The following is a 576,716-nucleotide window of genomic DNA, read 5'->3' as shown; positions in this document are numbered from 1 at the left end:
CCAGCTTAGACAGAAAGGGACAGAGACTGGACCAAATGAATGAAAGTTGTTGGAACCCCAAAATTTTACAGGCAGGAAATGGACTGATGGAGATGCTCAGCTACCAACGCACCCCACCTTTCAAGAAAAAGGATGCCCTCACAGTCAGAAATCCAAGTTTAACTTAAGTTGGCCCTCTGCATATGCGGATTTTGATCTTTGGATGAATTTTATTTCTTCTTTTGTGGACATTTTGTCATCTGGAGTGGCTAGAAAGAAGAAACAGTCTTATTTTTGAACTAGCAAGTCTTTGTTGGCTCTTATTTTCTCTAAATTCTGCTTGAAAACATTACAGACTCATATTAAGCTCATCCTATTCCATCCTACTTTATCATAGGCAATTAAATGAAACTAGTTGGCATTTTGGACATTCTGCCTAGAAATCCCCTGAGGCAGATCTGTGATTTACTAGGTGTCCATTTTATCCCCACCTTTCCACAGCAACTGTTACTCTATTTGTTCTACCAGAACAAAAAGGCGAAAGAAATAGAGGCATTAGGATTGGCATAATTATTTAGAATCATTATTTACAGAGGTTACCATCTCCTTGCTGGTCAAAATTAATAAAAAGCATAAATTAGTACTCATTTTCACTTGATTTTGCCCTTTTTACAATAGTAATCTCCAGTGAGAATGTCAAATGATAACTAATACTTATTAAGCAATTATCATATATCAGGTACCATTTTAACTTACACATACTTTGTACATATTTAATATTTATAACCCATTTAATATGGGAAACAAGCACAAAGTGAAATGAAAAGACATATTTAGCACTATTTAAATTAAATATTAGTTATAGTTTTCAGTGCTATAATGCTTGCTGTCTTAACACTACTTCTTTCATGAGCTTGAGTAAAACATGTGATCTGAATCTTTTGTGAACTGTCTCAGACTATTTCTTCTGAAATCTCAATCCACAGCAACAATTGTTAAAACTCCATGTTGTGTCGAAAGCTACTTAAGATTTTCTTTTGCTTTTTTTATTCTTCTAGCTGAATCAATCTTACTATCTGAGCCTGTTCATTGTAAGGATACTTTATTCTTAGAGAACCTGTTCTTTTATGCTTGGTATCATATTACTTGATCTACCTACAGAGTAGTAATATCTTTAGATTCAGGAAAATGCATTGGCAGACACATTTAAGATGCGGACATGTTTTCCAGGATAGCATTCTAGTATAAAAGTCTGACAGTGCAAATGTGGCTAATAGCTTTCTTTAAAGTGTAATTTCATTTGCAATTACAGATTAAACAAGTTTCTTTGGCCATAATGTGCTTCTTCAGTTCCTTTTGAATTACATTTATAGCATTTATAACAGTGTATCTTTAAGAAAATGTTTTATGTAATTGTAAATAAATCTGGAACCAAATCCTAAGGAGCCTCCCCTTTGGGGAGGCAGCATATTTTAGTGGTTTTATGTGAGAATTCTGGAAAACACATTATTTAGATAAGATCTTAGTCCTACTTCTTAATAGTGTGTAGTACTGTGAAACTCACTCACTGCCTTGTTTTTCTCACCCATAAAAGTAGGGTGCCTTCATGTGGCTACAGTGTGCTGAGGCTCGAGAAGTTCCCTCACCTGCTCTTCCAGAGGTAGTGCAGGCTGTTGGCCGAGGAGACCTAGTTCTCTTCCTGTGACATCTCATCCTGCAATAGCTAGCTAGAGTGGCCTTAACACATGCCCTTTGGGACAGTGCTTCACGGTGGCAAAGAGGAAGCTGCAAGTCTCTCAAGGACTAGGCCTGGATCTCAGTCACATCATTTCTGCTGCATTGTGCAGGTCCAGGCACGTCACGTGGCCAGCCCAGATTCAAGGGGACGGAGAAATAGGCTCCACCGATAGAAGGTGGTTGCAGCAAAGGGGAATACATACTACAGGGATGGGAGGGATTTGTCACCATTATACAGTCTTTCACTTGGGGTCTGTATTGAGGGTTAGGTAATCCCAAGTTAAGACATCAGCTGAATCAAGCAATGAGGAGAGAAAAATAGGTCTACCTTAAAGAGTTGTGTTGATATTAATAGGATTACACATTAATAAGAAAAAAAAGGCCTACCTTACAGAGTTGTGTTGATATTAATAAGAAATGTACCCAGCCCAGTGTCTGGCATATAACTTTTCATCAAATGTGAATGACAACAACAATGATGATAATGGTACAATGATGATGACGGCACTGAGGAATTGAATCAGTGATGGTTGTGGTGTGGGAAGTGATATGATCGGTATATTTGAGAGATTGACTTAGTTCCTTTTAATAGGATAACATGCTCAGGGAAGAGAATGGAAAAACAGATCAATTAGGAGGCTACTACAGTAGTCTGAATGTAAAGTTATAAAGAGTGAATGAAATGGACAGATATAAAGAATATTTCAAAGAAGAAATGAATAGTCTTTTTAACTGGCTCAATATGATTAAAGAAAAACTTTAAAGAGATTACAAAGAGGCACAGCAAATTATGACATTGCTTAATCCACTTTGTAAAATGCCCAAGTCAAGTCTTAATGGTAACTAATATTGATACTTACATTATTTAGGGATTACCTAACGGTATAACATGAGCCAAATCTGGCTCTTAGTGTCATCTGGTTAATAATTATGTAAAATCCATTGTAAAGTGGCTGAGTATAACATATGTTCCAGAACCTCAATAAACAAACCTTAAATCATTGCTTTTAACTTGTGTGGTCCTTGATTATTTTTATAGCCTGTGCTCCTTTATGTGGTGGTGTATTTTTTTCAAGTCACTGATAAAAGAACAAATATTCCCCATCTTTCTTACCTACTGCAACTGATTGATAGTAGCTGTTGGCTGCCTGAATCCTGCTTGAGAAAGATGTTATCTGGGGTTAGGGGAGGGCCATGATTAATTATTAATGTTTGCCATAAACAAGGAAGGACTAATAACAGACATACCATATCATTTGCCATTCCGTACTAAGGCGTCACATCAACATTAACATGTTAAAATGACATTTACTTTCTCTGTTACTTACTTAGAAGGTAATCTATAAATACATAAATGAGAGCAGTGATTTATATTATAGATCACTTGCATATGCAATGCAGGATTGCTTAGAAAATATGAATAATATATTTTTAGTTTCTTAAAGCTTTTAAGGAACACTTTGTAGACTATGATTGTCTAATTACCATGCTGCACACCTGAAACTAATACTGAATGTAAACTATATTTGAAAAAAACCCACTAAAGTTAAAAAAACAAAAAGTCTTAGGGAAACTAAGCTAGTGCTAGTTTACATACTGCTTAATATTTTTCTAAAACCATTTGTCAAAGTTAATAAAAAAAAATAGAACACCTGGATAGTTCATAACCATTTTAAAAAATTGAATCTATAATTAAATTCTCACAAGAAAACTTGAGATCATATGACTTCACTGAATTGAACAGTGAATGCTACTGAATGATCTCAAGGAAAATATAATTCAATCCTATGCAAACCTGAAGAAGAGAAATTGAGTCTAGCATACTCTTTATATAAGCAGGGATAGTTTTGAAAAGGAAAATTTTAGGTTGTCTCTATTCTTAACAGATGCCAAAATTCTAAACAAAATGGTAACAACTAAACGCAGCAATATGTATAAAAACAACAACACATGAAATTTGGCAAAGTTGGTTTCATACCAGGGATGTATGATTGGTTTAGTATTGAAAAATAAGCTAGTTTACTACTTAGGTAAAAGTGAGTATGTAGATAAATGGATTCTCTCTAAATAGCACAGAAAACACAATTTGATAATATTGCCTCTTCATGATAAAGAAAACTCTGGAATTGAAAGCAACTGTTTTTCTCTCCCACTCTGACAATGAGTATAGTATGAATTTGTTCATCCTTATGTGCTCAATAAACAAACCTTAAATCATATACATATAACCTTCTAAGACTATAGCTCCTCTACTGGACGGATGTAGGGGACTCAGGGATGAGGAACTCAGCCCTTCCTTCCAGGAATATGTATGACACCCAAGTAAGTGTCTAGCTTGCTGGGATGAAACCATTCAACAACTGATTCAAACAGTAATTTTTTAGGAACCCCTCAAATATTTGGAGAATAAACGCATGAATGAACTTTGACTTAAGAAAACATTTGTTTTTCTCCCACCCCCATCCTTTCTCTTCTTTGGCAAATATCACCTTGTTCTCTATATCTATTGGTCTGCTTTTGTTTTACTTATAATTTGTTGTTGTTGTTTTCAGATTTCACAGATAAGTGAAATAATATGGTATTTGTCTTTCTTTGTCTATTATACCTGACAAAGAAAGTAATCTTGCAATGAACATAGGGGTACATGTCTTTTTGAATTAGTGTTTTTATTTTCTTTGGATAAATACCCAGATGTGGAATTTCTAAATCATATGGCAGTTTTATTTTAGGAGGAATCTCCATACTATTTTATATAATGGCTACACCAATTTACATATATAACCTTTATTAGTATGCTTCTTCTATTGTTGAATCCAAGTTGCTAATACTTTGAGAATTTTTGCATATATGTTCATTAAGGATATTGTCCTGTAAATCTTTTTTGTAATGTCTTTGTCTGGTTTTCATATCAGGTTAATGCTGGCTTCAGCAAATGAGTTTGAAAGTGTTGTCTTCAGTTTTTGGAAATATTTTATGATGTTCTTTAAGTGTTTGGTAGAATTCACCTTTGAAGCTGTCTGGCCCTGGACTTTTATTTGTTGGGAGTTTTATTGCTGCTTCAATTTCATTGTTAATAATTTGTTTAGGTTGTCTATTTTTTTTTCTCAGTTCAGTCTTAGAAAGTTATATGTATCTAGAAATTTGTTTCTTCCTAGATTGTTGAATTTGTTGGCATATGATTATAGTATTCTTTAATAATTGTATTTCTACGATGTTGGTTGTAACTTCTCTTTCATTTATTTTGGCTCTTTTTCTTGATGAGTTTCGCCAAAGTTTTGTCAATTTAACAATTTAGTTTTGTTGATCTTTTCTATTTTTTTTTTTTTTTTAATCCTCACCAGAGGATTTTTTTATTTTTTATTTTTTTTTAGAGAGAGGGAAATGAGGAAAGAGAGAGAGACATCAATTGGTTTGCCTCCTGTATGTGCCCCGACTGGGTATTGAACTACATTCCAACTAACTGAGCCACAGGGCTATTGTTTTTTAATCTGGAATTTTTCTTGTTTCCTGAGGTAGTCCTTTATAGCTATGAACTTCCCTCTTAGAACTGCTTTTCCTGCATTGAGAAAAAAGTAACTTTGTTAATCTGAATTTCAAAGGATATTTCCAAAAGTGTGTGTTAAAAATCACACTTAATGGTGAACTCCAGAGGCTTTTCCTTTCAGGCTGGGAGTGACACAGGATTCCCACTGTTGTCATTTGTACTCCACCATGTACTGCAAGGAAATCCAGCAGCACAGTTGGACATACAATAAAAGATGTATAGTTTACAGTGGAAGCATCAAAGTGGTCATTTGTAGGTTGTTTTTTATAGAAAATCTAAGATGATAAACACATGAATTACTTGAATTCATTATCAGTTTATAAAATTATTTTCCAGAAAAAAAATAAAAGATACCATTAACAATATTATCAAAATTTAGGAAGTGTTTTGTACTATGGCTAGCTAGAGGTGCACAAATCTATTACAGAAATAAGACTTGAGAGGAACTAAAGAACATCTAAATGGTAACATTCATAAATAGGAATGCTATATGATGCAAGAAGTCAATTCTTTTCATATTGAGTCATCGCTTTAATACATTGCCTATTGAAATCTCAAAGGGTGGTTTTGTGTATTTGTGTGCTGGGGTTTTTTGTTTGTTTTGGAATGTGACAAATTCTTAAAAATTTTTATATGGCAATACAAAAGTTTAAAAGTAGTTGTGACAATGTCAAAGGGTATATTGGGAGGACTTGTTCTACCAGATTTTAAAGCTATAAGAGGTAAGACAATGTGGTATTGGTGCAGGGCTAGAGGAGTAACCAGTGAAAGCTCAGAGAGCTCAGAGACAGACCCAGTGTATAATGGACACTTGGCTCAAGACAGATGGTAGCACAGAGCAGTGAGGAAAGGATACTCTCAATGGTGATAAAATACAATAGAATCTCTATCCCTTGCCATATACAATAATCATCAAGTGTGGGTTACAGAATTAAATATAAAAGGAAACGTTAAAAGGCATTTTAGAAGGTACCTCAGAATATATGATGATTTCAAAGTAGGAAAATATTTTAATAAACCATAAAGCTGCAAAATTAACTACATTCAAATGAAGAATTTCTGTTCAAGTCAGTGAAGCATAAGCAGCTACATGGGAAAAGGTATTTGCCACACACATAACCAACATAGAACTCAGAAATAATAACGAAGAACTGCTAAAAATAGAAAAATGTCAATCAGTTTAAAATGAGCAAAAGATCATGCCACGTTCATAAAAGCGAGACTCTGTCCATTCAACAAATATAAAAAAGTGGCCACCTCGTTGGTTATTTGAAAAACTTCAGATTAAAAGAACAAGATACCATTTTATACCCAGTAGATGAGAAAAGTATTAAAAATAAGATAACAAGTATGGGTGTGGATGTAGAGCAGTGGTGACACAGTGCCGGTGGGAGAGTTATTGCCAAGCATGTTGGTAAATAGCTTGGTATTTTCTAGTGAAGTTGAAGATAAACATACTTGTAGTTTAAGAGTATGTTTCTAGAACTATACCCTAGAACAGTGTGTGACTTTGTACATCAGTAGGACATGTATATTAATGTTCAGGGAAGCACTGTTTATAATAGCTTCAAACTGTAAACAACCCAGTTTGAATTACTCATATAACTATAATTATATGAACTTGCATTCATGCTAGAGGCCTAGTGCATGAAATTTGTGCACTCAGGGGGCAGTGGTGGGGTTGTCCCTCAGCCCGGCCTGTTCCAGTCCGGGAGCCCTCTTGCAGTCTGTTGTGCTTACAGCTACGAGCCCGGCTGTGAGCCCAGTTTCTGGCTGAGTGGCGCTCCCCCTGTGGGAGCGCACCAACCACCAGGGGACAGCTCTTGTGTTCAGCATCTACTCCCTGGTGGTCAGTGCACATCATAACTATCTGTCATTCTGCCGTTCGGTGGACTTACATATTAGCCTTTTATTACATAGGATAATGAAATTGTTTATCACAATGTATACAGAAACATGCAACATGGATAAATTCCATTTACAGGCATGCCTTTGTTTTATTGTGCTGCACTTTATTTCATTTCACAGGTGTTGCATTTTTTTTTTAACAAATTAAAGGTAAGGCCCTCCAACAGCAAAAAATAAAAAAATAAATATATATATGACTTGCTGAAAATGGTTAGCATGTTTAGCAGCAAAGTATTCTTTAATTAAGGTATATACTTTTTTTTTTGTAGAGATAGTGCTAATGCATACTTAGTAGACTACAGTATAATGTAAATGTAACTTTTACATGCACTGGAAAATAAAAATATTTGTGTGACTCAGTTTATTGTGATATGTGCCTTATTGTAGTGGTCTGGAACTGAACCCACTACATAGGAAAAGGTATTTTATTATATTATATTATATATTATATTATATTATATCATATCATATTATATTATATATAATATTTCCCAGGTATGCCTGTATATCCTTCCAAAATTAAAAACATTTATTCAAACAAGTACATATGCACACATGTTCATAACATCACTATCCACAATAACCAAAAGGTGGAAGTAGTCTAAATGTTCATCATTAATTTATAAACAAATAGTGGTTTATACATACATTGGAATATTTTTCAGCCATAAAAGAATGAAATACTAATACATGTTACAATCTGTATGAACATCAGACATTGAGCTAAGTGAAAAAAGTCAGACATAGAAGGTCACATATTGTATAATTCCATTTATAAGAAGTATTCATAATAGATGAATCCATAATGAGAGACTGATGGTTGCCGGGGGCTGGGGTTGTGAGGTAGTAGGGAGAAATTGCTTATTGGGTTAGGAGTTTTACTTTGGAGTGATAAAACATTTTGGAACTAGATAGACATGATGATTGCACAACATTGTAAATTAACTGAAGGCCACTGGATTATTAACTTTAAAATGGTTAATTTTATGCAATGTGAATTTCACCTCAATAAGTTATTTTTTAAATGTGAATTGATATTTAAAATAATTAATTGCAGCATTGCCTGTAAAAGCAAAAACTGTAAATAACCCAAATGTTCATCAGTAGGAACTGGCTGAATAGATTCGAGTATCCATACACTGGAATACTATAAGAAAGAATTAGGAAGCGCTATGCAACTGATGTGAAAAGGTCTGTATCTTATTAAGTGATACATCTTACAGACCTTTTCACATTCTGCCATTTGGTGGATTTACATATTAGCCTTTTATTATATAGGATAATGAAACTGTTTGTATATCACAATGTATACAGAAACATGCAACATGGAAAAATTTAAATATCATTAAATTTATGGGAGGAAAAAGCCAAGACATGGAACAGTTCATATGCTACTGTTTATGTTAAACTATGGGGGCAAAGGACACACAGCTGAGTAGTGGAGTTGGGTATGGTAATTCTGTTTTAACTTTTTTGAGGAATCACTAAACTGTTTTTCATGCCAGTTAAATATTTTAAATTCCCATCAGTAGTGTATGAAGTTCCCAAAATTTCTATAACACTTGTTATTCCTTAGCAACACGTGATTTCCTGGGCTTTTATTTTCATTATAGACACACTAGTGGGTGTAATGTGGTACCGCATTGTGGTTTCAATTTGCATTTCCCTAGTGACAGTTGATACTAAGCATATTTCCATGTGCTTATGGCCATTTGAATATTTTGTTTGGAGAAATGTGTGTTCAAGTCCTTTGCTATTTTTTCTTGGCTTATTTTTTAATTGTGTTGTTTCGCCTTTTATTAAGATATGAGTTCTTTATATATTCTTGATATTTAAAAAGCATTTTCTCCCATTGTTTAGGTTTTCTTTTTAGATTCTGATGTTTTTGATGCACAAGTTTTTAATTCTGATAAAGTCCAATTGTTGATTATTATTATTTTGTGTGTGTGTGTGTGTGTGTGTGTGTGTGTGTGTGGTTTTGGTGTCATTAACTAAGATTCAATTAATTCAAGATAGTGAAGATTTACCTGTTTTCTACTAAGATATGTATGGCTGTAAGCCCTTATACTTAAGTCACAGATTCATTTTGAGTTAATTTTTATTTATGGTGTTAGGTAGGAGTTCAACTTCATTTTTTTGCTTCCTAATTGTGAATATGGAGTTGTCCTAGCACCCTTTGTTGATAGATTATTTTCCCTCATTGAATGGTCCTGGTGCCTCTATCATATTTATAAAAGAAAACATTTAAATCAAGCAGGTCTTTTGATCAAAAAGTACCACAAAGAAAGTGAAAAGAAGCTCGACCAGAGAGCAACATATAGAACACAAAAGGATTTGTAACTTTTTAGAGTGTGTAAAGTGAACTTAAAAATCAGTAAGTAAAAGATATCACAATAAAAAAAATCATCAAAACATTTATTTCCCCAAAGAAGAATTTTGAGTCATAAAGTAGGAAAATATAATTAACATTATTCTGTCTGTATACATTTTAAACCATAGGTTTAAGTAGTAAATTATATAGGATTACATAGACTTATAAAGAAAATCAAAGAAATGATAAAATACAGGATAGCAGTTACTCCTGGAAGTGGAGAGAAAAGTATGATTAAGGAGGCACATTGAATTAGTGAAGATACAGGTTTAGCTGCATTTGACAAAACTCCAAATAGTGACAAAACCAAGATATGAGTTTCTTTCTTTGTCTTGTAACAGATGGAAAGTGTTTTCTGCCTGACGGCTGCTTTGAGCATTCCTCTCTCCACCTGTTACAGTGGCGCCACCACAGCAGTCACAGGTAGCCAGGGGAGGGAAGCTGGCCTGCAATGTGACTTCTCTCCATGGCCTTCTGCTAGAATTTAGTCATTTTTAGAAGAAAGCTTAGCAGATGTGCCCAGCAAAAAACTCAGGAGTTTTGAACAGGGTGACAGGGCATTTATCAGGAGGAAAGTAGCAGTCTCTTTTACAGGCTTAGTTGGGTGGTATAAAAGGCAAAAGGCATCAAAGTTATTGATACTGTTCTATTTCTTAAAGTAGGATGGTGAGCATAGGTATTTTTTAAAAGTTATTTAATGCCTTTCCTATTTTCTTTTGCATATATGAAATGTTTCATTGTTAAAGTTAAAAAATGTAGTGGATATTTTTCAGGATTTTACTTGAATTTTATGCAGCATATGGTATTGTTGATCACATCCTCTAGACATTTGCATTTTTATTGGCGAGAATCTCCTGGTTTTTCTCTTATTTCTCCATCTATTCCTTTTCAGCCTCCTGGGCTTCCCTTTCTCTGCAGGGGGACAAAAAGGCCTTTTCCTAGATGCCCCTCACTTGTCTCCATAATTATTTAGGATAGTTTCAAATTGGCTAATGGGTTTCCTGGATTTGGAAAAATTTCAAGAGAAAACTAATTATATGGTAAATATTCAGATTTTATTAATTTTTATTTATAATGCTCTAGCCATATATGGAAAAAGGGAGATTAGCACATTTTTTCTTTGTAATTTCAAATAAATGTTCCTTATACCTTTCTGAAATACATGGTAAAAGAGCAAATAATTTTAATCAAAAGTACAAATGCATTTTGTAATGCTAGAAATAGCAACTGTTCCCATAAGTTTATACATGTTATATAATTAGAATAAATTTGGAAATGACTCACATTCTTATAATCACATATCCACATGTATCCAATGTGCTAGACCACTCAGCAAAATGATTGCATTTCCTAGCTTTCCTTGCAGGTAGGGGTGACTATCTGATCTAAGTCATGGCCAAATGGAATGTAAACAGAAGTCATTATGTAATACATTTTAGCATATATTAACAGGGACTGACTTTCTCCAATGAAATAGTCTCAGACATACACACATTTGAAGTTTTATTCATTTCAAATATTTTTTAATCAAATAGGATAAAATTCAGTTGTGTCAACATTCAAGTTTCAACCATAGGTCAGGGATGGTGTCAATTCTGGGAATACAAAACTAAACATTAGAGTCGCAACTTTCAAGGAGCTGATGGTCCAGAGGAAACTAGCTGATTGCTGTGGTAGGATAGATAAGCCCAGTTGCTATGGGAACACAGAGAAAATGTCATTGGGCCAGGAAGTTCAAACTCAAGAGTCAACAAACCTAATAAAAAATGATTCAAAATGGCATCTAAGGGTCTCAGTTATTATAAGCATTTAAATATCAGTTACTTGAAAAAAAAAAGAATTCTAATGTTATTGTCAAAGATATAGTTACTAGTAAGAGTGAGGAAAGGAACACAAGTGACCTTTATTAATTTTTAAAATAATTTCTCTATTTTATAGATTTTCCCCATTGGTTATAAATTTTATAACCATAAAATTAATTTTAAAATTTAGAGTGGGGCAAAAGTATTTTACAGTTGTTCATATGGAAAATACAATAAATAGTAATACAAGAATAAACTGTTTTGTATACTCAAAACTATAAACCTATCTTTGCCCCATCTTGCACTTTTTCATGTAGCAACATAATTTTTTTGATTTAGTAACATGATTTTCTTGAGACTCCTGGACTCAACTCTTTATCTGAAGCTCAAATTCTTGTAACATATTGCATGTTTCCCATGTAACTTTTTAAATGTTTTATTTTAAAATAAATTTTACTTAAACATGTAAAATATTCATAGTACTTCATTGTTGCTCCCGTGTAGGTAGATATTGTCTGCTACTAGAATTTAAGGCAGAGACTCCAGTTTCACTCATTAGTTGTAAGAGGTTGCAAGGAGGAAGCGTATCCTCAGTTCTTAATCCTAATACAGTCCTTGCTCACCATCAGAGTTCTTCCTGTAAATGGACAGTAACCATTTTCTTTTCATCCAAAGTTTCTCAAACTCATTTCTGAGATTTTATAAGATGGAAGAAAGACCCGTTTTTCAGACAATGCTCTTCATTTTGAAAAACTGAAAATGGACTAGTCAAATCCCATCACATCCATGGCCTTACATAACTCCTCCCACTCTAGGTCTTTCTCCCAATAGCGTCAATAAAGAGGGAAAAAAACACACACAGTTATTTCTCTATGGTGACTCAAGCCAGGACTTCTTCCTCTGATATTGTATTATAACTATTATGTTCTCTCTGGTTCAGTTTTCAAGAAAAAAAAATGAGGTCTTTAAATTATTTTTTCCCCTTGCAGACTTTGCCTTCAAAAGAAACAACATTTTTAAATACTGCGCAAATGCCTTGCCTGCAGTCAGCTTCAACTTGGAGTAGCTGTGAACACAATTCAGAGTCTCAAATATTAAGCGAACATGTATCAGAGTTAGACTCTTCTTTCCATCCTGTTCTGTCACTGCCATCCGGTAAGCCTCTTTACAACGAAATTTCTAAAGAATATTTTCTATGGTGAAATCTAATCCTGTAAATAAAATGAATCTATAAAAGGAATCAATAGGGTTTAATCTTTGTAAAAGATTCATTTTGTGATTCATAATATTAGTAAACAAAGTAATGCAAAAGTTGACTTTTTCATAAAAGACTGCAGCTGATTCATAGTGGTTTTTCCTTCAAGTAATGAAATGCAAAGGTTGTGGGAGTGGAATGGAGGATCTTAAAAAGAATCAGTCAGGTTTGGCTGTATGTTTTATTAAAGACTTCCAGGTACATTCGTTTTCATGTGAATATTTATGTCCTATTTTAGTTGTTCATCATTAGCATTTGCTTATTTAAGACATACAGCCAGTAATTCCAAAATACTATTAATTTGTTTTGAAGAGTATTCTGCTACTTCTGAAAGTTGTGGCTTTTTAAACCTTTGCTTATTTTTCTAAAGCTTTGTGCTATTTATAGAAAGAAAGCAATGTTACTGAACCTGTATGAGTGATGTTCACTAAAATGTTTTTTTTAAACTTTATTTTTCCAGATGTGCCTCTTCATTTTCACTTTGAAACATTGTTGAAAACGACTGAAGTAAAAGGAGATCTTGCTGAAAATAAATTTGTAGGAGACTGTATCATATCTCCATCCCCTGGTATGTTACTTACAAATCTTATACTTTCTATATAGTATCTTTTATATCTTTCATATACTTACTTTTGCTTTAGAAGGAAATAAAATTTAACAAAGGAATAAATGTAAATTCTTAATTTATAATATTTACTTTTCACAAGTAAGACACACACATACACATAAGAAAATACATTGGAGTAACCCTAACAAGAAATGTGGTACTTATTGAAGGAAAAGTATGAAATATTAATAAATATTGAAGGGAATTTAAATAAATGCGGATAAATAGCATTCCTGGGTAGTAAGATTAATAAGGATATCATATCAGTTCTCCCTGTTAGTTTAATTGTAACTTGGAGTTCTAAGACAAATTGTTTAACTTAACCAAATAACTGTGAAGCCCATTGGGAAGAATAAATGAGGATATAGAAAAGGAATTGCTGGAAAAGTGTTGAGAAAAGCTAGCACAACCATATATGGAAATATGGCAGGAACTTACAATAGTTTTAATAGATTCTGTTTGGCTTACATTTAAGGAAGTAGATCCATGAAGCCAACTAACAGCTCATACTTAATTATCTAAGAGAAGAGAACATGGAGCCTCTTCATTGAAGAGGATTGTTAGTCTTTTGGGGAAAACTTTGCACAGACATTTCACACCATATATCAGAATAAATTCTAGCTGTTTCAAGAATTCTAAATAACTAAAATTATAAAACTTAAAAAATTAGAATGAAATGTTTTGAGTACTCTGAATGGGGGTGGAAACATTATGCTTGGAAGGAATCAGAAAAAATACGTTTTCACTATCTGCAAAGCTAAAATCTCAACGTCAAAAAGTCATCTAAGATGTTTTACTTCTAAAAGAAATTATTTCCAGAGTAAAGAGTCATCTACTTCAAAAACTCAAGAACCGACTGAATGCCTATTGGAATTGAAGTTTGAAGGTAGTAGATTTTAAAATAAATTTCTAAAACCTGGTAGCTTTTACAAGTACCCGTAATAAGAATCAGACTATGTAAAGGAATTTTAACCTAGACACACTGACAATGAAAATATAACATATCTAGGATTAAACTTAACAAGGACTTCCTGAGGAAAACATCAATTTACTGAGGAACATGAGTATGTGCCTATTATGAAGAGAAATATCCCATTCCTATCAATACTGTTTTAAATAACTTAAGATGTCATTTTCCCCAAAATTAATTTATACTTAGTTCTAAACAGAATTACAGAGGTATTCTTCTTCTGAAAGTTTTTCTGAAGTTTATCTCAGAGAGTGAATACTGAATAGCCAGTAAAAATTTTAGAAAATAAGGTATTAGATAACAAAATGTATAATAATCAGAACAAGGAATTTATGTAAGGGGCTTAGGGACAGCCCAAAGGGTTTATTATACAACTGTAGGCCCGGTGCATAATTCATGCCCGGGCGGCGGGAGGTAAGGGGCAGATTTCTCAGCCCAGCCTGTGCCCTCTCCGTCTGGGACCCACAGAGGACGCCCATCAGCCAGCTTTGGCCTGATCCCTCCCTCCAGGGATCGGGCTTAAGCCAGCAGTCAGGCATCCTCTCAGTCTGGGACCACTCACTCCTTACCGCTGCTGCTGAGCTCACCAGCCAAGAGCCTGGCTTCTGGCTGAGCAGTGCTCGCCCTGTGGTAGTGCACTGACCACCAGGGAGCAGCTCCTGCATTGCACATCTGCCCCCTTGTGGTCAGCGTGCATCATGGCAACGGGTTGTTCCACCAGCTGTTGCGCCTTTCAGTTGATTTGCATATATGGGTTTTATTATATAGGATATGATGGTATTTCCTATCAGTGTGGACAGGATGGCCTAGTCAATAAGCAACGATAAGCAATTCTTAGGAAGGATTTCTTATATGCTAGTACTGGTTGGAGGGCTTTATATTTGTTTGATTTAATCTGTACAGCCCTGTAAAGGAAGCATTATTTTTCTCCACAACTAACTTTCCCCAGGTCACAGGTGAGTAGTGGTAAAGCCAGGATTAAATCCAAGCAGTCTGGCTCAGAGCACATGCTTTAACCAACTCAGTTTCTTCTGTAATTAGTGGCATTGAATGATGACTTTTGGGAAAAGATAAAATGAAATCTCTGCCTTACACAGCACATTAAAACAAATTTAAGATGGATAAACATTAAAAAACTGTCTTATGGGTTAGAAACACTAAGTGTATTCAGTGACTGCTTATGTGCCAGACAACTCCGTACTGTTTGCGATAGTGGCTGCACCAGTCTGCATCCCCACTTGCAATGTACTAGGCTTCTCGTCTCCACATTCTTGTTAACATTTGTTTGTTGATAATAGCCATTCTGACAGGTGTGAGGTGATTTTTTTAATTTGCATCTCTCAGATGATTAGTGATTGCATTTTTAGAGTGCTGTGCCATCTTGAAGAATCCATTACTGTTGATAGGCCATGCTTTTTTTTTCAATGTTGATGAGAGTTTGGTGCTTTAGCCTACATACTGCTTTTCCCATTTATTTACACATTTCCAAATCCTTCAAGAAAAGCTGCCAACTGGATCAATCTAACACTGGAAATATGACAATCATCATGAAGTAAACATTTACTCAATATGTATCATATCAGATATTCCTCTAATGCCTATTATCTCTATTTGACAGATAAAGCAGCTAAGGCACAGAGATATTGACAAAGATTTAGAAAATGCATTTTTTTAAATAGTGAAAAGAATGATGGTAGGCACTGTAAGGTTGATGAAATCTGTTCATGTTTTTAAGAGGTTCCAGGCTATTGTGATTCTGTAAAATCTTACTTAGTCCTGAATTATTTCCAGATTTATGGGTAAGCAGAAACTTAAAAATAACTTTTATATTTAACCAATATTTACAGAATCCTTTCAATAACATTTTGTACTTTAGAAGACTTTGAGAACAGATCACTTTCATTTTTATCCTCTTCAAATAATGGAACAACTATTGGATAATTCCTGAGGATGTATTTCTTATTTTCAGTTTATGAGTATTATATCTTGGTATCTAAGTATTTGTTATATGCAAATTTAAATGATATCAATATCATTAAGTAGAAACACTAATGTTCATTATCTGTATTAAGGAACTAAATTTGCACATTTTCTTTCTTTCCTTTTTTTTTTTTTTAGTATATAATTCTTCTCTGAGTCAATGGAGAAATGGATATTCCCCTACATGCAAGCCTCAAATAAGGTCAGAAACTTCTGCACAGCTGTTACAGGGGAGAAAGAAAAGACACTTGAGTGAAACAGCATTAGGTAGGTTAAAAGGAGGTTAGTACTAAAAACTGAAAATAAATTCTGATCTCAAAAAAAAAAAATCCCTGCTTCATGGGAGTTTATAATCCAGTAGCCATGAATTATATAAAACATTCATGGTCCTATGAACACTAAACAGCACATTAATTTATCAATTCAAAATTGTGGATTGTGCATCCAACACTTTATGGCAAGTAAGGCTTTCCTTCCTTCCTGTCTAGAGCTATCTATTAACTATCATTCTAGACATGATTTAGTCTCAAAGATTGTGTTCTGGATTAAAATTATGTCAGTGCAAGGCTGACATAGGATTTTATCACCATTTCTGGTACCTACTGTGGTGTCAATTCTCACTGAAGCTTCCTCAGAATTTTGAGAAATCATGTTTTTTAGTGCCTTGATAAATGGATATTCTCCTATATGCAAGCCTCAAATAAAATTATGAAATAACTTAGCCTTTGAGGAATGTTCAGACATGTGTACAGGAAAACTTGCATCTCTTAATAAGATATATTATAAAATACAAATTAAGTTTCATTTGGATTGATGGAAACACAGGGATATAAGAACAAGTATGATATAATATTACTAAGAAGTAGATAACTCTTGAAGTGCATGACACCTATACTAATTTCAATGTGGATAGTGATTTGAAGAAACTACGAAAAGGACATTTTTTAACAAGTGGAAAAATGTAAATAAATATGGACAGATTTTACATTACACTGGAAATAATTTTTTGAGATCCAAACTAAAGTAAAATAAACAAAGGCAGTATATAAGTGAATAAATTATATATAGGGAACCAAAACAAGTGGAAAACAGATTTGTGAGACACAGAAAAAATATTTAAAAAAAGTAAGCTTATCCTGAGAAAAGAAAAATTTCATAAAAACAGGATGCTATAAAAAAGAGAAAAAAAAACTTTTACAATTTAGTTGGTACTTTGAACATAAAACATTTTTCAAAAATTAATGGTCAGGAGATCAAACTAAAGAAATCTTCCAAAAAATAGAAAAATGTATAAAACTGTCATTACACCAGCAAAGGAAAATAATCAGGACTGTGGCAGAAAATTGAAATAATTGTGGGTAAAATTTTTCCATTTTTTTCCCCCGATAGGAATTTTAAAAATAATAAAAACCAATAAACAGAAATAACGTGTTACCTGAGGAACATAAGTCACGTTAATGTTTGACATTCTCAATGGTTTTTCCCATGGCAGGAGAAAGAAGTCAGTTTGAAGAATTTGCTTTCCAATGCACAGAACCAGGATCCCACAGCAACTTTGCTGCAGTTGCTAATGCCAACGTCACATCAAGAACCCAGAATTCAACACAAGTAGGTTTTTGAACAATGAACTCTAAAACTGCTTTATAGATTTGAAAAAAAAAAAATATGTTTATTAATGGCCTTATTTACTAGCACATATTAGCATTAGAACTATATCAGAAAACAATAAATTTGATTATACATTTTTAGTAGGAAACCAATTGTTCATTAATCCTTGGTTATGGCTTTTGTTTGTTAGAAACAAACTTTATCATAAGCATCACTACTCCTTAACATGAAGATAAATATAATTTTACTAGTAAGAATCCAGCACTTATGTTACTTTGCTGTTTATCTGGTCAGAGAGTGAAAGTCAAAAGGTGGGCTTAAGGTCCTGGCTGGTGTGGCTCAGCCCATGCACCCAGAGATGGCCAGTTAGGATGCATGCGTGGGTTGCAGGCTTAATCCCCAGTAAAGGACGTGCAGGAGGCAGCGAATATTTCTCTCTAAAATCAATAAAAACTTTTTTAAATAAAAAAAGTGAGATAGTTTAGAAAAAAGTGCTAAACTTGGGGACAAAAAATACATTAAGATTGTAATAATGGTATTTACTAAATGACTCACCAAGTATTTCGTAGAAATACTTCATATCCCAGTCTTTCACAATAAAAAGTGAGCTTGTTGCCCGGCCTGTATTGCTCGGTGATTGAGCATCAAACTATGAACTAGGAGATCACGATTAGACTCCTGGTCAGGGCACATGCGGGGCTCAATCCCCAGTGGAGGGAGTGCAGGAAGCAGCCACTTGTAATCGATGATTCTCTCTCATTATTGATGTTGCTATCTCTCCCTCCCTCTCCTCTCCTCTGTGAAATCAATTTTTAAAGAAGTTTAATCATCTCACTGACATTTCAGGTGCTTCATACGATAGGAGTTTTGCATTTTGGGCATTTCTAATTGTTATGGTCATAAACATAAGTTTGTAATGTGTGCACACACAAATGTATACTGCATACCCACCAAAAAATACAAAGACTGGGTTATGGAAGACAAGTATGTTTCCTTGCCTTTTCAACATTTTAGTCAGATTTTTAATGATGTATTTATAAAACTTAATATATAGGTATTTACTGGTGTAAAACTACTATAATCTTATTTTGCTGCAGAATACTGCACGACGGAGACTGAGAAGTGAGAGTTCTTATGACATAGATAATATTGTGATTCCCATGTCATTAGTGGCCCCAGCTAAGTTAGAGAAACTCCAATACAAGGAAATACTTACTCCAAGGTATGTATACTTGTGTCCATTTTATTTCTTCCTTCCTTTCCTTGAATAACTTAAATTTTCAGAGTGAAGCTAAAACGTTAATAAAAAGAAGATGCTGCTTTCCCCCTTCCTCCCACTTCCTCAACCATAGAGGAGAAATGGAGAAAATTTTATATTACTTTGCTGAAAAAAAGTGCCACAGGTTTCCTTCTCAGCTTCTATAAAGGATTGGGAATTCCTAAGACTGACTGACTCTGAAACGGTCTTTTTTTTTTTTTTTTTTTTTTTTTTTTAATTTCAGTATTTAGTTATCTATTATGATATGGCACTAAAATGTACTTTAGGGATGCAAACAATTATACTTGAATTAATAATTGCTCTTTAAAACGGAGGTTTGCACAGGGTTGCAAAATGAGTCCAAAGAAAGCAAGTATACCTTGCATGGGATAGTCACACTGTAAGACAGTAACACCTGTGACAACAAACGTAAGACGTTGATGCAGTGCCAAGTCAGCAATAAACACATTAAACAGAAAGATGGCTGGGAACACGTCATGGAGGAAGGGGGCCTACTCACACAGGGAGACCCCAACAAAGGCCTACAGACCTGGGCAAGGCTCAGCCGGAAGACTGAGGCCTTGTGTAGGCCAATAAAGGTAATTAATGTTAGAAGAGAACTTGGAACCAGATTGTGGAGGTCCTGAAATGCTTCCTACCGACAGCCAAGTGAGTCCATTTCTTTTAGCAATGATGCAAGCAGTTTCTTAAGAATATGAATCTGGCATTAGTAGAGATAGAAGAGGCTGGAAACAGAGGCATGAGCTGGTGACAACTCCCATAATTCCTACTGCTCTCTATTCCAGCTCATTTCTCATCCTCTCAATAATTATTTTGAAGTATTATGAGAATTCCTACAGAGAATTTTGATATATTCTACATAAGAGATAATATTATTTGTGGTTATGTTCTATAGCAACGATTTTCAATTTATATGATAGGCTAGAGCTGATGGTTTAATATTGAGGAATTTTGTGATGCAGTTATTAAACTCAAAAGAAACCAAGATGGAAGTCTTCATACAAAGAACTGGCAAATACCCACAGATCAGGGTGTTTTTTTTTGTTTGTTTGTTTGTGTGTATGTGTGTTTATTGATAACTACTGACAGAGCTGTTGGACACTGATTTGTATCTTCTACAGCTGGAGGATGGTTGTTCTTCAGCCTCTGGATGAATATCATGTAGATGAAGAAGAGGTAAGTTTCCTTTCACTGATAGGATAACTGTACTTTATACATTATGAAGTCTAATTTGAGGCTTATTTCTATTTTGAAAACTAAGTTCTTCATTAAGGATATTTTTATTATAAAATGTTCTTATACAAATAGAAACTATACCGTTTGCCTCCATGAGTTGTTAAAATATCGAATTTATGTGAATCTTTACATTCATTCCCTGTATTGTCTGTCATATTTTCCTGCACGAGATTTAATCTTAATATTCTGGCCCACCATATTCAAAGTCTTGGAACAAAATGGTTGGAATTTGGAAATGTTGGACTTTAGAAAAATAATGTAGTACATACATCATGTAATACATGCAAGGGGTCTAGGACAATTCTCACAATCAAATATTAATGTTCCTATAATGAAGTATTTATAAGGAAGTAGAACAGCCTCACACCATGAGATAGATATCTATGTCACTAAACGAAAACTTGGGGGTGTCTTGTTTTTCAGATTTTTTTGAATTACAGGAAAGGGATTGTGTATCTATTTGGGTAAAACATTAACCAAAGGGAATTAGAAAGTGATACAAAAACAGTGTATTATTTAAAAGACATTTTGTTTCTGTAAATGCTCAGATGACCACTGATTCTGTTTTTAAACTACCAAAATTTACTTTTTAATGCCCTTCTCATCTTTAATGCACTCTTCCCTAGTTCAGTATGATCCTAGCCAGGACACTCATGTTCTTTATAACCAAAGTCTTAAAACTCCAGGTAAGTCATTAAGTTAATTCTCATTTATCTCAGACAATCAGTTTTACTTTTCTGTGATAGTAACATATTCCTAGAACAGTACACTACATATTGTGCAGTCAGTACAAACTTTTGAATAAATAGAGCATTGAGAATATTGTATGTAAAATGAAAGCCCTATGAACTTTTTGTAATCTACCTAAGTGACATAGTATTCAAATGTGACCCAATAGTAAAAAAAAAAAGTTTAAAAAAAAAATCTTCACTCTCTCTTTTTAGGAATTTGAAGCTCATCTCCTAACATCTGTTCTCTTGACTCATGAGAAATTGACAACCTGGTCGTATATTTCAAAATGTTTCTGATAAAAGCCAAACTTTTTTATTTCTAATTCCAGATAGAAGATCTTTCTGATGAAGTCTTCTCTCTAAGACACAAAAGATATGAAGCTAGAGAGCAAGCCAGATGGTCACTATGGGAACAAAGCAAGTGGCACAGAAGAAACAGCAGGTAGATGTTTACATTTAAAACCCAAAGCCATGGAATCCACAAAAACTCTGTATGAATAATGATGGAGGTCACTAAAAAGGAAAGATACCATTTAACCTTAGCTATTTGTACACTAGAAGAGAAACACTGCATATACTGAGCTTACACACAAAATATATTTGGGTTCATACATACTGATAAAATGAGTTTCTGTACTTCATTCTAATACTCACAGCCTCAGGGATAGATTTAACTGAGCAAATAATGTGATAATTCTTCTAGATAAAGGAGATGTACTGTAACACTAGGGATTGGAATTGGGTAAAATCCTAACTAGTCTAAAAGTAAATAGTTTAAAATACTTTGAACATGACTTTGAGGGAAGGTCGGGATAAATCCTAAAAATACAATTAGGATTTATTTATTTGGGGGGCAGAAATATTTTTGTAAAAAAAAAAAAAAGCTGCCTAGTTAAATTGACTTGGATTGCTCATAAAATATTTATTCAAAAATAAATATTTGCTTAATTTTCTTGCTAGAGCTTACAGTAAAAATGTTGAGGGACAGGACTTACTTCTGAAGGAATACCCTAATGACTTTAGCAGTCATCAGCAAGGTGCTGCCGAAAGTCCGCAGAGCCAGGATCTGAGTGCACAGGGCTCACCCTCAGTAAACGAAAGCCAAGAAACCAAGGTAGGTGGAACCACAGCACCTTTAAGTTGCCTTTTATCCTTTTTAAAACCTGTTTGTAAAAACTGCTGGTTGCACATTAAGCATTCACCATTCCATAACAAATTCAGCATGATAATCTGGAATAGAATGCTAGCTACAAATAAGAAGATCTGTACTCCAACAGTCTAGTTCTGTTACTATATAACTCTTATCTTTCTTATGGAACACTAGAGTCCCCATACACTAAATTCATGCACCCGGGGGGGTGAGGGGCAGGTCCTGTGCCCTCTTGCATCCAAATCCTAGGGGGATGACCAACTGATGGCTGTCAGTCGGCCATCCTTAGCCTGGACAGGGGAGAGGCTCCTGCCACTGCTGCTGCACTTGCCAGCCAGGAGCCCAGCTTCTGGCGGAGCAGCACTCCCCGTTGGAGCACACTGACCACCAGGGGGCAGCTCCTGCGTTGAGCGTCTGCCCTCCTGGTGGTCAGTGTGCATCATAACGACCAGTTGTTCCACTGTTCGGTCAATTTGCATATCAGCCTTTTATTGTATAGGAAATCAATAACTAATCCCACCTATCGAACTTCCATTACAAAATGCATCTGAGTGAAGAGAACGCACTAGCCCAGAGTAAACATTAGCCACTATTTCTCTTTTGTCTCCCCATCCCCACAGACGGAGGCCTAACCTCACGGAGACTGTTTTTAACACTGCCTAGAGCTCTCCACCTTTACTCACACGTAGGTGTTGGAAAAGAAGAACCATATCTAGAATGGAGACTATAGAGATTAACAGGCAAGTTGTCTGTAACGATGGGATGCACATGCAGACAGTGAGTGTAGAAGTAGATCAAAGGGGTTTCTCAAAGCGCCCTGGGCTGCACATGAGCTCCGAGCCCCAGGCAGCGCTTCCTCTTCAAGGAGGAGGCAGAGGAGACGAGTCAGTCCCCGAGGGCTCTAACAGTTCGCAGTATGTTCCATTTTGAGTTCCTACTTAAATTCAATGAAAAATGGTACATTTACGTACTAAAGAATACCACAATAGTTATTACAAAGTTAACCTTTACAGCTTACTTAATACGTTAACTTAAAACAAATTAGTCGAAACTTAACTGAACATGTTTTCTCTTTCAGTCTCTGTGGTGGGAACGACGGGCTTTTCCGCTGAAGGATGGCGACACCGAAGCCTTACTATGCCAAGATGGACAGAAAGATCAGACTGAAAGAGCAAGTCCTGCTCTCAGTGGTGAAGACTTCTGGACCAGTGCACCAGAGGACGGAACGGAAGATATAAAACCTATGCTGTAGGACTTACGTTAAAAAAAAAATAGGTGACAAGTAACAGGTTAAGAAAATGATAGAACTAAATGGAAGACAGGAGGAAAAATAAGCCCCGCCAGCCACAATTCCAGAGTAAGAGCATATAGTAATCTTTTATGCTCTTTATGCAACCACAGGAGTTCTAACTAGCTTTTCACTTACAGACAAGTGGCTAGTCATTTGTGTTTATGATACAGATCATAAGCACCAAAAAATTAACTGCTGCAATTTAGTGTCAAATCACATTACTGGCTAAACTGTTAAAGATTTCACACACACACACCTGTACAGCAAATGACAGGTCTTCTTGCATTGAAATATACAAACGTGTGTACAGACTATACTTATATACACACACACACGCACTGGCAGTACTAAAAAATACATGTATGAATTACTCCATGAAATATAAGCTGCAGTATAAATAAAGCAGCACAGGTTTCCAATGACAATCAACACCTAAAAGTCTTGACTATGAAAAGGGATTTAAAAGAAAACATGTTTAATAGAAGTTATTTATGGAAATTTCTATACCAGGTAACACAATATTACTTTATTTGAAATCAGTGATATCTGTTGGACTAAACACAAAAGTCATTTTCTATGCACCCCTAACAGAATAGGACAAGCGAAGTAGATTTAAATATTGGTGTTTTTAAAACTATCACCTTTTTAAAACTCAAGTTTTAGCAACTTCATTTTATGTATCTCATGAAGATATCAACTTAAAATAAGCAACACAAAGGAAAGTTCTGTCAGTATAAAAATATTAATGCATTTCTAGTTAATTTGGTCATTCTTTATTACTCTATTAAAATAAGCATCTGTTCTTACTTGTATACTAGTGAGAATTAAAACTATCCAAAGGATAATGCTTCAGTATTACCAATAATGGATACTGAAGTGTACATTAAGGAAAATTCCTTTTGAGGACATTACATCACTTTTTTCTATATAAAAGTTGAGGACAATGTATATGAATTATTTTTTTTTTCTCATGTAAAAAAGGTTATTCAAGTTGTAGTACCCATATAACTGACAATCCTGGCCCAGACTTGGGGGATTTTACACTGTTTTGTGAGGGACTAGAAATTATGCTAGTCCTTCTAAAGAAGAAAAATTCAATACTGACAAATTTTTGCTTGTAGTTTTATTGTACATTTATTTTTTTTTTTTAAGAAAACAAAAGCCAGACAAAACCAAGTTGTCCAGGCACATAAACTCAAATCTTTCTGTCATGTCTCAATATTATAATCTTCTATGTAAGTTTTTTAATTAAAGTTATTTCTATATGCCTTGTCTTGTCTGATTTGATAAAACGCCACCTATACACAGCACAAAACTTTCCTCCTAAGCCAAAGTACACATTAAGAAATAAATTTTTACCTTGTAATGTAGAATAAAACCAAGAAAACTCTATTCCATATATGTTATTTTTCAATTTTTCCCCCCTAAAATTCACAGTAGTCTAATAACAACTGGTCCTGTTATTTCTTGTCATATGTATTACATTGCAAGAGTATTTGCGATAAGAAAGTGGCTGACGTATTTGTTGTCAAAGTATGATTTAGGACACAATTATAAATATTTAGTTTATGGATTGATTCTGTACCTTACCATTTCTTAGCCTACCTGGTCTTTTTTAGATTAATAAAATACATATCCTTTAGGGTCAAAATCCATAGTTCTGGGATATCCTCAGCAATCTGTTTCTGCTACAGGGTCAAGTTAGACTGGAAATAAGACAATTAAGAAGCTTCCTTTGCCCAATCCACCTCCCAAGGCCTCCATTTGGAGAGTGCAGACCAGAAATCCTGTGCCCTACTGCGTCCTTTCCATGCGTGTAGCATATTGCTGAGCTTTAGTGTCTTCGTTTTTAAAAAATGGGACAAAAATACCTGTCTTCCCACTCATAGGAGTGATTCAAAGGTTTGATGAGATTAGCAAAGTACTTTATTACCTACAAAATAAACTTGATAATGATAGCTACTTTGTACTGAGCATTCTCAATTCTACTGCAGTTCTAGGAACAATGGTGGAAGCTTTACATATGTAAGAGTATCTTTTTAAATCCTCAACACAACCCTGCTCTGTTGTTATAATTAAATTCAATATAAATCAGTTAATAGAAGCTCAAAGTTGTTGGTTGATTTGATTTTGCTAAAGTCAAACTTGGAAAGGGGAAGAGTAAATTCAATCTTCCTTCCAAAATGAGTCTCTCCTTTCTGCTCAGAGCTAGCACATTATCTCACATCCTTAAAAAACGGTCAGTGTGATTAAGAGTGAGACAGTGGTGGGGAAATCATCTGTCCCTAAAGCAAAGCTAACAAAACACCCTCATAAAACCTATGCTTTTTTACAACAGACCTTAAAAGTCCTGGGCTTCATACATTGTTTTTTATATCAAATATAACGTGCAAAGTAAAAAAATAGATGTTTTAGAAGCAAGAAGAATACGGTATGCTATCCCAGCCATAGATTTTCTCTAACTTCTATTCTACTCATAACGCATGTAGACAAACCAAAAATGACAAGGAACAGGAAAAACATAACTTACTTTGCTTTTGGAAAACAGCCAAGAAACAATAGAAATTTCTTTTTAGAAGGAGAAAAACTTTTTTCATAGTAGTTAATGTGCCTTCTTTAGGCATTAAGACATTTCTATTTATAACCTTAATACAACTATTTTTACGCTTTATAAAAATCAAGTCTTCCAGTAAAAATGGCATTTCACCCCACTAATCTTTAAATCCCATCATTAAATTTCTAACCTCTTGGGACATTCTGCAGAACAGATGCTAGTCACTGGAATGAACTGCTCAGAAAAGCAACACTGCCTCAGCTGTGACGTGATTTGGTAGTCAATGTTCTTGTTCTCCAGTAAAAGCATTTCATGAGCAGACACTGGACTCCTTGTACTTTCATCGATCAAGAGAACGTTTCTGAGCAGCTTCTGAGCAAACATTTCTTAACAGGTTGATCACTGATCTGGGGTCTTCACTCCTCATAATGGCACTGCCAGACACAATCATGTTAGCTCCTGCCTGGAAGAAGTAAACACTTGGTTATGCTTCTAAGAAAGACACAGAAAAGCCTAAATCAGAATTTCTGGACTCAAGTTTCTATCCTTCCATCTGTCAACATTTAAACTGTACAAAAGCCACTTGGAGATGGACAGATTGAAACAATCTGGTTCAATGAAGAAAAAAGTTAAAATGCTTAAATAAGGCTGTGAACTTGTTTTTAAATGTTCTAAGATATCATTGACTTTTAATTCTAAATAAGCTATTCTGCATCTTTGCTAATAATTATCTTTAATCCTCAACTCTAATAAGGTTTTACCAATATATACCAATATCTCCTTAGCTACAAAAAAACCTATCTTTTAATCTTGAATTATGTAAATGAATTGGTAGATAGTCTGAGAGGACAATCTTGCTAAAATGTGAAGCTATTTATAAAACATGGCAACATTCAATAATTTCTCATTTTGAGGCCAGAAGGAATGGAACATCTTCTCACTCAGGCTTCACTGCAGCCAGAATGGTTTTAAGGTGGCTTAATGAATCTCAAGGTATTCTTAAATATAAAAATAAAGGAAAGCAAATAATATCAATCAAAATTTAGCTCTGTGCTTCCAATCCGTGACGTGATTCATTGCCAAAAGGAAGGGGGAACCACTGAAGCTGAAGAAGTTCCCAATGAGAGTCTGTCACTCTGTGATACAGTGTACACACGTCTAAGAACATTCCTCATAAAAATGAAAAAGAAAAAAAAAAAAATCAGATTTGCAGTGCTACAATTTAATACATCTTTTAATGTAAACAGGAAAAGCATAATGGCAAGGAGCAGTTTAGCAGAAAGAATTCCTCAGGGAGCCAAAGAACACATGCTCAAACATCTGGGCAGTTCCTCTACCATTAGTGCTTCTCACAGCCCGGCATCTGACAAGTATTAAGCAGAAAAGTGTGGCAATTATACAAAAAACTGGAAGTGTAGATTAGACAAGGCTGTTTAGTAAGAACAGGCCACTTCAATCACCTGCAGTGCTATAGGAAGGGCTGGCACCTCTCAACTCAGCTAACTACTCAGAAAACTCATCCCTGTTTGACACAGAGGGTTAGAAGTATCCAGAGATCAGATCCAGAATTTCAACAAAAATGGCCCTAGTCAGTTCTTACAAGAGACAAATTGGTAATTAAAATACCTGAGTAACAATTTTTCCCCCTTTATAAGAAGGTATGCTTTCTCTATTTGGACAAATGACTAAACCAAGGCCCTGGAACTTAATGATCTTCTAAAGTCTGGCATTCAGTATATTCTTTTTCAAAAGGGAACTTCAACATTACTGAGATAAACCAAACTTACTATTTAATGATTATGTGATTTCAGAATATTCACTTATTGCTCCTTGTTTTCCTACTAGTGCCCCGGTGCACAGATTCGTGCACATTGAAATGAAATTAATTAGAAGGTGGCCAGCAGGGTGGGGCAAGAAGGGCCAGACACGCCCTGGAGCCAACCTCCTGCGGTCCCTCCCTGGCCAGCTGCACCTGGGGTGGCATTGTGACTTGAAGGGCATCTGTGGAATGAGCAGGGTCCCTGGCCTGCAGGGATCGGACCAAATCCAGCTCTCTGACATCTCCCAACTTCCCCACCCCCCGCCCCCTCGCCAGAGGTCCCAATGTGCGAGAGTGAACTCTGCAAAGTTGCTGTCTACACGGTGTGGAACGCAAATGCAAGTGTGCAGTAACCAGATTTGGGGCAGACGGTACCCCAGCAACATGATCCAGGCAGAAGGTGGACTCGCACAGCCCCGCGAGGAATCAGGCCCCTCCTCTCTGGTTTCAGGGTGCGTCACCCAAGAACCCCGCCTCGGCCAAGTCACCAAGTCACTGCAGCTCACAGCTCCTGCACTGAGTGTCTGCCTCCTGGTGGTCTGTGCGCGTCATAGTGACCAGTCAGACACAGCATATTAGCCTTTTATATAGAGAGTTCTACATTTGAACAAAAACACTTTTCCGCCCTAGCTGGCTCAGTGGAGAGTGTTGGCCCGTGGACAGAATTTTTTCCTGGATTTGATTCCAGTCAAGGGCATGAACCTTGCTTGCAGGTTATCTGGCTCTGGTTGGGGTGCAAGCAGGAGGCAACCAATCAATGTGTCTGTCTCACATAAATATTTATTTCTCTCCTTCTCCCTCCCACTATTTCTAAAAATTAATGGAAAAATATCCTCAGGTGAGGAATTATAAAACACACACATACACACACACACACACTTCTAAGATAGAAAGGCAATTTAGGAAATGCAGAGGAAATCTCTTGGTCCCACAAGACAACGCCCTAGACATAACATTTGATAAGAAAATGGTCTGGGTCATAGTTGAGGCACAGTCTCACCTCTGCACATTTATGGATAGTGTCAGGACCTACTCCACCATCGACCTCTATGTCCAAAGACGGGAACTGGGTCCGCAACCAGTGAACCTAGATATACACAAGGAAATAAGTGACTCCTAAAGGAGATGTGATGGGGATGGGGACACAACCAAATAAACAAAACATCAAACAGCCAATATCTCCCACTAAAATAGGACCCCAAATGTCTCACACAGTAATTTCATAACAATACAAACCATGACTGGGGAAAACTTCCCTTTTAATATACTGAAACAAATTAAGTTTCCCAAAAGCAAGCTTTCTTCTTTTTGGCAAAAGGCATTGAATTTGTCATGGCTTTTCAGAGAACATACTTCATGGTAAAAAGACAAAACCCTCAATATTTAATGGAAACTCCCCAAAGCTCTAAAGGCTATAGAAATAATGGTTTTGGCTGAAAATTTCAAAATTAAAATGTAGTATCTTTTCTGATTTCCAGACCCAAATCTTTTTTTGGCATTTATCATAATGTATTAAATAATCTGTAGGCATTTCCATCTCCCCACCTTCAGAGCAGAGCGTATACAAGTGATTCAATATATATTTATTGAAGGAGCACCCCTAAGAGCCTCACCCCAGAATCAAATCCTTCCTTTACCTTTGGCATCATATCTTCCATGAATTTCTGCCCTCCAAACCCAGGTTCCACTGTCATAACCAAGGCCATATCTATCTGATTAGCCCACGGTGCCAAATACTCAACTGTAGTTCCTGGTTTGATGGCAAGACCAACCTGTGACAGAGACAAACGTGCTAAATCACATTTACAGTCACTTCCACATTATAGTTAACACTGTGGCATATCAGGCCCAGGAGAAATACCTAGCCTCAAAAAAGGAGAATACATACAGAAATGGAATGCGCCAATTGTTCAGACATATAATTACTTAAAAAGTCAACTAGGCCAGTAAATGTAAATGTTTCTAAAAAAGCAGTCATATTCAGAAGAATTACTACACATTATTATACTTATACAACAAACAAGTTATACTTAATACACTGGCTTCCAAATGAAGAATAGCTGCCTAAGTCTGGTCTTAGAAATGTAAGAAATGCCTTCCACCAAATCTTCCCAATTCTGAGCTTGAGTAGTATAAAACATTACTGTCATGGCTGACCTCTCACCTTCATCCCATTCTCCCGAATGTCTTTAATCAAAGCCCCTGGGTTCTCAGTAGCCTCGAGATGGAAGGTATACTGATTAGCTCCCGCTACCGCCATTGGCTTTACCCACTGTTCCGGCCTCGACACCATCATGTGCATGTCTAGAAAGAAAAGACACATCTCCTAAATATTACCGAAAGGAAAATACCTGGTTCATACTACTGAAGCCAACCTGTACTTTTCCCCATTTTGTATACACACTCTTCTGGCACCACAATAATTATTAAATAATTACACTTCTGTATTAATAGCCTCCTTTTATCCTGAAGATTAGGATTTGGTTAAACTCATTCACACACACAAACACACACTTTTTCTACAAAAGCATCTGTTGCTGTATATGAAAAGTAATGACTAGAAATCAGGAAACCTAGGTCTAGGTCTAGTAAATATGACTCAAAAAAAACTTTTTAAAAGTAATTATCTGTGAAAACTTGCTTCCTCATTTATAAAAGAAAGCTAAATTAAGTTATTCTCTTCACCAATGTTGAGCACTTACTGCACAATTAACTATTTTAAGGCCTTAGGGATAGAGCAAAACAACAAACAAAAATATGCTGTCATGAGGATTATATTCTTAGTGGGAGACAAACCATAAAAAATAAGTAAATTCAATACAGAGTAGGATGACAATTAACAAAGCCAGTGTGACTGGGTGTAGAGCAATGGGGAGAGCAAATGAGGTCAGAGAGGCCTGGGTGAGGAGACAGCAGTGAGCTCTGGAGGCCATTGGGTTTTACTCTGAGTGAGATGAGAAAAACGCCACTGAATTTTAAGTGAGGGAGTGACAAGATCTGACTCAGAAAGCCATGGCAATGACCCAGGTGAGAAAGGATGACGGTAATAACTGAGGGTGTTGGGAAGTGATGGGATTCTGGGTATGTCCTGTAGAGCCAACAGGTGTTGCTGTGGATTCGAGTTTGGACAGTGAAAGGAGAGGCTGACTGGTGCAAGGATTGGGGCCAGAATAACCAGAAGACAACTCCAATAACTGCAGGAGGAAGCATGAATTGGAAGGGGAGAAGGACATGTTATTACTAAAAGAAGCCTGACATGCATCCTAATTCTGAAGCTTGAATCATATAAATATTATATTAGGCAAAACAGACTTGACTTTATTAAAAATCCTGACTTGTAATTAAAGAAAAAATTATAGTATTCCAGAACTCAAGTAAGATTATGAAATGCACTAAGGCTTTGAAAAATTGTCAGGAAGAGTATACCACTTGACTAATGACAACAAGATTCAAGTTTATATTTCTAAACAAAAGAAAGGAAAACAGAACACATTTTAATAGATGAAACACTGTTTTTAAAAGATAGACTCTATTTGGTGTTTCCTATTACTCTGTATTATAAACAAGGAAAATTCAATCTGGTTTAAAACATCTAGTTTACTCATTCCTTAAGTTACCATCTCCCCCATGCAGTCACCATTGGCAGCGCTCACTGGACTGTCCAGCATTCAGGAAGCCAATGGGTCAGTGAATCTGCCTGTAGTTAAACACACCAAGATGAGCAATCCCAAATGTTCTATTATCAGGCTCGCTTTACACTCTTAAAATTAATGAGGACCCAAAAAGCACTGCTGAGGTGGGTTATATTTACCTGCACTTCAGGAATTAGAAATTCAAATTAAAAAATGTTGACCAGCCACTGTGGCTCAATGGTTGAGCTTCGACCTATTATATAAACCAGAACATCACAGTTTGATTCCTAGTCAGGACATATGCCTGGGTTGTAAGCTCATGCAGGAGGCAGCCAATTGGTGGTTCTCTCTCATCATTGATGTTTCTGTCTCTCTCTCCCTCTTCCTTCCTCTCTGGAATCAATAAAAAAATATGTTTTTTAAAAAAGGAAAAGAAAATGTTTATGTCTACTTATCAATTCATTAAAAAAATAAGTAATAATAAATTTATGATGTTAATGTAAAAGTGGTTATTTTACATTTTTGCAAACCTCTAACAGATGTTATATCCCTACATCTGCTCTATATTCACCCTGTTACAATATGTTGTTTTCTATGAAGAAAAGCACATTAAAAAGGGAGGTGTACATTAAGAGCCTTTTCAGACAAGAGTGGATATTCTATTTCTACACCAAAAACACAGCAAGTGGTACTTTTAAAAAGGTTGGCCGAAATGTGGAATTTGTAAACCCTACCAGTGACCTTTTCTACTTTGTTGTACTAAAACCTGTTGGTCTATCTTATAATTTGATCTTCTAAGTAAGATACATTTCATTATATGCTATAAAAAGCACATTTATTATATTGCAACAGAAAAGCTCTTAGTAGTAGGAATTAGTCAAGCTCATAGCAGCAGATACGTGTTTATCAAAATTCTTTTTTTTTTAAATATATTTTATTAATTTTTTTACAGAGAGGAAGGGAGAGAGATAGAGAGCTAGAAACGTCGATGAGAGAGAAACATCGACCAGCTGCCTCTTGCACACCCCCTACTGGGGATGTGCCCGCAACCCAGGTATATGCCCTTGACCGGAATCGAACCTGGGACCCTTCAGTCCGCAGACCGACGCTCTACCACTGAGCCAAACCGGTTTCGGCTGTTTATCAAAATTCTAATTTTCACTTACAAGCTCTAACTTTATCAGGGAGCAACAAAAGCTAATATGACCTTTTCCTTGCAATGACACACTAACTTAAATTATTTTTTTTAAAGGTTAGTAAAAACACAAGTCTGATAACCACAGCTCAATCTGTCAATTGTTCTTTCAAGTGAAAATGATGTTCCTACCAAAAGCACATAGTTCAGTCACATCAGAAACAATGGCCTAAGAGTTTCCCTTGAGAAAACCATCACACTCCAGCATGCAGCAGAAGTGCCTATTTGTACATTCTGCTCTGTCACACAAAATAGTAAAAAGACATGCATTCAAGGACCACGGCTTACTAAAATTAATCATTTGCACCACCTCATCACAGATACTATGAGCACATCACGATGAAGGACGTTAATGACTGCTTGTAGAGTTGAATACCACTGCCCTGATTAGCGCTAAGGCAGCAGCAGACTAACTCACCATTGCTCTGCATCCTCAGTACAAATATGGCAAATAATACTGTAATATAAACACAGTTTTGACCTCATACACCAACTGAAAGGGATTTCCATGGGTCCTCAGACCAAACTTGAAGACCAATGATCTGGATAATAGCAAAAACAGACTTTTCCTACCACTTTATTCGTACCCAGTACTGAGATCAAACAGTAAAGAACTCTAGCAGTTATACATACAACTTGTGGTTTAGTTTCTAGAATATATTCACGTGTCAATTATCTAATAACCAAGATCCAAGAATTAAACAAAAACACACTTTAATTAAAAAAAAAAAAGCAAAGATCACAAAATGCAACATTAAAGCACACAGAGTCCATTCTTCTTTATTTTAGACCCAATTCTAGAAAGGTTAATTTGTGACTTTATCAGCAAATAAAGTAAAAGAAGAAGAAAAAGCAGAGTGTACGCGGTGGTGGCAGAAGGGTTGGTAAGAGGAGAAGCACTGATAGGAGGAGACACAAACAGCAGTGAGAAGTGACACCAGGCAACCAAATAAAAGGGAGGGGGGAAAAAGGGGGGGGATTAAAAAAAATCCATACACAATGCCAGAAACAGAGGGGGACAAACAAGGTTACTTATTTCATCCACCTCTGACAGTCAGAAGAACAAATTTATATTGGAAAATTCCATTATTTGGAAATTGCAAAATGGTGAACGTGTTGATGGAACACCGCTTCCCTTTGCCACATAAATTAGGTGATAATGTACATTTTTTTGGTTCACTCCAAGTGGATGGATACTACAGAGAGGCTCTGTCCAACAGCACTTTCTACAATGATGGCAATCCTCCATAGTGGTATTATATAATACAGTAGTCACTAGCCAGGTGTGGCTGAGAACTTACAATATGGTTAATACCACGAAGAAACTTACATAGAAGAGATTTGGCAAGTGAGGCACTACTAGCTTAGTTTAAAAGAGCAGCAACAATATGTGGGCTGAGTTCATTTTCCATTAGAAGTAACCTCTAGGTTACTGTGTGATCTTATAAACCTTAATTCACAATATCCGACAGCACTGAAGTGGGAACATATATAGGCCCCACTTGCAGAAAGCTCCAATTTGCATGAAATAATTGGCTCCATTTCTAGACCATAAAAATCGATCAATTCATAAATTCATTTTACATTACACTGAGCCCCTATCTCGTTCCTATGCTTTGCTCTAGGAAATCTCTATAATCAAGGAATTTACAGTCTGATAAAAATAACCCCAGATTAAAGGAAGTTCTAAGAAGAATATCCAGAAGTTGATATGATAACTGGATAAGGGTTAACTTAAGATAGGGTGCTTATAAAGGCCTCTCTGAGGAAATGAGAAATGAGGAGGCAGACCTAGACAAGTGAGTAGCTTTCCAGGCAAGAAATTAATTAGCAAAAGCCCCAAGGCCCTGAGACAGGCAAGAGTTTGACTTATCATAGGCAGCCAATGAAGCCCAGCGCAGAGATAGGGGCAAAGGGGCTCTGGATGACACTGAAGGTTGAGAAATCAACCACCTTTTCCTTTACTTGAGCAACACATCCAGCTTCAGCTGGCATAACCCCCACTTACCAAAGAACGGGTCCTGGCCTAGCTGCTTTCGGAGGCTTTCTACCACAGGGTGACCAAAGGTGATGTTGGGAACAAAATGCCTACAAGACAAACAAAACCTTACTCTGACAATATTGTCAATATGTATGCTGATGGGGGTAGAGGGGGGTGTCTGTGATTATACTATTTTTCAGTTTAATACTTAACGTCATCAGTATTAAACAATACTAGAATTATCTGGATAATTTTGGATTTACAAAGAAGTATCTCCTTGATATTGAACAAATCATAATAATCACATGATTTAACTCAGTAATTTATAAACCCTGACAAAATCAAAACCCAGAAGTTATATGACTTGCCCAAGTCATATACAGCGGTACCTCATTTCTGGAACTTAATTCATTCTTGAAGGCTATTCGAAAACTGAGTCATTTTCCCCCATTAGAAATAATGTAAATTGAATTAATCCGTTCCAGATGCCAAATGATTCCTTTTTAACCTTTCTTATATATAGTACATGTCTATTATACTGTTTAACTTATAAACACTTTAAAAACAAAAAGGACATTAAATGTAAATTTATCAAAAAGGAAAGAAAATATATAGTATAAAAAAATGAAAATCTAGCAATAATTATAAGCAGCAACAAAGGCAAAAAAACATGAAAATATTCACAGCATAATATCCTGAGATTTTAACAGTGGTAAATTGACTCATATTTGCCCATTCTTTCCTTTGTCACCTGAGATGCATGGCTGATCATACAGGTATCAGCATGAAAGGCTGTCAGGTGGAGAAGTAAACTGTTCCAGATGGGAGATGTTCAAGAAAGAAGTCCCTCTGTACGAGTCAGAAAGTTTGGACTGTAATATGGATCTTTCATATCTTAGTTTGTTATAGGCTGGCTGAGGCTACTTTTAATCCTATACCACAGGGCCTTAAATGACAGTTTATTTAAACTTTCAGCCTTATGAAGTAAGTCTATTATATGAAGAACATAGGATAAGTAACTTCCTTAAGTCAACCAATTAATTATTTGTGGGGCAAGAGTCAAATTGAGTTTTCCAAGTATCAGACCCAAAGTACTTAACGTCCTCCTACTCCTGCTAGTCCTCAGGTTCTATTAAGCACCATGCTCGGTTGCTTCAGAGTACGGTATTTTATAAGAAACACATGGAAGAGCCCCTGCCAGCCCAGAAAATGCTCCCATCTCATTGGCAGGAGATGCCTCTTAACTCACCAGAACTCATGACCTGCTGTTATTGTACAGTTGACAGGAAGCCAATGCAGACAACCAAGGACCACATCTCCCAGCTCCCTTTACATCCAGTTGGCCCACAGGACTGGTCTTCACCAGTGGGCCGTGAGGTTAAGTTATGTGTCACTGCAGAGCCCAGGAGGTTAAGTGCCGTTCTTTTCCTGCGCTCATTCTACCCTCCTGCCAATAAAGGAGCCCTTCAGGAATAACAAAGCCACAAGATGAACAGTCTACGGCCGGCCCAATCTCGATGGGAAGGTGGGGGTGGGTGGGAAGAGATCCATCAAAGAACTTGTATCCATAAATGCATAGCCCATAGACACAGGGGAGCAGGGGTGGGCTAGAAGGAGGCAATGGGAGAAGAAAGGAATATATGTAACACTTTCAACAATAAATATTTTTTTAAAAAGTCTATGCCACTGCACTTTATCAGTGAAGGACAGTCACACTGAATTGTTACATGAATGAGAAATAAACTTTATAATGTTAAGCCACTGGAATATAGGCTTCATTTGTTAAAAGTAATAGGTATTACCCTATATGAGGATTGCAAGAAAAGCTAAACAATAACAAGCAGACAAATATGAGGTAAAACCGGTTCCAGAGGCAGGGAGTATAGCATTTTACAAGAGGGGGCAAAGATCATGAGATTTACAAAACAGAATTTTAAAGGTGGGAAAATAAATGAAGCAAAGGCAGGAATAAACAAGCTATGCTCAAAGAAGGAGAAAAATGGTGTCTACCAGATTGGTTAGTAGTGTGAAAAAGGCAGGAAGCCAACTCTGTCCCAGTAAGGGTATCAAATGCTGGCTCAATATTTAGATTTCATCCTGCTGTAAATATGAAATGAGGTTTTAAAATAAAAAGCAAATAAAAAATAAGATGCAAAAGGGTCTGGGTAGTAAATTGGAAGAAGGGAGGTAATAGGTGTTGGCAAATGGCAAGGAACAATAATAGAAACAAAGACTGGTAAAGGATTTGTTAACTGGTACGTTCGGGGTGTGGTAGAGAGAATTCACCCTGGTTAAGATTTTTAAGCTTAGATGATAGGCTGAATGAGTATTAAAGTGAGATTTTAGCAGTTTAAACTTATATGGACCAGGCACCATTCTAAGCACTTTTCATATGTTAACTCATTAAAACTTCCAAGTCTGGGAGGGAGCTACCACGTTATCTGTATTTCATAGATAAGGAAGAGGCCCAAGGTCACACACCAGGGAGTGCTGGAGGCAAGCGTTAAATGGCTCCAAAGTTCCAGCTCCTTCGAGTCTCACCTGCCTCCAACAACTGTAAGGAGCAGAAAAGGCGAGTGCAGGTGAGGAGCGTGAGGGGGAGGGTCAGGACACAGGGCACAGCTGGGAGGGGCCTGAGAGGGGTGGCCCAGACACTTTCCCCTGGGAGGCTGGGGTTTTAGCATTTCGGAGGTCATCTAGCATTTGCCTAAGAGCAACAATTGCTAGGGTTATTCCTAGGCGTTATTATGATTACTTACATGTTGGAAGTAAGAGTCAGAGAAGGAGGCAGTGAGGCTTAATGAATATTATACAACTCTGGAACTGACAGATTTGGATTTCGTTTACTGTTTTTTTAATTTGCTGTCTGGCCTTGGAAGTGCAGGCATACCTTGTTTTATTGCACTTCACAGGTGTGTTTTTTGTTGGTGGTGTTTTTACACACACTGAAGGCAAGACCCATCACCAGTAAAAAGATAGAGGACTCACGTTACTGCAAGCCTCACTTTATTACAGACGTCAGGAATGAAACTCAGCATCTCTGAGGTATGCCTGTACGTTTGTTGTCTCAAATTTAGGTTTCATTTGCTCGTATTTTCTGGCGTATAAGACGACCCCCTAATTTTACAGTTAAAACATATGTTTAGGCCTATATTCGCTGTATAAGACCTCCCCCCACTTCAAAGAAAAGACTTACTTTGCCGTCAAGATCTGCAGGCAATTTTTGTGCAATTTTGGTCTTTTGCTCCCGATTTTCGGTTGACTTTTTTTTTTTTTTTCCGTTTCAAAAGTCGTCTTATTCGCCGGAAAATACGGTATCATGAAAATAAGCATCACCACATTTTGAGAAAATATAAGAACGGAACAAATATACTTTTATTCCACTGAGAAACAGAAGCAGATTGTATAAAACTACTGACCCTCAAATTATATGACAAATTGTGCCGCTGAAGATCAATTGAATGCACCACGCTCACCAAGTCCACTGGGAGAACAAAAATGCACCAATACCCTAAGAAACCAGAGGCTTATACCTACGCCATAACAAAGAAAGGCTACAAAGCAAACGTGAATTCAGGGTGACCAAGAATTTGCTTGACAACAGTAACCAGGTGAACACTTACAAGCAAAGGGTTTACAGACTCTCCTCCAGGCCCATGGCCACCAAAGAGGGCATGGGACTCGGAATTCCTAAGTGCACACGGAGCTCTTCTCAGACCAGCGTGGAAAACAGTAAAATATTTCACTTTAATGAAGAAAAAGTTTATCAAAAAAGCCTGCTTCATTATTACATTACCGATTTTTTTTCCTTGAGGGTACTTTTGGGAGTAAAGTTTGCAAAAAAAAAAAATCATTAAAAAAACTTTCCCCACAGAAAACTACTGAAATTAAATTATAATTATTTACTATAACACAGAATATAATTATTTTAACTCTCAACATGTTCCACCAACCCTAAGCTTTGTTTACAATTGTCATGCAATATATTTTAGATATATCAAGCTTTTACCAGATCTCTCAAAAAGGCAAAGATAAGAGACGGGCTAACTTTGATATTAAATGTCAAAAGACTGTAACCAGAAAACAATTCCTCTGAACTAGGAATCACAAACTCATACGCTTACAAGGACTAGCAGGGGACATGGAGAAGCAAAACAGTGAATAAAGAACATCTGGCCTGACTAATAGTGGCTGCCATTCATCTCCAGTCTTTTGATGCCTTTCAAAAGTCAGATTCATTATTAGTATTAATATGAAACCTCCCCAATTTTAAATTCTGGTAATTAACTTAGAAATTGCTTATTTGCAACCTAGCCGGTCTTGTTCAGTGGATAGAACATCAGTCTGCAGACCAAAGGATTCAGGTCAAGGGCATGGACCTTGGTTGCAGCTCTGGTTGGGGCGCATGCAGGAGGCGACCAACCCATGTGTTTCTCTCACATCAACGTTTCTATCTCTCCCTCTCTCTAAGAGATCAATGGGAAAGTATCCTCAAATGAGGATTAACAACAACAACAAAGCAGAAGAAGAAATTGCTTATTTGGTCTGTTGCCCCATACAGGAAACAGCACGTCCTGTCATGATGCATGTATGTGTGCTCTAACTTACTTCTTTTCTTGTCCTTTATTTCAGACATCTAACCACACCATGCCCCACCTCACACAGGGTCTCCAGAACTGTTTCCGACTTTCATGATAAAGTCATTGTTTAATCAGAAGAGAAATGGAGTCTTAGTGGGAGCGTGGGGGGACGAGAAAAGACAAACCCCCAAACTCAGGATGATGTTGGAGATTTTCAGAGGGAGCCAGGAGAGAAAAGCCTGGAGTCACCATCACGCCCCCTCTCCTGCCCCTCCATGCCCCTGGCCTAGGGGCCACCAGCTCAGCCTGGCTTTACCTCTTCTGGTGGGACAGTCAGGAAGGGGCTGAACCTGCTGAAACTGGTTTCCCCCTTTGTAATAGGGTAACAGGGATACTAGCTGTGAGCTCAAAAAGGGGTGAAGCTTAAAAGGGAAGGGGTTTTTAAGTGGTGTATGCAGAATTTAGTTCTTTCGTACTAAGATGTCTCTTGCAGAGGGGGAGATGGGTCAATAAAAAACAAATACTTTTATCTTAATCTTGGGATTATGATACAGCCTTTCATTTATAGGATCAACTGTAACTAAGCTTGCCATGGTGCTTTACCTGTGGAGAATGGAGTTGAGCAGAAAGAGATTCTGTTCTCAAGGAGCTTACAGGATAGCAGGAGGGACATGAAATGGGAACAAAAAATAGTGGTAAATTATTAGCTGCTCTGTAAGGATAGAGAACAGCTCAGTCATTCTCTGTAAGCTCACTACCCACAGAAGACATGCATTTCTGAGACAACACAGCTGTTGCAGGCTTCCTATCCTGGCTCCACCATTTCCTAGCTAGGAAACCCCTGAGAGTGACTTCATCTCTTTGCATTTGATTCCTCACGGTCAAAAGCTGGTGCTAAGGATAGCACCAACCTCTTCCAGTCGTGTGAGTTAGTTCACAAAAAGCACCGGGACAGAAACAGCTAAGAGCTGTTGTTATCATTAATATGCCCCGTTTTGGCGAACACGACTTGCAAAGCCAGACTGTTCTCTGTGTCCGGGAGACTACCTACTAGTACAAATCCATGTAGCCTGTGCCACCCTGAAACCCCTGGGTGTCTCTGACACAAGCATGTAGCTACCCAGCGCTGTGCTACACACTCCGCTCAGCAATATAACCTGTGAGAGGTCAGGGCTTTCGAGCAAAGCTGTCCAAAAAAACTACAGAAGCAGAACGACATACGATACCAAACTAAAAAAAAAAAAAGCAAGCTTGTGTGAGAGGTAATATCTACTAACGTTCTTACACTCTGCCTAGAATTCCCAGAGTACTCCTCTAAGGTCAGGATTTCGCCATTATCAATCAGGTGGCCAAACGTGCAAGGTTTCCGAGCGGAAGGAAAAGGAGAAGCCGCAGACTTAACCGCGCACAGGAAGACAAAACTCCCGTAAGAGGAGCGGCGTTAACAGAGAAGTAACGGATCCTCTTTTGTAAGTGACACAGCCTGCAGGGGTGCGTGCGGGCCCGCAGGGAGAGGCCTCACCCTTCCTCTGAGACCAGTGCACCTCCCGCCCCCGGGGGAGGCTGAGGGGTAAAGAACTAAATTCTGCATACACCACTTAAAAACCCACGGCGACCCCGGCTGCCAGGAGAGCGTGTCTCACCGCTCTCTCGCTCTCCCCGGGTTCGGTCCTCGTTTTAGAACCAAACGAGGACACCAGCATCATCCCGGTCCCAACAGCACCCGGTGCTGTCACACAGCGCTTAAGTAAGACTTACAAAAACAAACAAACAAAAACAAACACTGGCTCCGGGGCAGGGTCCTCACACGGACTGCAAAATCACAACTGGACCCGGGACACCGCCGCCCACTGTGAACCTCGCACAGGCCGGGCGCCCGCACCCCCTCGCTTCACCCCGGAAGCGGAGCCCGGGATCGCCTTTCTCACTCAGTGACCCGGGGACCGGGCCGGCCGGGGGGCGGCGCCCGGCGGGGGGACAGGCCCGGCGGGAGGACGGGGCGAGGCCGGCCCCGGCGCGGCGCTGGGCCCTCTGGCCCCGGAGGGCGCCCCGGCGGGGAGGCCCCGGCGTGGCCACCAAACTCCCTCCAGGATACGAACTTGGGCAAGTCATGCCTCCCGTCGGCCTCAGTTTCTCCGCCGGAAACGGGAGGGGGGGCCTGGAGATGGAGGTCGCTTCCGGGTGCCCGGGGCCCGGCGGCCGGGAGCGGGGGAGCGGGGCCCGGACGCCGCCTCCGCTCGGCTCCCGGCGGGGCCCGGGGCTTCCGGCCCGGCCCCTCCTCCCCGGCCCTGCCCCCCTGGACCCCCCTCCTCCCCCGGCCCTGCCCCCCTGGACCCCCCTCCTCCCCCGGCCCTGCCCCCCTGGACCCCCCTCCTCCCCCGGCCCGGCCCCCTCCGGGCCCCCCTCCGGCGGCCGCGGGGCCGGGCGCCGCGCACCACAGGCTCCGCCCGCCCGCCCGCCCCGCGCGGCCCGCGCCCGCAGTTACCCGTCCATTACATCCAGGTGCAGGTAGTCGGCGCCGGAGTCCAGCATCCGCACGCACTCGGCGCCCAGGCTGGCCAGGTCGCTGTTGAGGATGGACGGCCCCACCTTGCAGCCCGACGCCATGGTGCCGGCTCCGGAGCGAGTGCCCGCACGGGTCCCGGGCCGCCGCAGGCGCCGCTCCGATTGGCCGCGCCGCGCTGACGACACGGCCTCTCCCCGCAGCGTCTTCCGGGCTCCGCCGGAAGCGGCCGCCTGGGAGGAGGAAGTCCCGCCTCCCGGGGGGCGGGGCTTCGCTTAAAGGGGCCCCACTGCCTCTGACCTTCCTTTTTAAAACCGGCTTTGGTCCTCGCAGAACTCGAGTTTTCTTCATTTTTTTTTTTTTTTTAAACACCTTACCTTTCTGTAACGCCTTCTTTTCCTCCTTGCTTTACAATCTGTTTCTCCGTCTTGTGTGTGCCTTTCCTTTCCATCCCGTTACTCTTAAACACACACACACACACACACACATACACACACACACAAAGGAAAAACCACTTTTCCTTATTTCTCTCTTCTGGAACTGGTCCTAAAAGCTGAAGGGGTCAGATTTAGGGCGGAATCATAGCTCTATGATGAGACACTAGCTGGGGGAGGTAACCCAAAATTAATTTTAGACTACCCTAAGGACTGAAAAGCATGTATTGGAGCAAAAGCTGCTGTAGGAGATACAGACCCTGGTAAACCTGAGACAAAGGGGAGGCGGCCTTATTGATATAAGGGAAGCCCTTGGGAAGCTCCTGCCCAAGTGTTCAAGTAGGTCCATTTCATGGAAACCAGGGACCCCGAATCGTACACATCTGATTGGTCTGAATCGCGGGGCCCTGATTGGTCAGCATCATGAGTCCTGATTGGTCGTGATGGGGCAGTTCCGGTCTGACTGGGCTGGCCTTGGTCCCTTGGTGGCAAAAGGAAACCTTTAGGGATAGTGGTCTCAGTGGGAGTAAATGAGCAGGCCATAGAGTTGGAAGCTTAGAATTCCTCTGTGGATTTTCTTCCTGGCTCAGTGTAGATGAGAACCCCCCTGTCAGCAAATGGCCACTAGGCTCTTATTATTTGACTGACTTATTCACTGAGCATAACACCCTCTAAGTCCATCCATGGCATTGCACATACCATGTGATTTCACTTATATGTGGCATCTAAAGAACAAGAGAAATGAACAAACAAAATTGAAACAGACTCATAGACACAGAGAGTGGACTGGTGGTGGTCAGAGGGGAAGGGATGGGAGGAACTGGGTGGAGGAGGCTGAGTTAGGAGGTATACATTGGTAGTTGCAAAATACCCACAGGGATGTAAAGTGACAGCCCAGGAAATATAGTCAATAATATTGCAATAACTGTATAATGCCGGTGGGTACTGTACATATTGGGGAGAACACTTTGTACAGTATAGGACTGTCGAGCCACTATGCTGCTCACCTGAAACCAACAGAAAATAATATTTAAAGTAAACTGTAAACGGAAATTGAAATGCAACATTTGGGCCCTCAGTTGACCGTGGGGAGTCCATCTCAGCAGATAAATTTCTCCCAGGGGTTCACATCAAATAAATCTTTCTTCTCTGAGTCCACAATGACCTGCAAAGTCACTTCTCCCTGCTTCATTGTCTTCTCATCTGTGAAGACAGTGTCCTGTGTTGTGAGGATTAAATAAGCAAATCCTGGTGAGGTGCCCAGCACAGTATGCCTGGTGCCCAGAACTAAACAACGGTGGCTATTATTACTACTCTCCTCCTCTGCTTCTTGTCCTCATCCCTTTTATCTTCTTGGTTTTTTCCCCTCTCAGGAATGTTCATTAACAGATTATAATCCATTTATTTACTGTTCAGACACAACTGAAGAGAGGCATGAGTGTTTATTCTTCTGCCAAATTGTGTCTAGAGTCTTTGGGTCAAGAAATACCAGCCCTGTGAGGAAAAAAATGAATTTAGCAACAACATACCTCAGAGGGTAAGGATAGGGCACTTTGTACCCTGTATAACAGAAAGACTGGTAGTAACTTGAACCCCATGATGGTTCTGGCCACATTCAGAGGACAACCAGGTCCTTAACATTCCTCCTGGGAAATCTACCAGAATACTTTCTTGAATGAGTTAAACTATTCCCTACGTTAAGAAATGAGAAATGAAACAATCCGTCCTCTTAAGTATTTTTTAGATGTATTTTATTTATATGTGCATATGCAAACACAGAAGTCTTAATATCTTTCATAAATATCTTTCATAAACATTTTCAGTATTAATTCATAGGCATTTTTCCATGCTCTTTGGTCATCCAGGATTCATAACAGACTTCTTGAGTCCTCTGAGGGAAGTTGGCTGTGTAATCATTTGTTTTTTACCTATAAAATGGCTAATAAAGGATTTTTATCCTTCCGTCACAGTGACTATTGAAATATATTATGGAGGTACATTGATCTATAATGCTAAATGATCCTAAAATAATATAAATAAGTTTGCCTTCAGCTTTTCCAAATACATTCTACTCTTAACTTGTCTTCATTGTCCTGAGTGTCAAACCAAACTCTGTTTCTGAATTGCTGCAGCTGAGGCCCACTAAAGTAAGTGAGGAAGTGGGACTTTCACTCACTGCCAAGGACAAGCTATGGCGTGGGAGGTGTGAGGTCACATGGCAACAGCATGGCTTGGTGTGATAGCAGCAAATTCCTGACTTGAGGAAGGGTATTTGTGTTTTAGACTGAAATTCTATTTCTGACCCTTTCTTTCCTGCAGGTCCCTATACACACCCTATTCTCATCTCAGACTCTGTTGGTGTTGGACAGCTGAGTGGAGAATATTCTTCATTGCCTAAAGGGACAGATACTAAAGAAGGGAGCTGTCACACTGCCTAGGGTACTCTTGGAGGCCTGAAATATCAAACCAGTTACTTTCAGCCGGTTCAACAAGCTCTATCCAGATCCTCAAACACCAGAGATTGTTTTCCCAGCACTGCCATGCCCAATTATGCTTTTTGACACTAGTTCCCAGTGCATTGTCCCAATGTACTCAACAATTCAGTTTCTTTTTATTGGGGAAAAAAAATCAAATAACGTGTCTAATAGAATTATAGAAAGCAGCAAATACTAAAAAAGAGAGTAAAATGTTTCGCTATAGAAAATGCTGTACCCAGGATTGAACTGCTTTAATTAAAATGGAGTACTATAAATCTACACCCACTATTATGGATGATAAGTGTTTATTCCAATTTCTCTCAAAAGTTAATTTCTGAAAAAGCAACCTCTCAGTTGAGTCCAATTTTTTACACATGGGAAGTAAGTGCCTGTTTTAATTGTCCTCTGAACAAGATGAATATTATTAAGCATCATAGCTTAAGAAAGATCTAGTATTACCAATAATGTATTTATCATATGTAATTGTTTTTGGTCATATACTCAATAATTTGATCACTCAAAAATTTGTTAACTATCTTAAAAGTTTCTCTAATCTCCTACTACCATTTTTTAAAAATAGCTATTCCTTCAAACTCCAGGTAACAGTATTCCTGAGAATACATCTTGTGACAATCTTATGCACATACATTTAGATACTTTATCAATTGCACATAAACATTCAATAAATTACATTCAACACATTAAGGGCACCTTAAATGGAACAGATGCATTCACACATCTGCAAGATCTCAGTAATCCCAGTATGAAAACATTCCCACTCTCCAAGGCCCTGCTTCTCAAGAGTGGTGGCTTTTTTTTTTTTTTTTTTTTGCAAGATACAATAATACTTAGCTTATTGGAAAAGTTTCCAACAGCCATCCATAACCCTAGAGTGAAGGGGTCAGGCTAAAAGGCAGACGGGTCAGCATAAATATGTTCAATACTTTTTACATATAAAGGTATTCTTAGCATATATTCAACCATCTTTTTTAACCCACTTACTTTTTCAATATGTTATAAAATTACACATAGAGTATTTGAATCAAGAATCAAGTAACTGGAACAAAACACAGACACATATAGAGACTCGTATAGCTCAGACACATGTGATTACCAAACATAAGGCCTCTAACACTAATTGAGCAGCATAATTTTTAACAGGCAAAACACATCAGCTTAGAAAGAGTTATAAACCCACTTACATTATATTTCTGCATTTGAGAATTAATTCAGCGTTAAGTGTCAATATTCTGAAAATATTTTAAAACATAAAAGAAGCCTCTGCTCTCTGAAGCTCTAGTTTCTGAAGCTTTAGATTTGAGATTTTTAATGTTGTCCATTGTCTTTAACTCACAAATACCTCTCATTCTCATAGTAAATTGGGCTGAAACCCCAAATTATACTTGAAAGTACAAACCACAGTGGAAACAATGCCTATTTAATAAAGGATTCTAACAGAAAAATAATTTTCTTTTGTGATTTGGGTGGGTTTAATAGGTCTCCTCTATATATACATATACTTCTCATGGTCAATATAGTCAAAGTTTAAGCATATAGAATATGTTTTGAATTCATTGCAATGTAATAAATATCTGTATTTAACTTCAACTGGAGGACTAGAAAACATACCCACACACACACACATCACTGTATCAATTTAGGTAAATATATGAGTTTTTATAATGTAAACTGTTACATTTCTGAAATTCAATTTTGAACTGTATTATACCTAGCCCTACTATAGCATCAATAACACACTAGATATGGCCTCACAAGCCTTTTAAGTTTTATATTTTGCTTGAGTAACTGAATTTCAAGTTAAAATAAATTCACAAGCTGACTTTGTCCATGAAGAGATTGCTCAATTTATATTTTTTCCCCTCATAAACTCAAATGTCTAAAGGATCATAAGAATATTGCTAACATTGGGAAGTTATTTTAGTGAACTTATTTTAACAATAAGTTTAATATCTGAAAATATGTCCCAAAGGGTAGGCACTATTATGAAGAAAGTAATCACATTTTGCAGTATTTCCTAATATTGGCATTGATGTAGTTAGGGTTAGAAGTAGGAATATCATCTTTTTCTAACTATTATAGTTACATTTCATTCATATTATAGTATGCGTTGTTTAGGTTCTTCTCAATTCAGAATTATGTCTGATAATTTCTAGAGTATTCTCTCATGATTGATTATGAATGGAATGACTATGGCATTAGTATTCTGATTTACAACATGCAATAAAAATGACGGTTGAAAAATAAATATTGAAAAGTCCACAGCTTTAAAAATAATATGTCTTCCTTCTTCTACATGGCTGCATTGTTGATCAAAACAAAAATCGCAGTGGGCTTATTTATTATTTAGTTTCCCCAAAACTAATATTTCCATTATTTATTACTTTTATGTAAATTGCCACTTGTACAACCACCTGGTTTAATATTTTTGGAACTATAAAAATAAACACTTGCATGAGATGTATAACGTGAATAACCTCAAATGCATTCTCTTTTAGAATATATTATTTGTTAATATTTCTAGCTAAGCAGCTCTATAACAGTATATGTTTGTAACTGCTCAAGCCTTCTTGAATCATAAACAATGTGCAAACGGCTCTTCTCCCTTTTTACTGCCTGGTCTTTATGGTCTTCATACAATTAAATAATCTTAGCCACGGATTTTTAAAAGATGTTTATGACACAATATGTGCACCCACAGCAAAATCTACTGAGATTTGTGTCACCTATTGGGAATAAAGTGCTGTGTTCTCATCTGTTTTTTCAAGCAGAAGTATTCAACTTTTCGCTAAGTGATCCCTCCCTCACCTTGTCTGCACCTGCAACGACAAGCTACAGAACTAAACATGCGACTCATCCAGGTCTCCGCCGGGCTCCCCCCGCTCCGGGGCAGTGAGCGTGAACTGGCTGGCCAGCAGGGGGTTCTCCATGCCGTTCTCCTCGCTGATGTGCAGGACAGTGTCTCCGTGCTGCAGGAGGACGGACGTCTCGAGGCCTGGGAAGTCATCGGGGTCTGAGATCTGAGTGCAGAGGGGGCTGTGTGCGGCAGCACCTGGCCCTTCTGCGTCCTCCTTCTTTTCTCCTTCTTCAGCAAGGAGGGTCTCACTCTGCCACCAAACAGACCACCATGTCATGAGAACGTGGAAGGGGTGCCAGGGAAGGGTATAAAAAGTGTCGTCCAGCTTTAACTGGACAGGAGTTTCAAGGCTGGTCTCATCGCCAGCCTTCGCTAGATGCGAGCTTTTCTGGAGGCCCTCCAACTTTCTAAGCCTCAGTCTTCCAACCTGTCGCATGAGCCCAGTGTTTGCTCTGCTAGCCTCGTCCACTGTGAGGATAAATGAAATCACGCTGTTACCAGGCTGTTTAACCGTTAAAGACTACGCAAATGTGTATAGTGATATCGCCCCTTTGCTTTCTTCAAGTACATGAGAAGAAAGTTAGACCGATGGGAATTCTTTATAAAAATCAGAAGAAATGTCAAAACAACGAGGGAAAAGATCAAACCAAGAAGTTCCTCTCGTCTTACAGGACGCGGAAGGCTCACTATATAAAGGCTGTGTCTGAATTGGTGATTTTTAAAAAACTGAACTATCGCCGAAACCGGTTTGGCTGAGTGGATAGAGCTTCGGCCTGCAGACTGAAGGGTCCCAGGTTCGATTCCAGGCAAGGGCATGTACCTTGGTTGCGGGCACATCCCCAGTAGAGGGTGTGCAGGGGGCAGCTGATTAATGATTTTCTCTCATCGATGTTTCTGACTCTCTATCCCTCTCTCTTCCTCTCTGTAAAAAATCAATAAAATATATTTTAAAAATATAAAAAGCAAAAATATAAAAAAAGAACTATCTTTAAACTCTGTATCATATATGGTTTTCAATGAATATGTCAGCTGTACAATATGTTCCCGGAGGTTTATCATAATAAGGAATACCAAGACTTCCCTTATCGCTTCTTAAGTAAATGTATTCCTGGCTATATCCTTTATATGGCCTTCTTCTTCATGATGATAAAACCCTCATCTGTCTGGCTAACAAAACGTTACAGGCCTAGACTTAAATGATACGTAATAAATGTGCATACCAAGTGGTTCCTAGACATAAGCGTGCAGGGAGCAAGCCTTGCCTGTTCCTCTAGCACCTCACCTGCTTGGGAGACAGTCTGTGGAGATCAGCTACAACAATGGCCGGGGAAGAGGTGAGGAGCGGTTTGTCCATTCCTTCTGGCTTCCCAGAGCGGGCTGGGCTGCAGCCTGGTGGCTGCACTGCGGCAGGAGGTGTGTCTGTTGGGGCACCCGCTACCTCTGGCTGAGCTGGCGGGGCCTCAGTGAAGGTCACAGACCGTTTCTGATCCACTGTAGGTCAGGAGTGAAGTGGTAAATAAGAGGGGAAATATGTAGTCATTGCTTAATCATTGGGATCTCCTGGCTTTTCTGAATAAAGATGTTGCTGGTTTATTAATAAATAAAAGCATACTTGACTATCATGTACATATTTTGATTTCATCTTCTTATAAAAAGTAGGATTTGGGTAGAACAATCATCCTATCTAATAAAAGAGTAATATGCAAATTGACCATCACTCCAACACACACAAGATGGCTGCCCCCAGGTGGTCAAATATGGCTGCCCCCATGTGGACACAAGATGGCTGCCATAAGATGGCCAACAGTGGAGGGCAGTTGGGAGGGACCAGGCCTGCAGGGGAGGGAACTTAGGGGCAATCAGGCTGGCAGAGGATGGTTAGGGGGTGATCAGGCTGGCAGGCAGAAGTGGTTAGGGACAATCAGGAAGGCAGGCAGGTGAGCAGTTGGGAGCCAGCAGTCCTACTGGGAACAGGCCTAAACGGGCAGTCGGACTGGAGAGGGTTCAGGCTGGGCTGAGAGACAAACACTCTCCATGAACAAAATTTGTGCACTGGGCCTCTAATTTTTACCTAAATGGCCCAAGAACAAGATTTGCATAGAGCAGTAGGTGAACTTGGTCCTCATAACAAATGCCAACCGGATTTTACAGTCCCCATTATCTATCATGTCCTTGTTTTCAGTAAGACGTATAGCAAACCCAGTCCCTGACTCGAGTAAAGAAAACACAACCTGCTATAGTTAGATCTCATGGCATTTAGAGTTTACTTTGGACTTTTTCATTTCTCTAGATTCTTGAGGGTAAGGATGCTGGTTGGGAAAGGTGAGGGGAAAAAAAGGCACCGAAGTTTTCTGGGAAACTTCTTCCCTGATCCTAGTGTCTTCCCAAAATGGAGCTCCCTGCCTAAGTCTCTGCAGGTCTCCCTGGCTGAGGCGCATGGCCTCGTGTTAATGGGATAATCAGGAGGGGCACAGGAGACCTCACCAGATGGCTTCGTTTTAGGTTGAATGCTCCTCCGAGTGGTGGACAGACGAGCTCCATGGCGGTTTTTGGATTCATTCTGAGTCTTCTGACGTGACAGCAGAGGACGTCTTAGCTAAAGAGAGAAGGCAGAATGAAGCTGGCTGGCTGCCCGGGAGAAAACGCTATGCTCTGAGGATTCTACGGATCACTCCCTGCTTTCAGGGTTTCTGTGGACTCTTCTGGTTGTTCTTTACGTTGGTAGCTGGTAAACTTCTTTCTGCTTGTTTGTATTTGATTCTGACATCCCCTTTAACCAATCCTATCTCCTACGTATTGCACCTTTATATAGGCTAAGAACATTAACATTATTTAAAGAAGCCAGTGTGAGAACTTCAGTGAATTTCAGGATACAAAATTAATAATTATTGCTCATAGACCAGCCTTTGTTCACCTAAAAGTTGCAGTTGAACCTGTGTGACCTCTCCAGGGGGGTTGATGAAAAAAACCCCTCAGATACCGAGAAGTGTCTGGTGTCCAAATCAACGCTGAGATGCCCCCATCACAATAACTGAGCCATTTTTACTCAGAGAGTAATGTAAAGGAAACCCAGCTAAGGACATTCATAAACATAATCTTTACTTTGGTTTCAGTTGTAACTTGAATCATTCATCTTGAAATGAGGAAGAAAGGACAACTGTGTCCATGCCTTTACCCAAACATCAACTTTCAAACAAATCTTCCTGGCTCATGGATTTGGCTGGGAAAGAAAGCTTCTGGGGAGGGGACAGATGGAAGTACAGGCCTACTCACTTCACCAAGCCATCAGGTCCGTTAACCTGAGCTGAAAGAGGAGCTAAAAACCCTCAGAGGGCTCAAGAACTCACCATGCTTTACATGTGCTCTGTACTGCTTGTTTTGGGTGGGAAGAAGGCAAAATGTAATCTCAACATACACGGACATCCAAAATTCAACAGAGCTTCTACTTCATGGGGTGACTCTCCTGCCTTTCTCGGGTCTGCTTACCTGCCTCAGGCCCCTCTTCCGCCCCAGCGGCTGCTGAATGAGGAGGTTCTGCTGTCCAGGTTCGCTCTGCACGCTCGCCACCCTGCCAAGCACCAACAGTGTTAGAGAGCCCGGAGACAGTACGGAAGATCGTCCTCTGGTCACTTACACGAAACAGTCACTTCAAAGATATCGTTATCTTTGAAGGAAGGTTGGGCAAGAACCCCTGAGATGGGAGTTTTCAAAGCTTTGGGAGGAAGGACAAGGCCTCTGTAGCTCCGAGTTGCCAAAATTGAGATTCTGTTTTCAATCACGGTGTCATGGCTGCCATTCAGCGAAACATGGGTTCGATCACACACCCCTGGTTTGGAAGCCACCAAAACGTTGGAGATGTCATATTCTAATCTCAATTTTTTTCCCCAAGGGGAGGGAAAAAGGTAGTGACGAACACACACAAACAACTCTACCACATGGATGGGAACACCTTTTCAAAGATTTCAATTTAAATGAAAGTCAGATGGACGAATATCAAACACATCAGACACAGAATCCATTTGGGTGAAGGGGCACATTCAGCACATGTTTGCAGCCTGAAGTCTCTGTGACTACTAAGTGAATAGTCACATGGGCAGACAAGTGTTTTCTTTGTTTGTTTTTGTTTTTTTGTTTTTTTACATGGATTTAGATTTAAAAGGCTGGCAAAGTAATTAATCTGTCAGTAGAACTTGGAAGAGAAATGATCAATATCAAGGAGCTGCATTGAAACATATGCAGTTTATAAAAGCAACAACCTGCTCCCCCCAAATTTGCTGTGTATGTGTGTATTTTATATGCAGAATGACTACTGGTAATGGCCACTATTTTAGTATTGGGTGAAGCTGAAAATACTGTCATGGGTCCATGATCCCTTATCATTCTGCATGCATGTATAATAGGTGTTTATAATGGCAGAGTAAAAAAAGAGATGTATTATGCCCCAGAGAACACTGTAACTCTATGGATGATGCCAATGGGATTATTTGGTTTATGGGTAATTAACTTCTGCTTTGCCTTTGCAAAAGGAGAATCATCTATAAATAGTTTTTAGAGTCAAATATGCCACAGAGGAATCCAGAGTCAGCAACTGTCCAGGAAAAAAAGAGAAAGACTATATTCATTCATTTTCATTTAAAAAAAAGTGAGCTATCTAACTACCTAGTGGCAGTTGTAGGGAGAAGAACTGGTGTCTAGATGGACAATCAGATGCTTTTCATGTTGTTAACCACTGGTTAATCGTGATGTGGTCGACACAGGCACATCTGTCAATTTTTAAGTCTTACATTTCCACCGAAAGAAAACCAATAATTCCCAAATGGAGTTTTATTAGTGCTTTTTTATGAAATAAGAATGTTATCATATCATAATTATACCATTTGGGATAGAAAATACAGAATTCTATAAAGAGTCCCCCAAACAAGTTTTTAAAACTTTCTTGTTCTTCTAAATATCAAGTTCAAAAGAGCACTGTACATTATTTTTATACATGAATGACCTTGTACCATCTATGACCTTTCTAAGAAGGCAGAAAAAATTACCCCCATGGAACAATGCAATAAATTCTGATAAATAATCCAGACTGTGTTGCTGGCATGTTTGAAATGACAACTCCTTATGAAGTATACATTTTAACATGTGTCATAAATTGGGAAGAGAATTCAATCACCACACACACAAAAGTACAAACAATTTTCTCCCAAACACCAAGCAAAGCTTTCGTTGGAATGGGTTCTTCATTGACATTTAAATGTTACCTCCGTTCCCTTAGCCATAAAGGGAGGTTAATACTTACCGCCTACCTCCCATTAAGGTAGAGAAAAGAAGTTAGTTGATGTAAGATGGTTTGAACATGAAAAGTAATGTTTATAACATGCTTCCTTGTTTTATAATACATTTGATGCTTGTATTGAGTTTATTGCTTTTTAGAACACTAAAAGGGAGTGGGTAATAAAATGTTTTGATAAAAATTGGGCAGAGAAAATGAAATTGAGGCGGTCCACTTGTCTCTTTTCATTCAGAGTGTGAGGAAAAAAAATGTCGGAAGAAAAGAAAAAAAATGCAAATTACTCAGAAAGTGTTATATGTCAAAACGTAATGGTAATTTCACAATGATAATTCCAAGGGAGGATCATACTAAGCACCAGAATGTTCTCTATGGATAGAGAGGTTTATTTCTAAGAAAAAGGTCAAGTTCACAGCTTTAGTGAGTAGCTGTCCTATGTAAACGATGCAGCATTTCATCAATGGAATGCACACATCAAAGATGAATGTATAGAGCATGTAAGAAGTAGTTTCAGTTTAGCTTCTCTCCACATCATGTAATATTTCATCTGTAGGATTTGCAATGTGTGACCAGAGGTGTCTAATACTAAAACTAACCAGGAAAGACCAAGGTTTTGGCTGTAAGCACCTCTCTATAGAAAATTGGCTTCCTGAAATTTTTATTCTTGGGACTAAGAAACGGCTCATTTCTACCTGTTTGCTAAATAAAAGGGCAAAACAATAGGGATAAAAACAAATAAAACTTTCTAAGTAGAAGCTAAAATCATGGCTTGCATTTTTGAGTCACTGAAAAACATGACAGTGGCAAACCATAGCAGGATTTGGCTTTTAGAGAAGCCAGTGCTTGGGGCTTAGCAGAACTGGTGTGACTCAACTGGTCACAAAAGCCAGACGCCTTACTCAAAATGGAAGGAAGGCATTCGTAAGCTACGGAAATTTAGGCAATGTAAGAGGGATGACTTTGGCACAAATTACCTCTTATCCCTTGTTTCAGTATGATGGCTGGATTGTAGTGTATAAATATGTTTGTACTTTCTAATGAGATATATACCAGTACCTAATGGTATTTCTTAAAGAATAGTTAAACAAGGGGCTATTGAGTAATATAATAAAAATTAATATTACTCATTCCAAATGACAGAAAAGTTTATGGATTGAAATATATCTTATGAATAAAAAAATTAAGTAGAAGCCATGGGTGAGGAGACTGGTACACAGAAAATGAAGTAGTATTTTCATTGCTTTTATCTTCATTTTCAGTTGTTTTAATTTTTTTCTTTGTATTTTGAGATTACTTGCTAAATTTTTATACTTTGAAAATGTGTATGACCATGAGATAGGTTCTACTAAATAGGTTGTTTTTATTTTCTCTCACCCAGAATCTTTTTGAAACTTGAACTGCACTCTTATTTTCCACTGTAATTAAAATGATTCTTAGAGAATCAAATAGAATTGAAGACTCTTTTTGAAAAAAATTAGAGTGGATTGTCAATTCCTGCCTTTCAAAAATCCTCTAACATGAACAAACAAAATCTAATTCTCAAGTATAAACATCCAGACTTGAGTGCTTGAATAAACTTAGGTATGTCTATATTTTTCTGGAGGAGAACTATGGTCCATGGTGGTTTTGTTTCGGGGTGGGCACAGGGAGGGAACATCTCCAGTGAGTCTCTATACCTTTAAGAGCAATATTCTTAACAGAAGATAAATTTTCCAAGGAATATTACTTCAATTTATTAATTTATTTTAAAAAAAAGAATCTTTTCTCCATAGGTAGTGTTTCTAACAGGGTGCTTTTTCTTGTCTTGAATCTTTAAAATAAATCAGTTATGCCCTTGTCGGTATGCTCAATTAGTTGAGCATCATCTCATGCACCCAAAAGTCAATGGTTTGATTCATGCCCAGGTTGTGGGCTTGATCTCCAGTGCAGGAGGCATGCAGGAGGCAGCTGATAGATGTCTCTCTCTCACAGTGATGATTTGCTTCCTCTCCTTTTCTCTCTCTAAAATAAATATATATTTTATATAAATCAGCACAGATTTATAAAAAATTTAGAACTTTTCAAAAGGTCTACAAAATTGTTATCCCCCCCCCCCCCCCCATCTTTTCATCAGACCATCTTGGTTTCTTCCTCATTTAGTCTTTATATCACATTGCCTACTTTGCCTAAAACAAGTGTTCTTTCAAAAGCAAATTCCCAGAAAGTTAACCAAAATATGGGGGCTAGAAGAACGTCGTGGGTGTATTACTCTCGCACAGGCATGCTTCCTGATATTCGTTAAGCTTTGGTGCCAGATTTTCCTTAGAACTACTTTGGATGCTTGTTAGATCCTGAGCGTTCAGTATGTGCTGAATGTGATTTACATTGTTCAGGCTGTGTTGCTTCTTTAGGACTTTAAGAGTCTGGAGCATAAGAAGTTTCATGCCCCAAACAAGAAAGCCTGCAAACCATCTATAACAAGCATTTGTCCTGCTTTATAAACCCACCTCCTAGTAAATGCCAAACATTCCTCTCCTCCAAAGAGAACTTGGTGACATGATGAAGTTTAAGAGATACGATTTGCAGTATATGGCAAAGGTGGATGTGCTACTGGCTGGTGGAATGCCTCTGCTTTAATATAATTAGTTAGAACCCAAAAGGACTACCTCATCTTCCAGTTTCTTAAGGACCACGACAGAATTGGGGTGACTAGGCTGCACCCAGTACTAAAACACAACAGTTACAGGAACAACAGGTCAACAACAGTTGACCTAAAACAATCATCAAATCCCCGACATGACTGACTGATTCAGTTGCAGATAAAGTCTACAGCTTTGGCTCTGGACCAGTCTCACGTAGCAAGAACTCGGGCGTATTCCCATTGACACTGGGCCCAGGGCAGATTGGATTAGTCATTTGCACCGAGGGCCTGCTAGAGAGAGCCAAATCTGTTGAAGAGTTTCTAACAGTCCATTCAAACTCCTGCCTTCTCTCACCAACTCTGGACTAGTTAGTATTTTACTCAGTAAGAGTAGAATTTGTCCTGATTTAGAAAAGCCCTCAAAGTTGGCCAAGGGGAAGGCTAATGTAACACGGTCTCCTCTCAGGAGGCCACTGGAATGATATACTAGTCAAGGTTCCCCAGTGTGACGTGTAATACTAAGCATTTAACAAATGCATTCTTTGAAAGCCGGGTTCACGGTGCTAGACTTGGTTCTGATCTCTTCAAGTGCTTTGAAGGGAAACTGTGTTGAGGGCAATTTTGTTCTTCTGCGTCCCCAAAGCTCTTGACAGTAGAATAAAGTCTGCTCTCTGTGGCAGGTCCATGTTTACCACCAATAACAGACTGATCTGTCGAGGCAAGGGCTCGCAAACACAAATGAATGTCATGAATTATGGGTCCAGTAATAAATAAATACATAAATAAATAAATAGGTACACCTGATGATGGGTAAAATTTCTCATTTTCAATCATAGAAGAAAATGTGAAACTGAACAAGATGCAAAGGAAACAAAGGGACAACCTGCCACAAGAACGGCCTCTCAACATTTCCTCATCTCTGTGATAAAGCAATAAATGCGTGGGTTGTACTCACTCAGCAATGCCAACCTGAAAGGGGGTGTTTTCTCTGGAGATGGCAATCGTAGAATGAACAAGAAGCATTTCCCTTAATGAGGATTAGTTGAGAGGTGTGAATCAACAGCACAAGATTAGGAATGTTTGACGTGGTGCATCTGAGTGTTAAAGGTGCAGGCCCCCTTTCTGAAGCTTTAAACCAATTGCCAAGACTGTATATTGTTTGCACCATAAGACTTCTCTGCCTTACTCAGAAATGTTTGTGTCTGCCATTTTGTGGCAAGTTCTGGAGTCATCTTTATGTTGGGACAGACATTCTTTACATAAGTGTTATTTGAACAAGCTATTATAATAACCTGCCACATAGCATGCATCTGAGAGAGGGAATTACATAAGTTGTATTTACATTGCTACTCTTAACAGAACATCATTATTATCTTACCATTCATGGTATCAGTTAAAAGATCTGTCTTGATTTAATAAGGGGGTTCCCGATGATGGGGAATTATATTAATTAGCTTCCAGACAACATTTCTTAAGGAATATCAGTGTGGGACGGGATGATTAAATGGGATAAATTTAACATTTGGCATAGCAAAAATTTTAGATGTTCATGGGACAAGCCCCTAAAAGAACTCCACAGATTTTTCTTTTTTGGTAAGCTTTTTAGGCCATTTGTATTGAGCTCTAGAGCTGAACATGAAGGAGGCTACACCTTTGACTTCCAGGCTTGTGTGTTCATGAACAACAAAGGGCAAGAAATGGAAATAGATACCGAGACGGGCGAGAGGAGACAGAGAGACAGAGGCGACAGGGAACAGATAGTTTCCCAGCACAGACACCAACAGACAGGTAGCGTTGACACTGTACCTAGAGAGGCTGCCCTCGGCGGCCAGGCCCTGGGAGTCATCGAGGACATTAGGCTCACTGCAGGAGGGGTAGGGAGATGAAGCATTTAGGGAAAGAAAATGCAAACAAATGAAAGAAAAAGGAAAAAAAGGCATGCAATTTTTTCTGCTTCCAAAAACCAAAAAGAAATTAAAAAATTTAACAGAAAAAGGAAGGAAAAGGAGACAGTCAACCATTTCACCTTGTGCTGGGTTTGTCAAGACATAGGACTCAAGGCAATGGGGAGAGGAGGGACTTCGGATGAATACGACTCTCAAAGGAGTGATCTGTTGATTGGCCGAGAGTTGGGACTTAAAATGAGCTCCATATAAAAAACGTGGGCTCTGAAACACGTCGCAGAATGAGTCTGTACAAGACGAAACTACCATCCCTTCGGTTACCATTTGCCTGGGTGGTTACTGTTTTTCGCCTGTCTTATGTACGTGAGGTTTCATTGACCAGGCTGCTGCTTCTCTCTTGTGTGCGGTGATATCATCCATCACACAGAAACCACTTACCATAAACTGCCACAACCAAACTCTTGGAACTGATGCCACGAAGAAAAGGAAAGAAAGAACCCAACTTCCACTGCTAATTTTGCAATGAAAAGGCAAGTAAAAAAAAATATGGAAGAAAGGTAACCCTGGAAAATCCACATGGAACTCCATGTACCTCCTCCTTACTCCATCCTCTAGTGACTGAATTGTAAATGGCAAAAGAAGAAACCTGTCAGGTTGGTGAAAGAATAAGTTAATCGCTTATTGATTTATGTGGACGCAGTGGTTTTGGGATCTGTGAACAGAAACTGTGTCATACTTTGGCTTTCTTTCCTTCACTGTCTAGCACTGAGCTTATAAGCACCCATGAGGTACTCAATCAATACTTGTTAAATCATTTAGAAACACTGGAGTGCCTGCCTCCAAGGAATCGTTTAACTAATCTAGTACACTGTAAAAATAGCCTGTGTAAAAAAAAAAAAAAAAAAAAAAAAAAAAAAAAAAAAAGACCCTATCTCCCTAATGCACACAGACATTCTAACCTTCACTAGCCTTCCAAAACATGACTCAAGCCCAAAGTGGGTAACCAGATTATCTTTCTAAATTTCTAATACATCTAATAAAAGGAAGTGAGTTAACCCCTGAAAGTGAGTTAACCCCTGAACAGATACGTCCAAGGGGAATTCATGGGCCTGCTTATTTTAGGTAAATAACAAGAATAACAACAACAACAAAAGCTCTATTTTAAATTCCTATAATTCCCTAATTTAAATAAAACTTTAAATAAATTGATAGTTTTATTTGATTCCTGAGGGAATCTTGCATATTGCTAACAATTAAAGATATTGATAGTTACCAATAACTGCTCATATGACTTTATAGTTTTAGGGCATCTTATAGTATATTCTTAGGAAGCAAAGAACACCAAACCAAATATTTCAAAGGGTTTAATCACGGAATCATGGAACTATAGATAGAGAAGTTACTTAACAATTGTCTTAGCCAACCTCCTCATTTCACAGAGGAGAAAACTGTGCGCTCTTGTTAAATGACCTGCCCAAGGTCACTCGTAGCAGCCTAAGTCCTTTTCTGCTTGGTTAAGCATCACTAACTCCAACTGAATACTAACGACATACCAGAAGTCTAAACTTTACCAAATATGTCAAGCTAGCCCTCTACCCTTGCCAGGTCCTCATTATTAGCTTAGCTAATTATATATCAGAAATATGAGAATGTCATTTGAAAGAAGACCATGTGTCTATTTACGGAACATTTTAAAGGAGAAACGATGCTTGGATCAGAAATTGAGATCCCTCTTACAGCCCTGGCTCAGAAAACTCTCCGCTAATTGTTGCCTGTACAATGGTCCACTTATAAACATTGATTGTTTGCTTCCCTCTCAGCCTTTTCAGAACAACAGGAGCGAATTCCCAGGATTTCTCCCTTTCCCCCAAATGCAGAGTGTAGGACATCCGTGGCTCTTTACCTTTGGCTGGGTAACATGCCCACCTCAGCCTGAGGTGCGGACACGCTAGAGACGTGGCTGGAGAACCTCCTCCTTCCAATGGCACTCAGAAGGTAAGCCTCTTGTTCACTTACCACACTGGGCATGCTCACAGAGTCATCTGAAAGGGCCAAAGAACGGGGCGTTATAAAACCATGGCATGGGCCAGGAAACCCAATCCAAATGTGCATGTGGGCTCCATCCCTGGCTTGCATACAACCTTACGGCAGTCTCTGAAGGGAAACGATCATTCGTCCCTTTGTACAGATTAAAAGCTAAGATGCTGGGGTCCTAAGAAACACCTTTCCTGTTTGTATAAAATAGGACTTTCACAGCTCAGCCTCTAGAGTGACTGAGCACTGCCACCTTGAGGATGGAAATAGAACTGCAAGTTGAAGTGAGGCTTTCATTCGGGTGAGGAAAACCTAGCTGGAATAAAGCCACGTGAAAGAATATACATCCTGGAAAACACATCGCAAAAGACCATTCGGTTCTTTTGTTTTTAATCTGCGCAAAGGGGTGACTAACAATTCTTCATATCCACACATTTCCAGTCCTTGAACAGCCTTCCTGAAGTAAATATAAACGTCCTGTCCATTTTTAGAAGTAGATTATTTGTGAAAATCAAGGGGATCTGTACATTCAGAAAAGCTGGACTATAATGTTTTAAACATTTCAGGAGTAAACGAGGAACTTTGTTACTGAAAGAATCAAGTACATTTCTTTGATATTCAAATGCTAAATTCAGTACATGTCATGATTTTTAGACTGCTGAGAGACTATTTGATATAGTCTGATTCAGACTATTTCTGAAAACCTAAAAGTTCATAAGTAATTTTAACCTAAATTTTAAGTTTTAAGCACACAGTCCTGTTTTCTCATAAAACATAAAAGCAGAAATCAATGTATTCAGATTCCTGTGAAAGTTAGCTTAGACAGAGTGACCTCATTCTAAGTGAGCTAACGTTGTTTGTCACTGAGCAGTAAACAGATTTTGTTTAATGTAGAGTTTTGGTGAACTTTTGCTACCATCTAAGGTCATCTGACATCATTTATTTAAAATATGTCAAGCTGGTCATATTTCTAATGAAACTTATTTTATTCCAAGATAATGAATATGAAAAGTGCTACAAATTTTAATTTGCTATATAATGATGGTTGAAGTTGGTTCTTATTATAGAATAATATTTCCTTTTTAGGTGCATGTACAGAGACACAAACTAGCAAATATGCCTCCAAAATAATGAAAAAAGTAGTAGGATAGAATTGTGATTCAAAGGTCTTTCAGATCCTATTGATTCCGCCGCCCCCTTTTTCAAACTAATATATCACTTAACACTCACACCCTCAATATCCATCTCAATATTTTGTTTGGTGATGAATCATGTGCTACCTTCCATTCTTCCATTAGAGAAAACGTTATCTCCTCTATAAGCCCTCTAAGATTTTAGAGGGCATAGAACATATCCTTCTCTTACTTCCCTGTTCCTGCTAGATCTTCAAACAGGTTTGATGATTAAATGAAAACAACAACAACAACAAAAAAACACAGTTTAATTCAAAGCAATCAACCCTCTAGCTTTCATAGCCCACTTCATATAATTCAATACACACTCACATCACACTACAACATTTGTTAGCATCCCTGCTTTCGTTGGGATGATTGTAGTGTCTGAGAGCAGGATATTAGCAACAAGTTGCACACTTGTCACTGTGTGAGTATTGGCATTTGGTCAACAACTCCTCCATTTATGTCTTCTCTACTCTTACACCCCTAGAGTCGAGAAGACATATTGCTTAGTCATCTGCTGATTCATAAGGGTACCTGCAAAATATAGTTAGGTGTTCTAAAGACAGGATGTATCATTTTCCATCATTTAAAAAAAACAAAAACAAAAAACAAAACAAAACAAAACAAAATCTGCTGAGAGACTACATCAAACATTAAAGAAAAATAGATATTTCTTTAAGTCCTGAACTATTCCTAGGACTTAACAAATATTCAAGCTGCTTTTGAATGAGAGAGATATCCCTATCTCTCTCATTTCATTTTCTTTATTGTTTACCCCACCCCCCCCCAACATTTCCCTAATTATATTTAAGGAATATCTCAATGGGCAATGACCAGGGTGCGTTAGAAACAAGTATGCCGATAGGTTGGGTGCAGGACAATATAATTATCACTTTGTTATCTGATTAACTCTGAAACTGAATCAGACAACAATACTGGTAAGTGTTTTGACGCAGCATTTATATCTTCTCCTCTCTTACCCATTCCAATTCTAGTAGGCTGTTAAAGCACTTTCATTCTTCTTACTCAACTAAAACTCTGTCATCAGCCTTCCTTCCCTCCATTCAATTTAGTTCAGAGGGGGGCTTTTTGTTTTGGTTTGCTCTGAAGGGGCTCTGGTCAAAGATTTAGATTTTGTTTTCATTTTTAAGGCATTCATTGACTGCAGACTTCACTATAAATGTTACATCAGTGTTCAAAACACACTTGGAATTTGCCTTTCAGCATAACCATTATTGCTTGTCTCATTTTTGGTTCTTATTAGTATATTTCCAGTAGGACATGATCTCACTCTTCTAGGGGAAATGGTGAACAACATAGACGGATGAACAAGAACAGACCCAGAGATAAGGAGCCATGGGTCAGACTGTTGGACCTCAGAGGGAGGGCGGGGATAAAAGGGAGAGATCAACCAAAGGACTTACGTGCACACATATGAGCCTAACCAGTGGTCAGGGACAATAGGGGAGTGGGGGCATGAGTGGGAAGGGGTGAGGGATGGGATTGGGGAGATGAGGACAAATATGTGATACCTTAATCAATAAAGAAATAAAATAAAATAAAGTAAAACACTTGGAAAACAATCAATGCAATTAAAAAAACATTAAACAACAGTAGTATTTAATGGGACTTTTCACCTCTTATTTTTTAAAACCTGAGACTAACGCAGAATTATCATGAATGTAAAACAAATAAAAAAATAAAAATGAAAAAAAAAAAGCACCCTACTCCTAGGAAGCCCCCCATTTCCTAACACAAATCTTAAGCATATGCCTTAGATAGAAGCTCAGGGCTGTTTCAGTCACCAGTATTCCTTCCAGACAGCAGGCTGGCTCACTTCTAGGTAGCTTAGCCGACTGATCCCTTCTGAGACCTGAACGTATGCGTTGCTCACTTTTCCGTGCCCAGTGAAATCATCTGAGGGGATCAACCCTCTCAGCAAGACGGCCAGGAGAAAGGGATATAGAAGCTTCGCTTCGTTTCTTTAGCACAATCTCCACGAGAGCTAGTGACAAACAGCTGACTATCTGAGCTCAGAGCGAAGGCTTACTTTTTGCCTGAATTCCCCCCAGATGACCAGGAAGGTTTCCTTTTTGCCTGTATTTCCCCCCCAGATGACCCAGGACATCAAGAAAGGTGTGAGAGGAGCAGGCTGCAGGGATCACAGAACCAGCCACAGCTCCATTTTACATCCTTGTTGTGAAATGCCCAAGGGGTCAGCGCTGACAAGGTTAGAAAGGCAGAAATCCTTCCCAGGCCCTCACTGGCATGGCCAAGCCGTGCCTCCTCAACCCCCTATCGCTTCCCCTACCCCCACCTGCCGGCTTCCGAGGGGGGCCACCTACTTTCCTCGTCCTCCTCATCGGTGCGGCTCAGGGTGTCCTGCGAGGCCTGCTGGGAGGGCTCGCTGTCCTGCTCCCAGACGGTGCCGGTGCCCGTGTTGGAGCGGGACATGGTGGCCAGGCTGAGGCGGTAGGCGGAGGTGGAGGTGCCCACGGTGCTGATGGACGTCTTCCCCTGGTAGGCTGGGGGGGGGGAGGGGGGGCCAAAGGAAACCCCGGTGAGGACCCTGGACACACGCGTCTGCTGCACACTCGGCCCTGAGTGCTCACAGTTTTTAAGAAAAGTCAGTTGCAGTGTTTCCCAACCTTCTCTCATGATGAGAATCACCTGGTGGAGTTGTTAAAACACAGATTCCTGAATCCCAACTAAGAAGTGCTAAACTAGAATTTTTGAGAACTTATAGGTAAAATTGCATACCTAACTTAGTGCTCTGTATATAAAATCTGTCTTAGAGCACTAGTTAAGTATACAATTTTACCTATATGTTCCCAAAAATTCTAGTTTAGCACTTCTTAGTTGGGATTCAGGAATCTGTGTTTTAACAACTCCACCAGGTGATTCTCATCAGGAGAGAAGGTTGGGAAACACTGATAAAGGGTGTGTCCCAGATGAAGGACCTTTAAGACAAAGTAGCACATGGAAGTGAGAACATTTTTTTTTTTTAAAGTAAAAAGTAAAGAATTGGCCACTGATATAAACGGAATAGTTTGCCGGTGGGAGCATGAAGTTGCCAGCAATGCGTCCTCTCTCACTGTGTTTCCATTTCATTTTCCAAGGCGGATAGGATGCAGATTAATTTTGACATGAACGGCAGCTTCCAGCCTGGCAGATTTTACTGAGACACATGCCTCACCAGACACAAGTGTATAAAAGTAATAAATGGGTTGTCTGATGGAAACCTCACAAAAAAGGAAATCAGAATATATAATCAAACGGTTCTCTTAGTCTCCTTTTCTGGAAATTGCCATTTATAAAACACCCCCTCCCCCAAGGTTCTATGTCAGATTCTTTTATTATAAAGAAGAATATTTTAATGGCTCTGTGGGACATTTCACCAGGATTGCACCTGTCAAAATTTCTGTCTTTAATACTTAGTAAGCAACAATAAAAAAAAAAGCCACACACCGACTATTCCACGTATGGGTATGGACTGCCCTCTAGTGGCAGGTGATGTATTTTTCTTCCTCCGCAACCTGTCCATCATTGTTATAAAAAGCAAGCGATGTATTACCAAAGAAAACACTTTGAAAAATATAAAGGAAGTTTCTCCTCATCTGCCAGCTCTGATTCAACCCTCTCTTCCTTAAATTGGTAAAGGGTTCGAGGCCTTCTTATCAACCCTGCAGACGTGGCTCTAAGTTCCCTTCTTGTTGTCACCAGCATGTGAGTTACCCTTTATCAGTCTGCTTCCTCAGGCTGTGAGTGGACTCCCAGTTATACATCTTGTAGGTGTTCGTGCGGATTAAATGATATAACACCTATGAAATAATCTACCAAAGAATAGATGCCCAATGTATGCGACTCCCCTTCTCCTTTTCAAAAATAAAAATAAAAAAATGAAGGTACACATTTAAAATACCCCCCCCCCCCCAAAAAAAAAAAAGAGCTTACCTACTGAAATAGACATCGCAAACCGTGTTTAGAAAAGGAGAACCATGGAAGGGGATGCCCCCTGGATTGGTTTGGCTGTTGCCCATGTTCCTAAGTGGCTCGCCCAGGGGGCTCCAGAACGAGCGGTGGCCCGGAGGGAGAGGGGCGTCTTTCTTAGCCCAGCCGGGCCCTCACCTGAGCCGCTGTGCACCGCCTCCTTCAGGATCTTCAGCTCGCTGTTGAACTCGGCGATGAGGGAGCTCTTGCACAGCGGCCGGGGGATGAAGCGCCGCTCCAGCTGGTCGGCGATGTGCTGCCGGGCCGAGAGCTCGTCCTGGTTCTCTGCCGGCTGGGCCAGGAGCTGGGAGCGAGGGGGAGAGGGGGGAGGCTCAGGGCCTCAGTTTGCCCATCTGTGAAACGGGCTGAGCGCTGCCCTGGTCTCACAGGTGCCTGTGAGGGGGTTCGAATAAGGTTCTCCATGTGAAGTTTGTAGCACAGCACGGAAGTGCTTTAATCAATACATTCCTTGGAAGCACTGCCCCAGGAAATGAGGGCATGGAAAGAATCAAAGGTTAAAAAAAAGGAAGAAGGAATAAAATGGAGTAGAATGGTGAGGGTCTCAGAGGACAAACACGCTTTCGCTAGCTCATCGTTCTCTGTTTACTTAAAACCAGAGCGCAGCCATGCCGCTGAAGAAAGAACATTTTTCTAGATCACTCCTCTGGGTCAAATTTTTTTTTGGGGGGGGGGGGAGAGGGAAGAGGAGGAAGTGAGCGAGGAGAAGGCAAAATTCTATAGATGCTGAAGGTCCATCTAACATGAAATGTGACCCTCTGGGCTACACCTCTGAGCTGTTTCCTCCCTCAGCATGACCTTCACGGGCCCTGCTACCTGGCCATGGACAGTGCTGCTCAGTGGGCAGAGCAGCTGGCTCCCGGGGCGCACCTTGCACTGGATGAAGGGGCGCAGGAGCACGAAGATGGGGATCCGAGTCCGCACGATGAAGTCCAGAAAGTCCCACAGGGCCAGGCCGCCCACCTTCCGCTGGGCCATCTCCTTCACCTGCAGGCTCAGCCAGTACCACTGGCTGCCCAGCTGCCGCTCGAAGCACACGAGGATCACCTTGAGAGCTTCACGGGGGGAGAGAGGACACTGAGCCGCCGGCCGGATCTCTGGAGGGGCCCTGCCCTCACCAGCTGCCCCCCCCACTCCTCCCCACCCCTCTCCACCCACCCTGCCCCACCCTGTCCCACCCCTCCCCTCCCCACCTCTTCCTCCCCACCCCTCCCCGCCCCGCCCCACCCTCCGCAGTGCATCAGATCCTTTCTAAATCTCCAAATTCTCCCCATGATCCCCAACACCTGCCCATGCCCCTGAGCCCCCAAGAGTGTCCTGACCGGAAGACACACATGTGTGTGGAGACGTCGTGTTTTCATTCTGATCGGAGAGCACAGGCATCTTTCTTGGGGGCATGGCAGTACTGTGTTTGAAAACACACTGCAGAGCCATTCACAGAATGGGAGGGGACATGTGTTACACACACGATGTGTGGACACCATCTTGCTTTCCAAGCATGTGGTCCTGGCGGCGTTCTGGTAATACCAGCCTGTCACCCACATCCTCACTTAAAACATGAGTGTTCTAAACTATTTTCCTTTTAAGCACGGCGGTAATATGTTCTTGTTATTCAAGGTAAAACCAAGCCATGCAGAAATGCACCAGGTTAAAACAACAAAATCCTTCCGCTCAGCTCTCTGGTGGACCCCACCCCGAACTGCTCCCGAGGGGGTGACCAGTAGGCGTGTGGGAGTATGTCCTTCCAGATTGAAACACAGCAACAAAAAATTTCTACTTCCCCCCCCACCTCCATATGGCTCTCAGGTCTATTGCTAAGCCCTGCTGGATTTCTCTCACAGCATCTCTTCCTCCCCAGATGTTGGCAGCCATGTCATAATCTCCGCGCCCCCAGCCCCCCAAAGGGGAATTCCACTGTGTCAGGACCAACCAGGATGCTGAAAAGACATCACAGATGGGTGGGGGCGTGGCTGGCCACAGCCCTCCCCCCAGAGTCTGCCTTGGGGCCCTCAAGGGGCCCTGGTCCTTCTTGGCCATGACTGAAGGCCCATCTAAGCAACTGAAAGACACACAGACAGCCAACTGCTAAAGTCCTCAAGAGGCACACACACCTCCCCCATCTCCTCAGGGCATTTCTAGGAGAAAACCATGCCCTACGAACAGGGTGAGATATATAAGGTTCTTCTTTACCTACCTCCTTCCTCCCTTTTCACAGCAACCACTCATCTCACTTCCTCTCCCGCAACTAAACAAACCAAGGATCACAAAGAGACCCTGCCCTTCCCCTACCCTGGTCCCAGGACCAGCTCTGTTCCCACTGGCCTGTTCTGGCTCCTGCCATCCCACTTCCCTCTTCTCCTCCATCAGCCCGACACACAAACAGAACGGCAAAGGGCCCGAGAGCAGGAACTCTGGACCTGAAATTCGGACCTGCCACGTATTTACTGTGTGGCTTTAGGTAAGTTACTCCATCTTTCTGGGCCTTAGCCTCTTTATCCTAAAATGACACATTTGCCTTAGAGCTGCTCTGAGGGTGCAATGTGATGATCATGTAAAGAACAGAAAACACCGCTGAGGGCGCAGTAACGCTCAAATAAATGTCGAAATAAAATTGAAATAAAGCTGCAGGAGCCAGGCAGAGTGACCACAGGCGCTGCCTTCATTAAGAAGGTGGGCAGCAGGGAGAAGTAAGAACAGTCATGTGTTTTGTCCTGTCCTTATCTTAGACATCAACCCTCTTTCTCCGCATCCTCTCTAATCCCAAAGCCCACCCAGGGCTCTGTCCCAGAGTCTGGAGTTTCCCTGACCCCCGTATTCTCGTGCCTCTGGCAACCAAGCCCCCATGTGGGGAGGTCCTTATGCACATGCATCTTCCATGTTTACCCTTTTTAAATTCTCATTGTCAATCACATCATTTTTCAAACGCAACCCCTCTATGATGCAGCCCATACGCCGCACACATTCCCAACACCATGCCCCTGGTTTTACAGGGGGTGTACGTGTTCCTCTTATACTCCTCACCAAGATCTCTGCTTTGATGAATTGAAAAATGTCAGACAAGATTTTCTCAACTTCCTCCTTTTGAGATTTTCTGCTGGCATGTTCCTGATTCTCAGTGCTGTGGTAAGAGTGGTCTTTGCCCTCCTGGCTTGGGTTATTCAGGGCCAAAGAGTGGCTTTCCAGGATCGCACGGGTCAGGATCCAGTGAAAGGCAGGGACGGGGTAATGGGAAAGCAGGAGTGGAGGGGCAGGGATCTGGCAGGCTACGGGAGAGCCAGATCCCTGGAGTGAAGATTGAGATAGAGATTTAAGATGATATGGGAAGAGAAACAGCTAGTAGGAGGCATCATATGCTGCAGGGCCTATGTCTTGCTGCCCACGATGTAGGCTGCCCACCTCTAGGGGCTGCATTCACACAGCTGACAGGCCAGTACATCCCACCAGCAGTGCGATGTCTTCCTACACTAGGCTGAGTCTCCATCCGATCACAGTGACGGGTGGTAGCCTCATTAGCGACCTCATGCTTAGTCATCAAGGAGGAATTCTGACTGCAGGAGCCTTCCTTACAGGCCCAGACGCTCCTACAGAAATGACCGAGCGATTGGATATGAGTAGACTTGTGTTTGGATATGTGTCTATTGACAGAAACCAGACTCTTTACAGAGGGTGGTGCTTCTTACGTGCCCAAGGGGAGTCTTTCAGTCCTTTCCTGATGGGGGCCTTTAAAAATACTTTTTTTTGAGTCAAAGTGGACCATAACTCAGGAGGTATGTGTATGCATATGCATACACCTGCATACCGACCTCCACACACACCTGTGCACCTACAGAGAGAGAAAGGAGGGGAGACGGAGAAAGAACCCACCTAAGTACGCCGCTTGGCTGGTGGACTCTGCCAGCCCTTCCCTGCGCAGGTCCTTCCCAGCGTCCCCCGGGGTGGAGCAGTGGGCGGGGGAGCTCTCCAGCATGAAATTCTTGCTCCTGGACGTGCTGATGGTCCGCGGAGGCAGGAGCACGTTGATGACGGTCTGCAGAAGCAGCTGCACCTCGGGCTGCTCCAGCCACGGGCTATCTGAGGGGCAGAGTTCCGGAGAGGGAAGTGGCAAGAAAAGCAAGTCACCAGGTAGACTTTCCACATCAGACACAGAACAACTCAGCTCTCTGTCCAATTCCAGACTAGCCATGCGGGTCTTTCCCCCCTCAGAGTACAGCTTCTCCTACGGACAAGGGTTCCTGGTGCTGTTTGCTCCACGGTCAGCGCCCAAGGGCTTGTGCTCTTAGCCAGATCTCCTGCTACCATGTCAATGGCCTTTCCTTTTTCTGCTCAAATATGCACAATGTACAGTCTGTGCATTTGATATAAACTTTCCTAAAAGAAAGATCCTCCCAAGAAGGAAGAGTGATGAAATTATATTGGCATTTAATGGTAGTGGCAGGATTCCACTAACCCCAGTGGCAGTGGTTACAGAGCCCATTCACCTGTCAATTCATACGTTCATACTAGAGGCCCAGTGCACGAATTCCTGCACTCAGGGCAGGGGGTCCCTCAGCCCAGCCTGAGTCCTCTTGCGAGTTTGTGACTCCTCAGGGGATGTCCACCTGCTGGCTTAGGCCCACTTCCCAGGGGATGGGGCCTAAGCTACCAGTCAGACATCTCTCTGGCAGTCCAGGGACCCTCAGGGGATGTCCTCCTGCCAGTTTAGGCCTGCTCCCCAGGGGCTGTGGGCCTAAGCTCCATTCGTATATCCTTAGCACTGTGGAGAAGGCAGGCGAGACTCCCACCACCTGCTGTGCTCGCAGCCATCAGCCCGGCTTGTGGCTGGGTGGAGCTCCCCTGTGGAAGCACAATGACCACCGGGGGGCAGCTCCTGCATTGAGTGTTTGCCTCCTAGTGGTCAGTGGGCATCATAGCAACTGGTTATTCCCGGTTGTTACACCGTTAGGGCAATTTGAATATTACCCTTTTATTATGTAGGATATATTAGAGGCCCAGCGCATAAATTCATGCATGGGTAGGGTCCAGCCAGCCTGGCCAGGGGGAGGGGACATGGGCAGTTGGCCGGCCTGCCTGCTGGTCGAACTCCTGGTCAAGGGGACAATTTGCATATTAGCCTTTTATTATATAGGATATACACTGAGTGGCCAGATTATTATATGTTCAGAGATCATAATAATCTGGCCAGTGTAATACTATACTTCAATAATACCATTTTCTTAATTGAAACAACGGTCTCCTGATTTTTGCTGTACGAAATGATTTTAAATACTACTGATCTTCTAAGAAATGGAGCAGAGAAAGTCTTGACCTAGGGTAGCTAAATGGAAAATGAAGAAAAATCTATTTCCTAAGGCAACCCTATTTAAATCATTCAGATCGACTTCAGTGATGGCCTTTATGGGAAAAAGAGGGAAATTAAGCCTGACGTTTAAGACAATGAAACAATGATAAATTTCCTTTAGTTTAATTAATCAGACCTTTGCTTCCAGATCCTACTGTGAGCACAAATGGGATGAGTAGGTTTAAAAGCATCCCTTCCCTTCGCTCTTGATTGGTGAATGGGGAGATCACATGGCTTAAAGGGAAATCTTCTTTTAAAGCCTGTGCAGCAACAATAGAAAAAGAGATTAATTGACCCCCATACCCACTTCTGTCTTAATACAGCATGACCGAGATGGTGACTCCCTGCTGGTTGCTCCTGTAAACTGAGTTCAATTGTCATCTGTGCGGCATCCAAGATTCACTCAAAACTGATACTTTACCATTATCTGCTTGACATAACTGAGAGCTATATACCTAAAAAAACAATAATGTCTTGAATATTAAATGAAAAATTAGGGTCTGGTGCAAAACAACCATATTTCCCCATTCGTCTTCTCCATGGGTTCACCAATAAATACTTTCAAGACAAAAGGAAAGGAAGAACATGAGAACTTGCCACCTGTTCCTCTTGGAAGTCATTTAAAAGTCCTCTGACCCCAGCATAAGACCTTCTCCATGCCAGGAGGCAATAGGTAATACAGAAAGAAAGAAATGATCTCTCTAGCCAAATTACCGAAGTGCATCACTTTAGGGATATTATTGCTTCCCTCTGCACAGGAGCCCCAGTTCTTGCTTAATTTCTTTTCTATCATCTTCCCATTCTCTGGATGACAGACCACCAAGCGTGGCTGTCAGACAATGAATGGGTCATTTATCCATCGACATCAGTTGTACAATATATTGCCATTCTTTCTACAAATAACTTAAGACCAGACTTTGAATATTACTGTCTCCTTTAACTAATAATCATCTGCTGATTATCTGAGAACCGTTATTTTCCTATGGCATATATGCCACATTTTAAATGACCGACGTGATTCCTGAGGTTATGGTAGGACGGAACGACTCTGCTATTTTTGAGATCTCAAGAAGAATTACAGAAGCACAACTTAGGGCCAAGCTCAGGGCTGAGGCTCCAGACCGTAAAAGCGGTTTGGAGATGTTCACACTTCTGTTTCACAGGTTTTGCCCAGCCTTTGCAGAAACCAAAAGGAGAACACCACGATCCGGTGCCTCCACCAGCAGCTCAATGAGCGTGACAAACAGGTAAGGCAGTCACACCTGTATCTGCAATGCTACAAGCCGGACAACAGCTGTGCTGAAGGGCAGAGGCGGTGAGAGATAAGGGCTGAGATGAAGAAGGGGTAATCCATCAGCAACACTGGAAGGTCCTACCACTCCCATCACCTGAAATACAAACAGAGCACATGACCAGCCTTGACTATTGCAATTTCATGCAACCACTGTAAGGGAGTGTCATTCAATGATCGTAGTAATTTGAAGGTTGGGCATGTTACTGTCAGTCTGTTCTCGTCGCCTTCTCCCGAAGGCGTGTAATGTCTGGAGTCAGCTCAAAGATTAACGCTGGAGTCAGCCAAGGTTTTGTAGAATGTTGTTTGCAGCTCACTATGTCAATAATGAGAGATGAGCCCGTACACTATTCTAATCAGGAGACTGGACATACTTACCTGTGGGTTCCAAGGAATGTAGTCAACATTGTTTTGGATGGAGCAAGTGCTGACAGCGATGAGGATGGCAAGAGCTCTATTTGCACTAGGCATTCCAGCTACAGATCTATTGCTCAGCTAGGTAAGCAGCAGATCCCATTCAGCGAAACGCTCGGACACAGTTTCCACATTGTACAAAACCTTGTCAGGACCTGACTCTAGATATTACATCAGTAACGCAAAATTTGTTTCTCCACAGAAATCCCAGACTGGCCAACTCGGGATGTCATTTTGCACCAAAAAAAGAAAAGAAAAGTCCTCTTTGTATTTTAAGCTCCCCCACCCCAGACTATCTCAATCTCTAGCCAATCGTGGGGTCTCCGCCACCCCACTCTCCAACTGGCAGCCCTCAACTCTCAGCGCAACTCCAAGAGGCGAGCTGTCAGAGTGGCGTGTGGGAAGCAGCGCGCCAAAACCCCATCCGGGTCGGGGTGGGCCCCTGTGTCTCCCCACACACCACTTTGAGAGGCACCTCACGCTCGTCAGTGTCACCTGAGCCGCCTGCTTCCGTGGGTAGGGAGGGGCACAAAGCGGTTGACCTGTAAATCTTCAATCCAGAGAAGTCAATAGCAGAGTTACATGGTGCAAAAAAATGTCATAAGATTGCCACGTGGCTACTCACCAGATTGACACAGACATTGATCAGGGACCTAAGGTGAGGCAGGAAGGATATGATTGGCTGCCTCTGCAGTGTCAAACAAACCCCTTCAATCAAATTGCTGGCAGGCTCCCACTCAACCTGTCGCCTGGAACACAATACAGGAGCCGTTAGCGCGCGGCTCCCTTCTGGCGACGGTCTGAAACAGGTGAACGAGACAGTGATGCTGACGCCATCTAAGACAGGATGGGTGTCTGAGACAGCAGAGCACTTCGCCTGGGATGAGGTTTACCCGGGTGTTCCCAGAGCACAGAGCACCCTGGGAAGGGAAGGAGACACTGAGAGTGTGGCGGAGGCACTCCGGCCCCACTGGACTAATGAGACAAAAATCTATCGAAGAAAAAGACAGAGAGGATGAATGGGTTGCATTTGTAGTTCCCTGCTTTTACTTTGAAGAGAGGGTAGGAGACTACCATTTTCGGAAACCCGTCACAGGTGTAAGTACTCCAAACTGAACTCATCTGACCCCAGGCTGTCTTTCTGAAATCTCTTTAGTAGGGCACAGTTTAGCTCATCAGCTTTCCAACCAGACTACTATTAATTGAATTTTTATGGCCTAACTCCTGCCAAAAAAAAGTCACATTAGAGTAAAATAGTTTATTTAAAAAGTATTCTTTCTTGTCCTCCTAAGAAATGATGCTTTTTGGCTCCTTTTTTTTTTTTTTTTTTTATAATATAAAAGGCAGTACACATAACCCAATTAAATGCACATAGGATTTTCAGTAATAAAAGTCAGTCCAGTTTGCAATTGCCATGGCCAGATGAATAGGTTGGGCTTTACTGCTATCAACACTATTTCCAAATATTATCCTGGATATAATTTCTAGCCTTATATTTCCTACCAAAATGAGATCTCTGCAATGACAAAATGGAAATGGTCATTAACAGGAAGATACTGACATTCATGAGGTCCGAGTCACTTACAGGACAGGTTCAATCAACATTACTCTTGTTGCATTGAGATCGCTTGAAGAAATTAATCCCAAGGCAATCACAAATTCACTGCATGCATCCCAAGAAGACTGCCTATAATTGACCAAGTCTAAGCATTGATCCCGAAATCTACTTTTAGAAAGCACAGTGTCTTTAGTAATTGGTTTAGTTATAGGACAAGTGAGTCAGCCTATGGGTATGTTTAACATCTTTAGATACAAAATTATTTAAGAAAAATAATTTATTTGCTACACTCTTGTAAGACTTACAAGACTTCGGTCATTTGCCGATAGGCACCAATGTTCTATTGGGACCACTAAAGAAAATAGAAGTGCTTTAAAGACAAGTATTTTCATGCCACTGACAATACAATGCACAGGCATTCGTCATCATGAGGTAATATAGGAAGAAACCATTCATTATTAGAGTAAAATCTTTCCATGTCTTTCTTAAAACAAATTCACTAATTTCTATGGCCGCATGGAAGAGGAGGAGCACAGGCTAAAACCTGGAAAAGCTCTGACCACTAAGTGCTACACATTCTCAAGGCAAGGCTTGCACTGATTTCGGGTTTGGTTTAGAAGGACAGAAAGTGTTCTCACTAACTCAAACTTGAAAATTCTGAGTTAGAACGTTTATTCGCATTATCAATGGGACTATCTGCTCACTATGGCTGTGAGTGTCCATCCTGGGCTAGATCTCAGGTCAACTGGGTCAGAGGCATCTGCTCAGAGGGAGGCTACCAATGGGCATTTCAGGCCATGGAATGGAGATTAGGTGGTAATAATGTCCATTGAGCACCCCTGAATCAGGCGAAAAGTTAAAAACTAGGTATTTATTCTCAACCCTAGGATTTTTAAAAGCTGCTAGTTGCCTATTGTAAAGCTTGGCAATTCTCTACACTGGTAACCTAAAATATCATGTTAAATAGAGTATTTCTTTGAACATCAAATTAATTTTTCTTCTCTCCTTAGTTGTTTTATTTCCAAGGCATATCCTTCTTTACTTCAAAAGTAATTGAAGGAGACACATCAAATTCCTTATGTGTGTCAGATAAGGAATGCAATAGCTTAGACACTACAAGACTTTTCAAGACAAATATAAATATTTTGAAAATGTTATTTCTTCAACTATAGAGCCTGCTACTTATGCATTCATATATCTAATTAGTTATGCACATATTACAAAAAACAAAACAAAACAAAAAACTTTCTAGCCAGTCCTTCAACTCCTAATTGATCCAACACTTTAAACATGGACAAACCCTAACTTTGAGGATTGCAGAATCAACAGCTGAGTAGGGGGCCTCCTCACCTCAGAGTAGGCATCTTGTGGATTTTGTTGAACATCCTATCCAATCTCTTTAGAATGAGGATGAGGGCTGGCCTCACTGCCTCGGCTGTCCAGTCGGTGATTGGCAGCATCTCCATGATGTAGCGGCGAAGGCCCCGGCTCTCCATTGTCTGCGTGTCGTAGGGAGCCAGCTTCAGGAGGGAGTGAGCGATTTCTGCCAACCTGAAATGGGTTTTGTTCTTAGGCATCAGCTTAGAACCCCACAACGAAAAATTTTAAAACACAGCATCATGCTCATCACCCTCCTATCCTCCAGGAGATCCATGCCATGAAATAGCCGTGATCTTACATGAGATATCCTAGTTTATTTATTTTTTTAGTCTTATTGACACTATGATTTTTTAACTGACCATTCACTCTTCATTGCTTTGATAACTCAGAAACTCAAAGCCAAAGTTATGGTTCAGGAAGGGCATTTAATATGATCAAGTCACATGGATTTCACATGTTAATCTTACCAAATTATACACTTGATCATTTTTCACAGTGTTCTGATTCTCTAACTTGTACATCCTATCCTTCTGTATGTTGTAATTTTCTAAGTAGCCTCAAATACTTTGTAAAATGATAAGTACATAAATACACATGCGAGATACAGTACTTGCAACACCGCATTGAAGCTGTTTTCTTACGTGTGCCTCTTGCATTGGACTGTGATCGTGTTGAGGATATATTGGATGTTATTTTACATGCCCCGTGTCCCGCATTAGTATTAGTATCTTCTGGACTCTGTTAACTCAGTGACAGGCACCAAGCTAAACCATTTCAATGGCAGCTGATTTAACCATGTTTTTATTTTATTTTATATTTTTATTGATTTCAGAGGGGAAGGGAGAGGGAGAGGGAGAGAGAGAAACATCAGTGATGACAAAGAATCATTGATCAGCTGCCTCCTGCATGTCCCCTACTGGAGATCGAGATCGAATCTGCAATCCTGGCAGGTGCCCTTGACCAGAAGTGAACCTGGGACCCCTCAGTCCGTAGGCTGAGACTCTATCCACTGATCCAAACCAGCTAGAGCTAGCTCACTTAACCTTTAATTGGGGTTGCCTCTAGAGGGAGCTCCAGGTCTCTCTGACTCATCCTTTCCCCTTCCAATTGCCTTAAGTGTAGATATAGATAGATGGTCAATTTATCAGACACTTACTAACCCACAATCATCCCCTCCCTCCCTCCCTCCCTCCCTCCCTCCCTCCCTCCCTCCCTCCCTCCCTCCCTCCCTCCTTCCCTCTCTTCTTCTAAGACTGTTATCCCCTTTCTCCCACAAAATGGCTGTTGGTTGTAGTGCTTCTCTGGCTGGGTATGTGGTGTTACTCTGTTCACAGAATTACTTAGGTTGTACATTCTAATTACTTAGCCAAAGGAAGGGGGGATGGACTAAATGAAGCACTGGGTTGCTATGGCAACAGGATTTTAACACTCCTGCCCTCCCTGTTCCCAGCTAGGAGCTGAAATTCTCAGTGTGAAGTAAACTCTTCCCCATTAGTGCTCAGTGGGGAGTGTGAACATGCATGAAGCTCTGGAGTTCTGGGGGGCGGGAGGGGCAGTTAAATTCAGACTGAAATTAATCTGGAAGAGAAAGAGCCTGTGTTCTCTATACATTTTTTGGACTCTCATATTCCCTCGCTTGGTACTTTCTAAAAATTTCAAGGGATACTTATAAGAAAAGTCAATAATTAGAAAGTTGGTGTGTTTGCCAAACTGCAATATTATTTCTAAATGGCTAGAATCCAACTCTAGCTTTAGCTTCATAGATATACTAAACGTTCCAGGAAAATATTTTGCTATCCATGGAAATTTCCTTTTCCAGGAATTTTTATGAACCTTGACCATGATTACAAATCTGAGTAGAAGATCTTTCGGGATCGTGTTCCTTTTAGAAATCTGAAAATATAATACATCCTTTATAATCTGAGTAATGACTGAGACAGCAACTCCACAGGAAGAATGAAACATGAGTGCACAGAGATGCAATTCTAGGGCCTCTCCCTGGCATAGCAGGAATAAAAACGTTTTAAATATATATTTTTGTTGACTTCAGAGAGGCGAGGGAGAAGTAGAAACATCAATGATGAAAGAGAATAATTGATTGGCTGCCTCCTGCATGCCCCACACTGGGGATCGAGCCCACAACCTGGGCATGTGCCCTGACCAGGAATTGAACCATGACCTCCTGGTTCATAAGCTGACACTCAACCACTGCGCCACTGGCCAGGGAGGAGTAAAAATGTAGAAATGGTCACTGGCCTCTGTATAGAATTTTTATTATTTTTATTTTTTATTTTTGTTAATCCTCAAACAAGGACATTTTCCCCCCCATTGATTTTTAGAGAGAGTGGGAGAGGGAGAGACACACAGAGAGAAACATCGATGTGAGAGGGACACATATCCACTGGTTGCCTCCCAACAAGAACAGGAGATTGAGCCTGAAGTATGTGCCTTTGATCACAATCGAACCCAGGACCCTTCAGTATATAGGTCTACGGTTTATCCACTGAGCCTAACCAGCTAAGGCTGTGCTTTTCTGAATATTGCCCCCCAACCCCCGCGCCCACCCCCCCAATCCATCCTGAGTGTCTTTTTGAAGAATTTATCCCCCAGGGTCCTGCAGTGGTATGCTTCCAAACCACTGGAAACATCATTCTGAGTATCCCAAATTCTTGTCTAAGGACCACTCCAGCCGCCCCAACCCGGACAGACTGCCCGCTACATATGCACTCTGAGTAAGAGCAGTGAGAACAGCACCTCATGTGGGACTTCACATCCAGCAGCTCCAGGGCTGTGACCCGGGGCTCCCCGGCCAGGTTCTGCAGGATCTTGAGCCTCGGCCCGCAGTGCTTGTAGAACTCCGTGCAGATGTTCAGCAGGGACTCCCGGGGTCTCCTGAACTCCTCCCGGGCAATGCGCTCGTCCAGCTCCTCTCTGGGCAGGCCTTGCCCCTCCTCCAGCAGGTGGAGGTTTTCCCTGGGAAATGACTTAGGTTGGCCGGGGGCCTGGAAAGGTGTGCATGCGGCAACTCTGAGAGGAGAGCATCCCAAGGGAGGAAAGGATAAGACTCCTTATTGAACAGCTAACGAATCTGGGCAGGGCTTGGCGAAACCCACATCTGAAAGTGTATCATCCTAGAGGAGACTACCATCCCAGATGGAGCAATTCCTGAGGATTTACCCAGAAAAAGGGCGCCGTGCGTTAATTTCATGGAATCTAACAGAATCATAGCCCAGCTCAAAGGCAATCACCATAAGATGTCAGAAGCGGTATGAAATTAGGGTCGTCTTTCCGTACCTGATAAAGTGCAGTTTGGTGCCTTGTTCCTGGTACCTGGGAGTCAGAAACACAGTCTGCATTACCGTCAGAGCAAGAACAGAGGCCCTAGGATGGGGCTTCTTATGGACCTTCTCTTAGCAGAAGCCATCAAAGCTACACATTTTGATAAACTCACAAATACACCCAGACAAATCCTAAAATATAAAATCTTGATCTTTCATTTGCTGCCACATACGGTGCAATTATAGCTGCTTTGAAAGCTGTTCCATTGGCATACAATCCATGGAAAGACAGTTACTATGAAAACACATCCAAAGTCAAGAAATGTGGTCAATAAGGGAATTTTTTAAAACGCTGAAAGTAAATTGAATCGAAGTTATAGTTTTAATACCACATGCTTTAAAGGCCATTAGAGGAAGAAATATGGCTGACTTCCTCTCCTTTGTGAAGATCTATTGCTTTGTAGGACTTTAGAAACCTTCCTTTCCCATAGGCCTTATATTCAGTAGTTGAACCTAGCCCCTAAATATCACTTAGAGTATAATCATTTTTTCTCAATGTAAAAAATTGAGGCATGAGTTCACCATCATATCTGGTAACTTATAGTTCCGGTTGGAATTTGTTTTATTTTTAACATAAATATCTATGACGAGCAGAAAATTAACTCGACATAAAATAATAATACACACTTAAAAATGTGCTTCAGAGAGACTGGAAAATTAGTTTCTCTTTAAGAGCTCCTGCTAAGTATTTCATACTAAGAAGAAAGACCTTTCTCTCAAACTGATTTTGGGTTTGCCCTGTTTTAATTTTTCCTTGGAGGAAGAAGCTTATTAAACTGTGTGTGTGTGTGTGTGTGTGTGTGTGTGTGTCTATGTAGAGATTAACACAGACAGAATGATGCAGGCAAAGCATTAACTGGGAGAGCCAGTGTCTGAGTTACACCAAAACAGGGAAGGAGATTAAGTCAATGACCCTGACAGCATGAAGGACCGAGGTCAGTTTGGATAAAATATCCATGGAAATCTGTCCCCATGAAAGAAAACTGATTCTGCATGCCTGCCCCGAATGAGAAACCACCTCCGGATGATTACTGTTTTATTTGCCTCTTTCTTGGAGGCAAATGAAACACCGGGATAGTTCAAAGACCACCCAGGAGGCAGAGGCCATCCTCATGCTCATGCAAATGCACCGACACACATACCAGTGTATGAAAGGGGCTTGGATTTCTCTTTGGTTGTTCCAAAGGAAGCTTTGGTATTTTCTTGAACTCTAAACTCTTACCTTCCTTTTTTTTTATTTCCTTGGAAGAAGATGTTAGCACTTAACAGGGACTATTTTCAGGATTCCTTTCATGCCCAACTGTGGGGATTCAGGCTGCATGGAATGGAGATGCCATGGAAGAAGAAGGCTGGTGACTTACCTGGTGTTCACCCCGGATGACATGGTGTGGTTGGCTGTGGTGGCGCCTTTGTGGCCTTGGTCACACCTGCTCATCTGTGGGGCAGTCATGGGCCTGCAAGGACAGTCACCACCACAACAAGACAACAGCAACAACAACAACAACAGCAACAGAGTGGAAACATGGATGAAATCTTTGTTATTGACGCTCACATAAGTTTTAAGTTAGTGTCTCAAAGACAGGCTATCTAGCTGTGGGCTCTTCTGTCACACCCTTTTGCTGTCTTTGTGGCAAGAGCTACTTTAAAAGGCCCATTCCCCAAGGGTCTGTAGGCTCACCATGATTTAAGTTCTTCCATTTAAAATGAGGGACATCTGTAATAGTGTCAACAATAAAAAAAAAAAGTTTTCCACTTGGTTCTGAGTAATAAACTGACTCCTCAAACCAGACATGCATGAAATCAGGCTTCTATGTCTGTATTAAAAGTTAAGAGCACATTTTCAATTCTACAGGTACTAGGACATTAACCATTCAAATAATAAGTAAAAAAAGTAAAAATGTATACACCATTTTGGCCACAAACACCATAATTAACCACTCTATTTTTGCCAGGAACTACCAAGGAATAAAATAATATTTCTAAAAAAATCATGCCTAAGACTACTCAGGGAAGTAGGTAAATTAGTATCTATTGTAAGTCAGTAACTTAGACACTTAGAAGTAGATTTGAGTCATCTAATTTGGTGTCTGCAGGGTTCACTTTAAGGATTAGGTAAACTCTGCCTCTCTATCATGAGACATGGAAAGGATGGTGCAGCTTTTCAAAACAATTTCTTGTAGGGACTGGTTAAGGCTTGCTGTTCTGATGCTCGTTTTCTGCACGCTGGGTGTGGCCAGAAAGTGAATAGGCTTTCAACAATCACACCAGACCTTCTCCTCCTGGGCCTTTGTGAGAGAGGCAGAATTTAAAAACGAGAAGCAAAATTTAAAGACTCTCTGAGTGTTACTCCAGTGACTATCTCACATTATAAGACAAAAAGGAGATCTGGTAGGCCTGTTCTCACCACACCAGCCCTTACACTCTGCAGAGTTTTCTCGGGCAGAAAGATTCGGCGCATGAGGACTCACAATGCCATTGCTGGTGGGAATACAGATGGGGCCAGGTGAGAAACATGCAGGTGACTTCTTAAAGCAGAGAGTGGCTGGCAGTCAGAAAACAAAAGGGATCTCAGACCTAAAGCTGCCTGGTAGGGAGTCTGCCCCCAGAACCTTCAGACGAGAGCCCAGACTGACTAACATCTTTTTTTTTTTTTTTTTTTTTTTTAATATATTTTATTGATTTTTGTACAGAGAGCAAGGGAGAGAGATAGAGAGTTAGAAATATCAATGAGAGAGAGTCATTGATCAGCTGCCTCTTGCACACCCCCTACTGGGGATATGCCCGCAACCAAGGTACATGCCCTTGACCGGAATCGAACCCGGGGCCCTTCAGTCCCCAAGCCGATGCTCTATCCATTGAGCCAAACCGGTCCCGGCATAACATCTTGACTTTGGCCTCGTGAGACCCGGAGCAAAGAGAACAGCTGAGCCTGCCCTGACTTCCGACCTTTAGAAATATGAGACAATAAATGTGTTTTGTCAAAAGCCTCTAGGATGTGGTAATGCATTACACAACAATAGAAAACTAGTACTATTATAATTGTAATGTGCTTGTTTATGTGTTACCAGCCCTATAACTTAATTTTTTTTCCCCATGAGAAAGAAATTAGGAGTGTGGAAATGAAATGAGGTTCTTATTATTTTCTTTTTGTAAAAACAACAAGCCATTTTTTGTGTGTGAATAATTATAACCAATCAACGAGGCTGGTTTTCCATTCCAACCAAAAATCATTAAATGCACTGGAATATTTAAAGTCATAGAATTCCAAATGTCAGACTTCCATCCATAATTCTGTGTGGAATTTTGGGTAAGTCAATGTTAATTTTGGGTGAATCAGTAATTTAATTGACTTATCAAAGAGCATAGAAAGGAGGAAAGCACCACTACGGCAGCATATAAGAAGAAACAACTACAATGTCACTTGGGGAAAACTGACTGCGCTTCTCCCCTCTATTTGCAGAGGTGCTGGAGACATAACCACAGGGGTGCAGAAAGAAGAATGTACGTCTGATATTTCTCCTTCAGATGCTCTTCCTCCTGGGCTTTTTCTGAAACCATCATCAAAGCCTTAGGACATTTCCCACTGGACTTGGCAGTATGCCGTGGTTCTCTGCCCCACTGCTTCCCGCTTCCTCAGCGCAGACGCCTATGAGCACTTCAGCAGTGAGAGCCCACCCAAGGCTTTTGGGTTACGTTCTGTTTGCCGAGGCTGCCGATGGAGCTCATGGTAAGAACATAAGAATATGTTGACTTAATTCATCACAGTCTCACTCCCTCTCTCACCGGCTGGTGCTTGTGGGAAAGTCCTCCCAGGACGGAGGGATTCCGGCCAGCTCTGTCATCAAGGGAGCAAGATGGGGCTGGGAAGTCGGTGCCTTTCGGTGGGGGTGAATCATAGACAGAATTTTAGGCTGAGGATGTGGCCAAATGGCATGGAGGAGCCAAGATACCAGCCCAGGAAGAAGGTGTCCCATCTCCAGTCCGGGGAAGACTATCTCCTTCCGTCTAATGTTAGTGGCAATGGAGAAGGAAACCCATCTTCTGTAGAGGGTTCTGCATCTACCTTACCCACTCCTCTCTCAATCCTTTGTCTCTGTTCCAAGCCCTCCTCGTCTCTCCCCCCCCCCCCCCCCCCCGCCCCCAGTCTTTCAATGCCTTCTGCACCCAAGAATCTTGGGATATACTAACTGCTTGCAACTTTGCTTAGGGCTGAACTCTGGTGACAATTTACCTTTCAAGTCCCAAATCTCTCAGCCCCCTTCTCTCAGCACTACTGGGTCTTGTCCTACAAGAATCTGTTAATTATGGCACTAGAATAAAATTTTGCAGATTGTTTGTTATGTAGTTTTAAAAAAATATAGTAAAAGCAACTCATTACAAATAGTACAATAATAAACGAATGCTTAGTTGGAATTGCAGACATTTTCATAAAATAAGAGCCAATAAAAAACACATTTTCATATTCACTAAGTTGGCCCTTCTACAAAAGATTTGGTTAGCACTGGTTAAAACTGCCATAGATGCTCACCACATTACAGGCAAATGCGTGTTTAGCAATCATGGTACAACAACAACAACAACAACAACAACAACAGTGCTTAGCACTATTTATCCAAACAACTTAGGGATATTTGCAGTTTTAAGCCATAAAGACTGAATTTGAGCAGATATAAATAAAGATTGGCTTCAGAAATTTTTTAGTCATCACATTTTCCCCCCTCATCTTTTTGGTAGATAAATATATTTTTATTGATTTCAGAAATGAAGGGAGAGGGAGAGAGAGATATAAAGATCAGTGATGAAAGAGAATCACTGCTTGGCTGCCTCCTGCATGCTCCCTACTGGGGATTGGGCCTGAAACCTGGCCTTGTGCCCTTGACCAGAAGAGAACCCGGGACACCTCAATCCACAGGCCGGCGCTCTATCCACTGAGCCAAACCGGCTACGGCAAGGCTGTGGCTATTTCTGCGGTGGGATTACCTGGTGAGGACCTCCACACTGTAGAGAAGGGCCTGGAGGGAAGTCGCGAGAGCAGCTGTGGCAGCGATCTCCTCTCGGGCAGCAGGCACTGTCTCCACCTGAGAGGTCTGCCTCTTTAGCTTTTGTAGGTAACATGGGACTAACGCTTCCAAGACCATCAGCATCTGAAGACTATGCCAAGAGAGAGGAAACCAGGTCACATTTCACATTCTGCTGCTGTTGGTGGCATCACATTTAAAAGCATGGAGACAGGAAGACAAACACCTAAATTTGATTTGGGAAAAGTGGTAGAAATAATGACCAAAGATTTTATATTCTTGCTCTTCATGTGACCATTTTCATTGCTTTTTGTTTGTTTGTTTTTTGTTTTGTTTTGTTTTGTTATTAATCTTCGCCCGAGGATATTTTTTCCATTGACTTTTTAGAGAGAGTGGGAGTGGGAGAGACAGAGAGAAATAGTGAGAGACACATCGACTGGTTGCCTCCCGCAGATTGGGGATCCAGCCTGCAACTGAGGTATGTGCCCCTGACCAGAATCGAACCCGGGACCCTTCATTCCATGGGTCAATGCTCCAACCATTGAGGAGACTGGGTGGGGCTTCACTGCTTCTTGAAAGGAGTTTTGCCAAGTAGGTTAAATGTCTATTCTAAAATTACAGTTGCTGTTAATTTATTAGATGTGAACATCGTCTCTACGCAAGACTAAACATCTCAGCTGCTGCACGAATTCTAAATTAGGGAATTCCAAATTAATGAAGATTTATTCTATTTTCCAGAACCTTGGCTATGACTAGTTTCCCAAATTTAGTTTTTGAAAATGTACCTGCCAGAAGGTTACAGGCTGATATTAGCAAACATAACCCCCGCACTCATCCAATTGCATTCCCTTTGCCATGTTTTCTCATCACAGAATAAAGGGCGGCATTACCTTCGGAAGGATTCCGGAGCGTATGCCACCACCGTGACACACAGCTTAATGGCCTCGCTGATGGAGAAGGTCAGGTCCTCGTTTCCGTAGCAGAAATCTGAGGGGACAGAAGGAGAAGGCGCACAATCAGAGTGGACTCTGCAGGAAACAAGGACAGCTCATCCCTCCGAACGTTTTCTTCCCAGTTAGCCTTTGCAGCCATTTGTTCATAAGACTCTATTCCTGAACTGTGAGCACTATTAATTCTTCATCTATAGAGACCAAAAATCCTATTGTTTTTTAAAACCTTTAAATGACAAGATGACAAAAGGGCTTTTTGGGAGAAGGTTTTTAAAAACCTCACTTCCTAAGAGATCAACCAGAGGACTTGTGTGCATGCATATGGGCCTAGCCAGTGGCCATGGACAACAGGAAGGTGGGGGCATATCTAGGGAGGGGTTTGGGATGGGAATGGAGGGATGAGGACAATTATGTGATACCATAATCAATAAAAAAATATAAATAAATAAAAATAAAAACCTCACTTCCTAGACGATAGGTTTGGATGGCCTGAAGTCAGACAGGCCTTCTAACGAACAGGACAACAAAAGGCCCTTTTGGTGGGTTATTCCCTTAGCATCGCCCAGGAACACCCCATGTTCTGAGAAGTACAGTGCTAGAATAGTGGTTCACTCAGCATCCTTACAACACAATGTTCATGGCAGACAATTTCTTACTCTTTAGGACTGACGAGAAATGTGAGGAAGACAGGAGATAGGAAAATGTACTCATTCGATTTACACCACTGTTGCATTTATTTTTGCTGTTTCGATTTAGTTTAAAATATTCACCATAGAGTTATTGTTTTAAGAAAAATGACAAAGAGAAAAAGAGAATCAAGACGAATTTTGCTTCTACCTAAAGACTTCAGCGGCTTCTCAGCCTTAACCAGCTCTAAGATGTCTAAGATGTCCGTGGTCTCGCCCTCCAGGGACTGCAGCAAGTCAAACAGGCACTGCGCTGACACACCTTTGCTGGGCCCTGTATTGGCAGCATCCTGTGAAAAGAAAGGCGATTTTAGTTTATTTAATCCCCCTCAGTACGAATATGGTTTGCTCAGGAATGCAAATTTCATAAACACTGAGCTGGTATTCAGTATACATAATTCTGCGGTGTGACTATGGAGTGGGACACCGGAGTTCTAACACTAATCTAGTAAAAAAAGAGTTATTTGTGGAAACTCATAAAAATACAGCAATATGTCAACTGCCGGAACACAGCATGTCAATGGTCCCTCTCACCTGCAATTGTAGGATTCAGCATGTGCGAAGGGAAATTTGTAATGGGTTAATTGAACAGTTCAGCTCCGTTTGGGGTAACATATTTAATAGCTCTGGGAATTTTACAAATCTCATTTGCTAACATAGCTCCAAATTGGAGATTCTTAACATCTCAAATCTGTTTTATTCATTGGGTTCCTTTATTAAAATAACAATTTCTGCTAAATTCCTACTCTGTGCTAGTCACCATTCTGTGCACTAAGGTTATGGCAAAACAAAACAAAAAATAACACATACACATGAAACAACAACTAAAAACACACAACAAAAAAGACAAGGGTCTTGCTTTAATGGAGCTTAATCCTATTGTGGGTATGGTAGAGATCCATTTTACTTAAACAAATATGTGTAAGGGATGTGATCTGATATAAATGCGCTGAAGAAAAATAATAAGTCAGGTAAGTACCAGAGAATAGAAAGGAAGGAGAATCAGGAACTCTTCCTTTCATCATTTTATATTTTCCATCCTTTCAATAACTGAGTATGAAAAAACCGAATAAATGTTGGCTTATTTATATCTAGGGGCTGAGGTAAGGGTTGAAGAGAAATGTGGAACAGAAATGAGTTGCTTGTGGAAAGAGAAATGATGTATGGCATTCATACCCATTGGTTGAAGAAAGAGAGCTGAGAGACCGATAATACAAATGATCAATGGCCAGGCCATACATAACAACAGAACTGCTCATCCCCAAACTGCAGTAACCTGCCCAGGAAACTAACCCAAACTCACAGAACCCAGCCCAGAAAACCAGCAGGACTTGCTGGAAATCAGAGTACTAGCTGCAGTGGAAACCAAACAATAATCCCTATAACCACAAACCCCCAAACAGACAGGACTTGATTAATAACTAACCCTTGTCTCCGCTCCCAATTGAAGACCAATCAGAGAAAACCAAATATGCACCCCTAACCAATCACATGGATGCCCTGCTCCTCCTCCACCCCTTACAGCTCCCCAAGGCCAACAGCCTCCCATCAGAACATTCCCGAAGCCTTCACTCTCCCTCCGCTCTGCCAAAAGCTAAGTCAGTGTTTTTCAACCTTTTTTGGGCAAAGGCACACTTGTTTCATGAAAAAAATCACGAGGCACACCACCATTAGAAAATGTTAAAAAATTTAACTCTGTGCCTACATTGACTATATATAAAGTAATTCTCTTGAATTCCTATTCAAATAAACACAAAGAAAGTATTTTATAATTACTTTATTATGAAATATTAAGTAAACAAAATAGTGAAAAATTATAAAATTCTTGTCTTGTCTGCACCTACGGCACACCAGGCAACATCTCGCGGCACACTAGTGTGCCACGTAACAGCGGTTGAAAAACGCTGAGCTAAGTGACGCCCTGCCTACAAGCTGTGAATAAAGAGCTTTTCTCGGTTCTTTGGCCTTGGTTGCTCTCCGGGGTTTACTCACAGGGAACTCCAGCAGCGGGGCCACGCTGGCAAACAGCTGGAGCACGAAAGGCTTCCGGTGGAGGATGTAGAACTGGTGACAGGCGAACTCGATGGCCTGGCGCAGCTGGGGGTTGCTCTCGTAGTCAGAGTACACCTGTGGGGAGGTGCCACACGGTCAGAAAGGGCCTCGGAGCCATGGGGAACAGGCAGGGAAATGGGCCATTTCAACTGGTGGAGGGGAGGTAACTGGTATAAACCTTCCTTCAGAGAAGTGGGGTAATATACATAGAAATCCTAAAAATATAGAAATATACTCTCCCCTCCCCCCCCCGCCCCAGGAAGTTTGTGACTAGGAATTTATCTTAAGTTGACCAAATGTACGAAGGTGTATGTACAAGAATGTCCACTGCAAGGTTTCTTATAACAGTGGAAAATGTGAAACAATTTAAATTACTCATAAATTGGGGTTAGGTAAGTGAATTATGGCATGTGTATACAACAGAATATTGTGCAGTTAATTTTTTTTAAATGATATAACTCTAAATGTAGCTACATGAAAAAAAATATCCGTGGTGTTCTTAGTCTTAAATGAAAAGGGTAGGTAATAAACTTGAATATATGCTACGATTCAACCTTTGTTTTTTTAAAAAAAAGGCAGGAGAGAGAGCCAGGGTCTTCAAGAAGTGGAAACAATGGTCACGTGGGAAGGAGGATTATAAGTGATCTTTATTTTCTTCTTTAAGTTTTCCTTTATCTTCTCTATTTTATAATGAGCATTTATTGCTTCTAGTAATCAGTAAAAAAGTTACACAAGGAGAGGAAATTCCAACTATTTAAAAACAGGTCAGAGAGCCCTGGTGATATTGAAAGTAAATTTCCTGCCTCTGTAGGTTGAGAAAATTTTATTTTGCACGACCGTGTAATACTTTCAAAACTTTCATTAAAACTTCCACAAAACTAGAGAACAAGGATGATCCCCTAGCTTTATTTGAACTTGACTCAGTTCTCCTGAACATGGCCAGATACACATCAGCTGTGAGTGAACAGGAAGTCCTCCTGCTAATAAATTCACCACCTTCAACCTCTTTATACCAAATGTAATGGCAATAAAAATCTATATATCAGCAGAACACTTGCCATACATTGGAACAACGGTTCTCAAACATTCTCAGGTGTCAGAACCACCTGGAGATCCCATTGAAACTGGATTACGGGGCCCTGACTCCAGAGTTTCTGAGGCAGTAGGCCTGGAGTCCAGAATGTGCGTTTCTAATGGACTCCCAGGTGATGCTGGCACTGCTGGTCCCCAGACTATATTCTGAGAGTCACTGGCCCAGAAATAATGGGGAAGCATAGCCCCGGTCTGGGGGACCTCACAGAGGACAGGATATTGTGACCTCTTGGAAAACGTTAGGGCGGTTTCATTTGGTGCTTTCTGCTGTCGCAAAAGGAGAGAACTCTATCATTCAAAAATGTCAAGACAGCCCTGGCTGGTTTGGCTCAGTGAATAGAAGCGTGCTGACTGAAGGGTCACAGGTTCGATTCGGGTCAAGGGCATATGCTCGGGTTGCAGGCTCGATCCCCAATAGGGGGTGGGGTGTGCAGGAGGCAGCTGATCAACGATTCTCTCTCATCATTGATGCTTCTCTCTCTCTCTCTCTCTCTCTCTCTCTCTCTCTCTCTCTCTCTCTCTCTCTCTCTCTCTCTCTCTCTCTCTCCCTTCCTCTCTGAAATCACTAAAAATATATTTTAAAAACTTCAGTGTCGATCCTGTAGACCTGCTGGATGAGCGGTCCCCGGGCTGACTCTCGGGCTGGGAGAGGAGCCGGCACCTGCAGCATGGTGGGCAGAATCCACTGGTAGCCGCTGAGGGAGAAGAGGTGGTTGAAGTGCACGGCGCTGTTGATGACGGTGGCGGCGTACTGCCGGAGCAGCGCGCTGTCCTCGGGGTGCAGGATCAGGGCCCCGTTGAACACGTTCAGGAAGAGCATGATCTCATCCCCCCAGGGGAACTCGCTGGGCATGCCCAGGAACATCTCCTCCAGGAGCTGGATCCACAGGCTCTTCTGCAGCGTGTCCAGGCCGAACAGCTCCTTCCCGGCTGTGAGGACAGAAAAGCAGACACAGAATCAGCCCCACGCAGACCCTGCGGGCGTGGGAGGGTGATCCACCCCGAGGGCACTGCCGGCCCCCATGTGTTCCAGCTCCGGGATGTGGCTTCGCAGCTCAGTGCCGCTGGCATTCGTGTGCCACGTCCTGGGTCTCAAAGGGCTCTCAGCATCCTCTCTTTGATGCGACGCTGTGGGCAGACAGGGGAGGCATTTGCAGCGGGTTGCTGCTGAGTAAGCTGTGGCTTTGAGGGAAGTTATTTCAGAAAGAAAATGGCCCGGGTGGGACTATGCTTGGTCTTTGAATTCCTGGTCAGACTGGAGTTCTTTGCTGCGTCTCCATGAAGACACTGAGCATAAGTCTGCTCATGTCAGCAAACTGTCCCAAATGAACAACTGAGCAACATGGTGAGGTATCAAAGGGCACCTCTTTCTGCTTCCTGCCTCTGCATCTCAATTCAGCTATAATTTAGAGAGAGTCAAATGCACAGATCTTCTATATAGAGTTGAATGAGTTTTGACAAAAACACATACTTAAGTACCCACCACCCCAATCAATATATAAGACCATTTCAGGACCTCAGAAAGTCTCTTTATGCCTCTTTCCAGGAAAGCCACTCCCTCAACCCAGAGGCCACCACTGACCTGCTCTCTGTCATGAGAGAATAGTTCTCCTCCTGAGCTTCTTATAAATACCTATTCTTCACTTAGTCAACCTAACATCAGAGGACTTCCTCCAGCTGCTTAGACTGAGCCTGGAGCAGTAGTCTCCAAGTTTGGTCCCCAGGACAGCATCATCATCATCACCTTGGAACTTATAAGAAATGCAAGTTCCCGGGCCCCATTTCAGAGCCATTGAGTCAGAAACTTGATGGCGGAGGGTGGGACCAGCAACCTGTGTCTGATCCAGTGCTGCCGTGAACCTGAGGCAGTCAGGGCCAAGAAGCCCTGGCTTCCAGAGCCGTCTGCTGATGGAGATGCTCTTCAGCCATGGACCAAACGAGGGCCTGAGACGGCCGAGAGAGGAGATGCTTTCATCTGGATACCTTGAGGGTCACTGAAGAGTGAAAACTCAGCATCGATGGCACTCCGAGGGAAGGAGGGCAGTCGGAGCAGGTCCTCCTGCAGCATGGAGACGTGGGACTGCTTGTGGGCCGTGGGGATCTTCTGGGTCAGGGAGATGAGGAACAACACTCGCCCCACTTCCTCCAGCTTCCGGGTGAACACCTGCCAGCCGCCACAAGCAGGAGCAGACACAAAGAGAATTAGCCACTCCGAAATGACAAAGGGTGAAGAAATGGAAGTAAAATCTTTAATGGCAAACAGGGCTGATAAAATCAAGGCTGGGGAAAGGGAAATAAGGAAGAAATGTGTGTGTGCTGGTTTTTTGTGTTCCCCCCTCCCCCCCACGCCATACAGAAAGAGCAAATAATACTTAATTGACTCACTTCTTGCATGTGTCTACTCTATGGAGGAAAGTGTTTCTTACAGAGTTTGCAAGCTGGAAGGACCACAACACAAGCATTGTCAAGAATAGTTCAATCACATAGAGGCCATTTGCCCAGACATCAAAATATGGAAGACCTTCTCTAACAAGAGCTAGCAGTCAGTTCCAATTGCTTCTACCATCTCCATTGATGCCTTAAGCTGTTTCTTGTTGGTTCTGGGTGTGCCTCTTTAAAACTGACCCATATGGGATCCAAGAATAATCTACCTTGGGACAAATGCTGATGGGACTCTAGGTTAGTCCTCCTTTCCCCCCAAATTTAGATGGCATGAAGAAGGGCCTCTTAGCCCCTACTCTTAGTTCTTTTTCTGTTGAGGTGCTGCTGGCATTCGATGATCAGTGGACAGGGGATATGATTTGGGAGTTCATAAGCAGTGAGGCGCTGTTGAGGAACCCTCAGAGCCAGAATGATGGAACCAAGTCTCTGAGGAACTCAGAAAGACATCTTTAAGTCCAACCTGAGTGCACACAGAGCCGGAGCTCCAATCTATGCCATTCTTTTAAAACATGCTCTTAAACATGGTTGAAAACAAACTAGTGAAGTGCCATTATCCATGATGACTTTAGTTATTTTGCTGCTAAAATTATGGGCTGAGATAATTTGGGGAGAATTGTTTCTGAAATCATTTAAATGTAAGATCTCTTAGTTTTGTAAAGTCTTATAGTAACCCTTTCATTATTTTCTTTCTTTTAAATGTAATTTAGGTAGTTAATAGTAAATATATTTTTAATTGCATAAGTGTTCTATTTATATGCCATTCTTATTCATTTCATGTGCAGAAAAACTGAAATTAGAAAAATATCCTGAAATTCTTGTTTAGAAATGTTATTAAAAATAAATGTAAATTAATTAAAAATAAAAATAAAACAATGCAATGCATGGATTATATTGTTAGAATTATAAACTACACATATTTTGCATGCAAAGTAGTGAATTTCCTTAAGCTTGAAGTCTGATTTGCGATAAGACCTGTGAACATTATCTGCTCTTCAATCTACATATCTTTCAAATTAAAATTTGCTTTTAATGATTGATTAGAGAGAGAGAGTCCTGTTATTCCACTTATTTATGCATTCATTGGTTGCTTGTTGCTTTTGCCATAACCAGAGATCAAACTCACAGTGTTGGCGTATGAGATATGATGCTCTTGCCAACTGAGCTACCTAGCCAGGACCTATGCTCTTCATTCTTCAATCCAAGTACAACTGCTTGATTATGTCTCCTATTTGAAGAGAAGTTAGTAGCATGCCCAAGGTCAGATGACTGGTCAGGGGCAGAGCTGGGTCTGAGTCCAATCTCTGGACCTTAGTTCAGTATTCTTTTCAGACATCACTGCACTGATTCTATCTATTTATTTCCCAGCTAGCATAAACCTCTGGGACAATCTTCTAATAGTTATGTCATATGTACTTCTAATCCTGTGAGTATTCCTTAATACTTTATATTATGATCCTATTTATAAAACTAAACAAACTATTTTTGGGGAACTATCTATTGATCAAGGGCCCATCTATCCATCCTCTCCATAGAGGATCTAACAGCATCACAGAATCTCAGGGTTGGCAACACATTTACCCAACAATTATCCCAAAGACATGATAAAACGGAGGTGGTCAGGTACCTGTTTCTGAATGAGCTCCTGTCCTTTCTCCGGATGCATATGCACGAGGTTCAGCTGAGGAGACACTGACCTCCGGAAGGGATAAATATCCCGGACGTAGGTCTGTGATGGGATCACGCAAAGACAAAAAAGATGATTACACTTTGATCTCATTTCTCTTTAGGTCACAAACCAAAGATATGTATTGTCTAACCATTTTGATTCTTACTACTTTCCATCCCCCAATTTGACAAAATAACAGGGAAGGTAAAAGCCCTCCTCAGGAGAGCTTCCCAGCGCCCAGGCTGAGTGCTTTTTCCGAAGACCCCGGTACTGTCAGAAGCCAAGGAGCCAAGGCCGCTGACTACATGACACTTGGAAGGAAGTCACTGCAAAGTGATGTCACGGGTCTTCCTGAGGTCCCCTTTCGCTCATTAGATCAGGTCCCCTCTATCAAACTTACCATCACATAAGGAGGAATCAGAAAAACACTAAAATTCCTTAGAAACATGTGTCATCATATGGGCAGCTTAACTCTTCCTCTAGATTGAATAATAATTAATCACTTTATGCTTTACTTGGCTTATCTCCTTTGAGGATCAAAACAACCCTATAGTAGATACTATTGTCACCGCCTCCCATCTGCAGACAAGGAAACTGAAGGTTCCAAAAGCGAAGTGGCTTGTTCACAGCTACCTAGACGGTAAGTTGTGTGACCTAAGTGGCCATCCTCCTAATCTCTAAGCAATGATGCCTCCTGAGGGCTTGCTGCCCTCAAAAAGGCCTTGACGAGCTTCTGACACAACCCAGCGTGAATGTCATCGCTGCGCAGTCTCACCTTATTGTAGTGGATAAGGTTCCATCGTTTATCCATGAGAAAGTAATGTGTTGACTGGGATTCTGGGATGTTAAAAAATTCCAAACACTCCTAGAATAACAACAATATATTTTAATAAAGGTTTATTGAGAACATACTATGTGCTGCCAGGTAGTAAGCTATAAAACACAAATATTATAAAAATAAGGTAACTTTGTATAAGGATTTTATATATATGTGCATATATATATAAATATATATATATATATATATTTATCTTATAGTCTTATGTATTATGCATGGGTGTATATGTGTTTATGTATGTAAATATATGGATATACACTACATTTGGATATGAAGTTATCCAAAGAATGATATAATAAAGACTAGTAAAGTGATATAAACCATCTACTCTCACAGTGCTAATAGATGTACAATAATATTTCAGACTGAGTGAGGGACCATGGAAGTATAGTTACATCAACTAGTCTCATGTCAGGAAGAAAGCAGTTTAGTAACAACATGAAAAATAATACAAACTACAATGCATTGAGCGCTTATTATGTGGCATTTTCTAAGTTCAAGGCTTTCTATGTAGATTACTTGTATAACCAGCACTAGTATCCCAGGACTGTTAAAGAAGAACCTGACAGTAGAGTGGTCTTGTTAATTGATTTAGGTCACACTGGTTGTGATGGAGCCTGGGTTTGAGCTCTGTCTGCCTTCATGTTATCTACCACTGAACAGAGCGTAGGGAGATGGAGGGACTGTTCAATTTTGCCTCTTTGGGCCTTAGATATTCCTGGGAGATGTCCGGGTGAGACCTGAAAGAAGTTTAACAACCTTTCTACTGAAATAAAATATGCAAGTTTGGCAAAACGGAATTTTTCAGAGGTCTTTTCTCCTCTGAGCCTGGAGTTGTATTATAGGAAATCAATTACCAAAAGTTTGAACTACACATAATAAACACCAGGGATCCCAGTGGGAATCATGGTACTCGTTTGCTTACTACATTACCTTAAAAACCTTACTTTACTGACATGCAGCTATGGACTGCATTTCTTTTGAGGGGAATACATGCCATAACCGTTAAAAATAATTTCTCAACTCACTTGATTTATTCTAAGGTATGTATTTTCTGCTCCTCCAATATTTTCCAGCAGTGACAAGTCAAGCCTGTGTACAGATGCCACTAGAAGAGTCTCTGGCATCGGTCCCAGCTGACAGCTGGATTTGCCCCAGGGCTCAGTGCAAACCCAGGCCCCTCCAGAGCTGCCCCCGCGGCCAGCCAGGCAGCTCTGAGGCAGGAGGGCACCGCATTCCCACGGCAGTGAGGGAGACGCGCCAGGGCCATGCTGCCATGGTAGCTGCATGAGTTTGCCTACTTCCATGCAGAGATAAGATCTCAGAAAAAGTGGGGAAAGTTACCCAAGAAAATGGAGGAAAAACACAGATAGAGGAAGGGATTCTAGAAGAGGTAGATAAATGTCCGTTTTGGGTGGAAGAGAGAAAAGTGCCATGTCATTCTAAGCTGGCTGGTCAGCGCAGTGTCACAGTCACTGTGCCATTACAGAGTTGTTCCTGTCGAAGTCACCCCTACCTTTAGCAGGGCTTCAAACTGAGTGTCTTCATGGACTGGTAACTGGGTTGGGATATCACACTCATTCTGCCCGTGAACCACCAAGGTTTTGGTACCTGCAGAAGAGAAAAATCATAATGAACTGACTTCTACTATAGAAAAATAGCAAAGCACAAAATATTAAATTTTATCAATAAGCTGATATTTTTATTGTTATGATTATATTACTATTAGTGCTTAGTGTGAATTTTGTAGTGTATTAACTGCACTCCTCTATTTTTAGTTAAGTATATATTTTAAATATACTGATTTTCTAAATAATTACAGCTACCATTTATGGAGTTCTCAATACTTTTACATGTATTTTATGTGCACGATCATATTTAAATCTCACAGCAACTCTAATATGGGTTTTACTATTTTCTTTTTTTATAATTTTTAAAAAAATATGTTTTTTATTGATTTTAGAGAGAGAGGGAGGGAAAGAGAGATGGGATAATACATATGAGAGAAACATCAATTGGCTGCCTCCTACACACCCCCTATTGGGGACTGTGCCTGCAACCAGGGCATATACCCTGACCGGGAATCGTACCTGCAACATTCAACCACTGAGTCATACTGGCCAGGCATGGATATTACTATTTTCATCTTACAAATGTGGAAATAGCACTTGTTCTTATAAGTAAGAACTTATAAGTAACTTATTCAAAGGAACACATTTATTTAGTGGAAGAATCAGAATTCAAACCTCAACCTTGCAACAAATATGTCCTATATTTTAAATGAGAGGATCAGGTAATAATGGTTGAGAAAATATAAACAGAAAATATTAGCAAATCCAAAACAAGGACCTTAAATACAGTTTAAATGTACAGTTTCAGTATTCTACTTAGCTAGTGACACAGCACTTATTCTACTTCATTCACTAATTACAAATCTTTGTGAACATTATGATGTACCTTGATTTTTAATGAGCTGTTTTTAAGAATATGAATGAAAATATGAGTTCATTTGTTATAATAAAAACTGATCACTTTGTTGACTTATCTACAGAACATATGTAAATGCGCAACTAGCATTTATTGATGCTTACCATGAGTCAGGTACAGTAGGGAGAATTTTACCTAAACTCATCTGTCCCTCAGGATTGTGAAGTATGGTTATATCCCCATGTTACAGATGAAAGAACGCTTGAAAAATTAAGAACTTTTTTATAGCTAATATTAATTATACAGACAATAAAGGGAAATTCTCTGGTTTTAACACAAGCTTCTTTGCTGCCAGAACCTGTGTTCTTATGCACAATCGTGTCTTTCTTTTTACATCAATGCATGTATCATCTCATATTTCCTCAGTCACTGCACAAGGATAAAGGCTTTGCAAAGTTTTTATCTTAAACAAATACAAGCTATTCAAAGTGAAAAGAAACTGTATCTAGAGTTTACATCACACTTCATATTCTTTTGTGATTCTCTTCCTGATTTTTCCTTTTCCCTTTTTCCATAAAGCCATCTCTCATTGAGTTTACAAAGGACTGGGGTCCATGCCATGCAAACAATATTTATTCTCCTTGCAGTGCCAAAAATTCATTCACAAAGGCTTTCAGCTCAGCTGGCCCTCTGCAATAGACTTAAATAAATCTGTAACCTTGGCAACCCTTCAAGGACTGATTCACAGGGATCTCAGTTCTGATGTCTCCCTTTTCATCTGGCAATTGCTAACTCTTAAAGGGTCTATTGTATTTTTTTCGAATTGTACTAAACAAAAATTCTTTGAAGCACTCAATACCAGGGTCAGGACTCTGACAATTTAATCATGAATGAAAGAGTTGCTTGGTCTTTAAAAGGATTATTTAGAACAAACAAGATAGAAACAGACTCATAGACCCAGAGAACAGACTGATGGTTGCCAGAGGAGACGAAGGTTTGGGGGTGGGGAGGGTGAAAAGATGAAGGGATTAAGAAGTACAAATTGGTAGTTACAGAATAGTCATGGGGATATAAAATACAGAGAAGATATAATAAATGATATTTTAATAGCTATGTATGCTGTCAGATGGGTACTAGAAATATTGAAAAATCCTATCTAATAAAAGAGTAATATGCAAATTGGCCACATCCCCACAAGCCACACCCACCAGCCAATCAAGAGAAAGTATGCAAATTAACCCAACCAAGATGGCTGTGGCTACAGAGAGAGCAGGAGGCTTGGGTTTCCCTAGCAATGGAGGAAGCCAAGCATTCCACCTGCTCTGGCAGGCCCAGGCTTCCACTCAAGGCTACAAAGTTTCAATTATAGAAGATAAATAAATCCCAACAAAAATGGCTGCGGCCAATTGAAACTTCTATGTTTCAATTATAGAAGATAAATAAATCCTGGATCCCAGGGCCTCCCCTTGGGTCACTGGGGGGCATTGCCAGCCTGCAAACCACCACAGGCTCCTTGCCCAGGCCACCCCATGCCCTAAAGGAATGTCCACCCTGATCCAGGATACCCTTCAGGGCAAACCAGTTGGCCCCTACCAGGGCACCAGGCCTCTATCTTATCTAATCCTATCTAATAAAAGAGTAATATGCAAATTGTCTATCACTCTAACGCACAAGATGGCCGCCCCCATGTGGTCAAAGATTACTGCCCCCATGTGGCCACAAGATGGCCACCACAAGATGGCCAGCAGGAGAGGGCGGTTGGGAGGGACCCAGGCCTACAAGGGAGGGCAGTTGGGTGTGATCAAGCCTGCAAGGGAGGGCAGTTAGGGGTGACCAGGCCTGTAAGGAAGGGCAGTTAGGGGCAAACAGACTGGCAGGGGAGAAGTTAGGCATCAATCAGGCTAGCAGGGGAGTGATTAGGGGTGATCAGGTTGGCAGGCAGAAGCAGTTAGGGGCAATCAGGAAGGTAAGCAGGCTAGCAATTGGGAGCCAGCAGTACTGGATTGTGAGAGAGATGTTTGACTGGATCGGGCCTAAACGAGCAGTAGGACATTCTTCTAGGGATCTCAGATTGGAGAGGGTGCAGGCCGGGCTGAGGGATACACACCCCCGTGCATGAATTTCATGCACCGGCCTCTAGTCACTGTTAAAGTATATGGTTTCCTAACCCCTATACTATACACCTGAAACTAAAACAAAACAATATTGAATGGAAACTGTCATTGAAAAATAAATTAAAAACAAATAACAAAAGGTTAAAGAAAATGCCGCGCTGTCCAGAAGCAGCGGTGGGTTACCTGGCATGGAGGCGGTCACCAGCAGCTTCACCTCGCACTGCTCCTTCTTCATGGTCTGCTTCAGGTCCTTGAAGAAGAGGCCCTCCACGTAGCCCACCACCTCCCACAGGAAGGTCAGGGTGGCAGAAATGGCATCCATGCCCCACTCGCAAGGGGTCCGCACGAAGTACATGATCAGTCCCACCTGCAAGGCAGAACAGGGAGAGTTCACACAGCCACACTGGTCCTGCGTGCACATTCTCATTTCCTTGGCTTTCCTTTTCTTGATTCGTTTTTTGTACCTTTGTATTTTCTGTTCAAATACTTCTCTAGCACTTTCATTTTAAAAGATGTTTATTGGCTTTTAGAGAGAGAGAGAGAGAGAGAGAGAAAACGAGAGGGATATATAAAGAGAGACATGGATGTGAGAGCGAAACATTGATCGGCTGCCTCTAACGCGTCCCCTAACGGGGATTGAGCCCGCAACCTGGGCATGTGCCCTGACCAGGAATCTGAAGGGCAACACTTCGGTGCTTAGGATGATGCCCAATCAGCTGAGCCGCACTGGCCAGGGCTCTCCAACACTTGCATGGCAGTAAGCAGGAGAGGGCAAAACACTGATCAGAATGGATTGCTGCCAGTTTATAGGTGTCACTAAAAATGCTGCTTCTTAAGAGGAAAGCAGATCAGTCTTCCAGGCTTTAAGCCACTTGCCGCTCAGGTAGTTGGGTGACCTAATAATAACCTCTGTATGATATTTGCCCAAACACTCTTGGCAGACTGGGTTATGTCTAATGGTCTGAACTGAAGAGCACTCTGCTTGGCTAAGTCGGTGAACTTTAAAGCCACTGTGTCCTCTCAGTAACTTTGAAGGCTGCATGTCCTGTACGTTTTAAGCTGACATTTAAAATGCCTCATTATAAGGTTACCTTTTGTTAATAGGAATAGAGTATATTAAACATTCTATACATTTAAATAAGAGCAGAACTGACTGTAACTGGAATGTGTATTTCATCAAGCTTGATGAAATACACTTTCACTGCCTTATTCAATGATGCCCAACAAAAATCAGAAAGAAAGTGTAAAAGTTCACCCCCCTTCTGGTGGCTTTTATCCATTGTTCCTTAAAAAACTTGCTAATCCTATACAAGTTTCCAGTTACATTGAAAACATCAGTGTCACTGATCTAATCTGAAGGCTGGATAACCTAATGAGGGTCAACATCAGCCCTCGTGGAGATCTGTAAAAGAGAGAAAAGGTGCGAAGTCCTATGGATTTTAAGTGCCTCGACCAGTCAGAAATGTGGCTTCCTTAAAACTAACAGAGTGCATCGCCTCTCTCTGTCTAATGTAGGGGTGTCGAACTCAATCAGAGAAGGGGCCAAAATCTAAAATCCAGCCTAAATCGCGGGCCGAATATTTACTGAACAGTCATAAACTGACAATGTCATAAACTGACAGCGGAATGCAGTGATGACAGCGCAGTGCGGGCCACATTGCAAGGCCTGGCGGGCTGGATTTGGCCCGCGGGCCTTGTGTTTGACACATGTGGTCTAATGTGTCTGTCAATGGAGCCTGCTGGGACCTGTGATGGTCTGGGTGGGGTGGGGGCACTTTCTGTGTGCTGTAGGAGAATGACGATTGAGAGGGCAAGCATGCTCAAACAGCGTTAATACATATTCATAAGCTGAAGATTTGGAGATTTATTCCCTTACAACGTTGTGGGCAGCACACTCCTGTAAAAGTCTGCACCTAGGCCCAGAGGCGCTCAGACCCCAGGCGGAAGATCTCTGAGTCAAGTTACGCAGTGGATGGAAATGTCCCTAACAACTGCCCAGCCGGCATGGCTCAGTGACTGAGCGTCAAATTGTGAACCAGGAGGTTGCAGTTCGATTCCCGGTCCAGTCATATGCCCAGCTTATGGGCTCAGTCCCCAGTGTGGGGTGGGCAGGAGGCAGCTGATCGATGGTTCTCTCTCCATCATTGGTGTTTCTCTCTCCTTCTCCCCTCCTCTATGAAATCAATAAAAATATATTAAAATAAAATAAATGTCCCTAACAAAGTCTGGAAGAGATGAATTAGTGTTCCCAATATCCCTGCCACACACATCTATAATAGTTGTTAGATAAAAGACGTATAATAAGAGTAATGGTTTAAAAACTGCTATGCTCCTCACTATTGTGCCATTCTGAGTACAAGATCCTTTCCCTAGTCCACCTAAAATATCCATGTGCATGGGATTCAGGGAAAGACTAAGGTTTAGGCAGAAACGCAGAAACAGAAATTTGTAATCATTCAAACAAGGTTTCAAAGCAAAGGCAAAGCATGGTTATCGTTATCCCTTTTCTCTTATGCATTACCCAGCTAAGAAGACGGTGTCTACCACTAAAGTTGTTTTGATTTTGGAATTGACGGAAGTGTATGGCAGAAGGGAAGTGAGATGTCATCTTTGTACCTCCATGCTAAAGGAGGGAAGAGAGCAGTGGTCCAGGAAGCACTTCCCATACCTAGTGGCCTGGGAATGGGCGGGCACCCTGAAGGGGCCCTTGTTCCCAGTCGCTGTGAGGGTGTCTGACAAGAGTTCAACTCAGAGACATTCCACACCAACCTGGACGCAACATAAACTGGGCAGAGCACACACCTGAGGGAGGCCTTGATATTTGGCTTTGATGATCTACTTTTGGCTTTTGTGAGATGTAGACAGGACCAGAAGTAGCAGAAGGTTTGGCTGGAGAGTTTCTAGATAGAATTGGCAAATGCCGGTGTCATTTGTATAGGGTCCTCTAGCTGTAGCCATTTGGGACTCACTCCCAGAACTCAGCAGGGGCTGAGGTGAGGTCTCTCAGAAATCTGATCGATGTCCCTAACAAAGTCTGGAAGAGATGAATTAATGTTCCCAATATCCCTCCCATGCACATCTATAATAGTTGTTAGATAAAAGACGTCTCTCAGAAATCACTGTTAAGAGCAGAGGGACCCCAAGTCACAGCAGCCATGGGCTTTGGTGTCCACTGGCTGAGAGAGGGCACCGTCTCATGAAAGCAAGAGCCAGAGCAAACATTGAGCAGGGATGGAAGGCTGAGCAAAGGTCTTCTTTCTTCCCAGCTTCACATGGTGTTTGAAGATGAAAGCAGTTGGAAGGGACGGGAATTCCTAGAAACTAAGTATTTTTAGCCAAGAGACACTGAACACCATCCAAAGGTACTATTTATAGACTTTTTATCAGTCTGAGCTTAAAACGGGATTGGACATGATTTTTATTACTTTCCTTGTCAACCACCAGGTGGGCTCTTAGGAGAAAAACCAAACCAGCCATAGAGAGGAGAAAGGAATTACCAATGTCCTCTGCACGTTAATGCTGTCGTGTAAGCTGCATTTATCATTTTGCTACAGGCGCATAGGAACAACTCTTCGACTCCCCAACCTGCTGGAAGACCAATGACAGCAATGGGGAAGGAAGAGTTTCTCTCAGCACAGACATTTATTTGGCATCTGTCTGCCTGGATGAAGGTGCAATTTCAAACAACAGGCATCATACGAACAGTCCCCAAACTGCATAGGGTGCAAGGAGAATGCAAAGAAACGGGTAAATTCTGGAGGGTGCAGAAAGGAGTTGCCAGGATGGCTTAAGGCATAGATAGTTCGCATACTAAAGTACACTTACAAATACTTTCCACTTAGGGCAATATTTGTGTGCACGAGTGTGTGTGTGTGTGTGTGTGTGTGTGTGTGTGTGTGATAGTGAGATAAGGGAAAAATGACAAAAAACTACATACTATGGGTTTTCTCAAACCAAAATTAGGAACTAACATGAGGAAGTTGTAGAATGCCCAAGACAGAGAGGAGGCTAACACTTATTGAGCACCCACCACATATCAAGGACTGTGCCAGAGAGGGAACTTAGCCGATTATGATACACTGAGTAGACAGATTATTATGATCTCTGAATGCATAATAATCTGGCCACTCTGTGTGTGTGTGTGTGTGTGTGTGTGTGTGTATGTGTATGTATATGTATATATATGTGTGTGTGTGTGTATATATATATATATATATATATATATATATATATATATATATATATATTCAAGCCCAGTGCATGAATTCGTGCATGGGTGGGGTCCAGCCAACTTGGCCAGGGAAAGGGGACATGGGTGGTTAGCCAGCCTGCCTGCTGGTCGAACCTCGTGATCAAGGGGACAATTTGCATATTAGCCTTTTATTATATAGAATATACTGTGAGTGGCCAGAGTATTTCTGGCCGCTCTGTATTTAGCTGACTACGATTCACTTTCAGTCACACGTTAATGGGAAGACCTTTTCTCTTGTTGTTGCTTCTTACTTGGAAGGAATGTTTATAATCTCCTGGAGGCTGAAACTCACCAAGTAGTTGAACAGGATGTGAGATGTCTGAGCAGGAAAGTCTCCAATATTCAGGAGAAGTTTTCGCAGCATGTACATTAACTCATCCTGAAAGAAAAGAATTCTACGTCATTCAGCTGTCATGCTGTAGGCAATAAAATTAACCTTTTAAAAAGTAGGGGGTTGGATATTCCCTACTTTTGCCCACATTTGATTTCCATTTTGTTCGACATTTTAACATAGTCTATGTGATACTTGTGACAGTGTTTAAACCAACTCTAACACCTTCTCCTAGGAGCTAATATATAAAATCACTGAGCAGCAGTTGGACAACTTTTTTAAAAATCATGGGAAAGTGGTATATTTCATCAACTCTCTTTGCTATGGCTGCCAGGCATGATGAAACATGCAGAGAACTTATGCTTTTTAAAATTCTTTTTTTAAACACCTGTGCCCATTCCTAAAGGGTGGAGCCTAGACCAGAAGACTGGAGAACCGCCATTAAGCAAACCAGGCTTATTGAACTTCATAGCTTAACTTCTTAGATTTCGAGTGAAACAGGTAAAGCTAGGCCCGTGATCAGCAAACTGCAGCTTGAGAGCCATACGTGGCTCTTTGGCCCCTTGAGTGTGGCTCTTCCACAAAATACCACGGCCTGGGTGAGTCTATTTTGAAGAAGTGGCGTTAGAAGAAGCTTAAGTTTAAAAAATTTGGTTCTCAAAAGAAATTTCAATCGTTGTACTGTTGGTATTTGGCTGTGTTGACTAGTGAGTTTGCCCACCACTGAGCTAGGCCAAGAGAAGATAATAAAAATGTAATCAACCTTACATTTCAGAAGCTAAACTCAGGCTTCTAGCAAACAGGATCATAACATATAAATGAACATACCTTTCAGTAATCAGTGAGTTTTACCATTGCTCAGAAAACTACTTTTACTTGGCACAGTCTTATTAAATTAGAATTTTTGAATAAAGAGTTTCAATGTATTTTAATAACCATACCTGCATCTATCACAGTCTACCAAGCAGAGTTCAACAGATGTTCTAAGAAAATTATACTGAATTTAATCTTTGTTTAAAAGACTGAGAATCTGTTTGGTTATATCATAGTGTTATCCTAAGCAGTGCACCATAGGTACACTATGGATACATCAGTTAATAGAGAAATTAGAAAGAAAACAACAAAGTTTAACATTGCTCATCCTATCTTTATCAGAAGACAGGGATGTTGCACACACAGAATTGTTTGTTTTTAACAATGTTCACACATATAGCTACACATTAAAAAAGAGCACTTTACTTGTCTATTGCTGATGGTCAGTTTTTCCAGAAAATGTCGAAGAACTGTTGATGGATCTTCAATTAGACAGTTCCACAAGACTTGTTGGGCCACAGCACTCACTTTAGAAGAGAAAGGAAATTGACTATTTGTCTTAAATGGAAATAAACCTATTAGATAAAGTATTCAAGCAATTTACTAAGCTTTAATTAGTCTCTATTGTTTTTGCCTTAAAAAAGTTTGAACTTTCCTCCCTTGCACCCCCTTTTATCGATACCAACCATGGGTATTTTCATTTAAAATAACCTTTGTAGTTCTTTCAGCTGAAGTGTAATATTTCATTGTTTTAAACAAAAATGTTGTTTACAGTTGTTATTGTCATTAGATTGTATCTATATCTTTTGCCCTTTTTTTTGGGGGGGGATTTAAAAAATCATTACTTTTTTTTTTTGAACATTAAGAATATTAAACTGTTACAAATGTAAATCATCTCTACCTCCAGTTTATCATTTCATGTTTCAATTATTTTCTTTGGAAATATAACCAAGTGGAAAGATGGCATTAGCGATGCAAAGCTAACAGCTAAGATTTCTAAGGTGGCTAAAATCACCATTTGATTTCCAGGTGGCCAAATAAGTGTTGTTCTGTTCTCTGGTCATGAACAATGCCCCTGCACCCAGCTACTTATTTTAAGTGCAATTTTTTTAGTCATAAAGTTGGAGAGGAAGAGAAAGTGATAGTGGTAAAGTACAGTATACTGCAAACCTATAACTGTAACATATGCATAGGACAACTCAACATGTGGCCAATAGTTAATACAGGCAAGAACACCCTACTATCCTATACCACAGGAACAGTGTAAGTATTTGGTTTTACTAATAAAACCGTACCTGCTACTCCATCTTCCCGTACCTCCCCATCCTCCATGAGATGAACAATGGGGAGCACTGCTGCACAGATGCATGCTGGGAACACCGCCTGTGGGGGCTGAGGCACATGGTGATTTGGCGTGTGTTCCGTGGTGTGCTCTTCATCTGAGGCAGGAGACATAATCGAGGTGCTCTTATTCAGTATTGTAATTCTAGTGAATAACACTTCTCAGTTCAAGACCTACTTATTTAACATGCGTTGGTTTATAGGTATCCCACCATCATTTGTTGCAAAGACTATTCTTTCCCCATTGAGTTTTCTTGGTACCCTTTTGAAACATGAAATCAATATAAGTATAATGGTTTCCTTCTGGTTGTTCAAATCTATTCAGTTGATCTTCATGTTAACCCTTATGTTAACATCATCTCCATCAGCACTGGTCATTTTTTAAAGTTCCCCCGGGTTGTGTAGCCAAGGGGTGATAACCAATGGTTTCTGTACAACTTTTTAAATATGATTTTATAAATGAGTGATGAAACTTGCATAACCATGAAGTATCATTTCTGTATGACTTTTTGATGACTTTCTGAATCAGGGATGAAATTTGATAATCATGAAGCAGTGAGTCCCAGGTAGCTGCTCATTATCAGGGAGGCATATCTTTTAAATTATTGGGAATGAAGAACATCACATCCCTCTTCCCCCTAGAATCAGATTTCATTACAGGAGGAGCATAAGCTGTGGTCTTTCTTTGGTTGTTTCATGATTCCAGAACAGCTTCTTAAAACATCTTCCTAGAAATTTGCCACACACGGAGATACCGAGTAGATTTAAGAAATACTGATGTGTGAGTCCCACCCTTACAGATTTGGATTTGTAATGTGTAGGCTGTTAGCTGGCAATTGAGTCTATGAAACCCTCAGCAACAACTTATAAAGGACAATTGCTGGATAAAATCAATGATAAATTTTTTAGGCTACCATTCAATCCAATATATTTTTAGAACTTCAAGTTATGAAACAAGCTATTTAATGAAGGCAGTGAAGTGAAATAATGTTAACTGGAAACTGTTTCAAAATCCACATGTCATGAGGAATAAATATCGTATTTGCAAGAGGACACACCTTCAGCACTGACAGCCGAACGCACCGACCAGACCGACCCTCGGCGGAAGGAGTAATTCCTGTGGGAAGTACTGGAGGTACAGGATGGACTGACAGACAGTCGGCGGGATGCCAGATTGGTGACTTCTTCTACTGGCAAAGAATATGGGGAACGTGAACTTTGGTTTCATAACAAAATAGCTATTATCACAACTCTAGCTGTACTTGCATTATAAGTGTATACTGCTCTCACAGCATAAATCTTAAATAAGTTAAAGTATACTTAGAAAAGGAAAAATATATATCAGAAAGATAAAATTCCTCCCCAAGGTTCCATAAAAAGCAAAGCAGAGAATCACTGATTCCAGAAGGGTTCCTAAGTCATTTTCTGATACCAACCAACAAATTGTCTGTACTTCTGAGGGTTGAAGGTAGTTAATAGACTAATCCTATTTTTAATGATGAAAGACTGATGGCATCTACTTTTGTAAACACTCCAGATTTAGCTGTTCCCTGAATCGCAATCACTGCTTGGTCCATTTTCATACTGGCTTGTTCAGTGTGGCTATCATTCACCTCTTGAAACAGACCGACTGTGATCATTTAGAAAATTGAAATATTTCTTTCTTAGGACAGAGTCAGGAGGTGGGAGAGAGACAGAGGAAGCATATCACCTTATTTCACATAAAATTATCAATGTTTCCTTTAGTGCAAGCTCTTTCCCGTTCCCGGGACTCCGCCCCACAAGAAGCCCTGTGTGCAGAGGGCACCTTCTTCCTCCGGCTCTGAGTTGGGTGTGCAGGTGGGCTCGTAGCAAGCCTCCTGGGTGATGGGGATGGCGGTGATGAGGCTGGCTTCTCGGCCAAGACGCTTCTTCTCTTCCTCCTGTTGCAAGTTCTTTAAGATGTGTTCTGCCCTTTGATGGGAACGGGACACAGCCCGGGCGGAAAAGGATTTCTATGGAGACATGAAGGCAAGTTTATTGAATAGCAACTCTTCTGCGAGGTCCCAAGCATAGAGTGTTCAATGAATTACACAAATATGGTACTCTGTCCTCAGGAAACATTAGTGCCTCCATGATCTAAGTTGGGGAGATTTACTTGTTTTTCTACCAAGTTCCCAGGTTGGTACAACTCAGCTATTGTTTTTCACTCAATCGGAATAATTCTTCAAGAATGTTCAAAAAGCTATTCCTAAAGGGTTAACAAAAATTCTTATTGGCAGAGTGTCCCACGGTAAAATTGCACAACATGTTATGAACCTAAAGTAGTCATAGTGTAGCGCAAATAAGTTAAAATGTAAAAGCTATCAAGACTACAGTATAGCTGGGACCGGTTTGGCTCTGTGGATAGAGCGTCGGCCTGCGGACTGAAAGGTCCCGGGTTCGATTCCGGTCAAGGGCATGTACCTTGGTTGTGGGCACATCCCCAGTAGGGGGTGTGCAAGAGGCAGCTGATCGATGGTTCTCTCTCATCGATGTTTCTAACTCTCTATCCCTTTCTCTTCCTCTCTGTAAAATATCAATAAAATATATATATTAAAAAAAAAAAGACTACAGTATAAAATTTCCAAAAGTTTCATATTATTTAAAGTAAAAAAGGGGGTGACAGTGGAAGAATATCATGTAAGGAAAAATATCCTGAGAATAATTTACATCTAAAAAATTTGTGCTTTAGAAAATTAACCTTCATTCGAAACGCTAACAGCAAGATACCCATGAAAATACACATATGGTGACAAAATAAGCCAGCGGAAAATCATTTTTTGGGGGAAGAGAGAATGGAAAAGAATCCCAAATCAAATTTAAAGAAAATATCCCTTTATTAACTTTTGGTCAAGAATATGTATATTTTCAGAAAACAACTCCAAGACCATCTGGAATCCTTTAACAGAGAGGAATAGACAGAAGCGCTCCAGCCATGAAGACAGAAGAGACACAATTCAGAGATGGAAGATGCTGACGACGCCTCAGCATACCAGCAGACAGCAGCTGCGGGTTGCTGAAGGATGCCCAGGACCAAACCAGAGATGGTCGGACCTGCATTACCGCCATTTGTCCACCAACCAGATCTGAAATATCATGGCTGGCATGTACACATAAGGAACTATCTGGCATTGAAATTGGGACTCAAAAGAACTGTTGGCCCAGAAAGGAACTCACTACAGACTGACTCATTTGCCTCTCAGCATATCCATTATGGCTTGTTGCAGTTTAGGTTCTTACAAGGGTATTTCTTGGATCACATGATCTCACACATCTAGAGGAAATAATGAACAACATAAACAGACCCAGAGAAAGAGAACCAGCAATCAGGCTCTCAAACCTCAGAGGGAAAGTAAGGGAGGATGGGGGTAAGGGGAAGAGATCAACCAAAGGACTTGTGTGCATACATATGGGCCTGGCCAGTGGCCATGGACAACGGGGGCTTGAGGGGCATATCTAGGGAGGGGTTTGGGATGGGAATGCGGGAATAAGGACAATTATGTGAGACCATAATCAATAATAAAAAAAAAAAGAATGTCTGTGATTTCTGAAAAAATCCTTTAGGATTTGGGGTGATATCAATGATTCACTCTTTAAACATTAAAGACAAATGATTTTTAATACTCTGCATATTGTTTGAACTGGTTTTAACTGAAGGTCATTTATTTCATAAGGTTAATAAAAGAGAAAGTCAAAATCGTGGAAAGGAAGAGGAAAGAGATCTACTTCTCATATAAACCCATTACTTATGTGATTTATTTTATTTTTTAAATCTCACATATCTACCACAGTATAAATACATAATGCTCTATATAATAAAAGCCTAATATGCTAAGTGTCTGGTCAACCAGTCAACCGTTCAACCAATCAAAGTGTAATATTCTAATGATATGCTAAGGCCACTGTGTTGTTATTATGTTATTATGACAACAAATAAACATGAACACATTCCTAGTTTGCCTCTCTAACATGTACACCATGAAGCCTGGGGGAAAGAAAGTGCCAATTACTCACAGACTGGTCTTCATTGATGGGGTCCTGGACACTCCCGCAGCACTGAGGGACCCACGGGGGGTCAAACATCGGGACAGACGGCATTCCAAGCACTGGCGAGGGCAGGGTGAAGTTTATACTGGGAGGCGGGATCTGTTAGTTGATATAAAAAGAATGAGATGAGTAAGATGAAGAATAATTTTGAATGACTCAGAAGTATGATTATGACATAATCTCACAGAGCTCAGGATGTTATAGAGCACAGGATGAACCGCTCTAGGGCTCAGTTTACTCATTAATCAAATGAAGGGTTTCAACTAAATGGTCCCTATTTTTGTTAACCCCCCATCCTCCAAATACATCTCTCTGTGTGTAGATAGTGAAATGTCTGGATGATTATACACCGAACTTTTAAGTGCTTACCTCTGGGGATAGTAGTGATATCTAGAGGTTTACAGAGATTTGATTTTCTTACTTTATGTTCGTCTATATTTTATTTTTTAACAATAAGAATTCACTCACCGATGAGTTAAGTTTACTTATATAATCAGAGAAACACGAAAAGAAGCATCTCTTAGGCCATACACTGCAGACTTGGTTCAAGGATTTCAACAACGTTTGGGTGGGGCTTGTTCATCTAATTGCCACGTGGGCAGGATCCCTCACCTTGAAAATCTGCTGCGCTCCCTCCTCCATCCGGGGCCAGACCTGATAGCGAAATCTCCAGAGCGTGTGAAACTTGAGGACGGCATTCAGCCTCTGCACTGTCTCCGGATGCTGGAACTCTGACATCAGCATGTCGGACACGGCCTCGGGGACTTTCACGGCACACAGCAGGAACATGGCAGCTGGAGACAGTCATCGAATCATCAGCCACGCGGCTTTTCACGGCATGGTTTCAGGGGACGGAGAGAAGGGAGGATTGCTCCCCTCTCCTCCAAAGGACTTCTGAGCTCCTCGAGCCGGGCCACCAGCATCGGGAAGAGCAAACCTCGTTCCAGTCGCTGGAAACCAAACGCCATCCTACGTGACAACCACACAGGCTTCCAGTGTCTGGGGCCAGGGCAGCGACAACACGACATGCCAATAGAATAACTCATTCTAGGCGAAGTCTGCTTTGGCGCACAGTGCAAAGTGAATGCCAGAGGAAGCAAGTGCAAAAAGGAGACTGCATATTGAAATATCCTCTTTAGGAAGTGGCTAGAGACACCTTATAATAACCCAGGGACAATATGTAAAAATATCAATTCAAAGCTGTCTCAGTGACATCAGCTGTGTTAAAAATAAAATCTACCTTATAGACTTTTTAAACTTTTACCCTTCCTAGAGTAAGAAGAGATCGAAAAGCTGAAAGAGATTAATAAACCCTATTATCATTGCTGTTTTTTAAAAAATATATTTTTATTGATATCAGAGAGGGAGAGGGAAAGAGAGATAGGAACATCAATGATGAGAGAGAATCATTGATCGGCTGCCTCCTGCAACTGGGCATGTGCCATGACCAGAGATTGAACTCCTGGTTTATAGGTCGATGCTCAACCACTGAGCCATGCCAGCTGGGCTTTTTAATTTCCAGAAAATATAAATGACAATAAGAGAAAGGTCAGAACATAAAGTCATGAGTTATAAAGTTAATGAAAAATGAGAATATGCATGAAATCAGATATGACCAAACAGTTTTAAGAAACTAAGGTTGACTTGATGGAGCCAATAAAAGCCTCTTGGAAAAAGCTGGCTTGGTTCCCTGCAGGCTATCCAGGTGAGTAAGGAAGATCACTTCCATGTAGGCCCAGGAACTGGATGTCTTTGGGACTTCAAGAAGAGAGGAATTTACCTGAATGCCACCCTGTTTCCCCAAAAATAAGATAGTGTCTTATATTAATTTTTGCTCCCAAAGATGCTCTAGGTCTTATTTTCAGGGGATGTCTTATTTTTCCATGAAGAAGAATACGGTACACATTTATTGTTAAATGAAAAAAAAAGGAAATTTATTACACGTATATGGTACGGTAGTATGATAGTTGTCAACACAAGCCAGACAAACTGTGAATCCTACAGTATCAAGAATTTACTCATTTATTCAATGACAATCATGTCATCATCTTCTGGAACATCATCATAACAACCCAATTCCTGAATTTCCTGGTGAATTTCTTGTGACTCCATTTCTTTCAGAATCAGTGGACCAAATCTCTCATGTTTAGCCTAGGGGGGCCTTATTTTCAGGGGGATGCCTTATTTTTCACTCAGAAGGAAACCTGTAAGTACGTCTTATTTTCGGAGGATGTCTTATTTTCAGGGAAACACGGTAGATAATTATTGTAGGTGAAGTCTGATGGTGAGTTTTTGGCTTGGCTTTTTAGTCTGGAGAGGCTTTTAAAAATCCAACCTAAGATTTCTTACAAAAAGTTCCAGGAAAACACATTTAAAAAGAGGTCAAGCACTACACTCATTGCACTCATATAAATGATCAAGCCAACTTTAAAAAGACTAGATTTATTTTGCAAACAAATTCATCTTACTGTGATAGTCTTTGATAGAAATAAGGGTGGTTGTTGGTGGAAAAAAAATATGGTTAGGTAGAAAATTATAATACAACCTTATAGATAGAAGATTCTAGGCCTGTACATTATCTTGGAGGCTTTATTATATATCTGTACACCGAACTAGATTCTGAATTCTTACAGTTTCCTCAAATATCTCGCCACAACTCTCTTAACGAACATTTCCAATTTCCCCTCCACCCTTCTGACTTGGAATCACTAAAAATAAAGACTGCCCTTAAATCTGTTAGAAATGAACCATTTTAGGCCCTCCTCACTATGCAGATGGCAGCCAAACTTCAGGGACTTGAATATTGGCTCTCCATCCTCCAACTAAAAAGAGCTCCTCCAGATTCTCGGAACTTCAGACCCTAGAGAAATCTAAAATTCAAGTTCACTGTGAGAGTCCTCCCCAGAAGCAGGCGCCATCTTGTGGCCAAACAACTCTCCCAGGATCACAGATCAAGGTCCTCATCTTTTTGTTCTTGTTTTGCGCTAGGAGTGGAATGGCTGGATCATATAGCAAGTGTAGTGACATGATTTCTATGATATCATTTTTATATTTATTTTTATTTTTTTGATCCTCACCTGAGGACATTTTTTCCCCATTGATTTTAGAGAGAGTGGAAGAGAGGGAAAGACAGAGAGAAACATTGATGTGAGAGAAGCACATCAATTGGTTGCTTCTTGCATGTGCCCTGACCATGATGTGGGCTGGGAAAGAATCTGTAACCAAGGTATGTGCTCTTGATCAGAGTCAAACTGGAGCAGTCCAATGCTCTATCCACTGAGCAAAACTGGCTAGGGCTAAATTACTTTCATAGTTAAGTATTACAGATGTCCTTTTCCTTCCCCCATTAACCCCTTCTAGTATGCCCCTGTCCTCTGCCCCAGGTCTTCACCACCCTATAGTCTATGTCCATGGTTATGCATATATGCATATAATTTATTTGGTTAATCTCTTCCTCCCCCACCCTTATTCCCCATGAAACTTTTTTTTTCTTTTGCATCTTCACTACTTGATTTTTCTCTCTGTTATGCACCTTAACTCTGGCAACCATTGCTAAATCTACTGCTAAGGCCCTAGCTGCACAACAAAAGTCCCTGGAGCTTCTTGCTAAGGAGGTTTTAGAATGATTTCCTTATTGTCTGTGTCACAGCAAGTACCTCACACTGTGCCGGGTCAGCACCTCTGTGTTGTAGCAAATCTAAGAAATGCACAAACAAGCCAACTGGCTCATGCCCTTTCAGCTAGAAAATTATAAATAAATGTTTGCTTTATTTGATGCCACTGGTCTGTTTCATGGGGGCCCTGGCTAAGGACTATACTCCAGTTTCCTTCTAATAGTTACCACTGACGTCTCCCTGGTGTGCTGTGTTCTCTCAGAGGTCTGATATGCATGCTCAGCTATCAGCGGCACATCACTGTGCTTAGAGACACAAAGATAAAATGAACAAAGACATGAACAGCAAAATAATGCTTCCACAGATCTGACAGCATAGCCTATAGGTTTCACAATGAGACAAAAAGCAACTTAACTCTAATGTGACTGAAAGTGGTGCTCATACCAGTTGGTTTTTTGTTGTTTGTTTGTTTGTTTTTTACCAATTTTTAAAATCAGTATCTCACATATGAGAAGGTGACCAAAAGGAGGAGATGGTTAAGTTAGTTAAACAAGGAGGCCATTATAGGGATGTGGCTTTAATGCCATGGGGGCCTGTGTAAGCAACCCAAAAACTCAGCCTGGAAATGCTGCAAGGATGTCAATCAAAATGCCAAGGAAAACCAATCACAGTCAGTCAACTGGGCTTTAAGTTATAGCCGGTCAATAACTGTCTTAGTTTGCTCTGTCTTTTCTCTATAAACGTCTCTTTCTGAACTCCAGGTAGAGAGCTCATCCCTTCTGCTTTGGCACTGCTCAACCGGAATTGCATTTTTGCTCAAATAAACTCTTTAAATTAAAAAATGGATCTCCTAGATATAAATGAAAAATGTAAAATACAAATGGTGTTGTCCTGTTTGTGTGAAAAAAAGGAAACATGCAACACATACAATATATACATGCATACATATACCTAGTGTACCCCAGAAGGGTCCTGAGACACTTAAAAATGTTTGCCTCTGGGGAAGTGGATTGGGAGTCAAGGGAAAAGAGTTACACTTAATTTCATACTTTTTTGTATGATTTGAATTATCACCTTTGTATTCTGCAATAAAAATAAGTATATAAAACTAAAGAAATATGTTCAAAAAGCAGGAAAAAAGTGAAGAGCCCACATTTTGCACCTACTACCTTTGGACATGCAATTTAAGTTTCAACAAATTTGTTTTAATATTATAATTTGGATATAGAACATTGCTCATGGGGAGGGTGGGGGTAAGAGGGAGAGATCAACCAAAGGACTTGTATGCATGCATATGAGCCTAACCAATGGACACAGACAAGAGGGGGGTGAAGGCATGAGTGAGGGATTGGGGGGGAGTATTGGGGGAATAAGGTCACATATGTTACACCTTAATCAATAAAGATTTTTTTTTTTTTTAAAGAACATTGCTCACATAAGATTTAAAGAAAGCAAACGATGGTGGTTCATGGTAAATCTGGGCAATAAAACAACACCACCACAAAAAAAGAATTTGACCTTTTGTGAAATATGGAGAACATGCAGGTTCCGGAGAAAACTACTCTATAATTTGGTGACAGCCTGGGAGAGACCTGTGCAAACTACACAGGGAAATGGAGAGTCCACACAGAGCCGTGGCCCGCCTCACTGCAGTGCGCGGCTCCGTTCGGAGTCCTCACGATGGCTGACCATCTGCCCGAGGAGTAAGAGGGGGATAACTGCGTCTCTCTCCTTTCAACCCCGGGACGCGCGTCAGCAGGACCGGGGTCCCGGGGGGTCTCTCCTTACCTGCCGCCCCAGCCATGTGCTCATCCATGCTGAGCAGGAGCTCCCAGGCGGCTGGCTGGATGTCCCCATACATCTCCTCTGTCAGGATCGGCGCCGCCTTGATGAGCAGAGACAAGGGGGCAGGCGACAGGCTCATCACCTGGGAACAGGGAAACCAAAGCTTGGCTTGCGGGACTGCTCCACGCACCTTGAGCCTCATGTGCCCCTTCTCCCAGGCCTTTCCTTAATGGTCTTAGAACACCTTCTAAAATGGAGCGTGTTTATTGGCATGGCATATTATAAGCTTTATACCTTCTTAGTTGGTACATAATTAGAAAAAAAATCATACTAATTTTATGATGCTTTCACCAAAAATGGCTTTGCAAACACCTAAAGAATAAACTATAAAGTACAGCTCTAGGAGAAAAACGAGTCTCCAGCCAACATATCTGTGCTAAGAGTCCTGATGGGCTTTAAAAAATTATATATATATGATTTCAGAGAGGAAGGGAGAGGGAGATCAAAACATCAATGATGAGAATCATTGATTGGCTATCTTCTGCACCCCCCACACTGAGGATTGAGCCCGCTACCTGGGCTTGTACCCTGACTGGGAATCGAACCATGACCTCGTGGTTCACAGGTTGAAGCTCAACCACTGAGCCATGCTGGCCAGGCCAGATGGGTTTTGGAAGCATCCTGTTTTCCATTCCTGTTAAGACTTGATTTCCACTGATAACTAAGAGCAATCTCTAATTTACAAAGGAGTTTTACTCAGAAAGTTAGTTTTCCAAATCAAGGTGAATTTGGATGGCATTTTGCTCTTGAAATACTATTACATCTTATGGGTATTACCCCTGATTAGCCCACAAAATCCCATGTAATCCATTATTTCAGATAATTTAGGCAATCAATGTAGGTTCCAAGGGAGTCTAGGTCTTTAACCATCATTTTAAACACTTCCCAGGAAAATTGTAAAAATGCCTCTTTCCCCCTCCCTGCTCAGAGAAATGTATTATGACTTAGAGCTTTGATTGTAATAACAATATATCGAAGTGTCAAGCACTGAATGAGTAGGTAAGCGCAGTATTTTATTTAATCCATGTAATAATTCTTTAAGATGGGTCTAGTTATAATCCTACAGCAGATGATAACTAAGATGGAGAGAAATTAGGTAAGTTGCCCAAAGACTGGTGCCAGAGCAGCAGATGTGGGATTGGGGTCCAGATGCTGTCATGCCAAGACCCATGAGCACCGCCACCACACGCCAGTGGGAACCTAGCTCCATTGGGGGAGGGGGAGAGGCGTGGTTACAGCCAAACTCCCAAAGCCCTGTTGCAGTGGCAGTTGGCTGCCTTGCACACTTGGTGGCACTCTTGCTCATCAATGAAAGGAACCATCATGTCAACACTGTGCCCAATGGCACCGTATGTCCCCAGCATTAGCTAATAGGATAGCCAGAGCCCTCTGCCTGTCATGGCTCCTTGAATGTTCCCGGTCCAGGCGCCAATACCTGCAGTCTGATGTACTTCAGCATCCCCGAGTCCTTCTTCCCTTCCAGGTTGGCATCGGAAACTCTCTTCTTCAGAGACGGCGTCCTCAGGCAGGACTTGTCCGAGCACTGGAAAGCACAGGGGCTGTGTCACCCTGAGGGCTGTGCCCGCTCCCAAACCCACAGCATCTCCAGACCACCCTCCTCATCTCGTGGGAAAGGCGATTCCGGGCCTTGTGTGGTGCCATACTCTTGGAAAATCACATGTGGTTGACTTTGTAATAAAAAGGAAGCCTAGGGATATTTATCAGCAGGTCTTTACCCGAAGGAAACAGGATCCAGGGAGATGAAGTAGTTGGACCGAGTTGTGAAGCTGGTTGTTAGCAGAATGAGAGAAGGACAAGGGCCTCTGGGCTTTCATTCCAGGGCTAATTACACTCCACCACGCTGCTAAAACACAGCCCTTTTAAAATAGGACGTCAATTAAAATCCACTCTACCTAGTAGTCCCTTTACAGGACTGGAGGTTGCAAGTCAACTATTTGGTCACATAAGAATGAAAATATTTCAGGGAGGAGTGTGAGGAAGTAATAATAAGAAGACTCTTTTAGGAAGCACGAGTTCAGAGCATCTATGATCTAAGCCTGAGTTGCACAGGTAGGCTACCTTCTTTAAAAAAAAGCATGCTCATCTAATTCTCCTCTCAAACTGGTCCACCCCCCAACCCCCACCCCCGTCCAAGAATAGCCTGACTCATCTGTGTAAGCACGAAGGAGACACTGTCTTCCCTGACTCCCTAAGGCCACAGAATGGAGTGGACCGAGCAGCTGGGGGAATGATCGGTGACAGGTTCTTGTTTATTTATCCTGAGACCAGCTCCCTCCTATTTCTGCACTCCAGGCTGTGCAAAGAGGGATCCAGCTCTTTGTACAGAATAAATGTCCATTTGTTTTTCCAGTGCCATGTCAATGAAACACTTGCTCCCTCGATGCCAAAGGACAGACTGAGCTCCTTAAGATTTCTGAACAGTGCGCCACAGTGTTCTAGAGGGAGAGGTTTTGAAAGGAAAGGCACATCTAAAAGTACAAGCATGTTCCAAGAAAGTCTTTCAAAACTCCGACAAAAAGACCCAAGACAACGCATGTATTATATGACTGGTGTAGAATGAACTTTTTACATGAATCTACTTTGAAATGAATTCGAAATGTTGCTGTGTTTTCTAAAGGTAAAAACTTGGGAGCACATACTTGGAAACACATGTCATTTTGGGAGAGAAATCCTACATTTTTTTTTCTGTGAATGAAAAGCAATAAATAAACACAAATATCATGCCTATTTCTTATAATTTGAAAACAGCCTTCAAGATCCAACTCAAATTCCCCCTCCTTTCTGAAGCCTTTAAAAGCACTGTTAAAAGAATGTGATAATCATTTTCCATAGAAATAGAGAGAATGATTGTCACATGTAATTTCAGAATGTAAGGAAGTGGCACCTCTTTTTTATTCTATTTATAAAACAATACAGGCAAATTGCAGAATATCTGGAAAACCAACACAAAAAACTATATAGAAGAAAATAAAAATGCCTAAAATCCCCTGCCCTGTGAGGGTCACTATGACCTTATAATGAATATTTCCCAGGTTATTACAATTATTTTAAAACATAAATTCTTGAATTTTATAAATATTTCACTCTTCTCCTATGGATATGTTTTAATGAAAACTTACCCTATTTATTAATATTTAATTTAACAAATGTTATTCAGAATTTTTGGAAAATATGACTCCTTTTTTTCATCAGCAAGCACTAATTGAATGCTTATTCCCTTTAGAACATACAAGGTACAGATATGTAGGAAAAATCTAATAAACTCTTTGATCACCTTCGTATATATCTGGTAGTTTATAATACTGTTGGAGTTTGGAAGTGCAGTGACATAGACTACCAGACGCACGGTGAGTCTCTGAGCACTAAGAAGCAGAGGAACAGGTTGGTCATAGTGAGATGGGTTAACAAAATGTACTCACTGCCACACACATATTCTACCATAAAGCCAGTCAAAAAGGAAATAGGAACAAAATACCAGTTGCTCATTAATACTTGATTTTATTCAGAAGCACTGCTTTCACTCTTGATTTACTGCCCACTCTGTTTTCACTTTGGCTCTGAAAATGTGCGCATTGTTCCTTCACGTGACAGAATCAGAACAGGCAAATGGAAACACCACGAGAGGGGAAAACAACAGCAGAGCTTGAACAGGAGGCGGCATTTTGAAAATAAAATGTTTACCACAGAAGACTCAATGCATCTTTTGAGCTCTCCACCCGTGTGACTAATTTAAATAAGCTAAGAAGAGAGGACACTCACTTCTTTCCTTTCTCTTCCCTTCCAGAAACGTAAGCAATGCAGATAAACGGTTCCTGCTGCTTCAGGTCCTGTTTGGACCAGAGGGGGAGGGCACTCACGAAACACAGCAGCACAATGCAGCCCCCTATCATATCCAGCCCCATGGTATGGACTCAGTATGGACCATAGGTTCTTTAAAAATTTGCTAAATAGACAGATGGATGGATGGAGGAATGAATGATCAATGGAATGAAGAATCCAAAAAAGCACAAGTAAATGCCCGTGTCATTTAAAGAAAGGAGGGAAGGAAAATAACAGTACCCATTAAGGATGCCCTTAATACTGGGTAGACAAGAAAAGGCTTCAGAAAGGAGGGGGAATTTGAGTTGGATCTTGAAGGCTGCTTGGGTTTGGTCATGTATGGGTTTACAGGTGAGGGTACAGTTGGAGCAGATACGGCAGAAAGAAATCTCAGAGTCTGTGAGCAACGGACCTTCATTTTAGGCGGGTTTATTTTTACAACTTCCAATAGAGTATGGTTTTCCACTAAAGCTAAGGGAGTTTTTTTGTTTTTTGTGTTTTTTTTTTGTATGAAGAACTTACCCAATGAAAATAGGTTTTCTTTGAATGTAGTGTCATCCATGTATGTTTGAGGTATATCTGTCTATATTCATGTCTATATATATGCATACACACAAACATGTATATGTATCTATTTTTTTTCTTTTATGCCAGCATGTAGCAGTTCATGCAGTTTGTTTCTCACATTGACTTATTCCCCACCTGCTTTCCCCTCAGAATTTGTGTAATTTGAATACCATGAGATGCAATAGAGTCTGGTTAAAAGACTTTGATATCCCATAATTCTAAATTAAAGTCTAGAGAAGTAGGTCATAGATGTGAATTGTGGGCAATTCCATCTCTCTGAGCCTCGACTGTTCATCTATAAAATGGGAGAACAATATCTCTTGCACAAAGTTTGTAAGAATCTAAAGCACTTCGGTTAATTATATGTATCTGCCTTATATCCTCACATAGATGATTAAAAAAAAAAAAAGGAAAAGAAAAGAAAAAGAAAAAAACTAACTAAAACATCCCATCCCAGAAGCTGAGTTAGCACACTTAAATGAGATGCATGAGATCCATATATTTTTCTTTAGGATCTTTTATGTTATCCAAAATTTCTTCAATGAACCTGTGCTGCTTTCATAATAAAAAAGCTGCAGTTTTTTTTTTTTTTTTAAAAATCCCTTTGCAAGTGCTAAAACATTACAAATTGCTACACAACTCAACGGTGAAAGGCTTGTTCTTGCTCATATTCTCTAGCTGTTTGATGGTATCTCACTGCCATTCCCCCAAGCCTCCAAGTCTGGCTTGCAGGAGGTCCTGCCTCATACTTCTTTATTTTTCACGTCTCCCAGAATGTCTGGCCTCATACTGTGCCAGCAGCAGGTGCACAGTGAATGCTTACTGAAATGAATAGGTATTATATAAAAACCTCTCTGCAAAACCACTCGGGAGAAGCAGCTGCTCAGGCAGCCAGCAGCTCTCAGGCGGGCGTCTTGGCCCTCCCGCCTGCTCAGGGCAGGTGGGCAACCCACGGCTTTCCCGCAGGAACGGGGCAGCCCGGCTGCTGACTTCATCTTCTGCCAGTCCCGCTGCCAGGAAAGCGCAGCTGAATGCTTGGAAAATGGAGTTGTTTCTGAAAGGAGTTTCTAGGTCTGGTTTGACCTAGATGATTGTGTTTTCTATTTATCTGTGAATAGGTGGGCCATTTCTTTCTTTCTTTTAAAAAAATATATATTTTATTGATTTTTTACAGAGAGGAAGAGAGAGGGATAGAGAGTTAGAAACATCGATGAGAGAGAATCAATCATCGATCAGCTGCCTCTTTCACACCCCACTGGGGATGTGCCCACAACCAAGGTACATGCCCTTGATAGGAATCGAACCTGAGACCTTTCAATCCGCAGGCTGATGCTCTATCCACTGAGCCAAACTGGTTTCGACCCATTTATTCCTTAATACCACTTTCGACCCATTTATTCCTTAATACACTTGGTATCAGTGTCCTATTGTTGCATTAACAAATGACCACAACCTTCATGTCTGAAAACAGAACAAATTTACCATCTTACAGTTCTGCAGGTCAGAGGTCTCCGGTGGATGGACAGGGCTGCATCCCCTCTGGAGACTTCTGGGAATCATCCACTTCCTTCTCTTTTGCAGCCTCTGGCAGCCAGCAATTTCTGGCTCACAGCCCTGCCTCATTCCGACCTCTACGTCTGTTGTCACATCTCTCTCTGCCTCTCCTGCCTCCTTTGTTCACATATAAGGACTCTTATAATGGATCATTCAGGTTACTCTCCCCATTATGAGATTCTTTATTCTCACAGACAAAATTCCCTTTGCCACATGAAGTAACACATTCACAGGTGCCAGGGATTCCAACGCACACCACCTGGGGGTATTATTCTGCCTACCACAATCACCTACTCCTCACCACCGCCCCATGCGCTCATATTTACTCGTGGGAATAAGACAGAACCTTGGGAATGACTCCATGTTTGTTCACGGACATGAAGACCAATCATTTGTCTTCCTTGCACTCATCTTCTACCTTTGCTAAGGACCAGGGAGTCCTGGAGCCTGTGACAGGACTGCAGTGGTCTGAAGCTTCTATTTCCAGATAAAAGAGCATTAGAACATCATTTCCCCTGAAACTGACATTTCCTTGTACTGGCTGACCCTTCACACACCTCTTTCTGCTTCTTGCCCCTGAGAGCCACGTTGCTGTTGTTGTTGGTCTCCCGGAGGGAATCCACTGTGTCTCCATATAGCAGCTTGATGGCCCTGACCAGCCGGGCACAGGAGCGGCTGTGGTGCAGGTAGCAGTGTGGGTGGCAGTAGTCAACATGGGTGCAGATAAAGCTTTGTTGATTGCACAGCAAGATCATGACCTGAAACACAGACATCACTGAGACTCAACCAGGCCACCAGAGGGCGCACAAAGTAGGAACATCTATGTGGGGTGGGAGATGGAAAGTGAGAATGTCAATGTTCCTCATTGGGTCCTGAGGCCACCATGATTCAATAATTCCCATGAGAGAACAAAGAGGTATAAGTCTTTATGTACTCGGCTTCTTTTGCTCTCTCCATTCACACTTGACAGAAAGATCTTTTTGAAACAATAAAAGTTAGTCTTCAAAAACTTTAAACCATTATTTTGAAGAATATGATTTCCATATATTTTCAAATGAAGATTCCGACCCTGAAATATTTCACAGTGTTTTTTCAGCTCTTCTATTTCGGAAGGAGCCAGGTAGAAGAGCATACACTGACAGAAGTTCGTGCTAAGGGATCTGGCTGACCTTTGAGAGCTGTGGGATGGTCTTTAACTCCAGCCCTCCTTTATGGAACTTGAACACAGTTCTGCATCTTCCACCCGGACCTCTGACCTTCAGCTGGGCCTTGAACTCCACTGTAGAGTTTTATTTCCTCTCTGCACAAGTTAACAATTTTCTTAGTCTTTTAGGCCATTCTAGCGCCTTACTTGTGGCTTGATCTGGCTCAAATCCTCACATCTCCTAGACTTCCCAACTTAGATTCCAGAAAAGAACTCAGTTGATTTAAAATAGTTATTTTAAGATAAGGAGTGAACTCTTCCATGCTTTTCCCAAAAGCCACTAGCATTCCTAGAGCTACAAGTGCACTAATCATCTGGATGCTTATGCACTAATCATCTGATGCACTAATCATCTGGATGATTATGCACTAATGCCTATGCACTAATGCCTATGCACTAATGCCTATGCACTAATCATCTGGATGCTTCCAATCTTCCTGAAACTAGAGCCCACCCAAACCCCTAACCTGGGAGAGACTGCATGCCATACTGGATAGAGAACAGACTCAAGACCAAAGCCACGACCGTGCTCTCAGTATCTGTGATAACCTGTATAAAACTGATCATGATGCCTTGCCTGTGTCACTCAAGCTGTGTTGACCACCAATCTGGCCTAGCCATTCATGATTTTTCCCTGACTTAAGGTGACCCAAAAGTCAGCCATAACAAAGACCCCTTGGTCTTAAACTTAAAAAAGAATACTACCCAGCAGAACACCGCTCACAGAGAATACTGAGAGGGTCCACTGAAATTTGAGCCTCTGTTTTTTCTTAGAGACTCAATTGGATTGGTGGCTTTAGTATAAGCTTTTGTCCTGCCCTCATGGATCTTTCCAGGTGCCCAAGGAAATTGATCTCAGGGTTCTTTCTGAGATTTCTACTCACATGAAGCCAGGACATGTTCCTGTGGTAATTTTCCTCCGTGCCGGCGGTACTCATTCCTTCGGGCTCGATGCTGGGCTCGCTTGCACTCCACGGACTCCCTTCTTCAAAAGAAAACACCAAGAGAGGTTACATTGTCCGGTCTCCTTGGGGAGCACGTGGTATGGTACATTCTCCATGCTTTTGAATCCCAGGGCAGACTACCATGGCCCAGTGGGTTTCAGGGCATAGCATCAATTTTAGTGGAGGAATACTGACAGGAGCTGTTCCCTTCACCACCAGCTGTACTGGCAATTACAAGGACATGTATGGCCCCTGTTAAGGTGGCTTCTGTTTTTAGACATGGAAGCAGAGAAAAAAACAAGGTCCAGTCCTTGAATGGCTGAGATGAGCAAGTGATTGGGTGAGTGTGCCCAAATGCATTCCAGACTGCCCAGACCTCACAGGTAGAGTTAAGCAGGGACACCAACCAACCTGCAGTGGCCACACCCAGCTACTGCCCCTCCACTGCTGTGCCTATGGCTGATGCTACTGTCCCTGCCATCACCTGGCTTTCCTGGCAGAGCTATTTCAAAGATGGGCAAGTGCCTGGGGAAAATTGAAGGGAATTTGAAAGCAAATGTGTCTAATCGTGGACAAAAAGGATTTCCTTCTGTGGGAACGTATGCAGGAGATAGATACCGCTCAGGAATTCACTCCTTAGTATACTAAATAATGAAGCTTTGTCCTCAAATCTAAAAGCTTTCTTGTTTTTTTTTCGTTTTTTTTTTTCCTATGACAAAACCATGCTTCTACTCTGGCTATTTTGACTCTACTGGTCAGGCTAAATTGACAGATTCAATTAATTGAATGACTCCCCTCCCTCTACCTGATGCTATCGCTTCAGTTTCAAACCTGAACCAAAAGAAGCCATGGTTTCTTTCTATTTTCTCTTTAAAACATACGCTGAATCTTAGCACATAAATTAGCTATTTTCAAAGGCAAGGGTCCCCACGGAGAAACCTTTCCTATTTGAAACTCGCTCCACATAGATAGACCGAGCTGCGATTTCGCAGGCTTGATTGGTAATTTATCGATAGTTCCTGACTGATTTCTGACACATTTTCACCTAGAAAGGAGATCTTTCTCTTTTGCTTCTCAGACAGGGACTGAATGACAAAGAAAGTGTGCTTCCACTTTTACTTAACAGTTAAATTCCAGGCAGTCAGTGAGTCCTATCAGCATGCTGCTTAACCTCCTTCCTTTCTGTTAAGATGATGACCAGAGCCCATAGGACTAACACATTTTGGGATTCTGAGTCTCTTTGGATCCTGCAGTGACAATCTCCACCCCCAATGCTCTGGTTGTACACAGACTTCACCTTCAAGGTTTATCTTTAGAGCATCTCTTCAGGGTGGGCAGAGAGGAAATAGAATTATTCTCGTTGTTTAGATGGAGAAAAATTCCTGAGACACTGACTTGCTGAAGGTCGCTAACTGTCAGCTCTAGACAATTGCCCCTCTCTGATATTTTGGTTGCTTTTAATGTGAAATAGAGACTTTAAAACATAAAGGACCTTTAGCTAGCTGTCTCCAAAAGAATATCTTTGTCTTGCTTTAAAGAAACATCGCGAATTCAAAACACTGCCTTTGTCATTAAAGTGTCTTCTCTCCCACATGTGTCTTCTACTCTGCGTCCTCACTGCTCAGACTGTGGACCTTGACTGCCGTGTCAACTCTACGTCTAGACTCCCAGCCTCCCACCCCAGAGGGAAACAGAATCTGCATCTTATCGAGACTCCCAGGTGCCTCATGTGCCCTCTCAGGGTTGGGCAGCCCTGCTCTAAGGGCAGTGTGGTTTTCAGACTGAAGGAATGGTCTAACCCAGTGGCCGGCAAACTCATCCGTCCACAGAGCCAAATATCCACAGGACAGCGATTGACATTTCTTTGGAGAGCCAAAATTTTTTAAAACTTAAACTTCTTCTAACGCCACTTCTTCAGCATAGAACTCGCCCAGGCCGGGGTATTTTGTGGAAGAGCCACGCTCAAGGGGCCAAAGAGCCTCATGTGGCTCGCGAGCCGCAGTTTGCCGACCCCGGGTCTAACCTATGGCTCTGGGAAAGGCACTTGGGCTGTTTCAGGATTTGGGCCCTGCCTTCCTGCCCCCCCACGTCCCTGCACACCCTCCTCTCTGTTACCTAGGTCAGCGACAGAGTCCCTGCTCGGGGACAGCTGCGGCTCCTCAGCCTCAGACTCTGAGTCCTGCCGTGATAGCTTGCTGCTCTTTAAGCTGCCGACCCGGCGGATGCTGGACAGGGAACCCCCCTTCTTCACCTGGAAACTGCGGGTTCCTTTAATCTGGAGCAGGCGGGAGCCTGCTATCCTGTTCTTCCTGCTGGGAACTGCATCGAAAGAATAAAATAGGGCTTCCCCCCCTGGGGGCTCCCCAGCCAGGTGAGGGCCACGCTCTCCCCAGCTCCTCCCTGCACAGCCTCCTGCCTGGTGGCCGGGATGGGATGGGCAGCGGGATGGGATGGGCAGCGGGATGGAGGGACCAGGACCCCACGCCCACACCAGGCGGGTCTGCTGGGCAGCTTCTTCCTGGGACACACAGCTCATCGGTGCTGGGAACAGCCGCCCCCTTTCTGGCCCCGGGTTCACAAGCATGAGGACGCCCTGGCAGAGCATTTGCCAGGGCTGTTAGTGCCTTCACATCGCAGGATGGCCGATTCAAAAGAACCGCAAACCGTGTGTGTTCGTTTCTCTCTGGAAATGGAACTCGCAGAGTCACGTGAGTTACGCAAACCCCTTCCTTTTGGAATACCTCCTGAAGAAATAAACACAAGCCCGAACCGGTTTGGCTCAGTGGATAGAGCGTCGGCCTGCGGACTGAAGGGTCCCAGGTTCCATTCCGGTCAGGAGCATGCACCTCGGTTGCGGGCACATCCCCAGTGGGGGGTGTGCAGGAGGCAGCTGATGGATGTTTCTCTCTCATCAGTGTTTCTAACTGTCTATCTCTCTCCCTTCCTCTCTTAAAAAGTCGATAAAGTATATATTTTTAAAAACACCAAAAAAAAGAAATAAACACAAGAGACGCTTCGCTCTCCAAAAGTCAGTGGTGGGTTCCGCTTAGCCCATCAGCAGAGGCACTGAAGAATCTGTTTCACTGGGTGCTTTGGGTGAACATGGATGCATTTTCCATGCACCTAGTGATTTCAGAGCAGCCTCCTCTCAGTCAAAAGGCTGGGTGAGCTGTGAGTCCACATGTTGGGACGCCCTGAGGCAACCTTACAGTCTCTACGTACCAAGGAGAACATGCATTTCTCATCTCCCGTGTTCTGGAAGAAACAGTCATCAGTGAGGAAAATAAATGGGTAACAAACACATGTTACATCTTTAGAACCTACTTTTTAAACCAAAAGCACCCTCGCTTCTCATGGTCATATACACACCTCTTTCCTTTTCTTCTGAGGATGTGGTGTGGTCACACACTGAATTTTGTAAGGGTGGAATGGAGTTTTCAGAGCCTAATGTCATTACCATGAGGGGGTCACTTTTGTAAGCTTTCCTTATTAAGACATGAACAAGATTTCCAATGAGTTATTTATGGCATAGCCATGAATATCTTTAAATTCCCTAGAGGGAAGATTGCATTTTAGTCTCGGATTTCTCACTCCGGAGAGTTCAGCTGAGGCTGGGACAGAACTCATACAGCCCTGTAAGATGCTAATGAAGTGTTTCCTTTTAATGCCATATAAAGGAGCCCAGAATAATTTCTGTTGGATCATGTGAAATGTTTAATCTTTGATTGACTCCTGTAATTGAGAAGGATGAAAATGATCACCACGCAGCTGGCAAAGACCTCATGGAGCTCAATGGACACATCTGGATAGAAGTTCACATCTGAAGAAAAATTTTTGCAGCACAGTTGGATAAGCTCCATAAAGACTAGAGACCATACTACTCTATTTTTAATTACAGCCCTCAACTCATCCACTGTATTTTTTTTCAATATTTATATTTAGGCTTAATAGAGACTTTATGGCCTACCTGAAATAAATTTGAAATAGTATATAATTATCATTTTTAGTGACCGTTAATACAATTTCATGTCAAAGAAGATTGGGAAGTGGAAACAAAAATGAGAGTTTTTTTTTTTTTTCATATTTTGTATAGAAGTATATTTAACATTCTTGGCTGATTTCATAATACAACCTGTTTTATTACCAAAGGTAATTGGAGATAACGCTGAAAAATTGGTGCTCAGCATTATGGCATTGACTTAAAAAAGGAAAGAAAAAAGAAAGAGAAAGAACTCATGGACGTGAACAATAGTGTGATGACTGTGGGAGGGGTGTAAAAGGGTTTGGGGGGATAAATAATCATTAAAGAAATAAAAAAAATAGAGAAAAAAGGAATATGGTATTGGTTATTTACAGAAGACACAACAGGTGGAGTTTGGATTTGGTATTGTTCCTAAAAAACATGAGTTGAGATTGCACATCATTGAATTTTAGTCCTTATCTCCATGACACAAGAACTAGCATGAAAGTGACACAAAGTCATCTAAATTAGACAAAACATCTCTTTATCCCTTTTTTTCCTCATCCCACATTATATCCATTAACAAGTCCTGCTGGCTCCACACATTAACATTTTATAGGGCTTTGAAAGCCCCATCACCTATTCCCCAGACTAATGTAACTAGTCCCCCCATTCCCACAGATCAACTCATCTTTTAAATACATGTATCATACATACACATATGATGTTACTGTTCTGGTCAAAACCTGCCAACAACTCTCTGATACACTAAGTAGAAAAAAGTTCTAAACATATCTACAGACCCCATTTAATTGCCCTCTGATCCCATCCCTCCTACCACCTTTCCCACCTCATCCTTTTCCACCCACGTTGGCCTTTTAGCCCTTCTTCAAACGCTCCAAGCTCATTCCTGCCCAAGAGCCTTGTTCTCGCTGCTGTCGCTGGAAAACTCCTCCCTCCGCCTCTGCATGACTGGCCCCTTCACAGGGTACAGGTCTCTCCTCAATGTCACTTATGGGGTCCTTCTCTGAACAACAGTTCCCCCAACTCTGGCTCACTACCAATCCTCTGGCCCTAATTTGTTTTTCTTAATACAACCCATCTCTATTAAAAAGTATTTAGTGTTACTCCCTATTATGTTGTTAACTTTTAGCTAATATAAACTAAAACATATGTGGGAAAATTTTCCTCTTCATGTCTGTTTTCTGGGAAAATGTAAGAGTGCCTCGCATTCAGTAGGTGCTCAATAGATGATTGTCCACTGATCAGAAATGTCTTGTGCATTGGAGTACCTGTCTTGGTTTGTATTTGGAATCTGGGTGAAATGATTTCGCAGACCCTGCCTGGAGATTTTAGGCAGAAATTTTTAGTTTAAAAATTATTTCACATTAGTTTTCCTCGGTAGAGTCTGAATAGTCCCCAGGTTGTTTATTTCAAGAACTTACATTTTTTGCTTTAATATAAACAGATGGTATGAAAATTTAAATAACATTTTTATAATCTAAGTTGATTTAGCAGCTTGAATCTGCTTATCAAAAGGACTAAGGAATATTTAGGAATCTTAAGGAGATTGTTGCTGAGCGGTAAGTGATATTTTATGGATATGTTCTCATTTTATTTATAGTTTCAGTCTTTTGCGCTTTACTTATTAAACAACTTTCATATATTAACATGGCTATTCTATGAAAAGAAAAAAATAGTAGGCATTTGAGTCTTTGAATATTAAGAGCAATTTATACAATAATAGTCATGAAATTAAAGTGTCCTTAAAGTTAACCTGATATTTTATTTTTTAAAATGGTGTAGAATTTACTCAGCTCAAGTTAACTATGTATTAGAAAATTTTATTTCAGCTACTTTAATAGTTAGCATAATAACTTCGAATGGACCAAAAATATCCCTTGGACTATGCTTAGAAGATGGAAACTTCTCATCATATATGATTATCCTTATCTGAAGCAGAAATATTTGAAAATATATTGACTTGGTATTTCTTCATGTGCAGAAATTGCTAAGATTTGGCTAAAAAATATTTGGTTCACCCTAAGTTCATTATGATATAACAATTACTTGCATTTTTAAAATGCCATGACTACAATCTTGAAATATTAGAAAATAATTATGTGTATGTCCATTCCATGAAAGGTTTTAAAGTCTTTAAATATTTAAAAGATTTTATGTTTTCTCTATTTAGGGCTATTCTTTTTAAGATTGTTCATTCCTTAAATCAGTGGTCTCAAACTTTCTAATGTCACGACCCTTTAATACAGTTCCTCATGTTGTGACCCCAACCATTAAATTATTTTCATTGCTACTTCATCACTGTAATTTTGCTACTTGTTAATGAATCGTAATGTAAATATCTGTGTTTTCTGATGGTCTTGGGTGACCCTGCTAGCGGTTCTTAACCTATTATAATAGAAAGGTTGAGAACCACTGCTTTCAATCATCAAACATTCATGGAGTCATTGTCTAATGGACACCAGAACGTACTAAGTCCATAAAATCCTCTTTGACTCTTTCTACAAATGTGCTCATGGTCTTTTAATTCAAATTCACTAGAAGAACACCAATATGCAGTGGAATTTAAGAAACAAAAAATCAGAAAGAGAAGTTAAAAGTTTAAAGGAGTCTCTAGAGAGCAACTTAAAACTTTGCAATCTTTACTTCAGCTCATGATAGATAAAAAAATTACAATTATTTACTGTGTGCCTATTATGTGCCAAGTACTGAGTTTATGTTTTATTTGCATAGACTCAAGTAAAGCTTTCAACAGCACAATAGGGTAGGTGTTATTAACCCAATTTTAAAGAGAAGAAAAACGGTGACTTGGGAGGTAAGTAACTTGGACAAGGTCACACAGCTAGTTACTATATTTTAGCATTTTAAGATGTACTTTTTTTCTCTCTCACATTTTAACATACCTGAAATTGACATTTGTCTGACAGTTGGCAAAAATTTAACATTACTGTCGCCACGTGGCAGTGGTGTCACATTGGATATTGCTTATATCCATGTGAACAAAAGCATCAGCAACAAACTCTACGGAACGGGTATCAATGTCTTTTAACTCCAAGAAGCGGAATGGTAGCTGAGTGGAGGAGTGGGTGACATGTCTGTCAGGTGTGTTGGGCAATATTACAGAAGCAGGGACTGAAGGCACACTAGCTTCATACAACTGAATCTTTCCTTAAGGCCTAACACCAATAGCTTTACTTCTTTTATAGACTAATTTGAAAATAATGTATTCGTAACATTTGGATGGCCCACAGGACAACATCCTTTTAAAAAAAAACACCCATGGACATTGACAATACTGAGTTGAAAGTGATTAAGAAATTTGAACTCTGAATTGAGGATAGTTTAGAAACCATTAGAGATTTACTTTTTTTTGGCTGCACAAAAATGATATAGACTGAAAATAAATTTTTACATATAATTAAGTCTGAAATTCTTTTTTCGATCAGAATGAAAGGCAAACTAAGCAATAAGAAAGTATCGTGTAAGAGCTGAATGGGAGTATTTTCCCTTTCTGTTGGTATATAAAGTAATGTTTCCCCATATGAATGATGGCATCTTGGATTCAGTGAGCTATGGAGAGCTGCTAGGCTGGCATTAGAACTGAGCCTCGGACCGAAGAGTCCAGCTCCCAACCAGAATGGTTTCCTACCTTATTGGATGGACACAGTACTGGATAGAGCCAACCGTCTTGGACGTCTTTGGGTAAACAATTCCGTAGGTTAGATCCCAGACCAAATATTCTACAAGAAACCCTGGAACGGGAAACGATCCTCACTCTTCCTTACCTTTCTTCTCCTCGACGCCTGCGTCGGATTTGAGGGTGTGGCTACTGCTGTGGAGCGAATCCTTTGAGTCTTCATTTTCATCCAGGACCCCGGCAAAGCTGATCTTCCTCTCATATCTGTGTCGGTCCAACTCAGGATCCAGACGAAGCCGGCAGCTCTCCAGGTCCTGAAATGTCAGAGGGAGACATGAATGCCGGCACTCCCAGCACTGCCGCAGTCTCCTGGCAGACCTCCCTGGGTTTTGAATGGCATAGAATTGCATTTAAACAGCCCCATTCGCCTTTACCTAATGCGAATTGTAGGCTGTGGCCTTAATAATAGTCATTGAATTTAAAAAAATGATACAAAAGACTTTCCTAACTCATTTTTTCCCTTTTCCTCACATGCTTCACCTTCCAAAAGCACAGACCTCATCCCGAATTTAGAACAAACTTATCTTCTCATTCTTTGTGCGTGGTTTAAACGGAAATTGGTATTTATCTGTTTATGTAATAATTACGCATTGAGTATGAATGTGTTAGGAGTGGGGGATAAAAAGAAGTGGTTTTTGTCCTAAAGGAAGTCAGAATTCCAAGGGAGAGAGTTGGGGAGGCACACAGTGATAAATCCCAAGGCCGAGAGACAGAGCAGGAGCTTAGAAACTGTGCTCGGAGGCTGTGGTTGGCAGAACAATGACCTTCCAGAGATGTCCATGCCTTAGCCCCTGGGACCTGGTGAACATGTTACTTTACATTGCAACAGGGACTTTGCACATGTGACTAAGATAGATGATTATCCTGGGATAGGTAGGCTTCACCTCATCGCACAAGTCTTTAAAAGTGGGGAGCTTTTCCAGGCTGTGGTCAGAGGAAGATTTAATGATGGAAGGAGGGTGACAGAGATGTTACGTTGCTGGCTTCGAAGATGGGGGGAGAGGCAATGAGCTAAGAATGGGTGGCCTCTGGAAGACAGAATGAGATCAAGGAAACAGACCCTTCCCTGGAGCCCCAGAAAGGCATGTGTGCAGTCTTGACAACACCTTGATTTTAATCTGGTGAGACCTGTGCAAAACTTCTGATCTCCAGAGCTATAAGATGATGTATTCGGCTATTTTAAACAACTGAAATTGTGGTAGTTTGTTATAGCAGAAATAGAAAACTAATAGAGAGGTAATGCTGGAGTTAAGGTTGAGGATTAAGTAAGGTTAGCTCAGCAAGTAAGTGGGTAAAGGAAATTCAGGTTTAAGAAATCTCATGTGTGAAGGCCAGAAGCACAAAACAGGATCATACACTGGGCAGAATTTCTCTTTCCCTCCTAGGCACAGCTCAGTATAAGGGGTTCCATCACTGTCTGCTCATGAACAGAATGTTCCCATACCTGAAAGTAAACCTTGAGGAGTGTAAATATTTAGTAGGAGTTTGGTCTGTGATATCCCAAATTGAAAATTTGACCTGTTCTCCAAATGGCAATTAGTTCAGGCTGAAGATCATATTTAATTATTAATCTATGAAACACGTTTGGAGGATCTAATAAAAGATATATAAAATGCCAACTTTATTTTTATAAAGCATTTTTCTAATTATGATATAATATGCCCTATGGTTCAAATAGGTATGAGAAATATTTTTAAAAACTCAGTTTGCACCAATATTCAACTCTTAGATTTTTAACTACTAATAATACATTTTATAGCCTACATTTCCCCCCCTTTTCCCTTTAGATTTAAGAACAGAAGTTACACTTTCATGCTCAAAAAATTGATCGCATCTAGAATAATAAAGGGACTACAGAGAATTTATTTAACATTGCCAAAAAATATTCTAGGGTCTAATTGCTTCTCTCAAATTAATCTCTTTTAAAAAATAATGTAACCTACTTCAAAATGGCAGGCAAATTTAATTAGATGAATTTCTTAGTCGGAATAAAAAGTAATAATAAAACAATTTTGATTCTCAAAACTAGTTATCTCTTCTAATTTTTCCTTTTATCTACTTGTCAAAAGTCCCACCTATTTCTCAAAGCTACACTTCAGTGTGACCTCCTCCAGAAGGGTTCTTTGGATTTTTCCACCCCTTTTTTGGTCAACCAGGCCCTTTGCTCCTTCCTTCCTTCCTTCCTTCCTTCCTTCCTTCCTTCCTTCCTTCCTTCCTTCCTTCCTTCCTTCCTCCCTCCCTCCCTCCCTCCCTCCCTCCCTCCCTCCCTCCTTCTTCCTTCCTTCCTTCCTTCCTTCCTTCCTTCCTTCCTTCCTTCCTTCCTTCCTTCCTTCCTTCCTCCTTCCTTCCCTCCCTCCCTCCCTCCCTCCCTCCCTCCCTCCTTCCTTCCTTCCTTCCTTCCTTCCTTCCTTCCTTCCTTCCTTCCTTCCTTTCTTTTCCTCACCTAAGGATATACTTTTTATTGATTTTAGAGAGAGGGAAAAAGAGAGAGAGAGAGAAAGAGAGAGAGAGAGAGAGAGAGAGAGAGAGAGAGAGAGAGAGAGAGAGAGATTGGCTGCCTCCTGTCTGTGCCCTGACTGGGACTGAACCTGCAATCTGGGTACGTACCCTCACCAGGAATGAACCCGCCATCTTTCAGTGTACACAATGATACTCCAACCAACTGAGCCACACCAGCCAGAGCAACCCTCTCTCTGCCTCTTTCTCAGGGCCATGCTTATTTCACTTCAGGAAATAGTTTTACCCTGTTGGCTCTCCTGTTACAGTATATTCACCTCTGTCTCACCCCAGCCCCACTCTTACTCTCAATAAATAGTCATCAGTTTATCAGAGATAAATGCAAATAGTGTTTTGCTTCTACTTTTGTTAGCTTTAGGAAAATCTGGAGTTCAGCAGTATATTCTTTAAAACCTGATTTGTAGAATCCCATGGGTACAGTTGGTACAGCCTCCAGCACAGTCTTGCACAAAAGCATCCAGTATGCTGCTTTACCGAATGAATGAATATAGATGTACAGAGGCTTGCTTTCTGCCTTTCTCTTTATTATGAACTCATTTGTGCATCATGAGAATTATTTGTTTAATTCTATGTTACTTCGTCATTGGTTATTGGTTTCAATAATTCAATTAGGAAATATTTTAATAGATCAACAGTATTACACACATTATCCTTTAAAATATTTGTTTATTGTTCTCAAGTTTGGAAGCTAATATTTAGAGAAAATTTTGATTGTCATTCTCTTTAGGTTATAAATCTTGTGTAAATGCTGCTTTTTCTTTTTTTAAAAGACATTATTTACTTGTATGGTTAATAAAAGTGCCTAAAATGCTACCAAGAAGAGTTCTTTTTGAGAAAAAAAACACATTAATTAAGTTGCATCTAGGGATTTATCTAGGAAAAAAAATGGTTAAGTTGGCAAAAATATTTTTAGCACATTTTAATACCTTTTGATATCATTTTTTCTTTTCTTTGAACTATATTACCCACCAATCCAGCGAGGGCCAACTGGAATTTCCTGACACTATCTAAGAAACAAGTGTGGTTAAACAAATTAACTTATTTTAATGATTGTATTTAAGGTTCTTTTGCTTTCTCTCCCACATTTTGGATATAACTAAGGTTTGTCAAATAAATATTTCACAGTGAAATCTGTTTTAGGGTATTTCTTTTAGAAAGACTTTTCTTCTAGGTAGAACGTTTATGTTCCTGATCTCCCATCCCCAAGCCTCAGAGTACTGAATATTTTTAGCTTTTAATGTTATTACTTTACTGTTATTCTTTTATTATTCTAAGTGTTATGGTAGCTATTTATTCTTACTGCTACTAAACATGTTACTAAACTAATAAAATATTCCAAAGGGATCTACAAATACCCTTGCAGCAAATATTTTGTTAAAACTTTAGAATATTTCATTTTGGTGGTATTTATACTTAGCTTGATAGATTCACTATTTAATATAATTTCTTAAAAAATAAATTTTGAGCATTTTCAGCATCTGTGTTGGTACGATAGTTTGAGGACACTCATTGCTTTTTCTATGGTAAGTTAGGGCGTGACTTGAGTTGTTTTTTGTTTTTGTTTTTTACCATCAACTATATTTAAATTGATTATGCATGAAAAAACACTTCTTTCTTATTTATCCTATAAAGGTCATATCCTCCCCAAATACATAAACCTACACTTGACAGTGAAAATCCCAATATAATGAATAAAAGATCTCTGAGACCTTGCTAAAGGCAATATAGCAGTTAAAACTTTCCTCTCATTGCCTGAATGACTGCAAGCTCTGTTTTAAATTAATTGCTTGGCATTTCCTACTGGCCTGCCAGTTATACAGTAATTTTTAAAAGATGTGACTGATTAAAAAATAAATTTGTTGTAATAATAAGGGTCATTAAACTATAGCTTTATAGAAATTGAAAGTAAAACAAAAATAATGGAATCAAACTTCAAGGTTCTCTTTTCAAATCCGAACAGATCAAAATTAAAATCTGAAATTAAAATCTGAAAACTTAAAAATAGATACACTGCTGCCCTAGCCAGTTTGGCTCAGTGGACAGAGTGTTGGCCTGCAGACTGAAGGGTCCTGGATTCCATTTTGGTCAAGGGCACGTACCTCGGTTGCAAGTTGTAGGTACCTCCCCGGCCCTGGCCCATACAGGAGGCAATCAATCAATGTGTTTCTCTCACTTCAATGTTTCTGTCTTTCCCTCTCTCTTACACTTTCTCTAAAATCAATGGGAAAATATCCTCAGGTGAGGATTAAAAAAAATGCATACACTACTATTCTTCTATGAAGACCAGTATAATTAGAATGTTGATAACACTGGCAGATTCTTACAGACCAGATATTTTATCATACTGGATTTTAAACTACATATATGTGTTAAATGTGGCCTTGATTTGGTTTTTATAGAGTGGTTTCAATATAATATAGTAAAGTTAATTCAGAAAATTAGAGGACCGGGTTAATATAAAATTAAGCAAGAGCAGTAGAAAAAACTGCTTTTTTTCAATATCCAAATCATGTAGTTTCACATTCCAAATGTGGGCGTGTTTCTCTTACAAACATACATTTTACCCAGACATGTTTCCAACTCGAAAATATCCACTGTATGTTTTAGTGCGAGGAAACAGGCTTTGCAGACATGGAGAACCAGGAGAGAGACACCACTCAGGAATCCCAGAGCAGAAATGCTTTTAGCCCCACCAGGACTAGGGGGTGACCTTGCTCATGTTGCATTCGGTTGAAATATTGGGAGAGCTGGTAGACTATAAAATTCATTGAAATGAAAGCACATACACTGTTAGTGCAACACTTTCCCTGGTAGAGTAGCATGAGCCTGTTTAAGGGAAGAAAAGAGCTTGTCTAGTTCCTCAGCTCTGGCTGGATGACGCCTACATTGAAAGAACCACTGGAGACTCAGTGCCTATTAGAGAACTAAGGCCCCAAACAATTGGCTCTGAGGTGTGTCCTTGTTCCATATGCTCTCTCAAGACTCTGGCTCTTACCTAGTGTTTTTATTTTGTTAAACAAATCAGGCCCTGAAGGTAAAAGATTGTGTGTGTGTGTGTGTGTGTGTGTGCCTGTATGTTTTAGTATGTGTATATCTGTGTGTGTGTGTTTGTGTGTGTGTGCATGTCTTTTTCTGCCCATCTATAAGAAATGCTGCAGGAATAAAATATATATCTGGGGATGTTTATATGCTAAATGCTAGAAGTCTTTTTTTTTTTTAAAAAAATATTTTTATTGATTTCAGAGAGGAAAGGGGAGGGAGAGAAGAGATAGAAACATCAATGATGAGAGAATCATTGATCAGCTGCCTCCCGCACACCCCAAATTGGGGATCAAGCCCACAACTCAGGCATGTGCCCTGATCAGATATTGATCTGTGACCTCCAATTTCATAGGTCGACACTCAACTACTGAGCCACACTAACCAGGTGAAGAAGCCTTTCTGCCCATCCTATGTAATAAAGAGCTAATATGCTAATTAGACCGAACAGCAGAACAGCCATCTGGATGACCTTCCGGACGACCTTCCAGATGCAGCTGGGGCTGCGAGGGCTGAGCTCCTTGCACGAATTTCGTGCATCGGGCCTCCAGTAATTTAAATAAGAGAACTCATGGGAAGCACACTGCTATGTGGATTTATGAGCCGCAGGTAATAAAAAAGGCTGGCTAGAAAACTCCTCATAGCTTGTGGTGTAAAGGAACCTACACATTTCTCAGACATTAAAGCATTACTGACAGTAATCAAACGTTTTAGCTAGTGGTGCTATATTTTGTGATTTCAAGGTCAACTTGAGAGTTATTTTTTAATAGAGCAAATTTTATTTTTACGTATGAAAATCTACAATGAGATACCACCTCACACCTGTTAGAGTAGCCATTATCAACAAGACAAGCAATAACAAGAGTTAGAGAGGTTGTGGGAAAAACTCTGGTGGAAAAACTGATGGTGGGAATGTAGACTGGTACAACTCCTATGGAAAGCAGTCTGGTGATCCGTCAAAAAATTAAGAATAGAGCTACCATATGACCCAGGATTCCCTCTCCTCAGTATATACCCGAAAAAAACTTGAAATCATATATTTTCATAGATGTATGCACCCCTTCGTTCATTGCAGGATTATTCATGGTGGTCAAGACATGGAAGCAACCAAAGTGACCTATGATAGAGGGTTTGATAAGAATATGCAGTGCATATACACAGTGGAATACTACTCAGCCATAAAGGAGGAGGAAGTCATTTGCAACAACATGGATGGACCTTGAGAGCATTATGCTAAGTGGAATAAGTCAGAAAAAGCTAAGAACCGTATGATTTCACTCATATGTGGGATACAAGACTGAAACGTGTGATCACAATCAGCAGTGTGGTGGTTGCCAGAAGGAAGGGTGGGGAGAAGGGGGTCTTCATATATGGTTACATGAGAAGATTTGACTGTGGGTGCTGGGCACGTGGTGTAGTACACAGATCTTGTAACATAGAAACCCACACCTGAAACCTGTATGTTCATGTCGACCAATGTCATCCCAATACAGTTCATTTAAAAACAAAGAAAATGTCTTGGTTGAATTTTGAATTATAGCATACATTTGGCCATTGGGTATTTGAAGAAAATGTGCGTACTCAGAACCTTGTTACAAAACACATGCTTTTCTTACCATCAGGGGCTCGGTGCGTGGTCTGGGCAGGCAAGAGAAGGTCTCTCGCAGGAAGGTGGTAATCTCCAGCAGCAGCTGGCATGCCGCCATCTTTAAGGCAAAGGGGCAGCCGCATTTAGAGGGGTTCACGGTACCTGCGGAATGAGAGAGTTCTTTCCTGAGTTAACAAACTAACCTGCAGAGAGGCGTGGTTTAATGGAAACGGCTAAACATGTGTAAAATCAAATTGCGTATGAGAAAGTTACCTAAGCATGTGCAAAAATGAAAGTGCGTATGAGAATGTTGCCTATACATGTTCAATTTACCTATTCCCTTTACCAGAATCTGTACGTTAACAGACCTCTCTCTTTTTCCAGCTTGTAATTCTATAACAAGTGCCGAGTATTAAAATAGCAACCAAGCACTAAGTTATTCTCCTTACTGCCTCATAGAGAAACAAAATTCAGCCTGTTGATGAAAACAGAAATGGGAAAGCAGTTTTGAAAGATTTTCTTATCGCTATTTAATCAGATTTAGACTATATACATGGCGACAAAGTAGATTTGAAACTAGAAAAGTCCTGCTGATTAATTTTATCAGAAAGGTCTCTCTTAATATTCTGAGGACAGTGAAGTTGTTTCAGTTCAGGGCCAGATATGCTTCTGTAGCATTGATAAGACATACTTGATCACCTCTATCATCCAATTGATGCAAGATAGCCTATCACATTAAAGTAAAGCTACATTCAGGAGGCAGCTGATCAATGTTTCTCTCTCATCGATGTTTCTAACTCTCTATCTCTCTCCTTTCCTCTCTGTAAAAAAATCAATAAAATATATTTTAAAAAATAAAGCTTCATTCGAAGTATGCAAATATCCTCCATTGTTTTAAAGCATGCTGATCTTTAAATGACTAAAACATTGCATCCACCATAGTTCAAGTAATGAACTTTTCTCTAAAGGCAGATAATGTCCAAATTGGTACCACAGAGAATTTTTAAATTCTCAGGATTTAAAACTCTCAGATACATATCATCGCAAATCAAGAAGAAATATACTGATTACTTAAAAAGAAGACCAAAGCCATGCAGAGTTCTGTCTCTCTTAAAAGGAAGCAGTTAGCGCCCAGACAGTGTGGCTCAGCGGTTGAGCATCAACCTATGAACCAGGAGGTCACGGTTCAATTCCCAATCAGGGCACATGCCCCGGTTATCTATTTTGAGTGAATTACATTATTGAGCAAGCAATATCATTGCATAGCAATATCACTAAAAATACCTCTAAAATATTTCCCATGTGGTAGACTTTCTTCATTGACTAGAACATATACTTTACTTCATAGTTTATACTGACAGTAGGAGGAAATTATGGTCTTTCTGAAGATAAATGGCTATTGTTTCCTCATGAAGACCAGCATTTTCTCTCCAAATGTAGTGTGTAGCTGGAGAACATTGCGTCTTTTAATTTTTAAATTTTATTTATTTATTTATTTAAGTAAAGCACCTTTCTTTTAAAAAAATATATTTTCATTGATTTGATAGAGGAAGGGAGAGGGAGAGAGAGACAGAAACATCAATGATGAGAAAGAACCACCGGTTAGCCACCTCCTGCACACCCCACACTGGGGATTGAGCCCACAAACTGGGCATGTGCCCCAACCTAGAATTAGACTGTTCCATCCCTGTTCATGTTGATGCTCAACCACTGAGCCATGCGGGCTGGGCACTTTGCCTCTTTTTAAAAATGTAAGGGACAAACTCATTTAGAATTTCCAGACTGATACATGTATGCACCATGATTATCTTTGAAATGCAGGATGAGCCATGTATTGACTTGAATGTTGAATGAAACCAGACATTCCAATCTATGGTTGATGGAGCCTACATGATTCTAGACATTGCCTGGCTGTGCAATGGTTTTTTAAAAAAATAATTAAAGACTAGATTTTCAGTATTAACTTATGGATCGGTCCTATTACTTCTGCGTTTTCATCTAGATTCTTCTTGTCCGTCCTAGACACAATAAGCTTGGTCTTAGTCCAGGGCCTCTCATCACTATCATCTCAAATGTTCTATTACAATAAACAAGAACTGAGAAATGCATGAGCTCACAGAAAAAGCTAATACACCAGGAATAACATACTGGTAAGTCATACTTAGGTGGTCTTTTGAAGATTCAAGGTCATCTTGGTCTATGAGGATATGTCCACCTGATGTTGCCTTGGCTCTTCTCTGTTCTGAATGACCCTGAGAGACCCAGGGCAGTTTAGGGATGTCTTCTGTCAGGCCTTTACTAGGCGCTGTGATCACTGAGTACCCCTACAGGCCTTCTACAAACCAGACCTAATTCCATGAGTCATTCCAGCAGAGGCTAGACTCCTCTGAACCTGATGAAATCATTGAGGCAACTATCACCATTTGACTGAAAGACTGATGCCAGGATTTGGTGTTTTGTCAACAACTATTGATAAGTCTGATTTGATAAGGGCTGAGAAAGAGCAAAATGATTTTTAAAGTTATTTTTAAAAATCCTTGATATAGAAGTGGAAAAGAATACAATATATTTTTTTAATTATTATTCAGTTCTGTCTAATGTTACAATCTAGCCCTGACATATAGTCTTTATATTTCGTGACTATGAGGATGTAGTAGGTTTGGCATCACTTAACAAGGGACAAACCTTAAGACATCATCAGGGAGTTTGAGTTTCAAACCACTAAGGGGAGGTCAAGAGGAAGAGGCCTCATTGTCTTCAAATAATGATACCGATTCCATGATCACATTGGAATTTTATGCTCCATAAAAGGCAATGGTGCACATACATACAAGCTCATATGGCACAGAACATATATGCACAAAATAGTTCTGGAGAGAGATGTAGAGAAATCGTTGCCTCTATTTTTTTATGATAGAATCCAATTATAATTGCAATATGTCACTACAGTGTAGAAGTATTCATAGTTCTAACAATCTGGATCTTTTAATATCTCAATTTAATGTTAAATGCTGCATTATACTCTGATTAAAAATTACAATATGTTAGTGATTTGGGAAGTATGTCATGTTCACTTTTATTTGGTATAACTTTTATTTTTTAATCTCCAAAAAGCAATTTAAAAACCCCACAAAATATGACCAAGGACAGTGATATTCCACAGCTTAATTTTCTCAGAGAAGCCCAACACTAATCTTTGTGTAATAATATGAATAATATGAGTCAGAGACTACAAAGCAATGGAAGTTCCAGAGGGCCTGCTACTCTTTGCCCCTGTCTATAGTCTCTTCTAGTCTCTTCTTTCTGGTCTTGCCCTCTTCTCTGTGTGGCTTTATGTGCATGCGTTACATCCACACACAGGGGGTAGGGGGAAAGGCGCGGTGGGGAGGCATGGGAAGGTGGTAAGAATATGAAAGAGGAAAGAGAAGTATTAAGTGCTCCTAAAGCAGAGGTTCTTACAAGCAGGGGTTCTTGTAGTAAAGGGAGTCTCCTTACTGTCATCTAAAAAGTCTTCCTCCTCATCCTCCTTTCTCAGTCTCCTCTTGGTCTCCTCATCATAAATAAGACCCAGCAGATTGGCTGGGCTCTCACTTTCCCCGTGGCACAGCTCATTCAGTCGGACGCCGATTGCCTGCCATGGAGGGGGAAAAAGAAACGGCACAAAGTATATCAGACTGTACTGTAGGCTCTCACATCACAGAGGACACACACAACCAATGAGTGGGAAGTTCTTCCAGCACATGCCTCCTCTGTTTGCCACAGTGTGTGACTACCAGGTTGTCTAATGTGGAAACCCAGAGATGGAAGGCACTTAGGCCATCTCCACTGGAGTTCAGAGTAAATAGTTGTAGGACCAGGATGATACTCTGGTATACTCATAGAATTTTTTTTTTCCCATTTACCCAGTGAAAATGTTTTCACTTACCTAAGGGTCATTTATTTTATAGGTCTCTCAGTCTCTCAGATAAGGGTGTATGCAGTCTTTCCAGGGAGATTTTGTGGCCGTAAAAATAAGAAGTCACCGTTCCTCAGAGTACTCCTGATCATGCTATTTGATGAGAATGTCATTGTCGTGCTAATGAGTTTGGAGGCTGGCAAGAATTCTGGTACTGTAATTTTATTTTTACCTGCCGTTATATATGCACCGATTGTCTTTCTTAAAGAATTTGTTCCCTCCTCCATGATACTCTGAATTGGTAAGAATACTCTTTTGGTATGAGTACCCAACATCAAGATTGGAAATATAACTTGTAATAACTCAACACATGGGCAATATTTTTAAATAAGGTATTAAATGGGACTAATAATTAAGGAATTTTCCCTGGAGAAGAGAAAAAAATAAACTATCTCTATCTAATTTATTTTATATTCCAATTATACACCATACACAGCAGTGGAAGGAACACAAGCACAGGAAGAAAAGTTAGGGAAATAGCTAAAATGAGCTTGGGGTTTGCAAAGTGGATAATTCTGTGTACCAGTAAGACTAAAATTCCAGCTAAATCTTTCCTTTCTTCTTGTAACATTCTTTTCAAACATTTAGGAAAGTGACTAAATTCTGGACATACAAGAAATTACATTCACTACTGGAAACTGACAAAGACATGTCCGGAATTCTTTAAATAAAAATGCAAGTTGTTTGAATGTCTTGACTATCTGGAAACAAAAAGGTCTCCTTAAACTCTAGAATAAAGTGAGGAATCAGAAAAACCACATGAAAAGCAAGCAAGCCGTGTAAACAGATATTACAGGATCCTAAAATTTTAGCCACTAGCCTGGGATGTCTTAAGCAAAGGAAATAATAAAAACAAAAAAACCCCACCTCAACAAAAATCTTTGTCCTGATGTTACTATTTTGGAGATCTCTCCAAAGGTGGGTCTAGACTGGAGCCAACAAGCTGAATAGTGAGGTACAAAGGGGAAGATTTCATATCAATCCTACCAGGATGTGAAAATAAATGGTTTAAGACAGTGGTTGGCAAACTCGTTAGTTAACAGAGCCAAATATCAACAGTACAACAATTAAAATTCCTTTTGAGAGCTGAAAACCAACTTCTGTGCACAGACCATGAAAGTTCAATTGCACTGTACGTGCGAACCCACACTTGGTATTTTGTGGAAGAGCCACACTCAGGGGCCAAAGAGCCGCAATTTGCCATCCACTGGTTTAAGATAGACCCCCAGTTCCCAAAAGTTAAAGTGTTGCTAAAAAGTGAACTTCTCTGGGGTGATATTAAATGCCTTCATACAGAAGGATCAATATTTGGGGACTGGAAGGTTGCACAGGTTGAAAGATTTGTTCAGGGTTACTTAGCAAGCTGTGAACTGGGCTTCAAACACAAGACAGGGTGTTCAAATCAATGTCCTTTGCTCTTTGTGTCACCGATCTTACAGTCTATTGGCAAGCATGTCAAACTCATGGCCTGCAGGCCACATACGGCCCACAAGGAATATTTTTGCAGCCCATCCAATATAACAGAGTAAGCAGTTATTTAATTATGAAAGGAAATTAAGTCTCCTGTCAGATCCGGAATTACTAACCTTCACCTTGGGTCAGTTTTGAAAGTAATCACTGTGAATAAGACCTCCCCCAAAGTAGGAAAGACTGGAAAGGTAAGCAGGGCCCAGAGCCTACAGTTCTTGAAGTTGAACTTCATTTTACATTCTGAAGGATGGTGAAAGGTAGTTTCGGAGTACGGGAAAACCTTGTCAGTCATTCGAGGGATACTGTCCTACTTGCCTAGAAATTCAAAGACAAACCATGTAGCTTGCTGCCAAAAATCAATCTAACAACCCAGCCGCTGTGGCTCAGTGGTTGAGTGTCGACCTATGGACCAGGAGGTCATGGTTCGATTCCCGGTCAGGACACGTCTGGTTTTCGGCCTCAATCCCCAGGGTGGGGTGTGCAGAAGGCAGCCAATTGATGATTCTCTATCATCATTGATGTTTCTATCTCTCTCTCCCTCTCCCTTCCTCTCTAAAATAAATAGAAATTAAAAATTCAATGTAACAACTTATCAATATCAAACACCTCTTAGAGGCCAAGGATTGAGATAAATATTTTTTTAGATAGGGTAGTTCATTTTATCCATAATCTTGCTCATCCATAATCTTGATAGGATTTGAACGAAGGTTGTGGGGAGAACAGTGATGCCAGGCTAAGCAGTTTGGGTTTCATCCCCAGAGAAAGGGCCACTGAAGCATTACAAGTGGGTGGGAAGTACAATCTGATTTGCATTTTCATCTCATCGCTCTGACAGCAACTTGGAGAATGAGTTGGAGGGGGCATGTCTGGAGGCTGACAGATAAGTATGGATGTTCTGCTTTTAGACGGGCTGTGCCTTAGGGAGATCATTTCACTAGCAGGGTGTGGGACTGGGGGAGGAGACCAAGTGGGAAAATGCTTTAGTCATCCAGCCTCAAGGGGCATCCGTGATGCGGAGGGGGTAGAATCAATAAGGGAAGGAGGCTTGGACTATGTTCACAGGCCGTCTTCTAGATGATGGTGGAATCATTCATAAAAATAGAAATTGTGGGAGGGGCTGCCGATGGGGGTGTTCTAATACGGGAAGAAGTGTTTTATCTTGGTCAGATGAGTGTTGAGAGGAAGCCCCCAGCATTCCGTTGGCAATCCTGGCCTGGGATCTGAAGTGTCATGGACAGAGAAGTGTGTGCTGCTGCCACAGAGTTAACAGTTAAAAACACAGGAATACATGTAACCCTGGGGGAAATTACACAGAAAGAAATTACAGGTTATCCTGGGAAAACACACACCTACAGGCAGGAAGGAAGCAGAGGACCAGGAAAGGAGACAGAGGAATCACTAATGTCTAACTTCCTACATGTATTGGGAGCATTCCATGAATTGAGATGATTTCCCCCTAAAATGTTTAGTTCAGTGCGTGGCACATAGCAGATACTCGACGCTTTGTCTCCCAGACACACACACACACACACAAAACCTCTTCACTTCGGCCGAGCGCCCTGATTTTTTTTATGGAAGAAAACGGAAAGCTCACGTCGCCCCATTGGTAGAAGAGCTTGGCGGCGTTCCACTGCAGCTTCTGGTTCCGCTTGTTGCCCACGATGGGCGAGCGGCCCCGGGACAGGCCTTTCTTGGTTATGTTCACGTGGTGGCCCTTCATCCACTCGGGCCAGTTGCCCCGGTTGCAGCGGTGAACGAAGCGGGCGCATTCCAGGAACAGCGCTGCCCTGGCCACCACGGGGGCTTCCTGCGGGAAGGACAGCGTGGGGTTAATGAGCGGTAAGCGGACCTTAAGGGAGCTCCCAGGCACTCTCAGTTTATTTGAGTTTTTTTTTGTTTGGCTTAGCTGTATTTCCCAGGGTGGCATTAGCGTGGCTAGCACATTAGCGGGAAATCTGGAAAATGAATCCATGAAGGCACATTTGGATAGTGAAGAATTGGGCAGTTTCAGTAGGTGTCTGTGTTTATTTCCCCCCTTTGCAGAATCTCAAATAATTTCATGATTCACTTTGCATGTGTACGAGGCGGCTGGGATTTGAATATGAAAGTGAAATAGGTTTTAATAAGGGTTTAAATATGCAGCTTTTAAAAACCTAACATTTGACATGAAGCAAACCAATATTCAATTTCTCGAACTAGTCTTATCTAACCAAGGCTGCCAGGAGTGATTTTGTTCCAGCGATAATCTCTGGTCTATGACCGTCCACACGCTCCAGGAAAATACTGCTCTGAGCATGTTAGATAAGTAAGAAAAGCAAGTGCTTGCTAGATTTTGTTGAGTGAGTCTTTCCCTCCCCCCTCCTCCCACTTTGTCATGAATAACAAAGTCCGTTTAAATTGGTATAGCTTTAATTGAAAATGTGTGATAAAGAGGAAATTATTTCATTGTTAAATAAAAACCTGAGCATTTCAGAAAATTAAACATGTGGCTCCATCTTGTCATGTCAAGATGTGCCTGAAAAAATAAAAGAACAACTTTCAGTTGCTACTCAAAAACTGGTAAGGATCAGATATCTATTGACCTCTTAACAAGCAAAAAAAAAAAAAAAATTAATGAGGGAAGGAGTGTTAAGTTTGTCATAGAAGGTCAACAGGTCACAAAAATATACACTTCCACAATGAATGCACACTTTGACTTGGGCCAGTTTAAACAAAAATCACAGTGTTAGCCATCACCTCAGAGTTACCTGATAACCATAGGTTGCTTAGTAACCACAGGTTTTAAAATGGAAACTTTTTTCTTCATTTCAAGGAATAGTGTTATTATGCATTGATCCATAGTGTTAAAATAAGGGCTAATATTATTGAGAGCATTAGTTACGTGCTAATTAATTTTTGTGTATTGTAATTCTTAACTATCAAAACTTTATGATCTAGAAATAATATTCTCATTTTTCAAAACATGGTATGATTTTTCCATTGTCAGATAGCTGAGAAGGGATAGACAGAAGATTCAACACCAGGTCCTTCTGGTGCCCAAGTCTGTGCTAGTTCCTCTTTGGTATCGACATTGTCTTAATTTAAACTCGTATGAATTTTGGCAAAAGATGGTCTCTAGAATGCATGTGGAAAGTCATTGCTTAAAAGTAGGACATCAATGACAATTAATGTTGTTGTCTAAAACACAAATATATGATCACAGTATTTTCCATTTAAAATCTATTACCAGTGCCCCCTACCTCAATCATAAAATAAAAATGATACCCCAAATTTGTTATTTGGTTCCTCTCCCTTTCTATCCCTATCTCAAGTGCTCTGTCATCCAGAGTATGTCAGACCTGTAAGGCTCCCAAATATGACATCTCATACCTTTCCATTTCTTGTTCCCATGGCTCTCTGAGCCTTTAAACCCCTTTTCCATCTGGCAAATTTCCCCTTTTAACATTCAGTTTAGTTAATCTTTAGACTCCTCTAAGAAGTCTTCCTTAATCCCACCCCCCATTAGGCTACTTCATACCTTGGCTGGTTACTTCATACTTTTGAGTAAGATAGTATCCAAACACACTACATGATTCCAGTAAGTTAGCCCATTAAATAATTTTTCATTGTCTACAACTTCAATGAAGCCATCAAGAAGAATTCCAACAAAAAAATTATATTTCTAAACAAACATAACTTTACCAAGCATAGGATGAATTACCAGGACACACAAAGTAAACCTACGTGAAAAGGCAGAATACAACATGAGCACTCATGGTGAGAAACCATTGCCAACGGTGTTGTTGCTGAGACTTGGTAGCAGATCAGGGACTTGAGATTGCCAAATGACTTTCTGCATCAAACCTTATCAACATTGTGCTGCCATAATATACAGACTAAACATCTACACTCCTTTCTTGTATTAAATATGTCTTCTATTAAAGATCTCAGATATGCTCCTTTGTCTCTGGAAAAGGCTGGAACATGTCTCTAGAAATGAATGCAGGTCTCTAGGGCAAGGAGAGTGGTGCAATTTCTTCTTAGCTGACACATTTTGACACGTCCCCAATTAGAAGCAATGGAATTCATTGTTTAATGACAGGAGGATAGAAACAACACTACTAGAAAGAGCATTATGCTATGAACCCTGGCTTCTCAGGATCAACTAGGGAGAAATTTAGCCTAACTCAAACGTATTGGGCAGATCCTTTAATTGTCCTTACCTGTTAGATGGCCTGAGAGGTTAACAATAAGTCAATCCACAGCCCAAACCATGCTGCATGAGACTTCCTATATACCTTGGCTTGCCTTGTTTATATATATATATATAAAATTGATTTTATTTGCTCAGGAAAGTCAAGGCAGTTTTGAATGAAAAGCAATTTCAGTCTCTGCTCTCAAAAACTTATGATAAAATGTAGATGTTATCAGTTATCAGCCCTAGGAAATTCTAACTTATGTTTGTGAACGGAATTGAGAACAATATGAGAACAATTCCCATTAACTCTACAGCTCACCCTGCAGGGGAGGGCTGGCTCTTATCCAATGAATTTGATCCATGGAAATTACCAAACCCAGTAAAACATTTGGAAATGTCACTGTCTGCTTAAAGGGATGATGACACAGAGTAATTCAGATACTGCCTATTATTCTAATCCTCATGAGCCTGGTGGATGAAAACAGGCTGGGAATCCTACTGTCCAGATGGCAGTCAGTAATATCAATTTCTCAGGTACTGCAGTGCGCATATGACTGTGCAGACACCCAAGGGAGATGTTGAGGTACAAAGCTAAGGGCTTTAATGCTCATCTTTGCAGAAGATGCTTAGAAACAAGCACTGACTTCACAGAACGTGTAGAAAATATTCAAGGCATTCTAGCGTGGGCGTGCCTGTGGGGAATTACTTTTCTTATCTCTTTCCAAGTGTCATTCAGAAAGAACGAATGTTAGAAGCAGCGTTATGGAATACCATGGACAAAGGATTCTTCCTAGACACAAAGGAAAGTCACATTTTTTTCTCCTCTGATGGAGCTTACCTCTTACGGCTCAGTGCAATCTGGAGAAGCAGCAAAAAATGGAGACATGACAGAATGGATAGGGATGGACTCACATCACAGAGACAGACAGCACAAATGGAGAGAAATGAATCGGGAGAATGCGGCATGGCTGAAAAGAACCACAGGGTATCAGAGGCACAGTTACAAGTGAACATCCACACATTTACACCACACACAATTTTGCTGACGGTCCTGAAAGAAAAGTAGGCATAGTTCACGTTCTTCTTATTAGCATCTCTACCAGACCGCCTTGCTACGTACCACTATGCCATAGAACGGCTTCTACCCGTTCCATCACAACTTCATAGGTCCCAGGCAAACAAGAACCAATTTTAACTGGGAAGACAAAATGTTAGGCAGAACCATATGGAATGTCTAAGATTGAAGGTCAAAAATCACCAAATATTGCCCTAGCCAGTTTGGCTCAGTGGATAGAGCACTGGCCTGCGGACCGAAGGGGCCCAGGTTCAATTCCAGTCAAGGGCACCGTACCTCAGTTGCAGGCTCATCCCAGGCCTGGCCCTATGCAGGAGGCAAGCAATAGATATGTTTCTCTCACATCAATATTTCTCTCTGTCTTCCCCTCTCTCCTCCACTCTCTCTTAAAATCAATGGAAAAATATCCTCAGGTGAGGATTAAAAACAAAAAAATCATCAAATACTGACAATTTCAGATGATTCAGTCTTATATAAGATGTTTCCTGCAACGACGAGAGAGTAGTCTAGTTGAAATGACAAAATGTAGTGTCCTTATGCAGCTTGGATTTCTCTAACATTCCACAACTGGGAAACTTCCAGTGCCAGGCTTTTCCTTGACTCTGTCACTCCCCCCTCCTGCATTGGAGACGATCATTACGCATATTGAATATTTCCTTTATGAAAGTGAAGCGGAGAATACTAATTCAAACAGCTGTGCTTTATTTTGCCTGGGGACCTATAAAATACTGTTACCACAAGCCGATGGGTAACCAAAGATCATAATTGCATACATTTCTTTCCCTGGGGGACTCTAGCTAAACTTAATATGTGAGAAGAAACCCTGGCTGGTCCTGAGAACTCGTATAACAACACTGAGCGGGAACTAACTTTTCAAAGAATGAATATTTTATGTTGGCCCCTGGAGAGTTACATAATTTTTTAAAATTGCCCTATCAAAATATATAAAATACTTGCTGGTGCAGGATGCCTATTTATTGAAAACCAGTGGGAACAGGCAGTTGCTGTCCGTGGCTCTGAGAATTGGAACGGAGTTTGCTGGAGGCATGTGCTTGGGAGCCAGTGTTGATGACTGTATTGAGGTCTCTGCCTGGCTGAGATCTCTGGCTGACATTTCTATAGTAGCCCGGGGCACCTGAGATGATTCTGTTGTCAGGCTACCGGCAGATATTACTATTCGGTATACAGTCTGGATGGCCGGTCATTTTAATACTTCCTCAGATCATGCAAACATATTGGGTATTTAAAAGCCAAGTGAGGACCTCTGTGCCAGACAATATGATGGATTAGGCATGAAGGCAAACTTCTGATTTAGACACTTAACACACTGGATAAAATATCCAAAAAGCTCATTTTATTTTTGCTTTAGTTTTTGACATGAGATATTAGATCAGGGATGAGTAGAAATTAGGAGAAAGTAGAATTCTGGCATGGAGGTGGGGGGAAGGGATGTGAGCTAGTGTAGGAATATTTACTGCAAGGGTTTCTGCTGACCATAGAGAGACCAGAGCGTGGGTTTTCAATGGGCCACACGTTAGATGTCTATGCCCAAGTGGAGTAGGAGGTCAGGTAATACAGTCTTACTAAAGCCAAGAACCCTACCCTCACTGGATGAATGAGAAAAAGATTTGTTCCACAGAAGTAGGTTTACCTAACTACCATTGGCTCCGTGTAAGAGAGAGAAAGAAAGAGAGAGAGAGAGAGAGAGAGAGAGAGAGAGAGAGAGAGAGAGAGAGAGAGAGTGTGAGTGTAGGGGAGGGAGAATATGAATGAGAATGAGAATGAGAATGAAGGAAGACTTATAGAACTCCTATTCAAAATCCTATATTCTCATTTAAGTTTGGACTAATGGGCATTATTTCCATGCTTCTTGCCATAAAAAGTACAGTTTAAAAAAGGATCTTAGGTTGGTGATGTTTCTAGGTGCTTGAGGAAAGAAACAAAATTTCTCTCTGGAGGAATACTTTATACCAGTACTTGTCAAGTCTTCAAACTTAAGAATGCATAAGGGTCACTTTGGAATATGGATAAAATACATTCTCTGGCCCTAGCCCCAGATATTCTAATCCAGTAGATCTGTTGCAGGGCCTGAAATTTTGCATTTCTAACGCTCACAGATGATGCTGATATTGCTGGTCCACTGGGTAATGCTACTTTTAACACAGAATCCTCACAGGTCAAGTTCTAAGGTGTTAAGCTTACATTAAAAATACACATAAAAATCCAACATGAGTAAGAGTCAGATGAAATAACAAATGTAGAATGAAATCCACAAACACTGAAGTTATTGGAATCATAATGGATCAAATATATTTAAAGAATAATGTGGGATTTGAAAGTATAGTGATGAATTAGATTATCAAAGTTGACCAGCCAAATTAAAACAAAAATCAAATAGAACTTTTACAATTAAACAATGTAGTACTTAAAATTTAAAACTCGCCCTGGCCAGTTTGTCTCAGTGGATAGAGTGTTGGCCTGTGGACTCAGGGGTCCTAGGTTTGATTCTGGTCAAGGGCATGTGCCTTAGTTGCAGGCACATCCCCAATGGGGGGTATGCACAAGGCAGCTAATCAATGTTTCTTTCTCATCAATGTTTCTGATTTTCTTTCCCTCTGTTTCTTTCTCATCAATGTTTCTGATTTTCTTTCCCTCTCCCTTCCTCTCTGTAAAAAAAAAATCAATAGAATATATTAACATAAATAAATAAATCTCAATGAATAGATTAATACGCTGAGTAAATGATGTTTTTCCAACTTTAGCACTATGGACCATTTGGGCCAGATAATTCTTTCTTTGGGACAGATATACTGTTTTATTGGATGTTAATTAGCATCTTTTGTATCTACTCATTAGATGCCAGTAGCAATCTCCAGGTTATGCCAAATAAAAATTCCTCCAGACATTGCAAAATGTCACCTGGTGGGCAAAATTACCTCTGGTTAAAAAACATGGGTTTAGACACAGTTTAAAAATGAGAAAAAAAATAGAAGAGTTATGTCAGAAAAGTACCCATGATACAGCATAGAAATAAAAAGAAATAAAAAATATGAACGGTTGTCAAAAACAGAGGATAAAGTGAGAAAATCTATCACACATATTTTCAACTTATGGAAGTAAAGATTAGATAAAATGTGGGGGGAAAAAGTAATCTTTAAAGAAATAACAGTTGAAAAAATTTTTGGAATAGATGTAGTATGCCAATTATTTTATTCAGGGGCTTAATGAACCTCAAATAAGAAAAATAAGCTAGAAATATCTATTACAATGGTAAAATATCAATAATAAAGGGAAGATATTGAAAGCAACTAAAGTGGGAGAGGGAGGACTGGATTACCCACAAAGGGAGGTACAGGAAAAAAATGTCTGCCTATAATTATAATTCTAGCAAAAGTATCTTTTAAGAACGAGACCAAAATAAAGACCTGTTCAAATAAAACTGAAACTGAGAGATCTACTTACTGCAGATTGATTATCACTAAGGTGACTTCAAAAAGTTCAGAAGGAGACAGATCTTAGAAGGAATATCTGAGATACAGGGTGCAATAATGAGCAAAGAATCTGCTAAGATTTGGGATAAATTTAAAAGTAATTTCCCTAAAAATCAATAAAATGTTTATTTTGTCAATGTTAAAACAGAAATAAGATAGAATTGAATCACCTAACAGTTGGGGTTTAAACCATCTACATTCTTTTACGTTTTTCGAGAAGAGCAAAGAACTCATTACTTTTAGAGGTAGGGATATGTCATCGGGGAAGGAAATACAGGGGACTTTAAAGAGACAGGAAATGTCCTATTCTTTAAGGTAGATGGTGTATATGTGACATTTAACTTTTTTCTTTAAACTCTACATATTTATGATAATATTCTTTTTTATGCTACATTTCATGGTTATAATATTTTTAAAAATTTGATAATATAGTAGTATCACTAGTTAAATGAATAATTTAATATGTCAGTTCAGTTATTACTGAATTACTTCAACTTTGCATATGATTCCCAAAAGAACACAATATGCCCTAGCCAGTTCAGCTTAATGTATAGAGTGTCGGCCTGCTGGTTGAAGGGTCCCAGGTTTGATTTCAGTCAAGGACAATGTTCCTTGGTTGTAGGCTCAATCCCTGGCCCTGGTTGGGCATGTGCAAGAGGCAACCAATCGATGTGTCACTCTCACATTGATGTTTCTCTCTCTCTCTCTCTCTGTCTCTCTCCCTCTCTTCCACTCTCTCTCAAAATCAATGGAAAAAATATCCTCAGGTGACGATTAACAAAAATTAAAATAAAAATTTTAAAAGTGAACACAATATTATATGGCTTTGATAGTTCCTCTTATGAGTATATCCCTATTTCATTGAAAGGAGTTAATTTGTATTGGTCACCAACTAGTCTTGTGATGGTAAGTTCCAACGTGGAATGAATTTGGTGTAGGGAACCTGAAAGTGTGACCATGACTATAGTAATAAATGCCTCGTTTTCCTTGGAGAGCTCCAGTTTTGTCTGTTTAACTAGTACAGTTGTTGATAACATTCTCTTTCCCTCTGAAAAGTGTCCCAGTTTGGATAAAAATTATATAATCTTTCCTCCTAAAGCTATCTACTTAGAAAGTTATATAATTTAACATGAACTAGGTTTTCTCCATCCCATAGACGAGGGAGAATTCTGTGATCTTGCTGACTTTTAGTTCCCATTGACTTTCTTATATTCATGAAATTGTTCCTAAACCAAACTGACATTATTATTAGTGTTATTCATGCTAGTAAATTACCAATAAACATACAAATATATATCTACATTTTATATATTAAACTGGATAAAAAAGGATAGAATATTCACCTAAAATACGTAGAAAACAGGCAGAAATACCTTCTTTTTGAACTTTTTAATTTTTCTTTTTTGTGCTTATAGGTTATATAAGCCTAGAGATGAAATTAGTGCTTTATAAAACATATATTTTTAACAATGGCTCATAGTTGCATCTATTACATTTATACTAAACAGTATGAAGAAGAGCTGTGCTAAACTTAAAATCAAACCAATTATCCCCAAATTTAATTGTCATAACAATAATGACAAGAGGGTTGTTTAAAACAAAAACCTGCATATTGGAAAGACTTTGAACAGTGACATTTCTAGTGGTATTTCTTTCATTTAGTAATTCCTTTTGATTTTGAAGAAAATTTCAAACTTGAGAAATAACAGTTAAGTTTTGTGATTAAGGCAACAAAACAATGAAAACTTGTTAAATAAGTATTATGTCATGATGCAAAAACTGTATTTAAGCTGCACTTGAAACATAAATTCAACATCCAACAAAAACAGACAATAAGATGGAGGAAAGTGTTGAAGTAAAACATGATAATGAACTGAACACATTCATTTCCCCCCCCCATCCTCTCCCAAATCCTATCTTATGAAATGGCAGAATCTATAACTATGTTTATATCTGTATTGATATCTACATCTGTCTCTACATCTTGTATCTATCTTCAATATCTCGATCTAGGCCATTTAGATCTACATATACATCTCTATTACTACATTCATATTTCCATCTACTAGGTAGCCTTATAGGTACTTATTTCTTATATTTATACACATAAATGTATATAACTAAAACCATGAGTGCATTGGAAATCACATTTTAAAAGGAAACCCATGAGATCAGATATTAAGTGTAGCCAAATATAGAGGAAACAATAGTTAAAAATACAGTTAGCAGAAGACACGCATGAAGGACTAATCCTGAGGGATGCCTAACCCCGATCAAGGAGTATGAACAGCTGTGCCAAGGACAGTAAACACAGAATACGACTTTAATTCAAGCACATAGCTCATGCAGCTACATTTCCCTTCCTTTCAGTCCACTTCTCAGAGTTCACAAGTGACTTCAATTCTTTCACGTTCTTATACTTGAGAAACACAATTAAGCGTGTCCTTGTCTGAGGACCAGTTCCCAGCTCCGTCCTTTCCTCTTACATAAAGAAATGAGATGATTAAAGTGAAGGTGCTTTATAAACTTTCAAGTATAATAAAAATGTTACTTCTATCATTTTCTACCACAACATCTGCCACCATTGCCGCCACCAAGTGCACTACCACCGTGACTACCATAACCACCATAATCACTAACCCATTTAGTCAACCAGCCAGCTCTACCTGGCTTCTCTCTGTGTCTGATAATGAAAACCACTGGATTCCTGAGTCTGACCCCTGGAATTCTGGTTTTGACTTCTGCATACTCCTTGGGCTTACCTGGAGTCAAAGATCCTCAGATATGCAAGAAACTTATATTAGTTACTCACTTCCTGAGCCCCCTGTACCCTGGTCTTCTCACCAGTCTGGTGACAGAGAGCTCATCACTACTCAATGCAGCTACTTGGGCATCTACAATGATGAGAAAAATGCCTCTTTACTTTGAGGTTCAAAAGACATTGCTTAACTGGGGATCATCTACAACTGTATCTAAAGATCCTACAGCTCTTCTAGTGTAATACTTTAAACAATAAAGAATTTTTAAAACAGGCATTGCTTAAAAGCATCAAGCTCCCTTTAATTTATTTCTTACCATGAGATTTATAATATTGAGAAGGTCACGCAGGGCCAAAGCAGGTTCCACAGGAAAGTTAAAAAGCAGAATCTAATGGGTTGGTATTATTTGGGGGAAGTAAAATATATGTTAAGTTTTCTATGAGATTCAGCCTAACTTAATGGTAAGAGTCAAACTACAGCCAGGAACAGAGTGTACCTACACTTGGAAACCCCTGTCTGACATCTCCTTGGAAACTCTAAGCATTATGGCAATTGGAAATAACAGATACAAGACCATGTGATGAGAGGGAATGAAATCTCAGCATCTAAGAGACTTGTTTATCAAAGTATTCATCAATATTCTTTTAAAAATAATCTCTGTTCTGAAACTAAGTAATAATTGATTCTGTTGTGGTTATTTTTCAAATCCTCAAATGTGCTGCTCTCTGTGACAAGCCTCACATTTCTCCCACGCCAACACTTCATACATAAATCCCAAAGCTTTCCACAGAGGAAGCAATTATCTCTTCGGTTTCTTTATCATCAATAAATGTTAATAAAAGCATTCCAATTACTTGACTAAAGAGTCTCATTTTGCCAGTGATGGTGCATTAATTAAGAGTGAGTTCTTCACATTTTTGGCTACAAGAATAGCTTTGAGGGGGAGTCCAGGAACCTTCTGATATTATATGCTAAATTTTATGTATAACTCAACTTCTCTTAGGAGGCTTTCCAAAAAAATCTACGTCCCCAAAATGTTTAAAATTACTGCTTTAGAGGGTGGATATGTGGTGTGAATTTTTAAAGTTGAAAACCTACCTTTTCCTACCATGAATTCTTCATTCATAGCTATGTAATAAGAAAATTCCTTTGAAGATTAAAAAAATTTTTGATCAATAAAGGCCATTTACTTTTTTTTATTATTGAGATCATATACATGCAAGAATATTTTTAATGAATCAAGAGAGACTCATTCTGACTCATTTAAATAAATTTTTAACAGAGAAAGCACATCACATTGCTGGAAGAGCCCTGAGGAGAATCAGAAAACTGGCCGATAGTTTCAGCACTGCCTGGCATAAGTGACCTTGAGCAAAGTCTTCTCAGCTCCTGGGGTTTTTGTTCTCTCGTGAGAAAATGTGTGACTAAAAGAGCTATTCGATAAAGTTCATTGAATGATATATATCGATGTGGAGATTTTAGCTCAGGACCTCTGAAAATGTGGGGCCTAGTCCTTTCCAATGAGTGAAGGACAACCTGTTATCTCTGTCATCAGTTACTTATTGCACTGATAGTTGTCCAAATGCTATTGATTACCCCATCATTTTCCAATTTGTATGGCCAGCTGTGCCCTATATCGTTCTGTTCATGTTACTCACCTATTTTTTAAAACGATTAATTGTTTATCTGTTTCTTACTAATGTGTTACATTTACTTATTTAACTCTGTTCCTTGTGGAATAGATCCAGATGTGATTAAGAACTATCATGCATGAGTCAAATGAATGATGGGCTAGTTACCACTCTCCCACTTACAAAATAAGTCTGGAACTTATTAAAATTCAAAGTATCTAAACAAGATCCACTTTATACCCTTTAATTCCTTACATGTATATAATACTACACTATATTCAATGCACTTTTGTGCAATTAATTTAAATTGATCCTTCCTTCATATTTTCCCACCAGTTGATAAACACAAATTCATAGTTTAAAGGACTAATACATGACAGATGCAAGACTAAAAATAGTGCAACAAAAATGGCCCACTTTACTGAGTAGTTGCTATACTTCAGTAAAGCCCTTTATTAAGGGCTTTATATCTAATTACTCCTTTAATCCCCACAACGGCCCTAGGAGGTAGCTCTAATATTATTATCACTCTGACTCTATTTTACAGGGAGTTAATCAGTAAATGCCCGAACAATTTTAACCCAGGCAGTCTGATTCCAAAAGCCCTCACATACTTTCAATCATAATGTCATACATTCAATTTCCCAAAACATATTGAGATGTCACCCCTTTCTTTTCTTCCCTCACTACTACCTTTCTTCCCCCTTTTGCCACTAATGCTGAGGAAACAAAACAAAACAAAGCACATGCTCACAGTTGGGGTCAGGATTAGTGACTCTTGCTTTCCTCCATTGGCAGAATTCATAGGCATGAGGAACCAGGTGAGCGAATTCTCCCAACAACTTACAAGATCCAGGGCAGCCGCCAGGATGGATGCGTCGGGAATGGTCCCCGGCTCACAGCAGTTTAACAGAAACTGGAAGCGCTTCATGCCTTGTCGGATCGCTCCAAGATTCACCACATTTTTACTTTTCCCACCATCTTGGTTGGAAGACAGATGGTCGTCAAAACTATGGCAACCTGTGGTGGAGGAATGAAGGAGAGAGAGTGTGAAGAATCACAGAATTAAAAAGAGCTTCAGAATGCCAAAGGGTTTTCTGTAGCATTGGCCTGAAAACATTCTCCCTAACTCCGCCTCCCTCCTCTTTATTTTTATTTTTTAAATATATTTTATTGATTTTTTACAGAGAGGAAGAGAGAGGGACAGAGAGTTAGAAACATCGATGAGAGAGAATCATTGATCGGCTGCCTCTTGCACACCCCTTCCTGGGGATGTGTCCGCAACCAACGTACATGCCCTTGACTGAATCAAACGTGGGACCTTTCAGTCCACAGTCTGATGCTCTATCCACTGAGCCAAACTGGTATGGCTCCTCTATGTTTTAATGCTTATTTGGACACACCCCGACTTTTGGGAGTCTGGTGGAACATGGCATGCGTAAATATAATTGTGGAGCTTTACATGAGTAAAAATTTAATACTTTTTGCTACCAGGTCTCCTTTTTAATACTGTTGAGAACACATGGATGTTTACAATAATTCTTCCTGTAATCAACAACTCACTTCTGTTTTTACGGGAGATTCAATCACTGTGCAATTTTACACGTTACATAAACTGGCATCAAGGGCAACATTTTGATATGTTGCACAGAACCACTGACTGTTAACAGTCAGTCGTAAAGGGCCTTAGAGGTTGGCAATGTAACTCCAGGATTTCCAAAACCGTCTGAGCATCAGAATTATCTGGGAAGTTCCTGGATCTGATCCAGAGCTTCCAGATCTCCGGAAGCAGAGGGTGAGAATGTGCTCTGTACAGACACCCCGATGACAGCGATGCAGCCAGCCTGACCATACCCTGTGGTGAGAGGTTCGGGGACCACTGATCCCTCCCCTCTTAGTTTTCCATAGTTAAGGTGCCTACAAATAAGAATTAATCTGGAGCTTGTTAAAATTCAAAGTGTCAGGTTCCATCGCTAGAGACTTTGGTTCCATAGGGTTATGTTTATTTTTAACAAACATTCCAATAATTTTGATACAGAAAGTCTAAGGGATTACACATTAAGGAAAAAAATGGTACAAAGTATTGTTTTGCATCATTTTTATCCCCAAATTCTTTTTTAAAAACCCAAATATCTAATGACTCTTCTGATTCTAATTATATATATATATATATATATATATATATATATATATATATATATATATATAATATTTATTATATAAGATTATTATGTTGGATATCATTTTTAAAATCAGGAGCACGCTCCTTCTCAGGATTCTGAAATGTACTTCTAACACCTAAAACTATACCCCCAGTTTGATTTAATTTATGCTCAGGCCACTCATTTATGATGTTACCAACTCCTCATCCTCATTGAGACATCACAGATCTGATTTCCAGAAATGGTTTTCTCACCTCTTCTGTCAAGAATATCCTGATTCCTCCTACCCGTGGCCCCACTTTCTGCCTGCTGCCTTAGCATAAAAGCAAAAGTAGGGATGGTATCTGAGATTTGTTTTAAAATACATTAAAAAATATAAAAGATAAATGAAGCAAATGTGGAAAAAATTAATTATTATTGTAAGTGGGTGATGGACATATAGGATCTGTTGGACCATTCTCTTAATTTTTTTATCTATGTTTGAAAATTTTCATAACTACAAAAATAGAATGGCTCAGAATATAATTAAAATATAATTATCAAAATTTTCCATATTTTGTTTTTTATGAGTAGGTTTCCATTTCAGATGCAAATATTCCATATTAAAAATCTTCAGTATTTTTTTCAGTTAGTGTAGTATATTTTTTATCAATTGCAAAAGGAAGTAGCTCAAGAAAAATCCGATAGTGGAAAAAATTCACAAGATAGAATCTCAAATGGCACAAAGAAGACCTGGCTAAAAGCTACAGAAGGGAAACAAACATTTCTTGAACAGCCTTGTTTCTAGACAACACACATATGAGAAGGAATTAAATAAGAAATCAATGGGTGAAATCATATTGTTCTTAGCTTTTTCTGACTGACTTATTTCACTTAACATGATATTCTCTAGTTCCATCCATGTTGTTGAAAATGGCAGTATATCATCTTTTCTTATGGTTGAGCAGTATTCCATTGTATATATGTAACCATATCCTCTTTATCCAATCATCTATAGAAGGACACTTTTGTTGTTTCCATGTCTTGGCAACTATGAATAATGGTGCAATGAACATAGGGGTGCATATACCTTTGCAAATAAATGTTTTCAAATTTTTCAGATTGATACTCAGAAGAGGGGTTGTTGGATCACAAGTCAGTCAGAAAAAGCTAATAACCACATGATTTCACTCGTATGTGGGACATAAAACTGAAACTCATAGACACAGACAATACTATGGTGGTTACCAGAGGGATGGGGGGGTGGTAATAAAGGGTAAAGGAGGCCAAATATATGGTGATGGAAGAAGATCTGACTTAGGATGGTAGGTACACAATGTAATACACAGATCATACATCATAGAAATATACATTTGAAACCTATATTAACCAATGTCTTATTAACCAATGTCTCCCCTATAAGTTTACTAAAAAATAAAAATAAACACATCAATTGCAATAGAAAATAAACCATTTCATATCATAAAATTTTTGTTCTGTGTGAGGAAAGTTGAATGTAATTGTTTTTTTAAAAAAATGTATTTTTATTGATTTCAGAGGGCGAGCGGAAGAGATAGAAATATCAATGAGGAGAGGGAATCATTGATTGGCTGCCTCCTGCGTGCCCCACACAGGGGACTGAGCTGGAAACCCAGGTATATGCCCTGACTAAGGAATCTAACCGTGACCTCATGGTTCATAGGTCAATGTTCAACCACTGAACCATGCAGGCTGGGCTGAATATAATTCTTAGGCTGCATAACACTTACCAAGACGCTTGAAGAAATTCTCCTCTTCATCTCTTCCGTTTTCCATTCCACTCCCAGGCCCACCTTCGGAAAGCTTCACTGCACTGGTAAATTTGACCTGAGAAGAAAAGGAAAGTAACCAGATGACTAAGTTCAACTCTTTGTGTTTATACTAAGCCTTGTCTTGAAAAAATAAGATGCTTAGAATATGAAGGTTACTTCTGATTTCCACATCTAGTTAGTCATACTTTGTAACTATAATTTGAAGGAAGACACTGGTCATAGGTTGAAAGTGAAATAATCAGACACTATGAAAATAATGTAGTAAAAAAAGTTGAGGTATTCCTAGAGTTTAATTTTGATTAAGTTCAAACTGAAAACCAGGAACAGAAAGCCACCTTCATCCTTTAAAAATAACACCACCACTATTGAGAATCACACCAAACAGAAAGCAGAATGGAGATTTCAAACCTCTATAGGAGAACCAGTACAAATTTGTTTATAAAGTACACGTTTATAAAGTTAAAAAGAAATAACATGTGTTCTTCTAAGAATTAAGATATATTCTCAATCTTACCCTAAAACCAACAGTAATCAAAATTTCCAACAAAGCAAGGAGGCTATGGGCCTCATAAACTCTCAAATCCTTGACCAATTTGTTAGCAAAAAGAATGTGAAAAGTGAATTGTAAATATATCTTCTAAATGCCTTATAATGTTGCTATGTTATTTATATAATTTCAATATATTATTTTTATAAGAGATAGAAGAAAACTGGTTTTAGTAAGATTCAAAGAAGAAAGAATATAAGCAAATAATTTCTCTATGAAAAATGTAACTTATCATATGCTAAAAATCACAGTGGTCAGGCCATGAATCATTCATAAGAAAAACTCGTATAAGAAATGGATTTCCCTGAGAATTATTACCTGTTCCAAATCATATGCATAACAGTATTATGAAGAAGCACTAAATGGAAAAGTCATCTGGAGTTTCTTTATCTTTTTCAGTAGGGAGAATGGTTCAGCTAATGCAAAAAGTAGTGGAAGGAAGATAAATAGATAAATTGTGTGTGTGTGTGTGTGTGTGTGTGTGTGTAAGAGGAATCACTATAGAATTACTATATTCCTGGAAAAGAGCTTGAGATATCAGAAATTTGACATGTGTGTTAAAAATTAATACAGTTAGGGAGTAACACACACACATACACCTATATCTGCATTATAATTTTATATAAAATTTTTGCCACACTTTTCCTTTTTTTCTTTATAATGTCTACTATTAAGACATCTTAGCCATAGCCAGTTTTGCTCAGTGGATAGAGTCCCAGGTTCAGTTCTGGTCAAGGGCACATACCTTGGTTACAGGCTCCTCCCCGACCTGAGTCCCTGATCAGAGCTTGTGTAACCAATGTATGTGTTTCTCTCACATTGATATTTCTTTATGTCTTTCCCTCTCTCTTTCACTCTCTCTAAAAATCAATGGAAAAAAATCCTCGAGTGATATATATATATATATATATATATATATATATATATATATATATTTATATATTTTTATATATATATATGACATCTTAATTTTCATTGTTCATCTAACTAAGTTTCCTATATTTGTTCAACTTAAAGAGAGGTTCTTCAGTTCTTTGGCCCCTCCAGGTGTTTAGCATTTCTCAGCCCTCACAGTTTTTCATCAGTGACTCCAACACCCTCCCACAGAAGTAACGCCCTGTTTACCCTGGAGCTCTGCCTGATGAAAGACAGGCGGTCCACAGAGCTGATGTCCAGGAGGTCCTCCACGCCATCCGCCAGGCCCGAGAGGGAGGATCGCTTCAGCCAGTTCCCTATTTAATAATTTAAAAAAAAACCAGACCATTATATCATTTTCTCCCAAATGGATTAAACAGAAATGCCAGCATGAACCCAACAAGCAATGAAAGTTGAACGGCTTGATATAAATAGAAGCAAAAGGAAATTGTTTTCAACGTACATGCTTTGAATCTACATGGTCAGTGTTGGACTATAAAATTACACGAATAAGTAAGACCAGGACTAAAATAACCTAAGCCTCTTAGGTGAATAAAACCATAATATATCCTGTTCTCCTTGACAACTTTCATATCTTCCAGTAAGTCCTGTTGATTTTCCCTTCAAACCTGACCACTTCTCTCTGTCCACATGGTCACCATCCAGTCCAAACTACCTTCCTCCTACCTGGACCAAGCTCTCTCTTATCCACTCAGGCTCCCTCCAATATGTTTTCCATGCTGCGATCTTTTAGAAAAAGTTTACCTGCTCATGTTACTACTCTTCCACATCCCACCTGGGCGATGGAGGGCTTAGGGTAGAGCCTAACTGGCCTGCATGCTCTGCCCCTGTCTCTCTCCAATAGTCTAGCGGCCCCTCTTCTCCTTGGCTCAGCTCTTCCATTTCTCTCCCTCCTAATATTTTTGCATATTTTATGGCTACCACCTAGAGTGCTCTCCTTCCTCCTTCCCTGAAGATCTTCCTCCAGCCCTCGCTAGTTTGGCGTAGTGAATAGAGTTTTGGCTTGTGGACTGAAAGATCCCAGGTTTGATTCTGGTTAAGGGCACATGCCCAGGTTGTGGGCTCCATCCCCAGTGGGGGCTGTGCAGAAGACAGCCAATCAATGATTCTTTCTCAACATTGATGTTTCTATCTCCATATATATACAGTATATATATATATATATATATACAGTATATATATATATATATATATATATATATATAATTTTTTTCTAAAAAAAAAAAAAGATCTTCCTCCAAGAAACCTTCTATAATTACTGTCCCTTCCCCCATCCAGGCCAGGTCTTATTGTTGCATGCATTTGATGCCTCTATATAATTTCTTTATAAAATCCATAGTTTGCCTCTATAATTTAGTTGCATGATTATCTGTCACCCTGCTAGATTGCAAGTTCTGCAGAATTGGGCACAGTGTAATTTTTCTCACCATTTAATACCCGATGCCTAACATAATGTTTGCACCCTGAGGAAGCACATAGTTGAAACTTGAGAAATATCTGTGTTCAAAAACATGAGTACATGAATGAATGTAGTCAGTTTTGGGCTTTCCCTCGAAGGCTTTCCCTCTCTGCATCCTATCATGCATTGCTCTGTTTTGATTATGAGTTTGTTCGAGGGCACGACAGGGAATAAGAGAATCCATAAGTAAGTACAGACATACTTTTACCTATGGGGAGCTTCAGCTTCTTCCGGAGGGAAATTCTGCGGGACCGGGAGCGGGCGCGTCGGTCAGAGGTGGTCCCCGAGTGGGCGGTGGTGCACTCCGAGGTGTCCTGCTCGGACTGGCTGCTGGTGTCACTCGCTGCACTCTGGGATTTGAACATCTTGCGCCAGAAATCTTTGCGCCCCAGGTTGCCCCCTTGCATCTGTTCATCGCTGAAAGCAAGCAGAGGCAAGAATTAAATATGTGATACGCTGGGAAAGTCTCTTAAGTTTCTTCCAACCCCCTGCTAACGGCACATGGGCAACTCATGCAGGACTTATCGGAAGAGCTGGGATGTGGAAAGAGTGGGAGTGGAAGGAGGAAGACCAAGGTTGACTCTATGAGCTCTTCCTGAAAACAGTCATGTCTCAGCTGTTAAACTGAAGTGATTTTTTTCAGCCTTAATAAAAGACTAGATTTTATTGCAGGTATTCATCTGCAGGTGTGATTCATAATAGCAGCAGCACTTACAGTGTTTGTAAATATTGAACCACTTTTGCAAGTTCCCGGAGGCATGTGCACAACTGTATATTACTCCCCACCCCCACTCCAGTTTAGTATAATTCTTGACATAAAAAAAACTCACAAAAATACTTGAATAAATGAATAAATGAAATGTAATCACCACACACAAGAGATGATCCTTCAACAATTGTTCACTAAATTACTTTCAGAAAGCCAAATTATTTGGCTTACTTTAGTCAAAGAAACTTAAGTAAGGTTTAAAAAGTCAAAATATTTGCCCCAGCTGATGTGGCTCAGTGGTTGAGCATCAACCCATGAACAGGAAGTCATGGGTTGATTCCTGGTCAGGAGCCTTCACTGATTCTCTCTCATCACTGATGTTTCCAGACATGTCTCCTTCTACCTTCCTCTCTCTGAAACCATTTTAAAATATTAGTCCCATAGACATATGGGAACATCTCCAAAGAGATTTTGGAGTCATTTCACGAGAGAAAAAAGACAAGTGGCCAATTTTTATGCAGACTTTAATTTCACTAGGAATTTTTTAAGAAGACAGTTGAAATGAGATCCCCATTTTCACTCATCAAGTTGGCAACATTATGGGGGTGAAAAGGAAAGCAACTATCATACTGTCAGCAATGCCTTAAAATGATTAAACCTTTCTGGAAGGTAATTTGGTTACCCAAAGCCTAACTTGGTTATCCAGAAAAATTCAGCATCCAGGAAGTTATCATAAGAAAATGATGGGACTACATGCTAACATATATGAAGGTCAAATGCTCACTGAGGTAACATTGATCAACAATGAAAAACTGAAAACAATCTAAATGTTTAACTCTAGGGATACAGTTAAAATAAATTAGGGGACTTCCATATAATGATATGCTCAATAGACATTAAAATCCTATTTTAGAAAACCATTGATATGGATATAGTGAAATCTAGTGCAAAGTTAAAAAACAATGATCAAATGAATTAGATAGGACAAGACCAAGTTAATAATAATAAAAGTACACATGTGAGCATGTGTCTGAGTATGAGCTTATGCATATATATGCTAAAAAATGTACCCAACCAAACATACCAAAAGTTTACAATAACTGTCCCCAGTTGATGGCATTCTGGTTTGAAAACTATTTTTCTCTATGCTTTCCTGTGTTTCCCACATTCATCAATTTGAACAACATATATGACTTCAGTAATTTGGAAAGATAAGGTTATAGAAAATACCTAGTTAACATGATAAAAATTTGTTCATGGGATTCAAGGCTTACAAGCTTTGGGGTTAAATTTGGAATCTACCCCAAATTTAACAATACTGTGTAAAGCAATGATTTTCTAGAGATATTTAATGGGGATCCATATTTTGTGACTCAAAATCTCATCAGAGAACTAAATTACCTTTTATTCTTATTTTAAACCAGAGAAATCTGTTTATCAAATATGGTTTGAATTTAAATCAATGTTTTTGAATTTGACTTCTCAGTTATTTTTATAAAATGATCACAGTGCATGAAGTATTTCTTACCTTTGGGGTAAACTTTCATGGGTGGGAAAACTTTCATGGAGGTTGTAATTTATCAGCTTTCTCAGTAAATGCAACATCAGCTTTGTCCAGTGAGTGTGTACAATAATTAGTTTCAGAGAAATGAGCATATAAAACTGCTTTTTATATTAGTCAGTTAAAGTGACTTATTTAAGGAGGGAAAAGGAAAAGGTAAGAAGGGGAGGGTAAGGGAGGAGGGAGAGGAGAAGTTAGAGGAGGAGCCAGGCTCATCCATCTATCCATCTTTCTCCAATGCTAAACGAAGGACATTCGGCATGCCCGTCTCCTGGGTCCGCTCAAGTCAGGGAAAAGTTCTATATCTGACATTCTCTGACATCCCTTCAAGTGGAAATTTTTAAGTAGAGGCCAATTAAAACATGAATCTTCATTCGAGGGGAAAGAAGAGATAGGTATTAAATGCTGAGACATCATTTGGGGTTTACAGAATACGGAAGAAAGAATATTTTGTAGTCTACAAAACTAAATTATCTAAGAAGATAAATGGTTTAATTTTTAATCTGATTTACTATTAGATCATTCTTATTGGATTAGCTCAATAGTTGCTAGAGTGATTTTGGAAAAAAGTCCTGCTTTTTCGGACAAATTCTGTGTGTAAGGACTTTTAACTAGTCTTGTGGCTATTCAGCTATAGAACTTTGATTTTCACATTAATTTTAATTTTTCTCTTTTCTTAGAGTTTATATTTGGATTTTTAGCATTTCCTTGAAGACCTCCTTAAAAAAACAAACAACACTAAACCTCAATTTTGAAAAAGTTAAAGAAAACAAAGGTTTAATGGTATTTTGTCAAGTTCATCTTTTCATTGATTATCATTCATTCATTCAAATATATATTAAGTGCCTATTATGTGCTAAACACCATCTAGACATTGGGACTACCCTAGTAGGCAAAAACTCATATGGTTCCTGGGCCTATAGAGTCACTTACTTCTCACTTTTCTCTACCCATTTAGGGCAGTCTCTAAGATTTCTCAAGGGCTATGACAACTGTGAGGGCTTTTTATTCTTTAAATGTTTTGTTTGCTTATAGTACATTATTACCACAGTCCTATTGGATGATTAATATTCTTGACTATTGGGAGAGGATACCATAAAAGCTACACTACCTGCAGAATTTCTGGAAGGATAATTATTTAATACTAAATCAAGGTTCTGGGAAGTAATATACCTAAAAGGATGTACACATTTTAAATATTGATTATATGCCACTTGTGCAAGTAGTCCTCAAAAGAAGAATTAATGTGCCCTGGCCAGTGTTGCTTAGTTGGTGGGAGCACTGTTCCATACAGAAAGGTCATGGGTTCAATTCTTGGTCAGAGCACATGGGGGAGACAGTCAATCTGTTTCCCTCTTCTCTCTCTCTCTCTCTCTCTCTCTCTCTCTCTCTCTCTCTCTCCCCCCATCTTTCTCTCTCTCTTACTCCTTCCTTCCTCCCTCTCTCTAAAAAGCAATGAAACTGTCCTAAAGTGAGGATTAAAAACCCCCAAAAGAATTAATGCAAATGAGCTAGGCTGTTAATTTAATGTCCACAGTAATCTTCACATTTCCTGGGGACACTATTTCAAGATGCTTTTGATTTTGCCATTATGAAAAAGTAGAGATAAACTGATATCAGAGGCTTCCTATAGGCACGAGGTTGATTATTTATGATTTGAATCTGTAGAGATGAATGGCTTTGGAAATGAAAAGTAACGAGCAGAAGCAAGGCAAAGTTAAAATAAATAACAACATCAACAAATAGCAGTTTGGAAAATAAAATTTCTCCCATTGGGAAGTGCTCAGCCCACTACATTGGACACAAACCAATGCTACTTACTGCTCTGGAGTCTGGGAGGGCCGACCAGATACGAAGCTGCGACATTCCTCCGGTGCAGAGGACACTTGGCCTTTATCCACAACGCTTCCTGCCTCTGACCTATGCAAATGGTGCATGCCACCAATCACAACAGAGCAGGACACCAGCTCTCAGTATTGCGTATACGTCACAACACTCCACTCAAGACAACTCTATGGCTTGCAAAACCCCATGTCAACAGAATCTATGTTGGTATGGAATTTATATCTTACCATTTGGCTCATGACCTAACTACCTATTGCCTAAGAATTCCAGCATCATTGCTAGCAGAATCATTAACTGCAGGCAGGACTTTAAGTTTAGGAGTTTCCTTTAATCTTTGTAAGTGGCATTTTTCATAAAATAGGCATACAATAAATTTATGTTTATTAGAAATAAAAACAGCAGAGCTCTGTTTAGCAATTCATCTTTTGATGTATTAAAAATATCATTTAACTGAAGAGGATGATATGGTAGAAGTAATTGCTTTTACTTCCTGACCAAAATTTTATATTATCTATAGAAGAATTGAAATACAGATTAAATATATAAGTAAGGGCTATGAAGTTCATGAAGTTTGGGGTCAACTGAGCTGTGCTTCATACAGATCAGGACTTATTTGATGGTAAACTCACTCCTTTTCTAAGCTGCAGCTGAACCACCATCAGTGATTCCATTCATGCAAAAGTAACTCTTTGCACTGGAGTTACACACTATGTCAGGAATCACATGGACATGCAACAGAAGATTATATTCTACAGACACAGGCAAACACGAATATTCAGAGAGCACAAGCTTCCTACCTTTTACTGCCTACGGGCTTAGATTCTGGTTCATTCTCCTCCACTTTTTTCCCTGGTGCCAACTTCTCCGCGCTGTCAAGTAAAGCGCTGAGGGCCACTCTCCTGAAGACGTTCCCGTGAGCCTCTTTGATAAATTGGACCAGCTGACGGATGTCACAATAAAGCCCCTATTGGGAAGCAAGAAGGAAAGTGTGAGGAAAGATAGTTGCGTGAGTGTGTAGTTTTCATAGGAAAGGGGGGGGGGGACATAATTCTTGGGGCTTAGATGAGCACTGGGATCATAAAGGGAAGACCACGTCCTTTGATGAAATCAATGGTAAACCTCCTCTCCCTTGTTCCTGTGGCTACATTACCAGCCACCTTGCATGTCATTCTAGTGTGGGAAAAAATGGTTATCATGCTTTCTATTCAGAAAGTTGGCTGTGTCATTAGAAAGACATTGATTTGTACTTTTAGCAACTGGATTCCCAAGCTTTAATTTTGCTCTCTTAATTGTGACCCTTGAAGAGATGCCTGCAAAAACAAAATGCAATCAGAATTTTGTTGATACTAGAGATTTCAGTACCTGTTTAGCTTCTCCAACTTTTCTACATAAAAGTGATAAAATTGTTAAGTTCTCTATACACTTCTGACAGAGTCTAACATTTGAAGATGATGAATTCTGCTGAACAGATTTAACAAATAACATGTATGTTGCACCTCATCTGAAAGTGAACTTGAATATGAACTTAAGATGATGCAAACCAATATATCTGTAATTCAATGTTTAAAAATATATGTATCATTTTTTTTTGGGGGGGGGAGAGATTAAGCTTTATACTCAGCATTTCCCCCTCTCTTCCTTCCTTAAGAAGGCTGTCATTATATATTTTTTTGTCTTAGGAAATGTTCCTGGCAAAGCAGAACATAAAAGCCTAAAAGAACACTTACCTTGATAGCTTTGAGTTTTAAAACCTAAGACCACTGGGAGAATTATGCCCACGATCTTAAAAAAAAAACACCAAAAAACCCCCCCAAAAAACAGAAGGAATAGCTACTAAGGAAAACATGGAGCATGTCCTTTAAGTGCTGTGGGCAGCAAGGCCCTGTGCCCTCACTCTGCTCTTTGGCAGGGAATCCATAGGATGGACAAAGCCCAAGAAGCAAGGGTTCCAAACTCTCCAGAGTGCATGCAGCAAAAGCACTCTGTGAAACAGTTGGTGGGAACCAATGACTGAAACCCATGGAGCCTTCCAGGCCCTCGGTCCTACCTAAGACTTGCACTGCTCCGCAAAGTGGAGAAAGCCAAGAATGACAGATTCATCTTCCAGCCATGCGAGGGCAAGAATGGCTCAAAGTCAAATTGAAGATGATTGAAAGAAAATTAAGAAATGCAGTATTTCTTCCACACAGGATGTCACAATGCATGCTATATTATAAGATATACAAAAGCTCACATGTAACATAATCAACTTGTCAAATGACTTTTTTCTTTGACCAAATTGAATGGGTAGGTCATGTCCATATTACTCTCAAGCTCCAAGGGTGGCTTTGACAACCAGGAAAATTAAATCCCCTTTGGTTTGGGGTTTTATTCTGTTTATTTCAGATAAGTGAATGGTTTCAATTGTTCAGAATATCTTAAATAAATTCCTCAGAGTGTGTCCGCGTATGTAAATGGGCTGATTTCTGCATAGGAGTCATAATATGCAACAAACTGGCAAAACAGAGAAACACTCTTTTACTCCCCAGACAGACCTGAACTCATCTCTTCTCTTCACATTTGTTGGCCTGAATGTACATGTCAGTACACAATCTCCTTCGCGGTAATTAAGCATGAACTTTTTATAGCCTGGCTTGCTCTACTTGTGGCTTCGGTGGTTAATTAACAGTCATTTATGAAGAGTAGCTAAAAGAATACAGCCCCCCATTAAAAAAAGCTAATGAGCGATTTCTGCAGCTTATTTGCATTAATTTTTAAAGTAAGTATAATTTTAAAAGATGCTTGGTATAACATTTTTTAATATTTCATGAGCTCACATGCTGCGCTCCAGCACCTTCTTTCTGAAGGGCTCAAAGTGCTTTGCAATTATTACATCAACCGCCACAAAAGCCTGGAGACAGAGGAGGAAGAGAAATCTGTACACTGATAGGATGATAGGATGATGAATAACAGGGAAATGTATTGCTGAGGCTCCCCCATGAGTTACTGGTGACATTGGAAAAGCCGGTATTTTGACTTCAACTTCTCTTTCTCATGATTTCAAGAAATGAAGAAGCGCAGTATGTCTTCTATACGTGGGAACTTTCCTCTGACAGAGACAAGGGCTTTCTGTGGGAAGGAAAGGCGAGCTTCTCACCAGATTCTCAGAGCTGTGCAGCTCGTGTGTGGTAGAAGCGCAGCGTGTGATGAGGGCCTTGAACATGGCACCGACGATGACGCCTTCCACGTTCTGGGCTGTGGATTTGTTGTCCACTGTGGTGAAGTTATTCCCAAAACCAGCCTTGTCTGGAATGCAAAGGAGCCAGTGAAAGGCAGTTCCCATCAAGACACACAGTCTAAAGAAGTACTGGGCACCCAGGAATGAATGAAGGATACACAGAATTCCCAAACAGAGGATTAAACATACTCCTGGTTTAGTAACCTTTCCGTGGACTTGGAGATAAACAATTCATAGTCTCTTTCAGAGTATTATGACATATTCCATTGCTTTATGGAGTGCTTTAATTGATAAACCTTAGCAAAGCAAAGAGAATCAACTGCTGATCCTAAGAAAGACTTAGATCTAAAGTAGTTTTTAAATTGGTGATCATTCAAAAAGATAATCTACTAAAAAAAAAGGAGATCTACTAAAGGGTCCCTGATTGGAGGAGAAATTGATCAGCTCAGTCTTGTAGGTGGTGAAGAATACTGTCTCTCAGTGGAAATCGCTAGGTTTGTAAGAAGTAGAGTGAGGTGAGGCCAACCAGGTGAGTGGGGCAGGGGGAGGGAAGAGGCCAGGAGGGGTTTGGGGAGGCATTCACACAGGCACACAATAGGAACAAGAAGGGGACTGAGTCCTGCCAAGAGCTTCAAAGAAATTCTAGAAGCTTCTTGCTCCCAGGGAAGCTTTGGACAGAGAAGGAAAATCTATAACCTCCCTCACAGGTATCCCATTCTGATTCATTCAGATGTGAAATGCCAGTGAACTGAGGCCATCACCCTCTGTGGCATTTTATGCCAGTTCTTCATGAGTCCATGGACCTTTTGTGGGGTAACATCAGGTATTCCAGAGCTGCCAGAAAATTCCTCATGGCTTTTGAGCCACCTGTGGACTGTGGACTGTAGGGGCAGGGTGTGAGTAGCTCCAAGACTGACTAGATGGGGACCTGTGTGTCTGGCTGGCCCACTCACTGTGAGACACTTCCGTTTCTCAAGAATCCCAGGAGGAATTCATCACCTTAAAGTAATACAATTTACTATCAACCTCTCATATTCTGTCTCTAGATTTTACATTAGAAACAAATGGTTTAGTCTAAGTTTATAGTTTCTATCTCCAATAGCTTAAAAAAAATTGTTTAAAAAGTTTGCCATCAAGATTTCTCTTACAGTCTCAATCACAACTCTCACCTTTTTCTTCTTCTTTTTCTGGTAATGTGTTTGGCTTAAAACAGCTTTAATAACATACATTATTCCATATTTTCTACAGAGACACAATGTTTTCTAAATCCGTCAGATATATCTTCATTAGAAATTGATCGACTACTACTACTACACATGTATTGTTTAAATATGGCCCCTCTACACTAAGAAATTATTTTTTTCCAGGCTCCAGTGAAAATGTGCATTTTCCTCAACCTGGGAAACACACCATTTTCATTTCATTACTGCATTTGCATTCAAGTGGCATTGAAAGTGTTAGGTTTTTTATGGTTGCAATTGGTATTCACTGATCTCCCCCCATAACACAGGTCTCTACGGTATACTGGAGTTGTCTTAAAGCCATGAAGCTAAGATATAAATAAAATATTGTGGGCTTCTCTATACATCCATTTTGCCTGTTGTTGTTGTTGTTTTTTTTTAATCAGTATATTGTATGCGTATATATGTATATCAAAATTGTGTTACTACTATATTTACATATTTTTTTCTTGCCTGTTTTATTTTGTGAAAAAGTTCTCCAAGCAATGTGGTGAGCACATAACAGATATCTGTTTACTTGACTATCTATGAATATATTTCCTAGTTCCTGGATCTCTGCCTCAGTTGTCACACAATAGGAGGTCATATGAGGGGGAAGAATGGTAATGCAAGGGTTGAGGGGCGAATGGTTAGAGGGCCACAGCTTCACCCAATTCCTATTTGCTGAGGTAAGCTGTCCTCAGAGAGGCTCCAAAATATGTCATCAAAGATGATGTACATGCTTCTCTTGTTTATACACTATTACACACACACACACACACACACACACACACACGTACATCTCCTCCTCTATATTCTATCCACATAAATTTAGTGTGCTTCTGAAATGCTACCTGCTTTACCTCACAGCGTCTTCTCCTAGAACTAGAGCTTGGCACAGCTTTACTTACTGTCAGTGACCGGTTCCATACAAAATCCTAGCAAAGCATGCAAGAAGTCCACTACATTATTGAGGGAGTCCTTGTGCACATAGTCCCTCATGGTTTGTCGGAACTGCATCTTATCTAGCTTGTACAGCTTAGTGAGGCAATTCTGGGCCTGCAATGAAGGGAGAAAAGTGAAAAAGTCACAGGTACCAGCTTACACTAAGGATAGCATTAGCCCGCGACGGCAGCCTTCAGAAAGCAAAGGCTCCTTTCCATCCAGCTGCCTGGTACTGGCCAGCTTGCCAGCCCCCGTGTCCGAGTAAGAAGTGGGCAGAGACAGGCTGAGCAGTCCAAGGACGTTTGCTTTGAGAAGGGCTGCTCCAGGTAAACCCAAAGCTAGCATCTAATGCTAGTCTTAGAGGGGGTTCAGTATTTCCACCAAGACGAAGAATTTAAGGTCTCACCGAAGAAAGCTCTAAGAGTGAAATTTAGGTCGGTGACAGCAGTGTTTTTCAACCTTTTTTGGGCAAAGGCACACTTGTTTCATGAAAAAAATCACGAGGCACACCACCATTAGAAAATGTTAAAAAATTTAACTCTGTGCCTATATTGACTATATATAAAGTAATTCTCTTGAATAGGAATCAAATAAACACAAAGAAAGTATTTTATAATTACTTTATTATGAAATATTAAGTAAACAAAATAGTGAAAAATTATAAAATTCTTGTCTTGTCTGCACCTACGGCACACCAGGCAACACTAGTGTGCCGCGGAACAGCGGTTGAAAAACGCTGGGTGACAGGATTGGGAAGCTAGGGTTAGAAGATTTGCTGCCTATGTACAGTGGGAAGAAGCAGGCCACTCTCATGCTCAGCTACTCTGAACTTAAGTAGATAAAGGAAGGTGGGGTGGGAGGGTTGTAGCAGGTGCATATCCAGTGTCCTCTTATGTGGTCAGGAGGGAAATATCCTTGAAACATGAAAGAGGCTTAAAATAAAGGCAAGTCTGGTTTGTTTACTCATGTGTCTGCCTTTAAATGTGAATGTTTGGTATTAAAGTAAAAGTTGGCTTCATGGAGATGAAAAAATAAGTGACCACTGGCGAGGCCCAGCTCCTCAAAATTATATATCTTATGATCCAGCAAATAATTTTTCCAATTAGAAAGGGAATGGAGATAATCCCCACCATCAGATCAATAAACTCACAGTCATTAGCTGCAGAAAGCCACAGACAGAATGCACTGGTACTGCCCTCCTCCACCGAAATACCGCAGGAGAAAATTTCAGTTATATCACCATTTGGCCTGGCTCAGTGGTTGAGTGTTGACCAAGGAATCAAGAGCTTCGATTCCTAGTCAGGGCACATGCCCAGATTACAGGCTCAACCCCCAATAGGAGAGGCAGCTGATCAATGATTCTTTTTCATCATTGATGTTTCTATCTTCCTCTCTCTGAAATCAATAAAAAAATATTTAAAAATAAAATAAAAGTCTAGAGCACTTGATCTGGTAGAGGTAAGAAATATTCTTAACATTTTAAAAGTTAAGTACCCTCTGAAAATGCAATGCATTTGAAATCTGGAAACGCCTACTTTCCTGAGTTAGAAATTCCCAGGGAAATGTTCTCAAATTTTTATCTCTTGAAGAATGATCAGTGAGTTCACTGAGCATGGATAAGCACATATAATCCCCAGAATGACCATTAAACTGGGCTGCAGGATAAGGGGGGAGCAAAGCTGAGAAGGCAGGGAGAAAACTGTGGACATCCTGGCAGGAAGCACTCAGTACTCTCGGAGAGGAAAGCCTTGCAGAGGAGAAGTTAACAACAGCCTCTCAGGTGGCTTCCCATTCAACGAGCTCTACTTTCGCCACGTCCGAAAAGACAGACAGGTTCCGGTATCGGAGGCAGTCGATACCTCCAACTGAAGTATCACCCGTCAGATTTTAGTGTTTCATTTTATAGAACTGGTCTTCTGGATGATGAGTGATGAGATTTCTGCCCTGAGGGCATTCATTCATACTGTGATAGAATTAAAAATCATACACCCATGTGCAAAGATAGGGGTGACGCCAGCTTTTTATTGCTTTCTTATTACTTTGATTTTTTTTTTTTTTACCTCAAACTCTAGATTTTGGTCAAAGTTTTTAAGTTTCATAATTTAGAAGTTAATTAATGTGAAATATAACCTCCATATACATGTAATAAACTAATATAAACAACAAAATAGAATATAAATGAAATGATATATATACATGGATAGATAGGTAGATGATGAATTACAAAAGAAACACAGCATGCTAATACTGTGTGAACATTTCACAACAAAACCTGATACCAGGTTAAAAAGGGCTGGCATTAGATTTTGACATGATCCTAAAACTCTGCAAGATATGCCAAGCGGTTTCCTAGACTCAAGTGCATATCAAATTCTTATTTTAGGCAAACATTTTCTTAGGATTTCAATTCATATATACATTTGAGGCAACAGTCCCAGCTCAGACTTGCTATGGAGATAGGTTGTCACTCAAGTGTGAAGAGGAAAGTAACAATCAGCTGAAGCAAAGGAAAATGAGCAGGTAGGAGACCATGTTCCATTACAGAATCAAGTGCAGAGTTTCAAGTTTCACACAGTTCAAAGGGGCATGATCTCCAACAGAGGGTCAAGGTCCATTCTCAAACAAAGTAGCCAGAACGTGACTGGCTACTTTTATAGTCCTCTTTTGTCCCAATCAGGGCCATTTTCCATATCCATGTAAGAACAACAAATTTAGTCCTAAACTTTGACTCCTTTCTTACATAAAAATAGTACCCAGGCCATTAAAACGTGTGATTAAAATGCCATTTGTCCCAGGCCATTGGAAGCTTGCTCAATGGATTCATCATTGCAAAGTTCTTCCAAACTAGAGTGCACACATTCCAATTATATACTTTTTCACCAACAAGGAGTTGGGCTGCCCTTGGCAGGAGGCAGAACTGTTTTCCTAATTAAATTTTCCTGGGCCTGGGTTTTAGATGTCTTGAGATATCTTGTGGGAATCCTCCTACCCCAAGACAGCATTGATTGCCCCTATGAAATACAATGTTTTTCAGGGAACACTGGCCCTCATTGTCAAAGGACTCATTCCCCTGTTGGAGGGAGGCATGAGGGAGAAGAAATGGAATCTACTTTAATTCTCTTACATTCTCTCGGAATACCTGGTGTCTCAGACGATCTCCAGAGAGCCCCCGGTGTCCTTCTCCACAACCATAGGCGCAGCCCAAAGACTTCACTATTTTGATGAGCATGGTGAGAGCAAGCCTATGGTTGCTTATAGGTATAATGTCATCCTAGTGCCCACGGACAAGAAAGAGAGAGAAGTATGTTTACTTAGTCACTAAGGTCCTTTTGCTTCCAAGATTTTATTTTATGATTAAGCCAAGTTAATTAGTTTTATAGTGAGCACCTGCAATTTGCAAAATAACACTGTCAGGGGCTCAGCAAGCAAGCTAATTTTTCTAAAACCTAGATCATGATTGATTTAAAAGAAAAACATCTATGATTTTCTGCATACCCTAAAGGATATGAATGGAGACTACTTTAAAAATATATATTTTATTGATTATTTACAGAGAGGAAGGGAGAGGGATAGAGAGTCAGAAACATTGATGAGAGAGAAACATTGATCAGCTGCCCCCTCCCCCCCTAGGATTTGTCCACAACCAAGGTACATGCCCTTGACTGAAATCGAACCTGGGACCCTTCAATCCACAGGCCAATGCTCCATCCACTGAGCCAATCTGGTTAGGGCGAGACTTCTTTTTTAAAAATATGTTTTTATTGATTTCAGAGTGAGGAAGGGAGAGGGAGAGATAGAAATATCAACAATGAAAGAGGATCATTGATCAGCTGCCTCCTGCACGCCCCCTACTGGGGATCAAGACTAAAACCCAGGCATATGCCCTGACAGGGAATTGAACTATTACCTCCTGTATCCTGTGTCTAAGCTCAGTCACTGAGCCACGCCGGCCAGCTGGAGACTTATTTATTCAAAGATATGCTTTTGTATCCTTGACGGATTATTAGGAAACCTGCTAGCGAGAGGCAGTGTGGGCTATCAGTAATGAAGGCAAATAGATTTTCCCAGAAGCTACCCTCATCAGCAGGCAAGAATTATTGCTAAAATTCTGACACTGATCAAAGACTGGAACATAGAAATCACATGACAATTTCTGAGATTTTAAAAAAAAATTTCTAATTTTATACTTTCACTACATTGTTACCCATGCATAAGGAAAGTGAGAATATAAAGAAATTTGTAAATGCTTCATTTGCCCTTTGAAGCTAAAGAGGAAGCCTTCCTGCATGAATTATGAGAACTATCATCCTTTCTTTTACTCCATTTAATCCTTCTTGTCAATGGAAAACATAGCTTCCAGAAAAATGCATTTCCTTGAAATATTTCTAAAGAAGCATAAAGATGCCGCTGCTAAGAAGTGATACGTACTCCAGTGTGGGAGTGAGTGCCATTACCTTCGGGAGCCTTCAATCTTCCTGACTTCTGACTACAGTCTGCTGTCAGCGCATACACCATGAACTTGAGATTTCATCTCCTATTTCTTAACTGCATATCATGCTAAATTAACTCATCTCTGTGTGCTTTCATTTTCTGTCCTGTGAATTGAAGATCCTAATAGCTTCCATTCCTACTTCGTTGGTTGACTGTGCAGAATACATTAATAGACAAGTGGTGGGCTCTTCCATAGTCGTACAATCAGGTATATACATAAACTTTGGGCCCCTACACATTCTCAGATGTGTAGGGTATGAAAGAGATAGACGGTTACCTAGCATCATGTGCCATAATGTGGTAGACTTCCTGCTCCCCTCGTGTTATGTAGCTGGTCCTACTTTTCTCATCTATAGTCCGATGTAGTGCATGGGCCTGGACCCCAGAGACGCCAGAAATGCCCCTTGTAGGACTGAAGCATTCATTCACTGAGCTGAACTCTCTAGGCACTGCCCCTAGCTAAAGAGAGAAGATTCACCCAAGGTCATGCTCTCTTCCTGGAAGCAATCTGCTTTCAATGGAGAGTTAAGGAAATAAAGAGGGCGGGGAATAGAGGTGGGATCCCTTACTTCACCTGGGCTCTACTGTGAGGAGCCATCCCAGCTCCAAAGATTCATATGTAATAATTGGCTGAGGCCTCTATTACAACTACATTGCAGTCCAACTTCTCTCTCTGCCCCTCCTGCTGCTTTTACATCTCACAGATATCGATTCTGAGAAGACGCCTCAGGAAACCTCCAGCAGACATGCCTCCATGTCTGAGTCTGTTCACTGAGACTCTGCAGCTTAGATGGTTGCAAATGGAAGACTCAGCCTTACCAGTAGACATCTATCTGTTCGTCCGTTCATTCATTCATTCTTATATTTACATATACCAATTCAGACATGTTTCAGTTTGGATTCAGATCTTAGCTCCATAGCCTTGGGACAGCTAGGTAACTACTTTGTACCCTACAACCTGGGAATTATAACAACATCTCTCTCACAGAGTTGTGAGAGTTAAATGAGTCAAAACATGTAAGGCACAGAATAACAGCAACACCAATGTTAATTGCTGTTTCTAGGGCACTGCTATCCTTTGGGGCAACTTGGTGCAAATTAGAAGACTCTCCTCTGGGTGGATGAGTCAGGGAGAAGTGAGCCCTCTTGGTGGATGAAGGCTTTGGGCGAACAGCTCAGTAAGCAAAGCTTGGACTGGATTTCAGTCCTTACTGACAGATCCCTCTAGCCGAGAGCCTTTGTGTAGTACACAGACTGCACAGCTGGTGCCTCAGAAAAGGTCATCTTGGGAAAAGACTGGTTTAGAAGATTGATTAAGACACATTTTGGAATTACAATATGTTCCTTTGAAATAAAACCCTAGCTCCAAGAGCTCTTTGTAAATATCTATTTAAGTCTGTATTTGTTTCAACTTTCATACTTCCTTGGGATCTAGGCTTCTCTCACAGGTGACATTCAGAAAGATGGATCCAGCTACAGGCAAAGATCAGGACAGATATTAAATAACAGTTCAAGCTCTCAATACGAGTCAGTGGCAAACAGAGAGGTAGAAATTAGATCTTCCTTTCTGTATATAATAAATTCCCCTTGTTGCTGGTATTTACCAGGTTGAAAAATTAGATAAACCCTCTGATGTCATTGAAAATAACCGATGGGTTTGGGAAAGAATAAACCTGTATGACGCACAAGACCAATGCACTTGACCTAAGGTCATATGTTATTTTATAAATTCTTTGTACTTACAAAGAATACTATTTTGCAGAACTAAATACAAAACACGTATATCTTGGTGTCTGTGTTTTTGAGATCACTTAATTTGACTTTAAAATTTTCCATACTAATCAAAATAGCATTTATCAAATATCTGTGTAATATCTAGATTTTAAATAGGACAGAGACCTGCAGGTCTTCAATAAGAAATTAGCCCTAGCTGGTTTGGCTCAGTTCGTAAAACATACGCCTGAGGACTGAAGGGTCTCGGGTTTGATTCTGGTCAAGGGCATGGACCTGGGTTTCAGGCTCCTCCCCAGTGCAGGCCTTGGTCAGGGTTCATGCAGGAGGCAACCAATTGATGAGTTTCTTTCACACTGATATTTATCTCTGTCTTTCCCTCTCTCTTCCACTCTTTCTAAAAATCAGTGGGAAATATCCTCAGGTGAGGATTAAAAAAAGAAAGAAATTAGATGAAAATATTAATTGGGTAAAAATTAAAATTAAAAACAAAACCATAATACTACTAATGAACCTCGGAGATTTTTAGGATATATAGCAAAACCCTCATCAATTTAGTTGAAATGTCTACATTTTACTGATAAAACCTTATGAAAATTTTGTCTTTTTTAACTTTCATTTTTTTCCTTTCTTTTTCCCCCTTGAATATTGTAATGGACACCCCCCCCCCCATCTATTATCTCTTTTAGTGACCAGCCTAAATTAATAGGTTAATAAAATGGAACTTAATGAGAATCTCACTGTTTGCTGTGTTTATAAATTTGGTCCTTACAGACTGTATTTGGTTGCTAATTCTTACATAACTGCTGACTGAATGATCTTTAGGTTTTAGGGTCCAAGATAAAATCCCTTGTGAACTGAACCATCCTTTAGCTAATTTTTTACCTAAAGTAAACTCTGAAGATTCCTGAATATTCATCAGGGATGTATGAGGAGCTAAGAAGCTGAAAACCTTAAGTATCAGAACATACTGTTAGAATAGGAAAATAATATATATCAGGAGAAGAAAATCCTGAAGAAAAGTTTCCAAGAATATTGGGAAAGGAATATTTGGATCACATCCAAGAATGTCGGGAAGATAGGAGTAAATAAATAATAGAAAAGAAACACAGATGACAAATGCACAATAAACATACACCCAGTGGGTTTGGAAAGAGATGGAGAAAAAAATATTTTTAATGCACATGCATTAAATATAGGACATGTGAGCACACAGCAATCCAAGAGAAAAGGCCTCAGAATGAAACACCTTGCTTGCACCTTGATCTTGGACTTCCCAATCTCCAGAACTGTGAAAAATAAATTCCTGTTGCTTAAGCCACCAGATCTATGACATTATGGTAGCCTGAGGAGACCAGAACAACACTTAATCAGGTCAGACCCTGAGAGTCTTGAGAAAGAGGCTACCCTTGGTGGGACTGAGAATTATGGCCAGATAGTGTATCTGAAGTGTTCTTTTGCCGAAATAACATGACCAGGAAATTAGGTCTAACATTGCTTGGATGGCAATGGTTTTTGAATTTAGAATACAACTTTCTCTCTTTCCACTGATGCCTGCTGAAGACCCAATGAAGAGATTTCTAGATTTAACAGTCTCTTGCTCTAGGTTAGGGGTGTCGAACTCAATCAGAGAAGGGGCCAAAATCTAAAATCCAGCCTAAATCGCGGGCCGAATGGTTTACTGAACAGTCATAAACTGACAATGTCATAAACTGACAGCGGAGTGCAGTGATGACAGCGCGGTGCGGGCCACATTGCAAGGCCTGGCGGGCTGGATTTGGCCCGCGGGCCTTGTGTTTGACACATGTGCTCTAGGTACTGAGTCAACAAATTGCTGAGAAACACACACTAGAAAGTTCCTTAGGTCACAGAAGGTAGTTCAGTCATACCTTATCTTGGTTCTTATCCTTCTTCTCATAAGGGTCACCTCCTCCGCCTCCACCTCCTCCTCCATCACCTCCTCCACCTCCTCCATCTCCACTTCCTCCTTCTTCTCCTCCACCATCTCCAGCTCCACTCACTGAAGGGCCCCCGAATCCACAGGAACTTCCAGACACTCCTTTGAACTGGAATGCTCCCTCACTTGGTCTTTTTTCCACCGTCTCATTTTCCTTGTTTTCGCTCTTCTTTCTGTTCTTTTCTACACAGGGCACCACACCAAGTTGAAGCAAGCATTCCACAATGTTTAGTGCTACATCACAGATCCGAGAACTGATGTCATGGTTAAGGACAAGATAAACAGCCTTCAGAACCACCTGGGGAAAGACAAAAATGAACAGAGGCTGATTAAATTACTTGGGTTATCTCTTCCTATTTAGATTCAGTTATTCTGTTTAATCAGCTTCTTTTAGGATGTCCTATGCTGTTGAGTATAAATAATTCAAATAATTTTCAGATATTTCTAAGTTGGTTTGGGGCCTTGTTTATGTGCTTAACATAGAGTACAAAAAACTCAATGAATTAAATTAAAAATGCATATGTGTATTATCTCACTTAAGTATTCCCAAACTTGCCATGATATAGACAGTTAATGGGGATAGTGAAGTATGATGAATTAATGGGAGAGCATCTTTCCAAAAGGAAACTCGTTCAATTGCTTTTTAAATCAAAGTATTTAATTCTCTGCCTTTTACCCTCCACCAACAATGGATAAAGAAAAAATGACTTCCTTATGCACATAATAGAGGAATGTTTGCACATTCACAATTGTATCATTATTTACATTTCAATTTTAAATACAAAATGTTTTTATTTTTAAATTATTTGTTTTTTTATTTTAATGTCTTAAATTGTTTGCTGATCCAATTCCCTAATGTGAAATAAACAATTTTGTGAAAAATAATTGTAAAATATAACAATCCTTTCATTGTGCTAATAACTATAATCAAAACAGGCATCCTTAAGAATGCAAGTTTAAGTATTTTATTGGGCTTCTGTTCATTTTCCCCCTGCTACACAGGAGGCTTATAGTCATGTTGATTTTATAAGAAAAGAAAATAAACTGAGAATTTCTTACTCTCCCTCTGGAGAAAAGGGGCTTAGCAAACACACTCACATTGATGCATATTTATAGATGTGTATTCAGGATTCACTAATGTTTTGGGGGTAGAAATATTCTGAGATGAGGTCAAATATAAAGTAATCCTTGAAAAAAAAAAAGGGGGGGGGGAAGGTGCATCTAGGAGGGTTAACACATTTGTGACATTTTTTTTATATGGATTTCTTTTTTTTCACTTGAAAGATCAACATTTCTAAGAGTTCATGTGCCCACTTCACACAACACAGTAAAAACTGAACCAGAGAATCAACCTCGTTCAGGCTTCGGTAAGAAAAACCCTGCTCCTTACAGAGAGGTCCAGCATGCCGTTTTTGTGAACGAAGTTATTGGTCCCGTCGATATGCTCCGGGCCCTCCAGGTAGCTGTAGTTGATGCAGGAGTCCGTGAGGCTCCGCGGCAGGTTGGCGCAGGCCAGGGGCTCGTGCGGCATCTCCGGGATGGGCACCTGGTTGCAGAGCTTCCTCATGTGCTCGTTGAAGAAGTCTGCGTAGCCCACGTTGAACGACGCCAGGGTGGTGTTGAAGGTTGCAACCGTGATGGTGGAGATCTGGGATCTCACTAATAAAAGGAAAAGCAATGTCTCAGTTTTCTCTGTATTAATCTGGGACATCACATTATAGACACGTACACGGTTATCTGAAAGGTGACCACAACCACGGCTGTAGCTTTTACAGATGTTTCACTGATAGTCAAAGAGCTAATCTCAACTCCCACAGAATGCCGCAGGTGTTAAGGCTGTGTCATGAACGTCTGATAAATAATGAAAGTTATAGAAAAATGTGAATTCCAACTAGCTTTATTGAAACCCAGGTTAGACAGTGGATTTTACCCACTATTAGATGACAGACCCTATTACTATAGTTAATCTAGTTTACTTGGAGTATTTCCCTACTTTGCAGCTATTTAAATATTTGGTTTTAATCTAGTATATTTGAGCAACAACAAACATGGATTATTTTTCTCCTTTTCTTTAGAGAAATGGGACACAAATCTCTGACAGTCACTAATAGGTGTCATCAACCCTAGTCAATGGATAGAGCGTTGGCCTGCAGACTGAAGGATCCTGGGTTAGATTCCAGTCAAGGGCACATGACCAGGTTGCAAGCTTGATCCCTAGTAGGGGGCATGCAAGAGGTAGCCAATCAATAATTCTCTTTCATCATTGATATTTCTCTCTACCTCTCCCTTTCTCTCTGAAGTCAATAAAAATATATATTTTTAAAAAGATGTCATCAAATACTTGAAGTACAATCTAGGGAAAAGAGGGATTAATTTATGCTCATAGGTTGAGAGCCCAGAATAAGAACCGGTCTCAAATTTCACCCAGAGACACATTATGTAAAAGCACAAAATGCGTTTATCTGAGGTAGAAGATGTCCGGAAAAGGAACTGGTGACTGCGGAAGGCAGTGACTTCCCTCCGCTGCAGGTGCCAGACGCTTCAGAGGGACATCGTAGAAGGGAAGGAAGTCCCGTATCTAACTGTCCTCCAAGTCTCATCCAGCCCTGCGGGTCCATGATCACTGAACACAAAGACAGATGGCTCGCCCTTGCTTTCCTTCTGAGACATAGGGGGTTCCTGGTGTCTTGGCCAATAGCCCTTGCCACTAAGGAGATGCTGAGAATGGCTCACAAGTAAATTACCGAGCAACACATGAATGCACATTTTCAGAAAGCATGAGGAGCCAGAGTACAATGAAATGGAAACATGGAGTAAGAACAGGAAACAGGAAAAGGAACCTGAACTCCCGCCTGCGGGCGCCGCCTCCGACCCACCTTCCTTGAAGGTGTTTTCTCCGTGGCTGTTGGAGTGGTCCGGCAGGTCACTCACCAGCGTGTGATGGGAGTGGGAGTGCTTGGCGCTCAGGCTCTCCATCTCCGTGGCCGCGTCAGAGCTGCCCCGCCGGGTAAACTTCCCTGCGATGGACAAGGATATCACAGGGGGTTTGCGAAACTGCAGGACACTCTGCTGAGATGTCTTTGGGAATGACAGCAGTGAGAGTGGGAGGTGTTAGGAAGCAGGTATGGCACAGCCAAATAGCAGGCCTTAAACTTGTCTTGGGAACAATCAGAGTCAGATGACTGACGAAGCTGCCTGGGATGGGTCAGCCCCCATCTAAGCCCAGTGTCAGACACCATCTGCTGGGCCCCAGCTGGCCGTCAGCTCTGAACTTGAAGCTGGCTTTCTGAATACACCGGCCAGAAAGAAAAATGTGTCTCCTCCTTCCTCTTTCCCTTTTAGCAGTCACATTCAGTAACAGTCTGTCTTTGGACTCACAAGGAAAACCCATGCACAGGACCCTCCGAGGCCATGTTTCCGTGTCTACAATATTTAAGAAATGGGGCCATTACCTGTCTATAGAAAGATTCTTGAATAATTCATTCAATCCTCTACATGTCTTTGGCTGTGAAGACACAGCATTCTTTTGTACAGGGTACTCACCTTGGGGCCCTCATTTCTTGACTAATCTGTTCAAGGAAGACCCAGATTTGCCCGAGCCCTAGCTTCAGATTCCTACAAGGGTTACTCAAGCCCTGCCCTACGCTGGGAGGTCCCTGCGGTCACCTAGAATGGTGGTCTGCCAGCCGCTCTTCTCGATGCCCCGCCTGTCTTCCCCCAGCGCCGAGAAGCTTCCGAAGGAGAAGGTGCTGCGGGTGGGGGACACGTCTAGGTGGTCCTCGTGCAGCAGGAAGGGCACGCCCATCCTCCGCGGCCGCCTCTTCCCCGTGTGGTGCAGCGGGATGGAGCCTTTCCGCTCCCGCTCCTCTCTGCGGCTCTTGAACTACGAGGGTGAGAGGTGGAGGGTTAGGCACAGGGCAAAGGAGAGCTTGCAGTTTGCTCCTCAAAAGGTTCCCTGACCTGCAGCAAAACGCAGCCAATGTTGCAGGAAGAGCAGACGCAGAGAGTCACTGAGCATCATGGGATAGAGATGGGGGAAGTTTTCACATGTGTTTAAAGAGCGAAAGGAATGAGCAAAAGGTAGCCTGTCCCCTGGGGTTTTTGATGGGTTTGCCTAGAGGAGTTTTTCTCAAAGGGCGGTCCCTGGACCAGCCACATCAGCGTGCACACAGAGGCCACGCTGCCAGCCAGCGCTAACCCTTTGTAGGTCATCAGCGTCTCTAGAGGCAAGTGGCAGACACCCCCTCCCACCCCCCATACACACACACACACACACACACACACACACACACACACACACACACGCCAGGTGCATCCAGAGCCACAAACCTCGCCTATCAACTCTGGTCACCCAATTCTAAAATTAGACTTGTTAGTGACATCTCAGGGTTTGTAAAGAAAACGATGGTAACTTAAATTCGTAAACATTCTAGCGCATATGGGAAAAATTCCAATATTGATATATAGGGCTGCCACTCAGACGCACGAGAGATAAACACTGCCACACTGGAGGTTTGTGTTATCATGAATTTTACGCCTAAAATGTTAAACATGGTGTGCCATTCTTCATATTTATTATTATTATTATTTTTCACAGATTTCGTCTTTGGAGCATCAACACAATTTAGTGTTTTTGAGGCATTTCGTGATGACTTAATTTGTATTTCACACTCGCTTTTGATATTTCTGTAGAATTGTAATATATTATATTGTGCAAATAAAATTCAACCCCCCAAAATGGCATTCGATGAAGAAGTAAGGGAACCAGGCACCTCACAAGAAGAAGATGGCATCCTTTACTCAACTCCAGAGTCAGATGACTTTTTTAAATTAAACTCAAAATATCGTGGCATGTGGGGATGGTTTCCATTTTGGACGCATGGCAGTTAACTGGTTCAACTGGGAGATGACTTTCATTCCCCGGGGTCCTTCCCCACCCCACCCATCCAGCAGCATGATCAAAAGCACCTCTTGCCCTAATGATTTTTTAAAAAAAATTTTTTAACCAAAATATCCAAAGGGTAAGTGGCTCTACTCACCTTCTTAAAAATGTTCATGCCAAGGTCAGAAGAGAGATCGGGGACGGCAGACCTGCGCAGATTGGTCAAGGACACCTTGGAAAAGGCCTCGGGACTGAGAGATTTTTCCTCTTCGTTACACTTCATGGTGAGATCCTTAACAGATAACAAAGGTAGACTTAATGGCTAATGACTTAGGGCTTTTTATCTAAAGTAGAGGCCCTGTGCAAGGAAATAAGGGTGCCTCAGCTCAGCCTGTGTCCTCTTGTAGTCCAGGACCCCTCACTCCTGACCACCCACCTGCAGTAGAGGCAGAAGAGGCTCCCACCACTGCTGCTGCACTCACTAGTCGTAAGCCTGGCTCAACACGTGGGAGCGCACTGACCACCAGGGGCAGCTCCTGTGTTGAGTATCTGCCCCCTGGTGGTCAGTGTGCATCACAGTGACCAGTTATTCCACTGCTTGGCCGATTTGCATATTAGGGTTTTATTATATAGGGTACTCTCTTACTGAGATATACACTGAGTGGCCAGATTATTATGATTCTGAACGCATAATAATCTGGCCACTCAGTGTATATCCTATATAATAAAAAGCTAATATGCAAATTATCGCCTCAACCAGGAGTTCAACCAACAGGCAGGTCAGCCAACTGCCCATGCACAAATTCATACACCAGGCCTCTAATGTGTGTATGTGTGTGTGTGTGTGTGTGTGTGTAAATACTGAGTGGCCAAATTATTATGCATTCAGAGATCACAATAATCTGGCCACTCAGTATATGTTTAGTAGAAATATGTCTACTGTGTTGATACCTATGACCTATTTAACTTGTATCCAGACTTTCAGAATCCAAATCCTGCTACTGAGGAGATATATTTCATATTCATTGTAAACTTCTATTTGGAGTTTTCAATAGTGAGACGATGAAGCTCCATATTCAGGAAAGCTAAGAAAATAGGGATGGAATAGGTATCTTTTTCTCTTCTTATTAAAAAAAAAAAAGGCTTTCTATTCAATGATTCATCAAAAGAGGTATTTACCTTGTACATAATCAGCTACTACTAAAACAGAAACTATTTTCTTTTCTCCCTGATATTGCAGTGCTCATGCTTATTTTCAGAATATGCAGATGCTTTTCAGACACAGCCAATTCACATTTAAGTAAACCCAAATAACTGGAACACACCGCTAATTACATTTTTCTTTATGTATTCAATACATGATGTGGATGAGAAAGAGGAGCAGAAAAAGTGTTCAAGCTGATATAAGGGCATTAATTTATCAAAAAGTGATTTTCAGGGGATGTCATCCCATCAATACATTGTTTATTACTCTAACCATACCCCCCCCCACACACACACAAATATATATATATATATATATATATATATATATATATATATATATCCTGTTTCCCCAAAAATAAGACAGTGTCTTATATTAATTTTTGCTCCCAAAGATGCGCTAAGTCTCATTTTCAGGGGATGTCTTATTTTTCTATGAAGAAGAATATGGTACACATTTATTGTTAAATGAAAATAAAGGAAATTTATTACCTGTATACGGTACGGTAGTACGGTAGTTGTCAACACAAACCAGACAAACTGTGAATCCTACAGTATCAAGGATTTACTCATTTATTCAATGACAATCATGTCATCATCTTCTGGAACATCATCATAACAATCCAATTCCTGAATTTCCTGGTGAATTTCTTGTGACTCCATTTCTTTCAGAATCAGTGGACCAAATCTCTCATGTTTAGCCTGGGGGGGGGGGGGCTTATTTTTGGGGAGATGCCTTATATTTCACTCAGAAGAAAAATAAGGATCTTATTTTTGGAGGATGTCTTATTTTCGGGGAAACACAAAATATATATGGAGAGAGAGAGAGAGAGAGAGAGAGAGAGAGAGGCCTAAGCAACAGTCTGACCATTTGACTTTCCAACCAGTAGCTATGATGTACACTGACCATCAGGGGGCAGATGCTCAATGCAAGAGCTGCTGAACTGCGTGACTTGGCAGCTGCGGTTCTCGAGTGATGCACCCGGAACCAGAGAGGAGGGAGCCTGATTCTGGGGTGCATCACCCGAGAACCACCCTCTCGCAACCCAGGACCCCTTGGGAGATGTTGGAGAGCCGATTTCTGCCCGATCCCCACAGGCCAGGCTGAGGGACCCCACCCATGCATGAATCTGTGCACTGGGCCTCCAGTCTATAATAAAAAACAATATTCCTAATGATGACACTGGGGCACTAGTTACTTTTGAAATGTGGAAAAGAGGTTAAATCATAGGTAAAACTCTTAGTATCACACATTTTATGATATTTGTAATCAACATATTATATGTGTGAACTCTTTATTCAGTAGTGCTTTGATTATCTGAGACCCAATTTTCCATTATTTTGGATCAACAAAGGCTTACTCTAGATTAGTGTGGGGAAAAGGCATTCAGACAGCACTTCTTTGAATGGGAAATGAAATGCTAAAGAGCAGCCAAGGGGTCCAAGAGTCAAAGATGGGCGAGAAAGGTTACCAGCATCCCAGATACCCACCAGCCAAATATTCAGCGCTGGGATAAGGAGGAGCTGGATACGCAGAAGGAAAAGAGAACCTGTTAGCACCATAGGGATTGATTCCAATGACAAGGAGCCAAGCCTCTCTTACTTGGGTTTTGTGGGTGTTCACCAGCGAGGGTGCTGCTGCCACCATGGAGCTGCTCCTGGGTCTGGGCAGGAGGGGGATATCTGGCTCTGGGAGTTTCTCTGGCTTCTCTTCCAGCATGTGTCTCAGCCTTTGGAGATAATACATCAGGGACCACTGAGTGCCTTCCTCAGACCAGTGGGGCTGGAGTAGGCAGCGAAGAACAGCAACGTCGAAGTAGGTGGCATAGCGGGACCTTTGGCATGGAGGTATCACAAGAGAGACCCTGTTCATGGCAGAAAGATTATTACATTGGTTAGTCGTACATCCCAAGGGGTGGCACATGGCTTTTAGCTCTGCTTTCCTCATTTGTTCATTTATTCATTCGCTTATCTTTACTGGTTTCTCTAATATCCTACAGACTGGTGACATTCCACTTTCGCTAGACACTGCCGGAAGTAGAGACATGGAGAGAGGTAGAAATTATCCAGGCAAAGGTGAGGATTGGGCAGGAGGGTGGATGGCACTTAAGTCAGAGGGAACAATGCCTACAAAGGTATGGAGTTTTTAAAATGTCATGAATTTGGGAATTCACAGGTAACTGATATAGCTAGTGAGTAATTTGGATGGTAAACAGTGAGGAGAATCTATAGACATAGATGAGGCTCAGATCATGATGTCTCTCTTATTAAACTGAGCTATCAGGTTTGACTTTTAGCTCAATAGAAATGGGAATGTGTACTTAATTGGGCTATTTTAATTTCAATTGTGATAATGTGATATAAAAACACATGGAAACTGCAAAATACAAACACAGACACACAAAAGTTACACTTTGAGGAAAATAAAAACATTTTGAAAACTCAATTTATGTAAGATAGCAAAACTAATTTTTAAAATCTTGAGATTTCAAGGTTCTGGAGTTCTGTTATTCAATTTAAACACATGACATATCCATTACTTAGCCATTACTTTAATTGGACTACAAGATAGTCTTTAACAATTACTCAGCATAATACATCATTTTAGGGGATATGAAAGTAAGTAAATTTAACTTCCTTGCCTTAAGAAACATACGGTCTGGAGAAAATTACAGACAATAAATAACAAAATATAAATTTAGAACTTGGGGATTAAATATGCAATCTTAAATTTCAACTTAACTGCCAAGTATAATTTTTTCCTAAATTAGATAATACAAAAGTGCTATCAACTAGCAAATGGTGCTACCCACATATGAAGAGCTTAAGCAAAAACACAACCACTTAGAGTCAGAGAAATTTTCCTAAACTTCCCAAACCATATTTTTTAAATTGAAGGTTATAATTTATTACCGGTTCAAGAGATTAATTCAAAAGGATGTGACTGCTATTAAAAAGTTAACTAGAATAAAAACCATCAGACTCAACAAATTAACTAAGAATTTGTCTGACTGGTGAAACTTTTTTTCACTTCACATCTTTGTCATGAGTCCTAAATCCTTGGGGCAAAATTCATTTTTAGCTGAGAAATGGGAAAAAGAGGCTGGCAACTCCAGAATTCCATCAGCCAAGTGTCATGTGCTTGTTAAAGTTATATAATCCAAACAGTAAACAAGTCAATGGGCCCACTTATCCATGCCAGAATATTTCCTTCAGCCCAGCTGATGTGGTTCAGTGGTTGAGTGTTGAACTATGAACCAGGAGGTCATGGTTTGATTCCTGGTCAGGGCACATGCCTGGGTTGTGGGCTTGATCCCTAGTTAGAGGAAGTTCAGGAGGCAGCCAAACAATGATTCTCTCTCATTACTAATGTTTCTATTTCTCTCTCCCTCTTTGAAATCAATAAAACAATATTTTTAAAAAGGTGGGGGGAGGACCTATGTAATACTTTCAACAATAAAGAGTAAGAGAAAAAAGCAAATGATAAGCAGAAGAAAAAAAAAGAAGAAGAATATTCCCTTCAGGTGATAGGGGCCCATCTCTCTCAGGATGAACTGGTTTGCTTCCTAAGATGGCTCTGTCACTTTAATACCTAGAATCATTTTGCCTAACATGAATAAAAAGTATTTTTTACGTGGGTTGCAGTAAAAAGTTTAAATATACAAACCCTGATCAGGTCAGGTGCCCTGTGAGTCATTTTCATAGCCTCTCTACTTCCTGATCAAAGCACCTGTTGCACTTCACTATTTCTACCCTCAGCACCACTGTATGGCCTGCTGAGGAACAACTGCCTCTGTACACAGTGGTTTTGAATGTCAGAGACATCTTGTCATCTAATCAATATGCTTGAATATTTTAGTTGATAAGTAGCAAACTAAATATGTTAAAATTCAATTACATAATGTGTTACCATACTGTCCATGTAACTGAGTTGACAGTCACATGAAGAAGAGAAACCTTCTACATTTGATACGGGATTTTTGCACTGGAACACACGGTGTTACCCTGGCAGGATGGCTCCCTGGATTCTTTGTCCATGGGAGTCAAAGAATGAATCCACAGACGGAAGGGAAAATGGTATAGCAAAGGTGGAAACTTACTGAAGAACATGTACAGACTCCCAGGTGGGGAAGGGGAAAGGATCTCACAGCACAGACTGCCATGTGGGGAGGGGGAAAGAGTCCCACCACGTTCCCTTTTTCCAGTTTATAAAGCTGCAGTTCTTGTGGCCTGATATCCCCTCTGATTGGTCAATATTCCCTTTGGTTGGTCATTATAGCAACTCCTGAACTCAAATATCAAACATCCTGTGAGACACTGTGAGGCCCTCTTTCCTCATTGTTCTCCCATTCCCTCTGGACTTTCTTCCTCCTCCTTTGTTTTGTAAATATACCTGGCAGACCTTTTTAAGGAAAGGCAGCTATTCCCTCTCCTTGTCTTATGGAAATGTAACTGCCCTGACTCCCATGGTTATGGAAACGTTCCTTCTCCCAGTTCCCTTGTCTTACAGAAATGTGACCTCTGCTCTGCAGCCCTGTGTTTTTTTCCATGGACGCTTAATTTTTAAAATTTCCTATACCTGCCTATTCACTCCTAAAAATTCCTATTTCACAATCAGCATATTATGCCAGAGTTCATCCCTTTTCTAGGGAGCTAGAATACTCTGGATATCAGCTGTATGGCAACTTTCAATTCATCAGAAATCCCATAGATTACCCCTTCAATCACTTCTTCCAATAGAAGAAAAATGGAGATTGGAGAATGCTCATTAATCAATTAATAGGCAGAGAATAGAAGGGGGGAAAAAACACATGAAAAGCAAAATGAATAAACAGCCCAAAATAAAATAATATGGACAATATAAATAAAAATTGCAATTATAAAAATAAACACCAAATAAAAATACTAATAAGATAAAAATTATCATACTGAATTTAATATACATATTTATACAAACTTGTCTCATTAGCTCCTGGATGATGTGTTATGCCTGCTTTTCCACAGTATTTATTATCCAACTTTTTATTATGAAATCATTTTAATAAAAAGGCTGAGTCTCAGAATTTTGTGATTTGCTGAGTTTTCAGAAGCATAAAGGTTAGATTCAGAATTAAGGTTTCTATCCTGGGCAGGATATTTTTCATTTGCCTCCAACCCCCACTCCCTGACCCCATTTACCCTACCTTCTCTACCTTGCTGTCCCGGAAGATTGGTTCATATAGACTCTATGCAGGAGTCACTGGCTCCTGGTTGAATCTGGCAAGAGGAGGCAACCAGGAGATGGGAAAGCAGAAGGACCAGGATTTCTTTCAGAAGGGTCCACCCTCCCAGAGATTTGCCTAGGGATGGCACTGTGAACTAGGGCCAACAAGAACTGTGACTACTGATGGTTGAAGCTCTTGTTAATCATTCCCTCCATAGAGTTCTCCATAACTGCTGCCTTCCTCTGTCCCTTCAGGCTTGAGTTCCTAGGCCTCCTGCTGGTTCCATCCACGATCCCTAGAGAACTGTCTTGCTCTTGTGGTTTCCCTACATTCTGCCCAAACCTTTGTAAACCGCCTGAACAGAGCAAAAGCAGAACAGACTTTATGGACATCTTTGACAGTCCAATATGGAGTCATTGTCAGCAATGGCAATTGCGTCAAGTGCTATGTCAAGACTGAGGTAATTGGGTGTAACAGAAATGCTCCTAAAACACCCAAAAGCACAAGTTTGGACACATGGATAAGGACTCTATCTGGACACTGATATGAATGGGACCTCCACCTACTGTCAAGAGCTATAAAAACTCAGAGCTTTAACCATCCGACACTGAAGCTTGGCCATCTTATGGGCATGCTCAGAGCTCTATTGGACTTCCATTCCACTGGACAAGATCTGCCACTACAGCTGCCGAGCTTGAGGCCAATGTCCACCTTTCCACCTGCAAGCACCCCCAGTGACTGGGACTTTGTGCTGGAGGTGCATTCTGCTCACTTCTATCAGGTAGGCTCCTCTTCCTCTGTGTATAACCTGCGGTGACTCTATCGGCTTATGGGGAAGGTTTCCCTAATAAACCTGGCATTGTGGAAAGACACACATGTGTGTGAGAGACTCCCCTCAGGGATGCCCTTGCCCATGACACAACCTATTTTGATCACTTCACAAATTACCCAAGTGTGACCTGTTTCCTGACTGATTATATCCTGAAACTCAGTTTGATGGAAAATAACCTTGTTTCTCATTTCTACCAGTTGTGTGTGTGTTTTTTTTTTAAAGAGGCCTTTACCACTCTTCCCCCCACCTCATCCCATGTTTAAAAATGCATGGACTAACCCACTCCTTTCAGCCTATCCTTTATACTTAGAATTATGGGATTTTTTTCTTCCCAGAAATATACCCTTGACTTTATAAAGAAAGACAAAGTATGAGGTTGGCTGGCTACCAGCTGGGTAATTTTAGGTTCTTCCAGGATTTGTGACAATCATCTCATTTATTGTAAGAGCCTGTGAAAACTATTGTTTTCTTGCCTAAGAAGCTGTTCAACAGAATTATTTATCCCTGGTTGTATTAGATGTCTTTACCCTTTACTTCCGGCCCTACACCTCTGTGTCCCCAAATACTTCTAATTAGTAATTTAGATTAGGGAGTTGCATAAATTTTATTAAATCCTTAGAGCAATGTTCCATATAATGAGGTGCCAATGGACTACTTCCATGAGAATTGCAAGGGGGACAGGGAGGACAAAGGCTGTTCAAAATGCAGACTCTGGACTTACCAGAATTGCTGGGGCTAGAACCCAGAAATCTTTATTTCAAACAACATCTCCAAGTAATGAAAATTAAGATAAATAATCTTAATAAGATTAGAGGACAATTGTCCTAAAAACAAACAAACATGTAATGTTTGACTTTGTACTTTTAAGCCAACATCCAAAACAATTCCTATATGGAAACACTAACTGGAATGATATGTTGGCAGTTTTGTAGCTGAGGGTGCTAGATGATTATATTTCTGACTTTCTCTGCATGCAAAATTTATTTGAGTGTAAGTAATTCTAACTGGGCAGTTGAGTCCCATAGTCATTCACTACTTCCTAACAGAGCATGTCAGTTCAGTGATGGTGAACTACACAATAGCAAGGCTCCATGGATATAAGGCTGTCATCGATATTAAAAACATGTCAGTAACTTGAATAATCAAAATTTGTAAGTAAATTTAATTTCAATTGCTTAATGTTTAAAGAGACTCCATTTGAAACAACAATAAATATAAAAGGGTATTATGAAGCAAATATTTAGCAAATGTTAGTTGTTATCTGAACACTAGTTTATTTGGCTTAAATATGAGATATACTGGAGTGAATAATCAATAAAAAAGCAAAGATAATCAAAGATGATCAATAAATATTTTTATATAATTTAAGACAGCATTATCAGTAGTAGTTAATGCTTCACTACTAAAAAGTCATTTTCGTTAACATTAACCATCTATCTAATTAACTTTTGAGGGGGAAAATTACAAAACTAGATAAAGAAGCCCTGGCTGGTTGCTCAGTGGTTAGAGAGTTGACCTGCAGACCAAAGGTTTGCAGGTTCAATTCTCAGTCAAGGGCAAATATCTTGATTGCAGGTTTTCCAGCTCAGATAGGGGGCATACATGAGGCAACCAATGGATGAGTCTCTCTCACATTGATGTTTCTTTCTCTTTCTCTCTCTCTTTCTCTCTCTCTCTCACCTCCCTCTCTTCCACTCTTTCTCTAGAAATCAATGGAAAAAAATATGCTCAGGTAAGGATTTAATTCAATTTAAAATAATTAACTTTAAAAGCTGGATAAAGATAGTATGGGGCAATTTAGTGTATGATATGGTAAGAAATGTTCTTTCCAACTCTAATATCCCATGATTGTATAAGTTACTTGGGAGAAAAAATAAAAAATAAATTTTTTGAAACTTGTATTCTAAATGGTATATGTAAAAATAATAAAGAGGAGTACATAGAAAATATTAATAACATTTGTATCTACCTAATGACCTCATGGATGATTTTTATTTTCAAAGAAATATTTCATACCTTTTAAATAGTCATATGCTATAATTAACATACATTTTTATATGCATAGACTAAATAACACATTGCGATTTTTTTTAAAAGACTGTTGACAAGGCAAGTATTGCTTTAATCTATTTTCCAACTAATTATGGCTTTAGGAAGCTAAGTTATTACTAACTCGGGTTGGAGATGCTGGCAGAGGCCATCCAAAGCAGAAAAGCATTCCAGAAATAATCGATGGAGTCAGAGAACTGTGGAAATCAGTCTTGACCCTGTGCAGCATTTAATGAAGCATAAATTAAGTCTATGCATGTGTTAATTAAAGATGAAATCTCATATTAATTTTAACAAACAGGCTACCTGTTCACTGATTGCTGAGTTCAGGGAAGAATGATGTTCAATTCAGTCAAGGTCAGGGTAAAAGAGATAACAAATTGGATTTGTTTGATACAAACAGACAGCTTTTATTCCTAGGATATTTGCATTGCTTTGTTATTAAAGTTCTTTTCATTTCGGATTAATATATGAACTCTTCCAATGAAGATATATTAACATTAGCATTTTCTGAAAGGTCTTACCTTGGGCATAGTTTCCCTGGCAACCAATCACTGTTGCTAGGCAGGGGAAAGGCCTACTTCATTCTTCTAAAGTGTCACCGATGTACATATAATTCATATATGCATGTGCTGTGGGTGACTGTGTGCATATGTGTCAAAGAATGCATATATATGTATATGTTCAACATATCACAGATGGGGAAAAACATCCAGGAAGTAGAAACCTTGAACATTATAGTAGACTTTGCCTTTATAGGCAAATCAGATTGGAGCCATTAACACTTAATTTTGTCAAAGAAAAAAAATGTAACATGCTACTTATATTTGCAAACTTCCAATGCTTCCTATGGCTGAGAAGGATAGTGTAAGAAATAGAGGCTCCTGGATACTCTATGACCTCAAGATTTCACCCTGGTATTGTTTTTAATAATTTTTTAAAAGTCAGACAGAAGCATAGTATTTGAGGTGAGAAATTCCTTATGCATAAAACATTTTGGGATTTATGTAGAACAGCTTTAGTAAAGGAGCACTATGAGGATACTCTATAACGGATAGGAATATATAGAGATATAGTCATAATTATCATGTATAAAATGATAGTGACATTACCATTACATTTGGTTGTAGGCAGCCTCCAAAATGCCAATGATTCCTGCCTCTTGGTAGTCACACCTTCATTTAGTCCCCTCTCACTCTTTGGGATTGGCTGGCGCAGTCCATAGAATATAGCAGAAGTGATGGCATGTCTCTTTGGATATTAGGTTATAAAAGACACTAAAGCATTTATCTTGCTCACTCCTTCTCTTTCTGGGAAACTGCGTTTTTGAGAAAGCCAGCTGTGTCATGAGCAGCCCCCTGGAGAGACCCAGATGGGCAAGAGCATCTGGCCAGCAGCTCAGTGAGCTAGAACGCAGTCTTAAAAGCCCAGTTAAAGAGACGTGTTTGACAAACCAGGTGATCTAACAAAGGAGATTTCCAGAGAAAGGGTTGAAAGTGCCTTTTGATTTCTTCTTGCTCTCATCTTGAGAAAGAAGATACATGAACTAAACTAAGACTAATGAGCTGGGACTTAATGATTTTGAGAACTCTCAGCCCCTCCAGATGGGAAGTAATGCTAAAATTAACAAATGACTTCCTAGTAAAGAGCACAGAACAAATAAAATAAGCTATCTATTCTCAAGTGGTTTATAATCTAGTTTGGCAGATTGACTCATAATAACTAAATATAACACACTGCAGAATCAAATAAATGATAAATAGAAGTTCTAAGAAAATGATAAGGGACTGTGGAGGAAGGCTTGTAAAAGACTAGAGTATGTGCCCGTTAAGCTGATGTGTAGATATTGGCAGAGAAAAGGGTAATAAACTTCAGCATCGCCTTTTCTTTACCCTAACAAAGGGTCATCTTGCCTGAGATATTTCAGAATCACCATATCTAGACTTTCAACGGGCAGCAACCATGTACTTTGGTAAAATGCAAAACACATAACCAATAGAAGGTGCCTGTGTAAAATAATTAATTAATCTATATGTATGGACCAGACAATGTTTGCTCCTCTGAGTCAGCAAGGACGAATGAATTACTGCTCTTGTCCTCAAGGGGCTTCCGTTTTAATTGGGGAAACAAGGCAAATAGTATTACTTTTATTTTAGACATTATCTACAGATTGTATAAAAAAGGAACACAGCTCAAATTGGAGAGCTTACAATATTTTTAATAGGCTGATTCTTGAGTTGCAACCTGAAGGATCATCATTAGATGAAAGAAGAAAAAGTAATATTACATGAGGAAAAAATTATTCCAAAGTTAGAATTTGAAGGTGAACATGGAGCATTTAAGGAACTCTCAATAACTCAGCAGAGTAAAGAATGAATGTGAAAGAAATGGCAAGAGAGGAGAGGGAGAAGGTGAGCCTCCACATTGCTGAAAGCGTTTCAGTGGTTAAAACATAAGTTGCTGTAAAAAAAAAAATCATATTCTCAACCTGCAAAGATCATTCAACTAGCTCGTTTGCTTCTAAAGTTCAAAAGGAAGATATGATGATAAATAACTATTTACATATTACCTTTTAAAAGTATTACATACTGGTATTTTGGTTTAAAAGTGATTATATTCATATGGCGCTATGCTTTCAACAATCCTAAGAAATCTTTATGGAACACTGTACCCGTGTAGAGTGCGAGAAGGAGAGATTGATCATTAAAAAATTACCAAATAAAATATCAAGCTAATACTGAGAGGAAATATTTGTGAATCATCTGTGTTTGTGTGTGTGTTTTTTTTAATAAAGGACTTTTATCCAGAAAATGTAAGAAAACAAACAACCCAGTTAAAACATAGGCAAAAGATCTGAATAGACATTTTGCTAAAGAGGATATGCAAATAGCTAAGAAGCACATAAAATATATTGACTATTACTTGTCATTAGGGAAACATAAATTAAAACCACAATCAGTCCCATTTCAGACCCCGTAGAGTGGCTGCACACTCTACCACAAGGATAAACAGAAAGGATGAACTCACTCATTTTTGATGGGAACATAAGATAGTGCAGCCATTTTTAAAAGCTCTTTGGCAATTTCTTTAAAAGTTAAACATAAATGTACCATACAACCCAGCAGAACTGAACTTCTTAGGAATCTAGCCAGCAGAACTGAAAACATATGGCCACCCAACACATAGCAGCATTATCATAATAGGCAAAAAGTCAACACAACCCAAATATCTATCAACTGACGAATAGATAAAATGTGATATGTCCATACAATAGAATACTATTCAGCAATAAAAAGCAATGTACTACTTGTATATGTTATGATGTGAATGAACCTCTAAAATATTATGTTAAATGAAGGAAGCCAGATGCAAAAGATTACATACAATATGATTCCATTTATTTGAAATATCCAGAAATGCAACTACAGAGAGACATAAAGTATATTAAGTAATCATCTGGAGTAGGGTGGGGGAATGGGAGTGACTGAATATGGCACAAGGGATATTTTGGGGAGGTAGCAATGTTCTCAAATCAGATCGGTAAAAAATTTGCACAATTCTGTAAATTTGCAAAAAAAAAAAATCATTGAATAGTACACTTGAATGGGTGAATTTTGTGGTATATAAAACTATCTGTAAAATGCCTCTTTTTAAAATAATATCCACTAGACAGTAACCTCCTTTGAAAATGGAAAAATATAAATGGTCTCAGGGTCACTCAGTAGGTGGCACTTCCAGTTGGGTACAAAGGCACACCTCATGCATCCGGGCTTCCATCATTTCAGCAGAGAGTAGGAAGAAGTAAACTAATGTTTGTACTGAAGGAAGGCATTTTGTAAGCAAATTCACCATGGACACAAGCTAACAGGGGCAGAACTGGAATGTTTACAAAGAACAGATGGTTCAATCCCCTGTGAATACTGTAGCAGCACCCACTTTACTACCAGGACCTCCTGCTATAAAGCATTCTCAGACAATACAGCAGATCCTTTCACATCCCCACAACATAAACCTTTGACAGATCATTGGAGTTTCTGTATTTAAATATTAAAAATATTACCTAATTCAGACATGCATTCCACTTTCACTCCAGTTTGTTTAAACGAGAGCCACTCATAGCACACTTCTGGACTTATCACTGTCATTACACCTTGACCAGGAATACAAATACCTCATGCATGCACACAGTCTATCGAACAGAGACTATACAAGTAGCAAAAAAATGCATGTTTAGTTTTTGGTGACTGGGGATACATGTTTGGCCTTAACATCATGTACCTGGAATGCGATGGACCTCTTTCCTGGGAAGTTTGGGAGGACAGACTTCCATCAAAGGAGTTTCGGTGGCAGCCTGAAATGGTGGCCTTGGGGGAGATGGAATCTGATTGGGTTTCACAGACCACCTGGAGGCCCTGTAGGAGGAGGAGATAGCAAATTAATCACGTTTTCCTTCAGGTGTACCCTCCAGACTCAGCTGTCACATTACATACATTAGTGTTTGTTTTTTAACTTAAAAAATTGTAGCATAGCTCCTTTCACAGTCATAGACCAAGCAATTTTTTCTTCATCTAACAGAGCATGGAAACACAAGTGTCAATCTAAGCATTAAGCAAAGTACTTTTATATACTTGATTTCAATTTTCCCTTGACTCAGTCCATTTTCACCTCCACATCCAGTATCCACAGAAGAGTTCCAAACCAATAATTCATCAAAGATATGCCAACAAATAGAGTCATGAGGCTGACACCAAGCAACAGGTTAGCAAGAGCTGATCAAATAGAAGCTAGACATGAACATAGAAGTGCAAAGTCCAGGTTTTTCCACCACTCAGCAGAGGAGGGACACAATCTATATTTTTTCCAGTTGGATGCCATGACCTTTATTCTGAGCAAAGGCTCAGAAGCTAAAACTGCACACTCTGTATATTGGACATAGTGCTTAATTAATGGAAGGGACAACCAGGGTCTTTTAATAAGGGTGATGCCCGGTAGTAGAAGGCACGGAGAACCAGGGAGGGGAGTTTGGTCTTGAGGTAATGGATCCATTACAGGTTCCTAAGAAGGAAGGGATATGATGGAACAATGACACCTGGCATATAAGAAGCCTCTGTGGAATGGGAGTTAAGAAGTGATGCCTTAGGAAGATTAGTCAGACATTATTAATTGTTATTTATATGAAGCAGGAGAGGCTAGGGGTAGAAAATCCAAATAGGTGGTTCAAGCTTCATTCTCGTTATGAGAACTTGGATTTAGAGGGTAGTAGTAGAGAATAATAAAGAGCACATCTGAGCTACATAGCAAAAAGAAAACAAAATGTGATTTCTCAGCAAAAAAAAAAATCAAATAGAGAGGATTAAGGAAAGTGAAATAAGACATTTATGCACTGTATCTAAGATGTCATCAGTTAGAAGATACACCATAATTTTACATTCAATTAAGGAAAAAGCTAGGACTCTTCCTATCAGTGAGGACTTCCCATTTCATACATATTAAAGGAGCTATCTCAGACTTATGTAGGTATAGCTTTTGATTATATATTCGTTCGATGTGTCTGTAAAAAGAAAAATATAAATGAAATAAATTGGTGTCAGCATATCTAATTTTTTTTTACATTTCAAAATTTTAACCCAAAGTTGTTGATATATGATTTTTAAATGGAATAATTTTTTCTGTCAAGAATGTTGTTTTGAAAAAGAGTGCACCACTATACCCTCTGACATATTCTAAAACCATCAATCCCGATTTTGTAAATTCATGCTGTGCAATAATGACAACTATATCAAGACTGCTACCAGGCAGGGAGACTGTCAGAGGACAAAGATCATCAAATACACTCAATTTCAAAAATGTTAAAAGTGAAAAAAACAAAAACAAAAAACAAACCACGGTAGAAGAGATGAAATGTAGCATATAAATCCCAGTGTCTGTATTCGGCAATTGCTCAGTAAATAATAGATACAATAGCATAATAGCACCTCAAAATTTTCGGTTTGGAGGGTTAAAGAATGATGATACTCCTAGCAATAATACTCCATCATTTGAAGAAAGGATCCAATTTTGAGGGAAGCCAGCAAGGTGCATTTTGTGCATGTTGAATTGGAAGTGAAGGCAGGTCACTGGACACATGCTAAGTTAGTGGCAGGAGCTTTGAACTACTCTTGCCTGATTTCTTTCTTTTCCAAACTAAATAGCGCATGACAAATTTCCACGGAATTGTATTCCTTTTATTATGCATATTGTTTTATTGTATTAGTCTTGATTCCTCATTAAACTTTTTGTTTCTTTGAGGGTAAGACTATATATTGTTTCTCTTTTCTACACCCTCCTCCCTACCTGATACAGCACTGTCATACCTACATTGGGATGGCCTAACAAATATTAGGGGATTTAATAAGTGACTTAGAACAAGATGATTAGTTAACATGGGATGAATAATGATAGCTAACATTTAATGTCACATGCTAGCCTTTGAGATAAAGCACTGCTTACTACACACTAACCAATAGCTGAACACTCGTTTCAGCATCCCTACCCACACTTCTGAGAAGGGCATACAATTATTTCCCACACTGGTAGATATGAAACTTCAGAATGTTTAAAGTTTTACATTCAGGGAGGAGGAGCCATCATTGAAGCCAAGTTGTATCATTCTAGTACTCGTGTCTGACCCTTCACACTATACAGTGTCCAAGGAATAACCACTCCTTTCTTCTCATAATAAAAATGAACTCACCTCTCCATGGCTTGTGTCCTGATTTGGTGATTCACAGGTCTGACTGTTAATAGGAGAGCTTCTCTTAGCTGCAAAGATGGAAGAATTCTATCACAAATTTTATAAGTTCACTTTATTTCATAAGTTCATTTCATTCTCAAATAAAAATGCCTATTTTAACAATTCATTATCACCTTGGAAAGAAGACATTTAATAACATATGTTGTAAGATAAATCAAATAACTAATTCAAAAATTAGCATTTCTAGGTCATCAATCTAAATCTTGTTATCTATTCAGTCTGACTCAATAGGTTAATATGCTAAAAAAGCTGTCCATACTGAAAACAATAAAAATTAAGATATACATAGTACTTAAGATCTACATAAATACTTACCTGCCAAGTCTGTTACAATTGTTACATATCAACTTATTTGACCCTTAAAGTAATCGTATGATAGCATATGGTATATTATTATACCCATTTTACAGGTGAAAACATAAAGCACAGCAAGGTAAACTTGCCCAAGGTCACACCTTTGTATGAAGGTTCCAGCTCAGGTTATCTGTACTTTCATGACCACAATAAGCTGCCCCTGAAATAAAATTCAAATCCATTCCATCTTTAGCTAAAATGGCAATGCTCCATTTGAATTGTGAGTCATCTGGTGCTGAGAGGAAAGTGGTTTACCAACCTCTTTAACTCCTTGAGGGTGAGGATATATCAACAAGACAAGAAACCTAGGGGAGTGTCAACCATGTGCCATTGCTTTCTCTTCTGTCCCATTGTCTAAGCTGAGTTAATTTCCCTCAGAAGCTGGGCACCATTTCCAGTCCTCAGGGATCAGGAAGAGGGGAAAAGAATCCATTGTGTATATCATCCAGAAGCAAAGGGAGGGGAATAGTCCAGGTACTTATCACGTGGACAAGAATTCTCAATAGTTTTTATACATATGTTAAATGATCAATGATCTTTAGGTGTGAGAAGAGAGAGGGAAGGAGGAAGAGAGAAAGAGAAAAAGAGAGAAAACCTAAGTTTGAGGTGACCTCTACACTCATATAGGAAAATGAGAGGTCTTAAACAATAAATGAAAAAAATGTTTTACACAAAGACATGGCTTTTCAGTAACATTTTTTTACTGTACCATATTTTATTTTCTTATATCTTATTTATACCGTTTTTAGTTTTTTAACCTCCTACATGTCTTCTCGCTCAGATTATTTTAATCCAATGAAATTAACCTCATTACATTCATGGGGTCTGAAATAGAGCACTTCTGGCTATGACTCTTTCCTTATTTAATAGTTCCTCAATATTTAAACCATATGACAGACTGTTACTCTTGATTTTATAGTTTATTTCAATAATTCATGTATTGTATACATGTAAATTGTGGGGTTAGTCTACTTTTACTTTATGAAATATGTCATCTTCTTTTTGAATGACTATAGTAAGCATGATATGTCACTATAAACATCTTATCCTATAGATAAATAACATGGCACTCCTAGTCTACAAAATTCCTTAACATAATTATGTATCTTGAAAACTTGTGCTAAGTTACACAGGAAGTTTAACTGACTTACTCAAAGTCACACAACACGACAGCATATGCCCTTGGTCTGGAGTTTCTCATCATGAGAATGACTCCCACACTGGGGACACCTCAATAACCCCATGGAGAAAGCTTCTTTCTCTTGGCTTCTTTAAGGGCAAATGCTCCCATCACCCTCCTTCCCTCCCATGAGCGAGTCTGCTATGACCATCCCCCAGGCCCAGGGTGTCGGAGGCACCAACCTGTGATGATGTTCCTGAGGGGCTTCACCAGGGCTGTGAAGCCAGAGACTTCGGGCTGCCTGTGCTCCCACATGGGCTGCCATATAACAAGCCCGCTAGCCAGTCGGAAGGTGAGGTCAGATTCCTGGGGGAAGAGAAGATCAGGTCTAAGTGGCCTCTAAGAACTAGTTGAAGGGACTAGTCCATGCAAGGATTAGCATCACTCACGAAATTATTTTCAAAACGGATTGACTTTCCAAATCTTTCATCACACAAATGAGTGTTTCCATGGTAAACCAATAGCTCTAGGTCAGTAGTTTAAGTTTAAAAAATTTGGCTCTCTAAAGAAATCTCAATCACTGTACTGTTGATATTTGGCTCTGTTGACGAATGAGTTTGCCCGCCACTGCCCTAGGTCATCATCACAAGTACTACGGAAATCACGGTGGTCTGCTTTAGGCAATATTAATATTTAATTAAAATTCCGCTTTGGGCAAAGCATGAAACACACAAATTATTGTTTTGTAGTCAAATAGCCTAGGCCTGTTTATTTCAAGTCTTGGCAGATCTCTCTCCAGTGGTAATCATTATTATGCCTCTTAATTATTTGTTTTTCTTCCTCATAAGGCAATATCCTCAGATGCTAGCTATTTGACTTTCTATTCTCCAGTCCACCTCTTGTTCTTGCATTTCACGGAATCAGGAACATATATTTAGGTCCTTCCTAGTGTATTCTTTTGTAGTGTTGCCTTCTCAACAATCTTTAACTCCTTGAGGGTGGGGATATATTAGGCATCTTCCCTTCCCCACAGCCCCTGTCATCATAATGCTTAACACAAACAATAGGAATTGGGTACACAATGCGTGCTCAATAAATACTTGCTGAATTGCACTGACTGTACAACCCGAACTCACTCAATGTATCTACAATTAAAGGTCTATCGCAGAAGCACATTTTGTGTTTCATCGTCACATAATTTTGAAAGGCTGTGTTTAAGATGCATTCTCATGTTGCATAAGTACAAACATGTGACATTCTGACATTACACGTGAAACAACTCAGCCTCTCAAAACAAAGCTGAGATGGAAGCAGAGATTGTGGTAGATTAATGAACACAGCTGAGACCCAGGCATTCACTTAGGGAAGTGATTTGCAACCTTGGCTTGCATATTATCATCGCCTGGGGAGTTGTAAAACACAGGAGGCCCAGGTCCCATTTCCTTCTCTTCCCAGACCAATTAAATTAGAGTTGCTGTGAGGTTTCCTAAAGTTCCCCCTGGTGACTCCCCACACATAGACATGTTTGAAAACCATTGATCTAGAAAGATGAGAGCTGGGAAGAAACTGGAGAAAAAGTAAAGTGATTTTGCAAACGGTGAATCAATGTGGCTCCGTGTCAAAGGCAGCCTCAGCTGGAAAGGCTGAGGAAATGCCCAAAGAAATCTGCATATGGGCAGAGAGAGGGCTCTTCGGTAGGCTGATGATTGGGATCCTGGCACCACAGCAGTGCCCACCACAGGAAAGCCTCAAGGACTCCCCGTGGAAATACATTCATTCTATAAGCATTTAAAGACCAGCCACTATGTCCCTGGTACTATTTTAGGTTCTTGGAAACCTCAGTGAACAAAGCATACAAAAACCCCTGCTCTTCTAGCGCAAAGGAGAAAAAGCAGGTACAAAGATGTGTCAGGCAGTATTTCTGTTTTAGACTGAGGATCGCCAGGGAAGGTTTTATTGTGAAGGTAACTTCTGAGAAAGGAGCTGAAGGAAATGAAGGAGCTGCTATGTAGATTTTTTTTTTTTTTTTTTTTTTTTTTTTTTTTTTTTTAAAGAAAGCATTATGTGAAAAGGGACCAGCAAGTGCCAGGTCCTAAGTATGTCTCATGTGTCAACAAATAGCCAGGAGTCAAGTTACTTCAGAACAGCAGAAAAAAATATGGTCAGAGAATTTACAGAGTTCCAAATAATACAGGGCCTGATAGGCCATGATGAGGACTTTAGCAATGACTGAGTAAGATGGGAAGCCACTGGAGGGTTTTAGGTAGTGGAATGACATGATTGGATGGACCATACGCTTTGGTAGAATCTCTCAGGATATTGAGCGTTAAGGGCAAAGGTGGAAAGGTGACTTAATTAGGAAGCTCTCTTATCATCTAGGAGAAAGATGATTAAACTAAGGTGCCAGTAGAGGACACATTCTGGACACATTCTGAAGATAGAGTTTACTGATCAGAAGTGGAGTGTGTAAGAGAAAAAGGTGTCAAAGATTTTTGACTTTGTCATTGATGAGATAAAGGAGGAACAGGTTTGGGGATATTCAGGAGCCTAGTTTTAGCCATGTTAAGCCTGAGATGCCTGTTAGACATTCAGCTAGCAATACTGAGTAAAAAGCTTGGCAGGCAGGTCTGGAGTGAAGGTGAGTACAACCCTGTACCCAGGAAATGGTCATGGGAAAGGCTGCATGGCATTACGTGTGGTGTTAGAGCCAGCAAGCGGAGAACTAATAGCAAGTAAAGCTTATCTGATTTGTCTCCAGAAGTGCAGGACACCAAATCTCAATTGACTTGGTTTCAATAATTTTGCAGTTTCTGAGCTCAGTCCTTTTTCCATGTTTCTTATAAGTAATCTTGACACAAATCATATTCCAATAGACATAGCAGCAGTGAGCTCTTCTACTAAACCTGGTGACACATCACTCACTGATAGTTACTGTCATCACTTTATTTCACCCAATATATGCCCAACTAGATAGTGTATCTCTTGAAGACAAGCTGAGACCTCCTTCTGTAGTGTGCACTTATCCTCGAGCATCAGACTTATTTGTGGATTAATTTTAGCTTGCCCAAATAACACCTATAAATACACTCTTCAGACCTGAATATATGCAGAACCCATGGCCTTCTCTTGTTTTCCTTCACAAGTTCTCTTAAGTTAGCTGAATCCATAAACTCTGGAACCCTAATTCTGCTTCTAGAGTCCCATTTAATGGGCCACCCAATGCTATGTATACATACATGACGAGAAACTGATAGCTGGAGAAGATAATATTTATCATTCAAACAGCTAAGGGGCATACAATAATTTCAGGTACTGAAAAGTACCAAGAAAGAAAAAAAAATGTAGCCAGGGACATAAATGCTTTCTGACATGGTGACATTTGAGTTGTGACTAAATCCACGAGAAGGACATGGCCATGTACAAACCTAGGAGTAGAGCATGGCAGTGAATGTTTCAAATGGAAGAACAACCAGTGCAAGGACCTGAATGCAAGAATGAACCTGTCCAGTGTGAGAGCGGAGGTTAATGAGCAAGAGGGAAGCTGCTGAGCTGGAGGGGGATGAGACCGAGAAGGTAGGCAGGACCCAGGACCTGCAGTCCCATAGGCCAGGGGAACAGTCTTAGTTAAAGCAATGCCTTCCATTGAGTGTAAGCTTTATAAAAAGACTTTTTAAAATGAAAAGTTAAAGCTTTCAAAGTAGCAATTTAATTTGACTTAACAACATTTAAAATTTTTAGTATGCTTCATGGGCAATACAGCCAGTGCATGCAAATAATTTGGGAAATTTACAGGTAATTTCAGCTCCATTCCTAGAAGCAATGGGATAGCTTTTATTGAAAGTAAATTTTGCCTGGCCACGGTGGCTCAGTGGTTGAGCATGGACTTATAAACCAGGAGATCACAGTTTGATTTGCACTTCTGGTTGTGGGCTCAATCCCTAGTGAGAGCATGCAGGAGACAGCCAATCAATGATTCTCTCTCATTACTGATATTTCTATCTCTCTCTCCCTCTCTCTTCCTCTCTGAAATCAATAGACATATAAAAATAAAGTAAATTTTAACTAAAACTAAAATGGGTAAAAAGACTCATTAGTCCACGCCTCTCATAGTGGTTATTAATGGTCTCGACAACCATCTTCATATATAAATATATATATATTACTAAATTGAAACATCTATTCATTAGGATCCTAATATTCTATCAAAGAACAGTTGAGCATATTTATTCCTTCTTATCTCTCATTTTAGCATTTAGATGGATTATTATAATTAATTAATTCACAGAAATGAAAAAATACTTTTTTAATTTCATTCCATGTTCTGGAATGCTACTGTGCCTTCACATATATGTACCCTGTGTTGGAACTATCCACAGTTTTATGCAATGGAGGATCCAAAAGCTTAAGTCATACCACCAAGATCACACAGCTGGAGGCATGGTGATTTCAGATGATATTGTCGCTTTCAGATCCAAGGAGTATATGGATATACTTATATTTTAATGCAATTGGTTTCCATGCAATCCTACATTTTGTATTTTATGCATTTAAAAATATTTGGAAAGCAATTCTTGGTTAGGTTGAACCAACCTGCCAAAAAGTCCACAGCACATTAAAATTAAAAACTCCGGTCTAGATCCTGTATTATAATAGAAGTAGCTACAGAAGTACAAAGGACATAATGCCTTACATAAAGTCTACACGGAGGAAAATATTCATTAACGCTGAGGTTTGAAGAACCATGAGAGGAACTTAAGCCCCAGATCATGCTCGAATTTATATGCCATATTTAATATGTTGGACATCATCTTGGGTTAAGCACTGAATATTTTTAAGTAGGTAAATGATATATAGAGGACTGTGTTTTTAAAAAAAAAATAATTTTCAGTAGTTTAATATAAAAATAAAACTCTTCATCTCTTGTTTTGCTACAAGATCATCCAAAGACCCGGACACCAAATATGGGAATACTACTTAAAGCTCATCTTCACTTCTGTCCCCGCTCAGCCGAACACCGCCTTTCTGCTCACCTTGATCCTGTGGACCAGAGGGGCAAACAGGAACACGAAGAGCTCCACCGTGGCCATGGAGTTGTGGAAGATCTTCCTCCGGTTGTTCTCTTCGTCATCGTTGGAGCTGCTTTGGCAAGGCAGCCCCGGAGAACCCTGGTTTTCAATCTGGTGGATGAAAGCACTGCTGCTGCCACCCCAGCTGGATCCTCGGTCTGTGCCCCCAAACCGCTCACTGTTGCAGTCCTGGGGGGCCTCCAGGAGCATCCAATGGAGGGTGTGAAGAAGTTTGGTCTCAGCAACACCCAGTTTATCCTGGTGGCCTGCATGGGATACCCGCAGAGTCAGGTTAAGGCAAACGCTGTGACCACAACAATGGATGTCAATGTGGGGTCTGGAAAACATCCCGGCTTTGCTCTGGGAGACACTAGCATTTCTCTCTGCCCCTTACAACCACCGCTGAGAGGGCACATTCATTTTGGGGGGTTCTCCCGGGAAGCAGTCTTTGCAGAATGACATGCTGTCACAGGAGGAGAAAATGCATGCATCGCATCTCCTCAGTCAGACACCAAATACCGTTGACCCTGGAGGAACATGGCTTGGAGTACAACAGTCCATTCAGAGATGCAGATTTTATTTCCCATAGGCAACCCTACCTATCCTTGTGCTTTTGCAACTGCAGATTCAAACAACCAGGATTAAAAATACTATTTCAATCTGCCGTTGGTTGAATCTGTAGATAGAGCGGCAATCTTCAGAGTTAAAAGTCATATGTGGATTTTCACAAGTGGGGAGGGGATGGCTATGCATCTACCCACTCCCTAATCCATACCCTCTAACTCTATATTTCCAAAAGGGCAGTAGAATGGTTAACAACATGAACTCTAAAGATAACAGCTACTGTATTTTAGGCAGTGTGACTAGGAAAGGCACCTTGATGAAACGAACGTTTGAGCAGAGACCCAAATGAGGGGAACGAATTGGATGGAAGAGAGCCCGAACACTAACGTGGGATAGATGACTAGGATAGACTGTCGTATGATAAAGGAAATCTACAAAATACCTAAAAAAAGAAAGACAATCTTTATGCCTAGGCATGCCCGTGCATACGATACTACAAAGCAAATGTAGGTACTTTAGGATCTGGGAGAGCAAAAAGGACAACTCTGATGGGTGAGAGTCTTTAGCTTTCCTATAATATATTCCTGTTTAAAAGGATAATATAGTCATGTACTTCTTGTAAAATTAATTAAAAAATAAGAGAGTTAGTTCCCTCATTGGTAAAATGGAGATAATAACAGTACCAACATAGGGGGGGAGGAGAGCAGAAAATATGTGCACAGTGTCTGGGAAATAGTTAATACTCAGTAACTGTTATGAATGCTGAACACAAAGGATGATGGCAGGCCCTGAGGAAGTAACACAGTAACACAAGTAACACAGGTGCACCAACCCAGCTTGTTCCTGTTGGAGAGGAGGGTGGCCGTGCAGTGGAGGACGTGAGGCAAAGCAGCTTGCACCAGCTCCCATCTGGAAATACTCTGGATGGCTTCGGAGAGGGCCGGAGAGAGGCCATGCAGCTTGTTTTCAACCAACACTCGTTCAAAGGACTACAGACACAAAAAGAAAGGGAGAAAGCATCTAAGCTAAGGGTTCAGAGAATCTGATTGGTGAAAATAATGGCACCAAGGTATTGTAGACCTTAAAAGATGCAGATGAGTGGACCCGATTCTTCAGCGTGCACTTACATTGAATTGCATTGCTTTTTTTTTTTTTAATGCAGTAGTTCAGCAATAATTTCCTATTATCTACCCATTTTCAGGGTTTTATCCAAAGTATATGGCTTGAATTATTAAATGATTATCATGCCCATCAAAATAAGCTTACTCTAGCAAAGAGTACAGCACAATTCATTCTTGCAATTTTGGGGTGTAATGTTTTATAAAACACTACTAAGTCATCCAAAGAGGCTGTCACAACTGCATTAACAGAGTGGAATGTCTTTTGTAAATGTGTCTTGAGGAACAGAACATGTGTCAATATTCAACAAGTGATAAATAAGGTATACTTTTTAAGAACTCTAACTTTGGAAATATTAATGTTTATTGCATGTAAATGGCTAATTATTTTGCATCTATAATCTGGTAATAGATTCATTTTATAGATTGTAAATAATAATAACAACAACAACAACAACAATAATAAAATACTACCTTAAACAAAAGTCAAAAAATAAAAAAAATTGAACTTTGGAGTCTCTGAGTTACTATCCCATGTCCCCAGCAATGACTGGGCACAGGACACTCCTTACCAAATGCCTGGGGCCATAAACATACCTGTTGAGTAAAGAAAGAAAGGGAGAGAAAATGGGTGGGTGGGATGGAGGAGGAAAATGTATTTTTCCTTTGGTGGCTTAACTCTTCTATCCTGGCCTGGGATATTTTCTGAGAGGGTAGTAACCCATACAAAGTTTGATTGACTCAGGTTTTTTTTTTTTTTTTTATTGTTTATTTGTTTGTTTGTTTTAAAGGAGTATATCATTATAAAGTGTTGAGGAAAGTAGCTACAAAATATAAAATCGATTTAATAATTATTTGACTTGTATGAACAGAACCCAATTGGCACTCGGCACCCCAAATGGTGTAGAAAGCTGTGTAAATGCACTCTCGAGTGATCACAATGGAATCCCAAGTGTTCGAGAGGTATTGTTGTAATTATTAGAATACTTGAAAAAAGATGTGGTTTAATGCAGATATTCTCCAAAGGAAACTATTTACTTTTTGATCCATAAAAGGAAAATAAGAAACTCATAATGAAAAGCATGCTGAAGTTTTGGTAAGGAGTAAAATCAGAGATCCAGTCTTTTTTATTTTTAAAGAAACAAAATAAAGGCTATTGGGTATGATGGCAATGCAAATTCAAATATATTTAAATTTCTCAGCTTTCATGTAACTTTTACTAGGCAAAATAGCTTCCAATTTAGATATTTATATCTCTATATCTATGTATCTATAAATGTGACTTAGCTACTTAATATCATGTGACATTAAACATGTCAGACATATCTTTGCCAAGAACAAAGAAAGGTTAGGATTATTTTAAGCTAGGATAATTGTAAGCCTGGTTTAAAGAAGGCTCAGAGATTTCAGGTATGAAATGACTCTAACTTGAGAATAATAGAAAACAATTTCCATTAAAAGGCTCTTGTTAGAAAGTTAGATTTTTAAAATATCTCTGTGACAACTCTGAAGGGCAGGAGATGCAACAGCAAAACGTCCATCTTGAGACTGTGTGAGTGTGAGTGAGTGAGTGAGTGAGTGTGTGTGTGTGTGACTCTCCATTTGGCTTCCATCCTAGTTTGTAGAAGGTCATCTATGTAGTAATTTACAAATATTCAGGGTAATATCTATATAGTTAGGTTTCCACATTAAGTTAAAATATATACAATGTGAACTCCAAATTTTAATGAAGTTTGTGGGAATCCTACTTTATTTGCTTCACAATCTCATATCTTTTATAAAGCATATCTTTTATAAAGCATATCTTTTATAAAGCAGTTCTCAATTTATAAAATGGGAATTTGTAGGGATATGGGATTCTCTTAAAATCTCAGGACAAAGCATTCTATTTTGCATAAATACAGGGTGGGCAATTACCAGCCTACAAAATAAGTCACAGTCCAGTTGGTGTGGTGCAATGGTTGAGCGTCCACCTATAATCCAGGAGGTCATGGTTCAAACTCAATCCCCGGTGGGGGGTGTGCAGGAGGCAGCCGATTGATTATTCTCTCTCATCATTGATGTCCCTATTTCTCTCTTCCTCCCTTCCTCTCTGAAATCAGTAAAAATATATTTTAAAAAAAAGATAAATTGTAAGTAAGAATATAAAATAATAACAATAGACAAATAATACCAATAAATAATACAATAAATATAATGCAAAAATAAATTGTTTTGGGTATTCACAACAATAAGCCTACTTTTGCTCACCCCTGTATTAATCTCATTTCAATAATTATTTTATATAATCACTTTCAACTTGCACAAGAAATAACATAAATGTTCAGAATTGCATGTTACTTTGAGTAGTTCATAGACACTAATGTTAGGAACTTTCACTATATAACAGTCATAATTTTGTTAATTAAGGACATAATTTATTTCTCTTGCTTTGCAAGGCCCTCCACCACCCAATTATCTGCTATTTCTCAGCCCTCTCTTTACTGTTCCATCCCTCTTCTCACTGTAGATGAAGGTCCTTCAGACTTGCTATTCCCTCTGCTCTTCTCTCAGCTACTTCCCCTTCCTTCCTTCAAGTCTTTGTCCAAGGCCATAAACCTTGTCCATCTACCATTATTAGAATGTAAACCCCACCCTAGTGCTCCCTAATCTCCTTTCTTGCTTAATTTTTCTCCATAGAGCTCATCACTATCTAGCTTACTATCTATTTCACCTTTGTGAGTAGCCTGTCCCCCTCCCACCACTAGAATGCAAACTCTGTGTTTGCTGCGATTGCTCTCTCCCATGATCTAGAACTGTGCCTGGCACATAGTAGGTGCTCAATAATATCTGCCTAATGAATTATACATGTACAGTCAGGACTTTTTAATGTCTTTGGGATGAAAATACCACACAGAATATGGAAATCATTAAATGGTGAACATCACATACCACACAAGAGGCTTCATATTGCTTCCCCAGTTTAGGCCTCAAAAATGCACTGAAAAATTAATAGAGATATTTGTTATCAGCATAAGTAATTATTAGAACATCCTTATGACATTATCTTCCCGTGAATAAAACATAATGCTACAAAACTCAAATTCCATGCTTGTTAATAAGCAGGTGTGGAATGGCTGACCACATTTGCTTTTACATATGTAATTACATATATGAAAGAGATGTCCATCTCTACATTTTCTGTTTTGACTCTTCTTCTAAAGATTTTGCCTAATCAGATTCTAAATCGCCAGAAGTGGTGTATTGCTCATGTACAGTCCTATTAAAACTGGAAAATGAACACAGCTTGTGGGTCATGATTTCCAGAATCCAATTTCTCACATGATAAATATTAACAACAACAACAACAACAATAACGAGGATGAGGATGGAACCCTTGTTTCTTGTTTGTGGGAATAGGTTTCAGGGGCTTCCTCGGGCGTCGGGGGCAGCCTCATCAAAGATCATTTTCTCCTCCGGGGCTTTAACCAGGAGCCCTGCGCTCGCTGAATCCGAGCAGAAATGGTTAACAAGTGGGCACAGCAGCGATTTGCCCAACAGGAACCAGAAAAACAACAACAGGTCACCGGGCCGCAATGACAGCAGCAGGAGGAGGGCAGGCACATCGGAGGCAGGAGCACAGCCAGTCATCCTCACCTCCCTTGGTTCCCTGCCCCCTCTCCCTGGGCTCTCTGCCCTCCCATCCCCTAAATAACACACACATATATTTAATCAGCAACTGCCCGCCTGCCTGCAGTCAAACTTCCCCGGAATATTTCTAAATGCGTGCTCCTGAGCGGGTGCAGAGGGCTTGCTTTGCAGCCTCCTGGGGGGAGCTGCGGGCTGAGCCGGCTGCAGTGGTGACGGTGGTGGAGGTGGTGGAGGTGGAGGAAGAGGAGGAGGAGGAGGAGGAGGAGGAGAGGACCGGGCGCCCGGGGATGCCCCTCCCAGGCCGGCCCTCACCTGGTTTGCCGCCACAGGAAGGTCTGGATGGGCAGGGGGATGCCGCGGCCGCCGTCCTGCTCCTGGCCCTCGGAGCTCTTCCTCTTCACCATGATGGTGGCTCCGGGGAGTCTCACGGCCGGACCCAGCCTTGGCTCCTCGGTGGCGGCTGCCTCCTCTTCCTCCTCCTCCTCCTCCCCCCGTGCTTCTCCCCAACTCTCATCCCCTCCTTCCCCCAGGCAGAGCCAGCTCTCCCCGCCCCATCCCGGGTCCTCCTCCCTCCGCCCCTCCCCTTGCGTGGAGCGTGGCTGCGGAAGGAGGCGGGAGGCGGGGAGGGGGTGCCCTGAGGAGCTGTCCGCGCTCCCTGCTTTCAGCACCTCCCACTGTGGACAGCGGCCATGCCCTCAGGCCCTGCTGCTGGGGAGAGCAGGGGCTGGTTGAGCAGCAAGGAGGGGTGAGGGGGCAGGGGGAGCCTGGTCCAAAGGATCCAAGTACACATAAGGAACTATTTGACATTGAAATTGGGACTCAAAAGAACTGTTGGCCCAGAAAGGAACTCACTACAAGACTGATTCATTTGCCTCTCGGCAATGGCTTGTCTCAGTTTAGGTTCTTACAAGGGTATTTCTTGGATCACATGATCCCACACATCTAGAGGAAATGATGAACAGCATAAACTGAGGGACAAAAACAGACCCAGAGAAAGAGAAGCAGCGACCAGACTCTCAAACCTCAGAGGGAAAGTAGGGGAGGGTGGGGGTAAGGGGGAGAGATCAACCAAAGGACTGTGTGCATGCATATGGGCCTAGCCAGTGGCCATGGCCAACAGGGGGGTGGGGGCATATGTAGGGAGGGGTTTGGGATGGGAATTTGGGGATGAGGACAATTATGCGATACCATAATCAATAAAACAACAACAAAAACAACAACAAAGGATCCAAGCACCACTTCGCCCCGGGTCCCCTGCCCAGCCTCTTCAGCCCCCCAGCATTCGCTTCCTTCCCTTGAAGCTGTACCCCAGGAGTGTCCCCTGTCTTGCTTCTGAAGAATTGTCAAGGTCTGGGGAAAAGGCAGAAGCACCGCAGAGCAGTCACCAAGCCTGGCATCACTCGCACCTCCAGCAAGGAGGTCAGGAGTCCACCCTGGGGCTTAGCAGAAGGAGTTATATGGAAATTATGAGAAGTACAAGCCAGAAAGGGAGCACGCTTGACAAGTTAGAAAGCTTGACATTTCCCTGATGTGAGAATTCATTTTAAAATGGTAACCGTAAAGAAATTCACCTTGCTTGTTTAGCCGAAATGTCCCCAAACTAACCAGGTGTAGATGTTAGTTGTTACAACTTGAGAAAGAACATTTGAATCATGCCCTTAGGAACTGTGGTTTATTCTAACCCATCAGTGCACTTGGGTGATTCTATTCATCCGTTGATACCTGCCATTTCCCTTCAGTGATCACAGTCAAGTGCCCATGTAGTTCATAGGAGTGTTACTGTTAGATATTTTATTTGGCAGTAAACAAGGAGGGGTGGGGTAAAGTGGAGCGGTCTGAGTAGGAAACCCTTGTTGTGAATACAACTTCCTTTAAACAAACAGAGTCATATATCTTTTTGAACAAGGATACTTCTGCAACCTATGAAATAAAGATACAGACACTGGGGAAGCAAAATCTTCATTGCCATTTATGTAGAATTGATATGACAGCAATGCAGAGTTTATTTGAAATAGTCAAGAGTTTTAGATGGGAACACAAGTTTGGAGATTAGAAAAACATGCCATGAAAACCTAAAAGTATTACAAAATCAATAACCAATGACAAAAAATTTAAGAAATAAAAATATACTCAATCGTATCAATAACCTGGGAAAATCACAGAAGAAACTCAGTGATGATAACAACCATTTCAAGATCCTTAAAAGCAAGGATCTGACTACCTTAGGACCTGACTACCTGGTTCAAATACCTGCATTGCTGCTCACAAGACTTGTAACATTGAAAATACCACTTATCTCAAATTAAAAAACTGTGGTACATCTACACAATGGAATACTAGGCTGCTGTAAAAAAGAAGGAACTCTTACCATTTACAACAGCTTGGATGGACCCGGAGAGTATCATGCTAAGCAAAATAAGCCAGTCAGAGAAAGATAAATATCACATGATCTTACTCATTTGTGGAAATATAATGAACAACATAATCTGATGAACAAAAATAGAGTTAGAGGGGGGAAATATTTTAGAATACAATAGAAGTGATCCTGTTATTTGCAGATTTTTAATATTTCCTACAACTTTTGTGATATCATACTATGCTAGTACAGTTCTGCTAATATTATACTTAAAATCCCTTTTTTCTTGAAATATTAATGTTTATTGCATGTAATAGTATATTTAAGATAATTTTCTTGAAAAAGTAAACAAATAAAATGATAATTATCAAAAAAAAAAAAGAAAGAAAGAAAATACCACTTATCTCTGAGAGTCAGTATCTTCACCTAAAAAATGAGAATAAGAGAAGATATTTTTGTAAGGTTGTTGTAAGTCTTAAATGGGTCAAATATATATTCTAGTTAAAACTGTTTCATAACAAATGATCAGTGCAAACCTTAAAGGCATAAAACATTTTATTGTGTTCATGATTTGTGAGTCAGGCAACGTTATGTCTTCTCATCAGGGTAGTTCACATGTAGAGCCTCATGCAGTTATCATTTGCTGTCAGTTGGGACTGTAGTTATTTGAAGATTTGAATGGTCTGCATGTTCCCGATGGTTCCATGATAAGGATGACAGTAGATGGTGCCTGACAGCTGGGTGTTCAGCTCAGGCTGTCCACCGGAGCAATATACATGGCCTCTCCTGGCAGTCTCAGGGTGGCAATGCTCACTTCCCAAAGAGACAGATTCTTACAGAATGAGGTACAAGCTGCACAGCCTTTTTCATCTAGCCTCAAAAGCTATGCGGCTAATTTCTGCTTCAGCCTATTTGTGACAAGTCATTAAGATTCTTCCAGAGTCCAGAGGAACCAACATAGATCTTACCTCTCAAGGGGAGGAATATCAATTGCAGACATATTTTAAAATATCCCCCTAATAGGTAAAACACTTGGGAGAGTGCCTGTTTTAGTCTGTCATTAGTACTATTCTTTTGACATGATGACTTAGCCTTTTAGCTTTTTAAAGGAACTGTTCTGTAGCGCAGTCTTCCTCATCATTTTATCTCAATTTTGTAATCCACAATGCTTCATGGAGTGTCACTGAGGAAGATAGACAAACAAAGGTTCTGGTCATTCTTCTCATTTACTCTTAGTTTTTTCCTTTCCTCTTGGCATCTTGTTAGAACTGGTTAGTCAATAAATCCCTGAAGCACAGGGTGAGGTGCCAGAGTTACAGAGGCTAGCAGAGGGTGGTCTGGATGCTAGCTTCTGGCATCATTGTAGGGTTCATTTATTTGAAATAATAATACATGAATGGTATGTCCCTTAATAGGTCAGATTTTTGTTTTGACTTTACTTTCAATGGTTTCCCCAGAGGAATTCATATAAGCTTTCTTATATCTACCAGCTGGCTGACAGCTCTGTTTCGGGATTATAAGACCTTTTCTTCTAGAGAGTCAAGAAAACAAGAAGAAATATGTAGACTGTACTTCAAGTAGACCCCAATATCTTAAAGTCAATTTTTTTTTTGGTCTTTTTCTTGCTTTCTAACCAATCACGTGTTTTCTGCTTAAGGAGTCAGAAAGCTTCATGATGCTGGAAGCCATGCTTGCTGAGTCACAGAGTATTATTTCTTTAACATTGGTGTGGCTGAAAATATGCTTAATTCTCAGCCTTTAGAATTAGGCACACTGCCCTATTATGATGTTGAAGATATGTAAGTTTCTACTTTATATTGTAATAATGTAAGCTTTATTTTATAAAGGTTAAAAATGATAAACACTCCCTGTCATTCAGTTTAGTTCCCTCCCCCCCCCCCCAAGTGTAGAAAAAAATATTTTAAAAAAAATCTTTCTTTATACCACCACTTGTTGACAGAATGGTGAGCTTTGTTTTCCCAGAGTCTAAACCATTTCTGCACAGGGGCTGACTTAGAAAAAATAAAATTGTTTACTTTAAAAAAATGTGGTTTTGTAAATGTGGAAATGCAATATCTGCACCTAAGTATTCTAACGACATTTTCTTATTCAGGAAGAGTTGTGTGTAATGGGTGAATTTTCAAAAATTCTCTCATTAGCATGCTGTGCAATATGTGATAATGAGTGCTGGTGTGAGAAGAGAAGGCGAGGCCGGTCTCCTTAGGAACAGCCAGGGACAAACCGTCTGGCTGCAGCATGGCCTTCCTGCTGCTGTGTTGTGTTCACTCCTCCTCCTGTCTGTTCTCTGGGCCTGTGCCCTCTCCCAGGGCGGCAGCTTCTGCACAAACCCCAGACCCCAGCCTGCCCGCAGCGGAGAGAGCTTCCTCTGTCCTGCATTGACAACAAGTACTTCTTGCACCCAAATGGCACCGAGGGATCTGCTTCCAGAGAACCAAGCAGTGTGATGTGGGCAAGCTCTTCCTCCCAGAGGAGGGGAGTTTGACCTGCAGGTGCATTTGCAACTTAGAATTCCCTTCAACTCTGACAGCTCATAGTTTTCTCTTTCAAAAACAAAACAAAACAAAACAAAACAAAACAAAACAAAAAAACAACAAGCAATAACCATTAGTAGAACACCTTTTATTTATTTTCAGCATAATCACTCTTATTGATGAAACTGAGGTCATTCAAACCTTCTCAAGAGCCTCTGGGTAATGTCCATGTCACACTGACTTCTGCTTAGACATATTAAGGCATCTTTTCTCTGTTTCCAGACATGGAATACCTCTAATCTTATTAAGAAATAAAGTACACATTTACCTAACCCTAGTGCTGACTAATTGAATTCTAAAAGAGGTTGACATGTTTCTCAAAACCAGTGATTCTCAGTCCTGGTGATTAGAATCATAACAGCAGAACTTAAAAGCTATTACTGTCTGGGTTTTATCCATGATCAATTAAATCAGAATCTTTGGGGGAAGGGAGAAGCTTCTGAATATTTTTGCAAAGCTTTGCAGGAGACTCTAGTGTGCAAACTGGATGAAGAACCACTGTGCTCTAATCGGATTGAAGTAAAAATACACGCAATAGAAAATGCAGTTCAGGCCCAAAGGGAAACTGACCACATTAAAGGCAGGAGATGGCAATGATCTAACTTCCATTATTTTAATATAGAAAAGGTGACTACATAAAAGGTTGAAAAACAAAAGGAAATAACTTCATTCCTATAAGTAGAATTGGCCAAGCAAGTAGTTTTATCACCAGGAAAAGCAGAAGCAAAGCAAATGCCATAAAAGGAAATGCGATCTATTGCTTTTTATCTTCAAGCCTTTGATCAGCATTTGCTCATGGAACAGTCCTCATCCCAGATAGATTTTATGATTGGTAATAATTAATGTTCTTTACCTCCCACAAGAAATAATTCAAAACCACTTTACCTACTTTAGTCATATTTTAAAATGTGCCCAATCAGTACACACCTTTTAATGTTGTTTTGACCATTGCATGCTAGTTTCCTTTTTCACTATTTCTATGATTATATGTATGAATATATTATTTTTATATTCCTCTTTAAAATCACATAGATCTGTATAGGTCTTTTTATAAAGACCTACTTTTTATAAGTAGAAGGGAAATAAAAATGCTCCGTGGATCAGCCAGCATGGTTTATTGGAAGCTTATTGTGCTGCAAGAAACAGTCTCATTCAGGCCTATTTAGATATCTGGGCAGAGATGCGTGCAAGGTAAGGTATATAAAGGTCCAACCATTGTGTTATACAATCTTATATGCAACTATACTTTAACAAAAAGTTTTAAAAAACAAAATAAAATTTTCAACAATTTAGAGCTATCCACTAATCTTTAATCACATTTTACAAGTGTTGAAACTGAGGCACAGAAAAATTAAGTATATTGCCTGAAGCTACATCACCAGGGAGCAGTAAGGCCAGGATGAGAAAGCTCATGTTCTACGAGAGTTTTTTTCCAGGATCAAGTTGAATGTTTTACTTTAACAAACATTAAAGAGTAAATTTTAATATGTTTTAACATAAATAGCTAATGCCCTTCCTGGGAATGCAACATAGTTCAGTGGGAAAGGTCTCCGTTTTCCAATGGTAGAAATCCATGTAATTCACTGTTTCATTAGCTCTATGAGTCCCTATTTTCTTAACATGAAAAGGACATGATATTTACCTGATAGAGTTATTCTGCAGATTAAAGGAAGCAATGTATCAAAACATGTAGACATTGTAAAGTCACTCTCAATGAACTGATGCTACATAAGCAATGAGAACCGTAATTTGCCCTTATGTGTCTATACATGGATTGCTGGAAAGACTAAGCGGTAACTGTGCAATTTAATTCTGCTTCTTAAGCTGTCATCATTTTATAGCTACTAATTTATATGAGATATCATTAGTTTTTGTTTGTTTTTTCAAGGAAGTTAGGCTAAAAGACCCACTTAGCACACACACATAGCAATTATCCTTTGAGCCCTTGCTTTAGAATTTATATACTTCCTCCATTGCAAGCACCCCTTAGATTTAGAGATATTACCCAGAATATCTGCCTAAGGAATACATTTATCTGCTGAAGAAATGTGTTAGCTGAAGAAAAAATATTCAATTCTTTGCACATGTGTCAAACACAAGGCCCCCGGGCCAAATCCAGCCCTCCAGGCCTTGCAATGTGGCCCGCACCGCGCTGTCATCACTGCACTCCGCTGTCAGTTTATGACATTGTCAGTTTATGACTGTTCAGTAAACCATTCGGCCCGCGATTTAGGCTGGATTTTAGATTTTGGCCCCTTCTCTGATTGAGTTCGACACCTAAGCTTTAAAGGAATAATTTGGGAAAGTTCCTTTCTCATACTGGTTGGATTGTAACCTAGAGAATTAGAAAAATACCACCATTTGAGAAATGATTGTTTTGGGTTCATCGAACAAGGCCTGCGTTCGGGGGAACTACAATTGTTAGGTGAAAGAAGGCATTTGTGGTGTGCCAGCTCTGCCATGGCATACTCAGCCCCAGGGCGCCCATGTGCCACGCCAGCATGGCCAAGGGTGAATTTTATAGACAGATTTCACGAGGCAAAGTAAGGGCGTAGTCAAGATGTTTACAACATTCTTGTGAGTTTCAATCTTACTTAACTACACACACCGGATCAAGCTCTGTTTACTTGCAGCCTATATCACTTAGGCGGGGGGAGGGGGGGGAGGAGGGGGGCCTACGTGGTTGGACCCCAGGCTCAAGCTTACACCCCTAGCTGTTGGCTATAATTGCGCTGGGAGGGCTCTGCTCTCCAATTTGGGACTTGCACGTGGCCACAAGAGGACTGAGCCCTCTCATCAGGCCAAGGCTTAGGCCTGTCCAAACACTGTAGCCGAGCCTCACAATGAACAAAATAGATCCAGAGACATAGAATCACGGAACAGATTGTTGAATCTCAGAGGGAAGGTAGGGGGTGGGGATGGAAGGGGTCAATGGGAAATAAAAATGGACATCTGTAATACTTTTGACAATATAAATGTAAAAATAAACCCCTTTGAAGCAACAAAGGTGTTTTATCTTATTCTGTGATTTGTGCTCTTCCACATATGGCAATTTTAATCTTTAATTTTCTAGCATATATTTTTAAACAGGCCAAAGAGGGTTTTTTCAACGTTTACTTCTTTCACTGATATCACAGCTGAGCTCTTCCTCTTAAATGTATGAAGTTGACTCTATTAAACTTGGATGTCCCTCTAGAAGTGGTTGGTGAGAAATTTGCTCTAAAAAGGGAATGACATTGATGTGGGTTTGAGGTTCAGAAGGAAGAATTCTACTTACTCTCCTATATTTAATGTATATTCTAAAAAGAGGAGACGATACTCATTTATGCACTAATATTAAATATGATTTACTTTTTACTGGCAAAATTTTTTCTTGGCAAGCATAGTTAAATGCCCCACCTCCTCTTGATTTTTTCTTGCTTTTCATTAAGTTTGTTGCTGTGAATGTGCTTCTCTAATCAAGCATCATGTCCTTGCATGAGAAAGACTCTTCTGATACCAGTAATTGAGAGCACAGGCAAAATGTCAGGGAAAAAGTATAAGCCCGCTGTTAAGAGCCAGCCTGCAAACTTAGATGCCCATCTCTTCTTTCTAAAGTCATCAGAAACTGAAAGCTAACAATTTTAGAATGGGTACATCATAACATGTAAAATATTCAGAGTGTGCTCATGTGAATGTACATGCAAACACAGGCATCAGATCAAACTAGAATAGAACTCAAAGGTGATTATCTACAAATGATCCCATTATTGTATAATGCATTAAAGTCTATCTAGAGAAGAAATCACCATCAATTACATGTCCAAAATTAATGTATGGCAATTTTCTAGACTGGCCCTGAAGGCAGAAGATTTTAAATTCATCATCTCATCATCCTCTGCTCTTATACTGTGTAAACGAGAAAATTCAATAATTTTTTATCTGAGATCCCAAATCACTCTGCAAATCTAATTGACTAAAATATATAAGCAAGAATTATTATCCTCCTTTTTGTGGCTGGAAGGGTTGGCTAAAAGATTTCATCTAAGACCAACAAATGAATAAGTAATGAAACAGACACTAATCACTTTAACTCCTGATTCTATTGAGCTGCTTTTTTTTTGTACTAACCAAAGCCTGTTCACTCTTTTGAAAAATGTATTCATTTACTTATTTTTTATTTGTTATCTTTTTGTTGAAAGTCTTCCAGATGCCCCTCTTTTTCCCCCAGTGACCCTCCCTCTCCATCCCTGACCACTCCTCCCACCCCCAAGCCTTCACCAGTCTATTGTCTGTGTCCGTGAGTTATGCATATATGCATATAAGTTCTTTGGTTAATCTCTTCCTGACCCTCCCCCCTTTCCCTCTGAGGTTCACTGGTCTGTTTCATGCTTCTATGTCTCTGGATCGATTTTGTTCATCAGTTTATTTTGTTCATTAAATTCCACATGTGATACTTGTCTTTCTCTATCTGGCTTATTTTGCTTAGCATAATACTCTCCAGGTCCCCATTATACAAGGAGATGAATATACTAATATCCATTGAGGAGCCAGCGTCAGGGTGAACAGCTGTGTGCCAGGAAGATAGCAAATGCAGGTGCTGGTGAACCAATGGCGATAGAAAGTGGCTTTCAAACCACCCATGGGAGTGGTCAGGGACAAAGAGGTGCCTTTCCCCTGTTGACAATGTTGACAAACCTTGTTTGCCCTGGATGAAAAGCATTTTGAGAGGAAAGCGTTTATATCCCAAATCCCCTAAGCTTTGAGTGAGGACATTCTTATCCAGAGTGCTTCTTCAGAGCTGGAGAAGGTTTTATTTTATTTTTTATTTTTTGACAATAGCTCAATAATGTAATCCTCTTCCCGCACTTGTATGCAAGTGAAATGAAGTACCGCCAAAGGTGCCAGTTCTATTTTTAACATCCACGGTTGTTCTGCTAAGTCACGGAGGATCTGTCCAGTGGTTTGCTGCTCTGTTGACTAATGAGTTTGCGGACCACTGGGATAGGGGCTTAATCACAAGGAACAACAATAGCCTGTCATTATTGGAATAGAGAGTCTAGGTCAGTGGTAGGCAAACTCATTAGGCAACAGAGCAGCAAACTGCCGCTCGCAAGCCGCCTGTGGCTCGCCAGCCGTAGTTTGCTGACCACTGATCTATTCTAACACTCAGCAGCTTCCCATTTCTCACATTGGGCAGAATCCCAGCATACTTTAACACTATGCAACATCCACTCCTGTGGCTTCTGTGACATTTTTCTTACCACCATTCCTTAAATGGCTAGTCCTTGGCTTTTATGATCACCTTTTTTCTCTTTCTTTCTCATTGCTTGCTGCTGAAATATCACACTAAGGTTAATTTGGACTTTCTAACTCCTCTCCCTTTGTGGCCCTGGCCTGCATGGGTTCATCCATTTTCCAGGACTAGCCATCATTTGTACATTAAAAATTTTTCAAAGCTGTTTCAGATTATGAGCCCAGGAAAATGAGAGAACAAATGTCAAGTGTCATGGTAACAGAGTACAACTAATAACTTCAGTGCTGGCCCTTGCTGACTTGATCTTAATATTATTCCTGATGTTGGGAGACACTGGATTTCTCTATGAGGCCAGAGGAGGGCTGATGACTCTGGGGGACCCAAGGAGTACTGCTTCATTGGAAACTGGCTCCACTCCTAGCGTTCACAGGTAGGTAATACACCCGGGGCCAGGTGAGGGCCAGGCAGCAGACAGAGCTGAGAGAGTCATCTCCTATCACATAAGGCTGTTTGGTTGGGGGAAGGGGAGTGGGGTGAAGCCTCAGAAGAGGCTGAAGTGCAGCACTGGATGCCCACTAAGGAGATAAAATCGCTAAAATACCTTCCCCTACTCCCTCAGTTTATACCCAGAAGAGCAAAAACAGCATCTGTCAGAAAGAAGAGAGAGTGAGTGTACAGAGAACACAGAAGGTCTGCTATACTCCCAACACAGGCTTACAACCAAGGCCAGTCCATGCAGGGAAGAGTCCACCTTCAGAGTTTGGACTGTTGCATGGGCTGGAGGTTTTAATTTCTGAATTTGGGTTTTTTTAAAGATTATTTTTAAATATATATTTTGTTGATTTTTTACAGAGAGGAGGGGAGAGGGATAGAGAGTTAGAAACATTGATGAGAGAGAAACATCTATCAGCTGCCTCCTGCACACCCCCTACCTGGGATATGCCAGCAACCAAGGTACATGCCCTTGCCCGGAATTGAAGTTGGGACCCTTCAGTCTGCAAGCTGATGCTCTATCCACTGAGCCAAACCAGTCAGGGCTAGAGATTATTTTTATAGCCAGAATAATTGTATTATCTGAGAGTGACTAAAATGTCACAGTCTGCCCAAGTCTTCAGCTCGAGGCATGGGAAGATCTCTCCCATAATATTTAAAGAAACTGTGGGAGACAAAAATAAATTTGTGTTTTGAGCCACAATTCATATGAGTCATGCTTGTTCAACACATTGGTTACACAGGAAAAGACTCAGTATTGGTACTCTGGTGTCCGTATAATGAGTCCTTTCAGCTGAAGCAAAAAAATGGCAGAGAAGTCTTCTTGGTGTCTCTTTGTGCCATAGTTTTCTGATGTTAATGGAAATATATTTTTGTTTACTAATATTAAAAACACACTAAGACCATGTGAAGTGTGTATTTCATGAGTTACATTTACAAAAAAAAGGAGATGCCTCTTTACATAAATATTATTTATGATTGAAAATCATCTCTCATCATTTTCTGAACTAGCAGCAAATACATGAATCTTTTTCAGTGTCTTGTAATACTGAGATTTGTACATAATATATATATGGTATCTTTATCATTGTCATCATGAAAATTGCTTATTTGAGTATTTGATTCAATCATATATAATCCATTAGACCAGATGAGACAACTTGGACCGCTTGGGTTCAAAATCTGACTTTGCCCATTTTGTTTTAAACAAGCTCTCTATGCCTCAGTTTTCTCATCTGTAAAATGGGGACACTAATCATTACAGTACTCATAGGATTTAACACGTTTATAAGAATGTCTGGCACAATCACTTACTAAGTATACAATTATTGCTAGGAATGCCTACTTCAGTTGGGCTTGCAGTGGGTGTTAAAGGTGAATTTCAACAGGAACTATACCAAGGGTTTACCTTAGGTACCAGTTAGCCCCACACTGCACCATGGGGCCTATCTGTCAGTCACAAGCTCCTTCTGTTGTTGGCCTCAGGGGTCCCCTTTATCTCTCCAGTTCTTGTTCCTTGTCCCCATATGATAAGAGTTAAAGTACATGGTGACTTGTGGTTCTTATAAACAACCATATGAGGGAAATTATGGGGGGAATTAAAATTGAAAACAGATAATCATAGCCAACATATGGTTTTTGCACCAGATATTTGCTTCCAGGATGCCAAAAAAGGTGCTGTTTTCTCTGTGGGACTCCCGTCTCCTTGACTTTGGGGAAGGTGACAATGCAGGGACAGGGACAGGCAAATGAGATCTGTGGCAGGTGGCTGGCAGGCCAGCAGGCTACTACCCTGTTTCCCCGAAAATAAGACAGTGTCTTATATTAATTTTTTTCTCCCAAAGTTGCACTAGGTCTTATTTTCGGAGGATGTCTTATTTTCAGGGAAACACGGTAGTTACCAGCGTAGAGAGCTAGCTAGGCGCAGTCCTCCAGAGCTCCTGAAGGGGTCATGGCTGCTGGAATACCTGAAGGCAGGACTTTTGGGGGAACTTGAACAAGATATTAGAGACTCTGCTGTACCAGGCATTAACCTTGCAGGTGCTTGAATTGCAGGAGGTGTGTGGAGCTCAAGGGCATAGGTTTGGGTATACAAAGGTTGGCATTGAGAAGGAGGAAATGTGGGCAGCAAGTCTTTCAATGTTATAGCAACTTCTTCAGCTCAATAAGGTACATACTGATTGAAAATCAGTCTTGGGTTTAAGAACAGGTGACTCTCCTTATTAGGTTAGAATATTTTCCCACTCTGTCTTTTTACTTTTTACTTTTTACTTCCAAAAGTAATAGGCAAGTATCCTATAGGTTCAGGACTACTGAGTAAGATGATATTTTTTGCTACTTCTCATTTGTCCATGAAATTTTTGTTTATCATAAGATGAAAAGACAAAAATACTCTGCTGTATTTCTCCTTTTTCTCTGGTTTAATGATAAATCACAGGTGGGAGCAGAATCTTACAGGTGTTTATCGTGGACATGAAAAAGTTACTAGTTGCTATTGTCACAAAAGTACTACTGAAAGGGGTTTTTCCTTCTTCGTGAGAAAAGGTAAAAATCTGCTCAATAGATTTTATAGACTCCCAGTCTCCCTGACCTACCCCGCTGCCTTCTGCCCGATTGAGGATTGAACCCACAACCTGGGCATATGCCCTGACCGGAATTGAACTCTGAATTCTAGGTTCTATCAGGGGTCTTCAAACTACGGCCCGCGGGCCACATGCGGCCCGCAGAGGAGTCTGATCCTGCCTGCCAGGTTTTTTGGGCAGTGAGCGCAGCCGAGGTGTTACAGTAGGAATTAGTAGTTCATATAGTCCGGCCCTCCAGCTCTCTGAGGGACTGTGATCTGGCCCCCACTTTAAAAAGTTTGATGCTCAACCACTGATTCACCAGAGCCGGGCAAATTTCTTGATTTTTTGAAAACACTGTTCAGGCCAAACAAAGCATATGTGGGAGCCATGCTCTATTGCCTCAGCCAGGACTGGAGACGGAGATTTTAATAAAATGTGAAGGAGTAGAAATGGAAAGAGCTGTGGCATATTGTGACAGAAAGGAAAAAATAAGGAGAAAAACCTAGTGAAGGATTGTATGTTAAAATCAATTGCAGGTTGCTGGACTGTGTACTTTGGATGACGTTTTAGCTTTGAATTATTTGGGTCCCAGTTCTGAAAGTGCCACATTTCCCCCTTATAAGCTACACAGAGGGTTATTTTGGCATTCTACAAAATCTGTTACTTGTATCTCCTCAAGTCAACTAAACTCATCTTTAACTTGTTAATAAAAAGGAAATAAAAGTCACTGTGACTCATGCTACCAGATGAATACATATTTTAGTCCCCATGTTTTCAAGACTTCCTGGTAAGACAACATGGAAATTTTTTTTAAAAAGTATGATTTTGGCTAGACTGTACGAAATCTGCTTCATATCTGCTACTTGGTAACTGGAATCAGACCTGGTGTGGTGTCTCAAGTAGTCTTTTCTTTTTTTAAATATACTACTCCTGACACCATAGAGAAAAATTAAGTCAAAATGGAATAAATACTTGAATATGACCTGAAACAGATAAATAGAAAAAACAAAACATGGGCACTAAATTTATGAATCTCAATCTCAGAAAGGTCTTTGTGAACTTGACCCCAAGGCAAAGGGAGTGAGATAAAAATAAATGAATGTGACTAACTTCAAACTAAAAAGCTTCTGCACAGCAAACGAGACCACCAACAAAATAAAAGGCAACCAACCAAATGCTCATAGAATTCACCACCAGCAAAAACAATCCAATGAAAATAGGCAGAGGACCTGAATAGAAACTCTTCTAAGGAAGATGTACAGACGACCAACAGATATATTAAAAGATGCTCAACATCACTACCTATAGGTGAAATGCAAATCAAAAACCACGATTAGATACTACCCCACACTCACGACAATGCCTCCCTTCAATATGACGATAAATATGGAAGAGAATGTGAAGAAAAAGAACACTTGTGCACTGATGGTGGGAACGTAAACTGTTGCAGTCACTATGGAAACCAGTACGGAGGTTCCTCAGAAAACTTAGAGCTACCATCTGACCCAGCAAGCCCTCTTTTGGGTTTCCATGCACCAAAAATTGAAAACACTAATTCTTAAAGATGTATGTATCCCTATGTTTACTGCAGCATTTAGTCAAGTAGTCTTAGGTATAATTCTTACCTGGCAGTGGGCTGCAATGGAGTTCTTTCTCCTTCAGCACATTAGAAAGGATTGGATAAACTGAGTGCTTCTCAAACTTTAATGAGCAGATGAATCACCAAGGGCTGTGGTCGGCAAACCGCAGCTCGTGAGCCACATGCAGCTCTTTGGCCCCTTGAGTGTGGCTCTTCCACAAAATACCGCGGCCTGGGTGAGTCTATTTTGAAGAAGTGGCGTTAGAAGAAGTTTAAGTTTTAAAAATGTGGTTCTCAAAAGATATTTGGCTCTGGACTGATAAGTTTGCTGATCAATGACCTAGGGAGAGGTGGTAAATTGGTCTGGAATGTAGACTGCGAATTTGCATTTGTAATCAGCTCCCAGGTGAAACCTAAACACAGTGTGAGTAGCAAAAAAACTAAAGGATGAATAAAGACAGGGAATACGGTGTATGGATGTAGAAGGTGTGTTTTTATGACCTGCACAGCATTGAGTCCTCTCTTCTGGCAGTGACAGACTGACTTTCCTTTGAAGGGAGCATTTCCTCTCCATGATTTGTTCATGTCGCCCAACCGCCTGTGACAGTTAGATCTGTAACTGCAGCCCGGCCTATTAGCACAGGGGAACAGGTGACTCAAGTAATCCAACGATTTTTCAGGCCTGGCTTTCAGCTAGAGCAGTGTTTCCCAAACTTCTCTCATGATGAGAATCACCTGGTGGAGTTGTTAAAACACAGATTCCTGAATCCCAACTAAGAAGTGCTAAACTAGAATTTTTGGGAACATATAGGTAAAATTGTATACTTAACTAGTGCTCTAAGACAGATGTTATATACAGAGCACTAAGTTAGGTATGCAATTTTACCTATATGTTCCCAAAAATTCTAGTTTAGCACTTCTTAGTTGGGATTCAGGAATCTGTGTTTTAACAACTCCACCAGGTGATTCTCATCATGAGAGAAGTTTGGGAAACACTGAGCTAGAGCCACTGGAATAAGGCTTTCTTTGCAGGTTGCACAACCTGGAGCTTCTAGTGACCATCTGGAAAGGGATGCCTGCCTGAGAATGAAACCGACACAGGGGAAGCAGAAAGATTCCTCATGACATCTTCTGAGCGCCTGAATTCATTGATACCTGAGCCATACTCCTGCCTCGTTGGTTACTTAAGTCAATAAGTTTGCCTTCATGCTTAGCCAATTTGAGTTTCTGTCACTTGCAACAGCCTTTGCTAATACAGTGGTGATAGGATCTGACATGGTAGGAATTTAGCAGATAATTATGGCCTTCTCTTTACAATGTTCCTTTGCTTGGATTGAACAATATATATTGCATTTCTATACAAACAAGGGACACACACACACACACACACACAATTTTTCCCAGAGAAGAAACAATCTGAAACTATAAATCAGATGACAAGCAATTTTATTTTGCAAAACAATCACTATACAGCAACAAATACATTTGCAAATTTTGATTGAAAAACATGAACTAACTACAATCAGCCATTGAAGAAATGCCTTTCTATGGTAACAGGCTCTAGAGTTATCAGAAGAAAGAAACCCCCCACAGATTTGTAGCGGAGTGTTGGAACCTTGGGATCCCAGCATACAGAGTATACTTTTTGTTGATTTTTTTTTCTTTTTGCTAAAGTTGAAATAGTTTTTGAGCTTAAATATAAGCTTTTTCTGGCAGAGGGACTTGGCCTCAACCTATACACAGAGGTTACAACTCCTAGGCCTAGAAAAACAAACATCAATGCTGAATTTACCACATCGATCTTGGAAGGAGTGCCTAGAATTTGCCTTTCCAAGCCATGAATCTACTTTATTTATTTATGTTGGCTACTTAGACCACGAATATTTTATTTACCTCCTTTTTGGGGCATGAACAATATGAGAAAAACTATAATTATAGCTACGCCAGAAGTAAGCACATTGAGATTATTTCTTTACTACGACTGACATGTTATACTTTGGTTGATGATCCCATTTCTTGCTGTACCACTAGAGGAGTGTCTGAAGAAGCCAGCTACCATTAGTACAGCCTTCCATGTAAGCAAATTCTCTCTTTAACCTTCTTCAGCCATAAGTAGTTGGAGTTACACAGGCGTCTTGCTTGTGGGTGGGATTTCAGCCCATCGCCCTGCTGGAACTCAGCAGGAGGATCCAGAGAGAGTTGGTTCCTAAATGAACACGGCCTTTGAAACTCATCGTAACCTCGGGTCTTCCCTGCATTGTTACAAGGTACCCAATTCTTGGCTGCAGGTGACCCAGAGAGGGTGAGTTCATTGGAGACGCAGGCCTTTTAACTCTTTGCAGCTCTGGATTTACTTATGTCTCCTGTAACAGGTTCTCAAAGGCGGAAGCCCAAGAGAAACTGGCATGAATAGATCTAGAACTGGCACTATGAAGCTGTAGTTTCTAGATCAGCGTATGGATGCCCCCACAAAAGTGGTGTTCAAGAAGCTTATTTGTGTCGTTAACTTTGAGGGTGAAGGCAGGATGGGTTCCACCACTTATCCCCATAAGAAGACATTTATCCTGTGTTTCTCCCTTCTACTGGTACAGAGAATCAGGTTTTTCATTGTTGTTGTTATTAACATTGTAGAGAATCACATTTCCATACCAAGGAAGTGCACTTATTCATCATAATTTTTCTGTGGTTTGAAATGAACATGTGTTTTAAATGCCAAATCTAAGAACGTAATGCTTTACATAATTTTTATTTTAGACACATATTTTTAAGAAACTGAATTATAATGTGGAGAGATGTTCATTTATTCTTAATGTTTATTAAAAATTAAACCAAGTTGAAACAAACAAACAAACAAACAAACAAACCTGTTTCACTTGTTAAAAACTGTTCTAACCAGTTAACTTCTTTCTACCGAACTTCAATCACTACCTAACACTATCAAACATGTAAGAAAATACCATGTTTCCACACAACTATTCTTTCTTCTATTTTCTGGTGCATGTCAAGGGAAGCTGATGGATAAAATGCCCAGATTGGTCAAATAAAACCTCACAGCAATTATTAGGCAGAAAATAGGCACATCCATTGTCCTCCTCAGTAGTTTCTATCTTTTTTACTGTTCTATGAAGTGACTGATTCAAACATAGTTTCCGACATGTTTGCCTACGTAAAGCCTTTTCTTGGAGAGTGAATGGAGGGTGGATGAGTTTTTGCTCCTAGAGTTTCTTTCTGTGGAAGTCACATTGGTCCCAATGTTCAATGAGTCACAAAATGTCACCTGTCTCTCTCTGTTACTGCATCGCTTGAATTCTTTCTTAGATGCTACTATTCTTCCTTTTTGCCTCACCCACACTCATCATTTCCTTCTTTATATTCATGAGTTGGTTTGGCTCAAACAGATCAAACGCCTACCAGATCATTTGCCTGTAACTGTTCATAATCCAACCTACCAGTCCTGAGCAAGAAAATGAATAGATAAAATACTGAATGCACCCACCCGGCCTGGTAATGCATTGCCTTAGTCAGGCCATTGACTAGTGAATTGTTTCTTCATAAGTCTAAGATGGGTGATTTATGAGAGGAATTAATTCATTGATTTGTGATTTCTAGACTGTATGTAAAGTCAAACATATTATATACTCATAAGAAATGCTAAGTCATACAGTATTCCTTTAAACAGTGTTGGAATCTTGAATAAAATGATTTTGATATCTGCATCTCAAGTATTTTGTAGCTATAGCTTCTCAAAATACTGTATTTTTCCTTTCCGATCAAGGGATCTTTCCTTTGGGGAAGGAAGCCAAATCTCTTCTGTCAGATAGTTTAACAAGCAGGTCCTATTTGGAAGAGGGGATAACAAGCCCCAAACTGCCGCTGTTAGTTTCAACTTTAGCAAATGGAAAAAAAAAAAAAGGAAGAAGAAATATTAATAAATCTTTCATGAATGGTTACAGAAATAAAACCCAAACTATTCTGTGACTCAAAGTAACTGAAATCCATAATTTTAAATGAACAATTTGTAAACCCTTTTATGTATAAGTGGACTCACCCCCACAAACTCAGAAAACAAAGAAAAACAAAATCTTCTAGCATCACGGGAGAGACTTGTATCTGGCACTATAACAGGGTTACAGCTTTGAGTTGGTACAGAAAGCAACATCATGCTAAAACTTTTTGTCTTTTTTAATGTATTTTTTTTTTTAAATAGGGAAAGAACCCTGCTAACGTCTACTTTCACATACCTAAAACCGCAACACCAAAGGGTGCAGGAGACACAGATACTGTGAATAAGGAAGTATAATATTCAAGTATATGAGGAAGTATCACAAATGGCCACAGAGAAATATATATATATTTATATCTATAATACTGTATCAAACAGATGGAAAGGGGGTGTGAAACTGGTAGTGTGGACACAAATCTAGCTGATAACTGACATTCTAACCAGACACGAGTCCGTCCTAGTGTAAGTGCCTCATTCTTAAGAGAGCACGTTTGCACCACTTCCTTAACTGCAGCTCAAATGCTTCGTAACTATTTTTTTTTAATCAGTTAAATAATTTATGGAATTGACTTATACTCTGATATAATTATCCAGGTCCCAAATGTTAATAACTTAATTGCATCTTTCTTCCCATTTATACAAAACAACACCTTAAAAAAAACCATATTTCTTACATGCTCTTCCCTCCTTGACATCAGACTCCTTGATTTTTTATTTTTAACCGGCAATAAGTTACAAGTGAAGCTTTTTATTGGTTCACCCAGCGATAGCATAGTGAGATGAGCAGCTTGGATGTTAACAAGGCCTTTCAGAATGTGGTGGATAGCCTTCAGGCACATGAAAGGTGAAAATGCAATTTTTTTTTTTTTTAAATAATAATACTCCATGCAAAACAGAGCAGAGCAAAAAGAATCGCCCAGTCGTACTTAGGTAAAGCCAGTGTCTTCTGTTGCAAATGGAAATCAAGGCAATTGCTGCGTATGCTATTCCTGTTTTTAAATATAAAATTATAACCGTTACTAGAGTTTGGGAATGAGATTATATCTATGGTACGGTTTGTAAAGAATAAACATAACACCTGCTCGGAGCCCACGCCTGCCAAGAGCTCATGCCTAAATAGTATTACTCCGACGCTAAGGGAGAGAGATTCACAAGCCCTGCTTGGCGAGCGCGGCGGTCACGTCCTCGGCCAGGGTGGCCAGCTGAGGGGACTCGAGCAGGTTGATGCTTCCCGAGGAGGAGACGTTGCTGAGCCGCCGGGGGGAGGCCACGCTGGACCTGCCTGGGGACTGCGTGATGATCTCGGCTCCGTGGTCCACGCGGGCCTTCGCATGCTCTCTGAAGTTCAGCTTCTGGCTGTCAATCTGGTGGAGACAAGCATCGGTCCTTGTTAATCCAAGCGTCCTAACTAACTAACCCCTAGATCTCTTTCTGTATCCCAGAGCTAATGGGAAGGTCACTTCTACTCAGCGCTGCCATCCCTGCTTCCCATGTGTCCAGGTCTTTAATCCGGGACCCGTGGTGATGAAGAGTATTTCAGAGGAATTGAAAAAAAAAAAAAAAAAAAAAAGGAGACCACACATGACCTTGTTTCTTACCTTGACATTACCACCTCCGGGTACGTGGTGAGCATTGTCCAGTGAACCGACTTTAGCTTGGGCCTTTTCTTTGAAATCCAGTTTTACACTCTCAATCTTCACACGTCCACCGCCTGTGTGAGGAGAGAGGCTTTAAATGCCTTGCTAAAATGAAATCTTCTATTAGCGGTGACTATTTCCCAAAAATGATTATGGTAGATAGACCATTGTAAACCACAAGCTAAATTAACTCTACTAGCCTCTGACCATAGATGTGAAAAAAAAAAAAAAATCCTTTAAAATTTCCAGTCCATGCCCATTTCCCACATGTCATCCAAGTTAATGACATCTTTTTTGTACCATGATATGGATCGCTTTACATATTAATACCTTTCTCCTCTATCCATTGTAACATAAGATATCAGAGGGGCTTCTCTTATCTGTATGATAAATAATCTGTGACTGCAGGTGCTGACCTGTTTCCTTCATATTCTCCGTAGGTATTCCACATTCCACGGTAACCTGGTGAAAAGCTTGCTGTTGTCAAGGATCATTGTGCTAACACTTCTTTATGAATTTAGTCATCTGATTCAATTATTACAGAGGAGCTAGATTTTGGAATAGGTGGGAGTCCAGGACAATAGTCTTTCATACCAGTAAATCTCTGCACAGAATATTTCCTTGTCTATGTAAAAATTTTCTGAGCATCAAGACCCCAGGTGAATTTGAATAATTGTATACTTACTATCTGGAATTAAAGAATGCAATATTTTCTTTTGTATTCTGGAAAATAATAGGCAGTGTGACCAAATACCTCAGTCATACTGTTGACAGGGAAGTACCAAGTCAGCTAAGTATTTGTAAGTTTGAGTTATAGACAGGGGAATTGTGAAAACAGGCAGAATGGGGCCAAGTCCCTGCTGCCTCATGAATGACAGAGAAGCTAAAGCCAGGGTAGCAGTTCTGAAACTACTAATAGAGAATCCATATAAGAAATTTTAATTCTCTGACTTGCTTTATGAATACCCCTTGCCAAAGCACAGCCTGATTTCTAGACATGTTTCTAAGGCATTTATCCATTTTAAATCTTATCCTACCTTTGTTTTTCAACTAATAAATCTTTTTAATAATTTTCTGATCAGCAATCTTGCTGGGCTTAATTGTTCTTCCACCTTGTTTCTGATAACATGTGAGACAACGATGAATGGGAACACTCTAATACCTGGTTTAATTAAGATGCTAAGCATAGGTGATTAAAACCAACTGCTTCCTCATGTTATTCTATAATAAAATGATATATAAAAATTGTATCAAAATTTCTCAAGAAAACTACAAATTTGATAGTTGTCCATTATTTACATATGAATGGAGGTGGAATTTAGCAAAAATACGTGTAATATGTTATACTCAGAAAAACAACTCAAAATATGTTAGAGTCACATTTGAAAGAGGGGAAAAATCCTTAGGAACTAAGAATATAAACTCTACTGTAGAGCACTAGTCCCATGACATATTCTAGAAAATCAAGAGGTCCATGGCCAAATATGTTGGAGAAGCATTTATATTCTGCTGAGAATTTACAGATCTTATTGACCTACTAAAGGATCTGAGAAATTCAACAGATAGGTAAAATACTTCAGCTTTGCTTAACCACAATCCTTATTTCACTTAACACAGAAAAACAATCTCATGAAAAATCATTGGAATTGCTGCTTTAAGTCCATGTAATTATGTATGAATATGTGATCCAAAGCATTTTATAGGCTATATGTTTAGAAAGAGCTGCAATAAGCATGTTGAGTACATAGAGATAAATGTATATTGTAATTTTTAACCTGTCCTATGATATATGGCCTATTTTTGGTAATTGAGTTTACTTGTCTAAATGAAGATGCCCAAATTTCCAACTTAAGTTTCTCTACATAAAAGAATTAAGTGTCAGGATATTGAAATGTCCTTCCAATCGGGTATTTCACAACAACACAACCTTTGCCTGTCAACTTGTTGAATCCAATATAATATTTCTCCAGCTACTAAAAGCATTTACTTACCTGGCCTGTGGCGGATGTTCTTCAGAGAGCCACATTTGGATGTCACATGGCTTAGGTCTATCTTCTTAGTAACAATCTGTACCTGTGTGAATCACATAAAAATGCTTAAAATGGTGTAGATATGAACAAGCCCCCCAAATTCATACATCAAATCTAGAAACATGTCCAAACTCACAACACACTAAAACATATCCAGGAACCCAATCTGAAGTACATACACACACAGGGCAACATAATCTCCCACATGTACTCCCACATGTTTGGTTGGAAAGAAGGACCCAAGTGGAAGAAAATCCTAAAACAGAAGACTGTATTAGTAGAAAACAGGTCATGCCACAAAGGGGACAGAAACACCTGGATTAATAAAGCAAGCACGAAGCCACATTGTGTTAAACCTTTCCATAAGCAAAGAGCCAAGAGAAGAGGTAAATTATTTTTTCAAAAGTGATTTTTTACATAAAAGTGACCAACATCGCTCAGAGATACAAGAAAAACAGCGTTGCTTTATGTTACAAGAAGAAAAAAAAAGCTGTAAACATGCTTTTCTAAAACATTATGTCTTAGCTACATGGAATTTTTCTTGTGCACCAGATTATTAACGAACAGAATTTTCTTTTCTTTTTGTGTCTTGATGAAATGATTTCCTCTCCCAATATTTAGAATAGCGCTTCTCCAAGAGTGGCTCATTGTCCACTGGCATCGGAAGTCTATGGGGATTACTAAATTGGATGCTGTGGAAATGGGGGCCAGGGACTTTGTGTGTTTGAATAAGTGATTCTTCTCTAGAGGAAAATTTAAGATTATTGTTCTGGAAGTTGGAAGCTCACCTACTTATTTTAAGTTTGTTAGTTATCTCAATTTGTCCCTTTTTACTTAGGTGTTTTGGGTCCACCTTCTGATCACTTCAAGTTGTTGACTCCGACTGGCACTGTTTCTGTGGAGTACCAGGTTGTGGGACTTACAGTTAGGCCAACAGGGCGGAGGGCAGCCATGTCCATATATACAGTGACCCTGAAGCTTAGCCCAGAACTCTTGGAAAAGTCCATCAAACCTTGCATGGACTTCCCAGGACAGGGAAATTTTTATGCTCAGTGGATCGACTTTGAACATAAGGTGACAACTCTTGATAGAAGTCACTTGCTCATCTCTCTTTTCACTGCTCGACTCCATCTTTTTCCAGTTGAGGAGCAAGGAGCCAAAAGTTAGACAGGTGAGAGTTCTGGTTTTTGTACTCTAAATTACTGGAGTCCTGAATGGCCAGAACCTAAAGTTTAGGTGACAGGATCTGGCTTGAGTTTGCCTGTTTCAATTCTGCCTCAACTAAGTTTGAGAGATATGGATTCATCTTTCCTTTCCTCTCTGGATATTATGTCCACTCAATTTAAGAGACAGGAAATATGCCATTAAGACTTGTATGCCTGGACTTGAATCCTTTCACTTCAAATTAGATATGACCCACACTTCTGACATCACACACTGGGTATTTTAAACGATATCAGTCTTTGCCTCAGGAGTAATTTAAATGGAGCCAGAAAAATGTGTGCCCAGGTGACTTTTGCAAGGAAACAGAGATGGCATGAGGAAATAGCTTGGGCCAAAGGCCGGTAAACAAAATTGGCCAGTGAAGTGGGTTTTCTAACCCCCTGAAAACCATAGTGCACTCCATTAAGGTTTTGTTTCTTCAAATGAAAGCAAGAAATTTGCTGGTGATCTTAAAGAGAAGAATGAGAAACCCATCACCAAAAATGCAAGGCTGAGAAGCTACCAGATCAGTGGTTCTCAACCTTTTTAATGCCGTGACCCTTTAATACAGTTCCTCATGTTGTGCTGACCCCCAACCATAAAATTATTTTGATACTGTTAATGAATTGTAATGTAAATATCCGTGTTTTCTGATGGTCTTAGGTGACCCTGCTAGTGGTTCTCAACCTGTGGATCATGACCCACAGGTTGAGAACCACTGCTGTAGAGCTTAAGACAGATATTTACATTACAATTCATTGATACAGTTGTGAAGTAGCAAGGAAAATAATTTTATGGTTGGGGGTCACCACACAATGAGGAACTGTATTAAAGGGTAGCGGCATTAGAAAGGTTGAGAACCACTGTCCCAGATCACGGGGACACATGGCACAGCAACAAGGCAGAGTGTGTTGGGAAGGAGGCAGGAAAGGAGACAGGGAGCTGGCTGTGCAGATGGCTCCACGCAATCAGGACAGCTTTCTATCAGAAGCTTCTACTTACATTTCCGCCCCCGGCAGAATGTTTGATGTTATCCTTGGAACCACATCTGGACTGAACCTTGCTAAAATCGATCTTCTTGTTTAAAATCCTAACCTAAAAGGAATTGGAGGTAACTTCATTGTGCATGTTTCTTTTAATATGCTGGGTATAGGGAACCAGAAGGGGTAGTGCCGAAAAGGCTCCAAACTCTCTTCCACCTACATAATCATTTAAGAGAAAAAGGAACACCGGAACTAAAGAGCAGGTCTATCGTATAAAAACAAGCCTCTATCGTTCTGCACTCCCAAGGGCCAAGTGCTCCAGAGCCTATGCATCCCATTTGAAGGCAGGTATAATATGGAAGCAATTAGAGGAAGAGAAAAATGAAAACTTGGACTATCTGGGAGGAGGAGGCTTACAATACTGAGGGCAGCAGTGAGACTCAGGTTTACTCTACGGAAGGTCCAATAGTTCAGTGTAGTTCAGCCCAGGATCCTGAAGGATATGCCAGTGCCCTACCTGCCTCTCTTTAACCCTGACAGTGTCAGCATCACCATTATGAGTCATCTTCACTTAATTGCATTATGGGGTCACCTAGCACAGGGTCTAGTGAACGCTACAGGTGAGGGTCCTCATTCGTTCAGGGGAAGAACCCCTGGTTTCCTAAGAGGGTCTGTGCCCTCCCTGAAGGCGGGGCTCAGTGGCCTTTTGAAATGCCTCTCTGAAAACTGCTCACACACAGCCACTGCCCCTGCATGGTGGGTGTGGAAGCATTCTCTCCACCTGCAGAAGGTGGAAAACCAAAGAACTTTCGTTAGCTGACTTGTATTAGGTCATGTAGTCCAGGCCTCGGGTGGGTCCAACAGATTTGAGGTTAGGTGTTTTATTTCTATGTTCAGCAAGTTCAGTTTTGTCTTGAAGACAATAGAAAATCCAGATCTGAGAAGATATTACTCTGGCATAGTATACTAATGTGCAGAGTAAAACTCTTGTGACTTCTTTGATGTGCCTTTTGCATTCTGCATGGTGCATAGGGCAGATAAGCAAAGTCTGCACAGAAAGAAAGGTTTATTTTTGTTGTTTGGTTGGTTCATTTTATTATTTCTAAAGCTACTGTTCTTCCCTTCCCTGGATAGCTAAAGAGAAGTCACATTTTCAATGTTTTATGGGACAGTTTATCCCCTTATTTTTTTTTAAAAAAGATAAATTTCTTAGATATACACTGTGTTACATCTAGTATTACATCTCTTGATCTTTCAAAAAAAGGATAAAAAATTTCAAGAGGACATGAATCCTGACTATTTTTAACTAGACAAAGCTCAAATCGCAGTGCCTGCCTAACTAACACTGACAACATAGCTGTCCCTTATAGGGAAATATCATTGGCAACTCTCATTGATAGCCCAAGGGAAGGGCCTCTTGTCAAAATCTGAATTCATAAGATGTGATGATTGGGCCACACTCTAGGGCATAATAAAAATTCCAGTTTCATAAAAAGGGATATATCACACAGTCTATTTCTAAAAATAAGTGTATTTGTAAGCTAAGAATTTCATATAAACTATGATATCCATACCTTAGAATCAATAAAGACTATTACATTTCAAACCACAAAAAAATGTATTTTAGAAAGGAAATCATTTTTATTTATTATGCCTAATAATACTTTTAATTTTTACCCATGAAGATCTAATTATTTGGCAATGAAGTAGGATTCACCTAAGCCAGTTTTTTCTCTCATCCTTAGGAATATACAGGGTCTCATACTGCATTAACAAATTTTAAATTGGAGATCGTTAGAGTACCAATCAAGCCACTCAGTACAGAGTGATCACAAGCCAAATGTTAACTCTGATTAACATGTTGCAAAAATGGAAATTCTAAACTTGGCTGCAAGAATCTGACTCTAACATTTAATCAACTTTTTGACAATTTTTATGATTGCCAAAACAAGTTATTCAAACCCAAAGGGATCACACACATTGCCTGCATTAGAGATAATTTAAATCTTAAAAATCTTAAAACTTAAATGTCGACTTCTGTTGATTTTTTCCTGGTGTTCTAGATAGTCACAGATTTTCTAGTGAAACAACTTGCTGATTCTTTTCAATGGTAGACTTTCTTAACCTATATTGGCTCAATCTATAATGTGAAGCTGGCCTTTGACATGCATTAATGGTACATTCTTTACACACTTCCATACATGCAATAGCTACATGGTTTCTTGCTTTTGTCTAAAATGAGGCCAAGTATGACACGCACCATCTTGCTTGATGGCTAAGTAGACAAAACAAAACCCCTTTGCTCAGTGTGATTTATCCTCTAGCTTGACAACCTGCACTGGGTACCCACCTTGTCTGTGTGACTCACATTTATGCCTTAGAAAAATTACAAAATACTTTATGCCAACGATTTCTAGGATCATTTGCATTAATTAATACTTAGAGTTAATTCCACAAAATGCCAGCACTTGTCACAAACCTTTCCATAAAATAAAATTAAAAAATAGATGGCTGCTGTGAAGGATAAAGTTTTGGCAATGAAATAGAATTATCCTTCTAAATTAGCTGTGTGTGTGTGTGTGTGTGTGTGTGTGTGTGTGTGTGTATTTAAATCAGAGTTGAGTTTTAACTCTCTCTGTTCTATGGGAAGATCTAAATCAAATTTCTTTGATATGAATTTGCATTGAGCTTTTGTTTTCCTAAAGCATGTCAACAGAAAATGATTTTAGTATTTTAAAGACTGTCTAAAAATATAAATAAAAAACTTCTATTTGGCAAATTAACTAATTTTCTATATTCATGATATGGAAGAAAAATATTTGAATAATCATTACCCAAAATGAACTCTATAACACATTTTAACTTATTTTCTTTTATCCAAAGTTTTACTTGCACTATTATTGCAAAATGGGGACAAATGAAAGAGAGGCCATTTTTTCTCCTGCGTACTGCACAGTGGAAGTGAAATCAACTGGATCATCTTCCTAATGCTCTGCCTTGTTCAAAATTCTCACCGACTCCCTATTGCCAATTAAATGCATCAACATTTTTCAGCCAGCCAGCCAGGGTGAAAATCTGATTTTTGAGGCCTCTCTTAATATGTTTACATTTTGGGCCAGACTGTGTTTACACTTTCAAGTTCATCCCCAGGCTTTCATTCTGTTATTATCTCTTGCTAGTAGAACCTGTAACAGATCATCTTTCAAGGTTCAGCCCAATCAGCCCAGCCACAGTGGGAGACTGGAAAAAAGGATTTTGGTATCATAGGGAAATATTGGTGACCTACTTGTATACGTAGTTGACAAATTGCTATCATATTCTGAGGCAAACCATAGATATGAGATCTGAAAGTGACCTTATAGTCTATTTAATTTTTATTTTTGTTATTCCTCACCCGAGGATATTTTTCCATTGATTTTTAGGCAGAGTGGAAGAGAGAGAGAAAGACAGAGGGAAACATCGATGTGAGAGAAACACATTGATTGGTTGCTTCCTGCACGTGCCTGACCAGGGCTCGGGCTGGGGAGGAGCCTGCAACCAAGGTATGTGTCCTTGACTGGAACTAAATCTGAGACCCTGTGGTCCTCAGGCTGATGCTCTATCCACTGAGCCAAACCAACTAGGGCATAGTCTATTTAAATGAGATGGTGCTGTATACAAAAACAGGTATTATTTTGTTGCTTCTATTCGACATAAGAGGTCAGTATCTTAGGTTATACAAAATTTAATAGAAAAGGGAGACCAAGAACTCAGCTTTTACATTGTGGTGCAATATTCTTTTTTTTTTTTTTTTTTTTTTTAATTTCTCTGTTGCCTAAGGTATTACATATCTGTCCTCATCCCATTATCACTAAAACATACTCAGATGAGCTCGCAGTCAGGATCTAAAATAGAATGCTGCCAATTTATATCAGAAATGCAATTCTAATCTCTTAAGTTAAAATCTATAAGGTAATAGAGATATTTTTAGAAAAGATCTGTTAGGCAACCAAATAAAAGTTTCTCTTATATGGTCACAATAATTTTTATCCAATAGTAACCAGAAGAAATAAATATGTCAGGTGATTTTCATTATATTTTATACGCTAGCTTTCTCAGATAAGTTTCAAACTCTTGGCAATAAGTCATAACCAGTAACTCCACCTCCTTTTTTTTTTTTTTTTTTTTTTTTTTTTAAGAACTGTTAGCTCATAATATGAGGAAGGCATCATAATAATTACTGGGATTTTATACCTGGCAGCAAATACACATTCTTATGGTTCTTACCTGCCCCCCTTTGGGCTGGTATTTAATGTTGTCTGTTGATCCGATTTTAGACTTGACATTCTTCAGGTCAGGCAGTGGTTGGTTAATAAGCCGAAGCTGCTTAGGAGTGGCAGGAGACTTTGGAGGAGTACGGATGATGGCAACTTTCTTCTCACTGGGGACCAAGATGGCAGATTTGGGGGTTCCTGGCGTGTGAGGGGTCCTGGGATAGCTAGGGGTTCCAGGGGTACCTGGGGTGCGTGAGGAGTAGCTTGGAGGGGTGCCAGGAGTGATGGCGGTTGACCCAGGGGTAGTGGGTGTTGAAGTGCCACTTTTGCCTGCTCTGCGAATCGGCTCTGACCCTATGTGAACAAATAAAGAGCAAAACCAAAAACTCAGCGTTAAAAAGCTCTCCTCAATGAATCCTTCTTCTCATAATTGTTAGAATTTACAATGCATTAAGTTTCTGAGGTATTTAGAGTATCTATGAATCACAATGCTAAAAAATGTAAGCCTCCTCCTTTAGCACCATTACCTGGTACATTTTTTTGAACATGCATTGCTGTCAATGCAAGAATAAAACTTGAGTTTTCCTGATTTGTTCTTCTTACTAGTAATTATATTATAAATGTGTCAAAAATGTTTGTTTTTTTTTTTTTACCTGAGTAATCATTAAGGCATATGGATCTGCCATTAGTTGCAAAAAGAGTCTGCCCTTAATCTTATGTGGGTCCATATTTACTGAAGTTCCCTCAAATAGTATGCAGACCATTGTTCTGTGCAGCAAGTCCATTCTGAAATCCAGGTGGACATTCAATGTAAAACTGTGACCTAAATCACATACTTTTGGACTATGTAGAAAATTATCTACTGAATGATGTTTCAGTGGTATCCACTCATCTTATATTGAAGAGCACTGTGAATTGCAAATGTGTTTATTGAAAGCCATTCAGGAATGTCAGACATTGTCTACAATATCATATATTTTCTTTCTAGCCAATGTTGTCTTAGTTCTTAACACCAAAAAAAAGCCCATTTATCTCCTTAGAAAAGTAGGATGTTTTTAACATTATATTCACAATAAATCTTGTATCTGATTGTGTTTTCTCCTCTACCTTCATTACTAGTTTGGTAATTTGAAGTCAAATCAATAATCTCTCATGGTCAATTATTCAGGATATTTCAAGATATAATTTGTTGGGGGGCCTCAACTTGACTTTAGCCTCATTTTATCATTTGACTCCTTTCTCCCATTTCTTATACTATGTTTGCCTCATATTATCTTTTAAAATGTATTTTGAATGACATTTCAAACTTTGTTTTTGAAAGAACTATGATATAAATAAAAGTATACCTTACAAATTTCAAAGCATTTTTGTGAACATCAAAATAACAATCAACCAACTAAACAAACAAACAAAAACAAAACACAAAAAAGACAATAGTTAGAGGGTCCTCTTATTATCTCTAATTTAAAAATGAGGACATTGAGGCTCATTTACCCAGACAATATTAAATTCTAAGTCAGATATGATACTTAGCTTCTTAATATTTCTTTACATTTTTTTAAAATATTTTTTTTTATTGATTTTAGAGAGGAAGGGAGAGGGAGAAAGAGATAAAAACATCAACGATGAGAATCATTGAATGGCTACTTCCTGCAGGCAACCTACTGGGGATTGAGCCCACAACCCAGGCATGTTCTCTGACTGGGAATTAATCCATGATCTCCTGGTTCATAGGTTCTTGCTCAACCACTTTGCAACACCCACTGGCTGGGATGTTTATCTTTTTCTTAACATAAAAAATCTTTTCTCTTAAAGTAATACATTGATTTCATTTATAGACTACTTATTTACATTATTTACATTGATTATACAAACTCTTTTACTTTTTTGTATTTTATAGAAAGGACATGATTTTTATTTTTCACTACTGAGTATATGGTACTTTGTAAAAATCCAGGACTCTTTTAGAAATCCTGCAGAGAGGATAAAGATCTGACTCATTAAGTTTGAAACCAATGAAGTGAAAAGGACAGAGTCATCTAATGTAATTGATTGACCATTGTTGTAGGAATGTCTTCCTGAGAAAGAGGACAATTAATATTTGCTTACATATTTACAAGTAGTGAGCTCCACAGAGCTTCTGAGACAGTTGTGATGTAGGGGCACCACTGAGCTACTCATTAGTCTAGGTTTAATCTCCTGGAGAAACAGAATAACTTATTCCCTCTTTCAGTGAACAGTTTTCACATATCAATTAAAAGTAGCCCTTTCAATTTGGTTTGTAACATAAGGGCAAAATAGGTAAACTCTTCAACTGACAATATGAAGTGAGATATGAAGAGACCGAAGTGATAAATTAGTGAGCGTTCTGTGATTTTTATTGCTTTCAACAAAATTGTATTTCGAGACCAGGATGATACAACCACACCCAACTTGCCTGTAGCTTCTTTTCTACTCAGCTTGTTTATGACCAAGTTTTTTTACGCAGGCTTCAATCAACCACTATGTCCTTCTGAAGAACTTCATTTCTGCCTCAAATGTTTTCTCTATGATTTCCTAACCTCCCGATAACTCAGGTCTTTGAGGGAGAGGGATCTTCTCTGTATTATTTGTCACTGTACCCAGCAAGGGTAGCTTTCATGGGATCTGTACACAGGAGATATACAATATATTTTCTTTTTTAAATAGTACGAATCGGATTCAGAATTGATCCAAGTGTGCTGAGGTGTTTGTTTTTGTTTGTTTGACTTTATAGAGATTAAGCTGATGCAATATTTTGGGTGTGAAGAACAATTTTTACGAAAGATATTTTTAAAAATAAGAGTCATTGCTATACTTTTAGAAAAAGGCTTTAAGCTTTGGGAAACTAAAGAATAAAGTTTTTGGTTACATCTGGAGAATGAGGGGGGAAATCACTAAAATTATGCCATTAACAGTGCTGTTCAATAAATATAATCAATTTTTATTGCAATAAGTGATGTTCTAGTCATCAAAATGACAAATCTGAGTGTTTCTTATATGTTCTGGCATTTAAAAAGGTTAAATTTAAGATACTAAAACAACTAAATAGGGGTGAAGGAGGTGAGAGGTCAATGGGGGGAAAGGGGACATATATAATACCTTCAACAATAAAGATTTAAAAAATTAAAATACTTACAAGTTACTTTAATAAATGACACTCCTATTTATCCTGTCAGCTCCTCAATGACAATGTATTTTCCTCCTTTTGGGCCTAAACTAACTTCCGGTGTAGCATTGTTCCTTTCAAATCTTTTCAATAGCTGTACCAACTGCTAGAACATTCTTGGGTGCAGTTAAAAAGATGACAGGCAAATCACATTCTTCTAATTGTGCCTGAGCCTTTTAGCTATTGCTATGTGGAGATAAAACAAACCCTTTCCTTAGAGTATCAGTTATGTTCATTATCAAATACAGTATTTTCCAGTGTATAAGATGACCCCCTAAACAGGTTTAGGCATATATTCGCTGTATAAGACTAACCCCCACTTCAAAGAAAAGACTTACTTTGCCATCAAGATCTGTTGCCGGGACCGGTTTGGCTCAATGGATAGAGCGTCGGCTTGGGGACTGAAGCGTCCCGGGTTTGATTCCGGTCAAGGGCATGTACCTTGGTTGCGGGCATATCCCCAGTAGGGGGTGTGCAAGAGGCAGCTGATCAATGGCTCTCATCGATGTTTCTAATTCTCTATCTCTCCCTTCCTCTCTGTACAAAACCAATAAAATATATTAAAAAAAAAAAAAGATCTGCAGGTAATTTTTGTGCAATTTTGGTCTTTTGCCCCCGATTTTCGGTTGACTTTTTCTCATTTCAAAAGTCGTCTTATACGCCGGAAAATTAATACAATGAAACACGCTTATGTAAGTAAAGTTAGAAAGTCAAAATAGGATGACTCAGAACAAAAAAACAATTTATATGCAGGTACATTTTATAGGGTAGAGCACAGTGGCTTGAAGTTGTGGATTTATGAAGGAAGTGCCATTTGTTTCCATAGCAACAAATAGAAACATGATTTATGATCTGCATTTGGGGAGCACCTGATACATTTGTCTTGTCTTAACACCCCCAGGGTTATGCCCAATTCCAACTCTGGAGCTGAAGTCTTTTCTCTGGAGATGACTAACTCTTAAATGCATTCTTTCCAATTTCTTTTGAATATTTTATTTTTTTGCTAAGGAAAAAAAGAGTTTTAATGCTTTCAAAGTGTTCCTAGCACATATTTCAAAGGATGTTAATACTTCATGAAGCTAAATGATGTAGAGCACAATTGCTCTAATTATAACAAACATTTTCATTGTTGACAAAAGCACTGTTTAAATGTCATGCAAAAATAGTCACATTTCAAGTGAGCTAATTACTAAAAATTAAAAAAAGAAGTGGTAAAGTCAACTATAATGTGATAGCAGTGGCAATTTCCACCATTTTGTAATGGATTTTAATGGCAGAGACTATTTTTCAAATGTTTCCACCAATTTGTAATGATTTTTAAGTTATACAGATATTGAAGTATTTCCCAAAGGGATTCTATAGAGCAATTCTCTGGAACTATTTCTTCCAAATAAATACAGAGAAGACATTATGAGGACAGGTTGTGAAATGATCAGTGGGCTGACAGCCAAGTTCAACCACTTACTAGCTGAATAGCACTGAACAAGTTACCCTCTCTAAAAAGGTCAGTTTTCTCATTAGAAGACTTACTGAGGTTATTAATACCTAACCATTAGCTTTGTTAACTAAATTGCGTGGAGAATGTGTCTTATGATTTTAGCATCTCCATGTCTCAATAAATGGTAGCCATTTTTGGTGTAATAGAAACATATTTGTGAAAGTATTGAACCCAGGCTTTACTAGATAATCTTGGTAACAACACAGCATATAAGTAGATAATGTATGATTAGAACATTTTTATAATCTTTACATACACTGTGATAACTATCAACCAGTACATGATGGGCCATTGCTCTAAAGAAAGCTCTGGCACAGAACCCGCTCTGTTTACAGCCTGATTGGAAGGCAAATTCTCAACAAACTGAGCAGGATCCTAGGCTTTGATTGTTGACTTTCCACTAGATTTTAAGGGTTAAGTTTCTATAGCTATATATTTTCTAAACACCTGACTACAGATTTTCTTCATTACTTCTGTCAAATTTATTTTTACACTAAATGTGAAAGAAGGGGGAAACATATTCTGAGAAGAACAACGTTGTCCCAATCCCGTTTAATAACAAAGCAGTATGTACTCATTTCTGCCATGAATCATTTTGACTCAAACAGCTCTTAGGACCCATCCATTGTCCGGATTTCCTGATGCTTAGGACAAACGCAATCTGATTTTAAAGCACAGGTTGACAAATGTAAAGTATAACTACGCAAGTTCTGCTCTCCTTATGGGATTTTAGAAACGTGACGAGAAAGGAAGAGAAACCAAAGGAACCTACTAGTGGTCCGCCGTGCTGAAGAGGAGAAGGAACTGTTGAGGGAGAAGGAGTTCTCATCTCTGTCTCCCGACACAGCTCTCCGCGGAGGGAGGATGGAGGAGGGTCTCGGCAGAGAAGAGCGCTTCTCTGGGCTCTTGGTGACTCCATCCTGGTGCTGGGGGAGGGGGAACAAAAGGACGCTGGGTTCTTGGAAACCTTTATTTTTAATGACACAAGGTGATTGCATTGCTTTGGCTATTTTTCCTCCTGTGCTGCTAGATTCATTTCTCTAATACGCACTACTGAATTTCACCTGCTTATAAGCATTTCTACTTCAAAACTTAGAATTCACATTTGCCTAGAGGTTTTCTTAAAATGGATTACTTCAGATTTAGTATTAATAATTTATTATGAAGTTCCAATCCTGATAATATAGGCAAAATGAATTTACTCAATGAATTAATTTTAGCAAATTAATAATTTTACTGAGAAATCTATGTTAGCATGATAATTTATTAATCAGAAAGGAATGGCAGTAGGGCATTGCATGCATAATATTCCTCATAATGACCTTGCGTACATTGTGCACCTATGTCATAGGAACTGGAAGCACTTTATATTCACTTATGACTTAATTCTTAGCACAAAAATGATATGCATTTTATAGCCAAAGAGACAGGCTTAATCACTTTATATAATTTTTTCAAGTTGGTAGGTAACAGACATCACTATTAAATCCTGATGTGTCTGATATCAAATCCAAACTCTCTACTGTATTATCTATATATAACAAACATCTAAGTGACTGTCCAAATGTTTGACCGGTAGCTATAATGTGCACTGACCACCAGGGGGCAGATGCTCAACACACAGGTATGAGAACATGGAACAGACTGATGAACCTCAGAGGGAAGATGGGAGAGGGGAAGGGGGGAAGAGATTAACCAAAGATCTATACATACTAGAGGCCCTGTGCATGGATTTGTGCACCAGTGGGGTCCTGCCCTCAGCCTGGTCTGTGAGGATTAAGCTGAAACCATGCACTAGGCCTCCAACACCCCCTGAGGGGTCCCAGGTTCTGAGAAGGTGCAGGGTACTATAATTTGGTATTATTAGATTATACAATATACTACTATATATTAGATTATATATGTAACATGCTACATGCAACATGTTTAATAAATTTTGTTTGTATTTGAAATTTAAATTATATTTGTTTGTATTTGAAATTTAAATTATATTTCCTAGGTATATCATCCAATAATAAATTAATGGATGATACACCTAGAAAAAAACATTTTCTAGTTTTTTAATGGTTAGACTATTCATAGCTACTCAAACTTTTAATTTGCATATATTTTTCATAAAGGTCTATTATTTATATGTCACCCCTGTCAGCATTTAAAGTGTTTGCTTTCATTCACTTATTGGATTCTGTCCTATAACTTTTTCCCAAATTAGATTCCTTTCTGCGCCTTTGACTGACCTGCTGCCTTACCTTGTTCCCTGATTCTGAGTGTGGCAAACGGGCTGTGGAGCCCGCGGAGGAGGGATGTGTTAAAAAACCGTCAGAAAATGTAGTCCTTTTAGTCGGACTAGGGCAGGCTGAGCTGCATCGTGGGGACTTTGTGTCACCCTGTAAGGCAGGAATCTTTGACAAGGTAGAGTTCTAGCCATGAAAGAAAACAAACAAAAGCACAAAATAAACCAAACTATGAAGTAAAAGGAAATTTAAAAATGTATAAACTTATAAAAATTAAATGTACATTTTAAATAAGAACACATGATAAACGGTTATAAATGATGACAGAGATGTATTTTTTTTATGAGAATGAGAGATTTTCATTGAATATCTCCTTTTAACTTAGGAATATTCATATATGAGAGTACAGATTAAAATATTTTTTATGCATTCTATGTACAAAGTCTCTGACTAATCCATAGATCTTACATGATACTCTCTTAGATGATACTATCTTGTGAGTTTGTTGGAAATGTTCCTTTGATAAACACAGCTCTTAAGATGTATATATAATTAATATCGTGGTCACATTTCAACAATTTTGGAATATGGTATAAGCCTGGCTGGTGTGGCTCAGTGGTTGAGCATCGACCTATGAACCAGGAGTTCAAGTTTGATTCCTGGTCAGGGCACATGCCCAGTAAAAGGAAATGTTTGCAGACTTGATCCCCAGTGGGTTGTCTGCAGGAGGTAGCCAATCAATGATTCTCTCTCATCATTGAAGTTTCTATCTCCCTCTCCCTTCCTCTCTGAAATAAAATTAAAAAAAGAACAAGGCATATTTAAAATCTAATAATTAAAATATTTTTAAGTTGATAAAATATATATTTTAGATTATATACATTGATTTTATCAGAAAACTGCTGAGTTTGTATATATAAAAGTTTATTTTATGAGTAAAATGCATACTGGGGATGAAGTTATGCCATAAAATTCATAACATTTTCATTCATGGACCACAATTTGTATGATGTGTTACAAATTCCAAAAGGGAAAGTCAGCACTGAAGAGACTGCCCACGGAAAGCCAAGGCTGACTCTGTAGGTGTTGATAACCCAGGGGGAGACTGTGGGCAACTTGAAGTAAGTGGGGTGGATGCCAATGGTTTTGAAAGTAAGCTATGCTGGCATGCCCCGTGTCTCTTGGGAAATTCTATTAAATATGCAGACAAGTATGACAGAGCCAAGGATATCTTCAAATCATTAATATGATTTAGTTATTTAAAAATAGCCCTCGAAACCGAGATTTTCTCATCTCAAGTTTCTAGCTCCCGTAGCCGCTTTGACAGGCAGAACCTGGCACTGGTGGCACAACCCACTTCCTGCTTTACAGAGCCAGCACCTGGTCTGGGAAGTGTTAACTGGGTCAGCACAAGTCATTTTTTTTTATTTTTTATTTTTATGGATGCTACCCACAAAATAGTGAATTTCAAAAGTGTGAATACAGGAAAGAAAAATGAGTGACTGAATTGCCACAAATTATAAAAGAAACTATTTATCTGATGCTAAAACCAAAACCAACATAAAATGAACAAACAAAAAATCAAAATGAAATGAAGGTTTATAGGTCAGGTTCACAATAAAGGTCAATTGAAAAATCAGAGATAACTATTCTGATGAGTGTACTGAATATCAAAGAAAAATAAAAGTTTATCATAGGATTTTAAGGAACAGAAAAAAAATAAGGTTACAAGGAATCAAAAAGAGGGATGTTTAGTGAAAAACAGCTGGAAAGAATGGTGGTCTAATTTTCCTCAGAAAAATGAGATGGGTATTTACAAGGGAAAAGGTTCATTTTGTGTCAGAAGATGTATATAGTTTCGATCTTAAGTGTAAGCATTGAATGCCAATTCCTGTTGAATTATTCAAAGGCAAAGGCACTTTTAAGAAAATTTTCTAAACATTTTTCAAACAATATACACTGAAACATTTTTTCCTTAATGGGGGAAAGCTCAAATTTACTTTCCATATCTGCTGCCAAAGATTTGTATAATAATAATAATAGTAATAGCAACTATCACTGTTAAATGCTATGTTCTAGGCACTATTTTATAAAATTACTATATTTAATGTTTACAGTTAACTTATGAAATAGAAATTTTTAACCCTTCCATTATTTTTGGAAAATGAAGACACAGGAAGAAAAGATAATATAGTTAATATTGGACCTAGTCTGTTCTAGCCCTGCTCTTAAACACCATCACTGACTAGTTGCTCATCAGAAGCAGAAGGTGAAGATATACAAATCTTAAAATCACAATGTTTTCAAAATAAACACTAATATTTATCAAACCAATAAATGGATTCTATTGCTTTCTATATGTTCAAGACTATATCTGAAAACATCTAAATAAAAATTAAATATATCTATTTATATTTTTATCAACATAAAGCTCCTTGTGTTCAGGATTATATAAAAGTCTGGCTGTTATTAAAAATGAATTCCTATTTTTCACAATAAATAAAAAGTGGAAGTCTAAAATCTTACTTGTTTTTAAAAAGCTAAACAAAGAATTGTGATTCACATATCATACATGTTGGCTGAGAACACTGTGATATGTTACTAATTAACATCATTCAAATGATCTGTTGTAATTTTAGGATTTTACAATTTTTCTTTCGATAAGAAAAGTCATGTTGACTTCGGTCTTCTGAAGGTTTTTAAAATATGGTTAATAATATAAACATAAAGTTCACAAAATAAAAACTAAAAAAGATTTTAAATATATAAAGGAGTTAAATATCATCAATACAAGCAAATTAGAACATTAAGATATTTCATCTTCATAACTTGAGAAATATAGAAAAAGTGTAGGAATAGCTAGTAAGAATGGTGAACGTGGGTGCTTTTATATACAACAGGACATAAAAGTCAGTAGAATCTTAATGGACGACAATCTGACAACCTTGATCAAAAACTTTAAATATGGGCCTTCCTCTTGAAACAATAATTTCACTACAGGAAATACACAAGAATGCATTTATAGGATTTAGCAAAAAATGATTTCTGCATAGTAATATTGCTAAAAATAACAAAAAATAGTGTGAATAATAGGGAGTTAATTAAGTATATTCTATGAATAAATAAAATGCAATGTGATATAGTCATTAAGATAATGTATAAGAATGCTCAGTGACATGGAATTCTGTTTACTGTTTAATTAAACAATTGATAGATTGTGCTTTTGTTATTAAACCTATAATTGTGTAGGAGAAAAACAAAGATTTTTACATCAAAATGGTAACTGTAGTTGTCTTTAGATAAGGGGATTATAATATCCTTACTATCTTTTGCTCATCTGCATGCTCAATTTGCTCAGATTCTTATTTGGTAGACATAATAAATATGTATTATAAAATTTAATTTTGTGTTGACTATAACGATTTATCTTGAATCTATGAAAACAAAATAATTGGGCTTCCCCCTTTTTACCAGATCTCTGTGATGTTTTGTCTTCCTAATAAAGAGCAGCCCTCACCGACGACAAGTCATTGCAGAAGACATTGAGACATGCCCGAATGCCACCGAGAATCATTCTGATTTACAACGACAGTTAAGAGTAAACAGCTAAAGTCTAAATTTTATCTAAAGTTAGTAAAACATAGCCACTAATACCAAGAGGATCTTCAAGTGAGGAACAGGGAGAACATTGTTTTACTCACAGAGACTTTGTCCTTTGCCTGTTTAAATGCACTGGGAACCTGATACGAGTCACCGCCTGCTGCTGCGGGAGAGAGAAGACACAGGTAACCCCAAACTGAATGGCTACACACCACACACATGCTTTATTCACGTTGGACAGTTTGTTGTGTCAACTAATGCAAAGCAACATTTTGCTCATTTTGAGACTCAAACTCAGTAACCTACAGAAACCTGAACAATAACAACACTCCACTCTAGGGTGTGCTCACTAAGACAGCCCCAGGTTTTACCAAAGCACAGGGAAGCACACCAAATAATTTCCTGTTGGTTACCAATGCACCTTTACATTATTACTACATGAGGATAGATCCTTTAGCACGGGAGTCACAGAATAGCACTCGGATTGCTGTAGAATTTAAGGAAGAAGGGCCCGCCTGGTTTCTCCCGTTGGCATAATATAAAAGAGAGCTCATGAAGATAATCCCCAAACCCTCTTTTTGCAGCTATTGGCATACCTACAGGCACTTCTGCCTTTCATGTTCCAAAGGCTCTTGGCCAGCCAACCCCTTTCCCCTCCGCACCCTTTCATGTTACAATACGAATGACACACTTATTCGATGTGAAACATATCACATGAGCAGAGAAGGGAAGCAAAAGAGGTTGTCACAGAGAGAAAACATGAGAGAACTTTGACTTTGGTCGTATAGAACATGCCCTACACATGAACTGACTGCATGGAATTATTACCACATCTGTTACTGTTGTTTCTCTTGCTACTCTTTCATACTTCTGGCGTCAATTTGAAAACTCCGTTATCTCCAGGGCATTTTCTGTGGATAACTTACCTGACTTGACTATAAATATCTCTCACGACTGAAAACAATCCTTTGCGTTTTGGAAGACCATCTGCATTTAAAAGTTGTGCTTAAAAAGGAAGACACAAGCTTGCGTATTTACTTCCTCCTTAATTTTCTTTCAGAAAAGAGAAACCCTCAGTTGGGGGCGGGGGAATCCTTATCCGTATACTAGTAAGCATTTTGCATGAGTTTCAGAAAGTTCCTTATGCCATCTGCAGCTCTAACACAAAAATAATTACTGTCTACAATATGGTACGTGCTATTTCGGATTGGTTAGTAAGATTATTCACAGATTCTGGAACTGACTTTTTTTTTTTTTTTTGAGGAAGACGCTGTGAAAATGATGTATCCTTACTATTTCTTTCTTTCTTCCTTCCTTCCCCTCCCCCCAGATTTCTGTGTCATAGTTTGCTACAAGCCAATGTCACCCTGTTTGGTGTATGCTTTCTGACTGAGTACCAACCTTTGAATAGAGTAAGGAAGATCCCAATTAGTACAAAGATCTTGACTAGAAATGACATGTAGGTACTTCACCACACCACTTGACATTTCCTCTGAAATTCCAAAATCCTGATATATTCTTTCATTCTTTCAGGTAGAATATAGGATTTTTATGCCCAAATCAAGAGTTTCTGCCTGCCCAAGTATCTGGCTAACTAGAAGGAAAATTGAATGTTTAATGAAAAAATGAACTAAGATGTGGATATAAGATTTAGAGATGGCATGTCAATTCCTAACTATTGAGTAGAGTAACTCCTCATCCTGAATCTTTATTATCAGTGTTTGTGCACAATGGTAAGTCTTCCACTTTCAAATACCACCTTTGAGACTAGTTCTTGAAGAAAAGCATATTAAGCGATTCTGATATGAAGGATACAAATACAAAATACTTGAGATATTAGCAGCTATCATAAAATCATCAATAATCTGGATTTCTTTTTACAAAAGTTAATGCTGCCCTTAACATTTAAAACCATCTGAATGTTTATAAAAAGGCACTTCTAATGTAAATGGAAAGCAAAATAGTCCTTCCTGATTTCACAATCTGATATCTAATTTTGTAGACTGCAAGTGTGCCATTTAAGAAATGTTAAAATAAAATATGTCATAGATTAAGATTATCATAGTATAATTATACATGTAAATAAATGCTTAATACTACAATTTAGGAATGGAGCTTGCATTATAAATATTTTATGGCTTTTATATGATTTGCGCTCCTTCATTCCATCACTTTTTCAACAGTAAAAAAAGAAAAAGTATATTTGAAGAAGAAAAAAATAAGAAGGCAATAAAATAGAAATACACCTAAACTCTAAGAAATTCTATGGGGAGAGAGAGTTTTATCTTTGATTACTGAACAATGAATAATATAGGACCCAACACATTTAAGAAAAGCCCAAATGATGGAATATCAGCTGAGAGATACATCCCATAGATTGAAAAACCTTTATAATTTTGTATCTGAGAAATAAAATTTGAGATTACCAGATAATTTTGTTTCCTCCCCCCACCCCCCCGTCATCCAAAGCCAAGTAATTGTGCAACCACTATTTTAACTCAGATTTGCTTTTCATTTTCAATCTCTAAATCACTATGCATTCTTGGTGGCTTTTAGTAAGTTCATCAACATCAGTAACAGATTTGGCAGTAACATTTTAGAAAGCAGGACAAATACATATGGGTTTAAGCATGAGGGAGATAAATAAGCAAAATAATGAGAATGCATACCACGGTTATATTCATCGCCATCGTCTACCCAAACACACAGAATGAAAATAGGAGTCCCCAGAACGTGACACTAGAGCACAATGCCAAGATACAATCACTGTTAAGTCTGAGCATGACAAAGAAACAGATGGCCATGACCTCTTCTGCAGGGAGGGAGAAGAAAAAAAAAAAGAATAATGATACAAGACACGTAATAGCTGAAATCGTTCATGACTACTGAGATACTTTAGGAAGAAAAAAATAAAATGAAGAAGCTGCTACGGTAATGAAATTTAAAAAACAGAAACGAAACAAAACATGTCTATGTTTGCCAGCCACATTGCAGAATTGAACAAGTCACCTGTCGTTTTCCGCTTAACACAGGAGAGCTGAGTTGGTCTAGTATATTTGATAGCAGGTTTTAAAATGAATTTCCTGGAAGGAGAGTGGGCCTGAACTTCTGTTTTTTTAGCAAGTTCAGCCTTCTTATAAACTGCTATGAATAAGAAAACACAGAAAAGCATACCATCAGGAGAAAAATAAACACTTGGAACAAAACCGAACAAAATTTCATTCAATAGTTACCACGGTTAGAAGTTTCTTCTATGAAAAGAGTAACAACGAATTAACGTCACAAACATTTTTAAAGAAGTGATTGTTAAATGAACCTTTTTTCCTTCTCACTTCATCTCTGGAGACTGTGCTAGGTTCCTTTTTAGCTACTTTTCTTTCCGGGGTGGAAATTCTGCCTCTCCCGGTTTTAAAAGGCTTTTCTTTTCTATGTTTCTCGAGAGATGGTCTCCGAGCTTCCTTTTCAGCTTTCTCCTCTTTAGGGATAGTTTCTAACTGTTCTGTCATGATGCTCCTATCATCATCTGCGGATCAAAGCAAATCATGACAACAAGAACAACAAGAAGAGCATTAGTAACAAGTGTGCAGAACCCTTCATCCATTGAACAAAATGCAAAAAGAAAGAGACAAAGGGGCGTTTTTAAAGGTTTAAAATGAAAAAAAAAAAATCCATTAGGTTATGGGATTTTCTTTGGGAGCAGAAAATTAAAAAAAAAAAAAATGCACACCTTGAGTGTCCACCCAGAGGCTGTCAGCATCCATGATGGAGTCATCAATGGTGGTCTCGTCTTTGTAATCATCATAGGTTTCCGTCTTGTACTCTGAGAGCCCAGCCACTTCTCTCTCAGGGGAAGCCGGAGCCTTGGGGGCGCCATCCTTGGGTCCTGCCTGGGCTTCCGCTGCCTCTTCTACTTCCAGCTCCTCCTCGGCCTGGGCCTGAGGGGGTGGTCTCCTCTCCACCTCCGGCTGCTCCAGGGCTGCGAAGCGCACGCTGTGGGACCCGGACTCCCCCTCATCGGTGGTGGTCTGCACTACGGTGATGAAATCGTCCTCGATGGTCACCACGGACTCGATCACGCCTTTGTGTTCACCCGGGCAGGTCTCCACCATCTCCTCCCTGGCACCGGGGACACCCAGGTCGGCAATCTGCAGGGTGTCCGAGCGGAAGAGCAGTTTATCATATTCTCCCCGCGCTTCTATCTCTTCTTCCTCGGTTTGAGCTTCTGCTGGTTCGGCCTCGGCGGCTCCAAGCAATGGCTCTGTGACCTCAGAGGGTGTGATGGAGATGCCTGGGGTCTCTTTTCTCTCTTCCTTGGGTGGCTGAGTAGATGCCAACTGGACATCCGCACTCTCGTCCTGGGCTAACTCGGCCTCTGAAACAGCAGGGGCACCAGGAACTTCCACGGACGATTTGAAGGCGATGTCGTCTTGAATGAGAGAAGATTCCGGGGAAGTCTCCTTCTTGCCCTCCTCAGGCTTCAAGGACTCCATGGTCAGGCTCTCATGCTCTCCGCTGGACTCGTAGGACTCTTCTTTGTCCACTGCCTCCTGGTGGACCAGGTCAGGCTTGGCCACCTTCTCCTTGACTTCCATCTCGCTGACTTTGGTGCCTTCTCTCACGTGGCCTGACTCAATGCCCATAAACGCATCTGCCTCCTGAGGTGCCCCGGATAAGAGAGTGAGGTCCTGGGGGGCCTCGAATTTAGGCTCTGTTGGCTTTCCAGCATCTACGTTTAGCCCTGAGGCCATCTGTCCAAACTCACTGACTTTAATATCTAAGTGACCCTGCTCAGCTCTCTTTGCGGCAAAATTCAGCTCTGATGCAGCTTTTTTGGATGGTTCTGCTTCAGCTACCTCTGGCACTGAGCTGAGACCTTTCTCTGTGTCTTTTGACACTGTCGGTTCTTTGGCCAAGGCATGCTCATAGGTTGTTCCTAATCCAAACGCGTCAACTTTGTCACCAGCCTCTTCGGATTCCCGGGTATGCTCTTTTGAATCAGTATGTTCTTCACTCTTTTCTAGCACAGTGTCCAACTTATCACTGGCTTTCCTCTCCAGATCAAACTCCCTACTCAGTCCTGGCTGTGGAGACACGTCTTTCTCAGCACTGAACTCATCTCTCACTCTTCCGGCAGCTGCCAATTTCACTTCAACCAAGGAAAGGTCTGTGGCCAAATCTCGTCGTACTTTATCATCGGTGCCTTCGTAAAAGGAGCCACCCTCTCCTGATAAGTTCTCGCTATCCTGGACAGGTGATGGGAGGGGGACGGTGTACTTATTGAACACACAGTAGCCCATGTCTTCGAGCTGGCTGTCCGCCTTAACAATGACGTGGTTCTCATCAGTGACCGGGGGCAAGCCAGTGCGGTTCTCCTCAATGACATTCCCTGATGGGACCGACTTCCTCCTGCCAACCTCGGCGTCTGCACTCACAGAAGCTAGTCTTGACCTTGTGCCCGCCAGGTCTAGCATTTCAGGCAGGTCGGGGGCCATGACAGCACCGTTTTTGTAATAATCTTGGGGTAGGAATGGCGATTCACACGCTGTCTCGACTTGAGCGTTTCCCTCTCTGGTGGCTTTTCCCTCCTGTATCTGTTCTTCTTCCTCCTCTTTGCTTTCTATGGGGAAGCAAGGGGCCTTCTCCAGGGCTGGGGTGGTGGCCGGCAGGTAATCATCGCCTTCGTCCATACTTCCACTGGTGTTGGTGAGAATGTCAGAAGCCAGAGGAGAAAGGTCATGCCCCCGGCTGAAGTTAAAGCCAAGGGCTATGGAATCCAGGCAAGACATGGGCAAATTGATGGACATGCTTCTCTGTTCTATTGCAGACCTACCACCGAGTCCTAAGCTCCTGCTTAGTGTCAGGTCATCCTTATTCTTGCTATGGAGATCTCTTTTCTCCCCATACACTTTTGGGTCAATAGTGAACATTCTTTCTTGAGGAGAACTGGGCTCTTCAGGTAAATCGGGTGGGTAACTCTTTGCAAGAGTGCTATAGCCTGCTTCTGGTGCTGGAGCGCCGGGCTGGGATTCTTTGCCTGCCTGAAGCCCCTTGTCACCACGTGTATGCAGGGGAGATACGGTATCAAAAGGCCCTTGGGCGCTTTCTCTTGTGTCGCTCAGTTCATAGTAATCACTTCCTGGCTGGAAGCTTTTTGTCACTTCTTCTTTCAAGGCAGACGTTTCAAAGTACTTGGACATCCCCGACTTATCTTCATAAAAGGGCACGTCAAGCTCAGCTAATGTTGCAGCCCCAGCTCCTTCGACTTTGTCACCTTTGTCAGCAGCCTTTTCTTCGAACAGATCCTCGATGGCATTCTTCTCACTTAGCACAGCGGGCTCCTTCTCCGGCGCTTTAGCGGTCACTGCTTGCTCCAAACTCACAGGGAATGACTCCTGTTTTCGTGTGTCTGTGGCAGGCTGTTGGTCTTTCTGCTCTTTTGAGAAAGCATGCTCTGGGGAGGGCTGACTTACACCTGCTTCTTTGTCTGTCGGTTTGGGGGGCTCACGCTCTTTCGGCATGGCTTCTTTGTCAGGAACGGCTGTCTTTCCCTCAAGCTTTAGCTGAGATTCCTTTTCAGTCAGTGGAGATTCCAGACCACTCAGGGTGGACGTCTCCTTTTTCTGCACACTGTCTTGCTTGACGGCTCCTTTCTCATCATCCAGAACTTTCTCTGGGACACATTCTTCTACATCCAGTGTGTGGGCACCTCTGGGTGAGGGGATTGCCTCTGAGGCTGGTACTTCTGCCATTTCGTAAGGTTTATCCTTATGGGACTCTTCACTTTTAGCAGTGTCTTTGGCAGTACCTGGGCCACCGGTTTCTTCCAGAGATTTTTTGTCCTCTGACTGTAACAGGGCCGGGGAAAGAGGCGACGCTTCTTCCACTATTTCATTCTTCATCACATCTGAAGGGAGAGTGAAGCTTCCACTGTGGAAAGGGCTCGGCATGGGAGAATCAAACTGTCTCCCTTCCCATTTCGGGATATCCTCGAACACATCTGTTTTCCTCATGGGTGTCAGAGGGCCAGGAGATACCGGAGCAACTAAACCCCACTCATCCTTCTTTGTTTCCACTGGCATTTCGATGAACCAGTCCTTTTGTCCTTTTGGAACTGGGGTTTCTGGAGGGAGATCAATACCTGGGACCACCAGGCTTGGTTCTGCCTTCGGTTTCGAGTCTTCTGGGCCGGCACCAAGAGGGTGCCCGAACAGAGTGAGAGGCACTCTCCCTTCTTCCGGGCCTTGTCTGTCCTTTTTATCTGAGGACACTTCCCTTGTCTCAGGCTGAGAAGCTAAGGCAGCATGTTTAAGATCTTCACCAGGCTTGCTTTCCTTTTCTTTCTTGGCTAATGGCTCAGGTAAAGAGGCAGTCAATTCCTGTTGATCATGGAACTCCATCTTCGAGGCTGTAAGTAAACCTGAAGCAATTGGGTTGATTTTTTTTTTTTTTAAACAATAGGCAAGTGCTTTCAGGCAGTAAGCTTAAAATTATATTTTGAAATGACAAATGAATGGCAGGGTAAAAAGAAAAAAACTATGGAGCATGCACACATTCTACCCATTTAAAAATCAATATGAAAATGTCAGGATTGAGATATAGTCGTTGCTAAGATGAGCTCTTATTGTGAATTAATGCATACAGAAATTGTAAGAGAGGATATTTTGACTATTCTTTTGTCCTTTGTTTAGTCTCTTCTAAACTGGGTGTGATAAGTAGTATAGTAGAAAAAATGTAGATTTCTTCTTCAGATAAAAATTGTGAATTAAAGAATACTGATATGTAGCTATTAGGGTGCAAAACTCATATACACATGTATATATATATATATATAGGACTAAATATGGAAAAGGACTGATTTCTACTGAACTTATTGTTTTCTCATTTAAAAGTAAATTGGTAAGCCATGGGCAGAGATCAATTCATTTATAATAAAAGTTTATGATTTTAATTATCTTGATCAACAAATTTTGGGGGTATTGAACAATTACTAAAATTGTTTTTTTAAATTCATTAAGATTAAATTTCAGGACTATTAATAAATATTTGTTATTGACTTTATATGGTATGGTCTAAGAACCGACAAGTCAATTTCTATCATGGATTCAAAATTCTTAACAAATATTACTTAGTCTTTATGATAAATATAAGAAAATCTGAATTATAATGTTAGTCCTGGGAAGTTATACAAGTAATAAAATTTTAAAGAGTGTCAACTCTATAATATCTTTCTCTCCTCGGTCATCACCTCATTCCTCATTCCCTGGCACACAATCAACTGGAAGTTTGCCTTTAGAGATGCTCCACAGGAATACATGACTCTGTTTTTTAACTTGTTCACCAGTCAAGAAGGCTTCAGAGTCTCCCTTGGTTCCAAGGTTAAAGGTACTTCACTGTGGTCACTAGGACCAGATATATTAATCTGGAAAATATCCGGGGGGAGGGAGGGGGGGATAATAAAATCCAGTCATCTCTTGAAGAGCAAGTGTATGGATCATCATTACCTTATATACTTGTGTGTCCTGTTGTAACAATAGAAAAAAAATAGTTTATGAACTCCTAATAAAGATCAGATGAATGAAAACTCAAGAGATATGGGGATGACCAAAGGGGTTGGCTGCCATGGAAAGGAAATGATATGAGAAGCATCAGCGGGAGCTTTTAAGGAAACCAAACCAGTCCTTGTTGAAGCATAAAAAAAAAAAAACAGAGCATATTGCGGTTGCAAACAAAAATGATTCTGTCATTGAAGCCTCCATGTGCGAAAACTCAACTCTGCGACTTGAAACAAAAGCATATGAGTTGCTGTCCCCAAAAGAAACAAATAAAAATATACATGTATTAGCAATGTGACTGGCAAACATTTGAGATGAGAGGGGGCGGAGGGACAAAAAGCTCACACAGCATCATCAGCCTGGCTGCAAAGCGGATTGTATCATGGCAATGTAAACCCAGGAGTCAGCTGCAGTGGTGGCAAACCAAGCTGCCACAGGGCCCCTGCGCAAGCCACCCCTCTGCTCGGCAAGCCTGTCAGTGGTGTGGGCTCACAAGAAGCCTCGGCAATGGGATAGCATTGGAAAGGCATCAGGCCGGTCAGCTGCTGGAGAGATCATTTGCAACAAGACACATGCACATCCTAAGAAAGACACACCTTCCCCGGCAGAGGAAGGGGTTTTTACTTCCGGAGACACCTCCGTGACCTCTTTTACACTTGTCTCCTGCGGGGCCCCTGCGGGGGCACTCTCCTCGGGAACTCTATGGGCCTCCAGCCTAGATTCCACTGTGCCCTCACCGAGGCCCTCGGGTGGGCCTGAGACCTTGGCAGCCCCACACTCTTTCCCGGGCTTCTCTTCCTCAGCCACTGGACCCTCTAGTGCTGCTTCTTCTTAGGGATGAAAAAGACGTTGACATCATGACCACAGAACAATGCACACAACCACAGACATATTATTCAAGGCACACGTTCAGCTCAGGAGAGTTTCTTTTACCATTTGGATGAGAGACTTAATGTTCGAATGCAATGCAGGCTAATGACTGCTCGGAAAACTTGGGTAGAATCTGCTTAATAATGATGCCTTTGAAAGTCTCATGAAAAGGTTGTTTATCTTAAAATTTGAGAGCTGAAATGGTTTTATTGCTCTATTACCACTTGTAATATGGCAACATAAAACCAGGAATCCACTTGGTGGAAATGGCAGTGAGTTGCACACATGTGAGAAGCTTGTTGGAAGGAAGAGATGGTGCTACCAGATAACAGATGGAGGTGAAAAGACAGATGCATTGATGTACTGAAAAAAACAAACACTTTGCACTCGTCAGACACGTGCTGTTTTCTCCAATGCACGAAGTCCCTACATATGAATTTCTGATCACTTTATTTAAAACATGCAAACTTTGCTAAAGAACCCTGGGAATAAAAAAAAAAATAAAAAAATTTAAAAAAAAGCCTTGGTCTCAAAATAAGATCCAATCAATTACCTTTACAGCTTTATCATGAAGTTCACCAAAACTATTTAAAATGTAATTTATTGAATAGTATTTCAATGGTGAAAGACTGTCTAACTCAATTTATTTTACCTTCACTACATTATATGATAGTAGAGAATATAAAAACTTTAAAAGAGTAAGTAAAATATTTTGAAAAACAAGGCTCAGGGACAAGTTCAACCTATTAAGAAAAGTCTGCCTCTCGGACACAACTGTTTTCATAATACTAAACCTGAAATGTTCGTAATGTGGTTCAGGAATAGTTCCCTTTGACACTGAATAGGAAAGGAAATGTGCATGTCATCTATAAAGTCTTATTTCTGCAACTCAAAACCACCAGGGAGATAACTGAGTGGCAAGCAAATGTCCAAAATATCCCCCCAAAAGGTGTGTATCACATGCAAAAATGTTAACTATTAAAATATAAAAACAAACTGATGAAGGGCATGAGTTATTGTGCTTCAAATGGCAGGAAAATAAATCTGATTTTACCACATAAGAAATTAGAGGAAATATATATAAGCTGTTTTGTAGTTTACTGATAAGAAATTCTTATAAAATTTCCTCTGAAACAATTATACATTGTTTAAATGGCCCTGTGAGAAAGACATAGATAGAAAAGGAGTTTTTTGTTTTGTTTGTTTTTTGTTTTAGAAATATTAAAACCCTTGGAGTTGGGGGGAGGAGAGAACTACTTCACCTATTCCTCACATTTAGCATGCAGACACTTTCATTTCCATAATTTAGCTATGGGAGTAACATTTAAAATGCAGACTCTAATTTACTAAGGCAGTTTTATAATGTCTTAAAATTAGAGATTTTAATTACAGCTAAAAGACTTTTAATGTAGCTGCTAATGTCACCTTATCGATTAAAGCCTAATCAAGCTAATTTACATGTTTTCCAAATCCATGTAAGTTTTCAGCCTTCTATTTTATGATTTTGTATAAATCATGTTTGTTTTCTACTCCACATGTTCCTTATTCAAAAATCTACGTTTTTCTTAATTGTCTTAATTTACACTATTAGAAGAACTTATTTCACTCAGTAGAGGTTATAGTTCTCCATCAGTGTCGAGTCATTGGTGCTTCTGTTTTCCAAAAGACCTTGGAAGAAGTTTACTATCAGGAACATAGTCAGTGAGCTTATCCCCACTGCCTTGGAACTACTTAACCTCCTATTGAGTATTGTCCCATCCTATAGAATAAAAGGCTAATATGCAAATCTATTGAACGGCGGAACGACTGGTCACTATGATGTGCACTGACCACCAGGAGGCAGATGCTTAACAAGAAGCTGCCCCTTGGTGGTCAGTGCACTCCCACAGGGGGTGTGCCGCTCATTCAGAGGCCCGCTCATGGCTGGCAAGCACAGCAGGAAGAGGGCCTGAATCAATTATGCATTGTTTTAACATGGCACTAAAAAAGATGGCCATTTATAATTGGTTTGTATATCCAAGGAAGGAAAATTATATTCAGGGTCATCTTCTCTTGTTTGGATATGAGAATATATTCTTTTCCGGTTGATTTATTTGCAAGGAGCAGAAGGGAGTCATATTTTAGTTTAAGCCTTTTTGGATTCCTCCCTTTCTGCCCCCACTTTTTAGCTTCCTTTTTAGAAGTAACAATACAGAAAAAGGGAGTTCTCACATGCCTCTAGTAAGGTTTCTTTTATATAAATTATTGAAGCCTTTGGATGGATATAAGCTATATAGGGACTTCACTTTCACATGGAAAAAAACAGGCTCCTATCCCCTCACCCCACTTAGAAAGGCACCCCTAACATAATGCATGTAGCCAAAGCCATGGGCTGGGAGGAGGAGCAGAAGGGACCATGCTGGGTTCACCTTTCTCCTGGCCTAAGTGGGCCTCTGCGCTGTGCGCTGGGACACTGGGGAGCACACTAGAGGCAGTCCACTGGGAGCGGAACAAAAGATGCTCATAGTACTCCTCATCGGAACTGGGAGGGTCATCATCAGGCACAGACACCGAGATGGAGGGGACTAGGAGTCTACGCCTCTTCCCGCTGGTGGCAGGTTCGTGGCTGGGGAACCTGTGTAGAGGACCCACTTGATCCTCAGCCCCTTCATCTACAAACAGACACACAGGAAGAAATTGCAGGGAGAGCTGGACAAGACAGACACAAGGTCAGACAGACAGACAACACCTGCACAAGGACACAAAGGGCCACAGAAGCAGCACCACGGAGAAGGATTAGCCAGACCAAGGTGATGGGATGGAAGACGGTGAATGCTTCATGCTTCAGGAGCCACTGAATTAAAGCCATCCCATAAATAACCTTGTAATTGATCTAATGAATCAAATGCACTGACACCCCTGCTGCATAAGAGACCTTATCTATACATTCCCCTCAAACAAGTCAGAAAAACCATGAAAACACTGGCAGAGAGACAAAGCATTGCAAAACAAATGCATCCTTTGGAAGCTATTCTTTCAAGTAGATTAATTTCTCCTGTGTTTATATCAATTTATTTATCAGTAAAAAAAAAAAAAAAAAAAAAAAAAAAAAAAAAAAAAAAAGAAAGAAAGAAAGAAAGAAAGAAAGAAAAAAAAAGAAGGTAGTTATGATCTTTTTGATGATGGGGGCAAATAGTCCTGTTTGAAGCACAACCTTAATTGTCTGGGATGCTCACATAGTTAGCATTTTGGTTAAATTTAATTTTTAGTTACCGATTTTAACCAGAAAATAAAGTTTAATTTCAATCTTGTTAAGAAAAATCTACAATGCACTATTTTTCTTCCCTGCCTTGCTAAGAAAATGCAGCCGGCAGGACTAAGTCCTAGAGGCATCCTTTGGAACATCTAATTTGCATACCAGTGAACGTTTAGGGTTTTAAGAAAGCCCCTAGTATTCTAAACTTGTTTTCGTGCCTTATTTCTCTTCTGAAAGCTCAACAGAGATACAATCAGCTGAGACTTTCTACAGGGAGGACATCAGTCAGATTCATCAAGATTTTATTCCATGAAGTTTCATTTGTACTACTGGCTCTTGGCTGCTTCCCTATTTCAACCTCCTCATTCCATATTTCTCACTCAAATGCTAAAGGAATTGCTCTCATCTCTGTCCTTCCCTGTGTCTTGGCTTCTAAAGATGCATTATTTAACTATCTATCCTTATATATACAGGGGTAGATTAGTCAGCTTCACATGTGGATTCATGTATATTTTAATGAGCTTTAAGGATAATAACAGTGAACAAAACTTGGCTTCATATGTGTAGACACTGCATCTCAGACCTGTGTGTCAGGTTACCAAATTTGCTAATCACTGTTTATTGACTTACATAGAGAATAATTTTACAAATTTCATAAGTCTTAACAATAACAACTGTATAGCAGAATTAGAGCATTAATCTGAAAATGTACTGTATTTTTAAGGCAATAACTTATTTTCAGCAGCCAGGTGCTGACAACTGGAAATAAGTCTGAAATCATCAGGATACTCAAATAACGTTTCAGGGGAGAATACTTCTAATCTTTTTGAACACATTATTTACTGACTTCCCTGTGGAAGTTGTTTCTGGATGGGTGTTCAGAACTCTCTCATCCATGATGCTTATTCTATCACGGGATAGCAGACGCCTAAAATTACATCTGATATTCTTAGTTTAACTCGGCACGATTTCTCAGCCGAGCCAATAACTGGCTCTAACCTGGTCTACAACACTGGATGAATCATGAGGCCTGGGCTTGTCATGTGTCCCACCCATTCACATTTCCTCCAGTGACTCTCTGAGGCTGTAAATTCCCCAGCTACCCTAGTTACCTCTAAAACCTCCAATATGTTCAACACATGGTAAGAACAATCAACAAATGAAAATGTCATATTCACCTCTCTGCTGTTCAACATTTACTTTCTGGGGAGTAGAGCAGACTGCAGGATAAAACTAAAGAATTGAAAGCTGAGTTCTGGCAGTATAAGACACTACTCCTTGGATTGGGGTAAGCCTTTTGAAGATTTTGACCTCCTCTTTCTTGTTGCTGTTGCTCTTTGAAAGTGAAAAAAACCCAGTCATACTTTAGATCTCTTTCATTTCAGAGAAAACAGTTATTTTCTTTCTGAAAAGTTTGACTCTAGTCAGAGAACAGCAAAAGCAGCAACAACTGTAAGGGCTGCCATGGAAAAGGAGTTTCACTGTCGTGTTTGTCTGGACCCGAGCCAGGCAACTTCATAAAGAATGTCTGGCTAAGTCCAGTCCTCTCCTGGCACTATGAGCTGTCTGTACTCCAATTTCTGTTTGGGACCCATGAGCCTGATGTCTATCTACGTTACAAGTCCCAGAGGTGTGTCAGGGATGTGATGCTGAGAGGACAATGGCCAGCAAACAGTGCACGTGGTTCCAGTGACAGTGATGGAAGACAATAGATCCTCATTTGCTATGGAATTGTGTGTGGCAGGTGCTCTTGGTTCATACCTAATGGAGGTAGGATACATAATAATTATAAATAAACGAATTATTTATTTTAGAGTAATTTGGAAAAAAAGGGGGAAAATGAATCCAATAGTTTATAACAAATAATTTTTAAAAAACACCTCTGATTGGAAGACCAAGTTGTTTTCGCAGTCCTGCACTAAGAACCGAGACGAGAAACAGCATTAGGGATGCCATGGGGCGGCTGTGGCTGCGGGGAATGTGATTTGGATTTGAATTCTGGATATGCCATCCACTGGCCTTGACATCCTGGGCAAGAAGTGCGAGTGAATCCTATCTCTCCCTGTAGGTTGCTAGGAGGAGTAAATGAGAGGATGTCTGAGGGAGTGCCAAGCACAGTGCTGGATTCCATACACGTCAGCATCTATCAGTGCACTCAGGCAGATGGTCACGGACCTCTGCTGGTTACTTTCATCTGACATCAAAGCTAGACTTGAGAGATTTATGAAAGAGTAAACTCACTTCCTAACAGCTAATTTTGCTGTTTAAGGTCAGAACTGAATGCTTTCTTTTATTATAAGTATACAGCTTCTGGGGGCACTTCCATTGCCACAAAAAAATTGCATTTCATTTTAAAACTGTGATATTTGAAAGAACAGGGTAGCTTTATGAACCTTGCAGTGTTACATGGCTCTTATTCAGAATGCTAACCTTCTAATGGTTTCAGTGGAGAAATCCATTTTTCTTAATTTGCTTTCATGCAATCTATTTTTTAAAGGAAAGCATCTGAAAATTTATCTTGGGTTAAATAAGGTTTGCCATGTTAAACCCAAACTTTGTATATCACCTCTCTTGGGAATAAATGAGTAGTCACTTTTTTATAAGGGACTGAGTGTCACGGGGTCTCTGTGACTCAGTAGTTTTAGTCTGTTTTGGCATCACGTTTTCTGCCCCACAGCCAATGGCTGTAGGCGGCTGGCCCCAAGTGCATTGTTCTCTGTCACTTCTAAGCCCTTCCCATTCTGCAAGCTTTTGACTGAAGACTCCTCCATTGGCCAACTGGGTTTGCTGCCCCAGAAGGATATGGAGGGAAATTTTTCAGATTAGCAATTATAATATTGCCACATCACTGACATAGGAAAAAACACCCTAGACTTCTGGAGCAAACCAAAGAGGTCAAAAAGATCCCTGCTTCTGTTTTCTGATGATTCCATTATTCTTGCATGGGCATCCAAATCCCAAATAACCACCATGATGGTGAGGCCAAATTTGAAAACATCCTACCTAGTTCAGTGTTCATTTTACTATACCTGCATTTCCTTTCTAAGTGTGGCTGTTGTTTAATTTTTTTCCCCATCAAAATCCCTTTAAATGTTTCCCAGAATAAGCACATATTCTGAAAATTATTAATTATTAATATTACATTGATTATAATAAATATTTATAAATGACAGTAATGAACATATTGTTATTTTTAGTGGAAGCTTTCATGGTCCCACTTTGGTAAAAAATAGCATTTAAAATTTTTGATAATTAATAAAAAGCCTAATTTCCAAAATTATTGAACTCAATTTAATCTAAGAGTTCTTGCATTTGTAAAAGGGGATTGGGCTGTGGCAGTCACTGTGCCCTTAGATTACGGTTGTTTTGAGGGTGCGTCAAAAAGGATAAAAAAAAAACTCTAGAAAAAAATCTCACTTGTTCCATTTCCATTGGACTTGCTATGAGCAATACATTAACTGAATTTTGGCTGGGTCTTTACAAAACAAATTGGTTTGACAAATTGAAGAGTTGAATCCTATCTTGTGGCTTGTCACTAATTTATTTTCTGATAAAATAAAGTTTAAAAAGTTTTTAGAAATACTTTAAGAGTGGTTAAAAAGAAAAGAGGCTCTAACCAGTTTGGCTCAATGAATAGAGCATCGGCCTGCGCACTCAAGGGTCCCAGGTTCAATTCCAGTCAAGGGCATGTACCTTGTTGTGGGCATATCTCTGGTGGGGGGGTGCAGGAGGCAGCTGATTGATGTTTCTCTCTCATCGATGTTTCTAGCTCTCTCTCCCTATCACTTCCTCTCTGTAAAAAATTAATAGAATATGTTTGTTTTTTTAAAGATAGGGATGGTTTAATTGTCCAGACAATGTATCTTACACATATATAAAGTGAGAATACTACTTGGTCTTTTAAATTAATTAGGTAAAGCTTGTAAAATGCACACATTAAAAATATAACTCAAAAATGGTCATCCTCTTAAAAGCAAATCATTAGGACTTCGTATAGCTCAATATTTTTTGAAAAATTTTAATAAGAATGTAAGTTTGAAAATGTTCAGAATAAAATACCTTTGAATTGCTTTCAATGGGAAGTGATAAGTTGACATTTTCTTAGAATATATTGAAACAGCCTGTGGAAAGTACTGAAATATAAGGGAGGGTTATACTCAGGATAGTGACACCTAAGTTACTAAAATGTAAATGCGACTCTACATTTTATTTATGTTTTTATTATATTCATTATACACCCTTCCCCCTGAAAGGCAGACTGGGTAAATCCCCAGATAAATGGTGACCCTAGGGCCCTTCCTGCTCCAACCCCCATGTAAGAGTAAGAAGAGTAATTCTGTGACCTCCAGCGGACTTGGAGTCATACCCCTCTCTGAGTTAAGAAGATTCTCTGACACTTGAAAGGCTGTGAACAGGGGGCTCAGAAACATTTTCAATTACCTGAGTAAAGTACTATCGTCACTATATTCAGAGTGAAGTCCAGGCCCCTCAACCCAGCTGGCTGCTGCTCACCCTCAAATTCTTCGCTCCTCTACCTGCTTTTCACTCACCATGAGCCATGAAACGCCTTCAGTTCCTAGAACACGTCATGCTTTTGCCCACCTAAATGCCCCTGCATACCCTGGTCTCTGCCCAAAATGCCCCTTCCCTCCACCTTTGCTTGACCAACACTTATTCAAGCTTCTAGGCTCCGCTTCTTAACTGTCCCTTACCATACAATAAAATAAGATTCCTCTGATCCCAAAGTAAAAGTCCCTGTTCTTTTCCTTCCTAGTACTAATCCAACTCAAAATTATGTGTAAGCTTATTTATGGGGTTTCTGTTTTTGCCACCAGACAGTGTGCTCCTTACAAATGGAGATCCTATGTGTTCTGTTCACTAATGTACACCCAGGATTTGAAGAGAACTGCATACATTGTAGGGTCTCCATAAATATCTGCTGAGTGAATGGATGAACATAAGGCAAAAAGAATCGCTCAAATCTATGAATTAAAAGATCAAATCACATTTTCAGAGAATTAACTAATAATCAGTGGCTTTTATGAAACTATATGTACTGATCATAATCCCCAATTTTCTTGTATTTACTAAAAATAATTTAGTTTGTTTAACAATACTTCAGGCAGTAAGTTTGAAAAAAGTCTTCAGTTTAAGAAACAAAAAAAGTTTTGGCCTATAAATCTGTGACAAAAAGTAAATTATATTTATTAATCATTTATAGTTTAGTAATTTAGGAAAATCTGAGGAAATCAAAGAATATTTTAAATGAATCTAATTACAAATTACAAGACAATGAGTCCTTGGTGATGTTTCTATTTTTAACATAATAAAAGGATCTCTAAGAGGGACAACAAAAGGAAAAATAAATGAAGAAATAAATGAGTAAAATGCATGAGCGTTAAATTTCTGATTTTAGTATATGAAAACTAAATTACATGAAAATAACAATTGAGCTGCAGCTTTCCTTTGCTTTCTCCCATCACTCAACCAATACACTGATCTAAGGACCAGTAATAGTTTGCTTTTAAATGATGCCATTCATCACAGATTCTGAATGAATATCCTTCAAAGGCATCCTCTGTTTTTATCAATGAGATTTCAAAAGCTGACATGGCTTTTCACGTTGAATAAATTGTGTAAGTAGATTCATAGACAATAACAGGTCTCAGCAGGAAAGAAGCCATGATCTCAGCTTCCAGTTCATTGCTCTCTGCATCAGACTCACTCATTAACTGCTTTATTTATTCATTGACATTTACTGAGAGCTTGCAACAACCTAGGTTCTAGGGAAGACCTTGGCAATACAACGTTCAGCAAAACAGACAATTCCTGACAACACTTCCCTAAGGGGGTGCTGAGCTCATCAATATATATATTTTTTGTTTAGTCGCTTGTAAGATAAAATTGTGCCATTATTGTCAAAACATTCTATATTAAGTGAATTATTTCTCTGTAGTCATTCTAGCAATTTAAGCACAAAGTTATCTTTTCCTTTATCAAGCATATTTTCCCTTTTTGTTTACCATATTCCTCCACTTCTGATTTTATGTAGATGCATGATTATACATTTGTTTATTAAAGTCTTTGTTTCTTCTTGACTATTTGAATGAGACAGCTCCCAACTGGGTCACAGACTAGCTCATACTAAAGTCCAGTAGTTAGGGATTGATGGATTGATGTTTATTTACCCTTTACCAGAAGATAAACCTGAAACGGCCCCAAAGCCTTACCTTCTTCCACGGCGACAGTCCTTTCTGAGGCTGGTGACGGAGGTGGAGAAGGGGGCAGATTAGCTGTCTCTTCAGCTGCTGAAGACCAAACAATGAAAAAATGAGATTCGACAATTAATTTTTTCAGGCCAGCAGATGTGTGGGCAGTTCTGCCATCTATAAAAAGTCCTCTCTATGACATTCAAGGAAAGACTCAATAGTAAGGTGCACTTGACTTATTTTTAGCTCCATTACCTGATTCACACATTTTTGAAAACCTAAAAAGAAAGAAGAGCATTTAATATTTTAAAATAATCATTTTGTCTTCTCCATAAAAATGGATTAGAGATGCCTGTTAAAAGTCCATCATTCATCCCATTAATTTGAGTCTGTCTGTTTAATTAACAAAAGATTTCATCCTGGCCCTAATCTACTATATAGTCAAACACACACAGGCAGGCATTTTAGTTTACATTTGGCTTGATGGACTGAAAAAAAATTAGAATTCCTTATTGATCAACATCTTGATCTGAAGACAAATGTTACCCTGATTATTCAGTTATTTTAGAGAATGTATTTTCTAAACGGCATTTTGTTCACTGAGTCTGATACCGAAACCCATCATCTGCATGAACGCTCAGAAAAGAAAAATGAAGTGGTCATAGCCAGAGGCAACCTCAGACAGAAACATGTGCCAGTGGGAGCCGAGTCATGTTCTGTCCTTGGCATTTTACATGAAGAAGGACCGAAGAGAACGGTTCTGAAAGCTGTAATTCATTTACAGTCAATGCTAAATTTCCTCAAGACACTTTCTGACTACTCATATGAAGGTAAGTGATTTCAAAAGGAGGACACAGTCATCAGTCAAGGCCAGTGGGAAGATCTATGCTAAAGATTATGTACATTTTTATTTCATAAAGCAGAGGCAGCATTGGGATGGCAGGTGACTCTTCAGCTCTTTGACCCTGTGGACCTTTCCATGGCATACTTTAAGGTTTCAGGTTGAAAAGGAAAAGGCGAGGGTTTCTTTTATTTCAAAGCAACAGAAGTGAACCACAGACATAAGGTCAATGTTTTAGATAACTGCTCCCTCTCTGTTTTAGGAGAAAAACAATAGATGAAGAACATCTGATGGTAATAAATAAGAATATTTTAAATTATGATTATGGGAAAGCAGATTTTTGATTGTTTAATTTTTAATAGACAATTGAGAAATTACTGATCAGAAAATCAAATATTAAGGATACATGAGACTGTAAGAGGAAAAAGGTTATGTTCTATTTTTATGCTTTAAAAAACATACCTTCCTATGGATTACATCTATGTACTTATGAAATAAACCAAAGAAGTTTCCTTTATTGTACTTGGCATATCTATCTATCTACTTATCTATCAATCTATCTATCTATCATTTTTCAATCACCTATCTATATTTATGGAGAGTAGGGGCCGTAAGCCCATGGCTGAGAGTGTTTTGTTGGCAAGCTCCATCACATTACCTGTTTGTTTGGCCCTGAAAGGCATTTGACTTGTGACCAGAGGAGAGACAAATGCCTGCTGAGTGTCCTTAAATGAACCAAGTGAAGACCAGTATCTTACATGGGACACAAAGAATTGAATTCTAACAAATCTCTGATTATAGGTTTTATGTCCTGGTTCAGGGAGACCCAAAGAAGACTATAGTATTTAGACAATCATTTACCAAAACCCACAAAGGGAAACAATTATATTAATCAAAGCATTAGTGCATTTTCCTTACGAATGGGGGCGATGAGATAAGAGTGCACTGGCTTTATTTTTATAATAATTATCTCATGTGGTCTGGAAGTGAAAAATTAAGAATAATTTAGGGGCAAAGTATAACAATAAGCTTATCAACCCTAAAGACTACTCTAATGCCACAAAGACCCTGCTGCGAAAGGTGAAAATTCTGGACATCCCAGTGCATCCCCAGAGAGCTTTCTGATGAGTGAGGTATGAGATATGGCCTCTCTTGGAACATGAAGACGTGATCTGTGATCCGGGAGAGGCAGATGCAGCCCCTCGTCTGAGCTTTTCTCATTTACCTAAAGGCAGGGCTGCAGGCTGGTCTTTATGCTGAGCTTCTTTCTCTTGTTCGCCTTTAAGGACCGCGACAGCCTCAGCCGTGACCACTTGAACTATCCTGGCAGACACCTCCTCTGCAACAAAGAACAAAACATAAAATAAAATGGTGAAATGTCCAAAACAGATAGCAAAGAGGAAAAGTAAATAATACAATCAATCAGAATTTCATTTCCTTTGTCTTCTCCCCCCAAGAGTACAATAAAATGTATTAAACTGCAGAAAAATGCAAATACCTATATTGTAACCATAAAAAGAAAAGGGGAAAGAAAAAAAGAGAAAGCAAAAGGAATTGGTAGTATAAGCAAAATAAACACAGAATGAAAGAAAAATAAGTAAGAGGTATGGCAGTTTCTTTTTTAAAAGCTTTTTGTACCTAGTAAAACAAACACAAAGAAAAGAGAGAATTCATTTTGGATTTAATTTAAATATGTGTTTTTGAGTTTTGCTACAATTTTTTAAGGGAAGTATTATTACCATAAGTGTCTATGCTGTATTTACATAAATACCATGATTTTAAACCTAACAAAGATGCCTCAAAATATGAATTTGTGATTAAACAGGATCAATGCACACAAGACAAATTCAGAAAAACCTGAGAAGACAGAGTTTGGATAAAATACATGGAAATGATATATGAGAGCTACTACTTTTCTACATGGCAGATGTCTTAAAGATCTTTAAAACATCTTTAAACATCTGCTATGTAGACACTGTTGGTAAATACAAGGCTGGATTTTGAAAGTGGACCCTTAGGGTTTTCATCAGGACCAGCTGTGATTCTGTGAGTTGTAGCTTTTATATATCATTTCCATGTATGTCATTAGATCTTTAAGGTCTATGATATATACCCACCTAGTCAGTACAAAAGTTTCATAGAAAAGAGGGGAGGCTTGGTCGGTAAAGTGATCAGTCTGTGAGGATCTTATAACTAGTATTTGAATATTAACTGGTTATTTTTTTTTTATCAATAATGTCATTCTGGTTATGAGACAGTAATACAAAAACATCTCAGGACATATCTGTAAAGTCAAGTCGCCTAAGAAAAATGAAAGACAACTTGGAAATAATCTGTTTCATGATCTGCCTAAAAATCGGTTGGAAGAAAAACATAAAAGCAACTTTTTAAAAACAATTCATCTTATAACATCCAATAAATGTTATTAATTTTTGGCTGACATAAAATAAAGGATTTAAAGATATAACCGAGGGAACAGATGATAATAGGTCATCATTATATAGAATAAGATCGGCAGGTAAAAAGTAAAGTCTGTTTAAAAACTTCAAAAACCAGTACCAAAGCAGTCTTCAATAGATAAATTGAATTGTCGTAAGAAATAATAGTTTTTCTTTGTACTGGGGAAATATATTGATGGAAAGATAAATGGGAGCCAAATAGGTATAAGAAACAAACAGACATGCTCTCATCCACAGAAAACTACCGGATAATAACAAAAAAATATCATGCTAAGCTACTTACATTTCACCTAAGTAACAAATAAACAATTATACTGTGATGCAAGGTTATTAGACCACTTGTTAAATTAGGTACTTTTCTTTCCTGTCAATATTATCTAATCATACATTTTTTTAAGATGGGGAAACTGGCAAAATAACGAATAAAGGCAACTTAATGTCCCATTTGGGTGTCATTTGACTTACATCAGTGCAGTATGTGTAATAGTAGGTTCTGGTGTCAGAAAACTTGGAATCAAATTCTGCCTTTATCTGTTTCTAGCCACAGTAAGTGACCATCTCTCTAACCTTCAGGTTCCCCATGCTAAGGGGTATAAAAGTGGCATTAATATTTTAATGTGCTGTGACAATTAAATAAAATAATGTATATTAAGTGCTTATTTAAATTACATAACACTTATTTAAATTACATAATCACTCTCGCTGTCTTGCTAACGTCTGTGATCATTGTTTGATTGACATGTCAATAAAGATTTAAAAACTTTTGTCATCCATTGAGATGGATGGTTTTTCTATGATGCTGATTCTGTCATTTTTCCCAGTGAGTACTTCCTTGCCTGAATATTGGGACACTGCCTCAGAGACAATATATCAGGCTCGGGCCACTAATTATGTAAACAAAAATGATATCGTAAATGTGACTCTTCTGTTGTACCAGACTACTCAGCATTTATAACCGTTGCAGTGCCCTGGTTTTTCTATGATGCTGATTCATGCTAGGCTCTTCTAGTCACAGTATCTTTACTTACATCAGAAATTTTAAGACAGTTTAGGCCTGGTTTTGAGCACATACTTTAGTTTAGTTATTTTGTTATATTAATTTATAGACATTGCGTGGTTGATTTATAACCAAGCCATGCAGTTGTGACTTTCTCCGTGGCCCTGAAAACTTCAAATTGCTTCAGAGCCACATATGACACTGTTGGTATACACAGAGGTTGGATTTTGAAAGTGGACCCTTTGTGTTTTCATCAGGACCAGCTGTGATTCGGTGAGCAAGCAAAGGCTCACCAATTACACTTGAACAACAGGAAGGAAGGGAGGGAGGGAGGGAGGGAGGGAGGGAGGGAGGGAAGGAGGGAGGGAGGGAAGGAGGGAAGGAGGGAAGGAGGGAAGGAGGTGGCATAAGCCTGAGAACACATTTTTGTTGATTTCTTTCAGGTTGTTAAGAGACAAGTGACATTGATAATAAATTCAACCATATAGAATATAAAGCCAGTACATGTTTCTGCTTTTAAGAACCTCAGGCACAATAGTGCTGTGTTAAAAGAAACGACAAGCCTACTGTACGCTTGTGAGAGAAGGAAAACAAGACAATTTTAGACAGAATGCTCCTGTCAAGAAAAGGTTTTTCTCAGTAGGGTGCAGAATGGTTGCCTAGGAAACCGATGCTAATTGCTGCTGCGGATGGAGCCTAGTCAACAAGGAAAGCACTGTGCAGTGAGCAGAGGTCTGCTCAACAAACGCCCGAGATAAATACATAAACACAGGGAAGGTAAGTTCCCGCTTAATTTGGAGAGTAGGTGGTTTCTCCGGAACTATTTCCTGTAACCAACTGGTGCTGAAGGGAATGAAAAGAGCAGATTGTTGGGTTTTTTGTTTGTTCCCTGGCACCTTAGCTTTAATGGAAGAGGCCAGTGGGCATGCCCTCCCTGGCAGGCCTCCCATGGATCTCACAGGGTCACCCAGGCCAGCACTTGCAGCTGTCCATCTTTGCCTTCCAGCTTTGTCTTCCAAAGATTTTTTTTTTTTTCCTTAAAGACTTCCTGATTAAAACTAAGAAAATTCTAGTTGTTGGGGGAAATGTATTTGAGGTAAAGTTAGTTTGTGCAGTGGTCGGCAAACTCATTCATCAACAGAGCCAACTATCCACAGGACAACGATTGAAATTTCTTTGGAGAGCCAAATTTTTTAAACTTAAACTTCTTCTAACGCCAGTTCTTCAAAATAGACTTCCTCAGGCCATGTTATTCAAGGGGCCAAAGAGCCGCAGGTGGCTCGCGAGCCACGGTTTGCCGACCACCGGTGGGGAAAAATGCGTTTAAGATCAGGAATCATGACTGCACAAAGTACAGTTATGATGGATACTGAAACTGGACAGACTTTAAGTAGACATACAATATTTTACTAAGAAATGAAATGTTTGCATCTGGTAAGAAACCTTAAAATTGTACTCCTCCCAGTAAACTTGGGAGAAATTAGGTTGCATTCTGTCTTGAACACATCACATTGTCTACGGAGTAGTGAGGATAGGACTAACTAAATGGCACTTACACGTTTCAATCTATATCTCTTCTCTGTGTACTGGGTCTCACTGCTACCAAGCCTGTCTCTAGAAATACTTGCAGATTGTGGGTACCATCTATATCATACTATCAAAGTATTCACTTTTATTTGAAGACATTGATGCTAGAACAGGATGCAAATGATATCTAGAAAGCATAAAACTCTAACTCATTATTGCGATAGCTCTGGTTGTCCTATTGGAGAAGCCCAGCAGAAAGAGAAAGGTATAATACAGGGGTCTTCAAACTATGGCCCGCGGGCCACATGCAGCCCCCAGGGGAGTCTGATCCTGCCCGCCAGGTTTTTTGGGCAGTGAGCGCAGCCAAGGTGTTACAGTAGGAATTAGTAGTTCATATAGTCCGGCCCTCCAGCTCTCTGAGGGACCGTGATCTGGCCCCCACTTTAAAAAGTTTGAGGATAGATTAATTTTGATGGAGCAGCAGAGTTGAGAAAAAGATGTAAGAACAGGATGCTATCTAGGTAGGTAGGATCTGCCTAGCATTTAAATTTAGGCAAGGGGGGAAGTATATTAAATTAATAAAACTTTGCTAAAGAAAGGTCTCAGATAGGCAGATGTTACTATAAACTAAAAGCTATAATATATCTAAAAACACAGAGCTTCATTTTGCATAAAAAACAATCCTAAGAAAGAGATATATGAAACTTCATAATATGGAAACTTCATAATGAAATAAATCAAATTTCAAAAATTTTCATTTCATTTCTTAGTAAAATATGTCAATAATACGTCAATTTATTATACAAGATATGAAAAAAATAGATTTTCAAAACCAGGACTTTGTAGCTTTTATTTTAAACAAAATTACAATTTCAATCCTATATAATAAAGCAAATCGACTGAACAGCAGAGCAACCCGTCACTATGACATGCACTGACCACCAGGGGGCAGACACTGAATGCAGTCAGTGAGCTCCCACAGGAGGAGCTCTACTCAGTCAGAAGCTCTGAGCCAGAGGAGCCCAGCAGTGGTGGCAGGAGCCTCTCCTGACTCTGCAGCAGCACTAAGGATGTCTGACTGTTGGCTTAGGCCTGGGGAGAGTGGGCCTAAGCTGTCAGTCAGACATTCCCTGAGGGCTCTGGACTGCAAGAGAGTGCAATCAGGCTGACCCCCTCCTGCAAGTGTACGAATTTCATGCACCAGGCCTCTAGTATGTCATAAATAGTAGCCCTGATCATAAAGAGGTTGACCAATTCCTGGTTTTAAGACTGTGTCTAAAACAGCTTGGTTTTTCTGATTCATTTTCATTCCCCTTTCCAGTTTATCAATCATGTCTTCCCAACTTTTATAAATCCTTTACCTAAAAAAATGTTGTATTTGAACTTGGGGTTGGATCTGTTTCCCAAAAGAGAAGTTTGCTGTCAAAGTAAAAACTGATGAAACCTTTCCCACAAGTGTATTGCTCACACTGTGATATAGTTTTTCTAGCCCCATTTTGTTTATGTAATTTAGATTCTCAAACAGAACATGGATACTGACACTCTCTCATCTTCTTTAAAAAATATTTTTATTGATTTCAGAGAGGAAGAGAAAGAGAGAAAGAGAGAGAGAGAGAGAGAGAGAAATAAAAACATCAATGATGATAAAGAATCATTGATTGGCTGCCTCCTGCCTGCCCCACAATGGGAATCAAGCTCACCCACAATCCAGGCATGTGCCCTGACCAGAATTGAACTGTGACCTCCTGGTTCATAGGTTGACATTCAACCACAGGGTCACCTCGGCTGGGCAATGCTCTCTCTTCTTCCTATCAATTCAAAAACTATTAATTGACACCTACTATAAAAAATAAGCACCATATTATATACCCAAAGGAACATGAAGATAAAGAAAGTACAGACAACTACAACCTCAAAACACAGCCTAGTGATGGGGATTAAAACAATTAACAAGTAACCTCAGTAAAATGATCCATATGATCAATGCCATTAGCAGGATATAAACAGGGTGCATGGGGATGTTCAGAAAAGGAAGAGATTCACTTGAGAGGATAAAATCAACATCAGGACCTTTGATCATAAACTCCTGGTCGACTCTTCTATAGTACACACTCTTTCAAATGACATCATGCTATACACAATGAAACAACCACATCTAATCGTCCACCATATCCTTTCATGACATTCTTCCCAATATATCCTTTCACAGCAAACGTAACGTGTTTTGCAAAAGAAAAGACTGCTGGTTCAGTCAGAGCACTGACCATGCTCAAGTCTCCTATGCTAGAATCAGAGAGGCTCCCATCCCAGCACGGCTTTGACCTGTGTTTACAAATTGAAAATTTGGACAGAGAATTTTGAGTCTAATTTTCAGGTTGCTGAAGCTGAATCATCTCTATTAAGGATGATGTTTCTCTGAATCTTGATTCATCCCTTATTACCCATTTTGCCTAATGACTTCCCAAGTTTTGAGTAATGTTGAAATCAACTGTAAAAGCAAATGTTTAACTCTTAGCTGTGTGTCCTAATAACCTCCTAGCATTTGTATCTTTCTTAAAAGTTGCAACAAAAGCCCAGGAGATATGTTTTCCTCTTTTTTTTGCTCATCAGCGTGGCTGGGCTTTGAATTGCATTTTCTCTGAGTGCTGCTGGCTGGTGACTCATTCTGAGAGATGAGCCACACAGTAAGCAGGCAGCAAGCATTTGGTTCCGTGTTCCTTTCCCCTCGGGGGCTCATGATGCCAAGTCAGATCATGCTTAAACTACCACGTCTGCAATGCAGCACCAGTTGTTCTGTTCGTCTGCTCCTGATATGATTTTCCAGACTCCCATGACAGTCAAAGCACATGCTTTATGTAATGTGCTGAGGAGCAGTGAAGGGTGAGGGAATGAGAGGAAGAGAAAAAGGCTTAATATACTGAAGTGGAAAGAGTCGGTTCATCTCAGCAGCTTGGGAAGGAAAGAGGGAGGAGTGATGACTGCTAGGTACTCCCCAGTCTACTAACCTCTCAACAGTAAATTAAATCAAATCCACAGCCACCCCTCAGGGTGGTATCTGGTGTACTACTTTTCTTGGGTTTATACAAGCAATCTTATCTGTCTATCTATCTATCATTAAATATCTCTATCATCCATCTATCCTACTTTTCAAAAAAATATGTTATTGATTAATGATAAGTAGATTCTTAAGATATTAGATAATTAATATATTCCAAATTACTATTAATTTTTTTTTATTTTGTGTGGAGAGAATTCTTAGAAAGGTAACAAGACACAGATAAAGATTGTGCATAATTCTAACCAAAACAAATATTCAAACAGTCCAAAAATGAATCCAAAAAGACTTGTTTCCATGACTACGTTCACCTGCACACTACAAATATTTTATAAAATGTTAACAATTCTCCTCAACTGGAGAATTTTAAAATGTCAAAAATCGAATACATTAAAAGAAAATTGGACTTGTATGCATGTATGTAAGCATAACCAATGGAGGAAAAACTATGGGGAGGGAGAGCATGTTTGGGTGTGTAGGGGGATTGGTAAGGTATGTACACATATAATATCTTAATAAAAATATTTTTAAAAAGAAAATTATGATAATAAAACATGACAACAGATTAGAGAGGACAAAATTTGATAAGGTCTTAGAAAATATACGATCAGGAGGAGGGACCAAGTGAAAACATAATAGAATGATAAATAAATTATATCTACATTTACAGAACAAGCCAGAAAGAATAACTTTAGGAGTAGAATTGTTCTTGCCTCGAGTCTGTTGCATTGCTTCAAATTCAAATTCAATATGATGTAGTTCTGACATTTAGCACAAAACAAGACAGTAAAGAAAGAGACTTATTTCCACAAGTGCATGGAAGGCATTTTCTGGAAAAACATACATGGGAATAAATTTATATGCAAATTAATCTTAATTTTTAAATATCAGATTCTATGTATTAGATACATTGTCTTATTAGTTGAAGTTTTTGTAGGCAATTCAAATTCCAAGGAGTAAAATCACATTTTAATTTGTTGAGTCATAAGTTTAATTAAAAGAGGTCTAGAGAAGCCAAGATTTCTTATATTTTGATTTACAAATTACTGGCTTAAAACAATCACATCCTACTCTAAGACTGGCTGAAGAGCAAGCAAATATAGACCTGTACATTTTTCCAGAAAGAACTGCCCTATCTGTGCACATTTAAACAAACAACTCTATCTGGTGCCTGTCTTTTCCTCTAATTTCTAGAACATTGTAAAAGCGCTAGATAGCAATACTCTCTATGCACAAGCTCATTCCTTAACAAGAGTATGAGACGCGATTCCTTATTGCAATTTCCACACAAGCTAGCTCTCAATTAGGTTTCAGATCCTTCTATTTACCAACAAGACAAGCCACAAATTATAACTGAAGCTAATACCCATAACCTGCTTCACATGGTATAGAGACCACATAGGACAAAGCAAACGTGACAAATACAAACCTCGCGGAATTGCCTTTTGCTATCAATTCTGGTCTTGCTCCCCCTTCTAGCCCCAGATGCCTAACCTTTGGAAGGAAAACTCTGAAAAGATCCCCATTTTCTGTCCTCACCCATCGGCGCCACCAGGCCCGGAGGCTGCACCGGCAGGCCCTGTGCTTTTCCCGCAGATCCACCCTGAAATGCTAAATACCTCTGCTCTGCACACTCCTCTGCGGAGCTCAGGGAAATGGCAGCGGAGCGATGAGTGGTTGGCATGGCAACAAGAAAAGGAAAATCTGCAGCCTCTTGTATTGTCAGGCCAGCTTGTTGATTTGCCTTGGCGGTGATGCAGGTAGCTCTAGTTTATCTGCAGGAGAGATGGCTCTGCACTCTCTTCTCTGCGTACATGAATATAATGTTAAAGACTATATGCCATCTTTTTAAATTTTATATATATATATATATATATATATATATATATATATATATATATTTCAGAGAAGAAAAGAAAATCATTGATTGGCTGCCTCCTGCAGCTGCTCCCCACTAGGGATTGAGCCCACAGCCTGGGCAGGTGCCCTTGACTGGAATTGAACCTGGGACCCGTCAGTCTGCAGGCCGATGCTCTATCCCCTGAGCCAAACCACCTAGAGCCCATCTTTTGAATGGGATGACAGCTCTTACTACGATAGTAAATCTCAAATAGGAATGTTGGCAGAGGAAAGTGGAAGAAGAAAAGGTAAGTTCTCACAATTCTAAGGTTAAAAAGGGAAACAGAAGGTTAGAGTGATGACAAACTTTTCCTTCATCGTGTATTTTCAAGCTTAAATTTATCACTTCAGCAGCAATAAACGGACATATCTGAGTATGTTCGTGGGTTGGCTGCGGGAGTTCCGAGGATGGTAGAGTCTGGGCTTTGGAAGGCACAGCTCAAGGCAAACTCTGAAATGCAGCAATGCATGACCCACAAGAGCTTTTCCGACCTCGCTGCTTCCGCAGGGAAAAGACCCGGGGGCTCCTCAGAAATGCGGGGAAACAAGGCATTCCTGGGGAATGGGGTGGGCTGTTAAGGAAGGAAACACTCCCCTGTGATCTGCCATTGACTCAGAGCTGGCCCTGGCTGTGGTCCGGGGTTGGTCCTGAAGGCTCTTTGTACTCTGACTAGCGTTTCTTACTCGTATTCAAAGCATTAGACCTTAGGATAGTCAAAGTCATGAAAGGATGATTTTCATGAAATACGTCAATGTTTTGTCATCTATCAGCTTCTCAAATTTGCCTCCTTTGTTTCTACATTCACACTGAGAACTGAGAATAAAATTATGATTTTTCTGTCCTGCTTGGAGGTACGTGGGTGTGGCAGTTCTGCAATAGGCATGGTCTTCTTTGGCTATAACGGATCTCCAGGCAGCTGGCTGTGCTGGTCTCAATCAGGTTCTATGGGTTGTGGAAAGAGTGCTGGTCTGTGCGTCAGACCAGCATGCTGGCTGTGGTCATGAGATCTTGAGTGGGTACTAACCCTGTAAAGAGGAGGACTATGAAAGGCCCCCTGACTGGTTCCTTCTAGTGATCTTCTTGTTATTTTGATATGGATTCTAATATGAGTTTGGGCCCCACCTCACATAAAAATCTTAAAGAGGAAGCTCCTTATTTTCCCTCAGAATTGGAACCCCGTGGGGGAGCAAAATGCATTCCTCTTGCTTCAAATTGAAGGTGAAAAGTAGCAGGAGGGTTTATTTTAAGCTTTTACTCTTCTGATTCCCACTTTGGAAAACAAATGTAAAAATGATGGCTTTACTCTCATTATAACAATAACATTCCCAAGTGGCTAGATTCTCAATGGTTTCTCATTTATTTTTCAAAGCTACTGTGGGATGGCTTCTAAAAAGAAGACCTGAATGAATACATATAAGAAAAATGGTTAAAGTATCAAAATTTATGCTATATCAGATGAGCAAATAATTCAATCTACCTTTCTATGGGTTAGCTTTACATTGTAAGGAGACAAAATCTCGAAGAATAAACTATAAAGAAATGTAATTTAAAACATCATTGCCTTCTAGCATTCCCTGCCATCCCAAGTCTCAGTGCATAAGATTACCAATAAACTTACAATGGGCTTGCATCTTTAAAGATTACTAGAGCCCAGGAATGAAGGTGAATACTGAAAAAGGGTGACAGAGAATGAGGCCAGACCTTTGGTTGAAGTAAGCCCATAATGATAAAGGAAGGAAGAAGGGGGAATGATTGCAATTCATTTAACGTTTTATCTGGTTTATAGAGATAAATACAAATAATCAACCTTGGGGGAAAGATTTATTTCTAAAGTCAAGAGAGGACATAGCAAAGAAGGAAAGCAGAAGAAAGATCTTTAGAGTAGATCAGTAATGTGGTGGCCACCACAACATATAGCTAAGGACCTGGTGATACTGGGAAATGCTTCAAGTTACCAATGCCTTGAGAAATCTCCTTCAGAGGGCAGAAATGCAGTATACGAGTGGATTACAAGTGTACACAAAGCATTATGCTAAGAAAATAAGCCAGTCAAAAAAGGATAAGTATCACATGATCTCATTCATTTGTGGAACATAATGAACAATGTAAACTGATGAACAAAAATAGATTCAGAGACAAAGAAACATTGAACAGACCATCAAACCTCAGAGGGAAGGCAGGGGAGAGGGAGGTGTTAAGAGATCAACCAAAGGACCTGAATGCATGCATATAAGCATAACCAAGGGACACAGACACGGGGGAGGGGGAGGGGGGAGGGTCAGAGCATGTGCTGAGGGCAGGGGGGGGGTGGGGGGGAGGAGTGGTCAGGAAATGGTCAATGGGGGAAAAGGAAGACATGTAATTCTTTCTTTCTTTCTTTCTTTTTTTAAAAAATATATTTTATTGATTTTACACAGAGAGGAATTGAGAGGGACAGAGAGTTAGAAACATCGATGAGAGAGAATCATCGATCAGCTGCCTCTTGCACACCCCCCACAGGGGATATGCCGCAACCAAGGTACATGCCCTTGACCGGAATCGAACCCGGAACCTTTCAGTCCGCAGGCCGACGCTCTATCCACTGAGCCAAACCGGTCCCAGCGACATGTAATTCTTTCAACAGTGAAGAATTTACTTTTAAAAAAATAATAAAAAGAGTGGGCTAGTATATAGCTCCCTGGTCCTCTGTAAAACAACCCAAAATATCGTGCCAGCTCATATTTAGCAATAGTTCCCATCATCAAAGGACAGCATTTTTAAAAAAAACAAACAAAAACATATTTGAGATTTAAGAACACTTTTTTTAAAAAAACTGGGAATAATTTTTGTTTGTAGCTTGTGAAACAGTTACCTATAAACTGTCAATAATAAAATTTACTATTTTATTACGCTGAAGTTTAGAGAGATATTTAATTGCACATGAATTTATCATTGGAACATCCTCTATGGGCATGAGGAGACAATATTTTACATTTTTCTTTTCCCACACATAGATAACTTATAATTCAATACTTGGCCTGTTATTTCTGAAAGGAAGTTAGTTTAAAATCACACCATAATTTGAATTGAACACATTGCCCTGGTAATTCACAACTGGCTCTTTCTAACTCGGTCACTATGAACATACATATAAAGCTTTCATAATCAGTCTCCCAAATGTAGTATAAAATTACTGTGACATATGAGAAGCTGAAATCTAAATTACTTTTGGGTGCTCTTGAATCCGTAATTTAAAAGAAAATCTACTAGTCTCTTTTTAATTTATATTATTTTTTCAAGCTGACAAGGACACACTGACCTAGAAATAGATTTTTCGGGTGCTCTGAAATAGTCCATTAGGACCATTGAAAAACTGAAATAGTGGGTGATGCTGATTCTCCCTGCTTGACCAAACACCCAGTAGAGATTTTTGTCTTGTAAACCTCACATAATCCATGAGCCTCAACCGAGGAAAGCCCAAGACACAAAGGAAGTCTTTTCAATAGTTTTCCCCATCAATTTGAAAAGGACTTCCTTTTTTCTTTTCTATTCACTGACTCCTTCATTCATTTATTCACTCACTCAACACATTATTGAGTACTTGAGGTATAATATCAAGTACTACAGGATATGACGGTAAGAATAATCTTGGTCTATAACATTACTGCTTTCCCCACAATCATTTTACTCTAAATGTGTCCTCCTCTTTTCATGCCTTTATCCTTCAAAATTTTCCTAGCTAATGTTTCTGATCCAAATCCCACCCTCTACAACTTGTATTATACTGGTTTGTAGAAAAGCATTCCTTGTTTATGAGTACTCTATTGTCTATATTGACACCAGTACCACCACCACCAATAATAATAATAATAATAATAATAATAATAATAATATATACTATTTTATGAGCCATTCACTTTATACACATTACTATTTAATCCTCATTGTAATGATGAAAGGCAAACATGACATTTTTATTTCATTCTGAACCAGTTTCTTTCTAATAGGGCATATGTGCCTTTTAGGCACTGCAAAGCTTCTCAGATCCTTGGATTGGATTGGACACCACTACCCTCTTTTCCTATTCCACACGGATGTCTGCAGGGTACTTGGTTTTTATCACAGCAACAGCTAAAAACCCAATTTCACAAAGATTTGGCATCTTGAAAAGAAATTTAGTGTGTGCTAATGCTGAAACTGTGTCCTGTCCTGAGCTAATAAACCATGTAGTGTTGGACAGATGTGGGGAGTTGCTACATTTGCTTTGAGTATTTCAAATACTCTGCCTGAGCACTGGGACTGTGCCATAGCACCTCAAGACACTTCTTGCACAATTTGGAACTCTGGCCCTAAGTAGAAACGATGCCAGTTCCACTTTGCCTTTCTGTACTGCTCATTTGGTACTGAACACACTGTATTTTGAATCTGAATTAACTGCATGCACAGGTCTCACGTCCACTACCAGGTCACCTGCTCTGTGAGGCTCAGAGGCCATTCCTTGCACACACCTAGCACAGAAGCTAACACATTTTGTACTACATAGAAAATGCTCAACAGTAATTTGTGGAATGTGTGGATTAAAAAAAAGTTACACTATGTACTTATGTAATTTCTCCCCAGTCATTTGAAATGCCTTTCATATTTTCCCATTAAAGTGTAAAAATTTTTTTTTTTTGACCAGTGTACAGTCAATGTGTTGCTGACTAGTGGGTGGACTGTAGAAAACCAATCTTTGAATATGTAAAGGATGATTTTGAAGGGGGAATGCCTTTCTTAATGCTTGTAGTTTGCTTACAGTTTTTTGGGTAACATGCCTGCAAGTTACTGTGTCCAAATGCAGTAAATTCGGAGTCGCAGAAAAATAAAAATAATTTTGAATAATTCTATAGTTCTGGGTATTGTTTCTCTATGCCATTCATACTGTATGATAATTATGCCATTATGACAACATTGTCAATGATAAAGTGTAGAAATTACACTTTGAAAGTAACTACTTGATAATAAATTATAGTATGTTTTCCTAAATGTGAATATTAGGTCTTAAAAAACTATCATAGGAAGTATGAAATGGTTCCTGTGGATGTGTATGTGGTCGTTTTCTTTATTTTTTGTTTCTCCTTTTTCTTTTTAAAAGCTGAGAGCTGGACTCTAGCATTCTTTTCTGCCCTAAAAAGTAAATATGCTTCTAATTAGTCAATCAGATTTAGGTCCCATATCATTTAAGAAAATCAATAGCAAACTATCTGTGTTTTCTTTCAATGAATTAAACTGCTGACAGGTAATGAGCCATTTGTCTATTAACATTAAAGTGGTAAAACTAAATAGGGAGATGAGATAGAGAATACAACCACTTTGGGGTAGCATAGGGCTAGTTCCCATGACTTTTCTCTTTTTTTGTGTGTCTTTCCCCTGACCCACTAAAGTCTCCATCCCAGCATTCCTGAAAGAGCATGAGTGCTGTAAATTAATTCACTAAACAGACTTCAAAGCACAAACAGGCTCTGGTGACTGGAGAGCGCTTAGTTACCTGCTGTTTCTCTGTCAGCTGAAGTCAGCTCTCCGTTGATCCCATTCTCTTTGGTATTTGAGTAAGTGCTCTGTGACCCATGCTCTCCAAAGGTGCCCTCTTCGTCCTCCCTGAATGGGAATCCATTGGCACTTCTGACAAGTCCTTCCCCTGCCCCGCCTTGGTCCTTGATCTCAGGTGAATGTGGGTGTGCAGAGGCCTCCGGCAGCTGAGCTGAGGTCCAGTGAGGTGCCTTCGCGTCATCTTTCCGATCATCTGCCATTCTTCAACACCTGTCACCTGTCCTGTGATTGGAAGTGAAAAAAACAGTAGCCATGACTTTGGGGGAATCTGGTCTGATATTAATAGTGCCAATAGTGCCAAGGTAATAGAGCAAATTTGTGGTGGTTAGCTACGGTAAACACAAAAACGCTCTTTCAATAATCTACTTTTAATATGAAGAGGTAGCTGTTAGTAACACTTTGGTTCTGTTTTTTTTTTTTAACAAACATTTTGGCATATCTTTCCTTTTCTTATAAGATCTCCATCAATCTATATACACTTAAAAAAAAGTGTTTGGCATGTAAGGACATATTTTAGCTAGCTTTCATTGACATGTGATGTTCACTGTTCAGTAGAGCCAAGGAATCCAGCACTATAAGAAAACTGTCTAATGTTTTTTCATGTTTAGTCTTCGGTGATGTGTTTTAGGAGGAAGACCACCCGTGGTAAGTGCTTACACGCACTTGAGAAATGTTGAGTTGCGCAAGCATGTGTAATACTAACTGAGAGCTTTTCATGTGCTCCGACACATGGAATCTCCGGGAAGGGCAGTGATGTGGGGAGAATCCCAACCAATGGGCCATAGAACCCTTTGTCTGATGCCATGTTTATCAACACCTCTCTAAGGATTTGGGAAATACTTAGGTTTTCACTTTAGCCCATGGGAGTTCTAGCCACAGATTTTCAAAGTAAAGAAAATAATATGAACACCCACAGTTCTCAGCTAAAATTGGCAGTTTTCCCCATAGGGCTCTCCGGAAAAGATTTCTTAGTGACTAAAAATCCTCAGAGTGAACCTAAGAAAACCAATGTCTAGCCAAAACCGGTTTGGCTCAATGGATAGAGCGTCAGCTTGGGGACTAAAGGGTCAGGGTTCGATTCTGGTAAAGGGCATGTACCTTGGTTGCGGGCATATCCTCAGTAGGGGGTGTGCAGGAGGCAGCTGATCGATGACTCTCTCTCATCGATGTTTCTAACTCTCTATCTCTCTCCCTTCCTCTCTGTACAAAATCAATAAAATATATTAAAAAAAAAAAAAAAAAGAAAGAAAACCAATGTCTAATGGAAGAGAGTGCTACTTGGTCATCATCCACTTGAAATATTATTGATAGTTGGTTTTCAAGAGACCAGTCATTCAAAAAGTGAGCTCTTTAGTGTGTAATGCCTCAGACTTTCGGATTCTTTCTTTTTAACCCATCAAAATTAGAAACTAATTTTGTAAAAAGAAAAAGGTGGCTGGCCACATTGGTTTCAATTAATATCAGAGAAACAAATGAAGTGAATTGATAATCTAAAATGCATCATCTAACTTCCTAATAAGACTAATCAGATAATACTCCTTAAAATGTATGCAGATTGCCTAAACTAATTTGGCTCAGTGATAGAGCGTCGGTCTGCAGACTGAAAGGTCCCAGGTTTGATTCCAGTCAAGGGCATGTACATTGGTTGCGGGCACATCCCCGGTAGAGGGTGTGCAAGAGGCAGCTGGTTGATGTTTCTCTCTCATCGACGTTTCTAGCTCTCTATCCCTCTCTCCTCCACTCTGTAAAAAATCAATAAAATATGTTTTTTTAAAATGTGTGCAGATTAATCAGCTATCACTTCTAATTTGTTGGGCTTTTGAAATGTACATACTAAAACCATGTATTAAGTGACAACATGTCAGAAAATGTCAAGTTGGTATTGCTCTGACAAAGCTACTTTGACAGAAAGTATGATTTAAGACTTCCTTCTGCTCTACTAAAAAGCTTCTGGAAGCAAAGGAGATACCATTGGCTATACTCATAATCACAGCATGATATTATTAAAATACCACCCACTTGTGGTAAATTTCACTTGAATTCCTAATCAGTGTTTTGGAGTCACGGTTTAGCTCTAATCTACAAAATAGCATTATGACAATAGTCAAAAGTGATCACAGCTTCTTTTAATTATTTCTTCCTGTTGTATATAATTATTTTACCTGAGTCTCTCAGGAAACTGTGAATGTGAGATAAATAAGAAAACTGATAAAGACAAATTCCCTCCCAATCTATGAGAGGAAACTGAAGTAGAAGGAATGTTAGCATTCCATTCCTCCTATGTAATGAGAAAGCTTCTCCTCTCTCCTTATTCCAAAAGATCACAAATCCTAACTGTGGAAGAACTGGAAATCCGAATGAAAACAGTTGTTCCACAGATTAAATTTCAAGTTGAAATGGTTTATAGATTAATTACTTATTTACATAACATCTGTAAAATGTTTCCGTTGTGTTTTGGGGTAGATTTAATGTATACATGTTTAATATTGTGAAGTAAAATTAGGACTCTTCCAATATTGATTAGAAGGTCTTAGATAATTCTAGTTATATCAAAAGAGAGAAGAAAACAAACAAGCAAAAGAGTGAAAGAAACAACAACAAATAGAAAAAGAAAGAAAAGAAAATTCCAACTCAACAGAAAACATGACTCTGATGGCAATATTCAACTCATGGTTTGGGATAGGTATACTCCAAATTTCAGTTACTTACTAAATTTTTTTTAATCTAATATGATCATTTTGTAGCTTACGAGTAGGTCTGTCAGTAATGGTATTTACCAGATTTGTAGAATACCAATTACATTAATAACTGGACTTCTATTATATTCAGATTCTCTCATATTCATATGCAACTGCCTTAAGCATTTTCCAGACCTAAGACTATAATGCTCTATGTTTGAAAATTCTAAGATTTTTCTTGAGTACCTACCTGCCCAGATACTTAGACAAATTCATACATTTTTGTGTATAAGAACAAATTTGGACTTGCCCACAGGCAACCACAAATCCTAACTCCAAATCTGCAAGACCACTCTTGAAAACATTGCATTTTGTGTATGATTGTCTCTTGCATAGGATAGATACATCTTAGAAATAAGATGCATTGTAATTTAGAAATAAGGTCATATGCATTTTGCTGATTTCTAATATTCTTAGACATATTCCCATAATACAGCTATTCCGATATTTTCCCTTAATGGTCAGAAACTTTAATACTTAACTATAGTATTTACCTCATTCTAAATCTTTGGTGCTGAATTCTGATAGTTATTACAAATAAAAACTGTATCTTTTGCCTTCCAACATTTTATTTTTGGAGCATCATTCTTTAAGAAAATCATATAGTATTATTTAGCACATAATAGCTTTCATGTTATCCTTCATGTATACATAAATTGAAAAAAACACACAAAATAGATCTCAATATATTCCAGATAAATCATTTTATAAAACCTTACATAATATTCTAGATCTTTCACATAGGGTATATTTTAACAACTCTAATGAAAATATGATTTCTTAAAAACTAACATTACTTAGTTGTTTCAAAAGTTTTTCTCCTTTATCCACCTTCCCTAGAATACTCTATGAATTTATATTTCAAGCACATGTTGCTAATAAAGGAATGATAACTTTAAAATGACGACTTACATTTATTTTGGAGGTGGCCAAATAATACACTTTTGTTGGTTCTCCCTAAGAATTATACATGTGCACATTAAAATTTAATGTGTTTAAAGACTACCTTGAAAAAAGAGAAATTTTCATCTGGAACTCCATCTATTATGCATATTGTGCATAAAAAAAAAAAGTTTGACATGCTCTGACAGTTCCTGTAGTTTCTGTTATTAGCGCAGAGATAAATTTATTTAAGTGTATCAAACTTCAGTTCCTGAGCACATGTGCCCTGAGGCTTGCAGAGACAAAAAAATAAGGTACAGCTGCCACATTTCCTTCACGATTCAAAGGGAAGAAATAAGCAAGCAGAAATATTGGGAAGAAAATGTCCCTGACAGCTCTGCTGTTTTCGGAGCTACTGACAAGTTTTCCTTCTCAGGGCATATCCAGAGCGAAGGATGTACACTGCAGATACATTTTATTCAAAATAAACCATTTTCTAATTTCCTATCTACTTACCATGTTTCCCCGAAAATAAAGCATCCTCCGAAAATAAGACCTACTTACAGGTTTCCTTCTGAGTGAAATATAAGGCATCCCCCCTGAAAATAAGGCCCCCCCCCCCCCCCCCCCCCCGAGGCTGTCTCAGAAACTTTGTGAAACCTAAACTGCAAGAAGTTGTGACTTGGGTGAAGAATTCATGGGAGAAAATCACTGACAGTTGCATTGCAAATGCACTGCGAGCAGCTACCTTGATAAAGAAGTATTCATTTAAAGACAGTGCTATTGCTAAACATGAGAGATTTGGTCCACTGATTCTGAAAGAAATGGAGTCACAAGAAATTCACCAGGAAATTCAGGAATTGGTTTGTTATGATGATGTTCCAGAAGATGATGGCATGATTGTCACTGAATAAATGAGTAAATTCTTGATACTGTAGGATTCACAGTTTGTCTGGTTTGTGTTGACATCTACCGTACTACCGTACGGTATACAGGTAATAAATTTCCTTTTTTTTCATTTAACAATAAATGTGTACCATATTCTTCTTCATGGAAAAATAAGACAACCCCTGAAAATAAGACCTAGCGCATCTTTGGGAGCAAAAATTAATATAAAACACTGTCTTATTTTCGGGGAAACAGGGTAGTTAGAGGCTTCCACATTTTAAAGGGTTATGCAAAGCAATATGTGCATAACCGAAGTATGATAGTAATTCACAAACTGAACAAAGCACCATTTAGCTATCCGCTGTGTTTCGAATATTTGTTTAATGCTGAGTGAATAATTCACCAACCTTCTAACGCCAGATATACACAGGGAAAAAGGTTCTGTTAGCTATAAATGCTTAGCCAACACCAGCTCCATTGGTGAGAGGAGAATGGTTTTGAAACCTAATTTTCAGGCCTGGTAGGAGAGCTGGTACTAAAGTTCTAACTCCATTGGGAGCACATGAAGAGTAACGCCAAGCAGAACAAATGACCAGACCTGAACTAAACTTGGATACATACCAGAGAGCATGTGACATGTAGGTATAGAAATATCTTGAAGACAAACTATTTCATCCCATCTCAGAAAAGGTTTTAAACTCATAAAACTGAAACACTCTTTGGTGATGATCCAGTTCCGATATATCTTCAAGGGTTTTCAGCCAATTACCCCCAGCATCAATCTAGCAAATTAGAATTTGGGGCTCTGGGCTCTGGAAACTGGTCTTCTAACAAATTCACCGGGTGATTCTGAGACACTAAAGTTGGCAAGCCTGCAGCATAGGGCTTCAGAAAAGAACACGAAACACGCCTACAGAATAATTGGTGTAAAGGGTGAGGCCATTCCTTGAGACGCCATCTCATCATGCTCACAAGTAGAAGCTGAACCTTTAGGAAGAGGAGTGGATTCCAATCATGGGACTGGCTGCTTTTAGTCAGCTTTCTGGGAGTATGCCAGTTGTCTCTTTTCTATCCTACTTGAGGAAGGCAGACACAAAGCAGAGGAACATTTAAAATGACCCATTGTCTGTGGTATAAACCTACTTCATATTGTGAAAACAATGATTAATCCTTGCTCAGTCTGTAAACAACTTAAAATTCTTTAGAATATTTATTTTAAATACTCCTTGGCATTTATTATTTATGACAAAAGTGCACTTGCTTAAAACATGTCACATCAAGTTATACTTTTCTTTATGGTTAGATCATTTGGGAGGTGGATGTGGGTAATAGGTAAGATGTGAATGTGTGACAGATAACTCTGAGCCATAAAGCTCTCAAAGAAGTACATCAACGATTTCAGATCTAACTGAGACATGTGCTGAAAGTGCCATTTAGTAAAACAGAACACTTTCTCTCAAGATTCTCATCTAACTGCAAAGCTCACTGTTTTTCTTTGAATTATAGTATTAGAAAGATCACAAAGCATAGAAATAGTCCATGGTTACAGTTATTACTGGGAAACTTTAAATATCCTTAAAAATTGGCAAAAAGAGAAACAATAAAGCTTGGAAAAACTGAAAGAAAAATACATTGTGTGCCAGATAGACATGTCTCCATGTTTATAATGTGCTTGGCACCAACAATTCTATTGTAGAATGTTCTCTATGATATGTTTTTCTCTGTCATCATGCAATGTGACAGTTCAATAAAAACTGATTATAATTCTGCCCTGCTGTATAACCAAAGACAAGAAAAGAGTAAAACAATCATTTATACATAATACAATTAAGCACATGAATATTGGTCCCCTTTTCCATGTAGACTCAATTATGCCTATACTATTACCACCCATACCATTATTACAAACAGAAACTATTGTTTTAGTACTTAACAATAGTGTAAGTTTATGTAGGATCTATATCTTCACTTATCAATGCTGACAAAGTCTATGCTTAAATAGTTGTTGATGAACTGATTATAACCCTGCATTCCTTTTCTTTGTCTTCTATGCAAAACTAAGGAGAAAATCCTCAATGACATAAAAAAGTTAAGCTGGAAATCCAAATATTTGTTTTATGTTTTCTCTGCTCTTTTCAAGTTGATTGTTAAATACCTATAAGAATGACTCACTCTCTCCCTAACCAGTTTGGCTCAGTAGATAGAGCTCAGCATGGGGACTGAAAGGTCCCAGGTTCGATTCTGGTCAAGGGCATGTGCCTTGGTTGTGGGCACATCCCCAGTAGGAGGTGTGCAGGAGGCAGCTGATCGATGTTTCTCTCTCATCCATGTTTCTAACTCTCTATCCCTCTCCCTTCCTCTCTGTAAAACAGCAATAAATTATATTTTTTTTAAATGACTCACTCTCCATCACATACCATGCCTAGCAGACAATTCTTATGAAGCAAGTTGGTGGGCGCATAATAGTTTTGAAGACGATGGACACGCAGTACACAATAAGCCAGTGTTAGGCTGTTGGTGGGATTATTAGATAATACAAATAAAGCACAATTCCAGGCAAGCTGGAAGTGCTACCTATCATTATGGTTTGTATTTGAACATTTTTAGCAATAGGAGTCAGTACATAGTTTGCCTAATATTGAAAAACTGAGGCCAGAAAGAGCAAATTATCTGATCAAGTTAGACACCTGCAGGGAAATCTGGAATGAGAAGCCAATTCCACTAACATCCATTGACTGCTTGCTCTTTCACCAAGCAGTGAGACCAGTGGAAAGGGGTTAGAACTTGAAAGAGAATCTAATGCAGATAAAGACATTAACTTTGTAAACTTGCTCCATTGATGACAATCTACCATGTTAAACTGACTGGGCATCATAGCTTAGCTTAGCCTAAGTTATATGTGTGCAGAACACCATATCCAAAAGACACTGGCCAAACAGCAGTGTAGACCATCAGTTGTTTATCTTTGTGATCGTGTGCCTGCGGGGGCACTGTGACTGTCACTGCCCAGCATCCATCTGAGAAGTATCACCCCGCATACCATTAGTCTGGGCAAAGATCAAAATTCAAAATTCTAAGCACGGTTTCTACTGATGCATTTATATCACTCTCACACCATCATAAAGTTGAGAAATCATAAGCTGGCAACCGTCTGTATTTACACATTGTTTTAACAAGCATGTATTGAGCCTTTACTTAATTTTAGATCATTATCAATTATCAATTCATTTATTATGCCTTCTAAAAGCTTCTCAGTAAACATTTACTAAATACCAGCTTTATACCAAGAATTCTGTTAGGCACTAGGAATACAATGACATTTAAGATATTGATTCTGGCCACCAGTAACTCACACTATATTGCAGAAGGCAAGATGTGTTTGAAAAATGCAAAATTATAAAGTAACTGCAATAATCAAGTAAACCACAGGTGCCACATGAATATAAACCTTCTGAATCATATATATATTATATATATATATAATTATTTTTTTTACAAAATAAAAAATGGAAGGGAACAAAATATTTGTATCACATGCAGTTTTAAATATTCTAAAATAATGCATACCTGGAGGGCCCAAAATCTAGTTAATTATATTAAATACTAAATTTCTTCTACAGAAAGGTAAAATCTGAGTCATGTAAAACATTGATTGCTTCTCCGGATGTAGGGCAGGCTGTTGCTGTGCTGTGCTGCTGCTGGCTGTAATTGTGACTCAGGGGGATTCTGAGTTAAGTTGAAAGTTGTCTTGTTCAATCTGTCAGTTGAGTTGGGCCAAAAGGAAGCAAGCAGAATTCTTATCATTTGGTATTCCTTCATAACTCAGGTCTGACCCAACCAGGTCAGTCTTCATATGCCGTTCGACTTATTTCTTTGAGCAGACATGTCTTTGTGTACCCTGGAGTGGAATTCTAGAAACTAGGTCATTTTTTATGGCTTCCTACTTGTATTCTGCTAAACTTTCAGGATGATATGATGTGGGACGAATTTGCTAAACTCTCCAGGCCTGAAATATATACAATTACTCTACTTTTTAGAGATGGTGAAACATTGAGCTGGGGAAAATATTTAAGTAAACAAATATCCACAGTGATTCAGCTTTCTACAAAGAAAAATATTCCAGTTAATATGTAAAAGTCTTAATGTAGTATAGGCACATATTACATGGTGGGCCCACGGGGGAAAACATTTGATATAAAAATAGACCTATCATTGACAAGTCAGGCAAAGAGGACCTGGCCAAGAGCAAATAAAAACATGATTTTAAATGTAAACGTTGTAAAAATGTTAAATTAATTTAAAAATAAAATACATTTATAGGAAAGTCTAAATTCTGAAGAGGCATATTAATTTTTGAAATATATATGCTGCTTCAATGTTCTATTTTATTTTAGATAAATAAGTAAACCAAAGAAAGGAAATTCTGAAAATTTAGGTTAGAAAGTTGAGAGTTAACCTACGTAAAAAATGTGAACTGAATGGAGAATCATGAAAGTAACTACTTCTCTCCAAGACAATGGCTGTAAACAACTGCCATTTACCTTCAAAATGAGATCCACATTTCCAGTGGGCACTTTGGTTGAGAATTTCTAAGCAGCAATATTTAATTTCATTTTCCTTATCTTTTTCTCTCTTTCACCATAAAAAATACATTAGAATTAAATATTAAAATTATATTCAGTGTCTCATATTTTAATCATAGAGGGAAAGGGAAATATACTTTCCATTGAACATAACTATTTTCCTGGAAACTCATGATAGTGCAAATTATGATGAATAGCTACATCTCCTTTGAGGCACTACAGGCTTTAAGTATAAAGGAAACCATACTTTCTTAGGAAATAATAAATTTCCTAAGTATTTTCATGAGTAATTTATAAGTAAGATAAGGACTCCCTTACTCATACTTAACTAAAAGGAAAAGCAAGACAAATGCCTTAAGCATGAGCAGAAGAGAGAAATGAGGTTAGAAAACCTTGTCTTCTGACGGGAAAATGTAACAACATTTAACAGACACCTGTTATGTCACGGGCATGGTTCTAGATGCCGAGAATAGGCAAATACGAGGAGGACTCAGCTTTTGGCTTAAGGAGCTGAGGGAGACCAACATGTCAATATACAGGATTCAGACTTTACTTTTATATGAGTCATACTGTACCTTTCTCTAGAAGAACTTTAGTATTTAGTTAGGTGACAATACTATAAATACTTTAATAGAAATATAAAGGGATTCTACGGAAGTTCCTATAAAATGAGAAAATTCATGGGGAACTTCAGAATGGCAAACTTTGCTTTCAGTTCTTGAAGGGCATATTTCTACACACACACACACACACACACACACACACACACACAAAATAGACATGGGGGTTTAAGATAAGTGGAAACATCAAGATGTTTCAGAATGTCCAAAAGAGGAGTAGTGCCTGACAGTGTGGGTCAGAGGTTGAGCATCAACCCATGAACCAAGAGGTCCCTGGTTCGATTCCTGGTCAGGGCACATGTCCAGGTTATGAGCTTTATCCCCAGTTGTGGATATGCAGGAAGCAGCTGATCAATGTTTCTCTGTCATAGATGTATCTATCTCTCTATCCCTCTCCCTTCCTCTCTCTATAAAATCAATAAAAACATTTTAAAAACAAACAATAACAACAACAAACAGAACTAGTGGAAAATGCTGCAGAGAGGCAAGTGTCCAGATGATGAATATCTCACTTGTCAGGCAGTGTAGTATAAATTTTATCTTTATTAATGACATATCTCTGGGAAACGTTGAGCAGATGAATAACAAGATGAGCCAGAGAAAGAGCTGTAGAAGGTTGTGATCAGAAACAGGAAAGGTATGCAGATGGACAAAAATGTTATAACTGATGAGAAAGCATGTAAGGATTTGAATTATAGTAGTAGCTGTGGGATTGGTAATGAGGGAAAGATATGAGATATTATTTTTGAGACATAGGAAAGTCTCTCAGTGTGCCACATATTATTATACAAAATTCCTATCCTCATAAAAGTTGCATTTTGATGAGGTAATCATACAGGAAGACTCAGCTTTTGGCTTAAGGAGCTGAGGGAGACCAATATGTTAATATACAGGATTCAGACTTTACTGTAGAAGGTTGTGATCAGAGCCAAGCTCTTCATTAAAATACATAAAATATACTATTTAATGTTGAAGTATTAAATTTAATATTTAATATATTTAATATAAAATTTAAAATGAGAAGAAGCTAGCAAGGCATGAGAAAGGCACTACTTTCAATCGGGTGTTCAGGGAAGCATTGTCAAGGAGGTAAGCTCAGAAGCAAGACTCAAATGATGTGGAGGGTGCTAGCTATCCAAAGAACTGGGGTTAGAATATTCCAGGATGGAAATATGTGCTTTAGGTGTAAAGGTTCTGGGGTGGGAATGAGCTTGATGTGTTTGCGTCTGACTTGAAGTAAGATAAGGAAGAGTGCTAAGAAAGTAAGCAGAGCCAGGCCATGCGTTTGGATTTATTTCTAAGTATGATGGGAAAGGGTAAAATAGGGAAATGCTGGTCAAGGGTACAGTTTTGAGACCAGTAAATTTGGGGGATCCAATGTACAGATGATTATAGCTAACAATGCTTATATACTTGTAAGCTGGTAACAGGGTAGATCTAAATGTTCTCTGCACAACAAAGAAATGGTCATTATGTGACATGGCGGAGGTGTTAGCGAATGCTGTGATGGTGGTCACAAGCAATATAAAAGTGCATCAAATCAACACCACACTGTATGCCCTAAACATATACAGTGTTATAGGTTGACTCTATGTCAATGAAATTGGGGGAAAGTATGATGAAAAACCCTTCCAGGATTCTGAGCAAGTGGTAGCCACTGTTTGAAGGACCGTACGGTGCTGTGTGAAAAGCAGAGCATGGCGGGGCAGGACCGGAAACAGAGTTCAGAAGCCCCTCCACCGGCTGGCTGAGAGATGCTGGCAGCGCTGCTCACCAGGGTGCCGGGGGATTAGAAGTCAGGACATTCTGAGTGCCAGAAACAAGAGCCGCAGGGTAGGCTCGTCATGATTGAAACCATTGTGAAAAATATAAATTAGGAGGGTTTCCTATGGATTCTCTATATACAAGTATTTTAAATTGTACACTGCTATTACTCAACTCCCCAGTGAGGAAATTATACATAAACTAGTGGCCCGGTGCACGAAATGTGTGCACTTTATAAGGGAATTAATTAGAGGAAATATTTTAATATTGCTTTCTGCCCTTTCTCTATAATAGAAGTGTCAGAGGTGAAAGAAAATTAGTAAAATGTGTATGAAAATCTCCCTTCCGTCAGAGTCTCGGGCACGCCACGGGACCCAGAGTCAAGTAGCAGCCCACCCACACGTGTCTCGAAATCGCATGAGACCCAGACCCGGCTGGCCCATCCCCATTGGGCAAGGCCCAGGCCCGGCCGGCCCCACCCCCTTTAAGCCCTGCAAGGCAAGGGGCTCAGGACAAGCCTCATATCCCCCCTCCCCTCCCCGTCAAGCTGCTGGGCAGGGGACAAAGCCCCCTGCTAATCATGCATTATGACCGTTTGCATATTAGCTTTTTATTATTAAGATTATCCAGCAGTATGGTATTTCCCTACAGAGTTTCACTGAAGAATTAATTTCCCAGTCCCCATGTTCCATTCAAATAACACTTTCATAGTGTGTGATGAAATGATCCATTGATATTTTACATATATTATATGCGCGTGTGCCTGTGTAATGTGTCATATTACCTTATGTTGCTATCTATGTTTCAATTCCTCTTGATTTTAAAACAGTGTGCTTTAGAATTCTTAGGTTCCAAAAAATAAGACCCACTACAGTTGTAAACATATGCCACCAAGGAATACACCAACCAGAACAAAAAGGCTACATACACACTGCTTCCCTGTAGCAAGAACTTTCTGGTACCACAGCCATTCGTCTTGGAAAAGCGTCTTTTTGATTGTTTTGCCCTCTGCTTTTTCCTCAGGATTGGTTACTACTGGATTTTTGCTAGAGCCCATTCAAAAGGCTTTTAAATGACTGAAGCCTCAGCACTTCATCACCAAAGTTTGTGCTTTAGTAAATTCTCAATTTCTCTCACAGAGACTCAGCTGTCTCAGAATCAGACTGCCTTCGGTAGTAATTACTGTGCACACGGTATGACTGGAGTCCTTGAAATTCATTACCAAAAAGTGCAGGGGGTGGGTGAGGAAAAAAAAAATAGAGTAAAAATGAATCGCAGGAATTGGCAGGTTCAAGTAAATCATTAAACCTCTCAGGAAGGAAGATCTGACAGAGACGCTATGAGGTCTCAGCCTCCAGGTTCCGCCGTGGTGGGTTTTTTCTCATCACCCTTCATTCTGTTTCCACAGGCTGACGCATCTCACTGCTTTTTCGTATATACTTACAGAAGAGGCCAGTTTTATTGGGGTACATTCCTTTTAAAATGCTCTTGGATGCCATAAAAACTTGATTAAATTGCTACTTACTCTCAAAAAGAAAGGAGTTTTAAACCTTCCAGGAAAAACCAGCTGGTCATACACTCACTGCAATGCAGTATTTTCACACACAAGAAAACAAGCATTCTGCGGTCGCGGGAAACTGAAGCAGTGACATTTCTTTAGCAGCGGAGTTGATTTTGTAGAAGATTTAGCTGGTGGAATGGCTTTGACTCAACACTGACACAATATGCTATACATATAGAACAATCAGATGCACTGCAACCTCCAAAAAAGAGCAATGTCACCGCCCTCTGAACAAACAGCACAGAGAGAGCAAATACAAATGTGATGTGAGGCCTACAGATGAATGTTCGTAAGTTCACCAAAATCTTTGCTCATTATTTTACCTTTGCGTGCTATTTTTCTCTAAAAGGGCACATCCTTCAATTCAAAATGAATTTAGACCATCCTAATTCATGACTTTTTCTGATGAAAGTAAAAATGAAAATAAAAATACTTATTTTTTTTCCTAATGAAGCTTTCTACATCTATTGATTCATTGATTGATTTAGCAATAAGAAAAGTAAGCAGTACTAGGCACTATAATTTTTTTTTGTTATCCTTTTGGACACAATGCATATTTCTATAAGAAATATACCTTATTTGAGTCCTACTGTAAGAATTAACTTTGGTAAACAGATGTATCAAATACCTTCACTATTTTGATAATGACACTGAAATTATAATTCACAGTTCTATCTCTATGGCGTGATTGGTATCTACATCACCAGGGCTGGAACTATTTGGTCCAAATGTTCAAATATATTAATTCTGTAGACAGAGTTTTGCCTTGGTATAGCAGTTTGCCGAAATCTCTTTCCCCGTCTCCCTGGGCACACAGAAGGAGTGCCCTTGGGTATGCTCACGTGACTCAGCTCCACCCAGTGGAATGTGAACAGAAGTGGTGTGTCTGCTTCTAGGTTTGGCTCTCTACAACTCCATGAGCTTCTCTTTGCTCTCTGCCCTCCTACTAGCCTGATGGAGAAAATGACAAAGCGAAGCCACAAATGGAAGAATTCGGGGCTCCTGATGGACTATGAAGAGGGCAGACAGCCCCACACACTCACCCAGATGGTTCAATGAGCCAGAAATAAAGCTTCAACACATTTCTGGGTCTATTTGTTTTAGCAGCTAGCCAATCCTAACTTATATACTTGGTTTGAAGAAAAAATATAATGACATTTTTTAAAAGGATGAGACTAATAGAAGTAACAGGGTTAAATAAAACAAATTTAAGTAACTATATACAGCCTGCACAGCACATCCTGCCAGCAATGAGCAGGTGGGTGGGAGTGAGGAAAGTGAGGTGGCAGAGGAAAGATCATCTCCTGGGCTCCTCTTAAACCACGCTCTTCATGCCCCCTCTGTGGCCTGGTGTGGATGGAGCAGAGATGGCCCAGTCCTCAGGTTGGTCCTCTTGTAATACCTGCTTTGTGGTCCACACAGACTTGCAGTCATTTTCAGAGAGTCTGACAGTCTGATGTTTGGCAAGGACAAAGTGTGAGCTCTGTTTTTCTTGAGATGATAGAAACGGAAGCCTTTATACAAGGGCCTACTTCCGGTCTCCCAAGACCCTCTGCAACTTCCCCCCTTGTCTTCACTTTTCTTTAGAGGAAGAGGTGGCCCTCATTTTTATTAATATTAGTCTCTCTATTTGCTCTTTAGCATATCATTTCCTGCCTGCAGCAAAGCTTCTTTTCCTTAAATATCCCTTTGTAGTCTTGCAGTGTCAGCTTCTTCCTTCCCTTACTTTCTGAGCATAAACATAGTCTTTTTCCCCTACCCAAAACAAACAACCACACATGCAAAAGAAATGACAAAAATAAAATTAAAAATAAAGCCACCACCATAAAACCTATTTTGTAAATATGATATGCCACAGAGGACTGCTGCTCATTTCTCTTTCACCTCCTCGATCCCTCATTTATTTACCACTTACACTTCCCATCATATCTACTCATTACTTATTATTGCGATTAACTATAAACATTTTTTAAAATATTATTTTTTCTTTCAGATCTAATAGCATGGTTCTGGAGGCGCAAATAGAGAAAAGACAGAACTTTTGCCTTGGAGGACTTCCCCGAGTTGAGGACAAAAGCAGAGGTGGAAATAATTACACACCAGGATGAGTTTTTGGTCAGCGAGGGATGTTTAAAAGTTGATGAAAGCCCCTTCTCCCCCGAAGGCACCATTAATACCATCTGAGGGCTAGGGAAGAGAGCTTCATAGAAGAAATGAATTTGAATTGCTGTGGTCAGAATGAAGGAAGGGCAGCTGAATAAGTGGGAGGGAGGGATTTGAGGTTGTCCAGAAATGGTTGCTTGGAGCCCTGTTTTGAAAGGCCTTTAATGAGTACAGACCTTTGTACTACAGGACAATTTTAAGTAGCATAAATAAATGATCTCATGTATATGAAAACAAACAAACAAACATATGATGCCAGCATGCAGGAGAGTTGGATTATAAGAATCAGGGTAAAGCATACACACCCAAGGCCACTGAAGGGTACAGGTAAATGTAAGGAGGCTGAGCTGAAGGAGTAGGAGTGCCCAGCCCTTGGAGTATGAGGTAACGCAGTAACCACAAATAATTTTTCTCCTCCCACTTAAGCAAAAGCCAAACTTCTCTTGGCTTCAAGAACTTTCTCAAATGACTGAGATGAGGTTGCCACAACCGGTGTACAGAATTTCACTTACAAGACCTCCCACAGGAAGTGACTTATACTCATGGCCAGTAAAAGAACTAAATGCATAATATCTATACCTAGACTACCATTTTGTTATTCTAAGTAATAGGACAACGTAGCGCTCATCAGCACCAAATTTTTGTCTTTTCCTATGTCCGTTTGGCCACACTGTTAAAAGGCCAGACGTCCTAGCAGCACCCTCCTAACCAGAGCTACAGCCTTTGCAGCAGGTGGTACCCACCTCTGCCTGCAGAACTGCAGCCCAAACAATCTGCTTGGAGCTGCCGACAAGTCAGTAGAATGTGCTTCTGAGTCAGCCTGTTAAGTAGGAGGACTGTTATTGTTGTTTTAACTCCTGCTGGAGTATGTGGGCAATTCTCCTCTTTCTGTCTCTAGTGAACCACGAGACACCCCTCTTCAGAACCCCTGGAATATGTGCCCGCTCCCCAGGAGCCAGCGTGGTCTGAGGTCCAGATATACCTGCGGGCTGACAGGACAGATTAGGACAGGCTTTCATAAAGGGAGTGTTCACATCCTAATTTACCAATAGAATCTACTTTTAGAATGTTAAATGTGCCTTTAAAATTGTTCACATAGAGTGCCATGGGCCAGCGCTGAATGCTGATGAGAGTAATCAGCACAAATGAAGGTACTTATTTTCAGAGAGCATGGTGACAATGCATTTTCTTTCTCCTTTCCTTAGTCATTGGGGGACTGTGGCCCTACTGTTTGTCTTTCTCTTGCCAAATGTTCTCAACAATGTAAACACTCATCCAGTGTTCTTCCCAAGGAATATTGAAAGAATAAAACAATCATCCTATTTTATAGAAAATTATCTAAAGGCTAGACTTTACCATTTATAAATGATAAAAAGTAGAAATCTATTCTGAAAACAAAGCAAACTTTAAGCAATGTCAAGATGTACCAAATCTTGTTGTACAGATAAAAGACCTGCCTGGAATAATGAAATAAATAGTTTTTGTTCTTTTAAAATGGTTTTCTCATTCTTATCTGTCCCTGATTTGTCTCAGTGTTTTTGGTTCTATTAAGATTCAAGATTACATATTAGTAGAATAAAGTTTTGTCACAGTGCTACAAAATTATGTGTTAAAAACATCCACGAAAGCTTCTTAGCATTTCAGAATTGTTGCACTCCATTAAGACACACTGAAGGAACCTTCAAAAGGGCAACAACCATCACTGATGTGCATTAAAGATATTGTGTGCTGAGTTCCTTCGATAGTAACCCTTGCATACTCATTCAGTCCTTCAACAAGTGAGGGTCCACCAAGATAAAGACACTACTCCAGAAACAGCTCAGAACGTCACAGTCTCTCCTCTCAGTGGAAGGACAGAATGTTGAAATGATGTCAGGGAGGTAGAAGATGGGTTATATAGATCTTGCTGGATCACAGTACGAGTGTGGGAGTTATTCTGACTGTTATGGGCAGTCATGGGTGAATTGTGAACAAGAGTCCTATCAATGGATTAAGATCTATTAAAGGCCACATTAAATGACCAACAGATGAGGGGTCAGAAAGACTGAGCACAGGAGGCTACTGCAAGAGTCAAGGTGAGAGAGTGAATTCCAATGATTTAGGCAGAGATAATGAAAAACAGCAAATTCTGGACAGGCATGATCTTGGTGCTATGAGGCTTAAGCAAGTTAAATAATACGTCTCTAATTGACGATGGAATGAAACCAATTGTCAGGGCTGTTTACTACTCTACAATGTTTACAGGGGCCTTTTGTGCCCAAGAGATGATGATATATCAACTTTTACACTTAGATTTAAATGTATTGGGTTTGAAATTTTTAATTAAATTTTACAGAATAATTAGTAATAATAACAAATGACTGCAAAGACTTTTATAAAGCATTTTCATTCCTGTTACCCCATTCAATTTAATCTAATTGGCACGGTTTGATGATTGCAAAGTTAAACAATGTCGAGATAACAAAGCAAAATAGGTAACTAGTGAAATAGTAACATATATGGTGTCACTGAATGAATCACTGCTCTTCCCCATGGCCTGTTTGCTCACTGGAGGTAGATATTGTGTCTTTGTTTTTCTAACATCAGCCTTCTCAACTTACATAAAAGGATCCAAGTAAAGTTTGGTGGAAGGAGTTAAACTGATAGTTTTGTGTCAATTCGGTGCTCCCAATCCTTTTCTGGTCGGCTTTATAACTTTGGAGTCTGAGGCCAATGAGCTCGACTTCAGGCTCTGCAATTACCATCTGATTTTGAGCAACTTACCGGACATATTTTGGCCTCGACTTCCTCACCTGCAAAATTGCCATGCACTTCCGACCTGTGGGACTTACATAATCTCTTGCACTTACTTTTATTTGCCCAGCAAATATTAGTTTACCTCTTCTTTCTCCCTTAAAGATATATGAAAGATTCTATATCTATAAATCTTACTACTGCTAATTGATATTCATCTTACCTTAAACAAATTCTAGAATTAAATGTGTTTGAGAAAATTAGGAAAAATCATTTTTTTAAAAAGGTTATTTATCTGATGATTTTTGAAAATAATATAAGCTATTAACATGGGGCAAGGAAGACTTTTTCTTTTCATTTCAAAGGTAGTAATTTGTTTTGAGGAATAGTGAGCATTTCATCTATGGGGAAATAAATCATATTTCAGTTATTGTGTTATGACAAAATCAGTGAGTCATGAGTCCCATTAGTTAGCAAGATCATTATAGCCAATAAAAGAGGGAAGCTTTTCTAATGAGAAAAAAAGAAAAAAGAAACAGAAACCCAACTGTCACGATGTCATGTATTAACAACTTTGGATTCCTGAACATGCTTTGATAGCCATGCTTAAACCATCTCCAAAATGCTGAAAGTCATCTAAAAGTAATATTAAATTGCTACTAAGCACCAAATGATTAAAGCATTAAAATGAATCCACTTGCTGACAGAATGAGTCAACCAGATCCTCCTGTATCAAATGGATGGAACTCTCAATATAGTGTTAGGTGAAGGCAAGTTGCAAAAGAATATCTAGAGTCTGATGCCATTTATGTAAACTCTTAATGTGTGAACAATCTCATGGCATGTTGTTTCATGCAGATGTCATTCAAGCATCGAACAAAGAGAAGGTTACATCGTCTTCAAGATTTTGCACCTTTTAGGAGGAAAGGCAAGGGAGCAGCGCAAGTTTTTGTCCTTCTGTGATGGTCTATTCCTTTAGGAAAGATTTGAACATCATATGTTGTGGTCACTTCATAAGGTATCACTATGTCGTATCACTATGTTGCATGCCTGAAACTAATATAATAGTGTATATCGACTATAATGACATTATAAATTTTAAAAAGGTTTGAACAAAGTTGACTGTCAGCATTGGCTTAATCCTCGGGACTTATACTTAGGTTATGTATTATAAACTTTCTATATTTCTCTTTGAAAGTTTTGTAATTTTTCTTGATTAAAAATAAGATAATGAAGAAATAAAAGCAGTACAGCATATATTGCTGTGGCCAATTTGAGATGGGATATTCAATACCTCTAATAAAAAGAAATTAGACTAAAATGCATTATCATTTCCTAGAATAAAAAAAAATAATTTGTGCCAAAGCCGGTTTGGCTCAGGGGTAGAGTGTCTGTCTGCGGACTGAAAGGTCCCAGGTTCGATTCCGGTCAAGGGCATGTACATTGGTTGCGGGCACATCCCCGGTAGGGGGTGTGCAAGAGGCAGCTGGTCGATGTTTCTCTCTCATCGATGTTTCTCACTCTCTATCCCTCTCTCTTCCTCTCTGTAAAAAAATTAATAAAATATATTTTTTTAAAAATCATTTATATTCTTTCTGTAAGATTATTCCCCTTTTATTATAGGAATTTTGAGTTCAAAGAAAGATCTAAAGTAAAGAAAAATATTATTTCTGCTTGTAAACTGAACTAAGTGTATCTATTTCTTTCTTTATTCATGAGACAATTATAAAGTAACAAATACAAAGCTAAACTAAATGTTTGCCTACTATGGCTTTTCAGTAAGTGCATTCTATATTCTTTCTTCTATAAATTCAGACAGAACCAACTCAAACCACTGGTGGACCTGGTTGCTAGACTTTTCTATCACAGCGTGAAACTCCTCCTCCAACAGCCGCTGGGGGTGTGTTCTTTCCCGTGTCTGCTGCTCCCAGACTCGTGTGCACCACCTTGGGTGAGTTACAGCTGCCTGCCTCCGCTCTGTCTCGTGCCCCTGATTTGTAAAATGGGGATGTCCCCTGTTATTTACTCACGGGGTTGTTTGTTGTAAGGAATAAATGATTTAAGTTATGCAAAGTAAATCATATAGGGCCAAGTCTGGCACATAGTAAATGTTGAGAAAATATTGACTGTTATTGGTAGTCATAGCAGAAGTGAGGCTTAGTTCAGAAGATCTTCTCATCTGTTTACTATTAAATCATTCAAAACATTAAGTGCTGTTTTGATAACCCTAACTGTATTAACTGTAGAATTCATGTTAATTCATATAAATTCTCCCTTATCAAAATGAGTTTATAGTCATTTAAAAAAGATCTTTAAAAATATTGTTAACAGTTAGTTTTCACAATTGTGATGAGGCTTACCTATTCAAGGACGAAGTAAAATGGTAAAGATTGTGACGTTGTGTTCTCAAAGGGTTAATAATAGGTTCTGTCTTCTCTCTGTAAAAAGAAAAAAATAGAAAATCAAGAATTTACTCTCTGACCCATGCACATTAATTACATCATGTAAATAAACACCAAATCCAACTTGTGCCTTTCTCTTTTTATATTGGGTAATTAAGAGACCAAGAGATAAATTTCAGGCTGGTTCTTTATAGTCATAACATTGAGTATTTACAGCCTACGAGGCACTCTTTTGGAACAGAGCAGTGAAAACGCTAATTGTTTTAAACTTCTTCTTGGTTCTCAGCTTCACTCCAGTGAAGCTACATATATATTATATCCAAGGAGAAATAAAGTATGAATTGTTTTCAGCTAATAAATTGTAGACACTTGTATTCTCTCCCAAGAGGAGGTATTCATCCCAGGAGATAGTTAATTATATCCGGTTAGCTTTGCAGGACTGGGCCTGTTGCCCAGTTCGTATTGACTCTCCCTAGAATAGGAGGGAGAGGACTTTTTTTCCTTCTTAACAATGGATTAAATTTTCTCTAAAGGTACTCAACTTATTTTGACATACAGAATTCGAAAAGTCATTTTGGATTATTACTTCTATTCAGAAATTCCACTAGAACAATACAGAACACTTCCTACTGAGGTGGTGCCTAGAGAAAAGCCAATTACTAGAAGGGGCTGGGCTTGTTTTGCCCCTCATAAGCCATTCGGGTGTAATCCTCTTTATCTACAGAGACGACCACGGGCCAACCGTACATACACAATTGTCCCTAAATGCAAGGGGCAGCGTTGAGTCCCAGTTTGAAGTCCTGCTCTCTTACAATAGGTGAATAAATCGATGTAGCTCCACGTCAGGGCCTGTATGATTTCACCCCTGGCAGGGCGGACCCCATCATATCCTCAGGAAAGATGTTGCTTTACAAGAATGAATCTTAAGACTCAAAATGAGATCAGAAGCTATTGACTCTTCTTCCAGTAGGAAATGTAAGCTTGGAAAGACAAGAACCAGGTGGCTCTGTTCTTCTCCATGACCTTTCCGAGAACAATGTGTATATGGAGCAGACCAGGGTTCGATGAAAAAAATAACAAACACGGACTGGCTCAGGTCTTCTGTTAAGTGCTTTTACATGTAATTATCTCATTTCATCTGTAAGCAATCACACATGATGTGCAGTGGAGAACAAGTCTATTAATGCATATTAAAGGTAGAAAGGCTTAACGTTTTTTAAAATATATATATATATTCTGTAGGCACAAAGAAACTAGTGGAATCCTCAGTTTCTTCAAATAATTTGATAGCTAGATTAGAAAGAAAAAAAAAAAGTGACCACCCAGGCCTCTGAACAAAGTTTTTTTTCCTATTTGTTTTTTCCATTTACTCCATTCAGTGGTCCTCAAATTTGGAATATATTTTAAATGACATCATATATTTATAAATGAACATATGACATATATCTATGTAACATAGACTAAAGAATTTTAAGAATAGTTTTGATTAAAAGCAAGTTATATCCTTTAAAACTAATAAAATGGTGGACCTTGTTCTCATAAAAAAAATTTTCAGGTACTTAATCAATGAATGCTGAATGAAATGTCATGCTTTATATCCTCTTTAACTTCCTTATTTTCCTTAAATTCCTTAATATGCATATTTTTTTGTACTTCATCTTCATAATTTTCAAGTCCACATTCACCCATGAAGATAAATGTCCAAGTACAGGTTACATATGTGTACCTGTATCATTTAACCTAGTAAAATTAAGAAGAAAAAAATGAAAGAAAATCTATAGAACTGGGTCAGCAAACAATGGACCAGAGGTTAGCCCCATCTTCCTGCTGCCTGTTTCTCTAAATACAGTTCATCGGCACACAAACCAGGTCCCTCGTTTCAGTGTTGCCTGTGGCTGCCTTCCTGCTGCACTGCCAGAGTGAGTAGCTGTGACAGAGTCTACGACCCCTTGTACATTTATGTGTGACCCCAACTATTGACCATCTGGCCCTTTACAGCAAACATTCAGCAACACCTATTATCAAAGAACATGTTCACCATTTGAGTAATATTAAAACAATATTTAAAAATAATGTCCTATCTTTCACAGCCTTTCCAATATTAACTCAATAGTTATATATAAATGAAAGTAAAACATCAGCCTTAAACACTTAAAAGCGAATTTCATTCCAACAGAATCTAGAAATTATTGGGCAAAGAATGAGAAGATGGTTAAAAAATAAAGGGTACCCATTTAGTCATAACAATAATGGCCCATTTACCTATCATCCTGATTTTTCTGTGCCTTTGTTTGTTATAACATTAAAATGACTATTTTTCTAGACTTTATTTTATGATAAAGAGATAAATGCCATCTGGGATTTATTTTTGAAAAGCACTTATGGCCTATTTCATCAGGCACATAAAACTGAATCGCCATCTTAAATGAATACAGTGCAGTTAGAAGTAATATTTTTATCCCATATAACACAGTTTTCATTGAGAGCATTCTTTGGTACAGTTTTGGTATTTGTCATATTATATGGAGTGATTATAGCTTCCCTGAAACAATGTTAACAAACGTACACCGCATTTATTATGTGCCGGAAACTATTTGAAGCACTTCATCTCTATGTTAGCTCACTCATTCCTCACTATCACCTTCTGAGACAGGCAACTATTGTTATACCCAGTTAACAGATGAGAAAACTGAGGCCAAGACTTTTAAGTGTCCTTCCCAGCATGACACAACTAGAAAGTGGCTAACCTTTCAGCAATACACCAATTCTTTCTAACCCTAAGGATTGATGTTGGGTCTTTCACGTTTCAAGCATAAAGGCTTTGAGACTCCTCTAAGAAGTGGTATTTCAAGAATGGCAACTTTTAATTTTCTAGAAATACTAAGCACATTTATTTTTCAGCAAATCCAGCTTCTTGAACACATCGAAGTTGGCTCAGCTGTAGCTGTGCCTCTGCTCTCTACTTCGTTTTTCTATCAGGCCTGCTTGTGTCACCTTCCAGAACCTCTTAGAGCTGGGTCCACATGTTGTTGACAATCATGCATGACAGCACCTGACAAAGTCCAGGGGTTAACAGCTTCATTGAAGGGCTAGCCTGCACGTGGTGATAGAGAACAGGATGCGCAGTGGCATCACCAACTCCTGGAATAAATCAGTCAATAAGGAACCCAAGAGAAACACTTTTTATCTATACATGATCAGTGGTATTAGCTGCTTTCTCAGATACACAAGGTGTGTACATGATGAAATTGGGTTGGTGGATATGATGAAATAAGGTGTGTGTATGATGAAATTAAACAATATAAGAGCTGGCAGTGCATTTCAAATAAGGCTGGCCATATAATACATGTGTGGATGTTGGCATATTTAATTGCAAGTTATGCAATCCCTATGGCATTAAAGTTAGAATGATACGTTTCTTTTAGAATCTTGTGAAGAAAATATTGCCAACATGTGGTTTTTGCTTAATTAATTAAGCAACAAAGTCAAGACAAAATCTTCCCTAGATTGATAGGGACAGGATATACTTCTCATTAACTTTGAAACATTTGGTAATTTTTCATGTTTTGATAGACCTTTCAGATAGGCTAAACAGATGCTTGACATTGCTGGGATTCTGAAGAGCTAACATAACCTCACTGGCTAGCATTAGCCTACTTCATGAGCTCTCAAATAAACAATAACAACGTTGTTCTCTAGTCCTCTATCAATCTGCCCTGCGAGGCTTTGAACAGTTCCTGTAATTCAGTGCACTTGTCCAGAACAACGAGACTTCAACTACTGAGAACGGAATTGCTGATCCTCAGGAAAATACCCACCACACCAGCAATCTTAGCTAGAGCAGTGGCCAACATACAATCATCTAGTCGAACATGCTGCGAAACCATTTCTATTCCGCAATAGGTTTAGAAACAGCTCATGATTATTGATTACGAGCTGAAATACTTATTGATTAGTAGCTGAAAGTCACCATGAGGCAAAACCACTGACAGCTGAACAGAGATATTTCTTTCTTGGGGTTTCTTTTCAGGAGAACATTATGTTTCTTGCCAAGGAAACTGCTTCAAAATGTACATTTGAAAGATATAAGGACACTTAACAAAAGCCCTATTCAAAATGTGATCTCAAGTTGCCAGAGAATCTAAGTAAGATTGAGTTTTCCCATTTCATCCCCAAACCTGCTACTTCAGGCTCTTGCCAAGGACTAGCAGACTGCATTAAGCCGGTTTAGCACAAATAATCCAGTCTTGTTCAAAGCATCTCAATATAGTTCCAGGCAGTAAAGAAGGATACAAATAGGTGAAAGAGAAAGGACTGAATTAGAAGAGTCAGGTTTACGTCTCAGAATCTTTAAAAAGGCTATATCCTGCTCATACAAATCCTGATAGGAGCAGGGTAATTCTCCAGCCCACCTTTCTTTCTCCCATGCAGTGACCCAGCAATTGGGATCTATTCTTCTCGTGGCTCAACTTGGGGCCTCAGGATTGCTCACCCAAGAGCTGGGCACTGGCTCTCAAATGCTTTCACACAGAGGTGGCACACAACACCGTCTCTCACAGCCCACTGGGCTCAACTAGCCACATGGCTCTGCCTAAATACAAGGGATGGAGAGAGAGGTAGGGTAAATGGAGATTTGTTGAACAATAAACATCTTGATTTCAAGAGTGAGAGGCATGATATGTCCAGTAGTACATTAGGGCCGTGCTTAAATGCTTACTTTATGAAAAGAGTTGAAAAGAAATAATACTTGGTGATATCAGTTAAAATCTTATTTTGCTAAATTGTTAAAACATACTGACTCTGAGAACATATAAATATAGCCCAGCCGGTGTGGCTCAGCTTTCGAGCATTGACCCATGAACCAGGAGGTCACAGTCTAGGTCAGGGCATATGCCTGGGTTGTGGGCTGAATCCCCAATAAGGGAAAAGGGGGGGAGGGGGGAAGACAGGAGGCAGCTGATCAATCAATGATTTTCACATCATTGATATTTCTCTCTCTCCCTTCTTTTCTCTGAAATCAATAAAAACCGATTTTAAAAAATATAGAAATATAAATAAATGTATACTTCAGTTTATAAATGAACTAGAGGCCCAGTGCACAAAATTTGTGCATGGGGGGTGTCTCTCAGCCTGGCCTGCAACAACATCAGCATCCCGCATCCCAGAGGCCCATCTGCCCTCCTTCCCTTCCTCCACAGGCTAACTCATGTAAGACCCTGGCCTCTATGGGTGCCACCGTCTTTGTGACAGAAAGATGGCTAATTTGCATATTACCCTTTTATTAGATAGGATTGGCACTACAAATAGAGAATCGTAGGCAGCAAAGGGGCACATGTGTCAGTGTTTTCACTTATTTATATATATTACACTGCTGTTTTCTGCTCAGATTCAGCATATATATATGAAGAAATAACACTTCTTTGCTTGATGGAAGGCCATCTGCTCATTTGCTTCTAATTTTCATACAATTACTGACCACTTTTAAAGTGGGAGAATAAGTTAATGCAGATTCACATAGTACAAGGAGAAGAAATTGAGGAGAGGCACAATAAAAATGTCACAAAACTTATCTGAATAAAAAAAAAATCAAATTTCTAAGTCAAAATCAAGGACTTCTATACCATGACTGCACTCTACTTTTTCAACTTTATCCCCAACTTTCTATACCATCACCAACCCTCACATGTTCTTTGGCAAGTTCTTTTGTAGACCTGTGAATTGCCTTTTTCATCCTCCCATTTTTCTTCTCTTCTACAAATTCCCCTTCCTTCCATTTTTTTTCCACTTCCTCTCTCCTGTCTCTTCCTTTATCCCTCCCTCCTTCCATTCCCTTCTAGGTTTGTCAGCTTTTGGTTGAATTGAAGCTCTTTTCTCAATGAAGTTCCGCCAACTACCTCTAGAAATGTCTCTCTGTCCACTGGCATATGATTTTTTTTAAAGCACTTACTTGGCATTCATATGAACTACCTTGTATTGTTAATTAAGGCTCATTGAAATGGAAAGAAATTCACATCCCTAACCTTTTTTTTACTAACTTATTCCAATCCTAGAAGCCATTGGTTTCTATCAAATATGCGAATTCTTTGTTTCATAGCATTTTGGATTAAAAAATAAATACAAATGAAGGGCAAAAGATGTTAAGCCATATAAGGGCTAGCAGTGCATTTCAAATAGGGCTGGCCATGTTATCAAATTTTCTCAAGAAGTGTTAGCAATTTTTATCCCTGTTACTAATTCCCTGTACTATCAGCAGCACTGTGTATTATTTATTTGTTTGTTTGATGTCTTCTCCACTCCAACAATCTGTAAACTTTAGAAAGGCAGGGCCATTTTCTTCTATGTTTGTTGCTACACTCCCTGCCTCGTGGTACTTGTTCAGTATCTATTCATCAAATTAATAAAAAATTAAAGTTAGGTACCACAGAAAATGGAAAAGTATGTTGATGCTTTAGTTTTTTTTAAAATATATTTTATTCATTTTTTACAGAGAGGAAGGGAGAATGATAGAGAGTTAGAAACATCAATGAGAGAGAAACATCAATCAGCTGCTTCCAGCACACCTCCTACTGAGGATGTGCCCGCAACCAAGATACAAGCCCTTGACTGGAATCGAACCTGGGACCTTCAGATCTCAGGCCAATGCTCTATCCAACTGGTTAGTTTTGTGTACAGGAACGCCTCTGCTCCAAGCAGTGAATCACCTCATCTACCTGGCTTACTGGTTCCCTGATTTGAAAGTGAGTGGTTAGTAAAGATTAAATGCATGGATAAATAAAAGAATGATAACACTTTATTTCCCTAATTATCCTGACTATAATTTGATTAAATCAGATCTTTGAAAAACAAATAACAAAAACTTTGGATATGGAAGCTGTGTTGGAATCCTGGTGTATCACCTTCTGGCTGTGAACTCTTGGGCAAACCTTCCAACTTTTTGCATCTTCAGTATTATCACCAGGAAAATAGAGATTCTTGGTGAGATTTCCCTTAGAGTGCTGCCAGGGTGAAATGCCATCATCTGTAGAAAAGCGCTCTGACAATTGTGGAGAATCGTGGCATGTCAATACCAGCCTTCACATGGTGTTTCTTCATCACGGGGCACTACTCTATACCCTTGTGAAGAGACTGTATATTAACTTCAGCAAAGTCCATGCCAAGGCATGGCTTCTTAGCTTCCACTCTTCCCTTCAGCATTGCTTAGCAGCTAAATACCTTTTGTAAGCTCTTAGGACATGGGATGTCTTTGAGAAGGATTGTGCCCGAAAAAGAAAGCATCTCGTTTGCTCATAGCCCCAAGTTCACCTGCTGGGCACCATCTGTCAGCCTGCAGGGAATACAGAGATTCCACGGAGAAGGCATTTAGCTGAACCGGGGTGACAGTGCTCATTTTGAGGTCAATGTGAGCACTCCAATTCCAGCTGTGGTCTAAAGAAGTTCCAATTCAGCCGACGGGTGATGTCCTCTGCCTGAGCGCCCACACTCTGTGAGGATGACGTTCCTGTCTGCTGGAGAATTGGAAAAGGCGGGCACACAGAAAAGAGGACTCCATCTGAGAGGGGGAAATCCACGCGGTGCTGCAGTCATCTGACCGGAAAAATGAAATTCTAGCAAATCTACTTTTAGCCTGCAGAGCTGAAGGCTCCAGAAGCAGAAGGATTTCATCAACTCACTGGGGAAGAGTCTACAATTAAGGGTGATCTCCCGCTGACTCAGGTCCTTCATCTTTGGCAGCATATCGTTCAAGAGGCAACAAGTGATAACTTAATTAGGGCAGTGAGTACTGAGCTAACACCCACCCCTCCCCCTCCTTAAGGCTAATTTGAAATATCTCTGTTCCTCCCCAAGTTATTTTCTTAACAGTGGCAGGCAGCACTTTATTACCAAAGAAATTGCCATAAGCGACCCATTTTAAGTAGTGATGATTGCTTAGTTGAGGGAGAGTATTACTTGCTGGCTGAGAGGATATATCAGAGTAAACGCTCGCCTTTAAATATATCTGGATCCACTATTGTAATGCTCCCAGGTGTTCTGGAAATTCCATTAACAATATTCATGCATACATAACCCAGTAATTCTCCCATTGGTAGCTTAGAAATATTAAGACACACAAGGATGTATCATTAAGATTCCATCAAACCAAAGGGGAGAACTTGGCCTAGAGAGATACTGGTAACAAAATAATCAATAAAAGAAAGAAGAAAAGAAAAAGCTTGCCTCCCTTTCAATAGGAGGCAAAGGAGGAAGCGGATGTCTGCTGAAGAGCCCTTTAAAATGTTTCCCCTCGTGCCGAAACCAGTTTGGCTCAATGGATAGAGTGTTGGCCTGTGGATTATAAGGTCCCAGGTTTGATTCCCATCAAGGGCATGTACCTTGGTTGCGGGCACATCCCCAGTAGGGGGTATGCAAGAGGCAGCTAATGTATGATTCTCTCTCATCTATATTTCTAACTATCTCTCTCTCTTCCTCTCTATAAAAAAACCAATAAAATATATATATATTTTAAAAATGTTTCCCGTTGCTTCTATTATTCTGTCAGTGGCCACCGTGGCCATGCAATTCCCCTTCTTTGTGCTCTTTTCAGGATGGTGCTCTATTATTATGCTTTATTTAATTGGCTTCAATTGAAGCGCACAGACAGTGGGAATGGAGGAAGGATGAGGGCAGAAACCAGCGCAGGAGGGGCCTAGGGAGGAAGGGACAGAGCCAGCAGGGCAGGTCCCAAAAGGCTTTTATCTAAAGCTCCTATAGCCTCTTCAGGTCTATAATCAAGCCACATTGTACCTGATTCATACAAAAACCACATGAAAATGAGATTAAAATCTAAACTAAAAAAACAACAACAACAGCAATAATAAAAAACAGCAAGTAAACCAATGAAGTTGCAAATATTCCAGTTGCTCTAATTACTGTTGTCCCAAAGGCATGTGAGGGCTGTCGCCTTGCTTGGGTTCCTCTGGCCTCCCCTGGGACTAGTCAAACCCCTTTGGTATTTGCAGGCACAGATGTTTGCTTCGGAGGTAGGGTTTCACCCTCATACCCGGAGAATGGTTTTTAGAGCTACTCTGGGCCAACGAACAGTGTTTAAACAATTATTGCGACTTTAAAATGTATTTGTGTGTTTGTGTGGCTCCCAGGAGTTACAGTACAGAAAGTCCCTTTGGGCTCTCAGAGTGATCTAACTCCGCACATGGGGCTACTCTCCCCCACTCCCAGGACGGCCCCCATCCCTCTGGGACCTCCCAGCACTGAGGGCCACCAGCCTGCTCTGTGTGTGCCTCCTCCGTTGAGTGCTGGCATTACTACACTGTTAGCAGGGGCTTCCACGTTAAGGATTTAGAAGTACCTTCTTAGTGAGGGAGTACAGATCCTACAGACAGTGCTTTTGTTTTGCTTTACTTAAATTATTTATGATTTTAGTTTCTATCCCACATCTAAACTATTAAAAAAAAAAAAAAGACATTTCTATTGATTTCAGAGGTAAAGGAAGAGGGAGCAAGAGATACAATCAATAATGAGAGAGAATCATTGATTGGCTGCCTCCTCCATGCCCCCTACTGAGATTGAGCCAGCAACCTGAGCATCTGCCCTGACCTCCTGGTTCATAGGTCAAAGCTCAACCACTGAACCACTCCAGGCCGGGCTGTCCTATTTTTTATGCCAAATAGACTCATTCAGCTAAAAGCAAACTCATGCAACTAAAGAAAAGAGGAGAAAAAATAGTTTAAAATATGAAACTGGAAGCCATTTCTGACTTTCTCTTTGCCTCATGTTTTTGGGGACTCTACCTTAGTTCTCAGGCACTGCATAGATTACCCCTCTGCACAGCAAGTCTGCTTCCAGCCCTTACCCTACTCTCACTGGTTCTTTGGAGATCTAGTGACTGCACTGGGGTTGGCGGTGGGATGATGAGGCCCTGGTCTAATAGAAGTTAATTTTAGCAATCGCCCCAGAAACTGACTGAAAGCCATCATAATAAAGGCTTCATGAGATCCCGATGCAACTTTAACACTAAAATCTGGAATACAAATCTCTACTAAATTATTAATTAAAAAAAAAACACATATAACTGCTGATAGAACAAAAGATAAGAACCCTTAGCTTCAGAAGAAAGTTATAAGCTTCTCTGCCCTTAAAACTCCCTTTGAAACTTGTTCTAATGTGATTTTTTTTTTTTTTATGTCTTAAAGGAGCCCATGCACTATGTCACAAAAGACATCTACCATTCATTCTTCACCATGTTCTCTAACACAGTATTGATCCTGTGTAGCATCATCTAACCATCTCTAAAGTTTCAGTGTAATTATGAATGTCCAGTAACAGCTCATTCACTTAACAAATGATTTGCTCTGTAGCTGCCTACTGAAAACAGAGTTTCCAGTGGGACCACATGGAATAGCCATTACACGCCAGCTGAGACGCTCAGCCACAACAGACCCAGGGGATATTTCTGGCTTCCGGTTTCCCAGAGAAATAGTTTTGAGCATCATACAAATGAATAGTCATTTTCTCTTAAATAATCAATTAATAATTAAGATCCTTTTCCTAAAAAAAAAAAAAATCTGTGAAGATATTTTTTTAAAAAATCATTATTATTATACTTAAGCCTTCTTCAAAGTCCAGTTAAAGTTCTTAATCTGAAGACTTCATACATAACTGAAATGCAAACTTATTTTTTTAAATACAACTATAGTGATAACTGTACAATGTGTTTTATTGTCACTCTCAAAATTTCAGGAATAGTTTATGTTATACTTACTACATTGGCAAAAGATTTGATCTCTTTCCGAGTAAAAGTCTATAAAGCAGAGATGCTGTCAGGATATTTTTAAATTGAATAGTTTCATTGTCGGTGCCCAGGGAAAGGACTGAATGAAAGGAAGCTTAATTCGAGTGCTGTGGCATACATGTCAGAGCCATCGCAGTTAGGCAAAATTCTCATCAAAACTCCTGTTTTAAAAAAGCCCCACAGATCTATCTCCTGGCTCCTCTGTAGCTTACACAGAAATGCCTTCTCTTTTGATGTTTTTATTTCCCTTTTTCTCTTTTTTGGGGGTGGGAGGAGGATAATGGTACAGACTGATTTTAAGGCCACTTTTTGGTTTTCCTTTATATTCTCTGCTTGTTAAGTTATAACAAGGGGAAGCAATTTTCTCACAGTCACACTATTCCTGCCTGTAAAGTGTTACCTCTGGAAGCTTCTTTTAGAAAAGTGTCAGACAGCTGTGCTTAGCAAGAAAGGCTCGTGTGTGATAGTTTGTTCATTATAAATCTGTAATTGTGTTGATGACCGTGGGTTTTGATGGGTGCTGACTAGGGCTGTTAGATTGGTAGGAAAAAAAAAATGTTTTTTAGAATAGGAACCAGTGAGGTGGTTAGAGCAAGAAGCCGCTCAACAGAGAGAAAGACAGACTTGGAGCCAACCAGACCTCTGTGTAGCAAGTTATTCCATTTCATTGGGCCCTAACTTCTTCATCCTTAAGTTATAGATCATAATATCTACTTTCTTATGGAACAATTTGAAGGGCTAGAGATAAGTGAGAGAAAGCTCCTTACAAGGGGCCTGACAAATATTCAGTGTTTGTCACAGGGTACTGTTATTGTTACACATCTCAGTGAATCAGGCAGGGGAGGTTTGCCAAAAACATTTAAGAGAGTTCCCATTTATTATGTTCTATAGGCACTTTCCAGACATGGGCAACATCACTACCATCTGGGATCCTGGTTAAAAATTCAGAGTCCTGGGTTCCAATCCAGGCATTCTGACTGCAGAAGCACTCCATATGAATCCTTAGATGGGAATCTGAGGATCACAGTTTGAGAAATAACTGCTATATAATATATAATTAACCCTATTGGTGGAACACTGACTATTTTGACTGTCACTATATTAGTTTTTTAAGAAGAATATTGTTTATAAGATCTTAGCTTAGTGGTAACTGTTAGTTTAATGTTGCTGTTTTAATTGTATAGGCTTAAGCCTTCCTAAGTGATACAAAATAAGCCCTAATATTATTTCCTAGTAATTTATTATTGTTTTCTCAGAAGACCTGTCTTTAGCTTTTTTGTGTGTGTAATAAGCTTTTATTTTTTTTAATATGTATATTTTATTGATTTCAGAGAAGAAGGGAGAGGAGCAAGAGATAGAAACATCAATAATGAGAGAGAATCACTGATCAGCTGCCTTCTGCACTCCCCACACTGCAGATTGAGCCTGCAAACCAAGCATGTGCCCTGACCGAGAATCAAAAAATGTGACCTTCTGGTTCATAGGTCGATGCTCAACCACTAAGCCACACTGACTGGGATGTGATAGACTCTTTATAAAATTGAATGAAAGCTTTGGATTCATGCCCATGAAGATTTGACTTTTATTTGTACAAAAGCTGGGTCCCCTTTATATATTGCCTTGGAGCCAAAGAACCACAAGTTAAAAACATTTGGGCTCAAGAAATAGATAGTAACCAACTGCAATTTAGAGAACTATTTCTATACTCTGTAGATATTATAGGTCTAAAACATGGCTATTGTGCAATGGGGGAAATTGCCTTTATATATATTTATTACTTCTCAAATAGCTTTGATTGCTTAGTCTGTAGAAGGGTTTGGAATAGTGCTTTACAAAATTGAATAGGAAAAGTCTAATAAATAGCTGTTTATTCTATGAAAACAAGACAAATTTCTATTTTGGGTAGCAAGGAATCCAGTAATAGAGAACTTTAAATGCTACAATTCTATCACAAATTTTGAAAAAACAGATATGCATTTCCCAGCAAGTTGTACCTTACTTAATGTAGCTAAGTCCTGGGAGAGAAATGTAAGGCTTGCACTTTTTATTTTTGCTTGTATTACTAAATTAGTAATTGTCTATGGTTCATGTAAGGTGAAAATGAAGAGTAATTGCTAATGCATATGGGGTTTCTTTGGTGGGGGGTGATTAAAATGTTCTAAAATTAGATAGTGGAGATAGTTGTATAGCTCTGTGAATAAACTAAAAATCCATGAATAGTATCAGCTAAAATGGTGAATTTTTGTATGTGAATTATATGTCAATATAGCTGTTACTAAAAAAAATAAAATAAAATAAAAACCAATGAACCAGTGGTTATGTTAATTAATTCATGGTATTAATACTAAAATCTAAATTAATTTGGTAAATATTAACTTTGTTTAGAATTTTAAATTTTCAAAACGTTTAGGACCAAGCAGAAAAAAAAAAAATCTTCCTATAATGAAACAAAATATTTCAGAATATTCATTTTGACTATTTCATCATTTGCTACCATATATTAGATACCAAATTATATATATATATCCTATCTACTTAGCCCTGTTTAAAAAAAAAAAATGACTGAAATACTCTCCCTGACTTCAAGAGCTTATTTGGGAGGGCAGTTAATTATAGCACAGAGCTTAGGTTAAAAGCACAGGAGAAAAAGTACAAATCAAGAAAGATAACGTTAAATTTAACTTATTCAGGAGAGTGTAGTATTTGAGCAGAGGATGGGAGAAAGAAGAAGAAATTGAGGAAATAACAGAAACAGAAGCATAGCAGTAGCAGAGGATGGATTCATGAGAACTGCGAGTGTGAGGCACACAAGGAATTGTGGCGGAGAGAGCTGGACATGTAGGTTGGGGCATAAGACAGAGGGCTTGGAGTCCTAGTTGGAAGAAAATGTATTTATGCTACTGTAACAGGGATTTCTTGGAGGTTTTAGGTAAGATATAAGTCATCTGTGGTTTAGAAAAATTAATCTTAAATTGAAACGGATGGACTTCTCAAACATGCAAACAAGTGTCTTGGGATAGGCCAATGGTAGGGTGGCTGGATGAGGGAACGCTAGCAAGGGCAATAATGAAACACAGGACAAGTCAGTATTGCAGAATCTAATAAAAAAGAGGTTTCAAGGAGAGATGCATGGCCACTAAGAACACCTTTTTTTTCATATGTGTACACTATTTAATCTTGGTCAGTCTTTTGGTGTTTTACAACTTGTCAGAGGTTTCACAGTCAGCTGTGGGTGGTAGATCAAGACTAAAATCAAGTTTTCAATATGATTTCTATTGCATCATTGCTGTGCCAAAGATAGTCATTCAACTTAAAAGCTAAGAGGCAGCCATTCAATTATTTAACAAGATTAGCAAAGGAGATCTCTCCAAAAAAAAATTTTTTTTTTTTTTTTAACAAGTGGTAGGGTGAAAAAGAAATCTAGTAAAATGCTAAGAAGAGAATAGGACAGGTAAGAAATGTGGCAATGAGTGGAGTGGACATGTTAGAGGATTTTGGAGTGCAAAGGGAATAAGAAGGCGATAGCTGGAAATATAAATAGGTTCAAGCAGTAAAGTAAAAGGGTATCAGACTGATTAGGATCCAATGGTGGAGCACACCTCTGTATAAGGCACCTCTATGATATTACATTGAATATTTGCAATGGGGGTGGAGGGGGAGATAATCTACCATATTTCAAAATCTGTTAGGTATAGAGTGACCCGGGGATAAAATTTTATATTATTGCTTTGCTAATTCATCTTAGTCAATGAAACAGTTGTTTCTGTCTGTATGTAAGCACATATTTCTTCAGATACTGGAATTAAAAAAAAAGTTAAATATTCAGAACATCCCTCAATTCTTTAAACTGTTGTAAATGTCAAGTTGTATATAATGTTTATACAGTTCCTAACTCTTATTTGAAAGTAGAATGCCATCTACTTGAAAATGTACCTTGGATATGCATAGTACAACATGAGAAACATTTGTGAGTGGATGAGTTTTTTGATTATTTTCTTACTAGAGGACCAGTGCATGAAATTTGTGCACTGGTGGCTGGAGGGAGTGGGGGGTGTTCCTCAGACCAGCCTGCACCCTCTTGCAGTCTGGGAGTCCTCGGGGGATTTCTGACTGACGACTTAGTCCAGTTCCCCCACCAGACATCCTTAGTGATGCTGCGGAGGCAGGAGAAGCTCCTGCCACTGCCGCTGTGCTCACCAGCCATGGCTGACCACCAGGAGGCAGCTCCTGCATTGAGAGTTTGCTCCCTGGTGGTCAGTGTGCATCATAGCAACCGGTTGTTCTGACATTCGGTTGATTTGCATATTAGCCTTTTATTATATAGGATTCTAATTGGCAGATACTACTACTTTACTGATCATTAAAAAAAAAAAAACAACTTAAAAAACATTTAAGGCTAATAAATATTTCTGCTTAAGTTCAATATTAATACAACAGCAAATGATATATTTAACATTAATGCTCTAAATTTACTGTAGTGGCCTCTTAAAATACAAATATCAGACCTTCTTTACCATGCTCACTTGAGTTAATATTTGACTTTTGATGTTGTTATTCTTCCTTTAAATAGCAATTTAATTATACAGTTACTCAGCTCCAAAAAAAAGCCTGATACCAGGAGATGCAAAAGCGAATGACTCAGAGGCATGATCTCAACTTTCAAATGTCATAAATATTACATTCAAAATGATGTCATCAGCCCTAACCAGTTTGGCTCAGCAGATAGAGTGTTGGCCTTCGGACCAAAGAGTCCCGGGTTCAGTTCTGGTCAAGGACACGTACCTTGGTTGCAGGCTCCTCCCTGGCCTGGGCCTTGGTCAGGGCTCATGCAGGAGGCAACCAATTGATGTGTTTCTCTCACATTGATGTTTCTCTCTGTGTCTTTCCCTCTCTTATCCACTCTCCCTAAAAATCAATAAAAAAATATTGGGTGAGGATAAACAAAAAACAAACAAACAAAAAACACACAAAATGGTGTCATCAAAACAAGGCAGGGATTTGTACAGATTTTCCTGAAGCTTCTCTATATATGTCCAACTTAACAGATAGATTCTAATTAACTAATGTCTGATTATTAGTTGAATATCTCTCTCTCTCTCTCTCTCTCTCTCTCTCTCTCTCTCTCTCTCTCTCTCTCTCTCTCTCTCTCTCTCTCTCTCTCCAATACACTGCAACCATATAGTCTCATTCAGCCTTGACATTTTCAGGGTTTCAGTGAGGTGGCCTTTAGATGTGGGCGTGTATCTCAGTCTGCAGAAGCATTCTGTTTTGGGGTTTGCTGACACGAACACTTTGTCTTTCCTATCTTCTTCTACAACATGCCTGGCAAGCTATAATTACCAGTATTCCTTTTACAGCAGGGTAATTATTTGTTATTTTTGCTTAAGTAATAAAAGAACCGAACCGTGTTCTCACAAACAAGACTTGTGCACGGGGCGAGCCGCCTGCCTGCACATGAGGGAAAGGCCCTCACTGCGCTCTGCAAGGCAGGCTGCTCCTGTAAGCCACTCCGGTGAGACTTCAAAGGAAATGGGACGGTGACCTCCTTTACAAAAAGCATCCAAGACAAAGCAGGATAGTCCACCACATGTAGAAAGATCTCCCTTTTCGTACTTCCAAGTATATTTTAGTGGCTGATGTTTATACCAGAGAACATGTGTATCATTAAAATGAATTCTGGTAAGATTCTTAAGATCAGGAGCAGAAATCTTTTTGCTGCAAGTTATGATGATGTAGATACAGCGCTCAACTCCTTGTAGGACAGGCTTTTTTGTTAACTCAAAGGCCAGTCTCCCAAAGCAGCTCATCTTGATTAGGACAGATTAAGAGAGGGATTTGTACAGTGTTCTTGTTTCAAGGGCACTGGGCACAAACGGAATGAAAACCCTGGCGTCGGCCAGGAATACTAACTTCAATCTATGATGAAACAAGTGCAATCGTTCTAAAAGTCTGCGCATCTTGCTCGCTCTCTGCAGCCTCTTTCTGGTACCTCGCCTTAATGCTGGACAGATCAGGGGATCTTAGAGGTAAATGAGTGTAACTGAGTGCATGCACACAGTATGGAAAACAAAACCCCCCAGCAGCCACGAGACCTGCCACAGCTCAGCAAAGCAGAACCCTTAGCTCGCTGGCCTGTGTGCCACTTTCCTCTGCCAGAAAAGCAGGACATCTGGGGCTTTACCTTGCCGTTACACAAACTTTCCTAAATGTGTGTTTTTGCCACCTGAGCACACACAGCCCTTAGATGGTTGGGTCAGCGTTGAAATCAGTAACAGCAAGCGTGGGTCGTTCCACTGGTGAAAAGATCAGGACAGTTTACTGAACGGAAGGGTTCTCTATAGCATTCTATTTATTCCAAATACTGAGATTCTATGATAAACATGCAAAGCTGTGGCTATCCTATTCTGTGGCCTAACATGGAGGATACAAAGAAATAAGAAGAGCTTAAATAGGGATTAAAGAGTGGGGCTAACTCTTGTTTCCCCCTCCCCCACCCCAACCTCCACCCCATGTCTATTAACACTGAGCCAAAGGAGCTGCACACCAAAGCAGAAAAGCTTTGAAAACGCACCACCAAATGTTTACTCTGAGCCTGTTCCTCAAGTCTACATTATTTGGCAGGATAGTGTTCCTATACATCCAGTCAATCGTTTGTACTAAGGCCAGGTTTTTAGTTTCTGCATCCAATGAAACAAAAACTACAAAGATACATCTCTCTGTTGATTATCTATTAGTATCATGGTTTTCTTAAGCATGGGCAACATGTTAAGTAAGAGAGAGAGAGAGAGAAGAGAGAGAGAGAGAGAGAGAGAGAGAGAGAGAGAGAGAGAGAGAGAGAGAGAGAGCGCCATGCCATATTGTAGTTTCCACATTGTACTTTAGCCCTAAATAAACCAAGGGGTTTATTTTTCCCAGACTCTTCTTGACTACATGTCTGTTTGAACAGAGAATTCTATTCAGCCAACTGTTATTGTCCCCACACTGGAAGGCAATTTAACTCCTAGTTGGAATTGCATGAGAGAATGAGAGAATGGTTATACATAGCCAGTGGTCATCCTTATTTGGGACATCTTATCTTTCTTTGATTTTTTAAAAATATATTTATTGATTTTTTACAGAGAGAAAGAGAGAGGGATAGAGAGTTGGAAACATGGATGAGAGAGAAACATGGATCAGCTGCCTCTTGCACACCTCCTGCTGGGAATGTGCCCACAACCAAGGTACATGCCCTTGACCGGAATCGAACCTGGGTCCTTTCAGTCCACAAGCTGACGCTCTATCCACTGAGCCAAACTGGTTCTGGCTCTTTCTTTGACTTTTAAGGTTAATCAGTTTCTGTTGCAAATGCATTCAGGTCAAGCCACTGAATTTTGAACTTGAGTCCTTAGCCTCCCTCCCTCCAAGGGCTTCCAGAGAGATGTGGTCATGAGTATCTCTTACCAGTTGCTTCCTACTTCCAGAAAACAGGGCAAGCTACGAAGCCATTGTAAGGCTTGGTGGTGAATTTTCAAAGTGTAATGTTAACGTTAGAGAAGTGACACCAAGCCCCATAGGGTGGCTCTTCGCATATATAAAAGCCCATCAGAGAGTGGGTCCGGTTCTGGAGTGCTCAGAATGCACTATGGTTCTTCCAGGAATCTCAGACTTCATTATCTTTTTCAGTTGTCAGGAGAGCGAGTTCCTGTTCCATGAGTTCATTAACAGAGATTCCCAGTGTGAGTACGTATCTTTATTGGTAGTGGGTATTAATTATGAACACTAGAAGTTTAGGGCTTATTTCTGTATTTGTCTTCCTATTTGCACAAGCTCTTCAAAGTGCTGAGATTCTGATCCAGTGAGTTTACAAAAGGCTCCATTCTGACAACGAAGGGAGGCCAAGGTGGAGGTTTTGATAGACGTAGGGAGGAAAAAAATCTCTATCTGGAATATCTTCTGGTGGTGGACGCTACAAATCTTATTAGGCCAGCTGGAAGGACTGGGAGCAGCTGGCTGCTCCCGAGGCAGAGAGAGATAAGAAAAGCTCAGGAAATCTGCATTGCAGATAAGTCTCTTGGGAGACAGCTGAACTCTTAACATCTCCCTTAGCCAGTTTCTCTCCAGAGAGCACAGTGGCCCCAGGTGGTGTAATTTAGAATGTAAATAATTTCCAAGCCTTTCTGGTGACCTTGGGTGATTCAATACAATTGTATCTTTTGTCTTGCTGTTTTTCACCTGTCAGTGTTTGTTAATCTCTGTGTGGGGTGGGTACAAGGAGGGTGGGGATGGAGTGGGCTTTAAAGAAGAAAGGAACACAATAAACAAATTGTGTGGGTTCTTCAATACTTCCTTTATAGTTCTTACCTACCATGTATTTAGTGCTAGGCTTTATCTTTATTAAACTTACTAGTATATTACTCAGCTTCTAAACAACATAAAGAACTGAACACCTACCTTAACTATTAAAGAAGGGGGTGGAGGAAAAGAAACTGAGAAAATCATAATAATCATCACCAATTATAGAGCTTCTGCTATGTAAATTATCTTCATTAACTCCCTCAATATCCTAAGGAGGCTGATCTTATCATTCCTATTTTATACAACTGAGGCATAATAAATTCCCAATTTCTTACTGTAGATAGGAGCCAGAAACCAGATGTGAACCCAAGGGTATCTATCTTCAAAGAATGCACTTATTGCACTACATTATAACCCAGCTTTTGTTAAATGCCCTTCATATGCCAGATATTCTGCTTACAAAAGGCAACAATGGCCATAGCCTCCAGACATTCCTGCTTCGTTGGGATAAAGGCAATTGTAATAAACAGCTTTATAAATAGAGACTGTTTTTAAATTTTTTTTCTAAAAGCCTTCATATTTTCTAGGATGTGTTCCCAAATAGTAATTTAGAATTCTATTAAAAAAATAATAATAAAATAAACACACAAATAAACCTGAAATTAAAGTGTAGTATATGATCACAAGAAAAGTAAATATTTGTGGGGCATAAGAGATGAATAATCTGCATGGTATTTTACTGATAGATAGATGTTGCTATACATTTGTCAAGCCCATCGAATGACACCAAGACTGAACTCTAAGGTAAACTATGCATGTTGGGTGGTTAAGATGTGCCAGGATTCATTCCTGATGAAAAATGAACCATGCTGGCTGTGATACCACTGTAATGTAACCAGAGTTATTAATAACTGGAAAGGAGCACAGGGAAGGCCAAATATTATAGTCATGTGTTTTACTATATAATGTTTGACTCTGCCAGGAAGCTCCAGTTTGGATGCCTACCCGGTTAAACCTGGGTGACACAGGGAAGGTGCTTGTCTGCCAGTCGTATCTGGGAACAGATCTCTGGCCGGAGGAGGCATGGCCACTGCAAGTGCAGGAAGAGCTGAGATACTTCACTCTTAAACAAAGGGGTTCGCTCTCTTACTTCACGCTCTTGCCTCTTGGCATGGTGCCCTTCATGCCCAGTTCCCCGGGGGCTCTCCTGCACGTGCCCACATCGCTCACCGCCATGTGGACCCCACACAGGACTAATGGACTGCAGCTAGCCAAACGCTAAACCCGACCCCGTTCCAACATGGGATGGACACTCTGGACACTGGCTTTGCTTCCAGTTCTACTGGATCCCTAGCTGCACATCTTCCAGGATGGATTAAGGGAAATGGGACTTACAGATGCAGGGATATAATTCCACACAAGTAAAAATCACTCATCCTCCTGTGCCTGCTTCAGAAAATTCTTTTTCCTCAAGATATTGGAAGGACCCAACTCCCAGGACTGAGTGGGAGTTGCACCAATAACAGTGAGACATGCTGGCACTACGGCTTATCTCCAGGTTTCCATTTATTTGTTACTCTCATCTTATATGTGATGATAGCTTACAGTTATAGTCTATGTTTTTAGCTTACCACATGCATTCCTATGTTCCTTCTCAACACAAAGTTGGTTATTATCTGTATTTTACATAAAAAGAGGGCAGAGGACAAAGAAGCAATTTTTCCAGCTAGCTAATAAATAGTAGAGGTAGAACAATATAATTAGTGCAAAAGAATGCAATGCAAACATATACTGATATTAATGTTATTGAAAATCATAGTGAAGGAAATTAAATACGGTCATTGATGGAAGAGTTATACATAATTCTTTCTCTAAATTGTCATTAAAAATTGTTTTTTAAAATGTTGGAAAGGAATGACCTAACAAGAATACTGAAACTATTCTAGAAGTCAGAATGCAGATGGGCTGAGACAGAAAAGTGGGGGAGGGGGGATGAAGAAAACTGTTGGTGGGAGTACATCATTGAATAGCAAAGAAACCTGGAGAAATGCCATGCTTAGAGTCTTCAAGTGGAGCACAAGGGGAGTGGAGGACCACTATCAGGGCAATTCATTCCGAACATATTCAGAACAGAAACCCTATCTCCTTTGTCTCCCTTGCTACTATATTTTCGGCAGACAGGAGAAGCTTTGCCCTTCAGGGTGAAAACCAGGACTAGTCATTAATGAAAGCTGGTCATCAGTTTTGAAGCCTGGTCTGGTCTAGGTCAGTGGGTGCGGAATTAAAGCCACTGTGGAATTGTGAGCATCCCAACCTGCTCACTTGTTGGTTTCATCTCCACGCTCCTCTGGACCTGGACGGCTGCTTCCTGAGACTCTGCCAATGCCCAGACCTGCGGTCACAGTGAGGGGCAAACAGATCTGCACATCGCAGAGGAAACTTACAACAGCTACCTCTGACCTTCAGCCTAGTTTTTCATTTATAATAAAACAACAGCCCACAATAAAAAAAAATAAATTTAAAAAAACACACAAAACCAGCAGCTGAACAACAGAAACACAATCAAAATGTCTCCAGACATTTCCAGAAGACCCCTGGCAGAGGGAGCAAATTGCTGCTAGTTAAGAATAACTGGGACAGGGCTTAGTTCCGGGGCCAGGCAGACCTAGCTTTTCCTTCGAGCACCACCAATTATTAGCTATTTATCTTTGGGAAATACACTTAATTTCACTCAACCTCATCTCCTCATCTGTGAAATGGGGATAAAAAACTATTCTGCAGGGTTTTATCCTCCTCCTTCTTGGCCTTCTTTCTTTTTTAAACAAGCATGTGAGAAAATTTCGGTACCTGGTACATAATATACATTAAATAAATGTAAGCTATTATTATTTTAATTTTAATGTTAGTAATGATGATGAGGAAGAGCAGCAGAGAAGCCTGTGGAGTGGAGAGCCTGTGCCAAGAGATGAGCAAGGGCTAAGAAGTCCGTGCATCTGTGAATGCTTGGTGAGGAGGCTAGTTACGCTCCAGAATGGCACACTCCAATAGAACACTGTGATCATAGCTTAACTTGCATGGCTCAGTGGTTGAGTGTCGACCTATGAACCACAAGGTCACAGTTCAATTCCCATGCCCAGGTTGTGGGCTTGATCCCCAGTGTGTCAGCTAATCATTGATATTTCTAGTTCTCTCTCCCTCTCCCTTCCTCTCTCTCTAAAAATCAATAAAAAAACATATTAAAAAAATAAAAAATTGTGATGATGGAAATGTACTATAACATAGTATGTAATGTTCTATGAAAAGAATATGGCTATGGAGCACTTAAAATGTGGCTAGTTACAATTAAGGAAATGAAATATTAATTATTTCTTATTTAAAAAATTTTAAGCTTAAATAGTTGCATAGAGCTAGGTGCTACCATATTTATTGACCAGCACAGCTCAAGAGAGTAAATGAGAATCACTGAGGGGAGAAAAATGGAAATAACAAAGAAGAAGGTTGCACTTTGGGAGATTAATGGGGTGATGGTGATCAGGGCAGGGAAACCAGATAAAAGCATTTCTGCAACCCTGGCGTGTTATGAGAGCCGGGAAGAGGGGGGTGGGAGTGAGAATTTGAAGAATGAACTCAGGGGACCCATTCCTATGGGTGTCTGCACTGAAACCCTACTCAGTGACCTCTGAGGTGGCTATTTTCTTTTTTTAATATATTTTATTGATTTTTTACAGAGAGGAAGGGAGAGGGAAAGAGAACTAGAAACATAGATGAGAGAGAAACATTGATCAGCTGCCTCCTGCACACTCCCTACTGGGGATGTGCCCACAACCAAGGTACATGCCCTTGCCCGGAATCGAACCTGGGACCTTTCAGTCTGCAGAACATCGCTCTATCCACTGAGCCAAACCAGTTTCGGCAATTTTCTTTACTATGCTACCCTTCCATCTACATCCGAGATCAGCACCGGGATTCACAGCTTCCAGCTCGAAGTTCTTGTTAGTAAGTTCTTACAGGTAAATCACAATACCTGCTTTTAAAAATGTTTCTCCAAAAACCTGATTTTCTACAGCTAGAACAATTTTCTTTGCTTTCCTGGTTTCTTGCTGAATTGCTTATCACTTGCTTAAAATTGTGTGAAACTTATAACTAAGCAATGGATTCTAATTATTAATCTATCCCTCCATCCAATGTTTTTAAGCCAGTTAAGATTACATGTTCTGTGATGTATCTAGCCTTAGCTCCTTTTCATATTGCGCCATTATGTCCACTATTCTAGGACTCTAGGCGCAGGAGTCTTGGGGGGCGAGCAGGGCAATCCACTTAGTGAAGATCATGGCTACCTTGGAATTGCTTCTTTACTTTAGCAATAAAGTGCATTATTAAAATAGTCCAGATTTAGGACAATATATTCATTTATCTGTTTGATTGTGTGGTAGTTCAAAGTAAAGGCTTTGGGTTAGAACAAGCAAACGAACCCCAGGTTTACCACTTTTCTAGTGGGGTAACTTCGGAAGGCCATTTGCAGTCTTCTAACTTCAGCTTTGTCATATGTAATGAACAAGAGCTGCCATTCTATTCCAGGGATTGTTGTGAGGTTTGAAATATCATAAACTAGCCAAATCCGGTGTGGCTCAGTCGATAGAGCGTCGGCCTGCGGACTCAAGAGTCCCGGGTTTGATTCCGGTCAAGGGCATGTACCTTGGTTGCGGGCACATCCCCAGTAGGGGGTGTGCAAGAGGCAGCTGATCTATGTTTCTCTCTCATTGATGTTTCTAACTTTCTATCCCTCTCTCTTCCTTTCTGTAAAAAGGCAATAAAATATATTTTAAAAAAAAGAAATATCATGAACTAGAAAATGCATTCTATGACTTAAAAAATGATACAGAATTCTTTATTTTTCTCAAAGTCTAAATGGTTTCATTATTCCAACAACTTTATAATCCAAAGTCCACAACCAGAGTGGGTTTGTGAGTATAATATACAATGCAGAACTGAACTGCATGCACACATTAAGCTACATTTTACACTTATTATTTCCCTTTGACGCACTGGACTAGCCACCAAATTGTAGAGGGAAAGTCCAGCAGTCTGACCAGAGATATATGAGTTTCATAGGACCATGAGTTATAAACAGAAATTTCTACTTGTTTTTTCACTGTTAGATCTTAAGTACAAATGTGATCTTGTAAGGTCAGTAATTTTAGGGCTTTCTATCCCCACTATTAAAAATATAGGCAATCTATTTATGTGTGTGTGTTTTATCCTAGAATATCACAAATTCACTGCAATATGCTCAAAATCATGCTAACCAATTGCTCTTAGGCATTGTTTGAAGAGAATACTTAATGCCTCTGTGTTGTATCTCACTCTGTTCACATAACTATGAAATCTTACCACAAGAAAGACTTATAGTAAGCAAGGAAAAAAATTTAAAGGAAATTAAATATAAACATTGTTTACCTCGGAAATAAAACATAAGATCTTCCTGGAAAGAAACATCATTTCCTAAATTCTGACACAATGTGAAGACATGTATTTTGGTTCTAATGTGTTCAGTGGAGTAGCTTTGTTTTAACAACTGCCAGATGTGGATCAAGATACTTTCAGCTGCTTTAAATGGTCATAATCCAGAGTCATTAACACCAGGAGAGAATCTGAAGACAGGTTAATTCAAACCATCCAAGGCAGACCCAAATGAAATCCTCAAAAAGAGAATTGATTTAGACAATTTTTCTGAGAGGGAGAATTTCTGCCAGAAATTATCTTGTGTTACTCTAAGACTTAATGATTGAACAAATGACTAAAGCCCATAGATGTGGTATCCAAATTCTGGAAATTTTAATCGTTCCAGTTTGACAATGCAAAGAAGACTAGCACAGTCCATTGCAGAAAGACTAGAGTTACACACACACACACACACACCCCATTCATTGTCTTAGCTTCAATGTGACATATGTATCAAGGGCATTTTCTATGTAGACAGCATAGGAAGTACTAGGATGTCTATGACATGATTGCTCCCCTTATGGACGTTTCTTAAATGTTCTCCTTGAAGAAATGTAGTTACCAACTTAAGTTGACTTCTGTTCATATGAAAATAAATTTGATATTTCACTAGAATTTTTAATTTAAAGTTTCTAATGACACTGCTCATGCCTACTTGGCCATTTAAAAGAAACACCAAATTACAAAATGACAGTGCCCAGGTCCAGAGACCCAGACCTAGAGATAGAACCAGCCCTTTAAACAAAGGATAGATACTGGTATGTACAAGGACATCACAGATATTTCATATGCACGTAAGCTGTCTTCCTTGATGGATGAGTGAGCCATATTTATTGATTTTTTTTTATTTTCTTAGATATTTTACAGCGGCAAAGTGTGGTGTGGGAGGAATCAAACCAGTAAATGCTCCCATGTTCCTGTAGCTACAAAGGAACACAAGCAGTGGAGGCAGAAAGACAACACCCCCGCCAGACAGAATCTGTCAGGGTTTTTGTGAACACAGCCCCCCTGAACATCCTAAGCATCATCCTTCCTTCAGAAGCATGAAGGTACTACCATCAGCCAAAACAGTCCTCCAAAAAGAAATTACTCTGCTGGAGAAAATGCATTTCTTAAATAGGACACTATCCTCAAAAGTTCCCTATATCTTGAAGTGGAGTCTCCCAACACTTGTGTAAGATGTGAGTGGCCAGAAGACGGGATGTGGAAACCCAGAAGCTTCGCTACTAAACACAGAGGAACATGAGAGATGTCAGGAGCTTGGGGGCCAGAGAAGTTAGCAGGCCAGTACTATGCTGAACATCCAGGCAGAGAGGAGGTGAAAAGTCCAAAGAAGTAATGAGGCAGGCAGCAGAATGAGAGTGAAGAAACGGGCACAGAAAGAATTTTGTGCAATCTCATCCCCAAACCTGAGCCACAAGAATGCTTACTATGGCAAAGGAAGCAATAAGCATGGGCAGAAAGAATGAAACTCGCTCATAATGGCTTCTCCAATCATTCCTAGTTTTCCTTGTCTGGACATTTGCCTTCCAAACTCTAATCAAGCCTGGTCCACAGTCCGTCAACACCAATGTCATCTGGGAGCTTGTTAAAAAATCTCGGGGAATGAGGACGGTTATGTGACATCATAATCAATAAAGAAATTAAAATTTAAAAAAAAAGAATCTCAGGCCTATCCTCACATCTACTGATTCTGAATCTGTATTTAATCTCAGTTGATTCCTCTCTGCTGTAAGGTTTGCAAAGCTTATCTCCCAGCATCTATTCTTACCCCTTTATCATCTATTCTCTGCACAGCTGCCTGAGCAATCTTTTAATTTAATTTGTTTACCTACTGACTATTCCCTCCTCTAAAAGGAAAGCTCCACGAGGTCAGGAAAAGAGCATGAATTTGCCCCACTAATTCAGTCAGCATGTACTGACTGTCTACTGTGTACTAGCCAGTCTGCTGGAGAACAGGATGTAGTAAAAATAAAGGAGGGTTTCTTTCCTCAAGTAGCTTTTAGCTTCCGTTCTCCTTTTGTGTTTCCAGTTATCAAATTCAAACCTTAGAGTCACCACTGAGTCCTTCTTTTATTCATTCCTCCTACCAGTCAATAACTGGCTATTTTCTGTATATTAATTTAAGTGAAAAACATCTCTCATTGCCATGGCCTCTTCTTTTACCCACCATCAATGCCCTCTTTGAGCCTTCATTTTTTCCTGAATTATCCTATGAGCCTTCAATTTTCCTGAATTATCCTATGACAGCTTTCAACATGCTCTCACACACAACTCTAATTTATCTCACACAGCTAAATGAAAAAGTCATCGGAAAATGCAATTGAGATCATAATGGTCTCTTATTCAATATACACTCAATGGCTTTCCATTGAATGCAGATTTTAAAAACCTCCTCAACTTCGCATTTAAGATCCCTTTCCAATGTATTAGATTGAACTGAATTACATTTTTATTTTGCATCCTAGCTGGTTTGGCTCAGCAGATAGAGAGGACTGTTCTGGTCCTGGGTTCAATTCCAGTCAAGGGCCCATACCCAGGCTGCAAACTCGATCCTGGTAGGGGGCCTGGAGGTGGCAGCCAATGATTCTCTCTCATCACTGATGTTTCTATCTTTCTCCCTCTCCCCTCCTCTCTGAAATCAATAACAAATATATATTAAATTTTTATTTTATTTTGTAGTTCAAAAGGGTAGAATATTATCCATTTCATATGGTACAACCTAATTGTATTCCTGTACCTTTCCATCCTTATCTACTAAGATTCCCCTGCTGCCTGCACTCTAGAATACAGATGAAATTAGTCGATGTCTGCCAAGCATGCTCACTTCCTTTGGTTCCTTTGCTAGTATTTGTTCTTCCTGGAGCTCCTCCATGCATTCTCTCTCCCTGAATACTTCTATTCACCCTTGTTCCATCTCAACAGACTCAGCCTCCATGATGTGTTTCCTGTTGAGTCCCTTCTCAATTGTTAGTAATCCTGCCATGTAGTGAAGTCCCTTGAGAAGTGATTCATGTGGTTCTTACAGTACCAACGAGCATCGGTGCTGCATCCTTGACTTATTCTGCTGGTCCCATTGAGCTCCAGAAGTGTTTTGTTGCATACACTCCTTTGCAAGTAGAACATCTTAACGTATATTTGTGTAATTGTGAGTGCCCTGGGTTAGTAAGTGTTACTTAAGGATGAATGTGTTATTTTAAATGTTCATGATACTGTTCCCTGCTTTTTTATTATTTTGGCCATTTGAAACTTCTGTCATTAGTTAAATTTCAAAAAACAAACAACTCTCATGTTATTTAGCAAAAGAATTCTCTGGCTAATTTTTTTTTCACATAGATTATGTAATTCAGTAATGCAACTTCATTGTAATGACATAGGAAATGCTTTATTAATGCATTTATTTAAAAACTTCCTGCTATCGCTCCTTAAAGAATAAATTCCTTGGGTCAAATAGAAATATATATTAAAATATACAATATACAATATATCAGAGCTTGAATATTATAATGTGTTTTAAGATTTATTTACTTCTACTTTATGTATATGAAAATAAGAATCTACAAGCATGATATTTTAACCTTCTTGCAGCAACATATAAACCATATACATAAATAAAACATTAAAACAATCCCTATGAGCCAAACATTTACTGGGAGAAAAAAGTAATATGTTGTGGTTAATATGAAGGACTCTGGGCCAGACTTGTGTTGATCATCCGACTGAAGTCTCATTTCATTCATTTGCAATATGGAGACCATACCCACTTCCCAGGATTGTAACTGAGAGTTAAAACGAGACAACATGTGTTAAGGGCTTAGAATATTATCTGGCACATAGTCAACAAAAAACTATAGTTTTATTAATAGAGATAAAGGACAACAAGAACAATTTCCCTAAAGCTATTATGATTCTAGAAGTTTCTTTATAGATTCCTTAAATAGATATGTATAAAGTGATGTCATACTGAACTAGTCCATAATGAGCAAGAAGGCGATCAGGAAGACTCTGACATCATTTCTAGCTCTGCATTTACAAAGAGGGAGAGGGGAGGGCCTCCACCCCGGTGCTGCAGCAAAATCTTGGCTGAAGTCATGAAGAGCAATAAACAATGTCAAGCCTGGGAATATTTAGGAAGTGTCCATAAAGCAAAGCTCATGCTGCAGCTTGGCATCTTCCCCCCTAGCTGGTGAAAGTGAAAGGGACATTTAAAAAATTCTTCCATCTTAACCTAAAACCAGAAAAATACTTTTCCATGGAGCCAGGAGACATTTTCAGATTTTTTTTTAACCTGGTATTAGCCAATTAATTACCATAAATTAGGGGCTTATTATGAATATTTTAGGTAGCTGGAAAAAAAAAAAGATTACAGTGCAGAACCATATGAAAAACAAGAACAGAAAAGTAATGAGGAAAAATGCAGATTTTCCCAGAAAATTTATTTATCCATCAAATAATTAAATCAGTAGTTATTTATCTACTGTGGTCAAGGCATTATGCTATGAGCTGAAGGTACAGTGAAAAATCAGAAAAGGAATTTAATGGTAAAAGTAATGCCCAGATGTTGGTTAGAAAAACCATGATACAGATACCCAACTCCTTTAGAGTCCAGCAGTCAAATTCTACTGTGATTTGACAATGTAAGAGACTATTTGAATAAATTCTGGTTTATTACACAATATATATATCAACACCTAGATGAATTTTTAAATGGTAATAGAAAATTTAGAGACCAAGATACTCTTGGTAAGGTAATAAATACATATGCCACTTCTCTAGTTCCAGGTCTTCTTGACAATAGAGTAAAGACCTCTTCTTGGTGGATAGATAGTAATTTCATCTTTTTCCAATTCCTGTAAATACCCCAGAGTTCAAAATTAATATAATGACTTCCTAAATGAGTCTGAAAATTAGGAAACAGATTCTCACATGAAATATATACTGTATGGATTTAGTTAGATGGGAAAATACCAAATAGAGGGCTGTTGTTTTCACCAAATATAAAATGTTTTCACTTACTGTGAGTGAAACCTAACAAGAGAGTATGATCCCAAGGATTTTACAGGAATAATGGCATGTCCTGTTGGGGGATTTCATATATGATTCCTGAGTAATTTCTGAAGAAAAAGTGCAATATATTTTATCTATCTCTGAATACATGAGATGAACCTAACAGACTAGTCTATTAAATTTTATTCAGTATCTGAAATACTGCAATTTCCCTTTTTTAGAGCACAGTGATTTATCTTAACAAATTCATTCTCTTGTGCAAAAATATTTTATGATGCTGCCTACTCTCTGGAAGGGTGGTGACAGAGACATCTGCCCCTTCCCCCTCTCCCACAATAACCACCCTCAGAAGCAAGGCTCTTCCTGCTTCTGGATGAATAAATTAAGGTTCTCATAATTACACATTGCAGAGAAAATTAAAGGAGGACAATGCATTGGTCTCTTGTCCTTCAGCTGCTACAAATATTCATGCTCACAGATAAACATTCACATACTCCTAGTATTTCAGGATCTGTAGTTGAACGTTAGCCATTTTTTAAGTATAGCAAAAAACAAAACAAACGAAAAAGCCAACCTTACTGCGTAAAATATTTTGTGCCATAGTCTGAGGGAAAATACTATGCGAATGCCAAGGAAAGGCTTTAATGACGTTATCGATTATCCTCTCATCAAGGTAGAAAATGTCTTCCATTTTTTTAAAGCCAAATTGCAAATAAAGATTTTATTGACATGAGTATATGTGAAAGGCAAAGATCACCTTAAGGAATGAAAAAAAAAAAAAAAAAGATAATACCCATATTTGTCATCTCGAATCTGTATGTATCCTGATGCTGAATTTGAAAATTAATATTTTTTCTGTAAGGCATAAGGCCCAAGATCAATCAATGGATTCAACTGCTTTCATGGCAAGATGAAGGATTACTGTCTCATGCTGTCAATGCCAAATATAGTGTATGTAAAATCAGTTCTTTTAATACCTAACAACCTCGGTTTTTAATATATCCGTGACTAAATGACAATCTTTTATTCACAAAACCCAACAATACTGAGTCATTCCTGGGCTTTCCTCTCTAGCACCCATTCTACTTGGGAAAGAACAGCCATTTCATTTAGCCACTTAAAAAAAAAAAATCACTTCTTAACAAGACTTCCTCAAATAAAATCAGTCTATTTCTCTTAAATTCAAATTATTGCACTTTCAGTAAGATAGGGAATTTTGCATATTTTTAGCCATTATCGTGATAAAAATCCAACAATAAGTCAGACATACTAATATCTGTTAATAACTTGCAACACAGGCAAAAGACACAATTCTGTAGCTATCTAATCATAAAACAGCCTTGGAAAATGGCATTCTCCTTAGGAAATCAGACATGCTCTAGACAATGACCCATGTCAGGATAAAAGACCAGGCACAGAGAGATTACTGCAAAGAAAAACATTCCAATTCCTCCTTGATTTTCCCTCATTTAAACATATAAACGAGACATGCGGTACCTTTTAATTTTCTGAATGGGTGATTCCCAATCAACGCTTCCTCGGTGACAGACAGCAAACGGAAGAATCTACCGAAACAAAGCAAAAGGAAAAAAAACACACATATATAGACTTGTTACCTAAACATGGAAAATTTTAACTCACCAGTAAGCAAGTGCATTCTTTACACCCAGACAATAAGTCTGCCTTGAGATCTGTAGCACAAACAATGCAGCACTTGGATTTTTAGAGAGCTCGGTAATGAATTTTAAAGCATCTTACTCTGACATCCTATAAAGCAGATTCTTTGGAAAACAGATGAGAAATAAAAACAGAATTAAAAATATAAACACCCCAGACCATTACCAGCGTGTGTGGCGTGATACCACTCGGTCTAGCCTCTGAGGATGGCTGCGGAGTCCTCCTCCCTCAGCATCATCTCCACACGCTGGCTCTGCTCTCTGGCTCCAGACACACTGCAGTCTGCAAGCCACCAGCTCCTGTGTGTGTGTGTGTGTGTGTGCGTGTGTGTGTGTGTGTGTGTGTGTGTGTGTGTCAGGGAAAGGGGAGCTGCAAATTAGAAAGCATCCCTGCAGTGGCGAAAAGGAAAATAAGGCGAGCGGGAGAGAGAGAGAGAATGCTCACTAGCCTCGGAATTTTCGAGAACGATGACAAGCCACCCAGCTCCGCCATCATTCACTGACAATAAGGTGCAGCCCTGGCTTGGGATTCAGTGGTTTGCCATGGGGGCTGCTGGTACCAAAAGCCTGACAGGCATTTTAATTGCCTCCATCCAAGTGTGTCCCCCGGAGTCGAGTCTATAAGCCTATGAATGTCATCATCTGGTCTCCTTTGTGTGATTCACACATACACACACACACACACACACACACACTCACACTCTCACACTCACACACACACACACACACACACACACACACTCACACAGCTTAAGCAAGCAGTTTTCAGGCATACAGGATTACAAATAAGTTAGGCTCCACACACTGGATGTGACTCCATGACAGTTTATAGGGATTTTTATTATCTGCATCAATGACAACAGAGATTCTTTGATGTTTTGTCATTGGCAGGTAATGAAAATATTTTAAAACTGAGGATAGCATACTGCTTATTTATATTCCAAAATAAATAACCATGCTCATTAGAAAAATGCATACCCTTATGTATATTTTCCTATGGAAAAATCAGTCCCCTTGTAACTGGGGTAATTATGCACTTGGAAATGTCTTCCTTACAAGGGAGAATGCAGAAATAAAAAACCCACAAGAGGATTGGGAAACCAAGGTTGACCCGTGATTTCTGTGCGCAATCCATTTTATTCCATTTATACACAAAAGCAAAAGGCGCTGGCAACCAGCTTGAATCCTGGGACTTTACAGTCCCCGAGGCCACGGCAGGGAATTGAATCTGGCATAATCAGTGTCCCTTTTATGTTAGCAAGTGAAATTAACAGTTGAATATCCCTATTTTACAGTGCCCCTTATGTAGGGTGGTTAAGTGTGTGGAATAATTATCCACGTTTACTTCCTGGACAAAAGGAATGAAAAAATGTTAATAAATTAATTAATTTCTGCAGCATTGCTAGCTCCCTGAGTCAGTGAATAAAGCAAATTCAATGTGTACCAAAGGCCGTCTGCGGAGAAGGTTGTTGGGAGGGTGCATCACCATGGTTACTGGAAACAGAGAGTATAGAGAAAAATAAGGTGATGATAGAGAAAAGAGAAAAAGACTATAGAGGAGGAAATTTAGAGACCTTTGATATGCCTCATTCTCTTCCTTCTGGAAAGAATTGTCTCAGATTTAGAGTACATTTTGAATGCATTACGATCAATTTGCATTCCCCATTAGCCATATTTCTTCTGCATTTTTTATCACTAGCTAATTTTGCTTCCATAATTATACAAATTATGCTTCTTCTGTATGAAATAGATCCTGCTACTCCATGCCTCTGTCTATCCTGAAATCATGAACACCCCTCAGCCTATTTATTCCACACCCTTTGTTTCATAGGTGGGAAAGCTGAGGCCCAGGGGGTCTGACCAAGGTCATAGAGCTGAGAAGAGATCCAACAGAGACACCATCCCAGTTTCCTGACTCAGGCCCCCTGCTTTTCTTTTTGAGTGACTTTCTTTCCATGCTATCTCCATTTCTGTTTGTAAGCAAAACAGATTCTAAAAACATCTTTTGTGTTTGATTTTGTAATGCTTCTTTTATTAGCTAAAGCAGAACTAGTTTTGCTTAATATCTGTGCTGTAATGAGGTCTGAAGAATGCGAGATGATTATGTCACCACTGTCCTTTCATTTCCGGTACGACAATCAGATGAATCAAGCATGATTGCCCTTCTGTGAACCTATCTTGTTGAACTCGAACTTAATGATCACATTGTAGGAATTCTATCATCCCTGGCATCATTCTCCCTGCAAGCATGAAACTGAGCAATTGCATCAGAAAAAATAAAATACTGGCCCGTTTGCGACAACAAGGATGAATCTTGAGAATATCATGCTAAGCAAAGTAAGTCAGATAGAAAGTCAAGAACCATATGATGTCATTCACATGTGGAATATAAAGCTGAGAGCAACAAACAAACAAAAACTCACAGGCACAGACAACAGCATGGCGGTTATCCTGGGAGAAAAGGGGGTGGGGAGGCAGAAGAGGATAGAGGGGGTCAAATATATGGTGACAGAAGATAATTGACTTTGGGTGGTACGCACACAATGCAATATACAGAGGATGCATTATAGAACTGTAAAACTGAAACCTATATAATTTTGTTAACCTATCTTACCCCAATACATTTAATACAATTTTTAAAAGGGAAATTCAACACTTGAATTGAGTTGGCCTCCCAAGGTTCCTGCTAGTTATAAAAAATGTGAACCTCCTTGGGATTACCCAAAATAGTGAAGCCAGGAAATTGGAAGTCCAAGTAAAATTAAAATAATAATAATATTATAAGTCAAAATAACCATTAAGGGGATGCAATACTTATTAAAATCTTCCTGAACTACTGAATAAAAATTGTGACTAGAATTTTCATCTGGATATTTTTATTTACTTTCTAAAGTGTTCCTGTCAATATTCAGTTCTTATGACTCATTGCTTTTAGGTGAACTCATCTACAGGCCAGGCCATATTGCCTTTGTGATGCTGCTACCTCCACTACTGTTCTCTGCCTCGGCTATAAAATAAATAAATCACAGTAAAAGTATATAATTACCCTAAGTAATAATTACAAAAGATTTCAGATTCCAGTGAATCCTCTATGCTGGTTAGGATATTCTTACCCTACAGAAAGTGTTCCATTAAGTACTATTATATCATTTTGTTAAATGTCTATTTTTCTTCAGTTATTTTGGACACTAAGGTTATTTTTCAAAGCAAAGGCTTGTTCTAATACACTGTCATTTGTTGCTCACATCTTTTTTTTTTTTTTTTTAATCCTCACCCAATGATATTTTTCCATTGATTTTTAGAGAGATTGGAAGAGAGAAGGAAAGACAGAGAGAAATATCAATGTGAGAGAAATACATCAATTGGTTGCCTTCTGTACACACCCCAATCAGGGCCCGGACCAGAGAAAAGCTTACAACTGAGGTATATGCCATTGATTGGAATCAAACCCAGGACCCTTTGGTCCACAAGTGGATGTTCTATCCACTGAGCCAAACCAGCTAGGGCTGTTGCTCACTTCTGAGCAACCAAAAAAGATGCGCAAGAGTGTGTCATTTCTTGAGACATGAGTCACATTTTATTAAGATCTCATAAAGCACACATTCTGGTTCTGGTCAGTCTGAGGAAAATAGCACAGCTTCCAAAAATATTTAATACTCTTTGGGAGCCATTTAACTTTTGGGGATACCTGGTTCATTCAATAAGAATGTGTTGGTGTATTCTTTTTCTTGTACCCCTCATTTGTTAGTGAGGAACTAGTACTTCAGCATGTCCATCATAGAATAAGCATAACGTGGTAAATAAAATTTCTGCCTTTAAGTGTGTTATATCCTAAGAATACAAGATGACAGATAACTGACTTTCATGACTTGTTATTTTCCATATTTATGTTTGAGCCTAAACTGCAGTCTTTTCTTACCCTTCTTCCTTTTAACAATATTCTAGACTCGGCTTAGCACCACTCATCAGCTCATTTTCCCAATTTTGATGACACCGTCATATATTTCAGACACTTGAGAGTTTCTAGGAATTGGGATAAAGGGAAACAAAATTCCCTCCTCAAGGAACTTCCATGATAGTGGAGGGAACACAGAAGTAAACAGAAACCAACTTCACATGTCTTTTTCTCACGTTGCTGAGACACTGTGTCTCTGCCTCTGTTATATCTGCTTCATCTCAGATCCTGATCTATGAGAATCTTATTTAACTTTGACCCCACATTTCGCTCGCTTATTCTGAACCAGAATGCATGCTTTATGAGATCTTCTCCTCTGGAAGAGCTTGGGTTCATTCCCCAAACATATTGGTCTGTGTGTTTGCATATCGCTCTTTAAGCCCGTTAGGAATGAATGATGGAGGTCTATCTTCCTTACCTCCATGGTCACATACCATCTTCCCAGCCAAGGTTTTCCCGCCTCCTACAGTGAAAACCACAACCACGTCCCTTCCACAGCCCTGCTATACTCCCCCCTTTCCCATAGCACTTACTAATTTCTATCATATCACATTTTATCTATTATATTGACCATCACATGCCCCACTCTGCTAGTTCCATAAAGGAAGTCATCTTTACATGTTTGGTGCACTGGTATTTCCAAAGCACCTAAAACAGAGCTGAAATACTGGCCCTCAAAAACATTTTTTTAAAAGAGAGAATGTGAAAATTAAATTCGTTGATGGTTGGAGTGTTGAAGCACAAGAAATGTCGTGTTCTATATTGATTTCCTTATTATATATTCAGGGAGGACCAAAAGTAGGGTTACAGTGGTGAGTATGCAAAATACAGAGTTTATTTTTTATTATCATTTATTATTGTATTTTTTTTCCTTGCAAACAACTGTAAAGCTACTTTTGCCCCACCCTGCATCAGTATGAACTGAAGGATGTTGAAATTCTATTGCCCTTTGCCTACAAAATGGTCATTTCATTTGGTTCAACCTAATTCCTGAAAAAGCTATGAAACATGCAGAAGGAGAGAGTTAGAGAAAATATCCCAGTCTTCAGGCAGAGTGAGCCTTTCATGGCCACTAATTAAAATATGGTAAGTTTCAAATTCAATTTATGGCACCAATTATTAGAAGCATGGCTCCAAAAGCGACTAAAGCTATTATTTTTTTAAAGGCCACGAGGCTCTATAATTCATTTAAGGATCTGAAAATCTTCTAGGATTGTTTCTTGATTCCTTGAAAATTTTAACAACATGCCTCTAAATCTTATTTTTTTTAAATCTTATTGAGAAAATAAATTCAACATAATTTCATCAATGAAAGAAACCTACTCTAAAGCTTCCCTGATTTATGGGATAAATAATAACTGGCCAGGAGTTAAAAAAAACAATCACTAAACACCCAAATAATAAACTTACGTAAATTACTCCTGTGGTTTTCTTTTGCTCTTTTCATAGCAAACTGCAAAAATTAACTATACACTATCAACAAAGCTGAATTATTCATTATTTAAAAAAAATAATGTTGAGAAACTCATGTAAAGAATTTTGAGGGTAGGTACTATACAAATTTATTAGCTAAGAACAAAAATTCACCCCCTTCCCAAATTCTTCTTGATGTGATTGAAGGAGACAGACTGCATTCATTAGCTTATTGTGTACTTTGTCATTCATTTACTTTTACTAGGCTTGCTATGCTACTGAGCTGAACTATTTACTTATTTAAGATTTGAAATAGATCGACATCGTCCAGGCTTTAAGTCTTATAATGGTTTGCCTTACTTTATATGTATTTTAACTGCCTTTTATACATATAATACAGTAAGATATATGTTAAGCCAAAATATTCAGATTCTCCATGGAACTTAAAGAAAGAATCAGAAATATGTATCTTTATAAAGAAGCAAAGAGCATACTGACCTAGGGACCACCTGTGGTCATCTTGGACATCTTCTCTGTGACTTTGATCTAACTTGGACTGGAGTGGAAAGGATGGATGCATTTTAAGCAGTTAGGATGAGGAAAAGACATGATAATTGGACCACTTTCCAATGGTTCTTGAATCATGCTTTAATCCTTTTGAGTTACACTCAGAATTTGGCTTTATAATTTCATTTTAAATCTTATTATAGAGATTGTCTCTAAATATCAGTTACAGTCCTATCTAAATATAAGGACAAATACATTTTAAACTAATGTCCCATTTTGCACTTCAGAAATATTCATATTTCACTCGAAATTCTGCATAGGTATTTTTAAAAACACTCTTTTATTTTCCTTTATTCCATCATTTTTTTTATTTCACTCACCAAAATGAAGTAAAAATGATGACAAATGAAGAGAGAGAGGAAGACAGCAAAAAGGAGAGAGATCGGCAGAAGACAGTTTGGCTCAGTGAATAGAGCGTTGGTCTGCGGACTGAAAGGTCCCGGGTTCAATTCCAGGCAAGGGCATGTACCTTGGTTGCGGGCACATCCCCAGTAGGGGGTGTGCAAGAGGCAGCTGGTCGATGTTTCTCTCTCATCGATGTTTCTAGCTCTCTATCTCTCTCCCTTCTTCTCTGTAAAAAATCAATAAAATATATTTAAAATAAATAAATAAATAAATAAATAAATAAATAAATAAATATGAAGTGAGATATGTATCTTAAGAATATATTGACAAGTGAAAGTACTCGTGTGTAGCTACACTAACTGAACTACATGATTATGACAAAAGAATGGGCAGTGAAGGTGCTTTCAATACTGGAACCCCTTGCCCATTGATATCCACTTTAATCATTAGTTTCCTTCACCAACCATCTATTTTTCTTCTTCCACCCCAAGACTGACACTTCCTTTCTGCTCCATTTCATGTTCTGCCCTCTTTTTATAACAACTTCCAGAACTTCCCCAGCACACAGTGTCACAAAGCTCTTTCCTTTCTCAGAATCATCATGATAGAAAAAGAAAAAAAAATCACCATAATAGTGTAACACCTAATATTATATATAGCCTTGGACTCATCTTCAGTTGTTTACAGTTAGTTATTTATTATAATGTTAACCAATTAAAGAAGCATAAAACCGATTTAATATAAATGACTGATTATCTATAATATGCCGATCTCTGTGAACACAATATTTTATTCAACAACGCTGAGAGTTATGAACCTCCATTTGGCAGTAGAGAAAATAGGCCCAATTAGGCTTAGGTATTGCCAAGAACGCAGCTGGGAAGTCATGGAGCAGAAATCCAATCCCCGGACTTCTTAGTTAATTAGTTTGTAACTCAGCCTTCTAAGGTATCAGGAGAAGAAGTAATAAATTAAACAAAGAATTAAGAGTTTTCCATTTTTATTGGATGGGTACTTTAAATAGACTACTTATAACTCTAAGTGTGCATAAAAGAGAAAGTACTAGAAATAAGAATTTTTACTTTCAGAATTATTTCAACTCCATCAGTTCATATTTAAATGGTGTGTATGTGTGAACTTAAGCATCCTTACGGTCAAGAAAGGCACTGTAGCTTTATGTGCTACCTAGCTGGTCTATTCTTGGCAGAGAGCACAGATCATAGGTGTGAGATATATGCTCATATGTTTTTAAAGAACTCTGCTGTTTGACAATTTGTATTTATTATATATGTTTTGTAAACATGTATTGAAATGAACCTATGTCTTAGAAGTATAGATTATAAAAGTAGATTCCTATCTTACACAGTAAATCACTATACTCTTTTTATAATATCAAGTTAGAAATAACCAAATATGGTGAATCTTAAAGGTTATACCAGAAAACATTGTGTTAATATCATAGTATGTAATGTATATTGTATTTAAATTAACTAAATTTTATTTATAGTTAAATTCTGGATGTAGGACTTTTCTTCAAAAAACTCCATTCCCTCCATCAAATCTTTCCTCAAAGTTTAACTTCTCAGGGAGCCTTAACCTGAGTATCCTATTTAATATTATAACCTGCAGTTCCTGCCATAACCTCCTTTATCCTATTTTACGCAATAATTAGCATTTTCTAATGTACCATATAATTTACTCATTTATTATGTTTATTCTTATGTTTATCCGCATATCAAATATTTATGACATTTACCTGTATTCTGTCTGCTGTTTTGAGTGATTAGACCCTGTGGTGATAATCACTAAAAATTACACATGGAGTTTCTTAATCCCTATTGTTCCTCTTCCTCTGATCCTTGTACCAGGGGTGCATCAAAAAACGAGGGGAGAAACTGAGCTAGGCAGATATTTATTTATGGATATTTTAAGTAAAACAGTTTGTCTAAATTATAACATACTTTGAATACTCAGAATACATTCAATGGTACATTTAAATGTGCACTGAAGTCCTAACTCCTCCTATCGATTGAAACCAAAGAATGCAGGTGATGGCTATGAAATCCCTCGTGTGAAAAGAAAGGTGGACTGTAATGAAGAATGGGGTCACACTCATGTTTCACCCTATCTTCAAATTTCTAAGCTACAAAAGCCTGTAGATAAAAGACATACTGGTTTTTAAGTTAAAAATAAAAAATATTACACAGGATTAATGTCTATATATGAATAATATTGCTCAATAGTACCATCAAATTAACTATTAATAGAAAGAGATCAGTGAGGATTCTATATGGCAATGCTATTTTTATGAAGTTTTCATAGGTTTATGGCTCTTTTCCTTTGCTTCTTTTTTAAAAAAAATTATCTTTATTGTTGAAAGTATTACAGATGCCGCCCTTTCCCCCATTTGACCCCTTTCTAGCCTGCCTCCCTCATCAGCACTCTCATGCCCCCTCCATGCCTTCACCACACCATTGTCTGTGTTCATGGGTTTTGCATATGTGCATATAATGGTTAATCTTCCTTGCTTCTAATACCAACATATAATTGAAGAAATAAGATTGTTTTATATAATACAATATAAAATTTGTACACTGGGACCCGGGATGGGGTCCCTCTGCCCGGCCTGCACCCTCTCACAGTCCGGGACCCCTTGCCCCTTACTGCCCGCCTGCTCTCTGCTCCTTATTGCTTGGCTCCGTGCTCCTTAGCGCTTCCTCAGAGGCAAGAGAAGCTCCCACCACTGCCTCTGGGCTCACCAGCTAGGAGCCAGGCTTCTACACTGACCACCAGGGGGCTGCTCCTATGTTAAGCGTCTGCCCCCTGGTGGTCAGTGCTCATCATAGTGTCCAGTAGTTCTGATCGTCCGCCATAACTCACTTAAGCGTTTATTATATAGATTTGGGAGGGTGGGGAATTTAAATTGTTTTTCAGGGCATTGCCCATCTACCATAATTCATGTTTCAAGTGGAAGGTGAAAATACCCTCTTTGCAAAAAGTAGTCATTGTAAAGTAAGTATCTGGGCCAATGAATCTGCCTGGGAGAGAGATTTCCATACCTCTCAGACCACCAACTTTTCTTCTTAGACTAACTACCACATTCTTGTGCTTTTTATTACCTTTCCGACCCATTCTCTATGTTTTGCCCGTGTCTCTCTAACTCTTCCTTTTTCTGTAACATCATGGGAAGCCATGGTCAAGGAGACAGGAAAATATTTCAGAAATCATTTAGACAGACTTTCCTCTATACAGATCTTTGGTTTTGTTAGTAGATGAGGGGACTGCATGTGCTTTACACCATTTTCTCTTGTTACAATATTTGGTAGACTCCTTTTGTACAATAAATAATGGTGCACAATAAAAAAATGTTCATTTGCCTTGTGGATGTTGACTTGGAGAAAAATGGAAGTGAAAATGGGGAGAAAAATAAGTGGTTACTGTGGTCCTTATATAGGTATCTGTTTATTTTTAATACAGCAGAGTTAAAGAAAGAAAAGGGAGTAGAATTCTACTAAAATGCCTGTGAGTACATAGATGCCATATTAGAAAACAGTGGAAGGTACCTCAAGGACAGGTTTTTCTAGGTGGTGAAAGCTACTTATAAAGTTCTTATAATTTCATATTTTAATTTGGAGGGTGGGGAATTTAAATTGTTTTTCAAGGCATTGCCCATCTACCATAATTCATGTTTCAATGCTCAAAAAAAGGTATGCTTGATTGATTAGCTGATGAGAAAAGAGGAAGTTAAGTTTGGGTTAAAAGCACAAAGAAAGCGCCAAAGAAAACGTTGAGAAACTGGCAGTCATAACGTTCAGTTAAAAGTGAAGTGCAATGAAAGAGCAACTTATTTTACAACACAGAAGAACTTCTTTAAAGTGGAGGTGGGGTGAAGGTATAAGAAAAGATGGAAACACAAAATAGACCCAGACCTGTTAGGGCATCAGCTGAAGAAAACAGTGAATAAAAACCGATGGCATGTGCTAGGAGGGTTAAATCACTCAAATTAGAAGGGAAAGTAAGCCAATGGAAGGAGAGAGAAGAATTGAAGGATCAAGAGCTTTGGAAGCAAACAGGGTTTTATTTATAAACCAATGAGCCAGTCTGACAGGTGAGGCGGGCTGAGCCACTTGAAAGATCTTATTCAGTGGCTGGCATTACCGAATGCCCAGCTGGGTCTGAACAAGAGGAGTTCTAAACAGAGACATTGTTCTAAAGAAATCTTGAGTTTCGTGTGCCCTCCAATACAGCCTTATAAACCCTGAACAGCATCAATATTCACCAAACACCTGCAATCAGCATTACTCCAGAATTTGTTAGACACAGCAAGTCCTTGACAGGAAATAATTTAATTTGGATGGCTGGCCCTCTAATCAGGACTTACATGTATTGATGATATGTAAATCAGTTCAGTTCAGTTCAACAGCATAAATAAAGTGCATCCTATCAGGAGGATTATCTTGGAAAGAGAGAATGTCACCCTCAATATGCCTACGGGAGGTGAGCAGTCAGCAGTCTCTGAGTGAGGGAGAGTGAGAAACGGACAAAGAGTATTTCATCCCTATTGACTGACTGGCTGCTTTCTTCTTCAAGTTAAATGCTTGATCACTTACACAAAATATCTTGGCTAAGAACAATTTTCTGGTTAACCTCTAGTATAGGACACATGTTTTATACCAGTGATGATGGATCTATGACTTCCTGTCACACATTCTAAGTAACTCAGAGTTAATAAAATAAAATAAAATAAATAAATAAAATAAAATAAAATAAAATAAAATAAAATAAAATAAAATAAAATAAAATAAAAAGAGCCAAAGGACTCAGGGAGAAAGATCACAAAATTGTATGACAAATGTGAGGGGGAAAATTGGGAGGTTATGGTTGACATGAGTGGGTTGTTTTTTTCCTTTTTCTTATCTTTATATTTTTATTTATTTCAGAGAGAAAAGGAAAGAGAGAGAGAGAGAGAGAGAGAGAGAGAGAGAGAGAGAGAGAAAGAAACATGAATGATGAGAGAGAATCATTGATTGGCTGCACCCTGCATGCTCTATACCGAGGATTGAGCTCACAACCCAAACATGTGCCCTGACCACGGACTGAACTGTGGGCTCCTGGTATATAGGTTAATGCTCAACCACTGAGCTATGCTGGCTGGGCACTGGGTAATATTTTTAAGAATTTATAAATCACAGCTGGAAATACCTGGTTAAAGGAAATCCAGATATAACTCATTCTAAAGGTAATTTTAAAACATCTTTAAATGAGTTTGCAACTTTCCCCAATACATGCTATCCAACCTTCTTATTAAGACACCATCAATGAAAAGCAAAGTCTGGATTTAACAGCATGAAAGAAATGGTGAATGTATTCATGTGGCATGATTACAAATGAACTTGTTCAAGTGGTGAATCTAGGTAAGGTGGTTGAACTTACTGTTTATGATGGTGGGAGTTAAAGACAATTGAGGTGTCATGGTGAGGGGCATGGACAAGTCAAGGGTGGCAGGAGTCCTGGGACCCGCATTGCTGGTAGAAGTGTTGAATTATGTCAGCATACAAATGTATTAGAAGAAAAGGACATAAATAGAACGACATCTCACATATATATCAAGCATATTACAATGAGGATATATGGGAGCTGGGAAAATGTAAATGGAGGTCAGAGATAAAAGGATGTTTTTTAAATAACATGAAGCAAAGCAAAGGGATTTCATATTCTGATCATCACACCTCTCCCCAAAAGAAGGTTATGAAGAACTCAATTCTTTGCACCTATGCTTTGAAACATCGCCAATAAAAACAATAAATGGAGACCCAGAAAAGCTATGAAGAGAACCCTACCATCACTAACCCAGCACTACCTGGAGGGGAAAGACGGTGAAAATGGAGCTACGGCTGTGGCTCTTACCGTTAATGGACAGCACGGTGCTGTGCTAACATGCGGAGATTCACCTCTGTGTGATTTCACTCAGAAGTCTGGAGGTGGTCTACGAGGCTGTGTGCATTTATTAAGCACCCCAGGTGATGGTGCCACTTGTTCATGGGATACACTTTGAAAAAACTACCATGGAGAGTTTTTTAAAACTGCGGTGAGTTGTATTCTTAACAACAGGGTTTCGAAAACAGAGGGGATGGGGAGGGGATCAAACTATGTGTGAATATGAATTTGTGCCAAGAACAAGTATAGTGAATTACTACAATGTCTTCATAAAGGTTATGTTAAAGTTAGAAACATACAGTATTTTTAAAAAACAAGTCTTATTTTGTTTCCTTTTATTTTTCTGCTCATTTTTTTTCTTTCCTATTTCCCCTCCTTCATTAGCTACAATCAGTAATGATGGGTAATATCAAAAAAAAAAATTGCTCTAATAATTTTAAGATGAACTGACTTTCATTTCACATTGACTGTTAAGAGGCATGTAAAGGTACAAACAGGATTCCAAAGTTTTACTTATGTCATATACTTTAAATAAAATCTAGAAATACTGCGCATACAATTGTAAAGTTGTGTCTACCATTCTATATATTTCTATGACCTAGTACAAGTGTTGTACTTGATGCTTATGAACTGGTAGCCACAGGAAAAAAAAAAAGTTAGTCTTTCTTTTTTTAAAATATATATATTTTTACTAGAGGCCTGATTCAGTGCTGTCTTCATCCGGAAGATCGTTTGGCTGTCTGGTCTAATAAACATATTATGCTTTTTTTTTTTATTATAGATTGATTTCAGAGAGGAAGAGAGAGGGAAAGAGAGAGAGAAATATTAATGATGAGAGAGAATCACTGATGGGCTCCTCCTGCATGTCCACACTGGGGATTGCGCCCACAACCCAGGCATGTGCCCTGACCAAGAATCAAACCATGACCTCCTGGTTCATAGGTTGACGCTCAACCACTGAGCCTCGCCAACTGGGTAAAAGGTTACTCTTTCCATTTCAAAACAACTCTAAGGTGAAAAAGACACCTGTTCATATCAGATGAAAGTGCAACATTACTTTAGCTCTCACGAGATTTTTTTTTATTAAGGGCCAAAACCTCCATCAGGAATGTGGGGACTACACAGCCCAAAATTATGTTAATATGAATTTGGTCTGCAAAGCAGGACACTGATTTCAGAGCTTGGAAATTCTAGGCCTATGGCTGATTTAGTTTGAGTGAAACTAAGGAATTCCGCTATGAGTTAGAGAAGGACTGTTCTGCAATGGGACGAGGAGACTGGCGGGTGAGGGGAGGCTTCTGTGAGGTTTCTCTCTCTTCTACCTTCCATCCACCCCCCTCCCCCATTCCCACCCCATTGGAGTGTCACCATAGACTCATGGATGTTGTCTTATTCAATGTCTTATAATCCAGTATCATTATTATTATGTTTGATGCCTAAATCACCTCAGATTTGGCCATGATAACCCCTCGGTGATAGTAGTGATATCTTTTTGACAACCCCCATTAATCCTTCAGCATTTCCCTGCTTTTAGTGCAACAAGATTGCAGGGACGCTGTACTTTCCCTGTTTTAGACCTAGAGTCTAAAACTTTTTTCCAAGAACTTTTTAGTGACACGTGGTATTTAGAAACCAAGACTGGGTTCTCACTGCTTCTAAGACAAGATGAGCCATGCTATCATTGTTACCAGAATCAACAAACAAGCATCCCGCTGACCTGGAGCAATGCTGAAGGGCAGCGCCAGCATACATCTGTCTGAGCTTAGAGAAGAAGCAGAAGACACAGGACACATGTGAGGAGGAAAGAGAAAAATCAGCCAACTTTGGAAGGGACTATGAATCCCTACCTTATGGCTGTAAGAGAATAAATAGCACAGAAGAAAAGACTGTGGACTGTTTTACTAATGTTGCTTATTGTTAAATATTTCATATAAGAAAGAATAAAGTATTACCTCTTTTATATTTATTTAGCAGGTGCTAAAAAAATAGCATACTTGTGACTTTATTACAAATAAAAAGCATACCTATTTGACTATAATTCCATCTTGGAGATACTCATGAGAAATGTCATTTAATTTAATTTCCAGGCTCTCCTGCCTGTGCTGCATCTCTTAATACTCTCAAATTAAAACTTTTTAATAACATTCCCCTAGGAAACCATAGAGTATGATAAATTGGACAGAGGATAGCGATCAGTAAACAGGTGATGCTTAGCATCTCATTAATTCTGGGGAAGGAAAGCAAACCAGCCCAGCTGTCCAGGACATAGCGGTTTTGTATCTTTTTGTCTTTGCCAGACTGACTGTGGTGGCAAAGGGAGGGGTGAGGATGGGGTGAGGAAGATGCACTCACAGAGACCCGGGGGTTTTCAGTCCTTTTCATAGGAAGCCAGGCTAACACGGAGAAGAACAAAGGCCACGTGGCTGTAAACGCTTTGTCAGAATGTCCTTTATTTCTCTGTGGTTTTGTGTAAAAGTCAGAAAAGGGATGTTGAGTGCCCGTGTGTTTGTTGGGCAGGCTGGGCTATGCATAGAAGGTGATTGGTCTTGGTGGTGCTCTGTTTCAACTGTTTAAAAAATTCCTCATTTTCCCAAACTGAGAAGAATGGGCTACCCCTCTAAAGAATTCAAAACATAAGCAGAAACCCGGAGGCTCTTTGAGAAACTCATACCAGACTGTCTGCTTCATAAAGGCTCTTCAGTTTACTAACACTTGGCCCTCGGCGAGGTTATCTAACCTCTCTGTCTCAACTTGCCCACCTATAAAATGGAAAAACAAAAGGATCTTCTTTATAAGCACCTTACACATAAAATAATATACTCTAGGCAAACAGTAAGTACCCAACACTCACTGCTCTTATTATTATTATTTACATATGACTAAATAGAAATATTAAGAAGATGTCACATCAATATTTGGACATTTTAAAACAACTCAAACAATAAATGGATTAAACAGTCTTTAATTTTCTAGCTTTACCTCATACGGTTTCTTTAACTTCCTTTCTTAGAGGTGTGATATTTTTAAAGGCTTTTATGCTTCACTTATTATCAAGATCCACAAACTCACTGCAAGATGCACTGATGAGGTACCTACAAAACAGTACCTGTCCTCGAGTGGCTCACTGCGGTGGGGCAGACCGGGTGTAAACAGTGAAATGTTATTTGGCTTGCTGCTCACCATTACAAGATATAATGAAGGTGTGACCTTGGGAAAATTAAGGAATGTTTTCATACTTCAGAGACATGAAGAATGAGGAGACACACACCCCTCCCAAAGTAACAAAGCCCCTGCAATGAAATTTCCAAAATGAAAATATGAAATAACTTTGTGGAGTAACCAGAAAAGTTTTTAAGAAAATATTTATTCCACCGTAAAAAAAAAAAAAAAAAAAAAGAAAGAAAGAAAAGAAAAGAAAGTATCTTGTAACTTTAAAGCAACTGTCAACAAATTATGTGATTCTGAAGATTGTATTTTAGAATTTATTATAATATCCAAGGCTTGAAATACCACTAATTTATTCATCTCCCCAGAGCTTCTTATAATTTAAAAGAATAAAACATCACTTTCCCCTTTCAGCGAGAGCACATCAGTCTCGAAGGTATCTCTGCACTGGAGGTGTCTCCAGCTTAAAAGAAGAGTTGACACAAACAGCATGTGTATGAAGCACCGAAAACTAACATCCCTGCCTCCGAAGACCAACAGTGAGCCCGCCCTGCCTCAGGGGCCAAAGCCCGGAGCTCCTTAGTTCCTGAGGCCTCAACTAGCCTTAACATATAAGGCCGTTTATAAAGTTTACAATGTATTTCATTTTTTAAAATAGAAATTTTAATGTTAACCATCCACCATCCCAGAAAATTAAAAGACTAAGAAATAAGTTGCCAAAATTGTTTTGGGACTTTCCTTTGCTTCCCAGGTACCAGATTATTCATATTGTGCATATTATTGACCTGGACCGGTTGTCAGAACTTCGAGGACTGGGATGCTAACCATTAACTCCCAAAGGCCGTTAGCCATCTCCCTGCTACAGGCACAGTTCAGACTACATACAGAATGCATGAACATACAGAGTAGTTGAAAGTAGGGTATTTTTTAGAACGTAGTTATAAAAATTATACTCTGCAGCCAGATATTTTTTAAAATATGTTTTCATTTATTTATTTATTTATTTATTTATTTATTTATTTATTTATTTATTTATTTTTGAGAGAGGAAGGGAGAGGGAGAGAACATAGAAACCAATTGGCTGCCTTCTGCAATGTTGCATGCCCCCCACTGGGGATCGAGCCTGCAGCCTGACTGGGAATCAAACCAGCAAACTCTTGGTATAAGAGAGATGCTCAATCCACTGAACCACACTGGCTGGACATGCAGCCAGATGTTAACTGAGTTCATATCTAGCAGTCTAACCCACCTGTATGCTGGTTCCTTCTTTAGAACATGAGGATAACAACAGTAACCACCACACAGAACTGCTGTGCAGGTTAAATGAGTTAATACAAATCAATGCTCAAAACAATGCTTAGTCCTTGGCAAGAGCCTGACAAAAGCTTCTCACCATTACCTAGAGGCCCATGGGCACAATCCTCCCTCAGAGGCTGTCAGAATCAGGTTAGGAGGATGGAAACTGCCCCCCACCCCGCCAATCTCCTCAGCCTATTACAGGCCAGTTCTCTCGCTCACAGTGGAATTCCTTGGCCTCATTCAAACTAAACCAGCAGTGGGCCTGGAACTCCCAGGCTCCGAAATCAGTGCCAAGTTCCGCAGACCAAGTTCATATTAACATACTCTGGGCATATCCCCTGTGGGTGCTGGCTGGGAATATAAATGTGCCAAGAACAAGTATAGTGAATTACTACAATGTCTTCATAAAGATTATCTTAAAATTTGAAATGCATTTTTAAATCACAAGACTTATGTTGTTTTCTTCCTCATGATTAGGTTGAGAACACAGATTTTTGGACGGCAACAGTTGATAGTGGGACTTTCTAGCAATTAATTATTAAAATGCCTTTCTCCCTCTATAATGAAGAAGGAAATTATGGTTGGTACTTTTGAGACCATGAAAATAGCCTATTCCCTAACAACTTTTCACCCGATAGTTTTAGTATATATTCATTACTAGAGGCCCTGTGTACAACATTTGTGCACTGGGGGGAAGGAGCCCTCAGCCGGGCTTACACCCTCTCACAGTCCAGGACCCTTCAGGGGATAGCTGCCTGCCAGCTTAGGGCCGATCCCTCAGCCTGCAAACCATGAGCTGGGCTTCTGGCTGAGTGGTGCTCCCCCTGTGGGAGCACACTGACCACCAGGAGGCAGCTTCTGCATTGAGCATCTGCCCCCTGGTGGTCAGTGCACGTCATAGTGACTGGTCATTCTGTGTTCCGTTGATTTGCATATTAGCTTTTTATTATATAGGATGCTTGCCTGTGTCCCTTACTATATGGTGGGATGCACTGAAGATTTGAAAAAAACATATTATTCTTTCTACCCTTATTAACTAGCATTCTTCTAGGAGTTTACAGTTTTGCTTTTTGTGTGTGTGTTTTTTTGTTTTGTTTTTTTTACATTTAAATTTGTGTTACATTTTCAGTTGATTTTTGTGGAAGGTCTGTGTCTAGGTTCATTTTTCTGCATGTGAACGTTCAGTTGTACCAGCACCATTTGTTGTGAAAAGACTATCTTTGCTCCATTGCATTGCCTTTGCTCCTTTGTCAAGATCAGTGGCAGCATTCATACTAACTCATGATGGTTCCATGGTTATATTTGTCTAAACCTTGCACTCTGCGGAGAGGGCCAGTGAAGGGAAGCAGGGAACACAGGGCTGGAATGTAGGACACTTGTGCTCAGAGCTGTGGGCTTACTTTGGAGGAAGCATAGTAAGCATAGAGGATTTTTCCCAAGACAATCTGGCTGCCAAGTCAGGGTCTGGTGAGGAGACTTCAGATTTAAGTACCCAAAAGACTGAACTCAAATGCTCTCTTAGATCAGAAGTGTGTATTGAGGAGTAAGGCAAAGAGCCAAAAGACTACCACCTGCAGCAGAGCCATGCATGTCTGTCTGTGCCTTTGTGGTCAGGAGCTTCCACTGTGAACCGGGTACCTTGAAGCTGTCACCTTGCACACGCCCACCCGATCCCAGGCCAGTGGTGTCTGCGCTGGACCCGGCTCCCACCTGCTCCCAAGAGCCAGTTATGTGCATCTCTTCCCAACTCTGTGGTCAGTGACATGGTGGTGGCAGCTGGAAACTGTCCACAGCCGGAGTGTTTCTTCCCACAGAGGTCTGGCTAACCCTGCAAACTGGAGCTGTCCTCTTCCTGCCTTGCCTCCTGCCCCTCGAGAGCCAGCACACCACTAGCTCTCGGACATTTGAGATTCTTCCTCCTTTTGACATAGTTTTTACACATCTTCAGGCAGTGATCACGTTCCCAAACGCCTCGCTGAGGGATGAGGGCAAATTCATTAAAGGTAGTAGGGATGTTCTAAAAATAAGAGTAGTAGAGGCATAGAAACAGGGAAAATGACTTGAAATGACTTGGACTTCCACTGAGTAGCTGTTCCAATTATTGCTATCACTACCATTAAGGGGTGTGTTTATATCAGCAACGGCACACTGACTTGCACCTGGACATCAATATGTTTATTGTTTACTGAGCATTTCCCTGTATGTTATCTCATATATTCTTCATGAGAATCTTCTAAAGGTGCCAGGGCCAGGAATCGTTTTATCCCCAGACACACATTTATAAACTCCAACATCTGATTTCTGGAGAAGGCAACAAAAGGACTCGTGTTTCATGATTCCCAGTACTGGTCTCTTCTCACTCTGCCACACTAGCTCTTAAAAATAAACGTGCATGTGATGTTTAAAAATGTTTTAACTTGCCGAAACCGGTTTGGCTCAGTGGTAGAGCGTCGGTCTGCGGACTGAAAGGTCCCAGGTTCGATTCTGGTCAAGGCCATGTACCTGGGTTGTGGGCACATCCCTAGTAGGGGGTGTGCAGGAGGCAGCTGGTTGATGTTTCTCTCTCATCGACATTTCTAGCTCTCTATATCTCTCCCTTCCTCTCTGTGAAAAATCAATAAAATATATATTTTTTAAAAATAATAAAAATGTTTTAACTTTACATTGTGATGGCTCCATTCTCAAGAGTCTTCCAAGTTAAGTTTAATTTTAATTCATTTTAAATGTAAGTATTTTAAAAGCAGGCTTTAGTCCCACCCATAGAACTTTCAAAAGGAGAGATTTCATAGTGGGAGAAAATGATGGCAGAGATACACTATGGCAAAAAAAAAAAAAAAAAGGGGGGGGGAGTGGGGGGAGGGACTGGGTGGGTTCCAGCCACTGGACTGCTTATGACACTCTACATTCTAATGTGATTAAGAGCGTAAATTCAACATTATTTAAATATATTATGTTCCTGGCACTGCGCTAAGTCTGCTCCTAAACCCCAATGTTTAAAAATAGAAGTAGATGGAGTGGATGCAGGAAGTCGTTAAAAGCAAAGTTTCCAAATGGCCTGGGGAGACGTTACTCAGAACAGGTTAGGGCCTGACAGCTTTACAGTGAATTAGGAACAGTACAGTAAAAAGAGTGAAGTCTTGCTATAAGGAAATCTGATTTCTTTATGGATATTTTATTTATAAAAGTTTCAGGATAGAGAAAAAATTTAGAATATATGCTCTTAATGAACACTTATGTAACTTCTTGCTTCCTGTACCGTGATTCCATAACAAATAATTCATTAGATCCCAAAGTGCATGTGTTCGCTCTGAGCCACTGGGGCTCACTGGCAGTATGGGACTCAGTATACTGAGTGATTTGTGGCTTTGGAATGAGTCTAGTTTAAAAATGAGTTAACTTGCTAGCTAGCTGTAAAACCTCGGGGAAATTAAGTAGCCTAGACTTACCAAATCCCTAATTCACAAGACCATTATATGAAATAAATAATTTGATTTGTCCCCTCGCAGTAAAGTTAGCCCCTCTCTTCCTTACCATTCTCTGATTTCCCCAGAAAGGAAATCATTCGTGCCTTCCCCAGAGGGAGCCTCACAGTGCGGGCAAACTTGCTCAGGCTTTCTCTACGACTGCCCATCTTTCAAATGTAAACTCTTACTTTAATAAATAAATAAAATCTTGAACGGAAAGAGCATATGCATTTTGTCTACAGTAACTCTGCATATAATAAATGATCAAAATGTTTTCTATGAGCTCTTTGGGCTCTCTGCAAGGATGTGATAAGCACATTTAAGACTAAAACACTCTTGAATAATTATGAAATGTACCTTATCAAGGGAATGTATTGGGCTTTCCAGAATGAATAATAATAATTAAGTAATAATATTTCATGTTTGCTATTTTTAAAAGGAGTTAAATGACAAATGATACGTGAAACTGGTAGATACAAAATAAAGACAGAGGGAAAAGGACCATCAGTCTACTTCTATCTAATAATAGATAATTCCTTCTTTTTTGTAGGTTTCAGTTTTCACTAACAAAAAAGAATGGACTGTATTTTTCACTAACTAGCCATTCAACTTTGTACCAAATCAAATCTTTACTTCCTGTGTTAATAGACAGTGACATGGTAACATGGAATCCTTTATAGAATGTCCCTTATGGTGTTTGAAATTGGATGGTATTGATATTATATCAATATATCTTCTGATTATGAGTGTGCTATGAGAAGGGATATAAGAAAGTATCAGGGAACCTCCTGATATGACTAGGACATCCTCTATATATTAAAATTCTTCTTGCAAGCCAAAACCGGTTTGGCTCAGTGGATAGAGCATCAGCCTGCAGACTGAAGGGTCCCAGGTTTGATTCCGGTCAAGGGCATGTACCTTGGTTGCGACCACATCCCAGTAGGGGATATGCAAGAGGCAGCTGATTGATGACTCTCTCTCATCGATGTTCTTAACTCTCTATCTCTCTCCCTTCCTCTCTGTAAAAAAGTTAATAAAATATATATTTTTTAAAAATTCTTCTTGCAAGTTAGAAACACAATTTAGCATTCATTGGGGCGGGGGGGGGGGAGATAACTAAACTTCATGACATTTTATTACTTAATTACATTAAATCAAGTAAAAGTACATTATTATAAAATAGAGTGTTGCCAAAATTATTTTAACCATTACAAAACCTTCTGAATATTGCAACTGTTTTGGTCTTTAATTAACTGAAATAACTAATATTGATTATTTGTTAATCATCTAAAAATTGCCTAAAGGTTCTAGCTCTATCTGGTTCACTCTGGTTAAAAATTAAGAAATACTCTCCAGGAGTCTGTTTCATTCATATTCATCATCAGTATTTTAGACATATTGTTTCAGGTTCAAAGAAAATGTCAAGTGTAGGAATTAGAATAAGAGAAGTCTAATATTTTTTATGAAAGAATATGCAATAAATTTCTGATTTCTTTGAATCATTAACTTTTCTAACTGGACATAAAAATTTTACTACAGCACTTATGACGGTCTGATGCTCTATAAAGCAGAACATATTTTTATTTCTTCAATCATAAACATATGGACTCCCTGCCCATCCCTTTTTCCATCAAATAGATTTGTCAACAGCTTAAATGTTTTGAGTATGGTTGATAGTCTCAGAGGAGAAGAGGGAGACAGTAGATGCTGTTTTTAAATATGGCATTTTATTAAATATCTAATTCCAATAGCAATCATGTTTAAAATGCCACTAAAGCAAAATAGAAAGTTGACTAATTCATCACTATACTGTCTACTGGATTTGATAATAATAGAATTAACCAGCTGTTTGCTTCCTTTTTCTAAATCATTAATAATTCCTCTTCAAAAAATTCTGGGCAGCTCTACAAACAGCATTTAAAAGTAGCATAAAATCAAAAGTTATCAACAAGAGCCCAGGAAGCCTTCTCTGCGTAATGTCAACAGGCAAAATCCGCATTAAGATTAGCTTGCTTTGTTCACCGCCGGTTGTAAAGATGCATAAAACCTGTAGTTCCCAGAGGGTCAGAAAGTGAAGCCAAATCCATAGAAGCTGCTTTTAAAGTGTTTAACAAAGCAGAAACTGGAACGGATGTGCCACAAACCAATATCCATTACCGCAAAGCGACTGCTAAATGTTCTTGTAAAATAGCTCTCAGCTGGCCTATTCAGCACCATCCCATTATAGCTAAGAGCATCCAACTTGTGGTTGTTACCATGAAAATAGCAGGCCGCGGAATATACAGTAGCTGCAGACAAGAAAACTATATGCTTCAAGAAACTGGCAGATGTGAATCTCTATCAGTTCCTCTAAAGCCCTAAAAAAAAAATATCTCCTTAAAAAGTATTGTATTCCAGACATTCAGTGACTTACTTATTAATATTATATATAATATATATTTCTCATTATCCCATAAAGACAATTAAAATTGCTTTCAGAAATAATAATGCCGTTTGAGAGAGGATTTCCATGGTCACGTGGTTGAGTAGTGGAAGGGGGAAGTCACCAGAGCCGACCAGGTTGGCACCTACATGTTCTCTGCAGCTCCCCTTTCTTTTCAGCTCATTGTGAAATGTGCAAGTCTGCTCTGGGTTATTTTGTTAGTCAAAGGAAGGGACAGCCGACACTCCCCAGTCCCTTCCGTTGGCCAGTGAAAGGTTTGGATCAGGGGAATGGTCCAGTTCTGGGGGAAATCTCATGGAGGGAGCCTTTCCTGTTAAACCAAAACACAAATCTTTGGGAGGAGAAAGCCTTTGCCATGCTTCTCTTACGGCCTGGACCACAGATGCCATGCTTGAAGGTGTAAGCAGCCATCTTGTGACCATGAGGCACAAGAGTGTGACTGATAAAAGCAAACATTCTAAAAACATAGAAAGATGTAAAAGGAGGTACACTAACTATCTAAAGGTGTCCCTGAACAATGTTGACTGATATTTCTGATCTTCTGTACCTGTGCAATCCCTAGGACATCTGAGAAAGCTTCTCTCCAGATATGCCAACATTTATAAAGTTATGTACAGATCTAGCCAAGAGCATACGCTATACTACTTGTTTAGCAAAGAAATAAATAAATAAAAAGGGGGATAAAAGATCTAGGAAGAGGACAAATGTAACAATGCAAAGCCTTTCTCGGCAGGCTGTCATCCTAATTGTCTGTCTAGTACAAGTTCATCGCACGCAGGCAAAAATATGAGGTTTATGGCAGTCTCCACTTTCCCCACCAGAGCTGAGTGCTCTGTTCCTGAGAGGGCTGCCTTGGAATTTTTTATCACAATAATGTCCATTCGGTTAAGCTCCTCAGGAACTATTTTCCTACTGATGCTTGGCTCCTGAGTCTGATGTAGTTTGGAATGCTGAGTAATTTACATGTAGATGAACTGAAGCCATTAGGACTCTGTGTCCAGATAATAAACAGCAGGCAATTTATTTCTGGTGCTTTATTTGAAAAAAAAAAAAAAAAAAAAAAAAGGAAAAGGGGGAAAAAAAGGCACTATATAAAGCTTCACTGTTTGAGTGGAAAACATGGGAAAAGTTCTTCTTTCTTCCCTTTCTTCCATTTAAAGACTACTGCACAATGAATATCATTTTTGGTAAAAGGACCAACTATGTCCCAGTATTAAACATGCGAAAAAATTCTGGCCTTCAAGCACATGCACAAGTTTATTTCTAGGCAAGGCAAATACCACTAATTTAACGAATGGAAATTACAGCCTCAACTAACCCTTATTTCAACTCCACTGTGCTGTGTCTTACATGGATTTCTCGTTGAATCCTTACAACATTCTTACAACTGCTACGAAGCCAGTGGCCTTATTTTCCCCACCTGACAAAGGGAACTCACACACACACAGAGATTAAGGAGCATGCCCCAAGACACATAGCAAGTAAGTGGGGCAGCAGGAATCTGAACCCAGGGCTATGACTACAGAACCTTCCATACTCACATAAATACAGGGATCGTTGTTACCAGCATCACTTCCTTCTTCTTTAGAGCTTTCAAGCTTTAAAATCTGCTGGTATTTTAAGCATCTCTACACCTTGACTGTCTGATTATGCGGAGCTCTCTCTCACCTTGGAAGCGGTGATGACTAAAATTACAACGTGTGAGAAACTTCAGAACTGTGAGAAAGGGCACTAATATTGTAGGTTGGTAAAACAAACGCAGTGTTTTTAATTCAAGGGAATGCATTTTTAGGGGGTGGCTCTGTGTGAAGATTGGTTTAGAGGAAAGTGGAGTGCCAACCTGCAAGCAAGTATGTCAAACTCCTCATTTAAGCTGTCTCTGTTCAGGGAAGCATATTTTTCACACATTCTCCGCACAAGTCAACATGAGCAATTTACGAAGAAAGGATGCCGTTATGCCAACTCATAGAATCTAAACAAAAAGACAATTCAGGATATGTATAATTGGAGTCATTTCTCCATTGGATAAGTAAAATGAGCATTTTAAATATTTTATTTCCAAATATGCATCAAACTTTAAAAGTTTCTTCTATATGTTGACTCACTGGAAAGCCATTGTGTATGGCTACACTTGAAGCGTTAGCCACCGGACTACTGAATTCCATAATTTTGTATTTTAGTCAATCTTTCTCTCTTACTCAAGGACAAGACCATTAAAAAAAAGGGGGGGGGAGTTTTAGTTACTTAATTCTTCTAATTGGCATTATTTGGAGAATTATTAAATAAAAATATCATAGGAAATGCCTTCTAATTTGTGCTCATCTCATGGCTTAGAAAGCCAAGTCTATCATATTCATATTCTTTATCTCATTTTTAACAAAGTACGTCCTTTGGAGACTCAAAAATATTCTGTATTTCTTCATTCCTAGGTGAAGGTCAGCTAACTCTGAAAACCAAATACATCTCAGGATCTGTGCCTGTCACATTTCATATTGTCTCATTGTCTTTAGATATACATCAACTTACAGGTGAGCAACTGGGGCTCAAGGAAATGAAAAATTATATATTCAGTGAGGGGCAGACCCAATTAAAATTCAGCTTTACATGACTCTACAGAACAAGTTTCTTATGTCTCTTACAACACTGATAATACACAACTATTTATCATTTGTCTTTTAGATGTAGCATTAAAGATACTGCCACATACAAATAGATGCATATCCTATATAATAAAAGCCTAATATGCAAATTGATCGAACAGCAGAATGACAAGTGGAATGACCAGTGGCTATGACATGCACTGACCACCAGGGGGGCAGACACTCAATGCAGGAGCTGTCCCCAGCCCGCAGGCCCCAGACCAACCAAGGGAGGTGCCAGCGGGGGTGGGTGGGTGGAGACCCAATCATCCCACTGGTCACCCCACAGATCTGGCCTTACCCATGCACGAATTTCATGCACTGGGCCTCTAGTGCATATATAAAGATAGACACACACATATATTTCATTGTGTAACTGAATATATGTATGTCAATGTGTATAACTTTATATATACAGTGTGTACCTACATGCATACATATACTAGTACATATAAAGACATACATACAAGAGAATGCATATATACAGACACCTGTACACATATGAATGAACATGAATGTAAATTAAGCTGGTTAAATATCATCTAGTGTTATAAATAGATTTAATTGAGTACTATTCACTTCCTCACATTCAACTCGAAATTTATAAAACATAACTATTGAGTTTTAATGTCACAAGAAGTTACTGAACTTCACCTAATTTCTTTTTTAAAAAGAAAAAATTATGAGTTTAAATTGTAAAGAATAAATAAATACATGTAGCAATTTGTGTACTATAAACAACTCATAAGATGTTTTAATTTGATTTTTTTAAGCATTTTTTACTTCACTAGAAGAAATGCCATGATTAATTTAAACAGAAAACAAACTCTCAGGTTAATAAGATACTTGTCATGTCACTTGACTAATAATGTTACAACAATGTCAGCTGCATTGTTATCATAATATTGTTGTCACAAGGCCAACTGATTAATATTTATTCCAAGCTCTACATCATAAAAATAAAAAACCCAAAGCAACAATAAAAAATTATTTTACTTGGACTTTACTAGGATTAGTATCTCTGATTTAGGCCCATTCGTGCATGTTAGGCAAGTTTACAAAAGCAAGATACCTTTGCATAGATGGATTTCATCTACAAAAGGACACTATGGGCAGAATCGACTAAATCCCTAAGACACAGACAGATGGCAAAGTGTAAATTAAAGTTTAGCACATTGCAGGAAATTCACTTACTTTCAGTAATTGGTAGAGTATAAATAACCTGATTTAAATGTGTAAAATAATCCAGTCACTGCCAGATCCCCCTCACCCCCACCCCTGCCACCCACTTAGAATGGAAAACTCATACGGTTATTCCATAGCTGAAATCCCCTAAAAAATTAACAACAGGGCTTTAAAAAGTGGCAAAAATAGTCTGGACTCTATTTTATCTGCCTCCTCTTCCACTGCTCAAGTTCTGATAGGCTAATGAGCAGTGAAAGGGCCAGAAGAAGAATATTCTAGTTTAATAAAGGCTGATGCAATTGAGACACTGGGTATTCAAGCCCTGAATGATGAAGTACGTGCTATAATTGCATTCGAATGTACATGTAACATCTGCTCCAATCTCCATAAAAACATCGATGGTTCACAATGCTGACAACATACAGAATCAAACCCCATTATTGAGCTAGTGTATTTTTTAAAAATGGATGTGGAATCTAATGGTAAGCAAGTCCATGATTGTGATTTCACTTCTTCTCTGCCTATACCCAGTAATTCAATGGGTTTAAATAAATAAGTAAATAATGTGTTTACAAAAATTATCTCTTTTAATTCTGAAAACAATCACCACCAAATTATGATGAGTGATATCCATTTTAGAGATGAGGAGCTATGGCTCCAGGGGTGAATGAGTTTCTCAAGGTTAAATCCCCCAGTGCTGGCCTGAGTAGTGATACAGGAAGATGAAGAAAGAAGGGACCAGCTGCAATAACTTATGTTAAAGCCCTGAGGCTTCTGTAAATAAAAGCATCCCTCATGTAGTCCTTCCTCCCATGGTCAAGGTGTTACTCTCTCTTCCTCAAGCTCATAAAGACTCCTCCCAATGCCATTTTGTTATTTTCCTTTTCAAGATTGCCTTGATATTGTTGGGGTATATGACAAAACAACAAAAAGGAAAGGAAGAGAATGAAATAAAAGTTACAGACTGAAAGCTCTGAGAGAGGTCTCACATAGTTAACACACAATTACTATTTTAAGCCATCACAAAAATAAAACTTGATACAACATTTTCATGCAGTTTCAAAGCTAAGGAATCAATGCTCTGTTTTCTGCAGAGAAAGTTATTGGGAGGAAAGAAGTATCAGTCTAAACTACCCTTAAAATCTTTAAAACATATGTGTGCCTGCCATGTAAAGAAACCTGGAACAATCTTAAGCCTTAGAAACAGATGCAAAACAGCTTTAATGTTTTCCAAATGTTATTTTACCCATCATGTTAGATTAAGGTAGCACTGATTAAGAGAAGAGTTGTGATCCCAGAATATTTGTGAATACTATATTTCATTACATAATTAATATGTATAGTATGTTTACTTCCGCCACCAAGTAAGACTTAAAGTTTTAGTTCATTAAATGACAATAAGTATATTACATTGTACCTTTATTTTGATTAACATATTTTATTACGTCTATGATTTATAGATGTTGAGATTTTATAAAAAAAAAACATGTCTAAACTATCAAATTATTATCTTGCAAAATAATCCATCCAAACTAATCTACCCTATTTGTGAGTTCCAGGTTCACTGTTTTAACTATATATTTTTATTGATTTAAGAGAGGGAGAGAGAGGGAGAGAGAGATAGAAACATCAATGATGAGAGAGAATCATTGATTGGCTGCCTCCTGCTTGCCCCACACTGAGGATGGAGTCTGCAACCTGAATGTGTGCCCTGACAGGAATCAAACCGTGACCTCCTGGTTCATAGGTCGACGCTCAACCACTGAGCCACACCTTTTGGGCTCCAGGTACACTTTCAAGTAAAAGAGTAAATAAAGTGAATTATATTAAAGAAGGGTGAAGTGAAAATACCATGGGCATTGAAATTACACAAACCTGGATAGGAATCCTGGTTTCCTGAATCATACATTGTTTAATCTCTCTGGCCCTCCACTACCTCATGGCGAACTATAAGACCTACCGTACAGAACTGTAGAGAAGAAGAAATGGAGATATATATATATATAATTTACTTTTTTCCTAATATAAATTAGCACCCTCCATGCCCAATTATAAGCTTAAAACTAATGCATATCCAGGTTTATTTAAATAACGAGTCACTAAAAGAAATATTTTTTAAATTCAATATACTTTGAATTAACTTATATATGTAGACTCATAATTAATAAGGTAACTAGATGCATGATTAAGAAAATATTCTGGTTGTTTCTATACAATGGCTAAATGAAGTCAAATTGTACAATTTTCTAAATAACACACTTTAGAAACTACCGTATTTTTCGGACCATAAGATGCACCGGACCATAAGACGCACCAGTTTTTAGAGAAGGGAAATGAAGAAAAAAAAGATTCTGAAACAAATAGTGTCCTAAAATATTTTATGTGCATTAAAACCCAACATCACAGTCATAAACACATGTAATCAACCCTGTAAAGTAAACAGCAGCATTTAGAACCATTTTAGAGCCGGGCAAGCACACAGAGACCACACAGAGCCGGGCAAGTAAAAAAACTTTTTTTTACAGTATATGTGTAGGCTATATTTGGACCATAAGACGCAGGGACTTTTCCCCCCCACTTCTGGGGGGAAAAAGTGCGTCTTATGGTCCGAAAAATACGGTAATTGCAGGTGTGTGTGTGTGTGTGTGTGTGTGTGTGTGTGTGTGTGTGTGTTGTGCACTATTTCTGTATGTATATTAGCTTTGTTTCCTTATATTTCAAGGGTTATGAGGGCAATGGCATTGCTTATGCGCCTGTGCTGTAGCCCTCATCATTATCTAGCACAGTATCGAGTAACTAGTAGTCATTCCATTAGTAATTGTTGACTGACTTGTAATTAAGCCGAGTTCTTTTTAAGGTCTGAAATAACCTTGGGGTGATTCTAAAACAGAGAAGACAAGGCTTCTTTGATGTTATTCTTGAATATATTGTTTCCTTCACCTGCCTCAGACTCAGCCTTCAATGCATTTTATCAGGAAGCTGCCTTGCTGACCAATAGGAGCTTAATTTCCTTTCCCTTCTGCTGCTCAAAGAGGTATCAAAAGCAAGGAAATGATAACATCAACCCTATTTGCTGTTTGACATCTATGTCAAACTCACAGCATATGATTTTATCTATAACATTCAGGTAGACAATAGTATCTGGCTCAGCAGATTGAGTAACTTGCTCAAGGTCACAGTCAGTGGACTCAGTTTGGTCCCCCTCACCTGAGCATCAGTGAATATTTTGATCATGAACACGGACCAGTTTTTGCTGAGGAACCTTTGACCTTTTGGATCTGTGACTGTGACTATTGCTCTGTTGGATTTATCAGTGGTTATGATTTTTTATTTTTAGAGGAAGGAGGGAAGAAGGCAGTGGAGTGGGTTGATATTTTGGATTCATAACCTTTGTAGTGATAGACGTTCCTGTTGAAAGAGTTAGTAGTGAATTTCCTACCACGACTTTGACATTTTTTGCTGTTTTATATAATTGGCTCATATGCCAACAAGTTCTTCATCCCTTCTTGACAAAATCATCATAATAAAGTGAGATTCGTGTTTGCTTTTTTAAAAAGGCCGTTTAAATAAAGCATAATTCAACCAAAAATCGACTGAATCAGAGCAAAAGGGTACGAGAGTATGTGTCTTTTCTCTGCCCATGGCTTTGGGTACAATGGAACAGGCAATGAACTGGTTTTGGAGAAATGTAGTACACATTGGAAAAGATAAATGCAAATGCCTATTATCCTTAGGATTAAAATATATATTAAATTTCAAGAATATCTCCCTCTGACTATCCAGTTAATGAAAACTAATTGTGTAACTAAGATGCCACCGCCGCTGGGCTCACCAGCCATGAGCCGGTTTCTGGCTGAGCGGTGCTCCCCCTGTGGGAGCACACTGACCACCAGAGGGCAGCTCCTGCATTTAGTGCCTGCCCTTTGGTGGTCAGTGTGCATCATAGCGACCAATTGTTAGGTCAATTTGCATATTAGGGTTTTATTATATAGGATGTTAAATAAAAGAAATCCACATAGTATATGATTCCATTCATATGAAATCAGAATAGGGAAATCTATAGAGACAAAAAGTAGATAAATGGTTGCTTAGGTCTGGGGATGAGGGACAGGATGGAAAGGTGATAGCTAAAGAGTTTAGGATTTGTTTTTGACATAATAAGAGAGTTGACTGTGTTGATTGCTGCATATACCTGTGGATAAATTAAAAAACACTAAATTGTATATTCACAATAAGTGAAATGAATGGTATTTGGATTATATGTCCCCAAAAGCTATTAAAAAATAAAATGCAAGTTTTTCATTTAATATAATATGCAAGTATTCTATTCAACAAAACACTAGGCAGAGTACATGACCTTGTTATCTTATAGATACTTCTTGTTACTCTAGCTTTGACACTATTGCTATTTCAGAGTAGTAATTCACTTATTATTGAATTGTAATTTTTGTATTATAGAACTTGTGGCAATTAAGAACGATAATCTTGTTATATAGTTCCAAGTTCTAAATGAATAAAGTTGAGGTTTAGCTTAAAAACTTTAGAATCCCACCATAAACCGAAGACAAAATACTAAATTATAGGCCATGTGGTAGTTAAGAGTAAGGATTCTGGAGTCAGACAACCCCTGGGCTGCAATTCCTATCTCTCTATTTATCCACGTGGCCTTAGGCAAAGCCATCGATTTCTCCAGGCCTCTGACTCCTTATCAGGAAAATGGAGATCCTAAGAATAGCTGACATATTGTAAGGGCTAAATGAGATAACACCAGGAAATAAGTCAGCCAATGCTGGACACATACTCAAGAAATGTTAGCAATTATTAATAGCAAACTAACAAAAGGTCTCACATCAGTTACTTGCAGGGCTCAGAAATAATGAAGTTGGCCTTGGCCTTGCTTCAAAGTGGAGGTTGAACACATTTTTGTGAGTGATCTTGGTGTTTTTGCACAGCCCGTTGGAGCGGCCAGGCAGCTAGCTAGGTAGCCCTTTGAGGACCAACTCACTTGGGATCCCCTGGTTCCATCTGCCAGCAGTCAGCTTCCATTCCCTCCTGCTGGCCAAGTCCCGATGTCCCCTGTCCTGGTGTCAATAGAATTCCTAAAAAGAACTTGCTTACCTGGACCAGCTACATCACCCTGTCTCACCCCTGTCCTCTCCTATTCTCCCCTGAGAGTGGCATTACATTGACTTCCCAAACATAAACCAATTTGGGTCCTCACTGCCCGCCCAGAACCACCAGAACCTTTTGTCTTAATCTCAACTGGTAGTAAGCCCTGATAATCAGACCTTTGTTTTAAAGGACTGTATTCTATTAACAAAAAAATTCCCCATACCTTAGAATTTTTTCAAATGACAAAAGAAGGCTAATGGGAAATTTGCCAAAATGCATACTGTAGCATCTGGGGGGTAGAGTCCTGAGCTTTATGTTTATTTGTTTCTTTATACTGTTCTGTACTTTTAAATCTTTCTACAGTGAAAATAGAAAAGGAAAGCAGAAAAAAATCTATCTATCTATCTATCTATCTATCTAGACGAGGGAATTAGAGGTACTAGGGAAGAATAATGTGGAAGTAAAGTTACTTTTTTTTTTTTAAGACTTGGTTTTGAAGTGGTAAAAAGGGGCATTGAGCACAGAATAATATATATAAATACAATATATATATTATTGTATTCAGAGAGGAAAGGAGAGGGAGAGAGAAACATCAGTGATAAGAGAGAATCATTTGTCAAGTGCCTCCTGCACGCCCCCCACTGTGGGTAGAGCCCACAACCCAGACATGTGCCCCTACTGGGAATTGAACCCTGGCCTCCAGATTCATAAGTCAGCACTCAACCACTGAGCCACCACCAGCCAGCCAAGCCTACTTTTTAAGATACATTAAAACCACCACTCAATTTACTTGTGAAAATTTCATCAAACTTACTGGTCAACTAAAACAATTTACCAATTGAGTGAAAATGGCAAATGCAAAGAGCCTTTTAAACCTAGTCCATATCCACTTGGATGTAAAGAAATAGGATGTCATTCATTTTGTGACTCAAAATTCCATGGATCCAGCTAACATGGAGATAAATTTAGTGATAATGCACTAAAGCAGAGCCATCCAGACATGGCCAGAATCCGCTCAGAATCTGAATGTTAGTGTACATGGGTGTCAGAGCAGGGTTTAGAGGGAAGACTCTGGATTTCAGACAGTCTCAACCTGAATCTAGGCTCACTTGGCTATAAGCCTAGAGACCATGGGGAAATTGTTTAATTTTACTAAACCTAATTTGCTCAATCAAAATTTAGCCATTACTTGGATATGGTCAGAAACTAAACATAGCTAAGTCACTTGATGACTTTGGATAGTTTACAAATGAAATAACTTTTTTTCACAGCATCAACAAAAATAGTGGATTCTGTATTTCATTGATTCAATCAATAGCTACAGGTGAAATCCTTCACAAGGAGGATCTAAAGAGAAATGAAACAAATCAAATACAGTGCCAGTGTCACTGAGAAGCGACCAGGATACAGAAAACACATATTTTGTAATCATACCGTAATGCATTAAAATCTAACTCCACTCATTATCTATGTGATCTTGAGCAAACTAAACAATTCTTCTAAAAAAGCAGATTCTTCGACTATAAAAGAGGTTGAAAACCTATTTTACTAGTTGGCTATTAAAAATAATAATATTTATTAGAAATTTAGCATGTGGCCTGAAATTCTATAAATGTTTGTCCTCTTATCAACACAAGTTACTAGAATTTACGATTTAATTTAAACAGGCATCTTTAAGATCTCAAATTATACAATTTACAAGAGATATCTAATTTCCTATCTATAGTTGTCCTATAATCATGCAACTGAACAGTGAGCATTCATTGCAACACCAATACTCTGCGCTTCCTCCTCCGATTAACAAAATAGTGCTCATTCTTATATGGCAAAGGCTACACATTGTCCTTCATCATCGAATCTGTTCTTCCTGTTCAGCAAAGGAATCCTCAAATGTTAGTTGGGTGCATGCTAACTCTGAATAAAGGCCACATTTCATCGCGATAACAAAGTGTGACCAAGTAAATTTCGGCCAATGGGATAGATGTGTGTTGACTAGGAGGACACAGCTCAAAGGGTGAAACCACGCCCTTCTCCTACTCTTCCCCCTTCCTGCTCTCCAGAACATATGTGTGACCAGACAGCAGAAGCAGAAGCCGCCATCTTGCCCACAAAATGGAAGCTGCACGTTGAGGATGACAGGGCAAAAATATGAGAGGGCATCTGGGTCCTTCATGATGAGAGAACACTGTGGCGAACTTGCACTAGCTTAAGCTCCTGTTACTTCAGTGGGTCTTGGTTATCCGCCCCAGGATCTAGTAAAAACTAAACATATCTAAGAAGAAGTATGCAATCAACACTCATAAAATTATTAGGTTTGTTTCCTTTCTACAGTCACCAATGGAGAAGCAAAAAGTTAGGCCATATGTAATCCTGACAAATTACTTTAGCAGTCAGAGAAGTAAGTTACTGGCCTACGATAGTTAGGAGGACAATTAAAGTTTACTGTTAAACTGAGAAATAAATGGCTTATAGGTACTTAGTGGTATATATTTTGCCCAAAGTATTTATTGCTTCTCCCTGGAGTATTTTTCATCTTGCTAAAACCCTTTAGAAATGGATGGATCTGCTTGCCTCCTACTTATTTCAAAAGGAAATCTACTTTTAGGACAATTGAAAAGGGATTGTGGGAGACCCTTTGTCATTATAAGATTGGATACACTAATAAATAACAGTCCTGATTATGGGACCCATATTCTTTCTCTTGAAGAGTTATTTTAACAGACTTTTCGTAGGAGATGTTTGCTTTTTCTCCCTCACACTAGGCAATGTCCATGATCCCAGGGGCTCGTTTACTTTTACTTTATAAAGCACATATGCAATTGTTTGCTGAAAAGTTTACTTACTCAATTTAGTCAATATGCAATGCATTCACTACAAGTTGTTTTGGACTCAATGCCCTGCTAACTAAATGGAATCTTATTTTCTTTTTAAAAAATTTACTTTTTAGTGATGCAATCTGTGTCTTATCTCTGACTCTCACATGTTAGCATCATGATCATGTAGAGCAGTGTTTCCCAAACTTCTCTCATGATGAGAATCACCTGGTGGAGTTGTTAAAACACAGATTCCTGAATCCCAACTAAGAAGTGCTAAACTAGAATTTTTGGGAACATATAGGTAAAATTGTATACTTAACTAGTGCTCTAAGACAGATTTTATATACAGAGCACTAAGTTAGGTATGCAATTTTACCTATATGTTCTCAAAAATTCTAGTTTAGCACTTCTTAGTTGGGATTCAGGAATCTGTGTTTTAACAACTCCACCAGGTGATTCTCATCATGAGAGAAGTTTGGGAAACACTGATGTAGAGGCTTGATAAATGGTTGCTGTGGCATCCACATTTCTGGTTCAGTAGGTCTCGGGGGAGGAGGGGGGGGGCTCCAAATGTTTACATTTCTAGAAAATGTTCCGTATGATGCTGCTGCTGCTGCTCTTGGGAAGGCATGTTGAGAACCACTGTTCCACATCAAGAATAAACAGAAGGAATTAAAGAGCAAGCTCAACCTTTCTCTCAAGGAGAGCACAGCCACATATGGTGTCACACTAAGCATCTGAGAAAGATCCAGTAGAGGCGGCTGCTAATTCAAGTTGGTAACCTCACTCTAGTAAAGAGAGTTACTGTGGTGGATGGGAATTGTGGGAAATGAAGAGGAAGAGAAAAGAGACAGGCAAAAGGTATGTGTGTGAAGGTGGAAGACCAAAGACCAGTAGACAGCAGTGGCTGTATAAAGAGAGCAGCTAGATTTATGCATTCAACAAATATTTATTAAGCATCTACTATATGCCAAAAACTGTACTGGAGGTTAGGGACTCATAAGTGATCAAACATAAAATGCTCCTGCTCCCATGAACTTTCTAGTTAGGGGAAATAAACAATAAATAATTACAAAAATAAACAGAAAGTGTATCAGATATGTCTATAAGTGCCATGGAAAAAAATGAAGGGCAGGGTAGGTTGGAGTTAAGTATTCCGTTTTCACACAGGGCGATGTGGGAAGGATGCCTACTAGATAGATATCAGACATGAGAGCTGCCGCAAGAAACTGAGACAACTGTAACCTGTAACTTTAGTAATTACTCATCCCCCAGATGCCAGGCCTAGTATAAAGAACTCCAGATAGTGAGGGTGCAGAATTTCATGAGAGCCCTCCTCCCTACAGGTCCAGGGCATTCACACATTCACAGATCTAGTTTAAGTAGGTCTGGGAGAGAAGAGAAACTATGTGTTGGTTTTGTGGTCAGTCAGCTTTACAGATTCCAAACTATAGCCCCTCCCATCATTGTGCTGCGGAGGATCAGGGTTCGGAAAGAGTTCTGCATATTCTACATTTCAGACCTGAAATGAAAATTGTCCAATACACAATAACCATGACCAGAAAACGACGATCCTGCTTGACTTAGAGTTCTTACAGCAACACTTCCTTCTTTCGCTTTCAGGAGGGCAGAAAAGAGGACTTCGGTTAGCCAGGATTTCTGAGAGGATTTAGCACAGATAGTTCAATTAATTGATAAATTCTAGGCAGAAAAACAGGACTTGCTCCCAGGGGAAGACCTTGCCTTTGTAAAGTTAGAAATGCTTACATCTTGAACTGCAAATGCTCATGCATTCTATCTAAATGACTACTGCGTGCTCTAAACGCAAACCCAAAAGACTCAAACACCACCCCCCCCCCAAAAAAGGAAAGAAACAAACTAAAAATCAAAAGACTGAAAAATGTCTCAAACATTCACTCCTGTACCTCTCCTAGGTACTCATATGTGGATACTCATTTGCAAGTTTTTGAATTGCATTTCCCTCCACTTTCAGAATTTCCCTCTACTGCACTGAGACAGTGAAATGGGCTGCTGTATATCACTATTTAATCTCTCAGTTTTCTGCTTTCTCATGATGTCACTTCCAAGACTCCTCGTTTCCTCTTTTACAACACAGCTGCATCAGGGCGATTGCTACACTCAAAAGCATAGGTTTTAAAAAAAAGTGACTGGCCATTCCCAATCCAGTGATGATTGTAAATACTTTAGCATTATCAGATCTTTTTAAAAAGTCCGTGATAACGTTTAATTGTGTAAACATATCTCCTTTGCATTGCTTTTTAAGCTTTAAAACCATCAAAATCATAACATGACATGGCGATGAGAAAAGTTCCATTTTGACACAAAATTAAAAACACAAAAATTCTTCTACTCAAAAAATAAATGTGATGGAGAAAATAAATGCAAAAATAGAATTGGCTGGAAACCAGCAACCACAAGAAAAGAAATACTGCAGGAAATGGAACTAATCAGCTCATATAGTGAAGATTTTTTTCCCAGACTTTCTTCAGGAGGAAAAAAAAAAAGGTAAGTTGTTATAGAAACTAAAAGTTTAAATAAAGGTACAGAATTCTTGGACTATATAGAATTTCATGTGAATATTTGCTGCTGTTTTTTTTAAAGATAATGTAGTATTTGGTGGAATTTCCAAAATGAACCTTGAGAGTCTTCTGTATCCCCGTGAAACTTTAGTTGGAAGGGCTGAAGCTTTGGAGGAGTAAGCTGTACACCATGGTGCCATGACACCCTTTCCAGAGGCATGCTGATCTTTGTCCTTAACCCAAGTCACTCCCAGGGCCAGCCCCTTCAGGAAAGGCCTTGCTCTGGCAGAACCATCTGCAGCTCAGCAAGACAGCCTAGAGAGATTTCACTTCCAAAAATTAATAGTCGCCCACACCCTGCAGATTTTATACTGTTAAAGTCGCTCCTTTGTATTATTCTCCCATCACGACTTACTCATATCTTTTGGTTATTTTGGTATCAAATACACCATTGTTTTTTAGCTGTCTCATGCCTGAGAAATGCCATTTTAAATAAGGATATGGAAAAATGATGCCTGTATGTTTTAAAATGTTTTTAGAAATAACTGGTTTTTATTTGCTAGGGATTTTTGGAAAGCCAGTGTCAGCAAAATTGCCAAATATCCTGAGATTCTACGTTTTTTTAAAAATCAGTAGCTAATTTACTCCACAAAGTCATTCATAAAAAGGGGTGGGGGGTGGAGGGGAAGGGATGGGTGGATAAAGACACATATGTAATACCTTAATACCTTAATAAAGAGAGGGAGGGAAAAAAGCTTGGGAACCTCTGGGCATGTATGCAAAGATGGCAGACTTGGGGCTATAAAGAATGGACCCCATCATGCCCAGTCTGTGTGGCTCAGTGGTTGAGCATCGATCTATGAACCAGAAGGTCACAGTTCAATTCCCAGACAGGCCACATGCCCAAGTTGCAGACTTGATCCCCAGTTGGGACTTGCAGGAGGCAGCCGATCAATGATTCTCTTTTATCATTGATGTTTCTATCTCTCTCTCTCCTTCTCCCTTCATCTCTGAAATCAATAAAAATATATTTTAAAAAAGAAAAGAATGGACCCCACAGTGACACCTAGAGCTGATATAATCACAGCATTTAAAAACCAAAATATATATTCATTAGAAACCATATGGCTGATCTCTACTTAATTTACACGTAAGGAAACCCAGGTCTCCGGAGTTGAAATTCCTTATTCACAGTCACACAGCTGTTGAGTAGAAGAGGCAATAATTGAACCCAGGTCTCTGGGCCCCAAGGGACATTGATGGTCACTAATTATCATGGGGTAAGGAGAGCTCCAGTCAGTAACAGAACAACACATCAGGTAATAAACTGGGAGGGTGGGGTAGAGGGGTAGGGAGGATTGACATGGAACTTTTTCACATCCTTGTTTTAATCCACAAAAGCTTATTACACATAAATTAATGAAGGTCTTGAGACATGTTATAACCATGATTTCACAATATTCAGGCAAAAGATATAAGGATTTTATGCAAGACATTGCTAAGTACATTATATACATTACTTCATTTATTTCCTTTGGCTACTATTATATTAAGTTTTATCTCCCTTTTGGGGCTACCAACATAGCAATCGTCATAGCCAGTAAGTGCTGGAACCAGCAATTGAACCCATTTCTATGTGATTCCACGGTCTATATTTATACCAAAGAATTAATTGCTTAACTCTTGGAACTTATCCTCCTGACCCTGCCTACCTCCTTATCATTTTCTAGTAAAATATATATTTATTTTTTAAAAATTTGACTGTAGAGCTGCTTCTGCTTATGAAAAAGATCATATTCCTAAAATTAGACAGATATAAGCATTAAAATTGATTCTAAATAGAAATAAATAAGATGAATCGGACTTTCAAAATGAAAATCTTTATGTCTCAAGCACCTAAAATGCCTTCCAGGTTTCCATGCCAACCTCTCTAGGATACTAAAATAAGCTGTGAAACAACATTTACCCACATCACGTTATGTAGGCCTTCGATACATTAAATGGTTTCACTGTATTTTTTTTTTTAATATGCCCACCTACATTTTGAATATCTAGCAAATGGGAGAATGGCACTTGCCTGGTCCCTGGTGAAGCAGGCACTGCAGCTTCTGTTTTTCTAACCGAGAGAAGCCTTAAAACAGATTTGAAGGGGACTTTTCATTTCCATTAACTTCCTTTTTATGTGTACCCATACTTAGTCATAGCTTTTCCAAACAGAGTTTTATAAAAGTTATGCTTAAGCTATAAACAGCACTAAGTGCTTTACAGTGAATCTGTAGAAGACAAATCTGGAAATCTAGGGCACTTCCATCCTTGATTCGGACCATCTGGCCAAAGAAAACAGAATAATAAAAAGCCACATAGAGCTAAACAGGTCTGCTGATTCTTCCCATGCAGTTTGAAGAGATTTCTTTTTATTGACCCGTAAGCACTCATTGAGGGCAAAGGCACTGTCGCTCTGTGGGCTGCTGTGTCTATGAGGGGCCGTCAGTGGGGAAGAACAGAGACTGCTGCAGTCAGGAGCGGCAGGCCGGGAGACCCAGCGTGCGCGTTCCCTTCCTCACACGCAGAAGGAGCAGGCAGATGGCAGCCCAGACAGGGCGGTTAGAAAGGAAATGCTCGGGATAGCAGTCAAGAGGGGCACACCAGGCACTGGGAATAACCAAAACAGCTAGCCAGCAATAGCAACTGGGATGACTGGGGGAGGAATCAAAAAGATGATATCAGGCAGCATTCAAACAAGACCGTAATGAGAAGGCATATATATATGGTCCCTGCCTTCAAGTCACTTAGCATCTAATGAATAAGAAAAACGAATGTTGACTTAGGGATGCGGATAAAGTGGAATGCCATGGTAGGCCAGAGTTCTGTGCTGTGGGAGTGCCCAGCTGAGACCTTGGCCCAATGGAAGGAAGGCTTCCTGAGAAACCTGAGTACTAATATCTGAGCAGGCATCCCAATGGGGAAAAAAGGGGAAGCAAGGGGAGAGGATACACAATATGAGGCTGAAAAACTACTGCTGATACTAATTGAAGGTGAATACAAATAGCAATTTTTTGTGTGCCTTACCAAAAGGCTTTGCTAAGCATGCAATATGTCATGTCTAAAGACAGATTCAGGCCTAGCTGGTTTGGCCCAGTGGATAGAGCATTGGACTGTGGACTGCAAGGTCCTGGGTTCAATTCCTGTCAAGGGCACGTGTTCGGTTTGCGGCTCTATCCCCAGTAGGGGGCTTGCAGGAGGCAGCCAATCAATAATATTCTCTCATCATTGATGTTTCTATCTTTCTTTTCCTCTCCCTTCCTCTATGAAATCAATAAAAATATATTAAAAATAAATAAATACATATATACAGATTCAGGCAACCCTAGAAAAGCAAGAAAAGACAACTGTAAATCCATTCGTCATGACTGCCCCTATTTCATCACCCATAAGAGTGGGCTGTACTGAGAGGATGTCTTTTTAGTTTATTTGGCCTATGTTTCCTGCCATAAGTTATAACATGTTTGACTGAAACTTTCATTTCTGAAGGGGTAGTAGCATCAACTAAAACTTTCCCTAAATGAGGAAGATTTAAGATTTGCCCAAAAGTAAAGAGACAAAACAAACTTGCATACAGGGCTTTTAAAAGGAGCCCAATTAGTAATTCTGTTAATAACGGTTTCCTGGATTGAGGTCTCAGGCCATGCCCCTCTCCTTGAGAAAGACCTATCCCTGTAAGCCTCTTACACATATGAGGAAATTTGAAACTTATTTTATACATTGATGTGAACTCTTGATCAGGGACTAAAACATAAAATACTCATGGTATTCATAGCACTTCCAAGTTACTTGGAAAAGTACTTGTCACAAACAGTTCTTGAAACATCATGTAAGATGGGGCAGTATTTTTCTCAGTCTGAGACTGAAGATTTGTCAATCGACTTCAATGACGTGACTTAGCCTCATTTATCCTGCTCTCTTCTTCCAGCTCACTTTCCTTCCTCTGTCTTTAGAGTTCAATATGTTGTTTTGAAGCAAATCCATCATTTTTGCTCTCAAGTTTATGATGCTTCTGACCTAGGCCTTGTTTCAGAAGAGCATGGCCCTGGCTTTCTCTCTGATTAGCTCTTGGAGTCTATGTTGTTCTCTTCTCTTGATGTCACCTCTCATCTTCCAGATGAGATCCAACTGGTGAAAGAAATGGAGTCCCATCATTTCAACCAAAACACTGGTAGGAAGGATGCTGAAAAGAGCTGGTTCCTCTAGTTTACCACGGGGTTTTGTTACTTCTCTACATAAAAGTGAGTGGGGGGAAAAATACCCTCATTTGAATTATATTTATAAAGACAACATTTTCTGAACCCAAACTCTAAACATTATGATTTGTCAAAATATTTTTGTGTGTGATTTACAACTTTACTTATATGAAGTCTTATAAAGCTGAACCCAACTGCATTGTCAAATATTTAATCTATTACTTATTGAAAAGAATAATATCATGGGGGCTCTATACTCATGAAAACAATAACTAATGAGGTTAGCAAGTGACGCTTCTTTGAAATGTGTTATCGAACGGGATAAGTGAAGCTTAAATTCTTGATCTCAAACTCCAAATGTCCTGGTTTGTCAGGTCAGCGAGGCCGTGAATGTGCTGTGAAAGGCAGCGCAGTACTGACAGAGTTCTAATGTGACACAGCCTCTTTCCTGCCCTTTCTGTGAGAAGTTAGAAGGACAAATGTCAATCATTACAGCAAAAACAGGTGTTTAAAAACAAAAACAAAGAACATTAAAATGTTTATAAGAACCAAGGCGAAGCATTAAGACAGACAGATGAAGGTGGGAGGGAAAAGTTATAATCCAATCAGATACCCTTGATTCCTGAAGAATAAGTCCTGTCCTTTCCGAGTCATGAAAAGGGGTGTAGGGAGTAGAGAGACTTGTCAGATGCTGCCACAAAACAGGCTTTTAAAAGCCATCAACGGATGCGTTTTTAAATTGTTACTAGTTGAGGACAAATCATTTGGCAAACTCCATATTGTATTCAGGTTTGTCAAATAAATGTGGTGTCAAGTTCATGCATGTACATACTTCAAAGGCTATTTGAACTACCATCTGAATAAGAGAAAGCAAGACTATGCCTGCTATGTTTCCTTCTAACACACCAGTTGGCACGCTGGAGTGCTCACAAAAGCATTTGTTTAATTAATAAATCATTTACTAGGTGTCATTTTACACAGACTGGAAATAAACTTAGACTGCCTCCGAACTGGAACAGGAAATGATAAGAAGCTCTAAACCTGACTTGGGAGGCAAGTTAGGATAATGGGGGGTTTTCAAAAGAAAATGCAATGCACTATCTTTCATCTCACTGCCATTAATCAATACTAATTCAGTCAGACCGCATTCACAAGGTACCATCACACAGCCCAGCATGCAATTTAGCATGAATAGAGTTTTGCTCAAAGACTGCTGCAAGATGTGAGTCAGGTTAAAAAGAAATCCAATAATACACATGAAATTTAAAAGTGTGAGTCCTGTTGAGTTTGAGAAGTATTAGTAATAGGTAGCAAGGCAAACAATACCGCTAAAATCTATCCTAAGAAACTCTAAGCTCTTGAGAAATAAATGGCCTTATGAAAGGGGGAATCATTTTCCCTGTGAAAGGAGGACTCTGAAGGCCGGAGGTTGTCTGAAGAATTTCCCCTCGTAATTAGAAGTTAGACTTTCACCTCCACATTAATAAAACAAAACAAAACAATACAAAATAATACTTCTGCGGGAAACACTGAGCCTTTGTGACATTCTTTACTCTTTGCAAAAAGAACTAAAATTTGTGTAGGTGAAGAATGCTGATTCACTATTAGTCATTAGTAGAGTTTGCTTCAGATCCTTCTTTAGAATGCTAATTTTATAGATACACACACACAAACACACACAAACGTAGGTTTTAAACTGTCACTAATAAACTTAAAGATAAATTTTAAAAAAAAACTGTTTTGGGAAAAAGAATTCTTTTATTAGAACACATGGGTTTGAGCTCTGTGTACGTATATGTGGGGGAGAAGAGACTTCCCTCTGCTCTTCTATAGAAGGTTTTGCTGGTCTAAACAATCAAATCAGCGTAAGACAGATTAGCAAGAGAAAATAACCAAGTTCCATTACAAGTGTATGTACCAGACCCCACATACCTAAAGAGAGCCGGAGATCCCACAAACAGGAGCAGTCCAGAGACAGACAGAGAAAATGAGGTATTTGTGGCATTCTGTGTTAAGGCTAAGATAAGGCACCTTGGAGCTTCAGCGAGGAGGAAGGTCATTTGCAGGATAAGAAAAGCAGATGTTCAGTAATTAGAAGCTTGCTCTGCCCTCTAGATAGGTCATAAAAAGTTATTTCTGGTGATAACTCTTATTATGGTCAAAGCCCCTAATTTAAATTCTTTAAGGAAGAGGTAAAGTTTCTTGTGAGCTCCCAGTACCATCATGGGGAGGCCTGTTTTCAATTTCTTCAGTTACCTATTAAGAAATGAATTGCCCTAGCTCAGTGGTCGGCAAACTGCGGCTCTTGAGCCACATGTGGCTCATGAGCTGCGGTTTGCTGCTCTGTTGACTAATGAGTTTGCCAACCACTGACCTAGACTCTCGATCCCAATAATGACAGGCTGTTGTTCCTTGTGATTAAGCCCCTGGTTTGGCTCAGTGGACAGAGCATCAGCCTGCAGACCAAAGGGTCCAGTATTTGATTCTGCTCGAGGGCTGTGGGCTTGATCCCCAGGAGGGGGCAGCTGATCAATGATCTCTCTCATCATTGATGTTTCAATCTCTCTCTCTCTCTCTCTCTCTCTCTCTCTCTCTCTCTCTCTCTCTCTCTCTCTCTCTCCTCCCTCCCTCCCTCCCTCCCTCCCTCCCTCCCTCCCTCCCTCTCTGAAATCAATAAAAATATATTAAAAAAGAAAAAGAAGAAATGAATCATTAGCTGCCTAATAGGAAGCCTCGTCTTAGTAATCTCCAGTCTATTTATCACCAGCAGATGCTCACTCTGGGTGCAACCTTAGTGATCACTCCCAGAAAGCTCATCATTGCGGTAATTAGGGTCCTGTGACCTCCAGCTTGTTTTGCTTTGAAGAAAGAAAAAGGAAAAAAAGAAAAAAGAAAAAAAAAAGGCAGATGGCCAATCATTAGCATCTGAATGAGCACCTAGGCCTTCCAGTTTACTTAAATGCACCAGAAAGCTGTAAATGCCCAATCGGACAACACTTTAACAAGTTATTTATGTGTTTTTTTTTTATATAGCCCATTCTGAACACTAATACCCTGCTCACTTACCCAGCCACCTGAGGCCTGAGTGTGTGGAAGGAGGGATAACTTCATAAGTCTTTCCATTGTAAAGGCTATTTGGTTTGTTTTAGAATATACAGCAGTATATTAGAAGAACGGAACCCATCCATTGGCTGCTTTTCTTACACAACAATGTTTTCATTCACTGTAAGGGCAAAGAAATTGAAACTGAAAATAAGAGGCCTGATTTTCCTTGTGGAACTAAGGTTAGAGACTTTGCCCCTCTCCCTTTTCTTTCAGAGTTTCTTTCACCGTCCTTTTCAAAGGTATGTAAATCTTCATGCTGGCTAATTTAAGCCTGGGGCCACTCACTCTCCAGAGTGTTTGCTCCAGGCCAAGGAGTCCTTTTTTTTTTTTTTTTTTTTTTTTTTTTTTTTTTATGCAAACATACAAGAAGATAGCTCTCTATCTCCGCGTTCCTGAGTGAGAGAAAGAGTCAAACTTCCTGAGTTCCTTGCTCCAAACTGTAAAACAACTTCCTGTCATAAAGATATGAGATGTTTGTCCTCTGGAGAAAGGCAATTAGTATATACAAATGGGCTTGCCAATTGCTAGGTAAATGTGGTCCTCTTACTAGAGCACCAGTTGCTTTTTATCTTGAAAGCATGCATGTAATGGATTCTATCTGCTTGGCTCTGTGAAAGGGTGGCATTGCCCTAACCGGTTTGGCTCAGTGGATAGAGCATTGGCCTGTGGACTGAGGGGTCCTAGGTTCAATTCCAGTCGAAGGCATGTATCTTGGTCAAGGGCATGTACCCAATAGGGGGTGTGCAAGAGGCAACTGATCCATGTTTCTCTCTATCCCTCTCCCTTCTTTTCTGTAAAAAATCAATTAAAAAATATATTTAAAAAAATAAAAGGGTGACATTGCTTTTGCTCTTTGCAGTCTCTTAGTGGATTGCCTGTAATAAGTATCACATTCTAGTTAAAACTTAATCATTAACATAATGGTTTTCTTTCTCTAATATCTTTTTGGAGAAGATTTTTGGGTGAGGAGAAGTTTTTGTGTTTAATTATATTTCCCCAACAATTCCAATTCCAATTAGGCCTTTTCCCCTGCAGTTGAGCCCTTTGATATAATATAACAAATAATTTAAATGATGAAATTCCAAAATTCCCATGTGAAGTTGAATAACGATATAGAATACCTAACGTTACTATTCCATTTACCTTTCATTATAAACGAGCTTGGGAATAGCAATGCCAAGATAAAATAAATTCAGGTAGCACGAATGCTGGTTGGAACATTCAGTTCCATGTGTCAGGATACTTGTGTGCGTTTTTTCTTTTCACGAAACGTAACACAAAAACATAATTTGATAGAAGCTCTTAGAACAGACACCCACGTGAATATTTCTCAATGTAACAGTTCTTCGGGCACAAAAAGAGCACAACAAATCTCAGGATGGATTGGATTTTTGCTCATAGTTTAAAAAAAGAAGCACGTAAAAGTAGTTGAACAGACATTTGTGGAGAGAAAAACATGGAAGACTTAGACCGCAGGAGAGAGGGAAGGGGTAGAATCCAGATCCAAACCTGTCCTGCGCCATTTCTGGTTTCCTGACTTCCAGGTCCTCAGGCCCCTCTCTGTGCCTCGGCTTCCATGGACCCCTTGCAGAAAGCCACTTCTTTCCTTCCCCACCCTGTTGTGCTTATTTAAATTCCAGTCACCTTTAAACCCGGCTGAAATCCCCACCCCCTTTTTTTTTAATAGGTCTTTGTAAATAGCAGTAGATTATAACCTCCAGGGTTCTCTCTAGGGTGCAGAAAATATGTCTGCATGAGCATGTGATGATATCACCATGTTAGTGACTTCTTGCATGCATTCGTTTCCAGAAACCCCTTTCCATACTTCTAAAGAGCCACAGAACCTAGCACTCCAGTGAACTGTAAGTGCACGCTCAATACCGGATTTATTAATAAATGCTCGGGTTCATTGACACTGCAGCTTCTCCAGTACGCTGACTTCATCTACACAAAGATTTAACGTGAGAGTACAGATTTAGGACCCTTTTACAAATCCCTATGAAACTAGGATACTGAAGAAAACAATCTGGTTCCCAAAGTCTAGACCAGGCCAAAAAAAAGGTGGGGGGGGGGGGGCAGGGTTATTATCTGAGCTCTTTTATTTTGTATTTTTTCTTTTTTGGAAAACATTTTCAAAATTTTCCTTTGCCCCACCCCTCACTGACCTCCCACCCTGTGAGGGGGTGTACCTCCATGTGGGGCCACCTTAGCTAATGACTCCTGAATCCAGCAAAATGATACATCATTTGACGAGGTGAGTGGAATACCACTCATGGCAGTGTTAAATAATGAAATAAGTATCAAGAACAACATTTGTGTGTGTGGTCTTTTCTGAGATAAATAATGAACTGGGGAAAATATCTCTGAGCAAACCATGACACAGGAGTGGTGAAGTTCAATCCAAAGACAGACCATTTACCTGAGAAAACTTTCTGAAAGCAAGACCACGTCAAATCGCATTTCAAATGCTTTTTCTCTCTCCCCTTGGCCTTTTCAGTTCCTCCAATGTAAAAGAAACACAGCACTTCCAGGTTCAATGGGGGAGGCAGAATGATGTTTGATGCAAGTAAAAACAATTTAGATAACTTCTCTGGGGAATTTATATTTATACCTGATGCCCAATTACTGAAGTGCCAAAGATATTATATCTTAAGTAGTTACTGATATGTTGAAAGTAGTTTTTTATGTTGTTCATGCTTGTATGAAACAGAAGAAAAGATGACTGCATGCCACTGAAACACCTATATAACAACCTAACCTGAATATATAATTTCTCTTTGGTCATTAATTTCACCTTGTCTTACATGGCTGCTTGCATATGCTTCAAACACACTATTAATAGTAAAAGACTTACATCTTTATTAAACAGGTAGAAAACCCCAAGAGTTAAACTAGGTACAAAGGTCCTCTCCCTGTGACATAATTGCCAGATGGTCTGAATTAGGCTCTAAGTCCCTAAGAGATAAAGGAGAGTCAAAGTGAAATTTAAAAGTGTTTGAATCTATAAAGTTGCCTATCAAGTTAACTGTTCACTGACCCATTTTTCCATATTTCCAAACTTATTTAAACATTTTTTAAATAAGAAAAACTTTGGTGAAAAAAAAATCACAATTAGAAGGAGTAATCCTTCACTTTTCCTAATGGTTTCAGAAATGAAGCCTTCGGTTCCTCCATAGAAACATGTAAGTTTCCTACCCCTGTTGTTCGATTTATTCTCCTTTATAGGGCTAGCATTTCTTATAGCTTACTTATGAGTCTTTAAAAGACCAATATAGTTGTTTTTTTAAAAAAAATTGGGCTAGCTCATTCTTGCACATTCGTCTTGTACTCAGAGAGTTACTTCTGGCAAACACATGGCAAAAGACTTAAGGACAATATTGAAAAAGTAATTCCCATTCTATGGATGAATCATCTTTAGACAAAAGATTTGAGGTTCACTCTTATTTGATCAATTCTTATAAATGAAGCCATCACTGAATGGTATATTCTTGCATATTATAAGTAAGTAATTACATTTGGGTAAATGTGTATTTTTCTACTTATTTTTATACCTAAAAAGACTTTTCTATATTCTTAAGAACTATTGCATTTCACAAAAGAGTCAATTGTAAAAATTGTGTCTGGTAACTAACTTTCTCTAGTCATAAATTGTTAGAATGTAAATAGATTAGTCTATTTAAATTAGTAAATTTCTAATAATTAGTCAGTGTACTTGCTTTATTTTTGAACTACCAACTTTATTTGAGACAGAGAGAGGGGTGGGTAGATACATAAATATAGCTATGGATGCATGTGTATACGTGTTTTTAATCAGCCCTTCACTAAATAGATTTTTAAAAGTGGAAGGAAAAACAAACATAGCAAAGACTCTAAAATAACATATGCTGATGGTCATGAGACACTGAATAATATGGAATGAAGCCAAATTCACTTTGGTTTGTCATGACAAATGGTTTTTCAACTAACAATTTTAATATTCCTAAATAACTGGAAGGAATTTGTTCAGAAAAGGCAAATGATTTTACCTTCTTTAACTGGAATAGCCCATCGAGTATGCCCCAAAGAAAAGCCCTTGTATTGTTCACTGGCAAACTACGCAACACCAGCATGCACATCTATGTACCTATACTGGTATAACATATATGTGATTAGATATTATATTCCTTCTTCTGCTAAGCAATTGGTGATTTTCTATTCTCTGTTGAATAAATCAGGAAACTTAGTGAGTCTCCTGCAGATTTATAGAATCTGAGAAACAAGAAAGCATATCCCCTTTTAATAATACAAAGTTCTTACTTTGCAATAAGTAGGCCATAAAAGAAATAAAAGAGTTCTAAATGAATGGATGTCTTACATAAGAATAAAGTGCTCATAAGTTTTTATTTCCTCTAAACTTCCCTAATAAGGTGTAGGCTCAAGTGAAAGTCATGATATTCTTTAATGATATAAATTGTCTACAAAAATGATTTCCCCTGCTGTTCTTTGAAATGGCACTCTTTTGGATGAATTCAGGGAAAGAATAAAGATTAGCTTGTCGATGAATTAAATCCACAGGACTGATTTCTTAAGCATGGGGTTTATATGAAAACATAGCCAGGCGGTTGTCTTTTGTAGCCATTTGATACTGCAAACATTTAGCTAAGAGAAAAGGAATCAGCTGGAACATTTTTTTCTCACATGGGAAAAACAGATCCATTACTTGTTATTTAAGATATTTCTGGTGGGCTGTTTTCTTATTTGTCCTCAGTGGCATGGCATCAACAAGCCAATTTCCTCAGTATGTCACGACTGTCAAAATAAAGAGCGATTCTGAAAGCACATATTCCGGAGGCATCCTGTTGGGTCACGTGAGGAGACTACTGAGTTTGCCTCTCCACCTTCTCCCCACTTCTCCCGTTCCAAATCATGAGCGCATTTCTTTCTTGTAATGTCTGTGATGGGAAAAGATTGGTTCTTATAAAAAGGAAAAAATATGTGCTTAAGATGATTCAGATTTCAGAAAGCAGCCCAAGAGAAAGCAAATTCTCCTGGGACTAACTGGTCTTTCCAGTCTGAAATGTGATTCGAGCAGCTTTGTATCTCTCCCTAAAGCGGTAAACAAATAACTAGGCAAATCCTTCCAGATTCTCAAAGTCACTTTGCCACATGCCAATCCAATGATTATAATTCTAGGTATGTGTTCATCCATCGGTATATAACTATTACATTATGCTAAATGCAGAAACAAAGTACATTAACAAGCAATCGCTTTTCTCATACCTTCATATTTTAAATCCTCGGAATTAGACCTGATGATTATTGATTATTACTGCTCCAAATGCATTTTAAAGGATTTGCTTATGCTTTTTGCTCAACTTTTCCCATCACCTATCATAATTATGACAATAATTATGTTATAATTATTATAACATACATACACTTACATATGATATATATGTGTATATATATCAATATACTTAGTTTACAGATATGTAATAAAACTGTTCCTTGTTGTTTCTAATCTTTATAATTCACACAATAAGCGTTTCCTAGGTGTCCACTTCAAGGCCCTACCAGGGCAGAGAAACAAGAGTTGCTATGAGCTGCTGGGGGAGATAAGACATAGCCAGAAATAAAGATAACAGAAAGAAGTCTGAACAAATGCTCTGAGAGATGTGTGAACAGAAAGCGAGTTAGAAGGGAAATGGAGCTGCTTCTTTTTAAATTTTTTTTCTTTCTTAAATGTGGCCAAAACAAAATGAGATATCAAGTTGTCAGGTTGGCCATACCAACAATAAAACAAAAATCCAAAAGGAAGATAAAATACAATTTGCTTTTAATTAAAATGAAAATAATTAATGATCCAAACTTAACCCTGTGCATTGAAAATATTTCATATATATATATATTTTTTTTTATTGATTTTTTTACAGAGAGGAAGAGAGAGGGATAGAGAGCTAGAAACATTGATGAGAGAGAAACATCGATCAGCTGCCTCCTGCAAACTCTACACTGGGGATGTGCCCGCAACCAATGTACATGCCCTTGACTGGAATCCAACCTGGGACCTTTCAGTACGCAGGCTGACGCTCTATCCACTGAGCCAAACTGGTTTCAGCTGAAAATATTTCTTATTCAAAGATTTATAGTTTGCCAAAGATCTCATTCTACTTGTAACTTCTGCTTAGCAGATGAGTAGGAGCTGGCTGAGGAAACGAGTAGCAAAAAGTTCAAAAAGTCTTACAAGAAATTCCAGGATTAAATGTGTGCAAGTGTACACATAACACATTGAGGAGTAAATACAAAAGGAAGCCAGGCTAAGTGTCTTCATTAAATTCAACACCAAACTATATGAACACATTACATTACTGGTTACAAACAGAGACTTTTAACTATCATTTGTGTGGATATTTCACTTTTTTTTCTTGATAAGATTCTAATTATCAGTAGGCATTATTTTAACATATTATATTTGCTACAACCCACATAGATTTCAAGAATAGCAAAACACAGTTTGTATATGAAAGAGAGAAATAGTAGTGTGTGTGTGTGTGTGTGTGTGTGTGTGTGTGTGTGTGTAGGCACGTGCTGTGTGCATGTTTTGTATTTGGGTAGAAGAGCAGGGGCACAATTGAGGCCACTATGCCTGAGATGTGCTAGACACTGCAATCCGATGGATCACCAAAGGTGTGGACGGCTAAATTCCTGATTAATGTAAGCACATGGGAAAGCCAGTGCTTTCCTTTATGTTAACTATTCATCAAAAGCCTATTCAAAAAGATTCGCAACTGATACTTTGCTCCTTTATGAGCAACAAAAGTCCTCATTTCAATCAGGGTTTATTTTATTTTAAAATCTGAATGCATGTCCTAGAGAAAAAAATGGAAAGGATAAATGAAATTCTATGCCTCCTGCTGTGAGTGCCCTCCAAGACTCTACTATTACACTAAACTCAGGTTAGCTGGGTTGGGATCTCTCATAAAACCAAGTAAAGAGAAAATAGAACAAAAAGGAATGGCATCTTAAACCTCGGCTAATTAATGAAATTTGCAATTGACAAACAATTTTTCAACATCATCATCCTTAGGAAATGTGGCTATCAAATCATGGGCTTCAAAGTGTTTTGCTGCAAAATCAGAAAGCTGATTATTCTTTAAATTGTGACTTAGCCTCACCAAGAAGTCATTCTTTTCATATGTGTGGCTATTAAACAAATGAATTTGAGCTGGGTCTTATTATTTAATCAAAATAAGTGTAACACTCAATAATCAAAATGAGTGTTGTACTACAAAAACAAATACAGCTCAGGAAAACACATTTGTAAATGTCCCAAGTCAGAACTGTAGCCAGGTCTAAGCTCAGCTTTCTACCACACTCTGCAAGGCTATTCTGACCCAGCTGTCCAAAGGCCCTGGATACCTCTATTTTATTTCCCAGTTCATTCACAATCAATATTATAAACACACCACCAACCTTAATTCCAGCCAGCAGTCACAAGATACCTTGGATGAGATCAATAAAGTCTGAAAGATAAACAGAAAGGCATCCCATAAATTTAATCAATCAAATGACTTAGTTTTTTATTTTACTCAGAAAGAAGATAAAATTACTTGGTTTCTTGCACCATAAAATTTACTAACTGACAACACATTTATTTAAAATAAGGGCATGTTATGTAGTTACAAAACTTTAAGCTTAAAATTATTTTCTAGATTTCACTTAAAAACATATATTAAATGTGGCGCCCTGGGGTAGTATGGTACTTGGGCCCTATTTTTATTTTCAGCAGTTTTTATTTACAGTAGGACAATTCTCATGCTTATACTCTGAAATGCCAACCAAATTTTTAAAATAAATTCTGGACTCAATGTACTAACATTTGTCTCAAAAGATGATTAATTAAAAAATAATAAAGCTGATGCATTTGGATTCTTAATTGGATTTAACATCCACAGACAGTCTGTAGATTTTTAGACCAGGATCAATAATCTTATACCTAAAGGCAAAAAAAATAAAAATAAAACAGTCACCAAAGACAATTTCAATGGCAACCTATCCGTGGTCTCACTGCTTCTTCATACAAAGCCTTGCCACTACATTATGCTGAGAAGGACGTTGTCAAATGAAAGTAAGGAAGGAGGTAAATTCAGGACAAAAGCAAACCCCAAAGGCCTGGGCCAAAGGTCAGCCTGTCTTTTGGACAGTTTGTAAGAAATATAACTTTAAAATAACATAGAGTGAGATTATGGACATATATGGTTAAATCTCCAATTAAAAAACAAAAAAATCTTAGCTTAAAAAAAGTTAGCTTCTGGACGTGTGTTTATGGGGTAACTGGTTGGAAGTTAGAATATGTTCCACTTGACATGTTAGAAATAGGTCATTATTGGACACCTAGGTTAAGTCCAAGAGCTAAATTAAACTATAGTGATAACTACTTCATGAAAAGAATAGCCTAAAGTAATATTCATATATTCCAATGAGATGATAGGTTATTCTCGTGACTGTAGGAATTATTTCACTGTGTATAGGTATATCAAATCATCATGTTGCACACCTTCCATAAACATATTTTATTTAAAACATAGAATACTAGTAAACAAAACATGATTAGAAATAAAATTCTTGATTTTTAATCTTAAGGCAGGGGCTGAAGAAAAGTGAACTTTGTCATAAGAGAATAAATGATATGTGGATAAAATTGTGGAGATTTTTTTAAAAGGATTTGGGGACACTTGGAGGGACTTCCAAGAGTAGTGGCTTTAGTATGTCTGCTTCCACTTCAAGCATCTGACTTTATTTTACTTTTTATATAAATATTTTTTGCTATAAAACCAACAGTTCCCAAACGGCTTGCCACTGTACCCGAAGACACCAGAGTAAATTCAGAGAATGGCAAAATGTTTTCAATATATGAAAAAACACAGCAACATCCATCAGGCACCATACAAATGACTAGCTTGAAGCAGTGCACAGTTTCAATGTCAGATTACTGATCATTCCTTTCAACGATACCATTAAGTTTGCAAAATTGTTTTGTTTTATTTTTTAATATATTTTATTGATTTTTTTACAGAGAGGGAGGGAGAGAGATAGAGAGTTAGAAACACTGATGAGAGAGAAACATCGACCAGCTGCCTCTTGCATACCCCCTACCGGGGATGTGCCTACAACCAAGGTACATGCCCTTGACTGGAATCGAACCCGGGACCTTTCAGTCCGACGCTCTACCACAGAGCCAAACCGGCTTCGGCTGTTTTTTTTAGATGGGGTTTAGGATATAAAAGCAAACACTGCATAAATAGTGATGGAAAATAAATTTTTTTTAAAGACTTGAAAAAAACAGTACACATGAACTCTAGGGGATGAAACAAAAAACAAAAGTAGTGGGCACGCTGCATGTATGTACTGTGGAGGTTGAAAAAATAATTTCCCTTCTCTCCTAAAGTCTCCTGGCAGGACTAATACTCAAATTACCACGGGACAGATAATCAGGAGAAAATGACCAAATGGACTATTTGTGTACATACAGGGAACAGGGAGCCCTGGGCAGGTGAGGCTTGTATGTCATTTTGGACCAAGGAGAGGAAGGTAGAGTCTGGGACTTCAGAAGGGAAAGTGGGCCGTTCACAGGCAGAGGAGAAAGAGCAAACATGTGAAAAACCAATTCTTGCTGGACCACCCAGGACCATGGGACATGGAGGAAGACTAACGGACTTCGGTTGGTTCCTTCTTGCGTCCCACATTTAGTTTCTATTGTACTAAGGTGATAGCGTGCTTCCTTCAGGCAAGTCAAAGGGAGGGCCAAAGGTTCTCTGAGTCTTTTGTTTCTTAAAAATAACCAGCCTGCCGAAACCGGTTTGGCTCAGTGGATAGAGCGTCGGCCTGCGAACTGAAAGGTCCCAGGTTCGATTCCGGTCAAGGGCATGTACCTAGTAGGGGATGTGCAAGAGGCAACTGATGGATGGCTCTCTCTCATCGATGTTTCTAACTCTCTATCTCCTCTCTCTTCCACTCTGTGAAAAATCAATAAAATATATTTTAAAAATAAAATAAAATAACCAGCCTAAAAGAATCAGTATCTCATAAAGCACATTTTAGGATGGCAAACTGCTCCCCCTGCACCACATGGATCATCAATCATTGTTCCCTGAGAAAAGCTGGCTCCCCTGTCACTGGGAGCCACGGGCAGACCAGACAGCGGCTTCTGTGTTTGTGTGCGGTTTCAAACCTCCATTCACCATCTGACCACAGCCATTTCTCACTCACAGCCCTATGGCATACTACTAGATCAGTGTCCTGATATCTTTCATCTTCTTTTAAGGAGATTGGATTGTATCTTTTTTAGTCACTTTCAATGTGTACTTTCATAGCAAAAACAAAATGATTGCTTGGGGAATTTTTAAAAACTCAGGCTTCATGTTTCATATTGTGATTTGGGGAGACATTCCAACTTGTTCCCACCACGGCCCCCAACCTTGTCCCATCTCCAAAACTTCTAGTGTGGCTTTTTTTTTCTTCAAAATAGCAACATTCAAATGTCAGCTTCATTTCAAAGATGAATGTTATTTTGGATACATGAACCTTGCCCTTGAATCCACAGGCCTGGCGAAAGAAGAGCACACAGCAGAGCATCCATAGGCGTTTGTTAAGGGAACGAAGGTGCTTACTATTGTACCTTCCTGGGCTTTGTCAAGTTTCCATGAACACTTGAACATCAATCTTTTGGGCAGAAATAAGACAACAAGTCCATCCTTGCCCCACCTCACTTGCATCAAAAATATTTCATGGAAACAAAGTTCTGAGGAAGAAGAGGTGTTCCATTTTGAGCTGATGGACTCATGTCCTCTTGGGGATTGTGTTTGCTTGCTTTTCTCATTTGAAGGGGGGCATTTCTATGTGCAGCATCAAAAGCAGCTGCTTTGTAAATTAACTCCCCCTACACACACACACACACACACACACACACACACACACTCTCTCTCAACCCAGTTATTAAGCAAATAGGTCCAGAAGAGTGGAGATTTATGTAGCCCTCAGGCTCAGCCCTCCCTGTGAACATCTGCCATTTCAAACACACAGGTTAAGGCTTCTGTGTGGTGTCTTGCTGAACAATGCCCTAAGCATAACTCTCATTAAATTATTATCTGCTGTCTAGGAGCAGAGTCAGCATCTGCTCCTAGGCAGCTTAACTTAGCAGCCTTTTCAAAGCACCACTTCTCCATCCTCTAAGTCTGCATCTCCACACACACACACACACACACACACACACACACACACACACAGACTCTCACACACACAAAGGAAATGTCAGAAAACAATCTAGAGAATTAACTGCTAAAGCTTTTATCTTTCTCTTTCTCCAGTGAGACATGATCTCATACCTACGCATTACAAATCATATTGTGATGGTCAGATCAAATTATAAATCCTACAGCAAACTTAAGTATGGCTGGTTACAGCTTACCCTGTAACCAGGCTTACTTAATAAAGAGCTAATATGCTAATTAGACCGAACAGCCAGAAGACCTTCCAGACGAAGCTGGGGCTGCGAGAGCTGGTGGAGCCCCTTGCACGAATTTCATGCATCGGCCTCTAGTGAGGAATAAACATGGAAGGTATCAGACATGTTTTAGACGTTAGTTTATCAAGGTCAACTGTCCATTGAAAAGCCATCTCTCACGGGTTCTGTGCTTCTCCCTTCTTCAAGTGACACTGGAGTCTGAATTTACAGAAACTGTTAGCACATCAGTAACAGAAAAGTGACTGCTTGCATTTCGTTTTACAGATACAAATTCAGGGAATATTGCCATTGCAAGGCAAATTAAACATAAATTCTAGTCTTTTAAATATACATGTGTGCTCTCATTTCTATATAGTCTCTATATTTTTAAAATACATAGACGTTTTCTTTCTGATACACTTGTTTACTGTGTCAGAGATCCAAAGTTTTTTGTCATCTAAGAGCATACTTAGACTCTAGTGAGATGGAGGTGGTTATGAAAAGACAAAAGGCCATGATACAGAGCAGAACACATCTGCTGTGGCAAAGAGCTCCCAGAGATGAGAGAATGGGGAGAAGATGAAATCCTGTTGTAGAGATACGGATTCACAGAAGGTGCATGTGAGTTGGGCCCTGAAAGAGGCAAAAGACTTCGATCACTGGGGATGGAATGGGAGGAGACCAACGCAGACAATGCACTCAGCAGAAACAAAGCAGTGAAAGAATCGAAGCTCAGGGGATGTTTGGAACAACCCCTGCAATACCACCTGCTAGAGAAACACACAAGAGCAATAACTGTCTGAAAGGCAAGGCTGAGTCTTTAGAGAGAGTAATGACCTTGAATGAAAAGCTGAAGAGGCTGTATAGTTGAATATGTTTAATCTTGTGTGCTAACGTGAACCACTGAAGGTTTTATGTTAACAACTGCATAATTAGGACATCTAATATGGCAGGGCTGTATAGATTGGATCGGAGATGAGAAGAATTAAAGGACACTAGCCCTCCTTCAGAAGTCCATGTGAATGGCAATGGCCAGTCAACTCAGGTAGAGACTATCAATGCAAAGAAGGAAGAATGCTCTAATGACTGCACTAGGCCAGTGTCTCAGTCCATCCCAGCGGCCATAGCTGAGTGTCACAGACTGGGTGCCTTACGCAATAGCGATGTATTTGTCACAGCTCGGGAGGCTGGAAGTCTGAGATCAGGGCGCCAGCTTGGCCTGGTTCTACTAAGAGCCCTCTCCTCCTGGGGTCCCAGCTTGTAGACATCCGCCTTCTCCTTGTGTCCTCACATAGTCACTGTCAAATCAGGGCCCCACTTTTGTGAACTTATTTGACATAATAAGAATACCCACTAAAAGCCTTATCTCTAGGCACAATCACACTTGAGGTTAGGGCTTCAACACAACTCAGTCCACAGCAGTGTGTACAACCTACGGGGCTTAGGGGTCAGTTGGTTATGAAAGGAATAGGATGGAGAAAAGGAACCAAGAGAATTCAGAGGATTTGAGCCAGCCTCCCAGGAAATGGGGTCATTCTTAGAAACGGGGAAGGCTGAAGGAAGACCAGGTGGCCGAGCAAAAGTAGAGAATGATAAAGGAAGTTTTTATTCATGCTATATTTCAGTTTCCTACAGAATAAGCAAGGGAAGGTATTCATCAGACACTTCACCTATTCATGGGGCATATGTGATATGCAAAAGAGTGAAATCTTACTTAAAATTAAAACAAAACAGAAAGGAATGAGAATTGTGCTGATATATTTAGGCTAAAATATATCAAGACAGAACCAGACCTGTATGTGTATGTTCCAGATCACAGCCTTAGGTTGTCTAGCCAGCCCACATTATGGAATATTTAATCAGATTTTGCCGTGAGATAGCGATCATGTTCATGGAGTCCCGGCTGATTGTAAACCCACATTGTTCTTAATGAATGCCATATCCTGCCTCCCAGGCGGTGGGCTACTCTGGGCCAGTGACCCAGCAAATCCATGTTTGCGTCATAATGCGGTGTATGGCACAAAGTCAGGGATGCGTAAATGTCGAGTGAGTCACCCCCGGAAAAAGAGGCTGAGTCATGGGCACCTCTAGACTTTGTATTATTCACGTAACACAACAGCACAGGAGGCTAGGCAAGAGGTTCGCCTCTTAATAGGATGTTCGGTACTTTACATGCTCACTGTAGGTTCTGCAACAATGACTGGAAGTAAAGGTGAAGGCTAAAGAGGACCAGTTGCATGCTGGGAAATTATATCTAATTCACCCATCTACTGTAACAACACTGGAGAAAAATGAGCAGGTGATGCAGGAACTAGAAATAATAATAAGAACACATTTAAAATGAATAATTTTCAATGTCAAACAGTTCCTATGTGTACATGTCAGCAATGATATTTTTCAGTTCTGCATGGTGGACAAATGGTGGTGATGCAGGTCCGACCATCTCTGGTTTGGTCCTGGGCATCCTTCAGCGATGGCACAGCTGCTGTCTGCTAGTATGGTTTGACATTGAAATTGGGACTCAAAAGAACTGTTGGCCCAGAAAAAAACTCACTACAGACTGATTCATTTGCTTCTCAGCGTAACCATTATGGTTCATCTCATTTTCGGTTCTTATAAGGGTATTTCTTGTATCACATGATCTCATGCATCAAAAACAGACCTGAAGACAGGGAAGCATCAATCACTGTCAAACCTCAGAGGGAAGGAAGGGGAGGGTGGGAGGAAGGGGGAGAGATCATGTATGCATGCATATAAGCCTAGCCAGTGGCCATGGACAACAGGGAGATGAGGGCATACGAGGGGAGGGGTTTGGGATGGGAATGGGGCGATGAGGACAATTATGTGATAGCTTAATTATTAAAGAAATTTTTAAAAAATAATAAAGTGAATAATTTTCAAATGACTCAGTCATGGAATTTGTTTCATGAAAACTATAGTAGTCCAATAAGCCCTCACTGAAGGTCTTCAATAGGTTCTTGGAAGCTGTGACTTTGGGTGAGAAATGTGTACCCCTGACTGGAGATTTATGATAAATAAGAGTTAAGAGTCACGAAAACATCACCAAACTTCTGAATAAAAACCCAAAGCACTTCTAATATTAATCATTGGAACAAATGTGAGCTATATATTCATTTGAGAAAGAAGAAAAACAAGTAAGAGAATGACTTTCCAGCCCACTTATTCCATTCAGAGTCACCGGTGGGTGGAGCCTGTCTTGGCAGCTCAGGGTGCAAGGCAGGAGCCAGCCCTGGACAGCACCCCTTCCCCCACAGGGCCACTCCCACCCACAGGCACCCAGGCTGGAGCAATTCAGACACAATTCACACGCCTGCGCATCTGTGGGATGTGGGAGGGAACCCGAGTGCCTGGTTTGAACAACACAAGTTGGAACTGCATGAGTCCACTTACATGCGGACTTTTTTTTCAATAAATACATATGTAGCTTCCTTATGATTTTCTTAATAACATTTTTCTAGGTTACTTTATTGGAAGTATACAGTGTATAAAGACATTAACAAAATATACGTTTACTGACTATGTTATGGGTAACGCTCCCTCCCAGTTAACACCAGCTATCGGTTAAGTTTTGGGGGAGTCAGAAGTTACAGACAGAATTTTGACTGCACAAGAGGTCAGCACCCCCAACCTCTGTGCTGTCAAGTGTCAACTGTATTTTCTTCTAATATTTTGTTTTTAAGTTAGGGCACTGATGGGTTTTCTTCACTGCATAATTCCTTAAGGAGTTCTGGTATATTCAAATTCAGGTAATGCCATATGGGTATGCATGCTTTAGAAAAACTGAAAGAGAACAAATAAAAATTTTTTGAAGTGAAAAGAGCCCATTCTCCTGTGGTTCCTTCTTTAAGATTTTTATAATGGTACAAAAATTTTGAAAGACAGCAGTATTTATTTTTTAGGAAACTTTTTTGCTGAAACTACCTAATGTCAGTGACAAAAAGGCCATTCATAGCCTCATCCTAAGTCCTTTTGTATGTTTTTCCTTCTTTGTAATTTTTATTTTATCAGCGTTGGGCGTACATGTAGTTTAAGAAGTTAATTTACGCAAGGCTTATGATGAAACTCGGCAGTAAGTAGTATGAGTTATTTGAGGCCTACACTGTGTCTGAATAACACTGCATTTATATTGATAATGAGGTAATACAGTGGAATGATGATGGAACCTGAAAATGCCAATAAGCTTATTTCTTGCAATATGAAAACTTATCTACTCACTCAAATCACCAGACTTTAGAATCTGAGGTTTCCACCTGGCCGGTGTGGCTCAGTGGATGGGCTTTGACCTATGAACCAGAAGGTCACGGTTCCATTCCCGGTCAGGGACATGCCTAGGTTGCGGGCTTGGTCCCCAGTGTGAGGTGTGTAGGAGGCAGCCAATTAATGATTATCTCTCATCATGGATGTTTTTATCTCTTTTCTCTCTCTCCCTTTCCCTTCCTCTCCGAAAGCAATAAAAATATATTTTAAAAAATAAAATAAAATAAAATCTAAGGTTTCCTTTTAAGTTATTTTTGTAAAGTGAATGCATTATTTGTTCAAAGTCTTTCGCAGAGCACCATCTCAGTAGTGGATTTACAAGTGGGATGCATGTGCGGCACCCATCGAACAGGCAATATGCGGGTTGGGCCCCGCATCAAGATGTCTCTTAAGATGAATGCCGCACGCTCACAAAGATCAATGCCACAGCCTAGATTCTTCTCAAATTCGGAAAGTCCATATTCTCCTAGCCTTACCAAACGTTTTTTTGTTTTTTATCATCTCCGTGAAACCTGCATTTCTAAGGGGAAACAGCTACAGGCAATCCTTAAACAATAAAGCAAATCTGTTCCCCAAAGCTCTAATTTCCTGAAAACTCCACTAACAAGCCAAGCTGGTGCATTCCGCACATTGCTGGACCCACTTCTCTGAATCTGGTACCTTTCGCTGCTGCCTATGTTGTTACAGCTATTTCCAGCATAATTTAATTAAAAATGGCAAAATCCAAAAAGAGGTATAAAATGGCTGTCTTTGAAAGTACTTATTATAAGGAACATTTTCATTCATTTTAATATTAGTATGGTATTTCATGTTACACACAAGGGACCAAAAAAAAAAAAAGTCAGAATTTGTACATAACCATGAGAAATCCTATGTCTGGAACAAACGTAACTGCAGCAAAAGTTAAGGTTTCCTGTAAGTCTAAAAGCATTAATGTAGGAAACAGATCTGCAGCGACCACATGTGAAATAGTAAGTGCTTTCTCAGACGCCACCCTCCCTCAACCATACTCACCACGGGTTAAAGCTTCAATTTCCCCCGAAGCAGCAACAGACCAAAAAGCATTACAGCAAAATGAAAAGAGCTTAAATGAACGGTACACCTTTTCCCTATAATTCACACATAGGTAGTCGTATACTTACACATTTCCAGCCATTTATTTAAATCTATAAGGGAAATATTCAAATGGTGGTTAAAGTTCTAATCCTGCCAATTTAATGCCTCATATACTTGAATGACTGCTGGACAGCTAACTGGAATGTTTATGGCCTGACTGTGGTCTCAGACACTGCTTCGCCAGGATTTTACTCTAAGGCTGTTTTCCCAACAAATGGAGTTAGCTGTTTATCCTTTTTACTGATGACATTTGAATACCTGCGTGTCTAGGGACAGAGATAGAATGGTGGTCAGTACGTTGACAAGGTCCCTGCCCTTTTGGGACTTGCATGCCTCTAATAAAACACAGGCGCACGGGAGAGCCAGGACTGCTGGGAGGAAAGAACGCAGGGAAAGGGGTGAGTGAATGATGGTCGGGAGCTCTTTCTATCCCCCATGTCAGCAGCAAGAAAGAAGGAGACGCTGAAATTGCATTTATCAAAGCAAGAAAACTAGACCCTCATTTGATGGGAACATTTCAACCAGCAGATCCCTGACCTTCAGCTACTCCTCAAGTGAAAAGTGTAAAGGTGACACATTCACGGGAAGTCTGAAAGGGCACAGAGAGCACACTTTGGAGAGCGGGGTAGGGTTTTAGCAGTAATACTTCTGCCAACACCAGAACTAAAATCTTACATGCCTAGGACTTACGTTCTTCCACATACAGACTCACTTAATCCTGTAAACTAAGACACCTCCGTTGACCTAGATTGAGTTGACTCTCAGACATGACGCCTGCTTCCCAGTGAAAGGTAATCTTTAGTAAAGGGCTATCCTCCATTGTTAGCTCGCCAGAGTGTCAAATGTCACATAAGGAAGAAAATAATCAAAAGGCAAAGGAAAACAAATGATCTCATTTTTTCATATCATCATGCCAATGAAATGTTTCCAAATCATAACATATGCTTCATTTCCCAACTTTTGACTGAAGGATAATTAAAAGAAGTTACAGAAGATGGGTTCTAGAATCCATCCAGAATGAATTGATTAAACCTCCTTGCGTGGGCCAGGCACAAAATGATTTCCAATCACATCATGTCTTCAGCTGAGGGGCTGGAGGGGACTGAGCTCTGACAGCAGCTAGGCAAGGCAGGCCCTGGCCCCTGTGACTCACACGAAGGAGCCGGAAGGAGCCCGCACAGCAGGTCACTTTGCCACGTCTCAGCACCAGGCAATTGGCGACCCGGTGCCCCAGAACAGTAACTATATACACTCGTTAGCAGGCAGAGACAGTCAGAGGCCTCTCCCTGTGGGTAATGAGGAAGCCAATTACCAACTCCTGTTGCGTGTGTGTCCTGGGCTATTGTGCTTCCCTCTGCCTTCAGGAACTGAGCTGGAAGATTTCAGTTCTTCCACAAGAATGGTTTTTCACTGATGGCTGACAGGGGCCCTTTCAATAACCCAGGAGCATTCTTTCCTGGCCATCCCAAACCCAAAGGGCCAACGTGCTCTAAGGCAGCCTGGAAACACAAAAGAAGTCTTTCCAGTCTTGCAGTCATTTGCTCCCAAGCAAATAAGGTTCTGTGGAAATGACCTTGACTTCCTGGTGGCAAATGGAACCCACTGACCACACATCAGCAAACACCCACCGCTGTAGAGGGCAGCCTGTGCTCGATGCTACCCTCGGGGGCAGGTATTTTATTTATTTGTTTTTAATATATTTTATTGATTTTTTACAGAGAGGAAGGGAGAGAGATAGAGAGCTAGAAATGTCGATGAGAGAGAAACATCGACCAGCTGCCTCTTGCACACCCCCTACCGGGGATGCGCCCGCAACCAATGTACATGCCCTTGACTGGAATCGAACCTGAGACCTTTCAGTCCGCAGACCTACACTCTACCGCTGAGCCAAACCGGTTTCGGAGGGCAGGTAATTTATTGTTTTCACAGTCAACACCACAGGCACCCACAAGTGTTATACTCATTTTTTTTCCAAATGCAAACAAATTTGTCTTTATATCATACTTAGGAAGGTAAGAGGGTGTAGGGCCCTTACTCTGATATTTGAAAAAGAGAATCGAGCTCCAGGAGATTAAAGGAATGTCCTAAGGCCATATACCTGTCAGAAGCGCCATGTGGTCCAGCACCAGAGTTTCCAGATGGGATGATAACCTGGGTGAGGTTAAGGGAACAGGCAGAAAATGCTGCCTCACCCATCAACCTTCCGGAAGGGCTCCAGCCTTGACAAAAATCTCTCCCAACTGTCACACACCTTTCCAGGCTCTGTGCATTCTATTCATCCTCCCGCGATAAAACACTGAGAACTAAAATATAGTTTTATTTAGTGCAAAGTTATGCTCTTTTCCACCTCATGGACTAAAAGAAATCAAATACCCTGTGTTTAATTACCACAATCTCTGAATTTTTCTATAATCTGTTGGCTCCGAGCTTGTATTACTCATCCATGTATTATGCGTTTGGCTCAGAGACCTCTGAGATCAGCATTGTTACTTACTCTTACCGAAAGGAACTAACAAAGCAAATCTAAGGGCCATATATTTGAGCTTCAGAATTTAAGTTCTTTTTAAAGAATTTATGGGGTGACACTGGTTAACAAAGACAAGTACCATATGATTTTACTCATATGTGGAATCTAATGAGCAAAATGAACTAACAGCAAAATAGAGTCAGATTCATAGATAGAGAGCAGGCTGACAGCTGGGGGAGTGGGGGTGGGGGGGAGGGTTGGAGGGATTGAGTAGTTAAGCTCTTTACTGTCCAGTCCCAGACAATTGATCAAAAAAGTATCTCTATTAATACTGTTTCCATATCTTAAGCAAATAATTACAAATCTTAAACATATATTTACATGAACAAAGTTGTGTTAATGTCACTGTAGTTGCTATAATGAAGATTTATATAAATTATCTGTAGGACTAGTAATATTATTTCAGCAGATGCTCATGCCAATGTCAATGAAAACTGACAGGATTTCTTCTTTTGTTAATTCTAATTATATAGAGAGCCTTGTAAAAAACGAGAGAGATATATGTCTCGCAAAACTGCTTCAAGATAATAATCACTTGCTTTTGTAACTTGAAAATGAATCAGCAACTGGTAGGGTATCAGAAGTTAATATGTCTTGTTTTCACTATTCGGAACACTTCATTACAATTGTCTCTCAATAAATGAAACAGCTTAAGTGAAAGCAAGTCCATAAAACTGTGTGACTGGGTAAATGCTAGATACTTCTTTTCAAAGTTGTCTCCAACCCCAAAGAGTCTACAAAGCTATTTCATTTCATTCCACCTACAATAGTGTGCGGTCAAAATATGAGCAACTCCTTTAAGACAAATATCCCAGGACATGATGAAAATAATTTACATTTAGATACGTCTAGAAAAGGAATATGAAACTTACCGACAAAATAAAAATGTGGAACCCTCTCGTGTGTCGAAAACAGCCGCCACTGCAAGTTGGCATTTTAATAATGTATGATAAACAGAAGCAGGAACTAAATTATTTACACTTGCCTGCTGACACACAATGGGGGAGCGAATCATGCGACGACAGAGACAAGTAGCTGTGATGTGCTGGGTGTCCACAACGCAGCCAGCTCGTACTGTTCATGTTTCATGTTCTCCGTGAGGCTCTGGGACTTGCATTTCACATATCCAGAAACATGTGGGAGACTTGGCAATACTAAAACATTTGCCATTAGCTCTTAGATAAATAAGCTAATACTCACTGAGCTGACGGGCTCTCTTCTAGATACCTTCAATATATGACCTCACATGATCCTTCTCATAGACTAATGACATGGGTAATGTTCTGGTCGCCTCCCCCCCGTTCAAAGATAAGCCTGTTTGGCAGTAAAGATCACGTGAAAAGGGCATGGTCGGGGTCTGAATGGGTGCTGCTTGGTTTCAGAAGCCAGGCTCCTAACCACTGCAAACAGTGACCTTCCCTTACAGGTAACTGGAGCAATGATGACGTGTTGGCTGTGGTTTTGTGCTTGTTTCTCCCCCACCTAATCGATCCAAACCATGCTCTACTGCACTTCAGCCTGGGTGGCATTTCCCTGGGGCCATAGAATGAAGGTCACCCAGCAATATTTTTCATGTCAGACTGTCAGAGTGGGAGGACAGAGAAGATAGGAGAGGAGGAAGCGAAGGAAACCTAGACAGAGACAGAGACAGACTTAAAGAGCCATTAAAAATCCACTTTGCGATGGTAAAGAATAACCTAATAATGCTCTCTTTTCCTCCACCAGGAGGAAATTTAAATTGACGATTATAAAGGGATTTAGACACAGAGTAGACCTCACATGCATGCAGCTACAGCAATGGAAAGAAAAACTCGTTTTATTGTCTTTATTTTTAACTGATTTTTTAAAGACAGAGCCACACTCTGTGTGCAGTTCGGTTTCTTCCAATTCAGTTGCTCTGGATGTCCCCTTTTGTACATAACTTTTTATTCTGAAATCGTCTAAGTCTCATAAGAAGTTGTAAAAAGTGGTCCAGGTTACTCACTGCCTCTCAGCCAGCAGCCCCAGTTCCATCATTCTTTTTTTTTTTTTTTTTTTTTTTTTTCCCATAAGAGAGAGTGAATGGATCACTTTCTTTGTTTCCAAATCTACCATCTGCAAAGCAGGAGAAAATAAATAAATAAGACTCGTGCAGAACGCATGCCACTGGCCTGCAAGGTGGCTTCGCTGCGTGACTCTTGAGGAAGCTCCGAGCAGACGGAGCCAGACCCGGCCCTGACTGTTAGCCCTGCTGGCGGCCTGCCCTCACACAGTGCGGCCTCCGTCATGGTGCCAGCAAGACTTGGCCTCATTTACAAAGAAAAAACGCTCAGCCCATCTTTGTGGTAAAGTTTCTGAACACTTAACTGAATTCAGTTAAGACAGGAAAAAAGGATTTGCCTTAATATATGCAGGAGGAAAAAAATCTTTGCTTTAAATTTTCCTCCAAAGAGCTCACTTTTCTCCAATGAGAAAAGACATTTAGTTTAGGATAAGGAAGATGAATTATAATAAAGGAAACTTAAAAGGCTTTGTAATAAGACAGATTACATTCAAGAGCAATATTTAGGTGATGGGTTAAGGGAACAGCTGGCACAATTAAGGCTGGAGTGTGCAGCCGGGAATTGGAGGGGGGAAAAAAACCACAAAGAGCATTTAATCATATGGACGTTGTGTATTTTTCAAGAAATAAAACCCCCAATGTTGCTTTTCCCAGGCTAAGGTTAGTAAAAAAGCTCCGAGGCTGTTTTTATTACACTGGGCTCTCTGCCCAGCTTCCATCACCATTAGGGAAATGGGGCTCGGACCAGGGCAGTATGTTTTACTGTCGAGACATCTTGTGGAGAGCAGCAATGTATTTCCTGAATTACCTCCTGGGTTATAAGTAGAGTGGTACAAGAAAACAGCCCAACTGCAGGTGAGGCTCGTTTACCTCCTTCTGTAAATGGACCACTTTCCTCAGCATCTGTTTACTGAGAAGCTGAATTTCAAAGTAAGGGAGACCATCTTAAGTCAGAGGTCAATGGATCTTATTTCTAAGTGACTGCTATCACTTTTAAATGGGCAGGACTCTTATTTCCAAAATTGTGTCCTTGAGGAAGACCTCAGTGGAAAATTCCAATAGCTTTATTTTTTAAATATACGTTTCTTCTGCAGTGCCTTGTTCTATCTTAGAAGATAGGAAACTTGCTTTTCAAGATGGTAAATCCTCACTGTATTAAAATATATTCAACCTAAAAGGGGAGGGGGGATCATTTCACTATGGAACGTGTCTTTCACTCTGAGGGAGAGAACAGAAAGCTCTGTCTAATAAAAACTCAGCATGTACTGACTTCACACTAACGCTCTCACAATTTTCCTGGAGACTCTTCATGGAAGACTCTAGAATACTAGCCCATTGTTACCCACTCTATTCATGTTTCTTGTACTTTGGTCATTTATATTTATACTCCTAAGAAGTAGAGATAATTATACAGTGTTAAAGTCAAAGACAATGTTAAAACACAGAAGAATGAACAGACACAAAGACTGATACTTATTTAAAATAGATACATGAATAAAAGCTAAAAAATGTAGTTAAAATTTTTTGGTTTTTTTTATTTTTATTGGATATGCATAAAACCAGAAAGATGGTTTTGCCCCTTTGAACATAGCAATATTGATTTGACCTCTAAGCTATACCTCACTCTTTAACATAATTCCTGGTTATAAGTTTTGTAAGAGTTTTCCTATCATATATATCCTTAGTCAAAATATGAGGAGAGCTACTAAACATGTATGACTACTAAACTATTATGTTTGCCTTAATATTATAAAATATTGTGTTCTCAGGACAAATGCATTAAAGTATGAATCAAAGGAAATACTTGGCTTTTCAGTTGAGTTGTACAGTGGCTAAAATAAAATAAAAAAACAATAAAACTCCAGCCACAATTTATATTTTTACAATAAGTAAGTAAAAGACATATTTTTGAAACCTGATTAGAAGGCGGGTTTATATTCACTGACTTGTGATTTGTCTGACCCGTGTACGTGTATAAAACGTGGTAGGATGCAACTTTCTTTACCCAAACTTCATGACATAACACAAATTGCTTCATTCTAATAGGTTATGTTTAAGGATATATAACTATAAATCAATTTTTCAGTATGCTGGACCAAGATAATGAATAGACCTACCAGTAAAACTCACTGCTCTTCATACATACAGAAATTTGTTTGGTAGGAAAAATATGCTTTCAACTCAATGAAGCATAACAGTGAAAAGCCTTCACTTGCAAAAAGTCTCTATTGCGTATTATATTTGAAACTAGAGGCCTGGTGCATAGATTCATGCACATTGAAAGGAAATTAATTAGAAGAAATATTTTAATATCACTATTTGTCCTTTCTTTATAATAGAGGTGTCAACCAAATTCACGATCAACAATGACAGATCGAAACACACATGTGTAATTGGCACCAGTGAGAGCTTTAGATGTATCACACATGCAAGTGAGTCAACTTAGCCTTTTATATATACAGAACAAACTTGCTTAACAAACCTGCTTCCTGATGTAACTAAACTTTTCCCAGCCCAGTGAAGCACCCCAATGTCTCTTTCAGGTAATTGTAAGCAACACAACAGTAAATATCAACACGAAGCAGATTATTATTGTATCACGCAGGGAAAACAAAGAGTAAAATATTTAACTACAGCAGTGTTTGACTATACTCAGAGCAGTGAGAAACCCAGAAGTCATTTTTAAGGTCCACAACTTCTTTTCAGTTGGGTCAGGTTTCTAAGCTTTCTGAATCTTCGTTTTCTAGCTAATGAAAAGACAATAGGATTCTACTGAGTCTCCTGCCTACCTACTCCAGGACTTCTGTGAGGATCAAATGAGATGAGGCACAGGAAAACGCTCCACAGACATTTGGTTAAAGTGTGAAATGTTTGCACCTGGCTATAAAGCAAGTCATGTTTCTGGGCTGAAGAAACTCCAAGGAGGCTAGTTACTAGGGAGAGGAAGCCGGGCATTACTATGTGATGTCTTTACCTGGCACCCACAGTCACCGTTTTCAAGCTGGGCTGTGGGCTGTATTTTGTGCCATGGGATCTTGGCAGTGTTGGCTGTGATTTGGTGGGGTGTTGCTCTGGGGTGGTGGCAGGGCCTGTTTCCTACTTGGGGGAAGCTGAGTGTTGCTTTGTCAGCACCAGCTCTGTGATGCCATTTCTTTGTAAATGGCCAGTGCACATCATGGCAGTTCCTGCTGGGGGCCAGTGAGGGTCATAGTGACCAGTCTGACCGTCAGACTGACACTTAGCATTTTAGCCTTTTATGTGTGTGTGTGTGTGTGTGTGTGTGTGTGTGTGTGTGTGTGTGTGTGTAATCCCTATTAGGAGAGAGAGGATATGGCCAAATTTATTCAGAAATGCTACTGTATGAATTGAGAAAATAATCTATGCTCTCCTAGTGCCTATTTATAAGTTCAAAGTATATGTGCATAGGTAAGCTTGAAATAACATTTGCCGGGCATTTTACCCACAGTGTAGTAAAATATTACTTAACTTTATTTGTCTGAAAAAGCTTCAAGCAACACTCCTTTGTCCTAATATTTTGTGATTTAATTGAGTTGCTATTTGTTATTTATATGCAATTTAACTTTAGTACTAAAATATACATTTGTGTTATATCATTCATAATATAATATCCACATTTTGTAATATTTTTGTAAAAACATATATAAAAAATATATGCCTTCCCCCTGCCTCTTTTTCATAACAATACTAATCTCCAAATTGGGGAACACCGAATATAATGGAAAAACATTTTCCTAAAGAAAATATTTTCCAAAAGATTATGCATTATTCCTGAGCTAATGGAATAATCAATCATTAATTATTTTACAACTTATCTGATTGCCTTTCTACCATTCCATATCATATAGATCACATGAAGAACTCATGATTTCCCTTTCTGGCTAAGAAAAACTATCCAGCTGATAGAACATCTGTGGCAAAGTTTCTGTCTTTAGGCACTTATCATATTTGGCGCCACTGAATTGCAATGACTTTCTAAAACTTATTAGATTAAGGTTAAGTACATCTCCAAAGATCAAACCACAAATCAGCTATAACCAAAATTGCTTTGGTTACATTCACCTCCTGGCAGGATGCCTGTATCTGTAACTTTACTTGGGTTAACCACTAAAGATTGCATCTAAGACAATAAGTATTCCTTTCAAAATCTGACCCCATATTGTTTCAGTGTGTGAAATGTGCGTAAAGCACTGGGAAGTACACACTCAACTGGTGAAACCAAAAAGAAATAGTGCAAGGAGCGCATGGGGTGAATAAATACAGCAAGCCGGAAACAGTAATAATTCTCCTAATGAAATCTTAAGAGGAAATATGTAATACTATTTTAAAAAATATATGCAAGGGTTTAAGATTTACAAATTTCTAGATTTACAATTGCAAAAAAACAGTCAGAGATGAAAAGTACAGAATAGGGAATATAGTCAATAATATTGTAATAACTATGTATATTGCCAAAGGGGTACTAGGTTTAGGAGGTTTATCACTTTGTCAGGTATATAGAATGTCTAATCACTATACTGTACATCTGAAACTAAGATAATATTACATGTCAACTGTAATGGGAAAAATTTAAAAATTTTTAGATAAAATAAAATAGAGGTATGTCTCATACACACTTCATATGGTTCTGTTAAAAATAATTGTAAACCTTTTTACTTTATAGGCCAAACCCACCTTTAAAGAAGAGACAACTACACATTTCTATTGTATCTCTCTATCTCCAGCTAAAAAAGTTTTAAGTAAAATCCAAACATTTCAGAGAGAATCATATTATAAAGTTGTACTTTATGAAAACAATGCAAACCCCTCAAAAATACATGTTACTATGGCTTTCTTTACCCCATGGCCCTGCTGTATGTAGTCTCTTTGCCTTCAAGTCCCTAACTCTGTGACAAATGGCTTTTCATTAACTATTTATCTACATTAAAATACTCAGAAGAATGAAGAAAATATTTCTACTTTTAAATAAATCTTCTAAATGTCGCTGAGTAGAAAGCTCTAGACAAGTTTTTAATCATTTATTTTCTCAGCAAAGAATAATTACTGAGCAACAATAGTTGGCCAGGCAGTGTGTAAAATGTGGTCACAGAATAAAACATGGTCCCAGTGATGTTATTAGCTTGTGGAGAAAGATCAGACCAAACACGGTGACACTTTGAGAAGGCTCTGACTTGAGCCAGGTCAGAGAGCAGCATCCTGCTCCTGAAACTAAGGTTGCAATCCTAGCCATCAAGATCATCATCTACTGTTGGGAGAATCAGAAGAATGTAAAGACAAAAAATATACAGTAGACCCATCCCCAACCATGGGAATATGTTCCCAGGACCCCAGTGGAGGCATGAAACCACAGATAGTACTAAACCCTACATGCATGTTTTCTGTTCATGTCTTCCATGACAAATTCAATGCTCTTTCCATCTTAGCTAAGCAATTAATATACACTATGGAGAACTATCACCTTTTCACTCAAAGAAAACACTTTAAGGCTTCTCTCTGGCATATCCCAATTGCCAGCAACACTACTCTTGGACTTTCGGGCCATTATTAAGTAAAATAAGGTTACTTGAAGGTAGAGATACTGGGACAGTAGATCTGATGAGCCAAGATGGATACTAAGTGATCGAGGGACAGGTAGAATATACAGCTTAACAACAGAATGATTCAAGTCCAGGACAGGATGAATAGAGACTGCGCAAGATTTCAACCTGCTACTCAGAAGGGCTGGCTATTTAAAACCTATGAGTTGTTTATTTCTAGAATTTTCCATCTAATATTTTCAGACCACGGTTTACTTTGGGTAACTGAAACAGTAGAAATAAAAACTGCAGATAAGAGGGGACTACTTTATACATAGAAATCACCTGGAACCCCTTTGCTTTGCTTGACAATCGGCAATCCGCTATTTTTTTTCTATAAAACAAGATTAGACTAGATTTCTAAACTTCCTTCCAACTCAATGTTCAGATTCTATTGAAGAGTGCAACAGTTTTATACACATTCACAGGTGTGTATTCTCGGATGTAAAACAATGACAAAGCAATTTCAGTGATGGCAATAACTTTCCTTTGAGTCTTCCCAACCATTCATTCCTATGTTACATAATCCTCTGCTTTTTTTCCTTTCCTCCTTCAAGGTTTCAGTAGGCAAAGAGTCATTAGTAATTAGCGTTTAACTTCTCTTTCTTTTATAACAAAGAGACATTTCCACGTTGATGCCTCGCTCAGTAATTTGATGAATTGTTTTCAATCCTTGGGAAACAAAAGGCAAGGACAGCAAGCTGTCCCTTTTCCCGGGCTTTAGACAGGTCCCTTTACAACCATGGTAACTCAGGGCGGGCTCTGCTCACCAGAACTCCAACCAAAATGAAGCAGAAAGCCAAGAACCCTGGTACTGAACAGCTCCTTGATGCTTTTTTAGCTTGGTGTTACATGCCTGCAGCAATCCTAAGGGTTCTATTTTTTTCTTAATAAACCTAGTTGTCAACTTAAATCCCTAGCTAATGGCCCAGACACATTTGCTGCAAGGCCAAGGGGCATCAATAATACTTCAAAAGGGCTCCAAATGAAAATTAAAATCAACAGTGACATAATATACACTTGTGTTATTTTCATAATATACTTAACATAATTACCTAATGGAAAAATGTTAAGATGAAATGGGGGTCAGGATGAGGGACAACAAGGCAGTTGACTTTGAAACCCCTTTAAACAGTAATTTAGAACCATTCCTTTTCTCAACATAGCAGTGAAATGCAATCTCATTTGCACAAGCCTCTGTTAAGACTCATTAAAGCCAGAAAGTACTGATAATAGAAGCCAGGTTTATGTGTTTTAAAGTTTATCATAAAAATGTCTCCTTATTTGGTGTTTCAAAAAGTAACAAGCCTTTGTTCTTAAAAGATGAAAACCAGTTTCGAGGTAGTGACTTATATCCAGTGAAAGAAAGTGGGCTTCATTGTAGAATACTGTTGTTTTTTTCCCCTCTTTATTTTTCATTACATGGGGAGAGGCCAATTATTTAAATATTTGGATATTTACAGAATAAACTGGTGAATAAAATAGAATCAGAGGCACAAAAATGGAACAGATTGACAATTCTCAGAGGGAAGGGGTTGGGGGAATGGAGAGAGATTAAACGAAGATCTTATATGCATATAGCATTACCTATGGACACAGACAATAGGGTGGTGAAGGTCTGGGGTGGGATGGGAACCAGGTGAAGGGGGACAATGAGGAGAAAAAAGAGGGACATCTCTAATAATCTCAACAATAAAGATTAAATAATAATAATAATAATAATAGTAATAGTAATAATAATAAAATGACAACCAACACAACAATAGTCATCTTGTATGAATGAATCAAATTATACCTTTTTTTTCAAATTAGCAAAAAATATATATATATATTGGTGTGTTGTAGAATTTTGGTAATTAGCTTATGTGTGGCATGAGATGAAACATGTTGATATTCACTGGTCTATGTCAATCTAGAGGACTGGTTGGAGGGCAGGTGGAGTTGCTATGGGAAAATCAGTAAGTAGGTCACTGCAGTTTTCCAAAGCAAGTCTTAGTGCTCATTAAATAAAACGAATGGAGAGAGATGATGTGCACGGAGTTTGGGCCCTCAGAAAGGTGTTCCCTTTCAGTATTCACTTTCAGAATCCAGGTGTCTTGGACTGAGGAGAAGATGGACCAGAGAGTTGGTGTAGCCACACTCAGTGCCCATTGCTAACCCTGGAGCTTAAAGTTCACTGTATCTGGGAGCCATGATGGAGACACGACAGGCAAGAGGGTTGATGAGGGTGATGTTGAGAAACTGTTGGTGAGAAAGTCAAGGTCTTTTCCTGATTGGGTTTTGCTTTTACCTATGGTGGTTCGGTGACATTATCTGTTCTAAGGCAGGAAAAGGAAAGGAAAATATTGAAGAAAACTATTTTACTGAGTTTCTTTTCTAAACAAGGCATAAGACAGGACTGCAGGGGGGCAGGGGAGTATGGGTAATTACAGTCTAGCACAAGCTCAAACTCCTAAAGAAGACACATTAATAATATGCCCGGGTTGATAAACATACAAGAGCTTTTTGCCATATGTAAGATCTTTTTTTTCTTCTTTTAAAGCAGTGCCAAGGGGCATTGCTCATCTAGATGACAAGCTGTTTCCAATGATCATCTCCTCCTGCACAGCATTTGCCTCGCCCAAAACATTGTTTGGATTTTCACTTCTTTCAATTACAAGTGTTTAGATTCAAACATGCCATACTAATTTTGAACACTGAAGATCTGCTATATTAAAAAAAAAAAATGTGGGTGACTTAGGTCTGAAAGCAAACATATGTATTTGATGCAGCAAACTATAATGAAGCTGGTAGGTGGGCTCTTGGGAATGTAGACCCACAGTAGAACAGACACTCATAGTTCCTGAACACTATTACCAACGAGGTATTCTCACAGGTACTACTTGACTTAGTAGTCACTACTTGCCAGTGAGAAAATAATTTAATTTTTCATTTTGCACTGAGTGAGGGTGACATAGCTAGAAAATGGCAATGCTGGAGTTCAAACCTTAGTGTGTGCAGCTGAAGGGCAAATTGTTTTTACAAAACTAGTCTGCAAGCCTGAGCCACACTAGCTTAGGCAATTCTTGGTCTGATTAAGAATGAAGGCACTGGAGAGAGAGAGAGAGAGAGAGAGAGGGAGAGGGAGAGGGAGAGGGAGAGGGAGAGGGAGAGGGAGAGGGAGAGGGAGAGGGAGAGGGAGAGGGAGAGGGAGAGGGAGAGGGAGAGGGAGAGGGAGAGGGAGAGGGAGAGGGAGAGGGAGAGGGAGAGGGAGAGGGAGAGGGAGAGGGAGAGGGAGAGGGAGAGGGAGAGGGAGAGGGAGAGGGAGAGGGAGAGGGAGAGGGAGAGGGAGAGGGAGAGGGAGAGGGAGAGGGAGAGGGAGAGGGAGAGGGAGAGGGAGAGGGAGAGGGAGAGGGAGAGGGAGAGGGAGAGGGAGGGAGAGGGAGAGGGAGGGGGAGCAAGATAGAGGGGGGAGGGGGGAAAGAGTAATTATGAGGATAGGAAGTAGCAGGTGCACGAAGAAAGTAGAGAAAGGATAAAAAGCAGGATGAGGATATCACTTCTCTTACTCTTCTTAAGAAGGTGGAGAAGAAAAGAAGGTATGGCCCATGAGAAACCAACTAAAAAAAAATTATACTGTGCATACATGTATTTGAGTATGGTCAAAAAAAGAGGGGGTTTGTTTTATTTTACAATGTGAAAATTTCATCACATTAGAAACACTTGAGAGAACTGAAAATAGTCAGCTTAGAAAAGGAGCACGGGGTGTGTCTTCTCCAGGATCAGCCATCCTGTGGGAGAACATAAGGCATGTCATGAGTGGTTTAGGGGAAGAACCTGCCCAAATGAGTGAAAACTGCAAGAAGACAGGTTATGGCTTGATTCTAAGCTCTTCCCAAAAATGAGGGAAAAGTGGTGAGTTGGCTTAAGAGATAATGAGTTCTTGAACACTGGAGGAATGCAAGTCAAGGCTGAATGAACTCAGGTCATACATTTTAAGAGATAATGAGTTCTTGAACACTGGAGGAATGCAAGTCAAGGCTGAATGAACTCAGGTCATACATTTTTTAAAGGAGATGCATGAATATCCAAGATGTCTGCAAACACTCTGGTTCTTATTAATAACATGAATGAGATCTGGCGAAGGCTGTGGCTCACCGTGTGGTCCTGAGAGTTATCATTACGGATGTTGTCCTAGAGCATTCACCAGCAACATACCATGGAAGTTCAGAGCGACAAAGAAATGCTCCCACCGGAGGTAGCCCTGGGCACTGGCATAGTCAGAAAGCTCTAAGTCCCATCTGCACTACTTGCTGCCCTATGCCTCTGCTTTCCGTTTCCTCACCTACTAGTAAATAAGGGAAACATGCACTCAGATCAGAGACATCCACATGGTTTAATAAGATACAATCTTATTAAATCTTTGGCAAAGGTACCCATACCATTATCTGTTGGTATAGTTTGTGAAAACACAGGAACCATAAAACCTCTGAAGTTGAGAGCTGAAGAAATAACCTCTTTAGTTTTCATATTATTTTTCAATTGCAGTTGATATTCAGTATTATTTTATATTAGTTTTCGTTACATAGCAGAGTGGTTATGCAATCATATATTTTACAGAGTGATTCTCCCACTATTTCAAGTACCCATCTGGAGCATACATAGTTATTAAATATTATTCATTATATTCACAATGCTGTAGTTCACACCCCCAGGACTATTTTGCAACTAACAATTTGTACTTCTTAATCCCTCTCATTTTTTCACCCAGTCCCCCAAATCTCCTCCCCTCTGGCAGCCAGTTTGTTCTCTGCATCTATATGTCTATTTCTGTTTTGTTTATTTTGTTCTTTAGATTCCACATATAAGAGAATTCATATGATATTTGTATTTCTCTGACTTATTTCACTTAGCATAATACCCTCTTAGGTTCATCCATACTGTCAAAAATTGTAAGATTTCATTCTTTTTTGTGGCTGAGTAATATGCCATTGCACATGAGAAAGAACGAGATCTTAACCTTTGAAGAGGCTCAGCTTCATCATCACACTGCTTCTTGAAAAACGAAGCACAGTCCATTGATATACCTATTTTTTAATCTGACAGAACTCTCAAGAACATCATGTGTCTTAGACCTAATGGCATTTACCAACTAAACTATCACTTAGACAAGTGAAAGCCATAAATGTCAGTGCTGTGAAGAACTTATAAGAAAATGAGATACAGCCGAGACCGGTTTGGCTCAATGGATAGAGCGTCGGCTTGGGGACTGAAGGGTCCCGGGTTCGATTCCGGTCAAGGGCATGTACCTTGGTTGCGGGCATATCCCCGGTGGGGGGTGTGCAAGAGGCAGCTGATTGATGACTCTCTCATCGATGTTTCTAACTCTCTATCTCTCTCCCTTCCTCTCTGTACAAAATCAATAAAATATATTTAAAAAAAAAAAAGAAAGAAAATGAGATACAGTATCTCCGTTCTCTAAACTTCACTTTACAACACTACGTGAGGATTTTCACTTATAAAGGAAAAGGCAAAAAAGTGAAAAAAAATAGAGTTGAGTGCTTGTTTTGCAGTGGTTGCTTATAGAAGCAACTTGCACTCACTCACTCAGCATCGCAGTATCAGCCCACCATGACCGTGAACTGTGTGAGGGTATCTCATCCTAGCCCATTCAGTGCGTCTCTGTCCTACGGTAACTGCTTCTTTGCTTGGCACCATTTCAAATTATGAAAGGTTTCATAGGAATGCTCTGCTCTCGGCTAGTGGGGGAAATGTGTGTAAAGTTAAATGCCTCATAGTTACATCTGGAGTGGAAAAAGTATTACTGTTCCTTACAAAAACTTAGATTGTTACAATGGAAAAAATTTGAAAAACCAACTTTCCTTCTCAACAGATGCTCACCTTGCCGTCATGCAATTAACTCTGGAGAAAGTAGACTGAAAACTCTTGCTCTGATTTTTATGCAATTCCCTATTCTGTGTGTCCCTCTCTTAACAGTGATAGGGATGACAAAAGTTATATGAATGTATTTTCCTTTCAAAAACGTGAAGAAAATATTTATAGCAAATGATATATTAGTCATCGAATGACAGATTACTCATCCACATTTTTTTATCCTATTTTGAATGTGCCGTGGCTGATTCCGATTATTTATTTATTTATTTATTTATTTTTCGCTTTCCTTTTAAAGAACAAGTATTTCTGGAATACATAACTCATATTTATTTTCAAAGAAAATAAAGTAGCCCCTAAATCAATTAACCTTTCTAGACCTTAGTCCTAACTACAATATAAAATCTAATTATATAAAGGAAAGGGACTGGCTTAAATGTACTCTAAGCCCCTTTACAGCTCTATGATTTTATTAATCCATAACCTTTGGAAATAATTAAAGTGCCCAATATCAGGAGAATAGCCATAATTCATTCTTTTAAAAAATTGTTTTATTGACTTTGGAAAGAGAGGAAGGTAGAGGGGAGAGAGATAGAAGAGACATGATTGGCTACCTCCTGCATGCCCTCTCCTGGGGATTGAACCCACAACCTTGTCCCCTGGCTAGGAATCAAACCGGCATCCTCTTGGTGCATGGGACAATGCTCAACCAACTAAGTCACACTGGTCAGGTACCATAGTTCGTTCCTATGATAAAATGCATACAGCCTTGAAGAAAAATTTTGTAACATGACATGAAAAGGGTAAGATGTAGAACAGTATACAATTATTCACACACAATTATAATGATCTATGTGTGAGTATACAAACACACCCATCCATATACTCACAGCAATTTAAAAAAAAATACCTTTTAATGAAAAAGTTACAAAATTATTTCAGCTCTTAGAATACAGGCAATTTTATCTTATGTCCATAATGACCTTATATTTATATTAGCAGATCAAGTTATATTTAAAAATCCATGTATTTGTAAGTTTTAATATAAGCTGATTTTTTTCAGCTAGGCATTTTTATTATCAAAATACTAGTGATAAATACTGGATAATTAACTGAATGCAGGATAGTTTATTGAATGCTGCACTCGAATAAATGAATCACTATTGGAATCAACCAATAGTATACAACCTAATATCTGCAGAGACAGACCTGTTTTCCAGTTCATTCTCTGAGGAAAACAGAAATATTGTCTTCTCCTTCAAGATTCCTCAAACTCTCACCACCCAAACAACAAATACTGTCTGATGTTACAAAAAAAAAAAAAAAAAGAGTCTACCCAAAATTCTTCTTCTGTAAGTAACATAATTTGAATAAATCTAAGTTATTTAAGTTATTTTAAGTAATTGCTTGTAGAAGTTTTTACCACACTAATTCAAGGACAGGGAATTCAAGATGGTTATGAATAGCTAATGAAATCTGTATTATTTTCAACCAAAGTACTCATGCTATCTCCTCCTCAGAAAAAAAAAAAAAAAAAAAAAGCTATAATTAAAGCCATGCTAACAAGGGACAAGCAAGTCCTGTCTTGGTAATGACATGCAAAAATTAACCTATTTTAGTAGACCATTTCAATCATTCATGAAGTTTGGAATGGAGTACGTCTCAAGTTCCAGACTTGGTACTGTAGACAGATCTGTTCATGATTTAAAAAAAAAAGGACAACAATATAGCTCATTTGCCCTAGTGATCCATCAAACATTCCCAAACCCTGTGTTTGATCACCTGTCAGAGTCATCATGTTGAGAACTGGGTGTCCTAGAATAAGAGACTCCTGAAAGCCACTATGATATGGTGACCTACAATTGAAGATCTTAAAACTAAATTAAGAGAAATAGTGTCAGAAAAACTTAAGTAATCTCTTTAAAGTATATTTGTTTACTAAACCCAAGCAACTAGACATAACTCTAGCAAAACGCTAAATCAATGATACCTTATCCACCTCAAATTAGTAATAAGTAATAATTAGCAATAACTGGCAAATCATTTGTGAAAGAGAACATCCAAAGTCAGAGGCACAGTGTGGTCTTCTTATTGGTCATTGATTTTCTGATTTCAGGACCAGCAGTTGACTTCCATCTATTGAATAGTTCCTAGATTCTACTGAGCTGCCAGAGATACAAAATAGCACGCATACTTGAACAAGTTTGTGGTTACCTTTTCTATTGAAACTGAGTTAAGGCGGTTTCTTTTCAAACCTCTGTCCCAATATTTGGGTTCCATGGTATCATCTCTTCCCAGGCTAAGTCTACTGCAAAGCCCTATTCTGTACATATAAGAGCCTCTCTTCAAGGCTACCCCTGGAGTGCAACTCTGATATCTGTTTAGGTTTCCTACATTCTTCTTCATTTTTCCAAGTGTGGCCTCATCGAAAATGCTAACCGTCTACCATTTGTTTCACTTCTCTTTTCTATATCCACATGCCAGTTCCCTCATTTTCATTTCATTTATTCTTTACAAGAAAGCTAGAATCTAATATTTCAAGGTTGCTAAAAATTAAACAGAAGAATAATTCATATATGTTACTAGGATTCGCTATTAGGCAACTCAAGATAGGAGAGGGATTATAATGTGGTCTTGACAAGAATGATGATTCATAAAATAAATAAGCCTATTGTGCTACTAAGATGCTGAGATGCTAAGGGCACCTAACCCAGAGGCGGGGGGTTAGGGGGTGGCGGGGCCCCCCAAGGTTTTCTTCCAGGTGATATCTGGGCTAAATTCTAATGATGGGAAGCAGCCAGAGGAAAAGAGGTATTTCAGGGGAATCACATGTGTAAGAATACTGACATGTATAAGAATGAAAAATATCAATGATTGCATAAAGAGGTTCAATGAAGCTAGAAAATGGTAAAAGAAGAGACCAGAAGACTAGAAGATCAGAAACCAAAGAATAACACAATAAAAACATTAAACTAAGAATCTATTAAACTAAATCTTAAGTATGAGGATTAATTAAAGCAGTAATGTGCAATTAAACTTTCTACATTGATCCCATGTGAAATTATGTGAATCAGTGCTGTCCAATAAAGCTTTTCGAGATTATATGGTAGCTATTGCCATATATGGGATGGAGCACTTGAAATGATGAAATTGAAGGACAAACTTTAAATGTTATTTAATTTTAATGAATTCAAATTTAAATATTCACTTGAGGTAAATTTTGGATAGCATAGATATCTTTTTACCAAATGCTTTATTTTCATTTTGAATGATTTTGAATAGTCTTCTAGTAGTAGTAATTAAATTTACTTAATAATTAGGTTTTCTGAACTATTAATATTACAATGAAGTTTTTTGTGGTTTGTTTTTACTTTCCATTAGAACTTGTTTGTATCTTTAAAGTTTCCATTTTTTAATCACCCACTAACCATCCTACTTACTACAACCAGGTGGAAATAAATTGTTATCAATCAGTTAAAAGATGCAAAAAGAGCTGAAACCGGTTTGGCTCAGTGGTAGAGCGTCAGTCTGTGGATTGAAAGGTCCCAGGTTCGATTCCTGTCAAGGGCATGTACATTGGTTGCGGGCACATCCCTGGTAGGGGGTGTGCAAGAGGCAGCTGGTCAATGTTTCTCTCTCATCGACGCTTCTAGCTCTCTATCTCTCTCCCTTCCTCTCTGTAAAATATCAATAAAATATATATTTTTTCAAATAAAAGATGCAAAAAAGAGAGTGACTGTAAAGGGAGAAGAAAAATCATTCCTTCCCAGTTCACCCAGATCAGAGCTACTAAAATAATTTTCCCCTTTTCCCTTCAGATATAAGGCACCTGAGTCACTCAGTTTGTTGCACTGCAATGATTTTCTAGGGCAAACTCACATCTCCATTATGAAACCAGTATCCACACCCAAAAGAACCAGTTTGGTTTTGTTCAAACCGCCCACATTGTTTTCCCCTGAATAAGGCACAGCCTGACATAGACTGTCACTGGGAACCAAGTTAGTCACATATTAGGAATCTCCATACATTATGATAGCCAATTTACTTCATGTATTTTACCCATCTCTCAGTTTATGAAAAAGAACTAGATGCTAAGTTGAGAAGATAAGGTTTACGTATTTGAATCTCACAGTACTTGTTTTTATGAGAAGTTGAAATTGTAGAATATCAATTAATCTAGCATTGGGTCTTGTTTGCTCATTGAAATGATTGTTACTGGGCAAGGAAGAAAATGGGGGGCTGAGACCTCACAGAGATGAAAGGTTTCAGGGAGAAGAATAGAGGTCTACTGACAAGTCAAATATAATGGGTCTAAGGCCTGTGGGACATCCAAGTGCAATCCTGTAGGCACAGAAGTAGGGACTAGAAATCCCAAACAGTGAACATCAGAGGCCGGTTATGAATCTCAGCTATATGGCTGTCTTGTAGGAGAGAAATAAAGTACCCCAGAGGCAACAGAGTCCAAAGAGTATCAGTAGAGTGCTGGCGTAGAAACTAGACACAAGAACCAACTAAAAAAGACACATGCACATATGCCAGGTGAGCAGCACAATCAGGATATGTCTGGAAAAAGGGATGATGAAATACTGAGATATAAAATAATGACTTCCAAGACACCCATTTAGAGCAGGTCTGGTCTTGAACATTAGGGAAGTGGTAGATATTAGAGGAGCATCTCGCGGTCCCTGTAACAGAAAGGACAGAACTGAAGAGGAAAATAATGATAACAATATCTAGCAGTGGATGAGCACTTAGCACTGTACTAGGTCTTTCCATGTCACACCTCAATGACTCATTGCTTAGCATAAAAATTAAACTATGGTTTGCATCACCCCTATTTTACAGGTGAGAACACAGAGGCATGAGAGGTTAAGCAATTTATCCAAGGTTACAGCTAACCAACAATGGGGCCATAATTTAAGCACAGGCAGTTTGACCTCATAACTCATTCTCTTAATCACTACTTCATAAAAACCAGGAATGAAAAGACACAGATAACTGGCATAGTGATAAAAAAAAAAAAAAAAATGTTTTATGGCTGTAGCATGAATTTCACAAATTGCTACAGCTTGATTTAAATTGGCTTGTCATTCAATTTTGTTCAATAATTGTCAGATAACATCAATCTTAATTGTTCTAAAGCTTTTAATTGTATTTTATGTCATGCCATCTTCCCAACAGCCCTATGTGATTGGTATATTGTCCCTGCTTGACATGTGAGAAAACTAAGGCATAAAAAGGTTCAGTAATTTACCCAAAACTACTCCCGATCTTATGCCCTTAGCCACTATCCTTTACTGCTTCTCAGGCTGGCACAGGGAGCACTGTACGCATCCTACACTTTTATGTGGCTTCTAATGTGCAGGAGATAGCTTGTATTATTTAGAGCCCACATTTCCGGGTTTGGGATTGATTACAGAGTAATACCCACATAAATTATTATTGTGATAAGCAGTAAACAAAATAGACTTAGGAGGAAATATTTGTGATTCAAAATATCTCCCAGCATTCCCAAACTCCTATCTGCTTTATTACTCAAACTCAGTCACCTATTCCCTTAGCTAGCTAATCCCAACCATTTCTCAATGAGCAATCTGGCCCCATAGTGTAAATTCTAGTTACTGAGTGGTTTTGCATAGACATTTTTAAGCCTATAAAATTTCCACTTTATTGTACAGATTTGGATCACACTAGTTCAAATGCATTTCTCTACAATTACTCCAACATAGCTCCTTTGAAATCAAGTCAGTCATCCATAATATGTGATTTTATCAAAGTAGTCGAATCTAAAATAAGCACAAACTTTCAAATTATTAACTTTTAGATGAAAAGGATATTTTAATGACAGAAAGTCATTAAGTAATAGTTGGGGCTGGACATTTCTAACAAGATACTTTGATGAAATATTCCTTCTGATACAGCAGTTATACATTAGAAGCTTCAAAAAACATGGGCAGAAATAAAGTATAATAAAAGAAGCTTCTGCAGCTGAAGCCCTCCATAGTCCTAAATCTCTGACAGAAGCAAAGTCAAGCATCTTTTCTGAAAATTAAGTGGGTTTCTGATATTTTTATGCAGTTGAGATTTCAGAGGTAGACACTCAAGATATTATTAATTATGCATGCAGAGTTTATTACCCATCCAAGTCCACAGGTGGAAGAATACATACACTGTATGGTAATAGTCTCCTCTTTTACATAGGCCCTATTTTTATTGGCATTAATCTATATCTCTGTCCCCCTGTGTTGTGTTTTTTTTTTTCTCTCCCAATATTATTTCTACCTCTTTTTTAAAAAGTTTCAATCAACAGAGGGTGTAGCTAGAATGCATGCTATCATCTAATAGCGGTATAAGTACACACTCTTTGATTTGGTTGGAGGAGGTAATTTCATTCCAGACCCTCTGTGTTGGTTTCTCTAGATAATTTACTTCACACAGTGAGATGAAGAGTCTACTAACAGGTGGTTTCTCACTGGGGAACCTCCTGTTCTGGGAGTGAAGCCAAGCCCTTTAGAACGATTCTACTCCATTAAATGGGATTCCTAGAATTTTAACAGCAGGGACTTCTGTCAAAGAGAAAAATTTCACCTGTTCATCTATATTGTTATCCTAATGCTTAAGCCATACTAATAAGCAATGGTAGTGACAGTGTGACCTTTTTAAATTTAACAGAAAGACTAATTTGCCAGTCCAACAAAAACAAGAAAAAACATGCCATGGAGAAGACTTCTTTTATAGCTGAAACTCATTCAGGTGGTTAAGATGAACATTGGCATGGTGTGGCTCATGATCCATAACTCATTTTGGATTATCCTCACTCAACAAGGAAGGGCAGAGGCGGCGATGAAACTCAGATCTCTACATCTATAGGATACAACCTGCCGTATACCCTACCCCTACCTCCACCCAGACCCCTGGACACGCCTCAGGGGGTTTGCAGTTTTCAAAGAACTTTCGTGTGCTGCATTAAGTTGGATCTTCTTAACAATCCTATGAAGTGTACAAAGAGGTTACTTTCATCATCTTTAACGGGTGAGAAATTGATACTCAGATAGACTCTGTTAAATATTGGGGTCACAGAACTCCTAAGTAGAAGAGCTGGAGTTGAAACCTCTATATATTACTCATGGATTCAATACTCTTTCCACTATGGTATATTGCTCATTCAAAAAAGAAAAAAATCTAAACAAAATATCAGTCTGTTGTATTACATCCTTCTTCCTTCCAAAAATGGGTGATGGCACAGATTCTCTTGTGCCTACGTACAGCCATTTCCAAGTGGCTGGCACACACTGCTCCCTAGCTGAGATACTGTACTTAGGTCAACAGCTACCTTCCCAGACCAGGTGATGGCATTTTAGGAAGATTTTTACAAGACTCGGTGAAGTGCAGAAAGATGAGCCAGTATCATGTACTAGTAAAAGCTAATCTGGGCAGCTGCCATTGGTCTCTAAGACTGATTCTCTTGAAGATTCAGTGACCTCAACTGTAAAACCAAATAAGTAATACTATAACTACCACTTCAAAACAGATTATAGCCGAAACCGGTTTGGCTCAGTTGATAGAGCGTCAGCCTGCGGACTGAAAGGTCCTGGGTTCGATTCCGGTCAAGGGCATTTACCTTGGTTGTGGGCACATCCCCAGTACGGGGTGTGCAAGAGGCAGCTGATCGATGATTCTTTCTCATCAATGTTTCTAACTCTCTATCCCTGTCTCTTCCTCTCTGTAAAAAATCAGTAAATTATAAAGGATTGTCAGCAAACCTTTTATTGTTCATTGTTCATTCCCAGGCATATATTAGAAATTAGACTTGATTAATAATTTAAATATATATATATATAAAACAGATTATAGTGACTCAATAAAATAATATATTTAACATATACTTTTACATAATAAAGAACTAAATAAAATTTTGTATATATCTGAATTGATTTCAGAGAGGAAGTAAGAGGGAAAGAGAGATAGAAACATTAATGATGAGAGAGAATCAGTGATCAGCTACCTCCCTCACGCCCCACTCTGGGAATCAAGCCCGCAACCCTGGTACATGCCCCAACTGGGAATCTAACCGTGACCTCCTGGTACATAGGTCGATGCTCAACCACTGAGTCACACTGGCAAGGCACTATATAAATATTAATCGTGGGTAAGATGGTCTTACACATACTCAGGGAAGAATGCAAAGCACATACTTAACCTTCAGTGTAATACTAGCTATCATCACATATTTAAATATTACATGCTACTACATATTATTACATATTGCTTATTTTTAAAGCAGACATTCTATCTACTGAATCAAACCAGCTAGGGCAGGATTGAACTTTTTCAATCACTGCTGGGCTGAACTGTAGCATTAAAACATACCCTCTTTTTATTTTATTCTAGTAGAATGGTGACTCCATACACATAGTCCCACCTGTGTATGCTAATAATACCCACTGAGACAATTACTTACATGAGAAACACTATATTTCATAATATGCCATGCCATCTGAGCAAACACAGAACAGGGCAGCCTTTGGTTTGGGGGAAAAAAATTTATTGATATATTAAAAATTTTTTAAAAAAATAAAAATTTTGGTTACTAAGAGAATGTATGGAATCTTTTTATCTGGAAGACTTTCAATGTGAGCTGAGCACATAAATGTTTGGAATGATTTAGATTTTTTTTTTTTTGGAAAACAAAATCAGTATAGATTTTTACATGTAATTGAACCCTCTTCCAACCCATCTTAAATTATGTTGCATTGTTGTTTATAAAAACTGTACATCCAATCTTAATAATTTTTATATTAAGTACCATCTGATATTTTATTACTTCAGGGGAAAATTTTTTATTTTTAACACATGAAATCCAACTAAATGTAGAATTAAATGTGCCAAGCAAAGTGCCAAGCTATTATTACCGTCGCCAGTGTGCCATTAATTTCTAAAACACAAGTGTAAATACATGATGAATAATAGCTGATTATGTGTCATCAAAGCAGAGAAATATCTGGGGGTTCAGATAGTACACTAAAGGAACAACATCACTACAATTATATTGTCACTCTGAGATTTAATAACAGAGTATAAAACACAAACACCACAAGTCACACTTCCACTCTATTTAAAACTCGTATTTACATAACCTACAGGATTCCTTTTTTGGTTATTGTTATCTTCAAAATATAGACAAGATGGAGAAAATAGAGAGGAGCAAGGAAAACAATTAATGAGGGAAATGTAGGAATTATGAGAGGAAAAAAATACAGGTTAAGGTTGAATATTCCTGATTTACTTTATAGTGAAAAGGAAAAAGTAGACAGATGTAAATTATTATTTCTATAATGAAAGGGCAATAGTATTGTAGAGAGGATGGTAACCAGGTAAATATATCCCCTTTGGTTACAAAACAGAAGAATGGATGAGGCTGCAGCAGAGGTGTTTAGGTGAGAGATACCCCCACTGTCTCCCTCCATGTTGGAATTTTCATAACCACTGGCCAGTGCTGAGGTGGGTATACAGGTTAAGAATAATATCCATCAGATGGGACTGCGTGCTTCAAGAACCAGACGTTTTGCTATTGAAGATACTAAAAGTTGTATCCCTTTCATATGGTTTTATTTTAATCCAACTGATGAGGTTTCGTTCTGAAGATGTACTTTTTTCCAGAAATGTCATTATTAGAGTCAGAAAAAAATGGCATGAATAGGAATATGTCTCAAGATATCATAAAGGGGTACTAAGATATCATGACCGTTTTCTAGGTGTATGAGAAAACACAAGCTGAATAAAGAAGAGAAACTGATCGATGCTTAAAAAAGGAGAAGAAAGTTCTCAACAGAGTGCCTTTCTAGAAAGAACCTGCCGGGGACTGGATGAAAGTGGGTTTTATCTCCTTTAAGAAGCTGGGGATGAACCAGCTCCTAGAAATGGGCCTTTGGCATTTGCATATAGGTCAACCCCCCTCTCTACTCTGTCTGCTTCTGGAGATCACTGGTCCATCCCCGCGGGGAAAAATACCTAGGCTGTCACTTCACACCTTTATTACTCCTAACCTCATAGCAATGATCAGGTTTACTCTGAAGGCTAGACTTGTAAACAGACGTATTTTGATTTCAAGATGCCCTTTCGGGTCCTTAAGTAGTTCCACATCAATTAAGTACTGCCTAAAATTCCATTAACAATTGATCCTGTCTTTCTATAGAAGTCAGAGAATGTTGGAAAGGTGAATGCTAGGCTGAGGTACATGTCTCTGAAATTCAGCAATTCTAAAAGACTGTGTGGTCAAATAACAAGGGAAATTACTAACCAATATCAGGTTCTTTCTGAGTCAGAAAGGATTATGTTGCAAGGGAAAAGCTGGCAGCTAAAGATAAACTCTTTACTGAGTCCAAAAAATCAGCTTAAAATTGCAAAAGATTCTGAGGAAAAAAAAAGATGCCGTGGACAGCTACTATTCTTAGCCTGCTACAGCTGTGCCTGCACATACCCAGAAGCAAGTCTGCTGACGGTCTGTATTAAACATTCTGATCTTGTTCATTATGTGTATTTGTTAAGGTCCAATTAGAAAAGTGAGGTTTTGATGAGGGACTCCATTCCAGAGGTGTGGATAAAGTTAAGGAAACCAATGAGAAATATTGCAGCAAGCGGGGACTAGAAAAGTAGGAAGCTGTTGCCATTCCTTGAACTTGGGAGCAAGAGAAAATCACGGTGTAACCAGACTCCACAAAAGCTAGAACTCTTCCTCCTGCAGATCACCTATTCTTGCTTTCCATTGGCTGAGTCCAACAGGAAGCCAGAGGGGACAGAAACCTGAATGGGGCAGACCCTAAGATCAATTCCCTCCCCTTACCAGGTATGGAAAAGTCAGTGGACACGAGAGGTGAATTTATATAAACATTTCCCCCTTAACATGGCTCAACTTCATTTTAAATAACCTTTATTACCAATGGGTGCACTATGGCAGTTATCAGTGAATAAGTAACTTAATTGTTCAGATTCAAAATTATGTGAATTTGAATTATATCCTTTAGATTACAAGGCCAGTGAATATTGTCTTATATACTCAGAAGAGGAAATAAAAGATAAAACTCAATTTGCTAATAAATTTGAAAAAAAAGAAAACTCATGAGAAAAACTTAGAAATTCTAATAGCTATAGCTATTATACACTGAGTGGCCAGATTATTACGATGTCTGAAGGCATAATAATCTGGCCACTCAATGTGTGTGTTTTAGAGGCCCAGTGTATGAATTCGTACATGGATAGGGTCCGACTAGCCTGGCCAGGGGGAGGGAACATGGGCAGTTGGCCGGCCTGCCTACTGGTCAAACTCCTGGTCAAGGAGACAATTTGCATATTAGCCTTTTATTATATAGGATATTCACTGAGTGGCCAGATTATTATGCATTCAGAGATCATAATAATCTGGCCACTCAGTGTATAGTAGCCCACAGTTTGCAATACATTTCAAATATTTTTCATGTGATCTGTACTGTCCATTTTAATAAGACACATTAAGATGATTCTAAGTTCTAATTTTTTAAATCATCATGAATCAAAATACTCATAGAGCAATAGAACTTTCCAATTAGCTATAGTCCTTAATAAATGGTTAGCATTAACTATTGACAAGATTCTCTTGGATGATCTGTAGGATACTGAGGTATAACACTTCATCTTCATTACAGATGTTCTGAAGGACATATAAACATACTTGAACAAAGGCAAGTAATAAAAAAATTTAAATATGTAAGTACTTAAGTGATGTAGTAAAAATCTGTGGTCTCTATTACACTATAGAAAATTAATGTTAAAAATTCTATTTATTGCCAAAACCGGTTTGGCTCATGGATAGAGCATCAGCCTGCGGACTGAGAGGTCCCGGGTTCAATTCCGGTCAAGGGAATGTACCTTGGTTGCAGGCACATCCCCAGTAGGGGTGTGCAGGAGGCAGCTAGTCGATGTTCCTCTCTCATCGATGTTTCTAGCTCTCTATCCCTCTCCCTTCCTTTCTGTAAAAAAATCAAAAAAAATATATTTTTAAAAAAATTCTATTTATCATTTTTTCCTAAGGAGAAAAAAATAAAATGAAGTGTTCCTAATATATAATATGTAGATTGGCACTGGAGTCTTCACTTGGTCTATATGTTCAATACCACATATTACCAAGATTAAGTGAGCTATTTAGCAGATGAATGCATGGTCCCTAATAAAGGGAATAAGAGAAGTTTTCATATGTACATTGCTCTTGCTTATTACAATGGACAATACGTTATGTGTCCCCAGGTCAGTGGGTATGAGGCTTTTATTTAAATTCTGTTACAAATTGAATAAGTGACTTTAAAATGTCTTTATGCAGAAACAGCAAATGGATGATAATGCTAACAAAGTACATGAAAAATAAAATAAAAACAGTGTCTCTATCCTTTAATAGAACTTTTTTTCTGATAAAGACAATAAAAGCTTATGCAAATCTGGAAAGAAGGCAAAGAAATTGGAAACCACTAGGAAGATAATTTACAGTATAATTTATATCCAATGTTATTGATTATGAGACTCACTTAAGTTATTCTCTACTTCATGCTTAACTCACCCTTTTAAATTTTATTTTTGTAATTACATAACTGTTTTTATGTAAAGAATGTTTTAAAATATGCTAAACAAATTAATATGTATAAGGTAGTATGTACAATATTGTTTTATCAATAGGGTGTGCTATCAAAACATTTGAGGTCACTGGTATAGACAATGAAGATGGGAAAGCTTAATGGAAGAGGTGGGACTTAAGATGAAAACTTATGATTTGGTTATGTAATGAGGAGAGGGAAGGTTCTCTGAACATCTGGTTTTCTTAATGAGTCATTCTTAAAAGTATTTCCGTAGTTCTGAGACAAGATACATAACAGTTTATTCCTTCCTAAAAATTGAAGGGCCTTTAATCTTTTGGGCCTAAAATTATTTTCCAGCCAATGTGCTAGGTGATGCATTGGTAAATAAGACTCAAGGATTTCCAGTCTAATGTTTGGGTCTTCACTTGCCTCTCTAGGCCAAGGTAATGAACTTGGGTAGTTCCCTATCTAATCCCTGGAAAAATCAGACACTATAGTAAGGTAGACCAATGGAATTGTGCTCCAAACATATCCTAGGAACTCTAGTTGGGACATTATGGAAGTAGGCCTTAGTGTCCTCATATCTCTTTCATCTAAAACCACAGCCATAAGCACCAATAGTATGCAGTTGCTACCACATTTTCCAGAAGGACCAATATAATGGGTTGAGTGGTGGTCCTCCAAAGGATAAGTTCATATTCTAACCCCTCAGAACTTGTTAATGTTATCTTATTTGGAAACAAAGATCTCTGGAGATATATTTAAGTTAAAGAACTTGAAATGAAAAGATAATCCTATATTAACTGAATAGCTCTAAATCTAATGACAAGTATTCCAATAAGAGACACACAGGGGAGATTTGAGAAACAAAAGAGGAGAAGGGAATATGAAAACAGAGGCAGAGGCTGAAGTGATGCAGCCACAAGCCAAAGGACACCAAGAGCTAACCAAAGCTGAAAGAAGCAAGAAACAGAATTTCCTCTAGACATTTCAGAATGCTGGCCTCCAGAACTGTGAGAGAATAAAGTTCTATTTTTTTTTTTTAAGGCACCAAGTTTGTGACACTTTGTTAGAGCAGCTACAAGAAATAAATTCAATCAGTGAAGACTCTGGTATCCCAGTATATGGTCCAGGGATGTTATTCTACTAATCCTTGGGAAGCTGTAAAAGTTAGCATTATTAAGAATTCGGATTTGGGACACATGAAACAGGATGGCTTGAATTTCTCTGAGCTAAGGCATGAAATACCATTCACTATATTTTGATTTATCAGGACATAACTGGTACTGTTTCTTATATGGAAGCACTGATAGCACAGGTATCTCAAACTTAGAGGGCCCTAGCCTGTTTGACTCAGTGCATAGAGTGTCAGCCTGTAGACCAAAGGGTCCTGGTTCAATTCCGGTCAAGGGCAAATACCTCAGTTGCCCTTGGGGCCCAGGCAGGAGGCAACCAATCAATGTGTTTCTCTCATATGGATATTTCTTTCTGTCTTTCCCTCTCTCTTCCACTCTTTCTAAAAATCAATGGAAAAATATCCTCAGATGAGGATAAAATAAAATAAAATAAAATAAAATAAAATAAAATAAAATCTATATATATAAAAGGCTAATATGCTAAGTGTCCCTCCGACCATCTGACTGGTCACTATGATGCACACTGACCACCAGGGGGGCAGACACTCAACACAGGAGCTGCTATGATGCACACTGACCATTCACAAAGAAATGGCACCACAGACCTGGTGCTGAGAAAGCAACACTTGGCTTCCCTCAAGTGGGACACAGGCCGCACCACCACCCCAAAGCGACAGCCCACCAAATCACAGCCAACACTGCCAAGACCCCATGGCACAAAATGCAGCCCATAGCCCAGCCCGGCCTGGAAACATTCGCTGTGGGCGCTGGATAATGATGTCACATAGCAACACCCAGCTTCCTCTCCCTAGTAACTAGCCTCCTTGGAGTTTCTTCAGCCAAGAAACATGACTTGCTTTGCAGCCAAGTGCAAACATTTCACACTTTAACCAAATGTCTGTGGAGCATTTTCTCATGCCTCATCTCATTTGATCCTCACAGAAGTCCTGGAGTAGGTAGATAGGAGACTTGGTAAAAACCTATTTTCTTTTCATTAGCGGGAAAATGAAGATTTAGAAAGTTTAGAAACTTGACCCGGATGAAAAGAAGAAAGAAATGGTAGACGTTGAAAATGACTTCAGGTTTCTCACTGTGCAGAACATAGTCAAACACTGCTGCAATTAAATATTTTACCCTTTGTTTTCCCTGTGTGATCTACAATAATAATCTGCTTCATACTTAATACTTAATGCTGTTGATACTTAATGTGTGTTCCCGACAATTACCTGAAAGAGATGTTGGGGTGCTTCACTGGGCTGGGAAAACTTTAGCTAAATCAGAAAGCGGTTCTAATTAAGCAAGTTTATTTTATATGTATAAAAGGCTAAGTTGACTCGCGCATGTGTGATACATATAAAGCTCTTGCTGGCACCAATTGCAAGCATGTGTTTCAATGTGTCATTGTCAATCATGAATTTAGTTGACACTTCTTTTTTTTTTCTTTTTTTAAAAATATGTTTTATTGATTTTTTACAGAGAGAAAGGGAGAGATATAGAGAGAGCTAGAAACATCGATGAGAGAGAAACATCAACCAGCTGCCTCTTGCACACCCCCTACAGGGGATGTGCCCGCCAACTCAGGTACATGCCCTTGACCGGAATCGAACCTGGGACCTTTCAGTCCACAGACCAACGCTCTACCACTGAGCCAAACCGGTTTCGGCAGTTGACACTTCTATTATGGAGAAAGAGCGAATAGCAATATTAAAATATTTCTTCTAATTAATTTCCTTTCAATGTATATGAATCCGTGCACTGGGCCACTAGTAAATAATAATTTTTAAAAAAATAGAAGGTCAAGAACAACCTGACATTAGCTTAAACAAACATCTGACAAGTGGCCCTCAGGGGTTAACAAAAAATCACTAAGGACTGTATCATAAAGTGCATGGTCCCCCTGCTCCAAAAGCAAGTGAGGATGTGCCTTGAGCCTCTCTAGACTAAATTGTTTTGCTTCTTCCCCTAGCCACTTGAATTTTTAGCCAAAATTTCTCTATACAAATGAGAGTTTAACTAAGATGTTAGCAAAGGAGAATTCTGTAGCTTGGTTGTATGGACCTTGATATACTTTAGTCCTAAAAAAGGTAGAATCCTGAGCTCAAAGAAACCAGCCTAAGACACCAGTGGTTGTTTAAGGAGACATGGCTACTAACACTTCAGTGGGTCAAGGTATATTGATGGGATAGTATTTGGTGGATTCATGAAGTGACCTCTTACCTACAATTAAATTTGAATGCTTGTAAGCCACTGAAAGCCTCCTGTCTTAGTCTAGGTACTAACAAAGCCCACAGTCTCAGGTCCATGTAGGACTCAGATCTGGGAGAAGAAACCAGGCACTTACTCTAGTGCCTTCCTGTATTCCTCCAGTTATTTACCTAGGCATCAGTTCCAGAAAGGGGAAGCAAGATGTGTGTAGTGGCAAGCTGGAGTTTTGCCAAAAAAAAAAAAAAAAAAGGAAAAAGAAAGAAAGAAAAAAGGAATTGTAGGCATTAGAGGACCTAGGTAGTCTTAAAATACCTGTAGTACCTAGATAGGTAAGATCTGAGGAAATATCTGCCATCCAACTGGCACTGTCAAACCTTTGAAGTCTTGGAAAATGAATACAGCTCTTTGTGTTTGAACTTGGCATGGACTAGTCAAATCTCAATAGAGGGCCCAGGGCTTCAAAAAATGTACTTAACTAGAGTGGCAGGATGATGTAAAGTGGAAAGCTGTTTGACTCTCTCTGGTATTGGTTCCACAAAGAAAAAACCCAGTTTCCATAATCTGAGAAAACCAAGGTGTGTTTATCCTAACTTGGGTGGAGAGATAAGACAGCCGGAACTTGCTCTCCCTTCCATCTGTTTTAATCATGTAATTTTAGGTGCTTTTGTTGTTACTATAAAGTTGTTTCCCTTGGTCATTCACGTCTAGGTAGTTCTAGCTTGACTGTCTACATCAAAAACTTTCCATTATAAATTTAAAGTGTGTTTCACTTTTATTCATTAAATATCTGACATTTCCAAAATAATGTAATGTAGCAACTCTATGCTCTTTTAAAGACTGAGGCTGGTGGTGGTGACAAAAAAGGTAAATATACCCAGCTATTCTTGGGGTCTTTGTTTTGCCATTAAAAAAAAAAAGGATAAAATATACAATGAAACATTAAAGTTAAGTCAAAGGAGGAAAAAATATCTAAGACAGACCTTTGGACACAACTACAGCCATCTAAAGAAACCAGGGAGGTATGCCATGACCACACTCAGTAATCTACTCAAGTTTCCTTTACTTTTGTATCGAGATTGGTTAGTCAATGAATACAACTGTAGTTAATAAAAAGTGAGAAACTATATGAAAAGTGACACCTTTCTTAAATAACTATTTTTTTTCTAAAAACACGCCAAGCTTATAACCATACTATGGCATTAAGTTGAACCATTTTAAACAATTTCCCAGAAATCCAAATACCTTCTGTTATTTGGTTGTTTGGCACCTTGCAGATGAACACGGTGATGGAATACTGATTTTCTTCTCATGGCATTTTGCAATGTGCAGGAGACACAGGTACTTAGGTTGTGATTGCCAGAAAAACATGTGGCTTTTTGTTCATTTCCTTTACAGTATGCTTTATGGCCTTTAGGCAAAAAAGAAAAGCACTGCTCCGTCTCCTTGTTGAGTTTAAGCCTACATATCATTAAAATGTGCTGCTTAATACCTCCATGCAAAATTGCTGGTATGAGTAATTTTCTTGGAAGGTGTGGGAGGATAAATGGTTTGCCAATGCTAATTGTTATTCCCAAGTTTTGTCCTGTTGGTAGAACATGATTTTCTTGATCATGTTTAGTCAGTCATCACAGTTAAGATGTTACATAATATGACATCCTCCTGTCTTCAGGCAGACTACGTGGCCAGCACAATCTTGTGTTCTGCGTCATTTTTGCTATTCGATCAGAAACAAGAGCACCAGTTTCCTCTTGGCTCCACCCACATTTTGGCTGCATGTTTTAAATGTGTTGCAATGTCTGTGCTGAAAAACCTGTGCCACAGAACTTTAAGGTTTTAAGAAAACCCAAACAATGAAACCACACCCTGTCAATCTATTCTGAGCAATGAATATGATGTCGTTGTTATATCACTCTCTCTACTGCCTAAGCAGAAATCTATTTTGTGTATATCGATCAGTTTTAAAAAATAAAGTGTGACTGTAAATATCTCTCTTGAGAGCTTAAAGACTACAATGATATTAGTGTCCCTACTGACCATTAGCTGTGTTAGAATAAAATTGTGCTATACTCTTGATTTTTTAAATTTCTTAATTTGGGAGCCATTTGTAAGTATATCTAACTAGATACTATGGAGTAGGCATCACAGTCTGAATATTCTCAAAGATTATAAACTCAACTCTTATTGATCCCAAAATATTATTTTCTAATTCAAAAGGCTTTAAAGCTATATAGTTCATGAGAAATTTGTGGATTACAGAGGCAGGCAAAAACAACACTGCATTCAAACTGAAATGATGAACCAAATCTTCTTCTGAGTAATACTGGTAATCCATCCATCATCACAACACCTTAATTTATGCTTTTTTAAATGCAATAAAAAAATTTTAAGTGTGGCACTTTATAATTTTTTTAGAATTAAATGTGCACTATTTTACAAAATGCTCTCTCTCTATCAAAATTTTTAATGCAAAAACTGTTTTTCACATTTCTTCAAAGGATATTTGAATAGCAAACTAGGTCTCGATGACTCAGTTTGAATAAAATTATAGTTAAACTACAAGTTAAATAAATTACAAACCCCTGTAGAAGTTACTGCAATAGAATTTGAAGTATGCTTTCATTTTTATTTCCCTTCTAACAAACTATTTTAATTTTATTAATCTGAAACCAAAAACTGAAGTTCATGATTCAAAGTATCAACTCAGTTTAAGTTCTAATTTTAGGCCAACAGCTCTGCTTCTCCATATGTAATACTGACTGGCTGTGTTCAATTGGAATGTATGTTTATATTTGACCTACTAGCCTCGCTAGATATAATCCAAGACTTTTAAATTACAAGATACTAATTAGCATCGCAAAACATTCACTATGTATTATTTAGGTATAAATTATTATTTTTCTTATTCAATGAGACCAAGCGATATAATTAATCCTTGAGGAAAGACAAGAAATACTGAATGTGATAGACATATAAATTTCATACTTTAATCTCCAGGACAGACTTAAAGTCAGAAGTCCTCATTTCCTTCATTTTCTAATAGCAATGATAAAAAAAAATTCAGAAAGCATTATGACTCATGTTTTCTGAAAGCTTACTGCATATTTACTAAAGTCCAGTGCTGCCCTGACACTGTGCACCATTTTCACATAAGCGATCGCAGGTAACTCTCACAAGAACCTGTTGGGATAGCAACTCCTGAAGGTGAAAAACGGGCTCAGAGCTTTTACTTTACCCAGGGTTGGGTAGAAAAACGAAACAAACACTGTTTGGGAGTAGATGGTAAAGAGATTGGAGCATGATAAAAAAAATAATAATAATTAAAAAAATACTTGGAGCTGGCCAGTGTGGTTCAGTGGTCCAGCATCAACCTATGAACCAGGAAGTCACAGTTCCATTGCCGGTCAGGGGACGTGCCTGAGTTGTGGGCTCGATCCCCAGTGTGGGGCATGTGGGAAGCAGCTGATCAAGGATTCTTTCTCATCATTATGTTTCTATCTTTCTCTAGCTCTCCCTTGCTCTCTGAAATCAATAAAAATATTTTTTTAAATACTTGGTATTCTAAAGTATTTGACTAAAGTTAGCTCCCTGATGAAAACTCAGTGTAGTAGGCATGCACCCATTTATTCAAAGTAATCAATAGCAAAAGCTAAAGAGAACCAAAAAGCATTGTTTCAGTTCCACAAACAATTACTGAGTGTGTATTATATATGCCCGGCACCCTGCTAGATACAGAATTTGCAAAGATGAATAGGATACTTCCTTCAAGAAGCATAACATCCAGATAGAGAGAGAAATACAAAAACTCATCTAGTTTTTTAAAATGAAAAGCAGTTAGTCATGGGGAAAAGAAAACTATGATGGGAAGAATAGAGCAAGTGATGGGTACAAAATTATAAGAGTTTAGTAGATTTGAGGGAGACCAAAAATATAGGCAGGGAGTGGTTGAAATAAGATTGAAGAGCTAGCATACCCTTAGATTTCCCTGGCTTTCTATGAGGGGGGGGGGAGGAGGAGAAGGGAGGGAGGATTTTGAACAAAGAGTGTACTGGATAGATGGTTTAGAAATATCATTCAAGGTCTTATAAAGACTGCATTTATTGAAAAAAGATTGGAAGCAGTTGCTGGATTTCAGACAAAAGGTGAAGAACCAATTCAAGGAGAGTAGAGGTGAAAAAAACAAAAATGTGAAGAAATATATATTTAGGAAATGTATGAGGAGACCAGGATGACTTTTAGTTTCTGACCTGGAATAGTTCCATCGCCTAAAAGAGGAATGTAGGATGGCTATTGAAATAAGTTGGGCTGTGAACATGGCGGTTTTTGGATGCCTACAGAGCCCACGTGGAACCACCTGGAAGACAGTGGGACATATAAAGCTGAGTCTCAGAAAGGAAGCCCAAACTGGAGGTTCAGGTGCCTGTTAAAGCTTTGAGAATGGCACAGATCAACCAGCAAGAGCGTTCATAGAAAAAGAGTCATGGTTCTAAACCAAAAGGTGTGTTGGTGTGGAGGTGAGTGCAAAAATTTAAGTTGATAATTAAACATTTATTTGCTAATCAAACTCCTTATTTCAGACATGAGCTATGATTTACCTTTAACTGTTTGAACACGACATAAATTGTTCAGTAGCCCATATAAACTTTATGGTCATATAAAAGGCAAAATCGTCGATCAATGTTTTATAAAAATGTGTATAGAGCCCCCACACCCCAAAGTTTTAGAGTTTAAAATTCTTTTATCCTCTCATGTTCATAGTTTGTGTAAAACCCAACTATAAATTTTATATATTTACAGTTTTATCTACCCCCTAGCATTTGATTTTTTTTTTTTTTCATCACAGAACCATGATGTCTGATTGACATATTAGGATTGGAAGGTCAGTTCAAATGACATTCAAACTTGTATGATTTATGTGTAGTGCTTTTTCTGAAGCACTTAAATTTAAACAAAAATAGTAATTTATTTGTGAAAAATCCTTGGATTTAAAAGCTATCATGGATTCTTTATCCTACAGCTAATATAGACCATCCAGCCAAGTTCATGCATATTCGTTTTATTTTGTCCCATGTGTCTATTTTATTCCCACTGACTGTGTGCATTGTATTCAAACAACTCTGTCTTGATTCATAAAACCACATGAATTGAAATGCAATTCATGCAAACACTGTAGCTCAATTGACAGTCCCGCTATGCTACTGATGCACTGACTCCCTAAGTTCCATGCATGGTTATCTCGTGATGTGGATTCAGGGCCAGCAGAACTGAAAGTTCCTGGGTTAATTCAACTGCTCAGAGCACTAGACAATCCATGGGTTGTGTCCACTTAGTCCTTGTAAATCACTTCCCTCACAGCCTTCCAGTTCATCATTCGTGACTTGTGCACAGGAGAAAATCTTCCCACTTTTCTTATGTGATTGCACTGGTCATTATCTGAAAAAAAGGGGGGCTCTCATTGTTCCCTTTTGATAATCTACATTTTCATTCTAGTTTCAAAACAGCTGGCCGCTGCTCTGAGAAATGCTATACCATGAATACAATGGGCATGCCTCTTTCTTCTTTCCTTCTTTCCAAAGCCTAGTGTCTTCTAAAGATTTTACATTTGAAATGAAAGACATTCTTGGGGAATTTAAATGGATATTTGCAGATCTGCAGTTAAATTTTAAATGACTTATGAGAAACATTTTATACATAAGTCTAATATATTGCTTTAAAACTTACAAAGAAACAAAACATAATATTATATATAATAGTGAATACAACATTATTTGCCTTTCTATTGCAAAATATTTTTTCCAAAACAATTCATTTTTCTTTTTAGAATCCAAACCAGCTACAGGAGGGCAAGTATCTTCCAAGTGCATATATTTGCATTCGTCTTTTCCTAGAACCCTATCTCACTCTTATCTTCCCAACACCTCTGGTTATTGTGTCACTCATTTAACACATAACCGTATTATGACTTGGGGGTTTTTTTTGTTTTTTTTTAAAGATATTCACCTATGTGTTTCCTCCTCCAAGTACTTTTAGGCAGGTAAATTAGTGATGTCATACGTGTTCATTTCTAGCCGGTTTAGTTATTCAAAAGATGTGAGACAGCTGTCTTCCTCGATTCCCTGACAAGCTACTGGAGAGTAAGAATGCGGTCTTGTTTTTTTTTTCTCCTTACTGCTAACATGGCTCATCCCAGGAGGGGGCTCCTATCTGGTTCTTAATGAACTTTTGATGAAGATGAAATAGATGTGTTCACACTGGATGGAATTGTTCCTCTGAATGGCACCTACTAATCCAATCTTTCTTTGTGACGTTCAGCTTTCCCTAATAAAAAGCTTACCTGGTCAGCATTCCAATCGCCAAAATCTTTGCTGGGTGAATAGCTAGCTAACAAGACAAATTGATTTGTGCAAATGTGAATTAATGCAATGCAGTTTCAATTAACCATAGAATGGGAAGCAGTCTTGAAGATAATTAAATGTATCCCATGGAGATTAGGAAATTGCGGCCCAGAGTCAAATGGCATTCCCTATGTCTCAAAAAGAGGGTGATAAGGCCTTCTTTGTCATAAACAAAGGCAAAGATAGGGTATGTTAGACAAATGGGATTTGTTTATGTGTTTTTAAAAAGATTTTTTTTTAATTTCTTCATATCTGACCATCCAAATAAAGAGTTATCATCTACTTTTTGGTATAAGATCAAACAAATCTTGTCAAATTTTGTGAGACTCTAAGCTACTTTCTCTAAAACCATTCATTCATTCAAAAATATTTCCTGGCCACTCCCTTCATCCACACAATTATCTTAGCAATAGGTGTATCTTGTAGATACTATACAACCAACCAAATAAAAATTATGTAGTGACTAAGGTATCATATTCTCTACTTTAAAAATGAAATTACTGGATTTTTCAAAGATAAATATTTAAAATAGTAACTACTCTATGAAAATGAAAACAGCTTACATACAATGGTACAGAAATAAATCTAAACACAATGTAATAGAATAGTTTTTAATTTATCATGCTAGTTACTGTGTAGACTATAATTCTATTTAATAAAGAGGTGATATGCAAATTGACCATCACTCTAACACACAAGATGGCTGTCCCCATTTGGACACAAGATGGCCACCACAAGATGGCCAGCAGGGGAGGGCAGTTGTGAACAATCAGGCCAGTAGGGGAGGGCAGTTAGGGGTGACGGGGCTGGCAGAGGAGGGCAGTTGGGGGGAACCAGGCCTGCAGGGGAGGGCAGTTGGAAGTGACCAGCCCTGCAGGGGAGGGCAGTTAGGGGCAACCTGGCTGGCAAGGGAGGGAAGTTAGGGGTGACCAGGTTGACAGGGGAGGGCAGTTAGGGGCAAGCGGGCCAGCAGGGTAGCAGTTAAGCATCAATCAGGTTGGCAGATGAGTGGTTAGGGGGTGATCTGGATGGCAAGCAGAAACAGTAGGAGCAATCAGGCAGGCAAGCATGTGAGCAGTTGGGAGCCAGCAGTCCTGGATTGTGAGAGGGATGTCTGACTACCACCGGGATCGGGCCTAAACAGGCAGTTGACATCCCTAGAGGGGTCCTAGATTGGTGGGGATGCAGGTTGGGCTGAGGGACACACACACACACACACACACCATGTGTGAATTTCATGCACTGGGCCTCTAGTAAACAATAAAATAAACGAGTCTGTAAGATATTATACTTATTTACATCCTCTTTCAAATACATTAAGTGCACTGACCATGTCTAGTCACGTTGTATACACTAGTACCAACTACTGGAATGACTTAGCTTTGCCTTCAATTTTTGTGAACTGCTCAGCTTTATGTCCAAAAGTACTACAGCTACTTAATTTCAAGTTGTTCTAAGAATGGCTGGCGTGACCCATAGATAACATATATTTACATCTTTTTACATCTGCCAGCACTACCTTTTTCTTTGGAAATACAACTGTAGCCCATAGAGCATTTTTTTTTTTTTACTCTTTTATTTTTTGAGGGGAAAAAAAAATCATTCCAAAAGATAGCTCTAGTCCAACTTCCAGATTCTTAGATCTAACACACACATACACACACACACACACACACACACACACACACACACACACACACGAGAAATCTTTTGGCAACTATCATCATGTTAAAAGATAATGAACTAAAGGCCACGGAGGTCATGGACTTTTTCTGGTATTTCCTTTAAGAGTCAGTCTGTGTAGACAAGTTGCCTTTTATAAATAAATCATACATACACACTCTACTTGTTCAAAGGAGCACAGGATTAAATAAATGTGGACCTTAGCAGTCACAGGTAGTTGTGGAATTAGGTAATCAAGTGTGAAGTCATACAAATGATAAAACAGAGAAGCAATGTGAGTTCCAAGAAATAACAATGCATAGTCAAGCTGGAGCTATACGGAGTGATAGCCCTAGAAGTCCCCTCTCAGTTCTCCATTCTACCGTCACCAACCTCAGAAATGGAGAAGAAACTTTCATAGACTTTCGGTGATGAGTCATCAGAATGTTCACGGACAATTTCAAGGGTTTTACTTTTTAATTTTATTACCTTAAATAGCCAGAGTAATACTCAGTAAATTATATTTAAGTGTAAAATGAAATGTTCATTAGATTTGGCATAGTTTTTTCCCAACAAGGGGTTCATTTTTGTTCTATTACTAGATTACATTATAACTAACTATATATCATCATTATCTCAAATTTTAAATATTGTTTCTATGTTAACTACATTATATCTTGTGGACACCCGTACACCTAGATTTTATGAAGATGACATATAATAATAAATGTGACCAGAGATTTACAGTGTCATCATAAGGTTAGTTTTCACCCCATTTTGAGAACTATGACATCAGTCCAGAAATGGCCTGAATAAGTGCCACTCTGTCTAGGTCAGTGGTCGGCAAACTCATTAGTCAACAGAGCCAAATATCAACAGTGCAACGACTGAAATTTCTTTTGAGAGCCACATTTTTTAAACTTAAACTTCCTCTAACGCCACTTCTTCCAAATAGACTCGCCCAGGCCGGGGTATTTTATGGAAGAGCCACACTCAGGGGGCCAAAGAGCCGCATGTGGCTCACGAGCCTCAGTTTGCCGACCACGGGTCTAGTTCAATCTCTTTTCCTCAATCTCTTCCCAGAGAAAGGGTGGTGAATAAATACAGGGGAGTTATTCACACAATGAACTATATTTTATCACAAGATATGAAGTCATGGTTATTTCTTTTGTTGCAAAGCCTCCAGAGGTTCCTGTGGTTTTTTATATGTTTTTTATATGGTTTGTCTATCAAAAATAACCCCACATAATACAGAAATGCCAACCAATTTTAACCTTGAAAGAGTTATTTTAAGATAATAAAGAGGTTGTTCTCAAGGTTAAATATGCATACTCCATTTACACCCTTCTTTACAGACCAGCTTTCCTCCACAGCTGATATCTACTATAAAATGTGATCATTTTTGGCCAGCTTTTTATCATGACTAATTTAATACTTCTTTGCATAAAATGAAATTATGATCATTGCCCTGTACACTGTACCTGGGCAATGATATCCATTGAAATTCTGTTCTACATGTACTCAAGGCCCATCACCCATGATTTTGTCTATGTTCCTATCTGACTGAAATGCAACTTATTATTTCCAATTCTCTGCAAAACTAAACCATACAAAGTGATTGCAGTGAAACAATTAGTCATCTAAAATGCAAGTACTGAAAAGGTGGGATAAACTTCTAATTATCTAAACTCCAAAGGCTTTTTAATGTATCTTTTTCTTATGTGGTATTTTTCCTCTATGTTTCTTAACTTTTAAAGAAGAACATTGCCATTTATCATGATGCTCCCCTTGATTATGTCTAAGAATCATTATCAAGTCATACCGAATGGATAAAAACAAAAACAAACCAGTGCCTGCACAATAAGATCAAGCCAGTGGCCCAGGAAAGGTCTCCAGTGTCTAGTATGCTCTGCCTTGAGAGAAATCTAAAGGTTCCCCCGATGGGTCTTCTTAAAGGGAAGGAGGGAACTAGTTCCTTACAAAGTCCTCATGTACTTATGGCCTCCTCTTCAAAGTATGGTGATTATCATTTCAAAGGCATTTTCTAGACTCATGTTCAACTATGACAATATATGCCAGGTGGTCACAAACTAGTCATATGTCAAATGGACCTGTCACCTGGTTTTGTAAAAAAAAGTTTCATTGGAACATTGCAATACCCATGTGTTTACATATTGTTTATTGCTTCTTTCTTCCCACAAGAGCAGAAAGGAGCCATTGGGAGATACTGTATATAGTCCACAAAGCCTAAAACATTTTCTATCTGGCCCTTTACAGCATGGTTTGCCAACCCCTGCCATATGATATTAGTTATAAAGATATTAAAACATATTTAGAATGCAAACATTTAAAATTGAATAAATATCTAACAAAAATGTGTTTGTAATTTTTTGCAAGAAAATCTGTGTTTGCTTAGATATACACACACATTGATTTTCAGTAACTATTTATGCACTTAATCTATGAAATCATGTGGTGTATTTCCAATATGGCTTGGAAGTCAGAGAGGGTGTTGAATTGCAATTCGTCGTTATTTCTTTGCTTTGTTTTCCAAAGCCCAATGTCCTTTTAAAAATACATATTTTGCATGAACATGACATAACGCCAACAGGAACCCATAGTATTCACTGACGATAGTTCTACATGGCTTCCAACTCTTGGCTCTCTCAAGTCTATCTTCCTGAAGATGCCAAAGAACTGGTATTCCTCACTCCACCATCTCTATCAATGTCTCCCACCTCCATTCTTTGATATTGGTATTTCTCAGTTGTTCGTGAAAATGTCTGCCACCATAACCCCTGAACAAGACCGTTAGTCTCTAAGCCACACCATATATAGAAATTCTAGATCTGCCACCAGATCCTCTCAAATGTGTCTTACAAATTTGTCACTTTCCTCACGCTCCTCTCCAGGTCAATGGGATGACTGCAATGGACTTATGATAAAACCAACTCCTACTAAGTCCAGCCAGTATTCAAGAACCTCTAGAAATAGAAGACCATCCATCCACTCATCCCATTTTTCTCCAAAAGAAATCATCTACAACAGGCCAGCTGGTATGTCTTTCTCGTTGTCACCTCAGTGCTCTTGCTTTTATGATTGTCCTACCAGGCAGCTTCTCCAAACCCAGCCACTCAGGCATCCCCCTCCATGCCCTGAATCCCACAGGAGATCTTTAGCGTATCCACATGGTGATACACCTCCCTCCACTGAGTGTGTACAGTCTTATAGGACATGCTGTTCTTTCAAGACGATTATGAAATTGGATCGATCGGCTCACTTACTAAATTATCAAGAGATTTAGGTCACTGCCTCAAAGAAACCAATATATGTGACTCTGTTAATGTATTTATAAATGTCAATACTATGTTGGTTCAGTACTCTGGTCTTGTTTACAACTAAAGCTGTTGTGGGGAAATAGCCATTGAACACATTCATATTGAAACTAGAACGATTCCTCTGAGTACTTTTCTCAAACTTGGATTTGTACTTTTCTGTTTAGATTTAAAACAAAAAAACAGAAAACAAAACTTAGTTTGGGGTAGAAAAAGGCTACAAGGGGTTAAAATTACTTACACATGTAATTCTCCAATACCTAAAGAAAATGACACACTTTAGGTTGCCTATGTTTAGAGCATTATACTAGATCAGGATAACAAAAGTCTTATATCCACCATTGACTTCTGATTTTCTAAATCATGTCTCTCTTGTGACTTAACACATTAGTGAATAAGATACAGATATAGCTACAGGGATTTGGGAGATATAATTAATCTTTAAAAGCTTTTATGAGATTTAAAAAAAAATTCTCTTTCTACTCCCTGAAAAATTAGAATACACTGCAAGTCAAATAAAACTCAAACCCCTCCTCGTGGTGAAGAGGACCCATGCCACCTGGTGCCTGCCTTCTGCTCTGATCTCCTGTGCCATACCCTCTACCACGTTCATTAGGCTCCAGTGCCACCGTTCTTATACTGGTTTCTCAAATGCGCCTTATTATGTCTAAGAATCATTATCAAGTCATACTGAATCGATAAAAATAAAAACATGGGAGGAACAGGCTTCTTCCTGCTTCGAGGCCATTGCTTTCGCTGTTCCCCTGGTTATTCCTGCCCCTGACTACTTCTCATTGCTCATGTCTCCAAAGGCAGCCCCTCCCTTCCCAGACAAGCTCTGTTGTGTGGTTCTGTGTCCTTTTCCTTTCCGTGTTTTTATTGTCTGAAATGTCCATTCACTTACTGGTTCGCTTGTTAATTTTTGTCTCCTGCTACTAGAATAGAAGCTCCGCGAGGGCAGGGACGTGTATGGTTCATCTCAAAATCTTACCCATTCAAAAAAGGCTCTGCTGTGCAGTGGGGATCCAATAACTGTATTTTAAAGTAAATAAATGAGTGGAGGAATGATTTGTGGACCATGATATTAGAAATATTGAGGGCTCACTAGCCTGATACTTAAGTGAAAGAAAGAGAGTGAGTCCTTCCCAAGCACATCGTTTACTAAAAGCTATACCTCAATTCTTTACAGGTCACTTAGTTTTTTATACTATCTAATTCAATCAGCCACATCTAAGAAGAAGAGCACAGAATATCTTATTTTGGAAGATCTGCTTTCATAAGTGTAGACTTCTGGTGTGCGATTAAGATGGCCTTCTGCCTTCATTTATGACTCAAAATAAAGAAACGTCAAGGTAAGACCACTTGCCCAGCCCATTCTTCCACAGGTGGGCATGGTAAATATTTTAGAAGTTCTGTTACATCCACTCAGTGACAAAACAGCACTCCAGTTCTGAGGGGTGAGTAAGCATGTTCCTCACATGCTTAGAACATAATGTGGACATCAGAACATGATATCTAACATCCTCTCACAGAAGAGTGACTGTAGGGTCCCTTCATTCCCTAGATAGTGGTACAGTTTCAGTTTTCACTGACTACGAAGAAGCTTCTCTTTAAATATTTAAGCATGGTTTCTATTCTGTCCAAGATGCTCTTCATGCCTTTCAAATATTTGTCAAGTTAAGACTCTACAAGGCCTGAGCGGCATGGGTGCAGGTAAAGCTCTACAGAACACAGTAACCATGGAAACGCCTACTTCTCATTTCAATTGCTGTCTCCTTGGAAGAAGAAGGGGGGAAAAAGTAAAACCCAGAGAGATGGAGCACTGGAGGCAGAGAAACAGGAAGACTTACAGGAGTGGGAATGTAAGAGGAAGCAGGCACAGACACACGGGCCCACGGCTTTCCTAGCTCAGTTCCCGTTAGCTAAAAATGTGAAAGCTGGCGGATGAAAAGGAAATCTATTTTTGAGAACATTGCATGGTTCTATAAGTCAGAAAAAAGTTTCAACCTGGCTATTTTTGTTGGATTCCCCTTGTGCACAGAGCCAAGTTTAAACACATTCAGTTACTCTGGAGGCATCAGTATGGATTGTTCAAGTTCAAAAAAACAAAACTCCTTTGCTTTCCAGTCACCTTGAGTCTGGGCACATGTCCCCAAAGAGCGGAGAGCTCTGCCCGGAGAGCCCAAACCACAGAAATGGCCCTGGGGCGGGAGCCTGTCAGCGCTCCCCGGGCAGGGTCAGCCTCACCGTGTTCAGTGGTGCAGCTGGCATGTAGCAGGACGGGATGGTTTTGGGACTCTGAGTCTCTCTCTCTTTTATATTCATGTGAAAGTCACAGGTGATTCACCTCACCCTGAGCTCAGAGAGCAGGAATGTAATCAGAATTGGAACAGAATCAAGTGGGATGGTGGGATGAATGATTCCTCACTGCCACCCCGACCCAGGAGCTAAACTTTGGGTACAAATAATGGGGGGGAAACAAGGTAGTAGCTTTTCTTCCTGATTTAGAAAGGAAGCATGATCAAAGACTGGAAATACATACATATACAATATATATTCAAGGATAGAGGATATAAAAGCCAATATCAAAGAAAGGACCAAGAGAATAATGGAGACCTGAGGAGAAGGCAGCATAAAACTGCATGTTAACAAAAAATATAGATAGAGCCTGAACTGGTTTGGCTCAGTGGATAGAGCTTCAGCCTGCAGACCGAAGGGTCCCAGGTTCAATTCCGGTCAAAATTTCGGGCACATCCCCAGTAGGGAGTTTGCAGGAGGCACCTGATTAATGTTTCTCTCTCATCAGTGTTTCTAACTCTCTATGCCTCTCCCCCTCCTCTCTGTAAAAAAAAAAAAAAAAAAAAAAAAAAAAAAAAAAAAAAAAAATCAATAATATATATATATATATAATTTTTTTAAAAAACAAAGAAATATAGATAGAATAGAAAATAAATTTCAAATAAAAATAGGTTATATTTGCATTTTCTAATGATTAGTGGGTTTGGGGGTTTTTTTTGTTTGTTTGTTTGTTTTGTTTTTTGGGGGTTTTTTTTGCCAAAACAAATTAAAAGGAAGAAGCAAAGGAAGGAAGAGAGAAAGGGTAAGTGGGAAGAAGGAAGAAAGGAAGGGCAGAGTTAAGTCAAGCTGTGTAATCTTTTAAGTAAAATTATTTTTTCTAAAAGGCATATTAACAAAAGGCAAAAAATTTTTGAGAACATTGCATGGTTCTATAAGTCAGAAAAAAGTTTCAACCTGGCTATTTTTGTTGGATTCCCCTTGTGCATAGAGCCAAGTTTAAATACTGATTCAGTTCATCTGGAGGCATCAGTATGGATTGTTCAAGTTCAAAAAAACAAAACTCCTTCCTTTCTAAATCAGGAAGAAAAGCATGAGTCTTTTATGGAAACAAATTGTCTAAACTTTCCCCCAAAGTCCATAATATAAACTTAACGACTGACTGAAAGAGGAAATTCTGAGCTCTTTATGTTGCCTTAATTTCCACTGGATTTCACTAAAATGAATATGTAAGAGGTATCAGTTATGATACTACCACTCAAAGGAAAGGTTCTCTCTCTTGAACAGGAGAGATTAAGTTCAAATAATAGATTCAAAGTGTTTTTCATTACAAGTCAACTAATTGTTCCCACATTATTTTAAAATTTTTAGTCCACTGCAGAATTGCTTCCAATAAATATCCTTAATAAATTTTACAAGGAAATGCCAATGACCATCAGATGAAAGTAGAAAGGGAGGTAGTAACGTATTGAGGTAGAAAAACAAAACAGATGTCCTCCCTCACCACCCACTTAGACAAAATTCACCTCCGTCCTAAGTGGACAATTATTAGCTGAGAATGTGCATTAGTTCATCATCTCCCTTAACCCCACCCATGCATCCAAACTTTCCCACAGACCTTCTCCCTTGATTTTTGCCCCTTTTGTACCACGTCTATGCAGTTATGTAACTGCTTGGATGCCTGGAATCAATTTCTGGGACTGATAACTCTTTGAGAATATCAAAAGCTGTTTCTCAGAATACTCTGAATTAGAATGTTCATGTGCTACCCAGCATTTAATGACATGTCTGACACCTGAATGACTGAAGCATTTGAGAGATGGTAAGTGATGTGTATATAAACACGCACACACTCAAAAAGAGTCAGAGTTTATCATTCTCTGATTTAAATACATATATGTGTGGCATAAAGAAGGTGTGTGTAACTTATATAATTGATGCCTAAAAGCTTGTCCTTGAGGCCCTAAGTAACTGACTCCATGTCTGGGGGCAGTACCTGGCGCTATGTGTCAGGTCTGTCACACAACAGCTACCCCTGGATGTTTCTTCTTAGAAAAGAAACAAATCCCGCCCCGGCCAGTGTGGCTCTGTTGGTTGAGCACCGTCCCGTACACTGAAAGGTCACCAGTTCGATTCCAGGTCAGGGCACATGCCAGGGTTTGGGGCTCAAAGAGACAGCCCATTGATGTATGTCTCTCATTTCTCTCTCTCTCTCTCTCTCTCTCTCTCTCTCTCTCTCTCTCTCTCTCTCTCTCTCCTCCCTCCCTCTCCTTCCCTCCTTCTCCCTCCCTTCTTCTCCCTCACCCTCTTCCTCTCTCTTTCTTCCTCACTAAAAATCAATAAAAACATATTTTTAAAAAGAAATAAATTCCTCCAACTTTATCAATCATCCCTTAAATTCATAAGTTCCTATCTTTATTTTGTTATATGTTAAAAAGCCTCTTAGAAAAATTAATTTTACTTGTAAGATCGCATAGCTTGAAGAGAATTAAAGTAGAAAAAAATAAAAAGATATCTGAAAGAAGTACAAAAGACTATGTCAGAATGTTAACAGATTTCTTCACTTAATGCCTTACCTAAATGACCACTTTTAACATTTAGGAGTATAGTATTGACCTGGAGGTACTGTTATCATCTATGGTATCTGTTATTTAAGATTCTTTATCTTAATCTGTCAAAAGGAAATTATGCATTAAAAGAATTCATTAATCATGCCCTAATGGCCAGTATGGCCCCATTAGTTGAGCATCGTTGGGCTGCATACTGGAGGCATCTGATCAATGTTTCTCACATCAATGTCTCTCTCTCTCTCTCTCTCTCTCTCTCTCTCTCTCTCTCTCTCTCTCTCTCTTTCTCTCCTCCAACCCTCCCTTTTGCTCTCTCTAAACTCAATTTAATATATATATATATATATATATATATATATATATCAAAAAAAGAATTCATTAATCAGAATAACTTGCATACTAAAATCCCCAAGTTGGTTTCATATGGTCTGTCTCACATGGATAGCAATGGATAATTCCATATTTTCATGAATACATCTAAGCAAATTAATAACTACTTAATTTCAAAGTCCAACTATAGTTCTCAAAAGCACAGCAGTCCAGTCTGTTATCTAGTTGCTAGTAAAATTCAAAGCAAAACATGTGTGTCTGCAAAAATATACCAATAAGTATTTTTCTTCCTTCTCCTTTCTGATGTTTAAAAAAATCGCAAGCTGATTTAAGTCAAAAGTGGTAAAGGAATGAAGTTATTCCTTCAGGCTTAGAGGATCCTGTGCCAAGTTTCATTTCTGGCTGCATATTTCTGACCAAGTTCAAGAGCCCCGAAAAGGAACACATAGAAAAGAAAATATCCCTTCACCCTCAGGAGAGCCGCATTCCTGGGGGCTGCGTGGGGCAGCGGCGCTGCCTGGAGGGGGTGTGCTCCTGGTGTTCGGTTTCCACTGGAGGATGCCTGCTCTCTCCACGAAGCTGAGGAGCAGCGCGGTGAGGTAATGGCTGTACCAGTTTCACTGGGTCATGCTCTCTCAGCACATTCTTCCTCCTCCTCCCTGAGAAGGTGCCGTAAACAAGTCATCCCGAAAGAGCTGCTACAGAGAATAAACAAACCCTAAATCTGAAATCTTGAGAACACTGGCTCTGCTCTTGGTATCTTGGTAGTCTAGACAGAACTAGGAGCTCAAAGCAGCCCAGACAGCCAGAAAGAAGCAGGTTATTTGACAGAAAGGGGGGGGGGGGGGGGGAAGACAGATAAAAAAGGAGAGAAACAAAGAAAATAAAATGAATGTAACCAAAATACTATTTTTTAAAAAGAGACTCCATTTTTAAATTGTTTAGGTCTCCAGATTTCCTGTAAGCAATTTTTCTGTTGGAGGTTTAAAAAAAATGTCCTTTCAGAAATGAAATACTATAGCAAGCTGTGAAATACTGTAAATTAGAATTAAGTAAACCATGTACCTCGGATCCTAACAGCTCTGGTAATATGCAAATCATGACTACAGACGGAAAGCTACGATAACCAGATACAGTGACCAGGAACTCAACGTGAACATACACACACAAATATAATATTCTTTATTGAAAGAAAGAAAAAAGGCCTTTGTTGTCTTTTCTGGGTGGGAGGATACTGTCCTGCGCACAGGGGGAGGGGTGACTGCGAGCCCCAGGATTTACAAATCCATAAAGATTCTACCAGAATGCACAGGCGTCTGCTGCCCAGTGAAAGGCTGTTCTGTGTCCCCGTCTGGTCAAAGAGGGTAATATTCCTCCTGGGCATTCCGAGTAGCTTTTATTTATTTAATCTTCTTTCATGGCCAAAAAAAATGCATAATTGCACCCAGTGAAATGACAGGGTGACAGCTCTGCTTCAGGCCGCCGGTACCTGCAGCCCGGCCCGGCTGTGGCACACCCGGGCTCACATAAAGGGCGTTGTTCTCCGCCGCCTCAACTCCACGCTGTCCCTGCCTCTCCGAGTGGCCGTTTTCAAATACTTAACACCTTTCCCATGGAAGCTGGTTCCTTACCAACAGTCATCAATCGCCCTGCCGCGAATCAAAATTACACACCATAACAATCTCCCTTTGTTTGCACTGCAGAGTCATCTACACCGTGATTCCCAAACCCTGAGAGATGAATTTAAAAAGATTGGTGCTTTATGATCCACTCCCTTTTGTAATATCATATATCTATAGATAGATAGATATAGATAGATATATAGATATAGATAGAGATAGATATAGAGATAGAGATAGATATATAGATAGATAGATAGATATGGAATAGCACATGTGTGTACATGCATGTTGTGTGTATAAGTGCACATGTGTGCATGAGTGAGTGTATGTATGTCTATGCATTGACACACAAACCTTCCACACTGAGTCCGTGTTAAAGGGCCTCTGTCCTCAGCATCATGCTAGGGATGCACAGCAGAGAGCACACGGCGACTGTTACCAACAGGCTTGTTGCCAATGAGAGCTTTTTCTTTTCTGACAAAGCCCCCGGCAGTGTGACGTCCATTTCCAGTTCCCAAGGCATTTTTTTTGGACCCTATCTGCTCTGCTACCCTCCCCGCCCCCGCCCCCGCCCCCGGCCCCACCCCTCTCACACACCCGTTCTTCTTCACATGTTCTTCCTTCCACAAAAGCCAAGGCTGGGGAAGGAGGGCACGCCGCACTGCAGCCTCCAAAACGGGCCTTTATATATATATATATATATGAAAAAGATGTACAGCAACGCCCCTCCCGCCCCATGGCTTACAGGGGAAGGCTGTGGAGGCTCAAGCTCCCGCCCTCTCATCCGACCAGACATTGATTTTTTTTTCATTTTCCTGAAAATTATAAATACGTATAGATCCTCCTTCCCAGCTGTTTCTGGGAGAATCGCAGGGAAATGATGTCCAGTGGACAGGCTGCCTCTCCCCATCCCTCCGCGGGCAGCCCCTGCAGCCGATGCCCAGAGCCACCTCCCGCCTCCAGCCCATTATCTTCTCATAGTCCGCCCCGCCGTCCCCGCCGGTCACTGAGCTCCGGACAGGTGTCCCCCCCGCGGTGCACCCGGCGGGTCCAGGGTGCCCACCTACCCGCTCCCGCACCCGCAGCGTCCCGGCCCCGCGGGCACCTGGGCGGCCGGAGCTCCTGAGGCGGCTCCGCCACCTGTGCCCGCTGCCCGGCGCCGGGGACCGGACACCCCTCCCCTCCCCACCCGGTCCCCTCCCCTCCCCGTCCCTTCCCCACCCCGTATCCCCATCCCCTCCCCGTATCCCCATCCCCTCCCCGTATCCCCATCCCCTCCCCGTATCCCCATCCCCTCCCCGTATCCCCATCCCCTCCCCGTATCCCCATCCCCTCCCCGTATCCCCATCCCCTCCCCGTATCCCCATCCCCTCCCCGTATCCCCATCCCCTCCCCGTATCCCCATCCCCTCCCCGTATCCCCATCCCCTCCCCGTATCCCCATCCCCTCCCCGTATCCCCATCCCCTCCCCGTATCCCCATCCCCTCCCCGTATCCCCATCCCCTCCCCGTATCCCCATCCCCTCCCCGTATCCCCATCCCCTCCCCGTATCCCCATCCCCTCCCCGTATCCCCATCCCCTCCCCGTATCCCCATCCCCTCCCCGTATCCCCATCCCCTCCCCGTATCCCCATCCCCTCCCCGTATCCCCATCCCCTCCCCGTATCCCCATCCCCTCCCCGTATCCCCATCCCCTCCCCGTATCCCCATCCCCTCCCCGTATCCCCATCCCCTCCCCGTATCCCCATCCCCTCCCCGTATCCCCATCCCCTCCCCGTATCCCCATCCCCTCCCCGTATCCCCATCCCCTCCCCGTATCCCCATCCCCCGGTCTCGGGCTGCAGCCCCGGACGGCCGCCCGGAGAGGCGCCGGGACGGACCGGGCACGGCTCTTACCTGGCGCGGGTCCGGGTGCCCCGCGGTCGCCGCCCCGGCGCCGGGTCCTCGGACCTAACGCCCCGGGGGCAGTGGGGCGGAGGCGGGGCAGGGGAGGGAGGAGGAGAAGGGAACGATGGAGAAAGGAGCGGAGGAGAGAAAATAGAGCGAGAGGAGGAGGAGGATGCTGCTGCCGCCGCGGCGCCCAGGAGAACCCGCGCCGCCCGAGCGTCCGGCCCGAGTGCGCGCCGCCCCGCCCCTCCGGCCCGCCCCCAGCCCGTCAGGCCCCGCCCCCGCCCCTCAGGCCCCACCTCTCCGCCGCTGGTCCCAGCCCGTCAGGCCCCGCCCCCGCCCCTCAGGCCCCACCCCTCCGCCGCTGGTCCCGGCCCCTCAGGCCCCGCCCCCGCCCCTCAGGCCCCACCCCTCCGCCGCTGGTCCCGGCCCCTCAGGCCCCGCCCCCGCCCCTCAGGCCCCGCCCCCGCCCCTCAGGCCCCACCCCTCCGCCGCTGGTCCCGGCCCCTCAGGCCCCGCCCCCGCCCCTCAGGCCCCACCCCTCCGCCGCTGGTCCCGGCCCCTCAGGCCCCGCCCCCGCCCCTCAGGCCCCGCCCCCGCCCCTCAGGCCCCACCTCTCCGCCGCTGGTCCCAGCCCCTCAGGCCCCGCCCCCGCCCCTCAGGCCCCACCTCTCCGCCGCTGGTCCCAGCCCCTCAGGCCCCGCCCCCGCCCCTCAGGCCCCACCTCTCCGCCGCTGGTCCCAGCCCCTCAGGCCCCGCCCCCGCCCCTCAGGCCCCACCTCTCCGCCGCTGGTCCCAGCCCCTCAGGCCCCGCCCCCGCCCCTCAGGCCCCGCCCCCGCCGCTGGTCCCCGCCGCAGTGTCCGGCCTCCTGCCCAGCCGCCGCCGCCGCCGCCGCCGCCGCCGGTACCCGGAGGGGAGCGGCCACTGCGCCCCGGGGCGGGCCCTGCGAGCCCCTCTCCCCTCCTCCTCCACCACCGGCCAGGGAGACAGCGCCCTGGGGACCCTGGGGATAAAGGCGCCCAGCACCCTGGGGAAGTCAGCATGAGTCTCTGGGGGCGGGGGGAGCCCCCAAACACGATCCTCCCTCTACAGCGCGGGGCAGGGTCTGGCGCCGCTCCGCGGAGAAGCCTCGCTGGCCTGGGCCTCCACAATCCTCACATCAGCCGCACCCAGACCTGCAGAGGAGAACTGGGGGGGTCAGGGGGAAAGGAATACCTGTTGCCAACACTGAAGAAGGACCGGCGGCTGAGAGCTCAGAGGATTAGACACATCCCAGTTCCCTCACTAATTAGACACATGCATTCACTTATTCATTCGACAGAGGCTCATCATCACCTATTGTTTCAGGCCTTGCTCTAGGCATTGTGGAGACATCTGTAAATAAAGCGGCCCCCTTCCTCCCCCGAAACCACCCGCAAAAAAAAAAAAAAGGAATAAATAAATAAATAATAAAATAAAAATAAAAATAAAAATCCCTGCCTTCGTGGACATTGCATTCTAGAGAGCCAGAGGCATGACGCCGAGGCCGCTCACTTAATCTAAATCTCGGTGCATGCATGTGTCAGAGGAGGATTTAGAATGTCAGCCCTGCCCCTCTGGCATGTCTCCTATGATGATACAATGAGATAATGAAGGAGAGTCTGTGAAGATGGAGAGTGATAGGCGTATAAATGAATAGAGAGCACAGAAAATGTTGACTTTGAAATGTCACCGTTGAAGAAACCCATCTCGTAAATACTCTGAAAGCGGACGGAGAAGACAGATGATCCCCTACCATGGAATGTTCTGGTCAGAGAGCTGTGAGTAAGGGAGGTAAGATGCAACTTAGAATTACTTCAGGTTGCGTCCTGGCAAGGTGTTTTCCTGGTTGCCCAAGCTGGGGAGGTGTGGCTTGTATTGCCTAACCAGTGCTGGTGACACAGAAGCTATAAATCTGATTTTATCCTTGAAACCAGCCATGGAATCATAGATAGAACCATTGAACTTCTTAGGCACTTGGTCCAGTTCCCTCCATTTTCAGATGGAAAAAGAGACCCGCTGATGGAATTAGAAATTGAAACGGAGCAAGATGTGAAACCCTAGCATCCGAAGTCACACCCATGCTGTGTGTGTGCTGTCCCTCCACCCAGCTGCATCCTGGTGCCTGTGACAATGGCAGTGAGGCTGGAAGTGTCAGGGCTCCCACCCCAAGTAGCAGGGACATGGGAGGAGTTAGAGGTCTGCCTCAGAACGTGGCCTGACTGAGAAAAGGGGGTTTTTCGGAGACTATGAAATGATTAATAGCATATGGATGGAAGGAAGGAATAAGAAACCTGCTGTAGTGTTAACAGTTGACATTCGAACCCTGGCCTGCTCTGTGGGTATTCATTGAAAGGATCTCTTCAATCCTGGGTAGTCAGTTAGTGAGTGTTTCTCATTTCCTATCAGTTCTGTGCTATTGGACACAAGAACTCATTCCAAAAGGAACGTGCTCCTTCAGCCTGCCTTCCCTTCAGGCAGAATTCCCCTGGGTCTCTGCATCCACTCTGAGCTTAAAGTAGGCAGATATCACTTCAGGCTCCAGCCTGCCCAACCTCACTGTTGCAAAACCAAAATATTGTTTTGATATTTCTAGCTTTAAAAAAAAATAATTTCTCTCCTGTCCAACACATGGTTAATTTTGCTAAATACTAGTAGCTCATTTGCACTTAAAATGATGTGCAATCTGGAATTGTTCAAGTATATATATATATATATATACATATATATATATGTATATATATATATATATGACTTCACATATATATGATTAATTTTTAATTTGCATTTTAAGTTTCTTTCTTACTGATTTTTTGTTGTTAATCCCAAGGATTCCCCCCCCCCCCCATTGACTCTAAAGAGAGTAGAAGGAAGGGGGAGACAGTGAGAAACATTGATATGAGAGAGTCACATCAACTGGTTAAACCCTCCCCCCGCCTCCCCATCACCACCACCACACACACCACGACTAGGGCTGGGGATGGAGCCTGCAACTGAAGTGCATGCCTTTGACAGAAATCACACCCAGGACCCTCCAGTCCCTGGCCAATGCTTTATTTACGGAGACAAACTGGTTAGAGCCCTACTGGTTTTCTGTTAGCTTGTTTTGAGGGCTAGGTGTTGAAATCTCCCAATGTGATTCGTTTTTCTTATTATTTTAGAAATGTTTTCTTTACATATTTGAGGCTATGCTAAACACATTCAGAATGATCATATATTCTTGGTTGACTGGCTATTTTATAATTATGAAATACTAGAGGCTTGGTGCAGGAAATTTGTACACGGGTAGAGTCCCTAGCAGAGGCCTGCCAGGGCCTGCCTTTGATCCATGCCTCCCCCTGGTGGACAGTGCACATCATAGCTAGTGATCAAACTTTTAGTCACATTCCCAAAGGGACATTTTGCCTATATATATATATATATATATATATATATAGAGAGAGAGAGAGAGAGAGAGAGAGAGAGAGAGAGAGAGAGAGAGAGAGAGAGAGAGAGAGAGAAACTTGAGGCCCAGTGCACGAAATCCATGAGGGGGTTGGGTCCCACAGCCTGGCCATCAGGGCTCCTTGATGAATCGCCCCAAAGAGGTAAGCTGGAGCCATGGGAACCGCCTCCACGCCGCGCACGTAGCATCAAGTCCCGCCCACCCATGCACACACGCAGCCCCGCCCACCCACGGGTGCCCACTGAGCACACAGCCTCCTGGTGATCGCTCCTCACAGCGTGAGGGCATCATGACCACACAGACTTTTATTAATAGGATTCCTGTTTTTTGTAGTAATGTCTTAGCACCTCCTTCATCTCATATTAGTACAGCTCCATCAGCTTCCTTTCGGCTAGCGTTCACATGGTAAATCCTTTTCCATTCTCTTTCTTTTTAGTCCTTTTATGTCCTTTTAAGTCAGGAGAAATGTGGATGTAACATTGTGTGAGTTTTGTTCTATTTCCAGACTGGCAATTTTGATCAGTTTTGTCTGTTTCCATTTATTATAATTCATTTACTTTGGATTTTAAATCTACCATCTTATTATCTGTTTGATAGTTTTTCAAGTTGCTTTATCTCTCTTCCTTCCTTTATTCCCTTTACCTTGACTAACTGTTTTTATTTCATATTACTTCCATAACATTGTTAGCTGTACAGTCATTTATTGGCCATTGGGTGGTTATGCTAGTGACTACAACCTGCATGCATCCATTTCCCACTTCCTGGAAATGTGAGAAACTTAGAACACTATAATTCCAATTATATCCTTCTGATGCATGTGCAATTTTCACACATTTTATTTCTCTGGATATTTTAAACTCCAAAAGACCTTATTATTGTTGTTGTTTTTATATATCAATATTCATTTGGAACTATTTTCATGCAGATCTATGTTTATATTTTATCCAGCTCATTTAAATATATATATATATATATATATATATATATATATATATATATATATATATATACTTTTTATTGATTCCAAAAAGGAAGGGAGAGGGGGGAGAGAGAGAGAGAGAGAGAGAGAGAGAGAGAGAGAGAGAGAGAGAGAGAGAGAGATATCAGTGATGAGAAAGAATCATTGATTGGCTGCCTCCTGCATGCCCCCTATTGGGGATTGAGCCAGAAACCTGAGCTTGGGCCCTGACTGAGAATTGAACCGTGACCTCCTGGTTCTTAGGTGGATGCTCAACACTGAGCCACACCGGCCAGGCAATAGCTCTTTTCATCCTTCTTGGAGATAGAGTCGGTCTACAATCAAGTATTCTACAATTACTGTAAGGTGAAGTCTTTAGCATTCTTTTTCATTATCCAGGCGAGTATTTCTATGGAAGCAGGATTACTTATGTATAGATTACCTGCAGTAAACATAACCAAATAAAAATACTTTGGGCAGAAAAGGATGTAATACAGTATATAAAATATTAACTCATTTTAGACTAGGTAGAGTATGGGTACAGGCCTGGCCTTCAAATAAGAACGAGAAAATCACTTCTGGATGGGTCAGTTAGGAGAGCTTTAACAGATAGCACAACTATAAACCCGGAAATCATGAAGCTGCTATTGTCATTAATGAATAGAAAAATGTTGCTCTAAGTGGGATCCAGTTATCAGGGAACCACTTGCTCAAACCACCACTGCCTCTTGTCAACCATGCAGCCAGTGAGAGAAGCAGAAAAACTCAGCACTTCCTCAACTACACTACGCTAGTCAGCAGCGAGAGCCCAATTAGCCACTTCGCTCCTTTCTAAACGACAGGAGGTATGGTAGGAAACTTCTAGAACCCCGTGTGTCTCCTTTGGTTTTCTGGACTCTGCAGTGTGATGGCAGGATGAGGTTGAAATAAGTGCTGGGTGTCAATTTATCACACCGAAATTGATTAAACTGCAATGCGTAAGCGACTGGTTCTCCAAATATGAGTCATGGTGATTTAGTTCTTCTCAATGCTCTCTATAACACAGCACTCCAAAAGAATAATAATGAGACATTGTGATAGAGAGTTAATAAACCTTCACTTGTGCAAAATAACACCCTCTCTCCTCTCTCTCTCTCTCTCTCTCTCTCTCTCTCTCTCTCTCTCTCTCTCTCTCTCTCTTTCTCTCTTTCTTCCCCCCACCCCAAGGATACTCTCTCACTGATCAAACACCATCTGGCTGCCCCTCCCACTTTGCAGGGCATTGTGTTCGCTAACATAAAATGCCGTCATTCTTGGGAAGTGGCATTGCTGTCTTGCTGTCGCACAGGATACCATAAGCCATGGCTGCCAAGAGAAGCAGGGGTGCCCCTCCACGCTGCCCCAGGTGCTGAGAAGCCAACTGTAACAGCGCAGTGGGCAGCACCGCGGGGCTGTTCTTACCCTTGGCCAGGGAGTCAGACATACCAGCACCATTGTACTGGAAAAGGCACAAGGTCAACTCTCCTTACACGGAAGCCAGTTTGCCCCAAGGCCAAAAAGGGATCATTCAGACGTTTTTGTATTTTTCCATCAACAAACAACAGTACTTTTGTGCTGCATTTCACTAGCCCTGAGTTATGGTGATTGCTACTGAGCATGCTCAGACTCTGGGCGATGTTGGTGAAGTTTTAACCCACCTCCAGTTCTGCAGGAAAAGATTCAAGCTCTGCAGCAGCTGCCTATTCATGTTCCTTATGCAAAGTAATGCTGTTAATACTTGAAGCAAAAGAAATAATGCGTACACAGATATCTCAATTTTCTAACACATTCTAGATCTTTTATACTGTCTTTCCAACTTCTCAGACTCTCCTTGCAAGCTCACATACACACACACACACACACACACACACACACACACACACAGTCTCCACTCCAAACACCAATCCATACTTATAGGATGACCTCATACTTAAAGGAGCCAATGTAATTAAGAAAAGTGTTTCCTGTTTGAGTGCCATTTTTCAAAAATCATAATACTTGACAAGGTCATAAGATAAGGCTTTCAAATATCTAGAGGCCAAATAATTTTTCAGTGACTGCTGTAGTACTCTGAATGAGTCCCTGTGTTTTCATTACTGGGATTGAGAAACGCAGAGATAAATGTAGCTTACCATCGATCAAAGAACACCAGATGTCTCCTAGTCATGTATGCTGCCCCCACCAGTCCAGTGCCATTTCATTGTGAAATTTCTAAGGAATAATAGGAAAAAAAAACCCACACAATTCAGTAACTGTGCTATCTTCTAAAATATATTGTATATTTAAAGGCATAATATTATTTCTCAAATTAAAGCAGTAAAATATAACACTCGTCCCTTGAACAGTGAATCAAAATATTTGTAAATCATTTATTTTCATTGATCTCCTTTCACATGAAGAATTCAGAACTGCCCATTTAAAAACAGTAAATTAATTTTTCTTTAAATATAATAGAATATACTCATACTCTACTATGGGATAATTTTTATTATTTATATCAAACTGAATTCCAAGCCACCATTTGAAATCTTGACCAAGCTGCATTTAGTATATTATTTACTGCCCAACTCTTCAAACTTCTTTTTTTTTTTTTTTAAGAAATATTTTATTGATTTTTTACAGAGAGGAAGGGAGAGGAATAGAAAGTCAGTTTTTACAAAGAGAAACATTGATCAGCTGCTTCCTGCACACCCCGCACTGGGAATGTGCCAGCAACCGAGGTTCATGCCCTTGACTGGAATCGAACCCGGGACCCCTTAGTCTGTAGGCCGATGCTCCATCCACTGAGCCAAACCAGTTTCGGCAAACTTCATTTTTTTTTTTTAATAAATAAGTTATTTCCATGAAATTAATGACACACTAGTAGAGGCAGCACATTTTGGTTCAGGCAAATATTTTTCAGCAACTTTCTCCCCGAAAGTATTTCAGGAGCCAATGAAGCTCTCGTTTCTTCTTTTCTTTTTCTTTTTTTTTTTTTTTTCAATTAACTGATAAATATTTGATTAGGACCTTTGATAACTTACATCTTCCTAGCGCCCCCTCTGCCCGTCTCCTCCAAGGCTTCAAGGGAGGGAGGCTCTCTCACCTGCTTCCTCTCACTCACCCCAACTCTCCCAGTCCCCTCTGCCCTGGGTCCCATTTGGGCTGAGTGACGCTGACATACAATGACTCAGTCCGGGAGCTTCCGGTTGGGCTGCTCCCAGGACTGAGCTGAGTTTGGCTTGGGCCTGGGGTGATTCGGGCCATGCTTCTAGGCTCACTGGACAGATCAGCACGAGTCCTATGAACATCCACAGGAGATGTGTGACGAAGATGGAGGACTGGGCCTGGAATGGAGGAATGGGTCCCGGATGGAGGTCTGGTGCCCGGATGAAGGTCTGGATCCAGGATGGACGTCTGAGCCGCTAAAGGAGATCTGGGTCCCAGATGGACCTCTGGGTCCCTGAAGTTCTTGGTCCAGTTTGGAGATGGGACATCCCTCTCATAATCCAGGATTGCTGGCTCCCAACTGCTCACTTGCCTGCCTGCCTGATTGTACCTAACCGCTTCTGCCTGCCACCCTGATCACCCCGAACAACTCCCCTACCAGCCTGATAGATGCCTAACTGCTCCGCTGCTGGCCTGATTGCCCCTAACTGCCTTCCCATGCAGGCCTGGTGGTCCCCAAGTGCCCTCCACTGCTGGCCTGGTAGCCCCTAACTGCCCTCCCTTGCCAGTCTGGTCACCCCTAATTTCCCTTCCTTACAGGCCTAGTCCCTTTCAACTGCCCTCCCCTGCAGGCCTGGTCCCCCCAACTGCCCTTCCCTGCAAGCCTGGGTTCCCCCCAACTGCCCTCTCCTACAAGCCTGGTTCCTTCCAACTGCCCACATCTGTAGTTACCTGATGACTAACAATGTAGGGTATATTAAATGATAGGTAGAAATAAGTTGATTCTGAAAATCTGGACTTGCACATCCTCCTATCTAATAAAAGAGTAATATGCAAATTGACCATCACTCCAAGACACAAGATGTCTGCCCCCATGTGAACACAGGATGGCCACCACACGATGGCCAGCAGGGGAGGTTAGTTGTGGGCAATCAGGCCAGCAGCGGAGCAGTTAGGCATCTATCAGGCTGGCAGAGGAGTTGTTAGGGGTGATCAGGTGGCAGGCAGAAGCGGTTAGGTGCAATCAGGCAGGCAGGCAAGTGAGCAGTTGGGAGCCAGCAGTCCTGGATTATGAGAGGGATGTCCAGCTGCCTGTTTAGGCTTGATCCCACCATGATAGGGCCTAAACGGGCAGTCGGACATCCCTCAAGCGGTCCTAGATTGGAGAGGATGCAGGATGGACTGAGGAACACCCCCCCCCCACCCCCCCCTCGCCCCCCCCCCTCCTCAGTGCATGAATTTCGTGCACTAGTTCTCTAGTAAGAAGATAAATTTCTTGGAACTTAAAATAATTTGGTTATGAGCAAGTTGTCATAAAAATTGTTTTTCTGGTTGATGATGCTCAGTGACACCAGCAAAACCATTCTGTATTCTCTACTAGATAATTATCTTCCAGCAACCTTTAGTGCAAATGCATTGTTCTCTGGTGCTTCTTCCTTTGCATTTACACAGACAGTTCTTCAACCTTGGCATTTTTAAATCTGACCCCCCCCTCACCCCCCCAGTTCTTTGTTACCAAGCATTTGAAACCGAATGTTCTAGTATGTTTTATTTCTTCATGTGCTGTTTTACAATGTGATTGTCCTTATATCTCTCTCAAAACCATTTTCTCTTTTATGAATATTTCTCCTTGCTAGGTCAACCACAGCATGATTTGGTGTTTCCTTGGCAACCACATGGTCTTAACATTTCTCAGTATCTTTTTTTACTCCCACTCATCACATTTCACTTTTTCTTTCTAATCATTAATCCTTGAAATGTCTCCACCTATCCTTATCTTTGTTTTATACTCTAGTGTTAATTGTCTACATTCTCATACTTTTAATGGCCTTAATTAATATTTTATTGTGGAACAGAGATCAGATCTATGTAAGCTACAGATAGATAAATCTATCCTACAATTCCTCTTGCTGGGTTGTTAGACTTCACAATTTCCAACTAAACTGGAAGCTTGGTAAGTAAGGGTGATGCCTGATAGTCTTATATCAAGTTTGTGTAAGCTATTCTGATTCAAATACAAGTCAGAAATGTAAATAGTCAACCAGGTTTTACGAAGCTGCCCTACCCTAGGATTGAGCCGCTGTCCTTAACCAACATTTAGATAGTATAGTGTTTAAAATTACACAGAATTCCCAAGTTTAAGTTTAATCCAAATTCTGCCTCTTACCAACTATGTGGTATTAGTAGCTTTTAATGAATAAGGCCTTCTAACTATATGGGGTAATTTGAGACTTCTATTTTCAGTAGATGTAGCCCTTATCCATTTACAGCTGATTCCCTAAGTCCGTGGTTGGCAAACTGCGGCTCATGAGCCACATATGGTTCTTTGGCCCCTTGAGTATGGCTCTTCCACAAAATACCACGGTCTGGGCGAGTCTATTTTGAAGAAGTGGTGCTAGAAGTTAAAAAAAAATTTAGCTCTCAAAAGAAATTTCAATCGTTGTACTGTTGATATTTGGCTCTGTTGAATAATGAGTTTGCCGACCACTGCCCTAACTCAATCTTAGAGCACCATACAGAAAAATCAAAGGAGTACTCTGACTTACTTTCTTCCCCTTTTATTGGTTTATTAAACCCTAAAATATATATGTTTTTTGATAACCTTTTTGTAGTTCAAGAAACAAGCTTTCCTACGTACTTAGTATTTCAGTATATTTTGCCTGAAGAGAGAGAAAAAAAAGCCCACTATGTACAGTGTTTGAGAGTAAGGATGTAGAAATACATCTTTCATGATAGTGGTTTTCATTAATTTTTATTTTTAGTTTATCTTGTGTTGAAATTTTTGCAGTTTTCAGACTACAGGGGGAATGAAACATTATGCTACAAGCTTTACATAGATAATCCCATGCACTGCTATGCATTCTGTAATAATGAGTTTTCTATGGTTGTAATTCTTTCCTTGTCTGGGCCTTGGAACTTTCCATGCCAACATGACTTTACAGCTATGGCTTGGACACATCATAACATGGAGGAGGTGTGTGAGTCGAGAGGACATATCCCCATTCCCCTGACTTTTGTCTGCCTGCTGACTGCCTATACATTTTCACTAAGCCACCAACTCATTTCTTGATTGCCACATCAAACGTAGCTGACCTACTATTAGATTAATTTTATATTGGATAAATGTACAGTTTTATCAAACTAATTGATCCATTACTTTGAAGCATCCATCTTCTAAAAGAATGTCATAATCTACGTTATTTTCCTTCTAGCTACACACGCATACATGACCTTGTGCTCTATGTGTAGATTTAATATGATTTCAGCACACCCATCTCCTTTGGTACTGACATCATCGCTTATATTTCCATTCCCTTCTTTCTTCTTCAGATAATGCTTGTCAGTATTCTCTCAAAAGAATGGGAGCTAGAGTTAATTATTTCAGGCTGTATCATAGGATGGAATGTTCTGAAGTGCTTTGTACCTCTTATTCCAATCATCTACATGCGGTCTATGTTGTTCATTTTCATTGAAGTTGCATCAGTCAAGGTTATAATGTTCTGATCTTCATTTTTTTCCTAACTCCTATCTTCAGTGTGAAGTTAAAATTTTATCAGGCACATATCTTTCTGCAACTGAGGCACCTTTTTTTAATCCACTTTATTTTTTCTTTCCTGAACCAAATATAAATGACTAAAAGGCTATACAAATGAGCATGCCTTTTGACCAGAAATTCCATCTACACCTAAGAGTACATAAAAAAGAAAAATGATATTTTGTGTTAGAAATATCCATTTTAGTATTGAAAATTTGGGAGCAATCCTAGGGATTATACATGTGGATTGGTTAAATAAATATTAGTAACATTAAATGAAATATTATGCAGCCTTTAAAACTATTTTTAAAAATAACTCAGTGAGGACTTAATAGATGCTAGGCACTGAGCTAAGTACTATATGCACAATCCCATTGAGTTTGTACATCAGCCTATGAGGTAGATATTTATATAATTCCCATTATATTTATAAGGCAATTAAATGTTAGAGAAGTTGAGTAAATTAAAGCAAACAAGTATAAGTAGCAGAATTTAATTCCAGAATTTCTGACCTCAGAGTCCAGAGTCTTAACCTATAGTCTGTCTTAAATTTTTAATAGAGAAAAATATTTATTACATTTAGTTATGACTTATTATATGCAATGAAAAGCAAAAAAAATGGTCTTTTATTTTTAATATTTATATTTTCTAAGATTTACCAATTGTATAAATTACTGTATAATAAATAATGCATGCTGAAATAAAAGTGTGAAAAATATTCAGAAGATAGTAATATACATTTATATATAAATATAAGGTACTATTTTTCTTTACAGTTATGGTGTTTTAAAATTCTTTCCAAAACAGACATCCTTTGTAATATGATCAAAGGGCTCAGTGCCATGAATGTAGTTTTCCATTCCGTTTCTGTCCAATACTATAAATATGTATTTTTCTTATTGACTATGTCCCTCAGTTTATAAGAACGAGTTAGACACCTCTTTGGATGTACATCAAGTACACTTTCTACTTTATAGCCAACAAAGTAAAATGCCTTCTCCAGTGTTATTTTCCCTCTTCCATAACTGGACTCAATAACCACTTTTTCTTTTCAAAATCAACTGTAATTATTTTTCAGGTACAGTCTTCAGGTTCACTCTAACCAATATTTAAGGGATGGTTATGTTTTTGCTACACATTCCTATATGTATTTACAAAATTGAGATCATTCTTTAAAAGACGAGTAGAAATAACCTCTAGAATTGTATTGTATTTTCTTCTTCAGTATAGTTAAATGCTTTATTCACTCCCATAATTTTAGTGGTTCTCTTTTTTCTTAATTCTTATAACCTAGTACATCTCTCTCATATATAAGTTATGAAATTATAAATGAATCGATAATCTATTAACATATCTCCTGCTAAAGATAGTCATTAATTAACTGAAAGTTTTCTTGTGGTGGAAAGAATAGTTAGGAGGCAGTTGTGAGAGTCCAGTCGAGAAGATGCTGATGACCAAGACCCCTTGGGAGTGTAAAAATGAAGGTAAATGCATGTAATTCAGTGTGGTTTGGGGATAGCATATGATAAGCTTGTAATAAATAATTTTTGAATGAATAAATAAGTTAATTTATATAAATTTTGCTAAAACATTTACCCTCAGGTAAAACATAATCTAATTATTAATATACACATATACAATTATAATCAGAATTCTTTTTAATATAATTTTCATTGTGTGAATCTTGGCCTAAATAAGCAAAAGGTTTCACTCAAGCCATTAATCCTCATATTTGGGGGGAAAGTTTAAAAAAATATTTTTATTTAAATGTTAAAGAAAATCAAGGTTAATATGAAGATTCCACAAGGGAGTTACAATAGATATCCATAAGATTTGAGTGTGATATGGAGAATACGCATGTCTTAATAGTACTACAGTATAACTTAATATATTTTTTAACTTCAATGGCTTTACAGTCCGAAGTTGTTTTTGTTTTTGTTTTTTAATAGTAAAAGATCAAATTATCATTGGGAGAGAAATATAGAAGTTAACAAAAATAAAAGAGGACAAAGATCATGCTCTTAGAATCACAAAAAAATAATAACTTCCAATTTACAATTACTATATGTCAAACTCTGGGCAAAGCACTTCATATACATCATATCATTTAATAATTATATTTAACAAATAAATAACTTTTAATTATTACTGACTAGCAATTTTAAAGCTATTTTAAGTATGTAATCTAAATTCTAACAAAAATGCTTACTTTAACAAATGCTCATTTTTTATCTGTGAACGTGTCCAAGTGTATATTGAAACACAATGATAAAGAGTTTTCATTCCAGAATAATAAAAATGTTTATCATCAGGCAAACATACAAGTATGAAGAAATAGCTTATGAAACTTCAGTCCGCTCATTTCTATAACTTTAATTTAAAATATTTACCTTTATTTACAAGTGCTCACAAAGAGGCAAACATATCAAAGTATTTATTAAACCTAAGTAGAATGGTATCACTCTTTCTTTCCTGATGTTTCTTAAATGTTTGTGGAGTAAATGAGTGATAAGACTTAAGAGATGATCTATTTTGGTCGTAAGCTAAATGCCAGTGGGAGTAAGAATAGCTGCAATTTTTCTATAAGATTCAAACTGCCATGAAACTGAGCTGCCTAGGAATACGCTCCATTATTGCAGAGAAATCTGAAATCTTGGGCTCAGACAGGGCCAGACTGTGACGCTGGCTATTTACCACAGATTGAAGATTGCTGGGACAAGCCCCTCAGCTCTAAATCAACTTCCTCACTCGCTCTGCCACAGTCCCTGAGAAACCCCAAGGAGCCATCTTCTGTTGTTAGTTAAGAGTTATTGGACAACACAGAAAAACATAGTTTCTGGGAAAGAGCAGATTTGGAGTCCATTGCTTTGCCTTGAACAAGCTATTCACCTTGCTGACTCTCCTATTGCAATACAAGGAAAAGAACATCTTCCTCAAAGAGCTGTTCTGTGAGAACTTGGTGTCATTATGTAAGTATTTATGACCTGGAGAATGCTACAGATGGAAATGCTAATTTACCTAATTCGTTCCACAGTGGAAGGTTCACAGGCTTTGGGGGAAAGAGCACTGGTAAGGACTCAGGTAAGGTTGTGAGTGACTCTACACAGGTGCATTGTGACTACTTCAGTGCTTTGTAGGTTAGCCATGGAGGAGTGCATTGAAAATGTTATAACCATGTGATGGATGGAACTATATTAAATGATCTGGAATTTCCTTCCTGTCCTTCAGATTTCGGGATGGCATTGTTCCCAGACAAGTTACTCATGCTGTTCCTAAAAACTTTTGAGACAGAGCTTTCTGCCTTAGTAAAGCGCCCTCGGGTCTGCCAGCCACAACAATGTGGACAGCCTTCCAAGGACCTCGCTGCATTCCTGCTGCAGTTGGCCCGACTGTGCCCTTAGTGGGGGTGGAAAAATACAGACGGGACTCACTTAAAAGAAATCCATTATATATGTCCATATAAACTGATGACACTAATGATTCGCTTTGAAAAAATCTTTTAAGAAAAAAAACCAAAAAACATAGACAATGTATCTTCCTTTATAATAAAAGGCTAATATACAAATCGACCAATTTGAGAAATGACTGGTTGCTATGATGCATAGGATGCACACCGACCATCAGGGGGCAGATGCTTAACACAGGAGCTGCCCCTGGTGGTCAGTGCGTTACCATAGGGGCAGCACTGCTCAACCAGAAGCCCTGAGCAGGGCTCACGGCTGGTGAGCACAGTGGTGATGGCAGGAGCCTCTCCCACCTCTGCAGCAGCACTAAGGATGTCTGACTGCCTGCTTAGGCTTGCTACCCACCGTGCTGAGGGACCCCTAAGTGCACGAATTTCATGCACTGGGCCTCTAGTATAAAATAAAAGCATAATATGCAAATCAACCAAATGGCTGAACAGCTGAATGACTGTCCAGACCACCTCCTGGACAAAGCTGCCGCTGGGGCTGTGAGGCCGAGGCAGCCGGGGCCGTGAGGCCGGGGCGGCCGGGGCCGTGGGGCCGGGGCAGCCGGGGCTGTGAAGGCCTGCTCTTGCACGAATTTCATGCATTGAGCCTCTAATTGTTAAATAAAATATCACTTCTGACCTATTTATAATCAGATATCAAAATTAAACTATAGTATAACTGATTAAAAGAAATACAAATATTGTTGTGGTCAGTGGTTGTATGGATGAACGTTCTCCTTTGGGTTCCTAATACTTGCAGTTACCAAAGGCCTAGGTTGCTGAAGTTACTTTTCAACACTTTTAATTAGCTTTAGTAATTGGAAAATTTAGAAAGGGAGAACCATGAGGATAGAATGAGCGAGAGGAAGAAGGGAGAAAAAGAGGGGACCAGGAGGTCTTGTAACATTGAAATTCACCTACGAACTGAAAAGTAGAAAAATCTCGTGTCTCAATTATACTGAGATATATTGTACAAACTACTTGACTCTGAACAGACTTAAAAAAAAAGGTTGGTTTAAAGAAGAAAACACAGAAAATCTTATTTTATTTTACTGTTTTATAAATATTAATCAACTAGTGTCCTGGTGCACGAATTCATGCACATTGAAAGGAAATTAATTAGAAGAAATATTTTAATGTTGCAATTCGCCCTTTCTCTAAAACAGAAGTGTCAACCAAATTCACAATTGAGATTGACAGATGGAAACACAAGTGTGCAATTGGGGCCAGCAAAATCTTTATATGTATTGTGCATGCATGAGTCAACTTAGCATTTTATAGATATAGAACAAACTTGCTTAATTAGCACTGATTTCTGATATAGATAAATTTTTTCCAGCTCAGTGGAGCATCCCAACTTCTCTTTCAGGTACCATATTTTTCGGCGTATAAGACGACCCCCTAATTTTTACATTTAAAACATAGGTTATACCTATTGATATATTCTCTGTATAAGACTACCCCCAATTTCCGAGGCAACACCAGTTCTTTTTTTCATAGACCGCCTCTCTGACTCTGGCCAATCTGAGCAGGCTTTTTACTAGAACACAGTGTAGCTTCGGGTACAGAATATGTATAATTTGCATGCATAAAAAGCCTGCTTGGATTGGCTGAGTTAGAGAGGTGGTCTATTAAAAAAAGAACTGGTGTTGCCTCAGAAGTGGGGGGTAGTCTTATACAGAGAATATAGGCCTAAACTTATGTTTTAAATGTAAAATTAGGGGGTAGTCTTATACGCCAGAAAATACGGTAATTGTCATCAACACAAAGCAGATTATTATTGTAGATCATACAGGGAGAACAAAGGGTAAAATATTTAAACTGCAACAGTGTTTGTGACTCTATTCTGCACAGTGAGAAAACCTGAAGTCATTTTCAAGGATCACCATTTCTTATTTCTTTTCAGTTGGGTCAAGTTTCTAAGCTTTCTAAACCTCAATTTTCCAGCTAATGAAAAGAAAATAGGATTCCACCGAGTCTCCTATCTACCTACTCCAGGACTTCTGTGAGGATCAAATTAGATGAGGTATAGGAAAACACTTCACAGACATTTGGTTAAAGTGTAAAGTGTTTCCACCTACCTATAAATCAAGTCGTGTTCCTGGGCTGAAGAAACTGCAAGAAGGCTAATCATTCCTAGGGAGAGGAAGCAGGGCAGTGCTACATGATGTCATTAGCTGGACAGAGGGAAGGACACTTAGCACATTAGCCTTTTATATAGATATATATAATATATATATATATTATATATATATATTATATATATATATATAGATAGATAGATATAGATATATAGATAGAAGGGTTAACAGTAGTTTGCCAATATTTTTAAAGAATTTCTACATTCATTTTGTGTATTAATTCTTCTAATAATATCTAAAATTATAAGAAGAATTCTTCATAGTAGACTTTTGCTATTTTCAAGCAGGATAAATTATGCTAGAATGCATTGGGCAATTAGGTAAGCAATAAACTGCTTCTTTTGGAGGCAAACATTTGGGCAACTAGACTGTTATCAAGTAAACTAGGGACCCAGTGCATGATCTCATGCACTTTGAAAGAAACTGTGGGCTGCGAGGCTGCAGTGGGCACATCCTCTGCAACCCTGCCCAGCCCCTCCCACCATGGCCCCCCAGTCTACTGTCCACCTGTAACCCCACTCCCACTGCCACTGCTCTCATGCACTGGTGACACAGAGTAATTGGGGCTGGCACCAGCAGTGGGTGAAAGTGGCAGCTGCTGCCCTAATCACCCCTCAGGAACAGGGGGAGGTGGAGAAGCCCTCAGGGGCAATTGGGGGTGGCAGCCACTGCTCGCACCCACTGACAGCGCCAAGCAATTGGGACTGGCGCTGGACACTGGCAGCAAGTGCGAGGCGGCTCCGGCACTGGCAGCAGGTGCACATGCTGGGCAGGACCGTGGCATGTGGAAGCAAAGAACTTTCAGTAACCACTAGAGCACATATGTCAAACACAAGGCCCGCGGGCCAAATCCAGCCCGCCAGGCCTTGCAATGTGGCCCGCACCGCGCTGTCATCACTGCACTCCGCTGTCAGTTTATGACATTGTCAGTTTATGACTGTTCAGTAAACCATTCGGCCCGCGATTTAGGCTGGATTTTAGATTTTGGCCCCTTCTCTGATTGAGTTCGACACCCCTACACTAGAGGCTAGCCTCAAGGACAGCAACCAGCACCCCACCTTGGTCTGGTGCCCCCATTCACTTACTCCAACATCCCTCTGCAGCCGATGCTCACCATGTTCCACACTCTGCCACCTGCTGCCAACACCCACCATGTTCTGCATGCGCCCCTTGGTGGTCAGCACATGTCATAGCAACCGGTTGTTCGGTTGTTCCGCCATTCAATCTATTTACATATTAGGGTTTTATATATAGGTGAGCACTGTACTGCCCTAAATGATGCTTAAGGAATGCTTCTGGAATGAAAAAGTCATAGTAGCTAATAACTATTGAATGCTGATGATATGTTAAACACTAAGTGCTTTACAAGTTTTAGCTTATTTCTCCCAATTCTATGATGGAAGTACCATTGTTATTCCTATCTTACAAATGTGGAAACTGAGGTCAGAAAGTATATGGGGTCCTCAAAGTCAAAGAGCCCTGAAAGGACAGATGCAGAAATGGAGACCAGGTTGTTCACCTCCGGGCTTATCCATTGGGTAACACCTTCTAAACAGTCAGTGATGGGACAAAGAGCAAATGAGCAGAGAAGTCCCAACTTAATGTCATTCCTGCCAGGTAAATTTAGAAAATGCACTCAAGCTTACATTCGTCAAAGGAGATCATGACTGTGCAGTGATTAGCACTAAACAATTACGTTTTGAAACATGATGAATTATACAAGCTGATCCTCCTAAATAGCAGAGTGGTCTGTGCAGGAATTAAAATAAAATTTAAAAAACCACCAACAACAACAAATACCATGTCTTGTTTTTCTTTTTTAATCCTCACATGAGGATATATTTCCATTAATTTTTTTTAGAGAGAGAGGAAGAGAAAGGGAAAGACGGAGAGAAATATCTATGTGAGAGAAACACATCGATGGGTTGCCTCCTGCACAAGCCCCGACCAGGCAGAAAAATGGGGTACAGTGCTGGCCAGATTCTTAGGGCTCCAACTTTGCTCTTATTATTGATCTTTTTCTGAGGAAGTCGGTTTCCATGGAAGTCTTAACTGGCAGATAGCACACGGTGTCATATGTTTCCATTGATAACTTGGAGATCTTTGGAGGTAATCCAGCTTAAGTCTGTCATTTCAAAGAGAAAGAACCCAAGCCTCAAGTATTAGTATCAAGCAGTAAGCTGGAGTGATTAAGACCTAGGCCTTCTGAATCCTTGTATTAAACATTTCCACACAGCTTGCATAAGTAGAGCCACTGGAGGGAGAATGGACCCATCTCCCAACCCCCATTTCCCCCTGCTTTCTACTGTGAATACTACTGGCTCCAAGAAAGCAAAATGAAGGGAAAAGCTTTGGGATGGAATTTTATTCCTCTCAAGACAGGTCAGAAAGTCATGAAATCTGGGAAGGATGAAGCCCTTCTAATGGGCAAAAGAAAGGATAATCCTTGCTATTGTGGGCACGGTGGTCTGACCTGACTTGGGGCTCCCTGGGGCTATCTGATATTTCTTAAATAAAGAGTCTTTGGAATAACTTGCCTGGGGATGGGTTGCCATGGAAACAGTGGAGTCAGCAGTTGCAGTTGGTTCGTTAGAGATTTCATCTATTTCGCACCCTTTAAAACACGGTTGGTACAGACTCTCAAAACAGCAACTTTGCTCTAAAGCATTTGACACCGATCACTGCCTCTGATTCAGGAGGTCACCTTTTAAATGCCATCTTGCAACCCATGATGCTAAAGCAGCGTGGGAGAAATTCTGTGAGCACGGCCACATGACGACAGTCTCACCCCAGAGCTTGAAGTAGCGACGCCTCTGTTAAAAGCCTGCAAAACATATATAGTCCTTCTCCCCACCCCCACTCTCTACCTAGAAAACTTAGCCACCCACATGTCTGCTTCCGTGTCAGCGATGCAGTGTAGAGGAGACAGTACAGAGGGAAGAAGGGAGAGAGGAAAAGAAGGAAGGAAAGACAGGTGGGTCCAGGATGACTTGCAAAATTGAGATGCACAATAACCAATGCAAAAAAAAAAAAAAAAAAAAAAAGGAAGGAAGGAAGCAGTATGAATTCTTTAGCACTACTGGTGGCAACCTTTTTTGGGGGAAATTTAGTAGTCCTGGTGGGTTTGAAAATGCACATAATCTGTGATCCAGCAATGGCACTCCTTGGAACAGAGTCTCAAGACTTCCTTGCGTGTGTGCAGCTGAACAGTCAAGAACGTTCCTGGCTTCCCTGGGGTTAATAGCAAAAATGCTGAAGACTATGGAATGCTCTACCCACATCAGCATGCATGATTCTTACAACCTAATGTTGAATGAGGAAGCAAGTTATAAGAGGATAAATGCAGTAAGAAAGTAAAATATTCAAAACTAAACAATCATTTCAGGAAGCATACACTGCTTTGTGCATGTTAGTGGATGACTTTAAGTCATCAAAATGGCTTAAGATCCAGGATAATGGGTTTTAGTAAAATTAGGGAAGTGATGGGGAAGACTTTGGGGATCCAATAAGCTTTCCTGAAGCTTCTTAAGTTCCTCATCAGGCCCCAGGGATATGTGTTCTGGGTAGTAGGGCTGAGCCACAAACGTTCCCTTACCTCTGTCTTCGGGAAAACTCTTATTTTATCACTGATTATGAATGTCACCTCTTTACTGCTTAACAGTAAAGACATTTTTTACCCTTCTATATGTCCTTTTTAATTCAAATGGATGAAAAGGAACTGGGGGAGAAAATATGTTTTCTAAGTGTCATCTATATTTAGTCTAAGCCACAAAAATATTTTATTTGGGCAAAGAAAGAAGTTTATAGGTTTTTAGGAGCTAGCATAAATATATATAAATCATTTTATAGCATTCAATTAAACGTTTTTTATATCTTCAATGTAAATAGCACAGTGTTTATAGAATCGAAATTATGGAATTTCAGTGAAAAAATTGAAGGTAAAAATAATGGAAATAATTTTGCTCTATATTTATCCTAATTTAGTAATTCTTTTGTTAGAAAAACTTTTTATATTATTGGAAAAAATGACAAGCTTCTGGACTGTTCTTAGAGTACTGTCACTTCGGGTGTAAAGCAAGTTTTATTTGCTTCTGTTTAACAATTACAGAAAAGCAAATATCGACTTAAAATCTTATCTTGGCATCACATATTGAGAAATGTGTGATTATAATGTGAATGTGGGCCTAGTAACTTGCTTATTTGATTTGTAATGTCCATGGTGGTTTTAAACATGTCGGAAAATTCCTTGGTCCTTTTCCCACTGAGTTCAGTTTATGAAGATTACAGCCTTATTACAGGAGGTCCCTGAATTTCTTCAGTGTGATAAGAATTTGTGGGTAATGATGTTAGCTTGAGATATTTGCCACTTAAGGAAGGAAACTTATTTTTCTATTTAATATGTATTTTTATTTTGATTGTGAACCTTAAGTTACATGGAAGTTTTATATCTGACTCTTGTTAAATAGCCTCTTCTAAAGATGAAAGCCAGCTCACCTTGTTTTGTGAGTTCTACTTAGTTTGGAACCTATGAGTTCTAATTATGTTTTAATTTGTCATATCTAGGCCACCATTTTTAACAAGTCAGTAGACTCTTGTTTCTTTGTAAGCATCTAAGGGTTAAACTCAAAGAAGGATCTAGATCTATTAATGACATTTTACTTTTATAGTACTGAGGTTGCCAACATTAGTCTCAGAGCATTTAGCCATGTATTTATTTGAGTCTGTAGAAGTTTAATTAAATTATTCACGTCATATCTCCTCCTTTCTTTCATAATTGTTTATTAGAAAAAATAATTTGAGCTATACATTTATAGTTCCCAGGAGGCTGAGCTAGAGTTGGGTTTGACCATTGAGAAAATGATAAGACCTTGAAGAAAATAAAACAAACAAGTAATACACAACCTTTTAAAGAGGGGAGCTGTCTTTCCTCCTCAGGACCTTTGCCTGGGAACTCTGCCATTTCCCTCATCCTAAAGTAAGGAAGTTGGCTGGTCTTGGAAAAATTCCCTTACAGCTTAGCACTCTCTGACTCAATGGATATGACTCAGCATGCTTGACAGCCAGGGCTGGCCTTGAAACATCAGATATAATTTCTTGGACACCATTGTCAAATTTATTTACAAAGCCAAGAAGAAAAAGTTTCAGCAGGAACTCATTTGTGCAACTGGCTTGGGTATCTATGTAAGCTCCTTTACCTGCAATGAGGTTATAAAAATCACATGGAAGAGGGTGAGCCGTGAAGTATTTTCCTGTGGCAATAAACTGAAAAGGGAAACAATGAGTTTTGTGTGTTTTTTTCTCTCTCCTCCACTTCCAAACCATGCACATACAGAAACTCACTAAACACATGCAACACATGCATGTTCTCTCTCTCTCTCTCTCTCTCTCTCTCTCTCTCTCTCTCTCTCTCTCTCTCTCTCTCTCTCTACACACACACACACACACACACACACACACACACACACACACACACACACGGAAGGAGTGTGGGAGGGGAGGAAAAGCAGAAGATTGGCATTTCAATGGAGATCTGTCTAGGTGTCAGAATAAAGCCTTTAGGGAAGGGGGTATGAGAACGAGAAGAACTGGTTTGTCTCTCCACTGCTGAGGTGGAGCAAGAGGGTGTGAGAGTGAGAGAGCATCAGGGAGAAAAGATTTGGGAAAAGGTGTATGAGAGGTGTGTTGTATTTCTCCAGTCCACCCTCCTTATTGTGAGGGCTGGTGGTGCTTGACTCACTTCTAAATTGGATGTCCCCAAAGGACCTGCCCATAAAATTTTGGGGTGAGTCTTTATTTAGGGGACTGGTGACCACTCTTTGAGTGGAGTTTGTAGAGAAGCAGGATTTTGAGGTATAGAAGGAAGACAGCTGGAACACCATTTCTCAGGAAGAGTCCTTTCTAAGGGCAGAGTCCATTCTCCATGTCCCATTTGAGACTAATGGTCACTTCTGTTTCTCATATGGACTGAGGACAGGCCAGAGACATTAGTTTGAATCATGAGCCAGATCCTCAGTTCTCCAAGAAATTGCTCAGCAATATAAAGATACCCTTTCACAGTTTATGCATACAACAATCATCAAGTGATTCCCAAACTGAAACTTCAGACTCCCATGGATCTTTACAGCTGCCAACATCTGGCTATCCTAAACACCAGGTTGAGACTAGTATGTATAAAACAAGCTATTAATTTTTTTCAGAGTAGTTGTATTATTTTTCATGTAAAAACATCTAACTTCAATTAATTTTCTATAACCCTACAGCCAATGTGGTTGCCTAATTCCATTCCCCAGGATTTTCACAGTTCCCAGGGCTGTCCATGCATTTTAATGCCCTGCATTAAAGGAAGCTAGAGTTGGAAATATGGTTACCATGGGGAAATATTAAAGCAGATGTCAGGAAAGCAGCCTTAGAGGTTGAGTCCGGAATATGAGTGTGGACTCAACCATGGACTCAACCATGTGGCCTGGCTCTCTCCCCCAGAGAAGTAAGCGGTCTGGAGCCAGGTCCCTGACCACCTGACCAAGTACAAAGGGACTTCTCTTGAGCCTATAGGTGAAATGAATTCCATATTGATCTCAATGACAACCGTTCTTCAAAATGTTCACTGTCTCTACAATGTCTCAGCACTCAGCATCTGAACTTGAATACTGGAACTGTATCTTAGCCTTTGGATGGAGCAAGTGTTGAGCAGCTGAGACGTATGCATCCTGATTTCTAAAATGTTCTTCCCGGGAGCTGTTACAGGTCTCTGAATTAAGCTTTTCCTACAGCATTCGACACAGGGCACTGCCCTAGGCTGGTTTGGAAAAGAGTGGAACTAGGACATAAAGGGCTATTATAGCAATTCCTAACCCATTCCCCACCTGACTAACCCTAAAAATGAGTCAAGAAGGACCATAGCTCTGCTCTGGGAACTCATGTTAGTGGAACATTGAGGCAGGGTGTTGCCAAAGAAACCTAGAAGCTCACGAAAGCAGTTACAGTGGATTCTAATATTTATAATAGGCCAGTTCAATCTGAACTCTGAGTGGTACCCAGAGTCTCCCTTGCTTCCTTTTCTGAATCGCTTCTCCTTCTCAAGTTCCATATACCAAAATAATTGAGGCCTTCTTATCTAAAGGAAACATACAAGAGATACAACTTTGAGTTTATAAAAAGAAGAAGTAGAATACATAAAAATATGGCTCATCATTCCAAATTTTGCCTCTTCTGCTGTTGACCTCACTAGGGTACTAGTTAGGGTTATTGCTTTCCCCCTCTACTTCTATCAACAGTTTTAATTATTTAAATTCTTTAATCATTTATGATAGTATTCATCTCTTTGAATCCTAGTAACCATATGAACCTTATGAGAAATCTTAAAGTTTAATGTTTCAAGCATCTGCCCCATGATTTCAAACTGATTATGAAAAGTTTGGCATGTACCTCTTAAGACCTAAATGGATGGAGAATAATATTGCTGCAGACTAAATTATGTACCTCCCCCATTAGTATGTTTAAATTCACTTTATTTTTTTAAAATATATTTTTATTGATTTTTTTTTTTTTTTTTTTTTTTTTTTTTTTTTTTTTTTTACAGAGAGGGAGAGGGATAGATCATTAGAAACAGTTATGAGAGAGAAACATAGATCAGCTGCCTCCTGCACACCCCCTACTGGGGATTGAGCCCACAATCAAGGTACATGCCCTTGACTAGAATCAAACCTGGGACCCTTCAGTCCTTGGCCCGATGCTCTATCCACTGAGCCAAACTGGTTAGGGCTAAATTCACTGCTCACACTTGTCATTAAATATTTGTTTGGGATTTATTTGATTCATGTCTGTCTCCCGCACACATGGTTATGTCCTTGGGGGGAAAGGATCTGGTCTCTCATCTGTCATCCCAATATTTAGTAGGAATGATACCTAATAGATTCTCAATAAATTGTGGTTGTAAAAATGGACAAGCCCATAGTTTTCCTAAACATGGTGATTGGTGAAAGTGAATATTTTAGTATCTTTTCTCATCTTGCCATTCCTGCTCCTTAGTCCATTCCAGTCAGTGACTCCTTTTACTTCTGTGTGGCTGGGGCTTGAATGAGTGTGGGTATATTCCGGTTTTCTGGAGTGAGGTCCTTCAGGAGGTGGCCCACACAAGTTTTATAGAGCTTCTTTCGATACTTAAATAATTATGTCTATAGAGCCTCCTTCAATACTTAAAATAATTATGACATAAGAGGATCCATGGGGTACGCATGGAAGATCACTGGACTGGAAGTAAAAGTCGTCTTACTTTGTTAAACTGCCTTCGGCAGTTATTTAATTTCTCTGAACCTGCTTTCTCCTTGAAAAGAAATGGAATGGAAAGTGCCTGTTAGACTTTGGGATATTTTGAATCTGGAATGGGAAGAGAGCCATAGCCATGCCTGGCAGATAGTACAAATGCAGTTCATGTTCATCTGATCCCCACAAAAATAAGCAGTTGTCAGATCCTGCGAAGATGCATAAGATAAGAAGCTTTGTTCTCCAAACCTGACCCTGACCACAAGTTCTTCAGCCTCCCAGCTGGCCTCATTGCTTAGCTCCCCCACGCACAGCTCCAGTGCACTGTCACACGTTTCTGCCCTTAGACTGTTGCCATAGCTTGTAACACTGAGAACACTTACGTCATCTTGCAGAAGTCTTAAGAGATAGGATCGGAAGTAAGTAATCTGGACTATGTGCCTGTTAGAAATTCCACAACTTTAGGATGGAAAACGATTTGAGAATCCTCTAAATTTCTGCTCAGAATATCTTTAGGAATTCGGAAAACTCACAGAAATAACCCCATAAGATGTACGAAGTCACGGTGTACGATTGTCAGGGAGAACCAAGTACCTGTCTTCCTCATGCTTCCCAGCGATAGCCAGAGAATGAACCATGGGCAGAAGCTGGAGGATACGGCTGTAGAAACCATGGAAAAATAACCATATCTTCAAAACATCAGCCTTTCAAACATCACTAAGACACAATATCTTGTCTTCCTCAATTATAAAGTAACAGATAAAGGAGACTCTGGATTTTCTAATTTGACCACTATGTCTTCTGTAGTCCTAAGGATTTATTAGTTTTCACATCTTGAACTACTGAACATAATAAAAGGACTGCCTCAGGTGGACTCACATGGTGTCTGTTAATTGAATTCATCTTATTTTGATTATACAAAGTATAACAGTATCCCTCAAAATTTGTTCAGACCTCTGTGATTCAAGTATTGTTAAATCATTTTTCTCTTTCAAGAAATGTCAAGTTTTCCAGTGATTTTCAGCATGATATATGTACTTCATGCTCATTTTCAGTAGATGCCTGGTTGCTTAAGCTCTGCTACCGTAATGGCTTAATTTTAAGTCCTTTGTTAATTATTTTACTTTTCTCTACTGTGCTTCCTACTAACTGCTAGTGACCTTCATTAAGGAAGCTAAAAGCATGCCCACCACTACCTTCTGGTATTTGGCCTTACGACTGTTCTTTGACTAACAGTAATTAACATCTGTGCAGAATGATTTTTATTTATAGAGTTCTAAGGCATTAATTATTGTTGTAAGATCCCTCAGAGGTAAGTAATTATACTTCTCACACTTTTTACACAAGAGAAACACAGCTAGGTTAAGTCCTGTGCCTGAGCTCATGCATAAGAAGGTGAACAATGGACCAGGACTTGAAGACACAATAGCTTCTCAATGCCTAACCCCAGGGAGCAGACTGTCTGCCGCTGTGCTGGCAGCATCACATTATAGAGTTTCCTATATGCCTAAAAAATCACAAAAACTTATTATATCTTTAGAGTGGGGAATCTTGAATAGAATCTAATGAGGCGGGACATTTTCTGAGAAGTCAAACTAGAAAATGAGCAGGAGTTTTCCCCATGGAGCACTCTAGGGGAGATAGGAAGCTCCCTGTGAAGACATATGAGGTGCAGTAAAGGCACATCTCTCTGTCGATGTCATTACCTGGAACGGCTTGGTGAATATTGCTCTTCCCCAAAACCTCTATCTGAGAATCTTTTTGGCCAAGCCTAATTTTTAAGCTAACATCCTATCTAATGAAAAGGGAATATGCTGCTGAGACCGGTTTGGCTCAATGGATAGAGCGTCGGCCTGCGGACTGAGAGGTCCAGGGTTCGATTCCGGTCAAGGGCATGTACCTTGGTTGCCGGCACATCCCCAGTAGGGGGTATACAAGAGGCAGCTGATCAATGATTCTCTCTCATCGATGTTTCTAACTCTCTATCCCTCTCTCTCCCCTTCCTCTCTGTAAAAAATCAATAAAATATATTTTAAAAAAAGGGGGGGGGGGGGCGGAATATGCTAGTTGACCCTTACACCATCTCAAAGATTGCTGCGCCCAGAGCCAATAAGGAGGGAATATGCTAATTGGCTGCCCCACCCTCAAAGATGGCAGCACCCACAGCCACAAGATGGTAGCACCCAGTCCCCTCAGCCCTGCCAGGGTGGCAGGCATGCGGCAAGGTTGGACCCTCCCCCAGGTGGGCCTGGCTGCTCCTTGCACCTCCCTCCAGAGTCCCCCAGTCCCCTCAGCCCCCCAGCCACCCAGAGCCAGCCCAAGGCACAGGCAAGCCTTGGATGGCGGCTGCCCAGCCACCCAGGGCCTCCTGAGTCTCAGGTAACCAGGGCCGGCTGAGGCTTGTGCTGCCAGCAGTGGCAGCAGCAGAGGTGTGATGGGGGCGTCACCTTCTCCTGATCGCCCAGTCGCCTCCCGCCCCTGAGAGCTCCCAGACTGTGAGAAAGGGCGGGCCAGGCTGATGGACCCCTCTCCAGTGCATGAGTTTTCATGCACTGGGCCTCTAGTTTATTCATAAGACTTAGGAGGGTTGCCGTTTTGTACGTACACATCCTTGAACATGTGCTCAATTGTCAGAGACATAATTCCTTAAGCATTCCAATTTCATTCCTTTGTAACTTATCTTTAACATTCTGATATTTTATATCAAATGAAAATTATATATTAGTCTTCTCCAAATTTTTTGCCTCAAAAGCAAGATTGTTTTCTTCTTCTTTCATTTCAAACAAAATTGGAAAGGTTTTGGAAGAATTAACTGGCCTTTCTAGTTGCTTTTAAGGAGCCACAAAGTTAGGAGCAATTCAATGCCCATCCTGACTCCTCACAGCCTTCTCTTCTCTCTGAAGTGAGGCAGAAGTGTGAACCCACATGCCACCCCCGACAAGCTGCCTCTGCAGGCCCATTGGTCAGTCTGTCTTGGTCTAGGTTTAAGTTGGGAGGGATGCAGATATTAACCGCATAAATTTGATTTAAAGCGAGGCTTTAAGTTAAGAGGTAAACACTGCTGTCACTTTAGATAAGAATATTTTCAGATACTGGTCCGTTTGGTCAGGCAGCAATCCAGGGAGCTGAATTAACAGTGTACACTACACTACTTTATCCCAGAAATAAAGCTAAGAGTGACCTGGGAAGAAAAAGCATGGCACACTATGGGAAGCAACTTGTGAAGGAAAGTCATCAATTATATTTAAAGGCACCAGGTGTTGTCCATTCTGCCTCTAAAATAAGAACTGAAACTGCCACCATCTCTTCAAATTAATTGCAACAGCTTAATCCTGGTCTTTCTTCAACTTCTTCTCTTATTTAAATTAATGAATTGAACCAGTACTTATTTACAGAGAAAATGATGAAATGAAAGTGAAAAGCACTAGTGTAATTGTAGGAATGTTTTCATGGGACTATGAAGAGAATTGTGTGATTAGAACACAGTGCTAAACAAAATAATATATGTAAAAGCTCTTAGCACTGTGCCAGACACACACTTTTCTTCATATTTACCTTGGAATATTTCAATAGCTATTTCAGTTATAACCTGAATTCTAACCTCTCACACCCTCGAAATGATTTTCTATATTGTTCTAATTTAAAAAAAAAATAATAAATTCACATTTTTCTCATGTTTAAAATTATTTATTGAATTTCTGTTGGGTACTGGAACTATTCCAAGCTCAGTGGTTTGGTTTTGTAATTTGTCCTCTGTTTAACCTGCAAATCTTTCTTCTCCCCATTCATTTCTTCTAAAAAAAAAATCAACTCCTTATAGTCCAATGACATGTGATACTGTTTTCACAAATTTGTGCCTGAAAAAAAATGCTGTAATTTCCATCTGGAATGTCTTTATCCTAATGTCTGCCAAATAAATACCTTTGTCTTTCAGTTCTCAGTTCAGGTACCAACCCTTGGCTCTAACTCAGGTAAAGTTAACCTATCCTGTGTGTGTGTGTGTGTGTGTGTGTGTGTACATATTTAATTGCAAATACATTAAATTTTTAAAAGTTTAGAGGTTTAAGAAATTTTTACATGATATAAATAATCAAATGAGAAAATGCATCCAAAAAATAAATAAGATATTAGAATAAAATTAAAATATAGCTAACTGCAGGAATACGAGATATTTTATTTTAAATTATTTAATGAAATAGCTAAAGTGGCTGAAAATATGATTTTAAGTGTCTTAATCACCAGGGAGGGAAAATGGTCTTTGAAAGTCAGAATATCCATGATATACAAGTTTAAAAGCCAGATGCTTTAGAACTACATAAAGTTCCCTCGTTCTGAAATTAGTTTCTCCCAAGGATCTTCATAAATAAGCTATTAACTGATATACTAATAAATATCACACAGATATTCCCAATTCCAATCCACTACCACAGGACTCATTGTAACCTGTCCCTTTTGCATAAGTGTAACTTTGCATTGTTGAGTAGTGTTCCCTGATCGTGAGAAACCTGGCTTTCATTATTTAAAATATATTTAATGCTAGTACTATGTAAAACAGTCTTAGAGTTGCTGGCATATATTCATGTGAGAAGCAGATTTACTAATTAGAGTACTGTGTTTGTACTTTTCTTTTTTGTCTTCAACCTTAGAGTATCAAGTCAAAACACTATTTATTACCAAGTTACTTTCCTCAACTTCCTTCTTCCCTCAATATGACCACTTATCACAGCTCTACTACCCACAAACTCTGTGGCATTGGAACAAGATTTGTCTCAGTTTTGTCTTTTGTAAGATGAAGAGCACAATAGTAAGGACCTTATTCATTGTGAGTTCCATGTCTGGCGCATAATAAATACTCAATAAGTATTCATTACTATTATCACTTATTAGTCATTATTAAATCAATAAATTGGCTTACAATAATTATACATATGATTTTTGCATTATAATTTATTTTTGTCTTTCTCCTCCTTGTGTTGTGAAGTCTTAAGAGAATAGAAATTAGGTATTTTGTTTCTTTACATAGAGTTTTGCATTATACGTTCTTGAAATATATTTACACATGTTACTGAGTAGTAGGTATTTGTTGAGCTAAATATTAGTAAAGCCAAATAAACTGAAATAGTAAATGAATGTTAATGTACTAATAAGTGATAATAGTTCACTGTTATCTTTTCCTAGTCACAAGTGTGTGTTTTAACATAATTCTTGAAAGAGTATCTATTCGCATATGCATATTTTTTCTTCTAGAAACCAAATATCTAAAAGTCCATCTAGTTGATCTCTCCCTTGGAACTAACAGTTTTTCCAATTCCTCTGGAGGCAAAGTCTAACATCTCTATATATAAAAGGCTAATATGCTAAGTGTCCTGACTGTCCAACCAGTCGCTATGACCCTCACTGACCACCAGGAGGCAGATGCTCAAAGCAGGAGCTGCCGTGATGCACAATGGCCATTTACAGAGAAACGGCACCACGGACCTGGCACCCACAAAGCAACGCTCGGCTTCCCCCAAGTGGGACACAGGCAGCACCACCACCCCAGAGTGACAGCCCACCAAATCACAGCCAACGCTGCTGAGACCTCATGGCACAAAATGCAGCCCACAGCCCAGCCCAGCCCAGAAACGGTGGCTGTGGACACTGGGTAATGACAATACGTAGCAATGCCCAGCTTCCTCTCCCTAGTGATGACTAGCCTCCTTGCAGTTTCTTAGCCCAGAACATGATTTGCTTTTTAGCCAGGTGCAAACATTTTACACTTTAACCAAATGTATGTGAAGTATTTTCCCATGCCTCGTCTCATTTAATCCTCACAGAAGTCCTGGAGTAGGTAAATAGGAGGCTCAGTGGAATCCTGTTTTCTTTTCATTAGCTGGAAAATGGAGATTTAGAAAGTTTAGAAACTTAACCCAATTGAAAAGAAGAAATGGTGGACCTTGAAAATGACTTCAGATTTCTCACTGTGTAGAATAGAGTCAAACACTGCTGTAGTTAAATATTTTATTCTTTGTTCTCCCTGCGTGATCTACAATAATAAGTTGCTTCGTGTTGATATTTACTGCTGTGTTGCTGACAATTACCTGAAAGAGAAGTTGGGGTGCTTCACTGGGCTGGAAAGCATGTCTAATTAACCAAGTTTATTTTATATCTATAAAAGGCTAAGTTGACTTGCACATGCACAATACATATAAAGCTCTCACTGACACCAATAACACACATGTATTTCAATCTGTCATTATTGATTGTGAATTTGGCTGACACTTCTATTATAAAGGATGAATAACGATATTAAAATATTTCTTCTAATTAATAACCTTTCAATGTGCATGAATTCGTGCATCAAGCCACTAGTATGTGTCATAAGAGCTAACCAGATACATTTTATCTTTTTATCTCAAAAGAAAAGGCTTGAACATGATGGTACAAAAGGCAGAGTAAGTCGCAACTAGAAAATATTTTGGCAAACACACACAAACATTTTACTTTCTAACTAATAACAATGTGATATTGCATATTACCATCTACCATTTCCTTATTTAGTATCACACGATTTGTGGGGGATTTTTCACATTTAAAGTATAAAATTTTTTAAAACTTTTAGCCATTGGCAAATATACATATTTAGTATTATTAGTACAAATTGCTTTTCAGAATATCATTTCAAACACTTCAATACCTTTAAGATTATTAATATAATTTTAAAGCACAGCAAACAATACCACAATATTGCTTGCATTTCTCATTTAGCTGAAAACATAGATTTATCATTACTTTAATTGACTTTAGCATTGCAGAAAATTAAATAGCTTTTCTTGAGCCAGCCAGCCTTGGATAGATACACTTAAAATGTACGGGTCAAATCAACCTTCTTGTTTCAGATATTTTCTGATCTGTTTTGAGATAATTATCAGTTTTAACTGCTTCATATTTCTCAATGTCAAAACAAATTCAGCTTTGTCTACTTGTAGGTTTATTCTTTTTGGGTTGAGGTTCTGTAATAAAAATGACCGTTGCTTTGTAAGAATATATTTAAATATGGCAATTTCCAGTAACGAATATTTACTTTATTTACAGTCAATATATATCTCCTAGATCTAGGCTTATTTCTTTCAGTTACACAAAAAACTTTTTGTTTCAAACATGCTAGGTGTGGATTAATGGATATTAAAAAAATAATAAGAGAAAGAAAGCTTTCCATTGTTTGTTCGCACAAAATCCATTACACACGAGTGCATAAGGAATGGTGTGGCCCAGCCTCCACACAGGTAAAGTGTTGCTCCAGCCAAATGGGTGTGTGAGTCCAGATGTGGACTGTAAATTATTTGAGCAGATTTGGCAACAGTGCTCTGAATAACAGCTACCTGCACTAGATTGATGTGTTCATTTTCCCAGAAAAAAAAAAAGTCCATAGAATCTAAATCACTTCCAGTGAATCTACAGTTAAGAGCCTCAGGGGAAAGGATTACTCTGCTTCAACAGAAGCAGAAGAAAAAAAAATTCATATTACCTTGCAAAAGGCTATTTCTATTTTTCAAACTTTATTGCTTTTTAAATTATGAAAGCAATACTGTTCCTTGTAATAAATCCCAACTGCAGAATAAAATGTTACAAAACTTCATCCCTTTCTTACACGTTTCCCCTGATTTTAATGTATACAAACTCTTGCCACGGGTACACATTCCTAAACACGTTAAGTGAACTATATCATACTTATCACATGGAAATCTACCACATTCTTCAGCATTGCTGCTGACTATTTTCATTATGTGGACATCCATTTTTTATTCAATAATCCCCCTATTGTAGGTTGTATAGGTTGATTCATTTTCAATTTTCAGATCAGGCACCAAAAACCATTTTCCTTTAAACTTGTATTTACCAGGGTGTGAATGTTTCTGTAAGGGAAAATTACATCCAATCTAATTTGAAGTAGAAGTTATCATAATTAGCTTCTTTATTAATATCAACATTAGGAAGAAAGCAAAGGGGAGGCCAGAATGATAAGCACGGTCATCTGGACAGCTTCACCAGGAAGCTACAACTTTACCCTCCCAAAACCACCAGTCCATTCCCTACAGACCACTGGGGGAAGGAACTGAACAAAGGGGGAGATGGGGAGATGTGCAGTGAAGTCAGGTGACATAGGGAAGGTGCTTGTCTGTCAGTCTAGCCTGGGGAACAAGACCATTGGCTAGTAGGTTAAGGCCACTGCAAGTGCACAGAATCTTGGAAGGTTAAAAATCCCAACACAGTGTGTTCCCTCTCTCTTGTGCTCCTGTTCGCTCTTGCACCGGCCAGTACATTCACATGTCCTCTCTCCACAGCCCTGTGACCTAAGCAGACGCCAGGCCTATGAGTATGCAGACCCCACACACAATGGACTGCAGCTGGAAACAAGCTAAACTAGCCAGATGCTGGACTGGACTACATAACGTGGAGCAGAAAGTGTGGACAGTGGCCTTCATTCCAGTTCTGCAGGAGAAAAGATTGGACTCCTTCCGTGGCAAGATGGACACAGATGGGACCTAGGAGGGGAACCCCCTTAATTCTACATCATCAAGAAAGCTTTTCTCGATACTGTCATCCTGCGGGGCCTCAGGAGATCCTTTCCCCCACAGCACCCCAGAAACTCCACTTCTACCAGAAACAAAAACGTCAACTGTAAACCCAGAAACTATGAAGACATAGTTCTGCCAAATGTCTGCCTTCATCCACTCACTAGAAGAGATGAAATTAAAGTGAAATCAACTGGAAAAGGGAAACTATTCATTACATGAGCATTCATCGCCCGGCCTCCGGGGAGTTTATGACTCTGGACAGCACACAGCAGAGCAGCTGCTGCCCTTTAGAGAGGAGGGGAAGAGCCTCCCATACGTCATTTCAACAGGCTCTTCGGTGATCTCAGGCCGCCTGGGTCTAACACAGTACGGGAAATACGTTAGGGAAGAGGAAAGTGGAAAAGGGCAGAATATTATTTAAAGCAAAATAACAAGAGATTCATTTTGAACAACTTTGTCGAAACGACTTCTCCATCTTTTCTGTAGTTAGGCATGTGTTGTTGTTGTTAATTAAACAGTTGCCAATATTGCAATTAAAAATTGTGGTTCTCACACTGCTGTGGAAAAAACTGTGGGAACATTTAGCTGGAAGGGGTCTCCTTTTTATTTTACACTTTTTTCTGCCTTTTAGAAACACCTTCGAATAGGCTGTCAGGTAAGTTTTAAAATCACATTTTGTATAATGTTTCTCTATCTTTACTAGCCTTTTTTTTTCTTCTTCCCTAAGTGACCTTGGATATAAAGAAGGTAAAAATCTCATTACTCTAAATCACCAATTCTCAAAGATATGTACACTTAAGATGCTCATAGTTTAGTTGTTTTAATATAATTCCTGCCGAAACCAGTTTGGCTCAGTGGATAGAGCGTAGGCCTGCCGACTGAAAGGTCCCAGGTTCAGTTCTGGTCAAGGGCATGTACCTTGGTTGTGGGTACATCTCCAGTAGGGGGTATGCAAGAGGCAAATGATCAATGATTCTCTCTCATTGATGTTTCTAACTCTCTATCCCTCTCTCTTTCTCTCTGTAAAAAATCAATAAAATATATATTTTAAATATAATTCCTATTCCTGGGTATTATCTCTGAGATATTGACTCAGAAGTGGTTAGGTCAACTTCTAAAGTGGAGTACAGCAATCTCCACTTTAACCCAGCGCCCCTGTTGGTTCTGAGGTTAGAAATCTGAGTACCACCCTTTGAGAAACACTGCTGTTAAGTGATCAATAATATAGATCAATCCATTTCAGTTTTTGTTTTTTTTTCAAAACGTGCAATAAAACAGGTGACCAGGAAAACTGGCTGGTTACCATGCAGAGTGACACTCCAGGAAGCTGTGTGCGGGCATGTGCTCTGCTGTGACTTCCATCAAAGGAGCAGTCACTAAGAAATCATGAGGATAACCTCTGTGGAGAGAGAAGAGAAGCAAGACATCGGCACTGACCTCAAGGAGCTCCCAATCTTTTAGGGGAGTGCAGCCAGGCAGGTCGGTTACAAAGGAGAAATCCATGCAAGGAGGTGGCACTTGGGTGAGCCATGAAAGGAAGAGCAGCCTTTTTGACAGTGGTCTCAATGAGTCAAACACATTCTCATGAGCAGGGGCAGTAAGGACCTCGGCTTGGACAGAGAGACGTGCAAGTATGTGCTCCAGGTGGACTGGAACATGATGATGTGACGATTTTCTAAAGAGTTGTTTGCAATCTCAGCATTTTAAAGTAAATGGTATTTCAGGGAGAGGCAGATCAGAGGGAACTACGGCTGGCATTATTTTTCCCTGCTTGTAACCATAAGAAGCTGTAGATTTTCACCTTATTTTATTCTTGAATTAATCCTTGAGTAAAAGGACAAGAAAATAAAGCCATGTAGCAGTAGGAAGGGAGGAGAAGGGAGAGACAGCAAAGTGAGTGACAGAACTGGATAACTGCAGATGCTTGAAGAGAACATTACCCAGCTGTTGGGGTCAGAGTGATCCCGATTGATGGAGCTTGGCATCAGAAAGCCACTTAGCAGTTGGCAGCCACACAAGGAAGACAAAAGATGAGAGAGACTTGGTTTTAAAACACAGTGGGCTCAAGAAGCTCCCAGGAAATTACTTAATATTCTCAAGCAAGTGTAATATGTGATCCGCCTAAGAATAGTGCATAAAAACATCATTTCCGTTTGTGATACATAAAGTTATGTTCCAGAGCAATTAATGCTTTGTCCCCAATTAGTGACTCAGAGAAGTGAAAACCAGGCTGCCTGAGGAATTTATATTCCATCTATTCCTGTTTATTCTAAGAGATGCCCCATTCCTAATAAGAACTTCAGTTAGGACACATCACTCCTGGTTCTAATTTATTTTTGACAGTATTTTTCAAAGGGTTTCCAACATCAGTAAATGAATTACTTTTGCTTTTGCCAAGAACAGGCTGCTTGCAGTGGTTCTAGAGAAATCCACTTTAAAATGCTTTGGTTGAAAAAAAAAATGTTTCTTCAAATTGAGATAATGAGCTCTGAGGAATGTAAAATAAATTTGGATTGCTATTCTTGTGAAAGACAATATCTCTAGTGGAGATAACATAATCTTCCATATTAATAACTATCTGTGCCATGTCATTAAATTGGAGTTTTGGATAAGTTAATTTTGTTTATAAGTTCCATTTAATTATCTAATGTTTCTCCAATGTAAGAGACGATGGCAGCTCAGGGTGGGTGGCTCAGTGGTTGAGCATCGACCCATGAACCAAGATGTCACCAATTGATTCCCAGTCAGGGGACATGACCCAGTTGCAAGTTCAGTCTCCAGTAGGGGGCATGCAGGAGGCAGCAGATTGATGTTTCTCTATCATAGAAATTTCTGTCTTTATCCCTCTCTCTTCCCCTCTCTCTAGAATAAATAAAAACATTTTTTTTTAAAAAGAGATTTTACTAAAAAAAAATTTCATATAATTTTCCAATACAATTCTTTATAAAAGGGTAATATGCTAATTAGACCAGATCAACCGACCATCTTGGCCATCTTCCAGACATCCGACTTCCTTCCAGACAAAGCCATAGTAGTGGGGGCCCAGGTAAAATCAGTTAGGGTCAAGATTAGGCTGGCAGGGGAGAGCAGTTAGGGGCAAGATCAGGCTGGCAAGGGGCTAGGGAAGAGATTAGGCCGACAGGGAGTTAGGTGTGATCAGGCAGGCAGGGGAGGGCAGTTGGGGCACCCTGGCCCACAGGCAAGGGAAGTTGGGGGCGAGATCAGGTCAGGAGGGGAGGGCAGTTGGGGGCAACCAGGCTGCAGGGGAAAACCATTGGGGGCGACCAGGCTGGCAGGGGAGGGAAAGTGGGGCAATCAGCAGGCAGGAGGCGAGTGGTTGGGATCCAGCAATCCCGGATTGTGAGAAGGATGTCTGACTGCTGGTTTAGGCCCTGGCAGTCGGACATCCCCCAAGGGGTCCCGGATTCGAGAGGGTACAGGCCAGGCTGAGGGACACTCCCCTCCCATGCATGAATTTTGTGCACCAGGCCTCTAGTTGAGATATAACAGGAAGCAATAAAATGGACCATCATCGTTCCTGGGAAACAATACTTAATTACGTGAGGATCAGAAACGTAGTTTCCGAGAAGAATGTTGGGACAAGTTACTTAATTAGTCTTTTTAGTTAACAAAGGGCTTTAATGGCTAGATTTCCCCCCTACTCTGAAGCAGTGAATTTTTCCTATGTGAACAGCATAGTAAAATCCATAAATCTTCATGACAGTTGTGGGGATTAGGTTTTTTTTGAGAATGGAAGACCAAAAGATGTTGAGAAGGTTTTTTTGGGTTTGCTTTTTTTTTTTCTGGAACTTGGAGGATGTTCATAAAAGAGAAAGATAAATACCACATGATCTCACTCATTTATGGAATATAATGAACAACATAAACTGATGAACAAAAACAGATCTAGAGTCAGAGAAACATTGACCAGACTGTCAAACCTCAGAGGGAAGGTAGGGGAGGGTGGAGGTAAGGGGGAAGAGATCAACCAAAGGACTTGTGTGCATGCATATAAGCCTAACCAATGGACACAGACAACAGGGGTGAGGGCATGAGTCGGGGGGACCTGGGGGGTATGTAATACGTTAATCAGTAAAGAAAGTTTTTAAAAAGAGAATATGCAGGTGATAGTGACAAAAGAACCCCTGTGCTCTTTGGTATATTTCTTATTTTGCATATTATTTTGCTTTTGTAGAAGCCCCCTTTGCTTGGATACAGGCAATAGATTTTTTTCTGCTGATCTCACAGAGTTTGCTAAAACTGCCCAATAAAACTGTAGCACTCCAACATGGGAAATGGGTAGTTTATGTGGTCAGAATTTGTCTTGAGAATGTCAAGCCAATAATCAGTATATCTATGAAGACTCCTCTTTTTCATAAAATCTGGATAACTGAACCTGGATAATTGATGTGTTGTTAATAAACTAATTTCTGCTCCTACCTCATGTACTATCATCCTTGCCATAAATATACAGTGTTATGAATAATTTGGAATTTTTATTTCTTGAGACCCTAGGTGGTCTAAACAGCAGGTCCAATACAATTTTTTTTTTTTTTTTTGTAAATAGCTTCACCTGGGAGCTATGTCATCTTGTCCAAACCATTAACATCCCAGAGCTTTAATTCCCTGTTAACATCAAATGAGGAAAATGATAGCTGTCACTCAGGATTGCTTCGAGGATTAAGTATGCGTGCTTAGAAGGCGCTCAGCTAATTAAATATGAACATAACGCAAAAGACAGGTCCAAACCAAGAAATGTCTCTATCAGTAACGCATTTCCATTTCACAGCAAGGCAGTTGAGATGCTATTTTCTCCAGGCCACAGTGTTTTCTCCTTTGTCACACGCCTCCGAGAGGCACTCTGGTGAAGCTCATTAGCACACTAACGTGGAGCGGGCCTGGTTTCCTGCATCAGCCAAGGTTTCGGGAAGAGGCAGCAGGAAGCTGCAGCTGGTCCCTGATCGGGCTCCTGTCTGAGGACGCCACATCTGACGCCAGATCTTCTGCAGCTCAGGGAAACCGAGAAAGGGAGCTTTTAGCTGGGAGGAGCCCGAGGGCCTGGAGTGAAAAGTCATTTGCTACATCTCTGAGATGTATTGCATCAAACCAATGGAAGCGTTACGGTCTCCAGATGCTGCTTACTCCAGTTTTATTTTTACTTCACCCCGTTCTAGTCATTGGTGGATTCTACTCTCCTACCAAAACCTTTACGCTTAGATTTCCTTAAAGCTACTTTTGTGTTGTGACTTTTTAGGTTTCCTGGAAATATTTTGCAATATACAGGGGTGAGCAAAAGTAGTTTTATAGTTGTTCCTATGGAAAAAGACAAATAATACAAATATATAATACAGTAATAAATGATAATAATACAAGAATAACTATAAACCTACTTTTGCTTCCCCCTGTAGGTATGGTTCAGAGTTACTTTGCAGAATTGATATCCAATATCTAATAATGGAGAACAATGAGAAATGCAGGATAAAAAGCATTCAAATGTATGCCTTTATGTAAGGCTTTATAATTGTGAAAATAGTTTGTGTTTTGTAGTTCAACTGCTTTCGAAAAGGATTTGGGGTAACTAATGATATTGATACAATCCAAAATAAACACTTGAAATAACAATTTTAAATTTAGACCAAAAAATAAATGTGGCCAAGGTTTTGCTAGAAAAGATAGAATAACTTAAATATTAGAGCAGTGATGCATAGCAGAGATTTTGTCCTCCCTGCAACAAGAAGTACACAAAACTATTAATATGCTAGTGACAAATCAATAATATTAATTTAATGGTATAACCATTATTTTCTGAGCCCTTTTTTATGTGATTACATTACGCTAAGCATTTCTATACATTAACCAATTAATTATCACAATGATTTGTGAAGCAAGTATTTTTTAAAAATATATTGTTATTGATTTCAGAGAGGAAGGAAAAGGAAGAGAGAGACAGAAACTTCAACGATGAGAGGGAACCATTGATTGACTGCCTCCTGCACACCCCCCATTGGGAATCAAGCCTGGAACCTGGGCATGTGCCCCTGACCGGAATTAAACCCAGGACCCCCGAGTCTGCAGGCCGACGCTTTACCCACTGAGCCAAACCAGCCAGGGTGTGAAGCAAGTATTTTTATTTTTATTTACAGATGAGAGAATTGAGGCTCAGAGAATTGAAGTGACTTCTTGCTTCATGCCCTGGCTGGTTTGGCTCAGTGGATAGAGTGTCGGCCTGCGGACTCAGGGTCCTGGGTTTAATTCCGGTCAGGAACACATGCCTGGGTTGCAGGCTCTATTCCCAATGGGGGGAGTGCAGGAGGCAGCCAATCAATGGTTCCGGCTCATTGTGGCAAATGTAGGATTTGGACCCACGCCAGTTTGATGCCAAAGGTCACCACTTCCTCAGCTTTGCCCCTGTATTTAATATACCATTTCTAGGAAACAACAAGTGAGTAAAGAATGTTAGCTTGATAAGGAAGAAATCTATGTATAGAAAATGATATGACTCTAAGTAGTATATATTAGGGTTTTCTGCTAGGTCAGATAAAAAAAAAAGTCTTCCAGCTACAGTGAATTATGGAGGTTTCACTATTAATGTTTTTGTGTTATGATATTATCAAGGGTTGAATGATTTTAGAACTTCAAGTGTATTCCGATGCATTCTGATCTTCTAAACAAGTTTATCTTCTTTAAGGATTAAAAAAAATGTTCTGAAAAATTTTCAAATTTTTCAATATAAGTACCTTATTTTTCATACAGATATGTAATTGGAGGCCCAATCTGAAAGTCAGCTATGAAAATCTTTGACGTCATTGAAGCGGTATGCTGGCTTCTAGTGACCCCACAATCCACAGCTAATGGGAATGGGCAAGAGAGCTTCCCATCCAAAGCTGAGCTGAATGAGAGCCACTCAATTCTGCTGCCTGGGCCACGGGCGCCCCCTGCACGTCAGATGAATGCTAGACTAGAGACTTGAGCTTCTATGTTCAATACAGCATTATTCCTTGCGGCCAAGACATGGAATATTGAAGTGTCCTTCAATAGATGATGGGAAAAGATGTGGTACACATGTGCAATAGAATACTATTCAGCCACAAGAAAAGATGAAATACTGCCATTTGCAACAACACGGATGGATCTTGAGAGTATCATGCTAAGTGAAATAAGTCAGAAAAAAAAAATCAAGAACCATATGACTTCACTCAAGTATGGGATACAACCCTGAAAGCAACAAATGAACAAACAAGAAAAACAGATGAACAAAAGCGCATAGACAGGTAGCATGGGGTTACCAGAGGGAAGGGAGTTGGGGACTGGCAGTAAAGGTGAAAGGGGGTCATATATTTGGTGACTGAAGATTTGGCTTTGGGCGGTGGGCACACAATGTAATACACAGATGATATATCATAGAGTTGTACACTTGAAAGTTATATTTTCTTCCAAATCAGCTTCTTTTATCATTATTTTTTAAAATAAAAAATGTGGGGACAGGTGAGGCAGTAGCCCATGCAGGGGTTGGCAAAACCACTGAAACTGATATGATCTTATTAACCCATGTCACCCCAATAAACTTAATAAAAGGTAAAATACAGTGCCTGCTGTGGTATCATTTTCACTCCCTGTAGGTATTAGCTGGGTGAGGGTGATGAATGTTTCTCATCCTGAAGCACGTGAGCCCGGACTGGTCACATGACAGTGGTCAAAGGGAGAACTGAAAATTTCAAAGAATAAATTGTTCACATTTCTTTCCATTGCTTTTAAGAATTTTCCTCTCTATAAATGTTATATAACTTTAATGCAACACTTACATTTCAGCTTTTTAATTTATTTAATTAAATAAGGATAGTTTAAAAAAAAAAAAAAAGGAGTGGAGATACACAGCGGAAGATTGCCGAAGTTGATTTTCCTTTAGCATTTGAGAAACTGTGTCAGACTACAGAGAAAGCAATCTGAAGTCAGAGCCTAGTGATCAGGCGCTGGCCTTCCCATTCACTAGCTAATCACTTTAAACATACTATGGAACAATAGATCCCGTATTGGTTTATTGTGAGAATTAAATAAAATGAGCTTCGTAAAGCACTTGGCATAAGCCCTCTGAAAACAGTTATCACTACCTGACCAATGTGTTTTTAAATTGTATGTGAGAACAAAGTAAGCTAGGGTGAGGATAAAAGGGTCTTGGGTTGCAGAGAAAAATAAGCAACATGGGAAAAGGCTACACATACTCCTCATTAAAAATACATCCTGCCGAAACCGGTTTGGCTCAATGGATAGAGCATCGGTCTGCGGACTGAAAGGTGCCAGGTTTGATTCAGGTCAGGGGCATGTACATTGGTTGTGGGCACATCCCCGGTGGGGGGTGTACAGGAGGCAGCTGGTCGATGTTTCTCTCTCATCGATGTTTCTAGTTCTTTATCCCTCTCCCTTCCTCTCTGTAAAAAATCAATAAAATATATATGTTTTAAAAAAATAAATAAAATAAAATACATCCTGATCAGAGCACATGTAAGAATCAACCAATGAAAGCATAAGTGGAACAACGAATTGGTCTCTCTCTCTCTCTCTCTAAAAGTCAATAAATAAATGTAAGTAAAAAAGAAAGTATATCTTAGTAAATATGTCATACAAAACATAGAAAAAACACAGACTATAACCATGTTTCAAATATAATAAAAGAAAAGCCATAAAGTCAATGCTATGCCTATTTTTTTTCTAATTTAGAAACCTAAGCTTGCAGTCTTGGTTTAGAGTCATACTTCAGTGCCTTCATTTATTTACAACCTTGCTCTTGATGATTTAATAACAAAGACCAGTTTGGAACTCATCACTTTGGTAAAGAACCCATCTCTAGTTTTGTTTTCTCGTATGTTGTATGCTGAATAATAGTGTTTTAACCTCACTAAGGTTTTTGTTTTGTTTTACTTTTTTAAGCTAAATAAGAAATTTATATAAAAACTCCTAAGTCTTACTATCGGACATGGTTCTAAGTTCTTCACAAAGAGTAACTTATTTGACTCTCACAGTTAGTAACCCTCTACATGTGGACTATTGTTTTCCCCAGTTTTTAAAAGAACAGAGCAAGCTAGAGAAAATGTTAATACTGGTAAGTTGCCAAAGATGACACTATATGTAAGTGTTGGACCCAAATCTATCTTGGGCAATCTGGTTCCAGTATCTGTATACTTTACTGTATATTCAACCAAGAAAATTTTGTATAAATCAGGATTATTATCAGGATTAATTTTAATCAGGACATTATTTCTCTCACTCAGATAAACTGCTTCCTATATTAACAAAGTTAATATGAACAGCATAGGCCCATTTAGGATATTCAAGATCAAGCAAGCATTACTCTTACTGTTCTGGATACTGTAATTTTGATTTATCCCTTTTTTTTCTATTTTGTTGGCTGGTTTATTTTATTTTATTTAACATCATTCATTTTTTTCTTTTTTTAACTTTGTTTTTATTGTTGATGCTATTATAGAGGTCCCCATTTTCTCCCCATGGCCCCCTCCTCTGGCCCTCACCACACTGGCATCTGCATCTCTGGGTTATGCGTGTGTTTTATTTGGCTAATCCCTTCACCTTCTTTCATCCAGCTCCCCCTCCACCTCCCCACTGAGAGTTGTCAGTCTGTTCCATATTGTAATTTTTGCATCGTTAAAACGGAGCAACATATGATGTTTCTCTTCCCTTAAATAGATCTGATTTCCTCTGATTACGTTTTTCTGTAACTGGATGACACAAATGTTGTTGTGATTTCTTAGTTCAGGAGAAAAATATTCAACCTAAAATGATTTTTTGACATTGAAATCCACTTAAACTTCTACCTAAGATAATAGTACTTAAAAAAACAAGCGTGGACAGTGCCCTTGGCGGAACCAAATCTGTCTCTAGATTGCCAGTGCTTGGACGGAACAGACCCAGGGACATCCCTGCTCCCAGCCTCCGGCCACCCCCCAACTTCATCCAGTCACCCCCTCCAGAACCACCTCCAGGACCAGCCAACACACCGGGGTTTTTTCCACCTTTTTAACTCGGAACAACCAGGAGCTCCCAATGCCTCAAAACTATCCCACCGACGTCAACGCGGCAAACTTATTAGTAGTCAACAGAGTCAAATATCAACAGGACAACAACTGAAATTTCTTTTGAGAGCCACATTTTTTAAACTTAAACTTCTTCTAAAGCCACTTCTTCAAAATAGACTCGCCCAGGCCGTGGTATTTTGTGGAAGAGCCGCACTCAAGGGGCCAAAGAGCCGCATGTGGCCCGCCAGCTGCAGTTTGCCGACCACGGGCCTCGGGCCTCCCACACCTACCTCTGCCCGGGCTTCTCTTTCCCCGTGAAGACGTGGCTCTCCCAGACCTGGGCGCTCCTCCCATGAGCTGGTGGAAGAGCAGCACGAGGCTGCCCATCGTCTCTTATTATGAAGATGCGAAGCCAGCCCCCTGGCCGCCTTCTCTCCAGGACGAGCTGGAGCCTCCCCAGGGGGGAGTGGGCAACAGGCAGGACGCCATGGAGGCCGCCCTGGCCTTGGGGAGGAGCCGGAGCCAGACCTTGGTGGAGCTGCCTGCCCGGGTTCTATCACCGCAGACCCCAGCTCTGTGACTTCCCAGAGAATCACTTCCGGGGGAGGAGGTGAAACTCATCAAGAAGATGGGCCACACCTGCCCTACATCCGCAGGCGGCCCCCTGGCTGGGCTGGGCCAGTATCTCTTCCAGAGGCTCCCCGCCAGCACCACTAGGAGCCTGTGGAGCCAGAGGCCTCTGAGGGCCCCTCTGCCTCCCCTGGTGTCTGGCTTTCACCTGAGCCTCTTCCCCAAACTGCTAGCCATTCTTTTAACCACCCTGGAGCCCTCTCCCATGCACTGGACCAAATGAAACAATGAAGCTTTTTGCAGAAAAAACAAACACAAAATAACCCCACAAATAAACATGATCTGGGCATGTGTTTGAAAGAAGTAAATAACTCAACTATCTTAGTCTGTTTGGACTGCTATAACCAAACACCATAACCTGGAGAAGGCTTATAAACGACATAAATTTGTCTCCGTTCTAGAGGCTTAGAAGTTCCGGATCCAGTGTCTGGGCCTGCGTACTGGGCTGAACAGCATCCCCATGGGGGTGGCATGGTCTTGAGCATCAGAGCCCAACAGGGTAAGGAGAGCAGCACCGGCTGGTGGGAGAGGGCCTGGCACAGCAGCTCATTTCTGAGCATCCGAGGCAGCCCTGTGAGGGCTGATGGACATTGAAATGCATCTCGGCACATTTGGATCTAAAACTGTAGAATGAACGTGCTCTCAATCAACTTTGCATCCTGGGATGAACTACTCACTCTTTATGGCTATGGTACACAGTTGTCCTAGTTGTGATATTAATAACTGTTTTTGTTTGTTTTTTTTTAATAACCGTTTTCGGTTATTGTATTTATGAAGCTCCACATTATACAGTTCTCTTCACTCAGGGTGTGTCAATGAGAAAGCAGGGGGCATTCTTGGAATAGCGATCCGTGTCTCCCTGGTTTCTCAGAGAAACTCTGGCCAGCACCTTCCACCAGCGGAGTCTGTGATATCCTCACCATGTCTAAATGTTCTAGAACTTTCCACAAACTTTCTTCCATTTGCATTTGCCAACTGACAGGATACATTGGAGTTCACTTGCCCTCATCTTTTATATACAGTATATACATAGTTTTATTGATTTCAGAGAGAAAGAGAGAGGGAGAGATAATAAACATCAATGATGAGATAGAATCATTCATGGGCTGCCTCCTGCACGCCCCCCACTGAGAATCGAGCCTGCAACCCAGGCCCGTGTCCTGACCAGGAAGCAAACCCTGATCTCCTGGCTCAGAGGTCAGTGCTCAACCCCTGATCCACGCCATCTGGACACTGGACCTCATCTTTGAATGACCACCTGTAGCTCTTCATGGTTTGGGAATCCTTAATATTCCACCAGCATTTCCATTCCTCAAATATGAAAATTCAAATATATAACTGAAGTGGTGTCAGGACCACCCATCATCTCTCATCCAACTACTGAACAACACTCCCCATCACACAGTTTGTCCTACCAAACTCCCAAGAACAGTTTAAGCTTCTGGTTGAATATACCCTTTGACAGAAAACTCATTACTCACCAAATTTCCCATTCTATTTTTGGTTAAAATGTGTTTTTGCCTTACAACAAAATTGTCTCCCTCTGTCATGGGCCCATCAGAAATCATTCAATACTTCAGGGCCACAAGAAATGAGATACAATCCATTGTTCGCATGATGGCCACTCAGAAACTTAAAGCAACACTCCTACCTCGCTCACCCACATCTCCACAATAAACAGCCCCAGTTGCCTCTACAGCCCATCAGATAAAATGGTTTTCTGAGTCATGTTGCCTCATATATCTGAACATAATCTCTTTGTCTTAACGTATTCCCAATTTTTTTTTCTTCTTCATAATTGTTTAAAAACCTCACCTGAGGATATGTTTTCTTTTTTACTTATTTTAGAAAGAGAAAGGGAGGGAGGGAAGGAGAGAGGAAGAGAGAAAGAGACAGAGAGAGGAAGAAACATTGATTGGTCGCCTCCCCAACCTTAACCTTAACTCCAACAGCGGATTGAACCTGCGGCCTTTGGTGTATGGGACAACACTCCAACCAATGGAGCCACTGGGTCAGAGCACTGTGTTCCCATTTTTCAATGTTCCTCTTGACCTGTGTGTAAAGAACTGAACATGATACAATTTCATTTCCATCATTTTGGTAATGATGTATTTAGTATTTCTGTGTCTGAAAATTAGTTTTTCTTACTATCTTTGTAATTTTTCCATAAGTCTAACTGTTCTAAATAAAACTTCCGTTAAATTGCTAAATTGATTTTTAAATAAAAATCTTACTACTGAAATTTATATATTTACACACACACACACACATACATACACACTGAGTGGCTGGCTGGACCCCACCTATGCACCAGGCCTCTAATATATATATGCACACACACACACTGAGTGGGCAGATTATTATGTGTTCAGAGATCATTATAATCTGACCACTCAATATATGTATTTTATATATATATAATTGTTATTATTATTATTATTGATTGCAGAGGAGAAGGAAGAAGGGGAGAAGATAGAAACATCAATGATGAGACAGAATCATTGATTGGCTGTCTCTTGCACGCCCCCTACTGGGGATCAAGCCCACAACCTGGGCATGTGCCCTTGACTGGAAACGTGGGACCCTTCAGTTCGCAGGCTGATGCTCTATCCACTGAGCCAAACTGGCTAGGGCACTACTGAATTTTTTAATTCAACATACTATGCATGCACATACTCATATACATTTAAATATTTTTAATTTTTATATGAAAAATCTAAAATCCCTGGGTAAATTTAGGAAGTCATTTAATTTCAGTAGACCAGTTTCTTCATTTGGATTCGGACTAGATGTTCTCTAACTTTTTTAATGTGTTGATTCAAAAAGGGGCCTATTTTTACATTATTTTCAGTAGAATTTAGAAGTGACCCCAGAGCATTCTAGATTTTCAGTAACCCAGTAGCACTCCAATATACTTTTCTTACAGTTTCTGTGATATGCCACGAGATGGCGCTATATTACTACAGGAAAATATTTAAATCCCCAATTTCACCAAGTGTGGCATTAATCGTCCCTATGTTTCATTTGTGATGTTACATCTATTTTTTCAAAATCTTTGGAGAACAAATACAGTTAATCAATATGCTAACAGAGGAATTAACTTTTACTAAAATCCACTATTAAATCAGAGATCCGCAAACCTTCTTAAAGACCAGATAGTAAATATATTAGAATGTGTGGGCCACATTGCTCTCTCTCTCTCTCTCTTTTTTTTTTAATATATTTTATTGATTTTTTGTTTTTACAGAGAGGAAAGGAGAGGGATAAAGAGTTAGAAGCATCGATGAGAGAGAATCATCGATCAGCTGCCTCCTGCACACCTCCCACCCGGGATGTGCTCGCAATCCAGGTACATGCCCTTAATCAGAATCGAACCCAGGACCTTTCAGTCCGCAGGCTGACGCTCTATCCACAGAGCCAAACCGGTTTCGGCTGCTATCTCTTTTGAGGCTGCAAATGCCAGGTTAGGAAAAAAAAAAAAAAAAAAAAAAAAAAAAAGCAGCTATAACCAACTCATGAATAAATGAAGGTGCTGTGTGCCAATAAAACTTTATTTACAAAAACAAGTGGTTGGCTTCCAGACTGAAGTTTAATAATCACCGAAATAATCACAAATGAAACTGAGTCATTTATGTTGGTTCACAAACTGATTCCCGTATATGGAGGGCAAGGAGAACCTGAAGAAAGAGGCACACCACTCCAAACTGGTGGCTGGCAGTTTTGGTTACCAAGGGAATGGCATGGGAGGCTTGTCCTGGGCAGTGGCAAGGTGAATAGGTCTCTGCACTAGTCCACCAGACTCTTAAACGTTTACAAAGAGGCCTCAATGGGATTCAGCCACATAGAGCATCCAGATGGACTCAACAATACCTTACTCTCTCAAGGCTAGTCCTTCAGCATTCCCACTGTGGGAATGGTGGACAGAATGTACATCCCAAGAACGGGAGAGGGGTGAGGAGTCTCCTACTGCCCAGGTCCAGATCTCAGACAACTGGTGGTCACATCCTCTCCATAGCCTCCTTCCCCCTCTACCCCCCAATGTATTACCAGCCACATTTACCAGCCCCCATTGATACTTCTATGCAATGAACTCCAGAATGGCTCCTCTATGGTCCTTATCTCCTGGTGTTCAAGCTTCTCCATGATTCCCTCCCCCTGAGTGAGGGGAGAACCTGAAACATATATATAATTGATTTCAGAGAGGAAGGAGAGAGAGAGAAATATCCATGATGAGAGAGAATCATTGATCAGTTGCCTCCTTTACGTCCTACTGGGGATAGAGCCTACAACCTGGGCATGTGGTCTGACCAGGAATCAAACCGTGACCTGCTCGCAAAAGCAGCAAGAGAAAAACAGTTACCTACCACTGTCAACTGATTTCTCAGCAAAACATTTTGCAGGCCAGAAGGGAGTAGCAAGAAATATTCAACGTGGTGAATAATAAGGACATACAACCAAGATTACTCTACCCAGCAAAGCTTTGGTTTTGAGTTGAGGTCAGATAAAGAGCTTCACAGACAAGAAAAAAACTAAAGGAGCTCATCGCCACTAAACCAGTATTATATGAAACGTTGAAGGGTATTCTTTAAGAAGAAGCAGAAATAAAAAAATATATGAACAATAAAATGGCAACAAATACATATCTATCAACAATCAAATCTAAAACATCAAAATAAATGAACAAGAAATCTAATGAACAAAATAAACTGGTGAATAAAACAGAATCAGAGGCATGGAAGCTTTGACGAACCTCAGAGAAAGGGGGGCAGGAAGAGATTAACCGCAGATCTAACCTGTGGACACAGACAGTAAGGCGGGGAAGGCATTGGGTGGAGGGGGACATCTGTAATACTCTCAACAATGAAGATTTTAAAAATAAAAATAAATAAACGATGTTGGAAAAATTGGACAGGTACAAGTAAAAAAAAAAATGAAATTACACCATACACAAGAATATACTCAAAATGGATTTTTTTAAAAAAAACAAACTTAAATGTAAGATGTGAAACCATAAAAATCTTGAGGGAAAAAAAACCATAGGCAGCGAAATCTCAGACATCTCTTGCAGCAATTACAGATACATCTCCTAGGACGATGGAAACTAAAGAGAAAATAAACAAATGGGACTACATCAAAATAAAAAGCATCTGCATGGCAAAAGAGACCATCAACAAAATGAAAAGGGAACCCACTGCATAGGGGAACATATTTGCCAATGACACATCCTGTAAGGCGTTAATCTCCAAAATACTCAGGGAACTGGGGCTTTAGGCCTCTAAAGAGGGCTGTGGAGACTGTTCATGACACAGCCACAGGTGCAGAATGTACCTTTAACCACACTCTCCAGGTCTGGCTGGTAATGGTCACCTAGCATCTAGACATTAGGGAACTTTTGGGCCACCCCCAAGGGCCCACGGTGACTCTGGAGACAGGGAATTGGAACCCGGACAGAGGAGAGGGAAGCAAGATGGTGCGTGCTGGAGGTGGCAGCAGCAATGCTCTGGATGCTTGCCCTCGGGTTCCCTGGGCTGCAGGATGCTGAGGCTCCTGCAGGGGGCGCAGGAGACATCCCTAAACCGAAGCCCCCGACTCAAGGCACCTGCTTCCTGGAGCTTCCAGCAGGACTTGGAGTCCTGGAGACAAAGAGCAAGGCTCTCACGCTAACACACACACACACACACACACACACACACACACACACACACTCACACACACACACACACACACACACACACAGTGGGAGGGATAGAGAGAGAGAAAGAGGGGAAAAGAATTGTTAGTGATGGTATTGGAGATAGTGGTTTCATAGTTTAAAATATATATACAATGTGTATGAAATTATTTCATAATGGCACCTTCCAATTTGAAAATGGTTGTCCATCGCAGATCCATCGAACCAAATAAAATGTAAGGCTTGCACTTAACATTTTCCGTGAGTGAAAAGGAGCGTGCTAAACGAAGTTTGTTCTGTTTCATTTTTGTTACTTTTTATTATAACCGGTAGGGGGCGAGCTGAGACCATCCAATGAAAGTCTTAGATTCATGTACAATACCGGTATGATCTACTACAATAATCAATACTTTGTATTTCTCTTTTCCAGGTGATCAGATAAAAGTCAATGCCTTCCAAATGTGATGACCCTTTAAACAACATGTCAGTGACAGTAAGTTATTGCTTCCACAGAAAAGAATCTTTAAGGTCTTTGGGTTTAATCAATATGGTCAGAGGTTTAAAACCGGCATTCTTAAGCCAAGTCACCCATTTCATGCATCATCTAACTATATGAACAACAAACCTGTGGATGTAAATTAACCCCACAATTAACTTTGCCTGAGTTTTGTGACCAAGTTAGCAGAGAAGTATGAATGCAGGGGAATTTATCTATCTATTAAGACTCTGTCACTAAATTTACATGACTCTGGTAGAAAACAGATGGTCTTTAAAGTTTTTCCATCCTTTTCATGGGATAAAGTACTTAAAATAATTTATTGCTTGTATGTGGTACAAATGAACTATAACAATATACTAGTATGTTCTCCATCAAAAGTGTTCCAACTCACTTTTTCTAAGATAATGGAGAGTTGGTCCATTTTGATGAGCAAGGAGAGAAATCATATATAAAATTTTGTATTTGCAATCACAAACTGCTTCTAGCTTTGCATAACAAAACTACAGAGGGAAATAATTTTTCCAAATAATTTCAAATTGATGTGTATTTATGGTTGCAGCTTGTGAATCATAAAATGATAATTTATGATGTCATATGAAATGTGACCAAGTATTTGGTGCTTAAAAAATATATAAATGCTAAGATAATTAATATTTACATATAATACTTTTCTGATTTTCAGTTTCTTCTATTTAAAACATTGTTATTTACCATGACCAGGTGGCTTGATTGGTTGGAGCGTACACCAAAAAATTGTGGGTTCAATTCTCTGTCAGGTCACATACCTCGGCTGTGGGTTCCATCCCCATTTGGGGTGCATATGGTAACCAACCTATTGATGCTTTTCTCTCTCCCTTCCTCTTTCTATAAAATCAGTAAAAACATATTCTCAGGTAAGGATTGAAAAATATTTAAAAATAAAGAAATAAAGCATTGTTATTCAACTAATCTTTCTTTAACTTCATAATAATCAGGCTACAATTTTAATTTATGGCTATTCTGAATTTCATTTATTTATCTGGAGAAATGATGCCATTTGAATAATCCTGGGGTAATCCTTATATTCAAGATTTAGTTTCTATTTTTATTAGCACAAGTATGGTAGTATTTTGAAAAATAATCTGTTTTATACAATGCATAATTAATGCTGCTAGTTCAATATGACTGAAAACACACTATTTTAAAAGTTTTAAAAAGAAAACATGCAAGTGTTTTTTATTGCTTGTGAATAAGAAATGTTTAATGCACAATAAATAGTGAATGTTATCACAACACAGATATAACCATTTAGGAAACAGGGAGGTGAGAATGGGTGAAGAGGAAGAAGCTGTGTTCAATTTTAGATAAGACATGTGAGCAGCATAGTTGAAGAAATTCAAGAGTAGTTGGATATATTGATACAGAATTTTGGAAATCCAAATGGATTTGAGGTTGCATAAATTCAGTGAGAGTAGCTGAAACTTCATATGTAAATGAGATCACTTAAGAAGAGCCTAATTGGAAAAGGCTGGTTAACTAAATTAGTTTTATTGGATAATCATGAAGACTAAAATTCTTTAAAACTAATAGTAGATTAGAAACAGTTTTGTAATTAGTCCAATCAATTTTTGAAGGAGAAAATTTGTACTTCATCCCTTTAGAAGAAATGTATCCTCTTATTCTTGTTTGAAATGTAAGCCTCTGATTGTTTTCAGTTTTTACTTTAAACATGGAACTGTGTTCCAAGGAAAAGAAATAGCTAAAGCCAAGTGCAGGTGGAGCCTGTGTATAGATACTCAAGAATAGGAGTTGTGTGTTTTTACACACTTAAAAATGCCACTCTTGTTTTTCAGTTGACATTGGGTTCAACAATTGCAGTTTTGGCTGATGAAATAAAGAAAATCAAAGTTTCTAGGGGAAGAAATACAGCAAACACGATGGCCAAGGTTCTGGCCTATAATGTCAGACCATTGAATTTGAGTACAATTATGCTACAAACCAAAGATGAATCAATATGTTAACATCTCAGAAACTTGGTTCTTTTTCTGTTAAGTGATAATGGCAAGGGAAAACTTCATTGGAATGCTTTGAGAATTACATTGTTTTTAAAAAGAGAGAGAAGAAAGGAAAACATTTAATCTAGTCAGTGATTGCCATATAGTACTCTTAAATAAAGTATTAGTCATTAATCATCACCACTACCATTACTCTTTTATATACTAATTTTTTATAGCTAGCATAGAGAATTCTCTTTGTTCTATACCAATATTGATATGGCATTCAGCATCTGCCTGTAATAATAAAAAAGAAAAAAATATCTCTTTCTTCCTGATATATAAATTGCTTATTTCTTTTCTTCCTAGTTTTACTGCATTGGAAGGACTCCAGTTCAATGTTAAAATGTAGTGTTCCCTGCCGAAACCGGTTTGGCTCAGTGGTAGAGCGTCGGTCTGCGGACTGAAGGGTCCCAGGTTCGATTCTGGTCAGGGGCATGTACGTTGGTTACGGGCACATCCCTGGTGGAGGGTGTGCAAGAGGCAGCTGGTCGATATTTTGCTCTCATCAACGTTTCTAGCTCTCTATCCCTCTCCCTTCCTCTCTGTAAAAAATCAATAAAATATATATATTTTTTAAATGTAGTGTTCCCCACAAGTGTCAACTCTTACTCTAATGGTAGGAATCCTAAAGTTGTATTACTAAATATATTTTGTATAAGTTTTAGTAGGTATAATATTATTTAAAAGCTTGATGATTTGACTAAATGTAAGAGAAATTTTGAGTTACAAGAGATATAATTTTAAATTTTAAATGTGAAAAAAATTTAATGTGCTATTTATTAGAACATGTGCTATTATGAATAATGTGCTATTTATTTAGAACATGTGTAAGTAAGCTATACTGGGCTTCTACTCCAGATTTTTGACTAAGGGCAAGAATTGATTCTCCATAACTTGCTCACCGTGACTGCCCCCCCTAGTAGATGCTCATCAAATGTTAGATGATGTTAGATGATGTCTGTATAACTATAGCTACAAGAGCCATTATATACTTCAACTTGACCATTCTTAGACAAACAGGTCAGACATTTTTGATAAAACATAAAATACAAATTGGTTACTTTCATTATTTGTATGATTAGGTTGGCTCTGTTTCCTATAAAAGAGAGTTTCTGAGTTTACTTCTCTTTCCCATGTGTTTGGACCGGTTTGTTGGTGGTGAAACAGCACCAGAATATTACCAGTGATTGAACCTTGGTTCAGCAACCTCAGCACTTGAGTTTTGGCTAAGAAAGAATTCAGAGCTAAGACTCAAATAGAAGCAAAGTTTATTTATAAAGTCACAGAGGCAGAAGTGAGCTGTGGAAGAAGTGAGTGAGCTGGACTGAGTGGGCTCAGGAAACAAGTTACCGAGGTAAAAGAAGGCCCTGGAAACTTAGGAGAGAACAAAGCAAGGGTCTGTGTGCCTGAGGGGAAGAAGAGATGGGAAAGCTCGGGGTGTACTTCAGAGAGAGCGAGCGCAGGGATGCTAGGGAAAGAAGGAGGTGGGGAAAGGTGCCGGCATGCTCCAGAGAGAGCTGGACTGAGTCCTTAAGGGCTTTTAAGCTCGGGGGAGGATCTCAATAGAACACTCACCAGCCTTCCAGGTGTGTCCTTTCAGGCAGTGGTCTCCACTGATGGGCTGGCACCAGGGCAGGGGGTCACTACTCATTGGAGCTGGTCCTGACACCAGCCCCACCTGGAGCGTGCTGCTTTTCTAAACCTGGGGCTGAAACACAACTGAGGCTGTAGTTTGACCAAAACGATCTCTGTGGTCAACAGACCCAACGCTTTGTTCCTAAGATTGTTTGATGCAGGTCAGAACCTCATTGTCCTGAGGGCTTAAGGCTTAAGGGAGATGTTGTGCAAGGTCTTGCATGGGAGTCCTATGAGTCTATTCTCTACCACCCTTGTTCCTCCTGTAAGGGGATCTACAACATGACTAGGGACATGCTAGGGGAGGAAAGGTCAGAGGGGAGTCCACACCACTTGCCCAGTGATAGGAAAGGTCAGGCGGTCTAAATTGCATGACCAGTGACATGCTAGGGGAGGCAAGGTCACCTTGGGGGCAAGGCCCCACCCTACAGTTATTTGCGGGTAGGTCAAGGTCACCCTGGGTGACCTTCTGTGCCTGGCCCATCGTCCTCATGTCCGTCTAACTGCCTACTCCAAACCGAGCGGGCAGGAGGTATTTATCAGCCTGCATAGTTTTCTGCCTACACTAAAACAGAACGTGGTTTGTACAGTTTCAGAGAGACATTCTCACATATAATGAGTTCCAAAATGTACCTCCAGTCTCATCACATATTCTGGCAGTTCATTTCCTGGATGAGTAAAATCTGCAAGACACGAAAGTCCTTAATAGCCTATTGCCGCCATGTACACAAAACTTCATTCCTTTTTTTGTTTAATATTGACTAACATGGCCCAGAGCTATCTGACAGCCTAAAGAAGTCTCAAGTGAAACAACACTGGCAAAATTCTCTGATACTTTTCTGACAGGCCAAAAAGAAAATCTACCAAATCAATTGCAAGTACATCAGATAGCTCCATGTCTCGGCAGATTGGTAAATTAGTAATGTCATTCCATTTGTAGGCCTATTGCCTTCAAGACCACACAGGTTATATTGTTACTTGTCTCACAAATGCTTGAGAATGTATCATGTTTCTTTCTTTTTTTTTAACAGTTAAAAACAAAAGAAATTAAATATGCTATTTAATTTATTTTTTTCATTTTTTATTAAAGTATTATATGTGTACATATCTTACCATTGCCTGCCAACCCCACTCCCATACATGCCCTCACCCCTCAGTGTTTTGCATCCATTGGTTATGCTTATATGCATGCATACAAGTCCTTTGGTTGATCTCTTATATCCCCCACCTCTCCCTAACCTTCCCACTGTAATTGGACAGTCTGTTTGATGCTTTACTGTCTCTGTATCGCATGTTTCTTTTCTTTCTTTTTTTTTTTAACTTTTTAAAAAATATATTTATTGATTTTTTACAGAGAGGAAGAAAGAGGGGTAGAGAGTTAGAAACATCCATGAGGGAGAAACATCGATCAGCTGCCTCTTGCACACCCCACACTGGGGATGTGCCCGCAACCAAGGTACATGCCCTTGACCGGAATCAAACCCAGGATCCTTCAGTCCGCAGGCTGTTGCTCTATCAACTGAGCCAAACTGGTTAGGCTGTATCTCATGTTTCTTAAATCACCTCATTACCACAACCTTTGTCCATTCACCTTCTGTGGCAGTGCCCATGAGAGGGCTTGGTCACGTGTTGTGGAACAAATGAACTCATTAGCCCTTGCTGGCGCACCAATAGAATCTGGTCCACAAGGTAGTTAGACAACTGGCTAAAGGATTTCTCTCACTTAAAATTCTTTTTCCCTAGGTCTTCTCATTTAAAAAGAAAAATTCACTTTACTGAATGCCCATTGATTAAGATGAGACCCTTACCCCAAAAGAGCTTAGCAAAGGACACAAATGAATTTACAATAATTCTAAGATCTACTCTTTGCTGCAATGTTGGTGTCTCGCTGAACTATTATTTTCTATGTTTTAATGTTTATCATTTATGTTTTTCTGTCTTTTCATTTTATGAATTATACAAGAAATATCTGAATTTTCCGGTGTACAGAAAGGAAAACTATAACTTTTATGTGACCCAAAAATAGTTTTAAAATCTGGTATTTTAGTACATACATTTGTTCTTATCAAATCTCTACATTGTACTACTTAATTTTTATATATAAAATGGGTCTCTTCTGAATTATAGAGTGTGAAAATAACTCATCTTGTCAACAAAACCAGAAGTTCCATATGGATTAGGGTTAGGGTTAGTAAAATCATGTGTGTTTCAATACAAAACTCCTTTTTTTTTGGTCTCTAAAACAGCACGTTCAGTAGTAGTAGAATTTGAAAGGTTTATTGTTTGATTCATAGTGACCCGTTTGGACATAGCTTTGGATGGATACTATTATTGAGCAGCTTTAAACTCTGAGTTCAGAGACTTGGTTTTTCTTCCATTTCTTAGCTGTTGTCCTTCCTCAGGCTCAGTCAGAGAATGAGAATAATGTTCTTCCTTGTAACTAACCTTGTGAATTTTCATGGTGCCAAGTCAAATGGCATCTCTGAAATCACTTTGACAAACTCCAGGTTCTAGGTACACATTAGAAGTTGGTCAGGGAATCAATGGTTGGTAAGATCTGATTGTTCTATAAAAATGAAAAAGAAAGTTTGGTCTCATGTCTCTGACTCTTCACTGCATGTCTGGCAGCTTGTACCTGTGGTTACTCCACACTCCTCTTCGCTGCAGGATGCCAGAGAGAGTTTTCAACCGGTTTCACGCACACGTTAGGCAGGGTCTTCCAACTGCCTGCTATTCTTAGGGGCTAAATGATGAATGAACACTGAAGTGATCATGTTCCATATTGTTGTTTTTAGTAACAATGTGGTCAAAGAAAAAGAAGGTGAAAAGTTCATCAGATTTGAACATTTTAGTGTTATAGTAAAACTTACACAGTGAAAAGGCAGTTTAACTTGGCAATGCAGTAACACTTAGTATTGCCTCAAAGTAGCAGAGTTTAATTAAATAGCTATAAATTCTATAACAGCATCATCTATGTTCCTGTTAGCTTCTTAAGACTTTATTCCATTTGAGGCTGGTTTTTGAGTTGCCAATTTCTCTTCCAGAGTTTTCAAATCATGTCCAAATATTTTCACATGTATTTATTGAAGAAATATGTATTGTTTGTTACCAAGCACCATCCACTTTGCTGAGATTAGGGAATTTAATGTTCACAAAAACAGGCATAGACTTTTTTTTGCAATGACAGAGCTTCCTGGCTAGCAGAGAAGACAGACATTAAACTTAAACTTTTTTTTTTTAAATGAGAGAGAGAAGATATAGGAGAAGGTTAAATTATGTTGACTTATGTTAATGGTTAAGTAATTTTGAACCTGGGTTCAAATTCGGACTTTGCTACTTCCTAGTTGTGGAAACATACACAAAAGGCTTAGCCTGTATAAACTCTCCTTTCCTAAAGTAAAAGGGATATTATAACATCTATTTCATTCAGGGGTTTTATAATGACTTAATCAACAACTCAGGTCAAGTGTTTAATTCAACACTTGGCTCATAGAGCACCCTCAGTTGTTGTAATTAGCAGGAAATACAGGAATACAGCCCTAGAAGTGGTTAAAATGGCTAGAGGGAACGTCTGCAGCAAGTATGCTGAGGCCATTTTGCATTTGTTTGTTTTTAAATATATTTTTATTGATTTCAGAGAGGAAAGGAGAGGGAAAGAGAGACAGAAACATCAATGATGAGAGAGGATCACTGATTGGCTGCCTCTTGCACGCCCCACTCTGGGGATCCAGTCTGCAACCCAGGCATGTGCCCTGACCAGGAACTGAACGGTGACCTCCTGGTTCATAGGTCGCTGCTCAACCACTGAGCCCCACCAGCCGGGCTACTGGAGTCCTTTTGAAAGAGTCTAGGAAGGATTTACAAAGTGACTTTCAGGTAGAGACCTCAGCAATGAATAGAAGTTAAATAACAACAATAAAAATACAAACTAACAACACCCCCCCCCCCCCAAAAAAAAAAAAAAAAAGTCAGAAAGAACATATTGGGCAAAGTCAGACGTAGGAAGAACTGCCAGAACTGGGGCTGGAGTTTGAGGAAGAGAAATAGAGAATGGTTTGGGAGAGCTGCATTTTAGCCATTGGTGGCATGAGTGGTGGTTCCTACCTCTCTGTGTTTAACCTCAGATGGACTCACAGCTAGTTACATAGGCTCATCTCATCCATTTTGATGTTCTAAATTGGACTATTTGACAACTAACTCTTTTTGTGGGTTTTTTTTTTCCAGGTGTTATTTCTAGCATAACTTCAAATATCCTATCATTCTGGCAAGATTTACAACCTCGTGGCCGAAACAATCTAGTCCTGGAGGCACCTACACTTTACGGTTCCCAGCACCTACCGCCTGTAACCTGGTCCGGGGGTGCCCAGAGGCACCTCCCCTTTTTGACCCCCCCACCCAGAGCCTACATGACTTGTAACCTGTATGATTATACCATGCCTTCTTTCCCATACCTGTAATTCCTACTTTCCCATGTAATCTTTGTCCTTCTACCTAATAGGAGCAGCTGGCTTATGGGGAGAAGCACAGCAGATTTTTGGGGATGACCTGCTGCTCTCCCATTCTGCCGGCAGTATTGGAATAAATGCTCATATATGATTTAATTCTGTCTCTGCTTATTTGGCTGGAGGAGTGATAGGCAGCCGGGACCCCTTGGTTGTCCTGTTACAATACAGCATAGGTTAAGGAACAAGTTTACTGGAGTTTACTGGGCAAAGAGTTAGGTTGGCAACAGGAGGCAACTTTAAGTCCCTCTGATTTTCCTTTATCCTTCAGAAGCCCGAGTCACAGAGTGCTGTTGGGCCTGCCTGCCTGGGTTAGGACCTCACCACGGGACGGGACGGGGGAGAGGGGGAGGAAAGGGGGAGGAGGGAGTCTGTTGATTGTACTATATATTCTCTCTAGGCGATTGTGTGCTGCAGGTCAGCTTCCCTGGGAACGCACTCAGATGGAGATTTGCCTGCAGGAAGTTTAGCGGGAAATGGATATTATTAAGGTGAATTGCCCCAGGGGGAGTAAAGGCATCAGAATTGGGTTCAGACTGTGAACGATGAAGCTACAGACGTTGCCAGGAGCTCTGGCGCTGGCTGACCTTGCAGAATTGTCTTAAGCTGAGCAAGGAGCTCTGCCTTTGTATTCTCGTATCAATTCACTATAGGCTGCCTCCTGGAAGAGCCGTGGACGTGGTCTAGATGACTAATTTATATTAAGAATATATATTTGGTCTTGGCTCTGTTTCTGGCACAGAGCCCCTAAAACCTTTGGAATTTCCTGCGATGAGCACACTAAAGGTATCTGTTGTTATGTTAATGAGGTCACTTTTGGAATGCGCCTAAGGAGGCTGTGGTGCAGGACAAAAGTGAGCTCATTACAAGGAAATCACCTGACTGGTGAATTTGGAGGACATCACAGCTAAAGCTAAGGCCCGATCAGTTGGGAACCCCGGGGGCCTTTAGCTTCATGGATGCTGTCAGGAGTAAAATGAGCTGGCTAAGACTGCCTTACACTCCCCTTAGCTTGACCAAACTTTAGACAGGTTTTTTTCTGCCTCAAAACCCTGATCTCCCTTTCCTTAGAGCATTTACTTTAGAAAACATATAATTGTAATTCTTTCTCTGCTCCTTTGAGATATATATCTTAACACACACACACACACACACACACACACACACACACATTTTTATTTTATTTTTTTGCCAATTTTACAAACCAGGACCATCTTTCTCAAAGACTTGGAAGTCATCTCTTTAAAATGCAAATATCAAAGAAGATAGCAGCTCTCTCTCACTGTCTCTGTGGGACAGTCCGAGGCTACCTTGGTGAGGAGCTTTGCTCTAAGTTGTGAGATCACCTGCTGCCATGAAGATATGAGAATGTCTCCTTCCCCTCCCCCCTTATTTGAGTAAAGCCAATTAGCAAACACATGTGGCCTATGATCTCTCCCTCCTCTCAGCTCTTAAACATTTTGTCTTTTTATTTCACCAGAGTTAAGTGCAAATTGAGTTCTGGCCTCTTCCTCCTATTTCAGTAATCTTCAACGAAGTTTTCCTCTCCTGTTTAACTTGGGTGGATTTTTGCTTTGACAGAACCTTAGAACTGAGTTTTCTAATGGGGTATGCTACGGGTTACCCAGCGTATGAGGTAACAGGACAAGGGACAGCTAAGAACAGAGGCCACAGTAGGGCTGTGGGGACCTCTGAATGTATGTTAGAGGAGATGGCCTTGAACCAAGAGGAGTCACTGGCAAAGGCAGTGAGGAGAGGTGAGAGAAACAGAAGATACTGAGGGGAGCAAACGAGCAGCTGCAGACATCCACACTGGACACCTGCCCAGGATTCTGTGCTTCTCTGGAGTTGCTGACCGATCAGAAGATAATGACGGGATGAGGAAAGTGATTATTTTTCGATAGAAGCTTATTACAGAGAGAGGTGTCTGTCTTTTGCATGCATTCTTCATCTTTAAGGAATAAATAATCCAATTCAAGCAATTTTCTCTAGACTTGCACCCCGCTAATGTAATATGGCAAGTTGAATTCATTTTTTTTTCTTATTCTCAATCCAATGTGCTTTCTACTCATATTTCTGGTTTCAAAAAGGAAAGAAAAAGGAAAAAAATGTTGGAAGAAAGGCTAGAGAAAAGAAGGATATTGAAATTGTCCCAACTTAGAAACCCAGATTATCAGGACTTCATTGGATAATAGTCAAGAAATGCAGTAAGGAAGAAGAATACAAGTTTAGCAGTATATTCTACAAAAAGTAAAACTACTAAAATAACTAGCACATGGTTGGGTTTAGGAGGTGAAGAAGGTAATGGAATGTTCTACAAAACACAGGAATATGTATAAAATGTATAAGATGTATGAGTTGCCAGCTAGGGAGATTGACTACAAGTTGATGGTATTGGTTAAAAAATATACATAAGTCATCTACAGACAATTTGAGACACAATGATTGCTGGTTGGAGAATATGTAGAGAACACAAAAGAATGGGGAGATTGACAAATTAAATGTCCTAGGGAATAAATACTCATCAAAGATAACTGGAGAACTAAGGAAAGAAAGGAAACAATGAAATCTGCCCTAAGAAAACAAAACAAAAGCCAAAAAGCTTCCTCTGAATACATAGGTGGTTAATTTGTAGTGATGATGTTAATGAGTATCAAATCAAATAAAAAAGGTTTAGGATCTTGTAGAGATATTTGCAAGTTAAATCAAAATGTATCCATAAAAATTTTAAAAAAACAACAACAACAAAAAAAAACACGACAATATAAAGGAGGTCAGCAAGAACTAGGCACTGTGTTTATCCGGTGCACAAGCTTCCTTTTTCTCTACTGACACCTACTTGGCGTCTTTGGATGGGGCTGATTTGTTGGAAGATATTTCTCATAATATGCTTTACCCTTGACTTTTGTTCTTTGCTTTTTCTGTACCTCAGAGAATATACACTGAGTGGCCAGATTATTATGATCTCTGAACATAATAATCTGGCCACTCAGTGTATATATTTTAGAGGCCCGGTGCATGAATTATGAATTCGTGCATAGGTGGGGTCCGGCCAGCCTGGCCAGGGGGAGAGGGCATGGGCAGTTAGCCGGATTGCCTGCTGGTTGAACTCCTGGTAGAGGGGACAATTTGCATATTAGCCTTTTATTATATAGGATATACACTGAGTGGCCAGATTATTATACGTTCAGCGGTCATAATAATCTGGCCACTCAGTGTATGTCTTTTGTAGCTTTCCTGCAATATGCAATTATTACTTGTACTCCAGACTTATTAGCCTACTGTTGGAGAGTGGGTGTGGGGTTCTCCAAAGTTCTGATCTTGCCTCAGTGTCAGCAGGGCTCCATGTCCCTGGTATCAGGGCTGTGGTCCTCTAACTGTACTCCTTGGCCCAGGATGCATTCCTGCCTCTTCTCTATGGAGGTAGTTCAACCTCCACAGTTTATCCCTCAGGAGACCTTTGGCAATATCTGGAGAAACTTACTGCCCAGCAGTGCTACTGGCACTGGATGAGAAGAGACCAGAGACACTGTGATCTGTCTTTTGGTAGAGAGCACAGCCCCTTCCCAAAGGTGCATCTACCTTATACATCCATCGTGTTAAAGCTGAGAAATGGCCCTGGGGGTGTAGTAGGATTTTTGTTTTGTAATTTCTGTTCTCTTCTCCTATCTGCAATGAGTTTTCACCAGTTCCATAAAGGATGTTGTTGTTTTTTTATTATTGTTTTGTGTATGTGCGCGACACTTTTTCTTTTAACCTCCACCCCCCTTAGAGTAAGGCCTTGGTTTCATAAAGGAGCTTAAGGTGAAGATTCTAAGCAGTGTTCCCTCCCATTCCGGAGCACCTGCTCTCAGGTGGAGAGTGTGGGAAACAAGGCTTCCTTGCAGTGGTGATGGAACCCCAGCTCGCATGTAGGGTCACCAGAGCTTCACATCAACAGTTTTAGTGGATTTCTTTAAGCCATGCTTGGTTGCTGGGCCTCAGGGGAGCACATGTTCCCATCCTGGCCCCATCTCTCCCCTGAGTAAGGATTAGTTGAATGTTCTGTTTCCTCAGCTCCCTGCTGGGTTCAAGCAGACTCATATAATTGAAGTTGGTCTGACTTCATCCTCCTGGTAAGGGTAGGGGCACTGGTCTCTTCGGTTCTCTAAATCCCTAAGCAAACATTGGAAATGAACACCATCAAATGTTTGCGGTAAAATTAACCATCGGGGAGTATGCCTGTCTGGGTCAGATAACGCCATCTCAAAACGTTTAAGCTTGAGACATAAAAACATTTCAAATGACAAGCTATCCCCTGTGTTTCTTTTCTCCATCGTTTGTTTGAGTAAATAAGTAAATTAAACTAAGCTTCATTGCAAATAGTACTCTCCATATAATAATTTCACTCGATACTTATAGCTAAGGGAAATAATAGAATAAAAATATATTCATGTCTTTCTTGTTGATTTGATCTATTTTTAAATTGAAAATGTGAAAATAGATCTATTAATATCTACCAAATCTGCCCTTTCATGTCTCTCACTTATCACTTGGAGACTGCACATATCTGCTAGGTGCCCGTAACTTATGTAGCTTAACACCTGATGGCTTGTGAAATGGCTCCTGAAGAAATGTCCAGAGTATCGGAAAGTTCTTAGTTTTTCTCATCCCCTTGACCAGGAAGCATTCTAAGTGGATGAAAAATAGGTGGGTGACAACAATGTTATCCCTCTCTAAAGAATTCTAAATATGCTTCAGAGTGACTGTGGTTGGCAAAGAATGGAAGGGGGCACCCCGGAACAGAAATTCCCACACAAGGCATTAAACGCTCTGAATATGTTTTCTTATTTTATCCTCTCACCTTTCCCCACATCTTCCTCCTTGTGTCACTTTCCACCCAAACTTGACTGAAATATTTTTTTCTTCAAATAAATGAAACATATCTCCTTCATAATAAAGTTTCTTTCCTTTTTTCAATTGTTTCAGATTCTTGAATCATTCTTTTAAATGTATTTAAACATGAATTTGAAAGCTGTGTAGTATTAATTATATTTGTTCAGCCAAGACCCTCCTGACTGCAATTCTCTGTGTGGGAGGAACTCACTGTTAAAAGCGGGTAATGACAAATCACTGTGGGAAGTCTGAAAATTATCTAAATCTATCAAAATGCCATGACCAAATTAAGGTTTAATTAAAAGCTAAAAATAATCAACTGGTGTTAAATCTCAGAAAAATTGTTTTATAAAATAACTCTGCAATACTCGGTATTTCACTCTTTTATTAATTCACATGTTAAGACACTCGAATTTCAACTATAATTAATGCTTGCCTTTTTTGAAACTAGAATATTGGCAATATCTGTAATTTCATCCCTGGAATTTTACTCTTGTAATCCAGCTATATTGAAATTCTTTTGACTCGACTGGCTGATAAAGGTCATCAAATTCAAATGTTGTCTGGGTAAAATGATAGCACAGCATAGTAGCTCTCCCATGCACACTGCTTCTCTCCTGCTTCACACTGTTCTTACTTCAATGACAAAGTAACAAGATGAAGAAACTAAAGACCATGAGCTGATCATCATACTGCAGATCTCAGTGGCAAGGGCTGAGCCTCCTTATATTTGTGTCCTCTCAGTGTGGGCATGCACATGCAGACACAGACACACACACACACACACACACACACACACACACACACACCTCACACAAACTAAATAAAATGCTATAAAGACTCCAAAGTACGAATAAAAAGCATACCGTGTAATATTTATGAATGACATTTTTGGGTCCCTGGTCTATAAAAGGAACTTGCCCAGATACCAGAGAGACCAAAAGTCTGAAACATAGCCAGAGCCTTTACGGAAAGATAACAGAAAAGTTAATAGGACCAAGAAAAATAAAAAGTTAAAAGACTGGAAGACCAAAAAGAGAAAGCCTTTAGGGAAGTATATCTCTTTGTTCATTTCACCCAGAAGGCATTCCATCTCCTCTGCAGAACAGAGATGATATTTAAAAATTCACTTGATTTGAGCTATTAAAAACGAAGCTTATTGAAATGGAATTTAAATAGGTTGCCAGAAAGACCTCTTCAACCTTCAGCTTCTCCTCCTCCATTCTTGAGTACTCTGTCTGTCTTCCTATTTTCCACTAGTGTTTCTTCACCCCAATTACATACAGAGCACCAAGTATAATTTTTAAAAATCAATGAGTGAGAGGTCAGGGGGAAAATTGGCTGACAACCAACAGATTCTGTCTTCTCCTCAAGGAATTTTATTTTGGTTTGAGTGAGCTCCAACTTGTTTGTACTGTATTTTTTAAAGATTTGGGGGTCAAAGTCCATACATTTTTATTTTAATAACACATCCCTATGTCTAAATTCCCTTGCTTCTTAATACAATTTTAGGCTCTGGAATTGAGGATTTGGAGCCAACAACTCAAAGGCTTGTGTTGCTAAGAGACCAAACTCCTAGGTTGAAAATCAGAAAATGACGCGTCAGTTTGCACATCTGTTACTGATTGTGCAGGGCTCAGTAGAAGACACCAATACGTTCTGCACATCCATTTGTTCAGAAAAATTTCTTTTTATCAACTTCACTGCTAAAGATTCAAATATAAAATCCTGCTGTAGAGCAGGAAATTAAAGAAACTTATTAGTAAGAAAAGAAAAATTAATTTTAAAATATTCCATGATTATTCTGTGGCATCCTGAGCCCTATTCCCCGAAGCTTTGCTCTGTGCTTTTGTTGAAAAGTTTTGTTAAGATGTAATTTACATACCCTCCCATCATTACCTTATCCCTAGGCAACCGCCAACTTCAGTTCTGCCTTTATAAATGTGTCTGTCCTGAAACTTTCCTATTAATGGTATCATCCAGTGTATGATATCTGTGACTGCCTTCTGTAGCTTGGCATGATGTTTTCAGGGTTCATCCATGTGTAGCTGGTGCTTCATTTTTTTGTCAAGTAATATTCTATTGTATGAAAACACTGTATTTTTGTTGACTCTTCATTAGTTGATGGGCATTTGGGTTGTTTCCATCTTAGGCTATTAGGAATAATGCTGCTATAAACATTTGTTTGCAATTTGTATGTGGACATATGCTTTCATTCCTCTTGAGTAAACACCTAGGCCTTGGAATTTCTGGATAATATGGAAAATCTATGTTTAATCTTTGAGGAATGGCCAGACTGTTTTCCAAGACAGCTTTATCACCAGCAGGGGATGAGGGTTCCCATCTCTCCACATCCACTTCAACTATCTTTTATCTCTTTAATTTCTATCCACCTAGTGAGCGTGAAGTGACATCTCATGGGAGTTTGGGGTTGCGTTTTCCTGTTGGCTAATAATGTTGAACATCTTTTCATGTCCTTATCAGCCACTTGTATATCTTTTTTGGAGAAATATCTATTCATATAATTTAATTCATTCTTTTTAATCAAATAGGTTTATTTATTTGGGATCTACATGAAAGAGTAAAGATAGAAATGGTGTCCTAGCTCCTTATTATTTTACCTCAGGCCCCAGATTAGACTTTCTTTGCTTTAGGATAGATATGGCTGACATTGGAAGAGTGTTGGAAGCTATTCTATGACAGTGGTAGATTGGTCATATCTTTCCAAAGAATTAGGATTGGGGTGAAGTCCACTATTCCCCTAGCTTCTTATAAAATAGGTACTTCTTTTCAACTTGGACAATCCAGTTTACCTTCTGCCAACCTCTTTTTATTCTGGTGTGTGTGTGTGTGTGTGTGTGTGTGTGTGGCTTTGTCTCACTCTTTTCTTTATACACTTAGTTGTGCCAATGTATCCACAACGCTGGTCTCTTGGTTCCTTGATCTACTCATCTCTGAAAATCTATATTCTTGTCTTTTTGTTACTGAATTGGAAGTTACTCTGTGTTTTTTACAAGTTTCCAAGTTCACTGTACTTGATGGAGGAAAGCATCCACTTGCTCCCAGCAACCATCTTCTCCTGGTCATGCGTTTTCCAGCACAAAGTACCTCCATTTGTAAACAAGGGTCCTTACTGGCTATTTAAGCTGAGGTTCCAATCTAAGCAAAAATTTACTTCTAAGGGTGAATGAATTCACTTTATATTGTCATAAAATAAAGGCTATGCAGCCGTGCTGGCATGGCTCAGTGGTTGAGCATTGGACTATAAACCAGGAGGTCACAGTTTGATTCCATGCCAGGGCACAAGCCTGGGTTGCAGGTTCGATCCCCAGTGGGGGGAGTGCAGGAGGCAGCCAATCAATGGTTCTCTCTCATCATTTTTTTTTCTCTCTCTCTCTCTTCCTCTCCCTTCCTCTCTGAAATCAATCAAATAAAATATTTTTTAAAAAGCTATGCAGCTTTATGTTTCCTTTATTTTCAGTCGATGCTAGAGATTTTGGAGACAATTGACTTCACTGCCCCAACGTGCTTCAGATCCATTCAGCTGACGTGCATTTTTGTTTACTTAAGTGGAATCTGGTTTGTTTTAGATTAAAATGCCTCTTTCTCCCTATATATTTAATTTCAAAGTCATCTCAATTCCTTTCAGGAATAGACATGACAAATCTTTGAAAAAAATGTTGGAAGATATGAAAAGCGTTCTTATAAATATGTACCTATAAGGAAAAAATAACTTTTCTCCATTATGTCATAGAAAATGACTCTAGAGAATGAATTCTAGAGCTACCTGTGGTGTATTAAATCATAGAGATCAAATTATCTTCACCATCACCAGCAGCAAAAACGATAAAGTCTTTCTGAGTGTGAGAAGGCAAACAGTGGAAGTAGCTTGTGAATGAGTGTGAGATTCAATAAATGTATTATTTATAGTGACCTGGCTGCATATCACCCCATCACCTGCCAGAGCCGGGTCATGTGGAGGCATCACACAGTACCTGCTCTCTCCCTGCTCCCCAGGTAAGGCCTAGGTACGACTTCAGAGTTATTTTCTAGATCAACACTCCTCTCCCCTCTCAACAGTCATGTATTTAATACTCTTTCACTTCCCACTTTCCCCTCCAAGTTATCCGATATAATAAAAGGCTAATATGCAAATTGACCAAACAGCGGAATGACCAGTCACTATGGTGCACACTGACCAGTAGGGGGCAGACAATCAATGCAGGAACTGCCGCTTGGTGGTAAGTGCACTCCCACAGGAGGAGCACTGCTCATCCAGAAGCCCTGAGCCTGGCTCAGGGCTGGGCAAGTGCAGCGGCGGTGGCAGGAGCCTCTCCCGCCTCCACAGCAGTGCTAAGGATGTTTAACTGCTGGCTTAGGTCTTATCCCCATGGAAAGCAGGCCTAAGCCATCAGTTGCACATCCTCCAAGGGCTCCCAGACTGTGAGAGGGTACAGGGCTGAGAGACCCCCTGCCAGGTGTACAAATTTTGTGCACTGGGCCTCTAGTTTTTTATAAAGTATCAGTTTATCAAGTTATTCTTCAACTCTCCCACTCAGAAATATTTGCATTTTTACAGACTACTCTTAATAGGAAAAAAGCTTTCATAACTGAAGGAAGGCACTTCTCATAATAGATTAGCATTCCTCTAGGAAATATTAATGCACATAAAAACTTCCCTGAATAAGAATAATGTGCACATGCCGAAACCGGTTTGGCTCAATGGATAGAGCATTGGCCTGCAGACTGAAAGGTCCCAGGTTCGATTCCGGTCAAGGGCATGTGGTTGCGGGCACATCCCCAGTAGGGGGTGTGCAAGAGGCAGCTGATCGATGATTCTCTCTCATCGATGTTTCTAACTCTCTATCCCTCTTTCTTCTTCTCTGTAAAAAATCAATAAAATATAGTAAGAATAATGTGCACAAAACTTGCCTGAATTTAATATGGTAACTCGGGAGAACCACTCTAGAAATAACCAGATTTCCATTTCAAAAGTATTTATACTCACTTGGTTTCACTTTTGGACTTGGATCTTGCAGGGACAAGATGGTGATGCATCATCATGAAGGAAGAGAGAAGTGAAAAACAGAGCGCTGTGATAAAATGAGCTCAAATAAATGAATCAGAAGGAAGAAGGGTCAGGCTCCCTGCAGGCGCACCTCTCCACTACCCCACAGTTTGTCACTTATTTCCCTTGATCCTGCTGATTCCTGAGAAAGAAGCATTAGAAAGGAATTTGAGAATCTTGAATATGTTCAGTGAATTTTTGAAGAGGGCCAAACCCCCTGAGCACACTCCCGTCTTTCTCTGCATTTTGTCCACACCGATTTCCAGAGAAAGAGCATTTCCTGTCACTGGGTGAGCATTCTTTTATCACGTTATTTCCTGGCCCCTAAAAGGGACCTTCCCATTTCACACAAGCACTTGTTTCAGATCACAACACACTGGCTGGCAGAACTATCATCTGAAGCAAAGGAGAAAAAATAACCCAGACGTTCATTTCTCAGACTGAAACAGGTCTCAGTTCTGACGTTCATTCTTCTCTCTCGGGGTCCCTCCCTTTCTCCATTGACCAGCTTCCTTTCTGGCAAAGAAAGATGAGGACAAGAACCAGTGAAACTTTACAAACAGTGATTGTACTGTGTAAATCCTTCAGAGGCTGAAACGTTTTAATAATGGGGCTAAACCAGGGAGGCACCGAGTGTACTCGTGTCAATATATAATGGAGATGTAGTGGAATTCGAAGAACAAATTTCTGTTCTAAGTTATTTTTCTATTATTTTGGTATTTAGTGATGGCAACTGGCTTGTTAAAACAAATCCAATAGTAGAAAGATTATATTGGTATATATATTTTAAACCTAACAGTCCATTAAATTAAGAGAGGAGGGATTAAATTAGCATTTATTCCATATCAGACCCCGTGCTGGGTGGTTTCACTTTTTTCTGTATCCTCATTTCACTGGTGAGGAAACGGGAGGCTCGGAAACCCATGATTCTCCTAATTCATTCACCTTGACCCACCGGGTCAATAGAGCAATGGGTTCCAGTGAGAAAGACCCTGACACGCACAGTTCTTCAACACCCAGCCTGCCCCTGGCCCCCACAAGGCAAATACACCCAATGTCTCATGGTCCCCGTTTCACAGACACTAAACCTTCGAAAGTTTGTTTGTTTGTTCAGAGCTGCCTGTCTGTCCCTGGAGGAGCCAAGAGCCCGAACCGGGTATTTCTGACTCCCAAGATCACGCTCCCTTCAGTAGTCCATGCGACAACTTGGGCTGACACTTAACCTTTGGGAACTGATTGGAGCTAAGCTATTAGTCACTGGGAATATGGTTCAAAAAGACCAAGTACACAGGCACAATTAACAAGACAAAGACAGGGGGAAATAGCCAGCAGTTCACGTCTACAGTAAACTGAGAAACATGTGCTGTCCTTCTCCACTAATGAGTGCTCAGCGGCGCTGTGCATGCAGCCCTGGAGTTTCTGAGAAAATAATTTAGAAAATGTTTCATTGCCTTTCTTTTTCACAGAGTAGATCTAGCCACTGCGAAGGTATAAATAAACTCTGAAGCCGGCAGGCACATCCACTCTGCTGTCTGCACCCCACTTTTCCTCTCCAATTTGATTTCGCTAACACCCAACATAAACTTGCGAGCGAAAATCACCAGTACCAATGAGTCACACATGGTCCCTTTATAAACACTACTTATAGAGTTAGGCTAATACCAATGTGTGTTTGCTATGAATCAAATATGTCTGCTTTTCTCCTTCCATTTAATTCCTTAATGTAGCATTGGGCTCTTCTACTGGCTAGGGTGAAGAATTTTCATCAAACTCATCAGCACACACAACTCTTAACTAAAGTAACTCTTCACCTCAAGAGCTGTAAACAATCTGTCACCTCAATATTCAGAACCTTTTATCAAACTCTAGCTTCCTTGGCTGTGGAAGTTTTAGTCAGTCAGCCTGAGAGCATCTTTCTCTACAGTTGTAAATATTTTACAGGGGAAAAATAATTGCATGTCAGAACAAACATCCTGGAAACTCCGCATTGGTCTCATCTTGTTGAACTGAGTTTTAAAAGCCAACACCTGGTTTAAAAACACAAGCATTTCCCTCTTTGAGATGTCTTTTTCTTTACCTTTTGTCTGTTAACGTTTTGTTCACACACAAAAAAAAATGTTCAAGTTTTCTGCTGGGCATGCTAATAAATACTTCACGGATTTCACAAATTCTCTGTTTTGTTTTTCAGACTTCATAAAAAACAAACAAACAAAAAAAAACTCTCACCCAGCTATTTGACAAACATTTTCCAATGTTTCTGCAAAATATCAGGACTTGCATCTTCAAAGGAAAACCTCTATCTTTGAATTCCTCTGTAACCAAATTGCAGGATTTTACTGTCTTCTCCTATTTGGAATGAGAACTTATTCCTTGGATCTAGCAAAAGCCCATCTATGTGTCAGTACCAATGATAGGGCAGGAGACATAGGGGCCCTCTAGTTCAATTATTCTCCCTCCCAAACCATATACTTGTATACCTCCTTTAATTTCAGGGACTACTGAATTGGACCCTATCTTATCGATTTTTTTTGTTCGGTAGTGGAAAAAGTGGAGTGAATAAAAAGAGGGAGGAAAGACCCAGTGTACTCTTGTCAGACATTCACAATCTGAACCCATATGCATGATACTTCGAAACCTTTTAAAAAAGGACTGTGCAGCCTATATTCAGTTCTCATTCTCCTTGACATTTTATCATTGAATAGTCAAGTTCAGGACACTCAACTATTCTTTTTCACTCTCTACTATACTTACTTTCATCTTTTAGCAGTTTTCTGTCTTTTTTTTTTATCATCATTGCAACTCTTATAAAATGTGGTTATTCTCATAAGAACTAGAATGTGATCCTCCTAAAAAATGTTTAAGGTACTGATTTGACCAAAGTAGTTAAAGAGTCAAAGATGAAAATTTTTAGCCAGCCATTTTCCATGCTCTTTATAAAATCTATAACAATGTCAATAGTGCTTAAAAAGTGAAGGGAGAAATCAAAAATCTTTTTTTCTTTCAGGGTTTTATTGCTTATCTTTTTTAGTTTATTTGTTCCCTCCCCCCAAAAAATAAGTAATTTAAAAGAATAATAAAATATAGACAAGCTAAGAAAATAATCTCATCTATACAGACAACCACTGTTGATATCATATAGCATATTTTTGTCAGATTTCTTTTTATACATACATATGTACATATATAATTTCAGATCAACTTCTATGCACATTTGTGTGCACACACACATAATTTATTCTGTCTAATCTGAATTTTAAGAATTTATCTTCAACCACAGAGTCTGATTCATCCAATATATTTAAATGATTCCATGGTTTTCACTTTATGGATGTATAGTCATTACTTATCTCTTTATTGTTGATCTTCATATTACTTAAAATGCTTCTTAAAATACAGAGCAGCCAAGACTGAATGATGATGCATTTGAAGTTTAAAAAAAAAAATCTTGAAAAACTGACAAAATTATTTAAAAGCATAAAAGTTTGGAATATAATCCTTGGTTTAACAAATTTTTAGACTATTGAACAAAATGGTAACAGAAAAAATTAATTTCCAACTGATTTATTTTAAATTCTTTTGTAAAACAATTTGCTTTTTTTGCTCGGATGGTGTGCTCAGTGGTTGAAGCATCAACCCAGGAACCAAGAGGTTACTGGTTCCATTCCTGGTCAGGGCACTTGCCCAGATTGCAGGCTCAGTCCCCATTGGGGGCATGCAGGAGGCAGCTGATGTTTCTCTCTCATCTCATTTATGTTTCTATATCTCTCTCCTTCTCCTTTCCTCTCTCTCTCTTTCTCTCTCTCTCTCTCTAAAAATCAATAGAAACATATTTAAAAACAAAAAAAAAATTGGTTTTCATCAGATTACTAGGAATTTGATCACTTGTCTGTGAGCACTCTCCTTGGAATTTCAGATATTCTACGTCTTCAACCATTACCTCCATGAAGAAGTCTCCCAAGTCTCAATACTGCATATACTCATCCAGGGCCTTTCAAGACCACTCTGCTCAGAAAACCAACAATGCACCTTGACCTTGAGGAGATGCACCCGGTTTATGTTTACAACAAAACAAAAGTGTGGGGTAAATATGTGGCACAAGACAATTTTCTTCTTCTCATATGTATCATATGAAAACAAAAAAAAAAAAATGAAAAATGCAAACTATTTTCAACAATACTAAGAGAGAGATAACATACGAAAGCATGAAGCTGTACCTCAGAATGCCAGCGGTGGTAGAATCTTAGTAGAAACTGAACAGAGCAGGAGGGTGGAGAACGTGGAGTAAGGAAGCAGATCTTTGGAAATTCCAGCACAAATCTATTGCCTGTTATTCATGAATTAAACCAGAAATGACAATTCTAGATTTGTGCATAAAATAAGAGCTTCAGGAGCAGGAGAAGGACAGGGTAAAGATTAAACAGAAGGCACAGAGAGAAAAGAGATCTGAAGGGTCTGTACTACTTCTTTGTGGGATGTGCACTGCGTGGTGAACAAGACCGGGAAAGGAATTATGCTGAGATAGTAAGTAGTAGCTTCCGGATGGTAAGTGGTTGCTTCCTTTCATTCTGCCTATGGCTCTTAATAAATGGCAAGTTTCACTTTCAATGAGGAGAATATGGTTCTGTTTGTACCGCATCACTGCATACCAGCGACTTCTCAGATTCCCATTTCCTTCTTGGCCACCCCAGGCATGTAGGTGTACTCCTCCTGCCTTAGGTAAGTCTAGGCACTGCCTCCAGAAAGGAATGCTGGTGTGTGCGTGCGTGTGTGTGTGTGTGTGTGTGTGTGTGTGTGCGCGCGCGCGGGTGTGGTTTTTTAAAAATGTGTAACTCTTTTTAAAATAAATATATATTTTATTGATTTTTTACAAAGAGGAAGGGAGAGGGATAGAGAGTTAGAAACATCAAGCAGTTGCCTCCTGCATGCCCCCTCCTGGGGATGTGCCCGCAACCAAGGTACATGCCCTTGACTGGAATCAAACCTGGGGCCTTTCAGTCTGTAGGCCGATGTTCTATCCATTGAGCCAAAAACGGTTAGGGCTAAATGTGTAACTCTTTTATCTTATTTATATGTGGACAAAATAGATCCAGAGACATGAAAGCATAGAACAGACTGACAAATCTCAGAAAAGAATGGGGGCTAGGGGAAGGGGCAGGAAGAGATTAACCAAAGAACTTGTATGCATATATGCATAACCCCTGGACACGGACAATAGTGTGAGAGGGCTGGGGCAGGTGTGGAGCAGGGTGGAGGAGGTCAATGGGGGAAATAATCCATTATTCCAATAAACCCACTAATGTCATACATGTTCTGTTCCACAAGAGACCAAATAAAAGAAGCTTAATGACTACCAAAGGAATCTGAAGTTCTAGGGACCACTTACTATTTTCTATATTTCTGGCTTCCCAAAAATTATCACTGTGTTTTCAATGGGTTCCCCAGTTTAAAAAGAAAAGAAAAAAAAAAAAGCTAATAAAAGGCAGAAAATTACCACAGCCTTTCTAAGTGTTCCTTAAAACAGGTGAAAGGCTCCACCAGGAGATCTTGTACTTTAAATAAAACTGACAGTTCCAGGATTTTTAGGTGTCTTCAAATGGCCTTTGAGTACCTCAGTTTCATTAACTATAAAATAGATATCAAAATAGAATCTCGGTAGGATATATTTAAACCCAGGTAATAGGAACCTGACTCAAACCTGGCATCAATAATGGCATTTTTCTTCACGTAAGTGGAGGGAAGCCTAGGAAAATGGTGCCCTTAGGTAAATACCATGCTCTGATTTATGTTAGCTTCAGTTTTGAGGCACAGGGAATAAAACTGGTCTGGAAATTAGAATCATCTTCTTCTTAATCATATTAACTTGATTTGAGAGGGGTATCTATACCCCATCTTTGCTCTGTTAAGAAAGAGCAAGGTTCCATCACTGCTGGTTTATGTCCATTAGAAGTGTGGTTATGCCCATTATAACTAACAAGTTAATAAGACTCATGGATATTTTAGAAAACATTGATAAATTTAGTCTGACTTTTCCTTGAAAATAGCTCAATTAACATAAAAAATAATACCCTTTCAAAAATATAATTTTACATGTAAATCCTTTAAATGTCAACCTGCCACACGATGACAATTACTTATTGTTCCACTGCCTCTTCTTCCAGCATTATTTTCCCCCCACTAATTTGTTCTGAGTGAAAACATCATACAGATTACAACCTGTATTTATTCAATTAAGAACTAAAAAGTAGAATTTATAATTTTTGTTTTTCCCCAAGGTTGTTTCTCCTTGTCAAGCTTAATTGAAAATCTAATATGAATAACATAAAATAAAGTTACCTAAAAGACACAGGGACAAAAATAAATAAATAAAAAGACACAGGGACAAACTACAATGAAGGGAAACCTTCAGATTACCTGCAGTTATGCATATAATTTCTGATTGGGATGGAGTAATAATGAAATCAATTAGGATCCAATATGTTTATTCTTTATTTGTTTTCCTTGAAAAACTGTCTACATATATTATCCAAGGACATTTGGAAAATTGCATTTGCAAGCTATGAAAAACTTATTAAGCAACCAAACAAACAAACTCTGACTTGCTTATCCTGACTTCAATGACATAGATCAGACCGCCCTAAAAACTGTGACCTTCCATATGTGAGTGGCCTAGCAGTAAAGTGACAGGAGTAGAAATATCTTGGTGGGGTGGGCAGCCTACTATTTTCGGGTTCCCAGGGTAGGGTCCAGTTCACACCTGCTTTTGTTAAGTCAAGTTTTGTAAATGCCTTTCTGTGACTCAAGTTTTACAGCTGCTCCCATGTGTTTCCATCGTCTTTGCCCGCTTTCACCCCACAATGGAGGAGTAGCAAAGTTGCAACAGACATCCTATGAACAGCGAAGCCGGAAATGTTCATTATCTGGCTCTTTGAAGACCCCTGACCTCGGGTGAGAATGTTTCACTGAGTTTTCCTCCTGCACCGAGGCATCCCATATGATTCTTTTTAAGCAAAGGATGTGTTCTTAGAAAAAGAGAACTCATGCCAACTTAGTGTGATAATAGTTTTAAAAAATCATAGCTTTTGAGTTATGCAGAACTTGACCCCTATGTGAGAGAGTCTCCGAGGGAGACCCCCAAAAGCTAAAAGCCCTGGAGGCTGTAATATTCTGGGTGATTTCCTTAGCCTAAGTTACCCATCTGCAAAATGAAACTAACAATTCTTTGGAGGTCTTTTGTGAAGTTGAATTGAGAGAATCTGTGAAGAGTGCTAGAAAGGAGCCTCATGGGGTGTGGACACATCTTGATCACCCTCCTTTATTGAAGTAATCCCTTCACCTGACCCAAAAGCACCGAGGCCATCACTCCAAATCTCTTGAAAAATTCTCACATTTGGTGGCACATGCTCTTTTTGCTTTGAATCTCTAATGTTTTGTTATTTCTAAGGCAACAGTAGTGACACGGAGATGAAGATTTGTTTCCACTGTGTGGTTGGCAACCCCTAAAAGGCTGGTGGAGGGTGGGGAGAGCATTCTGAGTATTAGCATTTCTGGAAATGTTTGGTGGGGGTTATTTCTTCAAGGCCTAGCCTAATGGATAAAGTGATAGGTTTGAGATCGTATCGGGGAGAGCACTCTCTGTTTTCTCTCTTCTCCCCGCGGCTTCTAGGATCCTGGGTTATTAGTATAATTTTTATTTTTATTACCTCTTTATGAATAGTGTCCCGGAAAAGAAAGTTTTAGCTGCTGAGTCCCACTTCATTAATTCCCTCCTTCCCCAGACAGAGAAGTCAGCATTTCTGTTTCACAGAACAGTTAAAAATAGCCACTGCCCAGGGAGCTGCGTTAGACATGAGCACTTCCAGGGCTGGGCTGGGATTTCTGCCCAGGGACGACAGAGACAGCGAAAGTCTTCTGTCTGAGCGATACATGACCCTTCCGCAAAAATTACTGGCCTAAATTTACCAGAGCCATCCGGCTATCGAAGCAAAAACAGCAACGCAGGGACATCATAGCTGCACCGGAAGTTCAGTGGATTTCATTGTTATGTGTGTGCCCACGGGCAGAACTGGCAACATACTTAGAAAACAGGGAGAGTGATTTCAACTCCAAGTAGAATTTCTAGCAAGTCAGGCTGCCAAGAGCTGGCATGGTGTACTTCATAAAAGAGTGAGACCTCTTTCAGAAGAGAGAAATAAACATGCTATGTTACAACAATCAGCATGAAAGGATAAATGGGATTTAAGCACTGGTAAGTGGTTAGACTACACGATCTTTCAGAACTTCCTCCACCCAGAATACTAGGATTCAAAAAAAAAAAAATTAACTCAAGAACACATCTGAACTGCTCCCAACTGATGACTGAGTGCAATGGGGGAAATGCAGGCAGACTCATGGATGGCAGACAAATGAATTTGGCTCACAGACATCCTGATGATCTTTCTGAGACTTCAGTGCAAGGGGCCACATGCTGATAGGAGATGCTTCCTGTCATCTTCCCTATTTTCTTCACTCAGGGCCAGACTTGCTTCACAGCCTGACAGCTCTCAGATCCTTCCCCATCATCTTCCCCACAGGAATTTCCGCTAAGACCTTTGCATGTTTAACACACTTGGCTGGAGAGTTTTAAGAATTCTCTCTAGGCCTTCCAGGAAAAGGTCATTTCTCAGCTGTTGTTCAACATCTTCATTCTTTTTCTTCTCTCTACTCTTTACCTCTACTGACCAGAGAGCAACTTCTATCCCCTTGGCCTACAACCCAATGGCCTCCACACCAAACAGGCCGCTGCAGCGCACACATTATTAGATTTCAGGTTTGCTTCACAAATCTGTTTTCCTCACGGGGCCTTCGTAAACTGTCCATCTGCCTTCAGGTTTGGATCGGAAGGCTTTCATTGGAAGCAGAAGGAAATACTTTTAAGCTGCTACAAGCTAGCAGCTATCTCTAGCCATAATTTAGGAAAAGCAACTACATTTGTTTAGGGCCCCAGGGGTCTTCAAACTACGGCCCGAGGGCCACATGCGGCCCGCAGAGGAGTCTGATCCGGCCCGCCAGGTTTTTTGGGCAGTGAGCGCAGCCGAGGTGTTACAGTAGGAATTAGTAGTTCATACAGTCCGGCCCTCCAGCTCTCTGAGGGACCGTGATCTGGCCCCCACTTTAAAAAGTTTGAGGACCCCTGGTAGGCACTTAAGACAGATCCATCTTCACAGACATTTTGAATTTAAAATTATAACAAATCTTTGGAGTCAAGCAATATGAGAAAAATACAGTGTAAGGAGCTTGGAAACATTAATAATACTAGTAGTATATGAATGCAAAGTTTTACTTTTTACTAAATAACAAGAATTGGAACGAATTTCTGAGAGGAGTAAAGGTGTGTGCTACCATTAATGCCAGCTTGGTGACCACCTAGAGATGGCCACTGAGGGGTCACTAGGGAAATAACATCACTGGGATCCAGCAAAAACCAGAAGAGAGAAATAATGAGCAGGCTGTGCAGTATCAGAACAACCACAATGGGAAAGCAATGGCCCTCACATCTACAACCCTAAGTTATTACCTGGAAAAGGAGAAAATAAAGGGCCTGCCTGTAAGAATGAAGGAGGTGCATAATGTTAATAGCCTGCTATCAAAACATGGGGAAAAGGCCTTCTATAATTGCAGCTTTCCGTCGCGTACTGAAAACTTTAATGGCATCAGGTCCCTTTGCATTGCCTTTGTGTGAGAGGCTCTCTATTTTAAGGATCGTTTTACCCACAGGATAATTGAAGCTGAATGAAAGGAAGTTTAGTAGATATTGAAGGAAGGAAATGCTTCCCTGCAGTCATCAGTTCCAAAATCTATCCAACTTTGCAATGAAGAGGATATTTTTACCTCTTCACAGGCACTTGGTTCTTCCTCTGGCCTGGCTTTGCCCCTCATCCACTCAACGATCAGGCTCAATTTAAGGGAGCTCCAGCTACCTCCGTTTTCTCTTCAGAAAAATCTTCTTAGGAATAGGAGGGACTTTCTTATGTGTGATTTTCTAGGAATATGAAAGCTAGTGTGGGTCAAAGTATAATAATAATAAAATCCAAGGGATGCTGCTAGAGGCTGCTTTAAAGTCTTCATTTGTATTTACTCTTATATTTCTTACAATAACCCTTTAAGATAGCCTCATCATGCCCATTTTACAGAAACAAAAATTGACGTACCAAGAGGTTGAAATTTTAATCAAAATCTCACTCTTTGATGCCACAAAATCACATCCTATGATAGGAGAGAAAAAAAAGTGTCTATGGTGCCATAAAAAACAATTAGCACAAAAATCTTAGGATTTGGGAACAAGTGGAATTATTTTCATTTAAATTGTGTTGATGGGTTACCATCTCTAAACAGCAGGCGAAACCTGAGCTACTAGATAGATCAAAGCCGAAGGAAGCTTTCTTTCTGGCAGATGGTAAGAAAAGCAGTGCCATTCCATGTGGATGCCAACAGAAGCCTGGCAACCAGTCTTCAGAAAGCGTCTACTAATATCTTAGCCAGAAGTTCTTGTGTTTGTTTGCTTATTTTCCCTTCTCATAGTCCAAGGTTCTCTCCCAAGAGAAAAATAAAAGCAGAGAATTGGGAATAGATGCTTTTTCCCTAGAAATTCAGATTCAAAAATGAGTCTTAAAAAATAAAGATGTGTAATAGGATCAATCCTTTTCCCCAGTGTGGGGGCTCCCCATGTGCCAGTCAACACCTCAGACTACCTGATGTGCCTATTATTGGGGCTCAGGCTTGTGATTTCTAAAGCTGGGTCCTCATCATAGAGAAACACGTGTGCCCCACAGCTACTCAAATGCTGAGGAAGTTCTCCAAAGTAAAATCTCCTAGCCAGGAAGCTTTCACAGACCAAATAAAAGCTCTGTGGAGAAACGGTGGTCTTTTAATCCACCAGCCAATCAGCTCCTAGGGGAAGTACTTCCATATAAATGAGCAAAATAATATTTTGTGCAAATTAAATATAACCTCAAACCAATTTTCATGCTTGCACTTGATGCAAACAGTCTCCTCACTGGATATTTTGATTTGGCACTAACCATCATTGCAAGCAAAATGTGCTTTAGTAAATAGTCAACATAATTTGCTTCACCCCACAGTGGGGAGAAATAACTGCTCTTAGGGTGTGTTGATTTTTGCATATGGCTGGGTTCCATTCGCTGCCGCAGTGGCCAGTGTGCTCCTGCTCCCTGGTCCTGTGCCCGAGGTGGCTGATGTGCCTCGATAGCATTTGGAAAAGAGTTTAGGGGAGCATTTGAGATCTTGCTTCCGACAATGTCATCAGTTTGGCTCACATACGCTCATAAAAATTCTCCAAAAAAAATTGGTTAATGAAAGTTTAGGATCAAAGAGTAATTCAGAAAATATTTTTGTTTATCTCGCGTTCAAGAAATAGAAGAGAGTAATATAAAAGATGGAAAGCAGGAAATAGCTAATCATATGAAAATGTGAAGCAACTATCCATCACTACTCATCAAAACTTCTCTCTCTCTCTCTCTCTCTCTCTCTCTCTCTCTCTCTCTCTCTCACACACACACACACACACTTCCTAGGTGCTCCATCTCTTTTCTCTCACACTCCTTAGGTATAATGACTTAAAGAAACAGACATAGTAAAATAAATCTTCCAAAAGCCATATCAAAGTTTTATTTCTGATAAAAAATGAATTCATTAAAAACCAAGTTTCTGAACACGTTGGAGGGCTGTAACCCTCCACAGTTACTCTCCATGCCCTTCAACCAGAACATCTTCAATGTAGAAATGACCACATCAGAAGATTGGAAGCAAAGAAAATTAAGCCTTCTTTCCCTGGAGCATGTTTCCTATTCAGAAATCCTCTTAGAAGTTCTTAAAAATTCACTAATTGGAAAGCATTCAGTAGAGAATACTTTTCCTTTTCTTATCAAATGAATGCCACCTCATCCCTGATGGTAATGAAGAAGAGGCACAAAGGCATGACGACAGCTGTGGCCTGAGCACGCATGCCAGAGACACTGGAGCAGAAAAGGTTTGAGAATATCAAAGACCTACATAGTATTTTTTAAAAATATATTATACTGATTTTTTACAGAGAGAAAGGAAAAGAGATAGAGAGTTAGAAACATCAATGAGAGAGAAACATCGATCAGCTGCCTCCTGCACACCCCCTACCGAGGATGTGCCCGCAACCAATGTACATGCCCTTAACGATCCTGGGACCCTTGAGTCCGCAGGCTGACGCTCTATCCACTCAGCCAAACTGGTTAGAGCTACAGTAGTCTTCTTGAATATCAGTGTGATTATGAATCCCAGTTTGTCACCATGCCTTGATGTGCTTATATTTTGCTGAGGTTTTTTGTGTGTCAATATTTAGAAGAAATATTGGTTTATATTTTGCTTTCCTAGAAATGTCCTTTATAGGTTTGATCACAAGTTTATGCTGTTCTCATAAAATGAATAAAGAATGCCCCTCCCCCCATTCTGAAGGGATTATACTTTTGATAGTATTGATACTTTGAAAATTTAATAGAATTCACCAGCAAAGTAGTCTAGACCTGAAGTTTTCTTTGTGGAAAGATTTCAATTTACCAATTCAATGTCTCTCTAGATACAAGATGTGTCAATTTGGGTAAATTGTGTCTCATAGTGTGCTCCAGGATCTTTGCCCCCAAGTCTTGGCTTGATTTCAAACAGAAAAATATTGGTCTTAACAAGACAGTTCACCATTGCTGGAATATCAAAAGCAGAAAATCCTAATACGTTGAACTATATTCCAATCACCGTGTGTGTGTGTGTGTGTGTGTGTGTGTGTGTGTGTGTGTGTGTTTTCAAAGATTCAGATAGAAAATTAAAAGATTAATTTAATATTCAAGTTTTAGATATGCACACAAAAGATGAAGACGATTCTATTACATTTCTCTCCCATATAACGTGAAATGTTAGGCCTTATAAATGCTATGCTGAATACTGCATGAATACCAAGGACATTTCCTGTTTATATCATCTGTCACCAATTCATGGGAACCAACAAGTTTTCTAAATTTGGCTGGGATGTGCCAATGAATACTTGTAGGATACCAGATATTCTACAGTTGAGATTGAAATCTCCTTACAAGCTTTCCCAGGAAACTTGAAAATAGAAAGAAAAAAAAAATCATTGAGAACTATTAGAACCTGAATATTCCACATTAAAATTTTTAGAAATGTATTTTTATTGATTTCAGAGAGAAGAAGGGAGAGGAGCAAAAGATAGAAACATCAATAATGAGACAGAATCACTGATCAGCTGCCTCCTGCACACCCTACACTGGGTAATCTATCCTGCAACCCAAGCATGTGCCCTGACCAGCAATCAAACTGTGACCTCCGGGTTCATGGGTTGATGCTCGACCACTGAGCCATGCTGGCTGGGCCCACACTACATTCTATCCAAACATAATGAGAACAGTTTCAGCCTGCTTGGAAATGGAACATATGTTTTGATGGAGCTGGTCCTTGTGGATAAGAGAAAGGGTAATTCGTTAAATGCAGATGGATGTATTAACCTTCAATTATACCAGTAAAAATAGCCATTAACTTTTACCACTTAGATCCAAAGGGCCTTACAGTTTCATATTTGTCATTTCATGAATATTTACAGAAGTAAGAATAAAGGGATGGAAAAACAGAAAAATATTGGTCTTAACAAGACAGTTCACCATTGCTGGAATATCAAAAGCAGAAAATCCTAATACGTTGAACTATATTCCAATCACCGTGTGTGTGTGTGTGTGTGTGTGTGTGTGTGTGTGTGTGTGTTTTCAAAGATTCAGATAGAAAATTAAAAGATTAATTTAATATTCAAGTTTTAGATATGCACACAAAAGATGAAGACGATTCTATTACATTTCTCTCCCATATAACGTGAAATGTTAGGCCTTATAAATGCTATGCTGAATACTGCATGAATACCAAGGACATTTCCTGTTTATATCATCTGTTCCAGAAACCAACTTTACTGGAAATTGTCCTAAGATTTAATCACAGCACCCAACGTTTTACTCTACATCATCTTGGTTTAAATAAGATGACTTCAATGAAATGAATGTGTATAAATTAGAATACAGTGGTGCCTCACACAACGAACTTAATTCGTTCCAGGAGCAAGCTTGTTATGCGAAAAGTTCGTTATGTGAAACTCGTTTTCCCATAACAATACATGTTAAAAAAAATAATTCGTTCTGTAGCATAAAATATGCTAAGATGACATAAAAAAATATGATAAGATGACATATTTTTATTTAGATACATCTAAAAACATAATTTTTTTTAAAAAAAACACACATTTTTTTAATTTTAAGACAGACTAAGTAGAGTCTACTGAATCTTGCACATCTTCATCCATTTTCTGCTTTTTGGCCGATGGTTTCATGAAAAACCTGTCCAAAGTTCGCTGTGCGAGGCGTTCGTTATGCAAGGCACCACTGTATATCCATCTTATAAGTATTTCTGATGTCAAATGCATCTCTAAGTTCTAAGGCACGCTCACTTCACATTCTTCTTACACTTGCATCATCAAAATTCAACACTTCCAAAATTGTTGACACCTCATAGATTTCTTGAAAAGTTGATAGCTATATTTGCTTCATAATTACAAAAAGAAAATAATTTCCAGATTTAGAAAACCTCGTAGGGATGATTAATCTAGTAATAATTTAAAAAAAAAATTTTTTTTTCTATGTCTTCAATTTCCTTCTAGAAATGGTGGACCTATGACCTTCAAAGAAAAGCCTGGAAAGGCATCCTCTGCCATTCTTGGAGCATGTCTGCTTGGACGTCAGGACCACGCCTTCCTCACCTCCCACAGACTCCTGTCCACTGCCGCACTGAGGAGCCAGCACAGGGCTCCCCAGAGAAGGTCCACTGTCCCACTGTGGAAAGAGTGCCCCTTCTTGGCCCATCTTGTAGCAGGAGCCTCTGCCTGCCTATGGGACTGCTGGCCATATGTTCACCACCAGGTCTAAATCTTTACTGACATTCACATTTGTATTTTTTTGTATAGGCGTCAAATTGCCTTTTGAGAAAATGTAAATCAGGGAAATTTCTGAATTGTATTGCTAAATTCAGTGTCGAGCGAAATATCTCCAGCTAAGGCAGCTGAAGAGTTTTTTTGTTTTTGTTTTTTTAAGCTGAGGTCAATAGTGTCTTATTAAAACATCTAAAATTCTAGTTCCTCTCTTCCATCAAAGGACAAATTTGAAACTTGGACATGTGACACCAAATAAATCCATTTTCACGTTTTCAGGTACAGCGAGCTTTGACCCTCTTCTAAAAACAATTGTTCTGCAGTGTTGGAAATGTCTAATGGAATTGAGTCATTTTAAAGATACTATCAGCATGCCAAAATGTCAGTAGAGCAATTTATGGATCAACTGCATTTCCCCTGAAGAGGAATGTAGCTAAGATATTACAAAAATGTCAAAAACTGAGAAAATATGAAAGCCAAGAGCTCTGTAGCTAGCGAATCAATGTTCAATTTATGATCACACAATCTAAGCCACCTTCCTTAGAACAGAACATCCTTCCAAAGAAGCACAATGCATGCTCTGCAAGGTTGTCATAACACTGTCATTTATCTGACCTCAGTCTTGAAAAAATGCAAAAAATAGGTACCTATATATATAACTCTAGGCAACATACAAGAACGAGTTTCCAATTTTCTTAATTTTTGCTTTGATGTTCATTGACTTGACAGTCAAAATCAGCTACTTAAAACATGAATTTTATTTTGGCTTGACAAGATTTACACCCCAGCAGAGGGAACTATTTAATATAATGTTGATAGAGTCTCCATGGCATCTTGTGCAGTTAGGTTTGGTGGTTGGTTTTTTTTTTTTTTTTTTTTTTTATGTACTTATATACAGAAATTTAGAATATTCTGTGAAATGAGAAAAACACTGCCTATGTAGGAAAGGGATGATCAAGAATTTCGATCTTTATTTGCTTAATAAAGATATATCAGAGGATATATAAGAAACTATTAAATACCTTTATTTTGGGATTTAAATACATCAGGTGATAGGAACACAGAGACTGCGACTTCTCAGAGTATGCTTTTGTACAACATTTTTATTTTTTTAAACATGTAAAAGTATTATTAATTTTAAAAGTTAAGTATATTTTTATGCTATTTATTTATTTTTTATTAATCCTCACCAGATGATATTTTTTTTCCCATTGATTTTTATAGAGTGGAAGGGAGGGAGGGAAGGAAAGAGGTAGAGAGGGAAGAGGAGCAAGACAGAAAAATCCATGATGAGAGAGAGAAAAACATTGATTGCCTCCAACACAAGCCCCAACCAGGGTCAGGAATTGAACCTGCAATCCAGGTGCATGCCCTTGACCAGGAATCAAACTAGACCCTTAGGTCCAAGGGCCAGGAAAAAAAAAGAGACAAAAAAAAGGCACTTTAACCACCCAGCAACACTGGCCATGGCTATGTATATTTTTAATTTTCACTGTGAGGTGGCATTTTCTTCACACACATGACCAAGCAGTTCCCGGATACCAACAGGGCATCCTACAATTCAACTTAATTCTACCCTAACTTTAAATTCCACAGATAAGGATCAGAGCTTAGTCTTACAATACGCCCCACCTTGCCACTTCTGAGCAAAGAAATTATATGATCTGACTCATGTTTAAAAAAGTATATTATCAGGGGCCAAGGTAGAAGAATAAAGAGCATTATTTATGAGGTTATCACAATAATGCAGGCAAGGACATCAGTGGCTTGGCTCACAATGGTAGGCGGAGATGTTAGAAAATGTTCTGACTTTGAACGTATTATCAAGTAAAGCCAATATGATTTGCTACAAGAAAAAAAGACATCAAACCCGACTTTATCCATAACTTTGGCCCCAGTAATACAAAGAAAGAAATTTCCTGCAACGTAGCCTGGGAAGTGCACAGGAGAGTCACGGGCACACAGTAGAACCACGGGGGGGGGGGGGGGGGGGGGGAGCCATGGGTTGTCCTTACCAGAGAGCTCAGTTTGTTAGAGCATCATTACCACACTCCAAGGTTACAGGTTCAATCCCCAGTCAGGGCACATATAGAATCAATGCATAAATAAGTGGAACAACAAATCAATGTTTCTCCCTCTTTCTTTCTCTCCTTCTCTTCCCTCTCATTCTCTCTAAAACAAGCAAGCAAGAAATCCAGGGACTGACAGGAAAAGAGTTCCAAGAGTAGAGTAGTTCTCCAGCTATCTGCTACGCTCCTGTGACCAGGCCCATGAGATAATCTCACCATTTCCATCCCACTCACCAAACCTCTTGTGAGAGTTAGGACTAGAACATTGTTCCACCAAACTAAGGGTGATGACAATAATATAAGTTTGTAATTCAGTTAACCCCCAGTGTCCTTAATAAAGATGATAATAAAAGGTAATGAATATTCCAAATGTCTTTTATATTGAGTTGATGGTACCATGTATAAGTTTGTGAAGCAGATTTACTGCCCTAGTTAATTTTCAAAACTAATGTTGAAGGAACTTGATTTCTTGCCACTAAATTAACCATTATCTGGGATGGAGAACTGAATCAATTCTGAGTAGATCTGAAATCTGCCATTAGGTCTATAATAGTAGAAGTTGAAAGTGAAATACCAAAAGTACTCAAGTATATAAAACAAAGATAAATGTTCAATCCCCAAAACAGACTTTTTATCATTCTGTTTTCATTTTGGTTAAGATGTATGTGTCCTTTGAAAATCTGTGATCTTGCCGAAACTGGTTTGGCTCAGTGGTAGAGTGCCGATCTGCGGACTGAAAGGTCCCGGGTTCGATTCTGGTCAAGGGCATGTACCTTGGTTGCGGGCACATCCCCAGTAGGGGGTCTACAAGAGGCAGTTGATCGATGTTTCTCTCTCATCGATATTTCTGGCTCTCTATCTCTCTCCCTTCCTCTCTGTAAAAAATCAATAAAATATATTTTTAAAAAAGAAGAAAAAGAAAATCTGTGATCTTTATAGGAAATGGTGACACATTTTGACAAAAGTGTATGCAGCATGTAACAAATATGGAGAAGGTATTTAAGATTGGTTCCATTGAAGGCTGCTTATTGATTTTTTTTAAAAAATATCTTACCAGCCTGGTTGGCATGGCTCAGTGGTTGAGCATCAACCTATAAACCAGCAGGTCATGGTTCGATTCCCAGTTGGGGCTCAATCCCCAACTGGGGTGTGCAGGAGGCAGCTCATCAATGATACTCATCATTGATGTTTCTATCTCTCTCTCTCCCTTCCTCTCTGAAATCAATAAAAATATAATTTTAAAATTATCATACCATGTAAAGGTGAGTGCTATCTAAGTGTCTCCTGTGGTGACTTGAGTCTGGGGCTTATTGTAAACATTATCATGGGTTAAAGAATAACTTTATTAGAAGAAAAAAAACCTATTAAGACAGGGTCAGCCAGGACAGGAGTGAAGACACAGCTTCCCATGGTCTCCTGACATCCCACAGGGAAGCATGGCAGGGACAGGGCACTGCTGGACCCACATTGCAGCCAGAGGAGCCCTCTCCACCCCATGGGACTCCATCCATAAAGGCCATGTCTCCACAGGGCATCTGTGTCCGTGAGGGAATTCACTAGCCAGGGATGCCAGCCAGTCTATCGTTGGGGTGGCAGCATTTAACAAGAGCTGCCTGGAATCCTGATGCCCACCTCCTGGAGACATTCAGGCCACCCTACCAGAGCCCTGGTCTCTGAGGCTGGTTCCATCCAGTGCCTCCTGGTTCACTGTTCCGTCGGCCCAGAGTAAGCTCCTAGAGTCACAACCAGACGACTCTGCTGTTGCTTCCCACAAACTTCCCGGGTGTGTTTGCATGTGGGTTAAGTAAAACATATTTTTGCAGAATGCGGGACATTTCCATAAATCTCTGTGTCAGCATACTCAAGTAGTTTCAGGCTGACAGTACAACTTCAATTTTATTCACGACTGAGCCTATGACATCTCACAGAAACTTCTGAGAAAAATGTCAGCTCTTTGAGTGTATGAGGACTTTTACTTACCAAAAGTCTTTATCTTATTGCTCATCGCAGTGACAATAAATAGCTTTAGACTGCATTGGGTTTACAAGACTGTAACTTCCCCTGTGGCTCTAAAAACTTTGTTTTAACTCTTTTCGATACAGAAATCCTTTCATCAATAATTAAAACAGTGTAGTTGTTCCCACGAGCTAGCTCATTATACCAAGCCTCATTACAATTTTTTATTAGCTAGAATGCTATAAACCAAGTTTTTCCCATTTAGTACTTGATCAGCAGTCTGGGAACAACGAAGCAGATTATTCTAGGAGGTCTGAATGCTATTTAATATTTACTGCTTATTTGCAACTATTCAAAAAAAAATCCTTTTATCATGTCATAGATGCTGGGAATTTAGTGCTCAAGACAAATCCCATTAGTCTTGGCTTCTAATAAGTAGTGAAACTAAAAGAAACAATTACTTTATTTCATGTAATTTGGGAAGCTCTTATGTATACCAAAATATATCTGAAGGAAGAAATTTAGAAGTGTTAATTAGAGGAGAAAACCCACACAGTAACAAACTACCCTCCCTTTAATCTGCAAGCTCTCGGGACCAATTCCAGGGATTTGAAGAATCGATGACCATATATAGAATAGCTAGCAAGGAGAGGACTCTGAATATTGCAATTAGTGACTACAGAGAAGCTGCTCCTAAATTAGCAGACAAACTTGTCTTAGAAATGTTCAGAATACCAGATTACTCTGGGGTGCAGTTGACTCAGGCTCTGAAGTCTTTCTCTTATAGGTAATAATGGTACTTGACAACACTATCGCAGGAGAAAAGAAAAGAAACTGCATTCTTAGAGATGATTTTTCTTTTTTCCCATTCTTTCTAATAAATAACCAAAACCCTTAAGGGTGGTATGATAGTTGATATTTTCCTTTATTTTTCACTCAGGCCACTGGACTAACATCTGATTTAATGTGAAAATGCCATGCAGTGATTTCCAGGAAACATCACCTGTGTTTTCTTCTGGGTATTCAAAGCTATCAGGGTCTTAAGGGTCATCCATGCCAAAGCCTCATTTTATTGTAAAACCAGAGAGGCTGTGGCTCTGCAAGACCACATGTCTGGGTTTCTTAGGCTCCAACTCCAAGTATTCTAATTTAGTAAGTCTGGTAAAACCTAAGAATGTACATTTTTAACAATTATCCACATGATTTTAATATAGGTGGTCTGATGTTTTATACTTTGAAAAAAGGAACAAAGAAAAATCTAAGGGAAAGACTTGTTGGACTTGTAGCAGTTGATAAAGTTTTTCTGAAAGAAATGTGACTAAAACAATTATTGTACAACATAAGTTTGATTTTAGCTTTAGTTTCACATTATATAAAATTCTCTTGAGCCATACCAATGGGGTGAGGGAAGTTAAATAAACAGCAGTATATATACTGTATATATTTTATTATAGAGACATCCACCAAGAGAAAATTCTAGTAAGTAAGGATCTATCCTCTTTGTAAAGGTTAATCTACCATTATTGAGGTGGTATGGTGTGAGTGCAAAAACCTCTGACCCAGATATGACCATGATAATATTTTGAAACCATAATTCAATACAATTAAGTCTACTAAGTTGAGTGCTAAATTCAATAATATATTTAACATCTAAATATTGAACTAGAAAAATAAACAGGTCAATGAGGCATGGAATTGTAACTCAAGAAAATAAATTAAAATGTGTTATATCTGAGTCACTAGCTTCCACAGTAATTTTTCATACAACCTTCAGTGAGAAATAATGTTCAAGACCAGGCATGTTATACCTGAACAATACTGAATGAATACCGATTATTATACAGGAAAAGCAAAAATAATCCTCAACTTGTAAGATATAGGGTAAATGTAAAAAAAGCATAAAACTACAATTATTTTATATATTGTTCCCTGTTTCATGTTTATGTGTATGTGCTTATTTGTATGTAGTGAGTTAAAGTTAAAAGATTTAAATCATTCCCTAATTATCTGTCATTAAGAAAATAATTAAAAATTAGTATACATTAAATTCAAAATTAAGCAAAGGAAACTTTATAAATGTCTTTATAAACTTTATACAAGTGTTATATCTAATATCTAGTTAGAATATTAGTTTCTAAATTTTTATGATTTAAAATATTCAACTTGCCGAAACTGGTTTGGCTCAGTGGTAGAGCGTCGGTCTGTGGACTCAAAGGTCCCAGGTTGGTTGGGGGCACATCCCCGGTAGGGAGTGTGCAAGAGGCAGCTGGTCGGTGTTTCTCTCTCATCGACGTTTCTAGCTGTCTATTTCTCTCCCTTCCTCTCTGTAAAAAATCAATAAAAAATATTTAAAAAATAAATAAAATAAAATATTCAACTTATCAAAAGAAGCAACATGTAATATAATACAAATATTATGCTAGAAAATGTCATAATCATGTAAATGTGCATTATATTAAAATCATAACTTGTTTAGTAATGCCACTAAAATAAGAAAGAATATTTTCATCAAGACATAAACACATATGTACACATTAAGAATCCATAGAAAATCACGCTATTCTTGAATAAGAGATCAAGTTTAACAAAGCACTGCAAAATAATAAGAATCAAATAAATAAGTTAGTTGCTTTTTTATGCTGTCTATTAAGGAAATGAAAAGAATTTGGTGAAATAAAAGGTTAAGAACTGAATGGGGAAAATGTATTTTCAAACATAGAGAATGAAACCATTACAGTCTAATTCAAAAGTCTCTGAGTCAGACATCATACTTACATTGAGAGGGAAACAAGAATAATAGTGTTTAAAGTTGGGAATTATGACTTCTGGTTTCTGATCCAGTATTTAAAAAAGCTGGGATCATGACATCTCTCTATGTTGTTAAAAATTGGGACTGTAACGCCAAAGCGGGACGTCTGGTCACCTTACCCTTGACTCACTTGCTATCTCCTTCTTTAGTCTGGGAGGAGAAGAGTAAGCCATGGTTTCTGACGGTGTGAGCAATCTCTAGGCTACTCTCAGCACAAATCCATTAAGTCGTTATATTTCCCCTGTGGTTTCTTATGTTAAGGGCAGCTCACCTCTGTTCTTCTTAGCTGAGCCACCTCAAACTATGCATGTAAATACCACCTCTCTTGACTTGTTCTGAGCCAACTCTGCAACTTTGGGGGATTATATGCTGCCAGTCCCAGCCGTGTGGATCTCTTTCTCCGTTGATCTTCTGTTCCACCAGGAAGAATACCCTGATGTTTTTTTATTTGTACCGCCTCTCCCACTGGCTTGGTATTTTTTGAACTTGAGAACCAGCAACTATTCGTCAACTATGACAGAATTCTTCCTCCTGTTGAAATGTCTCTACAGAAACATTCTTACAAATGGGTCAGTATCTTCTGTTCTCTCTCACAGCCTGAAGTTTAGTCGGATGGCTGAATTAAGCTCCAAGGAGTCTGAAAGTCTAGTTTCTGGCTAGAGAACCACATACCTAACACCTGAAAGGGAGGCTCCATCACCAAAAGAAAGAGTAGAAATGAATTACGTCTGTCCCAGGAATCTAATACCTGTGCTGTTCAAAAGAAGGAAAAGAAAATCATCTCATCTGACCTCATCACACCCTTGCAGTATGGTGATTTGGGATGGGCACAATGTGCAACGGAACCCCAACCCGAGCACTGGAGCTTTTTAATGGGATCCTAAAGAAACAGATGGTTCTTAACTAAAAGCGAGGAAATGTAGGAGGTGCTGCCATGTATATCTGGTTATTATTTTCCATGCAGTAAAAAAAGAAACCAACTCTGAGAAAATTAATGTAAGTCATCATAAAGACTGACTATCTCTAATGCCTATACTTGCTGCTTCTTAATTAAATACCTCTGATAGTTATTTAAACTACATAAGTAGTCACATTTGACAACAACAAAAGATGTACACAAGAAGAGAACATGTATTGAAGTCTGCCTGGGAATGGTTTGAGAAGCATATTTTTGAAACAGAGCAGTGAAAACAGCCCCACCTGCCCACCTTTATCCCTATTCCCCCTAATGCAAAAGGTAACATAGGCTGCAGATTTGGCCCTGAGCTTTGTGGAAGCTGCCTTTTAAATGGTCAGGTCCACAGAATCACACAACCTATTGCTTCTAACTGAATCAATGATCTAGTTATACTGAATCTTTATCAGAAGGAAATAAGAGGAAATAAACTAGAAATCAATATTTTTCTCTATACTCTGTGTTTTAATGTTCTTTACAGATTGGTAAGTGCCTTGCCCTCCTAAAACATATGAGTTCTTACAGTAAAATCTCGATATAAACATAATTACAATAACTTTGATTTTCATTTGCTGAAATATTATGTTCAGGAAAGATAATGTTTTTCTTTATATATCCAGGAAACTCTCTCTAGGATGGTTCCTTGGCATTTTAGCCCTTGGAATCTTATTTCACATTTAGTAACTCGCCCTTCCTCTCTGAATTCAATAAAAGTAATATACACTGAGTGGCCAGATTATTATGTGTTCGGAGATCATAATATGTGTTCAAAGATCATAATAATCTGGCCACTCAGTGTGTGTGTGTATATAAATATATTAGAGGCCTAGACAGCCTGAGTTCTCATTTTTTGCCATTTAGGCTACATTTAGCCCTTCCTCACTTTTCCCAAATACAGATCAAAACTTAATGCTTATGCAAGTCATGTGTAGTTTTGTGGGGACATGAGGAAATGTGACTCATCAAGTAGCAAGCAACCTCACCCAACAGGAGTTTATAACTCTGCTCAGAGACCCGCAGAGGATGCCAGCCAGTACCCAAATGCCAAGTCTGTCCCCGTCATCTCTGGATTTCCTTATTCTCCTGATTCAGCCATCCTGAGCCAAACAAGACCACGAGGCTAGGCAGCCTATCGGAAAAACACACACAAAACAATAACTTTCGTATTTATCCCATAAAAATCCCCTAGACTGAGCAACTCAGAACTCATTGAGCTTCCCAGCTTGCAGGTCAAAACCCTTTCAATAAACTTATCTTTCTGCTTTGTTTTACTTGATAGTCAGTTTCCCCCTCACCCCCCACATATTGAATTAAAAAATGGGGGCGAGGGTAGGACCACACCGTAGCTTTGTCCTCAGACATGTGATCAGAGTACTCTGCAGCATTCCTCTGCATTTTCCATCCAGATTCACCTTGTTTATTTAAGTCACTGCACCAAGTTTTCTTTCTTTGACTAAAGAAAACATCTCCAGCTCCCCATATCCATTGCTCACCAGCTATTCATACAACAGAGTATCCCTAATTTTGTAAACAAGGACCCTAATGGTAAAGTTTTTCTAAGAATAAGCCTACCACTGAAATGAATGTGGATTTTTTTCAGTCAACAAATGGAAACATGTAGTCCACAACTTATCTTTATTTATGCTAGACAGCAAAAATCTCAGACCCAAACTCATTGCCTAAAGGCTTTAAGGTGCATTTTGTTTACTTCATATGGGCTGCCATCTATGTTAACTTTGAATGTCTTCTTTCACGTGACATTTTAATTCCCAAGCCATTTCTGATCTTTTTAGAAAATGGCCTGGCATAAATCTCTAGGAGAAAAAAAATATGGAAGACTTTTCTCTATTAAAGATAAAATCGTTTGTTTTTTCTCCTTTTATGTCCCATAAAGAGCACGTGGCGGTCCAGGGAAATGAAGTCTAAAGATAACATAGTGCTTTTATTTCTTGAAGGTGCTCATGTTATCACCAAGAAAAAGGTTTTGTAATGGGAAGCAATGAAATCTTTCTGAGTGAACAAAGCAAAGTCTGGAGGGAGCTGTTGAGTTAATCAAAGTGAAATAACAATCATTCCTATTATTTACAGAGACTTGAGCTGCTCTCTCCCCAGATGGAGCCAGAAGGCTTTGTCATTAGAGACTCATTCAGTCTCTCAGCCAGAGAGGAATGCTGAGCAAAACTTCAACTCGGGTTTGGGATTTCACAGATATAGGCAACCCTTCTATTCCAACAACCCCTCTCTAATACTGTCCTTATGCCACCTACACTCACCTCACCATATCTCTGACAAAGTATTAATTTAGCACCTTTTTCTCCACCACCACCCACACAGAAATATTGACATTTTTATAACATAGATTTAAAGAACAAAAACTTAAAGCTAAAGAAATGCTTTCAGCCAAAGCCGGTTTGGCTCAGTGGATATAATGTTGGCCTGCGGACTGAAAGGTTCCAGGTTCAATTCCGGGCAAGGGCATGTACCTTGGTTGCAGGCACATCTCCAGTTGGGGGTGTGCAGGAGGCAGCTGATCGGTGTTTCTCTCTCATTGATGTTTCTAACTCTCTATCCCTCTCCTTTCCTCTCTGTAAAAAAATCAATAAAATATATTTAATAAAAAAAAATGCTTTCATAATTGTAGAGTACATTGTCATGGATAGTGAGAATATTTGGTGGTGTTTCGTGTTTTGTGTTTGTTTGTTTGTTTGTTTTTTATCTTTTTGGGGTTTGGGGGTGTACAGGGTGGGTAATGCTCATTCACTTATTCAAATCATAAGAGTAAACAATATGCTTACATGAACATAGTTTCCTCTTTTTTTGTTTTTGTTTGTTTAAAATAATAAAAACCGCCATCTGACTCTAGAAACCGTGTCATTGATATACTGTGCAAACCAGATTCTTTTCTAAACTCATCTCAAACTTTGTAACTCCGTCTCTCTGCACCCAACAGTGAAAGGCCACACTCTAGGCCACAAAATAGCACATAAAATGGAATAAGTGCCAGGTGGGCTGGAGGCAGCTTCGGTCTTGTTAAGAGTTGCCTACACTTGCAGAATTCTCTGCACTTTGCCTAAAGAATCAGTCTACACTCAGTTAATTACTGTGTAAGGCATATTGGACAACTAATATGAAAGAGAAGTGAAAATCATTATGTACAGATTTTAAAACGTTATAATTCATATCACGATGGACTATTCCATCAGACCATTTCTTTCTGATCTAATTACAGTTCAGGGCCAAAAGGCCATTTTCTCTTTCTCTTCATACCAGCGTCTTTCTGGAGAGAGCAGAAACTGGACCTTCACAGGGACTTTTTGTAATACCAGAGTGGGAAAACTTGGTTGAAAATAACAGAATCTCAATTTAGTTTAAAAATAAGAAAATAATTGGTTGGTTTTTGCAAAGGGAAAATCCAGAGGTGAGAGCTAGTTTCATTTGGCTAAGACCCGATGTTTCAACAAGATCAGCGTGAACAGGGCTCTCTCTTCTTATCCGCTCTGCTTAATATGTGGGAGCATCCTTCTCAGGCAGGCTCTGTGCTCAGGACGACAGAGGAGGTCCCAGCAGGTCCAGGCTCTGCCAAAACTCAGGTACTGCTTCTAAGAAATTGCGCTTCTTCTCCACTTGCCTTGCCATAAAATCCCAAGTAAGATTCTGATTAGCATGTCTTTCATTATGTGAACACTGTAGGGTAAGATCGTTATATGGAATGGAAGCCCCTCGGGCTACAGGGACTGTGATACCAGAAGAATGAAGAAAGAACTCTGGGCAGGCAAAATCAACAGATTCCTTCTACCCAGACTCAGCCCCCTTCCTTCTAAATTAGAGTACACGGTCTGAGGGATGATTGCCAAGGCAAGAAATCAACTTTATGAAAAGGAGAGACAGGGCTGCTGTAGCTAGTGGAATAATCACTATTTGGGGGACATTTCCTCTCTATTATAATACCTGTTAACCTGCCTTCCTCCCTTAAATGTAAATTTCTTCTCCAGAAGGATATGAATATTCATCTTCAGGGTTAGCCAAGTGAATGTTAAAATTTAATATCAACTCTAGATTAAATATTTAAAACATATCAAAGTTTGTTACCACAGGGAAGATAAAGACACTATCATATTACTCCAGAATTTAAGCTCCAAATATTTCATCAAAAACATTCTTCAATTATCCTTGTTATTATTATTAACAATGATAAACTCTTGAACTTGACTTTCACTTTATTGATTTCCAAGGGCTTGCACATTCTTGATCTCTTTTGGACTTTCAACAGTCTGGTGTGTTTCTCATGGTCTTAGTTAATACAACTGTCTAAGGAGATATCATTATGTGTCAGAACTGGATCAAGGTGTACATCTTCTGGCTATTGATCCAGATTTATTCCTGTCATCTGTGCTGGGTTCTTCTATGTTACATGTAGGTATGAAAGTGTGAGAGCTTGGAAAAATTAAAAACAAAATAGCTCTGAGGCAGGGGGAAATGTTTAGAAGACAAAAGGTAAGACAACACAATCAAAATTTAATAGAGCCAACAAAAACAAAATAACATAACAGCAACAACAATAAAACAGAATTTTAGACACACAAAAAAACTGCTTTACATTACAACTTCATTGGTTCTTGGAACTTACTGGCCATATGACCTTGGGCAGATTAACCCTGGAAACTCAATGTTAAGCTCTGTCACAATCTAGTACAGAGGGAGCATCGTACATTGTTCTGATATGAAAGTCCAATGGCCCCAGGAAGAAAGGGGACTAGAAAGAGGAAGACAGATATACCAGAATCAGCCCACTCCAGAATACATGCCAATTAGAGTTATCCTTAACAATTCATAGAATCCATTTGGGACCAACCGGCACCAAAGGCAAGATCCTTCAAGTCACATATGTGTAAAAGTATTGTACTCATATCAGTGGTGAACATAAGAAATGTAACTTCTTGCCTGTCTCAGAGTACATCTTTTGACAGTTACTAAAATAATCACTAAAAATTAGTCCTATACTTTAAAGCTCTATACAATAAAAGACCGATCATAGTGTCCAGCTCCACATAAGATCCCCATTCTTGTGAGGCAAGACTTAGAATTAGTGAAACCCAGAGTCAAGATGTAATTTGTAATGCTTCATAATTGGCCCCCAAACCTAATATTTAAATTTATAAGTCTTTAAGTAAAGCAGGAATTTTAAACCTAAATACTTGACTGAAAATCAGGAGAACAATGAACCTCAAGACTGAATAAAAGTTGTATACGTATATACGTAGAATCATTTTTTGAGAGAGAAGACTTATATCTTTCAAACAGACTCCCAATGGGTAAGGTTATGAATGACTGTTGTAAAGTGATTGTCCTCCTAACATAGGTCTGACAGAATACTAACTAGTAAATACTAAAACACTGATTTTAATCAGCTACGTACACTTAGTAATCCTTTAGTATGTCTAATATTAAAATACATTAATTTTAACATTAACTATTAGGTTCCTAAGTTTTTAAATCTCCAGTTAAATGAGTGTGCATTTATTTGAGCTGAATTACATTAAAATATTTCTTGGACTTCTCATAAAATATTAACATTCTCTCCACTTATACTGAAATTGGAAAACACTCCCAACTGTACTCTTCATTATATTTAGAGGACAGAGGTTACATGAAACAATATCTATGGTAATTCTGTCCAATGTTTCCTCTCACTGGAGCGCCTGCCAGTGTTGACGAATACCCAGCTGGCTAACACCCAACTGAGATAAAATTATGACCTTGAATCAATTATTTAACATCTCTGACACTCAGTTTCTCCCACCATCCTGACCACTACACACTGAAGACTTCTTTTCCTTATCTGAACTCTTAAAAATCTTATGATTGATGCCTCTTAGCTGGCAATTAATCATTTTCTCCTCTGCCCCATGACATATTTCCTAGTAGCTGCCTTAAAACTAACTCAAATTAAATTAAACTAATTTGAGTCCATCTGGCATGGCTCAGTGGTTGAGCGTTGACCAGGAGGTCATGGTTCGATTCCCGATCAGGGCACATGACCAGGTTGTGGACTCCATCTCCAGTGTGAGGAGTGCAGGAGGCAGCCAATCATGGATGTATCTCTCTCTCTCTCTCTCTCTCTCTCTCTCTCTCTCTCTCTCTCTCTCTCTCTCTCTCTCTCTCTCTCCCCCTTCCTCTCTGAAATCAATAATCTATATACAAACATTAAACTAACTTGATGGATATGTTACCATTTATGTTGCATTAGTGCTCCACTAATCAAAAAATTATGAAAGAACCTTTTCTGTTCTTCAAGAGTTGATTGATTTTCTTTTCCCCTCCAGAAAATTTACTTTTTTATGGCATGAAATTTCTATTTAGTAAGTGAACATTGGGTTCCTCACAACTGGAAAGAGTTGCCCTTCAAACAAAAATTACACCTACCATATATGTAATAATCTGGAGAGACAATTATCTAGCTAAAAAAAAAAAAAATCCAATGGTAAATTTTGGTCTTTAGCCAAAATGTGACTGAGTCATAAATGCAGTTTAGCAGGTGTGCTCTGTCCCTGTCTTCTCCAGCTTTTTTGTTTAGATTCAGCTTCCATTTTCTACTAGAAAACACGCTGAAATGAGTGGTTTCAGGATTTTTTAGCTGAAACATTTCTTACCTCTGTTTTGATGTAGTCCCATTCATTATTTTCTCCTTTGTTTCCCTTGCCCTAGGAGATGTATAAGCAAATAGAGATGTCTAAGATGTGTTCCCTATGATTTTTTATGGTTTCACGACTTATATAGAGTCTTACTACAGTCAGAATTCTAGGCCATGCTTGGGCAATGTCACAGGACCCTTTAGGGAAACCTGGGTGGGTTTATATGTTAAAATTATGACTTTGAATACATTACTCAACCTGTCTGACACTCAGTTTCTTCCAGTGTGAGATGGTGAGAATAATACTCCCTACAAGTATTAAGCAGCTCAGCCCATTTCCCGCTGCTCACTAAAGCCTATCTCAACTAATTTCACAACTGGTGTTTGTTTTGTAAATTTTCCCCAAAATGTAAAAACTAATAAACCTTATTGATTTACATTGGAGCTTTCATTTTCAATGAGATTTCTTGAAAAATTAACTCTATCTTTTTAGGGCCCTGAAATCAATGCCCTGTTGACCTTGTCCTGGTCCCTGGGGTATACAAGAGCCTTCATCTATCTACCTGGGATCTGGGGCATTGAATTCAGTGACCCCCCACATCCGTAGCTTGAAATAAGCCACACTGGGAACATTCTCATCAGGAAAATAGGGAAATACCACAAATCAGTCGCCCATCAATTGACATCTCTCCCTCTACCTTCTTCCCCCGCCCCATGCCTGTAGTTAATCAGTTACTAGCACACCACTAGAATTAGGCAAATCTGGGTGGGTTTATGTGTTAAAATTATGACCTTGAATCAATTATTTAACATCTCTGACACTCAGTTTCTTCCACTGTGAGATGGTGAGAATAATACTTCCTACAAATGAGCTAGGTCTGAAAACTCAGTGAGCTCACCATCATTTAAGTGTTCCTACCAGCTTCCCTCCTCATCAACATGTATCAGTTTGTGGGTCTCTCTAGATGCGCCTGTTGTCCAGACTTTGATGTGATGGTTTGCTCTTCAATCTGAGTTCTTTGATAAGTCTATGAAAAGTCATTGGTTTTAGGTTTGTCCAGCTTTTTCTAGTAAGGACAGAATTGATCGATTTCACATATTTATTTATGGGAGCTCAAGAGTTTATTTTTGTGTCCTCGGGCATTCGTCTCACTCTGAAGTCCCAGCGTTCTTGCCTTAAGAAACACTCCAACCACCTCAGCAGTCCTAAGGCAATGAATTATTTTTAAATAAGTTATAACTAAACTTTGATGCTGATAATGCTTTTTCTAAACCAAACAAAACATCCTGTGAGTCCTTGTACACTTTATTTTTATTCACTTCACTCTTCATTCCAGAGCCTGTGGGTTCCAGATACTTAGAGACATTTCTCTCTTCATCAACATGTATTTATTTTGCGTTCTAATTTTTCAACGTCCCCTATCCAACTGAATCTGTCGCATTATCTCTTGTTGAAATAACGGGCTTAGTCATATCATCCCTTCACTGATAACAGTTTTTCTTTAATGAGCTTAGCAAATAGGCAATTTCAGTGACCTCAAAGTGTCAATGTAAAAATACCGTTGAACGAGAACATCCCGTGTGCTTCCCAGAATTACCTGCAAGAGAGACTGAAAATTAAAGTAATCAGTACTTAGTTTCAGGGAACTGATTAAGATGTGCATCGTAGTGATTAGGATGAGAAACAAATGAATGTGTCTGACAGGTGTAGGGGGAAGTGTTCTAAGATAGCCCTGAGGTACATGCTCAGCATAATCCCTCCTCTGGGGGACAGACTGAGGAGACCGGATTGGGGTAGGTTACATACAAAGACCTTGGACTTTGCAGATGTGATTAAGGTTCCAAATCAGCTGCCTTTGAGTCTGATATAATCAGGCATCTGTCAAGAGATTTGAAGGAGAGAGATTCCTCTGCTGACCATGAAGAATAAAAGAGTCTGTGGTGGGAACGGCCTGTAGGTGGGGCAAAGACCTGAGAGTGCTCTCTAGCAGGTTTAAAATAAGGCCTAACTTAAAAAGTTCCAAACAAGTCTAATACATTTGACTTTTAAAATCATATTCCAACACAAAAGAAGGCTTATAAAGCCATGTGGGATGTTTATTTCTGAAATTTCCTTTTCCTTCTTATTTTTTTGCATTTTAATTTCTTTATTGATATTTTTCCTCATCCCTCCCATTACTTTCCCAACCCCACCCCCACTCATGCCCTGTAATGGTTAGGTTTATATGCTTGCATACAAGTCCTTTGGTTGATCTCTCCCCCTTACCCCTTTTCCTTCTTCTTGTAAAGTAAAATAGTAGAGAGGTAAGATTTGAAAAGGACTTTCAAATCATTTGGCTTAGTTCCCTTGTTTTGTAGAGGGAAAAAAAAATTAGACATTTTATTTCAGTTACCCAGGGTCATGCTGGTATTACTACTGCCAAAACTCCCAACAAACATGTGTCAAAATCCATTGTACAATGTTCTCCGTCACAGTGTTCTTGGAATAATTATAATGAGTGTTTATTTATTCCATATTTCTTAATGACAAATTTCTTGTGTTGTTATTTTTTGTTTTAATTTGTGTGCCTGCTTTTCAATATCTAAGTAAACTTCAGCCAGCAGTCTGCACTTTTATTTTTATCTTGAGAAATATTTCGCAGGTATGATATTTAAAGAGGCTTGAGAAATAATTTAGTAGCTGTAAAATAGAATGAATAACTTTAAATCAATTTAATTTTTTATATTCACCCCACCTCTTTTGCTACCTTAGTTCATCTCCATTATACTTTCATCTCAGATTTAATTTATACTTTGAAAAAATTTGAGGTATTTATAATGTAGTGCTTTCATATGAATCTCTTTTTCAGTGGTTTACAACTGAACTTTATTTTTATTTTATTTTTTTTTCTTTATTGATTAAGGTATTGCTTATGTGTCCATATCCCCTCATCCACACCCTCCATTCATGTCCTCAAACCCCCCACCCCGTGTCTGTGTCCATTGGTTAGGCTTATATGTATGCATAAAAGTCCTTTGGTTGATCTCTCCCTTACCCCCTCCCTCCCCTACCTTCCCTCTGAGGTTTAACAGTCTGATCAATGCTTCTCTGTCTCTGGATCTGTTTTTGTTCATCAGTTTATGTTGTTCATTATATTCCACAAATAAGTGAGATCATGTGATATTTATCTCTCTCTGACTGGCTTATTTCACTTAACATAATGCTCTCCACTTCCATCCATGCTGTCGAAAATGATAAGAATTCCTTCTTTTTTTACCTCAGCATAGTATTCTATTGTGGGAGATTTGGGACATGTGACTTTGATGTTTATGATATTTTTAGATCACTGACACAAAGGCATTTTATGTATGGATGGCTTATTGTATAGTATGTGTTTCATACAGTTTTTCACAAATGGAGCCAGAAAGCGAATTTCAAGTTGCTTTTTATATGACTTATTGCTATAATATGGGTGCTACAACCTTCAGAAATAAGTACACACCTATTTATATTTATATTTGCAAATGGTTTAATATGGCCGTTCTAAGAGAGGTTTTTGTGTGGGTAATAAGATGCTGCCGCTTATTAATATCACACCAACAGTAACACTTTGCATTTATGTTTCATATTTCTGTTGGGAACTTCAACATTTTCCTGTGATCCGTGTCAGGGAATTACAGCTGCCTCTCTCTGAGTGCAACTCATTTACTAAATGATATATCATTTTGTGTAAGACATCACATATCTTATCCTCAGCATGCTTAAAGAACATTTCAATAAGAAACATAGTTAGTAGGAAATGTATTGTTTAATCTTAGGCATAAATAGCTTCAGTGTTAATAATTTTAAAAAAAGGCTGAAGTAATGAAACAGTCACCACTGCTTCTTCATGAGGGAATCAGGTATGCCCCATGCTTAGAGAGAGCATGTTAGAAAGCCTGAGCTCCAGTGGTGTGAGGCACCGTTACTCATTTCCTCTGCCAGGTCACTCAGGTATGTGTTCATCTTTTAAATTTTTTTGCAGGCCTCCATTTACATCGTGTCTTTTTTTTAAAGTACCTCCAACTCAATCATAAACTTGATTAATCCAAAAGGGCTTACGTGCGGCAAAACAGACTTTAAACTCTGTGTACAAGGACTCTTGTGCTGTTTTTATAAATCAGCATGAAAAATAAAAGGATTTGCTCAAGATTTCCCTACTGCACAAAAGGACTACTGGCGTTTGTTTTTAATTTCACAGGAAGCCAGGCTTAGGAATCTGTTTAGCTAAAAAGCTCGCGCACTGTAAGCTTGACATTATGTTCAGAAATGAAAAGCACCATGGATGGCTAAAATAATCTATCATGAAAGGAAAAAATCCTAAGCACATCCTCTAATGCCATTAAAAGAACCTTTTAAAACGCTGAAAACAGACTCCAAACTGAAGTCATCACCGACATCCAATTAGGAATTTGTAAAAGCCCATTTGCAGCGCGGTCCTCAGCGCCTGGCACTCTGCACCCTCTGCTCAAATCCAGTTGCCAGGACCTTTGATGAGATGCCCCAGTTATACTTGCTCTTTTTATTTATTTATTTTTATTTTATTATTATTTTTTTTTATACTTGCTCTTTTTAGAATTGTGCCAGGAGCCAAGCATTTCCAATTTCTGGGCATCGGAAGCTCCCGTCTGCATGTTTTGTTTTCTAAATAGCAGCCTTTTGTTTGAAAATGGCATGCCAACTAGATAAATTTGTTTACACAGATGTTACTTTTAAATGATCATTTCTCTCTATGTTGTGGTTTGTAGATTAATACATAAAAGTGATTAGTGCTCCCATAAGTACATTAACTTAATGGGTTCCAAATTTTCCTTTTAATACAATGTTATTTTTTTGCCATTTGCAAAGGAAATTGTGTTTTCTCTGTTTATGCAGAAAGGGTGAACGTGGAGGTGCTCTGGAGAGGAGAAGACTACTCTCTCTGGCTTCGCTCTCTGCGGGGCTCAGGGGCCCTGTTAAGAAGCCCCCAGTGTTCTATGGAAAACAGACTTCAAATCATCTCCTTAATCTACTGCATTAAGGAATGTGGGGAACTGCAGGACAACCACTTTTTAAGTGCACATTGAGCTCACGCCATGACGTAATCTGAATAAGAGGAACACGTATACAATCCTATACAGCAGGTCCTCGAGTTACGTCGGAGATCTGTTCCGAGAGCACGAAGTAACATGATGTTCGTTGTAAGTCGGAACCCACCTACATAAACACCTACGTCACTCACATGGAGCACACACACAGCAGTAATGAAGTGAAACACAGTAAAAAAAAAAAAAATTTAAAAGATAACAATACCTGACCTTTACTTGTGGTAAATAAATAATAAAAAACATAAAGCACGTATGTACATATGTCGAAATAACAGAACTTTTTAAAAAATAAATAAATGGGAAATGGCGACATAACCACCAAATGACCCACATAACCCGAGGACTGCCTGTATAATAAAAAGGTAATATGCAAATAGACTGAGCTGCAGAACCCCGAACAACCAATCAAAGCATAATATGCTAATGATATGCTAAGGCTGCTCAACCACTCGCTATGACGTGCACTGACCACCAGGGGACAGACAGTTGACCAGTGGACCAGTCACTATGACGTGCACTGATCAGACCTCTTGGTGTGTGCAGTACATTTCCTTTACAGAGTTCGTTTGAAAATTCAGAAGTTATTGTGGAGCTAGTTTTCTTGCCATTGCATTGTTACATTTTTGCATAGACATAAATATCATAAATATGCAAACACGTGACATACGTCAGTTATGTATTGTCCTGAGATTCTGTCCATCAAGTAAGAAATCCTGTAGCAATGTGCAGACATTTCTGGTATTAACTTAACACCCAATTTGTTTCATTATTTTTTCTTAGCTCTCTATTTTTTTCTAGCTACATTTCTCCCCCTCAGCAATTTTACAATTCCAATTTACTATTATAATTATAAACTCCCCTTCTCCAGTTTCCTGAATACTTAAAATAGAGGTTATTGATTTCTCCAGAGAATACCAGGTAAAATAGAAAATAATAAATCTTTAATAATCTAATTAGTCCAGAAACATAGCACATAATTTTAGTCATTTAAGAAATTATAAGCAAATAAATAAAATTGTAATATTCATACAGCCTCTTGTCTTGGAAATATTATCACTCTCCCTGTACCTCAGGAAAGAACTTCCCTGAATAGGTCAGCACCTGAACAGACAGAAAAACCAAAGACTGAAAAATCAAGGACAGAAAAACACAGGAAGAAGAAACCATGATTTTCTTTGTGAACTATAAAACAAACTTTTTTTTTAAATAAAAGTTTCTCTATGGAGGTTGAGCCATGGTAAAAGAATTATTTGCTATGTCAATATAGTTATAGCTCTCATTATTATGTTACTACAGTATTCTTCTTTTAAAATATATTTTTATTGATTTCAGAGAGGGAGAGTGAGAGAGAGATAGAAACATCAATGATGAGAATCATTGATTGGCTGCCTCCTGCATGCCCCCTAAGGGGACCCAGTCATGTGCCCTTGACTGGAATCGAACCTGGGACCCTTAAGTCCCCAGGCTGATGCTCTAGCCACTGAGCAAACTAGGTAGGGCTACCATATTATTTTTAATTCCATTAACAATTCACTTATTGTGTTCTTGGATGGAAGCCATACACTCCAGGCAGTATTGACATTAGGATAATATTTTCCTCTTGAAATTAAGCTAAATATTTCCCTAGCCATTTTGCAAAAACATATTGTAATAATGAGTAAAATACGCATCACTATAAAGGAAATGGTGATGGATGGAGACTTGACTTGGGGTGGGGAACACAACACGCTGCACAGATGATGTGTTGTGGAATTGTGCACCTGAAACCGATATAATTTGGTTAACCAGTGTCACCCCTATCAATTCAATAAAAAGGAAATTATTTTTACTGGTTTTTACCTTGTACCTAAATCTAGAACAAATCTAGAACCATCTGTTTTACATTAGTGAAAGATTTTTAATTCTAATTAAAAACAACAAAACTTGACTTTATTATTATAGCCACTAAAAAAAATAAAATTAAAAAAAAATTTAAAAAAGCAAATATAACCTCCCATTAAGCTGTAGGAACAGCTTGAGCAATTCCATTTATAGATGTTTTTCATCTCTAATTCTCAACAGCTCTGAACATTTACATGGTAATTGGATGTCAGTGCTTCTGGCTGGGCAGCCCTGTTGGATAAAATCTGAAAAGTGCTCAATTTTACAGATCATTTGGGAAGTATTGTGGTCGTGTGGCTCTTTCCTGGACACAAGCCACAGTGTCTCCCTTCCTCTGTTGTCACTGCTCTGCCCGGAGATTGGCTTTTGTGAGAACATGCCTGGGAAGGCTGGCTTCAGAGCGGTGGCTCCTATAAATTCTGAGAAGGGCCCGTGTATTCTTCAATTGCCCTGCAAAATACTCCTATAACACGTTCTGAGCATCTTACAAATGTGATATCAAAGGCTACAATACGAAGTGCAATTGCTTCCGTGCCAGAGAAATGGCTGAGAGAAGGTTAGTAAGTCAACAGAGAGTTGTAATCTATTGATTTCTGTTGGAAAGGAATACGATCTATTTCTCAGTCATTTCTAAAGATGAAAAGTCGAATCCTAACCTTAACCCTAACCTTAGTTTGAAATCAGAGAAAGGGATTTTTTTCCCCCAAAGATCTGAATCTGAAGACATTTAGGAATCTGACTTTGTTGTCTCTTCTCGGGGTTGTAAGTCAAAAGCAAGTATTCAAAGATGCTGACAGTTTTCTTTATACAAGCCAACCATTGTACAGACGTGTTCTTCCCCCATGCATGGGGGGGGGGGGGGGGCGCCAAGAAAAAGAACACGTGTAAATTGGACAGAGGTCTTCCCAGGCTTTCTATGCAGGTTTTAAAAATCTCTTTCTCCAGTTCCTCCTTTCTGAAACCCCACTCCAACTCTAGTTAAGGGGGAGAGGGATACCATCTGTCACCCCTAGGCTGGGGGCAGAAGGCCATTCTCTTAGGTCAGTCTCTGCTGATGCTACTGATCAGCACAAACAGTGCCTCTCAAGCCATCTGCTGCCACGAGGCGAGAGGGCTGGAATTCAGATCCCCCAGCCAGTCTCCACTGGCGGCACTGGTGAGGGCGCAACGTGTCTTCTCAGGACACGTCCCATTGCCAAGAGGGGAGCGGCGTTCACCAAGGCTGTGCTGAGTCTCAGTGCTGCCTCGGCTGTTTGCTATGCCCTGGAAGTGTGTGCAGCCCGGACTTCCTTCTCGGTCTCTGTGAAGTTGTAAGAGAAGAAGTTGGGGGAAGAGGTATCGTCGCTGGTGTTGGCTGGAGAAGGGTGACTTTCGTCAAAGTCGTGGTCCTTGGTCAGCATCATGCTGAGCTAGCCCTCCCTTTATCCTTGAGCTGACGAGACAGAGGTGGGGTCCTGGGTTATAGGCTTCTCCAGCAGTCAGACCAGGATGTAGAGATCAAATGAACACAATAAACTGATGAACAAAATAGAACCAGAGGCATGGAAACATGGAACAGACTGATGAATTTCCGAGGGCAGGGGGCCAGGAAGAGATTAACCAAAGAACGTATAGGCATATGTGCATTGCCCACGGACACAGAGAACAGAAGAGAAGAGGAGAAGGGAGAAGGCCTGTGGTGGGACAGAACGAAGTGGTGAGGGACAAGGGGCAAAGGGGGCATCTGTAATACTAGTAACAATAAAGATTTTAAAAAAGAAAGGAAGAAAATGCAGGAAACTCACAGCTTGGGCTCAGATTTGATACCACCGGTTATCAGAGAAAAATTCTATTACTGGAATACTTTACATTCAGCAGAAAATATTTAAAATGATAACACATAAATACTGTTTTCTCAAAGTGTGATATTCTGTCAGACTAAGAAGGGCACCTGGTAAAATCAAGACCTGAATCTCTGAGGTGGAGCCTGATAGGATCAAATGCAGCAATGACAGATTAGGCTCAAAGAAATGCGAGCCAAGTCAACAGAGACATTTCAATTCACAATTTCTATCATATTGACTTGAACGCATTCACTTTTGCTCCCTTCACTACAGATGTAATCACGCCACTGAAATAAGTCTCCCAGGAACTAAGGCATTCTTAACTATAGCATTCAATATATCATGACCTAAAGAAAGTTAATTGTAAGTTGTATTTGTCTGTGTTAATTATAATGTATTCATTCATCTTTCAACATCTCAAATAGAAACATTTAGTATATCTTGTTATTTTATAAATATGTAAAGTGACATGAAGCAGATAGTTTACTTAAAACATATGGGACATTTTCATATTTGGCAGCAGTATGTGTATCCAAATAAAATTATACACACACACAAACAACTATACATGTATAAAGAAAGATGTGAGCATTGTAGTGACAGGGTACAGGGAAATAAAATGAACAGATTTGACCAACTCAGGACAGCTAGAGTCCTTTAAACTTAGCAACTAAGTTTATCTCAGCAATAAAGACCTTAGATTGACACAAAGGAACTAGATAAGGGTACCAAAATGTAGAACTATGGGGCTTGCCGATGCAGATTCCAAGTTCAGGTTTCACCAGAATCAGCATCTGTCCTCAGGAAAATGCCTGATGATTGTCAACTTGACTTGAAAGGATACTCCCTTCTCTAGAATTTTAGTTCATCTAGTCCTCACTTTCAAATTCACTCAGATGGCTTTAAAAATATTCTTGTAATTCACCCAGATTTCTTTTTAGTTGTTGCCATAGTAACTGTGGCCTATTGCAATCTATTATGTCCTACCTGAAACCAAAAAAGGTCTGCCCTCTTTTTAAGTTCAAAACTAACTGAGCAATAAGGGTAAAACATTTTTTTTTTTGTTTGTTTTATTTTTTTAATATCCTACTTGGCTGTAAGCCCTAGAACCCCACTGATGGCGAAGAGGAGGTTATAAACACTTTAGAAGAAAAAAGTTAATGAGAATAATATCTCATTCCCCGCGTGTCTTGCTCTTTCTCCCCCGTGTGAGGACACAGCACGGTGATGGCCAGCTGTACGCCAGGAAGAGAGCCCTCACAGGAACCCCCTCATGCTGTCAGCCTGACCTCGGACTTCCAGCCTCAGACTGTGAGGAAATTAATTTCTAATGTTTACACCACCCTGTCTATGATATTTTGCCCATCTGGTGTGGTTCAGTGGTTGAATGTCGACCTATGAACCAGGAGGTTGTGGTTCGATTCCCAGTCAAGGCACATGCCCAGGTTGAGGGATCGGTCCCCACTGTGGAGGGGCGTGCAGGCAACAGTTGACCAATGAGTCTCTCATCATTGATGTTTCTATCTCTCTTCCTCTCCCTTCCTCTCTGAAATCAATAAAAAAATATTTAATAATGAGTTTATATATAGAAAAATTACATGCATAGGAAATACATGGTGATAAGAAAAATGGCCAGACAAGCTTGGAGAAGTAATTGAGAAGGAGTGGCATGAAACAGATAGTTTACTTAAAACATATGGGACATTTTGTTTGCTTCTGCAGGAAAAATGACATTATGAAGGGGAACATTAGGAGTAATTAATGCACAGAAAGGATCATTTGACTTTGGGTGCTTGAAAGAGCTTCGGAGGGTGGGGGGAGGGTCTTCCATGGGCCTTTAGGAATCAGTGTTGTCATAGTAGGTCAGGCAGTGACAGAGCCTCCTGTTTCCCTTGGTCTTCCCCAGCATCATCACTGGGAATGAAGCCACAGAAAGAATCTCCCGATTGGGAACAGACACACTTCCTGTGTCCTGGGAGAAGATGCAGCGCAACCCGGGCGACCGGCTGCTGGCATTGCATCCTGGGTTTGGGATGAGGCACCGAAGAAAAAGTGAGCCATTTCTAACCATGTGAACACCTTAGCACTGAATGCATCCACGTTCTGTGGAAGGGTGTTTTGATTTCTCAGTATTATGTTGTTTTCCTATCCTCCCAGTCACTGATTCCCAATGATTATGGAACTGGGGTAAGATCAAATTTCCAAACCATTCACTTCTGCCAGCCGTATGCACTGTTGCATACAGGTTTGTAGTATCATAGCTGCTCTATACATAGATAACACTACACACACATGATTTCTTTTCAAAGAAAACTTGTTAATACATTACTACATTATGTTAGGTATGGTTTCATCACCCAATTATTATTACTCCATTCCTCCCTTTGACATTTTTACTAATCTGAAAGAACAGGCAGGTTACTTTGCTCTTTGTTACTTCACAGTTTCTCTCATCTGTAAACAGAGTTACTGAAAACTTTATTTGGAAGCACTGAGCACTTTACTGAACTACCACTGAGCATCAACTGCTGAGCAGTTAAGGACAAGGCAATTTCTAGCAGTGGCTATAGCAGCATGGGGAGACCATTGAACACACACCTACCTAGATAAATCATAGTACTGCATTCTCAATATCTTGAGATAAAAGCAGTCTATGTGCTAATAAAGAACCATTAAGTCATCTCAATCTATACCTTTCTATCTTTAAAAAGACTTTTTATTTTAATTTTAGAGAGGAAAGGAGAAGGAGAGAGATAGAAACATCAATGATGAGAATCATTAATTGGCTTCCTCCTGCAGGCTACACACTGGGGATAGAGCCCACAACCCAGGCATGTGCCTGTCTGGGAATCGTACCATGACCTCCTGGTTTATAGGTCGACTCTCAACCACTGAGCCATGCCAGTTGGGCTCTACCTTTTTTTTCTTTAACCATTTCCCGGTGCAGTTTGATAAACTCATGAATAAAATGGCAACTATTGCAGAATTTAAAATTCTCAGTCTCCCAGTTAATTATTTACTTAGTTTTCATGCCTCATTTCATTGTCAACTCTTACATATACACCCTCAGTAGCTGAGTCAGCTTGAGATAATTTTTTTTTCCTTTATGAGAAGTGTTCCAAGCCTTCCTTTCTAAGAAGGATATAAGAGAGTGACCTGAAGATGTAATCTACCTTCCTGCACTATTATAGTCCTACTAGAGGCCCCGTGCACAGGATTCATGCACTGTTGGGGGCGTGGCCTGCAGGGATCTCCCACTGTGGGAATGCCACTCATCCCAGTCAGTCGAGCGGCACTCCCACTGTGGGAGCACACTGACCACAAGGGGCAGCTCCTGTGTTGAGTGTCTGCCCCCTGATGGTCAGTGCACGTCATAGTGACTGGTTGACCGGTCATTCTGGTCGTTCCACAGTTCAGTCACTGGGCTTTTATTATACAGGACCTCCACCTCAGGGGCAGCTGCTCAGACACTCTCTGCTTCCTCCCTAGGCTCGGTGCATCTGCAGGTATAGCCAAAACATGTTGTAGTCATCACACAGCAAGTTGTCTCATTTCTGACCCTTTCATTTGCATTTTCCATAAAAATCCATTTGCTTCTCCCCCCTCCGAGTAATACGCCTGAATTTTTAGTATCTTAAGTGTAAACTAGATTAAACTAAATGAAAGGCAAATGTAAGAATCAGGATGCAAAATATTTTATGAATTTCAAATTTCCCCCAAGGCTATTATTACTCAGCCTCCATACATACAGGGTGCTAATTTATGCAATCATAGGTTAATGGAACATTCCTATAGAAATAGTTGCTTAGAAACATGGAATGCTATGAAGGGCATTTTGAGGCACTTTATTGAACTATTGTTGAACCCTAACGACTGGGCGTTAAATGGCTGAGCTGTCAAGAACAAGGTAATTTTCATCAGTGGCTACAGCACTGTGGGGAGACCACTGAAAATACATTAACACCTGCCTAGTTTATTCACAGCACCACATTATCCTCATTTTGAAATGCAGGCATTCTATGTGTTGATCAAGAGCCATTGGACCGCTGGCCCATGCCTTTTCACCCTTTCTCCCCTCCTCTGTGATTTTTATGATAATTTTCATATAACATTCACCCCAGATACAAAAGAGCCGGTGCTGTGGAACAAGACCACAGCTGCCTATGGATGCCCTACGGGAGCCATCCGTGTGACCCAGGAGTCACTCTGTGATAAAAACTCCATTCCAGGTACTCTTAGGGATGCTGTCGCATTATGTTAATATTCACACTGTGATAGCATTTGTAATTTTTATTTCTGGCTTAAGTATGTAATTACATATAAGCTCACTAATAGAGGAGCTATTTTGAATGAACAGAATGTGTCAACCAGTAGATATTAATGTATTTCCAATGGTCGGAATGTAACAATTTCAGTGGGAAGAGTACCCAGCACGGATTCCCAAGGTTTCATTCACTGGCACTGTCTAGCAGGCATTAATGTGTGCTCTGGAAAAATGACTTCTGGTGTTTTCCATCCTCTCCTTTTCCAAATGGGGATTCCGCCTGCTTAACCTAGTCCTTTACCACCAGGTTCTGGGGGCACACCATTTGACATTTACTTAGGGCATATGGCTTGGCCTCTTGTGGGGAGTAAGCTCTCTGGTGACAAGGATCTCGGTCCTTTTTATATCTCTAAAAATCCTAAGAATCCAGAACATCGCATGTCACATAGTAGATCAATATTTGTTGCATGAACGAATCAATGAATCAATATTTGTTGCATGAACGAATCAATGAATCAGTAAGTGATTTAAAAGAATATAATTCATCAAGAGATGCAGGGCTTCTAGGTGATTCTGCACCTATATGAAAACCTGGAATGGAACATGTGAGTGTGCCTGGGAGAAGCCCGGATACTGAGTTACTTTCCCACCTTCAATCCCACATGCATCAGCTAAACACGCATTGTCCCAGCTTCCCTCAAACTGAGAGTCAGTGAAAAGGAGAAGGGGCCCCCTTTTCCTTCTTTAACTGATATGAAAAGAGAACTGCACAGATTTCAGCCCTATAGTCAGCTTTGGATCTGACACTGGCAGCTACCTGGAACCATATAATTCTTGTTATATAAGGAACATGAGTACTTACTGCACCAGCAAAGTTGAGGCTTTTTAAAACTTTGATGACTTGTATTGCTCAAACTGTCTTGATAAGCCATATTTAATTTAATGCTTTACTTCATTTATTTTTTTTTAAAAAACTAAACCCCAGAGTTTCAAATGTACTAGTTTTTCCACTAATGTCCTGTTTCTACTCCAGAATCCAGTCGTGGATAACACGTTGTTTTAGACGCCAGTGCTCCCTAGTCTCCTCCAGTCTCCATGCAACCGTTTCTTGGTCTTTCTTCTGTTCCTAATCTTGAGATTGTGTTGTGTGTTTTTTAAAATATATTTTTATTGATTTCAAAAAGGAAGGGAGAGGGAGAGAGAGAAACATCAATGATGAGAATCATTGATCGGCTGCCTCCGGCATGCCCCACACTGGGGATCAAGCCTGCATCCCACGCATGTGCCCTGACTGGGAATCGAACTGTGAGCCACACTGGCCAGGCATTGAAGTTCGAGGAGTACTGGTTTGATATTTAATAGAATGGTCCTCAACTTTAATTTGTCTTGATTTATTTTATGATTAAAATGGAGTTGTTGTTTCAACAAATACCACGAAGTGAAGCAACCTTCCTATCACATTATATGGAGGTGGTACATGCATTCAACATCACTTCAGACTGGTGATGTTAACCGAGATCTCCAGACTCAGGTAATGTTTGCCAGGTTTCTTTCCTGTAACTGTTTTTTCCTCTTCCCATGACTGTAGGTTCTTAGAAGCAAATGAAAACTCAAGCCCGCTCTCACAGGGCAGGCGGGATTAGGCTTTGCCTTCCTGGAGTGAACAGTGTCTGCATCAATCATTGGGGATTTTTTTTGTAAGGAAGATTTCTCCCTTCTCCCCTTTTTAGTTATATAGTCACTCACGTATTTATATCAATATGGACCCATGCGTGTTTACTTTATACTTCAAGTATCGTCAGTCCTATATTCTTTACTTTTTTGCACAGATAGTCCCAGCTTTGGTCATTAAAAGCTTCTTCAGGTTGGCTCTTGTGTCCCTTAGTTACGGACACATCCCAATAAGAGGTGTGCAGGAGGCAGCTGATTAATGTTTCTCTCTCATCGATGTTTCTAACTCTCTATCCCTCTCCCTTCCTCTCTGTAAAAAATCAATAAAATATATTAAATAAATAAATAAAAAGTACAAGAAAGTTAAGGTGTTTTCAGACTAATAAAAACTGAGAAATTACTAATATAATATTTATGCAAAAGTTTTAAGTAGAAGAAAATGATACTAGACTAAAGCACATAGATATCAAAAAAAGTGAAGAGTAATGGAAAGAGAAAATATGCGGGTCTACATAAATGTAGATATTTTTAAAATATTTTTTATTGATTTCAGAGAGGAAGGGAGAGGGAGAGAAAGATAGAAACATCAATGATGAGAGAGAATCATTGATTGGCTGCCTCCTACATGCCTCACACTAGGGATCAAGCCCACAACTCAGGCATGTGCCTTGACTGGGAACTGAACTGAGAGCTCCTGGTTCATAAGTTGATGCTCAACCACTGAGCCATGCTGGCCAGGCAAATGTATTTTAACTGTATAAACCAAAATTAATACATTTTATGTGATGTAAAATATATGAACAATTAAATATATAAGTATAATAAAACAAAAATTAGGTTATGGATAAAGTGAATTAGAATCTTTTTTATAATGTTTTTTCTTTATTGATTAAGGTATTACATGTGTGTCCTTATTGCCCCACTGAATTAGAATCTTAAAAATCTGACATTATTTATGAGGTATAAAATTATTGGTTTATATTAGGCTTTAATAATAAATGGATGCATGAGGCAATCTTTAGAATAATCCCTAAAATAAATTAAAATAATAAATCACTTGCACTGTAATATAAAGAAAATTGTGATGACGATAAATGATTACTCAATTATCCAATAACATATAGGGATGGGAATAAAAAATGAAAAGAAACAGGTAAAAATAGAAGACAATAGTAAAGTGGTAGATATAAAAATGTTATCAATTACACTGAATATGAATGGAGTCATTTTGCTGGTGGTAATGGCAAAACAGCTTTTATTGGACTAACCCTCCAGCCGATATAATTATAGACCGACTTGAATGCCAGAAATGCTTTTTGTGACATTTACTTGCCAACAATTTTGTATGTAACCATTTCTTTAAGAAACCATACTTTAGGGGGGAAAAAACAAAAACTGTAGCATAAGAATACACAGTGTTTAAATCAAAGTTCAAGTCCAGGATTCTCATTCTCAAATATAAAAGTGTAACTGAAAATTTGATGAAAAAAATCGTATGTTCTACTCTGAACCATCATGAAGAAAAGTGACAGTTTTCCTGATGAGTTAATAGTGAGAACCAAGTAACATTCTAAAAAAAAAAAAAAAAAAAAAAAAAAAAAAAAAAAAAGGCACAGAAACATATTCCAATCAATGGACTGAAAGGTTCAAACTGAAAATTTTCCCCAATGTGTCACACAAACGAAGGAAGAAAGAGGAAAATGGAAGCAAGACTTTTGGAGCATGGAGATCAGTGTTTTACATGTTATTTTATTAATCTTCACAATAACCCCGTGAGGTAAGTATTACGCCTCTACTTTAGAAATAAATAAATGAGGGCTCAGAGAATTTGAGTAAATTTTGCAAATCACACTAATAATGTCTGCTATTTCCATGTATAAACACTTGGCATTGTTGTTTTGCCTCTTTAATGATTTTCAGTATAAAAAATATCTTCCCATTAAGCAAAAGATAATGCCACTTTAATTCTTTATTTCATATGTTTGTTACCTAGAAAGAAAGCTAGTCTGGAGGCAGAATTAATTACTAATTATTTCTCTTACTCCAGGATGTCTTAGATGGTTTGAAGCCTGCCAAAGATCCTTTGGGTCACCACTCTGCACATTCCTCCTTCCTTGACTTCTCCCTTATTTCACAATATGTGACAATTATTCTAGGAAGAAGAGAGATTACGGTTGTCCTGGGTGTCATATGAATTGCATTACCATTAAAGGTTCCTAGAAAGAAATGGTTGTTTTGAGGTACAATGATCACACTTAGAAAACTTCCAGAGGAATTTTATTGGGTAAAAAAATTCAATGTGTTTCACTAGTGGTGTTTTTTTTTTTTTTTTTTTAATGTTCAAGTCCAGTAATGTGTCTATAGTTATATTACTTAAATCACTAAGTATTGATGTACCAAGCACTCAGTCAGCTTGTATATATTATCTCTAACAAAACCACCATGATGTATGAATTATTATCTCTGTTTATATTTGCATAAACTGAGGTGCTAAGTTCCATGGTTTGGGTAAAACTCCGGAGCTGTGAAAGATGGAGCTGAGATTGGCACCCGAGGGCTGGGGAATCCCACAACTGCCCTCGCACTACTTCCTGAGAACTCTTCACTTTAAAATTCCAGAGCCGGCCAAGATAGGTTTGGCTCAATGGATAGAGCGTCGGCTTGGGGACTGAAGGGTCCCGGGTTCGATTCCGGTCAGGGGCATGTGCCTTGGTTGCGGGCATGTCCCAAGTGGGGGGTGTGCAAGAGGCAGCTGATCGATGACTCTCTCTCATCGATGTTTCTGACTCTCTATCTCTCTCCCTTCCTCTCTGTACAAAATCAATAAAATATATTTTTTTAATATAATAAAAAATAATAATAAAAATAAAAATAAAAATAAAATTCCAGAGCCATAGAAGAAAACAAAAATATTTTAAACACCTCAGTATTAAATAAACTGCATTATTCAAAATATATTTTCTTTCAAATGATTTTACTATCATGTATATTTTTCTTATACTATTGAATTATTTTGCTGCTTAATATACACATCCATTCCTATTGTGCTAAATTTATAAAGCAAACGTTTTACTTTATTGGAAAACTCTTGCTAAAAATCCATGAGAGCAAAAATATGCTCATTCCTAAGAGAGGTCTTAGAAGAAAATGGTAATGTATCTATTCTGTCATACATAAATTGAATATGACTTTTTTCCCCCCAGAAAACAATTACATGTATATTACTATAATTGGGTATCCTACAAAGCATATCATTGGAAATTTCTCATTTATGAAGAATTTTTTCTCTCATAAAGCTACATTGAACACACAATTTCATTAAAAAATAAGTATATTCTTCGGTTAATATTGATAGGAAGTGCAGAATTTTACAACTGCAAAGAAAATTGCAATATCAGAAAGTTGTGTGAGAGCTGACAAATTGTTAGAATAAATACATTGATTGTCCAAAAGGATCTTCTTCACCAGTTTTTCAATAAATGGTATTTCAGTATAGACGGCAATGAATGGTTCATGAATTTAAACAATGCTATTATTGCTTTCTTGCTTCAAGCTACAACTTTCTCATGACAACTGGATAAAATTCCAACAGAATGCCTGAAAACTTTGGTCTCTGTAATATACGGTGTGCATTGCTTCTATGTGATAGGGAACTGCTGTTGTTAAATTCTATTGAAACAGAACTCTTCCCTAAAAAGAACGTCCTTATCATGGGAAACATTATTTTAACTAAATGAAAACCTGTCAACCATGAATCAAAAACAAACAAACAAACAAAAACTACCAAGTATTAAACAGTAAGAGCCTTCATAGTAACATAACCATACAAACTAGACTATATGTCTAGGACTTAGAAATTAGACAATATAAATCTGCAAGAACTCTAAAGCAATTTGATCACCTTTTCCTCAACTTCCAACATTTTCCGAATGTTCTCATAAAATTTGTGAATTTACAATAAAAACCTCAGGATACTTCTAACATTGATGTGTATGTTCTTTTTCTCAGTATCGCATGTGCACAACAGCTGCAGCTGGGAGTTGAAGCCATGTCTGCTGAAGGCTCTGACATCCGAAGAAGAGTGAAAATTGGAAAAGAGTCTCTGCCTTATATGCTGGAAAAGATCAGTTCTGTCTAGAAACAATAAAGTGCTAACACCCTGAGCTGGGTTAATAATGAAATGTAATTAATCTAAAATAATGTCATAGGACAGTTTCTATTAGAGCTCTAATGGGACTTTAACACTACCGGAGAGTATTGGCTCTATGAAATCAAATTCCCTGAGTGCATTTTTTTCCATTTTAATTTGAATTTCTAATCTTCCTGTACAAATAATGAGGGTCTCAGTCCCCAGGGATACCATTAGGTATTGAAAGTAAAAATCTACCAATATGTGCCTTAGCAACTTGAAAAATGAATTTTCCCATTAAATTATATTGGCAATAACTGGTGATGAGTATAAGAGTACATCTTATAGGAAAATTGAAAAATAGTCTAAAATAATTCAAAGAATATAGTCCATACTTATTAGATATTATTATGACCGAGGCACTGTGCTAGACAGCATGAGACCAAATGGAATCTGCAATCAAATGGAACATCAATGTAAAGAAATGATTCAGATAAAGATTTTTCCTTTCATAGTCATACTGCTTAATTGCCTTTGTGGGTTGAGGAACAAGTACAAAAATAATGACTAAAGCATCCTAAATTCCTCAAAAATAAATTTCCAGATTGTAAATTTGCCTCTGATATTTAACTCATGTAATAACATAGTATTTTAAGTGCACAAACACAAGTTTTGAAAAAGTATTTAAACTCTAATTACTTAGAAAATCATATTTACATCTATAATCATATTTAAATTATAAGACATACATTAAAATAAGAGCAGATATTTTCATTTAAACTATAACTGTTTTAAGAGCATATGTATTATCAAAACTCTTCTAAGCATTCCTGGTCTTTGTAATATGTGTTTACATTAACAGCATACATAAAGAAGCCCAGAATTTCAACTGATAGCGCATAATGCTGCTCATGTTATTTGGCAAAAGTAGAATTATTGCTGATGGGAAAATACTAGAAAAAGCATAAAGCTGTATGTAAGTACCACGGTGTGTGGTTGGCCTGCTGTTTGAATGTGTGATACAGCGGATGGGGCATTTGTTTAATTCTAAATAATGCGCAGATATTACATTAGGCATTTTCAGATTATAAGGAACAGGACATGGCCAGGCAAACTGCTGGCCATTTATTACCTGAAACGAGAAAACAAGAAAACCCAGGCATCTTCTTTGGGCCTTGGAGAATGAGACCAACAGCTGAAACCATTTCAATCACTATGACTACCGTACCCTTGAGATCCAAAAGAAATACTAGACTCTTGTATGTTATCCTTTAAAAGCCAGATTTTGCTTCCTCCCACTCTACTGATTTCAAGATGATGAAGACCAAGCTTCTTTACTGTTTTTATCTCTACTATATGTGTAATCCAGCTCCTTATTCTACTGTCTCCTGAAATCAAAATATTCTATAAGGGTAATATGAATAAATACCATTAGTCACCATTCTATATGGAGCAAAGGTCTCCAACCAGGTCACTTCCGGGGCTGTGGGCTCTGGGTGTCTGGTCTATAGAGAAAATGTATTTGGCTGAATTGTTGGATCAATCAGTTGTATCCATAGAAACCAAAGCGCATAGAAAATTCTTGCTGCATTATAAGAAGAAACTGCTTGTGGCCACATTATTCGGATGGGAGCACAGCGGTAGCAGTCCTTACTTCGTCATGGGCTTGTCTCCTATACAGTTTTGCCAGGTTAGGTACTATATAGATTTTTAAAACAGATAAGGAAAATTCCTGTTCTTCCAAGAGGTTTCAGAATCAACCCTTTACTTACTTACTTACTTACTTTCTTATTTATTTATTTATTTATTTATTTATTTATTTATTTATTTTTGGTGTCTTTTAGGTAGGATTTTCATTAAACTGTCTTCATGAGGGTCCTAGGTTATTCTTCCTCAGTAGGGTTATAAGATTTCCTGCACTGAAACAAAGTTTGATCTACCATGGATCATACAAAATATTTGAAAATGGGTTATCAACTTACTTCTCATAAAATGGCAGAGACCACTTTACCAAGGAGACTGTATTACCCTATATATCTAGTTATTGACTATCTACATATGTTTATACAAAATATGTACCTTCAATATTACAGAATTCCAGATCATATGTTATATGTACTTAAGCAGTGGAAAAATAATCGTCAGATTTTTATGACACATGAGGGAATTCTAGAAGGCATGACCCAGGCATTCCGAGAGCCTATTGAGGCAGATCTGGGGGCAATTAAACCACTTGCCTTAACTGTTTTAAGTGTAATGTTCCTTATTTACTTATGTTAAACACTATTATTCAATTGAAAATTGTTTGCAACCGTGAATTACAGTTTTTTTGTAAGCAACATCGTTCTCCAAATTATGGCACAGGGCTAATAATCTTCAACAATGGAGAGTCCCTGTGATTTCTCAGGAGGAAAAGAGAAATAGCAACTAAAAGAACAGCTAAGCTGGGAGAGGGGCATGGGGACCTTCCCCTCCTTCCATGGGGATTACCAGTGCTGGGGACAAAGAACATGTGGGGTCTAGGATTCCTCGCTAACCTGGGAGCAAAGGAGACCATGACTTCCAGAGACAGGCTGGTGACCTGTGTGCTGAATGTTTTTGTCATGAAGTAATGTCTCACCCAAATTTGAGAGGCGCTTCAAAATCTGTGAGCAACCCCACGGAGACAGAAGAGATCCCAGAACAGAAATAATAAGCTTAAACAAAATCATGGGGGGAGGGAGGGTGATACAGCAGGAACCAAGCCTATCAGTTATGATTGTGTGCAACCCTGACTGAGGAAGAAGTGGCCGGAATATAAACCAGGAGAGCATGTATGGAGGGGGTAGGAAGAGAAAAGAAAAAAGAGAGAAGGTAACTGAGGACAAATCAGAGAAAACCAGCCTCAAAGAATGGCAGCATGTTACTGGGACTCATTTGGGGTGTAGTGAATGGGGCACCCAACTGACAAGCATTTAAGGGGGAGGAGGAGGAGGAGGAGGAGGAGGAGGAGGAAGGAGGAAGAGGAGGAAAGAGGAGGAGGAGGAAGGAGGAGGAGGAGGAAGGAGGAGGAGGAGGAAGGAGGAGGAGGAAAGAGGAGGAGGAGGAAGGAGGAGGAGGAAGGAGGAGGAGGAGGAGGAGGAGGAGGAGGAGGAGGAGGAGGAGGAAGGAGGAGAATGAGGAGGAAGGAGGAGGAGGAGGAAGGAGGAGAAGGATGAGGAGGAGGAGGAGAAGAGGGAGGAGGGGGAGGGGGAAAAGGGGAAGGGAGAGGAGGGGGAGGAGGGGGAGGAGGAGGAGGAAGAGGAGGAGGGGGAGGAGGGGAAGGAGGAGAAGCCACCAAAGAGTCTCTAGTATTAAATAAAGCTGTGAGGAGAAAAAACAGTCCCACAATTGTTAGAAATAAAAATAATAATAACAACTGCATTCCTGGAGGCTTTGGTTCTTTCTATCTATCTATCTATCTATCTATCTATCTATCTACCTATCTATCATCTATCTATCTATGTAGCTCAACTTCTCACACACACACACACACTGAGAGAACTGATCGGTGGTTTTTACCTTCCCATAAACAATGTCAAGAAATAATGCTGATGAACATGTCAGAGCTGGACCTAGCTAGGAGCAGCTAAGTTAGTCAGTCTTTTTCCCTGCAGGTTCCAAGTACTCTCAACTTAAAAACCACCTCAGCAATTCACCTAAGGGGACTTAGAAACATTGACTTTATTGTAACAACATAGTTTGTTTTCTAAAACTGAAAATATCAAGAGACATAATAAGCAAGTTCTTTAGGATAAGCCTTTCCAAAGCCCAGAACTTTAAATTGAGCCATTTTCGAAATATATTAGGCAATGCCATTTTAAATTAAATTGTTGCTCCCTGTGCCTGCCTTTTAGGGAATAAAAAACAAAAACAAAAAACCCACAAAACATTGCTCCTTAATCGATAGCTTTTCTGTGAGAAGCAAAGTAACACCAGAAAGATCCTTGAGAGCTTTCTCCAAACAACGTATCAAATGCACAAAACAAAATAGTGATGGAGCATTTCTATAAAGGCTTTCGTTTTCTGTTAGGAAAAAAAAGTCATGTCATTTCTATTTCATGACGGACGGAGAGCGGGAAAACTGATCGTTAAGTTGGCACAGTATCTCCTAGTGTCAGCCCTACATTGGAACAATAAGATGGTCTAATTTTGCAGATGGTATGTGACCTTTGGGACCAGAAGTTCAGAGGAGAGTAAGCCTAAGCAATTCTATGGGCTCATGAAGATGCGATGGTTAGCTTTGCTGGCAGAATGGAGGACCATGGTAACTGCTTGTTTTACTTGGTTTTATTCTCTTATTCATTTGAAAACAATAAAAAAAAATCTCCTAGAGCATCTACCACATTCAGATTCTCTCAAATCCACAAGGACAAATCATCCCAGTGATAAGAAAAAGGAATACTACTTTTTTGAAAGTCACAACGGCCCTTTTAAACAAATGCCCACGGCATTACATAAATATCAATGGAGACAAACCAAGACTAACTGGGAGGAAAATAGAAAAGTTTGCTTTGAAAATCACAGAAGCTGAGGTCAGGGCAGCCCAGGACAGCCTAGAAGATCAGTGGGTTGGAGAGAGAGGACTGCACCGAAAGAAAAGAGAAAAGCCTGCAGCCACAGGCTCCAGATCAGAGTGTTGAAAGCTGTTTATGGATCCATCCTTCTGGCCCAAAGGACACAGGCTTTTGACAAAACTTAAAATCAGAAGTGGACAAATGCTTCCTCTATGCCCAGAGGATTAGACAAAATAGTCTCTTTTCAGGCAAGACACGATCTTGAGAGAACTTCCCATAAGCTCACCAAGTTGTCAGGTTCATTGAAAACATGGCAGTTTGGTCGGTACCTCGGTGCCACACTGACATTTGAGAAGAATGTGTAGCTCTTAGATGAAAGAAAGCCAACTCTCGCCAAAACCGGTTTGATTCAGTGGGTAGAGCACCGGCCTGCGGACTGAAGGGTCCCAGGTTCGATTCCGGTCAAGGGCATGTGCCTTGGTTGTGGGCACATCCCCAGTGGGGAGTGTGCAGGAGACAGCTGATTGATGTTTCTCTCTCATCGATGTTTCTAACTCTCTTTCCCTCTCTTCCTCTCTGTAAAAAATCAATAAAATATATATTTTTTAAAAAAGAAAGAAAGAAAGCCAACTCTCTCCTGCCCCCCCACCCCCCCACCCCTTCCCCCTATCCCCTCCCTCGCCTCCCACCGTGCACACACACACACACACACACACACACACACACACACTGTTACGTCACTGGTGTTTGAGACTGCAATCCATGTATCCCTCTCCCCTTTAGGGTAGATCAAAAAATGTATCATCTTTACCTGTGGGAATTAATGAGGAACATAAGTAAATTTACTCTTTGGAGAATGCTTCCATTATACCAGTGGATCCAAAGGAATTGCCAGATTTAGTGAAAAGTTTCCAGAACTTATGCACACAAAAATACGGTGGTGGCAAATATATTTAATTTATCTTAGCGCTCAAGACTGGATACTGACTCAACTCTAGATACTGACCCATCACATGGATACACCCATAAAACAATTTCATCTATTTGTGAAAACAAAATATTATTTTAACCCATGTTATTGTCACATTTCCACTTTATTAAAACCTTTCTAGCCCAACCACAGTGGCTCAGTGATTGAACGTTGACCTATGAACCAGGAGGTCACAGTTAGATTACTGGTCATGCCCAGATTGCAGGCTTGATCCCCAGAAGGGAGTGTGCAAGAGGCAGCCAATTAATGATTCTCTCTCATCACTGATGTTTCATTCCCTCCCTCTCCCTTCTTCTCTGGAAGCAGTAAAAATATTTAAAAAAAAAAAAAAAACTTACTAATTTACTCCCTTGTTAGTTTTATTTGGTATTAATTGCCAGAGAAAACAGAAAGTATTTCAATAAATGTTATGTGATTTTCCCTATACCTTGAGTACAGGACACAGCATTGAGTGGATTTTTATTTATGTTCTTGCTTTTCTTCTACATGCACTTGAAGCCTTAGAAAACACTTCTCTCTGTGCCTTTGCATGAGATGAAACTTATTTGTCACCTTATTCAGGCAGATTCAAACTTCACAGGTCTTTGTCCTCAGATCAAAAGGCTTTTGGGGAGAGCAGGGGGAGTCAGGCTGGCATATAATTTATTTTTTCAAGTGTGAATCAGTTGTTCGAAACCACTAACAGGTTCATTTATATTTCCTCATAAGAGGCACTTTGCAAAGGAAACAAGTTGTATATTCATTGGGTTAATTAAAAGAAGGGGGGGAAATTTCATGTTCAAAAGGAGAGAAAAGTCAGAAAATGAAAAAAAAAGGAAGACTTCCATCAGATAAAAATGTCAGACAACTATTTATTAAAACACATCCTGTTTTCCCTGACAGTTAATACCAAATAAAACTAACAGGGGATGGGGGATTAGAAAAAGTTTAGTAAAGTGGAAACATAACATAACCTAAAAATATGACAGTACTACAATAAGACTTTGTTTTTACAGTTGGATGAAATATCAGTTTTATAGGGCTGCCATAACAAGATGCCACAGTCACCTAAACAATCACAAGACATTATCTCACAGTTCTTGACATAGAGATCCAAGGTCAAGATGTCAACAGGGTTGGTTTCTCCTAAAGGCCATGAGGGAGACGGTTTGCTGATAACCTTTGGCGCTACTTGACTCATGAACACAATACTCCAGACTCTGCCTCTGTCTTCACATGACGATCCCCTTTTGTGTGCATCTGCCTTTGAGTGCAAACGATATAGGCAAATGTAGGCATCAGAAATAGAACAACCGCTGAAGAGTGGCAGAGCCGAGCTTTTTTGGTGGCACTGCCTGACAAGCAAACACTCCTCCTCTCTTCTTTAGACTGTCTTAGCTTACAATAAAGCTGTTCATAATTAGAATATGACTAAATTGTGCAAGACTTGCCCTCTCTCCACTCCTCACTTTGTGACGCATGACTCAGCCCTGCTGGCGTGTAACACTCAAAACAGCCCTCAGAACTGGAAGAGTCAAATGTAAGAGTCAAAACAGATGGGGGTGTGGGTGACAAGCGTGGTATGGCTTAAGATCCCTTAATCCTAAATATATACAGAGGTTTTACTGGATATATGAACACCCAAAAATGAATGAAAATGTTGTTTGGATGGAGTTGGAGACACTGAAAAAGAGAAAGTAAACAATGCTTTCTTTGGAATACCATCTTTATAGACAAAAATAGGTAAAGAACCACTGTTGTAGAGTCTCCCTGGTGGTACCAGGAGCACCTCCTCTTGCATCAAAATTACTTTAAATCTCACATGCTCCAATTCCAAGGTTATTACTATTAATCATCAATGACCTTCCATTTCTTCAGTGCTGGGCCTAATGTTTCATGTATTAATTTGGACATTAAATATTGGGTTTCTAAAACATTTCTATGTGAATGAGTTTGCATTTATAGAGTCTGATGTGCATTCTAATATTTCCTGGACTATTTGAATAATTTCATATAATTACTTTCTCTCTTTCTGGCCTAAAATTGGCAATAACTCTCAAATGTACTCAGGTTCCTATTTAAATTCCATATATTAAAATAAAAGACACCATTAAAACATTGCTGTAGCTTTCCCCTCTTTTAATGTCTCCTCTGGGTTTCAGATTCTCAACATTGACAGACAACTGCCAGCCAATAGGGACTACTGGTAAAAATAAATAAATAAATAAATAAATAAATAAATAAATAAAGAGAAAGAGAGAGAGTGTCGAGATAGTCTTTAACTTGCTTTAATTGAGTTTTCCTGCCTCCCTGTATTTTAACTTTTCAGTTTCATAACGGTAATTCTTAAAGCTGTTATCCAAATTTGTTTAAAGAAATATGAGCAAGCAAAAAAGACCACCTTTTTCTTTGGAACTTTGAAGTAATTAAAAAAATTTCTACTGAAATAGCTGATGTACAAACCATAGGCAAAAGTGGTACACACAGTCTCAACCACAGATTTGAAAGTAACTTTAAACCTATTATAGTCTAGATAAGCAAGACAAGTTGAAATACAGTTAAACTGTGCTACCTCAAGCTAATTTGTTTTTGACAAATTGGTGACCTGGATAAATGACTCTCTACCACCAACAGGAGACCAAAGAAAGGTATAGTTCAGTTCAAATCATGTAAGTCAAAATCAGAGTAGACTATGATAAATAGGAAAAGAAGCCATATGTTTTAGTCAAAGAGTGAAAAGCTATGCATTGTGTGTGCTTTTTATTGACTCATTAAAAGAAGGTGCTAAGATATATTCTCAGGGGCA

At 39.4% G+C, this 576,716-nt stretch overlaps 4 protein-coding genes across 53 annotated transcripts in view; 1 reads left to right on the top strand and 3 right to left on the bottom strand.

Annotated features, from left to right (window-relative positions):
• The window catches only part of KANSL1L (KAT8 regulatory NSL complex subunit 1 like), an 82,598-nt gene extending 57,882 nt beyond the window's left edge, over nt 1-24,716 (top strand). Inside the window, exons 7-16 of one of the 3 annotated variants that reach the window (XR_014795839.1) lie at nt 12,331-12,496; nt 13,057-13,164; nt 16,292-16,420; nt 17,646-17,761; nt 18,859-18,983; nt 20,162-20,216; nt 21,337-21,449; nt 21,968-22,121; nt 22,778-22,897; nt 23,236-24,716. Coding sequence is in view for 2 of the 3 variants with exons in the window: in XM_084893340.1 (XP_084749466.1) it covers nt 12,331-12,496; nt 13,057-13,164; nt 16,292-16,420; nt 17,646-17,761; nt 18,859-18,983; nt 20,162-20,216; nt 21,337-21,449; nt 21,968-22,121; nt 23,236-23,409 (1,140 nt within the window). In the remaining variant the exon portion in view is untranslated. The other 2 variants (XM_084893340.1, XM_084893341.1) reach the window with 2 other exon arrangements.
• A 157-nt stretch (nt 24,717-24,873) lies between these two features.
• RPE (ribulose-5-phosphate-3-epimerase) lies at nt 24,874-42,155 on the bottom strand. 3 transcript variants are annotated; one of them, XM_084893343.1, is made up of 6 exons: nt 42,090-42,155; nt 34,657-34,736; nt 29,986-30,125; nt 29,459-29,593; nt 28,822-28,908; nt 24,874-26,465 (listed from the first exon to the last, which is right to left on the bottom strand). In XM_084893343.1, the coding sequence occupies exons 3-6, from the start codon at nt 30,121-30,123 to the stop codon at nt 26,343-26,345; spliced, it is 483 nt and encodes a 160-aa protein (XP_084749469.1). In that variant the 5' UTR covers nt 30,124-30,125; nt 34,657-34,736; nt 42,090-42,155; the 3' UTR covers nt 24,874-26,342. The 3 variants fall into 3 exon arrangements, with proteins under 3 accessions (XP_084749469.1, XP_084749468.1, XP_084749470.1); XM_084893342.1 differs by lacking the exon at nt 42,090-42,155 and adding an exon at nt 41,695-41,915; XM_084893344.1 differs by lacking the exon at nt 42,090-42,155 and adding an exon at nt 41,706-41,884.
• A 2,964-nt stretch (nt 42,156-45,119) lies between these two features.
• Nucleotides 45,120-212,761, bottom strand: UNC80 (unc-80 homolog, NALCN channel complex subunit). Of its 17 annotated transcripts, none has more exons than XM_084893323.1 (65): nt 212,582-212,761; nt 211,571-211,619; nt 208,354-208,510; nt 206,922-207,223; nt 202,134-202,257; nt 200,358-200,425; nt 197,903-198,036; nt 187,143-187,404; nt 184,494-184,628; nt 183,121-183,337; nt 182,295-182,471; nt 180,845-181,113; nt 179,387-179,752; nt 174,400-174,546; nt 171,242-171,389; nt 169,030-169,178; nt 166,691-166,857; nt 165,870-165,968; nt 161,981-162,195; nt 160,509-160,615; nt 158,795-158,891; nt 155,732-155,904; nt 143,346-143,558; nt 139,786-139,957; nt 136,355-136,488; nt 129,271-129,436; nt 123,619-123,822; nt 121,444-121,544; nt 119,913-120,113; nt 114,830-114,937; nt 113,338-113,476; nt 108,548-108,729; nt 107,903-108,034; nt 105,675-105,861; nt 104,926-105,057; nt 103,822-103,965; nt 102,953-103,053; nt 101,675-101,761; nt 97,314-97,497; nt 94,106-94,200; nt 92,527-92,616; nt 91,710-91,811; nt 89,627-89,807; nt 88,305-88,573; nt 86,492-86,626; nt 84,651-84,789; nt 83,754-83,850; nt 82,826-82,996; nt 79,207-79,299; nt 77,802-77,837; nt 77,262-77,480; nt 74,478-74,678; nt 72,195-72,318; nt 71,127-71,252; nt 70,001-70,124; nt 68,391-68,597; nt 65,397-65,581; nt 64,647-64,812; nt 62,864-63,043; nt 59,210-59,348; nt 57,209-57,265; nt 50,985-51,066; nt 49,983-50,094; nt 48,781-48,989; nt 45,120-47,748 (listed from the first exon to the last, which is right to left on the bottom strand). In XM_084893323.1, the coding sequence occupies exons 1-65, from the start codon at nt 212,671-212,673 to the stop codon at nt 47,482-47,484; spliced, it is 10,047 nt and encodes a 3,348-aa protein (XP_084749449.1). In that variant the 5' UTR covers nt 212,674-212,761; the 3' UTR covers nt 45,120-47,481. The 17 variants fall into 17 exon arrangements, with proteins under 17 accessions (XP_084749449.1, XP_084749458.1, XP_084749462.1 ...); XM_084893332.1 differs by having other exon boundaries at nt 104,926-105,054; XM_084893336.1 differs by having other exon boundaries at nt 139,822-139,957.
• A 15,716-nt stretch (nt 212,762-228,477) lies between these two features.
• MAP2 (microtubule associated protein 2) lies at nt 228,478-451,863 on the bottom strand. 30 transcript variants are annotated; one of them, XM_084892947.1, is made up of 20 exons: nt 451,642-451,853; nt 390,144-390,193; nt 353,357-353,444; nt 338,290-338,357; nt 307,182-307,259; nt 286,828-287,111; nt 272,609-272,722; nt 270,564-270,641; nt 260,825-261,058; nt 255,404-259,093; nt 254,993-255,199; nt 254,686-254,820; nt 251,778-251,839; nt 248,092-248,262; nt 246,615-246,768; nt 241,171-241,511; nt 236,924-237,016; nt 234,680-234,761; nt 232,650-232,762; nt 228,478-232,415 (listed from the first exon to the last, which is right to left on the bottom strand). In XM_084892947.1, exons 6-20 carry the CDS (start codon nt 287,087-287,089, stop codon nt 232,200-232,202), a joined length of 5,952 nt encoding a protein of 1,983 aa, XP_084749073.1. In that variant the 5' UTR covers nt 287,090-287,111; nt 307,182-307,259; nt 338,290-338,357; nt 353,357-353,444; nt 390,144-390,193; nt 451,642-451,853; the 3' UTR covers nt 228,478-232,199. The 30 variants fall into 30 exon arrangements, with proteins under 30 accessions (XP_084749073.1, XP_084749062.1, XP_084749086.1 ...); XM_084892936.1 differs by lacking the exon at nt 353,357-353,444; XM_084892960.1 differs by lacking the exon at nt 353,357-353,444 and having other exon boundaries at nt 251,778-251,836.
• Nucleotides 451,864-576,716: the final 124,853 nt, after the last annotated feature.

This window comes from Pipistrellus hanaki (assembly GCF_964339955.1).
Source record: "Pipistrellus hanaki genome assembly, chromosome: 8".
Lineage (NCBI taxonomy): Eukaryota > Metazoa > Chordata > Mammalia > Chiroptera > Vespertilionidae > Pipistrellus > Pipistrellus hanaki.
The sequence above is the reverse complement of the archived record's forward strand: the minus strand, read 5'-3'. Positions and strand labels throughout refer to the sequence as shown.

Coding starts and splice junctions, on each gene's coding strand:
- RPE (XM_084893342.1), bottom strand. CDS start 41,816: ATGGCGTCGGGCTGCAAGGTGGGGCCGTCCATCCTCAACAGCGACCTG. Junction 34,737..41,694: donor CACCTGGATGTAATGGACGG/GTAACTGCGGGC, acceptor TTTGTCTTGTAG/GCATTTTGTTCCCAACATCA. Junction 30,126..34,656: donor AGGCCAGGACCCGTTCTTTG/GTAAGTGGGGGT, acceptor TTTTCTTTCTAG/ACATGCACATGATGGTGTCG.
- UNC80 (XM_084893323.1), bottom strand. CDS start 212,673: ATGGTGAAGAGGAAGAGCTCCGAGGGCCAGGAGCAGGACGGCGGCCGC. Junction 105,058..105,674: donor CTCAGAGCCGGAGGAAGAAG/GTGCCCTCTGCA, acceptor ATTCTTTGCCAG/TAGAAGAAGTCACCAATCTG. Junction 71,253..72,194: donor TCAATGTCTGTGTCAATCTG/GTGAGTAGCCAC, acceptor TTTGTATTTCAG/GTGATGGGAGTGGTAGGACC.
- MAP2 (XM_084892947.1), bottom strand. CDS start 287,089: ATGGCAGATGATCGGAAAGATGACGCGAAGGCACCTCACTGGACCTCA. Junction 272,723..286,827: donor AGCTGACAGAGAAACAGCAG/GTAACTAAGCGC, acceptor TCTTTGTTGCAG/AGGAGGTGTCTGCCAGGATA. Junction 232,416..232,649: donor CCGGAGGTGGTAATGTCAAG/GTAAGAAACAAG, acceptor TGTCTCCACCAG/ATTGACAGCCAGAAGCTGAA.